Below are 540447 nucleotides of genomic sequence, written 5' to 3' on the forward strand. Positions count from 1 at the left end.
AAGGCTTTGGATCTGTGGTTTCATCCAGAAGCAGTACAGAAATAGACAGCAGGTATAAAGTGCAGGCTTCCACAGACCCATCAATAAATTTTGATTCATATTTCTGACCCTTGTCTGTCACATGTGTCATATCTTCCTATGAACAAAACTGGAGAAGTCAGGTCATTTACAAATGGGCTTGTTAACATTTAGCTCATGTTAAAGTAGGAACGTTTTGTATTGTCAGTAAAATCACTCATCTGCCTTATATAGACTAATTTAATTTAGTATTGATAATACCTTGTTATATGTTAGACTAATTTTATATCAGACTTTAAACAATAAAAGAGGAATTTTGTTTTACATTCAATCACTGCTCATGTTGTGGTTTCCATCTGTAGATTCTCCCAAGCACTTTTTAGAATCATAGAATCATAGAATCAACCAGATTGGGAGAGACCTCCAAGATCATCCACTCCAACCTATCCCCCAGCCCTAGCCAGTCAACTAGACCATGGCACTAAGTGCCTCAGCCAGGCTTTTCTTGAACACCTCCAGGGATGGTGACTCCACCACCTCCCTGGGCAGCCCATTCCAATGCCAATCACTCTCTCTGGCAACAACTTCCTCCTAACATCCAGCCTAGACCTACCCTGGCACAACTTGAGACTGTGTCCCCTTGTTCTGTTGCTGGTTGCCTGGGAGAAGAGGCCACCCCCCACCTGGCTACAATGTCCCTTCAGGTAGATGTAGACAGCAATGAGGTCACCCCTGAGCCTCCTCTTCACCAGGCTAAACACCCCCAGCTCCCTCAGCCTCTCCTCATAGGGTTTGTGTTCCAGGCCCCTCACCAGCTTTGTCGCCCTTCTCTGGACACGTTGCAGCACCTCAACATCTCTCTTGAATTGAGGAGCCCAGAACTGGACACAGCACTCAAGTTGTGGCTTGACCAGTGCTGAGTACAGGGGAAGAATAACCTCCCTTGTCCTACTGGCCACACTGTTCCTGATGCAGGCCAGGATGCCATTGGCTCTCTTGGCCACCTGGGCACACTGCTGGCTCATCTTCAGCTACTATCTACCAGTACCCCCAGGTCCCTTTCTTCCTGGCTGCTCTCCAGCCACTCTGTCCCCAGCCTGTAGCTCTGCTTGGAGTTGTTGTGACCAAAGTGTAGAATCTTGCACTTGGCCTTGTTAAATCTCATCCCATTGGCCTCTCCCCACCTATCCAGCCTGTCCAGGTCCCTCTGTAGGGCTCTCCTACCTTCCAACAGATCAACACCTGCTCCTAGCTTGGTGTCATCTGCAAATTTACTGATGCTGGACTCCATCCCCTCATCCAGATCATCAGTAAAGATATTGAACAGGACTGGGCCCAGCAGCACTGACCCTTGGGGAACACCACTAGTGACAGCTGCCAACTGGATGTGGCACCATTCACCACCACTCTCTGGGCTCTGCCATCCAGCCAGTTCTTGACCCAGCACAGGGTGAATCTGTCCAAGCCATGAGCTGCCAGCTTTGCCAGGGGCTTCTTGTGGCAGACAGTGTCAAAGGCTTTGCTGAAGCCCAAGTAGACTACATCCACAGCCTGCCCCACATTCACCAGGCGGGTAACCTGATCATAAAAGAAGATCAGGTTGGTGAGGCAGGACCTGCCCTTCCTAAACCCATGCTGGCTGGGCCTGATGCCTTGGCCATCCTGTAGGTGCTTTGTGATGGCACTCAAGATGACCTGTTCCATGACCTTGCCAGGCACTGAGGTCAGGCTGACAGGTCTGTAGTTTTCTGGCTCCTCCTTTTGACCCTTCTTGTGGATGGGTATCACATTGGCCAGCTTCCAGTCTTAAAAGTTTCAATCTTTAAACTCTGGTGAGTTAGGGAGGATTGGTCCACAATAGGTTAAATATCTAATAATGACTGTTGCAAGTGAACTATTTCGTCTGCAACAATGCTAAGTTGGGTGAAATGTGCATTTTAAATTCAAACTTTCATTCTTTGCTTTTACTGTGTTATTATCTCTATGTTATTATTGTCTTAATGCATTTCTTAATATTGAAAATATTAATTCTTAATATGCTACTGTATTGCATTATTCTTTATATGCTTATATTATCATGTAAGTAATACTTACAATGGAAAAAAAATCAAAATCTGTTACACTGAAAGGCTTTTGTTGGGGATTGGCTCCTGGAAAGCTCTTTGGAAGGATCTCATGCCTCTTACGACACACAATCTCTGGTGTCAAAGGAGACAGACTTTGATGTATTAGGACTCAGCTTCTATTAATGCAAATCTCCAAAATACATCTGGAGATCTAGAGATGTCTGTTCTCCTTCCTGTTGTCTATGAAGAAGCCCAGAATGAGTAGTAGGTCAGATATAGGCGAAGAGCTAAGTCTATTCTGTTACATGAGCACCACTTCAGGTGGTGCTGGGGTGGTTTAGCCTGGAGAAGAGAAGGCTCGGGGTGACCTCATTGCTGTCTACATCTACCTGAAGGGACACTGTAGCCAGGAGGGGATTGGTCTCTTCTGCCAGGCAACCAGCAACAGAACAAGGGGACACAGTCTCAAGTTGTGCTGGAGGAGGTCTAGGATGGATGTTAGGAGGAAGTTCTTCACAGAGAGAGTGATTTCCCATTGGAATGGGCTGCCCAGGGAGGTGGTGGAGTCTCCGTCCCTGGATGTGTTCAAGAGAAGACTGGATGAGGCACTTATTGCCATGGTCTAGTTGTTTGGGTAGGGCTGGGTGCTAGGTGTGACTGGATGATCGTGGAGGTCTCTTCCAACCTGGCTGATTCTATGAAATTTACCACTGTCTGTTGTCTGATGATCTTCTCAGAAGGGGTGATATAAATCCCATGCAAAATTCTACTCCATATCTTCAAGAGCAATTCCAGTAGAGAAGAAACAACAAACAAGACACCTTTTGCACTGCAAGATTTTACAATTCTGCCAGTCTTAAAATGCACCATCATTTCCAGGCTGATCCTGCCTTGAGGAACTGCAAATTCTGAGACTGAAGAGGAACAATCTTTGCCAAAGATAAGGCATATTAAAAGAGGTACTCACGCTATGTAGCCTGTTGATAACCAGAAAACTCTTTGGGGCTTGAGTTCAGGTGTGAAAGGAGTAACATGCAGCTGTCACTGTGGTGGTTAAACAAGACAGCAGCTTTGTCTATAATATGTAGTATAAGAACAATATTCATTAGCACGGTATGTTCTGCCTCCCATTCATCTACTCTATACACAATAGCTTCTCAGTACTCTTGCCCATGTGCCTCCAGGTATGCTGATCAAGCAAATAGGAGAGAAAATGCAGGGTTCTCAATGATCTGTAGGGCATGTTTTACTGAGTTCACACTGACAGACTAGTCTGCATCACCCACATATTTAGCCTTGACAGTTTGCCCTCAGGCCACTGATTTATCGCCAGCAGATCACACAGATACACTTGGTTGTGGTCTGGAAATGAATGACTGTTGGAATCGTTGCACCTCAGCAGTGCTCTTCCTGCAGAGAGAAAATCTTTCCTACAGGACTTTTTAGAAGTTGTGTAGGAATAAAATATTGTGGCCCAGAAGTTTAGATCTAAATCAGACCTGAACTTAACAGAGAGCAATAGCAAATTTACAGCCTGTTTTCTTCTGCAGCTTTAAGAATACTTAGCATTGCAACTTGCTGTGCATCATGCCATATACCTGAGAGTCAGCAATATAAATAGATTTGAAGGCTCATTCAGAAGACAGTCTGGTTGAATGTCCAACATGCCAGCATGGTCCTTTTTCACTCAACTCAGTGGGCAGCACTGTCAAAATGGCATTTCTGTTGCTGGTATGAACAAACAAGCACTTGGCACTTGTTCTTTTTGATTTCTCTCTTTTTAACTTGGGCTTGTTTGGGGTTTTTTTAGGGAGAAGGTGAGAGGAAGTGAGGCTTACTGTTTAATTTACAGTATGATAAAGGGTATAGACAACATTTTCTGGATTGCTGGAGAGCAGCCAGACAGAGAGGGATCTGGGGGTGCTGATTGATACCCACCTGAACATGAGCCAGCAGTGTGCCCAGGTGGCCAAGAGAGCCAGTGGCATCCTGGCCTGCATCAGGAATGGTGTGGTCAGCAGGAGCAGGGAGGTCATTCTGCCCCTGTACTCTGCGCTGGTTAGACCACACCTTGAGTACTGTGTTCAGTTCTGGGCCCCCCAGTTTAGGAGGGACATTGAGATGCTTGAGCGTGTCCAGAGAAGGGCAACGAGGCTGGGGAGAGGCCTTGAGCACAGCCCTACGAGGAGAGGCTGAGGGAGCTGGGATTGGTTAGCCTGGAGAAGAGGAGGCTCAGGGGAGACCTCATTGCTGTCTACAACTACCTGAGGGGAGGGTGTAGCCAGGGGGAGGTTGCTCTCTTCTCTCAGGTGGCCAGCACCAGAACGAGAGGACACAGCCTCAGGCTGTGCCAGGGGAGATTTAGGCTGGAGGTGAGGAGAAAGTTCTTCACTGAGAGAGTCATTGGACACTGGAATGGGCTGCCCGGGGAGGTGGTGGAGTCGCCGTCCCTGGAGCTGTTCAAGGCAAGGTTGGACGTGGCACTTGGTGCCATGGTCTAGCCTTGAGCTCTGTGGTAAAGGGTTGGACTTGATGATCTGTGAGGTCTCTTCCAACCCTGATGATACTGTGATACTACTGTGATACTGTAATGCAGAGTGAAATTGAGAGCTAGTTATAGCCCTTGTGACTTTAACCACTCATTGCAATTAAAGCAGAAACCTTCTCAATTCATTCCTCATCATCCTGTAGATTTTTTCTGCCTGATTTAATTATGTGTGACTGGAGGTGCCAGTCTTTCTTGATGTACTTGAATTGCACGCTAGGAAATACATTACGAGAGCTTTTAATATAAGGTGTTACAGGCAGGCAATCTATAGAGTCTTTTGCTTGTGTGCTGTGCATCACTGGTGGTTTCAAAATCATACAAATCAAAATGGCTTTTAGAAAACCAAACTTGGTTATCTCTGGGTTAGCTTGATGCTATAAGGCTAGAAGGTTTGATGCTATAAGGCCTGGAACAGATGATAGGGGCACTCTTTGTATCTGTTGTGCAGCAAGATAATTGAACTGAATAAATCATTAAAGAGACAAACCATAGCAGAGGCTGATACAGATGAAGGCTGAAGGCTGTGCAGCCATGCAGAGAGACCTGGACAGACTGGAGAGGTAGGCACAGAGGAACCAGATGAATTTCAACAAGGACAAGTGCAGAGTCCTGTATCTGAGGAGGAAAAATAAACTGCACCTGTACAGGCTGGGAGGTGATCTGCTGGAAAGCAGCCTTGTGGAGAGGGACCTGGGGGTATCTGAAGGCTGGCCAGGAAGGGGGGAACAGGCTCTGTGGGATAGGACAAGGAGCAATGGGTGTAAATTGCAGCAAAAGAGGTTCTGCCTCTACACAAGGGGGAACTTCTTCACTGTAAGGGTCCCGGAGCACTGGAATAGGCTTCCCAGATAGGTTGTGGAGTCTCCCATTGTTTTGTTTTCTCCTTTGTCCAGTGGGCTCCTCTTTTTTTCATGATTCAAATCACATATTTGATAGTGAGAAAATACCACTCTCAGACAGCTTGCTTTTCCACATTTCATGGAGAGATGAGGAAATGTTACATGTCTGTGAAGTCAACTAAAAACTTATTGTGGTTATTTCCATCAAAATCCAGGAATCCTCAACAAATATTTTATTTAGGGCTAAGGCAAAGTATGGTCATGTACCATATACTCCTTTGTATTAATTTCCTATGTATTTTAGTATTGCTGTAGATTATAGCCAAAAAATCATCCACCAATCCACCTTTCCCTTGAGTAGTGTGAGTCTGATTTTGCTGTCTGTGATTGCAGCAGCCAATCCTCATCAAATGATATAGAAGATACTCTGCCTCTTGGGCAGCTTTTGTGTGCTCTCTCAGTATTTAGGATCCACGTGCCATGCTGGAGGGGAACCCTTCTTCTATTTATAAGTGAGGGGAAAAAATCTGCTGTTAAATTCTGCCAATCCCTCAGAACTTCTGTAGCAGTGTTTGCAAACATGCAACCAAACCTGCCAGTGACATACACAAGCTAGCTCTTTGCAGCAGGTAATACACTACCTATATGGAACAGCAGAATCCTTTCGTGATTGCTGTCTTGTTTTTGGGGTAGAGCATGCAGATGGTAAATGTGCTTTCTGTGTGCAGCATTACCTTTTCAGCTGTCAGCTACAGACTGCTTTCTCCTTACTGCTCGCTTTAATATCAGAACGAGGAACCTAGAGTCCTAGACGTGTTACGCATAATGCCTCCTAGCAAAGAGTTAGTTTGGATTCACAGCTGACAGTTTTGACTGCGTATCTGTGGGGGCACTCACCTGCCACTACCAAAGGGAGTTAATGAAATACAGCACAGGTCAGTGAGAGGGACCACACAGGCAGGCACTTCAGCTGTCACATAGCTTTTGTTTTGATATTCTAACTCACCAGGATCACTCTTCTGTCTTAGGAATGAGAAACATTTACTGCAGTGCGTGTCCTGTTTTTCTGAAGGTCTCAGCGTACTTTTGCAGCTCTATAACACAGCTACCATCAGAAAATACTTTTGTTGATGACGTGTCTCAGCCGTAGCACTGTTCACAGCACGCACACACTGACTATTCCTTTTCTTGCTTCTTTAGAGCATGGCTAACTGGGCAAATCTATTGTCCTAGACCACCACTACAAAGACCCTTCTACTATTCAGCAGGGTTAGCTCTAACATCCACTCATTGGGGAAATCCAGTGGTAGATTATCCTGATTCTGCTACTTAAAAGATAATACTGCTGTAAATACATTTTTATCTAACTGTGCTCCTTGCCACCATCTAGTGGGTGGCTGGACATTTTGTTTATCCCTATAAATTACAAGGTTATCTTCTGGGAGTAACCACAGAAAGACTTGGCATATGTGCCACACTTAAGCAGACCTGTCAAAACCAGCTTCACTGATAGCTGCCTCAATAACATGTATGTCTGCTATGTGTTTTCATCATAAGTGTACTGAGAAAAGTCAAATATGACATGTCTTTTCTCTGTATCTAGTTTATCAAAACTGTCTTTGAAGTCCTCAGCCCACTGAAAGTCCACAGGGATGCATTCATTGTTTTCAGATGGAGCAGGACTTACCTCAACTTTGCCTTTTATAACAAAACACATTGCATATGGACCAACACATACATATCTGTATATCTGTATCTATATATCTATATCTAAAGAGAATCACAGAATCACAGAAATCAAGTCATGTTGTCTTTCTCAAATCTGCTTTTGTCCTCAGTCAGTCATAACTATTCTCTGGCTCTGCAAGCAGTGCTACAGGCTGGGGACAGAGTGGCTGGAGAGCAGCCAGGAAGAAAGGGACCTGGGGATACTGGTAGAAAGTAGCGGAAGATGAGCCAGCAGTGTGACCGAGTGGCCAGGAGAGCCAATGGCATCCTGGCCTGCATCAGGAACAGTGTGGCCAGTAGGACAAGGGAGGTTATTCTTCCCCTGTACTCAACACTGGTCAGGCCACACCCTGAGTGCTGTGTCCAGTTCTGGGCTCCTCAATTCAAGAGAGATGTTGAGGCACTGGAACGTGTCCAGAGAAGGGTGACAAAGCTGGTGAGGGGCCTGGAACACAGCCCTGTGAGAGGAGGCTGAGGGAGCTGGGGGTGTTTAGCCTGAAGAAGAGGAGGCTCAGGGGTGACCTCATTGCTGTCTACAACAGGGGGATGCTGGAGGCACCGTCCCTGGAGGTGTTCAAGAAAAGCCTGGCTGAGGCACTTAGTGCCATGGTCTAGTTGACTGGATAGGGCTGGGTGCTACGTTGGGCCAGATGATCTTGGAGGTCTCTTGCAATCAGGTTGCTTCTATGAGTCTATGATCCATACATTTGTGCATAAGTTTCCCTACCACCTGGATTTCAACTAAACTTAAAGCTCTACAGTACAGAAGGAAAAAGGGATGCAGTGTTTAGAGTACACTTACTATATAAGCAGGTGTTTTGCTCTGCTGTACAACCACAGTCCTCTTTTCATGTTAAACCTCAAGCACTATCCCTGCTGCAGAAGATCTTCAACTGGCTCTAGCAATACAAACCAAACCACCAAAATCACAGTCAGATACTTCATAAACTTTGAGTTCCAAGAGCCACCAAATTTCCACTCTCTTGCAATGAAGCTTAAAATTTCTAATGTTCAAATGCCAAAATCACAAAAACTGCAGTGTAATATATTAATACAACAGAAAAGAATAACAGTGTGACCCAATGCTCAAAGATAACAATGAGGTTATCAGAAGACAGTTAAATAACTGCTTTTATTCCCCTCCAAGCAAGTTTCCAGAGAAGATGTTTTGAGCAGCCACTTCATTGAGTCACTTCTTTCTCTCTATATATATGTAATTATATATTTGTATATATGTGTGTGCATGTCAGTGTACAAATAAGTCAGCACACATACACACATTTGCACACACTTCATCTGCTATCATCTACTTTACCTGCTCAGTACCTTTATTTGCTGTAAATTACACACCTGAAGGACTGCCCCCCTCTAATAAGCTATGCTTCCTACCCTTCTTAGCTTCATGAAAGCAATACTGGTAAGGATTAACCAGTTCATGTCATACATGAAAACAGTTCCATACCAATAAAATAACCCTGGTGTTTTTTGTGTATACAATCTTTGCTGATTTGGTACTTTGCTTAACTAGCATGGGGCTAAACTCAGACCAATAAACCAAGCATTAAAAAACCAGCAAGCTGAATTCAGAAGTGGGAACACTGTTTTCATAATCAGGTGCTTTTTCTTTCCTGCACTCCTGAAAAATAAAATTCAAGAGATGCTTTCATACAACACTTCCAGCAACAAGCTTAAGGAAGAAAAAGGTAATCATCAGCCTACTGTATGGAACACTCAAATCAGAGAGGTAATTAACTTTAGAGAATACAAGAACAATGGTAAATCTGTAGTAGTATTTTCAGACACTACATAAATCTTCCAAATTTGAGCATGGATTCCTTATCCATCTTTATTCATAAAGATAAGGATTTCTTTAAGTATGCCAATTGACCTTGACTGTCTTTCTCTGAGAGTACACACCATCATCAGCTTAAGTGGCCCTTGGGGACCTCCTATGAGAACACTTTTGTTGCTGAGATATGACTTAATTGTGACTGGTAATATACATGGTCAAAACGCTGAATGAACTCACAGTGACTAGGCTTTCATGTGTCTGAACACCAATAATACATGTTATCCACTACAGTTGTTAGCAGGCAAAACAAGCTCTCCCATTTCAAAACTTAAGAATCATCAACAATAAAGATGAAGCTGGTGTATGCATCTAAAGCTTGCAAATTTGACATGGTAGATGGCCCCTGAATGAAAAGCTTATGTGGTAGCAATGCACCCTTGGGAAGAGCTAGAATGCCTAACTGGCATCTGCCTACAAGATCTAGGGTTTACTTGCAGAAAGCAGCTCCTCAAATAGCCCTTTTTAATAGCAAAATATTACTGTTGATTCTATGTTTTAAAATATAGAAAACAACTGGTAATAATTATATTCATATGTGTTTAATCACTTTTTGGTTGCTTGTAAGGCAAATGGGGATAAGAATTATTCAAGTACACTTCATATGGTAGTTTGTTTATTTAGGTAGTTAAATTATCTCAGCTAGAGGCCAAAAAATCTAGTTTCAGGGAAGAGGACAATGAATATTGTTGATAACTGCACTAATTCCATAAAATACAAACATGTTTGCATAAATAGAACAAGAATTAAATGGCTGCACCCTGAACTTGCTCCAAATTGGCTTGTCTTCACTGAAATATTAAGTCTGAAAATTAGAGATGAGCTAGTGGAAATGTTAAATCATGTCAAAAGAAACATGTCCACACAAGCTGTTAGTCCTGGTTTTCTGTGAGGTTGAAGGTGAGAGCTGGGTCATTCACAAAATGGCTGCATGGAAAGCAATTTGCCTAGCATCAGCATTTTCTAGCTAAGGGCTGTTAGTTCGTTCCACAATAAGCCATCCCACAATTTCAATATAGTGAGGAAACAGGGGAAAGAAAGAGTGATATTATTACTAACAATGACATAATGCCATAGACATGACAGAAGAGATATTTTCTTTGAGAAATGTACCTTTTGAGTTATCTGGCTTAAAGTGGGATCTCAATATATGTTCAAAAGCAACCTAAACTAAACCAAAAGAAAGGCAATAATAAAAGTGGATGGCCTAGAGGTGTGTTATTTGCATGGGATTCAGAAAACAGTTTTGATTTTGTAGTGGAATTCACAGCAGCCTAGTAAGGGTTGGCTCATTAATCTCTACTTGTAGCCAGTAGAGCCACACAGGGGAATTCAGAGCAAGAGGACATTAGATACTGGGAAAACTTTCTCCCTTCTCCACGTTTTTTTTCTTCATTAGACATTCAAGACCATAAGCAGGAAAGGGTAATTCTGCTCTGAGAAAAACCAGGCTGAAACTAGGGAGTTTATTGCTCATCTCTCAGCTGTAAGATGGATGCAATGATGTGTGAAGGTAGAGCACATGAATGGTGCCAGCAGCTTTACTGCTCAAGAAGTTGAAATCTCTTTTCCAAAACTGTGTGTATACAACACTGTAGGAAGCCACTCATAGAATCATAGAATCATAGAATCAACCAGGTTGGAAGAGACCTCCAAGATCATCCACTCCAACCTAGCACCCAGCCCTAACCAGTCAAATAGACCATGGCACCAAGTGCCTCAGCCAGTCTTTTCTTGAACACCTCCAGGGACGATGCCTCCACCACCTCCCTGGGCAGCCCATTCCAATGCCAATCACTCTCTCTGGCAACAACTTCCTCCTAACATCCAGCCTAGGCTTCCCCCGGCACAGCTTGAGACTGTGTCCCCTTGTTCTATTGCTGGTTGCCTGGGAGAAGAGGCCACCCCCCACCTGGGTACAGCCTCCCTTCAGGTAGTTGTAGACAGCAATGAGGTCCCCCCCTGAGCCTCCTCTTCTCCAGGCTAAACAACCCCAGCTCCCTCAGCCTCTCCTCATAGGCTTTGTGTTCCAGGCCCTTCACCAGCTTTGTTACCCTTCTCTGGACATGTTCCAGCACCTCAACATCACTCTTGAATTGAGAAGCCCAGAACTGGACACAGGACTCAAGGTGTGGCCTGACCAGTGCTGAGTACAGGGGAAGAATAACCTCCCTTGTCCTACTGGCCACACTGTTCCTGATGCAGGCCAGGATGCCATTGGCTCTCTTGGCCACCTGGGCACATGTAACTATATCAATATGTTTTGACCCTACAAAATCTTAACAAGTTCTTTTCTATCTACCATTCAGAAGAAGCCTACAACCTTTTAATTTTTTTTTTCACTCAAAGTTGTTTGATTTCTGTATTTCCAAGATTGATAAACACTTAGAGCAAATCTTGTGATGTACAAACCACCTTTACCCTACTGCTTAAAGGATTTGATACAGATTACGATGCACCATTCCAGAATTAGACTTATTGAACCTAAACATAAAATAATGGTTCCTGAAGGAATTCTAAAATCAATGGCATGAGCACAAGTGAGCTGCACAGAAAAAAAGCTGTTATTATTGCAGTCAACAGGTATTAATCTTTTGCCACATATTTAGGGGATCATAACTGCACGAAAGCAAATGTTTAAAAATTCATGTTATAGAACTTTCTGGAACAATATAATTGGGATTATTGCTGACTATGATTATTGCATTGGGTCTTTTTTTTTTTTCTCCTATCTTCTGCTTTTCTCCTTCTCTGTCATTCTGCTAAAAAGAGGAGATACAACACTTACTCATGCTTCAGTACACCATTTCTTTGCTACTGCTTGCTATTTCACCCAACATGACGTGCCAATAAAACACATAAAGAAAGTAATACATTCTAAAACACATTTTCAGAAGATGGAGTTCCAGTATCAATTCTCATAAAATCTAGAATTTAAAAGTGGTAATACAGCTAAAACCCTGTCTCATCATTTTGCATCAAATGGGTTTTGTGGCCTTATATTTATTTCTGCATTTATTTCTGTTGTTAGTGAGCACCATGATAGTCTTGTAGAAACAAACCAAAAAGAAATCTCCTTTTGGATTAATTTGCTCCTTCAGAAATGTTCCCTCATTAAAGTTACTCAATAATATTTTCTGTAATGTTGCACCAAGAGATAATTTGGCTACGTGAGTGTAGGACTGCATCCTTGAAAGATACCAGACTGTTGGCATCTGAGGTCAGGAACATGGTATTACCAAGGCTGGATCCTGTGAAACACAGCAAAGTTGCTTGTAGACAGCTGATATCTTGCAAAATGGTTTCCAAACTAAATGTGTTTGGAAAAGGAAGCTGTTAAAGACAAGGTGAATGTATGTAGGTACTAGGCAGAGCTACATTTCTGCATGGTTCCAATCTTCTCATTGCTGTCTACAACTACCTGAAGGGACATTGTAGCCAGGTGGGGGTTGGCCTCTTCTCCCAGGCAACCAGCAATAGAACAAGGGGACACAGTCTCAAGTTGTGCTGGGGGAAGTATAGGCTGGATGTTAGGAGGAAGTTCTTGCCAGAGAGTGTGATTTGCCATTGGAATGGGCTGCCCAGGGAGGTGGTGGAGGCACCGTCCCTGGAGGTGTTCAAGGGAAGACTGGATGAGGCACTTGGTGCCATGGTCTAGTTGACTGGGTAGGGCTGGGAGATAGGTTGGAGTGGATGATCTTGGAGGTCTCTTCCAACCTGGTTGATTCTATGATTCTATGATTCTTGTTGATCTGCTTTTATAGAACTACTACTACTACCACTGAAGTCAATACACATAAGAGCACATGGCACTTTTCAAAACTGGGTCACAGAATCACTGGATTCTCAAGCTGATACTAAAAACCATACAAACTCTGCAAATGCCTTGCCAAAGGTTCCTTAGAGCCACAGATACCTTTACTAAAAATAACCAATGCCTGGACTCTTGGATCATTTCCTAGCATGCAAACCACTGCATCTGTGGAAGAATTTCTTGAAGTTTCTGAGTTGCTTGGAAGGGAATAAATGCAGCAGTAAGAAACAAGAGTGGAAATGTCTTTCCATGCAGACAAGAAAAGAAATCTCTTAAGCCTTTGGGTTCTGCCTGAAGGTTGTACAGAAAGTTCAAAGAGACAAACTTGCTGAAAGCTCACCATATGTTTGCTTCAGGGAGTGAGACTGGAGTGCATTCTTAATATTCTTCCTTTCAGCTTGCAGACTAGAATAATTTCTTTTTCTTTTTGTCTTTTTTTTTTTTTAACATTAATTCACTTTTATTTTTTAAATGTGTTTTAAAAAAATAACAAATTGAGTAATTGCAAGAGTGCCTGTTACTAGGATGTTAGGAGGAAGTTCTTCACACAGAGAGTGATTTGCCATTGGAATGGGCTGCCCAGGGAGGTGGTAGAGTCACCATCCTTGGGGGTGTTCAAGAAAAGACTGGATGAGGCACCTAGTGCCGTGGTCTGGTTGACTGGATAGGACTAGATGCTAGGTTGGACTGGATGATCTTGGAGGTCTCTTCCAATCTGGTTGATTCTATGATTCATATGTTTGTGTATGAGTTTCCCTACTGCCTGGATTTCAACTAAACTTAAAGCTCTACAATACAGAAGGAAAAAAGAGATGCAGTGTTTAGAGTACACTTACTATATAAACAGGTATTTCACTCTGCTGTCCAACCACAGTCCTCTTTTCATTTTAAACCTCAAGCACTATGCCTGCTGCAGAAGATCTTCAGCTGGCTCTAGCAATACAAACTGAACCACCAAAATCACAGTCGGGTGTTCAAGAAAAGCCTGGATGAGGCACTTGGTGCCATGGTCTACTTGACTGGCTAGGGCTGGGGGATAGGTTGGACTGGATGATCTTGGAGGTCTCTTCCAACCTGGTTGATTCTATGATATTCTATATATTCTATGATATCTTTTGCTGCACTTAAAAAACCTGCTACAGGTATGCCAATATATGAGCCTGTCGAGTATCAGCTCTTTTGCAGTCCCTGCCTGCACACACATTGCTCCTCTGACGTACCCTGGGGTAGATGCAAACAAATTCACCCTTCGGTGAAGTTATTTTTCCTTTATTATCCTGTTGCAGAGTCTATCGCAGCCCAACAATCCCACAATTGATTTGCTGGCAGCTGAGCCCTGGGGCTTGGAATGTAAATAAGACTAGGAATGAAAGTGATGTGCACTGCAGCAGCTGACACTGAGCGCAGGTACTTCATCAATTGACCCGATTCCTGGAAAATTCATTTGCAACCTTGAAACTTGTTTGCAATTACAATCTTTGCAATAAAATATTAGTCGCCATGGTAATGAGAAGTGCTTTCTTAACTTATTTGGGAAAAAAATGTGAGGAGATGACAGTATCTCTGAGAAAATGAAATTTTCAGCATCATTTCACAGTTGGACAGCTTCTTGCAGACTTGTCAACAGATTAGTAGCATTCCACCCATTTTATACATGGGAAAACTGAGTAATTAATAGCCCTCAGGCCTTCCTTGCAAAAAGGAGATTTAATGAGCTCTGCAGCAGTATCAGAGTAGAACAGCACATAACTACTTTTCCTCTGTCCACATAAACGTACACCACCAATGGAAGGGTGGCCCTGCTTTACTCCTTACAAGACCTACTAAATGTTGCCTGCTCTACCTGTTTATATGTTGCAAAACCGCAGGGCACAAATTACCTCGTTTGAGCAGCAATTCAGTCTCTTCTGGTTTTGTATGGGATCTCTCTCAATGGGAGTCTGACCCTTAGGCTCTAGCTTACCAGGGTAAAATAATAAATTAATGAGAGCCTAGTATGCAATGGAAAAATAAGAAAAATATGACAGGCTCTGCACAAAGCTTGGTGCTCAAGAGACAAAGTATTGTTCAGAACCACTTATGAACCACTTATGGCTATTATAGGAGTCACACAAATATGGTTCTAAAGCTGGTTGTTAAATCTTTGCCAATCATTTCCTTGCAGGAAACAATAAAACTAGTAGACAAAAATCTTCAAGGCCAGGAACCAAGGAACTGAAATCAGGATGAGGAGAGAGAGAAAAGAACTATCTTTTTTCTTCCTAGTTAGAGAGGCAGAGACTGCAGAAGCCTGTCCAGGGGGATTCTACCAGCTCTACTTTCCAAAGGCAAAAAAAAACCTTCCAGAATATAAATGGTTAGCTGAAAAAAAAAAATCTTGCTTCTCCTGAGATGCAGCTCTCTTGATGGGCAGGAGAAGGAGAGGCCAGTTTGTGCCCTATGAAAATGCTAGGGGCTTACCTTTCCTCTGTTGTCTCAGCAAATTTTTTCTAAAGCCTTAGAAGGAAAGCATCACAGAATCACAGAATGACAGAAACATTCAGGTTGGAGAAGACCCTCAGGATCACCAAATCCAACAGATATCCCTACTCGACAAGGCTGACCCTAAAGGTTATCCCCATAAAACGCATCCTTGGTTGGTGACTCACCCACCTCCCTGGGCAGCCCATTCCAATGCCTGAACATTCATTCTGTGAAAGTGTTTTTTAATCACCTTATAACCAGCTCTTTTGGGTTCTTTCTTGTTAGGGTGCTGGACTGCTGTGCAATCACAAATAAGTGACTTTATCTCATTATCCCTCAGGTTTCCCACCTCTAAAGTGAGATATTTTCCTCTGTCAAGCACTCTACATGACACCATCACACACCCCCCACACCCCCCATCCCCCCAAAAAAAAAACCAAACCCAAACCCTATTCCTTCTTAATTTTCTTATATAGCCATAATTAGACTTGGGGGGGAAAAAAATTGTTTGCAAATCACAGCTGGAAAATATCCAAATGCAGCCACTCTCACTACACTCAGCAGTACATGTCTTAAATTTCTCAAGTGCCTTCTTGGGCAGACATTAATATGTATGACCAGTGTGAGAAATGTGAGATCATTGTATGACCTCATGCTTACAGCCACATCTGGGGTTGTTTAGCCTGGAGAAGAGAAGGCTCGGGGTGACCTCATTGCTGTCTACATCTACCTGAAGGGACATTGTAGCCAGGTGGGAGTTGGTCTCTTCTGCCAGGCGACCAGCAATAGAACAAGGGGACACAGTCTCAAGTTGTGCTGAGGGAAGTCTAGGCTGGATGTTAGGAGGAAGTTCTTCCCAGAGAGAGTGATTGGCATTGGAATGGGCTGCCCAGGGAGGTGGTGGAGTCACCATCCCTGGGGGTGTTCAAAAAAAGCCTGGATGAGGCACTTAGTGCCATGGTCTAGTTGTTTGGCTAGGGCTGGGGGATAGGTTGGAGTGGATGATCTTGGAGGTCTCTTCCAACCTGGTTGATTCTGTGATTCTCTGATTCTATGGTTCTATTATCTGTCTATGAAACAAATTATTTTAGTAAGAATAACCCTTTCATTTCACAAATGACACCAAACAGAAATGTTTACAATAATCTCTACATTTTATGGCAGTGTTTGTCTCTCATATCCTGATCTGCAGTCTGATGTTATCTAATGGCTACCTGTCAGATTGTACTGCTCACCAGCTTTACCTCTAACACTGATATGGCTTTAAGATCCTTCAATCCCAATTTTGATTTATGAGTTGTATACTAGGTTCATATGAATCATGCACTATTATCTTCTTTTTTTTTCTTTAATAGAGTGTTTCACTGTAACTAATTCCTCAGAGTTCTCTGATCACTTTAAAGGTTATTTTCAAAGATCCTTTTTTTTTTCTCTCACTTTATAAATATAGGTCTTGGTCATGAAGTTCCTTACACATGGATGAACTTTTAGGATTTCATGGAAACCATTGTTCAATAAGTAGGTCTGTGAAAATTGAATAAAAGGCAAGGTAATATATGTTGCTGAAAAGTTAAGAATAGATGGAGAGGAATCATTTTTGTTCAGAAAAAGGGTCAGGCATCATTTCATTGTTTCTCATACCTCACATCATCATTTTATATTACTCACTACAAAATGACATCCTTTGATTGATTTATCATATTCACTTAGGTGAATGACTACCTGAGGTCAAAACAAAAGTTCAATTTGCTAACATTACATAATACAAGGAAAAGCAAATTAACAGTTTTCTGGTTCTCTGACCAGAGTTGCAAATGCTTTTCAAGAGAAGCTACTTCAGATGCTATTAGGTTTTCCAGTAGATTATAACTTCCCTAATCTTCTAATATATTGCCCAGTACAATTTTACATAGTCTGAAATAAACTTCCAATCAATTTAACCCGAAGACAGACACAGCAGTTTTTGTAAGTTCCTATTTATATTTGTCTACATAAAATGCTATTAAGGACCAAAGTAATGAACTGCAAATTGGTTGTGACAGTAGAGATGCTTGCACAGCCTCTTGATTAGAACAATACCATTTTTAAGTGTAAATCCTGGAAATATTCTTAAATAATATAATATTAGCACATGCAACCATTCTGACAATGTCTCCAGTCTTTTCCTCATACAGCTTGAAATAATTTTAGGAAGACAAATTCCAATACCTTTGAAAATGATTTAAGAGTTCCACTTTGCATGAAAATTTTCTTTCTCATCTCCTGTTTCTTTGTGTCAAGCACATATAGTTATTTTCATTTCAATGTCGGGCAAAAAGAAAGCGGAGGGGAAAAAGCTTAGCACGGTTAAGTGAAAACTTTGTATTTGCTTTAAGACCACAAAAACTAAGTAGACACACATGTGCTAGTTTGAAGCTAGCTAGAATGTTTTGGTGAGAAGGATTAGATCACAGCTTGTGAAAGAGAAACAAAGTGTGATGTCGACTTCACTCATAGGCTTGCTGAGATGTATAAGAACAAGAATCCAAACATAGATAAGGGAATCCTTCTTCTTCTCGGGGCATTGCCTGAGCTGCATTTCTCTCTAGCTTCTCTGCTGTCTCTTGGATTAATCCACTTTGCTTCCTAACTGTCAAGGTCCGGAGGAGCAGAGATTAAAAGTATCTCCCTTCAGAGGAGCAAGACCAGTTCTTATGGATTCCGTGTTGTGAAACTAAGGTGCAAACGAGACCATGTATCACCATGAAACTATTTATTAAAGGAAAAGGTTGGGCAAAACAGAGGGAGAGAGGGGAGAAGAGGGAGAGAGAAAGATCAGAACAGAGGGAGAGAGGGGAGAAGGGGGAGAGAGAAAGATAAAGAGAACGATGGAGAAGAGAAGAAGGAGCAGGGAAGGGAAAAAGCTGTAATCATATTACCCTCAGTCGCAGATGGAGGGGAGAGAGAGAGAGAGATGGGTGCGTGGCCCAGGGATGATCTCCTGTGGAGTTTATCAGAGTTTCTTCGGATGTTGTGCAGCTCTGGTGGTCTGGTGGTGGTCCAACCTCGGTGGTCCGGTAGAGATGCCACTGGTGGACCGCTGGGAATGCCACAATTTGTCAGGCATTTCTCCTGCCTTTTTATACAGTTTTCTGCTCAGTGTCCAGCTGCAGCCCCCCAGGGCATCTTCCTGTGCATTCTCACTCATTCACAGGGGTCCGGCGTCACCGGGGGGAGGGCCTCCACCCTCTCCCTGGCTGCACCTGTCCACACCCTGCATACACATAAACCTTTTCCCTTAGGGGTAGCTGAGATAAGATGGAGGCCTCCTGGGCATCCCAGACAGGGTGAGGTCCAGGAGTTTTGAAGGTGTTGTCTGTTGATTTGCATCCCTGAGCTTTGGCCAAGCACCGAATCTGAGTCCCAGAAGTAACAAGATTAAGGAGAGATGATGCAATCTTCTTTATCTTTGTTGATGAACGAGAGAGAGAATTTAGACTCTCACACTAACCCCCTGACCAAACCTCCATTCTTCCTTGGGACTGGGGTAAGGTTGAGAGGGGTGGGAGAAGGTGAAAGGGCAGTTAGGAGCCCCTCCTGGGGACTCAGGTTTCTGGGAGGGGAGTTGTGTTTCTGTATTACCTTTTAACTTGTCTATTTCTGTATATAACTGTATATACTGTAAATATCTGCTTGTATATTCTGCTAAGCTGTAAATAATAAGCTTCATTCAATTTCCAGAGCTGGCTAAGTCTAGCCTGGGTGATTTCCAAAGTGGGGAGGGGGCAGGGAACACCCAAACCACTATGTAGTTCAGGCTTAATGCTAAACCTTAAATGAATTAGCATAAACAGATTGGTATTTTCCCTGGAAGTTTTAGGTTGATTATTGAGTGATGATTCTTTAGTTTTCCTATAAAAGTTAAAATATGTCTTGTACTATGTCTAAAGAACTGTAGCAAAAAGTAATGATGAAGACTCTTATGCTTCAGAGAAACTGCTAAAGAATCTTCATTCTCTATCGTTAAGAACATATTTCATAGTCACCTGTACATCGGAGTACAATTCTCATTTTGAGAATTCACTGCTATTTTAAAAATGTAATTCTCAGCCATCTACTTAGGGGAAGGAGAGTGTATGATTAAATGTATACTTTAGCATAATTTAAGACTGTGAGCCACAATCCTTTGAACCTACCCTAAGCATTCCATGTAGTAGCAACACCTTCAATGAATCTCCTCACGCTCAAGAACTTCCTCCTAACATCCAGCCTAGACTTCCCCCAGCACAACTTGAGACTATGTCCCCTTGTTCTATTGTCGGTTGCCTGGGAGAAGAAACCAACCCTCACCAGTCCAACCTAGCACCCAGCCCTAGCCAGTCAACTAGACCATGGCACTAAATGCCTCATCCAGTCTTCTCTTGAACACATCCAGGGATGGTGACTCCACCACCTCCCTGGGCAGCCCATTCCAATGCCAATCACTCTCTCTGCCAACAACTTCCTCCTAACATCCAGCCTAGACCTCCCCTGGCACAACTTGAGACTGTGTTCCCTTGTTCTATTGCTGGTTGTCTGGCAGAAGAGACCAACCCCCACCTGGCTACAACCTCCCTTCAGGTAGCTGTAGACAGCAATGAGGTCACTCCTGAGCCTCCTCTTCTCCAGGCTAAACACCCCCAGCTCCCTCAGCCTCTCCTCATAGGGTTTGTGTTATAGGCCTTTTACCAGCTTTGTTGCCCTTCTCTGGACACGTTCCAGCACCTCAGATGTTTTCAAAAGAGCTCTAGTAAAGACTGAAAAGTCATTTTAAGCTTCTGAAAAATTTTGGTTGAATCCCACATTATCACAGTCCCTGACATTGTATTCTCTCATCTGCAAAGTCACTGCCACACTCACAAAGGTTGATGCCCTGAAATACAATGTCTTTTGCACATGGCTTTCTTACAAAAGAAAGATTGGCCTTTGTGCAGATCTGCAGTGGCAGGCTGCTAAAAATAAGGATGCAATAGCCACTTAGGTAGATCAGTTTAGCATGCCGAGGAAACTACAGTGCAAGAAGAAACTTCATACACATACCTTCCCAGGAACTGCAGATTTAAGGGAAAAAAATGTTGCATTTAAGAACTGTTATTAAAACGAAGTGCTATAATAACCCTCCAAAGAAGCAGACTAAATTATGCAACTGCAGCTGATTTGAATCAGATTTTGAGGGAACCAGGGAACTCTCCAGAACAGGAATCTGATCTGCAGTTCTTCACATTAGTTAAAATGGAACAGAAGGTCATAATAAAAGCTGCTGTTATTAAAAAGCAAAATAATAAACCCCCAACAAATAAGCTTATTTCACAGTGGAAGATAATGGGAAGGAGGCAGTTCTGTGTACGTTGTCTAGTTTACAATAAAATGGTAATCAGGATTGGTGTATTGACACAAGTGGTGGTGAGGTGTGCATCTGGCTGTGTGGATATATAAAATCTGACCAGAACTGATGATATCAGCAGACTTACACTGAATAAATGAAATTCTAGTTATAAAGCATAGATCAAGGATGTGCAAGAAATGTGAGCGAAGGAGCTACTGAGTATCTGATGTGAATGGGCCATTTGTAGAAATAAATACATCAGCAAAAGGGATAATGTCAAACCCCCTACAAAACAAAATGTAGCACAGAAATGTGAAAGTGACTCAACTAGTAGAACTCTGGCAATTGTCAGAGTTAGTTCAGTGAGGTAAATCTCAAACTTAATTCACATACACATGCTTACATCAAAATAAATTCTGAGGGATGTAAAAATGAAGCATGAACTGAAATTTCATTTAACTCACTGGAATTTACAGACAACAGAAGATTAAGTATTGGACAGATTCCTTTTCCTAATTAAAGTTTGTTTGCTCTTTATTTTCTTCTAAATTGGGCCACTCTCTTCTGTATTGGGATCCCTCCATTAATAAACACAAATTGTTTTAAGTATCTATAAATATTGTGAACTCAAGAAGCTTGTTTGGCTTGGAAAGACTGGAAAGAGTCTTGACAAAAGTTTGACTTGCTAATACTTACTTGGGGTAGTTTAGGGGTTATATGTTGAAACAGTTAGGAAATGTAACAATCAACCAGTACTTCACCATAAAGAACTAATTTGGGGAAGCAGCCATTTTTAGGAAGTCATCTACATCTCAATGCTTTGGGGTTTAGGAGAAAAAACCTAGAAAGCATATTGCATTTATAAGGCAAAATGACATAAAGGTCACAAAGTCATCTTTCACCTCTCCCATATTTCTGACTGTGAATTATGATACAAAGCTTACTGATTATATGCACTTATATCACTATGTCAGGAAGGCAGCTAGAATGGATAAGGACATTTTAAAGTACAAGACACAATTTACTGGTATGCAGGCCATGGTTTTTATTTATTTTAGCTCTTATAAGAAAGGAAACAGAACTTTGTGATCAGTGAAGCAAGCTTTGTGTGCTTGGTGACAGCAAGTTGACGGCTTTCCATCACTTCTCAATCCAGAAGCACATCAGATGCTTTCTGGTAGGTGTTGAACAGGCATTAAGTTATACAAGCTTCACATACGTGTGAATAATATACTACCCCTGGAAATCGTGCTGGTTCAGCTGCTGCCTCACAGGCAGCTGAGCTGTCCATGTCACAGCAGCAGATGTTTCAAAGCAGGTGCCAAGTAGACAATTATGGGTGGCAACCACTGAAGCCCACCCAAAGTAGGAAGGGCTTGAGACACTTGAGAGTCAAAGCCTCAAAGAAACTATAAAATAACCTTGTGAATTGGACACTTTATAATGCAAACATCTCACAAATCCCACTCCAGAGTACACAGAGCCACACAATCATAGAATCAGCCAAAATTAGAAGGGACTACAAGGATCATCTAGCTCCAACGCCCCTGCCATGGGCAGGGACACCTCACATTAAGTGAGGTGTGTCTCTGCCAGGCTCACAACCAGGATTGCTCATCCAATTTCAGCATATTTTTATTGTTTCTTAGAGAAGCTTTTATCGAGCATCTGGTGTTATAATTCAGCACCCAATCACACTTTCTCCCAAGAAAATCACAACGAACGAATGCACGAATAAAGTACACCCGATAAAGGTTTTTGATTTCTCCCTTATGGTATCTGCCCTGCGGGAGCACCCCGCAGCAAGCCCCGACAGGACCAGGCCTCAGCGATACCGGCAGGACCGCTCTGCTAACGCGTCCGATGCACAGCCAAGCTCCCCGCAAAGGCAGCCCATGGCACACCAGCACTTGCCACCACCCTACTGGCTTTGTAGCATCTTTTCTCAGGGGTACTTAAGCTCGCCACCGCAGGAACCTTGCCTGTGAGGGAAGAGACGAGGGCGCTTAGGACACGAAACACGACTGCCTGCGCCCGCCAGGTTCCCCGGGGCCAGGCGAGCGCCTGTGATGGGAAACCTCCCGCACGCTCCATCCAGCTCACCCACCCGTAACAGTCTCGCTAACGGCAGCAGCAGCGGACCGCGAGAGCTGGGTGAGCCCGCTAGAGCCGCACCGCGTCCCGTCGCTCCTACCCCCGCCCTGCTGCCAGCCAGGTAAGCGGGACAGCGAGCGCCACGCAAAGACAAGCTTCGGGAACACGGCACAAGAGGCACCCCACTCCCGCCTTTGTGCGAGGCAGAGGGGGTGTGGAGTTTCGGGTGGAGGGAAAACGATTCGCACCAGCCCCGCTGCCACCGCAAGTAATCTCTTCGCTCCGCTTCCTCAGCCCGGCCTGCCGCGCGTCACCGCCGCCGCCAATAGGCGAGGGCCGCTGCGTCGGCGGGGGCGGGGAGAAGGAGGGGTGGGTCGGCGGGCCAGCCAATGGGCTGTGAGGATGTTTCCCGGAGGCGAAGCCGCCGCGGCCCCTCCCCCGCCGGCCGCTCCGGCTGGGGGCTCGCCGGGCGGGAGAGTTTCGCACCCGGGTGGGAGATGCCGCGCTGGCTTCTTCTCCTCGCAGGTAACGCCGCGCGGGGGCTCTGGGTGCGGCGAAGGGAGCTTGCCCTTGTCCCATTCGCTGAATGGAGTGCTGGCGGAACTGGCCCGGGAGGCGCGGGTTGGGTGCTGAGGGCCGGGGCGGGACACCTCTCCTCGGCGGAGCTGCCGTCAGGACAAAGGGGGAGCGTCGAATGGGTCAAGGCCACCGGGAAACTCCTGGCGGGTCTCACCCGCCCCGTGGGCTCGCTCCGCCTGCCCGCCGCTACCTTACCAGGGTGGACTTCTTGCCCGAGACCACCCGTCTGGTGCCCCCGACGCCCTCAAGTTTTGAGGACTGCGCGCACGGCCGTTGTGACCCCTTGCTGCCAGCCTCCCCCCCTGCACCCGCTCTCTTTGGCGGGACACTCGGTGCTGGAACCCTGCCCCACCCACCGCCTGGGAGTGATCGGTGGGTCGGGGCCGGACTAGAGTCGGCCGGGGCTCGGCTTTCTCTGAAGGGGGCGGTAGGGTTGGCTGTCGCGCTGGGGAGGCGGCCTCCCTTGCCGCCGCTGGGCAGTTGCGTTGTGGGCCGGTCGGCAAGGGGAGAGGCTTTCGGTAGCCGGTGGGTGCTCAGCCCGCCTGGGCTGTTAGCGCGATGCCCGTGTGAAGGAGCTTTCACAACTGGCCTGCTCTTCAGCGCGGCAGGAAGACCGGCAGCAGATGTACATCAAATAAATGGATCAAGCACAATGGGAGAAACTTTCAGGGCAAAATTAATTTTGAGTAGACGAAATGTTTTAATCGGCTAGTGTGTATTGATGCTGTGTGTATGCTGTTACGAACAATGCAGCACGCCTCCCCTCAGATGAAGAGCCTTGCGCTTTTAGTCTTTGTTTTCATCAAACTATGCGCACAGGGGTGAATTACTTTGAATTACTCTGCCTTGCTCTTGAGGAGCGCTATCCAGTCTCAGATTATACAGCTTCATGTTACTGACTATCTGAATCTGAGAGCACTGCTATGTAGTCCCCATAGTGAGAAGAGGCGCTGCTGTGACAGAGAATTCTGCCTATCCCTGTGCGTGTGTGTAGAGAGATTGGGAATTCTTGGAGACTGGAATTTAGCATCGCTACAAAGCAGTTGCCTTACCAGCTCAAATGGTCAAGTCTCTTTAAGAAGCCAAATGGCTGGGGCTTTTCCCTAGATTATATGAAGATATTAAATGCTTTTTTTTTTTCAGAGGTGCCACAGCTGACTTTTAAAAAACCCAATAAAATAAGGAGGGCTGGATTTGCAGCATCAGAAGAGTGGTCCTTCCAAGTACAAGTGGCTCATGAGTAAACCTCCAGCCATGGAGACTCCAGACTCAGTACTATTGTATTCCATAGTCTTTTTCATCTACCTAAACAACCTTATAAGTCTATGAATACAGCAGCAGAATTTAGCCTACACTGTATTTTCAGTGTGCAGAGTGAACCAGTGAATGCTACTTTGATCTTAATTGTGTGTGTCTTGTCTTAGTCTTTGAATTGCTGAGATTTAGGGCCTGTACCATTAACTGCCATCTGTCTGCCTATGAAGTTCCTATGAATTCCCTGTATGGGCTATGTGGAAGACTAAGTCCTTTAATTCAATTAACAGAAGAGACTTGAGCTTTTTTTGCAATTGATGTTTATTCTCCGTGCTCAGAAGGAAATTACAGTGCTCTTCAGAATTTATATTTATAAACATGTGGTGCTCCTGTTTGCTATGTTTGGAAAGAATAGCAAGAAACAGCACACAGTGATTTGCTCAAGGTTTTGGAATTTACCTGCACCAAAGTTTTAACTTCTGAGGATTTCTTGGTTTTATCTCTGTGCTGCAATCATGAGATGCTACACCTTTCTTCCACATTTTAAGTACAAAATTGTTTAGACGTTTTCTAATGCTTAAGGAGCACACAGAAGTGCTATGTTGTGTGAAATTTCATTCTCTTCTCCCAACCCAATTTTTCCTTTGAATTTTTTTAAAGTTAAATGCAACTATAACTGTGTTTGCATGTATTTCTTTCAGATTTGCAACCAACATAATGCTGAAGCTCCCAACTTGCAATAAGTATTTCACAGAATGGCACAAACAGAACCTAATCTGGACCACAACATATCATGGTTCCTCCTTCCATCGTACTGGGCCAAAATGGTTGTGGCATTAATTTCCTTCCTCTGTTTTGCTAACAGCTATGATGGAGATTTTGTCTTTGATGATTCTGAAGCCATCATCAATAATAAGGTTTGTGTCTTCTTTCCCTTTGCCCCCTTTGACCTAAATGGTCATAGTAAAAGAAGTAGAAAAAGAAATAATTACAATAGTTGATCTAGGTAGGCCCAAAATATTAATTCTAGTAAAGAGCTTCCATCTGAGAATCCTTCTTCTTCTTTTTTCTGTTGTGCTTTATTGGACTTTTGTTTGCCTTGCTTAAGATTGACAAGCTGTGAAGCTGTGCTCTACCAAAAAGCTGAATGTGTAAGGATGTTTAACAAAATCTTTTTCCTATAGCTATTTCAATGACATGACTTGGGTTCTAATGCAGAAACAGACGACTGAACAAACTAAAGCAGCTTTTTTTTGTATGTTCATTTGTCTCCTCAGAATGTGTCCCCTTTCATTCTTTTGCAAGTGAAATCCCCTGTTTAAGAAGTGTTAGTATCTGGTCAAGAGCATTGGAGCTTTTTTGTCATACCAAATGGACTTTATCTGCTTGTCATCTAAGAAAGCACTATCTATGTGTTCAACAAATTTGGATGTGATGTCTAGTAGCAGTTATTCACGGGGTACCTGTACATCAAGACTACCTATAGATCTAATTTTATTATCTTTTCTAAGTTTGTGAGACTGTGCAGTAGGCTTTTCCAACACCCTTTTATGTTAATAGCAGATTCATTCATAATCTTCTCAGTGTGACAAATGAATAAACCCAGTGAACAAACTTACTCTAGCATTGTGTTACGAAGTGATTGTAGGGTGGAAGGATTCTCCAGTTGTGGTTTGTACCATGAAAGTGTTAGAGAAGCTAGGAAAGCTTTATTTTCATATGCTCATTCCCCACTTAAAATTCCTGTGATAACAGTATTTTTTTTAACAGCAGCAGAGTATTGTGCTCTTTTTTAAAGCTGATCATACATGCGATAAATGAGCTTTGGAATACTCAGAAATTAGCATGTGACTCAAACCTCTAGCTAAGATTCTTTTGTCTTTGAGCAGCCAAGTGTCTTCCACTGCTGAGGCACATTGTAGAATCACATGTAGCAATGAGTGAGGCTGTGCTTATGTGTGGGTCTTGGTATTACAGCTCTGATGCTTTTCTTGTAGGTACTTGTTAAATGTTTGGAAAGAGAAGCACGGGGCAAAAAGAATCACCCTCCTCTGTTAGTTCTGTTTTCCTGAAGCCATGCGTTTACAAGGAAGATTATGGAAACTCATACCACTAGAACAACACAATTCACTTTTTCTTGCACAGGATTTAGACACAATTTATGGAAAATTGCCTTTTAGAATCTCACAGTATTAGTTTGCTTAGACAAATGTATATTATGCTTGTGTAAGTCATCATACCTTGAGTTATAAATGTATGGGGGGGAAAATGCTTCTGCCAAATGGAAATAAATCATAGAATCATAGAATGGTTTTGGTTGGAAGGGACCTCAAAGTTCATCCAGTTCCAACCCCCCACCATAGGCAGGGACACCTCTCACTAGAACAGTATCTTAAAGTTTCTAAGAGAATACTATGGACAAATTAAGAATCTACAATGATTTTTTTTAAAAGAGACATTTAAATTGCACAGCTCCTGATAATGTTTAATTCTGCATTTAAGTAGAGTGACAATTACAGTATTTCCTGAAAGAATGCACAAAAAACTGATGTTAAGAGAGGTTGTTCTGTTCATGTTCAATTTCCCCTCTTGTAATCATTCTACGTTTCTTTCAGTTTTTACTTTCAAAGTGTTTCAGTTTATCTGTACGACACAACAACCTGCACCAGTATTATAGCTGTTGGCAATGCTGAGAAATTCAACCAACTGCTTAAACAGACTAATTCATAGAATCAACCAGGTTGGAAGAGACCTCTGAGATCAGCCAGTCCAACCTAGCACCCAGCTCTAGCCAGTCAACTACACCATGGCACTTATTGCCTCATCCAGTCTTGAACACCTCCAGGGACGGCAAATCCACCACCTCCCTGGGCAGCCCATTCTAATGGTTTCTTGAGGGAAGAGACCAACTCCCACCTGGCTACAACCTCCCTTCAGGTAGTTGTAGACAGCAGTGAGGTCACCTCTGAGCCTTCTCTTCTCCAGGCTAAACAACTCCAGCTCCCTCATCCTCTCCTCATACGTACATAGTTTGAAAACAGTCTTATTCTATCAAAATCCTCTATTATTCCCTAGAGCTTTTATGACATTTTAAGATATATATGAATATATGGAAATACAAAACCCACAAGAAAAATGGGAAGACAATGAGTTTTCCAGTTTAATGGGGTGGGAGAGCATCTACAAAAGCACAGTTTATTAAAGTGTAGTGTATTTGATTCTTGTTTAGTAGGAGAGGCAGCTGATGAAGCAATTGTGTAGATTTACTGAGCATTACTGTACCAGTATTTTTGTGAGTACCACATATAGTGACTTGTAAAAAACTTACTATCTCCTACCACCACCCTGAACTTTCAGTTTATTTTTTGATTTTAGCAAAAGACATACAATTAGTTGACTTTGTGCCTACCATAGCATATAAGTCTTTATTGGGATTCAAAGCTGTTTTCCAGACAGTTTCTTGTCATTTTAGTCATTTAAACTGGTACACAATACTGACTTTTGTCTTAAATTACTAGCTTGGCAAGCCAAACAGTTGGATTAGTAGAAGCATCAGATACAATGTGTTGTTTCCATAAACCTCTATATGGAGAAACTGACCTTTCTTCAAATATTGAACTCTGCTGTCTGCAACGCTGCTAATCCAATATTTAGCGATCCTTTGATATCTACTCTTAGTTCTGAAACAGGAAATCATGCATAACTTTAAATAGCTATGTCTTTTAGAGAAGACCATTCCTACTTTAGGGTAAGTCCACTGACTGGGAAAATTAATGTAAGATACTTTTTCTCACAGAGCTTGGATACAAAAGCAAGACACGTGACTTAAGATTGTTAGGTCATGTGGAAGTGTAATCTAATCACTAAGTAATTCCATGTATTCAGCTTTTCCTGCTTTCTTCCTATGGAAGACAAAAGGAGACTGATTATAGTCGAAAGGGAAATCCAGCCTTGCACATCTCAAATACATTTCCCATCTCAATTTATTGAAGACTATCTGCAAAGATGAATTTTAAGAATTTTAATGCTAAACCATAAAAATCTCCTTCGTAGTTGTTTCTTTGGCAAACATACTTAAGGAGCAGTGCTGTTGGTTCAAAAAACACCCGCTAACTGCTGTCCCCTGCAGAGTGAAAAGGCTTCAGTACCTGCTGGTGTACAACCCAGTCCCAACATACCCCTGGGAAGACAGGCTATATTGATTTAGTGGGCTGCTGGTTTGAGAGTCAGTTTATGACCTTTAGGGGTTGTGCATGGTAATGAGGAATAGAATAGGGATTTAGATGCCTAAGGCCAAAATTGCAGTCCTGAGAGAAGAAAGAATTTTGTAGCTGTTGCTTGGCAGTAGCAACATCTGTGAGAGCACAAAGAAATTTCGCACCTTGATAATTCTTAAGTCTGAATAGGATGCCCTGTGAGTCTTGATTTCTTAAGATCTTCCTTGAGAATACTTTAATTGGCAGATACGGTATAGGACTTTTCAAAGGCTGCAGTATTTGTCCTGCTCTCTTCTGTGTATTGATTAGTAGCCTATTAGAGAATGCTTCGTTTCATTTGACATTTTTTGACATGAAATTGTAGCCTGCTTCCCCCTCCTAATTTTTTTTTTTCAACTGGTTGTTAAATACTGGCCAAATTTGATCCAGTGATAGAAATAACTCTCCTCTTGGATTTTATTTTCAATAGATGAAAATCAGAATGTGTTGAGAGAAGTAAGAAGAATCATATTTTATATTCAGTTTTGTAACAGATGGTCATAATGGCCCAGACACACTGTAGCTTGGGACTAGCACCGTTATGTGTTCTCTCTTGCCTTGTTGGCAGGTTCAAAGTGCTGGGTAGCTAAAGATGAGATGGAAGGCACTGAAGACCACAGGAGGTGGTGCTCAAGGTACTGTAGAAGCAAGTGAGATGGTAGCAGCATTTAAGAGGAACTAGTTGTTACACCAAGGATATTGTAACGTGGGAATCTTGTAAATAGATGGAGATGTAGGAAAAATATGACATGGGATACCAGGCTTTGTAAGACATTTCATGGATTTAGCAGCCCTGTTTGTCTGCTTGCTTGTGTTTGCATTGGCTTGTTAATCTGCTTTGATCTGTTGGTCTCTTGAACAATTTCAAGAGAGAAAGTGGGGTAGAGAAACTGGTGATTGAGTGCAGGTGTGTTGCCATCACTCCTATGTTTCCTAATAGAATTTTGTTCTTAGGTTCTATCTTAGGTGTATTTAACCTGCATGTTTGCTGTAGCATAAATTGGTGTTTAATTGCCTCCGGCAAGTAGGAGAAGCTGGGTAAATAGAAGATGAGTATGTTAGTTTGAGCTTCACAGGTTATCCTCACAGAAAACTGAGGCAGACACTACCGAGGTATTTTCTTTTTTTCTCTACAAGATGTAGATTTGCCATTCAGTGGTCTAGGTTAGTTGGATTATGTGGTTTTATGATAAGAGTACACTTTTCCTTTGCAGTGGTTTTTTTTTAGCAGTCTCCTACTCCACCCCAGATTAAAATAATTAATTATTTTTCTGTCTTCTGTTCTCAATCTTTTAGAGCAGCATATAGAGATTTTGATTCTTGGCTTCATGTGGTAGGAGTTTAAAAAACAAAACATTTTTGCATAGTGTGCTGCCTGAAGTAAGTCTTCAAAAAGTGCTAATTGTTGTTTTCAGTCTTTAGTCTTCTTGTTTTCATGCTTTCGTTAGTAGTTGTGCTACTGACACTAGTAGAAAAATAACTATTTGCAGCACATTATAGTTGGCGTCCTTTGCAAGAGAACCTAGACCTAGAATCAAAGACATTTTACAAAACTATAAGGTACAGGGTTTTTTAATGTGTTTTCTATCTTAGCTGATGTGAATACACATAGCTCTACTAAATTTAATTACAGAATGCAAGCATCTTGACCTTTATGATGATGTGCATCCAAAGTGTGACCTTCATTGCAAATTTGGGTACCTTGTCAAATGTTAGTAGTGAGTCAACAGATACCTGTCCATATTAACATGAGCTTGTATTTGTTGGGACTTGTTTGTGGTTTAGCTGCTTTGAACAAAACAGAAATTTTAATAATCTGGTAATTTTTGATGCTTCCTTTTCAGGACCTCAGGGCAGAAACCCCACTTGGCGATCTATGGCATCATGACTTTTGGGGTAGCAAACTCAGCAGCAATACCAGTCATAAGTCATATCGACCACTAACTGTCCTAACTTTCAGGTGAGGCTTGTCTTCTTGCTCAACAACTGAATTTTTTTTCCAATGTATATGAACTCAATTGATTATAGGGAGGAAAGAGACAGAGTATCTGGAGGGTAATTTGATACCTTTCTTGAATATGCTTTTCATGTTCACTACCTTATCTCAAATTGAAATTTAATTTTCAAATGTTTTCTTTCCTGAAGGATATATTATTTTTACATCCTGTATTTCAGTGTGCCTTTCAGAGACTGCACATCTTATGCTCTTATACTTTGGGATTAAGGGCGTCATCAAAGAACTAGGAGGTGTACATTCCCTTCACTTAGCCATGCTGCCACTTATACTGCTATTGTAGTTTCTTTTCTCTGCTTTCTTGGTGACTTGTCAAATTTTTTTTTATAAATAATATCAATCTGCTGTGGCCTTTTGCCACAGTATTCTTGCCACTTCTTCCCACTGATGTTCTAACTTCAAGTGACTGTTTGTGTCTGAGAATCCTAGTGAGAGAGGCATCTGCTTGTGTATATAGCTTCCTGGTTTTCTCAAATAACTGAAGGTTTGTGAGAATTACTTCTGTAGATATTTAGCTCATGTTTTTGCACAAACTTCTGAGCAAGCATTAGACTATGTGGAAATACAGCACAGTAATCACAGAGAGGATCTTTGAGGTCCTGGACTTAAGCTTCTTTATTTTCCCCACACAACTCAGTATTGTGAATGAGGACCTAGCACTAGTTCTGCAGTTGTGTCCAGTCTAAACTAGGGACTAACTGATTGCAGAAGAGGCAGGCTGACCCCCACTCTTAGTCCTCACATTCAAGATAAAATACTGGCTCTTAAGTGCAGTGTCAGTGTTTTAGGTATTTAGTACTGTGAGTTTCACTGTCTGTTTGGCCTTTCTTCTCATTTTCATCAAGGTAAATAATGCAACTGAGTAGAACATGTTAGATCCCTAAACATATTGAAGCTTTTGGTGCATTACACAGCAAATACTTTCTCTGTGGTATATTCCATCTCTAGTAACACCCTGGTTAGTCTAAAGAGCAAATTGGGATGCAGTCATAGCTATATCTGAAAATTCAGATGAGCACATGGAGATAGTCCATAAAGTTCCATTTTTACAAATAAGAAACTGGTTTTCATTTCTCTCAACTCCAGCTTTCGTATGTAGTACTTTTATAATAGGTTAAGGGGCTTAATAAATTTCACTTAAGTGAGAGGCAGGCTAACCAAAGGATCTACGTAAAATCCCCTATCCAAACTCAATTTCTGTGTATTTTACCTACTAATGAAAGTATGTGGATAACAGCAAGATCTTTCTCCTTTTTCTTCTTCCTCTCCATTTTACCACAGAGTTGACATCTCAAGGAAGATTGAATTCTCGCTTAGACTTCTTGTTTTAATACTTGCATGAAGCATCTCTTTAGCCAGCTTCACAAATTAGTTGCTAAAATGTGCTGACTACTTTCTGGGTTGATAATGATTGTACCCAGATGGTTTCCACATCATCAGTCTAAATGCTAGGATGTTTTTGAGCTAGAATGTCAGTGGAAATCATAGTTTGAGTTTATATCAGTTTCCTCACTGTGTGGATTTAGTTAAAATCCATTAGGTTGTTTTCACACATAGTTTCTCTTAAGCCCAAAGTTATCCCCCTAGAAAGCTGGGTTGTTTAGCCACAGGGAACTTCTGCATTTGCAGTGTTGAAGTTACATTGCAGTTGTATTGGCCAGAAGTCAATTGTAAGTAACCATCAGTATTATAAAAACATAATTGCGCTAACATATCTTTGGAGAGGGCAGATACTGCATTAAATATGGTATTCCATATGAATACCTTTGAGTAAAGATCAGGACACTGTTTCCAGCTAGCTATGGTGGGGTTTGCTGGTATTTTTTGTAGCCTTCTTAAAATTATTTTGTGCCTACGTGTCTTCATATGATCTTGCTTTTGGCTTGTTAAGGTTTTCTGTTAGCATATCTCTCTAACCATTGATGTAATTCTTAGCCGTAATGTTTTTGTGTCTATACAGAATTAATTACTTTTTTGCTGGAGGCTTCTACCCAGTTGGTTTCCATGTCATCAATATAATACTGCATTGTACTATCTCCGTGTTGATGGTTGATGTGTTCTCAATATTACTGGGTGGACTACAATTCAGTAACAAAGGAAGAAGGCTAAACCTGGCTCCAAAGACATCTCTTCTAGCTGCTTTGCTCTTTGCCGTACATCCAGTGCACACGGAATGTGTAAGTAACAGATAATTAGCTTCAGTGATTTACATCTTTGAAGTTCCTGACCATCCTGACTAATTAATTCTGACATAACCTTATACTCTACACATTGCTTTTATATATCTTAATGCTTCTCTTGGCACATGTCTTACGAGAACAATCAAGTATTATGGCTAGTACATCCAAAAGCTCGTAATTCCACAAGGCTGGACCTTATTAAGGAAGAAATATTAAATCATTTAAGTACAATAACTAAAGAAGGATAGTCCTAAACTACAGAGTTTCTCTAATTACTGGATTAAGAATTCATTACTAGAAACATTAGCTCATGAGCAGCCAAGGAGAATGGAAGATAAACCAAATGCAAATGCATTACCTCTTTTCATTTACATTTGCTTTGATAAAAAGCCAAGGAGATAGAAAATTGGAGTCAGGGCATTACATGAACTCTCTATGTGACTGTATTAGAATACAGCATCCATTTTTTAATCCATGCTGCAAGGAGGATACTGGGAAGAGCCATGAATATGATTAAAAGGCTGGAAATCATCCTATGTCATGAGAGATCAAACTTTATGGATTTATATTTTAAATGTGAAGGAGAAGATTAAAGGATTATTTTTTATATGACAATCTGTAATTATATACATGTGGAACACAAATTTTATAGTAGTGGGCCCTTTAATAGTGCAGACAAAAATGTAACAGTGGCTGGAAGTTGAAATAGTAAAGATGCAGAATGGAAACATGGCACATGCATATCAGCCAGTTAAAACAGCTGACCAATGATCAAAGTCCTTGTGTAGAAATTCTATTGACAGGGAAATCTTTTTCTTAAAAAGCCCTTTTGCACTCATAACTAAGAAAACCTCATGACTTTATGCCACTGGGCTTGCTGGATGTGGTCTCTGATTACTTTACCATGTAATAATAAATGAAGTATAATCACAATGCTGGAATGATTTTTGTTTTAGAGTTTGGAAGGACTGAGCTACTGGAAAAAAATACTGACTTTAACTTTGATCTTCATGCACGTAACGAATGCTGAATCTTCAGTGTACCTCATTCTGTATATGTGACACTGATATTTTTTATTTAATCACAACATGCTATGGTTTAGAATTTTTGTCCTTTGCTTTGCATATGATTGATGGGGAAGAGGTTATTGAAAGCTATGCCTCTCTGTTGACTGGGGATCCAGTATTGCATGTATTGGAAACAGAGATGGTGCAGTTATGTATTAGTAACTTGGCAGCATTTTTTGTCATGTGGCAGAAGCGTCCTGCCAATCATTCTCTGGTGTTAGCTTGCCTGCAGAATAACTTCTTTGTGAAAGCATGTTATGCTAGTGTCAGAAGGTCCCATTGTATTAGTTCTCTAAAGCCGGTTCAAGATGTCACAGTGAAGTAAAACGAGTCTTTGGTGCATTTGAAGTTCTGACATGACAAGGAATCTCACTTGAGTCTTAACTTTGTAATACACCTGCTACTGACTTGTTTATCAATATGCATAATTTTATTCACCATTGACTTTAAAAGTATATTTAAATCAGCAGGCAAATGTTACTAAGAGCTTGGCCTTGTCAAATAAATTACGCAGTCTGTCAAATAAGTTACGCAGTCTGCTTGCATGTGCAAGGTTTGAAGGCTTGCTGATGCTTTGAGGAAACATGAGAAGAGGAGGGTAAAAGGTAGCATGATTTCATACTGTCTCTTCTAAGAACCAGAAGTGAACAAAGGTCTCTAAGCATTTACAAAGTGAATAATAAATTTTGCTACACTGAAGCAGTTACGAAACTGCAATGGTTCTACCCTGAGTGTGTGTCAGGCAACATCTCCTCAAAAAGCATTCCTCATGATTTTAAAGCTGTGAGTTTTGAGTATCGTGACACCCTGGTTTTGAAATGAGATGACATATTTTGACATAAAATCATGAGGAGTACATCTGTTTGCTGCTTTGAATTTTGGTATATGGAGCACAAAACAAACTGTCATGTAAAACACATCTTGAAAAGTTTAATGCTTTCAGTACCATGTAAGAAAAATATCTATCATTTTAAGTAAACAGTATTATGGTGTAATTCTCTCTTTTAAAATAATGCTTGTTCTTTGTAACACTTGGGTGATGAAATGCTGAATGAAGCACATGCATATACCTGATACTGATTTAAAACTCTGATTTTTTATTTACCCTCTTACCAGAAATTGTAAACCTGATCCTGCATTTGAGATACCATTATACTTTTGGAGTCATCTGTGGCCATCTGTGTTCTTAGCCCCTTAATCTCTTTGCTGTAACAAAGTGGCATATATTTTCAAAATTGTGTTAGTTCACCTTTACTTTATCTCATTAACAGAAAGCAACTCCTGAAACATTCAAAGCACCTTTCAAAGCACTCCACAGTTACTGAGTTAATTCTTGTAATTCCTCTATAAGATAGACAAAAGAAGCAAGGAAATTAGATGCATGGCTTGGGAAAAATCAGGAAGTTTTTGTGGACTGAATCTAGGAGTCCAGCAGTTTCTCCTTTTATAGTGCTCGAGTGAAGCTGAAGGTAAACTGGGAGAAAGTCGATTTGATAGATTCAGTTCTACACTCGTGCCTCTACACTTTTCTTTCTCTAATGTTATTTAGAAACAGTTGTGTGCTAGTTTGAAGCTAGCTAGAATGTTTCGGTGAGAAGAACTAGATTACAGGCTGTGAAAGGAAAACAATGGTGATGTCTACTTCCCTCATAGGCTTGCTGAGAGATATAAGAATAAGAATCAAAACATAGATAACCCAGTTCTTCTGCTGGTGAGCTCCTAGCTGCATTCCCTCTGTCTCTAGTCTCTCTGCCATTTCTTTAATTAATCCCACTTTGCTTCCTAACCTCCTAGCTGAACATCCATTCTTCCTTGGGACTGGGGTAAGGTTGAGAGGGGTAGGGGGAAGGTGAAGGGGCAGTTGAGAGCCCCTCCTGGGGACTCAGGTTTCTGGGAGGGCTGTTGTGTTTCTGTATTACCTTTTACCTTGTATATTTCTGTATATAACTATATACTGTAAATATCTGCTTGTATATTGTGCTAAGCTGTAAATAATAAGCTTCATTCAATTTCCAGAGCCATCTGAGTCTAGTCTGGGTGATTTTACAAAGTGTGGGGGGGTGTGACACGCAAACCATCACAAGTTGTTCCATCATGTCAGACTGATGCACAAAATGCCATTTTCCTTAAGCCATTAGGAGGTGCCTTTAAACATAAGGAAGATAGAAGTTATCTCCTTACTTGTTTTCTTTCTGTTCCACTCACAAAATTGGACAACTGGTGCACTATACAAGAACCAAAGTTTCTGCTTTTATCCTGAAACTTCATCTCAAAGTGGATTAAAAAATCCCTGTAGCCATTCTACACTGCTTCAGAAAGGCCTCTGTGCATCTCCTGGGAACACTTCAACACTCAAGGAAGTAGAACTAGACTAAAAAGTAGGAGTTGTTTCCATGATCCTCTGAGTGTAGTGAGGTCCCAGCATCAGGGCCTATACAGTCCCCTGTCACAATTTCCACAAAAAAGATTGTGATGTATTCTGACACTGGTGTAACTGAGGAATGAAGATCCAAAGATATTCTAAATACAGAGCTGTGGAACTAAAGCTTGTTGATAGTCCTGAAAGCATTCTTGAACTAGATAGATCCAGAGTACAGAGGTCCCAGAATACTTCTCTCATTTTATTTCATGCTGGTACAGATTTTGCCACAAGATGCATTTGCAGGTAGTTCTAATGCAATCAAGTAATATGTCACAAAAATGAGCCAGGAAGTTTGGTTGGTTGTTGGTTGGGGTTTTTTTCCTGATTCTGCAGGCTGGAAACTACTTATCTGTGCTGCATATTTAGACTACAATTTGAAGGCAGGCTTGTCTTCTGGAAGTGATTTTAATTTCAGCAGAGGTGTTGGTTTTGTTTGGGTTCAGGATGTTTGCTAAGAGTTCTACCGAAAGGCAACCTGATCAAAAAACAGATGGAACTGGGCTGAATTTACATTTTATTTATAAATCTATATAATTTGTGCTAGTTTGAAGCAGGCTAGAATGTTTTGGTGAGAAGAACTAGATTACAGTCTGTGGAAGTAAAACAATGGTGATGTCTACTTCGCTCATAGGCTTGCTGAGAAGAATAGGAACAAGAAATAAAAATATTAGATAACACACTTGCCATCACTCTCATCATCACTCTCACTCGAGCTGCTGGCTGAACTGCATCTCTCTAACCTCACCCTCCTTTTTGGGCTAACCCACTTTGCTTCTTAATCTCTTGGCCGAACCTCTATTCTACCTTGGGACTGGGGTAAGGTTGAGAGGGGTAGGGGGAAGGTGAAGGGGTGGCTGAGAGCCCCTCCTGGGGACTCAGGTTTCTGGGAGGGCTGTTGTGTTTCTGTATTACCTTTTACCTTGTGTATTTCTGTATATACTGTAAATATCTGCTTGTATATTGTGCTAAGCTGTAAATACAAGCTTCCTTCATATTTCCAGAGCTGTCTGAGTCTAGTCTGGGTGATTTCAGTGAGGTCCTTCTTAATTTCATAATCAAAGCAAAATAATCTACCTAATTGATACTAAGAAATACCCACTCAAAGCTAGATGTGCCTTAGAAAACTGGGTATCTATCACTAATCCAGTAAACCATGGTGAAAAAATAATACAGTTATGTTATTTTGTATATTTTACTCTGTATGTGTGTCTGTGTGCATCTTTATTTCAGGTTATCTGAAAATAAAAGCTGCTAATCTGAAATTTTCTCTCTCTTTTTTTTTTTACAAGGTTGCTGGGATTGTTGGCAGAGCAGACCTTCTGTGTGCCCTGTTCTTTTTGTTGTCATTCCTTGGCTACTGTAAAGCATTTAGAGAAAGTAAGCATTCTGTTTGCCCCTTTGATTTTACATTGTGTGTGTTTTCTGCTTTCATACACTTCAGGGAAGTATAGCAAAACCTAAAAATGTCAGCTTGATGTGGTTTGAATTTATTAATGTTTATAACCTCATCAAATATTTAAAAATAAACCTGCTTTAGCAGGGTCTTTTTGTTAGAAGAGCTGGAAAGATTGCTGTCTTTAATTCCCATTAAACACTAGTAATTGATTTTAAGAAAAACCTGTTTTACAATAGGCTTATTTGTTAAATGTTTGATGGTTTAGAAGCATAAAGAAATATTCTAGTAAGTATTTTGGAAATCATACCTATACATTTATATTCTTAAATATTTTAGTACCCTTTCTGCCATAATGTTGGGGTGGTTTAAATGGGAACGAACTTTAGGAACCTTACTTGTATTTTTAATGAATTGCAAAGAATTATTTATATGAGTAAGCCCTCTAAATTCCTGCAGCATGCAAGTACTGGCATATACACGCTGAATATAGTGTTACTCATGGTTTTTGTAAGACAGCTGCATTTAACATGAACAATTCCTTTGTTGATTTTTTTTTCAAGTGAGCTTTTAGATCTGTTGTATTATTTCCTCTGAATGCAGGTTGGCAGTTCAAATGCAGTTGTGGAGGAATTATCATAGAGTTCTGCTAAACAAACACAGAAGAATATATGAATTCCTGGTTATGAAAATCTATACAGAAGATGCAATCTAGTATCTCAGTGTGCCCCACCACAGGAAATTTGTGAACCCTTGCAGAGCTCTGTTGTGAAGAGCTTCTATAGTATCACTTTAATAGGCATGCTTGTAAGGTTTAGCCAAAGCTGGCAGTGTGTTACAGATGTACCTGAGCAGGCTTTATCTGATCTAGCTTAACAATGTAGTCCTAGCATCATAGAGGTTACTGTAGGTTGAGGAGTGTAAGTTAGTCCACAGAGAGCTCTTAAGTTGCTGTGAATAGCTCCAGCTAGTTGAGTTTAGATTGTTTAGAACTATTCTGTGTATTTCTATGACTGATTTAAGTTTAGTTTAATCTTCCCCACTTTAAATGATACTTAGAATGATTCCTGCTCACTTCTGATATTTTTTCTCCCCTTTGAGTAGGTTTCACTCCTTTCATCTAAGCTAATATTTTATTAAAAATGGCCTTAGGATCTTGCTTACTCATGAATTCTTTTCTTACCTGTTTTACTGGGCATGATTGTGCTGTCATGTTTCTGCCATTAGTGCCAGACTAAATTAGACAAATCAAAATATTGACTGTGTGCTTTCCAGTTTGTTGGTAGAAGTAGACCTCTATGGCAGTGGTAATACTCTTTGCTTGCAGAACTTGAACTAAATTCTTAGGATGACTGCTGGAAACTTCTATATAAACTCTGTAATTATTTTTTTGTGGAGCATATCTTGGGAATGATTAAGAATGTGATGGGTACTCTGGTTAGTGCTTGTACAATTTGCAAAGGTCAGTTTGGTACCTTTTAGAAGTCAATGCCATTTTAATAGTCTTCATGTAGTGAAATTATTTTCATTAATGCAAAAGAAGGAAAATGTTGTGATGAAGAGGTGCTAACCAGCACTCAGTATTTCTTATTGGAAATTCCACCATAATAGAATTTGCTATATGTCTCTTAAGCAGATAGACCAAGAAAAAGTACAGTCTGCCACCATAGTTGTGCCTTTTGTCTTTTATATCAGTTTTCAGTGTTTACTGTCACCTTCACTGCCTGATTTGCCCTCAACCACATCTTGAAGAAATTTGAACTTTTCTCTGTACACAAGGATTTGTATCCAAGTTACATACATGATTCTCTTCCAAAAATTTCCTCATTGTGGGTAGCTTGGTGACAGTTTCAGGTTCTTGCAGATCCTATCTGGCATGTCCTAAAGGAGTGAATGAAAAGTTATTTCCAGCACTGTGAAAAGCAGTAATGAGTTCTTTAGCAGATTGTGCATGGAGCCTGTATATGATAGTCTTTACTGGCTGAACTTTCAGGAGGTTTACCTTCCTTGTCACCTTGTACATCTAATTAGGACATGCAACTTAAAAGCCTTTTCTCTCTGCTCCCTCTGTGTAGTCACTGGAATAAGATAGAGTCCTTTGGGTGGCCAGTCAAAGGAATAACTTATCATAGGCATCTGCAGTGCCTTCTAGAGGTACCAAAATCTTAGTTGTGTAGAAGCTTAGGAAGACCAGGTTTGTGACTTGGGATGCATGTTCATTGTCACTTCAATTGGACTGAAGGGCAAACATCTGCTACAATAGAGCAGCTACAATAGAGCAATCAAGCTTTGTTTTATCATAGATCACAGAGTGAATTAGGTCAGAAGGAACCTCTGGAGGTCCTCTGCAGTCCAACAGCTTAAAGCAGAGTTAACTTCATAGATAAGATTGTGTGGAGCCTTAGACAGGTAAGTCTTCAAGCATGGGGGTTGGACACACAATATATCACCAGTTCACCTCAGCCACTTTTCTTAGCTTACATTCTAAACCAGCCTAGCTGTCTCAGTGGTTCTTCAGTGGGCTTCAGTCTGTTGTTGTGTTTCTCGTATTGGACTCTACGCTGAACACAGTACTCCTGGTCTGGGCTCAGTCTCATGAGCTAAGTAGAGAGGAACATCTGCTTCCCTTGACCTGCTGGGTGTGCTGTATACATTTAACTTTCTTCACTGGTGCAAAGGCACACTACTCATCTTCAACTTGTCAACCAGAGACTCCAGATCCTTTTCCGCAGAGCTTCTGCCTAGGCAGTACTGAACTGTTGCAGCATATTGACTTTGATTTTCATGAGGCTTCTGTTTGCCTATTGCTCCAGCTTGTCATGATCCCTCCAAACAGCAGTCCTTTCTATATGATACCCATGTGTCCTCTATGTGAACCCCACCAATTATCAAAACCAGTGTGTCTGCATTGGAAAGGGCAGATAAAATGAAAATGGAGGCTCTCTCTTCACAGTGAGAAACATGGAGAACTGTCATGGTTCAGACCCAGCTTGCAGCTGAGCTCCATACAGCCATTCACACAGCTGCCTTCCACCCCACAGTGGGATAGGAAGGAGAATTGGGGTGGGGGGATAAGGCCAGAAAAGAAAAGAAGGGAAAAAAAAAAAAAAGACAGAGCCCCATGAGTTGAAATAAAGAGTTTAACAGAACAATACTAAGAGATACTGAGCCACCTCACCCTCACTCCTGTCGTGAAAGAAGAGAGGAAGTGGAAGAAAATAAAAATTGCCATGTCACAGTCACAGGCTCAAAGTCCCCCTTTTCCCAGGCCAGCCCTTCCTTTGTATAGTGGGCATGATGTCAGCATGGCATTGACTACTCAGTGTCTGGTTCAGCCACCTGGCTTGGCTATGTCCTCTCCCAGCTTCTTGTGAAAGAAACCACAAACTTAACCTATCTTAGCTGAACCCTGGGCAAAAAGACAAGGGCCAGTGGGTGCAAGTTGTACTGGGATGAGTTTCACTTTGATGCAAGAAGTAAATTTTTCTACAATGAGAACAGTCACTCACTGGAACAACCTCTCCAGAGATATGGCAGAGTCCCTATGACTGGGCATTGTTAGACAAAACTGGACAGAGTGCTAGGTAATGCTACAGGCTACTTTTGGACCACATGATCTTTGGTTCCTTCCAACCTGGGCTGTTCTGTGATTCTATTGCTTGTGTGAAAGTCTTTAGGAAGAGGTAGTCAAATATGAGGAAATGGCTGTAATAAAGTATGACATTTCGGTAGTTTAATTGCATTAAAATAAATGCAGAGTTTTACCCTTGGATGCCTCCATTTTGGTAGTATAAATTTCCTTCTTTGGTGAACAGCTCTAGCTATTTGCCCAGGTGGCCAAGAGAGCCAATGGCATCCTGGCCTGCATCAGGAACAGTGTGGCCAGTAGGACAAGGGAGGTTATTCTGCCCCTGTACTCAGCACTGGTCAGGCCACACCTTGAGTCCTGTGTCCAGTTCTGGGCCCTTCAATTCAAGAGAGATGTTGAGGTGCTGGAACATGTCCAGAGAAGGCCAACAAAGCTGGTGAAAGGCCTGGAACACAAAGCCTATGAGGAGAGGCTGAGGGAGCTGGGGGTTGTTTAGCCTGGAGAAGAGGAGGCTCAGGGGTGACTTCATTGCTGTCTACAACTACCTTAAGGGAGGTTGTAGCCAGGTGGGGGTTGGTCTCTTCTGCCAGACAACCAGCAATAGAACAAGGGGACACAGTCTCAAGTTGTGCTGGGGGAAGTATAGGCTGGATGTTAGGAGGAAGTTGTTGCCAGAGAGAGTGATTGGCATTGGAATGGGCTGCCCAGGGAGGTGGTGGAGTCACCCTCCCTGGGGGTGTTCAAGAAAAGACTGGATGAGGCACTTGGTGCCATGGTCTAGTTGACTGGCTAGGGCTGGGTGTTAGGTTGGACTGGATGATCTTGGAGGTCTCTTCCAACCTGGTTGATTCTATGATTCTATGAATGAATGTAAAATGTCTGAGAAGGACTTGGGTATACTGTGGGAAAAGCATTTATAATACTGCAAGCAATGTGGAGATCAGAAAAATATCAGTGTTAGACTGCAGGAACTTCAAAGGAAAATAGTATTTTGTAAAAGTCAAGATACAATATCGTTGTGTGTCTGGTGTTATTTATTTGTGGTCATGGTGAAGTTTTGGGTAGATGGTTTCTTTTAGCTAGAATCTGTAGGTTAGTGGTTGGTTGGTTGGTTGTTTTTAAGTACAAGCATTTCACACACTGTGTGGGCTATAGTTACTGAAGTTTTGGAATCCTGTTAGTTTTTCCCAATATACAGTTTCTGACATTGCCATCTTTGACAGGATAGCATTTATATTTACAAGGAACTAATCTGTTGTTCTGGTTCTGTCCTGCTGTTTTAAAACACAACTATGGGGACAAATCCACTGCGTAGGCTTTGGAGACAGCAAGAGCTGACAACTGTTTAGGTATGTCCTGGATGGAGTTATGGGTTATTTGTTGAATTTTAATGCAGCTTCTCTGGGAATTCGTAAGGTGATTTAAAACTGCTGTAGTATTCATTTTGCCATCCTTTGTCTTCAGCTTTGACAGTGATCTAGTTGCACGTATTTGCCATCTGCGATCACTGAGTGATGTAAAGTGATGAGTTCATGATGTGTTTGATGTGAATAATGCTGGCCTGGATACTAAACAGGGTATCAACTGTTTGCTCATAGTTGTGTGTTTCTGTTTTGTTCTGCTCTGTGTAATCACCTGTTAGTCATTTACTGGTTCGTTGCTAATTTAACAAAACTTGCCAAGTAGACCATAGTGATGAGTTCTGTGACTATTGGAGGTTTGTATTGTGGAGGTTTTCCTATAGTTTGTCAAATGTTTAAGATTCCTTTGTCAAAGCAAAGAGATCATTTAAGACACAGGGAATTTGTTAGCCGTTTTGCAGTTGGTTAAGAGGTATTTACTATTATTTAAATATGGGCCCTGATTTTTCAGCTGTGTACTGTACTCTTCATACTCGAACACACTGAAAGGGAGTAGCTCTATGTGGAGAACCTAACAGTTTTATTGTTTTAATGGACAAAGGAGAACATTTTTTTATTTCCAGAATTAGTGCCAACTTTTGCTTGTCCAATATGCTGTTATTCAGGGATAGATGATCCTTTTACTATAGACTATATGTAATGACTTTGAGATGTTTGGCTATGTTTCAGAATGGCATTTGCTATTGTAATTTCATTATGAAGTGAAACTTTGAGCTGAGCTGCTGTAGCATGTACATTTGGAGACACACAAGGAGATCTCATTGGAATGGGCTGCCCAGGGAGGTGGTGGAGGCACCATCTCTGGAGGTGTTCAAGCAAAGCTTGGCTGAGGCACTTAGTGCCACAGTCTAGTTGATTGGATAGGGCAGGGTGATAGGTTGGACTGGATGATCTTGGAGGTCTCTTCCAACCTGGTTGATTCTATGATTCTATGATCTCAGGTTTAGGTTAATTCTAATAGTGGATTATTTAGTGATCTTTTAAGACTAGGTAATCCTTCCCCCTTTGCTTAGCAATTCACAAGTAGGAATATCTAAGAACTTGCTTAGATGAATATTTGTAGTAGTTCAGTTGGAAGATACTATCCCCACAGGCAAAGCACATCAGTGGAATATATGAGCCTCTGTGGTCTTTGCAGTTAAAAATTAACACTTTCTGCAGAAGCTCAACTTAATTTACTTTGCTTTCAAAGGAGCGGGTGTTTTACCAGAAACTGCAACTTGGCAGAGCCTTAAGTTGCTCATTTAGCTTTGAAGACAGAGATCCTGAAGGCCTAAATGTCTTAATCGGTAATTGTTGTTTGGCATACAGTTAGTTTGACTTTAAAGACTAAGCTTGGTATTTTTAATGTTGTATTTTATTTATAGCCTTAACTTATGAGGATTTTCTTTTTAATTGACTTGTGGATTTAGGACATTACAAAATAAAGCCCCTTGAAACAGGGTTAGCATTTAGGAAGAGAGAGTTGAGGTGCATCATCAATGTGTTGCTCATAAATTTAAGATCAGTCAGCTCCACACTGTAAAATGCTTTGTTTATGTAACCTTACTCTAGGAATGCCTGTACTTAAATCTCAGTCTAAGTGGAGAAGCCATTGTTTATGGTTTATGTAGGTATTTCACTGAATCCTCTCAACTTTCTGACTTAATGTACTCCTAAAGAAGGACCATCTGAGCAGCATTTTTTGGTTTTGCATAGAAACACTATATTTTCCTAGCTTAAAAAAATATAAAAACCAACAAAAAACCCCAACCACCAAGTACTCTGTTTCTTTGGCATGCTTACAATTGTGTCCATCTGTTACAGTGGCTCAGTGCCCACTCACAATATGGTGTACCAGTTTCAACCAGGCACAGGTGCCAGTGAAAGATTGGTTTCATTTTCTGACACAAGATTTTTCTGATGGGAAACAGCACTGTATTAGGGGAATGTGCTTTGTTAGGGTGATAACTTCTGCTGGCATGTATGTAACTCATAATAATAATTAGCATTTAAGCAGTGTTTTACATCTGCAAATCACTGTTAAAAAGACCCAGGAACAAGCACAAGATAAAATGTGTCTTAATTGACATTCTCTCTTTGAAGTTTAATCACTGATGAATTTTCCTAACGTTAGAGTTCTATACTTGACTGTGTTGACCTTTTGAGGTCAACAAAAAAACCCAGCAGAGATTACAGTTTTGGGAAGGAGATTTTGATGATAGAATCATAGAGTGGTTGTGGTCAGAAGAGACCTCTGGGATTTACAGAAGCTGACCTGCTCAAGCTGGGCTTCACAGAACCAGTTGTCCAGGACTGTGACCAGGTGACTTCTTAATACCTCCCAAGGATGGAGGCTTCACAACCACTCTGGGTAACCTGTGCCAATGATCAGTCACTCTCTTAGTGGAAAAGTGTTCTCTCATGTTCAGACAGCACCTCCTGTGTTTCAGTTTGTGCCTGTGTTCTCTAGTCCTCTCAATGGGCACCACCGAACAGAACCCAGCTTTTTCTTTGCACCCCCCTATTGTGCCTGGGCTTGTTCCTCTCCTAACTGCAGGATTTTGCAGTTCTCCTTGTTGGATTTGGTGAGGTTCCTACCAGCACATTTCTCCAGCCTCTTAAGTTTCCACTGGATGGCATCACTACCCTCTGGCTCTGAAGCCACTTCTCCCAGTTTTGCGTCATCGGCAAACTTGCTGAGGGTGCACTCTGCCTCCTCATCCTGGTCTTTAATGAAGAATGGACACAATATTGACCCCTGGGGTACACCACTAGTGTAGGTCATCACCCTCTTGGCCAGGCCAAGTCCTTCCAGCTAGTTTTCAGTGCAACTCACTGCACATCCAGCTTCTACATCAGAAGCTTCTCTGTGAGATTCTTATGGAAGACTAACTTCTAGCCCTTTGACACTGCTTCTCATGAGTTCCCCATTAATGGGTCTCTTTAGAGGGGAGACCTAGGTTGTTCACAAGAAGACAAACTTAGGAATGTAGCTGTTGAATGGTGTTATCAGGGTTTGACTTCTCAGTATGCTTCCTGACCATTGCAGCCTGGGAGCACCTCTGGACTTAAGCAGCATATTCTTTATTCCATCATTGGTAAGGGTTGGAATGGATCCCTCCCCCAGTAGCTTTATGTAAGTCTGCCTCAGAGAGCAAATTCACCACAATTCAGGATTTGGAAAATCAGAGAATGAAATTCTATTTACCAAAAGGTAAGGGTCACAGAGAACTGGAACAGGCTCCCCAGAGAGGTTGTGGAGTCTCCTTCTCTGGAGACTTTCAAGGCCTGTCTAGATGTGTTCCTCTGTGATCTGTGTTAGATAGTATTGTCCTGCACTGGCAGGGGGGCTGGACTCGATGATCTCTGGGTCCCTTCCAACCCCTAACATCCTATGATCCTATGATGTATTTGTGTATATGTATGCATATAGCATTAACAATGGCACAGGGCCCCCTCTGTACCTTAGAGGGAGTCAATATAAAGAAGCCACCAAGGTCAGAAGAAGCAGCAAAACCAGCACAGCCCATATCCCAGAAGCAAAGCCAAGCAGGCAAGCGCAGAGGCAGCAGCAAGAGAGAGGTACAAGCTATGCTGCAGGGTACAAAGTTTTCGATGCTCCACTGGAATTACAGTAACTTACCTATTGTTGTCATTTTGTGGCCTATCCCTGGCATGCTTTACCTTGTAGTGATTTTCTGTTTTTGCAATCAGTGTTTAAGCTAGGAACTGCCACAGTCATCCTAAGTTTAAAATGTATCTGTTGGAGTCAGGCAGAGGCAAAACCCAATCCAAAATTCACATTTTTTTTGTGAAGAGCTCTCTACTACTGTTAATGTAGTCTTCCGACCCATTCTGTAATAATTTCATGCAGCCCACATTTTTTCCTGTTGCATTTCACTGTCTTCAGTGGTATTTTCATGCTTTTGTGAAATCAAGGTATAGGATGTTTTCAGATTTGCTTTCATAGTAGTTTTTTTCTGTACAAATCAGAAGTTTTACTTAGAAATTATACTTCTGCTTGATACAGATGGCTAAAATAAATCTTTGGCAAACAATTAATTACATCTTTTCATGGTTTAGAGAGACATCTAGAAAATATTTTGTCTAAGTGATTTTTTTTTCCTGGATAATTCTGTCAAGTCACTTTAGAAGTCATAGAATCAGCCAGGTTGGAAGAGACCTCAAAGAACATCCAGTCCAACCTAGCACCCAGAACTAGCCACTCAACTAGACCATGGCACTCAGTGCCTCATCCAGGCTTTTCTTGAAGACCTCCAGGGACGGTGCCTCCACCACCCCCCTGGGCAGCCCATTCCAATGGCAAATCACTCTCTCTGTGAAGAACTTCCTCCTAACATCCAGCCTAGACCTACTCCGGCACAACTTTGGCATTGTCCCTTTAGTTTATCCTTATGTATCTCTCTGCCCCTTTAAAAGCATGTATATAAGCATTATTTCAAGCTTCTAGATTCTTGTGGTTTTCATCATTTCTCAGAGATAGCACTTGAGATTACCCTAAATTGTGTAGGACCTGCTAGAGTAAATGCAACCAATTGTTATAATCTCAACCAGATTACCTTCTCTGTAAATTCCATGCATTGTAGTTCACTGTTTTTGCTTTTATTCTTGCTCTGTTTCTGTTTGTGTTGTGCTTGCCATATGATTGCAGCTGACCTCTTCATGAAAAAAATAAGGGCACAGAAGACTTCTGTTTTCTTGGTTTTGTCCATTTTCTTTCCTACTCCTTCTTTCATGCTCCTCTTATTAATATACCCATGGAATTGTGGGGTTTGTTCTTTACGCACATTACCTTTCCTCATTTTGAAGTGTGACCTTTCTGCGTTGTTTCTGTGTGAGTGTGCTGCTGTTAATACTTGTCCTTGATAATCTGACCTAGTTCCTTTTTTCCAACTACTCTCATGTTTTGAATCATCAAAACATTTGTGAATCACCAGCTGGTCTCTACTATATATACTACCCACTGTCATCTGTGTTAAGATAGTTGGTATTTGTACTGAGTAACACTTCTCTGAGAAGTGCTTAGTTGTCCTGACTTCTTTTTACTAGAATTTGATTCTGAGAAGAAGAAATCTCTCAGTAGAAGAAAGTATACTTCAGTAAACAAAATGAAGTCCACTGGCTTTGTTCACTGTTCTCCCTTTTACACATAGTAAGAATGACTGATAGTCATTTTGTGAACACAGTGGATTCTTTTGCCTTCCATCTCCACATTCAACTAGTTATATTTCTACCTTTAAAAAAAAAAAGACCCAGCCAAACAACAACAACAAACCCACAAGATAACGACAGCAATGATAAACTGAATTTCAAGAACTGGCTGAAAAGTCTGTTATGTTCTAATCAGAGGAGTTAAAAAGCTGCTTCAAGGGCTGCATTTAAACAGGTTCCTTTTATCCTTGGCAATCTGAGAACAAATTTAGAAACTGCTTCCACCATGAATTGCAGTCCTTAGCTGCTCTTCTGTATAATTTATGTGAGCTCCTCATAGATGCTTTTGTTGGGGATTTTGTTGTTGCTGCAAGCTTGTATGACTTCTTTCCTTCAGAAGTCTTTCTTTTAACTTGATAACATCTATGCATCTCATACTAAGCCTTACCTCACCTGTGAGGATATAATGTGGAGTGGAGGGAGAATCAGCAAATGCCTGCCAGGTATTGCAGTGATGATTCTCAAACATATTAATTTTTTTGTAGCTTTTAAGTCTTAGAAAATGAAAGACTGCCAGAAGCAACCTCAAAACCTGTTTTTTCACGTATTTTTATGAAACCTTTTGCTCTCTGCCACAAAAGAAGTATCACACAGTATCACCAAGGTTGGAAGAGACCTCATAGATCATCAAGTCCAACCCTTTACCACAGAGCTCAAGGCTAGACCATGGCACCAAGTGCCACGTCCAGTCCTGCCTTGAACAGCTCCAGGGTAGTCCACTTCAAAGTGAGAGTGAAGGCCAATGTTGTCAGATATTTTTCACACTTGTGGTTATAGTTTGTATCTGACCCAAGATCATCTGAGCCAGTATACTAGTTTCCCTTCATGATCAGTGAAGCGAGAGCTGCTTCTCTGAAAGGTGGGCAACTGCATTTAAGTAGAAAACTTAATCCCTAAAGGTTCTCTCGGACAGTTGGAAAGGAAGCCTACTACACTAACTTACATGTAGGTGCCTACTTATGGTGAAATTTGTCTTAATTCTGCCATTTACCCTTCCCATAGTCCATTGCTGCAGTTCTGTTTAAGTACAGAAGGGCAAACTTGCCATTAGCAGTAGGGAAGAACTGCTCTAGAGATAAGAAATGTAAGAGTTCAACTCTGTTTTTTCACGTGCCAAGTCAAAGATTGTTTCTTGTGATGCCTGTAGAGCCCATGTTGCTTGAATCAAGAAACTGCCTCTGAATGAACAGGATGCTTCCCTCTGTTGTTTGCACCTGTGGAGTAGAGGTTGTGACAGGTTTTTATGTGAAGTACCAATGTACTCTGTGTGTGTGGTAGTACCCTGGCTGAAATAGGGCTTATTGTTATATTAATCTCAGAAATACCTTCCTGTAGTACCCAAAGTCAGCTAAATGGTGCAGTCTTTTTTGAAGACTATTCCTTTGAGTAGAAGCTGTAGTTACTCTTGATCTCTTAACCCCAGAGTTCTTCACCCTGCTGTAAAACTGTTTCCTGAGTGCAAGAACTAACTGCTGCTCTGCTCAGATGCTGAAATTTTTGAGCTCCATGACATTCCATTGCAGTGCTAATGAAATGACACGAGATACCTGCTAAATGCAGCAGCCCCGCAGAAGCACTTCATTGTGCCTTTGTAGATTAGACTACAGTTACAAGAGTTTGTGTGTGTGAGGCTTCATGTGTCTCTATTAGAAAGAATTTCTTGTTCTTAGGGTCTCTTGGAAGAGAGTGGCCAGTAATGGCAGAGCTCTAGCTAAGGATGGTAAATGTGTCCGAATATTGGGAGTTAACCTTTGCAAATGATGAATTGCAGAAACTATGGGAGGCTGCTGCCATTCTAATTAACATCTAAGATGTCTAGCAAACAGGGAGAGTTCTAATGTTTCAGAGAATAGGGAATGACAAATGCCAGCATATTGCAGGAAGGTACACTATGTTTTCTAAGTCTATGTATCCATATATTGACTGATTGTGAGATTAAATGCTTCATTTTTTTCATTCTAATTTTAATTAACTATCTTCAAATGTAGAAACCTAATATTATGGCATGGTTTATTTTGACAGATAAAGAAGGACATAATTTTTCTATGTTCTGGGTGCTGGTGAGTGTTATCCTTGGTGCAATAGCCATGCTGTGCAAAGAACAAGGAATTACAGTACTGGTAAGAATCCTCTCAGCGAGTAAAATTTGACCTCAGCATCTATCAGATGCAGTTGTAAAGCCTACAAAGATGAATCTTCTCCACAGCTAATTGCATGCACACCTTTTTTTTTTTTCTGTTCAGAAAACTAGTTACTGTTGACAGAAAAGTATTCCAGTAGATCTGTCTTGATTATATGCCTGCCAGTCTGTTGGAATTCTTCACTTTATCTTTTGTAAGTAGGTTGCCTATATCCATTAATTTTCTTCAAAGTTTGAAAAATTTACATTGATAGTCTTAATGCATATCACATTCATTGGCCTTACTTTTGAACAGAATTGTTGAGATAGCAGCCCAGAAACCTCTCACTGAAGGCTTATGAACGAATGGGCTGCCCAGGGAGATGGTGGAGGCACCGTCCCTGGGGGTCTTCAAGAAAAGACTGGATGAGGCACTTAGTGCCATGGTCTAGTTGATTGGATAGGGCTGGGTGCTAGGTTGGACTGGATGATCTTGGAGGTCTCTTCCAACCTGGTTGATTCTATGATACAGCTGGAGGAGAGCATTTTCTAAGGCTCTACCGTCTTGCTTTTGTGAACACTGAATTTGAAGTTGGGTCTTTGTTTATGCACTTCTGATACTGAATCTCTTCCTTCTCTTATTTAAGGATTTGTCTATGCAAATAGATACAGTTACTGGTGGGATTCATTAGACTCTTGCATTTTATTGCTTCAGTGAAGACATTCTGTAGCAGCTAATAGAACTTTGCAGCAACTTTCACTTTGGATATTAGTCTAATAGCAAAAAAAAAAAAAAAGGCAAGCCTGATACCTCTGTTAAATTTTTGTGAGCCTTCGTGTGCTATGGCAATTTATGTGCCCTTTAAAAATAATATTTTTAACAGTAAAAATGTCATGCTGCACAGCAACAAGAATAAGTAGAAGGCTTGAAGCAACTCCACCTTACTGACAGAAGCCTTGCTGTAGCACTTATACTACAGAACATTTGGGAAAGAAGATGCAGAGCCAGAATACTGTCATGATGATGATACAGAGGGACCTAGACAGGCTGGATGGGTGGGCAGAGGCCAATGGGATGAAATTTAACAAGGCTAAGTGCAGGGTTCTACACTTTGGCCACAACAACCCCAAGCGGTGCTACAGACTGGGGACAGAGTGGCTGGAGAGCAGTCAGGAAGAAAGGGACCTGGGGGTACTGATAGATAGTAGCTGCAGATGAGCCAGCAGTGTGCCCAGGTGGCCAAGAGAGCCAATGGCATAGAATCATAGAATCATTCAGGGTTGGAAGGGACCACAAGGATCATCTAGTTCCAGCCCCCCTGCCATGGGAAATGCCATGGGCATCCTGTCCTCTATCAGGAACAGTGTGGCCAGTAGGACAAGGGAGGTTATTCTTCCCCTGTACTCAACACTGGTCAGACCACACGTTGAGTGCTGTGTCCAGTTCTGGGCTTCTCAATTCAAGAGAGATGTTAAAATACTGGAACGTGTCCAGAGAAGGGTGACAAAACTGGTGAAAGACTTGGAACACAAATATATGAGGAGAGGCTGAGGGAGCCTGGAGAAGAGAAGGCTCAGGAGTGACCACATTGCTATCTACAACTACCTGAAGGGAGGTTGTAGCCAGGTGGGGGTTGGTCTCTTCTGCCAGGCAGCCAGCAATAGAACAAGGGGACACAGTCTTAAGTTGTGCCAGGGGAGGTCTAGGCTGGATGTTAGGAGGAAGTACTTAACAGAGAGAGTGATTGGCATTGGAATGGGCTGCCCAGGGAGGTGGTGGAGTCACCCTCCCTGGGGGTGTTCAAGAAAAGCCTGGATGAGGCACTTGGTGCCATGGTCTAGTTGACTGAACAGGGCTGGGTCCTATGTTGGACTGGGTGATCTTAGAGTCTCTTCCAAACTGCTTGATTCTATGATTCTATGGCAGGGTCTAGATTGATGGTACATGATGTTCCCCAAAGGATTATTCCACATAGTAGGAGAATCCTCTTTTCAGTAACATGATAATCTGCTCATCTGTGCTCGGGTTCTCAGTTTACTGTTCTACCGTCGTTACTAACAACCTATCTCTTTGCTTGTTTGGGTTCAGAATTAAGATGTGTAGTAACTCATGGCAGAAGTAGAACTTACAACTTATTTTTTCCAAATGCATTTGTAGTTAGCTATTCCATCTTATACCCTTTATTTTTCTCTTGCTTTCTTAGGGTTTGAATGCAGTGTTTGATGCGCTAGTGATTAACAAGATAAATGTTTTGGAGCTTATTCAAAAGCTATTGCATAAGGGCAAGTCATTGGAGGTGAGTCTACAGACATTTTGTTCATTCTGGCCATTCAGAAGACAAAGATAGAGATTCTGACAGTTCTGTTGTTGTTGAGAATTTTAAAAAGGAAAAGAAAGGAGGTGCTTTCAGTCAGCCCAGTAAGGTAACGTGCTGTGACAACTTTACAGCAAAGTCAGCGCTAATGGGAGGCGCTGGAACGTGTTGCCCTGGGAAGCTGTGACTGCTCTGTCACTGCAAGTGTTTTAGGACAGATTGAACAGAGCTTTGAGCAACCTAATCCAGTGAAAAATGTCCCTGTCCACGGCAGGAGGGCTTGGACTAGATGGTATTTAAAGGTGCCTTCCAACCCAAACCATTCTATGCTTCTATGGAATCTGTCAGACATTTTTGGAGAGTAACTAAGCATGAAGAGCTCAAAGTGTTACGCTTCCATTTTGTGACTTTTAAACAGTTCTGTCTGGGTGAAGAAAACATCAAATGTGCTTTTTTCCTTCTTCTTTGAATAGAAGTAATTAATTTTAGCTCCTGCCAGCTACAGAAATCTGGTTCATTTTGTTGAAAGGTGGATCTTAAATTCTTTTACTCGCAGGTTTTTTTTTTTCCCAGTTGAGGCAGGTTTCAGTTTCATGCCAACTTTCAGTTAACTCTAAAGCAAAGACGATGATGATGATAACACTTCTTCCACTCTTAAAATTCTGCCTACTAAGAGATTTTATTGCAGTATGTGAAACCTGACCTTTAAGAATCTGCAGGTATTCTTAAATGAATCTTGGGATAAGAGATTTTGTGTAGTTAATCTGTCATAAGGCAGTTATAAATTGTTACCATATGGTTTTCCTTCATAGCACAATTCTATTCCAAAACAGTGTTTGGGAATAGTTTTCCTATAAATCCCCATTGTAGTGACTTAGATTACTGAGATATATAAGTTGTAACCAACCATTTGAGCACAAAGACTAACACACAAAATCACATTACAAACTTCTTTATACTTAGACATTAATTTAAACATTTTATGTCTTTGTTGTCAGCTTCAAACATTTAAATTTTTTAAGTCTTCAGAAATAAGCAATATTGATCTCCTAAATAACTATGATGGTGCTTGATAATCAACATACTGCAATTATAAGTAATAATAATCAGTGGGCCAGGTCCCATGGGGAACAGAACTGATTGTGATAACTAGGAAGTAGGCTTTTAGAGGTAATAGAAGGATATCAGAGTAAGAGTGAAAGGTGGAAATAAAGGAAAGTTAATACTGGAGACCACATGCTTTTGTTTGTTAGGATCCAGTCAGCTCTTCCATGCAAAAATCCATAGTTTACTGACACTTTCATCCTCAGATGTGTAGTTGTAAAGTGAAGTGGCCCAAGTGAGCTATCATTTCAGAGAAATTCTCATCTTTCTTCTGCTTCTCTAATGACTTGTTGAGATTGCATGAAATAATTTCTGCTGTAAGGTTTCAGACACCTATGAGGCAGACCTACAGCACTGCAATATCAAGGGGTCAGAGAGAAGCTGTGTGCTTCTTTTCCTGTATGAGTTACCATTTCCTAGCTGAGTAGAGTGTTGAAAGCTTGGATTTACACCTCAAATCTGTGGCTGAGATAATGTTACAGTTACTGATGATTCTGTATCTCTAGATACAGAGTATACAGTGTCTTTCTTTTCATTTATGAAGCTGATGTGTTCTTGGAGAAAAATGTGTTCTATTTCAGAGGGAAAAAAGAAGAAAAATCTGTCAAATTTAGTTTCTATGACATCACTTCTCTGTCTTTTATGTGAATTGTCTTGTTTAGGCCCTAAAGTGTGTAATAAAAAATCTGATGTAAACCAAGTTAATGTAGATAAACCTCAATTTTTTTTGTACCTCTTGGGGCTTTTTAGCCTGACCAAAGTTATTTGGGTACGTGTCTGTCATTATCTTTTTAATCACATTAGTAATTGTGAAACTTGTAACTCAGCTTCTGGTTCCTCCCAGTTTCTAACTGTGTTTTTCTTGCTGCATTTTATAACTCTAAAGTGGTCTAAGTCAGAAAAAGCTTTATGTGATAAGCTGCCAGCTGGGTAGAGTTACTTAAAACAAAATGCAAAAAATAGCCATTTTCTGTATTTAAAAGAAAAGATGGAGCCATTTAGTATGCTGTGTACTGAGGGCTGTATTCTGCTCGAATTCACTGTCAGAAATTGATGTGGAGAAATTACATCAGCTATAGAATGACTGAGGATTTGCACAAGAGAGACATGTTGAATAAGAAATTTTCTGTTTGAAGAGAAAATAATAATGTTTGCAATTAGTGAGCTAAAGCATAGCAAAAATTATGTCAACTCTCATAGCAAAACCGCACAGAAATGGCTTCTTTCTGAGACAGCGGTGAAAAGAATGTGAATGTAGTAAGGAAGAGAACAAAATAATGGTTTTTATATGATTATTTGTGGGGTTTTCCTTTTTTTTTTTTCCTTGTAGAATGCTGGGCTGTTGAGGAAGGGTCTGCTTTTCAGGATAACTCTTCTGATGTCTGGAGGGGCCAGTATACTTTATATACGCTGGAGGATTATGGGCACAGGGCCACCAGCTTTCACTGAAGTAGACAATCCGGCTTCATTCGCAGACAGTCTGTTTGTCAGAGTAAGTTGCAAAGTTGCTTTTTTCTGGCCAGCTCAGAACACTTGGGTTTGTCATCAAACTGAATTTTCTTTTCTGTGCTTCAAGGAATGACACAGGCAGTCTTTACATTTCAAGATGTGCGATAAGTCATCTTCACTTGTGCTGTTGTGATTAGTTTCTGCAATATGTTAAAACAGTGTACCCTGTATATCCTTTGCATTCAATTTATCATGCACTGCACACACTGAAGTACATTTCCATTTACTCTTTATCCCATGCATGCAAGGATTTTGCTTTAGCTGAATTTTATCCCTTTTCCACATACAGTGCTTGACTTTTTGTCTGTTCTTTCACAATTGAAGAAAACAGCATAAAGTTCTGGTCTGCTGCTATTGGAGTACGTCTTGGCATTGTATCTCTGATTGCATTAAGGCTCTTTCTGGAGATGGAGAATGAAGGGCAAAAACCATGAGTGCTGTCTTTTGACATTTTCTCCCATTACAGGAAATTCTTTTCGCATGTGAATATTGGTTGGATGACACAGAATTGCATTTCCCTGCTCTGAATGACAGTTATGCTTAAAAAAAAATCACAACTGTAAAATCAATGGCTTTGTAACTAGTTGTAGTCTTAACAGTACTTAAGGCTTCTTTATTTTATATTTTGTGATAAGGGAAATGATAGAGAAGAACTAAAGTTGACCCCAACCCCCTGAAGTTTAGTATCAAATGAATGTTTGTTTTCTTTTTGACTGACAGGCTATAAACTATAATTACTACTATTCATTGAATGCATGGTTGCTGTTGTGTCCCTGGTGGCTGTGTTTTGATTGGTCAATGGGCTGCATACCCCTCATTAAATCCGTCAGTGACTGCAGGATAATTGCACTAGCAGCACTTTGGTTCTGCCTAATTGGTCTGATATGCCAAGCTCTGTGCTCAGAAGACAGCCATAAGAGAAGGTAAGAGACAGTGATGAATTTTAAATGCCTGGCCAACTTGAGTACAGTATTATTTTGTTAAAATTATCAGTAGTGGATTTAACAATTCAGTGGAACCAGTGCCTAGCAAATACAGCTCAAATATTTATAGCTGTCATTACATTCTTATCCCAATTTGGGCCCATCACTGTACACTGAATAGTAGAAAACAGAGTTGGAGGAGAAGGTATGGATGGCTGCTTCATTTTCTCTCCTGAAATGGCATTTTGAGATTCTTAACATTGTAGGTGGTAAAAAGTAAATATGTGCTCAAAGCAGAGTGCGAAATTGTGTATTTTATTGCCTCTAGTTCTTACAAGTCATCATCTCCTTTAATCTCCTAGTAATGAAAGAAAGAGGAGATGTGCCTTGAAACAAGAAATACTGGCCATGGCAGTACAATTAAAAAGTAAAATGCTGACCAGTAGTAACTGCTGAAGAAACAATGTACTTCATCCAAAAGAACTGAAAAAACATTGTAAACTTCTGTCTCACAAAGGGGTTGTTTAACTTTCTAGGCTCAGTTGGCATGGGTTTTATGTATAATTTCTCAGCTCTTTAAAATTTTACAACAGCTCAATCTCATCAAGGTTGTTGGCGTTGTTCAGAACACGGAAGATCTTCTTTTTCTTTTTGTGTGGTATTTTGTAATTTCATCTCTTCCCTCTTGTCCTCTCAAATGTTAATATCCCACCTGCCTTTCTTTTCTGCTGTTCCCATACTCAATTATGCAGATAGAATTATGTTGGAAAGGAGTGGAATTCTTCACAGTATCACAGTATCACCAAGGTTGGAAGAGACCTCACATATCATCAAGTCCAACCCTTTACCACAGAGCTCAAGGCTAGACCATGGCACCAAGTGCCACGTCCAATCCTGCCTTGAACAGCTCCAGGGACAGCGACTCCACCACCTCCCCGGGCAGCCCATTCCAGTGTCCAATGACTCTCTCAGTGAAGATCTTTCTCCTCACCTCCAGCCTAAATTTCCCCTGGCATAGCTTGAGGCTGTGACCTCTTGTTCTGGCACTGGCCACCTGAGAGAAGAGAGCAACCTCCCCCTGGCCACAACTACCCCTCAGGTAGTTGTAGACAGCAATAAGGTCACCCCTGAGCCTCCTCTTCTCCAGGCTAACCAATCCCAGCTCCCTCAGCCTCTCCTCGTAGGGCTGTGCTCAAGGCCTCTCCCCAGCCTCGTCGCCCTTCTCTGGACACGCTCAAGCATCTCAATGTCCCTCCTAAACTGGGGGGCCCAGAACTGAACACAGTACTCAAGGTGCAACAAGTGATGGTTGTACATTCTAGTAAAAACACACTCACTAAATCTGTATTGCTGAACAGTATTTTAGTAAAAAGTAAAGGTGAAAAGTATGATGAAGGCCTAAGACCCTTGGGGATAAGAAAAGAGTAATAGAACACATCTACACTACCATACAAATTTTTTTTGGTAATAGATCAGTCAATAGATCAGATCTTGTGGCCTTTATAACAAACACACCTGGTACAGATTCTTACTCCACTATGTCATCTCTGTAACAGTAAGGTACCTAGTCTCAGTTGTCTTAAGATCTGTATAAAGAGTTATCTGCTGAGGATTACTCATCTCCAAATAATACCTAAACAAAGGAAGGCAAAATGCCCTCTGGAAGCGCCTCTCTCTGCTGACTGTAGAAAGTGCAGACTGCTAACCTTCAAGTGGTTAGTTGCAAAGGACTCCACTACTGTTAGGAAAAGAAACACTCTCTGAGTAGGATGTGTGCCTCAGTTACTTTATTAACAGTGCCCTGTGTTTTTCCCTTGTTACTGTCTTACTACTTCCAAAAAATAGACAGGTAGTTTTTTACCATTCCTTTTCCTGCTTGCGTACTTTAAATAGGAATTATGTCATCAGTATGTAATGGGACATGGAAGCATGAACATTGCTTTTTGAGAAATTATAGCTAGGATTTTAGAAGTGCCTGATGGAATGAAGTATCAAAACCTCACCAAAAATTAACCTGATTTTGTTAGTAGCTTGCAAAGGCTGGTTTTGACTGTCCTGTTTCACACAAACATCATCTACAATCATTATTTAAAATTTATATATAAAGTGGTACTTTTACTAAGATTTGTGGTTAATTTGAGAATCTGTTTCTTGTTTGCAGAATTCTTACACTGGGACTTGGATTTCTTATTATCCCCTTTCTTCCTGCAAGTAATCTGTTCTTCCGAGTAGGATTTGTTATTGCAGAGAGGGTCATCTACCTCCCCAGCATTGGATATTGTATTCTGTTTACGTATGGATTTAGTCTCCTGAGTAAGCAAGCCAAGAAAAAGGTACCATCAAAACAATCAGCCAAGCTCATAATTAAGTGCTTCAATTGAATGGTTTGTTCCTTAACTTCTCTCTCTTTCCTTAAGAAAATTCTTGCTGTGGCAGTACTGGGAATCTTGTTGATAAATGTTGCGCGCTGTGCGCTCCGCAGCAGCCAGTGGAGGTCAGAGGAACAGCTTTTTAGGAGCGCGCTGTCTGTGTGCCCTCTGAATGCAAAAGTAAGTCACTTGTGAACTTCTAATCTGTGTGGTGGTGGGTTTTGATTTTAAGTGTTCTGAAATTTGGGACAAAGGAGGTGTAATGTATAGTTAATATATTGTGGTACAGTGTTACTGACAATCTTGCTTAGTGGAGGAATATGGCATTGACATGCCAAACAACTAAATTACAGTGGCAGCATCGTCGGAATCCCAGACTGTACAAATTACAGTTATCATAATTCAGAACTTGGTTGTGGAAGTGAGGAGTTGAGGGGGATGGAGCAATACACTTTAGGAAAGGTATCCAGTCCAATTGGAGGTACTGCTAATACAATTCACTAAAACAATTGCATATAATTCCAAGTTATTACAAGAAAATATTAAACAGAAAGTAAGTAGTAAGTTGTAGCAGTGTATTTGCCTGGATAATGCCTACTCTATATTTTAGAATCCTGCCAGTGGTACATACAGCACACACAGCTAAGGGACAAAGCGGCGTATCCTCGGCGTAATTGCGGGATAGGGAGGTGCAATCTTTGCTCCTGTTTCTGCTCTTGTACAGTGGCTGAATTGGCTTGTCTTGAGACATGGGCATTGAGGAAAAGTGCAATATTTGCAGCAAGGCTTAGTGAGGGAACAAGTAAAAGGGGGGAATAGGATAGAAATGTTTCACTGAGCTAACACCAATGTTTGGCATATCAGACTGAACCTAGCCTTCCAATAGAGGTGATCTCCACACCAGTCCTTTTGACAGCTGAGAGTGCGATCTGTTAGAGCATACCACAGAGCCCTGATGTTGTGTGAATTTTACCAGAGACTCTTCTTGAAGATCCTAGGAGTGTGCAACTTGTCAGTAAAAATACACTGATGTTTTAAAATACTAGATTTCTGTAAATGCAGAGCAGTATCCAGATAATGCAGATAAAGACAGAGGATTTTAAAAATAACCCCTGAATGTTCAACTTTGTGAAGAAAATTATGGTCTTAGCATCTACTAGAATACAAATATGCAGCAGTAAAAAACATGTATGGCCAGTATTTCCAATATGGTAGTGTCTTTTAATAAATCTCAATACATTTTAAAAGAGCCATTGTGTTTTATTGTGTGGCAGTGGTAGGCAACCATCTTTTTTTTAATGATGACCTCGATATGTCTTGTTTTCTGGATGGCAAGCACATACTATAAATGGAGTAAATGCTGTCTGTTTCTTTGTGTGTAACTGCATCCATCTGCCATGGTAAGAGTGCTTTAGACAGATCCACACTCTTTGCTTGAGCTCCAAGCTCTTTGGACTTGAGCCATGTCTGGCTGGGAAGCTGTGTAGCTGTGTTCACACAGTGCTGTTCTTGAGCCGATAAGCTGTGTGCAAGCTACTGAACTAATGCAGCTGGTTCAAAGCCAACGAGTGTACAGGGAAAATGGGCTTGTGTTTGTCAACACTGAGCCATGTAGACACGCCTGAGCTGTAGTGCTGCTAGTGACAGCCTGCGCAAATGGAAAGCGTGGATGTGAACAAGGGGAGTTTTGTAGGCTCGTGTTCCAGTTTTGCTGAAGGAGTAACTTTGAAATAACAGTATTAGGGAACTTTCCTAGGCAACAGCAAGAGCCAATCTTTTTTTCCTTATGGACTCAGCTATGTTTATTCAAATTTGACAAAGGTAAACTTAAAACTTGGAATTAGGTTCTGTTCTGTTTCGAAAGTGCAGGCCTCCTTTCAAAACCACTCCACAGGACTTTGTTTCAGTGGCTCGTTTATTTCAGTGGGAGGCTGATGCAAACCAAAAGATGGAACGTAGCTAATGGCTTTTTCTTGTTCTTAGAGTATTTTTAATATATGTAATGTGGTCAGGCTTTACTTCCCTTACATATCAGGATCCCAGCATCTCCAGATGTCTCCCAACTAGCAACAAAAGCTGCAGATCCTTGTTTGTGTTTTGTGGTACAGATCTTTCCAATTCAAAGTTGTCAGTATGTGAGCAGTGCAACCTTACCTTGATTCTAAGTAACAAATAGAGCAGAGCCTTCTCTAATTTCAAGGTTTATCACAGTATCACCAAGGTTGGAAGAGACCTCACAGATCATCAAGTCCAACCCTTTACCACAGAGCTCAAGGCTAGACCATGGCACCAAGTGCCACATCCAATCCTGCCTTGAACTGCCCCAGGGACGGCGACTCCACCACCTCCCCGGGCAGCCCATTCCAGTGTCCAATGACTCTCTCAGTGAAGAACTTTCTCCTCACCTCCAGCCTAAATTTCCCCTGGCGCAGCTTGAGGCTGTGTCCTCTCGTTCTGGTGCTGGCCACCTGAGAGAAAAGAGCAACCTCCTCCTGGCCACAACCTCCCTTCAGGTAGCTATAGACAGCAATAAGGTCTCCCCTGAGCCTCCTCTTCTCCAGGCTAACCAATCCCAGCTCCCTCAGCCTCTCCTCGTAGGGCTGTGCTCAAGGCCTCTCACCAGCCTCGTCACCCTTCTCTGGACACGCTCAAGCATCTCAATGTCCCTCCTAAACTGGGGGGCCCAGAACTGAACACAGTACTCAAGGTGTGGTCTAACCAGTGCAGAGTACAGGGGCAGAATGACCTCCCTGCTCCTGCAGACCACACCATTCCTGATGCAGGCCAGGATGCCACTGGCTCTCTTGGCCACCTGGGCACACTGTTGGTTCATGTTCAGGCTTCTTTAAACATCTCTTTACATAGAGGCGTGGAAACTGCATTAAATCGGATTGTCTGATAGAGGAGTCCCCTTGAGTGATGGACAAAAGGATGAAATTCAGAATCGACTTTGACAGATTGTTCTTAAAGTGATTTTAAAATTTACTGGAAATAATTAGGTACCATAAAGGAGTTAGAAAGATTTTTACTTTAGGAAAAAAAAAAGGTCACAATGCAGATTTTACAATATGTTTTAGGTATTTTAAATGCTACTTAATGTAACCATCTAGAACAGATTTTTGTGTTTTACTTAAAAAAATAGATTATTTTTTTTAAGAGAAAGAAGCATGTGACATACCGTGGTTAAACATATCCAGGAGCATGTCACACACTTTGAACTTCCATGGTCTTGCACTTAATTTAGTTTCAAAGGTTGTTAGACTGAAGCAGTGTGCATTTTTAGTAAGTTTGGCATCTTTTTCTAATCTGAACAGAAGATCCTTGTATATTGATTCAGTTTCCTCTTACCACCTTTTTTTGTACTGTATATATTGACTTCATTCCTGGAGCTTGCTGGTAATATACAGAACCTTGAGTTAGAACCAGGCCTGTTTCTGCTAAAGCAAATTTTGCGAACCACTACAATGAGTATTTTCTCCTGATTTGTTGATTTTATGTTACAAGTAGTTTATACATTTGGAATACTTTAGTGCTGTTGGCTTAAAAGGGTCCAATTTGGCATCTTTTCATTTGATGTCATTATGTTGCAAGTCTGTCCTGGAGTACTTTTTTTAAGTGCAGTTGGGATAAAAGCATAACTGCTGTTCCACTGTGTCAGATGGCTGTCTTGAATTTATCTCTTTAGCCTTAGATATCTACATCTAAGAAAGTCAGCCAAACTCCCTTTCCCTGGGAAAGGGAAGGAGTCTCTTTTTATTATGTGGTTTGTCATTATCATAGAATCGTAGAATCAACCAGGTGGGAAGAGACCTCCAAGATCAGCCAGTCCAACCTAGCACCCAGCCCTATCCAGTCAACTAGACCATGGCACTAAGTGCCTCAGCCAGGCTTTTCTTGAGCACCTCCAGGGACAGTGACTCAACTACCTCCCTGGGCAGCCCATCAACTAAAACACCAGAAGGTCTGCACCCTAGCTCCATGTTTCTCTTCGCTGATGATAAAAACATTCCCAACAACTAGAGCAGATACAGATACATGAGGTTGTGTGAGATTTTGCCCTTGCCCTGCTGCTGCTTGCTACTTCTAGACATTGCTCTATTGCTTCTCACTTTCTGAGGTCATTACACATTTTTTCTTTTAAAGATTGTTCCCAAAAATACTCATCTTACTGCCTTTATTTGCCATGTGATAGGTTACTGTTGGAAGTGCCAAGTTACTTTCTCTCAGCATTTAGCAAAGCCACAGCAGCTTTTAAGAATGCAGGGATGGTCTGTATTTCTGGATGACTTCCGATAATTGATTATCAAAATAGAAGTTGCAATTACATTGTTAAACACATGAGAAATAGACTTGAAATGGTTAACATTCTGTATGCAAACTCTACATTCTCCTTTATACTAGCTTTTCTTTAAGGAATGTAAGTTGATAAACTTAATCTTTAAAAAGCCATTTCACTACCAACACTTCTGCAATAATAAGCATGGAAGTTACATACTCCCAACAGAATTTGTTATTAACTAAGCCTTAAAATACTAAGTGTAGTGACTTTGTATTTAACACTTTATGCCTGTAATTATTTTAGATACAAGTTCATTAAAGACAAGCTATGCTTACACTGAAAATGTACAAGTTTGTGAGATTACTTTCTAAGCTTTCTTAAAAGGTCTTGCAAAGCCTCTTTGTGGCTGTTTAAGGATTTATGAAGCCAATCTAGAGAGCCTTTCCTTTAGAAACTGAGAATTTTTTTCCTATGGCATTTAAAAAAAAATAAAGGGATTATCTTCTGCAGAATTTACCTTAAGTGCTGTGGGCTATGTTCTCAGGAGCTGTCTGTAGTGTTTTGCCACACAAATAGCATTTTAGATTACAATTTTTTTGCATACAAGCACAGTCACACAGAAGAACCTTTAGACAACATCAGCTGCACAGACAAAATGTGAAAATCAAAAAGACTTTACTGTTACTTAGAAAACAAAACTTCAGCAGTAAATACAGGAATGTTTGATAAAAGAAGCTGGCATTGAATGGAAGCATCTGCATGTTTCTGTCGAAGTTTTGACATCTATGTCTTGCTTCCATCCTTCTCAGCAAATGTTCCTATTTGTTGATGTGCTAGTTTGAAGCAGGGTAGAATGTTCTGGTGAGAAAAAGTAGATCATAGGCTGTGAAAGGAAAACAATGGTGATGTCTACTCCCCTCAGTCTTGCTGAAGAAGAAAGGAAAACATTAGGTAACACTCTGACCATTTTGTCACTCTGCCTTGAGCTTCTGACTGAGATGCAGCTCCCTAACCTCACCTTCCACTCACCTTTGCTTCTTAACCTCTATGCTGAACCTCTGTTCTTCTTTAGGACTGGGGTAGGGTTGAGAGGGGCAGGGGGAAGGTGCAGGGGTGGTTGAGAGCCCCTCCTGGGGACTCAGGTTTCTGGGAGGGGAGTTGTGTTTCTGTATTACCTTTTACCTTGTATATTTCTGTATATAATTGTATATACTGTAAATATCTGCTTGTATATGGAGCTAGCTGTAAATAAGTAGCTTCATTCATATTCCCAGAGCCGACTGAGACTTGTCTGGGTGATTTCTAAAGTTTGGGGGGGCAGGGAACACCCAAACCATCACAGCTGGAAAAGTGATTATAAGCATCTGAGAGAGAGAGAGAGAGTAAAATAGTTGATGACAGTAGCGCTCTAACTGAGAGGGTGTACCTCCTACAAGATGATGTTCAATGTCTTTCTGTTCTGCTCTGAGGAGAAAAAAAAATCAGTTTGACAGTAATCTTGGTTTTGCAAGGCCTTCCTCATTTAAATGTGCGTGTACATTTAAACACTTAAGAATTTAAACACTAAGTATGTCTTAACAAAGAATTACACAGTGCTTTTGCTTTTTCAGGCTGCCTTCTTAAGCTGACTGAAGTACTGCAAACAGCAAAACACACAGAGACAGTTCTTTAACTAGACTATGGTGCCATGCTTAGGTAAACTTTAAAACAACATAGTTGTTGTGATCAGCTAGGTTCTACCGTAGGGGTTTTTTATCTGATGTCCCTGATTGCAGAGAGTACTGTGTTGTTGGTATACATCCCTGAGAAATGCTCCTTTTAGAGCTATTACTGTAAAGTAATTACCTGTTTAAGATTGATAAAGGAGCATGTGGGCATAATGTAGTATGTCACTTCTGGTTAATATCTATCTCTCTTTAATCATTTAATAATGAAATGCTATGTCTGCTCTTAAATATTTAATTATGAAATGAAATTTCTCCATCCCAGACTGGCATGCCCAGTATTTGTCAGAGGTAGAAGAACCACATCTCTAGAGATGAAATTTAAAACATCACACTGGATCCTCATTTTTAAAGGCCAGATTATTTTCAACCAGTGGATTACAGGCAGTGCTTTTATCCCCATGCTGTGCAGGTAGCGGTCGTAGAAGTCAAGCAGAGTTACAGCATTGTGCTTAGCAGAGAGCAGATAGTTGTAAGGCTGATTTGGAGGTGCAGAGCTAAAGACTGATCTTGGCATCCCTCTGTCATGGTCAGTGAGATGCAAGACATGGCTGCATGGCAAAAGTCTCCAGCACCTCCTACCTGAAAGGGCATTGTAGCCAGGTGGGGGATGGCCTCTTCTCCCAGGTAACCAGCAATAGAACAAGGGGACACAGTCTCAAGTTGTGCCAGGGTAGGTATAGGCTGGATGTTAGGAAGAAGTTCTTCACAGAGAGAGTGATTTCCCATTGGAATGGGCTGCCCAGGGAGGTGGTGGAGGCAGGGTGATAGGTTGGACTGGATGATCTTGGAGGTCTCTTCCAACCTGGTTGATTCTATGATTCTCTATGATTCTCTCTCTCTCTCAAATGACTGTGCACCTCAAAACCTTTGTAGCACTGTGTACTGTAATTCATTGCAGAGCTGGTGTTGGCATTGGGTATTTATGACAGACTGAGAAGTTCTTACAAATTGTTTTAGTTTTCTTCTTTTCCTTTCTCTGTCACCACTATACTAAGAGGAACTAAAGCTACAATTCCACCTGAAAGGAAACTACATATAACGAGAAGCAATTAATTTTCAAGGATATTGTATAGAAACATTTCCTTTCACACAGAAGCTAAGTCTCAGGACAGAAGAAATATGCCATTAAATATGCTGATAGTTTGGGGTTTTTTTTAATAGTTCTGCTATCAGTTTTAATGGAATACACTATATCTTTTTAGATCATTTCACAGAATCATAGAATCAACCAGGTTGGAAGAAAGCTCCAAGATCATCCAGTCCAACCTAGCACCCAGCCCTAGCCAATCAACTAGACCATGGCACTGAGTGCCTCATCCAGACTTTTCTTGAACACCTCCAGGGACGGTGACTCCACCACCTCCCTGAGAGAATTGATACCTCTCTGCATAAGCAAAAATATTCTTGCTGCTGATGAGATAGAAATGGATATGAAGAAGTTACATGTTTTTAAAAGATGAGTGGAATCAGAAAGTGAAATGCTGTTTCCTAACATTAGACATCAGACATGAAAGACTTGAGTGATTGATCTATATCCATCTTCTCTTAGGGCCCTGTCCTCAGTCTTGAATCCAATTTCCTTTTTCAGCAATGTTTATGATGTTTCTAAAATGTTTAAAAGATTTAAAGCTTCTTAAAGAAATAAATCACATTCAATGTAATCTTGTTTGCTGAGACTAAAATGCGAAGTGAGGTACTTGAAGGACTGATATACATTGAGTGAAGTCTCATTTCTTTTCTCTGGTTTGCCACAATTTACCTTTTATCTGGAAACACATCAAAGGCTAATAACCTGATTTACTCAAAAAAAAAATTGCATCTGTAAACTTCAGCATATATAGTCAGAGCAATCCAGCTTGGTAAGAATGTCATGGTACTGTGCAGAAAATTTTCTGGAAGAGTTATACAGATATGTCTAATTCAGTCCTAAGAAGTACCTTTCAGGATGTATCATTTAACTTTGTGTCCTGTCTCCTTTTTTTTTTCCTGACACTCAGCTGATCATTATGCATTACTCTGTCTTGCTATTAAAACATGTGATGGGTTGGGAGCTTTCCCCACCACCGCCCCTTGGAATTCACCAGACTAACTTAGAGGGCTCAGAAGGAAACTGAAGCTATATTTACAGTATACCAGTATTTACTAGCATATATATGCCACTATTTACTAGCATTTATATACACACAATATTTACAAGTGTTTACAAGTTAGAAATAATACAGAAATCCAAACTCCCTGCCAGACAAAAGAAACTGCCCAGAAGGGCTCAAAACCCTGCTCTCTTTCTTCCCACCCCTTCCTTATCTCAAACAGGCAAACAAAAACAAGCCAGCAAAACTCATGTGTTAATTGCTGAGATTAGAAGTGATTAGGTTGAACTACACAGACCAGACAGAGAAATGAACAGGGCAACATGCCAGGGCAAAGAGAGAACGCTTTGTTTTGACTTTTTATCCCTCTCAGCAATCCAATGAATGATACAGATATAATTATTTTCTTTTCACAACCAATGATCTAACTTTTCTCATTAAAATATTCCAATTAGCCTCAAAGCTGCACAACACACTATTCTGTTGCTTCTTTGATGTGGGCCTGGTCATGTTATTACAAAAGTTCCATAGAAGTGCCTGTATTTTTTTTGTCCTCTTGGAAACTTTGCTAGAACTGCTTTTTTGGGATGCTGAATTTGCATGTTATTTTATATTTTACAGCCCAAGGAGCTGGTTCTGTGTAGAAGAGCCCTGCAGGGAGGTTGTAGCCAGGTGGGGGTTGGTCTCTTCCCACAGACAACCAGCAATAGAACAAGGGGACACAGTCTCAAGTTGTGTTGGGGGAAGTATAGGCTGGATGTTAGGAGGAAGTTCTTGCCAGAGAGAGTGATTGGCATTGGAATGGGCTGCCCAGGGAGGTGGTGGAGTCACCATCCCTGGGGGTGTTCAAGAAAAGCCTGGATGAGGCACTTGGTGCCATGGTCTTGTTGACTGGATAGGGCTGGTTGATAGGTTGGACTGGGTGATCTTGGAGGTCTCTTCCAACCTGGTTGATTCTATGATTCTATGATCTTGCTCTCTGTAAAACCAGTGAAATTACTTTTTCACTCATTCTGGAAAGCATGGATTATGTTCTTAATTTTATTCTTTGATCACATGCTACTGCATAGTCACAGCCATACAGAAGTGGAATTCAACAACTAAACACCACAGAAATTAGGTTCCAACATAATTATGTATCCTCAACCAGTAGCTCCCAGATACTATGCCAAATACAACTAAGATTTTTCCCTTGATGGCCACATGTTAGAAAAACCTTTTTTGAATGCAAAGGGTGAATTAGAGTTGTCTGAATGCATTACAAACCTATCTTGTTGACCTTCAATCTGAAGTGATTTCCAGCATAGTATTTTTGGAAATATTTAAATTGTATATTCAAAATGTGGAAGAAATTACACTGTGTGTTTGGTTCAGATTGTCTATACAGAGTTTGGTTCTATACAGCTAGGTAATTTAAAGAATGGATTCTGGTACAGTTGCTGAGAAGTCGGTTTCTGGTACTCACAGCACTTTTCTTTCTAAATCTGTCTTCCTTTTGACCAGGTCATGTAGTCTTCTGAGGTTTGTCTTACAGTAGGATTTGAGATGTCTTCCAACTTCGATTTGTTGCAAAATATATTTATTCCTATTTAGTCCTTGCTATATTTTCAGATGCTGTTCAATATCTCTACTGATAATCTGAACAAGGGGATTGAGTCCAGCATCAGTAAGTTTGCAGATGACACCAAGCTAGGAGCAGGTGTTGATCTGTTGGAAGCTGGGAGAGCCCTGCAGAGAGACCTTGCCAGGCTGGATGGGTGAGCAGAGGCCAATGGGATGAGATCACAGTATCACACAGTATCACAGTATCACCAAGCGGGTCACCTGATCATAGAAGGAGATCAGGTTGGAGAGGCAGGATCTGCCCTTCCTAAACCCATGCTGGCTGGACCTGAGCCCTTTGCCATCCCTCAGGTGTGCTCTTATCACCCCCAAGATAACACGCTCCATCAGTTTCCCTGGCACTGAGGTCAGGCTGACAGGTCTGTAGTTCCCAGGTTCCTCCATCCGACCCTTCTTGTGGATGGGGACCACGTTGGCCATTTTCCAGTCTCCTGGGACCTCTCCGGTGAGCCAGGACTGCTGGAAAATGATGGAGAGTGGCTTGGCCAGCTCAGCTGCCAGCTCTCTCAGCACCCTGGGATGGATCCCATCTGGTCCCATGGACTTGTGGGTGTCCAGATGGCTCAGCAGGTCCTGAACTAATTCTTCATGAATTTCCAGGGGAACACACTGCTCCCCGACCCCATCCCCCAGTTCAAGAGGCAACTTGCCCTGAACTCCTCCCTCCTTACTGTTGAAAACTGAGGCAAAGAAGGCCTCAGGGTTCTGCACTTTGGCCACAACAACCCCAAGCAGCACTACAGGCTGGGGACAGAGTGGCTGAGAGCAGCCAGGCAGAGAGGGACCTGGGAGTAGTAGTAGATAGAGGCTGAAGATGTGCCAGCAGTGTGCCCAGGTGGCCAAGAGAGCCAATGGCATCCTGGCCTGCATCAGGAACAGTGTGGCCAGTAGGACAAGGGAGGTTATTCTGCCCCTGTACTCAGCACTGGTCAGGCCACACCTTGAGTCCTGTGTCCAGTTCTGGGCCCCTCAATTCAGGAGAGATGTTGAGGTGCTGGAACGTGTCCAGAGAAGGGCGACAAAGCTGGTGAGGGGCCTGGAACACAAACCCCATGAGGAGAGGCTGAGGGAGCTGGGGTTGTTTAGCCTGGAGAAGAGGAGGCTCAGGGGGGACCTCATTGCTGTCTACAACTGCCTGAAGGGAGGTGGTAGCCAGGTGGGGGTTGGCCTCTTCTACCAGGCAACCAGCAGCAGAACAAGGGGACACAGTCTTAAGTTGTGCCAGGGGAGGTATAGGCTGGATGTTAGGAGGAAGTTCTTGCCAGAGAGAGTGATTGGCATTGGAATGGGCTGCCCAGGGAGGTGGTGGAGTTGCCATCCCTGGAGGTGTTCAAGAAAAGCCTGGCTGAGGCACTTAGTGCCATGGTCTAGTTGACTGGACAGGGCTGGGGGATAGGTTGGCCTGGATGGTCTTGGAGGTCTCTTCCAATGTGGCTGATTCTGTGATTCTATGATTCTGTGAATGCATTGTTATACACATTATTTTACTTCAAAAATGCTCTTTAGTGCATTTCTGTACCAAGACAATAATAGTGTTCATGTGTGCTTGGAATGTTTTTTCATTTTTTAGATATGTAGCTTAGTTTGTCTGTTAGTGTTGAGTTTATTGTAGTTCTACAATGCCAATAAAGTTTTAACACCTTGTTCTAGTGTTTCTTCTGGTACAGTGGATTTCATTTGAGTCAGACTTTCTCTTACTTAGATAAGAAATGGATTAAATGAATAGTAGGAGGTCTCGTGGAGAGTGTGGTGACCTCACTTATAGAATCAGGAAGTGAGTATTCTTTACTAAGTAGCTGGAACAGGTAAACTCATTTATAAATTTATTCCTCAGGTTTTGTCTTACTGTCTTTATGTATTGTCCAACCTCAAGTATCTACTTGCATCATTAACTACTGCCTTTTGTAAATGCTGACTACTCCTATCTGGAGTCAGAATTTTTAGCAACTTGGTTCCACAAAATATCTGACTGTATAGTATCTGCTAGAACGTTCATCTGTGTTTTCAGGTGCACTACAATGTTGGCAAAAACCTGGCTGACAAAGGAAATCAAAGTGCTGCAATCAAATACTACAGAGAAGCTGTAAGGTATTGGGAACTTTATTGCTTTAATGAACTGTCCTGAAATTGCTTTCACATTTAACGTTAAGAAAGTGCTTAGGTGTTCATTTTCATCATCTGCAGCATTGCAGAGCTAGCAATTTGCATTTTGTAATGCACCTCCCATACACAATAATCATCTCTTAAATTTTAAATTTTAGGTTGAATCCTAAATATGTACATGCCATGAACAACCTTGGAAATATTCTGAAAGAAAGAAATGAACTCCAGGAAGCAGAGGAGTTGCTGTCCTTAGCTGTACAAATACAGTATGTTTAGAACAATGCTGTTTTGCACCAAGCAGAAATTATCCAATAGGATCTTATGTCTGAATGCTCAATTGTCCTCTCTCTTGTACTTTTTCCCAATTTGCCCAGACCTGATTTTGCTGCTGCATGGATGAATCTAGGAATAGTACAGAACAGTTTAAGACGGTTTGAAGAGGCAGAGCAAAGCTATTGGACAGCAATTAAACACAGGAAAAAATACCCAGATTGTTACTACAATTTAGGGCGATTGGTAAGTGCTTCTGAGTAAGAGATAACTATGACAGAAATCTCTGTGTGGATGTGCATTGTGTATTCTATATATGTGCAATTCCACTGCGCTGTTGGATGCTGATTAGTTATTCCCGTTTGCTTGACTTGTAGTTCAGGATTTCATATCACAGTATCACCAAGGTTGGAAGAGACCTCACAGATCATCAAGTCCAACCCTTTACCACAGAGCTCAAGGCTAGACCATGGCACCAAGTGCCACGTCCAATCCTGCCTTGAACAGCCCCAGGGACGGTGACTCCACCACCTCCCCGGGCAGCCCATTCCAGTGTCCAATGACTCTCTCAGTGAAGAACTTTCTCCTCACCTCCAGCCTAAATTTCCCCTGGCGCAGCCTGAGGCTGTGTCCTCTTGTTCTGGTGCTGGCCACCTGAGAGAAGAGAGCAACCTCCTCCTGGCCATAACCACCCTTCAGGTAGTTGTAGACAGCAATAAGGTCACCCCTGAGCCTCCTCTTCTCCAGGCTAACCAATCCCAGCTCCCTCAGCCTCTGCCCGTAGGGCTGTGCTCAAGGCCTCTCACCAGCCTCGTTGCCCTTCTCTGGACACGCTCAAGCATCTCAATTCAGTACATTTTCCTTTTGCTTTCCCAGTGTACTTGCTGCTTTAGTAGTCCTGCTTTTTATGTAAAGAGGTATAAACAAAAATACAGATTGTGGTCTTTTGCCCAAAAGATACTATTAATCATCTTCCAACATTTGACTGTCTTGCAGTCATTTAGTATATTGGTAGGTAGTAGAAGTATGCCCCAAAAAAATCCTTTTAGATTCTTGGAAGTTGTCTCAGTTCTAATTTAAATTCCCAGAGACGCAAATATATTTGATAGAACCAGTAACAATTTTACAGAGTGCCCTTCCCTCTTATTTCTTCTTTCCAAAAGAAAGAAAATCAGATGTAGAGAGAGAGGAAGGTAGGCACACCCAAATAAATGAATTTCAGTTGATTTGGAAATTAAAAAGAAAGTTTAACAATAAATTTAAAAGGTATCTGACATAGGGAAGTTACAAAAGTATAAGGAAGGGAAAACAAATACAAGATGTGTAAATACAACCAGATTTTGATGGTAATGGCTATGTCTGCCTTGTGGGTGATGGCCACATGGTAAAAACAAAAAGGAACAGGATGGTGATGCTGGTAAGCAGGGAGGCAGGGAGCACAGAGAGAGAGAACAGAAAGTCCCCCCTGCTTTTCATAGAATCAACCAGGTTGGAAGAGACCTCCAAGATCATCCAGTCCAACCTATCCCCCAGCCCTAGCCAGTCAACTAGACCATGGCACCAAGTGCCTCATCCAGGCTTTTCTTGAAGACCTCCAGGGACGGTGACTCAACCACCTCCCTGGGCAGCCCATTCCAACCTTTAGACAGGAAGGGGAGTGGGCTAACCAAGAATCACCTGGTGGTGTTCAGACCCACTCCTGGGGAGGGGTCAAGACCACCTAGGGTCAGGTTCAAGGTCACTCCCCTTGGAGGGTGAACCCTGTACAGAAGTAACTTACATTAAACATTTGCCAGTTATCTTGTGTAGATTTGTACATTGTATGGTAGTTTTGCTTCCTGTCCCATTGGTACATGCATATCTGAAAACAAGCCTGGGTCTCAAAGAAAAGCAGGGGGAAGTCAGTGTAAAACTCCTATCTTCAATACTAACACAGCATCCTTTTTGCATTTTTTTATTTTTGTCTATAAAACCAAATTTCACTAGAATTGGAACGAGACATCAGCAACTCTTTAGTGTCTTTAGTGTGTGATAGGAAAGTGAAGTATATCAGAGTGAATTTACTGGGTTTTTTTTCTTTCTTTTCAAGTATGCAGATTTGAATCGCCATATAGATGCATTGAATGCATGGAGGAATGCTACAGTTCTGAAACCAGAGCATAGTTTGGCTTGGAACAATATGATTATATTGCTTGATAACACAGGTACAAGCCTATTTGCATGTTTTAATGAATAATTCAGTGTCTAGCAAGCCTTAAAGCTTTATTTTTATTTGACTGGAAGGAGTTCTGATGCTTCTTTGGCTACCCAGACACTCTTTATAAATAAAATAATACCTTCTGATTCAATAGTTTTAAAGAATCACTTCAAATCTAGTCCATAAAATTGATTTCTGATCCTTATTTGATTATAGAAGCACATTTGTATTAAAGACCTTTTGAATCTACGCTTTGTTGTCCTTCTGAATGCAAAACCAAAGCAGTTTGGAAAAAAAATGGAGGTTTTCTGTTGTCCTGTTCTGCAGGATTTTACATTTGTATTTGTGTGATCCCTGCTTTTCTTTAAAAATGCATGTAATCAGCTATTTGTGCAATATGCCTATTCAAAGCATGAAAAGTAATTAATAACATTGTGTTGAAAAATGCCTTCTTTGTCAACTCCTAGGCAATTTAGCCCAAGCAGAAGCAGTTGGAAGAGAGGCCTTGGAATTAATACCTAATGACCATTCCCTTATGTTTTCATTGGCAAATGTATTAGGGAAGTCACAAAAATATAAGGTAGGTAATGAGCTTTCTGAGTGTTGGTTTTCAGACCTGGTTGGTTTTCTTCCTGTTAAAACTCTCTGTAAGCTTCATGTAGAAACTGTATGAACATGTCATTGGGAACTAAAGCTGAGACAATGAGGTTTCAATGCCCATTTCTGTCACAGTATTACTGTTATGTTTCTGGTGGTTCATCCTACCCTGTTTTAGATGGTTATAAATGTTGCTGTCCTGAAATATGTCAGTGGTCAGTGGAGAGAAATAGGCCCATAAGCACACTAGAGGGCAGTTAGGGTCTTGTATTGCTCCACAGACAACAGAGAGCCTGCTCAGACTTACAGACACCCCATTCAGGAACAGAAATAGATGGAATCCGCTAATCCTTTTGTTTTGGGTATGCAAGGGAAGCAACGTTCACCATCACCCAAGGTGATAACGCCTCAGACTTACCTCAAATAGTAATACACAGATTTGGTAATCCCAGACTGAGGATGAGATACCTGGGGAATCCCAATATTGTTTATAAGAAAAAGTCCATACATTGAGCACTGCTCTGAACTTTCTCTTGGACACAGTGTGCAGTGGAGCAGCCTGTGAGTGATAGCTCAGCTTTAGCTACTTAACATTTACAAATAGTAACTGCAGTGGAACTGATGAGAATGACTTTCGAAAAGGAATTGTATGAACTGACAGAATAAATCATATGTTGTTAATACTTAGTTGTTTTAATTAACTTCATAGTTCACCAAATTACATATGTGATAAGGACAACTTAATAAGAAAGGTTTTGGTATTCCTAAGAAAATCCTGATGTGCTGAACTATGGCTTTTGGGGGTTTGGATGGCATTCAGATAGTGATAATGCTAGCTGCACTGAAGGAGCATCTCTAGTATATTCAGAGTAAGAAGACTTTACAATGTGAAACTTCTCAGAATACATACATTTTTCTGCTGTGTCCACTTAATATTCTACAGCCCTATGAGTCAGTGACAACCAAACACTTGCTTTTGTTTGCTAGTGACGCTCTAAGACACCCCTTTACTGTTTTTTCAGGATGACCTGGAGGTTTTTTCTGTGCACTATTTCTTCATTTTTCCCTCCACCTGAGACTGTTTTATTATTTTAAGTTACATTAAGAAAGTTCCAGAAAGATACAAATTAACACCCAGACGTATAAGGGATGAGATTATGGAGGAGGTAATTGCTGGGGTTATTCTAGTGAGTCATGACTATGAAAGAACAGAGGATTGTGTAGGTATTCATCAAAAAGTGTATGCAGCATGACAGAATAAAGAGCATTTATAATTAAATAAGTAGGGAAAAAAACTAAAACAGGCTAGAAAACTTGCCCAGGTGTAAGAAAAACAAGTCTATCATAATGGATTTTAAAAATCAAAAAGGAAGTAGTGATTTTGATTGCTAGCTCTGAAAGGTCATTATGCTGCAGGGAAGTATGTTGGAGACAAAGTAGAAGTGATGGGAGGGGAAAATTAAGCTTCTTGAATAAGCAAAAGGAGCAGTGGAGCCCAGGGAATAAAGCAGGGAGCCAGTGAGTGTTCCAATAGTTCAGCATGGAGTAGTAGGTTTGTGTGGAGCAAAAAACTTAACTAGTCACTTGAAAATAATGGGTTATAACAGGGAGAGCAAATTAAGGGACTTGGAAAGCTGACTCACATAGAATAGGTTATGATACCAGGAACTATATTTTGCATCACCTGGAAAGAGGAGATACAGGTTGGTTTTGTTTGGTTGTTTTTTTTTTAAGTGGGAGAATGCTAAATGACAATAACAAAGCACTGAAAATTAAGATTTCTTGTCCTCTTCTCACCATCTAAAAGCAGAGAAGTGGATGGCTCTTTAAGGACTTTTATTTATTGTGTGTTTAGGAGGGGAGGAGGAGGGGGATGGAGACTGAGGTCATGAAGGTAATTTTTCAGAAGGCTGCCTGGCTGTGTCTGATGTGTTGTTTAACCTCAGGCATTTCATTTATTAGGTTGCTTTTTATGTGTCTCTATAAAAAGTTGTTACTGTATTGGCTCTATTGCCATAAAGTATTTGTTCTGGGGTTTTTGCTACCTTTTATTTTAAAAGACACTGAGTCAAAAATGTTTTACTATGTTATGAGAGATTTCCTTCTAGTAAGCACACAATATTCTCTGTCAGTGTCAAATGCACTTTGATTTTTCAGCAGATGTTTTTCTTTAAAAAAACCTCAACTCTTCATGATTTCTGTTTGTATCTGTTCATGAATGATTTATCGTTCCAGAAACAAAAGCACATGAAAGATGAGCTGGTTTGATGGGTTTGTTTTGGTTTTTAATTAACATCTGTTATACTAAGTTAGAGATCTCCTTTAAGTGCTCGTCCTTGTCGCAACAGATGAAGAACCAAGCTATCTTTAGTTCTTTGAAAACACATGTGCTGTATTTTTGTTACATATACATCTATGCTTTTTTGGTAAAAAGTACAATAAATGGAAAACATTCATCATTATTTTGTATTTGAAGTAAAGCCAGACTACAGTTTTATGCTGTGGCCTTGGCAGCAGATGGAATGCAGTGTGCTTACTCAAAGCCTTTGCGGTATGCAGTATGCAAGTTTCTTGGCAACACTGAAAGATTTGGCAAGATACAGCAATCTGAAATACCACCAATGTACTGGGATGTGTATTTACTCGATATATCATACTCTAATATGTATATGATGCACCTTCAGTAGCATCTGAGAGGTCATGGTGGACACACCAGATTGACAAGGGATCTTTGCAGAGGATCTGTAGGTCATTTGCCTTGAAACTGAATGGGCCACTTTCCCTGAAACACAGCACAGCAGAGACATCTATGCAAAAGTCACTTTCTAAAGCACATAAACTTGCATGCAAGCAAGTATGTTCTGTTTGCATTGGGAAGTGTATCTTCTTTAACTTCTGCAGGAAATAATGCCCTTGAGCAAAGCATATTAGAATCATAGTATCAACCAGGTTGGAAGAGACCTCCAAGATCAGCCAGTCCAACCTAGCACCCAGTCCTATCCAGTCATCTAGACCATGGCACTAAGTGCCTCATCAAGCCTTTTCTTGAAGACCTCCAGGGATGGTGCCTCCACCACCTCCCTGGGCAGCCCATTCCAATGGCAAATCACTCTCTCTGGCAACAACTTCCTCCTAACATCCAGCCTATACTTTCCCTGGCTCAACTTGAGACTGTGTCCCCTTGTTCTATTGCTGGTTCCCTGGCAGAAGAGATCAACCCCCACCTGGCTACAGTGTCCCTTCAGGTAGTTGTAGACAGCAATGAGGTCACCTCTGAGCCTCCTCTTCTCCAGGCTAAACACCCCCAGCTCCCTCAGCCTCTCCTCATAGGCTTTGTGTTCCAGGCCCCTCACCAGCTTTGTTGCCCTTCTCTGGACATGTTCCAGCACCTCAACATCTCTCTTGAATTGAGGGGCCCGGAAATGGACACAGTACTCAAGGTGTGGCCTGACCAGTGCTGAGTACAGGGGCAGAATAACCTCCCTTGTCCTACTGGCCACACTGTTCCTGATGCAGGCCAGGATGCCATTGGCTCTCTTGGCCACCTGGGCACACTGCTGGCTCATCTTCAGTCTACTATCTACCAGCACCCCCAGCTTCCTTTCTTCCTGGCTGCTCTCCAGCCACTCTGTCCCCAGCCTGTAGTGCTGCTTGGGGTTGTTGTGGCCAAAGTGCAGAACCCTGCACTTGGCCTTGTTAAATGTCATCCCATTGGCCTCTGCCACCTATCCAGCCTGTCCAGGTCCCTCTGCAGGGCTCTCCTACCTTCCAACAGATCAACACCTGCTCCTAGCTTGGTGTCATCTGCAAACTTACTGATGCTGGACTCCATCCCCTCGTCCAGATCATCAATAAAGACATTGAACAGGACTGGGCCCAGCACTGATCCTTGGGGAACACCACTAGTGGCAGCTGCCAACTGGATGTGGCACCATTCACCACCACGCACCTAGTTTGGGAAAATAAAAATGTTTGGATTAAAGAACAAAGGTAGTGGTAAATTGTTCTGTGAATACTGGTGAAGGAGCTCAGGTTTTCTGAGTAATCAGGTATCAGTGGTCCTTAGAGTACGCAACACAAGTGGGAATATGGAAAAGGTAACCTGAAAGGAAATGTGAAGAATATTTCAGTTGGCTTGGTTTTGTGTTTAAGTAACAGGGATTCAGCTGCTCTTGGTTGAGAAACACACTGAAATGTCCATTTGAAAGGGATTTACTGAAATGCCCCCATTAAAAATGCTATGGATAGGGCTGGGTGATGGGTTGGACCGGATGATCTTGGAGGTCTCTTCCAACCTGGTTGATTCTATGATTCTATGAATCTATTCAAAAACCTATTTTAAAAGGAAAGATGTCTAAAAGCAGTTTGCTCAGATACTGAATTATATTAACTTGATGGATTAAGTAGGGAAAACTTCAATAGATAATGTTTGAAAATACTGTATCTATTAAAAAATAATTTAACTCCATTGCACATTTCTCTAGTGCTTAATAACTTTCTGCTAAAATAAAAGCAGCCTGTGAAAGTAAGAAAGCATGACACTTATCTGTAGCATTAGTGTTTTCTGGAGGCTGTAGCCAGCGACAGGGTCATAGGGGCTTAGAATATGTGGTGGTATCATATAAATATGGCATAGTTTGGGTGGATTTTTAATTACAGTTGTGGATAAATGGTGCATTATTTTGCATACTACAAGAGTAGACTGTCCTGTTGACATCTTCTTCTAAATTATTCAGGAATCTGAAGCTTTGTTCCTCAAGGCAATTAAAGCCAATCCAAATGCTGCCAGTTATCATGGTAATTTGGGTAAGAGCCTTTCTAACTCTTATCAGCTGTATTGTTTGTTTGCTTCATGTTCATTGTGTTTAAAAAGGAAAAACAATCTTTTGAGCCTTCTTCCTGCTGGGCAGATTTCTATTTTACTTCCTAGAAAAACTGCCAGCCAGAAGAACAGGGCACTAAACCAGAAAAGCTGTCACACGATATGACAGATCGAGAGGGCTGCACTTCAGTGTCTGCAAATTGGTTCATTTATGCTATGCTTGTAACTCGCAATGAGCTCACCAGATAAGAGCTGCCATTTATGGCTGAAATGCAATTCATTCCATCATCATTCCCATGCCAGTTTGCTCCCAGGCTTTGCTCCTGCATTTGGCAACAGAACAAGCAGCTACTGTGCCACCAGCTAGTGAGAGACCCTCATAGAAACAAATGCTTTAATGTTGTTTTCCAAGTGATTGGCAAGATTGCACGTTTTTCAGCCATATTGCTAATGGAATTGCTCATTGATGTTCCAGCTGTGCTTTATCATCGCTGGGGAAATCTTGACTTAGCAAAGAAGCACTATGAAGTCTCTCTGAAGCTTGACCCCACAGCACCAGGAACCAAGGAAAACTACAATCTTTTAAGAAGAAAACTGGAGCAGTTGCAAAAGAAAGGCGGTGCCTGATGTTCCTTTTCAGGTTGTCCGTGCATGCTGTTTACGATTAATGCTACATGGGTCATCCATGGAAAGGATTCAGTCATTACTTCCCAAAAATAATACCACCACCAGCACTGCACAGTTGAACGTCCATTTATGCCCTTCTACAGATCCTAACATTTCACCTTGAGGGATCCTTTTATTTTTACTCTTGAACTGCTTTTAAAAGATGCTTAAAACACTTTTATAGGTATATGAAAGTAATGCAGGTGAATTTCACAGCTTTCACTTGTAATCTGATACCTTCATCTGACTTTTTAGTAGCAGGATGAATATCAAAAGGCAGTTTTATTTCTGAAAGTGATTCTTTCAAAAGTGCAATTTCCTGTTTAAATCCTGGTCCTTTTCAAGTATGAAGAATATCTGTCTGCTTCAGTTTTATTACCGCTTTCTACTGCCAGTCCTGCAGAGACAGTGGAAGAATGGATTCTCTCCAGCACATCAGTCTGCTCATCTAATTTGAGTTATGCCCTTGTTCTTGTTTCTGGCTCCACCTTGTGAAGTGTCAGATTTGTACAGGAGTATATGAGGACAAGGATTTGATCACAACTATTTGTCAACCAGTGTACTGTTGAGGTATGCCTGAGTGGAGAAAATAATCTTAGAATCTAAGACTGAGATTTTAGCAGGTAGCAAAGGAAAAAATGTGAGGCAACAGAGGAGGAGTCAGAGTTTCTGTTCTTGCAGGCAGCCTCATGTAGCATAGGCAACTTGGGCAACAAGTTAGAATTGCTTTAGCTTGGTAGACCAGTGATCTAAATAGAGTGTGGTGTCATCTGTAGGAGCTAATTCCTGTGTTCTTGGGCATTTCAGTGCTTTCTGATTAAGGATATTACACCTTTCAGCTCCTACACTGATAGTAAGGATAGTATTTCTGTAGCAGAGGACCTGACCTTTGACATACCAACTAGAAGTACCTCAGCCTCACCTTTGCCTCCTGTGGCTCATGTGTGTTTGCTGAAGTGGCAGTTAGGTAAGCATAGCTGTTAATGCATAAACTGATCACACTGATGTGGGATGATAATGCATTGATACGATGTCAGTTCTCCGAATGTGCTGTGCTGTAACACACGTTTAAACGCTGGCCATCCAAAGTTGTTTATCTTGTGCAAGTGCTTACATTCCTGCTTCATGAAGTAGTCACATCTGTTTATTTGTTGGAGGTTTTGGTTATTTTTTAAGACTAGAACGTTGCTATTGGATGTGAAAACTGACAAACTTGACATCTCTTTCCATATTCCTTAAAACCTTCTGATCATGCCCCCCAAGAAGAAATTGATAAGTGCAGCATATGCAGCTGATTTGTCCAATGATTAGTATATAGAAGACTGTAATATTCTCTATACACAACTCATCTATGTGTGGAACCATTTAAAGAGTTAGGAGAATACATGCCATAGGACAGGATGTCACATGACCACCATGTAACTGTTCTATATACTATGTTTTGACCCTACAATAGGCTACTTTTACATTATATATTTGTTTGGAAATGACAGTTGTTTCAGGAACCAAATGTGTCTACAGAGCAATACTGCACAACTACCAAAGCATCCTCTGACAAAGCTAGTTTGGGTACTACAAGTAGTGTAATATTCTTGACAGACTAATGTCAGTCTAGCCAACAAGGCTATGTGCAGTGTGGTGCTGTCCACAAATCTGGGTGTGAATTAATTTATTTGCCTACATTATAAAGTATGTTGCCATTTTAGGTGAGGTACAGGCAACATGTATTTGTGTTAGTGCAGTGCACCTTTCTGCAAATACAGCCTGGCTTTTGACAGGACTAATTAGTTCATACAGGGTACTAATGTGATATTGTTGTTTCCATTTCTTCTGGTTTCTAGATAAAATGTTCAGAAACTGGTTTCTGAATATATTTGCAGGATGTAAATGTGCACTTTGATAAGTATCTTGTCCAGCAGAATGCTGCAGCAGTATGGACAGTCATCTTCTGATAACCAGCACAGTCTAGTCAGTACCAGCTTCTGTACCTGAAACATGTGCCCTGCAGTACAACCAGCAGACTTTTAAGGCTTTCCTTACACAGCCTACAGATATAGAGAACACTGAGCTACTTCAGTCATGAGTTATTAAAAGAGTTGGGATCTGGCTGGATGAGCTAATCTACAGCAGAAGATAAATGTGTTTAATGAGATCTGTATATTTGGAATATGACATATTGAGTTTAAATTATTGTTCTCATCATGAAGCTCACATGTATAGTTTCCCCTGTTGCCAGCCATATTAGCTTTACAGAAATCCACAAGATCAGTATTGTATATTGGGTATGAATTCTCTCTCGATCATTTAAACCAAAATTACAGGAATTCCTCTGTAGAAGTTAGTTGTCCTCCTACTCAAGTATCTTAGACATGCCAACAGACTGGATGTTTTGTTGGTATTTACTCTTCAATAGGGACGACATGATTTCTTCTTGATTTGTTTTCTGGCTAACTGTATATATTTTTGTGAGGGTTTCTTTTATTTTCAGTGCTACAGAACTTCAATGTAATTACTTGTATGATTGTATCTAAGTGTAATGTTGAGGCAGAACTGGGTTCCAAAGAAGCAACAAATGAAACTGCTTTTTTAATAAAAAACTACTTAAGAGTTTCCAGAATGCTAATTTTTTTTAAACTTTATTTTCAGAAATATTTTGAATGCAAATAATACTGTGAGTTTCCTTAAAATAGTTATAATGTTAACTATTTGCTTTTTCATACCTCATAAGTGACCCCAGAAATAGTACAGAACACACAACTTGGAAGACTGAAAGGTAAAGAAAAAATTGCTTTGTGCATAACTATTGCTACAAACACTGTTTCCGGTGTGCTGAATGTTGTTTTGGTTTTTTGCCCCACCTTACCTTTCCACCATTGCTAATTACAGAAGATTAAAGGTCACCATTTATCAGCTGGCCTGCTTCATTCTGTAGTGAGATTAACAAACCTGGATTTGATTTTTTTTTCTTCTCACTCAAGGATTGCTTGTTGAAATACAGTTCTGAAGAGAGAAATACAGAATGATTCAATTCACAGAATGGAGTCAGATGACTATTCACAGTGAGTGCTGTGGATTACAATCTTTTCAACAAAAACTTCCAAGGGAATTCCCTAATTGTATGTTTATCTCTTGTTTGGACCAATGCCATGTACATGAATTTTCCCAGCATTTAATACTTAGAATTTAAACTTCAGAGACGTGGGTTATGTGTATGAGCACTCAGAAATAAAGGTCTTTAAACTTTGGAATGGTTTGTTAAAAATATTGGACTTACTCAGTGAGAACTGTTTCCTTCATATTTGTGATACCTGCATCAGAGCTGTTCATCCTACTTTCTCTGTCACCAGTGAGAAACAACAAAAACAAAACCAAAAACCAACCTGAAGCATAATTCTAAAGGAAACATCTTTAGGATCTCAAGCATCATGTATTTGAAGCAAGTATTCTTCTTCACTAACTTCAAAGGGTAACTAAGGTGATACACTCATATATATGCAGAAAATGTCACTGCTGCTCTCAGTTGAAGCAATCTGGACCCATACATCTCTATCATTCCCTCACATTATCTGCACCAAGAATATTAAAAGATTGGCATTGAAGCAGATTGGCAGGTACTTGCCTTGAGAATTACAGAGTATAGTAGCTGGATGAGGGAATAGGATGGAACAAATTAAGAGAGCGTTGGTTTAGCCAGACATTTAAATGACTGATAAATTGTTTGAATGTCAAATTTCTGCCTATGGAAACACAACAGTCAGGTCCACTTCAACCCATGGTTAGCTTTTCTATGATCACAGTAAATGATAAGGACTTCTTACTGAATTGACATTTGGTGTTCACTTGAAAAGCAACTGTAAATTTGCAAAGGTGAGGATTTTTTTCTGAAATTGAAGTTTCTGTAGCAAGCTATAGCTGTTAAAGCATTAAATGTGATAGCATAGCATATGGTGTGGGTGCATTAGTTTTAATATCTTATTTATTTGCTGATTCCTGTTTGTGTTCCACATTTTACATGAGCATAGGTAAATTTACATACCTATCATTACATCCCCACTTGATTCTTGGTTTGTCTTTTCACTGAATGTGCTTCCTTCCACAGCTCTTGATGTGTCTCTATCAAATGTGTGTTTATGTTTATGTTTAATTGGAAAAGACTACAATTTTTAGAAACAGAAGTGAGATCAAATGGCTGAATTTTCTGTGACATAAATGCTGAGGGATCCAAACATCTGCCATGTACTACCATAAGAAGGTACCATTAGTAACGAGTACTTCAGACTGTGTGCCAGGCTCTACAGTGATGTGATGTGATGTGATGTACATAGCTGTAATGTTACAACCTAGATCTTGTGCTTTAAGGGGAAAAACCACTCTAAAGAAGATTTGTGTAGATGCATGCATGCATGCACTGTGGAGCACTGGAGGACTGATTACCTGTGTATTGGAGAGCCACACTGCAATACTGTGGCCCAAATGTTACATTCTGTGTCAGTGACAATACATGTCAAGTGGTCCAGGGCTTTTAAAAGTATTTTTGTTAGGAAAACATCCCTACAAACAATTAAAAATTGGTAGCTTGTGACTGTTGAATTGAACTGTTTTTTAATGTAGTGTTAATCCTTTAGATTGCCAGTGGGACATTTCAGCTTATTTTCACCTAAGCCATTTGTAATGGAGCCATGTAATAAATCTGCATTTTGGTATCATTTTGTATAGATATTAATGGTGATAACGGTGTTTGGGTTTGTAGTAAGTTTTTCATTCAGGGTTTTGCTATAAGCTAGGAATAAAAGCTAGTGGGCTTGATAGACTAATACCCTAAAACTCTACACTTAGAAGGAACGGTTCAAAATCTTGATTCTGCAGACAACCCTACTAAGGTCAAATACATGTGCCTTAAAAAACAGCGCTTGAGGAAAGTGATAAAATATCTACTTAATTCAATCTCTAAAGCAACAAAGGGTGGAAGTGAAAGCAGGAGGTAGTTCATCAAACTCTGAACCCTTACCCTGATTTAGAGCTGGAGTAGAATTACTGAATGTTAATTCTGTAAGAAAGGGATTCCAAGTCTAATACAAGTCATGTATGTGACTTGACTTCCCAACCTAGATGGAACCAAAACCAAACCGGTACTTGCTGCCCCAATAAACAGGCTACAGTGTGGGGCTTGTATGCTCCCATTGACAAGTACTTAACAGTTCAAACAGAACATAAAGACCTCCTACTCCTCCTGTTCTATCCTTTTCCTTACTGCGTGAGTCTCAAGATGCTTTGCTAAAGATTAGACTGAGACAGCTTGAGGAGGCCTTGGCTGGGAATTGGGAAACTGCCTGAAAAGGAGACAAAACATCTACTTGGCACTCACCAAGCACGTTTGCTTTGGCAGGCTTAAAATCAACCTCTGTCTACAGAGAAGTGCCTTCTGCAGCCAGTGTCAGCATTGCTTTGAAATCAGAGATTTTCAAAGCTCTCCGAAAGCCAGGCTTGCTGCCGGAGGTGCGGTGCTCGATGCCTCTTTACTGCGGCCTCCAAGACAGAAGGCCGGGCGCTATCGCGGTGTTTCGGGTTGGGTTTTTTAAGCTGTTGTCTTGGCTTTTTGGGACAGCGACTTACGCTGGGGAGTTCAGGGCGCTGCACTTTGCTATTACTTTCGTAGCTGGCACGGGCTACCCCGCACGGCTGACTGCTCTGCCTAGGCTTCCACCGTCCCGCACAGGCGTACCGCGTCCTTCTGGCAGCCGCTCCTGATCGAGCGAACTACTCCACCCTCGACCGCCGCGGCCATACCGCGTTGCCCTGGCCCGCTGCAGAGGCCCCGCCCCCGGCCGCCCAACCGCTGGCCCCGCCCTGCCGCTCCGCCCCGCCGCCTACTCCCCAGAGAGGCGCGGCGGGACGGGCCCAGAAGGCGGCGGCGGCAGGCGGGAGCGAGGTCGCGGCGGCAGCGGCAGCACTGGCGAGTGAGTCCCGCGCGCGGCGGTGAGCGCGGGCAGCGCGGGGCGCCCGGGCTCGCCCCGCCCCCTCCATCACGTGACGGCCAGCCCCGCGCGGCTCCGGCGGCCGGTGCTCGCCGCGTGCCCGCCCTGCTCTGCCCGCTCGGGCGGCGGCGGCGCGGCCGCGGGACTCCGGGCGGCCAATGGGCCGCGCCGGTGGGGGCGGGGCCGGGGCCCCGCGGCAGACCTTTGGGCCCGGGCCAAAGTGTCTCTGGCACTGCCTCCTGGCCTGGCTGCTGCTAGTGCGCGCCTGGTGGAGGGCAGGCGAGCGGCTCAGATGGGGCCTTTTTGCGAAGGGCACGCAGCGGAGAAGGGCTCTGCCGGCATCGGTAGAGAGCACCCCGCCGCTCAGGCCAGCGCTGCCCTGCCTACGGCCGCGCGGTTGAAAGAGCGGAGGTGGCCGTGTAGTCGGTGGAGCCGGCTGGGCTGAGCAGCGCCGGGCTGGGTGCGGGTACTGCGAGCGGCCCGGAGCCCTCCGCCCCCGGCCGCTGGGCTGAGAGCTCCCCCGCCGGGCGCAGAGCTGCTATTGCCCCCGCGGCGACCTGCGTGCCCCAGGCCTCAAAGGTCATAGCGGTGTGCCTCGGCGTGCTGGGAGCTGTTGGAAGCGTTGTGCGCCTGTAACGCGCCCTCGCTCAGGTAGAGCTTTCCCTAGCTCTTGAAATCGAAACGCTGTTGGCGGGCCGAGGTGGAAAGCACCTTGTTTCCTTCTGGTAGCCAGATGCTTAGGGCATCCTCCAAACAAAAGTGTTGTGTTGCAAATGCTCATGCTAGTAACATACCTTTACCTTGTAGGGATTAGTGACGTGGACTTGATACCTACAGCTTTACATGATAACACTTAGGAGCATCTATCTTGTTGCTTGAACCGAGTTGGGTTGTCGTAATCTTTTTTTACTCTTATTTTCGTGTGCACTTTATGCATTTTCCATTTTGAGCTATATAAACCTGCTTTTGAGTTCATCTACTTGTATCTGTGTTAATGCCAGACGATTCCTCATTTTTTGCTTCAAGACATTTTGCTACTTCTGTAACTCTTGACGTGCTTTCAAAATACTAAGGTAGCAACTTACATGGAGCTTAACATACAGAGACACCATAATAAATATATCCATGACTAAGTTGTTCTGTGTGTTAGAGCTCTGCTAACAGTGGGCTTGTTTTACATGTCCTCTAGATTAAGCAGATAGTCAACTGGGAACGCAATTTCTTGACGATTAAAACCGTTTACTGTGTGACATAGGGCGTTAAGAGAGGCTTTAAAGTTTGCGTGTATGAATGAAGAATAGGCATCATTCTTCCTGAGAAAACCTAGGCTGTGTCTTAACATGTCCTCATCTAGTACTCCTCTTCTGCCCTTTCTCCATTATAGCTGTCAAAGTCATACGAAAACTAATGTGTCGTCTTACCCCAGTGTAATGTGGCATTCTACTGCAATCAGTAAGTAAAAGCTAGGCGGGAGCCTCTGCTGCTGCCTTGAAAGCTGAATTGTGAAGGGTGCTGTATATTAAAAAAAATAGACTTGCCCTACGTGGCTATGTTTTAAAATCTGCACCCTATTTCTGACAAGTATTAACTATTTAATGCATGTTGTACTTCATGCTGCTTGGGTTCTGGTAGCCTGTTCAGTCCTCACTTTCTAAATGACTGTGTTGTTCTGCACCAGCTTTGCAAGCATGTTTCTATGAGATACTCGTGAATTTGTTTTGATACCACTACAATACTGAACAAAACTTTGTGCAATCATGGAAGGGAGTGGGTCGTGTAAAAATCTCTCGTGCCATCTATTCTTTACAAATATTTAGTGACTTCTTTCTATGTGTGATCAGGCTTTTTTCTGATTATTTTCTTGTATCACTTGAAGATGCTGCTTCGAATTCCTTGTTTAGGGCAGTGTCTGCTTTTTATTCTTTAGAAAGGATCACCATGTCAGTTCATGCTTTCCTTAGCTGCTTTTTGACATGGAAAGCTAGATGCCTCTAGAGAGTACAGAGCACAAATCAAGCCTGCTTTTGCACTAGGTGTCCTGCTGTTTCTCCTACCCACCGTTACACTTGAGCACAGTCTCTTTGCTTGAAAAAAACGTTATCTAGCGTTGGCTTTAGCCCTGCTCTGAAGGGGAGGCTGGGCTAGGTGACCTTCAGAGTTCTCTTACAGGGAACAGTCTTCTGACTCCCCGTTGTATGCATTTGCATGACTCTCAGTACTAACCCAACTACCTATTTAGGAAGAACTTTCCACCTGAAAGTTAACTTTCATCTGACTGCTGCTGTAACCAAGATTTTTGCCTTTTCAACTGTTCATGTGATTGTGTTTGCTCTTTTGGGGGAATCTTCAAAAAGTAAGGTTATGTGACTGCCTGGTCTACATTTTGAATTTGGGAATGTAGGTACAGATGCAAAGGTGCAGTCATGGAAGTGTTGTGAAGTAAAATAAGGAGATAATACATTTCAGGGGTATGTTGTGGCATTTGCTTTCTGCCGGCTCTGGTACACTTCTGATCTCATGGATTGACCAAATTATTTTCTGTGTACTCACAAGCAGCATTAAGTTACCATCCATAGCAAAAAAAAAATACACTTTATTTCACTGGAGGTTTTATCATCTTTTTTTACAGCAATGTACTTGTTCTTTTTTCTACTCCAAGACTTTATGTATCTCATGTTCTAAAACCATATGTGATTTGAACCTGATGAAATAATTTTTGTAACTTCCTTGATATAAGTAGAATTGAATGTGAAACTTGCATGACATTTTAAGCAACACGGACTACCTAAGCATAGTACACATGCAGTGATAGGATGCGTTTTGTATATGAATTGATTGTTTTTCCTGTCTTTCAAAAGATTTAATGGCATCATTCTGACAGTAAATTTTACATAGATAATTTAATAATTTATGAAGGAGATGTATAGATGTAGTAATATCATTGAGTTTGCAAATGTAATAGCTTCATCATTCTGTCTCTCTAAAGAGTGCGTTTAATACCTTTTTCTTACTCAAAACCAAAACTGCTCAAGCAGTAGTAAGTCATTGTTCTTAAATCAGGGTCAGTAGCTATTTAGAACTTCCTAATCTTTTGTACTCCAGAAGTTTAATTACAATTTGGGGACCATGTCAGATTGAGTTCTCTTTTTCCCACTTAAAAAAATCCATTAACACTGAAGACAGAAAGACTGTGCCAGGATAATAGATCGATTCAACTTGTTTACCATTGCACTGTTTTCCAAGAATGACCTTTACGTTAAGATCTTGGGTCATTGTGATTTCTTTCTGTCATCTATTTGCTCTTAACATCTTGAGAAAACATGTTGAATATTACTGTCACTCCTGATTTCTGTCTTACAAGACACCTCTTTTTCTTTGTACGTAACCACCTCATTCTACAGTGATTTGACTGTACTGTAATTACTCATGTCCTCTACTAAGAGCTGGAATTACCATGGTACTGATGATGTTCAGACAGAAGTTCTTGGCTACACAGAATCACTGTTTCTCAGCCCTTTCCTGAAGCTTTGCCTTTTTGCAGTGCCACTGTAACTGAGGGAGATCATCATCCCACATGCACCAGACTTCAGCTGGTTATCCATATTAAGATGATACTGCAGTTTCAAATTGCTGTCACATAATACCAGAATAATTACAAGTCTATTTTTACTTCTTTTACTCCACTTACCTTATCTAGCTTGATGCAGTCACACAACTTTTACCATAATATCATTTAGGTTGCAAGGGACCTTGTGAGTCTTTAGTTAAATCTTATTCAGAGCAGATGAGACTGTTCAGGACTTTATCCTATGTGTCTTGAAAAGCTACAGGGATAGAGGCCACACAGACCTGGGCAATTTCCATCAACATTTGTCTACATAATGGAAACTCTTCTTGAATCGAATTTTGGCCATTCATATTTGATTTGTAGCTCCAACTCCCACATGCAATGCTTTGAAGAGCTTAGCTGTGTTTTCTAAGTAACCTCCTCATAGGTATGGGAAGTCTGCTGGGAGGTCACCACAAAGCCATCTCTTCTCAGCTCAGTTTTCTGAGCCTCTTACCAAGTGCTCCTGCTCCATGACCATCCAAACGCAGGCAGTTTATTGATATCCTCTCTGTATTGGCAGGGGATATGGCCCTGAAACTGGATGCAGTATTGTAGATGTGGTCTAGTGATTGTCAAGTAGAGGTAGAGCATCACTGAATCTGCTGGTTGTGCTCCCATTAATACAGTGCTGGGTATGATCCGTCTTTGCATCTTTCTTTGTTCATCAAAGTGTATTCACAAGTCTTAAGAATGAACAAAGTCACAGACATCAGAGGAAGCCTGGATCTCAACCAGTATCATCTTGGCTGCTGTGCTGCACTTTTGTCTGAATCCTTGCTCTTCAGTAACAGGGTTTTAACATTCCTCTAAGTGAGGAAGGATATATATAAATTTTTTTGTCTAAAATTCTCACAGTTTACTCTCCACAGATCCCAGGAATGTTGGCATTATGTTACTTTCTGGTTAACAGTATCATGGACAACTCAAGTCCAGCCACCAACCTAAGACCATCACGTCCTGAAGGGCCATTTCCACATGTTTCTTGAACACCTCCACAGATGGTGACTCTACCACATCCCTGGGCAATCTATTCCAATGCCCGACTACTCTGTCAGTGAAGGAACTTTTCCTAATATCTCATCTAAACCTCACCTGGCACAAACTGAGGGCATTTCTTCTCATCCTGTCACTTGATACTAGAGAAATGAGGCTGACCGCCACCTCACTACAACCTCCTTTCAGGCAGTTGTAGGGAACAATGAAGTTTTCCCTCAATCTTCTCCAGACTGAGGAGAAACTAAATAATCCAGTTCCCTCAGCTGCACCTTTTAAGACTTATTCTCTAGACCCTGCACCAGCTGCTTTGCCCATCTCTGGACACAGTCTAGCACCTCAGTGTCTTTCTTGTAGTGAGGTGTCCAAACCTGAACACAGTATTTGAGGTGCAGCCTCACCAGTACCAAACACAGGGACACGATCACTTCCCTGATCCTGCTGGCCACACTATTCCTGATACAGGCCAGGATACTGTTTACTTTCTTGTCCACTTGAGCACACTGCTGTCTTATAGGCAGATGTCTGTCAACCAGGACCCTTTCTTGCTGGATAGCTTCCCAGTCACTCTGCCTCAAGCCTGTAGCATTGCATGGGCTTGTTGTGGCCCAAGTGCAGGACCCAACCCTTGGCTTTGTTAAACTTCATACAAATGACCTTGGTCTGAAGCCGTCTTCGGTGTTTCTTTTGTATCTCTCCATATTTTGCCTAGTAGCTCTGCTGCCTTCTGCATCACAGGGAGTAAAAGCTGCCTATGTATCTACTGAAATAGGTCTTGATACATTTTGCCTTCTTGCATGCAGATCAGTTTGCAGATGGTGCATTTTTTAAGGTTTTACTGTTTCTATGGACACAATACTGAGAAAAATCCTGGATTTATGTCTCATTGATATCCATCTCTTCCATCTACTTCTTTAGATGACAGATTAGTGTTTGAAATGTGTGCTTCATTTTCAGGCAGCTCACATCAACTAAGGAAGCTGAAATGATTCTGAACAAATTAATTTCAGGAAATTAAAGTTAATTGGTTCATAAGAAATCGTCAGTTGCATTCTTTCTGAATTCTTCTACATTGAGCCTAAGTGTTTGGCTGTGTGTTAAACAGACTACACTATGGGCACATCATTTCAGCACTAAAACCAGTGTGTTCTGTCTTCTGTGAGTTCTGTAAGGAACAGCTTTGTTGTCACTTGAATCTCAGGATGTGTGAATTCTCTAGAAATCAAAGGTAACAGGTTAGATTATTTCCTATCAGGAGAGGCATGGTCTACATATACAGTAATACTGAAAGCTAGGAGGAAAGTAGAAATAAACCCATTTTTTCCAAAACATTGCTGAGAAAAATGATAGTGAAAGTGTGAATGTAAGTAGTGGCTGAGAAATAAGCCTATTGAGTTTAGATTATATTGGAAGAATGGTGGTTTTGGATGACATTTAGATCTAGTGGTGAACAGAGGATTCATGTTAGTTGCGATACAAGAGTAAGGTCATGACACAATTCCATTAGCTAATAGCATCACTGGAAGAAATTATGGGTTGTCTTCACGTAGTGGTAGGTAAAGAGCCCAAAGTACATGCCTCTTGTGTTGTAGTCTTCTTGTATTTTATTTTATTTGTATTCTTTAAATTCACTCTTAACTGTATTGATAGCTTTGGTTAAATTAGCTTAGAACAATCACATGACCTGAAATTCACTGTAGGTGCTAGAATAAAACATTTCAGGTCCTGGTAGCACATAACATGAGCTTCAAGACTGAAGACTGTCAAGGATGTTTAATATTTGATTTAACATCCAGAGTTGCTATTCCTAAACTAGAAGTTACAAAATAATTGGCACCAGAAGGAAGCAAATTTGCAGGCACAAGTGTTGGCTAGTCCAGAAGTACAGTTAAGAGATCTTGCCCAGTAAAACATCCTTCAGGTGTCTAGTGAAGGGTTATTTGCCCCTTGTTTGGCATCTCTCTAAGTTTAGCTTGTATGACACTGTGTATTGCTCATCTTTATGCAGTCCATCTCAGTGCTGCTAGGCACCAACCTTCAGTTTGTCCTCCTGCCTCCCTTTTGCAATGACATTGTTCTGTCCTCTTGTTTCTTCTTTCTTTTCCTGTGCTCAAGTAGTTATCTATATATTATGTATAATGAGTCCTGGAATGTTTTCTTGTATGCATGGGAATCCTTTATGGGCTTTGTGACTGAATCATGGAAAAGGAAGAGAAATGTTATTAGGCTAGAGAAGGAAATTTGTAACACAAGTATCCATAGTAACAAGCTGATGGAAAAAATCACCAGATTTAGATGTTTGTGTTTTTTTATTATTACTGAGATCAAATTTAAGCTCGCAGTAGAACTTGTTTAGAGATGAGCTGTTTTCAGAGTATGTGGGTGGGAAAATTGGAGGCTACAAAGAAGTTACAAGCAACAGTAGTTGAGTACAGATGATCAGATCAGGGAAGAAATAAAAGAAATTAAAGAAAAGGTAAAATACTTGCTATGGTTCTCAGATGAGATATGATGGTCTTGGAGTTACAGATAGAAGTAAGATATAGGCACTAGGTTTTCTTATTGCCTTGACTGCATGCCTGCACAGCTGCTGAAGGGAGATTGTGGCTTGAAGAACACCTTAAGCCAAAGCTTATTCTGGGCAAAAGAGGAACTCTAAAGAAGATGCAACAAGCCTGCAGAGAGTAGAAAATTGAAGGGAAAATATTATTAGAAATTCTTTGGTGAAAAATGTGGTCTTGATGTGATTAAATGCCAGCATTTAAATATGTTCAACAGTATTTATCAATTGATATTGATGATGTTGTTTTTGAGGCTGTATTTTAGTGAAGCCATCTAAACTCAAGTATTTTTCTGTAGAATGAGTGAGGATATGAGCTCAATGTTGCATAGCATTTTCACTGAAAAGAAATGGAGTACAGCATGTGTGTGGAGTGTGCCAGCATGTACTCAAAGTGCTTTAAAACTCTACATCACCTTGCACATGTTAAGTGCTGCTTTGTGTTGCCAGTGATGTGTGGAGATACTGTTTGGTAAGCATTACTTTTGGGATGTGACCTAGGAGTATAACTCACATTTAGAGGGGACTGCACAGACCTAAGCCTGCACTGTGTTAGAAAGATGTGTAAGTAACTGAGAAACTTTATGAATAAATGTTTTGACAAAGCTTACAGAGTGGACCCAGAGGCTTCATTTTGCCTTATCTGAAAATTATGTAGGGAGCAAATCCCAGCAGGACACATCATAGACATAGACATTTCACACATCAAACCACTAACTTGCTCCAAGGCTGCAGTGTTTCTGTGTTGTAGTTCAAATATACCGTCTATAAAAACTTGCAGTATATGAATCCAGCCACTGGCCAAATTTTACCAAAGCTTTCTGAACCTCATTTCAAATGTTAAAGGTAACACAGAGTTCTATACCTATGATTGTTTTCTGGTTGGGAAAAGTGTCTGAGGAAGGTGATATGAATGACTCAGAAAGAAGAATCACTACCTTTTGTGGACTCTGTAGATAGGGACCTATTGTCTTAGCAGTTATCTCTAACAGGAGTCTCTAATTCAATAGAGAATGTACAAGACAGAAAATCAGCATTTAAGATATTTATATTTTAAGTTAATTATTTCCTTCTGATTAAACTGTTCTAAGGCAGTGTGCCTTCATAACTGTAGTTCCAGGCATATTGTCTGTCTCAGTAATGTGATTATGTCATTATATGAAGCCTAAGGTAGCCTGCATAACAGAAACAAAATTCTTGGAGAAGGCAAAGAGGTGCAGTAAGGAGAGAAGAGGTCATTGGTGTTCATCTTTTTATTATGGGGTTTCTTAATGAGCTAGAATACTGGTTGGCCACTGTGGGGTGTTTTTCCTCTTTGTATTCTTTTTATATTTACCTATATCTCTTTGAAATATTAAGAAACTAGGTTAAAATATATGTAGATCCATCTGTGCATGTAGTCTGAGCTACCACAGTATAGTAACTGCCCTTCTAAATTATATGTATTAGCATACATTGTTCTTTTTGATAATTCAGAGCAAAGCCATAGGTTTTACACCCATGTGTACGTGTGACAGTTTACCTGTGAAATCTCCAGTGGGGTCACACATATTGGAAACAGTCTGTATACAAATAATATTCAAGATTCTTTCTTGTATGTCTAGAAAAATACTGGTATATCTTGTCTACTTTTTCCCCATCAACAGCTTGGAGGAAAACTGCATGAGAATAGATTTTTGGGGTTTTTTTTCAATTATTATGTGTTCAAATTATTTATCTCACCAGTTTTCTGTCACTGACACAAAGTGTATGCCTATAAATAAAATACATTTAAAAATCTGTAAGGAACAGCAGTTATTTCAGAGCTGCTTGGGATTAAAATGTGTCATATCTGCAATATGAAAACAGTGCTTGAGGAAAAAAAATAGACAAAACCAGGAGAAGCCTTGATTTTTTTTTAATTTTTTTTTTAATATTCAGATTTATAGCTGCCTTTATGTACAATGTGTAAAACAAGGTGGCTGTCTTGGAAACACTGAGGGGCACCATTGTGTGTAGTTTTCTACCTGGGAAGCAGAAGCTTCAGAGGAGGAATGGTAACACTGAGTTATGCAGCTATTCTTGAGACTGTGGTGATGCAATCTCGTATTTGCCTTCTTTTGTCGACCAGAGATGCACAGATGGACCCAAACTGCTCTGCCTTTAAGCTAGGTGGCACACCTCCAAGCAAAGCCAGCTTCAGCACTAGCAGTATTTTTCACCATGTCCTAGAAAGAAGAAACAATATGTTAGTTCCCTTTGTCCCAAGGTTGTCTAACCCACATCTCTTAGGAGCACTTGGTCTTGTTTGGTCTTTTTAGGCTGGATCACAGTGCAGAAAGCAGGAGAAGCGCCTTAGGATTATATCTCCAAATGGAGTTGGGAGGTGCTGTGTGAAGCAGGAAAAGATGGAAATTAACATTTTCTTCTCTCTTCAGAGTTCTTGCTGTTTGGAAAATTTAGCCTCAAAAATTAGATAACTGCATAGTGTACTATCTATAAACAGACCGGGAGCATCATCTAGAAATGTCCTGAGGTAGCAAGAATCTAATGACTGGACCACAGTCAGTCTCTTGCAGTCTCCATGAGACTGTTCCTTTCCATGCATAGCATGTGAATCAAGCTGCCTTTTGCATTTTAAAGGGGAGCCAAGATACTATCCCATCTAGTTCTTTGGCAGAATGCAAATTTAGCAGTTAGCAGTGTTATTTCTGATGGAGATTTGAGTGACTTATTGTTGAGGATATTGAGCAATGAAGGGTTCCCAACCTTCCTGGATGGTCTGTCTAGGCTCTTCCTGGGCACTGTGCTTACCAGTAGATGTTTAGTCTTTCTGTTAAACAGTCTTACATTGCTTAAATACAGTTTTGAATCAGCAGTTGTTAAAACATGTTCTTCTAGATCACTTGTGGGAAAGGGTAGGGAAGCTTAAGAGATCTTCAGGCAGCATTTCCTTCATGTTCAAGACTGGTGTACCCCCATGAGTAAGAAATAAAGCCAAATAGGCAGGACACGTTTATGGATGAGCAAGGGGCTTCTGTAAAAACTCAAATGGAGGAAGGATGTTTATGGTATGTGGAAAAAGATTGGTCACTGAGGAGCAATATAGGAATCTGGCAGATTATGTAGGGATGCAGTGAGGAAACACAAAGGCCACTTGGAATTAAAATTGGCAAAGGATGTAAAAGATTAGAAGAATGGTTTCAAGTACATCAGTGAGAAGAGGAAGTCTGGAGAAACTGGGCTCACTGCTGTGAGTGGGTGTGCGAGTGATAGAGGATACAGAGAAAGTGGAGATACTCAAGTGCCTTCTTTGTTTTAGTCTTTAGTGTTAAAAGTAGTCTTTAGGAATCCCAGTCCTTGGAGGTAACAAAGCCTAGAAGAAGGAAGGGACTCCTTTAGTCGAAGGGGACTAGGCAATTTAAAACACCTGCAGATCCATGGGCCCTGATGGAATGCAGCCAGGGAGCTGGCCAGTGTTACTGCTAAGCCAGTCTCCATTTTTTGAAAGCCCTTGGAAAACAAGGGAGGTGACTGGAGGAAAGCCAGTGTCACTCCAGTGTTCAAAAAAGGGGTTGACCTGCTGGAAAGCACCTTGGCAAAGAAGGACTATGAGCCAGCAATGTGCTGTTGTAACTAAGAAGGCCAGTGGTATCCTGGGATGCATTAAGAAGAGTGTCCAGCGGGCCATGGGAGGTTCCCCTCCCTCCCTGCTCTATTGAGGACATGTGTGAAGTATTGTGTCCAGTTGTGAGCACCCTAGTTCAAGAGGAACAGAATTAGTCAAAGGAGTTGAGCAGATAGATGGCTATGAAGATGATCAGGAGGCTGGAGCATCATCTCTTACAAGGAAAGACTGAGAGACCTGGGGCTTTTCAGCCTGGGGAAGACTTGAGAGTGGATCTTATTGATGCTTTTATAACTATCTGGACAGTTGTCAAAAAGATGGTACTGGGCCCTTTTCAGTGGTGCCTAGTGATAGAACAAGGGGTAATGAAGACAAAGTAGAAGATTGGAAGTTCCACCTAAACATATGGAAAAACTTTACTTTGAGATTGCCAGAGCACTGGAGCAGGCTGCCCAGAGAGGTCATAGTCTCCTCCTCTGGATTTCAGCACCTGCCTGGATACACTGCTGTGCAAGCTGCTCTAGGCAAACTTGGTTTAACAGAGGGGTTGGACTAAGTGAACTCCAGAGGTCCCTTTCTGACCGCTGCCTTTCTGCAGTGTCAAGAGCAACACTGTCAAAACTTGAACCATCATGGACATAACTAGTCTAGATCAAGATAGATAGCTTCCAGCATCTGGACATCTTTCTAGCTGTAGAGGTAGGAAAGTTCCTCTCTGTGTATTCTGAATATTAATTTTTATTAGTAGAAGGTCTGCATCCCTTCTTTCTTCCATAGGAACTGACACTGGAAATAGTGAGCATCTCCATGTGTTTACTGAGGCCTCTTTTGGCAGGCTGTTCCTGACCACCCTCACCCAGGCAGCTGGAGCTTCTCAGCCTCTTCCAATGAGCACAGGTCAGGCAGGATGTGTCAGGCTATTCTCCTGAGCAGCTTGAGGCAAACCCTTTTTGGCTTGTGCATTACTTCACCATTTCTACCTCTGCTTCTGTTCATGTAAAGTTTAAACACATTCTGATCCAGTGACCACTGAACAGTTCTATATTTTGGAGAAAATGGAAGAAAAGGGCCTTTTAAACCTGGATATTTGTGGGTTTTAAAAAGGGATGATGGGATAGAAAGCCCTAAAATAATTGACACTTTCTTACGGTGGTTGCTTGGTTGGGGGTTTTCTGTGGTTGGAGTTGGTTGGGGTGGGTTGGTTTGTTTTGTTGTTGTTGTTTTGTGTTCTGTTTTAGGTTTGTTGTGGGCATGGGGTGTTTTTTGTTTGTTTTTTCTTTTGGTGTTGCTTTGAAGTGCTGAAGAAACTGGAGAGAACAAGTGACGGTGTTAGACTAAATATATCATGCATGTAAAAACCTGTCTAACTCTGTTGGATGACCAGACTTAAAATTGTTTGTTAGCATCTGCTTAAACCAAACAATTGTGGGAAAGAGCCTTTTTATTAATGACTTTGCATCTCCCTTCTTGGGCTTCAGCTTTTTTTTTTTTGCTTTCCATGACTTTTTTTTTCCTTTGTAGAGGGTAATGTTTCTTGGTAGCAATATTCAAGGTTTCATTGCCTGGGTCTCTTCAGTTCACAGAATCACAGAAATAACCAAGTTGGAAACGACCTATGAGATCAAGTCCAGCCTGTCACCTAACCCTTCTAATTAACTAAACCATGTCACTAAGTGCCTCTTCCAATATCCTTTTAAACACCTCCAGGGACTGACTCCACCACCTCCCTAGGCAGCCCATTCCAGTGGGCAATCACTCTTTCCATGAAGAACATTTTCCTAACGTCCAGCCTAAACTTGAACTCTGTCCTCTTGTTCAGTCACTGGGTGACTGGGAGAAGAGACCAACTCCCTCCTGGCTACAGCCTCCTTTCAGGTAGTTGTAATTTGGTCTTCTGTCAGCAAAAAGCTGGCCCCATAAATGAGTTGAGAGGTGGTTAAGTGTCTTGCTGGAACATAGGAATCTCTTCCAGACATTCTCTATATATTCACCTGAAAATGATTCCTGTGTCAGTGTTAGCCTTTCTGTGGGGTTTAAAGCTAGAAAAATGGTTACAGTGAAAGTTTAAAATCCCTGTATCTTACTGAAACTGTATTGAAAGCTTTTGGAAAGTCTGCTGTAGAAAACTCCTGCCTGATTAGTGGAAGCATCAGTCTGATGTTTTTACAAAATTAGTTACAAATAATTTGAACAAATTTTCCTCCCCCTACAGAATTTTCTTCCAAAAGAGAGAATTCAGAAGCTTCCGATTCTGTAGTATTGCACTCATTGGTTGTAATGCAGTGTTTCTAACCTTCCTTGTAAAACAAGCTTCTGATTTTTCTCTCAGAAGTTTGGAATTCTTTCATTGATTTCTTTTTAAAGTTTTGGGGGTTGTTTTGTTTTTAGAAAAGCCAGCCCACAGCACAACTTGCATCTTAAGCCAGCTGATCTAACTGCGTGCCATAATTCCATCAATATCACAATCTGAGAAAACTTTCACCCTCTTATGCCCATTATCTGAAGTTTAAAGGAAATAAATACATGTACTCTGTCATCAATGAAATACAGAATCGCCCTTTCTGAGTTTCATAGAAAATGTAGTTTGTCAATTTTTTACCAGCTCTGTCTTGCTGACAGAGTAGAAGGAAGAAAGGAAGGAAAAAATGAGATTAAATCTTTGCTACCCAGTTTTTTAGAGAGCCAAGGAGCTCCACACAGTAATCCCTATATCTGTTCTCAGTGGAACCATTATAGTAACCAATTAATATAGCTCTAGACTGAACAGAAACTTAGTGATTAGCCAGTACAAAAATTGATTGCAGTTGGTTAAATTCTGTTGTATCAGAACTTAAACAGTTAAAGCCTCTTTGCAGAACAGGTGTTAAGGTTTAGGTTGCTCAAAATACAAAGGAACAGCAGAATTTTTCACTTTGCCTTTTTTGACCCTGCACTAAGGGATGAAGGTTTTTGGACACCTTGAGTTTCATTTTAAAATGACCTGTTGTGGTCAAATACCCAATAATGTATTGTTAAACCTTGAAATTGTGCATCACCTCCCATAATTTTCTGTGGTTCCTCTCCCTAAAATCAAAGCACACACACACCACTGCAGAGCATTTTAGGAATGTAGAGTGTTATTCTGGTGACACCAGGTGTTGAAAGTAAAAAATGTAATGCATTATGTATTCAGAAGCATGCCTTTATTAATAGCTAGTTATCTTGGAGTAAACAGGGGAGGTTTGCAATTTGACAATAATTTGAGTTACCTATTTTAAGTGTTAAGTTCACGTGCTGAAAATCAGAAGCAACTTGTTCCTTAGCTGTCATCTTAAGCCATATCAAGAAGACAAAATTAAATTCTCAAACAATTTCTCTTCTTCCTGCACCGTTTCTTCATTTGTAGCTAATGTAACTCTCTAATTATATTATACATTTTTCCTTATTAATTAGTGTCACTAAGCGAGTATTTGCTTCAAGAAGGCAAAATTAAAATCAGCTGAGATTTCTAAATGTCCCTGAATACTATTTGGCAAAAGTGAGATAAATGGTGTTCTGAATAATAATGCATCAGCATCAGTAAGTTTGCAGATGACACCAAGCTAGGAGCAGGTGTTGATCTGTTGGAAGGTGGGAGAGCCCTGCAGAGGGACCTGGACAGGCTGGATGGGTGGGCAGAGGCCAGTGGGTCAACAAGACCACGACACTAAGTGCCTCATCCAGTCTTTTCTTGAAGACCTCCAGGGATGGCGACTCCACCTCCCTGGGCAGCCCATCCCAATGCCAATCACTCTCTCTGGGTAGAACTTCCTCCTAACATCCAGCCTAGACTTCCCCTGGCACAACTTGAGACTGTGTCCCCTTGTTCTGTTCCTGGCTGCCTGGGAGAAGAGACCAAGCCCCACCTGGCTACAGCCTCCCTTCAGGTAGCTGTAGACAGCAATGAGGTCCTCCCTGAGCCTCCTCCAGGCTGCACACCCCCAGCTCCCTCAGCCTCTCCTCACAGGGCTGTGTTCCAGGCCCCTCACCAGCTTTGTCACCCTTCTCTGGACACGTTCCAGCACCTCAACATCTCTCTTGACTTCAGGAGCCCAGAACTGGACACAGGACTCAGGGTGTGGCCTGACCAGTGCTGAGTACAGGGGAAGAATAACCTCCCTCATCCTACTGGCCACACTGTTCCTGATGCAGGCCAGGATGCCGTTGGCTCTCTTGGCCACTTGGGCACACTGCTGGCTCATCATAATGGCCCATCATAAATGATGGGCTCAAATTTACACTAATTAGGAGGAAAGTTGCTAAGGAGAAATTGGTTTTACATGTCAGTTTGTGCTGAGGTGTGTGTGTTCTTAAAAATGTCAGTTGATCCCAATGCAAGAAGAAAATTTTCACTTGGGATAGAGGCCTCTTAGAACTTGCTGTTCCTGTCTTACTCATCTAGGTTACTGGCTCTGAAACTGGAGAAAAGTAAAGCATAAGGAAGTTAATGGGAAGATTTTCTATATACTACTGGGTGCTTGGGACATATATGGAAAGGTGAGACCCCAGGAAAGAAGAATAATAAAATAAAACCCTTTGCAGCAGGTATGAATTGTTTCTCAATTTTAGAGCAAACCCTGGAAAAGGTGAATATAGTGTTTCTGTTGTCACTTTTGCCTCACATCCTATGCTGTAGGCAGTGGATACTGCTTTGGACTTTTAACACTGAAGTCTTTGCATCTCCTTTGGTCTGTTTTTGTTGACTATGAATGCATCCAGTCTAGCCACCATCTTTTGTCATAGTTTTGTCCTGTTTGGGGTATGTGAAGAGGCTGTTGTGGGGACATACTGTACCTAGATGGAGGATATGCTAATTTATACTTGTGACTTAGAAACCTTTGCTTGTGATCTGCTCCAGTCTGAAACTGGCTACATCTTAAGGTCTAGCTTGAGCATTTGGAATGTTTTATCCTGTAGCATTGCCTTGTCTGCTCTCTGTGCTTTTTTTCCCCCAATGCAAAGTCTGTATTGATGAAAAGGTGCAGTTGGACACTCTCCTAGATATTTGGATGCCTTAAGGTATGTGAGTTTGCTTTGATTTGCACTCTAACTTTGAAGGTGCATGTACCTAAAATAATGTTTTTATTTGAAAAGATGGTTTTTTTCACCTGCTCTGCTGTCATAGTGCAGGAGCACATTGAGGATAGAAACCACCTGGTTTGCAGAGGTAAAATCCTTCACAAAATTACCTAGTGCTGCAAAATGGGAAATGTTTAGATGAATAGGAGCACTTCAAGTCATTACAGATATCTGTATGTGCTAGTTTGAAGCAGGCTAGAATGTTTTGGTGAGAAGAATTAGATTACAGGCTGTGGAAGGAAAACAAGGCTGATGTCTACTTCCCTCATAGGCTTGCTGAGATGTATAATAAGAATCAAAACATAGATAAGGGAGTCTTTTCTCACTTCTGCTGGAGAACTGGCTGAGCTGCATCTTACTCTCTAACCTCACTCTCCATTTTGGACTAATCCACTTTGCTTCCTAACCCCCTGGCCGAACCTCCATTCTTCCTTGGGACTGGGGTAAGGTTGAGAGGGGCAGGGGGAAGGTGAAGGGGCAGTTGGGAGCTCCTCCTGGGGACTCAGGTTTCTGGGAGGGGAGTTGTGTTTCTGTGTTACCTTTTATATTGTATATTTCTGTATATACTGTAAATATCTGCTTGTACATTGTGCCAGCTGTAAATATAAGCTTCACTCATATTTCCAGAGCCGGCTGAGTCTAGTCTGGGTGATTTCTAAAGCATGGAGGGGTGGGTGACACCCAGACCATCACACCATAACAGCAGAAAAAGAAGCAATAGGAGTTTTCTCAAACTGGCACAACTGTAAAAAGAACAACAGTCTGTATTTGCAAATCTAAACCATTCCTTTATCTTTAGCCCTGTAAAATAGAGTGATTGAGGAAACAAACAGCTTTCCCATCTGTGTGCTCACTGAGCCTTTCCTTGATGTTTCCCAGTACAAAAACCATATTCTCTTGCTGACACAGGTGCCTTTTGCAGATGATGAGGGCAATGTCCTGTGCTTGTATTTACTTAAAACATCCATGCACTTTGTGCACGTGAGAAAACCCTCTGAATGAGAATGGTTGGAAAATGGGCGTATACATTTCTGAGGACTGTAAAACATACATGATTCTTCTTGCACTATTTTCTTCTGTTCTGTAGCTTGGTTTTTTTCATTTCTTACTCTGTGATTGACCAAAATATATGGAAGTGTTTCCGTTTATGACAAGGTCACCCAACTAGTTGGCCAAGGGATGACAGTAGATGTGGTGGGTTTGGATTTTAGCAGTGCTTTTGATGCTGTCTCTCACAGCATTCTTCTGGATAAACTCTCCAGCACACAGCTAGAAAAGTCCATAGTGTGTTGGGTGAGTGATTGGCTGAGAGGTCAGGCTCAAAGAGTTATAGCAAATGGGGTTACACCACACTAGTAGCCAGTTGCCAATGGGGGTTCCACAGGGCTTACTTTTAGGGCCAGTATTCTTTAATGTTTTTATGAATGATCTGGATGCAGCACTCAACTTACTTTGCTGACATTTGCCGATGCTGCTGAACTAGGAGGAGCTATAGACTCAGCAATCACCAGGTGTATGAAACGTAACTAGAGCAAGTGCCAGATTCTCTGTCTTGGGTGGGCTATTCCCAGTTATGCATACAAATCAGGGGATGAGGCTAAGGAACAGCCTTGTGGAAGGAAGTCTGGAAGTTTGGGTTGATGGCAAGTTGAATATGAGTCAAACAGTGTGCCCTGACAAGCCAAAAGTGCCAGCCATGTGCCGGGGTGCATCAAGCACAACATAGCTAGCTGGTCAGAGGAGATCTTGGTCCCACTCTGCATGCACTGCTGCAGCCCAGTCTCAAGTACTGTGCGCAGTTCTGGGTGCTTCAATAAAAGAACATCAAGCTATTGGAGCGTGTCTAGAGGAAGGCATCCATGGTGAAAGGCTTTGAGGGCAAGACGTAAAAGTAGTTAAGGTCACTTGGCTTCTTCTGCTTGGAGAAAGTTGAGGGATGACTTTTGTTACAGGTTACAGCTTCCTCAAGGGAGGCAGCAGAGGGGGAGGTGCTGATCTCTCTCTAGTGGCTAGGGGTAGGACATGAGGAAGTGGAAGAAGCTGTGTCACAGGAAGTTGAGAATGGGCATTAGGAAAAGTTTCATTACCAAGGCACTGACTAGTCTCTGGAACAGGCTCTCCAAGGAAGTGGTCTAGGCACCAAGCCTCTCAGAGTTCAAGGAGTATCTGGATGATGCTTTTAGTCCTGTGATTTAGGTAGTCCTCCAAGGAGTAGCAAGTTGGACTCCATCATCCATATGAGTCCCTTCCAGCTTGAGATACTGCACAATTTCTTTGCTGCCTTCATGTGATAAGGCCCCAGAACTTCTTGTCAGTAGTCTCTAGGCATGTGTTTCTGCACTTTGTATGACTAAAAGCTACCTTACTTCAATCCTGGATTTCACAGGCCATCTCTCTACAGTCCACCTTGTCTGTGCATGATGCATCCTCTCGCAGGCATACAACTACTCCTGAACACGAACAGCTGAAATATTCCTGAGCAATATGACCAGTAACTTCTGCCTGTAATTGCTACTCCCTATTTTAACATAGTCCATCGTACGCTTCCCTTAACTAACTCCTTATCCATACACAGTTCTTCCTTATGACTTGGCTTGGAGATATATTGACTGCCTATTAAATATAGCATTTCACTTGACTCCAAGTTTGTTATGTTATCCTTGTTGAAGGAGGTTGTTTCTGTGACACTGGTCTGGGTTTTTTTAACATTCAGAACCACATTGCATATGCCCCTTCTCATTTACTTCCAGTGCTTGATGCTATTCTTCCTTTACCAAGTTAGGAACAGAAATTCCTTCTCAAAGGTCACTGAAAAGAGGCTGCACAGTGTGTATAAAACTATTTTCATTTACACAACTGTTTTATCTGTAAATAATTCTGTCATATCTACACGTGTATATCATTCATATGAATATTGCATAACAATGTCACATTACAGCCACACCTCTGGTTTAAGATGCCTCTCGTTAAGGCTTCCTTCCAGGCATCCTGAACATTGCCAAGGAGACCTTCAAATAGAGTAGATTCTACATGGCATTGTAAAACCAAAACAGCTTTATTTTTGCAGTTGCAGATGTATAGCTGAGTGAAATTATGGAATTATTTCCATCAGTATTCTTGTGAGCCTCTTGTGGCTCCAGGAAAAGATTCAAGTGGTTGTACAGCTGATTCTTCTCATTCTTCAGTAAGTACAGACCTGTGCTGCATTTTGCATCACAATGCAGAACCTGTTTCTGCATCAGAGGCCAATCTGCTCCTTATCTCAAAGTAAACATTTCATTCAACTTAGGACACACACTAACAAATAGAGAGTTTCTTGTCTTGCTTATCTTTTGACTCTTTACCAGGCAGAAGGATGTTTGAGTTTGTGATCAGTATATTTTCTATATCTGAAAGCAATTACTGCAGCACCAATGCTGAGGGCCATTTCAGACTTTTCTGAATGCTCCCAGAATATGTAGTTGTTCCTTTTACATAGAAGACAGCAGACCAGCAGGTACATTTACTTTGAGATAAGGATATCTTCCCAGTTGATGAAGGAAGAAGTGAAGTATGTTTCAAAATTCATTGCAGGACTTCACAAGTAGTTCCTGGAGAACAAAATGATGGCAAAGACAGCTAAAATAACTCAACAATTTTCTGTTCATGATGATCTGTGACTTTTTTGTCTTTTCTGTAGTAAATGCAGTACTAATTTCTAAACAGAAGTGATATGCCTCAGTGGGACTGAAGTAATTCTATACATCTGGTCATGGTGCTTTGTAGTTTTGATTTGGTGTTCTGGTTTGGGTTGTATTTTCTTACCTTTTATTATACTAGAAAATGGTGGAAGAGATTTGTTTCCAAGACACAGATTGGGTGTTTATTTTTGACTTGCATTGTGCTGCAAGCTGAAAATCACCTTTTCTTTTTTTTAATATATATTTTTATTCAATAAAACTACCTGCACAGCTTGTCAAAAATAAAGCTTGTATATGTATGTTTAAGCAAATAAAATAATTGCAGTTAGTTAATGTGATAGTTTGGGTGTTACCCACCCCCCTACTCTTGCAAAAATCACCCAGACTAGACTCAGCCAAGCTGGAAATCAGAATGGAGCTTTATATTTACAGCTTAGCACAATATACAAGCAGGCATTTACAATATATACAACTAGATACAGAACTATACAAGTTAAAAGATAACACAGAAACAAGAGTCTCTAGTAGGGGCTCCCAACTGCCCTTCCACCTCTTTTCCACCCCTCTACCTTACCCCAGACCTTACCTTTACGTTCAAGGTGAGTTTGGAGAATTGGCCAGGGGGGGTTAGAAAGCAGAGGGTTTAGTCACACAGCAGGATAGAGAGAGAAGGGAGGCAGCCAAAGCCAGAGAGCAACTCTGTTGTCTGTTTGTGTTCTTGTTTTTATACATCTCAGCAAGCCTATGAGTGAAGCAGACATCACCCTTGTTTCCTTTTCATAGCCTATCATCTAATTCCTCTCACTAAAATATCCCAGCTAGGCTCAAACTAGCAGAGTCAATTAGAATAGAATCATGTAGGCTGGAAAAGACCCTTAAGACCAAGGTCCAGGCACAACACTTCCGAGTCTACCAGTAAATCCATATCCTCAAGCCCCATGTCTGTGCATCTTTTAAACACCCTCAGAGGTGGTGACTCAACCACTTCCCGGGGCAGCCTGTTGAGCTGGTCTGTTTTAGTACCTGTACATCACATGTTAAATAGTAGGCTTTTCCACAAATGTGATTGATAGACTGAAAACAAACACACCACACCCCTTTCTTTAATTAAAAAATACTAAAAAAAGAACAACTAACTAATAAAACACAAAACAAATAAACAACTTATAACTTAAAAGAATTATATAGACACAATATATATTTTTTCTATAATATATATTATAATACATAGATAGTAGCTGAAGATGAGCCAGCAGTGTGCCCAGGTGGCCAAGAGAGCCAGTGGCATCCTGGCCTGCATCAGGAACAGTGTGGCCAGCAGGACAAGGGAGGTTATTCTTCCCCTGTACTCAACACTGGTCAGGCCACACCTTGAGTACTGTGTCCCATTCTGGGGCTCCTCAATTCAAGAGAGATGTTGTGGTACTGAAATGTGTCCAGAGAAGGGTGGCGAAGCTGGTGAAAGGCCTGGAACACAAATCCTATGAGGAGAGGCTGAGGGAGCTGGGGGTGTTTAGCCTGGAGAAGAGGAGGCTCAGGGGGGACCTCATTGCTGTCTGCAACTACCTGAAGGCAGGTTGTAGCCAGGTGGGGGTTGATCTCTTCTGCCAGGGAACCAGCAACAGAGCAAGGGGACACAGTCTCAAGTTGTGCTGGGGGAGGTCTAGGCTGGATGTTAGGAGGAAGTTGTTGGCAGAGAGAGTGATTGGCATTGGAATGGGATGCCCAGGGAGGTGGTGGAGGCACCATCCCTGGAGGTGTTCAAGAAAAGCCTGGATGAGGCACTTAGTGCCATGGTCTAATTGACTGGCTAGGGCTGGGTGCTAGGTTGGACTGGATGATCTTGGAGGTCTCTTCCAACCTGGTTGTTTCTATGATACTAAGTTTAAAAGACTTGACCTGGGCAATTTAAGTGAGTGGAAGGATAATATTCTAATATTCCTGTGTATCACAAAGAAGATACATTGAATTTTTTTTTTTGTCTGTTTACATCTTCTGCTGCTTGCTCAACGTCTGCCTCCAGGCCACTGGTTTGACTTGCTTCAGAATTACACTTGCAAACCAAGCACAGGTTCACAGATTGCATCTTGTCCAATGCCCCCCACAGTGAGCAGGGGCACTTCCAACTAGATCAGGCAGTCCAGGGCCACATCAAGTCTGATCTTGAATGTCTTCAGGGAAGGGACCTCAACAACATCCCTGAGCAACCTGTTCCAGTATTTTAACACTCTCATTGTAAAGAACTCCCACCTTGTGTCCAGCCTAAATCTGCCTTGCTCCAGTTTAAAACCATTGCACCTATCACAGTATCACCAGGGTTGGAAGAGACCTCACAGATCATCAAGTCCAACCCTTTACCACAGAGCTCAAGGCTAGATCATGGCACCAAGTGCCACGTCCAATCCTGCCTTGAACAGCTCCAGGGACGGCGACTCCACCACCTCCCCGGGCAGCCCATTCCAGTGTCCAATGACTCTCTCAGTGAAGAACTTTCTCCTCACCTCGAGCCTAAATTTCCCCTGACGCAACCTGAGGCTGTGTCCTCTCGTTCTGGTGCTGGCCACCTGAGAGAAGAGAGCAACCTCTTCCTGGCCACAACCGCCCTTCAGGTAGTTGTAGACCTGTACTGTCGCTGCAAGCACTTATAAACAGTCCTTCCCCAGCCGTCCTGTAGGTCCCCTTCAGGTACTGAAATGTAGTTATAAAGTTTCTCCAAAGCCTTTTTTTCTCCAGGCTGAACAGCCCTAGTCCTACAATTCTCCCTTACTGTTACATGAATATTCACTTTTCCTTCTGTGTACCATTAGTAACCTTAGCAAATGTCAAAGAGCCTCTCCTTCCACTGCTTCCTTGTGGCATACTGACAAATAAGAAAGCATCGAAGTGTGTGTTATCTTCTGTGGGTACCTTATTATCCACTGTCCCATCCAAACCTCACATTTTTTTTTATAACCCTGCTTCTGAGCTTGGCCATTACACCACAGCATTTGTATCCTTCCTGCTTGAGCATTTAAAGTATTGTTTGTGTTTAAGTCTGGCAGATCCTCCAGCGCAGCTGGTTTTAATCTTCCTCTCTCTCTCCCTCCTCTAGTGGGCCACTAACACTTTACAAGCAGAACATAGCTTTGTGTAGAAAATCCTTGTGTGTATGTATGGATACTGTAAATGTGTATGAATTACCTTTCCTTGGCACTAAAAAGCAGCCTGTAAGTTTCCCAGGGAATCACAGGCTGAAAAAAACCCCAAAAGAAAACAGTCTTTTGGAGTTCCCTTAATGCACTCTTGCTGCCGCATTGGTCAAAGGTTTGTGTTTCAGTAGCTGGTTCATGCTTGGGTAGGTACCTGGTTTCTGGAGGAAGAAAAATGCAGTGCCCTGCTCTGGTGAGGCCATACCTCAAGTACTGTGTTCCATTTTGGGCACCTCATTACAAAGAGGGGTGTGGAGGTGCTAGAGCTAGTGCAGAGGAGGACAACGAAGCCAAGGAAGGGCATGGAGAGTAAATCCTATGAGGAGTGACTTGATTGAGCTGGGGGTGGTTAGTTTGAGGAAGAGGAGGCTGAGGGCAGATGTCATTGCTACCTACAGCTACCTGAAAGGATGTTGTGGAGAGGCTGGTGCTGGGCTCTTCTCACCGGTAATTAGTGATAGAACAAGAGGGAATGGCCTCAAGCTGTGACCGGGTAGGTTTAGACTGGACATTGGGAAACACTTTTTCACAGAAAGAGTGGTGTGCTAGTTTGAAGCTAGGAGAACGATTTGGTGAGAAGGACTAGATTACAGGCTGTGAAAGGAAAACAAGGCTGATGTCTACCTCACTCATTGGCTTGCTGAGATGGATAAGAATAAGAATCAAAACATAGATAAGGCACTGATTTCTGCTGCTGGGGGACTGGCTGAGCTGCATCTCTAACCTCACCCCTCTTTGCCATTTCTGTGACTAATCCACTTTGCTTCCTAACCCCCTGGACAAACCTCCATTCTTCCTTGGGACTGGGGTAAGGTTGAGAGGGGCAGGGGGGAGGTGAAGGGGTAGTTGGGAGCCCCTCCTGGGGACTCAGGTTTCTGGGAGGGTTGTTGTGTTTCTGTATTACCTTTTTACCTTGTATATTTCTGTATATACCGTAAATATCTGCTTGTATATAGTGCCAGCTGTAAATAATAAGCTTCATTCAATTCCCAGAGCTGGCTGTGTCTAGTCTGGGTGATTTCCAAAGTGTGAGGGAGCAGAGAACACCCAAACCATTACAAGTGGTCAGGCATTGGAGTGAGCTGCCCAGGGAGGTGGTTGAGTCACCAACGCTGGATGTGTTTAAAAGTCCTTTGGACATGGTGCCTGGGGATATGGTTTAGGGTGAACCTTGTAGAGCAGCGTTGGTGGTTGGACTTGGTGATTCTGAGGGTCTTTTCCAAGCAGAATGTTTCTGTGATTCTGTTGTGACAGTGTTCTCAGATTCATACATGGATCATAGAATCATAGAATCAACCAGGTTGGAATAAGCCTCCCAAGAGCATCCAGTCCAACCTAGCACCCAGCCCTATTCAGTCAACTAGACCATGGCACTAAGTGCCTCAGCCAGGCTTTTCTTGAACACCTCCAGGGACAGTGACTCTACCACCTCCCTGGGCAGCCCATTCCAATGCCAATCACTCTCTCTGGGATGAACTTCCTCCTAACATCCAGCCTAGACCTCCCCCATCGCAACTTGAGACTGTGTCCCCTTGTTCTGTTGCTGGGTGCCTGGCAGAAGAGACCAATCCCCACCTGGCTACAGCCTCCCCTCAGGTAGCTGTAGACAGCAATGAGGTCCCCCCTGAGCCTCCTCTTCTTCAGGCTAAACACCCCCAGCTCCCTCAGTCTCTTCTCACAGGGTTTGTGTTCCAGGCCCCTCACCAGCCTTGTTGCCCTTCTCTGTTCACATTCCAGCACTGGCAGAGCAGTTTTTGTTCCCTGAGCATCTGTGCTTCGGTTTGATTTTTGGCACTGTCTGATTTTTGGCATCGTGTTGCAGTGACACCTCCGCTTGGTGCTCCGTGACTCTGGCACCCCAGCTCATATAGGTGAGCCATTATGTTACTGCCTGTGGAGCTGCAGGCCAGAGCTACCTCCCACTATTTGATTTGGATTCCCAGCTGCCATCTTGTCTGGCCAGCCACAAAACAAGGCCTAAAAAGTACTGCTAGGTGCTTGCGAGTCTGTGGATCTCGCTTGGGTAGAGTGCATCTTGCCAGCAGCCCCATGCTGTGACACCACTGCTGCTGGACACAGCAAAGGCATAAGAAGGCCTCCAAAGCCCAGGCTTCTGGCAGCAGGAGGCTGCTGCTGCTGAACGATGGGGCTTTATTTGACAGCTTCTCCTCAAGCCAAGAGAGCCAATGGCATCGTGGCCTGCATCAGGAACAGTGTGGCCAGTAGGACAAGGGAGGTTATTCTGCCCCTGTACTCAGCACTGGTCAGGCCACACCTTGAGTCCTGTGTCCAGTTCTGGGCCCCTCAATTCAAGAGAGATGTTGAGGTGCTGGAATGTGTCCAGAGAAGGGCAACAAAGCTGGTGGAGGGCCTGGAACACAAACCCTGTGAGGAGAGGCTGAGGGAGCTGGGGGTGTTTAACCTGGTGAAGAGGAGGCTCAGGGGGGACCTCATTGCTGTCTACATCTACCTGAAAGGACGTTGTAGCCAGGTGGGAGTTGGTCTCTTCTCCCAGGCACTAGCAACAGAACAAGGGGACACAGTCTCAAGTTGTGCCAGGGGAGGTCTAGGCTGGATGTTAGGAGGAAGTTCATCCCAGAGAGAGTGATTGGCATTGGAATGGGCTGCCCAGGGAGGTGGTAGAGTCACTGTCCCTGGAGGTGTTCAAGAAAAGCCTGGCTGAGGCACTTAGTGCCATGGTCTAGTTGACTGGCTAGGGCTGGGTGCTAGGTTGGACTGGATGATCTTGGGAGGTCTCTTCCAACCTGGTTGATTCTATGATTCTGTGATTCTAAGCTCAATCACACTCCCAAGGGACAAGAGGACAGTACCGTGCCATGTCCTGGGCACCTCTCCCTTCCTTACAGAGCATCATTGTGCAGCCATTCCCCTGTTTTCCTTCTGGAAAGGCACATCATGATCTTGCACACGACCCCGTCCTTTCTCTCTTCCCCTTCTGTCTTTTCAGTGCAGAAAAGCCCATTCCCATGCTTAGGTACTCTCAGTGTTTGCCATGTTTTGCAGGCTGGGATGCTCTTCCCAGTCCAAAGCGGCGGACTGACCGCTCTGGGTATTGGCATGTAAATCAGTGTGCTGACCTCGCGGGGAACCCGTCCAAGCTGCAGGCTGTGTCCTGAGTTTCAGGATGTCAGCCGTTTGAAACCCAGAGCTATGCTCTGCATGTCAATGATGGAAAGCACTTCAAATTCATGGTAGCATCCAAGAGAGTACCAGAGCAGGGCTGGCATAGCAGAGCTGCCCTATCAAAAGTTGTTTTCTACTTTTTTCTGGAACAGCAGTCTGGCATTTAAAGGTAATGCTTTGGGTTTGGTGGTGGTTTGTTTTTCCTTTCATGTAGCTGGAACAGTTTGAACATTTATGCTAAAGGTGCAAAGCTGAGAAATGTCTATGTATGTGACATAAATTAGCTTCCATGTGCTTGAAACAGCCACATAAGGACCCACAATGCTGAAGGGATTTTGAGAAGCCCTCTAACCTGCTACCTTTCCCTAAGGCAAGATTAACTGTAGCATCCATGATAGTTTGGACAAGTGCCTATTTTTCAAGAGTTCCAGTTCTCACAGCTTCAGCAGTGTTGAATTTTCAGTAAACACTTCATATCCCAGTTGCTTCTTATGAATAAAATGCTTGAGGTATTGCTGTGTTCTTCTGAAATGTCAGTCCGTTGCTCAGTAGCACTTGAAAAGGCATTAGAGGGAAAGGAGTGTGAACAAAACAGGAGTGAAGATTTATGTGTCTGTATAAATACATGGTTTATCCACTCTCAGTTCTCTATCTCAAAAAACTACAGGAGAACCAGAAAAGCTAGAGGAAGAGGTGGGAAAGGAGCATTTTCTGTTCTGTTAAATAGATGGGGATTTGTCAGCCTACAAGGCAGCAAGAGCTCAGAAAGTAGCGGGTGGCACTGAGGAGATGCTGACACCACAGATAGAGGAAGGACCATCAGAGGAAGCAAGCAGGCAGCAGGGGAAAAAACCCAAAGCAGTTTTAGTTTTGCATGAAGTCCAGGTGTGGGACTGCCTGTAATGGGCTGCTGCCATTGCTGGCCCTTCACAAAAGCTGCTCTGTGAGTTCACAGAAGGCAGAGGCTTTTATGCACCGTGACACTTGTCAGTGGTGCCCCTGGCTTAGGAAGTCCAGAGCAAAGTCTGAAAGTTGCCTTGCCCTGTTCTTGTACTCTTGATAAGGCATCTCCCATTGTCCACTCCCAGATAGGAGTGGGCTGCCAAACCGGTCTGTGGTGAGCTACAGTTCTCCTTATGCTCTGTATATTCTTATGATTAGAAAGCTGATCCCATCCGTGTGACTTATTCCACACATAGATTTTGGCCAGCTTTGTGTTCATAGATGTGGAGGACCAGTTGTCTCTTCTGTAACACCTTCACCTGTGTTTGTAAGTGATTATGCTCCATCTTGTCAGCTCTGGTTTAAACTCCTGCTTGTTCAGTGTGTGCCCCAGATAAACAGTCCTGGACTCAGTGTTCTCTTGTGAGTTTTTTCCAACCACTTTTGTAGTCTGCGGGTTTCTGAACCCTGGTAACCAGACCTCGATAAAATGTTCTGTCTGAGGCTCACACAATGTCGCTCAGTGTTAGGATGGAACAGTCAATAATATTGGTACAGTATTCTCCTGGGGGGATAACTCACACACCCCTCAATTTGTCCACACCCACTGACTTCCCATTTTATTTGTCCTCCTTTTCTTGTCCTTCTACTGTGCTGGAAATGCCTTCCTGTCTCTGCATTTAGCCTGTTAATCAAACAGTGTGTCCAGTATGTTTCTGCACTGCATCCCCTCACATCTTTTTACATGTGATGGTTTTATCTTATTGTCACTTGGAGGCCTCTGCAGCTGCTCCTAATAGTCACTCTGGGAATGAAAACTCTTTCTGGTAGTAGTGAAAATTAATCTAACGTAGTTTGTATGGGCAGTAGAGCTGAGAGTGATTTGAGATGGTCTCAAACAGACAAAAATCAAATATTTGCTGTGGTGCTGAATGGGTGCAAGGCATGTGAGCAGTGCTGCGACTGATGCCTGTCCAAAAGGAAAGCATCCTTGCTCTGCCTCCTGCTGATAAATGCTTCCAAGATCTTCCAGCATAAGCACAGGCATATTTGTTGCTTTGGAGCTTAAACTATCCAAAACTGAAATGAGAAGTATCTACAAAGAAGGTTAAGTGGCGTTTCAGGTAGCACCCTGTAGCATCCAGCATGGCACTGGTTACTCTTAATACTCATGTTTGTTTTCACAAACCAGCACCTCGCAGTTTCTGAGCGGACAACTGCTGTGAGGAGACCCTAACCTCTTGATTTCAAAGGAGCCATCGTTTCACTGGTGCCTCTGTGGTTAATATAAGAAAGGTGTCTTGCCATAAACTTTTTTCCGAGGTATTCAGCAAGGTTGGAAAAGGGTCGGCCCGGGCAGGAAGCCCTTGTCTGTGCTATAAAGAAAATAGCAAGCAACAAAATGAAAGCATCAAAGGACCAACAGGATGCGGTCCCAGGAGTCCTCTCTGGCATGTTAGTCCTTCTTGAAAGTTAGCATTGAGTGAAGAGTGACCTTAAAACTCACTTCATTCAAACAGACTGGGCTCAAGTTTAAAGTTCAAGGCATTTTGTTTTTTCACCTGTTTCCTACAGTTTTTAAGAAACTTCTGAAGAATTAATGTGTAACTATATCTGGTCACCGAGCCAACACAGAGACTTTTTCTCAAGGGAAAATAATGTTACTGTATGGAGAGAGAAATGGATACTTTCTGAGTCGCAAGGAAAAACTTCAGCAAGATAAAAACCTCAAGCCCCTGCTACCACGGTCAGGAGCAGCCCTGGAGCTGGCGTACGTGCCAGTTCTCGGTTTATTTTCAGAAGAAGGTGGCAGCATCTCCTGGTTGTCCGAATTGCAGAGAAAGGATGATGATTTCCGTCGAAGGCGCTGCTGCATGGGAAGGTCGGTCTTGTTTTGGGCACAACCTCGGAGCAAAGAGGCTGATTGCAACATTTTTCATCTGCATGTTGACTGCAGCAGTGACTGGCCCTGTTGCCACCCATCCCTCTCTCAGTGTTGGAGGTGTTGGGTCCTAAGAGGGGAATTTAAAGCCCTGACCCGAAAGACCATCAGTAGGCAAGGGCAAGCATGGATATGGCGATGCAGCCCCAGCACTGCTAATGCCAAGCAGCAACCCAGGCTGCTGGCCAGCACTGGTTATGAGATGATCCTGCTTTCACCCAACATCTCCTACCTGCACCTTCCTGAAACAGCTACTTACAGTTACTTTGTTTTCTGTCCTCTGCATCCCACATAATAAAGCAACTAGACTTCAACAAGACCAAGTGCAAGGTCCTGCATCTGGGTCAAGGCAATCCCAAGCACAAATCCAGGCTGGGCAGTGACTGGCTGGAGAACAGCCCTGAGGAACGGGACCTGGGGGTGCTGGTGGACAAGAAGCTCAACATGAGCCAGCAGTGTGCACTTGCAGCCCAGAGGGCCAGCCAGATCCTGGGCTGCATCAGAAGTGTGGCCAGCAGGTCGAGGGAGGTGATTCTCCCTCTTTACTCTGCTCTGTTGAGACCCCACCTGGAGTATTGCATCCAGTTCTGGAGCCCCCATTACAAGGATGCAGATGTGCTGGAGCACATCCGGAGAAGGGCCATGAGGACAATCAGAGGGCTGGAGCACCTCTGCTATGAGGACAGACTGACAGAGTTGGGGCTCTTCAGTCTGGAGAAAAGGAGGCTCCAAGGTGATCTTATTGTGGCCTTTCAGTATCTGAAGGGGCCTACAAAAAAGCTGGGGAAGAATTTTTTAGAATATTAGGGAGTGACAGGACTAGGGGGAATGGAGCAAAGCTGGAGAAGGGTAGGTTCAGACTGGACATGAGGAGGAAGTTGTTCACCAAGAGAGTGGAATGGGTTGCCCAAGGAGGCAGTTGAATCCCTGTCCCTGGAGGTGTTTAAGCCAGGCTGGATAAGGCTGTGGCCAGTCTGCTCTAGGGTTGGGTGTCCCTGCCCATGGCAGGGGGCTTGGAACTAGATGATCCTTGTGGTCCCTTCCAACCCTGACCGATTCTATGATTCTAACTAGCAATGGGTCCTGTGTGCAGTTCAGCAGGTCGCCTTTCATAGCAAAAAGAAGTATCTTGAAGAGATAGCATACAGCTTTAGAACAAGGGGACACAGTCTCAAGTTGTGCCGGGGAAAGTACAGGTTGGATGTTAGGAGGAAGTTCTTCCCAGAGAGAGTGATTGGCATTGGAATGGGCTGCCCAGGGAGGTGGTGGAGGCACTGTCCCTGGAGGTGTTTATAAAAGCCTGGCTGAGGCACTTTGTGCCATGGTCTAGTTGATTGGACAGGGCTGGGTGCTAGGTTGGGCTGGATGATCTTGGAGGTCTCTTCCAACCTGGTTGATTCTATGATAGCTCCCCATGCTATTACATTTTAATGATTCTGGCATGAATATTTCATGAAAATACCTTCTGAATTGATTTGCTTTGTCCTGGCAGCTAATACTCAGTATAGAGCCTGGGAGTGTTTTTTTTTCTTTGGGTTTTGGTGGGTTTTCTTTCTCTCTGAGGTGGTTTAGTATAGGTAAGAAGTGTCAAAGTGGGTTAAAGGAGAAAAGACAACTTCCCGTTGGTAAGCCAGTGAAGGAAGGGATGCTGTCCGTAACTCTTTTTCGGCTGCTTAGTGGGAAGTCTCTGAAATGACCCTCAAATGAAATTCTGCTCTTTACTCTGCTGCCACAAGGTGGCTAAAAGTGTTTAGGAAGCCCATGTGCTGGAAACGATGCAGCGCTGCTGCGCATGGGGCCCGGGCTTACTGCACAGAAAGCTCTCTACATCACCTCACTCACATGCAGCGACGTGCAGAAAATGGCTTCACCTAATTTATTTCAGACACTCCTCAGCTGGCTTCGTCTGGACTTGGGGATTGCTTTGCTTTGATTTTTCTTAAGTTGTTTGTTTGTTTCGTGTTGTTTTTGTTTAAGTAGAAATAATTGCACCGAGCTCTTGCCACGTAAAGCAACAGGGCTGCTGTGGCCCGCAGCAGTGTGATGGGAGATGCCGACTTAGAAACACCTAACCTAGGTTAGCAAATTCATTTGTTGCTGCTGAATGTTGTGAGCCTTGCACTAGGATGACGAGTGTGTTTATTTAAACCAGGAACATTTCTGAGTAGCCAGCTGCCAGGCCATCAGAAATCTGTGCTTCATTCTCACCTATTTCAGGAGGGCTAACGCTTCCCTGCAGACTTTTGGGAAGTTTTCTCTCCAGCTGCACAGTAGGGACAGAGCTTTTGTTTAATGGAAATTAAGCCTATCTTTTTCCTGCAGATGCACCACTCGCTAGTGAGCTTTTTATGTGCCTTTGAGGTTCCCCCTCTTTATTTCTTAACTTTGCCAAGTAACCTCTTGGTTGTGAACAATTTCATTCACAATTCATTTTTCTGATGCAAAGTGAACGCGAGTGCCCTAATCCCCTAATGGGAATTAATTGCATGTTTCAGTGCTTAACTCTGATCCTTTCTCAGGCCCCACTGGGAAAAGCTTCTTCCTGAAGGAGCTGTGTTTGTTATTCAAAACACAGTCTGAAAGGTAATGACTTTTTTTTTTCCTTATAAAACAGAGTCAGACTGACTGAATATTAATGCCCTTTTTATTGTGAGGGAATGCACAGCATCCAAAAAAAAAAAAGAGACCACCTCGTTTGTGTCATGAAGGATAAATTATGCTGAAGTATATCTGATAAAATACGAAGGGAGGGAGAAAACTCAGTGCAATCTTTTTTCATTAAGCAAAAGCTGTTTGGCAGTAAATAAAGGCAGCTGATAGTTTTGCTTGGAAATCCGTGTTCTGTTAGAGAGAAAAGCTGTTTCTTTACTTCACAAGTGTTTTGCTACTATGTTAAATAACACTTTTCTTGGCCAGCAGTATATGCTTTTGGGTAACCTACCTGTTCTCACAGCGTACTCTAAGTAAGAGTAGTAAAAGAAGTAAGAGTAAATAGCACAGATTTAAGTTTCTACTTCCAGTCTGCTTTTAAAGCTTTTGTCAAACTTGAACTATGTTGTTTAATGACTCTCTTTCCAAAAGGAGCTGCATGTGCTCCTTTGATGGTGTGCCTGGCCCAGCCAGAGGGCTGTGCATGAGGTGGGCTCTGCCCAGTCGGTGACTGAAGGCAAAATGTGGGAAACCATGGAACAGTGGAAGAACTGCTTCTGCCCTGTGGAAATGATGGGGGATAAATGGGGCACAGCATGAAAAATAACTAAGGAACTATGAAGGTGCTGGTGTCCCCCCACCCTGCCTTTCAGTAAAGCCAGACTTTTATCCCATTTAAACCAATTTTGAGTGGTTTGTGCTCACAGATAAAAACAAGCATTGAACAATATGCTTCAGCTTCTGTTTTCAAGAGAGGGCTAGCACTTGTGCAGATTGGCTGCTTCAGGTGGCTTAGCCTTTTTGGAGTATCTGGGGAAGAATGCAGTGTTACCTGGCTTTCCTGACAGCTGCCCTAGCTTCCCTTTTTGTTAAGGCTTAAATACTGCATCTCTTGTCCCACCCAGCCCCAAAATAAATAAATGGAAACTACACTTGTACAGCTCCTTCAGACAGGAAGAGCGAAGGTGCTTGTGAGGGCTGCACTGTCTGCCCTTGTCAGCCAGCTCTCTAAATGGGGTTTGTCACCTAAAAAATCGTCAGTAGCAGTAGTGGTTGCTGCAGGCCACCCAACTTCTCTCCATGGAGCCACAGCTTGCTCTTCAGCACTTGTCAGTCAGCCAGTAAGCAGGACCTCAGTGCTGAGGCTACCAAATATCCTTCAGCATGGTTGTGAAATGAGTCAGCGCCAGGTCAGACTTAACCCTGCTGCAGTGCCAGCCTGCCTCATTTTGCTTGTAAGGTGTGTTGTGAAAGCCTTTTCATCCCTCTTTGTGACAGGCTGACTCTCTGTTTGTCTCGGGGATGTCCCACTTTGTATGTACTTAGCTTGCTGCAGCTACAAGCATCGTGCTGCTTGCTTTTCTTTTCCATTTTGGTTTGGTTTTTTAATAGCATCAAATGCACAAGATGACCAGAAGTTTACATGTGTTAATTTGCTTTCAGATAATTAATGCCTTGTCTGCTTTGTTTTACTGTGAAACAAGAAGACTCTCAAACTTCCAAACTGCAACCAAGCTCTTCTATCAGTAAAATGTTGTTTGGTCAAACACTGAGTGGAGCCGAAGTGAAAGAGAGCCTCAGCAGAAGAGGGAGGCCACACTGGGAGGTGGCAATGCTGGGTGTCCCAGGTAGTGTGTGACCCAGGCCATTAGTTCAGGCTTTGAAAAACCACACCCTGTCCCAACAAGGGAAAGCAAACTGTGGCTTCACTCCTGCAAGTTTTAAGAACTGGGCTTGACCTGGCCTACTTTAATGCAGTGGGGCAGCTTAGAAAGATGGCTGAGTGGCTGAGTTGGACCACGATATTTTTATTTCCCCACCCCCAATAAATGATGTACTCAGGAGAGCATGTTTATGTCACAGGGATGGCTTCCTGGGTTGCTTTTGGGATGTTACTGAGCATGACATCACACTGCAGCATCGCTGCGGTAATGGTGAGAAGGAAGAATACTAAGGTGTGGAGCTTCTCCTCAGGTGTAGGGATGCACTGGCTGATGTTGGGGGTTCCTTGAAGAAACATCAAACTGCATGAGTGACTTTCCCTTGCTTTCTGTTGTTTTTCACTATTAACCACTTCTGGCTAAAAAGTTTAAAGAGCTATTTGATAATTATTTGAGTATGATTTTACATGAGGTGTAGGACTACAAGGCAACTTTTACGTTGTCCCTGAAGAGCACATCTGGTGTCAGCATGGTTCTCTAGAGCATTGGCCAAAGCAGCCACATGAGTGTTCAGTTCTGGGCCCCCCCAGTTTAGAAGGGACATTGAGATGCTTGAGCATGTCCAGAGAAGGGCGACGAGGCTGGGGAGAGGCCTTGAGCACAGCCCTACGAGGAGAGGCTGAGGGAGCTGGGATTGGTTAGCCTGGAGAAGAGGAGGCTCAGGGGAGACCTTATTGCTGTCTACAGCTACCTGAGGGGTGGTTGTGGCCAGGAGGAGGTTGCTCTCTTCTCTCAGGTGGCCAGCGTCAGAACAAGAGGACACAGCCTCAGGCTGCGCCAGGGGAGATTTAGGCTGGAGGTGAGGAGAAAGTTCTTCACTGAGAGAGTCATTGGACACTGGAATGGGCTGCCCGGGGAGGTGGTGGAGTCGCCGTCCCTGGGGCTGTTCAAGGCAGGATTGGACGTGGCACTTGGTGCCATGGTCTAGCCTTGAGCTCTGTGGTAAAGGGTTGGACTTGATGATCTGTGAGGTCTCTTCCAACCCTGATGATGCTGTGATACTGTGATGAGTAACGTCTGCTTTTGTCTTCCAGCTGCTTTTGCAGGTACGATGGCCCGTGTCTTTGTCTATGGCACGCTGAAGAAAGGCCAGCCCAACTACAAGCACATGATCAACACCGCCAAGGGCCTAGCAAAATTCCAAGGAAGGGGCCGCACGGTGGAGAAATACCCGCTGGTGATTGCAGGAAAGTACAACATTCCTTACATGCTGAACATCCCTGGGACGGGACATCACGTTGCTGGGGAGATTTACTCGGTTGACGACCAGATGCTGCAGTTCCTGGATGAGTTTGAAGGCTGCCCAGACATGTACCAGCGTACCCTGATGAGAATCGAGGTGGTGGAGTGGGAAGGGAAGAGTGGCGCGGGCGAGACGCAGGCAGCTGCCGAGGGTGTGGTGGAGTGCTTCGTGTACAGCACAACAACATACCCACCTGAGTGGGTTGGCCTCCCCTACTATGACAGTTACGACTCCTCGGGGAAGCATGGCCTCTCCTACGTCCTACGCGAGAGCCGGGATTAGGCACAGCAGAGACCGCAGCCCAGGCCAAGACGTAGCACTAAGCAGCTGCCGATCGGTAACCTTCCCAGTAAAGCTGTAATACCTTGTTATTAAAACCTGGCATCTCTTGTAACCTTCCCTCCCGACCTGGGAGCCTTGGCACTAGTGTTGAAGTTTTGGTAGGTCCAGAGGCGGGGGCTCCTCTCTGGCTAGGCAGCATCTTCCTTGCCCCTGCTAACCTGCTACAAGTAAACCGGGTTTGCATCAGGTGTAAAATAACTCTCTCTGCACATCAGTTCTGGGGCATAGTTAATTATTTTTTCTCAAACCCCCCCTCTTTGCACCAGTGCATGGCTGAGGTCAGTGAAAGAGCAGAGGAACAGACTAATTGTGGGGTTTTTTAATCTGAATTGACACATTTTCTTGTGTAGTTCTCCAAGGAGGGTGGAATAATGATGATACTGTTGCACTAATAACTGATTTTAAATAATAATGCCTGCAAACAAAGCAAAGCACAACTCACATTTCAGATTGCCTTGTCATCATCTCCAGTAGGTTACTGAATGTAGACAGGGAGAGATGACCAACCAGGTACGATGTGCTTCAAGATAAACACGAAATTGCTGGAGAAACAAGAGAAAAGTTCAAGACTCTTCTTACTCTATACTGCAATGCTTTTCTGAACTGGAAGAAGGTATTTCAAAAGCAGGTTTAGTTTTACAAGGTACTGTGAAGAGACATTAAAAACAGTGTAAGAGAATTACCTTTAAAATCATATTTTTAATTTAGGATTATAAGCACTTTAGGTACCGCTTCAGTTCACTGAGTGACTGTAGAGTTCAGGGCCTGTGGTGGGGACCAGGAAAAGCAGACCTGATCTCAGCTGCCACCACCCTACAGCAAATGCAGCTGTCATGAGTGCTCGCTATCCAGGTGACTTTTTGCCAAGCACTTTAACACAGAACTTGCAACCAGAGGCAAGCAGTTTCCCACTGGGGGTAGAATTTTATATACATTATAAAATATATATATATATATATATATATATATATATCTCCAAAGGACCTGTATTGTGATTATTGCAACATTTAAACTGTGGGGAGGTGGGGGGAAGATGGAAAAAGAAGATCCTTGGTCCCCTGACCAGCCAGCTGTGCTGGTCTGTGTACAGTCAGGGAAAGCTGTGGCTTTCTGTTGCTGCACTCTTGTGCCTTACGTTTTCCTTCAAGGGCAGGTGTCAGTACGTATGGGTTGTACCATATGCAGGGCTGTACACAGTGCAGTGAGCTGGGGCACTATTGAATGTACTAAGGATACCATTAAGAACAATATTGTACTTTTGCTTCACTGTCAGTAGCCCTGTGAGGGCCAGAGGAGATCCAGGGTAAGGAATCAGCCTGAACCTCATACCAGTAGTAGACACTGCTGCATCTCTTTAGGTAAAACAGCCAGCGGCTTTGCTGCAGTGCTTTTGAAGTACAATACTTGTGCCTTTTTGCAATACTTGTTTTTTATTTAGGGCAACCTTCAGGAGTTGAACCATGCCCCTTCTGAAAGGGGCAAGATGGCATTAAGAAGATTTGTAAGAAGAGCTGTAGGCTGTCTGCTACAGTTTCTCCAACTGCAAAAGCACTGATTTTTCCTGGAGGGCAGGTACTACCCAAACATGCTCCTTTTACATAAACTAATGAACAAAGCAGATCCCTGTACCCCCTTGGCCATGAGATGAAGTTGGCAGCATCTCAAGAACATGAAAAAGGCCTCTTCAATTGCAAGTTTTAAGCAGACTCCTGAATCTTTCTAGTTGAACATGAGTCACCAGCTTTTTCAGACTGTTCTTCTCCTTCACCTTCCAGTAAGGAGTCCAGGCACTTCTGGCCTGAAGGGTTTTCTGGGAAGCAGCATGAGACTGCATGTCCTAGGCAAGAAAATCAGAGGAAGCCCTCTGCTCAGAAGGTCAAGGCACAGCAGGAGCAGTGACTTAGAGGTATGTAAAAAGAAAAAACGACCAACAAACCAGCTGTAGGAGGCGAGCCCAAAGGCAGGGGTAGCCCAGTGTCCTAGCCCAGCAGTAGGTAGCAGCAAAGACCTAGGCAAGAGCACAGGGACAGAGATGATGTGCCAGGGACTGCAGAGGTATCACAGCATCCAGTGAGCTGCAGCTGCTGACTCACCAAGCTAGAACATCAGTGGAAGGGAGAGTCTCTGCTAACCTCAAACTAGCATTCTGAACCCAGTAAACCTGTGGTAATTGCATCATCCCATGGTACAGAGCTCCTATGCAAAGAGTTAAAAAAAATACATCTTCCCTGCTCTGACCAAGTCAGCAAGGCTCTTCAGGCTTCCTCCTCCTCAGGCCCTCTTGGGTTCCTCACATAGGACACATGGCAATTCCAGCAGGATATAATCTGGTGCTATGAATGGTCCCAGTTCTTCAGTCTTTAGTAGGAGCCTCTGCATGATAAAAGAGTCGATGCTTGGGTGTCCCTTTCTTGTAAAGTTCAGGAGGAGGCTTGTCCTGAGGGACAGCAAGTACCTCTAGCAATACCTTAGAGTGCCTAAGAGGATTTGAGGACAGTGCCAGCTCCTCCTGTGACAATTTGCATTCAGTAATCAATAGAAAGAGGCTAAAGAGAGGGGGAAATCTGAGAGTGGAGTCTGAATAAAAGAAAATTCCCTTACAGTTGTAAATGAAAATACATGGAAAAATTCTGCACCAGCAAAATAAAACATCTAACCTGTAATTTCAATCTAGTCTATTCAAAATAGTACAGTCAATCTGATCAGAATTTAAGCCACTGGCAGCACTTGTTCAGTGCTTACACAGAATATAGGAAAACTGCTGTGTTAAGCACTCGTTGGTTCATTTTTCACTGTTATTACAACCATTCTGTATAGTTTGGCTGGGCCTTCAAACCAGTGACATTTCCATGGAGCAGATGAATCGGATTTGGGCTTTTGTTGTGTCGTGGGGTTTTTTTTCTTTTTAAAGAAGCTCTTCCTGTTTTAAAGCAGAAATAGTATTTTATTGATTTTATTTGATCCTGAAAAATCAAAAGAATTACAAAGGTTATGTACAAGTATTTCTGGAAGTAAAAATCTGGGATCTGTTGCCAAGGTTTAACATCTGTGTTTGCTGTCTTAACCACTGATACAATAAATATGACTGTGTAAAACCTTGTGCGTAGTTCTGTCCATCTTCTGTGTTGAATTGCCTTAACCTTTAGGGATTAAAATAACAAAGGCTTTAGCTAATTCAGCAGTGAGGAGGCAACTTTTCATTCCAGTTCCACCAGCAGATCTCCTTCACCAACTGTATCGCCAGCTTTGCAGTGCACAGCTTTCACCTGCGGCACAGAAACAGAAATGGTTTCGAACCTTCCTCCACAGCATGCTGAAATCAGTGGTTGGGGTGATGCTGCATATGGAGAGCCCCACTAACATGCACAGGGCAGATGGCCACTATGCAACATTAGGACCACCACAGAGGCCATAGATGCATAGATGTTGGAAGGGTCTCAAGGAGGTGACAGTTTGACTTCCAGTGTGCAGAGTCCAGATGAGTTTTGAGTATCCCTGAGAATGGAAAGTCCACCACCTCTCCAATGCTTGACCAAATCATATCCAACTTCAGCAAGGTACTTAGGCACCTACCACCAGTTGGTTTTCTTATGATTTAGGTGCTTGAAGACCTGAACTTAGATGGAGGTGGCACTTTGGAAAAAATCAAAAAGCATTTTCTTCCACTCCAGGAACTTTACGTCTTTTAGAGGACAGAATGACTCTTCAAAACTTGGAGGGTGAGTGGAAACAGTGGAAAACACACTTGGAAATATTCCAGGAGGTCTTGCATTACAGTTCTTGTGTATAACTGAATTTTGAGATTGCAATCATGACATGGGTTTCCTTCAATCCCCAGACAGCTGGGATAGATTGATTCAAATCCAGATTGGGATCCTTTAATATAACTGAACTTGGCAAAGGGCTACCCCAGTCAAATAAATGCAACTACATCTGTAGAATAATTATAAACTCATGTGCGTTCCTGAATGTCAAAACACAAACACCTCATACTAGTGCCTTATTTCCTCTATAAAAGGCTGTACCACATGCAAATTCCTTTTCAGCACAAGGAGATCCAGAAAATATCTGAAGCTGCATATTACAGTTTGCATGTAGCGTTAATTCAGAGCTCACCCTGGCACAGCCGAATCTCTTTCAGCAGTTCGTTAGCTCAGGGTAGTCATTCAAACCTTACCTGTAGCTCCTAAAGGAAACCTGTGGCATTACCCCAAATACCAGGCTACTCTACAGCTACGCTGTTGCCCATGTCCCAGTCTGACAGTCTAAAGCCAGGAGCCATAAGCATATCTCTGGCACTGTAGCGCAGTCAGAGCACTGCTCAAGGAGCAAAGCTGAACATTGTACATGGGCACAGACACCGTGAGATGTACAAAAACAGGGCTTTATTTCTAAATCAATAGCTAGGCAGCCTACCTGATTCCTGAGTTTCAATCTTTTCAGAGATGAAAGCAGTGTGAAAAACAGTCTGTGTTGTTCTTTTCTTTTTCTACACAGCCAAGGTTCAGCAAGCATCGCAGCTGACTGGTGTGTCAAACTCCCCAGTGATTTTGACAAGCAGCAGAGCCAGCTCTCCATTCTGACCCAGGCACAGCTGTCCCATAGGAGACAGGCCAGTTCCTCTCTGTTTTTCCCTCATTTTTAAACCACCTGCAGCTGGAGTAAACTCAAAAGTAGATAAAAACAAGCCACTTTTCTCAGAGTTACAAACAGGATGGGGTCTGATGCAGAAAAGGAATTCAGCCGGGAATGAAAATGGGAATGTCTTCTAGCTGAAGACAAATGAACTGCATTTCAAAACACTGTTTCAAAGCATCAAGATGTGGACATCCAAACATCCCATTCCTGTGGAGGGGGCTACATTATTTTAGCACTCAGAGCCGTCCATGACTTTGTACTGCAGAACAGGATGAATTTTGCTTAGCAGCTTCATTTCTACACAGCCCACTTTTCTTTTGCCTTTGCTTTTTTAATTCTGAAGAAAAGATTTGCTAATTATTAAAGTGGAAGCACCAAGGAGACATTGCAGGTTGCACCTTGGGCCCACTGAATGGCCTGTGCACCACTGAGAAGTGGGCCAGTGCCAGCTGCATGAGGTTTGACAAGTCAAAGTGCAAGGTCTGCATCTGGGTCAGGCCAATCCCAGGCACAAAGACAGGCTGGGTGCAGAGTGGGTATCTCTGAAGAAAAAGACTTGGGTGTATTGACTGATGAGAAGTTCAACATGAGTCAGCAGCATGCTCCTGCAGTCCAGAAGGCAAACCATACCCTAAGCTCCAACAAGAGGAGTGTGGCCAGCAGGTCAACAGAGGTGATTCTTCCTCTTTGCTCTTGTAAGACCTCCCCTCCAATACTGCATCCAGTTCTGGTGACCCCATCATAAGGAGGACACAGAGCTGTTGGAGTGAGTCCAGAGGAGAGCCACAAAGGTGCTCCAAGGGCTGGAACACCTCTGCAATGAGAATAGGCTGAGGGCGCTGGGGTTGTTCAGCCTAGAGAAGGTTCTGGGGACCTTATAGCTGCTTTCCAATACCTGAAGTGATTCCACAGGAAGGCAGGAGAGGGACTTTTCATCAGGATGTCTAACAACAGGACAAGGCAGAATGGTTTCAAGCTGAGGGAGAGTAGGTTTTGACTGGATCTTAGGAAGAAGTTGAGGGCAGTGAGATTATGGAATATGTTTCCCAGGGAGACTGTAGATGCCTCCTCCATGGGGGTGTTCAAGACCAGGTTAGATGAGGCCCTGAGCAGTCAAGTCTAGTCAAGAGGTGTCCCTGCCCTTGGCAGGGAGGTTAGAGTGGATGATCTCTAAAGTCCCTTCCAACTTAAGCTACTCTATGATTCACACCCTGATTTGAAGGATTAAGAAGCCAAAAAGTGGAGGGTTTGTGGCATTTGTACATGATGAGTGCAAGATATTTATTACAGGGAGAAGGACAAGCAGGACTTTAAGGAACAGGCCCACAGGTTGCAGCACACCTTGGTAGGAAAGGGAAGGTTAAAGTGAAATGTAACAGAGGGTGAGAGGATTTTACTCACAAATACATCAGTGGATGGAAAAAGCAGCAGTAAGGGGTTAAACAAAAGCAGCAAGGATGAAAAATAAATGCTAATAAATATTAACCAAGTGAGAAAAATAAATTAGATTGGAATTAACACGTGAAAGAAGCTAATGAAGTGGCAATATCAGGGCAATGGGAGAAGGCAGGTTCTCCTGCTCTCTGCTGTTTCTTTCCTTAGGACTCAGTTTTGCACTAGATGCACTGAAGAGGCAAGCCCTGGGTCCCAGCCTCAGTGACAATTTTAGTGCTGTGCCAAATAATCCTTTTCTGTAAACACACAAACAGTCCTTGGCACACAGACTCATCTTGAGATCTCTCTGAATCTTGCCAATAGCTAACCTTGTCCCTGCCCTGGAGAGGCAGTCAGGCTCCTTGCTGCCTCCCTCTGGGCTAAGGGATCTTGCACTGGGATTTGCTTTGCTGTTTTTAATAACAAAATGGCAGTGCTTCAGGGAGAGCAGAGGGGCTTGTCCCCAGGAAGAGAAGAGTTACGAGAGGCTAGGAAATATGAGCTAGGAGAAAATACATAATCCAGATCCAGACTTCGCTCTCCCTTTGAAACCATGTCTAGATGATGGTTTCAGGCTGTGAATTATACACTGGCACAGGGATGCTCTCTGAGGGGCTGGCAGTCCCCAAACTAGGGCCTTGATATGGGGGCTGGCAGTCCCCAAACCAGGGCCTTGACATGGGGGCTGGCAGTGCCCAAACCAGGGCCCTGACTTGGGGGCTGGCAGTCTCCAAACCAGATAAAAGGCATGCCCCTGTCATACAATCTTAACTAGTTCCTCATCCAAGTACCTCCTGCACTCTGGTAGAGTTCCAGCTCAGAGGCTGCTACGTTGATGCCTAAAATATCACAAGGCATCACAATGCAGAACCTTGCAAAGTTGGACACGTTTACAGATCACAATAACAATTTGCAGTCAAAAATCATTTAAAAATTTGCTTTTCTCATCAGCCTGCAAAAAAACACTTCCTATGCCTTGCTCTAAGTTTGTTTTTTTTTTTAAGTCCAATTGTCATTAATTAACTGGCAAAGACATCTCTCTTCTTCAGTTGACCTCTGGAAAGATGGAATTTGGAGAAATGCTCTGCAACACCTTTCGATTCAACTTGGCACTGCCACATCATAGAAAACAAATCACTTAGGAGAAAAGGAGTCCTATGGATTTCTGAAGTTGGTGCAACTCTTTCCTGCCATGCTATCTAAGCCTCAGGACTACTTAACAGCATTCACAGCAGATGCAAATGTTAAAAATTAGAGACACCTCACTTCAAAAGACTTACAACAATCAGACTTCATTCCTTAACAACCAGAATCCTCCTTTCCCCCACCCCCTTTTTAAATTCGATCCTCTTTGACAAGCTGCGTATGGTTCCAAGTGACCCCAAGGTGGCTTACCTTGCCTGTTTTAGCAGCAATCATACTGTTCTGCATTTTCATTGCTTCAATTACACAAATCTCTTGACCTTCTGAAACCTGGTAAAATTAAAGCAGCACAAAATGAGGACAGGGGATTTGAAATGCTCCAAGTGTGTACCATTCTTCTGGAAAATAAAGGGATTATCTCATTAAATGCGAAATAGACTTTCACGGCGCAAGTCAAGTCAGCCACACAGTCACAACACAAACCACAATCACAAACCACAGTTGCCTTTGACAAACTAGCAGCAACGTAGGGAGAGAGGAATCACCTACTTAACTATCACCCTGGACAAACTTGAAAGGCTCCCTTCCCATCCATTCAGCTCCAGCTTCTACAGGTCACATTTCACATCCCTCACAGTTCAACATTAAATCCAGAGCAAAGTTTTATCTCTACAGTTTTGGCTGGGGAGGCTTTTCTTCACTTCCCTGGCACAGATCCCGTGGATTCTAATCCTGATTCAGAAGCCAAAAGTTTCTTGGACTGGGTTCAGGGGAGCTTGGGCTGGAAGCTCAGGCAATACCCAACAGACTAATGCTGAGCAGAAAGTCACACCTCTGCACATGGCAGCATCTAGATGGTGGCTGATGACTTCAGGCTGGTGGAAGGGAGCATGTCTGCAAGGGAACACCACTTCTCATCTACAAGGGAGGCATCACATAGGCAAAACCCATCATTTTCAACATAGCTGATAGATCATAAAGGGAAACATTCATGTTTCCTCTTTCTTTCTGCTTGTTTGCACTCTGCTAACAGGCACGTGCAAGCACAAGGTCACCAGTAATGCACTGGTTCCAGAGAGCTCTGCTGGGCTCCCTGTGCCTCCCAGTCAGATCCTCCCCTCCAGTGTCTTAGACCACATTGTGCAGAGCAAACAGTCACTCAAGGCTTTACAGTGATTGTGGAGGCTGCCTGTACATGAGGAGAAAACCACTAGATTCAGAATGTATCCCTCCTGTAAGCCAGTCATCAGCCTGCCATCTTATGAAGACGATTTATGCTGGAGAGGAAAGGATGCTGGGCCCTATGTACCAGTATTTAGCACTTGTGCAAGTACACCCCTCTGGGATGCCTTGCTCCAAGCAGCCACTGCAAGTCTTTCCAATCATCTCTGTAGCAGATGCAGTCTGCCATTCACTCACCATCCCAGCAAATCTGGAATGCTTTCCCTCCAGTACAAAGTTTCAGTCAAGAGGATAATCTGAGACCCACAGAAATCCATTTTCTATGTTGCTGTATGTGCCAGTGCCCTCAAAATGTGCTTCTTCATATACACACTTAGATGTATTTCTCTAAATGTATGCAAAGAATACATATTTAAGGGCAAGTGTGTAACAGTTCAGAGTAATATACTCCCTGCCAGCCAGCTGTGGAGTCAGAGATCAAATGTATATTGCATGAAGTACATTTTGGAAACCTAAACAAGGCCTTTTTCCTAAGGTGTGTGCTATCCATGCCTAGGGATAACGAGCAAGACAGAAGAAAAGACATTATGTTAAAAAGTGCTTACACATCCTTTCTCCAACAGACTGCTAACAAAAGTATGACTACTGGAGGTAAATGTGGAAGAAAGCATTTCCTCTGGGAACTTGGTCTGTTAACCAGGCACAGAGAATAACCAACACCCAACACTTCACCTGCAGAAATTCCATCCTGAGCTTCAGGCGAGCATTTAAGTTATTGGCAATGTCAAATCCAATGAATAGTATCAAAGACTCATTCTTTGTCCTCAGTTATTTCCCCTCTATTCCCTTTCCCTGTCTTTTGTTTCCTTCCTTCCACACCTGCTGCTCTGCCTGTAGTCTTGTCCCAGCAGCTCTTTCTTTCCTTCCTTGCTTCTTTTTTTGTCTTCTTCTATCTCCCCGCTTAGCTTTTCTTCCACCTGCTCTGAACTTTCCAGACATTTCTGAGGTTAAAAGGAAGCCATGAACACCAGCTTCTGTTTAAAAAAAAAAGTGTTGTTTTTTTTTTTTCAGAAATAAAGGCAAGAATGTTTGTTAGAGGGTTGGTTTTGTTGGGTTTTTAACAGCAGCTTTCAGAAACAAAGTTAACCACTCTGTGGTTAATCTCAGCTATCAGGGCACTGCAAACACAAGCCTCTAAAGGTTGCTGAAGATTGAGACGCTACAGAGTGCAGATATGAATTGAGTGGCCTAATTGCAAGGGCACAAGAAGCTCTCCTCTTGAGCTTCAATGCTATTCAACTGTAACAGGACATCATCAGGTGGATGTTGTGTTAACAATTATCTAAACAGAGCCCTGGAAATACGTCTACTGGGAAAGTACAGAACTGCCTCTGGAGATCTTGATTACAGTGCTAAAATGCCAGCAAATATTAGTGGCTGTAGGATGGAAATCTCCATGAATCTGAACTTCTCCTGTTTCTCCCCTTTCTCAAAGGTAAAGGTTTTGTGGTTTATATAATACCTGCTGGGTTGGTGACAAAGGAAGCAACGTCTGGGAAGGAAATAACCTGCTCAACCCACAAAATCCATACATGAAGTATCCAGTTAACATCTAGTCTTACCAACTTGGAAGGCAGGAGGCACTTTCAGCAGGTACCATGTGTGAAAACGCTGTGTCAGGACTTCTGAAGATGTGCAATTTGCTGAAAATTACCTTGGTGAAAGTGTCACTTAAGCACAGAGGTTTAATTACTGTTCTTATGTTAAACCTTTACAGCTCCACTCATTGTGTTGCAAAGCGACAAATCCTAAAATTAGGCACATGTATCTCTTTTCTCTTTTTCAGTCTTTTGGGCATTGTCCAATTTCTCTAATTCTGTAATTGCACATATCCTTTGCCCTGTTATTTAGTCTGCAAGTGAAAAAACACAGCAATGTGGGCAAATTCTTGCTTTCTAAATTATCCTTCTGGACCATTTTTAATGTTGCATCTTCACAATAAAATCTGCTTCTTTCAGCGGATGGTAAACCACTGTGAACCACTGCCCTTACATTTCAGTTTAGAGAGGGCTCAGAGTGATGACCCAAATCTGTCGAAACAGGCAAACAAAATCAAACCAAAAAAAAAACCTGACTGACTTGAACCAAGCCAAATAAAAGGGCTCCGTCTCTCACAGTTAGGCTGCATCTTTACATTGCTTGGACTATCGAGATGGATGAGAGGTTAACTGCTAGACCTGTAGTCTGTATCTTCCTAGTCTAGTTCTGCATGGTGCAGTTGAAAAATAGCTGTTCAGTTTTGTTCTCTACAGAGAGAAGGAAAGAGAGAGGGGAAAAAAAGAAAGGAGAGAGAGAGAGAAAGGGAGGGAAGGAGTGGGAGAGAGAGAGCATGAGAAGGGGGCAGAGGGAGAGGGGGAGAGAAGAGAGAGAGGGGGAGAGAGGAGGGAGAGGGGGAGAGAGGAGGGGAGATGGAGAGAGGGGGAGTGATGGAGAGAGAGAGGGGAGAGGGAGAGAGAGGAGAGGGGAGAGGAAGAGAGAAGGGAGGAGGGGAGAGTTGGGTAGAGAGGAGTGAGGGAAAGAATGGGGGGAGGGGGAAGAGGGGAGAGAGAGAGGAGGAGGGGGGGAGATGAGAAAGGGGGGGAGAGAGCAAGAGGGGGAGAGAGGGCAAGAGAGAGAAAAAAAGAAAAAAAGGAGAGAAAGAGACAAATACAAAGAGAAAATGAGAGAAAGAGAGAGAGAGACAGAAACAGAGAGAGAGAAAGAGAGAGAAGGAAAAAGAAAGAAAGGAAGAAAAGTAGGAAAGGAAGAAAGAAAGGAAGAAAGCAAGCAGAGAATAGTTAACATCTGCATGTTGCTAACAGTTATGGAGTGAATTTGGGAGCAGCCAGTAGTCCTGCCTGAGTAACTCAGGGAGTGCACAGTGGCTGGTATCTCCTCTGGCCAAAAGGTTACACACAGGACACGAGATTACAGACAGAACTGTCTCCAGTCATTCCCCAAGCAGCAACTTGCAACGTGGGGAGGAAGCAGACTTTCAGTAGCAGCAACCCCAAGCTATTTTCTTCGCACCTACAAGGGGGACCATAAAGACTAACTGCACTTACACACAGGTCTCTTTAGAACTCAGAAACACAAAAAGACAGCGCACAGCCAAGGGCATTGCTACTGCGGGATCTTTCTGGCTATGGTACACTCTCCTCAGACCTTTGTGCATCATCTCAGAAAGACTTAGTGATTGTGACAGGACATCTTCGATGTTAGCCTTACAAAATTGTCACAAGCCCTACAAGTCTTTCTGATAAACCCAATCAGCGCTGATGTATTTCCCGGCGCTCTGTCTAATTGGTGTAAAGTTTGCAGATCTGAATCCCCTATCTTTTTATCCAGCTTGCTGCGTCCTCTCCTTTGACATGAGGTCAGGGTTCACATTCGCATCCGATTATCGAAGTGGCACTCATTAACCAGCAGCCTGCCTCGCACCAAAATGAGTTCCCTGGAAGAGGAACTCGGCCCATTTACTCAGCAGATTTTAGCATTTTAAGGAGGCCTGAATGTCACACAGTATTGCTACGTTTTGAGGAGTTTCAGACATCTCCAGCTGATGATTAATTGTGAGTGATGGGAAATAAAATCCAGTAAAGCCAGCTGCTTGCCATGGTCGGCAAAATTACTATAATGGATATAGGCTGCCAATTTTCCAGTTTTACTGGCAAGTCTTCCAAGTGTAATTAAGGGAAGTTATAAATGATATGGAAATCTATCAAGTCCCATTTATTTTCAGAGGACTCTTTCCCCTGAGACGTTTATCTTCAAGCTTATAGTTTGCTTTGTTGTGCTAATGATTTAAACCACTTCTTATTTCTGATTAAAGCCCCCAATATCCTTCATAAGAAGTTAGATCCACTTTATTCAGAGGGATTTAAAGAAACAGGAACCTTTTTAAAGTTGCTTTTGTTAACTGTGCCGAGCTGTCGCTCCCTCAGTGGAAGCACAACAGAGCGTCCTCCATCTTAGCCACCTCGCTACCCTCTGGACTTCTGCTTCCAACAAATTCTGAAGATTTGGAAAGATCTGGGGTTAAGGGGAGGGAAAAGAGGGGGGAAAAATATAATTCAATCCACCATCAACAAAAAAGCCCAGCTTCTCTCCAAATCCTAAATCCCCAACAAAGCAACGATCATGGGTACTGCTGCCTTAGACACTAGGCATTTAGCACAGGGTGGTGTTGCTCGCTAATGTTGTTTGATTTGGAATAAAAGCATGAAAATGATGTGCAAAGGCCTAAAATTGGAGATGTAAAGGATGACTGCACAGTATTCCATTTCTCAATTTCATCCTTCAGAGCCACAAAATGGGGGTGATACAGTTACTGGATGAGATTTACAGTAACAGCTGTGGTCTTCCCACACAAGGGAGGACCTTCTAATGGGCTAAGGTCTGTTTTGAACAGACGGGGAGTAGCAAAACAAGGTTCCCTATTAAGGGTGTGCAGTAATATTCCTGATAAAGAAAATGAGTAGTGGTAGTCAGATTGCTTTAAGAGACCTAAATCTCCTCTTGCTATTGGGGAAAAGGGATAAAAAAAAAAAGAAAGTGTTAACTGCTAAATAAATGAAAGATATGTAAATACAAGGGTTTGTTTTCTTTCTCCATCTCCTCACTACCAACTGTAAAGAATGCATAGGAACCAGTGCCAGGGGCATATGGCTTTCTCCTGTGCTGAACATTCACACAAAAGACAGGTTCATCAGTCATAGGAGTATCTGGATAAAAAAATTAGCTCCTGATGGATGGTACTTAGAGCTTACCTGCTGCTAGTACATTACTAGAGAAACACAGGTTTTGAAACCCACATGACGTTAGAAACCGCAGAGCACGAAATACCCCACGAGCAAGCGCGCTCCTAACGCGCGCCAGGTTATACAAAACAAGAAATAAGCTCTTTAAACCCTCTGCCCAAAATTGGGCCCACTGCAAGGAACCCTGGGTCAGCCCTACACAGGCCAATTAATGCACAGCATCTGCTGTATAGAAGCCGTGCATGAAGCACTTCCGAATGATTTCAGCAATTAAAAGAAAACTGTTTCCTGCCTGTTCTGACAGCAACTGTTTCAATGCAAGAGTGAGCACCAGATCATTGTGTGCAGCTGAAAAAAATAAGTCTTCCCCCCCCCAAATCTTGTGAAAAGGGGGTGGGAGGGATAAAGGTTTCTTACAGAATCAGATCGTTCTTTTGTTGTCCGACATTCTGTGTTTTTCTGCCAAATTAGACAGAAGGCTCCAAGGGTTTACGGGGCCCTCTACAGTATCACCTTCTGGTGCACTGTGGCTCCCTAAAAAGATAGATCAATATCAACCCTGCTGATTTGCCTCTACAAAAGTGAAAATCCCTCAATTACATTTTTAAGACCATTCTATTTAGAACACAGGTGCACCAATGTGGCACATTTTTAAGGCTCTGGGAGCTGAAGGGGAGGAAAAACAAAACAAAACAAAACAATGAGAGCCCTAAGCAAAAGCAGTCTTAGCTTTAGCTGAAAGCAAAGTGAGAATTGGATTTTATTGATAGCTCCTTTCTCAATTTTGGGGATGTACCAGTAAATATCCCTCACGATTCCCACTATGCTGCGACTTGCGTCCCTGTTGAGCCTTGTAAGTAAGAAGGGACAGTGCAAGACAGTGCCATACGAAATCCTGGTATGCCCTCTTGTAGCCTCCTGCAAAATAATTGTATTCATCTTATTTATGCTCGCTGCAAAGCCAGTGAGCAGTGAATTAAGTATGCATTCACTCTCTGAAACCCTCATGAAGATAGTAGGGTTTTTTCCCATTTATTTGTTGTTTAAACTTAGTTCAGGCTGGTATCATTCCCTTCCCAGCTTTTTTTCTCTCTGACTTGTTGGCAATCTGGCAGCAAGCATCCAACAAGAAAACAAATCAAACGAAATTGGATGAGTAGCAATTGAAATTCCTTGACATTGTCCATTAGCATGTGAAATAATTAGTGCAGGTTTTCCCTTCTGTCCAAATTAACTTTGAAACCAGAGCTACAGAGCTGCAACTATAATTAGCGGCAATTCATAGTACTTGACAAATCATTATTAAACTTTTTTTGCCACACTCCTTTAATGAATGAATCTAAGGATAGCACATCCCAAATTTCATGACCTCTGACTAACCAAAGGTCAGTGCTGTCCCCCTGACAGCAATCAGCGCTGGTCATTGCACTCCCACTTATCCAAAACACACTTCCCCAACGGCTTCAGAGATCCCAGCATGTTGGGGAAGTGATACGCAGGCAGAGTGCTTCTGGGGGCAATTCTTGCACTACTCAGCCCAAGGCAAAGGCTTAGTTGCCATCATACCAATCCTTATCAGTCAGCATTTTTAGTAACAGCTAAAAAGTTGCTTATCATTTGAAAAGGCAAAGCACACCAATAAAACCCCTACAACTATCTATTATTTCTTTTTAAAGGATGGTAGTACTTTTTTCCCCTAGGAGGAAACTCTTAACAATATTGACTGTTTGCACCTCGTCATCAGAAAAGAAAGATTTCATTCTTAATTACACCGTACTCAAACACAAACCTTAGACCCTGCAATTGCACAGAGATCTTGGGGAAGGAGGCAATCTATTCAAGTCAAATATAATGAAATTACACAAATATGTTATGAACAATTACTATAAATAAGGTGTTTGTTTCTTTTAATGTAGCCACAATTATTACTTGAAGCTTCACATCAAGAAAAGCCTGGCTGAGGCACTTAGTGCCATGGTCTAGTTGACTGGCTAGGGCTGGGGGATAGGTTGGACTAGATGATCTTGGAGGTCTCTTCCAACCTGGTTGATTCTATGATTCTATGATCATGGTGAAATATGTGACCGTTTTTACCCTTGAAAATCACAACTGTGAAAATGTTTTCATTTTCTGTTTACTAGGAGGTTTTTCACACACACACACATACACTAAAAAAAAAAAAAAAGTTATTTAATACACAGAATCATAAAGAAACTTCATGAGGTTTGTGATCGTGTTTGGTTAAGTTTGCAAACTTCCTTCAACTGAAAAATGCAGTTTATGTTAGCTCTGGGATCACTGAAGAACAGGAGAGAGGAAAGGAGGTAAAAGGGAAAAACAAGGATAATAAAAACAAAGGTTCACACACGGGAGGAAAATCTTATTTGAATTCTAAAATATCTTAATAAATTATTTAGAAGCTATTCATCTAAGTAATATGTGAGACTGTTATTTAAGCAATGCATTTTTACTGTTCCTCCTGGCTGTTAGTTCCCCATTATAAGCTCCAACCAGTAAAACTGTAAGAAAGAGAAAAGATGCAATTATTCCTTTTTTAGATTTGAAGGTCTGAATGGCAAATATGATTTAAAACAACACCCAGCTGGCTGACAGCAACAGGTGACTTTCTAACTCCACTTCTTTCATGGGGATGAGCAATGCAGTGAGAAACAGAATTTAGGAAGCTGGTTTGTAACTCCTCTTCTTTCATGAGAATGAGCAATGTAGTGAGAAACAGAATTTAGGAAGCTGGTTTGTAACTCCTCTTCTTTCATGAGAATGGGCAATGTAGTGAGAAACAGAATTTAGGAAGCTGGTTTGTAACTCCTCTTCTTTCATGAGAATGAGCAATGTAGTGAGAAACAGAATTTAGGAAGCTGGTTTGTAACTCCTCTTCTTTCATGAGGATGAGCAATATAGTGAGAAACAGAATTTAGGAAGCTGGTTTGTAACTCCTCTTCTTTCATGAGGATGAGCAATGCACTGAGAAACAGAATTTAGGAAGCTGGTTTGTAACTCCACTTCTTTCATGTGGATGAGCAACGCACTGAGAAACAGAATTTAGGAAGCTGTTTTGGTTTGTTTTTTAACAGTGAGTGTTTCAGCAGCAGAGGTCAAGTGAAACATCTCTTTTCCCATAGCAAGATCTTTCCATGGCTTGTGAGATGGAAAACTCTGGAGAAAGTTGTTGCTCTTTTTTACTATTCTGAAGAATAATAACAGGAATTGAAATGATGTGCATACAACTGAACTCCAAGAGCAATACACATTAAAAGAACGGGAATGCAGCTTAAAACCTCTTCTTCAGTTGTTTTAAAAGGATGGAATCACACTGGGAGTAATGCACATTTTAAGTTACACAACTGAAAACACAGTCTTCAAATCACACACTTTCAAAATGATGGTGTCAGTTGGCATGCACCTTTAGCAGCTGACATCTTGGCAGGGGAAAAAAATCATCCCATGCAGCATAAATAAAAATGCCCATTTTAAAAGAGGTTTGAATGGTGATAACTTCTAAAACCTAGGGTAACCTTCAAGTACTGGAAATCCCAGTGGAAATTCAGAAACTTAGGTCAAAATAATTAATTGTCCTCTTCTTCAGCCCATAGTCTTACGAAGACTCTATAGCTCTGTTGTGCTTACCTCAGAGGAGTTTTCCTTTTACATATATATAAACTGGGAGGGGAATCTTTAAAGAGGAGTTTTCCTTTTACATATATATAAACTGGGAGGGGAATCTTTAAAGTGATTTAGGCTACCAGCAGTGATGTTAGTTTAGTTTAGTAATGCCTCCTGTTCTGCCTAAGACTCTATAACTCTGTGGTGCTTACCTCAGAGGAGTGTTCCTTTCCTTTTACATATATATATAAACTGGGGGAAATCACAAATTTAAAGTGCTTTAGGCTACCAGCACTGATACTAGTTTAGCTTAGTAATGCCTCCTGTTCTACCTAAGACTCTATAACTCTGTGGTGCTTACCTCAGAGGAGTTTTCCTTTTACATATATATAAACTGGGAGGAGAATCTTTAAAGTGCTTTAGGCTACCAGCACTGATGTTAGTTTAGTTTAGTAATGCCTCCTGTTCTGCCAAAGACTCTGTAACTCTGTGGTGCTTACCTCAAAGGAGTGTTCCTTTCCTTTTACATATATATATAAACTGGGGGAAATCACAAATTTAAAGTGATTTAGGCTACCAGCACTGATATTAGTTTAGCTTAGTAATGCCTCTTGTTCTGCCTAATTTAATTAAAAAATAAAAATATCCAACAGAAACATAAAGCTAAAAATACCTCTGCATTACTGACAGATGGAAACTGGAAAAAGCAAAAACTACATTCATAAGTGGAAGTAAGGCAAAGGCTTTAAGGCAATCAGGACAGTTGTATTGCTGCGGACAGTTCAGACTTCCAAAGTCAGAATCAGTTGTGGGAGCACTGTGGGTGACTTCCTTTAAATAGGGTATGACAATATTAGTTTACCCATTCAACCATTAGGATCTTGGGCTTTCCCTTCCCTTACAATTTCAGAAGCCTACAGGCACAAAACTCAAGTCAAACAAGACAAGAAATAAACATTTGCAAGTGCTTGCCTATTTCCTGCCCTCTGAGTAAAGCAGTGAATTTGTGCAGCTTCTCTAGTTTCTGTGGTGCTGTGTCTGTGATAACGCTGGTGATATGAAAAATGTGTGCACTGCCATCTCCACACTGGCATAAAAGTACCACTGGGAGAGCTGCCTTGTGTGGCCATTGGTGTTGGCAGGAACAAAATGAGTCTGTTGCCTGGATTCCTAGAGTCTAGTGGTTTCTCTTGTCTTTGGCACCATGGGGAACCCAAAAATTTAAGTCTCCCAAAAGCAAATTTCACCCTAATGCATGCTCTTCATTAAAAATCTACTTACAAAATAAATATGCAAACGATCTCCCCACCTCCATCCTCCCCCCCCCCCCCCCCAAATGAATATTTTCTGTGTAAGTTAAATTTAAGCCTTCTTTCCATAAATAATAGTAACCTTCTTTTCAGTCAGCCAGATTTCAATTTGTTTTGTTGTTTATGTTGCTTTCTGCTTCTGAGTGCTTTCATTGTGTTTCCAGGAATAACTGAGTGACAACTAATTACAGTCTTCTGATCACATGAAGGAAAATAAAGTAAAAAGTAACTGAAAAGCTAAAAAATTGGCAGCATCGCAAGTTCTGCTTCTCTCTACATGACAAACAGCACTTCCCCACTGTGTCACTAAAATCTATAGAACATTTTACAGACAAAAGAAAATAAATCCCTTGCACATACATATGTATATTTTTTTTCCCCAAAAAAAATGAATTGAAAACTGCTTATCAGAGCAGCTGGATGGAGGATGTTCACACAATCTTCTATTGGGCTGCATCAGATCCAAGTATTTTTCAGCAATGGCAGCCAGATGAGAACATTATGCTTTAAGGAAAAACAAAGACACATCGGGTGGGGAAAACTAACACATAGATCAGCACTGCCTTCTCATCTGGGTAAGGACACACAGAGAGGGACTAACAAACACCATATGCTTTACCTGCCCAGGCCTGGATGCCCTACAGCCAAACTACAGGCAACGAAGATGGGTTTGCAACTGTGGCCATTCAGACAAAGACGAGATGCCCCTCTCTGGGAGTTTCTTCACCGTTTATGAAGTTGCAGCTGTAGGAGGGGTATGGCAGCCCAGCTCCCCACGCTACTGACCACTCTGGGAGCATCTCTCTGTGAGAACAGGGGCCTGTGCTACACTAAACACTATTTAGCATGAATCACAGGTTAGGAGAAAACAATTTTGGAGCATCTCATAATCAGGCAGGTTAATTGCTAGCGGCAGCAACACCTGGGTGGAAGGATGGACAACTACCTTGAGCTCTCCCATTTTTCAGCTGTGTTGTTTTCACACACCATGCAAATAAGAGCTGCCAAACCCAGCTGCAAACACAGAACAGGAGCTACTTAAATTCCCATTTCTGCAGCACACTAAAGAAATCAGACTTTTCCCAAGCAGCACAACAAAAAGAGTTGTATTTATCGGGGAGCTACAGTTCCCTGCCCGCCACGCCTTGAACAGCTGTAGTGAGCGAGCTGGCTCCTGACGGACAGCCAAGACGTGTAATCTGAATCACACCATCCCACTGCTATTCAGTGCCGAGAGCTGATGCTACCCTCATCTCGCTGGCTGGATCACTTTTTTTTAACGTTTTGACACTAGTCCTGAAAAGGAAGGATTTAAGTTAAACCCTTTTCAATAAAGCAAACGTGGTTTTGCAATTAAAGCTGCACAATTAGCATTGACAATCTCGGGTCAGCAGAACATAGATTATGCCGTTCAAATGCTCTGCCGCTCAGCGCCTCCAGCAAAAAGCTGTAGGAGAGGAGAGGAGAGGGGGAAAAAAACCCTCCACGCATTATTTAACAACTTGTGATCTGATGCACCGCACCACTTGTGGATGTGTGGAAGGAGGTTCATTTGTTTATTGACTTAAAATCCTTAGTTCTGGCTTCCTTTTCCACTGGTTCTATTCCTTCCTTCAACCCAACGAGAATTATTCTTTAGGGCAAGAAGTCCACTAACACTTAATGGACTTGTCTTCTCTAAAAGATGTATAAACAAACTTTAAAAGGCTCAAAATCTTTGCCTTCAATATGCTTCCTTCTTAAAAAAAGAATGTTTAAGATCTCTCTCACTCAGCCACTTGCCCTGCCTAGACACAGAAATCAGATTTTCCCATCCATGTGATGACATAGTGATTAATTTTACCCGAATCCTACTGGGTTTAAAGATATAAACAGCATGCATGTGCAGATGCACAAAACCAGAAAGCTAAGTGAACAAGCTGAAAGAATTTCTTTCTTCCTAATTTTTTACTCAAGCTGTACTTAGTTCTGCTTTCTCAGAAGTCTCTTTGTTTCAATAACGTGAACATTCGCACCTATAGATCTTCAATACTAACAGAATGGCTCCCTTCTCTCTGTAAATAGACAGAAATCTCCATATACTCTAAAATCAAACGTGGCATCCCAACAAAATGTAAGCAAACAGATCACTTTACTGGCAAAGCTCATAACTGCAGTGCTAATTTTAGATTTAAGATCTTGATCCCACTTCTAAATCATCCTCCAAGAAAACCTAGCGTTTATTACCACAAATTATGAACCCTGAAACTAAAGCTTTCTGTTTGTATCTAAGCACCACATACACATGTTTATGGCACCACATAATTGACAACAGTATTTTCAAATTCATGTGCACAATCTGATTCAAATACTCCTCTCTCCCTACGTCACTCTGCTGCTTTCATTGGTTATAAGAGATAAGGGCCCTAACCTTAGAAATAATGTATTATATATAACGTGGTAGAAGTTCATACAAGGCTGAGCTCAAATAGGTGTTTATATGCAACTCTTAAACACTGTATTTACATTTGTTTCCAGCTCAACATGAGGTAAGAAGCATTAGAAATCCCCAAGACAGCAACAGAATATTCTGTTGCTCTTCTGTACATCAAGTTTATTCCTTCTGCAGGACAAGAATATTTCCATATGAGACTGGAAATTCCCATCACGGAGTTCCCAATTCAGGAAATTCATATGCATTGTGAAATGCTAAGATAGGGCTTCTTAAAAAAATAAAAGGGGGAAGGCTGAGGAAAAGAAAGTTAAACACCTATCCTGTGTCTCTTGTGTTCAGTAGTATTTTCTTTGTTTCAGGGCAGAAAATCAACAATTCCCTCCTGCTAGCACTAACAGCATATATATACTTAGGTATATTTACATGCATATACACACACAGACACACACACACACGTTCCCCCCTGCCAAGGCATCTGTGATACAAAAACAAGCTATTTGCCCAGTTTCAGCTGTGCACTTGTGCCCAGCTGAAAATTCTCCTTTTAAAGCCAGCGTAATTGGAATGATGCTGCTTGATTAGCGTTCATAATTCTGCTGAAAAGCAGCACATATCCTCCAGCACACTTTATTCTACAGGTACTGTAAGAAACAAACAAACAAAACAAATCCTACCCCCCAACCTGTGACCTGTAGTTTCAGCTGCACCAAGGAGAATTTTGTATGGAATACATAATGAAAATGCAGACAAATAGATCACATTTCTTACCATGTCTCCAGGCTTGACAGAAACTGCCACCACTGCTCCAGGCATGGGAGATCGCAAAATGCTGGAGGTGTCCTCTGCTGCTTTTTCTGGCATGTACTTGCTCAGCTCTGCAGCAACCTTCGTCAGTATTTGTAACTTGTACTAAAGAATAGGAAGAGGAATGTTTTAGAAAACTGCACCTTGGTGAATCCCAGGCAATAACCTGCACTATTTTACAGCATGCTTTTATGCAATACATCTGCTATCTACTCGTTACGGGAGCGTCTGAAAACAAAATCACTGACATCTTTATTCAGAGTTTCATTTTCAGGACGTACAAAGGAAAACGTGCAACCTCAATCTCCACCAAAGAAGACATACAAGGAAAGAATAAAGCACAGGAAAGAAATATCAGACTCACTTAAGAATTGGGGACAGACAGAGAAAAAACCTCCCAAAAAACCCCAAACAACACCCACAGAAATATCCTTATGCTGACCGCATATTATCTCTAGTGCATAAGGGATATTGAGCGATTCATTTCCAGTGCTGTGCCGAATTGGAAACTGACCTTTTGGAAAAGTCTGCCATATTTTCAACACATTACATTTACTTTTTTAAAACTCACATTTTTTCCAATCATGTGTTTAATATTTGAAGTTAATAACTTGTTTAGATTTTGAAATTCAGACCTATTAAACTTTTCTTGCACAGGCACAGAATGAGGGAACGTTGTAGTTGCACCGAACGTGTCTTGTTTGTAATAAAAAAGGCTCAGCAGCTGTTAGCTACCTTGAAAGAACAAAAAAATATATATATAATTTTTTTCCTATTACTATTCATATTAGTTAAGAACAGAAAAGAGTATGGTGGCCAGCACCAGAACAAGAGGACACAGCCTCAAGCTGCGTCAGGGGAAATTTAGGCTGGAGGTGAGGAGAAAGTTCTTCACTGAGAGAGTCATTGGACACCGGAATGGGCTGCCCGGGGAGGTGGTGGAGTCGCCGTCCCTGGGGCTGTTCAAGGCAGGATTGGACGTGGCACTTGGTGCCATGGTCTAGCCTTGAGCTCTGTGGTAAAGGGTTGGACTTGATGATCTGTGAGGTCTCTTCCAACCTTGTTGATACTGTGATACTGTGATTCTCAAGTCTCTGGGAGCATCCCTTTAGAAACCTTTCTGAAAACATCTAAGTGCAAATACTAACTTCATCTCCAGGCTTTTAGCTGTTGAAAAACTTATCCATTCATCCAACATTCCCATTTGTCCCAGCGCACCTGAAAACGACCGCGGAAGGCCAGTAGATGGCAGCAGGTCTCTGCCTGAAGGTCCTGCCGCACCAAGGCCAACCGAGTGAAGCTCAGCACCCGCACGCTTCATCAGTAATTTAAACAAAGGTTTTAATGACAAGCATCGGATGAACCGCATTTACAATTCAAATGCGTATTTGGCTGATGTAAAGTTCAACACCTTGCTTTGAACAGTATGTTTTCCTCCAAAACAATTAGCTATTGTTTTACCAGCAATAAAATGTCTTTACTTCTCATTTTTACGCCGACAGAAAAAATCCGATACCCTTATGGTGAAGGTAAAGGGGGACTCTACCTTCTGTTTCCATAGAGAGTAGAACAAAGTATTTTAAAACCCGTGCAAGAGGTGATTAATTCCTCAATGACATCTTTCAAAAGTGGCTTTCAAAGCCAAATTAAAAATACATAATAGGGGATTATCATCCCCCATAAACGACGTTTGGACACACAAGACTACGTGCAATGAACAGCTCAGCCATTCACTTGGAAATACTTGCTTCTAATCAGAAATACACGCAAATGGTTAAATGAACTGATCCCCCCCACCATCCCCACAGTCAAAGTAATAAAATGCCACAACGATACTCCCAGAAGCTGTACATGGAACCCCAAAAATTTGAGACCCCATTCGCAAATGTTGTCTATGACTGATAACACACAGGGAAACCAGCCCCATTTAGTATGCCAAAAGCCTCCTGTAGGCATCATCATGACCATTACAGACTGTGGCACTCATGTTTTCCAGTCCAAAATACTGCTAGTTCTGTATCCCGGCAGCACAAGCAACTATATTTAATGCACTGTGCTCTTTCCAGGTTCTTGCCCTAAAAGTCCAGCCTGTGTGCCTGTGCCTGTGAGTGCTTGTATGGACACTTGCGTGTGTGCTGTAGGGAGAGGGGAGGCAATGCCTATAGGAGATTTGATGACATAAGTTGCAAATCGAATTGCAGCTGTGTGACAAGTCAAATAATAACATCTTATGCATGTTTCTTTACTCCTGAGTGTCTGTTTTGCAATCAAGACATACAAGTGTCTGCCAGTTTCTGAAGGATATGATCCTTAAGTGAAATTACTGTGCAAATAAAAGCTTTTTGCTCCTATTAAAATTCATCTGAGTCATAAGTGGCAAGGAAAAAAAGCTCGCAGAGTGTATTCTGCTGTCAATCTAATAAACATTCTCTGCAGAGGGACTATTTATCAAAGATAAATTGTACTTAAAAGTCCTTCATTAAATCTATGGGGGGGAATATAATTACACCAAATTGCACAGTTTCGGTATCCATGGTTAGTGTCTTCTTTGCACTTACCGAGTTTGAAAATAAATTTTGGACAAAAAAAAATAACATGAAGAGCACAGAAGCAAGTTAGAATTGTAGACTCTGTTGCTGCCTCATGCAAAACGACTATCTCGATGGTGTTTCAAAGGATTGGGTTTAGAAGCCATGTAGATTTTTAAGGCACGTATAACACTTTTGAGCTGCCCCATTTCTAAATCTAAGCTTGAAATGACAGCAGTAGACCTTCTGCGTTCATCTAGGGCACAGTATATTGCAGGGACTGAAATGCAGAATTCTCTGCTCAGTTTGCAATGCACAGCAGCAAGGAAAAAACCCACGTTCCTTAGTATGCTGTACTTTAAAGCCCAGTTCCCCACACCAAGTTAAAATATCCCTAGCAAACATTGTTTTTACTATCTTTATAATTTTCATATCTTTTGGATTCCTTTCTCTGCAGGGCTCCTGCTTTGCTTGGAGTGAGATGTAAGAGTCAGGACACTCAAAGCTTTAAAATGCAGTTCTTTGTTATTGATGAGCTGTTCCTTTTTCTTTTGTATTTGTTTATTGTTCTTTAGTCGGTTTGGGGGATAAGCAAGTTACTGTAATCAAAAAGTAAAAAATAACAACAGTAAACTTCTGGGGAAAGGCCTTTTTTGGCACAGCCGGTTCACAAATGACCTTTCAGAATATGAAAAGACAAAGCCACAAAGAAAGGTTCCTTCTTTAAGATTAGCTTTGATGTATTTCTGCTGCTGGCTGGACCCTACTAAATACCCACATAAGTGTCCCTTTGTAATGCTGGTTCTTATCTCTTAGGGATGAGTAGCGCAGGGGAGGGTGGGAGGGGCAGCTCACCTAACCGAGGCTCAGTGAGAGAGAGCCACAAGTCTCCCTAGAAGACTACATCAAACAATAGGCCTGACAGTGTTGCTACAATAAAGACAACTAGGAATATATATATATATATTTTATCATTACGTGATTGACACTGCTGCTATGCCTTTAATTTAGCGATTAAAAGGATGAGCTTACAAAGTAGAAGTTTGGGTATGCTACTAACAGAGTGTGGGTGAAGTTCAGTTTTTCTTCCTTTATCCTGAGAAGAGGAAAAGGAGTGTAAACCGAGGAAGGCTGTAAAGTTTGGGTTCTAAATAGAGACCAGAAGGTTTCCACTGGCTTAAACCAGACAAAACATCTGTTGAAGTCGTAAATAGACTGAGTGGACTCTCAGAGCAAGGAAATCTGCTAGCCATCAGATCTGTGCTGAGTAGTTGTCACCAGCCACTGCTCCACTCCACAGGGTTTCAGAGCCTAATTCTGCCATCCAAAGTAGTCAATAAAGAGGTATTTGAAAGGAATTGTACAGCTTTTGATGGCATAAAAACCAGGTGTTTCTTTTCCACAAGACCCTTGGAGTCCACAATCTGTTGACAAAAATTATAGGAGGGGAAAAGTGATGTTACTTAATACTTTTCTAAGGGCAACCATATCCTCTCCTACCTCTCCCACTAAATGAACTGGGGGGGTTTCTGTAATGCAAAACTACCTCTCGCGACCAAATCTCTGCGACTAAAAGGAAAACAAAAAGGTGTAATAACAGCAGTGCAAAGGAGTAAGAAAAGCAGAGGAGAAGAAAGTAAATACAGTGAAAATAATTTGTTGGGGGTTGTGTAGGGTTTTTTTTTTTTAGATACATACTATACTGATCCATCCCTCAGGTCAGTAGACAAGAAGTAGACCAACTGCTACCAAAAAAAAACAAAAAGAAAGGTGACCAGGGTACATCTGCCCCCAGCTTTGCTTAAAAACAAGTCCTGTAGTTTGCACAGATATGGTTCCCTGACACTGTACAACAGAATACTGTAGATCTTCAGCAAAATGCTCAAAACTGCACTCTGTTAAATCTCACATTACTTTATTAAATATGATCTTCCCTGTACACCTGAAACTTACGTCCCCAGAGGCTGTAAATGTTCAAACTCCATTGGATACTTTATAGAGCAATTTAATGTATCACTACCCATGTGTTACTGATGGCAGTGTTTGGATTGCTGACCAGATGTGGATTTTCAGTATGCCTTCACCTAGAGGTTCAACCATGTTTTTCAAACGTCTGTCATTCCTGTGGTCAGAAGGCAGAAAGTCTTATGCTGCTCAAATTTCAGTAGAGAGAAACTGTCTGCTGTGCATCTTCATTATTTTCACTAACCTTATGGTCTCTCCTTGGAATCAGTAAAATTTAAGTGTGGTCACATAATTTCCTTTTAAAGCATTCCTAATTCACATCCTGACTCAAGTCACCTGCAGTTTGACTGTCTAGATTCACAAGGAGTATGTTATTCAGAGTTCATCCAGTGCAATACCAAGCAGTGTTCTAGCGCTGAACACGATGAGCATACTGAGGTTTTTTGTTAGCCATTATATGTTTTTACATCGTGACCATATCCTTGCTTGGATTTGCAGCACTGCATCTAAACAGGAAAATTATGTAGTTATTCCATATTACTTGAAGGTGTCAGGCACCACCTCCTTTCAGTCAAGGTTTTATTACTCGAAAAGCTGATAAATGACATTTTGCAAATCACAGGGGCTTTTTTTTTCCTGGCTCTTGAGTTCTAGAGCTAAATTACTTCCACAAGGTGGTGGTGAGGACTGGCATTAACACCTGCACAAAATAGTAGCACTTTTAGTCTAATGGAGGAGCAAACACTCAACATGCGAGGGAGACAGTTAAAACTAAAACCACAAATAAGCCAAATCAAACCAAAACACACACACACAAAGCCAACAACTCATACCAAAAAAAAAAAAAACCAACAGCCACAAAAATCATGAGCCTTTAAGTAGTAACAAGGGAAAGAAAAAAAAGAGAGAAGCCTCACCACCATACGGTACACACTCCAGCAGCAGAAACTTAATTAGGATTGTTATTCAGCCACATTTCCCACTTTCCATTCCTTGTGTGATACATAATTAACACTCTAGAGAAACCTAACAAGGGTTAAAGCCATGCAAAAAAACCCTCATGTATTTCCTCCACTTCAGACTAAGGCTGAATCAAAAACGTAGAGACTGAAAGCTTGGAGATGTCCTCTTGGAGCTAGCATGCAGCCGAGCAAGGTGAAACGAGCAGGGATCAGGGAGGGAGCCGGGCGAGAGCAGGAGCCGCTGCAGCTGCAGTCGCTGGAGCAGCCTGTTAGCATAATGCTTTGACAACTCCATCAGCGCAGTCTCAAGGTAGCTGTCAATCAGGATGCATCATTTAATACAACAGCACACTAAGGATTTTCTCCTACAACCCACATGACAGCGTTATCTACAGCTCTATTTATATCAGCGCCCAGTTGTGTTTACAACGCTGTTGTAATTAGAAAAGATGCAACAGGCAGCAATATTATTCAGCTTTCCATTTTGCCATGCTGCCGCGGAAAGTGCGATCCTGCTTCACAGAGTCATGCTAAATGACAAAAGCGCTATTTTCTTCAGTCTCCGTGCTCAGACAGCACTTCATTTGCAGCTATCTATAATTAGATTAATGGTGTAGTGCCGCACAAAGCAGGCCCACTTCACATCAGATAGCATATGAATTAGGACAAACACTTATTTCAATTCCAGGCAGAGAAAGCAGTGACTGGAGTATTTAGCATACCCTTTATGGTGGAATGAGATGTTAATTGTGTACCATTACCTCTAAACTGCTTGCTTGTTGTATAAATCACTGTGCTAATTGATGCTGAGATAGAAACGTAGCCACAGGCAAGAAAGCAACGGAATGAGAGCTGAAGATGGTGGATAAAGGATTATCGAGTAAAACCATATGGAGATGAGATTCCTTTGAAACCTGCCCACAAACAGTGCAACTGCGGACTACAGGGGGAAAAGGGCTGCACTGATACTTAAGGGGGAAAAAAAATCTGTGTATATATCTTTTATATCAACGTTTCAGCACAGAATAAACCCGAGCCAAGCAAAAATCCTGAACAATACATGTGTGTAATGAGCCTCAACACACGCTTCCAAAAGACAAGTAGCATGGGCAGACATGCCTTGGGAATAGTCACCACACTGCTCGAGGTTTGAAGGCTCAAGCTGATAAATAGCCCTTGAAACCAGTCCAGAGCAGATGTTCCCCTGACCCATCTGTGGACTGGAAATGCAAACTCTTTAACTGTGTCTGTGCTAATAAAAAAATAATTAAAAAAAAAAAAAAAGAAAATAAAGAAAAAAAAAAAAGAAAGAAAGGAAAGAAAACCCCACCTCAGGATGTCAAGTGGCTTCTATTAAGCTATATGTCCTAAAAACGTGGAAGGGAAGCAGTGTCACATATCCTGAGCAACAACTACACGTATCCTAGCCCATGCACATATAGAGACATGAAAATCCCTGAAAATTCTCCTCTGTGTACTGCAGAGGCAGAAGTAACAAGTAGCTGTGTCAGCACCAGGACCAAAAAAGCCTTCTTTCTCACAGATAAGGTTTGTAGCTGTTTGCCATCTTTAAAAGAGTATTTGGTTGGTCTGTAACTGCATGCTCCTTAGTGTAGATTCGATTGCCTTAAACCCTCCGCCCTACACTCTCTGACACGCTAGAGTTTAATCTTCCTCCTCTAGCTAACACTGAATGGGTTGGACCTTAACGCTTTTAGAAGCCTCCCACCTCTGCTATATCTGGCTGGAGTGCACCACCTAAGTCAAAGTTACTGGAGAGCCAGGGACAAGGACACACAATGGACATCCAGTATGGCATGCCCAAGCTCTGGTTTCATAGAATAGAATCACAGAATCAGCCAGGTTGGAAGAGACCTCCAAGATCATCCAGTCCAACCTAGCACCCAGCCCTAGCCACTCAACTAGACCATGGCACTAAGTGCCTCATCCAGTCTTTTCTTGAACACCTCCAAGGATGGCAACTCCACCACCTCCCTGGGCAGCCCATTCCAATGGCAAATCACTCTCTGGGAAGAACTTCCTCTTAACATCCAGCCTATACTTCCCCCAGCACAACTTGAGACTGTGTCCTCTTGTTCTATTGCTGGTTTCCTGGCAAAGTTGGCTAAAGATAATATTAATGAGAGGAAAATAAGCTATGTAATGATACTTTGAGCATTGCATTTAAACACAAGCCAACTGGGTGACATGCTTGCCTTCAAGCCATGCTTTTTTTTCCCATACAGACACTGCAAATCTGTTTGGCATAACTTTTATTCTGCAGAAAGGTGGCTCTAGTACACTTGCTGCACACTGAATCACCTCCCTTCTGGCCCCAGTTATAATATAAACCTTTTTTTCTTAAGCATTATGCTCAGAAAACTTGGTTAAACTTCTACACAGTTGAGACTCAGCTTCATACCTTGATCACTAACAAAACGTCAAGGCAAAAGGCTAGCAACTAAGTGGCTTGTTCCAAGAAGACCTATTCACAACACAATATTTAAGAGCAAATGCTGACTTTCAACCATGAGCTCTAAGATCTTAACACAGTGAAATAAGCTTCCAAAAACTACAAGGTGTCTTTCCTTTGAGTGTTCTAAACCCACTGCTGTTCAATGTTTGGTACTGCCTTAGCTTTAAAAAAACCCAAACAAACAAAAACAAAGAATACATTATATTTTCTAGATAAGGTTCATTAAAAAGAGCTAGACACTGCATTTTCCAGCCCTTTTCTCTTGAAACTACTCACTTTTCCTACTAATGGCAAGCTAATTAGTACTTGAAGGGAGTGGGGTAAAGTGTTGCAGCAGTGTTCCTTGGCCTGAGTTTCCAAAGTAATACACATGACAAATATATAAGCATATGTAAATCCATATATATAAGGGAGGACTTAGAGGTGGACAGTTAACCCCATTGCAAACAAGCAGTACTAATGTACAAATTACTGCTTGATGAAAAATCATGTGAATAGCAGTAGAGCATCAAGTACTGGTTGATGAAGTGCTTTGATTACTTTGAGAGGAAGCTTGAGGTTATTTCCAACACAGTATGCTAAACAGCAATAAGTAAAGTGATGTTAAACACAGCATTCACTGCTTTGGAATGACAATAGAGTTCAGCAGTTTAGATTTTGGTCGACAGAAATACAAATCCTGTGGATTCCATTCCTTCATTACTGAAGCTTACAACTGTAAGGAACCACTAGCTGTATCTGACCAACTAATAGGACTTACCAAATAGAAACAAATGGCAGTAGGAAAAAACCCTTGTGCTGACTACTTTGAAATAACACCTCCCAAGCGTACGGCGGGTTGACATAAATGGAAATGCACTGAGGAAAAGAGCTGTGAAGCTGTGTAACAGTCCTGTTCCTAATCATTAATCACTTTTTTTTTTTTTTAGACCACTTAAACTAGCCCATTAGAGCCTGCAGCAAAATGCCAACACTCACATCATTCGTATGTCAGCAATGCTGGTGTTAACAGGAGAAAATATATGGTTTCTATGACTGTGCCCCAGTTCTATAGCATTTGCTACCATTAATTGAAAAAGGCAGCTAAACAGAAGGTAAATCATTCAGTTAGCTAAGCTGTTTAATAACATGTAATTGATAATGTCAATATGTTACAGTGACATAATGCATCACTTTCATCACTCTTACGCATCAAATACGGTCACCCTGCACTTCAAACATTTACTTTGTACCTGCTATTTAATGAAAAAGCCAGGCAAGATTGCCTGTGGAGCACGTGTGGAACATACGTGCAACACACCACTGCCTCAACACATCTGCAGGTTGGCTAGAAACAGGTTCCTGCCACAAGGCTTGCAACTTTGTTAAAATGGTTTAGCGGTGTCATTAGCAATTTGCCTTTTGTCTCAAAACTCCAGAAGCTCTTTGTGGAATATTTTATACTCCTCTAATAAAATCTGTTGGAAAAGAGCATGAAAAAATCTGCACCAGAAAAAGCAACCACTTGTTTTCTGAAACGTGGATACAGGGATAACAAGTTAACCGTGGCACAGTGTGATGGTTTGGGGGATACCCCGCCCCTCCCACACTTTGTATTTGCCCCAGCTAACTCAGACGGCCTCTGGGAATATAGATGAAGCAGTTTATTTACAGCTAGCAGAATTTACAAGCAGCTATTTACAATATATACACTTATATACAGTTATATACAGAAATATACAAAGGATAAACAATACAAAAGCACAACTCCCCTCCCAGAAACCTGAGTCCCCAGGAGGGGCTCTCAAACCACCCCAACACCTCCCCCCGACCCTCTCAACCTTACCCCAGTTCTCAGGAAGAAAAGAGGTGCAGCCAAGAGGTTAGGGAGCAGGGTTAGTAGGAGCAGGGTTAATGAGATGTGACCAGGTCTAAGGCAAAAGCAAGAGTGAGAAACAAAAATGGAGAAAAAGTCTTTCTTCTTCCCAGAGTTCTCAGCGTAACTGTGAGAGAAGTTGACATCAATTGTTTTTCATTTCACTGCCCGTTATCTAGTTCTTCTACCAAAACATTCCAGCTTGCTTCAAACTAGCACAATCCACCCCTGTCTACTTCGCTCAGAGTATCGCTGAGAATTATCCAATCTAATCTAAACCAATATTTACACTAAAACAATATATACAAGTTCAGTTCACACTTCAATCAGATGTAGGTGATTCAAAAGCTCAGAACAGGGACTCCCAGGTGATGTTGGGTTCGTGCTCACATACTGTAGATTTTTCTCAGTGTTGGGCGCCGATGTTACCTAGAACAGAAAACTCCTAACAGCTTGAATTTAAACTCTCTCAGCTAAAGTTAGATTTCTCTGTGGAATACACTGAATTTCACCATTCTCCTGCATTACCCAGTATGTATGACCAGGACCTTCAGCAGAAACCACCCCTCGGACAGGTTTCCCTTCGCCCGAAGGAGAAAATACCCAAACAGTTTTCCCTAACAGATTCTTCTCATGTATAACAGGAACTTTATCACCGTCTACTGTTTGGACCAAATCTGATTGTGCAGGTCCTGCTCTGTTTACTGAACCTCTACTATTTACCAACCAGGTAGCTTCTGCTAAATGTTTGTCCCAGTTTTTCAGAGTTCCACCCCCCATGGCTTTGAGGGTGGTTTTCAGCAAACCATTGTAGCGCTCAATCTTCCCTGAAGCTGGTGCATAGTAGGGTATGTGATAGATCCATTCAATACCATGCTCTTTGGCCCAGTTTTTCACAAGATTGTTCTTGAAATGAGTACCATTGTCTGACTCAATTCTCTCTGGAGTTCCATGTCTCCACAAGATTTGTCTCTCCAAACCAACAATAGTGTTACGTGCAGTAGCATGTGGAACTGGATAGGTTTCCAACCATCCAGTGCTGGCTTCTACCATCGTCAGCACATACTGCTTACCAGAACGAGATCGAGGTAAAGTGATGTAGTCAATCTGCCAGGCTTCACCATACTTGTACTTTGACCATCTCTCACCATACCATAAGGGCTTGATTCGCTTAGCCTGCTTAATAGCAGCACAAATGTCACAGTCATAGATGACTTGGGTGATAGCGTCCATGGACAAGTCAATTGACCTATCGCGAGCCCATCGGTACGTTCCATCTCTGCCTTGATGTCCAGATGAGTCATGGGCCCACCGAGCTAAGAACAGCTCACCTCGGTGTTTCCAATCAAGGTCAATGTCAAGTTCAGAGTTGGTATCAACTTGAGCAATCTTAGCAGCTTGGTCTGCCTTCTGGTTGTGTTGATGTTCCTCAGTGGCTCTGCTCTTGGGCATGTGTGCGTCTACGTGCCGCACCTTCACTGGAATTTTCTCCAGCCGTGCATCAATGTCCTGCCATAGATCAGCACACCAAATAGGCTTTCCTTTCCTCTGCCAACCATTCTTCTTCCAGTCCTTTAGCCAACCCCATAGAGCATTGGCTACCATCCACGAGTCGGTGTAGAGGTAAAGGATAGGCAAATTCTCACGTTCAGCCACATCAAGAGCAAGTTGAACAGCTTTTACCTCAGCGAACTGACTGGATTCTCCTTCGCCATCTTTCGTTTCGGTAACTCTCCTGGTTGGACTCCAAACCGCTGACTTCCATATTCGCTTGTTCCCAACAAGACGACAGGAACCATCTGTGAACAAAGCATAGTTCTTTTCCTGATCAGAGAGATCACCATAGGGAGGAGCTTCCTCAGCACGAGTTATTTTCTCCTCCGGAGGTTTGGAACAGTCTGTGCCTTCCGGCCAGTTGGTGATCACCTCCACTAGACCAGGTCGGTCAAGATTACCCATTCGTGCTCGTTGGGTTATCAAAGCCATCCATTTAGACCAGGTTGCATCTGTGGCATGATGTGGTGATGAACCTTTGCCTTTGAACATCCAGTTAAGAACTGGCAGTCTAGGAGCTAAAAGCAATTGTGACTCAGTTCCAATCACTTCAGAAGCTGCTTTCACTCCTTCATAGGCTGCTAGAATCTCTTTCTCAGTTGCAGTGTAATATGTCTCTGAACCTCTGTAGCAACGTCCCCAGAAACCAAGTGGACGACCACGTGTCTCATTTGGAGCTCTCTGCCAGAGACTCCAAGTTGGACCATTGTCACTGGCAGCCGTGTACAGAATGTTTTTAATGTCTGGACCAGATCTCACAGGTCCTAAGCCCACTGCATGGACTACTTCTCGCTTAATTTGATCAAAGGCTGCTTGTTGTTCAGGTCCCCACTCGAAATTGTTTCTCTTACGAGTCACATCATGCAGAGGTTTGACAATCTGACTGAAACCAGGAATGTGTAGTCTCCAAAATCCCACCACACCAAGAAAAGAAAGTGTGTCCTTCTTACTGGTGGGAACAGCCATGGTAGAGACTTTGTTAATCACATCCTGAGGAATGTAACGGCGACCATCCTGCCACCGCACTCCCAGAAACTGAATTTCTCTGGCAGGTCCTTTGACCTTGTCTCTCTTAATGGCAAAACCTGCTTGCAACAGAATGTCAATGATTTTGTTACCTTTCTCGAAGACTTCCTCAGCAGTTTGGCCCCACACAATGATGTCGTCGATGTACTGGATGTGCTCTGGAGCTTTACCTTTCTCCAGTGCATTGTGGATGACTGAGTGACAGATGGTTGAGCTGTGTTTCCACCCCTGAGGCAAACGATTGAACTGGTACTGGATTCCTCTCCAGGTGAATGCAAACTGAGGCCTGCACTCCTTTGCTATAGGAATAGAGAAGAAAGCATTAGCAATGTCAATGGTTGCATACCACTTAGCCTCCTTCGATTCCAGCTCGTACTGGAGCTCCAGCATGTCTGGCACAGCTGCACTCATGGGTGGTGTCACCTCGTTGAGGGCACGAAAGTCAACTGTCAGTCTCCAGTCGCCCGTAGGTTTGCGCACAGGCCAGATGGGACTGTTGAAAGGTGAATGAGCTTTCTCGATGACAGCCTGACTCTCCAATTGACGAATCAGCTGATGAATGGGCAACAAAGAGTCACGGTTAGTTCTGTACTGCCTATGATGAACAGTTTGAGTTGCAATTGGCACTTCCAAGTCCTCTATGTCATGATGTCCCACAACTGCAGATTCATCAGAAAGTTCAGGTCTAACAGACAATTTCAATTTATCATCCTCAATCTCTACAGATGCTATTCCAAAAGCCCATTTATGACCCTTAGGATCTTTGAAACAACCTTGTCTCAAAAAGTCAATTCCCAAAATGCAAGGCGCAGCAGGACCAGTTACAATAGTATGTGTCTTCCACTCTTTACCAGTTAAACTGATCTCAGCCTGTATCTTAGTTAACTCTTGAGATCCACCAGTGATTCCAAAGATAGAAATGGACTCTGTCCCTTTGCAATTTGATGGCAATAAAGTACATTGAGCACCTGTGTCAACTAAAGCCCTGTATTTCCGAACTCTTGAACTGCCAGGCCACCTAATGAATACATTCCAATAGATTCGGTTTTCTCCACTATCCCTTTCCTCCTCCTGGCTGGAGGCAGGGCACCCCTAATGCTGAACATGGCATGTAGGGTGTACACAGTGATTGGTGTTGTTGTGAGAGGAACTGCAACTGTTGGAACAATTGCAGTTGCTCTCAGGAGCTGAAGAAGTGACAGCTACTTTTCGGGCATTACTGCCTCTGTTTCTGCCACTCTGCAGATCCCTGACCCTCTTTGAAAGAGCTGAAGTGGGTTTACCATCCCATTTGTTCATGTTCTCACCGTATGTGTCACGCAGAAGTATCCACAGTGACGCACGTGATTGCTGCTGTCTGGGTGGAATTTGTCTCCTCCTAGGCTGGAATTGCCTTGCAGGAGGTGGGCGTCTGTTCCTGACTGCAGAAACATGCACCCATTCAGATGATGCAGGAACGGTATCCTTTACCAGATTGGTAATGTTTTTGAGATCCTCCTTCAGTTCTTTCATGGTATCTTTAATCTCTGTGGTCATAGTTTGTATGGCAGAGACTAAACCAGAATGTGACAAGCTGTCCTCAATCTGTCTGAGCTGATCAGTGAATTCACCAACAGTGAAAGATCTTCCATTATCACTCCTTGCTAGAAATTTACTGGCCAAGATGTTAGCATAGGATGAAGGAGCAAGCTTAATCAGCTTCTTCATGAGACCTGTTCCCAAAGGAATATCATCAGGCTCATGAGTACCATGATCTCCATAAAGCACTTCCTTCACAGCAAACTCCTTCAGAAGCTTAATTCCCTGCTCAACGGTGTTCCACTTCTTGGCAGCCCATGGCAAATCATCTCGGGAAGGATATCTCATAGCCACAGCCAACAGAAGGCGTGTCCACAAGCTAACCCTACCAAGAGGACTTGCTAGGTGTTTGTCCACTCCACTCTCCTTAGTGAGTGGTCCCAGCTGCTTGGCAGACTTGTCTCCTACCTGCAGAGCATTAGCACCAATGCCACGGCATCTCACTAGCCAGCTTAGGATTGGCTCGCCTGATTCCCTTGTGTATTCCTTCCTAACTTCCCTGACCTCTCTGAGTGGATCCTTGGAGCCTTGGATGTCATCTTCCTCCTCCTTTTCCTGTTGATCTGGTGGTGCCTGGCCTAACACAATCTTCCTCATAGCATTCCTAAACTCATTGGAACCATCCTCTCTCCTGGCAGCTAACCTCACAGCGCTCCTCTCACTTGAGTATTGTTGTCTCAGCACATCTACAAGGTCTCGCAGACTAACTGCCTCCTCTTCCTCCTCTTGCTGCTGACCACCAGACGTCCCCTGTCTTACATCCTCCTGCGAACCACTCTTTGTTTTAGCTTTTGCCTTAGCAGGTGCCAGAAGGGCCTGAGCAGCAACAGACTTGGATGTGTCTGCTGGAGGATTTGAATTTTTAGGAGTCTGACTTGGAGCACTTGAATTATTGGAGGTCTGACTTGGAGCATTTGTATCCTTAGGGGTCTGAACTGGAGCTTGTGAGTTCAAGTCTGCCTTGCTTTTAACAGGAGGATTTTGGTTCTGGTCTGCTGGCTGGGGGTTCGAATTAGCTGAGCTGGTGTCATTAGGATTTGGACTGACTGGGCTAGCGTTACTAGCACTAGTAGTATTATTAGCATTAGTGGGATTATTTGCCTGTCCTCCTGGGATGCCTGCCAACCCTGACTTGTTTTCATTTTTGCTAGGAACATTCTGATTTTGGGTACCTGCCTGTGCTCCTGGGGCTCCTGCTAAACTCTGCGGCTTGTTTTGGTTATCCTTATCATTGTTTACGTTAGTGGCGGGAACACTGGCTGTGTTCCCAGAACCTACAGAGGAGGGTGGAGAGGCTGGCAAGGGGGAAGCCAATAACTGTGTTCCCTTGTTTTGCTGTGAGAGAGACTGCTTCTGAGACACAGAAATTTTCCTAGCTCTTACAGAAGCTGGTTTTGAATTTTTCACACATAATGCCAAAATTAATATGAAATTTAAAACTACAAGAGCCAGTATAATGCCCAGCATCCCTGCCATGCTCTGTTTCGAGTAGAAATCCTTGCATGGATTTGGCATTTCAGTTTGGGGCTGGATGACCCTCATGAGAGCAGTAGATAAAGCAGACTCTCGATTGATTGTAACATTATTGACAAAAACTCTTGTAATATCACTAGTAATATTCTCAGTGACACTAAAACCAGCATAACCAAGAATGAAATCACCCCAGCTCCAGAACATGTTTGAAAGCTTAACTTTAGCCTTCTTAAAAACTACATGAAGCAAGAAATAACCAATTTGATCTTTGATCCAGTTGTACACAAAAAACCAGAAAACAGGCCACACAGCAATCCCCACCAAGTACAATAGCTGCTTGATTAGCTTCATCTTAATTCCCAGAGCTAATTTCCACTCACTCAAATAACTAGCCCCACGTTGGGCGCCAATTAAAAAAATGTGATGGTTTGGGGGATACCCCGCCCCTCCCACACTTTGTATTTGCCCCAGCTAACTCAGACGGCCTCTGGGAATATAGATGAAGCAGTTTATTTACAGCTAGCAGAATTTACAAGCAGCTATTTACAATATATACACTTATATACAGTTATATACAGAAATATACAAAGGATAAACAATACAAAAGCACAACTCCCCTCCCAGAAACCTGAGTCCCCAGGAGGGGCTCTCAAACCACCCCAACACCTCCCCCCGACCCTCTCAACCTTACCCCAGTTCTCAGGAAGAAAAGAGGTGCAGCCAAGAGGTTAGGGAGCAGGGTTAGTAGGAGCAGGGTTAATGAGATGTGACCAGGTCTAAGGCAAAAGCAAGAGTGAGAAACAAAAATGGAGAAAAAGTCTTTCTTCTTCCCAGAGTTCTCAGCGTAACTGTGAGAGAAGTTGACATCAATTGTTTTTCATTTCACTGCCCGTTATCTAGTTCTTCTACCAAAACATTCCAGCTTGCTTCAAACTAGCACACACAGCAATGTGCCCCTGTGGCCAGGAAGGCCAATGGGATCCTGGGGTGTATTAGGAAGACTCTGTCCAGCAGATCAAGGGAGGTTCTCATCCCTTTTACTCTGCCCTGGTGAGACCTCATCTTCAATCCTGTGTTCAGTTTTGGGCTCCCCAGTTGAAGAGGGATAGAGATTTGCTGGAGAGGGTCCAGCAGAGGGCTTGGAGGATGACTGGGGTCTGGAGAGCATAGCTCATGAGAAGCTGAGGGACTGAGAGGGGATTTGATAAATGTTTATAACTATCTGAGGGATGGGTGTCAGGAGGGAGGGGACAGGCTCTGCTCACTTGCCAACCGCATCATACAATCCGTGTGTGTTAATTGAACGTAACTTTGGGGAACTTTTCTTTGTATAATTAATAAACTATTTAATTTTTTTTTTACATTGGCCTCATTACAATTCACTCCTAACCCAGATTCAAACCCCTCCTTAACAATTCATTAAAAAAAAAAATTTAAATTACTTCTACAGGTATTTTAATTGGCAAGAACATCTGATCTCAGATGATCTCCATGATCTCCTTGGGTCCCTTCCAACCCCTAACATCCTATGATCTGTTTACCTTGTAACAATAAAAATGTTACTATTAACAACTATGCAATTCTCTCTCCATCACATAGCAGAGAATGGGGTTAGATGGCTGCAAAATGAGATCTGGTTTGGGGTTTGTTTTTTTCAAAACATACATCCCACCTCAAAAAAAAAAAAAAAAATCCCAAACCAATCAAACAAACAGGCAAAAAAAATCACAACATTACAAAACCCATCACACACAACACCCCCACCCCCCCCCCCCCCCCCCCCAAAAAAAAAAAGTGTAGTCAGATTTTACTGACCACTTATTACAGGATGCATGCAGGAAGAGAAGATGATGGAGCAGACACAGTAGCAGTCAAGACAAAGCACACTGCCTCTCTGAGCTCTCTATACATGTCTATAGTATTTGTTTGCCATAAGATTTCAGTTGTATCATAGACTGAACAGCAAGGAAGTCTTAAGTGTTCTGAAGATAAAAATATGCTGCCTGTCCTCCTCCTGTGCTTATGACTGGAAAGTCACTGAAGGTAGTGGTAATGATATCACCACCACCAAATCTTTAAACATATGTCAGAGAGAAGTTTGGTTCAGCTGTCCTGGAGTTCACTGTCCAAGGAGGAGAGTTACAGAGATGCCCAAATAATAAAGGCTGCAATGAACTGCACTGGCCAGAGGTGATTAACTGCCGGTGGAGCTCTATGGGTAAAATGACTCTTTGTTCACCAATATGGTTAGATGGTCATAATCCACTTTATTTCCGTGATACAGTGACTTATATGCATTCTAGCAAGAGGCGTGCTCCACCAAGATTGGTTACAATCAGAGGGTACAGGGTTACTTGTAAGGCATAGATAGGTCAGCATACCATAACAATCTGAGGGTCAGCCCTCCAGACCACCTACTCCAGCCCCTTTGGCTATCTAACTCTGCCCACTGCAGCTCTGTGTGGGGTGCTCACATGTTTACAGTTTGATTTCCTGGGCTAGCAGTGTCCCAAGGCCGTTTCTCAGCACAGTTGCTCATGTTTATCATTTCTGTGTCCTCTGCTAACAAGAATTCTCCAACAATTAACAAGTTGTCTGTATGCCTTGTCAAGGTAACTTGGTAGAATAATGGGTTCTCATGACCACATAAAGCAAGGCCACTGATAATGAGTTGCACAAGGCTCACAAAAGCAACCTGCAGAGCCTAGTTCGACTAGAGTCCAAAGATGTACAAAATTACAGTAGCAATTACATAGCAATGCCTGAAGGTTATTTACTGGTTTTCAGCCTAGCTCATTTCAGTTAACTAAAAGCTGTACATTATTCAGTAAGTTAACTAAAATCTCTTAAGTTATTTGCAAAGTTCAAGTAAAGAAGTACATTCTGAAAAGTACTATCTGATTTAGGGCACAACACATCCCCCCCACCCCCAGAGAAAAAAACCCCACAACACTATTGAGTAGAATTGATTTACAGAAATGTCAAGCAAATGCTGCTTAATTTCTAGACACCAATGTTTTTCCTCTCTGGGTGGCCAGGGAATAATAAATGTCTGACTCCTCTTCCCTCCAAGCTCAGCACTACACTTGGCACTCACATTGAATGAAAGGCCTCTGTGCTCTGCTTTTTCTGCCATGTAAGAGAGTGCCAACCATACAGAACATTTAGATAGGTCTTATTTTCCACTGACTGCAAAAATGGTTTTAGCTTGTACGTTGCATAGGGAGAAAATTGCAGAGCAAACTGCATTCTTTCACAGCTGTAAAAGTTTTCTAATGGTTGGGCAAGCATTGGTTAGAGCTTGGTCTGTTAATTTGCCTTGGAGCACTTCCAAACACTATTTGGTAAGCCACAGCATCTTTCTGCTCTGTTTTGTGCAGCAGGTAGCAAGATAACATCTACAATTAGAGAAAAAAAGATGTGTGTAGGAAGCCAAGGCCTTATTACATATATCTGATTGAGTTTACAAAGCCCTCTGGACTGACAAACATATTTAGGGAAGTTAACATATGAAGTCCTCTGAACATAGGCAAGTCCAGTTATCTTAGTAAGGCTACTGCAGGCTCAGGAGTCCAGACAGACATGAAGGGAAGCTATGAGAAAGGAATGACTGTAAGTATCAAAATTCAAGTCATCTGAGATGGTGCAGCTTTACATAAACTGTGTGATAATACCTTCTGTACATCTTCCTGCCAGACACTCTACTCTTACACCTCGGCAATTGCTCAGCCTGGTAACTGATTTAGGGGTTTTGGTAGCATTACTATTCAGTTTAGAGACAGAAAGACTTTAAATCCTGCACCTGGCTTTGTCCTGGACTTGGTTCTGTCAGAAGTCCTGCTGATATTGGTAAATTCATGATCTCACCCAAGGTATCACAGTATCACAGTACCACAGTATCATCAGGGTTGGAAGAGACCTCACAGATCATCAAGTCCAACCCTTTACCACAGAGCTCAAGGCCAGACCATGGCACCAAGTGCCACGTCCAATCCTGCCTTGAACAGCCCCAGGGACGGCGACTCCACCACCTCCCCGGGCAGCCCATTCCAGTGTCCAATGACTCTCTCAGGGAAGAACTTTCTCCTCACCTCCAGCCTAAATCTCCCCTGGCACAGCCTGAGGCTGTGTCCTCTTGTTCTGGTGCTGGCCACCTGAGAGAAGAGAGCAACCTCCTCCTGGCCACAACCACCCCTCAGGTAGTTGTAGACAGCAATAAGGTCACCCCTGAGCCTTCAATGAGAACTTTCAATTCGGTATGAACTGATTTGGTAGGCTGCACATCAATAGGAACATAGCTGTCTAGAAAAAGAATGTTGGTTTGGAAAATGAATGCCTCATCTCTGCTGTCTTCTTCAGGGCATGGCTGGTAAAAAACTACTAAATAATACAGGGGAAAAGTTGTGCTCTACTGTTTCATTCCACAGTTTAAGGAAACAGGTTTCACTTCAGTTGCACCAGAATTAACCAAAAAGACAGGTGCATAAGATCATGAAAAGCCACCAAAAAATCATTAGGTTTCATTATATGCAATAATAGGAGGGTTAATTATGTTTCTTAATTACTCTAGAGACTAAATCTTCAAGAAAGCCTCAACAATAGTGGAGCTGCAGCACCAGTATCATACTTGTTTCCTACAATCATGTTTCCAGGGATCATTTCATGGCATTAGGATGCATATCTACTTTAGCAACAGATGCATATTCTCCAAGCTATGCAATTCAGAAACACACACTGTTGCATCTATGATTACTAGCAGCACTACTCGTGTAGGATTTAAAATGGTCCTTCACATTAGAGACTAGTCCTTTTATAATTCAAACCTTACATGACAATCTTTGCTAATATCTAAAGAATACATCCAATAACAGACTGACATACCCAAAGCAGAAATGAATCACTGAAATCCCAAATGGCAATATAACCCCCTGATCCTCCATTACTTAACACTATTCTATCCTCTATCTTCGTTCAAAATGCATTTAGATATCTCCTACTGCACCTCCTTAGAACCAAGCATACAACTACTTCCTTCTTGAAGCCCAGAAGTCAGCAAAGTAGGGTACAGCTGTGCTCCAGGAACCATGGGCCTGTTTAGCCTGGAGAAGAGGAGGCTCAGGGGTGATCTTATTACTGTCTACAACTACCTGAAGGGACATTGTAGCCAGGTGGGGGTTGGCCTCTTCTCCCAGGTAACCAGCAATAGAACAAGGGGACACAGTCTCAAGTTGTGCCAGGGTAGGTATAGGCTGGATGTTAGGAAGAAGTTTTTCACAGAGAGAGTGATTTCCCATTGGAATGGGCTGCCCAGGGAGGTGGTGGAGGCACCGTCCCTGGGGGTCTTCAAGAAAAGACTGGATGAGGCACTCAGTGACATGGTCTAGTTGACTGGCTAGGGCTGGGTGATAGGTTGGACTCGATGATCTTGGAGGTCTCTTCCAACCTGGTTGATTCTATGATTCTATGATTCTATGATTCTATGATTCTATGTCTATGTATTTCTTTCAGCTGATATTGTATATTATTTATAAAATAGTGCAGAACAGACAGGAAAAATGTAGGAAATCTGAGCTCAGAAGAACAGTCCAAACTGGGGAAAAAAACCCCAGGCATCTCTCAAAGACTTTAAGCACCCATGTACTCAAACATATCCCTGCTGATGAACTTGGGCTGCTATTTAAAAAACAGGCTTACATTACAAACATTTCAAAGTTAATCATTGCCAAATATGTATTAGACAATTTATGACTGAGCTGCCGTAGCCCAAAACTCAAATAAAAGGCTCAGTAAGTCCTGGGAGACATTTATCAGTGAATAGTGACATTATTCAGTGGATTTGGGACTGGGAATGAAGCAATGAATGCTACTGTATGCAATTAGCCTTGATAGGGCAGTCAAATGCAATCACTCAAATGAAGACCGGAGTAGAGCACCTCAGTTAACAACACGTAGCCACCACCCCAGCTATTAGCGTGCGAGCTTTGGCCACTACTACATAATTGCTTTAACCTTTGTCCTCGGGGCAATATTTTGAAGTTGTTGGTTGAAGTGATTTAGTATTTATTTTTTTAAATCAGACTAAGCTTTTGTGAGGCATTCAGAGCACGGAGTATATTGATCTCCTTATGTTCCTCTCTGCTCCCGACACAGTTTTTGACATAACAATTAAAGGACTGCGTGGAACTGCTTCAGATGATCCTAATGAAAACTGGAGAAAGAAAACTAGCAATACTTCTTTAAATGTAAATGCAATTCAAAGGTAACGGACTTTGAATAAATATTTTATCAGTTTTACTCTTCACTCCACTGAACAATAATTTTTTTTTATGCCATGGGAAATATATTTGTAGTTTTCATTATAGGATTCCTTTTTGAGATGCATTTTATACATCTGTTCCATCTTACTGTGCATCTAAACTATATTTATTTCTCATACCAGCACTTTTCTGGGTGTAATCCAACAGAAAGATTGTTCAGACAATTTACAGTAGATCTAGATCATTACACTTGCAGTTACTATTTGTTTAGGCCAAAAAGCTAGCTATTTTCCAAGGTCACCAGGCTGATCTCTCCGCTGGTTTAAAAGATGAACACAACTTCTAGTGCAATTATTTGATTTGCTAGAGAACTTCATCATGCTTCTTTAATTGTGGTTCCTTCCTTCAAAGACCTAAAGCCATCCTTCCCAAGAAATCTGAACTCAAGCCTGTTGATAATCATACAGTGACTGTCTACTCCAGTATAAGACTAGGTGTGATCTGCTAGCCGTGGGGTGAAAATCTGTCAGGCAATCTTCAGCAGCAATAACTTGGTAGGGTAACACTTCCATAGTTACCTATATATTTTCAACATATCAGTTAACCACACTTGGAGTAAATAGCAACCTGAGCAGGCAATAACCTGGGGGCAATAACTGCGCACATGAGGGATGGCAAAGGGCTCGGGTCCAGCCAGCATGGGTTTAGGAAGGGCAGATCCTGCCTCTCCAACCTGATCTGCTTCTATGATCAGGTGAGCCGCTTGGTGGATGTGGGGAGGCCTGTGGATGTGGTCTATCTGGACTTCAGCAAGGCCTTTGGCACTGTCCCCCACAGCAAACTGCTGGCTAAGCTGTCAGCCCATGGCTTGGATGGCAACACTCTGTGCTGGGTTAGGAACTGGCTGGAGGGCCGGACCCAGAGAGTGGTGGTGAATGGTGCCACATCCAGCTGGTGGCTGTCACTAGTGGTGTCCCTCAGGGATCTGTGCTGGGCCCCATCCTCTTTAACATCTTCATAGATGATCTGGATGAGGGCATGGAGTCAGTCATCAGCAAGTTTGCAGATGACACTAAGCTGGGGGCAGATGTGGCTGGGTTGGAGGGCAGAAGGGCTCTGCAGCGGGACCTTGACCGCCTGGACAGATGGGCAGAGTCCAATGGGATGAGGTTCAATAGCTCCAAGTGCAGGGTGCTGCACTTTGGCCACAACAACCCCATGCAGAGATACAGGCTGGGGTCAGAGTGGCTGGAGAGCAGCCAAACAGAGAGGGATCTGGGGGTGCTGACTGATACCTGCCTGAACATGAGCCAGCAGTGTGCCCAGGTGGCCAAGAGATCCAGTGGCATCCTGGCCTGCATCAGGAATGGTGTGGTCAGCAGGAGCAGGGAGGTCATTCTGCCCCTGTACTCTGCACTGGTTAGACCACACTTTGAGGACTGTGTTCAGCTCTGGGCCCCCCAGTTTAAAAGGGATGTTGAGATGCTTGAGCGTGTCCAGAGAAGGGCGACGAGGCTGGTGAGAGGCCTTGAGCACAGCCCTACAAGGAGAGGCTGAGGGAGCTGGGATTGGTTAGCCTGGAGAAGAGGAGGCTCAGGGGTGACCTTATTGCTGTCTACAACTACCTGAGGGGTGGTTGTGGCCAGGAGGAGGTTGCTCTCTTCTCTCAGGTGGCCAGCACCAGAACAAGAGGACACAGCCTCAGGCTGTGCCAGGGGAGATTTAGGCTTGAGGTGAGGAGAAAGTTCTTCACTGAGAGAGTCATTGGACACTGGAATGGGCTGCCCGGGGAGGTGGTGGAGTCGCCGTCCCTGGGGCTGTTCAAGGCAGGATTGGACGTGGCACTTGGTGCCATGGTCTAGCCTTGAGCTCTGTGGTAAAGGGTTGGACTTGATGATCTATGAGGTCTCTTCCAACCTTGGTGATACTGTGATACTGTGGTACTGTGAGTCTTTCTTGAGCAATGCTGTGTCAAGCAAAATGAACGCAAAGAGAAGAAAAAGGCTGTAAGATTGGAATTAATTAGTACTAATGCTATCCATCTCAATACTCTTAACTACTGAAAACAATATTAGGAAGAAACACACAGGTTATCCTGATACTTTAAAGCCTGCCAGTTTCATTGTCACACAAATAGAGGTGAAAATGTTTCATAGTAGGATAAAATCAAAGCCAAACAGACCATTCTTATAACATTATTTATGAATAAATTCCCTTCTCTTCTATTCCTTTTTCTTCCCTTCCAATATGACTGGAATTTGCCTGACAAGCCAAACCTGCTCAGGGTGCTAAAGGATGATTTTCATCAGTAGGTGACTAAAACTGCAACACATGTTCCCAGGAAGGGTAGATATAGTGAAAGAACTATATAAGATGCAGCTCTGTGTCATACTTCAAAAGGGACTCAGTATTGAAATATTTACCAATCTGACTACAGGGCACTCCAAGAGGATTACTCCCACTATGTAAAGCAGGCTGCACTAGTCAGAGTAATATCTGGAGCTTCAAAATCTGCTAGTCTACAACACATCTAAGGACCTGGTTTGCTGCAGTCAGTCAAGATTATAGTTCTACTAACAGTATCAGAGGATTTGGTAGCAGTTGGGGTCTTACTTGAAGACTAATAACAGGCACTGGATTTCTCTTCCTCCTTTAATACAAAACAAACCCAAAATGTTTTTACTGCCATTATGGAGGGGCAACCTTGCTAGAACTTGCAGGTGTAACTTGCTTCATGATATCATATTATTACATGACCTTCACTGTTTATATAGTCGATAGAACATAATTAAATGACTTCATGGAACCAAATTAATTTCTGCTATGCCATATTAATTTTAAAATAAAATCAATATTATTTACCCTACCTGACAATAATGCTCTGTGCTTCACATAAGATTGATCCAATACCAGCAGGTAGTTATCAATGAATGCACTTTGCTGTGGTAAATGAACACAATCAATACTCTGAAATCTGAGGTTGCTGGCATATGACTGAATTGTAACTGAAGGCTGCATTTTGTTTGGGTCTTTTTTACTACTTTTGTTAGGTTTCATATAAAGAGAATCTGAATTTCATAGTCAGCACCAGTACAGTAGCCACCTGAAAAATTAACCAGGCAGCACAAGGGCACACTGAGCATCATTATCCTCTGACAAGGTTATGTCACAGAATAGAGCAGACAGAGGAAAGGAAAACTCAAGAGAGAAATAGCTCAGATTTTCAACATTTCCTGAAATAAACATGATTACTGAACTCTTAAGCATCATATGAGTACTATGTGAAAGACAACTCTATTGTGAGTGGAACATCAAATGAGCTTAAACTTGTAGTGTTCAAAACACAGTAAGAAAGAAAAGCTGTCATTCTTGGAAGAATGTCCCAAGACATATTCTTTCATTCAGAAAGAATGGATGTAACACTAGTTAATGTAAGCTAAGAAACATGTTGCATAACTTGTCTCATCACTTCAAAATTAACTAAAAATGGTGAGTTTGGCAAAGTAATTTAATTTTATTTTTAAGTAAAATATGTGAAAAGGAAATCTTAGAAAACATTAAAGATATGGGTGTCTGTGACTGCTCCCTGTCAGTGAGAGCTGGTCTTCTGGTGCTCTTTCTCCCTTATAAAACCTGTCCCTAAATTCCCATCATACCTTCAGCTTTCCAATCTTTTTTCCTAGAGTTAATAACCTCACTTGCACTGCTTCTGAAGTCATGATCTTGGAGGTCTCTTCCAACCTGGTTGATTCTATGATTCTATGATGCACCAGTAATTTTCCCAGCTACCAAGGTACTCCTCTTTCTTTCCATCAAGTTCCTCAACCTTTGCAGACACTGAGCAATCCTGCTTTTACTTTATACAAATTTTTAGGGAGTGCACTGAAAACAGGCACTTCCCACAGCACACTTGATCTCACACATTACTGCTGATTTAGTATTCAGATATTCTTTGTGTAAGAGCCAAGAAAACAAAAGCAGAGAGCTTTAGAATAACACTGGCACATATTTGCTGAGAGAGAGGTGGATGGCAATCTTAAACAGTCTTCAGAGTTCAGATATTTCAGTAATCAACTACGTGATTTTTTTAATATACATGTGCTTCAATAGTGAAGTTTCTTGGGGAAAAAAGATGAATTCATGAAAGTCTAAACTAGCTCCTTTTCTTAAAAAAAATAAATCTGATCATACATAACACAGAATCACAGAATCAACCAGGTTGGAAGAGACCTCCAAGATCATCCACTCCAACCTAGCACCCAGCCCTGTCCATTCAACTAGACCATGGCACTAAGTGCCCCATCCAGGCTCTTCTTGAATGCCTCCAGGAACAGCAACTCCATCTAGTTTCTGAATGCTGCTGTAGAAAACTGCATGGCACCTGCAGGTCCTGCATTACAGCTGTCAGCTCTCCACAGATGTCTTGAGTGCATCACATGCATGAAAGTTAGATATCAAAGTTTGAACACAGGAACTTTGACTCCTTTAGTCCCTTTACAGAGCAAGCAGAGAAGCACATGGAAGAGAATCACTCCTGGAAGTACCCTGTTCTCTCTCCTGACTGAGTAATTGCAGATTGCAATGTCTAGTTTTTGGCTGCTTTCATTACACTGGTTAGATGCTTTTCAGCTCTGGGAAATGCTGCTCCTGATTTAGGAAACATGAGCAAAAGAGGCATGGGACACAACTACACTCTCTTTTAAAGGGAAGCACAGATACATAGTTGTACTGCTGCAGAATAAGACAACCTCTTCACAAAAGTCACTTCTGTGAAAAAAAAACAAACTGAGGCACAGAAAAAGTGATTTGCTATTGGAATGGGCTGCCCAGGGAGGTGGTTGAGTCACCATCCCTGGAAGTGTTCAGGAAAAGCCTGGATGAGGCATTTAGTGCCATGGTTTAGTTGACTGGCTGGGGCTGGGGGATGGGTTGGACTGGATGATCTTGGAGGTCTCTTCCAACCTGGTTGATTCTATTCTATACTATTCTATTCTATTCTATGATTCTATTCTATACTATTCTGTTCTATTCTATTCTATTCTACTCTATTCACTGTTTCATACATGTGCTGATGGATGGATAGTTGGAAGGAGGCTTCAAAGTTTTACTCTGTGGCAGCTGAATTTCATTAAGATAAAATATGAAGAGCTTCTGAATTTCCTACAGGCAGCCTATTCCAGAGGAAGATATTACTGGACCTGGAGAAAGGACTTCAACCTGTGGGGCTGGTGGATGAGGACTCACCTACTTTTGTATAGCCTTTGAGTAAAGAAAAGCTTGAGGGCAAAATGTGAGTATGTGCATGGATAGTGGAGTAGAACAGAGCTGAAAGGGCCCAAGGTTATAAGAAGGTATGAACTTCCTCTTGTTTCTTGTCAGTTTCTGTCCTCTACCTTCAAATAGCTGCCTGAAGTACAGAGGATTTGTCTGAGTGGTGCAGCAGCACAAACACAAATGGCCATAAACTGTTTCTGATTTAAGCAACAAGGCAACATTTACTCACCACTCAACAATTCCAAAGAGGAAAGTTTAATCACTTTAATTTCCAGTTATTTTACCCACTTTGCTACTACAGCACTGATTAGTTTGTGATAGTTTTTCATTAGCTATAAGTTGAACAAGAAGCTGATTTGAGGTAATTGCTTCCTTGACACATTCTGGGGACTAAATACTTCATAGTCATCAGATAATGACTCTGATGAAATGCACAGGCAACAGCAAAAACTCTTAAAATATTATCAGAATCACCTCTACCTCTCTGTGTGTGCATTATTTGGTAAAAAACAGCTTTCCTCCAGCCAGAGTAGCCAATAAAATTATTGCAGACCATACATTACGGAACAGAAAAATAGATTTTAAGACACTTTGTGTTAGAAAAAGACTGTATTTTTCCTATCTGAGGTCCTCCTCACAGATGATCATAATACCTTACTTTTGGAGAACTGTTATTTGTCTTTGCACTTAGCCTTTTCCTTACCCCACTGATCTTCAGTGACAAAAATTTCTTCCTCAGATAAAATCATCTGTGAGGAGAATATTCCTTGTTTCATCGCCTTGGAGTTGCTGTATTTGGAAATACAAGATATTCCACAGGGAAGGCACTGAAATCACAGCCAAAGGATGTATCTCTGAAACATCCCCAGGCATATTCTTTATCCTCCTTGGCCCATTACAAGTTTGGTTTTGTCTTGCCATTTTGTTGGAGGCTGCATTTTGAATGTTATCCGGAGGAAGCATTGATCAAGTTCCATCATTCTTACTATCTACCATTTAACTGGAAAGTGAGTGCAAGATAGTAAAAGACATAGACTCCTAGAAACAGGCTATTGATTCTTTTTTCCATTAAGCAGTAAGTTGTTATCCATGGGATATTATTTTATCCACTTGTAAAAACTCATGAAAATTTCTGACTTTCATGTGGCCAAGTAAATGGGGTGTGCAGCCCTTCAAGTCATCCCAGTAAATCTCCACTCTGAGCAAGCTGCTCTAATGGTTATGTGCTCCAGATCTTAAACACCAGATGTGATTTCAGGAAAATGCACTATGAAGGAGGAGTGAGTTATGAACTTTGTTAAAAAAAATGCCTACATTGATTCCTCTAAGAGTAGGGCTGAAGTGAAGGTAGCCCCAGCAGAATTTCTTTTCTTTTACTACTCGTTTCTCTTCAAAGCCCTGTCTCACTTTTGGCTACAAGGGGCTAAATGGAAGACTGGAGCTCTGCAAAATTTTGTTTCATGATCCTTTCCTTAGAGACAGAATGGTTTTGTTCAGATCCAGACTGAGTCTCCAAAGATGAGAACTCACAAGGAGGGACAAATATGAAGCTTAGAGGGATGGCAGCAACATAACACTCAAATGATTTGAAACAACTCAGAACTAAAACAACGGAAGAACACAAAACAGTAGCTTAGTTTGTATGCCCAGAACTAGAAAACCTATTTGGGAAACACCCAAGCCTTTTCCTCTAAGCCTTGAGTCATTTCTTTTCTTGATGGAACACAAGTACAAAGCACAACATTTAGCAGAAACAAAACAATACAGAAATTCTGAAATGGATACAGAGTGAGTCACAAGAACTTCAAAGAGGAATGAGTTTTGTTACAGCTCATCATGACACCAATGACAGATCAAATGACCTCCCAATATATCTTGTACTCTATATAACAATACCTGGGGGGGGGGGGGGGGAAGTATGCTGTGGGGGAAGATGGAAGTGAAGAATTTACTTCAGACGTCTTTCTTAGCAACTTCTATTTTTACATCACCTGATCTGTCGCCTTTGCTCATCACCCAAAATAATCCCAACACCCCTCCTCCCCTGCCAAAGCTACCCCACTAAGTTCCACAATGAGTTCCATTGATTTTCAAGACATATTGTCAACTACCTAATAATTTAACTGGTGGCACAGCTCTTTCAGTTGAAGCTTCAGTTTCTCAAACAAAAGCTAACCACCTGAGACCACAGAGGACAGGATATGAGCTACTTATAGCAACACTGGACCAGTGAACAAGAATAGCAGGAAAGCTGCTTATTTTATTTTTTTTTTCTCCAGCAAAGGCCTTTGAAGTAAACTATTTATTAAACATTATAATACTCGAAACAAAAATCTTTGAAGGCAGGTTATCCTCCTCTGCACCATGTCCCGTTGTGAATGAATTGCTTCCTTTTCCTTTTTGGACTTTTTTCACTTGTGAAACTGACACTCAAATTGTTCTCTTAAGCTACTCGGGCGAGCCCTTGCCTTCACGAAGAGGAATAATCCATCCATCAACAAAGGGATAATTAAAAATATTTATAGTTCAAACTACCTCAATATCACTGCACTGTAAGCAGCCAACTCTGTTCATCAGGCAGTGCTATATAGATACAATAAATAAGTTCCTTGTGCACAGAAAAACAGCACTGATTAATAAGTTATGATGCAGCCACAGACTCTGAAACAGAAACAAGAGGTCTAACAGCAAGACTTAATTTTTCACTTTAATTAAAAAAAAGTAAATTCTCCCCACCAACCCTGCTACTGATGAGCACACAGGGGTTTTCTTTGGTCTTCTGATTAAAACATTTGTCTCTCTCCCTCCCTGTTGGTGAAAGAATTTATTTATCTCTGTATTATCACCGAGATCACTGGGAGTTTCAAAACCAGACTTCTAGAATGGCCTTTTCAAATACGTGTGTTTCAGCTCCAGAGACAGGACTGTCACACATTCTATGGCACTTACATATTTGAAAATCTGACATGGGTGTGCAATGAAGAAGGGGATTGCTCTGAAATAATTTCTCAGAACCATGTAAGCCTGAGAATTTCTCTGGCCAAAGCCAGGGAAATAATCAGCAGTGAACTGAAACTCCCACCGGGTCACCATACATGCCTGCATAGTAAAGATGTCACTGGCAAGCTACAGACAAACTCACATCAAAAAAGGTCTTAGTAGTCTTCCTTTGAGAAAAAAATAACTCACTCCAAGTGAAAGACAGCATAGAACCTAAATTATCAATATTCTGTTTTCTGAAAGATGGGACAATTTGCAACTTCCACTGATCTACATGGAAAATCTAATCACAAAAATACAACTCTGAGTTCCTCAGTACTTTAAGGCACAGACTGAGTCTTTATTCACATGAAATAAGGCACTCTTCATCAAATAGGCACATTTCCTCCATTTGTTCTGTCTTCTGCTTTCAGGTGCAACCTGGTGTGCATACAAGTGATGATGAAGCACTAAGAAATTTGAATCATTTTCTGCCCTATCTCCATCCACTTGCCCATCTGACAATATATTTCCATCATGTATTATACTTTTACATTTCACCTATGAGCCACTTTTAAAATATAAGAAGTTTGTGTGTGGTTTGGAGGTTTTTTTGTTGGGCTTTTGTTTGTTTGTTTTTATAGTTGTGGGGGTTTGGGGTTGTTGTTTTTTAATAGAAGCAAAGCTTTTCTTGCTAGGAGAAGTAGAGCTATCCTCCAATAAAATGCTTTCTTGGCTACGGAAGAATTCTAGATGCATACAGATTCCTGTACAAAGAAGTAGAGCTATCCTCCAAAAAAATGCTTTCTTGGCTATGGAAGAATTCTAGATGCATAGAATCATAGAATCAAGCAGGTTGGAAGAGACCTCCAAGATCACCCAGTCCAACCTAGCACCCAGCCCTAGCCAGTCAACTACACCATGGCACTAAGTGCCTCAGCCAGGCTTTTCTTCAACACCTCCAGGTTGTCCTCCACCACCTCCCTGGGCAGCCCATTCCAATGCCAATCACTCTCTCTGGCAACAAATTCCTCCTAACATCCAGCCTAGACCTCCCCCGGCACAACTTGAGACTGTGTCCCCTTGTTCTGTTGGTGGTAGCCTGGGAGAAGATTCCTGCATAAAGAAGTAGAGCTACCCTCCAATAAAATGCTTTCTTGGGTATGGAAGAATTCTAGATGCCTCCTACTTGAAGTCACCACCAACTAGCTTTATTTCATCTGTGCCACATATAAATCTAATAGATGTATACTAGTGAGCAAATGCCTCCTTTTGTATTGCCACCAGGCTAAGCTGAAATACCATAGACTTATTCAAGTTCACAGTACTGACTTCTGAAAAACAAAGAATCCATCCTGTAACCGTTTTTCTTGCTACTGGAGGGAATTAACACACCTGCATCCATACTGCTCCCTCTACTTAGAAGGACACAGTGTGAAGAACCCAGAAAACAATGCACACTTGTAAACTCTATACCAGTGGCAATCACTGAAGTTGTGGAGGACCTGGCAAAGGATTTTCTTTGGTGACTTAAAAGAAACTGTAAGCTCTCAGTGGAGATTTTACAGGCTTTTTATTGAAGTGCAGAGATGGCTCTGAAAATAAATTGTTCTAAACAGAGAAAGATTCCCTGGGCCTTCAGAATTCTGTTACTTATGAATTCTTATTTACATGCAAATTACTGGAAAAAGCAGCACAAACTGGAGGATGTGTCCCATTTTCCTCTAATTAAGCTTACTCAAGTAGCTTTTGAGTAGGGACAACAACTATAATGAACCTAGCTCTTTGATGGATTAAAATAAAAGTGTCTATAGAGATCAGCTCATGGAACCAAATCAGTAATTTATGTGCTTTCAAGGACAAGGGACATGCTGAATTATACTCTTTTCTAAGCACCTTCAATATGTCAACAGCCTGTAGTTGATCAGCTCTGAGGTGTGGGCGATAGTCTGGAGTCAGTCTTCTGAATGGAGAATTTCAGTGTTTCCATTCCCAAATAATTTCAAAAGCACAGTAAATAACTAGGAAAAAAATGCTGATTTATTTTGAGCAATCTTAGGAGCAGCCATATGATAAAAACTCTTCAGTTCCTCTGTCAAAATGTTTTGCTTCAAAATACAGTAAGTGTAGGAGTCAGAGGGAGAAGGACATGATTACAGGCTCTTGTCTCCCCAGGACTCTTCCTAGCTGAAGATTTCTCACTAGTTTGCCTTCACACCTCCAAGAAGAATTGGATGTCATTCATGAGTTCCCCCATAATATGCCCCATTTGTTCCAACTGCTTAAATCTGCACCTAAATTTCAGTCAGCTTACACTCCTAGCAAAATAAATAAGAACATGCAGGGTAAAATGAAGATATTAATAAAAGATTTCCATGACTTCTCTAAGATAATACTATTAAATTTCACAATAAATTAACTACATATTGAAATCTGCTATGCAAATGCAACATCTTTTTAAGGATGAATTAACTTTTACAACTTTTTTTTTTTTGGTGTGTGCCCACACTTTTCTAGCCATGCACTGAGCTGCCAACAAGGGCAGCAGTTTACTTTGCTCCTATCTTGTATTCCTCACCCTGGCACACTCATCACTTCTTCAACACCATAAACGGTGGTATGTGTCCTCGTGTCAGAACTTTAAGTCAAGTGTTGCTTGACTTTCCAACTTTTTTTGCAATCCTCACTGAATCATCTGCAAAGTCACTGCATCTTCCAACAACTGTGGTCTGGAAGTGTGGTGGGGAGGCAGCAGGCAGGAATATGAGAGGGCAAACTGGAGACCAGGCGAAAGTGGTTAAAATCATAAAAGTAGCTACTGCAAAGAAGTTTCATTCGTATTTTTAGCTTTGTTGGTAAGATCAGTGAGAGAGACTCTCCCACTAATGCAAACAGAATATGGGCATTAATATACATACACCTTTGGAAAATCCTTTCAAGTCTATGACAAAGAGCTTTGAAATAAAGGTAAAACCAGCTCGTTACATCAATTTCAGACACCATTGCTATCAGCCAGTGTTATCTCCAAGATTCATAATAGTATGATTTTATTAACTCTCATAAAGCCTGATTTTGCATTCAGGCAGTCAAAGTGATTTTAAGTGCCAATACCACAACCTGAAAGTCAGCAAAACATAAAACAACATCAGTAGAACATTAAAATCTCCCACTGAGATAAATAGAAATACGAAGGTTTAGACAGAGACAAATAGATTGCTGCTCACTTCCTACTCATTATGTGCTTTCAGCTAGCAGAGTATAGTTTCATAATTTGATGGGGGAAAAAAATTACACTTTTCACCCATTTTCCAGCCTGACTTTCTAAGGCTGCTCCTCCCTTTTAAAATGGCATGGTATTATTACCCATAAAACTATCACTACACAACAAGCAGAGTTACTAATGTGCCTATTGCTGAGATAGATATACATACATTCTTCCCTCAAAACAAGTCTGGGGAGGAACACTGAAACTCAAGGGGGAAAAAAAACCCAAAAGTGGGGAGAGGGAAGGGAAAATTGTTCTTTGACATCCTACTTATTTCAGAACTTTTTTGTAGTTCAGAACAGAGTCAAATGTCATATCAGCAATTAAACTTTGACTTCTACTAGAGCAATATTAATGCAGAGCAAGTCCCAGAGCAGCACTGCCCAGCCCTGCACTTGGGGTTAGCTCCAGTGCTAAACAGCACGTTGCTGACCGACACAGGAAATCCCTCTCCTGTTCCTTGAGTGGAACTGAAGGGCTGGCATAAAGAAAATGTCCAAAGTATTAACAATAACAAAAAAAGCCCTTGCAGGCCTGGAGCCAGATTTCAGAGGCATTTAGGTGCCTAACTTGCATTAATTTTAGAGGGACTAGGTTGTCTCTGAAAATCTGGCCTTCGGTCTTCCCTTTTCCTTAAGCCACTCGAGATCCTGTGGTTCTGTCAGGATGTAGAAGCAATCACATTTCACAACTTTGAATCCAACAACGTATTTTGGAAATCATTCAAAGTACAGTGCTTTTTTAACATGAGGTTTCCTTGTCCAATAAAATACCCTGGAATTTTATATACTTGGTGCTTGCAGGTCTCACTCCTTTTTATTTAGATTGAGGCCAGAAGCTTGCAGTACATTAAAACCACTGACATCCAGGTAAACTCTGCTTTCTTGATTTAGGTGGGAGAAGACTTTAATGGATACCAGTGCTTTGACAAATACATCATAAAGAGCAAAATGCACACTTTCAGCTTTACTGAACGCTAATGTAATTGCCCCTGAACAAAACCATTGTCTAAAGAATGCTAATCCCAGAAGGAATAATCTAGGTGTTATAGCACTTATAAAAATCAGAAATTAGCATTTGAGGTGTCCATTCCTCCTAAAGGAACTCAGCCAAACAACTACTGGCCTGGCTTGTAAAGGAATCCAGCATAATGAAACACATTGAAAATGAGAAAACCAAATCCTTGCTCTGATTCACAAGGCAGATGTGTATACACTTGAGCTAACAAAATCTGGGAATATTTTGATAAAAACAAGCACAGGTAGCTGCAGTAGCTGTTAACACCAGACCATTTCATGAGATGATGCTCACACTGCACTCACAGATCATGCTAGTACAGCCCTTCAGAACAGAAAGCTCTCTCCTCACCATGCTGGCATCCATTTTGTCCCTTGCACTGGTTCCAGCTCCCCCCTGTCAAAGTACAGGGATGGAGCCTGTAAAAGGTCACAGACAAACCTTTGTGTGTCCGTCCCCTTCCCTACTGAAGCTGCAGAATGGGAGAGGCAAGGAACTCTTAGGCATCACCTTTTTTACCCCCAGCATCATCAATCGGTCTAATAAAAGATGCTGGTTTTCCCTGAGGAGCTTGCTCTCCTGCTTATACCAGTCAGTTGTCTTCCTTTCAGCAAGTCTTTTTGTATCTAGTCATACCATACGCAGAAAACACACTGAAAATACGTATGTTAGCTCTTTAAACCTTCCTTTTCCTCTCCCAATGGAAAGGGTCTGTCAGCTAGCACATTAACCTTCTTCATGGGTACAACACACATTGTCCCTCCTAGGGAAGAGCAGAAATCTTGTTTTCTTCCACTACTTTCTCACTGACCCTACAAGGCAGCATGCCTCTCTTTCCCAGTGGAGTTTCTTTCTTGCTGGCCTCTCAGACCTCCTTGTAGCTGGCTGACATGCTTCTGAAAATCACTCCTTAAGAGAATAACCTACCTCTCTTTAAACACCTGCTTGAGTAATTTCAGGAAATTTGTTCCTGACTCAAGCTAATCCTTCCTGGCTAGTCATCTTCCCTTTCCTTCCCAACTCACTATTATCCTTTAATTGTTGATTTGATCCTTCATGTCCCAAGTCATCAAGGCTCCTTCCACTCCCCTGTGCAGGACTAGTTCAGCAGGAATCCTTAAGATGATTATAACCTGGTCAGCCTCACACTAGTTTGAGGGAATCTCATTTCAAGTAGAAACCAAAGACAGTAGGTTTTGCTTAGAGAAGACAAGGGTTTATTCTTTTTTTAAATCAGGTACAAAATTTAAGTATTTAGTGCTGCTTATGTACCTTAACAGTCACTCAGCATTTTTTAATTCCTTTGCTCTGGTTTAACCTTAGACAAGGAACCTGTTGGAAATTGTAAAGTATCTACAACTACCTGAAGGGAGGTTGTAGCCAGGTGGCGGTTGGCCTCTTCTCCCAGACAACCAGAAACAGAACAAGGGAACACAGTCTCAAGTTGTGCTGGGGGAAGTATAGGCTGGATGTTAGGAGGAAGTTCTTACCAGAGAGAGTGATTGGCATTGGAATGGGCTGCCCAGGGAGGTGGTGGAGTCACCATCTCTGGAGGTGTTCAAGAAAAGCCTGGATGAGGCACTTGGTGCCATGGTCTAGTTGAGTGGCTAGGGCTGGGTGCTAGGTTGGACTGGATGATCTTGGAGGTCTCTTCCAAACTGGTTGATTCTATGATATGATTCTATGATTTTCTTTCTTCTGGAACTCAAAACTGCCAGCTGATGAATGGTCTTTTGTAGCACAGATGTTAATGCAGTACTAAATGAGGCCCAAAAAATCACCAATAGCTCACTGTGATGTAAAGTCATCAGGCAATATTGAGATCAGCACTCAACTGAACTAGCTTTGCATGCACAACCAATAAATACATGTTTCATTATTGATTTCAGTGTTCCCATCACACGCAGATGTGTTAATTGAAAGCAACAAAGGCCACATTCTCCCAACCTGTACCAAAACTATAAATGGTCTTTAAAGCAAATACTAGCAACACAAAAGGGAAACTCTCACAATGCTTCCATAGATACTTTTACAACCTGTACCTGCAAGATGAAGTATCTGTTACTGCCAGAATGTACGGAGAGCCCATCCAGCATATTCAAAAGAACAGTTTGAGCCATCATTTGGCTTGGTTCACAACACATTCCAGGAACCCCATAAACAAAGACAACATGTGCAATGTTAACTTTCTCTTTTATGCTGACAGCTTTTTTCTCCCGTATAATGACCTTCCTGCACAGTGTGTGTTACCATAAAAAGAAACAGAGCCCAGTAAAATTAGAGGAACTGCTTAATATCAAAACGTTTTATCTGAGGAAGACACCACCGCCAGTGTAAATATAAAAAGCACAAGAATTAAAAAGTATTTGTTTTGCTGTCTCTTCTTTAACTTTAGATTGTTCAAACAAACCTAGCTCAAGTTTTCAGTTACTCTGCGCTTAAGACGGTCGTCCCAAAGGCTGAAATGGTACTCCGGAGAATGCAAACTTGGCTCCAATTTCAGACAATTTTCATCTTCTTTTCTTGACAAAGAGAAAAGTATTTGAATGCTTTCTCTGTAGCCAAGAATTTAGATATGAAAGACACACCAGTAAACAAGTCACTAAAACAGGCCACCACTACACAGACTGTAGTAAGTGCTTGTTTTTCGACAACAAAAAAAATTCTCTGACCCACAGGGCACTGTTTTATTTTACCAGCAGAATGCTAATGGGAAATTTTAGTTGGAGATTATCTCTCTCATCTAAGTACAAAAGAAGCTACATGCATTTTTGGATAGATAGAGCCTAAGTTTGCTATTTTGCTTGCACAAAGAAAACTTCTAAAAGGAAGAGAAAACAAGAATCTCACAGCTCGTTGGCTTGGTATAACGCCGCACCAAATCAAATTGCTTCTTATGGTTTTATTCAGACTACTACAGAGTACATCAACCCTTACCCACCATAGCATCTATCAGCATTCCCAACATGAAAACTGAAACTTAAAAAATATCACTGCTTTCTACCAAATGCACACTAGCTTCCACCATAGCAACTATCCCACAAAGGCTAATCACCATTCCCTAGGTTTACTATCTTTCGTATCAGGGAGGTATTCAAAAGCACTATGGCTGCTTGGCAGCTAAGAAAATACCATCCTCACCCGAAAGAGATTTAATTTTAGCCTTGTACATTTAGTGAAAAACAAATTTCTGATAATCAGAAAACTTGCCAAGCAAAACCTCCTTCCAGCTCCAGCACAGAGCTTCTTGCCCCACAAAGTGGCATATATAAGAATCGAGAACAGCTCAGCAGTGCCAGAGAGATTTCACTGAACATGCCAGTAAAGTCTCCCTAAGCCAGCCAGAAACCCAAGGGAAGGAAATGAGAGTGATTATATACAGCTGAGCAAGCACAGCACAGAAACTCCTAAATCAGTGATATGGTGTTCGCTGCTGGTGTTCTGTGGTAAAAATGTTTACCATCTGTGTTACTCTCTCTTTGTTATGGACACTAACAGAGCCTTCAAACATAAAAGCATGGGGGTGGGGAACAAAAACACAATTAGCCAAAGTATTTTAAAATCACTTTTAGCTGTATAAGGAAATCCTGGCACTAAATATATATAAAAAAATAAAAGGATGAAAACCAAAACAGAGCAGTTTCAGGGTAAGCTCAGGAGGGCTGCACCGAAGTGGGTTACTCTGCCCTAGAGGTTTAGTTCTGAGCTATCAGGCACAAACAAATCCTTCAGGCACTGAGAAGCAGCTCTACTTTGAACACAAGAGAGTGAAGAATATTCCAATAGCTGCTAGGTCTTTCGGTCCTATTCTTACTCTGAGCATGCCTGTGGCAGTCAATTTCCTAGGAAGCAGCTGCATTTGCACAAAGCTTTTCTGCAGGGGAACTCCACTTGCTCATCTCCTGCTGCTGAGAGGCCACCATGGCCTGGAGATTATGACAGTCTGCAGTGATGCCAAAAACTAATATATGCCATTCAGTTTGCAGTCTGTGTGTAAAACCAAGCCTCTGATTTGCTCATGCTAGACATCTTACCCTGTCATACATGCAAACAGGTGAAGACCACAGACTCGAGTCTGACTGTCATCATAGGCATTTTTTACTCTGCTCATCAAAAGTTATGTGAGGAAAAGAAGTTACAAAGACCTGATATCTTTGCTACAACCTCAAGCAGTTTTCTATGTCTTCTCAGTCCCATCTTTCCTCACTAGCTGGAATGACACTGCATGGCATCTACAATAACATGTGTCCAACCTGTTTCCTTCCAGCCCAAGGAAGAGAGCTTGGCTCAGACTGCTCTACTTCCATTCAACATGACTAGCTGTCGGGGCACCTATTCTCCAACCCCAGCACATCCAAATTCTTTGGCAGTCAGTGCCCAATTCAAACAGAGTTGTCAACAATTCGAGGCTAACTACTCGATTCAACACGTGCACACAGCACAGCCTCGTAAGACAAGACCGTCTGTCACTGAGGATAATGCTATTTCAGATGAGATGCTTTACTGGGAAAGTTGTTACATCTCTCATGTTACTGCTGCCAGTTCAAACAATTCTGTTCTGCAGAACAGGAGTGGACTTCATGAACAACAAGCCAAGTCAGGAAGAAGAAAGTCAGCAATGGAATAGCAGTTTGTTTTCTCTACAGCTGGGCAGGGTTCTCCCAGTAGTCTCGCAATTCTGAAAGTGTTTTCGGAAACAATTGGTACCACCTGCAACATGACCAGAACTGAAACACCACTGGAGTTTGAAGAGTACTTTGAGATCTGGCACAAAGTTGGAGGAGCTTCCCCAGGGCAGGAAAGACACCTGAAAACAACATAAATCATTCAGTCTGGGGATCAAAATTCACCACTGCTAATGCACAGCCTTAGCAGACAAGCTACTAAGGGTGGATCATTCAGTGACACACTTATCATAGAATCACAGAATCAACCAGGTTGGAAGAGACCTCCAAGATCATCCAGTCCAACCTAGCACCCAACCCTGTCTAATCAACTAGACCATGGCACTAAGTGCCTCATCCAGTCTTTTCTTGAACACCTCCAGGGATGGTGTCCTTCTGCAGGGCTCTCCTACCCTCCAGCAGATCAACACATGCTCCTAGCTTGGTGTCATCTGCAAACTTACTGATGATGTAGTCCATCAGGTTCAGATCATCGATAAAGACATTGAACAGGACTTGTGAAAACTCCCACCTAAACTCCATCAAAGTCATGACTTTAGGTTCTTATGCCACTCAACAAGTGCTCTAGGAATAGAGTTTAAAAGGCAGAAGGGTAAAAGATGCCGTTTGCCACAAGTAGAGCTTCTTAGAACTTCTTCTGGAGCACAGCAAATAACAACATAGGAAAACCTGTGTGGAAGTGAGCTAGCAGTCACAGTCCTATCAATAAAGGAAAAAATCATGACTGTAAGAGCAATGAAGAAACCACTGATCCTTCAGATCACAGAGGAAAATCATTAAGACAGCTTTGATAGCATCTTCCTACTTCCTACCTTCTCACTGGAGCCTCATGTTATTGAGGCATACATCAGAGATTCCCAAAGTCATGCAGGTTTTTCCCCTCTAACAATTTATCCACCATTTAAAAAAAGTGATGAACTTGTGCACAGGTAATAAATCCATGCACTTACTTTTTAATGCTTAACAGTGACATGATTATGAAGTGTTTACTGGGCAGACAGGTGGGAAAAGTCCTCCATTGTGTATACAGATTCCATTTGCTTGACACTTTGCCTCTGGTACTCTGTTTCCTGCATGCCCTACAGATGTTCCATTAAAAACTCCATTCCTTTAGGACACTAATCATAGACTGTTCAAGAGTTCAATTAATTTCTGGTGATAATCTCTTCTTAACCTTCTCTATAGCTTCCATCAGCACCTTCTAGATAGATTTTGACAAGTTAAGAGGCAACAACCTGCCAGAGCGCTCTCTGTCTTCAAAGCTCTACACCACCACATCACATTCTGCTACATGCCTATGTCTCCACCACAAATGCCCAGCCTTCTTCAGATTAGAAACAAAGCTTCTAACCTATCCCCAGCTGGATACTTCTCAGTGCAGCCATACAAGCTCTAGTAAAGAATGATCACTCCCTTTCATATTCAGCGTTAGCACAGACCTGGAATTGCTTGTCCTGATTTTCTCCAGCTGTATTACTTCTGTGTCAGTGCCCTGTAAAGCCCTCAGGGACACCCAAGTATTTGCAAAACCACTGAGTACATTGTCAAGATGTGGAGTTCATAGAAATATTCAAAATCTAACTGGATGCAGCCCTGATTGGTCTGCTCTAATTTACCCTCCTTTGAAGGGGCAGGGGGGGGTCACTTCCAACTTCAAATATTCTATGACTGTGAGAGTATGAGAGTCTCCTCTGGCCTCTCCAAGACTGTAAGAATGCTTGTATAGTTCCTTTACATGTAAGGTGGCATTTCTATTTGGCTATTTAAGAGAAATTAGGGTTTTCATCTTGCCTACAGCATAGTAAGAAACATTTTAAGGGTGGCAATATTCATGGATTCATAGGAAGCTTCCTAACTTCTCAACAGTATCTTCTGCTTTACAGAAAACTTGATTACAGTCTGTGCCTCATAAAAGCCACTGCTTGCTGCCATAAGTATGGATATTTGCATTATCATATACTATTTTTCTTAGTCAGTGTATCAAAACCAGGCTGTGGGGCAGATGCCTTTCAGAACATAACTGTGATCCTGTTGGTGCAGTGTCCAGATCTGGCTTAGGTACAGCAATCACATTGAGTTATTCTGCTTGCTGAGTGTTTGTTAAATGTTAAGTGGGCTTGTAGGTTACAAGGCTAAGGGAGGACTTCCCTGCAGGTCTTTTATAGCTAAAATATAAACCTAAGGAGAAGAAGAAAAAAAAAACAACAAACAAATAACACAAAACTCTTACAAAAACACAAGGAACACCCAAAGACTTGTAACAGAACTCTAAAACTCAAACATCTTTGTTTTCCCTCATATGAAGATCGACATCAAAGCAAGCAGTAAGCGAGAGTTGGTTCTGAGGGCATATGAGGAGAAATTGCTCTGAAACAGGGAGAAGAATGAGGTAACAGTGGAAACACAGGACATCACCACAGCTTTCCTACCCACAGGGCTTTTTGGCCTCAATGGAACATTCTCACGTCCCACTTGGTGCTGCAGTACCATACACATTGAAGCTCTTTGGCACAGGGGCAGTTTGTTTTCACTCTTCTTACAATAGTGTGGGCCTTTCCTTTTCATCTGCATTGCCCTGATCTCCCTTGTCTTTCTCCCTCCCCCTAATCAAACAATTATCATCAGATGCAGGAAGAACCTTATTGTGGTTCTGCTGCTCATAACACAGTTTGCTACGTGAATACTTCCTGTGCACCCTGCCAACATGGCACCTCTCCAAGACATAAGACTGGTGACTGCGAGATGGTCACACAAGCATGATACTTCCTACTACAACTGCTTTGCCCTTCACCTCCTTTTGCCTTACTGTGGGCAAGGGCTATAAATATCAAATGGCATGACTAACATAAAGATGTTGGCTGTTTGTTTGTACCAGGGTGAATGTTTGCAGCAGTGTGGATTGCTGTATCTCAGATAAGCAGGGATGTACAAGATCTTCATGAAAACATTGTTAACATAGCTCTCAGTGTTACTTTATACAGAAGAGAATTTATGTGAAACTAGTTTCATAATAAGTGAAATAAACTGCCTGGTAAATTCTCTTGCATAGAGTCTTAAATGAACATTGGGAAAAAATTTGCAGAGCTTCAAAATATTTGTTGAGGAGTAATATTAGATTTTACATGCAATGAATAAACTGGACCCTCATACTGCAAGTCACACAACAGGCACAAAGGAAAGACTTTTGTCTTACAAGAGCCCCTGGTGCTTCCTGTCTGTAATACTTAGGTGTTAACTCCAGCAGCTGTATGACTTGCTGAAGCAATTTTCCTGTACTTCATTCTTATCCTCATGCTTCTCCTAAATCCTACTTACAGAAAAATATGAAAGCTAATGTCAGATTAATAACAGTATCTCCCTTCTTGACCCATGTATCCTAAACCAAGTATGCCTAAAAAAAACCTGACAGGCAATGCAAAAGAGAAGCAATCTAAGAAAAGATAGAGATGATAAATATGGCAGAAAAATCAAAGAAAGAATAAATAGAAAGAAGAAATTAAATACCAGGGGGAAAGGCTGACATGGCATATAACAAAGCAGCATAAGGCTTTGTTGGTGAAGACAAGAGGTCTGAACTTCAAGTACAAGGCAATAAATCCTATCAAAAGGAAAACACAGAAGCAGACCATTTGGAAGACAAGCACAGTTAAACACATATTCTGCAGTCCATAAGAGGAATCTGGAAAATGGAACTGAAACCAGTTTTAGTTAAGAGACAAATGCACAGGCAAGGGTTTCAGCTGTGGGAACAAAAAAGTATGGAACACAAGTAGAAGCCAACTGAGCACACGATGACAGCACTTAGAGCCCCTAACAGCTTCCTACCTGCTTCAAAGCACTGTGCAGTGTGTTAAGTTTGACCTTTGACATGGTGTGAGAGTTGGCCTTTCTCTCAGATGGTCCCAGCAGTAGAGATATTTTAGCTTATAAAAAGCCAAAAATGCAATGAAATGGAAAAGTAAAAAATTAAGTTATTTCATTGGTTTGTGAATTTAATGATGTATCCTACTGTTTACTCATCTTTTGTCATGCATTCTGGTGCTTTAACAAAGGGAAAACAAAATGCACTAAGGTAATTTACAGGAATCTCTTTATTTGAACTTAAGATACAACCTACAGTAACTATGAGCAGTGTGTGGCAATATTTTCACTATTTGGAACAGGAAGTGAAAAATACCAAACACATCTAAGATTGCATTAGGGATCTGTGCAGACAGAAGGTAATTACACAAAGTGGACTATGGCCAAGACTCTCAGAATATGAAGCGATCTCAGAACCTTGTGGAAATTACCATGGGATCTTTAATGATAAATGGGCTAAATCTTCATTTGAATTGTCCTAAAAAAGATGCCTTCTCTAACAACACATAGTCCCTTTGCTACACAGACTGGCAACATCACTGTACTCCAGAATCAGATGGCAGGTCCAACACTACAGCATACAAGTGGAAAACGACAACCAAACAACACCACAAAAACTAAAGACACCAAAAACCCACTGAAGTGCAACCATTTCTAAAACCAGACAAAGAGTAGACCCCTCAAATGTCTCACCCGCACAGAATTACTCAATTCCCCCTCTAATTTATTTCAGATTAGTAAGAAATCTCTTATTTTAGGTCAGTGCTATGACAATGAAAGTATGCCAATGTAACCTTCATTTTCTTAATTAGCATTTAACAAGAAGTTTGCCCTCCTCTAGAAATATTTCCTTCCATAAGGAAGAATAACCTTGAACAGCGACAGAACTAAGCCAAGGAGAGGAGAAAAAAGAAACTGAAGCTTATATTTACATATGTCTTTTTAAAAATATTTATTTACATACAAAATGTAAATAAAATAGATCTGAGTATAAAATTACTTCATCTCCCAGAAGCAAGCAAGCACAGTACTGTGTCTGTATACATGACTACTCCAGGGAAAACCACAAAGAAAGTCCCTCTTGTACACATGCTTCCTACCATGGACCGTGTGCTCATGCAACTCATTGTTTATCTAGTCTGGAAACAAAAATGCCACGAGAAAGCAATCACAAGGCAGATGGCTGGTTTCACTAATCTGACCCTATTTCTTCCAAGTAAATCTACCCTACAATAGTGATGCCCCAAATAATCCACCATTCCTATAATACTTAGATTTGCATATTTAGGTTAGAAAAGCCCGACATAGCTGGATTAAGATTTTCCCCCAGTGAAACAATGCTTTGTCATAAATTCTACTCCAGAGATCATGTTGGCTCTTAAACCAGACATGTCCACACACTGAAAACCTGAGCAGAGGCCCCCTCACAAAACACCCTTAATCAACGCTCAACTCTATAGCTGAAATGCTTTTGGAAGTTTCCTTTTACTCTGCTTAAACCTGACCATAAAGAGTGACAAATGCAAAGATTCCCTCTGTAGCCACCCCCATGATAACAGATGACAAGATGCAGCACAAGCTTCATCTCTTGCTAATTAAACGAATCAATTAAGAGACTATTGTTGCAACTGTGTGACTGCTGTTCTATAGTGGCAATAACAACCCCACGGGGAGGTCTTTTACTACATTAAAATGCTGTCCTCCACAACTCCATTTGATATTATTAGAAACAGTTATTTGCGTCTTGCTGTCATATTAGTAGCAAAGGCAAATTATGGAAATATGCAGACCAGAATGGTCCCAGTATGAGATCAGGTTTGGTTTTCAGCCTCCAAGGGAACAATTGCTGAAATTCCAAAGTTCCCTAAAGTTCTTTAATGGAACTGATAAATCTATCAGCACAGCATCCATTTAGATTCTAGGTAAGGGTCACATATTTGCATACTTTCCTGCTAAGCTGATACAATTCAACTAGATAAATTATCATATTAAGTTTACCCTCCTGAGTTAAACTGATGGAGTTCAAAATTGTTTTCGATGGTTGTCATTAATCGCTGTTACATCCTAAATGCTCACTTTGAAATCTAATTGTGCTGGTGTACCAAGGGTCATATTAATAGCATTTTTAATGTTAAATCTTTGTAAAACATGTTTATTTTACTGATAGTACCACTGAAGCCTGGAAGACTAATGAGAAACAAAGTATATTTATTATCAATAAAAACTTCACTTAAAATTTACATCCAGAGACTTAAATCAGCTTTACTAACTTCATCGTGCCTTTGTTTCATGAAGATTCCTGGTAAAGTTTCAAAGCTGCCTAAATTAATACCTCCTAAACAGTTCCTGGGTATATGCCAAAGTTGCAGCCACCAAAAACTGTTTAAAAGCATGGGCTACACATATGGTTATTACTTGGCAGTAGACAGCATCTTCACTATCAGGTAGCACAGAATCATAGAATCAACCAGGTTGGAAGAGAACTCCAAGATCATCCAGCCCTAGCCAGTCAACCAGACCATGGCACCAAGTGCCTCATCCAGGCTTTTCTTGAACACCTCCAGGGACGGTGCCTCCACCACCTCCCTGGGCAGCCCATTCCAATGCCAATCACTCTCTCTGGCAACAACTTCCTCCTAACATCCAGCCTATACTTTCCCCGGCACAACTTAAGACTGTGTCCCTTGTTCTGTTGCTGGTTGCCTGGGAGAAGAGGCCAACCCCCACCTGGCTACAACCAGTCTTGATGCAATACTTACTTGGCCAAACAATAATTATTTTAACACTGCCAAATCTTTGTCTACTCAAGGAAATCACTTGAGTTACCTTTGGGTAACCTGTCCATTTGTGTATCAAGAAGTAACAGACTAACCAATCAAATCCAGTATTTGTCCAAAAAGCATTACTGAGCTCAATAAGGAAGAATTTTGTCAGACAAAGTACGGAAAATCAGAAATCCTTACTTTTCCATCTGCTCACTTCTGAAGGATAAGGGGAATAATTTACTGTAGGCAACAACTACTACATGACAGATAGCACAAGCACTACATAATCCATCAACATTAAGGACATTCATGGGCATTCTGATCTCCTTAAGATGTCAGAACACATTTTTTTTTCTCTCTGCAAATTAAAACTTTAATTGAAAGCAGAAGAAAAGGTCGAGATTAAATGAACAAGTGCAAAGTAAAACACTGGAAGCAAATTCTAATAGCCCATTTCCAGACTGGTTTTGTAAAAAAGCAAGGCTTGCAATCCAGACTTCTTCTGAGTTCCTGACCCAAACTCATTACCCCTCACTATCCCATTGCACCCTACTATCCCATTGTACACTACTTTAACCTGCTGATCAATTTCTACTGAATTTGAAGAAAAAGTAGTTAAAACTACAGCTATGTATAATTATGGTGGTACCACAGCTATGTTTCCACAAATCTTCTGAGGAACACCAGCTGTGCTAAGGAAACAAGAGACCTAAATCCATACTCCAGCTGAGTGAAATTTGGCAGCAGCCAACTGGCTGGCCAGCATTTACACACTTAAAATGGCATCCAATAAGCACATAAGCAGCTTTAGCTGCACCCTGACACCACCACCTCTCGCTCCAGGAGGTTTCAGGCAAAGACTACAAGATTTTTTTCTGTGGGAAGTTGTGGCACTTCTGGTTTCTTCTAAGTCACTGAACCAAAATTCACAAAGAATGACAAGTGCTTTCTTATTTCTCGTCCCAAAGGAATCCGGAGTAAGATCCCCAAAATAACCTAAGCAATGTTAGGACATGAGATTTAGTGACACTAGCATTTCTAAATCTTTCAGGTGCTTCTGAGTCTGCTCTCAATGGACACTATACTTACTGCTTTAAAACATACTAACACAATTGAAATGACAGTGGCACATGTCGCTGTGACTGCACCTGATCATCCACAGTGCATGTGCTGAAATGATTCTCACTACTGAGTCCTAATTATGGGCTGAAGTATCAATGCTTTCACAAGCCTTTGTTGCATGAGAGTGGAACAGAGAGGGTGATTTTCCATTGGAATGGGCTGCCCAGGGAGGTGGTGGAGGCACCATCCCAGGAGATCTTCAAGAAAAGCCTGGATGAGGCACTTAGTGCCATGGTCTAGTTAGCTGGCTAGGGCTGGGTGCTAGGTTGGACTGGATGATCTTGGAGGTCTCTTCCAACCTGGTTGGTTCTATGATTCTATGAATTAGCCTCTTCCTGCAGAATACTGCAGCAGCAGTCTCAGGATTCTCACTGCTCATGTTGAAAAGGGACGTCTGGAAGTTAACCCTACCAGAAGTGACTACACATTTTTCCTACTGATGTTTTCTGCACTACTGAAATGCCACCAAAGAGAGCTCTACTACTAGAAGCACTATGGTTCATAGTGCCTATGAAATCAGGTGAAGAGAAAAAAAATGCAGAATGCCCTTCAGAATTACAAGGACTCTAATCATAAAGCTTGTGAAAAGGAAGACTGAAAAAAAAATTAAAGGGACACTTGCTGGCAAAAAATAAATACCTACTGGATTATATTTATTTCCTTGTGGTTAATATTCTACATATTCCAATAAATACTACCTTTAGAATCTCTAGGTTTTCAACCAATGTTTGAAAAATCTCTGTAACTCTTCAGTACCGTAGTTTCAGAAGTTTCACATTGTCATGGTAGGCTTACATAGGCCAGAACATGTCTTGGCCTGCTCAGACATGTTTTTCTGCTCTCTCTCTCTGATGCAGGGAGAAGGAACCGTGGGAAGGAGGACAAAGAACCTGGAGCCGTTGAGTCTAAACACCTTGGTTTGCCCAGACTTGTTTTATCACAGTATCATCAGGGTTGGAAGAGACCTCACAGATCATCAAGTCCAACCCTTTACCACAGAGCTCAAGGCTAGATCATGGCACCAAGTGCCACGTCCAACCTTGCCTTGAACAGCTCCAGGGACAGCGACTCCACCACCTCCCCGGGCAGCCCATTCCAGTGTCCAATGACTCTCTCAGTGAAGAACTTTCTCCTCACCTCCAGCCTAAATCTCCCCTGGTGCAGCCTGAGGCTGTGTCCTCTTGTTCTGGTGCTGGCCACCTGAGAGAAGAGAGCAACCTCCTCCTGGCCACAACCACCCCTCAGGTAGTTGCAGACAGCAATGAGGTCTCCCTTGAGCCTCCTCCTCTCCAGGCTAACCAATCCCAGCTCCCTCAGCCTCTCCTCATAGGGCTGTGCTTGTCGTTTTGCTCCTGTTTGCATCCCACAGTAAACAAGGTACATGCACTTGGCTTGTGCCTGCCTCGTGCAAGGCCTACATTTTCCTAAATTCGGGTAAAGCAAGCCTAGGGCTTCACCTAATATGGTCAAGCTTGGCTAACTGCCATTCTGCTTGGCTATTCCGTGTCCAAATGCCCATTATTCTCGGGCTGTACTGATAAAAGAGATGAGCAGGCTGAGGCAGCATGCTTCTTTGCTGCTTCCACCATTGTTCCTGCCTTATCATGCTTCCCCTGCTCCTGGCAGCATTCTGCCTCACTGCTGTTGCATCCTGCCACACTCTACAGCAGGGGTCCTCAAACTTTTTAAACAAGGGGCCGGTTCACTGTCCCTCAGACACTGTCGGGGGCCAGACTATAGTTTGGTTCCAGCCCAGTAGTGTCAGGGGCTGGACTGTAGTTTGGTTCCAGCCCAGTCCCGGCAGCTGCTTGGGGGCTGCGGAGGCTGGAGAGTGGATTAAGTGGCAGGAAGTGGCTGCTTGGTTTCCCCTCCAACCCCTGGCAGGGAGGGGGATCTGTAAATACTGGCGGGCCGGATGGAGGACCCTGAGGGGCCATATCCAGCCCGCGGGCTGTAGTTTGAGGACCCCTGCTCTACAGCCATGCTGTGCTATGAGTTAGGTCTGCTGAATAACAGCCCTGTGCTTCGGGCTAGTTTGTCTGGAGACTGCTTTGAGTTTACCAGGAATAGACTTTAAACACCTCCACACGATCAGCCTGCTTAGCCAGTGTGACATCTCTGCCAAGACATTCTGCCCACACCTGCCAAGACAAGAAGCCCTGGAAGGGACACACAGATCATCCAGAGAAACCAGGACAAGGTCAGAAATTGTCTGCCTCCTTCCCCAGCATCCTTGGTAGAGCCTGGCAAGAATGAGAAGCCTTAGCAGCTGACAAGGCATCAACAGAAGCCTCTGCAAATGTTTGGGTACTGCTTGAAGTTGTTGTTTGTCCTGAGGAATTAGGAGATAATATTTGTGAGTAAATACTTAAGACCTCTTGTAATTCACCAACTGCCTTCTGCCATAAGCAGAAAGGTGCTCCTGGAGTCCATCTAGTAGACAAGCATTGACCACAAGAACCTTCTGTTCCAGTTCAATTGAGTTTAATGTCATATTATTGCTAGTTATTTGTTCTAGCTGTAGTTATTCCTTTGTATAATGTTTCCATGACCATTGCAAAAGAACCTGATTATTATTAAAATAATTGGCAGAGTCCTGAATATTGAAAATTAATAAAAAATACTATTTTTAAAAAAAATATCACCTTGCAGTCAATTAATACCCCTCCATTCCACACATATAGATAGAATGGCAAAAGGAAAGAAAATCTGTTAAGAACCACTATGATTGGTAAGCATGAAAGGAGTAGGTCATTAAACATTTGTCATTGTGAGCTAAAAATCAGACTCACTTGGTCAAAGCTTCCATCTTCATTGCTTTTTTAATTGGTCTTTGTAAGAGTGCAGAGAGAAAGGCAAAAGGAGGAAGCTGATTAGATTATTATATAGACTGAAAAGTTCCAGGACAATTGGTAAGCCTTAGCAGTGTGACAGAAAATCATCTGCTCTTGCTTCAGCTAACTTCCAAGCCATGGTAGGAAGGAGCAGAAAGAGGAATCAGCAATAACATGCTAGCATGCTGACCCACTGCTTCTAGGATTAGCTTAAATAGATGAATATGCAATAAGCCAGGAAGCAAAGGCAACAATTTTGAGGAATGCCTCTAAAAAAGAGATTTTGATTTCTGACCAACTTCGTGCACAACGTACATAACTAATAGCACTGTGCATGAAATACTCTTCTGCCAATATACCTGGAAACAGCTTAAGAACAATATAAAAGTTATTAACTGACTGACCACTACTGTACTAGTATGTATCCTAACTGTGCTAATAAGTATGGCCAGGGCTTGACAGAAGCTAGATTTTTTTTAAATCTGTGTTCTCAAGCTTGAGTCTGTAGATCTGGTTCTGGCTTTGAGTCTCTGGACTATTTTAAATGGGTCTGCAAAAAGTCTGAAGAACAGCAAGTCTAGCATTAATGGGCTAAGAGTAATCATAAAACAGCATTAAGCCTCCACAGTAAAACTTTAAATGTTTTGCAAATCAAAGATGGAAAAAAGCACTCTACCAGGGATGAGGCAGGAGCAATGGAAAGAACTCCAGTGAGACAGCTGAACCAAGAAAACAGTGCAAGTAACTCAGAAGCACCTACAGATGGCTTGATCCTTCGGCCAGAGTAATTCCACTGTGTTCCACGTGGCTTCCTATACTGTGCCACCACTGAAACAACATTGTCAGGTAATATACTGAGCAATATAACCAAAATCATGCCACAAAGAAACATTATTTGACCCTTCCCCAGAGGACAGAATCATAGAATCAACCAGGTTGGAAGAGACCTCCAAGATCATCCAGTCCAACCTAGCACCCAGCCCTAACCAATCAACTAGACCACGGCACTAAGTGCCTCATCCAGGCTTTTCTTGAAGACCCCCAGGGAGAAGTAACTGTTTTTCTCTGTACTGCTGCTCTGATGGTAGAGAATGGAACATCAAATAAATAGCATGAATGATGAGCAGAGGACAGTGAAATTTTCCACTGTGGTGGGGACCCTTCACTGACTGGGGCTGCCTCTTTTGAACAATGTGTTTCACTGGGCCAGCAGAGCACTTCTGTCACACATGGTCTGCAGTCCAAAGCTGATCACAGCATTATGGATGAGATGGAGCTGGGCTGCTCACAGACAGCATTTCTTTACCTGAAATTCTACAGAGAGGCCATTACATGCAGTTTCTTTACCTGAAATCCTAAACAAAGGCCATTACATGCCTCTGTTGCTTCCATAATAATTTGCTTTTCTCTCCATACTGGCAACTTCCTTAGTGTGAAAGGCTGTCTGCTAGATGTATTTCATTGCTGAAGTCTGACAGAGGTGTCAATAACTGGTGGATGACTGGGACTATCAGTAGATGAGGGGAAAAAAACACATTCTTAGAAAAGATAACAGAAAGTGGAAGGAAGAGACAAGAGACGTGACAGAAACTGGGGTCTAACTACAAGGAGATGACTGAACAGTGGAATTCAGTACTCTGAAAAGACTGATCAAACATATAGAATCATAGAATTGATTTGGTTGGAAAATCAAGTCCAACCATCAGCCTAGCACCCCTATGGCCATTAAACTGTGTTCCAAAGTGTCACATCTACACGTTTTTTGAAGATCTCCATGGATGGTGATTCCACCACTTCCCTGGGCAACCTGTTCCAATGCCTGGCCACTCTCAATAAAGAAATGTTTCCTAATATCCAACTAAAACCTCCTACAGCGCAGTCTGAGGCCATTTCCTCTTGTTCTATTACTTGATACTAGGAAGAAGAGACCAACACCCACCTCACTACAACCTCCTTTCAGGTAGTTGTAGAGAGCTTCTGAATTGCATAGAGTGAAGCAGAAGCTTTGTGCACAGATTTTAGTCTTTACAGAGATTTATGTCTAGAGCACAAGTCTTACAAGGAACACCTGAGAGAACTGCAGTTGTTTAGCCTGGAGAAAAGGAGCCTGAGGGGAGAATTTATCACTCTCTATAGCTACCTGAAAGGAGGGTGCAGCAAGATGTGGGTCAGTCTCTTCTGACAAGTCATAAGCAATAGGATTAAACATCCTCTAGTTGCACCAGAGGGGGTTTAGATTGGTTATTGGGAAAAAAATTCTTCATCAAAATGTTTGTCAAGCATTGGAACAGGTTGCCCAGGAAAGTGACTGAGTCACTGCCCCTAGAGATATTTAAAACACATGTATATGTGGCACTCAGGGACATGGTTTAGTGGTGGACTTGACAGTGTGAGGTTTACAGTTGATTCAATGATCTTAAAGATCTTTTCCAACCTAAATAATTCTGTGTTTCAAATCTACTTCTGCGAGCTGCCTACACCCAGAAGACAACACAAAAAGGATTGCCTCCTTCCTTCTTGGTGCTTCTACTTTTGAGCACAGTTTTGGGCATCAATCTGAAGGGTGCATTATCTTGCTTCCTTCTTCTCTGTACAGTAGACAGCACAATGGTGCTATAGTAACGCTATTAGTAAACAGCATTATTAAATATGAATAATTCTAGTGTAAAGTAGCAAGCTAGCAGGACTCCATCAGCACACAACATCTATTCAAGTTCACGAGAGAGGAAGAATGAGTAAAAACTTGTGTAAAAAAATCAATTGTAGTAGTAACTCACGATCTGTTCAGAAGTAACTTAATCAGGATTCAAAATGTTATCATTCCAAGAAAATTAAGCCAAATCCCATCCAATGACTACTTCTTACAGCTAAAAGTTGCTTTTTCATTCAGGCAGAAAACATCCCTGTATACCCTCCAATAACACAAGCTCTGTGTTAGAGCTGAGACTTGCAATCAAGCCTCCACCAAAAAAAACAAACTGTTTGGAGAAAAGAAGCTGTTTAACACCACTACAATTTGAAGAGAAAGAAATCACAGTATCGCAGTATCACCAAGGTTGGAAGAGATCATCACAGATCATCAAGCCCAACCCTTTACCACAGAGCTCAAGGCTAGACCATGGCACCAAGTGCCACGTCCAATCCTGCCTTGAACAGCTCCAGGGACGGCGACTCCACCACCTCCCCAGGCAGCCCATTCCAGTGCCCAATGACTCTCTCAGTGAAGAACTTTCTCCTCACCTCCAGCCTAAATTTCCCCTGGTGTAGCTTGAGGCTGTGTCCTCTTGTTCTGGTGCTGGCCACCTGAGAGAAGAGAGCAACCTCCTCCTGGCTACAACCTCCCCTCAAGTAGTTGTAGACAGCAATAAGGTCACCCCTGAGTCTCCTCTCCTCCAGGCTAACCAATCCCAGCTCCCTCAGCCTCTCATCGTAGGGCTGTGCTCAAGGCCTCTCACCAGCCTCATTGCCCTTCTCTGGACATGCTCAAGCACCTCAATGTCCCTCCTAAACTGGGATGCTCAAGCAGCAAAGAATTCCTACTCTGGATCAGAAGCTAAAATATTGTTACAAGCCTATGTGGACCCCTGAATGATGCTACCAGCGTGCACTCAATGGCATTCTTTCCCTGGGGAAAGTAAGGTGATTTTTCCTGTTCTCCTCTAAAGTAACAGAAATGCACTGCTGTGCTAAGCAAAACATTTGTCCTACTGTCCACGTGTTTTATCATACGTTATGCAGCTGAATTCATATTAAACTGTCTTTCTGCTGGAAGGTAGTCTTCTTCGTCCTTCACCAAGCTAACTGACACAGCAAGGATGTTTCTAACAAAGAAGCACACCTTTCACTTCTCCTCAGTGTGTCAGCTCGCTTCCAGAAACAGGGGCTTGTGTTTTATCAGAAACCAGTAGAAGAATTGTTTCTATCGTCCAATGTCAAAAAAACAACCGAAGCCATTTATCAAAGCTGATGCCCTCCTGACAAGCCAGGGAGCTGTGCTCCTGATCAGCTGATGCTAAAATTATGTACTGATGGACAGGTCAGCGGTGTGTACCCTCAGTAGCATCACGCTGCCTGCCACCACTGAAGTGCCTTCGTTTGCCCCTGTCAAAAGTAGCACAGAATGCTCAGAGCTATCCTTAACATCTTCTACTACCAAAAGAGCAGAGCAATAATTTCACAAGCTGTTTATTACATTACAATAATAATGAGCAAACAGGAGTTTCATGTTACTAAATATGCCTTTCAAATACTGATGCCTTGACTGCACTTCTATGTTAGCAAATGTTTAGTAAGAGATACATAATGGTGAGCCCAAAATGTACTTCTGGAACCACCATTAAGATGATATTCTTTTCTTTCAACACTTATATTTATGTATGTGTACACATACACATGCAGGAAAACATCTACAGACTGTGTAGGCAATGTGTAGGGGATCACGTTCCAAGGAAAACCCATCCTTAACCCCTGTTATCTAAACTGAGTGTACTAAATTGAAATCAGAAAAGTATAAGGATGTTAAAGGAGCAAAGGACAAATTAAATAAAGGGACACAGGGGAAAGGAGGAGGACAGTAGGACAAAGGAACTGACAGGAACACAGGTGCAGATTCTGGCTCGGATTCTGCAGGTATCAAAGCAAACCTTGGGAAGTAGATTTCATTATTGCTTCTTTATCCCCATCACTGAGATTCTCTATGCTTGATCAGCAAGACATGTTCATCATTTATATTAGGGTTTTTTTTTAAAGTTGAGTGCTACAGGCTTGTCTGTTTGATTTTCTTAAGAATTTTAGCTGTAATCATATACTTGGTTTCACACAGTAGCTAGGATCCAATAAACACAAATGAGATAATCAGTAATGTCTGGTATATAATTAGAATATATTAGATATTTCATTATTAATTTTTTAAAGGTAGAACCACATCAATACTGTACCCTTTTTTGCCTTCTTTTGCTGTTGCACAAGGCCTAGAACAAGAGTTCTAGTCTGCAAGTGAGACTCTGGGGCACTTCTAATGCAACTACAAAACACTTTCTTATCTAATTTAACAACAAATTTAAGTCTTAAATACACGTTTAAGAATTTTCTCTACTACAGCACCCACTTATAGGGCATCAGTCACAATCTTTTCAGTATTGTCAAATTGCATTTGTGTTTATATCTTATCTACTTGGTGTAATTATTTTCTTCTCACTCGAAACCTATCGGACCAGTCAGACAGCAGCAATCTCTCATATGCAGGACTCAACTGTAGACCTGAGGCATCATTACAAATACACTGGTGCAGAACAAAACCTTTACATCTGATTTGTAACTGCTGCTCTGCTTGATGCTGAAGATAAGACAAATAATTGTATATGCATATAGAGAGATATATTTACAGAAGCTAAAACTATTAAGGGCACTTTTCATCTCTGAAAAGCAATATGCAGGTCTACAGTTATTCTTGTTAAGTTTACTCTCACTGTATTTATTACACCTCCCAAAAATATTTTCATAAGTCTTGTAGAAGGACAAATCACAAGTAGAATGAAAACATTATCATATACAATCTTTATCTACTTTTGTCCAAAATACATGATGCACAGAGATGTTAGGACTAAACTCTAAAGGGAGCCCTTCATTTCTATTCTTTTCACTGGTAAAGTCACTCCAGGGAAACTTGCTGGGAGCAATCAGGATAAACAACTTTAGAGGATACTTTAATTCTGTTTAATTTTCAGAACTAGTTTTAGGTGCATAAGGGACTTTAAAAATTTTAGTGACTACATCTTAATCATGCAAATCATCAGTGAAAAGCTGCTTCTATCACAGATGTTTATATGTTGCCTAACAAAAAAGCTTTAGTTTATGTACTGCACATGACTGCTCCAAATAACACTAGACCAAAGACAATCCCTATTTTACTGAGTACATTCTATCTAATTGTATCAAATCTGATCAGGATTTTAAGCACACTTCTCTCCAGCAAACAAAATCTGGGAGACCTACAGAGCTACCACATTTAGTTAGAGTGACAAAAGGACAGAACACTTTGCACTATTGAACAGTCTTCCTAAGACAGTTATTGACCCATCTCTAGGATGTGATAGTATGTGGTGAGGTGAAGCAACAGAGATCAGAAAGATGAGAGGGTGTGAAGGAGTGACTTTAATCCTGAAGTGGATCAAACCTGAGTACATAGCAAGATTCCTACAAATCTACAACCAATTACTCTTAGATCCTTTGTAAACGAAAACGAAACAGCTTTGAATCAATTGCAGTGGGGAACACAGACACCTGCACATCATGCTCTGGTTGTTAGCTTCAGAAATTTGCCTAAATTCACCTGCTAAACATGGAATATTCACACCTAATATCCACCTTCACAAAGACGAGCGTTAATGTGCTGCCAGTGCGATTTGCTTGTTTTCTGTTTACATTATACTCTTCTACCAAGGTAACTCCTGACAGTAGTTGCACATACTTACCACTGTGCCTAGGAACTGAATGCTTGTATCTCCAGAGGCATTCCGAGAAATTCTCTGGAAAAAAAAACAATTTAAAAAAATTAAAACCTCATTAGAAGGACCTCTGGAATTTGAAACCATTTTTGGGTGTCATATCACTGTAAATTAATCAAAGCTAAGTGAGTACACAAATCTGCACGTAAGCCAGCTAGGATAAAACAATTTTCACTAAACAGTTTCCATATTAGAAGTCCAATTCATACTTCAGCTCAGAATTTAGATTTCTTTCAGTTGACTCAATAAAATTTATTTTTGAAGAACAAGGGAAGCAAACGTGGCCAAGTATAACACAGAACAACCTTGGGCTTGCAGGAAGATGAATGTCATGAATAATGAGGCTTCTGCCATCTCTAAACGTCTGCAATTCTGTATTCCTGTTAGTCACATCTAGTATTATCTTCATTCTCTCCTAATGAGAGACATTTTAATCTCTTTTTAAAATGCAAACCTCCAATGATGCCACTTTGAAAACAGGGGGGAAAAAATGACCTTATGAAATGTCTGGTCACCTACTGCGGTTCAGGAGTTGATTGAAGTTATTAAACGGTCTTCAAATATTACATTGTCAGTAAGCCACAAGACAATGCAAAAAGAAAAGATGTTACTGATTTAACACAGTATTATCCATCACCTAAGTATGCAAAATGCATAAAGAATTCCTTCTTCTTCTGAGCTGTCTCGTCCTTCAACGGGCAAAGGTTTTTTTCACCCTTTTTCTTCCTGCTGTTAAATCACAGCACATAGAGACCCCAATCAGGGTTCTAGTCACAGAACACAGCTGCAACACACAATGCCAAGCATGCAGACAAGTACAGAAGCACAGATTTGAGAAGGTGAGTATAAACTGCAAACGAAAAGCTGCACAGAGATCTTCAGCATTTTAAAAGCAACGACTCCTAGGAACAGGGCATCATCTTGGGAGATCATCTAGTCTAGTACTCCTGGCAGAATCATAATACACCTGCACCACTCCCAGTGTGTTTAACCCATTCTTAAAATCTTTCAATTGCAGAGATTTGACAGCTTCCCTAAGCCATCTATTCCAGTGTTCAAAATCCTTATCAGTTTTCCCCTTACTATCTGACTAAAATAATCCTTCTGCCGCTGCAGCACATTAATTCTGCTCTTTTTCATCACCGACAGGAAACACACACTATTCCCTTTCTTTTTACAGCCACCTACAGGTGTATGAAGAGCCATTACCACAGCTCCCTTTAGTCTTGTCTTCTCTAGACTAAGAAAGTGCAGTACAACAATAGCTAGATATCCCTCAAAACAATTTTAATAGCGACAAATTAAATCCTAGTCCCTTTTCAATAACAGTGCCTGTTCGTCGGCTACTACACTTTATGAAGTAATAATTACTACAGCCCAAACATGCTTATTTTCTGACTTAGCAGGTCACACACTGACACCACAATCTGTACAATCGTATGAAAACAAAGGATGATGTGCCAAAGCCTGACATATTTCAACAATAATGATTAATGGAATGGAAAATATGGGAAATAAAATTTCATACAAAACCTGACGTTTACTTTTATAAAGGAAACAGGAATATACACTTTTCCCACAGTCTAGGATAAACACAATCAGGTTTTGGAAACCACAAAGAAGAACAAAGTCCCGGCTGCCTACAATGAATGAACTGCATGCCAAAACAAACAAGTCCCAACCACTTGATAAGCTGTCAGAAAATGGCAAGCCGAAAAAAAATTAAAGGATTTAATTTCTTTTTTTCCTGGAATGCCCTCCACCCTCGTTAGAGTTCTGTCACTTATTGTGCTACCCTTTTGTCTGCTTTCAAGGGTCATTAGAGACCTTTTCATGTCCTAATAAAAATTCCATTTTTTTGGCTAATCTCCCTGCCACACAGAAAAACACAACTTAAAAACAAAACAAAACAAAAAAATGGAGCCCTTTTGTCATTTTCTTTAATGGCTTTCAAAGTAAAAGGCAGGTACCTTGACAACTTGACTTATTTTTCACAACTGAAAACCAAATCATTAAAGTATTTCCTCACATAGCTTTTCATTGCTGGAAACTAAGTAAGCCAGCACAACAATAACCAAACCAATTTAATAAAGCCAAACATACGTGGGTATCAAGACGGTACCTTCTAAAGGCATAGTGTCAAGACAAGCAAAGATATAAGCAGCCTCTTCCCTGCTCTGATGCCACTGAAGTGCACTGGCAACACAGTAAAGTAAATCCTAAATTCTCACTGATACTGTTTGCTGTTCCCAAAATACAAACTTACTACACTCAGTTGTTGAGAGCATTCAGAGTCAGTATAAGCATTAAAATTCATCTCTTAACAGCCAAATAATGGAGAAGGTGAAGTAAAACAGTTAACACAGGAGAAAAAGTAACTTCCCTTCTGGGTGTATGTCAAAAAAAAAGCAAAACCAAAAACAAGAAAGAAAGGTAGAGAAACTCTCCAAGTCACAAAACATATGTTACATCTAGACCAAAAGGAAAACTGCCAGGCTTTTGAGAACCATGTTACAAAAGAAGTCAGCACATTATCATAATTAATGTTTCAAATTACAGTTGTAAATAAATTTCAGCTGTTAGATGTGATTAGATTTTTTTGAAGCATATTGAAAGGAATTATTTCTGTTCCATTGGTGGGTTTGTGTTTCTGGGATTTGTAAATGTAATTGATGTTTTCAAGGAAATGAAAGGACATGGTTAACAATTATTCTTTTATTTTCCACCTCCTTAGAAACAGGACCAGTCTCCAGTTCCTCCTGGAAAGTCACATATTTACATATTCTATACCTCGTAATAGATGGTTTCATATTGCATGTGATAGCAGGAAAGTAATCAAATAGAGGTAGCAAGAGAGAATAGCTAATTATTTGCAGTCATTGTTTTCCTAATAGAATGTAAATTATTTGCTAGGAGGTTTACACCGAAAAGCAAAAGAAGTCTACTATTTGAATAAAGACAAAACATCTCTGTACATTTACCTGCCAATACAGTAAAATGATATTGCTGCCATCAATTGTATGATCTTAGACCTAACCAACAATCTTCTGGCTGATACAACTGACAGAGTTTCAGACTAACTTAGTCTGACACAAGTTAAAAGTATATATTTTTTCCTTAACAGAAAGTAACAAGCTACATCAAATCTGGGGGGGGAAAAAAAAATCACAACTTCAAAAAAAACCCATCTGCAGTCCCAAAGCTGTCAAATGGGTGTGAGTGTTACATAAATATTGCATGTATTTTTACACATGCAGGCCACAGTATGCTGTGCTGCATATGCTACCTACAAACAAAACGCTGATGCGCACATGTAAAAACAGACAAGTGTACACAATCATACAAAATGTGTTTGATTTTCCTCCTTAAGTGCATGCTATACCACAGTCATTTCACAAATAACCATTTTAATCTGTAAATCCCAGTAAATTACCAGAGGTTAGTGTGATATGACTTTAAATTCTTCTGCTTTGCCATAGAAAATTATTTCCACTTAGTTGGGTATCAATGATCTATTCATCGTAAGATGCAGTAGGGTTACAATCAGCTTTGCATTAAGCCTGCAGTGGATGAGCACTTGCAGATAAAAATGATAACAACCTTTACATGAAGAAGGATAAAGAAGCTCAGCCAAACATGAAATTTATAATATTGAAAGAGAGTCTAAACCGACACAGGCATTAGAGAACAACAGGATATTAAGAGTATTCTCTGCAAATCTGCTGGTGTCTTGGGCTCTGCAAGCTACTGGAGGGAAGCAGCTGAAGGAAAGGAATGATATACCAAAACAAAGAAACTCCAACAAACCAAAAGCAGCATTTTTGCTCTGCTTGCAAATTAAAAAGTCACATGCCAAGTGAAAATGAATATGAACTGGTAAAGGAAATCATATAAGTAACGCGTTTACCTTGAACTATTATAGACTTGCCTTTATTTATTGCTGAAAGTAAAGCTGGAGAGCATTTGTTATAGAAAACAGAATTGTCCCACAGACAACCCTTTTTCAACTTTTTCAAGCCATGGCTTGAAAACACCAACACTCAGGCAACACGTATTAGACTACACAGTCCAACAACAGCAAAACAACAACAGCAACAAAAACAAACCAACCAAAACCATAAACAACAACCCACGATAAGCAAGCCTAAGAAACCCACAGACAAATTACAGGTAGAAATTTGAATCAAACACTTTGTAGTTTCCCAGCCTGGTGCTGTTTTGCAGAAGACAGAATTTCTTGCAGCCCCTGTTGCTTTATTTCCACTGCTTACTACTAGAAATTCTAGATGTGTTATGCCATGAATTTCAAGTGGAGAATGCTGTCCACACTTTGGTTAATACTTCATTGTTTGAAAAGTCAACCTGGCAAAATACAAGTCAGAATCATCCCTAGACAGGTTTAATTAAAACAAAAAAAATAGAATCAAGAAAAGCCTGCATGAGGCACTTAGTGCCATGGTCTAGTTGACTGGATAGGGCTGGGTGCTAGGTTAGACTGGATGATCTTGGAGGTCTCTTCCAACCTGGTTGATTCTATGAATCATAGAATCAGTCAGGGTTGGAAGGGATCACAAAGATCATCCAGTCCCAACCCACCTGCTACGGGCAGGGACACCCTACCCTAGATGAAGCTGGCCAGAGCCTCATCCAGCCTGGACCTAAACACCTTATTAAATTAACAAATAAAATTATTGCCACCATAAGGGAAGTCAGGGGAAAACCCCACTGTACTTCCCCTTACAGAGTTACAACCAGATTGATCTCCTAGTATCTCATTTATGAGACTTTCTGCACATGAGGGTGACTGGACATCTGGAAAGGATCTTTCATCCACCAGAACCACCTATGTCATTCCCAATCTTTGGAGCCCCATGGTGAGTCAGAAGGGGGGAGAAAGCTGCAGCAGCAGCTGCGAAACAATGAAGTCATCTTCTTGCCAAAATGTGAGGATTGGTTTAGTTGTATTTGTCTCCTTTTCCCTCTCTTCCTAAAACCTTTACAGAGAGCAGAACTTCTTTTCAGCAATCCCTTTCCACTGCGCAAAATCCCAGCCTAGAGATGTCATCCAAGACTAGTAATGTGACCAAGGTTTCTTGTATGTTGGAGACTGTCTACATGTTCAGACTTGCACATCCTCACCACCTTTCCATTTAGAGGATCACTCTACTGTTGTCACAATTTGATGTTCTCCATTGGTGGTCCCATCACTTCCTATCCATAGCGCATCAAGCTACAGATGGAAACTTAAGTCTAGTTTTGCACTCGCTGCTCTACCCTTAGCCATTATCAGATTTAGGTCACACTGTTTAGTAAGTGGACCCTCAGTTCATTGTTCTTCCTGAGATCACATTCACTTTCTCCAAGGTCTGATGTCACTCAGTGGGGAACAAGACAATCAAGTCCTGCTCTCTATGAAGCATTTTGTCATGTGAAAGATGTCTAAGACCAGAAGAAAATTGTACTATGCAGAAACAGTCTTTTCCTTTAAGTGGAATCCTGACAAGATGCTGGCCTCCCCCACAACCTGGTGCATGCTACCATAGCCTTTTTCCAGGTACTAAATGGAATCTATTTCCAAATGCTACATATACAGATGTTAAACACTGTGTGAATAGCTTACAGGGCACCAAACCACACAGATGAAGTTGCAGGTGCAGTTTCTAAGAGGTCGAGAAACCGTTATTACTGCTTTTAGAAGAACTGTTTTGTTAAAATGCCTGGGATTTAGTCACAGTGCAACCATAGACTCATAGAATCAACCAGGTTGGAAGAGACCTCCAAGAGCATCCAGTTCAACCTAGCACCCAGCCCTAGCCAGTCAACTAGACCATGGCACTGAGTGCCTCAGCCAGACTTTGCTTGAACACCTCCAGGGACGGTGCCTCCACCACCTCCCTGGGCAGCCCATTCCACTGCCAATCACTCTCTCTGGCAACAGCTTCCTCCTAACATCCAGCCTAGACCTACCCCGGCACAACTTGAGACTGTGTCCCCTTGTTCTGTTGGTGGTTGCCTGGGAGAAGAGACCAACCCCCACCTGGCTACAGCCTCCCTCCAGGGAGTTGTAGGCAGTAATGAGGTCACCCCTGAGCCTCCTCTTCTCCAGGTTAAACAACCCCAGCTCCCTCAGCCTCTCCTCATAGCATTTGTATTCCAGGCTTCTCACCAGCTTCATTGCCCATCTCTGGACACCTTCCAGTGCCTCAACATCTCTCTAGAATTGAGGGGCCCAGAACTGGACACAGTACTCAAGGTGTGGCCGGACCAGTGTTGAATACAGGGACAGAATAACCTCCCTCATGCTACTGGCCACACTGTTCCTGATCCAGGCCAGAATGCCACTGGCTCTCTTGGCCACACTGCTGGCTCATGTTCACTCTACTACCCACCATCACCCCCAGGTCCCGGTCTTCCTGGCTGCTCTCCAGCCACTCTGTCCCCAGCCTGTTGTTGTGGCCAAAGTGCAGAACCCTGCACTTGGCCTTGTTAAGTCTCATCCAGTATATAGCTTGGGAATTTCTATCCTCCTATAAGCAGAAAGATGAGAAACATAAATCTTTTCCTGTATTTCTTCAGGTGATATCCAATATTTTTCACTTGTTACTTCTTTCTGCCAAACTTCAGATATGCAAACAGTTTATATTAATACTACTGCAGTATTGCTATGACACATGTATAGAATGCCCTCAAGCATGTCCACACACTTCTTGAACCCTTTGAGGCAGGTAGGTGTTACAAAGCAGTGGATGAGGAGCTTAAAAAAAGAATGAAACACACACCAACAAACAAGTACAACACCACAACAACCACCACCACCTCACAACACAGGAAAGACAGCTTACTTGTTGTGGAATATTTACTGCAGCCCAACATTTCCTGCTATTTACAATTATTTGCAATAATGAAGGCTTTAGTCCTCCCTTTCTAAATGACCAAAATTGTTAGAAACTAGGCCCTTGCTTTAACATGCCATAATATGTTCTGCTCATTTAGCGGGGCAGTGTGCAGGTAATGTGATTCCAGATCTTACAATGTTTATGACTGCCCTGAGAGAGATTCTCTGCAAGATCCATAGTCCTTTCTAGCTCTTTGATGCCTCTTCTCTTCCTTCCCTTTTGCTCTCTCAATGTGTAATCACATTCAAGAGGATCATTCCTTGTCTTTCAGGTTTTAGATGTCATAAAACTACATTGTCTGTCAACAACTGAACACAGTTCTTTAGTCTTTTGACATATACAGAATCCTTACAGTTATTCATCCTGAATATTGTCTGTCATTAAAATGTATAGCTCCTTTGGAAAAAAAAATATGGCATAAGATCTGTGACAACCAACTTCATTTGTTAACACCTTGAGTAGCACAGAATATAACTAACAACCAATAGGTTAAAGAAAGAGACAAATTTGTTGTCTGTAGACAGAATCTTATTGTGGGAGACCTCTCTCTGCAAAGTAGGTAATAAATTCCAGAGGGATTGATTTGTCATAGCAGTGGATGACTCATTTTCTTACCACATGAAAAAAAAATTATCACTTAATCTTCATGAAAGAATTGGTATGAGTGGTGGTGTGGGCTCTGTGCTTCTGCTTCTCAATTAAGCAGGGATTTTAAAAAATAATAAAAGAAAAAATAACAGCAGTAATCTGTATTTCCCCCCCCCCCCCAATTCCTTTCACACATTCTCCATTTGAATCATAGATAAGAGTGTGGCATAAGCCTTCAATTAAACCCATGACACACAAATTGCCAACCACTCACAAGAGTCAGGTACTTGCTATTTTAAGTAGACATGAATACAAATAACTCCAGTATGACAGTGAAGGTTATGCAATATTTTTAAAGCTCAGACATGCTGCTGCCATCTAGGCTAGAAGGATATTCAGGGCTCATTTTAAAAAGTAATAATTTTAGCAATTTTGGTAAATATCCATGTCAATGAAGCCACAACAGAAAAAAAAAATGGTTTAATAAGCATCATTAGCAATTACAGCAAAGACAGCAACAAGAAGGTCAGCTTTTATACACCTTCCTTTTCCCTGCAGCCTTCGGAAATAAAGAGTCTCAAGTTTTCCTTAGCTCACCCATGACCAACTAATGAAACTTAAGTGGGACAACTCCTAATTTTCTTGTACAGAATATTTCACAAACTCAACAAGCTTAATTGTCCACTAATTATCTAAAGCAGATCACTCATGTCTTTCCAGTACATATAGGAGATATGCACTGAATCATGCATGCTGATGAAGCTTCAGATTTTTTTCTAACCATGATTTTTCTGTGTCTGGACTCATCTACTTCCACTCAACAATAACAGCTGTGTTGTTTGCCAAGGGCATCATCAGGACATCAGTATCTGTGCTCTAGAATGCTGCACAGCTTCAAAGCTTCCTGACAAAACCTTCTTGCCAGGAGTTTATTTTTTTCCCCTTGCGTATCCCAGCTGTTACAAAGCAGAAGTGATAATTAAATAGGAACGTCAGCTCTGTGCTTAGTTTTGGTTGAAAAAGCCACAAGAAATACTTGAAATTAGTAATGAGAACAGGTAACAAATCAGTGAACATGATCAAGTTACAGTATAAGTCTACTTTTTGCCTGTGCTTGTAGCACAGCACAGTTCTGGTTCCCACAGCTCAGAAAGGAGCTAACAAACAGAAGATGTTCGGAGAGTAATACAAACATAAAAACAGGCTTCTCCACAAGGAATGATTCTGCAGCACTGAGAGGCAACTAAGTGAGGATAGGTATACAAGCAACATGGCCACAACTTCCCACAGTCTATTCTATAACAGAAAGAATCCAAATGAAGCTAAGGGATGCTGCCACAGCAATCACTAGGCAATGCTAAGGCTGCTATAAGCAAGTTGCCACATCTGTCATTCTCTTTGCACAACTGCAGAGAAAGAACAGCAACAGGAGTTCCCCAACCAACACACTAATACTTAAAAAGCCTGACACACAGCAAAGCATACTACATTGCATGTTAATAGTTTGTGTACTTGTCTTTTACCTGGGATATTTAAGATCTTACTTGTACTTATCCCAAATGCTAGGAGGTGAGTGTCAAGTGAGGTGATAAAGATCGACTTCTCTGTATCATATCCACTCATCATTTCTGGAGTTTCAAGGGTGAGCTCAATTTAATCTGATGACTGTGGCTGGATGAGCAAACAGGAAAATATGGCCAGCTTGTGTTGCTATACTGATAAATAAAGGTGAGTGATGGGCTGATGCTTGTTCCCAAAGCCAAAGGGCAATGACTATGTCGCTCCTGTTGCGTAGGTCTACACAGCATGGCAGAAATCTGTACCAGATTCATCTAGGACAGTCATAACTGGAACAGGTTGAAACAAAGCCAGGGAATGAGCTACCAATTAATTTATATCGACCATTAGGAATCCAATGCTGGGGCTAATCCTCTGGCTTTTCTTCACCCAACAGTATAGCTCTTTAGATGTAGTATATCCAAACGTCTGCCCCTGTTTGCAAATCATTATGTGTCCCTCTTATAAAGACAACGTAGCAATAATAATTCTGAAATCATGGGTAAATGACAACAGCAGAGTGCTTACAGTAATTGCAGAGCACTAAAGAACAGACTCCTGAGCAGTCTTCATGCACACTGCTCGCTAAAGATTCCCCAAATCATTTCCATGGTTTAAGAAAATGAGTGTGCTGAAGTAATTGTACTTCAGGCATGAAACCTATATATTATCATTAGATTACATCTGAGATCTCAAAGCAGTAACTAAAAAAAGGGTAATTTCTTTTAACAACAAAAAAAAACCTTATATATATATATGTTCAAAAAGAAGTCTCCATGGGGTTGAAGGAAATGAATACTTGGGCACAGGCTTTGTTCTCCTGTCAGACATTTCCCAGAGTGTCAGACATTTCCCAGGAACAAAGGCTTCACAGCCTACAACATTTTAAATTTTTTTTGTTATTATAGACCAAAATAATAATCAAAAGAAACATTGTATCTGAAAAGCACTTAAATTTATCATATCCCAGGATGTAGGATATACTCTTCCTGCTGCAATTGTTGACACAATAAATGAAACAAAAAAAAACCCTAAGTGATGCCATCACTAAATTCCCTGTAACACTGTAAGCAGAGAAAAATCCACTGGTATATCTTCATCTATTTCATTCACAGAAGCACTTGAAATCTGAGACTGATGGTTTCAGCTTTACAGAATCATGATCTTGTTTAGTAAATCCATTGCTCTCTTAATTACATCTCGCAGAGACTGGTAAAACCCTTTTTGCTATACACTTTGGAATGTCCAGCAGAGTCCCAAAACACTTAGGCTAGAAAGGATCTCTGGAAATCAGGCAGTCATGTTCCCTGTTCAAAGCAAGGCTACTGTCAAAGTACTATTGAGCTGCTCAGGACCTTGTCCAACTGCGTTCAGTCTACAGAGCTTCCGTCCAGCAGAGGACAATCCTCTGAAAGCCAGGAAATACAAAGAGAAGGCATCACCAGTGAGATTGTGAAAGTGCTTTCCTGAAGCTGCCAAAAGCCACCAAGAGTTTTCGAGGCTCCAGGGAGAATGCCTATGCTACCTTTAGAGTGTGGGAGGTTTTATTGCAGCAAGCTGGCAGAGCTGTGAAACCAGTGCGGGCCAAAAATATGCCGACAGCCTAAAACAGGCTGGGTGCATATGATACAAAAAAGAGGTACAAAAGTCTTGGCAAAAGATGGTGATATTTTATTCTGGCTCAGAATCCTTGCACTATAGGGAACTGTCTGCAAGTAAGTGGTATATAAGAATGAGTTGAGTGTGTGATGATAGAATCAAAAACAGAGCATTAAACAGCACTAAGGAGTTTCAAGATTTGTCCATGTAGCGTTGCCATAGAGCAGCTTCAGAATTTGAATGGCTTTTGAGAACTTGCCCAAACATAAGTTGTGCCAAAGGAGAGAGGTGTTGAGGAGCTCCTGCATGCATTTTTTCTTGAGCAAACTGCTGACTCTGCAGGTATCTGATCTTCTTCCATAGTGCCCCAGTAGAAGGCACCTATTTGCAACCTGACTGTAGTAAGGACAGACTTGCATTTAGGTTCAAGTCTATCTGCTGGACTTCATGGATTCATCGATTCATCTTGACATTCCCATACATTCTGGTTCATTCAAAAAAGAGGTTATTCAGCTCCACGAAAAAGGCATCTTATTATTACTTACTCTCTTTCCACCTGCTCCTCAATTCATAAACTAGATTTGAAGGGGAAAGACTGCAAAACTGGACTTGCTAGAAATAAGCCTGAGGGCTGCACATCAATATTTGAAGGATGGAGTGCTGGTGAGGTCTGTTGGTCTGCTGTATCAGTGAAGGCAAGGAATGGAGATCCAAGCAGCAATCAAGATGAAAGACTTATTAATGTGTTAGCAACTACCACTGCAACTGAGAACAGTCAATTAGGAATTCCTGATGCAGTTAAAGATGTCCCTGCCTAGTGCAGGGGGGTTGGACTAGACGACCTTTAAAGATGTCTTCCACCCCAAACCATTCTATGATTCTACAAATTAGGACTTCTCCTGGCAAAACCATGCTGGAAGCTACTGTGTATCAGGAAAAGGAGGATACAATGGCCATTACAGAAACAGGGTGGGATGACTCACACAACTGAAGTACCACAATCAATAGCTACAAACTCTTCAGAAGGGATAGGCAAGGAAGGAGAGGCAGTGGGGTGGCCCTGTACAGCAGAGCATGTTTCAATTGTCTTGAGCTTAATGATGGAAATGGTAAGGTTGAGTGTTTATTGGTAAGCATCAAGGGGAAGGCCATCAAGGCAGATATCCTGATGGAAGTCTGTTCTAGACCACCCAACCAAGATGAAAAGACAGGTGAAATATTGTTAGTCATCTGTGAGAAGTCTCAAGATTGATGAACCTGATCTTCTACAAGGTGACCCACTCAATGGATAACGGAGAGGCTGTGGATATCATTTACCTTGACTTTAGTAAAGCATTTGACTCTCTCCCACAGCATTATCCTGGAGAAACTGGCTGCTCAGGCTTGGATGGGTGGGTGCTACACAAGGTAAAAACCTGACTGGATGGCCAGGCCCAAAGAGTGGTGGGGAATCCAGTTGGTATCTGCCCATAAGTGGTGCTCCTCGGGGGTCAGCACTGGAGCCAGTTCTCTTTAGTATCTTTATCAGTCATCTGGAGGAGAAGATTGAGTGCATCCTCAGTCAGTTTGTAGATAACACTAAGCTGGGAGGGAGTGCTGATCTACTTGAGGGTAGGAATGCTCAGCAGAGGGACCTGGTTGGCTCGATGAGACCAACTGTATGAGATTCTACGCAGCCAAGTGCCGGGTCTTGCACCTGGGTCACAACAAGATCATACAATGCTACAGGCCTGGGGAAGAGCGGCTGGAAATCTTCCCAGTAGAGAAGGACCTGGGGATGCTGGTTAACAGCCATCTGACTGTAAGTTAGCAGGGTACTCAGATGGCCAAAAAGACCAATAGAATCCTGCCTGTATCAGGAATAGTGAGACCAGGAGGAGTAGGGAACTGATGGTGCCCTTGTACTTGGCACTGGTGAGGCCACACCTTGAGTACTGTGTTTAGTTTTGGGGCCCTTGCTACAAGAACACTGAGGCCCTGAAGTGTGTTCAGAGATGGGCAACAAGGTGGTAAAGGGTCTGGAGAACAGGTCTTATGAAGAAGAGCTGAGGGAGGTGGAGTCTGGAGAAAAGGAGGCTGAGAGGAGATCTTACTGTTCTCAACAACTACCTGAAAGGATGTTATAGTGAGGTGCGTTTTGGTCTCTTCTCTCTAGCAACAAGTGATAGGACTAGAGGAAATGGCCTGAAGTTGCACCAGAGTTTTAGATTTGATATTAGAAGAAAATTCTTAAAGGGTTATTAAACTTCAGAATAGGCTTCTCAGGGAGGCAGCTTAATCACTATCTCTGGAGGTGTCTAAAAGGTGATGCTAAGGGACATGGCTAGGCACCAGATTTGGTAGAGTTAGATAATGGTTGTACTCGATGACCTCAAAGGTCTTTTCCAACAGAAACAATTTGATGGTTCTATATGCACAGGGGGAGAGGCAAGGCCATTAGATGACAACAGGGCTCACTGAAACCCAGCTTACTTATACATGGCAGACAGATACCCCTCATTGTCCCAAAATAAGTCTGATGCCTGTCTTCCAACTGTCACTACACTCCAGGATTACCATTCTCCCTTCCAGTTTCAGATGGAGGTCCAAGAGGTTTTTTCCACAACTCAAACAACCTCCCCTTTGGCACTCCTCTGAGGAATCATTAAGCACCTCCTTTATTTGTTTTTTTTTGCCCTAAATATTTCCTGGTAGGCTGTATAATATTCAAATTATGATTTATATATAAATGTATTCTAAATATATATTTTAAATTACATATCAGCCAATCCTTTCAAATCTGAATCCTCAGAAAAGCCTATGGCAACCACATGCATATAATTATTTCTCTGATTTTCAGTAGAGTCCAAATTCACAAGAATTAGGTTTAAGTCAGATTCTGAGCCACCAGCATCTTTGGAAAGAGGTAGGGGAAACCATCTGAACAATGTGTTTCTACGTACACAAATTTTATCTGCTTAGTAAACCAAATCCTATGCTTCACAATCCATTAAATTCAGCCTCTCCAAATGAGAGGTAGATTTGAGTCATAAGTGGAGAAAATGGTGAGAAACTGGGATTAGCCAAGGAACTACCAAAAACAACAGAAGAAAAAAACCAACAGGACAGAATCTGTGCATTTCAAGAAGTCCTATGGGGTCTGCCCACATCCTCATTCCTGGAGACTACCTCAGAAATTTCTTGCTCAGATTTTCCTAAGGTTTCATCACTTTATCACACTGTATAGCATCCTATGGATTTCACAGCTTGACAGATTGCATGGAGTTGGAAGGGACCCTCAAAGGTCATCTTGTCCAACCCCCCTATGGTAAGCAAGGACACCTCCACCTAGATCACGCTGCCCAGGGACACATCAAATCTGATCTTGAATGTCTCCAGGGATGGGGCCTCAACCACATCCCTGGGCAACTTGTTCCAATATTTTACCAATCTCACTGTAAAGAAATTCACAGTAACCCAAAGCAGCACAAAAAATTGCAGCGTCCTTATGCTGCAGCCAAACGGACCTGCAGTATCCCCCAGGGTTCTAGTCCCTCTCTCACCTGGGGACCTGGCCAGGCACTCCACAGAGCCCATCTGCTGCACACAGATGGGCTTCCTCGCAAAGGAAACAAAAGCGGGAGGGAGGGGACTGCTGCACATCCTAGATGTGCCCTGATATGCCCTAGACAGACTGTGACCAGGCATACACCATTCCTCAGGCACTCAGATGTATTCCTGCGTCTTCTACTCTAGAAATAGTCTTTCAAGCTTGCAGGCCTTCTTAACACTGAGGTAGAGCTGTTTCTCTGCTTTGCTCTATTACACATTGAGCCTTCACCAAAGGAGTGTAAATCCATGACCATGCTTAATTACTTATTTTTAAATGTGTGGCAGATATGCAACAATTTGAATGTCTAGACTATAATTTGCATAAATACATTTTAAACCAAAACATTTAAAACTTATTTATTTCCTGATTCTATGCTTAAGTGCTTTGCTGGATTGGGGCCAGGCTGCAGGATCAAGCCGAAGGTGCATAAATCAAACCTTCAAAGAAATCTAATGTTCACAAAGACTGTATTTGGTTCAGCAAGTTTAGAAGAATGAAACCAACTCTGAAGAGAAATTAGATTGGCTGAAAATTAATAAAGCACAGCTGGAATTATTCGATTCATCCATATTTGTTGCTTAAATGGCTCTAGGGCTGAGTCTTGCTGAAAGAAGATACTTCAAGACTGGAGGGTCAATTGCTTTTGGAGACAAATTGACCTACAGGAATACACTTCTCTAATTTGGTTCTTGCAGTGGGGCAAGTCTGCAGAAATACATAACCAAAAAACCAATTTAGATTCCAGTGAGTGGATATCAGAGGTCAAGTTTAAGGTTCCCATAAATTTACATATATACACTAAAAGATTAATAACTTCTCAAGTTACTGTATTTCTTTGCTAAAAGCCAGGACTTACAGATAAAATCTGAGGAAGAAACAACATATGTGCTTATTCTACATTCTGTTGGATAGAGATCATGCAGACAGCTCATTTCTTGTTGCTGTGGCCAGCCCTGCAGTATTTCATACAGTCTGATCATACTCAGGGAGTGCAAGTAACACCACTGCTGGCTCAGCTCCTAGAAGGAAGCATGTTCTGATCTCACAATCATTAATTTTTAAACTAATTTTATGTGACAATTCAAATATTACACTTTCAGCTCACTGGTCTAACTACTATTATTTATAGTCTATGATCCAGCCATATAATGATGATACAGCTTACAACAAGGTCTTCTTGATAGTTGACCATTCTCAACACAAAGCTTTCCTTCTAGATAGATTTTATACGTTCACGCATTGGTATTGTTTCTTCTTCAAAGTTAAGACTGTATTTTATGAAATAGCACCAAAATGGACCAGTATTAAAACATAAAATACATCTTAAAATACAAAATTATTTTGGATATGCATGAGCCCTGCAGCTGGGATTAGCCTTCCATGAAAACTACAAAACTTCAGACCAGAGTTTACCTGGGCAAGTAGTGAAAAAAACTCTCCTTTCGCTCAATATTAACCTTGAACGATACACAATTTTTTTTTATCTTCAAGTTACAATGTTCAAAATTCAGTCAAAGCAAAAGTAGTATTGCCAGTTGAGTCATTTAACAGAAGGAAAAGTTACTTTTAAATTGACAAAATTCACTGCATATTACCAAAAATGTCACCACTCTATCACTATTGAGTATACAAGAAATGTTTCATGTAGAAAAATACTTTCAAGAACTTCAGAAGTTTGGGTTGGTTTTTTTTCCTCTCCTCTCCTCTCACTATTGCCAGGACAGATAAGTATTTCATAGAATTTCATAGAATCAGCCAGGTTGGAAGAGACCTCCAAGATCATCCACTCCAACCTAGCACCCAGCCCTGTCCAATCAACTAGACCATGGCACTAAGTGCCTCATCCATGCTTTTCTTCAACACCTCCAGGGATGGTGACTCCACCACCTCCCTGGGCAACCCGTTCCAGTGGCAAATCACTCTGTGAAGAGCTGCGTTTGGGATGTTTTCTACATTTATCTTCTCAAACCATGTCACAAATCGTACTACATGCATATAAAAAGAACATATTACCTGGGAGAGGCACTGTCCTGTGATTTTTCAAATTGCAAAGGCCTAAGTGGAAAAAACACCTGATGGAAAAACAAGGAAGGAAATTCTTTTGCTGAAGGACCTCATCTCCATTTTTGTTTGGTTTTGTTGGTGGGGCTTTTTTTCCCTGTAAATTCATTCTTTCTCGAGTGATAAAGAAACCATTATCTCCTGACATCATCCTAGAAAGTGAGGTAAATTTGTGTCTAAAATAAGATACCCCTGCTTAAAAGAAATACACTGAAAATTCCAGCTAAGTAACTTTGAGACAAGTTCACTGAATCCCTAGTAGAAAGATAATGTTATTCAAACAACATCACATAATTTTTATGACGTAGCAAGTTTAGACACCACATATCAGTATTATTTGTATACCCATATCAGTATTATTTGTATACCCAAAGCCTTCTGGTTATCATAGCTCTAAAAAATGAAATGCTGCTGAGTTTACCTGTATAATCCTCTGAGTACCATCAATGGTGACAGACAATAAGGGTGAAGCCAGGTTCCACTCGCTGGTCACGTTTAGTTTCATCCCATCAACTTCCACCTGTTGTGACACCAAACAAGGCTGTTACTATGAAGACAGACAGAAAACTGATCTCAAGTTCATTACTGCATACAAAGCAGCAACCATTTTAAAACAGATGGCTCCCAAACAACCTGTCATGTTTACTGCTTCAGCCATAAAAGACAGGGTCCAACAACAGAGTCTTCCAGCTATCTCTGGGGAGAGGTGAAGGACCTGTGAACAGCTGCCTCCGAGTAGCAAGGTTTCAAGTGATTTCCAGCAAGTAACAAACAGCCATCCAACTTTTAAACCTATCTGGACATGCTACATTTACTGCAATTAGACAAGTAATGCATATAAATTCCAGTGACACCTTGCAACCCACACAACAGGGCTTGCATATAATATTCTCTCCAAGGACCAAGGAAGAACTTTTCCTATGCTTCTAATGAAGGGTTTTGCATTGTTATCTTAATTAATATGAGGCAGTAATTAATTCTTTGGTGTTTTGCCTTGAAGTCTAGAAAAACTTTGCAGATTCTGTCATGTTTTACTCCAATATACAATATACAGATGATCAGAGGAATACAGTTTCTGACTTGAATGTCAATATATTTATCTTAAAAACATCACCCCATAATATTTAATACAAATATATTTCCAGGTAAAGAACAAAAAACCTGAGTTCTAAAGAAAACATATATCACAGTAGCTCTATGACACTTCTGTGATTCCTCTGCTATATAATACTGTTTTTAAAAGCACATCACATATTCAATACTGTAAGAGCCTTGGAGGAAGAGCTGGATTATGAAAAAAAGGGGGTAAAATGACCATACATGGACTAACATAATAAATAAATAGTATTTATGGCAAGTTTTGAACATTCACCATGCTATCCAAGGCAGGTAAATATGACTTAAGTTAGGTATTTCAGTCTAGACAAAGAAAAAAGAATAACAGTTGGTTGATTTTCTTCTCCTTTCTAACTGACCAAAGTATTTTCATCAGTAAATTACAGACAATATCGATAATGATACAAACGTTGCACGCATTTTCAGTAAACTAGAGGAAAATTACTGCATTTAGAATAAAAGCTGAGCCTACAATTTACAAAATAAAACTCATAAAGCCAATTCTTTCAGACCTCAGACTAATCATGATTTCATCTTATAACAAGCAAAGGCAACTGCAACTTAAATCCGTAACAGAGAAGGGCAGAGGAGCAATGTGTAATTTGATAATTTTATTTCAGGTAAGAAGAAAAATTTCAGGCTTAGAAAAGCCTTCCAGTTTTATAGACTTTAGTTTAGAGCCTCATAGTGATACAACCTACTCAGTTTCCACCAGCTTTATCTATAAAGTTACGTGTAAAGAAAATGAAGAAAAACAAGTAATTTATAACAGCTCACCAACAGACCAGATTAGCTGGCATGCTTCAGATACTTTACACTGCTCCAGTGATGCAAAACAGCCATAAACCTGGCTTGAGTTAAACCAGACCTGCAGCTGGTTTGCATTGCAAAGCAGCTGGAACGCACCAGTGAACCCAGCTCGCTCTCAGAAATCCTGAATCAGCATAAACTCTCTGTGTTGAGAGCAGTAGAAACATCTGAAAAAGACTCTTGCAAATACAGAAGAGCTCTGTATCAACCCTCTTGGACTACTAATTGAACTTTGGCAACACAACTACTTAAAAAGCTCTTTGTCACTATAGCTATAACCAAAGACAGGCTGTCTGGATTGGAACCTAGGCCTGACCTCATCATTCACTCTGTATTTTCAGTGAAGGAGGAAAAATGGTAGGAAAGCACACCAGGCCAACAGCCACCAGAAAACCTTCAGCTGTACATCATGCGTGTTGCACTGCAGGACTTAAACACAATGCCGTAGAAAATCTGCAGTCGACAAGTGCAGAGTCTTGCATTTGGGGAGGAATAATAAACTGCACCAGTACAGGCTGGGAGGTGATCTGCTGGAGAGCAGCCATATAGAGAGGGACCTGGGAGTGCTGGTGGATAACAAGTTATCCATAGGACTGCAATGTGCCCTTGTGGCCAGGAAGACTAATGGAATCCTGGGGTGTATTAGGAAGAGTGTGTCCAGCAGATCAAAGGGGATTCTCCTCCCCCTCTACTCTACCCTGGTAAGACCCCATCTTGGACACTGTGTTCAGTTTTGGTTTCCCCAGTTCAAAAGGGACAGGGATCTGCTGGAAAAGGTGCAGCAGAGAGCTATGAAGATGATTAGGGGACTAGAACACATGCCTTATCAGGAAGGCTGAGGGATCTGCGTCATTTCAGTCTGGTGAAGAGAAGCCTGAGAGGGGAATTAACAAATGTCTATACATATCTGAGGGCTGAGTGTCAGGAGGGAGGGGACAGGCTCTGCTCACTTGTTGCCTGTGATAGGACAAGGAGCAATGGGTGTAAGCTGCAGCACAGGAGGGTCCACCTCTACACAAGGGGGAACTTCTTTACTGTGAGAGTCACAGAGCACTGGAACAGGCTCTTCAGAGAGGTTGTGGAATCATCTTTTCTGGTGACTCTCAAAGCATGTCTGGATGCATTCCTCTGTGACCAGAGATAGATTATGGTCCTGCTCTCACAGGCAGGTTGGACTCAATGATCTCTTTGGATCCCTTCCAACCCTTGACATCCTGTGATCTTGTGTGATCCTGTGATATCTATGGTCTTAGCAAAGAGTGTTCCAATGGTATGATGCAAGCTGATATCTCCACAACAAACTCAATGCAACCATTAGCTTTTTTTGACATTGTACACATGAACAAAGGTAAACAAAGTGTGCCACCACAGAGGTAAATGTCTGTTTAAAATCCCTCACAAAGGCCTATACAAGTGTAGCCATCATTGATTCCAGATGACATCAGTATCAAAAAATTACTGGTGGAAGCCATCCTGAAATAAGAAATGCAAGAAGTCAGATTCTAGGACTAAAACAGGGGCAGTCTGTGAACATACCGGCAGCAATAAAAGTAGCAGATAATACATTGTTTCTACAATGCTCTTCCCACTCAAGAAAGAGGAAAGGATTGTGGGTTCACTATAGTAAATACATCTGGGTAAGATGATGTGAAGCCAAGAGGATCATAAGAAAGTTGGCTATCTCTGCTCCAATAGGTAGGATGACTAAGCTATCACATGCTCAAACCATAGAAGGTCAAGCCACCAGAGAAGATGAACAGGAACTATGGGTAAGAGATTTACCATATAGCATGATACTTTCACTGCAAGCAAGGGGAAAACAGTTGGTGGGTGGGGAGGGATGCAAGTACACTCCCCCACCAAAAAAAACACATGGAGGTTGAAATCAAACCAATGCTCTACCTAACAAAGCAAAATTTCCTTCTACAGGTTAGCAGTCAACAGCCTAGCAAGTTGGTGGAGGTAGAGGAATAAATAAGATGTTTGAAGAATCTGTTAGAGGTGTGTGTTTGCCTTCATTCCTCCTTTAGCAATGGATACAATGATAGAACCTAACAAATACTGCAATAAACCCAGGGCCTTTCTGCTTAAGTCTTGGAGGTGTGAAGGGGGACAGAGTGCCAACTAATTAAAAGTTACACACAGACTATTTCCAGGTTTATTTTGTTTCAGCATTTCTAGCAATTACGGTTGTTTGAACCATTGCTACTTGACATCAATGTGGCTTGATGGTGGATTTTTAGGGTTTTTTTTAACAGCACCTTTTTGTCCCTCTGTAAGGACACAAAATATAAAAAGCACACATTGTCCTCCTTTACAATTATTTCCAATTCAAAAGCTATTGTAAATGAGCTCTCAGAAAGAAGAATGACAACTCCAAGACGTGATGTCAGAAAAAGGTCGATAGCTTGCTCTACTGTCACAACTTCACAGACTTTCACTGGCATGCAGCTGAACTATACAAGTAGCAGCCCCTTCACCTCTTGTGAACTGAGTTCCTAATGTTCAGCATGATAGCTACGAGCTAACCAATAGTGCAAATAGCTGCAAAGCATAATCTGCATTCAGTTTCTTTTAGAGAACATCATTTGGCATTCCATGTGCATGTCAGGCAATTAAAGGAGGCAGCACCAGCCTGAGTGTTACAGCCCTGTTAATTTACTAATGCAGAGTCTCACATACATCTGGCACATGTCACTTCTTTTCTCCTGGAAATGAAGGTGGTTTTCCAGGAGACTGAAGGGCAGCTCAAGCATTTGTTTCCTGCCTGATGCTTCAAAACATTATGCCTGAAGTTCCTCATGGCAGCCCTGAATCTGACTAACTTAAGTCTGCCTACTTAATCCTGTGGCTCCAATTTTGCTTCCCAGCATGGTGCTTAACTTGACTTTAAATTGATGCTTTTGGGTTAACTCCTCGTCTAATTATTGAGTTATGCCACCCCTACCTCATTCCTTACACCTCTTAATTCTACCTCTTGCTGTAGCAGAAGTGATGGCATTCCCTAGTCAATCAGATCAACCAAGTGAAAAGTCATCCGCTGCAGACATGCTTTGCTGAAATCATTCTCTAATCAAAAGAGCCATCCATGAAGATATTACCTTTCAGGAACATTAGACATTACTATGCAGAGAACATTTATGAATATTCAGTGTTATAGAGTCCAATCTCTTCAATTTGCATTAATGTAACTGCAAATCTAAGGCACATAGAGCAGGCAGCAAGAACTTTACAAACTGAGACCTCAGAGCAAAGAATATTACTATCAAGCATTACCGCTGCAAACGTGAGGCAGCACATACTTGAGGACTTGACTCAAGCTTTCAAGTAAAGATGTCCTTTTCTCTAGAAAAACTGTCTGAGGCAGAAGTCTTTTCACCCTCCACTACTGCTAAACACCAAGACCCATGCCAAAATAGCAAAGACATTATTTTTGAGTCAAGTAAGGGATAGGTATTGCTTTTTGTGCAGAGAACTCATAGCACAGTGTAACAACAGAAGATCCAGCTGTAAGCAGTAATATTCCATAACAATAGTGTACAGTGATCTCAGACTAAGCCAAACTGAGTTGGACAAAGTGGCTTTTAGTTCCCAGTTTTCACAAAATGCCTGAAAATCTCATTTAATCTGCTGTCCAGCTAATGGAGAAGGATGTGGCATGGAAAAGGCAAGTGAGAACTGTTCTATGCCAAATCTATCACCCCTTAATCTTTTGCAGTCCCAAGTATCCTTAGGTATGAGAGCAAAGCCCTCATGGGGTTAATGAATCTAAGGTTTTCAGGCATTTTGTAAAATATTTTGCTAGCCTTTAATGTAAAAATCTCCTCTTTCCTAGTCAGCAGGAGAGCTCAAATACTCTCTTGCATCTCTCTGTATATTCCCAAAGCTAATAACCACAATACACTTCTATGTCATGATGATTACAAGGCACCTGGAGGCTGTAAGCATTTGTGGTCATCCACGGAGTCATCTTGGTAATTATTGGGCCTTCCTATACAATTTTCCTCAACTCCCCACATGGCCCTTAAGCACCTTGCATAAAAAGGGAGTCAGATCTGTCATGTTAGGAAAGAATACCAATCACATAGTACTTCACATGCTGCAGTTCATAAACGCAAAGAAACTCATAAGACTTCCCATGTAGGCAGTTCTTATTAGGTAAGATCCTTCTTGGATGTTTTTTCTCCTGTTCTTTGGATGGTATTTGCCAGTGACCTAGGGTATGATTTGACACTCTTCAGGGTCACATCCTGGAAGAGGTGACTCAGTGTGTTCTCATCACATTTACAGAAGGCACAAAACTGTGGCAAACGGTTAACACGTTCTAAGGCAAGGCTGCCATCTGGGAGAGCCCAGACAGACAAGAATGGGCTAGTGGACACTTTGTGAAATTCAAGATAAACTGTTAAGCACAGCATGTGAGAAGGAAGAGCCTGTTGTAATGATACAGGCTAGGACTTAACTAGCTGGGGAGCAGCTTTGTGGAGAAGGACTTGGAGGTGTGGGCACACAAGTCAACTGAACATGAATAAGTCAACAGTAAAGGCAGTTAACAGTGTCTTGTGCTCTGTTAAGAAAAGCATAGTCTGCTAATACAGGGAACCCCCCTCTACTCAAACCACAGACCATATCTAGGTATTAGTGTCCACAGGAAAGACCACTGACTGTTTAGTTATATGAAATTCCCATCTGCCCATTCCTCATGCCTGTCTAGGTCCCACTGGGTGGCAGCATCGCCCTTGACTGTATTGAGCAGCTTCCTCAACCCTGCTCTTCTGTAATTTTAATGACAGTGAACTCCCATTGCCTCATCCAAGTCACTGATAAGGTTGCAGAACAGCACCAGTCACACTACAGACCCTTGCAGGCCCTTGGTACCCTCTGAGTATAGTACAACCCATTAACCACAACCCACCAAGCCTGACCACTCAAGTGGCTTTTTATCTGGCTGCTTATGCAAGCTGATGTCAAAAGACTTGCTAAAGTCAAGGTAAATGACATTCACTGCTGGTCCTGGTCCACAAATCCTGTCGGTTTATGATGGAAGACTGCCAGGTTGTTCAGCTGTCAGTAAATCATGCTGACTGTGCCCTGTCGCCTTCTTTATATGCCCACAAATAGGCTCCAAGAAGACTTAATGTACTTCCCAGGGGCTGAGGTGAGACTGACCCAGGGTGTAGATCCATGGAGTTTGGTCTCGGCCTTCACTGAAGACTGGTGCCACATTTGCTCTTCTCCAGCAATGACAAACCTCCTTCAACTTTCATGACTCTTCAAATGTAGTAGTGCAGTCCTGCTACCGTATCAGTCAGCTGTCTAGGCACTCTTGAGTGCAGTCTGTCTAGCTCCACGGATTTCCACGGATTGGAAGCATTCCAGTCACTGACTTGATCTGCATCTGTCTCCTCCCTGAACTCCTTTGCTAAAAATTGAGGCCTGGGAGACCTTGCTGGTAAAGATTGAAACGAAGTTATTAGGTGTCTCAGGCTTATCTGGGTCTGCTGCCACCAAATTACTTGTGATGCCTTTGTATATGCAGCATTTTTCTTTTTCAGCTTTTTATTACTAATGTAGTGATAGAAGTTCTTGTTGCTGTTAACAGCCCTTGGAACTGTCAAGGCAAACTTTGGCTTTCCTAACACGATCCCTCTATGACCAGGCAATTCTAAATTCCTCCTTTGCATTCCATTCCTGGTCTGCTTTTCATATGCAACCAGCAATAGAACAAGGGGACACAGTCTCAAGTTGTGCTGGGGGAAGTATAGGCTGCATGTTAGGAGGAAGTTCTTCCCAGAGAGAGTGATTGGCATTGGAATGGGCTGCCCAGGGAGGTGGTGGTGGAGTCACCCATCCCTGGAGGTGTTCAAGAAAAGCCTGGATGAGGCACTTAGTGCCATGGTCTAGTTGAGTGGATAGGGCTGGGTGCTAGGTTGGACTGGCTGATCTTGGAGGTCTCTTCCAACCTGGCTGATTCTATGATTCTGTGCTGCCTTTTCACACACCTGTTCTTAACAATGCTGTTCTCCTGATAAAGGCACTTACTGTCTTGAGTATTCTTTCACTTAGATGAGGCTGTCCTTAAAGACCTGTCAGCTTTCCTGAGCTCCTTTGCTCTTCAGAGCTGTCTCCCACATGTGGTAGGTTAACTCCCTCCCCAGTTCCAATTTAAAATTCACCAGACCAGATGGCCTGGAAGTAAGATAAAGCTGTATTTACAGCAGAGCTAAATTTACACACATGTATACAAAATATATTTATATGTAATTACAATTACATCCAATGTAGAAATAACACAGAAATCCAATCTTCCCCCCCCAAGACAAAGAAAGCCCAGAAGGGGCCAACGCCACCCTCTCTCTCCACAGATAGAAAACAACCAGCAAAGGTCATGTGTTATCTGGTCAGTCAAGGTTAGTGGACGAGATCAGAGTGGAGTGAAGAAGCAATGAACAAAGCCAGTGCCCAACAGCTAAGAAGGACGTGATTGTTTATACATTGGCTTTTTATACCTCTTGGCAAGCCAATGAATTACATAGACTTTATCATCATTATCCTTTTACAACCAGCAATCTAATTTAGTTAGATTGTGCACTGAAGTTTCAGCAAAGTACCAATTTCTTACATTAGAATATTCCAATAAGCCTTAAAACTGCTACACCGTGGAACTCTCCCAACCTGCCATATAAATGAAGAATAAGCTGAAGTCCATTAGTCCCAAGTCTGGGGTCTATACCCTGCTAATCTTGTCCCTCATTCCTTTCAGTATCCTGAGCACCAATCGCTCATTCTATACTTGACACAGCCAAGGCTGATTATAACATCTTCAATCAGGTCTTCCTTGCCAGTGAATCACAGATATGGCTGTGTCAAGCTCAACACCAGCTCACCAGCACCAGTATCAACCAGTGTGCTGGTTTGAGGCTAATGGGAATATTTTACTGAGAGGAAATAAACCTTTGGCTGTGAGGAGGAAACAGTGGCCTATATCACTCATTCTTTTGCTGAGAAAAGCAACTAGTCAAAACATAGATAATACACTTCTCACACATTTCTCAGCTGGTTCTCACTTCTACTCTCTGATGATCTGTGTGGTTGCATCTGCCTTAACTCTTTAATCTAATGTAACTATATTCCTTCTAACCTTCTTGTCGTCTTTTTGACATCTCACCTCAGATCTCTCCAGATTTATCACAGGAGACATAGAATCATAGAATCAACCAGGTTGAAAGAGATGTCCAAGATCACCCAGTCCAACCTATCACCCAGCCTTCTGGTTATTTCCAAAGGGAGGGAAAGATGGGGAAGCAGGGATGAGGTTTTGGTTGGGAGCCTCCTGCCAGTCTGACTGTTTTGGGAGGAATTTTGTATTTCTGTATTATTTTTAACTTGTATATAACTGTAAATATTTATGTGTATTTTTTTATATATATGCTTGTGAATTGTGCTAAGCTGTAAATATAGCTTCCTTGACCTCCAGCTGACTGAGTCTAGTCTGGTAAATTTGGGGGGGGGAGGGGGGGGGGAGGGAGGAGGGGCAGGTACTCCCAAACCGTCACAACCAGTTATCTCGAATGCCCTTCAGAAATCTTCCTCCTTGCATTCCATTACATTCCCTTCCAGAAAGTCAGAGTCCCCTAAGAAGGCTATGTTCTGGGACAAAGATTTCCTCCAGTTGTTTAAAGACTTAGACTACTTCCTCACCTAGATCAGATGGTCTGTAACATACTCCCACCACATTATTTTACATCTTTTTTTATTTGATCATGTCACTAGCCAAGTGATTTCCTAGCCTGGACACTTGGCTTTTAGCTTATCTGCAGACACAGAACAATTTGCACTCCCAAAACCCATGGCAAATCTATAACTATAGACAGTCTTCTCCCCTCTCTAGTGAAAGATCCCTTTGGCCCCCAAGTGCTTACAGTCATATCTCTGCTCCTCGAGCTCTGCCTAGTCATACTTGCACACAGCATTCTTCCTCATGCAGATCCTTGTGCTGGCCATGGTGCATACAAACACAAGCAAGTATCTGAGGACACTGACAGAATTAACATCATCCACGTGCACCAGTTCACAGAATCATAGAATCAACCAGGTTGGAAAAGACCTCCAAGATCAGCCAGTCCAACCTAGCACCCAGCCCTATCCAGTCATCAAGACCATGGCACTAAATGCCTCATCCAGGCTTTTCTTCAACACCTCCAGGGACAATGACTCCACCACCTCCCTGGACAGCCCATTCCAATGGCAAATCACTCTCTCTGCCACGAACTTCCTCCTAACATCCAGCCTAGACTTCCCCCAGCACAACTTGAGACTGTGTCTCCTTGTTCTATTGCTGGTTGTCTGGGAGAAGAGACCAATCCCCACCTGGCTACAAGCACCCTTCAGGTAGTTGTAGACAGCAATGAGGCCAGCCCTGAGCCTCCTCTTCTCCAGGCTAAACACCCCCAGCTCCCTCAGCCTCTCCTCATAGGGTTTGTGTTCCAGGCCTGCACACAATACTGCCATTAAAAAGTCTCTTCCAGCTGCACAGGTCATACAGGCTTTTTCACAGAAATCCACACTGACACCACTTTCAAGATGACTGGTCTCATCTCAGTGAAAGAAAAGAATCAAAGCTGAAAATGTCATAAAAAGGAAGGCTTCTTCCTTTTGTTTCCATAGATAACTGCTTTAGCTGCCTTCTTCTAACAATCCTACATCAAGAAACTTGGAAGATGGATGCTTCCTTTAGCACACTAAAATATCTTTAAAGTTTCACTTATCACAATTAGCAATGGTCTTAAAAACTTGCGAGATTAGCTGCCCAAAAAGTGCATGAAAGAGCAAAGAGGACAGAGAGACCCCAGGGCCAATGGTGCAGTGTGTCGACAGGCTCATAAAAATGTCACAGAGATAAGAGAAGCTCCTTTAAGCCAAGAAGAATGGCAATCAAATAAAAAACTGGATTCACTGATGCTTATATGACAGCAATTTCTTTGACTCCAATTAGCCACTTGTTTTAGTTTGCATTTTCAGCTTGTAATTGTTGACGAAACATTCATATCAGACGAATGGACTGACCTTCTTTTCTTCAAGTGACTGTAAGGTCAGCTTTTTGGATGTTTAAAGTGGTTGGTCAGATGCCTTCAAAAGGAAGTTAAAATCTGTGAGTTTCAATCTCATTAAAAAGGCTTCTTTTTTTTTTTTTTAACAAACTTTCCTTTTGTTCATACAAGCACTTTTTTAAAAGACCCCAAGAGAGAGTGCCAGTCTATAGATCACTTGTCCTGAAGAAAGCTCTGTTAACTATTTATAGATCCTGTTCTTTTGTACCAAACTAGATCAAGCAATTTATTCAGTGCATGACTGCAGGAGAGAAATTCATTTGCTAAAGTGTCATCAAGGCAGCCTTTTACCTGCTATGAACAAGACCAGAAGATCTGAATTGCTGGGCTTTTACTTCAAATGCACATTTTGACATTGTGTGGGGTGCCATCACTTCTTTCAAGTTTTCAAAGTATTAAGGACATTCATAGCATGGGCAGTCCTTAAACCATAAGAAGAACAAACAGCCCCTAACCACTAGAATAAAGCAAACATGTGCACACATTCAAATTATCTCTCTTTTCTTTAAAGTAGCATTTACAGATGTAAATTACCATTAGCTGCTTTGGCACATCTCACTTCATGGAGAACAGGAGAAGTGCCTGATGACTGAGAGAAAGCCAACATCACTCCAGTCTTTCAAAAAGGCAAGATGGAAGAGCCAGGTGACTACAGATCACTCAGCCTCACCTCCATCCCTGGAAAGGTGACGCAGCAGCTCATTCTGGAGGCCATTTCTAACCACATGGAAGAAAATAGGTTAACATGTAGTAAACATGGATTTAATTAGGGAAGATTTTGCTTGACTAACCTGATAGCCTTCTGTGATACCATGACCAAATGGATACATGAAGGAAGGACTGTGGATGTCATCTACCTTGACTTCAGCAAGGCTTTTGATACTGTCTCTCACAACTTTCTCATAGACTCTCAGAAAATGTGGCATAGATAACTGGTCTATGAGGTGGATTGAAAAGTGGCTCCACAACAGAGTTCAGAGAGCTGTCCTCAATGGCACAGAATCAAGTTGGAGGCCTGTAGCTAGTGGTGTTCCCCAGGGACCAGTACCGGGTCCGGTTCTGTTCAATATCTTTATCAATGACCTCGATATCATTGAGTGTACCCTCAGCAAATTTGCTGATGGTGTAAAACAGGGAGGCAGAGGGTGGCAGCCAACAGACTGTCAGGCTGTGCTGCCATCCGATGACATCCAGACAGGCTGGAGAGCTGGGTGAAGGAAAACCACTTGAAGTTAAATACGTACAAGTGCAGGGCCCTGCATCTGGGGAGGAATAAGAACAGGCACCAGTACAGGCTGGGGGCTGCCTTGCTGGAAAGCAGCTCTGTGGAAAAAGCCCTTAGAGTCCTGGTTGACAGCAAGTTCTACACGGGCCAGCAATGTGTCCTTGTGTGCCATCAGGAAAAGTGTGGCCAGCAGGTCTAGAGAGGTTCTTCTCCCCCTCTACTCTGCCCTGGTCAGACCACACCTGGAATACTGTGTCTAGTTTTGGGCTCCCCAGTTCAAGAGAGACAGGGAAAGAGTTCAATCTCAGTTTCCTCAGCCTCTCCTCATAGGGCTGTGTTCCAGTCCCTTCACCACCTTCATCACCATTCTCTGGACATGTTCCAGTACCTCAACATCTCTCCTGAACTGAGGGGCCCAGAACTGGACACAGGACTGAAGGTGTGGCCTGACCAGTCTTGCATACAGGGGAAGAATAACCTCCTTGTCCTACTGGCCACTCTGTTCCTGATACAGGCCAGGATGCCATTGGCTCTCTTGGCCACCTGGGCACGTTGCTGGCTCATGTTCAGCTACTATCTACCAGTACCCCCAGGTCCCTTTCTTCCTGACTGCCCTCCAGCCACACTGTCCCCAGCCTGTAGCTCTGTTCTTCCAGTTCTTCCATTGAGATAAATGCCTTGGACCTGTCTAGCTAAATATGCCCCAGGCCAGCTACAGGTATTGCTTGTAGATGGAAGAAAAAGGTGCAGGTGGCTCAAGCAGTATTATTACTATCATGTGCATATGGAGCACTTCAAAATTTGGATCACACACCAACCTTCCTCAGCCAACAGGATAATGTCTTGAGGATGCTCTTGTTTATTCTCTTGAAAAATGCTCTAGCTAGAAACCAGAGACAGAATTTGGGTCATTACCAGCATTATGCTGGGACTTACAAATACATAGGTAAAATAGGTAACGATAGGGTAAACACTGCTGTTTCAGTAACTTTTCAGTCATGAGTCACCTTACATACTGAAATCACTAAGTAAACTCGATTCCTAAATGACTTCCAGTAGCAGTTTCCATTCTTTCACTTCAGAGGCACAGAGAGATCCCAAGCTCTATCCCATCTGACAGGATAAATTCTTGAGTAAAATGACATTATCATAACAAACAGTGCCACTACAAAACATGACAGACTAAACTCATACTATCATTACAGACAAAGAACATGTTTTGGTACAGGAATTCTTTGCATTAAGCATTCATCTAATACACACATTCACTCAGCTAAAGTTATGCAATAAAGATGCACAAGCTAAGAACAGATTATTGTTTTTAAATAGAGACCATATCACCAGAAGTTGGATGTCAAGCTTAGAGTCATGAATTAATGAATTCCTGACTGCCAATGTGCTGCTGCCAAGCCATACATAATTCAAGTCTCTAATTTTTGTTTTCTTAATTGGTAGAAAGAAGAGACAATTAATATTGACTATCAAGGAACTCCTAATGCCACTACCCAGATATTTATTAGCAAAAATGTAATCAGAAAAATATAAATTAGGAAGATATCTATTTTTTTTTAATTAAAGACATACTGACCAACCTACACACACTAAAGACAACCAAAAACTAGTTCCTACTGGTTTCTTTTCTATCTCCTTTCTAAACTGAGAATCATGCATTAGGCAGACTTCCATGCCTGGTCTAAACAAAGCATAGCACAGCAATTTGAAGAACATTAGAAATCTTGAGGATCACAGCCATTAACTGAGAAGCATTTTATTTCACACATCATTTACAACTTGATACAGAGACCAAACAAAGTCAGAAGACTCCAAAATGGCTAAGGAGAAAAAGAAAAAAGCACCACTTCATTATATGTGGAAGTTGTAATCTACCTTGACCTAGTTATGTACAGTGGGTACCTCACACTGGACAATCTGCCACTAATTCTGACTGCTTTTCCCATTGTACTGCCATGACAGCAAGTCTGTCTTTTCAAATTAGTGAAGTGCTAGAATAAGCAACAGTTAAAAAGTGTCTTTGATTTGACATTGTATAGTGACAAGAAGAAAGTACAGTGGGCAACTGGGTATGGATTTCATCCAGCAGTTCCAACCTGCTGCTCTCAGCTGTCACAACAGGATATAGGTCAGCACTGGTCCTTCAAATATCCTCAGCCCAAGGTTATTCACTACTTGAACTAAAAGCTTTAGATGAAAATATCTGCTGTTGCCTATCATCCCTAAACTATCCTACATACTTCATGACAACAAAAGTATCTGAGAATCAAACCAAATTCTTTTAAAGCCAAATCTGGTTTGATATGGTCTGCAACCCAGTGTATGCCCTTCAATCCAACAGCCACCTCTCTCTGTTGTATCAATCCACTGGATTAAGCAAAACAAGTCAAAACAGCTAGACTAGCTTATAGTTTCCCAAGTATAAGAAAATTGTGGTTGTAGGAGATATTTTATGTCTTACAGCCAAAAGACTGAAAAACCTACTTTCATTTCTGGGATAAAAATAAGCATTGAGGAAGAAGATAATAAATGTGATGAATTTTCATTTAGTTAGTTTCCAAATTTAGTAACTCTCAAATAAAAGCACTTTACCTGACTTTCAAGAAGCTGGTCATAAGTAATAGCATCAGAAGCTTAAATAAATCCTTTCCACCATTCCCAACCTCCCAACCAACACACCTGAATCATCTTGCTTGGCCACATTTGACTAATATCAAGACAACAATATTTTTATCAAAACACATCAGCCAGCTTGCAGGGGAAATAAAGAACTGCAAGGCATTACTAGTAGCAGGCATATTTCCTCTTTAGAAACTCCTCCTTTAGCTTTTAAAGTAATCCCTGGAAAGGAAGTAAGGATGTCACTGCTCCAGAGGTGTCAGTAATGAACAGAGAAGGGAAGACCACAGGCCAATGCACAAAGCATAAGGATGCAGAGCTGGCAGAGCAGAGAGAAGGTATCACAAGAGTCACAAGGCACTTACACAAAAGAGAAGATGCTAAAAGGTTTTGAAGCGTTTCCATAAGCAGAACAAACCAAGACATGTAGCAGTGTAAAACAGATGTTTACATCTAATGCTATTTACCTTAGCATTTAATAGGATTGCATTGTTTATATTAACAATGTGATTACCATAAATTCACTCAAAAGGCATAAACCCACTGTTTGTGAATAAAAACCTCTTTGAATTCAGTATTTCCTCATGGTTCCAGCTACTTAAATTTTAAAAAGGCGATAGTGTCTTGCTATTGACTCTTATCTGGGTAAACTCAACTGGTTCTGTTAGCATGGTGATTTTAAGTAAGAAACAGTATTTCCCTTAAAAATACAGTATGTTTTAAATTCAATTTTATGTTCTGGGTTGAACAATCTTAATTGCATTTTTTTGTCACACAAAAGCTGATATGGAAACTGTTCCATGAGTTGTTTGGAACATTCAGTTTTCCATTCTGCGTAAATGCAGGGGAAAAAGTGAAGTGCACACCCTGAAATAATTTGGCAATAGAGACAGATTACCTACATCCTTTAGCATTAAACAAAGATAATTTCCTCAACGGAGAAACCTCATGAAACAATTACAATACTGTAACTACAAAAATGTGGTCAGCACCTGCTAAACAACCTCTTTATTTTAATCGCCTATAAATATTCAGACTTTGGGCAAATAAAAAATATACATCTTTTAGCAGTTGTCAACAAGACCAGGATGAGTTTTACACTGTCCTAAATAAAACATAAAATCATCACATATTAAAGCTGCATATTTACTACAACACTCAATTTCCAGAGATATGAATTAGATACCAATGAGATGTTAAATTAGAAGAAAGCAGATAGCGACCGCAATACAATCATGAGATCTGCTTCTCAGGTAGCGAAGAAAGAAGCACCTTGACGCTACCATTTCTGTTGCATTTGCTGGTTTAAATATCACAAGAAACTCACAGACTTTTTTTTTTTTTTGAAGTTTTGTCACAGCAGGCTTATCTTTCACAGTGTTGTGCCATGGTGCTATCTCTAAACATGTTTTGTGAGCTTTCACGAACTCCATTAATGTGTTTCATGCAATCTAATAGCCATCACTTCATATTCTCCACTGTATCACAGTATCACACAGTATCATCAGGGTTGGAAGAGACCTCACAGATCATCAAGTCCAACCCTTTACCACAGTGCTCAAGGCTAGACCATGGCACCAAGGCATCAGTGAAACAGGAAAATGCAGGTTCATCTGCAGATCACAATGCCTCCACAGTCAAAGGCTCAGCAGCTCCGAGAGATACTACCATTTTTGTACTTTTCCCCAGCAAGGCTCTAATTCCCCAGCCCAATGAACCTGGCTGGCTCTGTCTAATGATACAGAAATGTGCTAGTTTGAAGCCAGCTAGAACGTTTTTGTGAGAAGAACTAGATTACAGGCTGTGAAAGGAAAACAATGGTGATGTCTACCTCACTCATAGGCTTGCTGAGATGCATAGGAACAAGAAATAAAAACACAGATAAACACTCTGACTTGGGCTGCTGGCTGAGCTGCATCTTACTCTCTAACCTCACCCTCCATTTTGGACTAATCCACTTTGCTTCCTAACCCCCTGGCCGAACCTCCATTCTTCCTTGGGACTGGGGTAAGGTTGAGAGGGGCAGGGGGAAGGTGCAGGGGTGGCTGAGAGCCCCTCCTGGAGACTCAGGTTTCTGGGAGGGCTGTTGTGCTTCTATATTACCTTTTTACCTTGTATATTTCTGTATATAACTGTATATACTGTAAATATTTGCTTGTATACTGTGCTAAGCTGTAAATAATAAGCTTCATTCATATTTCCAGAGCTGGCTGAGTCTAGTCTGGGTGATTTCCCAAGTGTGGAGGGGCAGGGAACACCCAAACCATCAAAAGAAAGCATCCCACATAGAAGATGGGGACCCTCATGCACTCATATAATTATTCCATTACTCCATCATTTAATTTGGCTCCTACAACAGAATATAGAGATGCTCCAGTCAAGGAACAAAAACCAGGAAAAATCTCTGTAAGATAAGTTCCTTCTTTTAGAAGAAGAGGAGAGCTCAATAAAGGGAATGCAATGTCTCTCAACTAATTCTTCACAGTAAACTCTGCCAGAGGCATCCGTGCTCTTAAAGCCAGACCAAATCATTCAACCAGATACCACCAGAAAGTATATACATGTGGCACAGAAACAACTGGCATTTCCCTTCAGTGATGGAATATAGGGGAAGCAATCAACTGATCTTCATTTCTCTTAAGCAGTATGAAATTCATTCCCTCTCACTAAGAAACAAGATTTACTGCTGACAATATAACAGCAAGAAGTATTTGGAAGCATCAGAGAGACCGGAAGGTACAAGACAAAAAGACCTTATTAAAGACTTTGCTTGGCACAAGCTTTAATTCAGAACGCAAGAGAAAATATAACTGCACATGACAATCTTTGGTGAATGAGGGCTTTCAGCAGGCTGCATCTAAAACCCAAAGAATCAATGCAGCTCACATGGGAAATGTAGGAGATGGCCAATGAAACAAAGAAAAGCTAAAACAAAACAAGTATTAAGACTCCTAATGCTCTTAAAGAGCTGAAGACAGGTTTTATGCAAGTGTATCCACGGGAAATGTAATACAGTACTAGCACAGAGGAGATAAGAAATGAAGAAACAGACAGGAAGCACTTAAAAGCTGAACAATATTTAAAAAAATCCAAAAGCAAGTTAGAAACACTGGGGAGAAAACCCAGTAAAGTAAAAAAAAAACACCAACAAATGGGAAAAAAAAAAAAGAGACCAAATAAAAAACCCATACAGCTGGTGTTAGGTCAGCTACATCTATAGCTCCAGGTCGAAAGGCACGGCACATGGTCTCAGAGCAGGGAAATCATAGTAACCTCTCTACATAGAAGCCCTACTCAGAAAACTACATTAACAAAGTTAACTTTGCATCTTAAAAATCAAACATCACATAAGTGGTAGGGAGAAGACCTCAAAGAGCCTCGTGCAATCATATACCCGTAATTCAAAGTCTCGTTATTCACAATGTGGTGATGAATTGGGGACAGCAAAGAAAGCATGACAACTGGAGGTGGGCTGGAATATACTGTTGTGAAAATCAGCACCAAGTTGAAAGGGCTAGTGTTCAAATTATTAGTGACAGACCTACTTAAAACCACACCATTGTATTGTCTTCCCTTTCAACACCACCATGTTCAATGCTTTAAAGGACCTACAGACAGACTTTGGCAAATGGAGGACAGGCAGAAATAACAGTAATGATTTGAAATATCTCCTTCATCTGTAGCCATCGTAGCTCTTGACTGGTGTGAATAATAGGACACAATTAAAGAGAGAAATTAGGATTAATTAGGAAGAACCTTTTAAGCCAATGAACAAGAAACTTCACTTGGGAACGAACACCACTTCCACCTCACTGGTCAATGCTTCACCTACTACCTGTGGGATAAAGACCCAAGGAAAAAGGTAGCACTGTCTTTTCAGAGGTTCTTCCACTGTCTGTCTCATGCATAAGCATAGAGATGTGTTTCAGCACCACTGGAGACTGGGATGATCCCAAGATCTTAGAGTCAGGGTCAGGGCTCCTTTACCCTCTCCTAGAGATGAGATGCAGCAAAGGACAGCCAGAAAACACAGTAACACTCCAGTCCTGTTTCCTCCCAAAGTATTCATCACAAAGAAGCTGTGCTTCAGTCTCACACACGGTTCTGCGAGCTAGTTATTTTCTTAATCTTAAAACATTATTAACAGCATTTACTGTGCTTAAAAACAGACATAATTCTGCCCTTATGATAATTTCAGTTTGCCCTGTATTTTAGGAACTTTCAGAGTGAGCTGCAGAACTTCCCATTGCACTTTATCAGTTGTGCCAAGTAACGAGTTGTCTGCAAAAGTACCTTTTCAGCAAGCTAGTTAACCTACTGCGTGTACAAAAGGTCAGCAGATGTGAATGGAAGATTTGGTTGGCTTCAAATATTTTAAATAAAATTGTTATCTGGAGCTAAATAATGTTGAATAATGCTAGCATGGTATTTTAACTTCCAAAAGAATCCAGTAAGCTTTTGTGAATGCTATTGTTAGAATGGCACATGATACCACAAGGGCTATTAGGAAGCTACTTCTTGGAAATGAATGATAGCACAAATCACAGACAAGCCCTAGTTTTCATACGGTCATTAAATGGATGTCATTTTCAGCTTGCCACTACTTGCACCTCCCGTAACAATTATTCTCAATTTCTTTTCATCTGTCCCATAAAAAATGATTGCTTCTGCTTTACTTAATCCTCCACTTACATCAACCCTATTGTTCGTTTCCTTCCCTTTCATCTTCTCCACATTAATTCTCCGCATCGCTTTTGATCTAGCTTTTTGTTTCCTTTTTTTTTTCCCCCTACAGATTCTTCCTGATGAAGAATTTAGAGCCATAACGTTCATCTGACGTGCACAGTGATATTTTATTGATTTGCCACTCTGTCTATTAGTTCTGCATAATGAAGAGCATTATACAAAACACTACGACTATATCTTGGACCTTAAAAATCAGTTAAACTGAACTTGAAAAATGCTCCATTTTATGGGTAAATATTCATATTTAATTATAACTGGAGCAGCATATGCAAGGAACAGCCAGCAAAAACAAACATTTCCTCCTCACAGTCCAAAGAATTACTCTCTGCCATAGTGGCAAGCCAAGTAAATAGAATAATTGCAATTTTCACTGCTGCTAAATAAGAAATAGAAAACCTCTCCAGGAACTGTTCTGTGTGGCTGTAATAAATGCCCACAGAAACAAGCTAACCTACATTATTCATCCCTCTGCAGAAAGGCTGGTCCTTTTAGAATCAGAAAGCCTGCAAGAAGTAGAGCAGCTGATTTTTAGCTGGTATAAACTGTAAGTTATATTTTAAATAGAAGCTATATTTCTTTTTTTTTTTAAAGGGAAAAACAAAAGCCACTGAATCCAGTCAATTCTTAAAACTCAATGCTGAACAAGCCTAAGTTTTATGTTCATAAATTGACAGTAATACCCAAGTATATAAACCTCATCAAAAATATTTTACTTACCATACTATTCTTTATTCATATAATCTAAGCTAAACTTTGTGTTTACTCAGTTGTATCAAAACTACTCACTGGACAAAATCTCTGAGCAGTCTCAGAAGTAGAAGCCAGGGATGAGGGTCCCTTTCTCCCAGCCTCCTAGCTCCACGGCCAGCCTCCAACTATTTTCCTTTCACAGGCATTCTTCTCTGGCCTTGTGAATGTTTTAGTCCTCACTGTACCAGCAGAGCTTCACTAAAAGAAGGGGTTTAATTGCTTCCCACTATGTGAGACCAGCAGCAGAGTGACTGCTAACTCTCATGCTGAACTATGCATTAATAGTGTTAGTCTACAGGTAGCATATGATCTTCAAAAGAGGCAGGTGCGGAAACATCCAACCCATCATGTTAGCAGCAATGGGTAGGAAAGAGATGCCAACACTTTAGCCCAGGCAAGACTGGAAACTCCAGGCACATGCAAGTACCAACCCTCCACATGGTTCTATTGGCAAAACAAAATTAAACACCTGAAATCTTTCAGATACAGTAAAGTTTAATCCTGGGGTTTAATGAAGGTACCCTAGGAATCAAAGTCCAACAATGTATATAACCCTGAGGTCTTCTGCAGACCTAGACTGGTTCTTTGCTATGCACAGCAAATCATTAATTATGCTTATCAACACACAGCCAACTACAATTAAGGTAATAATGGACAAGATTAGAGCTCAACTGTCCTCCTGATGTGCCAGCTCCTGGCCAAGGGCCGTCAAACGCTCTTTCTTTAAAGAAAAATACTAAGGAAACAAGGTCCAAAGTACAGGGCTTAGGTCTTTTCCCACCTTTCCTTTAACTTGCTAGGATTCCCTTCATGAAAACAGCGCCTTTGCATCTGGCTACACTCATCACCTCTCCTAATCCACCAATTAAGCTTTCCCTGTAACATGAACACAAAAGATGACTACTGGGCAAGGGCACCATTTGTAATGAAAAACACTGGCCACAGCATAGGTGCTTCCTAACCTCTGTCTCAGTGTTTTGCCTGCATACTAACAGAAAAGCACTGGGGAAGGACCAGAGGAGCAGAAGAGGGTGACATTGTAATGGGTAAATTGAAATGTCTGTTGTCTTTTCAGTCAGTAGAATGGAAAACTTAAGTATTCCTGAGCGTATTGATTTATATTAAGAAACAACAACTACTCAAAACCCTTAAATCCTTCACCACAGAGAACTGAATTTGACAAAAAAAGACCTTTTTTGGAGGGGTCTCTAAGAAAAACTACTAAATAAAGCATTTCTATCTGTCTATCTGCACCAATTTTCAAAGCAATCATATTCATTATTGCTGGCTATGAAGACTGACATACATACACATCTTTGACAGTTCACAGATGAAGTATCTAGGAAAGGTCAAAATACCTGGAACAATCAACAGAACCAACTATTGAAGCCCTGAACTCACAATGAAATGCTAAATTCTAACACTGATTCTTCTGTAACTACAAAATGGTGGCAAAATAAAGCAAAGTAGATATATTAAATGACCTGAAATTGCACCAGGGGATGTTTGGAGGCTCAGGGGTGACCTCATTGCTGTCTACAACTACCTGAAGGGAGTTTGCAGCCAGGTGGGGGTTGGTTTCTTCTGCCAGGCAACCAGCAATAGAACAAGGGGACACAGTCTCAAGTTGTGCCGAGGTAGGTCTAGGCTGGATGTTAGGAGGAAGTTGTTGCCAGAGAGAGTGATTGGCATTGGAATGGGCTGCCCAGGGAGGTGGTGGAGGCACCGTCCCTGGAGGTGTTGAAGAAAAGTCTGGATGAGGCACTTGGTGCCATGGTCTAGTTGAGTGGATAGGGCTGGGTGCTAGGTTGGAGTAGATGATCTTGGAGGTCTCTTCCAACCTGTTTGATTCTATGATTCTATGATATTAGGAAACATTTTACTGAAAGGGTGGTCAGGGAGTGGAATAGGCTGCCCAGGGAGGTGGTGGAGTCACTGTCTCTGGAGATGTTGAAAAAAAATGTATCGACATGGCAATTCAAGAGATGGTTTAATGGCCATGATGGTGTTAGGTCAACAGTTGGATGGATCTCTGAGGTTTTTTCTAACCAAAACAATTCTATGATTCTGTGATCAGTCTTGAAAAAATAAATTGGCATGTTCCTGAATAATAATTCTATGAAAACTGAATTCTGGCAGGCTCGAGTTGTGACAACAGACCCCAAGAGGTAGAGCACCCATCGCTCAGGTTTCCTGTTAACCCCTGTTTTCTACAACAAATGTTATCCACTTTTTCTGCAGAGGTAGTTTAAAATCTGACCCTTTGGTAAAATATTAAGGAAGCCCTCCTAGTTTGCACTGCAGCACCTACTGACCGCAAAAATAACCAAAGCTTGTTAACATAGATATAAAATGTAATTACCTGGCTATGCACTGATCTTCACTGCAGGGAGTTTCTTTGTTATAATCACAATAAAGGTGGTGTCTAGTAATAGCAAGTGGTACTGGGGAAAATGAATATTCAGAATTATATAACTAATGAAAAGAAACTGTTAAACCCCCTGGAGCCTGATAAAATTTCTATCCAAGAAGCTGCCACCTCTTGCATTAAGTTTACAGGTTTCTGGTTAATTGCAACATTTGATCATTTTGTAGCTTTGCATATTTTTTTCTATAGAAATGTAGTATCTTCCTGATTGTGGAGCAGGGATTGTTCAGGGTGAATTGGGTTCGACACCATTAAGAGTGAGGTCCTGGGCATTGACATTTTCTGATACAAAGAATTTCAGAAACCCACGATGGAAACTTTACATACATCTTTCCATCTGCACAGCCTGAAAATGTAAAGCAAAGATTTCAAATTCTGATTTCAAATTCTCCAACTCTTTCAAGGTATCAAGGCTTTACACTACCTGCTACTCAAGAGAAAAAACACAGTATTCCACAGGATCACAGGATCTTAGGGGCTGGAAGGGACCCAAAGAGATCGCTGAGTCCAACCTGCCTGCGAGACCAGGACCATAATCTAGCTCTGGTCACAGAGGAATGCATCCAGACATGCTTTGAGAGTCACCAGAAAAGATGATTCCACAACCTCTCTGAAGAGCCTGTTCCAGTGCTCTGTGACTCTCACAGTAAAGAAGTTCCCCCTTGTGTAGAGGTGGACCCTCCTGTGCTGTAGCTTACACCCATTGCTCCTTGTCCTATCACAGGCAACAAGTGAGCAGAGCCTGTCCCCTCCCTCCTGACACTCAGCTCTCAGATATGTGTAGACATTTGTTAATTCCCCTCTCAGGCTTCTCTTCACCAGACTGAAATGACGCAGATCCCTCAGCCTTCCTGATAAGGCATGTGTTCTAGTCCCCTAATCATCTTCATAGCTCTCTGCTGCACCTTCTCCAGCAGATCCCTGTCCCTCTTGAAATGGGGAAACCAAAACTGAACATAGTATCCAAGATAGGGTCTCACCAGGACAGAGTAGAGGGGGAGGAGAATCTCCCTTGATCTGCTGGACACACTCTTCCTAATACACCCCAGGATCCCTTTAGGCTTCTTGGCCACAAGGGCACATTGCTGTCCCATGGATAACTTGTTATCCACCAGCACTCCTAGGTCCCTTTCCACAGGGCTGCTCTCCAGCAGATCACCTCCCAACCTGTACTGGTGTGGTTTATTATTCCTTCCCACATATCGAATATGTGCCAATTTTTTCTTCTTTGCACATTTTGTTTTCAGGGAAAAGACAACAGAACTGTCTTAATCCTGATCAAAAGAGGATATACTTTTGGCACAGACACACATGCTGTATATGTACTCTTGCTAGAGGCATTAGTTCAGTTAATGAAGCTCAGACGTGCAGGATCCTCCATACCATTACGTTATGCAGAAAGAAACCTTACATCTTCAGAAGCAGCACAACTAGGAGAACACAGGTTTGAAGTACTTTACTCACCTAGTTAACCTAATTGTGAATTAGGAGACTGTCAAGACCTGTATTGATAGGAACACTGGTTTAATTGCTTTTACTTTACCTGTTGCTGTGGTTTTAAACATGTAAGGAAATTAGGACTAACTGGAATTAATCTTTTTATGTAATTCCAAACTCTATGTCAAATCACATATCTATTTACTGGTTTCTGTTTCCTTGAGGTGCATCCTCCTTTATTATATCTCTTAAAACTGGGATCTATGTTTTATTCAGTTTGATCACTATTGAGTATGACCTGCATAACCAAATACAGCTGAACTGAGACACACATCCACAAGTGTCTGCTGGGACATGAGTTATAGTAGCTTAGTTCCAATTTAAGTTTAGGCAGTCACAAAAACTATACTAGTAATCTTATGAGAAAATACTTGTGGGTCTTATAAATTGCTGCCAGAACTACAGAGATAGTACAAGACAGTTCTCCTACTGTCAAAGAGTAATTTTTTAATCCATTTCCCAGATCTTCTATTAAAAATAGAAGAGTCTTTTTGTTTGTTGTTGTTTGTTTGTTTTTATTTGGACATTTATTTAGCAGTAACTTTCACAGTTACAATACCACTTGCAGTGAAGGAGCCTGCCAGCCCTCCACGGCCATGGAAACAAAGCACTCTCTCTCCCTTGTAAGCTTCCAAAGGCTTAAGATTTTCCTGAATGAAGCCACAACACAGTTCCAGTCCTCTTACTCGAGTTTCTTAGTGCAGAGTCCATTTGCCTGGGAGATCTGCTTGCTTCTGGTGTGAATAGTTCATAGACAAAGATTTCACTTCATGAAAAGGTACTCTTTGTCTTTTCTTGAAATAACATGACTGTGTCATTTACACAGATGCTGCTGCTGTGTTGTCAATCACATTAAGAACACACTTTGCCCCAAAAAAGGTTTCTGAGGCTTGATAATAACTGTGGTATCCTTCAAGCCAAATCAGGTAAAGCTCCCTTTTGGATCTGGTATAAACCATGCTCTTTGCATAGGGCTGCTCCCTAACACGGAAAGCTGGCAGCTCCTGTTACACATTCACTGTGGTTTAAACCCTAGGTAATAAAAACAATCTTCAATAACCTCACTACTTAGCTAGAAGAGGAGGAGCTTTCAACTTAACATTTACTCTGATGGAACCTCTATCTTCCTGTTTCCTGGACTCAAGCTAGACCAGAGAAGGGAATGATGAGTGTGATATGCACTCCACACTCAACAGGGTCACAGGATGTCAGGGGCTGAAAGGGACCCAAAGAGATCATTGAGTCCAAACCCCCTGCCAGAGCAGGATCATAATCTAGCTCAGCGCACAGAAGAACGCATCCAGACAGGCCTTGAAAGTCACCAGAGAAGACGACACCACAACCTCTCTGAAGAGCCTGTTCCAGTGCTCTGTGGCCCTTACAGTGAAGAAGTTCCCCCTTGTGCTGAGGTGGAACCTCCTGTGCTCCAGCTTACATCCATTGTTCCTTATCTATCACAGGGAGCAAAAGATGGTCTTTACTTTGTTATGTGCAAAGTGACGTATGGATGCTGACACTAGACAGACATCAGAAGAGTTCTTTCAGTGATAAGGATACATCTTATCTTTGGCATGGGGACAGTAAAGTCCACTACCTACAACTAAAATATTATAATGGACTTTCTTTGTATTGTCATTCAGGAATCTAGGGACAACTGGAATAAAAAAGACAAGTCAGGCATGCTTTATCTAAGGCAGGCACTGTATATAATTTTCATTCAGAATTGTACAGTTCCCACAAGACATTGGATCTTGAACCATGTTGGGAAAAAAAAGTTTGTTTCTGTGGTGAGAAACCTTGGTCAGGCTTTTCCTACAAGACAATCATACTTCTGGAACATGACAGAACAGGTTCCAGACAATCAGTAGTTCCTCAGTAAAGAGAAAGACTTCAGTATGGCCAAAATCCTTTTACCAGTCTGCAACCAATAGCCAAGTAAAAGAACATTTAAACACTTTCTCATTCAATTAAAACCACTGATAACTTACAACCAGTAAAATAAACAATGACATTATAAAGCTGGATGTACCATGAAGCTTCAGTAACAGCGCATGAATGTTAGAGCTTTCTGTGATCCCAAAACAAGCCATTTCATTGCATCAGATCTGATACTGAACTGTCAACATCCCACATCTGTCAACAAGCCCCATATGCAACATAATGAAGAACAACAAAACCATAATACTCTTAAATTTACACAAACAAAAACCTCAAGCCCATAACAAGAAAAAAATTCATCTCATCTCTACTATCAAAAGATAAACTTCTGGGCCCCTCAATTCAAGAAGGATGTTGAGGTGCTGGAACATGTCCAGAGAAGGGCAACGAAGCTGGTGAGGGGCCTGGAACACAAACCCTATGAGGAGAGGCTGAGGGAGCTGGGCCTCTTTAGCCTGGAGAAGAGGAGGCTCAGGGGTGATCTTATTACTGTCTACAACTACCTGAAGGGACATTGTAGCCAGGTGGGGGGTGGCCTCTTCTCCCAGGTAACCAACAATAGAACAAGGGGACACAGTCTCAAGTTGTGCTGGGGTAGGTATAGGTTGGATGTTAGGAGGAAGTTCTTGCCAGAGAGAGTGATTGGCATTGGAATGGGCTGCCCAGGGAGGTGGTGGAGTCACCGTCCCTGGGGGTGTTCAAGAAAAGACTGGATTGAGGCACTTAGTGCCATGGTCTAGTTGACTGGCTAGGGATGGGTGCTAGGTTGGACTGGGTGATCTTGGAGTTCTCTTCCAACCTGGTTGATTCTATGATTCTACGTGTTTGATGTAGCAAAAAATCAGGAAATAACAAATTCCACATAACTGCTATTTATGAAGAGGATAAATATCACAACAGATATGCCTTAAACTCTGTATGTTCTCAAACTTGAGAACAGACATTTTATCTCTGTTAATGCTCCCTTAAATTAATTGTTTGTAAAGGAAGTATACACCAGTTAGATTGTGTCTAATTTTTTTGCATATGTCAAGCATATTTAAAGCCTTTGGTGGGAGAGAATAACAGATTAATACATGGTACCAGCATTACAGGAGTCATTCAAAGTATAAAGGGCAGTGTGGAGAAAAAAAGATCAAGATACCTGTTAGAAAAGATGACAAACAGCATTAAAGTCTGGCAAACTCAGCTGGAGATAAAGGGTACCTTACAGGTGAAAGGCTCAGATGTCTCTTTTCTTCCCAATGTTAATTAATCTTCTACGTGCTTTGCACAGATTGGTTTTTAATGCCATTACTTCATAAGAAAAAGATTCAACATAGTAAGATATACTCAGGGATTATCCCAAGTCATGAAGCTACATCTAAATCTTATTGCTTCCAAAGTTACCTATGCTTTTCATTTACTCTTCTGACATTTCTCAGGGATAAGACCAAATTGCCAAACTTGCATTGAGTTTTCTTCAAGTTCTAGTGCCAATGACAGGCACCACTGCTATAGGTTCAGAGCTAAATGCTGGCTAAAGTTGTTTTAACACACATGAAAAAACAAAACTAACAATAGCTTAATTGAAAAATCTGCCAAACTATGTAATGGGGATTTGAAAATATTAAATAAAACATTGTTTTAAGATCTAATTAGACCTAAGTGTAAGAGAAAATACAACATCACCTGGTTTTGAAGACATTATAAGTCAGCCCATGTTGCTTTTAATTCTGATCTAGAGAATCACAGAATCAACCAGATTGGAAGAGATCTCCAAGATCATCCACTCCAACCTAGCACCCAGCCCTATCCAGTCAACTAGACCATGGCACTAAGTGCCTTGTCCAGTCTTTTCTTGAACACCTCCAGAGAAGATGAATAATACCTGCTTTAAACCTCTGATGTTAAGCACTTAAATATGCTGGTAATTAGGAAGGGATAAAACAGAGACAAAAGTACAATCCAGAAGACCAAATGAAAGTCTATACTCTGAAGTCTTTTAATCACTTAGCTGAAGTGCACCATAAGTAAACTTGCTAACATGATAAACTAACATGCATCATTAGAAAATTTTAGCTATAATGTAAACAAGACCAAGCACATCTCCAAAAAAAAAGTTAGACAGGTCTAGTAAAGCAGATTAATAGTTCCAAACAACTGAAAAATCTCAGTTATGTGTAACATGGGACATATTTCCTACTGTCATTTTCAAAATCATTTCCCTCCTAGTTTGGAAAGCATTACTAATGTTGAACTTTCTGGGGCACACCCTTAGCTATTGAAACAGCCTTTGCTGGGAATGTGAGCTGCTGAACAGATTCAAAAGATCCCACTCAGTAATGCTCCTAAAAGCATTCATTTCTGAAGCCATCTAGCACTTCAGTTGTATCAAGCACATTTTTATAAAGCAAAATCACTTATTGGGATGGGATTTATGGTATAATTTACAACAAAACAAATAATGTGTATTCACACTGCACAGGCTCAGCCGGACTGACTTTAAATCATGTTTGGTTCACTCTAGACTGCAGATGTAGCCACATCATAGGCCAATATGATTTAAACTCATCACAGACTTCAGCTGGGTAGACTGGCAGACAAGTTGATTGTGACTGACAGTAACCATCCCTTGGCCATTTCCCCTCTGTTCCTATTAATAAACCTGTTTCAGAAAGTCTGCCTTTGCCGAGGCCAGGAAAAATCCAGTATCTGTTTAAGGGAGTGGGTCTATTTCTCTCCATTTTTCCTTAAGAGTTGCTGCTCTCTTATTTAAAACTGTCCTATTCTGTCTGATTTTGCCCTTGGTCTGTTCAACTGCTAAACAGGGAGGTGGTGGAGGCACCCTCCTTGGGGGTCTTCAAGAAAAGCCTGGCTGAGGCACTTAGTGCCATGGTCTAGTTGATTGGATAGGGCTGGGTGATAGTTTGGACTGGATGAGCTTGGAGGTCTCTTCCAACCTGGTTGATTCTATGATTCTATGAAAAGAGGCCCAGGCTCTCAATTCCATGAGATTTGGATATGCTATCTATCTCTATCCTTCTCTTAATTTATTGCTGTTATACTTAAACAACAAAACTGGTCTTCATTCTTGCTTATCGCCTATTAAGTGTTCAAGGTTAGGTTGGATGGGGTTTGAGCAACCTGATCTAGTGAAAGATGTCCCCCTCCATATCAGGAGGGGTGGGATTAGATGATCTTTAAAGGTTCTTTCCAATTCAAACCATCCTGTTACTATTATGCTGACTGGACATCAATGTTGATTCCTTTGAGAGCACAGACAACTAAAAAAATCCCTGAGTCACTGAAAATGTATGTTCATCATAAATTAGTCATCCTCAAAATACAGATGAAAGCTTAACCATAGGCACCCTTCATTAAACTCCACCTCAACACAAGGGGGAACTTCGTTACTGTGAGGGTCACAGAGCACTGGAACAGGCTCCCCAGAGAGGTTTTGGAGTCTCCTTCTATGGAGACTCTCAAGGCCTGTCTGGATGTGTTGCTCTGTAATCTGTGTTAGATAGTATTGTCCTGCTCTGGCAGGGGGGTTGGACTCGATGATCTCCTTGGTTCCCTCACATCCTATGATCCTGTGATGCTGTGAACTGACTGCGTTTAGAAAGTATGCTTTCAAAGATTTGGACAGCACCTCTGAAAGACTTTGGCAGGGCCAAGGACAGAAGTAGCACACATTCCCCTTTAACCACAAGACTGGCACACCTCTCCTCCTACCCCCTCCTTAGCACATTACCTCTCTTTACATGTCCATAACAAATGAAACAAAGGTCTACAGGCAACAGTCCCCAACACTACACAAACTATGTGAAATGAAACATCAGCCAGAGCTGGCCTATATACACATTGAAGGGATCCTTCATGTTGCAGAGCTCAACATGAGCTGGCAGTGTGTGCAGACAGCCCAGACAGCAACCATGTCCTGGACTGCATCAAGAGAAGCGTGGCCAGCAGGACAAGGGAGGAGATTCTTTCCCTCTACTCTGCTCTTGTCAGACCCCACCTAGAGTACTGTGTGCAGTTCTGGAGCCCCCAACACAAGAAGGATATCAAAATGTTGGAGTGAGTCCAGAGGAGGGCCACAAAGAGCACCTCTCCTATGAGAACAGGCCACGAGAGTTGGGGCTCTTCAGTCTGGAGAAGAGAAGGCTTCAAGGAGACCTTGTAGTGGTCTTCCAATATCTGAAGTGGCCTACAGGAAGGGTGGGGAGGGACTATTTACAAGGTCTTGTAATGACAGGGTGAGGGGTAATGGGTTTAAACTGGCAGAGGGGAGATTCAAACTAGATGTTAGGAAAGGGATCTTTACAATGAGGGTGGTGAGACACTGGAACAGGTTGCTCAGGGAGGCTGTGGATGCTTCCTCCATGGAGGTGTTCAAGGCCAGATTGGATGAGGCCTTGAGTGACCTGTTCTAGTGGGAGGTGTCCCTGCCGACGGTGGGGGGCTGGAACTGGCTGATCTTTGAGGTCCCTTCCAACCTAAACCAATCTAAGATTCATTTAGCCAGAGTTACCCGTATTGCAAAATACACACCTAACATTTGGCATTCCTTAAATCTAGGTGATTTTGGAACCACAACAGCCTTTGAAATAAAGCCTGGTGCATACAACATTATTCTAAATAATTCTAGAATTATGAAGCCATAGGTCTATTTTGGTTTACAGTAGATTTCAATTTAAGTATGTCCTTGAGATCCATAGCGTTTCTCTGGAAAATTAAATAAACCACTGGCAGTAGATTACGACTACTTAAATCAGGTTCCTCCTTTATTCTTTATATGAGCCAGAGAGAGAGATTCAATTCATTTTTAATAATTTAAAATCATTTTCATCCTCTTACATGCAGAACAACCTTATTCTCTTTTTTAACCCTGTCAGTAACAGCGCCTTTAGCCTGATCTCAAAAAGAGAAATGCACCATTTGTGAGTTCCTCACAGTATCACAGTATCACCAAGGTTGGAAGAGACCTCACAGATCATCAAGTCCAACCCTTTACCACAGAGCTCAAGGCTAGACCATGGCACCAAGTGCCACGTCCAATCCTGCCTTGAACAGCTCCAGGGACGGCGACTCCACCACCTCCCCGGGCAGCCCATTCCAGTGTCCAATGACTCTCTCAGTGAAGAACTTTCTCCTCACCTCAAGCCTAAATTTCCTCTGGTGCAGCCTGAGGCTGTGTCCTCTTGTTCTGGTGCTGGCCACCTGAGAGAAGAGAGCAACATCCTCCAGGCCACAACCACCCTTCAGGTAGTTATAGACAGCTCCCCCACACACACTCAACTTCTGAACTCAAGGACTGGTACCTACTAATCAAACTTAGTAAAATCTTTTTTTAAATTAGTGCCCCCATTCAGATCTAGAACAAAGAAATTTTGGTTGTCACCCAGCAACTGAGCTGGTCCACCTGTATGTAACTGCACAGCAGCCCCTGACCTGCTTTCCGACAGGACAAACGGGGAACATGAAGCTGCCTGTTGACAAGCAGAAGATATAAGAGAAGAAGATGACATGGTGAGAGGCAAATAAGGAAAATGGCTAAGGCCAAGGCACTGGTCAGGCCACACCTTGAGTACTGTGTCCAGTTCTGGGCCACTCAATTCAAGAGAGATGTTGAGGTGCTGGAACGTGTCCAGAGAAGGGCGACACAGCTGGTGAGGGGCCTGGAACACAAATCCTATGAGGAGAGGCTGAGGGAGCTGGGCCTCTTTAGCCTGGAGAAGAGGAGGCTCAGGGCTGACCTCATTGCTGTCTACAACTACCTGAAGGGACATTGTAGCCAGGTGGGGGGTGGCCTCTTCTCCCAGGCAACCAGCAATAGAACAGTCTCAAGCTGTGCCAGGGGAAGTACAGGCTGCATGTTAGAAGGAAGTTCTTCACAGAGAGAGTGATTTCCCATCGGAATGGGCTGCCCAGAGAGGTGGTGGAGGCACCGTCCCTGGAGGTGTTAAAAGAAAAGCCTGGATGAGGCACTTAGTGCCATGGTCTGGTTGACTGGATAGGGCTGGGTGCTAGGTTGGCCTGGCTGATCTTGGAGGTCTCTTCCAACCTGGTTGATGCTATGATTCTATGAAAGTACTGCCGTGTGAGTTTCCTAGCAGACATGCAAGCCTCCTGGAGTTATTGACATGGATAACAGATCCCAGAGGCAACCCAGCAAGCCAGCCAGTTTCACTAAAGACAGACTGCTCATGGTCTGCTGTATCACACATGCCTATCAGCATGCCCTAGGTGCCACCTTATGAGACAGGTGGGCTGGACTGCTCTGCCTTTGACAATGAGAAGAAAAGGTGAATGGCAATCTCTAGAGGCAAAACCATCTCAGCTACATTGCTGGGGAGCAGACAAGTAGAGCCAGTAACATCAGTCTGTTTCTGCAGTCTAACTCCCCTTCGTCTAGAGGACATCATGACCACAAAGCAGCCAGTGGGGAATAGATACAGGCCGAGTATCTGTCACCTTGCCTTATTTCCACTCATTTTCCTTAAACATCAACTACAGCAGTATCCATGCATCACTCACTGAACATTTCACACTGATTGATCGGACCCCACTGCAGCTTTCATGATATCCTTCACTGTTGAAGTGTCATGATGTGGCACCTGACATGAAGCTGCACGTGTCAGCTCTGACCAAGTTTATTCAACCAGGAGCAGCAGTGGTGAATTAACACACAGTATACACACACACACACACAGTATCACCAAGGTTGGAAGAGACCTCACAGATCATCAAGTCCAACCCTTTACCACAGTGCCCAAGGCTAGACCATGGCACCAAGTGCCACATCACAGCATTACTCAAACAAGGTTAGTCAGCACAGGTTCCCCTGCACCATACTAAAGTGTGCCACATACATGTGTCCTAAATGGGCAACAGCACTGAGTACAATGTCTCTGGTGACTATGATATATAAATACAATTAGGACTGTAATCTACTGATGAGTCTGATCGTTTGTACCTCTAATCTTAATTTTCATATTCCCATAATCCAGGTTTTATTAGAACATCCTCTTTGCACTCAAATTCCTTACAACTCTTCCACTAGCCTCATAGTCAGATTCCACAGATCAGACTTCTACCAATAAGCAACAGTGATACTGACTGAACTCTCATGAACAAAGCTATGTTTTCTTAATAACAACAGTTGTATAAACATAAGGTCTTCTCAGTTAAAGGGAAACCAACATCAAAAAGCAGTAAAACATGGAACCCTAAACCCCTCTTTCTTTGAAGAAACATGTTTGAAGCGAGGTGTTTCTAGTTAGGGGTGAATGAAATGAGAATTCAGCTGCAACAAACGGACATCCAGTCCGTATGAAAGACTAATTAGATCCATCTGAGAAGCTGTGTCTAAAACTGCTTCACATATTTCAAAGGAAAGCTCTCCTAGTCTATCTTTTTAAGAAGACTACATCAAAACATTTAGTCACAGCTGACGCACATCTATCCACTAGAGCAGCATTATTTTTCATAAGCCATAAAAGCTACATTAAAGTAATGTTAATAATCTGCCTTACTTAAAAAATTAAATTAAACAGGAGAAAAAGCAGCAAAGACATTGAGAGCTATGAAAGCAACTCAAAGCAGCAATGACCTTAGAGTTTCCCCCTATGCCAAAGCATCAAGAGATCCCAAAGTAGAGTGTCATACTGAATATTAAATGTGCTGAGATTTGCTCAGAGAACAGAATTAAAGATGAAACACCATCCAGGAGCTGCCGAGTTAACTATGACTTTTGTGGTAATAAGCCAGCCTCTTAACATCACATTAGCATGCTTTTAAATCTGACTATTGTTACTGCTGAACCAGCAGGAGGAGCTCACAACATTTTTTAATCTATTCGTTCTACAAAATTTGGGGGGAGGGGGTTGGGAAGTTGGGGAGGGTTTTGAGGGTTGCAAAGACTTGGTTGAGTTTTCTCTTCCCAGTTTTATTGGTCAGACAAAGAATGACAAAGAAAAGTATGCAAGTGACACTTTTGTGAGCACTGCTTTTCGAAACTAGAAAATAATGATAGGAATATTGATCGTGGTGCATGGTACACAAATGAGTTGAAGACAACCAGGGAGCTTTCAGTATTACACCCAAAGACTACAGAAGGACTGAAAAGGTGACAGGATGTGTTAAATGCTGTTATGACAGAAACACCACTTTCTGGAGAAAGAAAATGTTATGCTATTGCTTCCTATCATTACAGATAATTTACTTTTCAGTCTGTTGTTCATTGAATTTCATTCCCATATCACAGGAATGAATCTTATGAAGCCAGTCACCTGTGTGGGTAAAAGTCTTCATTGTGAAATTTAGAATAAATCATTGTAAAAACCCAGCTCTTTCTCTGACTTCTAAAAAACTACACTTTAAAACAATTGAGTCTGATTCTAACACAGGGAAAATAAATACCCAAACTGACCACAAACTTGCCTTTAAAATATTTTATATTTTAGCATTTCAGACCTTTCACTGCCCTTTCCTTTTTTTAAACATCTTTTGTAGGCCATATACCATATAGTCATAGAACTATGAATCTCCAAAACCTACTATAACCAAGCTATTACATGGCCCTGACATAAGAGGTGAGAGCATATATTTAAAACTACATACTTAATTCATTGTTTTTCTTGACATTTTTATTTGCAACCTTATAGATATTTCTTCTTTATGTTTATGGAGTAATGTATGAATAAACTAATCAGATATACAAACTCACGCCAGAAATGCCTGTAAAGCACACATGCACCTATTGTACCAATCTCTTATTGCTATAATAGTGTGGTATTAAAAAAAAAGGCAATTCAGATATTCTCTCCTCTTTTTACTTAGTACACCAGCACGTATGCATCACACAAATGCATTACAAATATTATATGAGTATACTAAATATTTACCTAAGCATTTTTACCTCTATGTCATCTAATGTGTTCTAGCATCTAAATTCTCTATGAGACTCAGGGGAGCAGAGTGGAAATACATACAAGAAACACTGAGTTCACAACGAGATACTGAGGCCAAGGCCACTTTCATTTAAAAAACACAATGTCAGCAGCTATAGAAAGATAGCAATTAAAGCACTTGCCCACAGAGTCAGAACACAAGGATCAACGCTCTCCTTGGATTGAAGGACTCAAGTGCTTGCCTCCCAGGAGAAACAGTCCCCACACTGTCAGGATAGGATAAGGCAGCCTCTACTCTTCCAGTAAATCAAATCTGCCACCATAAAGAAAAGAATGCAGGACTCACAGAATCACAGAATCAGCCAGGGGTGGAAGGGACCACAAGGATCATTTGGTTCCAACCCTCCTGCCATGGGCAGGGACACTTCACACTAGATCAGGCTGTCTAGAGCCTCACCCAGCCTGGCCTTAAACACCTCCAGGGATGGGGCTTCCACCACCTCCCTGGGCAAGCCGTTCCAGGTCTCACCACCTTCATGCTGAAGAACATCTTCCTAACATCCAGCTTTCTATCATTCCCCAGTCCTATCACTACCTGACAGCCTAAAAAGTCCTCCCCAGCGTTCTTGTAGGCCTCCTTAAGATATTGAAAGGTCACAATATTGTCATCTAGGAGCCTTCTCCTCTCCAGACTGAACAGCCCTAACTCTGTCAGTCTCTTCTTGTAGGAGAGGTGCTCCAGCCCTCTGATCATCCTCATGGCCCTTCTCCGGACACCTTCCAGCACATCCATATCCCTCTTGTAATAGGGGCTCCAGAACTAGATGCAGTACTCCAGGTGGGGTCTCACCATGGTCAATGCATCCTTGCTCTGCCCTAAAGAGAGAAGCAGACAGAGTCGGTCAAAAAGCAGCCCAGTGGTAACAGTAGTGCTTTGTGAAGGTGGAAATCATGGGCTCTGCTCTTGCCACAGGGCTACCTTATATATACTCCATTTAAATGCCATTATACAAAACACCTAAGTCTCACAAACAGAAAATGCTCTGGATTTGAATCTGAATTAACAGAGTAAAAACAGGTACACAACTTCTAGAATTTCTATAACTATACAACCTACAGAACTTGGTAATGAAGAGTTTAATCCACTGAGCTGCATATGTCCTGAGTCATCAAATCTCTGTGCTACTCTGCAAGTAAAATAGAAGCCACTTGGAAAAAGGCAGGAAAAGTTTTCTGCTTACAGCTGTAAGAGTTACCTAATTGATCTGTCCCCTCCACATATTCACTTTCCTTTCATTCAAACTCATGCTGGGCATTGAAATAGCCATGTGTTTTAGTCCACACATAACAATCTAATATTCCAATATATAACAACATATAATTAGAACCAGACTAACCAGGAAATCTTCATTTACTGCTCCTGGGGATGTATGCTAATTTGTATCTCTACTGACTCTCTCTGTTGCTAATTCCTACAGGTATTTGCTTTTCATCCCTATTAGTAGAGCCCTCATATTTCTTTTATATGACCAATTAGTTAACATACTATGTGCATGAAGCATACTAGAAATGTAAAATACTAGTAATAATAATTCTGGTATTTTATTAATTCTCTTGATTTTATTACTTTTATGCAGATAGGGTTGGGCAATGTTATTCTTCTACATTGAATACTGGAAAGCCATTTTGTTTAATGAATTAAATGTGGACTGAGTTTCCTCACAGCAACTTTCTGTGCCCATTTGTTTTGATTTTACATTGTACTATTCATTTTTACACTTGATGGCTCGCATACTTCAGCTGCATCTAGTTTGATTTTCAGGTGACATATCTTCTTAAGCATTTTTTGCACCCCATGAAGAGAATTTACACACACACCAAAAAAAAAATTATTTTCCAAGGTAATTTTAAAATCAGCTTATCTCTCACAGCAAACAAATACAGCAGAGTTCTAATTAAATGTTTATTACATTTTAATTCAAAACTGCATCATAACTGGATATACTTGAATTCATTAACTAAACTGAAGCATAAAGATATCTACTCCATGCTGATGATACAGCATATATTCAAACAATTATGACAGTAGTGCCTCATATTTACATTGTTATGCCACTCGTTGATGTATCATACAATAGGTTTTCTCTTGCAAATACTAAGAATCACACAGGTTGATTTTCCACCTACACTAATACCTAATAAACTCTTTACTTCTCATTAAAAAGGTGGGGGGGGAAACATATATTTTCCTAAAAATTATCAAACCCCATTAATTTATTTCTCATTAGACTGAACTAGCTTCATACATTTTTCATGTCTGTACTACATTTGCCTGCCTTTAAATCTTAATTTAGGAAGTGAACCAGTACTTTGTGCAAATAGTAGCCCATTCTAGTAGCAATCCAAAAGAAGCAACTGAGCTTTCTCTACTTCTCTTATTCAGCATTTGACCTATACAGGTCCCTCTGGAAATGTATCAGATTTCCATTCGCTCAAAGTAACTTTTGAACTATTTCACCTTACACTTTAAAAAAAACAAACAAACCAAAACAACTTTCATTCACCACAGTTTCAATGATAAGAAGCTACTTTATAAGTGAAAACATCTGGAAATTCCTTGTCAGCTGAACAGATGAGAAGATGAGGTTAAGTGGCCTGGGAAGGTATGCATCCACTACAGAGATGAAGAACCCTAACAGAAATGGTTATTTTCAGACAGGAAAAAGGAGAAAGACAACAATGAATTGCAGAGGAGTTCGCCAAAATGACCATAAAAAATCCTCAAGACAGAGGATTCCTATACTAAAGAATCAGAAAATGTATTATACAAAAAAAAAAAAAGCTTTCAAGAACATAGTTTGTTACATAAAACACAGCTACAAATTCTCTGTTGAACTAAAATTAGGTCCTCAACCTATGCACAGAGCAATGAACCTGAAACAAACAAAAAAATTTACTATCTCCTGAAGTCTAATTCATTGGTTCTGGTATTAATCAGCTGAGCCTTTGGGTTCATCCATTGCTTTTGTGAAAGCAGAGGTGTAGACAAAAATTGAGAAGACACATTCTTTTTGCAACACATCCTGTACAAACATATCTATGCAAACAATTCTTCAGGTGTCTAATTTGAATGGCATTCATAACAGAAAAATAAATCTGAACACTGAAGGAAGGAAGGTGGGTTATAGCCATGAAAAGACTGCACTACAGTCACATCATTACTCACCTTTCATTCTTTTGTTGAATGGAATTACACTGTGGTTGCTCCAAGAAACTAAAATTATTATTGGATGCCTTGTCTAATGCATTTATGTTCTCCCTTGTTAAGGCCACTTAAATTCTTTACTATTATTTTATTACACATTTTAAGTTTATTACATACATGAAATCCATCCATGTAGGAGAAAGTTTGGTTCATGGCTGTGACATCAAAGTCCTACTCACATTGGTGGCCAAAGGGCTGCTTACAATGGGGCTGAGGACAGGTCCCATACGGCACACCACTAGCAAAGGCAATCCACACTGGCTGTAAGCAGCCAGCTTCCACTGTCTGCAATTAGGCAACAAAGTCACCACCACGTGGATCCAGGGCACCCTTAGTGGCTGATACTTGGTTTGGAAGGGTCAGTTTAATGCAGCGCAAGGAAACCACATAGCTACTGGGTTTGCTCAATATATGCAGGATCCCACTACTTTTTGCTTCTCCCACCCATCAGTACTTTGCTGAACACTCAAGCTTTAATCAGGGAAAACAGACTCCAACACTCATCAGCAAAGCTGGAGTCTTTGTAGCAATGAAATCACTAAGCACATTTCATAGCTGGACTGGCAATCAAAAATGGCAAGATGAAAAACATTTCTCTCTGGAACTGAATAAAACAAGATTCCAGAAGTGGTGGTGGGATTTTTCTAGGATATTTGTTGCTGTTTTACATGAGTCTCGTTCTTCCTTCAAATTCTACTTTAGCAGTAACCTTGATTGCAAACTGTAACTCCACTGATGAAAGGAATAAGAATACTACTAATCAAAGCCCAGAACCTGATCATCTGTCTTCCAAAGAGCTAAATGGATACATCTGACAAGTGGTTAACTCAAAGATTTTTCTAGCAATTAATAGATAGGACAAATAACAAAGAAAAAATAATAAACTACATTCACATTACCTTAGACGGTAAGCTTTTGGTACATAAACAAGCACATCTCACCAAAACTGCTCTATTTTAATTTTCAAGTCATTGAATCATTGAATTGCCAAAGTGTTTGGATGTTAGGAAGAAGTTCTTCACAGAGAGAGTGATTTCCCATTGGAATGGGCTGCCCAGGGAGGTGGTGGAGGCACCGTCCCTGGGGGTCTTCAAGAAAAGACTGGATGAGGCACTTAGTGCCGTGGTCTAGTTGACTGGATAGGGCTGGGTGATAGGTTGGACTGGATGATCTTGGAGGTCTCTTCCAACCTGGTTGATTCTATGATTCTATGTTGATAGCATATCACCAGAAACAACTCTCTGATACTAAAAACTCCAGTACACTACTTCTGTACAAACTAAGCTATTAGCATATACGTTGCTGGCTTTAGAATAACAACAGAACTAATTTTGTTTTACAAGAAAAAATATCAAACTAGGATTCACAAAAGTTTTTAACCTCTAATTTAGCCCCAAAATAAATTAATACTTTTGTTTGCAGTGCTTCAGTTTGGGGAAGCAGAGCCTCTAATGTGGCCTAACACCAGCTCGTATCAAGGACCTCTGCTACAAATAAAGGGGTGAAAACCAGATGGTAACAAAAAAATCAAAATCCTGAAAAATAAAGAGCAGCAAAGAGCAGCTAACACTGCCCAATTCATTAAGATTCTCATGATAAAGGAAGAAAACCACAGATGACCCACAGACTGAGATGCTGACGAATGATCTGCTTGCGAACAGCGGGAACCGTGGAGAAGCCTGCTGCTCACACTCCCTGCACAGAGAGCAAAGCACTGCACACTGTGAGGTGGTGAGGTTTCGGCTGGAGAGAGTAAAAGAGTTAAGGAAAAAAATAAAGGAATCGGTGCTGGAAGAGTCCCAGTGGTAAACAAAGTAAATCAGGATGCGAACACTGCTGCTGCAATGCACAGTTTGCAGCGGGAGTAAACTTCAGAAGGGGAATGTGAAGGTGGCCCTCCCACTGGGCTATCTAACTGCACCACAGATTCAGCTATCTTTGTCACAAGCCACAAGGGGACACAACCCACAAAGTCAGAAGCCCTTGTCACACCAACTTAATAGCAAAAAGTAAATGCAGAAGTTCATAAAGTGAGGCTTGTGCTTCTGACAGCAATGTTAATAAAGAAAGCTTTGAATTCCCTTTTTTTCCCCTTCCTATGGCATGTTATAACTCCTAATCAGAAACAAGATTTCTCTTTCTTAGTCTTTGGTTTTTCTTTGAACTCTTAAGGCAACTGTTTTCCCCTTATAAAGCTTTGAATTCAGAAGATTTTTGACTGTGCTGTATTTACTATATTCTCTTATCTGCAGCACAATCACAGGAGAATCACAGCAAAAAGAAAATTACTAATAAAGCTTAACATGTCCCTTTGTATTTATCCAATAAAGAATATGAAAAAATAAGTGTAACTCTAGACAATCCTGTTATTAAAAAACAGTTAACCTGACATTTCAAACTCCAGAAGTTAAATTTTAATACACTACACTTTTAAGGTTTATCTGGTCACAGTGAAATCCATCTAATGAGATTTATTTCACCAGGTAAGGAATTCTCCAGACACAAATAAATAAGGAATTATCTCTTCTCAAGTATACAGATTGAATAGACTGCAAAAGCTTCTGTTGCAAATCCCTCTGGCCCAAACTTTAGGGCATGCAGCCAGACCTAGCTGGCACCTCTACTTCTTCCTCATTGCTTATGCATCCCTTCACCCATGACCCTGGGGAGTACCCAGCTCCCCAGGGGCGTTTCTGCCTCCTTATCTGAAAGTGAAAGGCAACAGCAGTAGCACACTGTAAGGATGCAAGGACACAGGTAGGAACTTTTGCATTTGTTACTGTTTGGATATCAAAGGACTAGAAATCACACTCCACACATGCCTTGTTAAACTGAGCTTGTAGTAGCTGTCATGCTTATACTACTGTAAGACACCAGAACTGTTCAGCAGTCCCATTAAAACTGAGAGACAGGTTTGGCCTGTGGAATGGGTCAGAATGATTTTCTGCATATTAAAATGACAGACCAGCAACAATAGCATTACATGTTCAGCATCATTTCTCAGAGATTGTACTTCTTGGAGAACACAGTGCTGTTTACAGCTTGGCTGCTTTGTTGCCAGTCAAATCTGGGACTGACTCATACACAAATTTATACATTCAGTTACCTTCCAAATCAAGGATGTTCAAGCCTACTCCATCTGTGACTTTTCCTCAATGTCATTTAAAGACATGTATTTATTATGTAAGCAATACAAGAAAGGACCTAGGGAACTACACAAAACTGAGGTAAATCTCCCAAAAAAGCATAGAATCATAGAATCAACCAGCTTGGAAGAGACCTCCAAGATCATCCAGGCCAACCTAGCACCCAGCCCTATCCACTCAACCAGACCATGGTACTAAGTGCCTCAGCCAGGCTTTTCTTGAACACCTCCAGGGACGGTGCCTCCACCACCTCCCTGGGCAGCCCATTCCAATGCCAATCACTCTCTCTGCCAACAACTTCCTCCTAACATCCAGCCTAGACCTACCCCGGCACAACTTGAGACTGTGTCCCCTTGTTCTATTGCTGGTTGCCTGGGAGAAGAGGCCAACCCCCACCTGGCTACAATGTCCCTTCAGATAGTTGTAGGCAGCAATGAGGTCACCCCTGAGCCCGTGTCATTAGTTGTGCTAAACTAAACTCCTACTCTGGGAAGGTCCAGCTATGGGACTCATGTTTTTGAGCTTGCAGCAGAAAAGGCCTGTGCAACACCCACAGTAGCCAGCAGTTTCCCTGTATTGTCCTCCCCACAGCAGCAGGTAGCTCCAGGCTGACTGCTACCAGACAGTTGTGATAAAAAGGCAGAAAGACTGGGGGCAATGACTACTGCTGGGAAAGGCGCTCTCTATCACACAAAACAGCACCAGACCAACTCTAAATTGGGCTGAAGTTGGGCAGAGGTGTTCCTCTATTAGACAAATGGGTTGTATTAATTCAGTAAAACTGCCTCTAAATGCAGGTAATTCAGTAAAAAGCTGCCTGCAGAAATGGACTTTCCTCCTGTAGCACACTTTGACAAGTAGGCTGAGCGTCAGTGCCATTGAGCAATGCTATGTAGCAGGTACTGGGTAAACAGCTGGTCAAGACCTGGTGGATTTCCTTCTAAAAGAAACACAACTAGAATGAGCACATTCTTCCACGCTGCAATCAAATTTGGAAAGCTGCTGACCACAGCAACTCATTTCCATATCCCTTTTATAGTGCAGCTATGATTCATACGGAACAGAAAGTACCTCTGTGCTTTACTCATATGTTGTCATTCATGATGTGACAGAGGTATTAAAACTAAATATTGCTTGGGCATCTTCTTGCCCCAGTTAGGCAAACAATTTTTTTTTCCAAAACAGCACCAGATTTTCATAACCTCAGTTCACATAAGTGAAAAGAAGCATCTAAAAAGATTACCTTTTTCAACAATAATGTCTTTTACATTGACATTTCAGTAGAGAAAAGCAAAAATCAACCACTGAGACAATACTATCTTCATTATATGAAACCTTAATTTAAATGTCTCTTTCCAAAGAAATCCCATGACTCTGAATGCAACATAGATGTGAACATTGCAACTATATAAAAAGCCATGGAGCAGATGCTGTTGGACTTTGCTCAGTGAAGACACACAAGAAGAGCAAACAGCTGTCAGAGATAAACTAGAGGGATTCTCAGATTCCCCACAGCCCAACTTTTCAATGATTCTAAGGAAAACTGACTTCTTTAGAGACTTTTGAAAACTTTTGCCTAAGAGTCAAGAGACACTATGGGAGTCAACTGTTTGGCTTTTTTTAAATTAAATATATTAAAAAAGAAAATCTGTTTGTAGAATTAGCAGTAACAGACTTTAAAAGTAACTCTTTCCATGAGTCTACCTTCTCAGTAGTCCAAATCAATCATCTTCCATCTTGGCTTTATGAGAATCATAGAATGGTCTGAGTTGGAAAGGACCTTCAAAAGTCATCTAGTCCAACCCTGTCTGCAGTGAGTAGGGGTATGGGGTATCCACAACTAGATGAGGTTGCCCAGGGCCCTGTTGAGCTGAACAGCTGAACTACTCAACACAGCACTGCCATTTCTCTGATATTGTGGTCAGTCTTTCTCCCTGTCATGCTAACAGCACAAAATGTTTACATAATTAGAATATTTGTAAGAGCAATAGTTCATACATGATCATCTGAAGTGACCAAGGCACATCTTTAAACGCTGACACTTTACTATAACCACAAACAGTTTAACCACCGAGGCGTTGAGTATAGCTCCATGCCAGTATGATTACACATTCAACTCACATGGTTCTTTGATTTGCTTTTTAATCACTAACTTCAGGTAATGCAATTTTTGTGATTTTCCATTTATTTCTCACTCTATCTACAGTGGAACACAAGACTTTATTTTTAAACAAGACACTAAGCAGGGCTGTTAATTAGAAAACTAATCTAATCATCTAGTAGATACAGGCACGAGTAGAGGAAAATATCTTTGTACACTAGTGCTATTTAAATAAGACTGAGAGCCTTGTTTTGTAATTCATAGCAATGCCTAATAAAGACAAAACTCCACATCTGTGTTTGGTCACTGAAGAGACAGAGAATTTTAGTAGGTGTGAAGGATAATATACACTGACTCAACACATCAAACTTCTTAAGAAATGAGCAGAACTTACAGAAAACGATGAAGCATCCTTTGAAACTGCAACGGGGTGAATTCCATCTCCTAGACGCACAGAGAGCTCCCAGCTACTTCTCTTTGATTTAGCAATAGGAATTCTAAAAGAGTGACAGACAGAAGAACAGTTTTTAAACTGAGATTTCATGCTTCTTCCTTTTCAACCAGAAGTGCTTGTCTCATAGGATGGTCATGGATGCTGTTATTTTTAATCTATTGACACAGTTGGAGAACATACTTGAAGGAAAGAGAAAAAAAGAATACATTTTTCAAAACACAAACAAACAAAAACCCAACCCTAAATACATTTTTCTGTCAAATGGCATATTAAGAAAGAAATATACTCTAATTTCTTTCTGGATTTGTCTTGACACACTGAATACAGTGGTGAAGTCATAGGAGGCTCTTGAATACAGACAATGCTTGCTGCAAAATTAGCTAAAACAGGATGAAAACCAGATGAGAAAGTGGTTTGGCAGGAGAAGAGCAACAGTGATAGCTGAAGCATTCCTTTTCAGGGCAAAATATAATTACCATTTTGTTCATCTCATTCTTAGTAAACCTTAATTAAAGGCCATTTACAGACAAAGGATTCAGCCAAACAAGTAATACAAGTAATTCTATAATTAATATACATTTTAGAGTATCTCATCCACAAAGCCCTTCAAGCAAACTGAAAAAACCCTTATATATCATGACAGCCCACATGCAGGATTATACCTGTTCCTGCAGGATACTGTGGCTGTGCCAGTTATCAAATAACAAAAGAAACCTGTGTCTTTTCTACTTTAGCTTAAAGAAGCACACTTGACAGCAAGAGAATGAGGCCTGAGTCTCCACTCTTAGAAGTTCAGAGTGAAGCAAGTAATTTTCAGTTATTTTATTTAAATATATATCTGATATCAGCTTCCTCATCCTTAACTTCTCAAGTCTCTCCTACTCTGCTGTAACAACTGGCATCCAAAGATATGCCACAGCTTTTCTGATGAGTGGTATTAGCATCAGCTACCACCATGTAGTTTCAATAGAAGGTATAAAGGTGGAACTTGACCTCCATTAAAACAAAGACACATTTTACTGGTATAGCTTTACTTACACACTGACTTTTTCTCTGTAAGAAATCCACAGAGACCTTTAGGTCACTTCTTAAGGCTAACTTCTGCTATAATACCCATACATTGTACATCATAGACCTCACTACATCATTTTACTGCAGCCTCCAGTCTTAAAACTTGGAAACAAATTCCTGAGTTATACCAAATGCCTCCTTCTGACAATGTGAATCACATCTGCCCCGAAGGCAGTGCTCAGGTTCCCCCAGCACCTGCACAGGTGCTTCTCCCTGCAGAATCAACAGGGAGAAGCACTTGTGAGGCCTCCAGATGTGACAGGCAGAGAATTATTCATTAAACCAAAGATAACACACGGACTTGATGAGGATTTTGACAATTACTTCAAGACTGGGGTTTTAGACACCTCAAATCTAGGCATGTGACAAGTTCAGGTACCTGATTAGGTAAGGAGTTTCAAAAAAAAAGTGCCTTGCAACATGTCTGAAAAGGGGAAATGAAAGCATTATGTATTAGCTGGACAAACAGATGTGTAGTTATCATTAGTTACTTCTGGATTTAAGCCAAAGAAAGCCTACACCAGATCTCACCTTATCTCACTTCTAACTGTCACTACTCACAAAGTTCATGAAAAATAACTTGTTCCTGTGCTAATAATGCCAAGTGTCACCTTTTGCATTTAATGTACAGGGACAATTATCAAAACAACAAATCTGAGGAAGTATCTATGGCTTGTTGGGTGCAATGACATTTCTCAGCACCTTGACTTGAAATTCCTGCATGTCACCAAAACATTTAGACTGGCTGATAGGAAATGCTACAGACACAGGAGTTCCTGAAGAAGAGGAACAGGAATTTCCTGCACAGGTATCAGGCAGCAAGCTGAGAGATGTTTTCATTGCACTTCCTGGTATCAGCACCAGTAAGGAGGAATGCAGGCAGGGTGCTGGCAGAGCCTGGCTAAATTCCCCATAGTATTCCACTGCAATAACCAACAGGATTTAGTGGTTTGTAGAAATGTCACATTTCTTGTATAATTGGTAAGGCCTCGTCTCAAACACAGCTGAGTAGATTCCCTTCACTAGTGGCATGAGATTCCTTGTAACCCTGCTGGCATGGCCCTGCTTCATATTGCATTTGACTGGAAGTGACCTCATGAATTTGGCTGCTGGCCATCAAAGGAAAGACAGTCTTGTTCTCCAGCAGGGATTATTTTTGTTCAGTCCTGTCTTGCTGAGCTTTGTCAAGTGTATCTCCAAACAGGATGCATGCCTCTTGAAAGGCATGACTATGATCACTGCTTTGCCTGGGTTTCAAACAACCACAAAGGCATGTAATTCCTCTCTCTGCACCACTGGTGGTCAGGAGGGCAAGGTCCAGAGCTGCATCTAATACCAAGTACACAGCAAGTTGTGCCTTCCTCTGGAATTGCTAGATCCACTTGCACAGGGACATTTTTCAGCTTTGCTTATCAAACACCTGTGGCTTCATAACCGTAACCTACAGTTACACTGATAAGACAGCTACACTAGTTCATGAAAGTCCTTCTTTTTGTTCATTAAATCAAATTCCTCTCAAATAAATTACCTTATAGTAGCAGACTCCACTTTGATGAGATTCAGAAGTGGCTTTGCTCATTTTATTAAGGATCACAAAGTCCAGACGTAAGGACCCAGTTTTCTTGGCTATGTACAAGGAAGTTGCTCAAGTTTGTGAACTACTATAGAAAGGCAGAAATTTCTATCAGGCTTTTGGTAGTTTTAATATTGTTTTGTGGAGGTTTGTTTTTTTTTTCTTGGGGGGAGGGTTAAATGTCTGAGAAGTCCCTGTACGTGGGAAATAATCTTTGTACTTGGACAAGGTTGCTTCCTTAGCTGAGAGCTCTTCTAAGTCCTCCAAAGGGAAAACACCTGGACTTCTGAATCTGTTTTCAACTAGTTCATGGAAAACTCCCCAAACTTCTTGCTATTATAAAAAATGCCTAACTTTTAAGATATGTCATATTATTTTTACAGAAAAAAACCCTACCAGAAAAACAAACTATGTAATTTTCATGATCACAAAACACAAAAAAATTAAGGCACTTCCTCTCCAACTCTAGATTCAGAACCCACATAATATGCTTTTCATAGGGTTCGACATGTTCTCTCTTCTCCCAATTTTGACAAATAACATGCCATCAAACACATCACTTCTTACAAATATAAAGACCACTGGCTGTAGGAAGAAGGGCAGGTTTAGTAGCAAGATGCCTGCCAGGTGAATTGAAAGTAGGGACACAGAGAGGTTGTGCACCATTGTCCCTTGCCAGGCCTATAACACACAAAGGGAAGATGAGAGCAAAGGTAGCAGTGCATATGCAACAACAGGAATCATAGAATCAACCAGGTTGGAAGAGATCTCCAAGATCATCCAGTCCAACCTAGCACCCAGCCCTAGCTAGTCAACCAGACCATGGCACTAAGTGCCTCAGCCAGGCTTTTGTTGAACGCCTCCAGGGACGGTGACTGCACCACCTCCCTGGGCAGCTCATTCCAATAGGAAATCACTGTTGTGAACTCCTTTCATGCAGCAACAGGCAGTTCTGAATCTCTCTACTCCATATTGTCTTCTATAGGGAAGTATTACAAGTAACAGGGCACAGACAAAGTGTGTGATGATGGCCTGTCTCTAAGTCATAAAAGGTATTACTCTAAGACACTGACATTACAAAAACATATAAATGGTGTGAGAAGAAAACCCAAAGTTTGCCTTCTTAGTTGTTTATTTTCTACCTCTGTCACTGTTTGTTCTACTACAGATGTTGTCATGCTCCCATAATTTATTTCATACTTTGCACAACATATTACACTCCTTTGACCCCTGACTGCAATGAAGAAAAAGAGGGAGATACTTTATAATAGTGTAGCAATTATAGCCCCTACCTTCTTTGCAAGTTTTCAGTAACGAAAGAAGACAACTGCTAGAACTTTAAATCGACACACACTGCGCTCACAGAAAACAGACACTAGGTAAACTATTATCTATTCTGGTCAAAACCAAGTAACAAAAGAAAACAGACATTCACAAAAGCAAGTCAAGTAATAACTGTGCCCCAGCCCATCCATTTTGACTGTCATCAACCAATCAGACAGAAGGAACTCAATAAAACTACAATTTTCTGCAGTTTGTGGCAAATAAACTCCCCTCTTCTGATTAATGTTGATGATGTAATGAGCTATGATAAATGTTGCCAACTCCTAAAGCATCAGGAAATTGAGTATAGATTATTTTTCTTTTAAACTTCCAATTCCAAATGTGAGTTCTAGCATGGGGGGGGGGGGGGGGGGGGAGGGAGAAGCTTAAAAATTCTCTTCTGATATTTTTGCTCCATAATACTTTATGTAAACACACAGAAATCCCAAACTATCATAATAAATTCTCCGATAGGACACTCCATAAAGCTGTTTTTCAATTGTGCAATTACCTATTCAGCAGTTAAATAAAAGTGAAATATTGACTTAAAACAATGTTAATGGTCAAAGAATCATTAAGAAATCCTTCATCATAACTTTCACAGCAGGTGGCCTGTAAAATGATCAAGAATAATGTGCTGGATTCTGTAGCCACCAAGGTCAGTTTCTGCATACAAATCTTTGCAGGGGGAGAAAAAAAGACCTTCAGAAAGTGGGCCATTCATCTGAACCAAGTTCAGAGAATTTCCAGCACTCTGAAAAGATATGTTATGCAAGCACATAGATGTATTCAGTGGGGGTAGACTGAACCAGCTACATGGAGACTACAAAGGAGCCCTCCCATGGCTCATGAATAAGTCGAGGAAATGATCAGAAAAAAATGGAGAGATGTTTAGACAGATGGCCCACTTAAAATGCCTGGGACAGGGCATAAGCAATTTTAATGAAACTTTAGATCTACCATATAAATTGTTTCTTATTTTTTCTGTCCTGCCCCCCCCAAGAAAAACTCTCAAAAAAGGCAAATAGAAATTTAACAATTCAAACAAGAGTCTATCTTATGATGTTAAAAAATTTAAAAGGGAAGTAAATCTCACACTTTTAAGCATTATTGGCTCAATAAGTTCATATACAAAGAAATATCCTTCACAGAACCTTGAGCTATCAGATGAATATAAAAGCAGGGAATGGATAGATTAGAAGAATTCTAAACAGAAATGTACTGCCAAACAAAACAAAAATCTAAGCTTTACTATCTAAGTACTTTCAACACTTTCCAACATAAAAGTTCATTGTTGTGCAGAAAAGATAAAAGCAGCACTTTCACAGGATTATTTTAAGAACTAAAAATTATGTCAAAGGAACTTAAGAATCTGGGAATATTTTATTCAGCAATTTGAAGTATTTTCTGCCTCTATTCACACACAATTTCTGCACATATTCAGATGGATGCATCTATACATACCAGATGCACTAGTACATAAAGAGTGGATTTTCCTTCTTTTTGCTTTATGTGCATATAGCCCTTTCACCAAAAGTATGAAAATATACCATCATTACAATAAATTACAGTTCTGCATATGGTGTACAAAATAATAACCTCTACCAGCCTTGTGCGCCAGCTGATCAAACAAAGGCTAAAAGAATTACTCAATGGTTATGTCAAAATGGTTTTACATTACCCATTCTTACATATTACATTTAGATCAATAACAAATATGCATCTTTATAGACAGCTACTCTGTCTGAATAGTCACCACAGGGAAAAAATAAATTACATGGAAGGTAAACTACAAAATAAAAGCACTGCTTTAAAAGGATGCTGTGGAGTGTGCTGTGCTTTGATTCAAAACTGTGTACATCTGGATGTTCCCCTTTCCTCTAACAGAAGCCTTTTGGGTGATTTGCATTGACATAAGGACCTGTAATCCAGTGCTCAATGAAAACCTCCAGTGCCTTCATCAGAACCCCACATCAAAGCTAAATAAACAAACTCTGCTAAATCTTGGGTGAATTTAGCTACTCAGACCTAACTGCGTAGCTCAACACCTTTCATCTTCATTTAACTGCGAAGAAACCCTGCAGGCAATCTGAGCTCACCCCAGCTCACCCTATTCCACTCAAAAGGTTCCAAAGCATGCAGTAGTTGGGTCCCGCAAAGAGTCACCCTAAGCAGACTGTTTTTCAGCTCACTTCCTCAGCAGCCTGGCAAGGAGGCAGGAACCTGGGGCTCCTCTGCCAAAGCTACTTCTGTTGCCTTGAGAATATGCTCCAAGCATACAGGCAAACATCAACAATTCTAAGCTTCTTGAGAAATCTTTTAAGGCTCTTCTAGCTTTAAATCTATCAGGAAAAGGAAGTCTTGCTTGCAGTGCATATGTTCAGAGAAAGAAATATGTGGGTTATCATCCTGCTGTGGCCTGTGAGGGTTCACATCTACCTTCCATCACTCAGGAGAAAGAAAATCTAGGGTCCAGGTAGGCGTTAGGCAACTCAGACTCACCATGCTACCCTGCTGATGGCTGGAAAGAATGAGAGATTGATAGAGGCACATGGAATGAAGCTTTGCAGCCAGATGGTGCATCATCTAAGATAAAGTTTGGTCCTACATCAGGAAATTTTTATGCACTTTGAATTTAAGAAACTGGATGAAATACAAAGCAATCCTGGGTGCTACAAGTACAGCCCAAGACCTCTCCATTTCAGAGAAGGGTCAGACTGATCCTCCCTCAGCCAATGTCAGCATACATTGACAATTCCAAATAAATAAATGTAAAACATGATATCTGAAACTCATTTCCTTGTCTATGACATTTTAAGGCCTATTTTAGCATTTTGGAGAAAAAAAACCTCAAAAGCATTAATGCCATATAAGAGATGTTCCTCCTTATCTCATTGCAAGCATTTGTGAAATGAGAAGCAAGGAAGATTCAAATTATGAGTTCACAAGTACAGAGAAAAGATATTTATTTTCTATATAATTCACAAGTCTGTTCTTCTGATCTGCCCTTTCAAACCATCTGTCCTGAATCAGCAAAACTATTTACCAAAGAACCAACTACTTGCAAGCAGGTGTTTTTAATCAGATCAGTCAACAACACTGACTTGTGTGTGCTGACAATTGTTACAGAGAGAAAAATCTGTCCAGTATCAAAAATATTTGGGACTACTTCTTCATTAAAGTATTTAATTTCACAACTTTGTTTCTCTCGTACCTCTTTTTACTCTTCATAAGAGTTTACTTTGGGCAGTTGGGAAAAATAATAATAATACACTACACTAAAGGAAAATGACAAACTCCTTTTCCTGTACAGTTTTCCTGTATTTCTTTGATCAAGGAAACCTATTAATTCTCTTATTGTGCAGATATTTAATAATAGCCTTAATTATCTTATTTTAACACTCAGAATCATTGTGATGCAGTAGAGAGGACTCACCAATCATAGAATCATAGAATCAAACAGGTTCGAAGAGACCTCCAAGGTCATCCAGTCCAACCTAGCACCCAGCCCCATCCAGTCAACTAGACCATGGCACTAAGTGCCTCAGCCAGTCTCTTCTTGAAGACCTCAAGGGATGGTGCCTCCACCACCTCCCTGGGCAGCCCATTCCAATGCAAATCACTCCCTCTGGGAACAACTTCCTCCTAACATCCAGCCTACACCTACCCCAGCACAACTTGAGACTGTGTCCCCTTGTTCTATTGCTGGTTGCCTGGGAGAAGAGGCCACCCCCCACCTGGCTACAACCTCCCTTCAGGTAGATGTAGACAGCAATGAGGTCACCCCTGAGCCTCCTCTTCTCCAGGATAAACAACCCCAGCTCCCTCAGCCTCTCCTCATAGGCTTTGTGTTCCAGGCCCCTCACCAGCTTTGTTGCCCTTCTCTGGACACATTCCAGCACCTCAACATCTTTCTTGAATTGAGGGGCCCAGAACTGGACACAGCACTCAAGGTGTGGCCTGACCAGTGCCAAGTACAGGGGAAGAATAACCTCCCTTGTCCTACTTTCACATAACGTGGTGACACTGGGAAGTAGCTGTTTGCTGGGCAGCCTGATTCCTGCACCTACTCCATTCAAGAACTGGCTATGTCCAGTAATAACATGACATTTCTCATTGTATATGAAATTTATATTGTGGGTTTCCTGTGCATGTTAAAAGCAGGCAGTAAGCAATATTTAATCTACTGGTATGAAAACAGAGGTGAGATGATTAGAAGATTACCTGATCACTGCTTTGATAACAGCCATTCAGTTTTATATCAACACATGACTGCTTTCCACACTCAACTATTTTTTAAACATCCAGGCAAATTCCCTGTGAGGCTTGCTGTACTCAGCCCAGTGGCAATATCTGTCTGACTTTTAGCCTACTAAGCTCAAATTAAATCGCCACTAACTGCTGTAAACCTGAATTTAAAACACATTTGCTACTTTAATCTGTCATCCTTTTTGCCAGAACTCTGAATTTCATTCACTCTCTTTTTCAGTAGAAGTTCTGCAGACTATAGTATCTTGGATGTAATCAAGATAACATACAGTGGCTATGCGAACAGCAATGTTCTAGGTCAAACTGGGAGTAGTCCTCAAAGCAAATTATACCACTCATCTGCACTCATGCTGCTTTGCAGAACAGTCTCAGGACACAGGCACCAGGCTTCTGTCTGACGCAAAAAAGAAGACAGATATCAGGCTCTAGAACTACATCCAGCATAGTGCAGCCACAAATGGGCATTCAGTTCACAGGACTCACTATATAACTAATTGAAAGTCAAATACACATAGTGAAAGTATCAGCTCCCCATCATGAATGAGAAATCCCTTTGTACTGGCAACACACTCTAGTGACAGCTACATTAAATATTGAAGAATCTTTTAGTCATGTAAGGAGATTTTGATCTTAACTACAATTTCTGCAACCTCAGTTGAGCCACAGCTTTAAGATTAAGCAACCCCCTGACACTTAAATTCAAGCTCAAAACCTCTGTAAAAAAAGACTTAGATTTTAAGTGCTTAGACACTTGCCAGATCCACTCAGTTGAAAGCAATGAGAACATTGCACGATGCAGCACCTTTGAAAAAATCATTCTGCCAGAATCACTATAAAAATTGATTACCACTTGTGGCATACTTCCTTGTAGCAGAACAAAGAGAGTCTATCCAAGAGCTTAACCATCTCATGCCAATGAGATCAGTTTCATAACACAGCTGTATGGATCATACATGTTTTGTTGTGATTTCTCTTCTATATGAGACTCAATTCAGGAAATATACAGAACACTCAGGACAGCACATGAGCTAGAAAAGGAGAGTCAGATTCCCCTTACTAACCATCTCATATGCCACACTGTAAAACAGAAGAAAGTCAAGAACAGTGATTAATTTACAGCAATGTATTTTTCTAGACAGTGGCTAGCTTTTCAAAGTGATGTTTTATTGCATACATAAGAGCTAGTGCTGTGTGACACCACAGACAAGTGAGGAGAAGGGTGTTTGGCTGTTCAAGCCAGTTTCCAACAAGCAATATGTCAGCTACTTTTTCTCTAAATGTGTAAAAAAATGTGGCACATTTCATGGATTATAAAGCTTTGCTCTCTACTTCTTCTATGCTAGATGCCTATGGAACAAATTAATGCCACTAATTCTGATAAGTGTAAGGAAAAAAAAATAAGAGATGAGAACAACCCCAAGAGTTCATTAAAATTTATATTAGACAATATAAAACATGTGTATCTTAAGTAAGTAGTAATTCTTCATGTCTAGAAAATTATACCATATAGCAGAGCTCCAGTGACTTGTATTAGCTTGAATACATCATGGAATGGTAGCGTTTGGAAGGGACCTCTGAAGATCCCAACCCCCCCCATGGCAAATCAGGATCACCTAGATCACACAGAAATGCATCCAGATGGGTCTTGAAAGTTTCTAGAGGAGACTTCACAACCTCTCTGGGCAGCCTGTTCCAATACTTCATCACCTTCAAAGTAAGGAAGCTTTTCTTTATGTTTAGGTGGAACCTCCTGTGCTCTAGTTTGTGCCCACTGACTCTTGTCCAGTCAGTTACTGGGCATTACTGAAAAAGTCTGGTCACATCCTGCTGACATCCACCCTTCAGAGGCAATTTATAAGCACTGAAAAGATCTCCTCTCAGTCTTCTCTTCACCAGGATAAACAGCCCTAGGTCTCTCAGCCTTTGCTCTTAATAGAGATGCTCCATTTCCCTAATTCTCTTTGTTGCCCTCCACTGAACTCTCTTCCAGAAGTTTCCTCTCTTTACCTTTATTTATTTTACATTGGTTAGGCACTCTGAATCCAGGCCACAGAAACCCAGGTTCAAATTGTTTTTTAACAAAGTCAAATGTACTCAAAAGAAGATAAATCTCTATTTTCATCCTTTCAGTAAGACACTTGCCATTGTTCACCCTTATGTTCTCTCAAGTTAGAAAAGGAAGGGAAAAACTGTCTGTAGGCTTCTTACTTAGCTATAGTTACACACAGCAAATGTGAATGAAAGAATTTCAGACTAAATTATTAAACTAAGATTGATTGTGAAGGACAACGCTTTTAACAGCTACTGCCTCATGCTCACCATTAATAAAAGAGACATTTTCTTACTAAACTTCTGCTAACTAAAGTTGAAATAGAGAAGCCAGGCTGTGTAGATGGTATGGACTCAATGAGCAGCAGTAACTGCATAAGAAGTTTAACACAAAGTGTTCTACTTAAGACCTCCTTCTGCTTATCTTGGGAGAATCATATCAAATAAAGCATGAGAACACAAAAGTGGCTGTACTGGGTGGCCCAAATATCCATCTGGTCTGAAATATTGACTGATTAATGGTAGCTGGTCAAATGAAGTATAAGAACAGTAGAAGAACGTAGTCATGTTTCTGCAATGTATTTAACTACAAGTTCCCTCCCCTTTCTTAACTTTAGTCAAGACAATGTGTTGTGGCCAGGAGGATGTTGCTCTCTTCTCTCAGGTGGCCAGCACCAGAAAGAGAGGACACAGCCTCAAGCTACGCCAGGGGAAATTTAGGCTGGAGGTGAGGAGAAAGTTCTTCACTGAGAGAGTCATTGGACACTGGAACGGGCTGCCCGGGGAGGTGGTGGAGTCGCCGTCCCTGGAGCTGTTCAAGGCAGGATTGGACGTGGCACTTGGTGCCATGGTCTAGCCTTGAGCTCTGTGATAAAGGGTTGGACTTGATGATCTGTGAGGTCTCTTCCAACCTTGGTGGTACTGTGATACCGTTTGGTAATTCACAAAGCAAACTAATAATTCTCCTAGATACGAAATATTTTTCACACAAAACCACAACATATTATATATGGGAAGTATTATTTATATATATGTGCCATGTAGGTACATTTTTATACATTATAGAAAATACTTTTTTCTTTTAAATATGATTTCTTACACATCCAATTATTATTTAATCTGATTGTGTATAGTTTAAAAAGATAGTAGTTTCTCTTTCTTCATGAGATGACACACAAAACTATTTTTCTGTGAACATTCCTATTCTATAAATAATTGTAAGCAAACAGCTTCTATGTAGTCAAGAGGGTGCTCAAAACCAACATTATTTCTTCTGACACAGAAAAAAAACCCATGTTTTGAACAGAAAGAGTAAAGCTGTTGCACAAACTTGACATGGCACACATTACCTAACTGTCTTTGAGCTGCAGCTATGCCCCTACTGGCATCTCTTGAAAAACTGCATAGAAAGCTATCAATCATTAGCACAGAAACAAATAAATTGCAAGGGATGAGCCAAGGGATTTTCAAAACACACCCTCAGAAGTAGCGTATGGCAGCCGAGAAGATGTTCAGAAATGGTTCTCATGAAGTTGCTTTCAACCCCAACCATTCCTTTATGTTCTCCTGCTCACATTGAGGGAAGCCATACATGACAGTCATGTTGCCTGTGCCCAAAGTCTCCCTGTCCCTATCAAACAATTTATCTAAAATGCAAACTATAGCAGCCCCTTCTGAGCCTTTCTGTGTGATGTGAGCAGGTCTTACCTCTGAAGAGTTGTTCTTCATCCTTTACAGGCTATGAACAGGACAATTTCTCATGGCAATCTCAACTTTTTTAAACTGTGACAGAGCAAAATGCTGTCAGTCCTCTCTAACCTTTGTCTCTGGGAAGATGCATATGCATGGCTGAAAGCTGAGGAAGCTGAAAAGAGCTGTGGAATGTGCTGTAATGCCCAGTGTAAGGAGACTGAAGCTTAAATGGTCCTAAGACTACCACTATTTTGGAAATCGCTGGAACAGAGATTCACTCTATTGACTCCGAAAGAATTCACTTAAAATAGGTGTTAAGACTTGGGAAAAAGAAGCCTGTAAGAGAGGCAGACATGCACTGTCCAAGATCAAAGAGTAGAAAAAAATCACAGCTAATAGAAGAATAAGGTGTACTTAATGTTAGTAAGCACCTTAAAATGCCTGAGGATTATGAGTTACAAGAAAAAAGGATTTGCTGCAGGGGGATGTGGGGAAAATACAGGATTTTGAAGTACTCTCACTAGTTCAAGGAAACAAACAGAAAAATGTTGTCAGTTTAGGGTGTCTCCCTTGTCTAAGGTCTTTAAGGGCTAGATGCAGCCAGATGAGAACTTGCTTTACATTTCAGTGTCTGTTAGAAAAATGGGCAGTGAGGCCTTGAGAAAATCATTACTGCATAATCAAGATACATCAGATCACCATCCAGGTCAGAGAGAGAAGCCTGGTAAAGAGAGAAGCTTAAAGCCTAGGAAGGATAAAATAAAACAAATAGCCCAGATTTTTTTAAGTGCTTTCAAAATCTGGAATTCAGTAGGCAAATAAGTCGTTTGTATCATTGCACTACTAACTGCAGCACGACTAATTTCACTAAGCATCACAGAGAGACAGGATAAAGACCCCTCATCATCTCCTAAATCAGTGGGTAAACATCCCTGCTTTCAAAAGAACCAGTCCTATGCTGTTCTTTCCTGCCCAAGTCTTTCTCACACCATAGGCTTTGAAGATGCATGCTAAAGAGAAACCACAGCCAAAACAAATTCCAACCACCACTTTTCATTACATAGAGAAGCAAACCACTAAAGAATGGTCTGTGAAAAGATTATTAAGGCATCATCCATAATCACAAAAGGAAAAGCCATCTGAGCAGTCTCAACACAGATCAGGTCTCTGAATCCTTACTATGCACTAACAGAAATCAGAATATTACTTCAGGCACCAACTATCCCAATTGAAATACAATGGCACATCCACGTAGCTTTTCTTTTAAGATTTGCAACACCACCAAGTCACAAAGACAAAAATAAACAGCATCTAAGGCAGTGTGAAGAAGGGTACCTCAAACGCAGGTAGCAGATCACTGATCTCGAGTTGGGCAAGTCTCAGGCATAAGATTCAATTCCAAGACACTGAATAGTGACACAATTAGCAATGTCACCACTCAAATACTTCTCCGATTACAATCACAACAAACCTACCTTGTCACAACACAACAAATGGGTCTGTGATCTTAACACATAAAGGAAATGAAAAACGTTGGTTTGCTTTTCAATCACTTGGTAATGCAGATACTCTGAAATACCTCAAAATGCAAGTGAAAAGAGCTCTCCAACACTTCTGAGGCAAAGGCAGGACTTGTTTTTCTTGTGAAAATGTTTCTTCAACATATCTTCACTTAAACATATACACACACTAAAACTGTGCAGAAGTGACCTGCCTCTCTAAAAAGCTGAAGAGCAAAAAAAAAAGTCTTAGCTCAATCTTGTATGTTTACAATTTCACTCTTACCCTTAAACAAGACTGAATTGAGCATAACCAACTGAAGGTCAGCTTCTACACTGGCATATTAAATTTCAAGCCAACACTTCTTTTATTTAAAATATGTTAGATAAAAAGGTAATATGCTCTCTGTAAGAGTTCCCTCGAGGTTTGAAGAACCAATAAATTAACTGTTACCATATGTTTGGCTCCTTTTGGTAAAATTCAGTAACAAAACACTGCCAAACTTCTTTTAGCAGGCAGTAGTATTTGGTAGCTTATAGTACAACTTGGGGGGAAAGGAAGCTGGACAGAAAGGTTAGAAATTAATAGAAGAAACTGCATTTCTATCCTCATGAAATTAGCTGCATGTTTGCTTGAAAGAAAAATTCTACCCACGGCAACTCTGGGGGTCTGACCTGTAATAAGCAGCTGCCTCCTCCAAAAAAGAGCTGTATCAAATGCAAACTCAAATGCTCCATCTAGTAATGTGAATCATCTGCATTTGCTGCCTTTTTAACAACACTATATACATATTATCTACTTTTTGAATGAGAAACATTGTACAATTAATACTCCTAAGTGTTAATATGCATTATTATTAGGGCTTTCCTTTGAGTGGCTTTTATTCACAGGATCACAGTATCATCAGGGTTGGAAGAGACCTCACAGATCATCAAGTCCAACCCTTTACCACAGAGCTCTTAAGTCTGGGCTTCTTTGCAATGCCATGTTCTTAAGTTTTGTTCATTGCAAAAATTAAACCCTTCCTTCCCCTCCCATTTGTTATACCCACGTAATTGAGACTAGAACGTGACAGATAAAAAGCCTTTTACACTACACCTATAATTATAATTACAGACCTAGTATATGAAAGTCTGAGTACATCTATCATAGACTTTTATTTAATTCTGTCTAAACAGGTAGGGGACAATCTAGCTGGTCCCAATTCTTTTAAGGAGGCAAGCAGGACTAGCTCTATGTAAGGTCACAGTTATAAGAAATCAATGATTTTTCAGATATGAAAATATCAGTTTTGTTTTATTTTTGTAATCATCCCTAGTAACATACTCTAAATTCTTTATTATTGATATCATAGATGTCATAGAACCAACCAGTTTGGAAGAGACCTCCAAGAGCATCCAGTCCAACCTAGCACCCAGCCCCATCCAGTCAACTAGATCATGGCACTAAGTGCCTCAGCCAGGCTTTTCTTGAACACCTCCAGGTATGGTGACTCCACCACCTCCCTGGGCAGCCCATTCCAATAGCAAATCCAAGAAAATGTATATAACCTGCTGTTCTTGCTATGACATTTTGCATGTACAGGAAGAACAGACACTTTAAAATTCCCTATTTCTACTTAGTGGGATGATGCAGTTGACTAAATTCTAATTTCTATGTATATAAATCACTTGCAATTCAGCTTACAGTTCCATACACATATCTGGCAAGCAGTTTGAAGCAGGCTGACAGGTACTGGCCAGACGTTTCACTTCTTAACCATGCAATAACATGACTTTAATCCTATATTTGCATTAATTTGGTTACAAGCACTTCCAGGTAAAAGTAATCCCCAAATGTATGTCTAAAGATTGTCACATAAGCTTCTGGAAGGTTTGATTTTTTTCAGAAGCAAAAAAAAATTGCCATACTCATTCAGCCATTTGGGGGTTTATTAATAATCTTCTCATTACTGTATTCATCTTCTGATTTCTTATTTTTTCTTTTAAGGAAGGCAATTTCTATGAAGATTTGACACTGAAATCAGAGGCTTCATTACCCTGCAAAATATATCCACAGTTCGAAGTATTTAAGAGGGTTAAACAAAACGCAAACATTTAATGCAACATTAAGCATGTGAAATAAAAACTTGATTGCCTAAAGAAAGCATGCTATGCTGTTACCCTGGTGACAGGTTAAAAAAGGATTGTGAGCTGAATGGCTGTATGATATGAAATTAAAATGTTTCACATTGAACAATCCAAAATGAATTGGGAAAGGTTAGAGCAGAGGAGAGAGAAATCAATTCTCCAATGGCAGTGGTGAATGGAAGTGAAGTCTGAATAGGATTTGCCAGTGGGGTGCAACAGCTGCCAAATATCCTGCAGCCAAAGAATTACAATAATACTGATGAAGTGTGCAAGAGCTTTTGGAATCATTGCAGGGAACAGAGAAATACTCCTACAATAATGAGGCCATTCTGTGTCCCATCCCACTTTCGCAGTTGAATCAAAGGAAAAAGAAACAGCTGAAAATTGTAATACTCAGTAACAAAGGTATAAATGAATTATCTATCCCTTCAATCAATATCTTATATTTAACTGCAGCCTTTGTGAACCATAAATGAAGCAAGCATGCTAAAGAATGGACAAATCAAGACACATACATGTAAAAGTATGCAACGCTGAATGAGAGACTTTTTCTTCCCATGTATTTTGTTGACAACATTTCTATTGCAACAGCATCCAGAATAAGCTACATGAGACACAAACAAACAGCAGGACACCCACCAATGCCTCAAGGAACTTCACAAGATATGGTGTTGATGCTCATTCTTATCTTTTTTATGCTAATAATCATAGGAAAGAAACATCAGCAAAGCTTCTCACACGAGTGTAGTTACATGCATTTACTGATCTCAGAGTCCTCCAAACTAAAAACTTTGTCCTTCCATAAAAAACTCCAACATAATTTCATTTCTTCCCTTTGAAAATCCAAATAAAATATATAGATGGAGAGGAGAAACTACACTAAAAATAGCTGTAAAACAACCAGAGGACACACAGCAACTAGCATGCACCTAGTTAGTTCTATGGTTTCATACGTGCACTTTTTAAAGAGACAAATATTAAAGAACATGTTTAGAAGGTGTAAACCTACATTGACAGGAAAGAATTTTTCAGATTATAAAAGGGATAAAAGTAAAGAGAGAGAGGTCTCATGTCAAAAACAGGATCTTGCAGAAGTAGAGGTCATAAGCAAAGCATGGATGTGAAAAGGGACAGATTCACAGCTAAAGAAGGGCCAGGAATATGGCAGCATAACAGGAAATACTCAAATGGGAATACCACATAAATTCAAGCTTCAATGTTAAGTGAACTGTAGCCACAGAAGCTATAATGCTCCTCTAGCAGCTTCTGTTTTCCCAGCAGACATGGTGAAAGTGAAAAATAAACATAGGGATTAACCAGGTCTGTTTGCCTTGGTGAATTGCTTTCCCACCAGCAATCACTACAGCAAGATGCATGCCACTACTCTGGGGATCTTCCCAAGAGACGCTCAGTGAAGTTCAACCTTTTCATAATGACTTCAGAATGATTTCATAACAGCTATCAGCTCTAAAAACTAAGCAAGCATGGATTCCTGAGCGCTCAGGACACCTCTTTTCCTACAAATGACAAAGGGATGACTGACTGTGAAAATTTCCCATAACAGACTATTTTGGGTTTGGAATGTGTGTTCATGAATCAGATGGAACAATGGTCCTCCTCTCAAACAAGTATATATACACACACACCTTTATATTACTTAAACAATCAATTCTGATTCCACTTTCATTGAATCAAATTTAAACACATTCTGCAGAAAGAGTCATGAACGTTACATTGAAATGTCCCATTTCAACTTTTATGTTTTACAGAGAAGTTGATTTTCACTGTTTCGCTTATTTGCATCTACTTATTTGTCTCTACCACACATAATCCTCTTTCCATGGTAAGAACTAAACAAGGTAAAAGCATAAAAACCACAGCCAGACTATTTCAGAGAGCAGCTGGTTTAGAAGTGATTAAACCAAGATTACCCAAAAAAAGTACAAAATCAAAAAAGAACAAAGAATTACTTATGAGACACCAAAAGAACATCATTAAGTAACACCTAAAGAGACAAGAGAAGGTTGTCACAATCAAGAGAGTCCACTACAAGCAAGGATATAACACCAAAAAAAAAAGGGAAATGGAGTCTGGGTTAGTCTGTGGGGAACAATAAAAACATCCACAATGGAATAACCATCTGAAGCTGCAGAAGTTACATAAACCTATCAAGGACTTTCAAAAGCATAACACTAAATAGTGAAAAGAATGCTTGACTTGTTGGCCAGGGGACCAGAAGAGTAAGGATGAGAGAGTGTTATTTTCATGAGCTAAGGATGACTGCATAACTGCAAAGCAAAGGAATGAAAAAAGCCACAACTGAGGTGGACTTATCTATCCTTACCAAATGAAAACAGTGTTTAATCTTCATATCACACTAGAGGGTATTTGTAGGGTAAGACAAAGTATAAATATTTAGCTGTACTCACAGTCACTGTTCATGTTATTACTGCAGTTCTAGGGGAAAAAAATACAATCACATAATGCAACTGATATAGTTCAGCAGTGCCTATGACTGTGCTGCACCTAAGAACTCCCCCCCTTTCCAGGATGCCAGTTCAGATGATTCTAGTGAATTTTCCTGACACCATCTTCCTTCTTTTTAAAATTAATGTAACATAACCTTATTTTGTGCTGCTCCAGCAGTGCAGGAGAGACAGAAAGCTTTCCTATTGGGCAGCTGACCATCCTTCCATATGGGAAAGCCCTAGGCTGGCAAAGAGCTGGCTCCATCCCAGACTCCATCCCAGACTCCAGCAGGGTAATAGGTGTAGTTTATGTGAAAGCAAGCATGCCAGCAAGGTGCACGGCTCCACTGATCTCTGAGCAGTTCCTTCACTGCCCTAATCATGCAATGAGGAGGCAAAGCAGGCACCTGAATCAGCTGAAGATTTACATCAACATATCTGTACCAAATCAACCTAAACACATACCTACAATAAATAAAAAGCTAAGTATATCCATTTCTGATCTTGCAGTTCACCAGTCATGTCAGGTCCACTGCACCATATCAGCCCAGCTGATCCAAAACTTGACAAAAACATGTTTGAATTTTAGCTGTAATTTCTCATTATACACTAAAAGTGTTATTAAAAGTGTAAAAGTGTTATTTTATACTTAGAAAGCATTGTCCATTTTAGGTCTCAAAATACTTTATATATGTTAACAAACAACTATTTATAAAACCTCAGCAATGAGTTGTCTTTTTGTAAACTGATGACCAATCCAACTAACTTCTCTAAGGTCCCACAAGAAGATTCAGGAGTTTAACTCAAGACTTCTCACTCTTCTACATAAAACGCACAAGAGTGAGATAAAACTTGTGGGATTTTTGCTAGCAACACCAAACATTTTCCAGTGTGTTACCATCTTTTTGCATAGAGTATCAGGTAATGTAGGCATGCAGCCTCACTATTTTTTTCCAAGTCATAAATGATGAAAGAGTAAAACTCATAGAAAAATTAGGAAAATACTCTCAGCAGCCAACCAAAGCAACGCATAGGAAGTGCTGCAGGCAATTGGGTTTAGAAGTATAAACATCACATTAGTAGACCCATGAGATAGCACCATGTAGCCACACCTGGAGACTCACTCTCCTATTCCCCTCCCAACCCACTAGTGAAAACAAGTCTGAAGCCAAAATGCGAAGATTCAACTGTACAACATCATTTTTGGTCTCAAAGGCTAACTACATCAAACAGATGTAAAATAAGCTGGATTCGCTTCAGCCAAAATATGTTTCCACTTGAAATGAGGTCGAGTTCTGTCTAGAAGACCTTGGGATTTTACTAGATGCTGTAAATCTGTTCAGCAGCTGTGGGTGGCACCAGTTTCACAATAAATTGGACTACAGAGTAAGTAGGAAAAGTCCTAGGTAAAATAACTGAAAGCCGAACAATGAAACAATCATCAATCATTCGTAGCTCTTTCCTGTAGGAAACATGTGCCACTATTATCTAGGTATCACAGTGAAATATTCACATTAGTATCTGGCTCACAAAACACCAAGCATTTTCATTAGGTAATCATCTTTCAAAACATACCAAGAAAAACCCCAAACCCCACAGCAAACAAAAATAGTTTAAAACCACCCAACAACCACCCCATAACAATCTCCTCCTGTCAACAACGGTTAAATAACAACCAGTTACATTTACATTAAATATCTACATGCAAACAGAGAAAGATTTCAAATGTTCAATTACAGAACAAAAGTAAATATTCCTGTAACTTGGAGCTGGCATGGGTCTCACACAGATGTTGTAGATAATGGCTAGCAAATTATTCCAGGAGGTTGTTGTTGAGGTTAGGGATATGTAGGAAGGCAGACAGTGGAAACTCACCTATGGATGCTCCACCCAAATCATAACACAATTTATTCTAACACAGCAAAGGAAAACCTGTACTCAACACTGCTCAGGCCACATCTTGAGTGCTGTGTCCAGTTCTGGGCTCCTCAATTCAAGAGAGATGTTGAGGTTCTGGAAGGTGTCCAGAGAAGGGCAGCAAGGCTGGGGAGGGACTTGGAACACAAACCCTATGAGGAGAGGCTGAGGGAGCTGGGGGTGTGCAGCCTGGAGAACAGGAGGCTCAGGGGTGACCTCATTGCTGTCTACAGATACCTGAAGGGAGGCTGCAGCCAGGTGGGGTTGGTCTCTTCTCCCAGGCAACCAGCAATAGAACAAGGGGACACAGTCTCAAGTTGTGCCAGGGTAGGTCTAGGCTGGATGTCAGGAGGAAGTTGTTGCCAGAGAGAGTGATTGGCATTGGAATGGGCTGCCCAGGGAGGTGGTGGAGGCACCGTCCCTGGGAGTGTTCAAGAAAAGCCTGGCTGAGGCACTTAGTGCCATGGTCTAGTTGACTGGCTAGGGCTGGGTGCTAGGTTGGCCTGGATGATCTTGGAGGTCTCTTCCAACCTGGTTGATTCTATGACTCTGTGATTCTAACCAGCCTGTATTAACCTCAATACCACTCCAACTACTGCAACAAAGAATCCCACTACAGGCGCGATGTCTTAATTGAAGCTAGATGAAGAAAGTTGGGTGTTTAATCTTAATGAGGCAATAGCATTCCAGCATTACAGTTGATGATTCAGGCACTCAGGGGATTCCAAAATACTTATTTTCCAGTCACAACTCCCCATCCTGGAGCTGCCACTAGTGTGATCTGTGGCACAGAGCTAAGGCCCACCTCTGCATCCTTTTCATGAGCCACCCTCTGCATCCTTTTCATGAGCCATCTTCTGCTCACCTCCTCCTCACTACACATTCCCACTCTTGCTGCTCTTCCAGAATAATTTCACTTGTCAAAAGTACTTAACCTGGTTCTGTCAGAACGATCTGAAGTAAAGTACTATTAACCAGTTTCTAGGCTAACAGAGGTCATTTTAGCAGAACCAGAGTAGAAAGCAACTACACACAAAATCATGCCTGCATACCTGGGGGAGAAGGAGGAAAGGAAGAAACCAATGGAGGAGAAGGCTGGGCCAACGATTTTGTAATCTGGCTCAGCTGCATTTTATCTGATAATAGTCTAAGTATCCTGATAGTGAAAGGGAGTTTCTGTGAAAGCTTTCAGGCACAGCTCCTTCCATCTATCTGACTAGAATAACAATCCTGAGTTTGGGCTGAATAAATCATATGGGGGGAAAAAGGAAACACAAAATACCCCTGCAGTTGGGGAAGAATCTGTATTATAAATACGACTCCCAAAAGAGAAAAGAAAACAACCCAAAGCCAAAGATAAGCATATAACTCAAGTTAAGCAAAAAGTTATCTATTTGGCAGCTGTGACAAGTTTGGAAGAAATAATGCATGATTTCAAAATACTACTTTTTCACTTCACACAAAAAATGTCTCAATTGCTTCCAGTATGTGCGAAAGAGAAAAAAATCTTCTACCAACATAAATAGTGCCAAAGAGAGCTGACATTTTGAAGATAATGAACAACATGTCAATAGACTTTACCAAACCATTTAGGAGAATGTTATGGATCAACTTTGGAGTGTGCAGTCTGTCTAATTCACTTGCTTCCTCCAACACAGATTTAAAATTCACACAGACTCCAAACAGCCCATTCTGCCACAGTGAACTGCATCCAAGATTACAACTGGCCTTTTTGATTTGTTGCCAGTTGCACGGGTTCTTACCCTGCATTTGTTGTTTCAAACAGATTGCAGTCATACCAGTAAAGATGTACTTTCTACAGCCACAATCCCGCTCCTCAAAAAGTACCCATGACATGGAACACCTTCAAAAATAAGTCAGATGCAGTTTGGACAAGATAAGGACATGCCATGAAGGATGGTAGTATCTTGTATGCTCCACGGTCTTTAGTCCCCTCTAGAGGGAGTCCATTAGCTGCTCTAAGAAATGGAGAACACTATCCAGGACATAGCACAATTCTTTGACCTCACTCTGCCTTCATTTCTTAAGACTTTTCTTCTGGAGAAGCTGCATTAGTTTAAATAAGGGGTATCATTATCAGATTTGGCTTTCTCCAGAACACTACTTACTTTTTCATATTATACTGTTCTTACTTGGCCTCAGACAGCTTTACTACAATTCAAACACTTTGATGTGGACTGAACATAGAATCATCATAGAATCAACCAGGTTGGAAGAGACCTCCAAGATCATCCAGTCCAACCTAGCACCCAGCCTTATCCAGTCATCTAGACCATGGCACTAGATATATATGTGGATTGAAATCTGTTGAGTAAGAACCACAATCAGTCACCATTTGGAGAAAAATTAAGGCTCAGCCTCAAAAGGATTCAGTCCAGATCCACATACGCCTCAACACACAGAAAAGACCTTCTCTGAAAGCTGAGCTGAATATAAGCACATTCCATCATGGCAAGAGGAAGCCCATTTTCCCTGTACTGAAATGCTATGTTAGCCTCACCATTTAAAACTAGAAATCTGACCTTAATCTAGTCTTATAAACTTGTAGTCAAACACTTCTGCCTTCCCTATTCACAGAGCAGAAATATACGTGAGAGAGTTGGGCTAGGACATAAAGTGGGGTTTTTTTTCCAAACCAGGTGTGTTTCTTTTGCTAACGCAGCACAAAGAGATAAATGACCATGCCACAGAATAGAATCATAGAATCAACCAGGTTGGAAGAGACCTCCAAGATCATCCGAGTCCAACCTAGCACCCAGCCCTATCCAGTCAACTAGACTATGGCACCAAGCGCCGATGCAACACTTCATTTACTCGTCTGATATCTCAGACTAAAGTAGTTGTACGTCTTTTCTATCGAGACAAATACAACTAGTACTGAAAGAAAATACTTACAATAGAAAGAAAACATTATTTAACTTCTTTTTTTTTTTAAAGAGTCCAAATTTTAAAGTAAGAAACTTTTACATGACAGGAAAAAAAAAAAAAGAATCTCAGTTAAGAGCAGGGACTGCAATAGCAATTTGAGAAATGCTATTTAAAACAACAACCCCTATCCTTACCCTAAGTACAAAGTAATCCACTACTTCTATAGATAAGTACCAGACTAGTTAACTTCCTACACTGGTCAGTAAAAACTGCAATCAAGGTTTCTCCTCATTTTGTTTCATTCATCTTTTATTTAGGCAACAGTAGCCTTCAAATGTCTATAGAATCAACAAGTTTGGAAGAGACCTCCAAGATCATCCATTCCAACCTAGCACCCAGCCCTAGCCAGTCAACTAGACCATGGCACTAAGTGCCTCATCCAGGCTTTTCTTTCATGGAAGGAAATATAAAGGTGCTTTACTTTCCCCTATAGGTGCATAAGGCGAACAATGCTCTAGCCCTACATATGCTATATATTACAAAGCTGTTATGCTTGCCCTGTCTCTTTTTTTTTGTCTTTTCTTTTTTTTCCATTTTTTTTAAACACCATATGGTACTATTTATCTTTGTGGGTATAAATAAAAATAAAGACTTCTTGAAACCACACTTGATTTATTCCTGACCACTGTAAAATCAGTAATAGAATACACTGTCAAACTACTGGAATGGAATGTGAATAATGTCTATCCTGCATTCAGACTCCCCTCTCACACACACACACACAGGTAATTACGTTAAAGAACCTGAGGGGAGGTTGTAGCCAGGAGAAGGTTGCTCTCTTCTCTCAGGTGGCCAGCACCAGAACAAGAGGACACAGCCTCAAGCTGAGCCAGGGGAAATTTAGGCTTGAGGTGAGGAGAAAGTTCTTCACTGAGAGAGTCATTGGACACGGGAATGGGCTGCCCGGGGAGGTGGTGGAGTCGCCGTCCCTGGAGCTGTTCAAGGCAGGATTGGACGTGGCACTTGGTGCCATGGTCTAGCCTTGAGCCCTGTGGTAAAGGGTTGGACTTGATGATCTATGAGGTCTCTTCCAACCTTGGTCATACTGTGATACTGTGAAAGAGTCATATTGACATTAAGATTCAAGGCCTGCAACCATTGCAAACACCAACCACACAAGCAAGTTCCACAAATTCTGTTGTTGTAAGAGAAGGTCTTAAGGAATTTGCAATGATAGGCCAGAGGACAGTGAAAGCTAGAAACATGCTAGAGGGAAAAAGCATTCTGTTCAAAAAAGCTAAAAACCTGAATTGCTATTTTGACACAAGCTACTGCAATGGCTGGCCATTTAACAGTACTACCTAGGTTGCCAGCAGTTACTATCCTAAAGTATGAGGGAACAGGGGAACAAAAGCACCAAGACACACTTTAAATAAGGCAAAGGTGCTGACTCTTCCAGCACTTGCCAGTCAGAAAGTGTTTTCAGAATTAGACCCCAAACTATTGAAGTTCCTCATCAAAGTACCAAATTACTTATGAACCCACAACATTTTAAAGCTCTGTATCTGAATATTCATGTTATCCCAAAGTGCTTAGATTACTTCAAACGGGCACATGGGAAATTTGTGATGCTCAATTTGCAGTTAGTTACTAATGTAGCAACATTTTGCATTAATGAAACTCCTGATGTGCATTAATTACTGTACTGGCTTGTTACACGTTTTTGTGCCTATTAGTTTGCTAATACATAGAATAAAAACAATCATGTATGACTTGTGTGAGGAGGGAAATGTAAGCCATAGCTCATTTGAATGTAGAAAACACAGGCTATATTAAGAAACCATGCAGTTTCTCACCAGTGTCTCTCGTGTACTAGAAAATGCCATTAACCAAATGCATCAGCACATCTGAGTTCCTAGAAATGAGCTTACCTTGGAGTCCCTAGAAATCGCTGTGATCTCAGTTGCTCAGCCACATACAAAGACGCTGCTGTTGCCAGTAGTTCTCTTCTTTCAAGATCTGTCAACTTGTGTCCTAGTTTTCAGCATGTAGTTTGAAAAAAAAAAAAAAAAGAAAATAAGAAAAAAAATTACATGGTACAGACCAACACAGGCAACAAACAAGTGACAACTACCAGTGAAGACACCACTCAGTTCTTATACACAAAGCCTACATTTTCCCCTCTAAATTAAGATGAGGCTTAGCATAGCAGACGCTCTGAGTTTGAGTTTAAATTGCATGTTTTCATACAGATCAGCCCTACTGCTAACACTGGTTATCTCTGTTATGCAAAAAAAATTGACAACTGAAAGAAAAAAACTAAACTATGCTGCAGCATCTTGTTTTCGTTACCAAAATGTCACTGGTTGACATATTGTGCCTCGTGCTGGTAAGGAATCCATCTGTACATTAGAACTTATTCAAAATACACAACATTCTTTCTCAGTATTTTACCTTGCAAAGGCTACACATTTTCCAAGCAAAAGGAACAATGCAACAGACAGGGATCTGCTGGAAAGGGTCCAGCAGAGGGCTATGAAGATGATTAGGCGACAGGAGGGCATGGCTTATGAGGAGAGGCTGAGGGACCTGGGGCTTTTTAGTCTGGAGAAAAGAAGACTTAGAGGGGATTTGATAAATGTTTATAAGTATCTGAAGGCTGCCAGGAGAGGGGGGACAGGTTTTTTTCACTTGCTCCCTGCGATAGGACAAGGAGCAATGGATGTAAATTGCAGCAAAAGAGGTTCCGCCTCAAAACAAGAGGGAACTTCTTTACTGTAAGGGTCACAGAGCACTGGAACAGGCTCCCTAGAGAGGTTGTGGAGTCTCCTTCTCTGGAGACTTTCAAGGCCTGTCTAGATGTGTTCATCTGTGATCTGTGTTAGATTGTATTGTCCTGCTCTGGCAGGGGAGCTGGACTCGATGATCTCTTTGGGTCCCTTCCAATCTCTAACATCCCGTGATCCTGTGAGTGTAAACCCCAGAAACAAACAGGGATAAAGCTACTTGTCAGCCATGGATCATTTATTACCATTTGTGTAATCATTAGTTTGTGACTAACAGAGTCAAAGTCACGTTTGGCATTTCACATGCAGAAAATGGCTCAAAGCCATGATCTGAAGGCAGGCAACTTTATAAAGGTTAGTTCAAAAGGTTGCAAACCAAAGTGACTGGAAGCAAGTTTTCCCCCAACCTGGTCTTGCTGGGGAAAGCAAAGTTTACTTAGAAATTCTATTGTCCTTTTAACAGGCAAAAAGAACATAGTGACAGAATGTTGCCTTCCCCATCTTTAGGCTAGAAACACCAAAACAGAGATCTGATAAGAAAAGCTGGCAAATAGGTGGCTAAGACTGGCACCACCAGAGAAGCAGAGCAGTCAAAACTCATGTAAAAGGGAATAAGTGGAAAAGTACTCAGTTCAGAAATTAAAGTTGATGATGTAGAAACAGACAAGAATTGCAAATCTAAAATATCATGGAGAAAAGAGGGACATTTTAGCCTCAGAAGAGAAATCTGCACAGATGAAAGCAAGTTTTAAAATCCAGAGAGGAGAATAACACAATAAACTAAGTTTTAAGAAAGATAAATGTTAAGACTGAAAGACCTAGCTGAACTGAATTGCAATGCAGCTCTCCAAGTACTTTCAAGTGCATCCATGGCAAGCACAGATATGAAGGAATGCAGGGAAAAGAGGGCTGTATCTCCCTGAGCAACTCTGTCCAAGGAGGGTCATTTGTTCCTACTCCTGCAACACCTTCCTTCTACATCTCACCTCAGCACTACTGCATGTAATTTTAATTAACATTCCCCAGTAATGCTCCCTAGAATTTAACAATTTCTAGCAGTAGCACAGAATAAGATTAATATGATTCTAAACAAAAAACAGAACAGAGACCTCTGAAAATGACTGGAGCAGATTTTACATTAACACATGCAGAATTTGAAACAGGATGTCTCAGGCATAGGATCCATCATTCCACTGGAAACATTAAATTCATAGATAAAAGAGGCTACTTAAGGTCCACTTCAGCAATGTAATCATGCTATGGTGATGGAAGCACATTCATTACAGTTCCAGCTAACAGTACAAAGGAGCTGTCACAGGCCAACAAATGTAAATTTAAAAATAACAAAAGCCATCAAATCTGCATCAATCTATTTCTAATTTAGTCCCTATTAACATATTCTGGCTACAGATTACTGCAACTTCCTTTGCTCCATGTTTATTATTTTTTTATCTGCCTTGAAATGGAAACTGTCTTTGCCTTAACAAATGTATGCAGAAAAACAAATGCTGAAAGGCTGAGGAACCAACTTGAGAAACAAACTTGATCTTTCCTTTGCCAGTTACTAGAAAAACCAACTGCAAAGCTAAAGTCAAAAAGTATTGAACTTTTGCACTACTTGTGTATGTATGCACACAAACACATGTATATAGGAGCTTTATATATTACACAATGCAGTAACCTTAACTATCCAGCTCAGAAATTTTCCAGTCCTCCAATTCTTTATGTGTAGTTAAGTAGCTCTAAGATATTTTTAACTTAGAATCATAGAATCAACCAGGTTGGAAGAGACCTCCAAGATCAGCCAGTCCAGCCTAGCACCCAGACCTATCCAATCAACTAGACCATGGCACTAAGTGCCTCATCCAGGCTTTGCTTGAACACCTCCAGGGACAGTGCCTCCACCACCTCCCTGGGCAGCCCATTCCAATGCCAATCACTCTCTCTGGGAAGAACTTTCTCCTAACATCCAGCCTATACTTCCCCCAGCACAACTTGAGACTGTGTCCCCTTGTTCTATTGCTGGTTGCCTGGCAGAAGAGACCAACCCCCAGCTGCGTACAACCTCCCTTCAGATAGTTGTAGACAGCAATGAAGTCTGCCCTGAGCCTCCTCTTCTCCAAGCTAAAGTGCTGTATCTAAAACAGATTATCTGTTTACATAATTTTAGCAAAACATACATCAAAAATCTATCCTAAAACCATTGCTTCTCAGTCATCCTGCCTAACACCTAACGTGAAGTCCATGTGACCAAAGCTGCATGTTATCACCTTCACTAACACACGCTGCTACTATCAACTCATATAAAGGAACAAGGCAAAAGTAGAAAGATCCCAATTTGAAGGTTTTATTGCATGACCTTCATCTGGGATGAAATCAATAACTGCTTTTACACTTGCTGTGCTGCAAAAACTATCTTCTCCCTGTACCTTCAAAAAAATATAATCAAACTTCACTGAACAAAGGTCAGTAATTTGAAACAGGTTGACAACTGATCAAGACTTACGTTCACTGCTGTATTATCACAAACATGGGAAAAAAAAATCCACTTTCTCTATTTGTCACTGTTTTCATGCATTGTGGCACAAATGTGACAAGAAGAAAAGTGGTCATGACTGTAGTACTCAGTATGAGGTTTCTAAGAGATAATATAAACTGTTAAAAAGAACATACCAAAATCAGGTTTTGGTCTTTGGCAATACAGATGCAATAGTACCACAGAATGTCCTTAAGCATAACTCTGGAGGCAAATCTTGGAAGCTTGATAAAAAGCTGCTCCCTAAGGATGGCATTTTACCTTTATCACACAAGACAGACAGTTGTCAGTTCTACCTTGGTTCTCTGAATTCCAGTTCCACTTCCCTTGCCTTCTGCTCTTACTCTGCTGCTATGATCAGCAGAATTTTAAACAGCTTTGAAGTTGAACTTTCAATTACATTACTCTATTTGGAAATACACACAAACCTTCCAGATAGTGATAGCTTTGTTTCACTTCAAGCATTATTTTACTTTAGAAGCCACACCTCAGGATTTCAATTGGGTGTCTTAAGTTAATATTTACCATCAATACAGAAATAATAACAGAGTCCTTCACATTCACCCTGCAGAGGTTCAATCTGAAATTTAACAAAGTTACCTCTGGGGTATTTGTCCAAGTGCTGCCTTGATAGGGAGTGAAATTAGTAAGTAGCTACAGTTCCCCCAGCTTTCAACATGGGAAGTTCTGCCATGGCTCTTTTCCTGCTCTCATTGCTGCAGACTCCTGGGCAATACAGAGAATTCATCACTGTATTCAGCTCCCAAATCTCTCTGCTCAACCTGGGATACAGTTCTGTATTATCACTATCATCACTGAGCTGAAGTAAATAAAGCAAATGGAAAACAGAATTAATGGCAATAAAATTAAGTCACAACTAGGACAGCAGAAGCACCCTTGTTCATATTATCTAAAAGCAGACCGCACACATCTATTACTACCAAATCACAGAACCCTGGTTGGAAGGAAAGACAAAGAAGAAGTATTTCTCTCTCATTTGCCTGATGTTATGATTGCTTAAATCAATATTATCCTAGTATCCCCCAAGCTGAGTCAAAAAGGTTCATGCAATTACTTTACATAACCAACTTCAAATTAAATTACATAAAAGGTCATTTTCCCCATAACACTCTCATTTGCATTTTGTCCTAGAAATGTGCTTCCTACTATTAAATTACAGGAGGTTTTGGGTTTTTTTTAATTAAAATAAAATGAACACAAACAAGCACAACAAACAAGCCTTGGTTATGTGCCCTGGTCTGTTACTGCATACTTGTAAAGTGAAGAATCAAAAACAAAAGCAAAATAGGTGAAATAGAGAGCTCAATGCAAGTAATGTTTGTATCTTTCCTAGGTTCTGCTTTGGCTCAAGTTTTTCCCCAATGTATTTTGAAGTTGAATCATAGAATCATTGAATCGTTGAATCAACCAGGTTGGAAGAGACCTCCAAGATCATCCAGTCCAACATATCCCCCAGCCCTATCCAGTCAACCAGACCATGGCACTAAGTGCCTCAGCCAGGCTTTTCTTGAACACCTCCAGGGACTGTGCCTCCACCACCTCCCTGGGCAGCCCATTCCAATGCCAATCACTCTCTCTGCCAACAACTTCCTCCTAACATCCAGCCTAGACCTCCCCCAGCACAACTTGAGGCTGTGTCCCCTTCTTCTGTTGCTGGTTGCCTGGCAGAAGAGACCAACCCCCACCTGGCTACAATGTCCCTTCAGGTAGTTGTAGACAGCAATGAGGTCATCCCTGAGCCTCCTCTTCTCCAGGCTAAACACCCCCACCTCCCTCAGCCTCTCCTCATAGGGTTTGTGTTCCAGGCCCCTCACCAGCTTTGTTGCCCTTCTCTGGACATGTTCCAGCACCTCAACATCTCTCTTGAATTGAGGGGCCCAGAACTGGACACAGTACTCAAGGTGTGGCCTGACCAGTGTTGAGTACAGGGGCAGAATAACCTCCCTTGTCCTACTGGCCACACTGTTCCTGATGCAGGCCAGGATGCCATTGGCTCTCTTGGCCACCTGGGCACACTGCTGCCTCATCTTCAGCTACTATCTACCAGTACCCCCAGGTCCCTTTCCTCCTGGCTGCTCTCAGCCACTCAGTCCCCAGTCTGTAGTGCTGCTTGGGGTTGTTGTGGCCAAAGTGCAGAGCCCTGCAATTGGCCTTGTTAAATCTCATCCCATTGGCCTCTGCCCACCTACGGCAAGTATACCACAGGCTGAGGCAGAAAAACTGGATGTTACTGCAAGATTTAATGTCTTCTGAACACCCAGATGGTCATTGTTAAAAACAGCCAATACTGTGTGCATATGCATTCAGAATATTGAAGATGTATGTCTCTTAGAAAGCTCGTGATCACTTACATGGTGGATGCTATAGCACACAGAAAGGAAATCTCTAGTGTTTCAAATTGTAAAGGGATTAGTGACAGACTAAGATGCATCTCTTGTCTTCACTTGACAAAAAAAAGAGTCAAGTAAGCTGTTGAGTCAGTTTTTACAACCCAAGCACTTCCAAAATGAAGACAAATAATAGGTCCCATTGTGGAAAAGATTAATGGAATTCACAGAATCACAGAAATATCCAGGTTGGAAAAGACTCTAAGGATCACAAAGTTCAACCATGAACCTTACTCTACAAGACTCACCTTAAACCATATCCCTAAGCACCACATCTGTGATGTTTTGGGTGTACCCCACCCCCACACACACTTTAGAAGTACCCAGACTAGACTCAGTTGGCTCTGGGAATATAAATGAAGCTGTTTATTTATAGCAGCACAATATACAAGCAGATATTTACAGAATATACAGTTATAGACAGAAATAGACAAGGTAAAAGGTAATACAGAAACACAACTCCCCTCCCAGAAACCTGAGTCCCCAGGAGGGGCTCTCAACCACCCCTGCACCTTCCCCCTACCCCTCTCAGCCTTACCCTAGTCCTAAGGAAGAATGGAGGTTCAGCCAAGAGGTTAAGAAGCAAAGGTGAGTTAGGCCAAATGGAAGGTGAAGTTAGGGAGATGCAGCTCAGTCAGAGCCCAAAGCAGAGTGAGACAAAATGGCGAGACTGTTATCTAATGTTCTTCCCAAACTCCTTAGTGAGACTTCTGAGGGAAGTAGCCATCACCATTGTTTTCCTTTCACAGCCTGTGATCTAGTTCTTCTCACCATAACATTCTAGCTAGCTTCAAACTAGCACAATCACCAAGTCAAACCAAGAACCCTACTCTACAAGACTCACCTTAAACCACATGCCTAAGCACCACATCCAAACGACCCTTAAAACATATGCAGGGTTGACTCAACCACCTCTCTGGGCAGCTCATTCCAGTGCCTGACCACTCTCTCCTTGAAAAACTTTTTCCTAATGTCCAATCTAAACCAACCCGGTCTCAGCTTGAGGCCATTCCCCCTTGTTCTGTCTCAAATTACCTGTGAGAAGGGCCCAGCACCAGCCTCTCCACAACGTCCTTCCAGGCAGGTGTAGACAGCAATGAGGCCTCCCCTCAGCCTCCTCTTTTTCAAGCTAACCATTCCCAGCTTCCTTAATCACTCATAAGATTTATTCTCTAGGACCTTCACCAGCTTTGTTGCCCTGCACTGGATCCACTCCAGCACCTCCACATCTCTCTTAGAATCATAGAATCATAGAATCAACCAGGTTGGAAGAGACCTCCAAGATCATCTAGGCCAACCTAGCACCCAGCCCTATCCAATCAACTAGACCATGGCACTAAGTGCCTCATCCAGGCTTTTCTTGAAGACCCTGAGGGACGGTGCCTCCACCACCTCCCTGGGCAGCCCATTCCAATGCCAATCACTCTCTCTGACAAGAACTTCTTCCTAACATCCAGCCTATACCTACCCTGGCACAACTTGAGACTGTGTCCCCTTGTTCTATTGCTGGTTGCCTGGGAGAAGAGGCCACCCCCCACCTGGCTACAATGCCCCTTCAGGTAGTTGTAGACAGTAATAAGATCACACCCTTGTATTGCAGTGCCCAAAACTGAACACAGTACTTGAGGTGTGGCCTCACTAGAGCAGAGCACAAAGGGACAATCACCTCCCTACTCCTGCTGGCCACAGACTCGTGTAAGTCTAAGTGGTGCAGCAGTGAACACTGCCGCATTTATTCTGATGTCCTCATTCTGTGCTAGTTTGAAGCAGGGTAGAATGTTTTGGTGGGGAAAAAGTAGATCATAGGCTGTGAAAGGAAAACAATGGTGATGTCTAATTCCCTCAGAGTCTTGCTGAGGTGTATGGGAACAAGAAGGGAAAACATTAGATAACACTTTCACCATTTTTATGGCACTCTCTGGCTGGGCTCGGACTGAGCTGCATCTCCCTAACCTCACCTTCCACTCACCTTTGCTTCTTAACTTCTTGGCTGAACCTCCATTCTTCCTTGGGACTGGGGTAAGGTTGAGAGGGGTAGGGGGAAGGTGCAGGGGTGGTTGAGAGCCCCTCCTGGGGACTCAGGTTTCTGGAAGGGGAGTTGTGTTTCTGTGTTACCTTTTACCTTGTCTATTTCTGTCTATAACTGTATATACTGTAAATATCTGCTTGTATATTGTGCTAGCTGTAAATATAAGCTTCATTTATATTCCCAGAGCCAGCTGAGTCTAGTCTGGGTACTTCTGAAAGTGTGGGGGGGCAGGGTACACCCAAACCATCACACATTGCAATTCCCCTCCCTGACTCCTACTTCACACGGGTGGGTGCCCAGGGCACTGCTGAACTCAGTGCTAAAGACTGAGGCAAAGCAAGCATCGAGCACCTCAGCCTTCTCTTTGTCCTTAGTCACTAGGTTTCAGTAGGGGATGAAGATGCTCTCTAGTCCTCCTCTTGCTGTTAATGAATTTATAGAAGCACTTTTTATTATCTTTTAACAACTGTAGATAGGTTAAGCTCTGGCTGTGCTTTGGCTCTCCTAATTTTCTCCCTAGGTAGTTTTGCTACATCTTTATAGTCCTCATGGGAGACATGCCCCCTCTTCCAAAGGCCACAGACTCTCCTTTTGCTCTTGAGGCCCAGTCAAATGTCCCTATTCAGCCAGGCTGGACACCTTCCCCACCGACTTGTCTTTTGGCACACAGGCACCACCTGCTCCTCTGCCTTTAAGACTTCCCTCTTGAAGTGAGTCCAACCCTCCTGGACTCCTAAATTCTTCAGGAGAGCTTCCCAAGAGACTTTGACCATCAGCCTCCTAAACAGGCCAAAGCTTTCCCTCTGGAAACCCAAGGCGGCCATTTTACTAACCCCTCTCCTTGTTTTCCCAAGGATAGAGAACTGCATCATCTCACGATCGCTGAGCCCTGGACATTCACAGTATCACAGTATCACCAAGGTTGGAAGAGACCTCACAGATCATCAAGTCCAACCCTTTACCACAGAGCTCAAGGCTAGACCATGGCACCAAGTGCCACCTCCAATCCTGCCTTGAACAGCCCCAGGGACGGCGACTCCACCACCTCCCCGGGCAGCCCATTCCAGTGTCCAATGACTCTCTCAGTGAAGAACTTTCTCCTCACCTCCAGCCTAAATCTCCCCTGGTGCAGCCTGAGGCTGTGTCCTCTCGTTCTGGTGCAGGCCACCTGAGAGAAGAGAGCAACCTCCTCCTGGCCACAACCACCCCTCAGGTAGTTGTAGACAGCAATAAGGTCACCTCTGAGCCTCCTCTTCTCCAGGCTAACCAATCCCAGCTCCCTCAGCCTCTCCTCGTAGGGCTGTGCTCAAGGCCTCTCCCCAGCCTCGTCGCCCTTCTCCGGACACGCTCAAGCATCTCAATGTCCCTCCTAAACCCATATAGTGTGGGGTCCTATTGTTAACAACAGCACAATTCTAGATACTTCCAAATTCACTTCAGCTGCACATTGCTCTAATTTTTCAGACTATCCCAAGGTTTGCTTTGGTTTGGGTTTTTTTTGTTTGGTTTGTTGTTTTTTTTCAGTTTTGCTTTGTTGTTTGTTTCTTTTTTACAGCTGTATGTCTTCTACAACCAGTATTAAGATAATTCATTGATTTTTAAATCCTCCTAGCAAAATTTACCCTGGTTACTAATATAAAAAAAGTTAGAGTAGAAGACTTACATTCCGTAAGTTAGTTTACCAATGTTTCTCATGCTGTTTCTATCTGTCATCTGCCCACTATCTGCTTGCCTTCAACAGTTCCCATTACAGTCTCTTCATTTGCAGAAATATTTTTAATAGGTACTTAAAAAACTACAGTCAAATTATTTTCTTTTTAATTAAGCAAGAAGGGTCTGATCCAGAGCATCTACATCATTACAAAGACTCTCATCTCAATAAACTTTGAATCTGTATTCTTGAGTTGAAATACAAATGCTTTATGGTAATGATATCTGCAATTTTTTATCATTAAGGTTAATGTATGCTTGCATTTGATACATGGAAGGAGAATAATAGAATCATAGAATCAACCAGGTTGGAAGAGACCTCCAAGATCATCCAGTCCAACCTAGCACCCAGCCCTATCCAATCAACTAGACCATGGCACTAAGTGCCTCATCCAGGCTTTTCTTGAATACCTCCAGGGACGGCGACTCCACCACCTCCCTGGGCAGCCCATTCCAATGCCAATCACTCTCTCTGTGAAGAACGTCCTCCTAACATCCAGACTTTTCATACAACAGGAGCAGGGGGAATGGAGTGAAGCTGGAGATTGGTAGGTTCAGGCTGGACATGAGGAGGAAGTTCTTCAGCATGAGAGTGGTGAGAGCCCCTGGAATGGGCTGCCCAGGGAGGTGGTTGATGTCCCATCCCTGGAGGTGTTTAAGGCCAGGCTGGTTGAGGCTGTGGCCAGCCTGCTCTAGGGTAGGGTGTCCCTGCCCATGGCAGGGGGGTTGGAACTAGATAATCCTTGTGGTCCCTTCCAACCCTGACTGATTCTACGATTCTATTCTATGATTCTAACAAAATCTAGTTGTTGCACCTGTGCCACTCATTCATTTTTACTATAAACTGGAACAGTATCTCTTCTTGTGTCTCCTGGTCTCTAGAGCAAAAGCCTATCTAAGATTCTGTTAATACAGTATTACCTTTCTACCTCAAACTACAACAGCAGTCAGCTATTTCCTTCAGCGTATATGTGCACACAAACACACGCATATACAGTTCAAGTTAGACAATCCTAAGAGGTGTTTCTTGTTACCTGCAACCTGTGGACCAACAAGTGACCAAGTGATTATATACAGGCTAACACTGCAATATAAAACATCAAAAGAAGACTAAAAAAACCCCAAAAGTCAAAAGTGCCTTTCCACAGTCAAAATTACACAGCAAAGGGTCTCCTCCTGGATCAGTAAAACCTTTCTACAGCCTCTTACAAGCAAGCAAGGGGCCCAACAGACACATTACCACAAACAAGGATAGAACGGTTTATATTTTTGCTCTTCCCATTTGCGTGAAGTGAGGCCATCTTTGCTATAAATCTAACACCTTTGCTTTTCTCCTTCAACCCTTTCTCCCCTTTCCCAGCCTGCCACTCACTTTGCACATCTGCTGAAGTTCGCCAACATTCTTCATGATCTAAGCCAAACGAAGAATTCTCACAAAAGTACTCCAACAAAAGCAGCAACAATAAAAAAATGCAGTTTTCTAGTGGTTTAGGGAACTGAGTCCCTAAAAGGACTGAAGAAGGAAAAAGACTGAGAAGTGCCAGAGCCATAAAAAAAGAGACAGAACATGGGATTCTGTATTAAAGTGTCAGGGAAGGGAGAGAGACCAGCTATCAGCAGCACTGAGCTTTCAGCGCAGATCAGAGTGCCCTCAAATCCATGCTGGATGAAAGCCAAGTGAGTTACCTGAAGATTAGTTAAGTACACCTTAGCAAAGAAGACAAAGGAACATTTGAGCTTCAACCATCACAAGCTTACTTCCACCCAAAGTGACTAACTCCTACCCCTTTGGTCACAGTCAGGAGCCAATAACAAGCTGGACGGATTAATCTCACTCGTACGACTGTATCACATAGAGTTGCCAATTACACCACGACAGGAAGTAGTTCTGTGGATGAATATTCTTTGCACCAAGCACACACTGAGTCCTGAGGAAAGAAAAATCTGTTCTGCTCCTTTATGAGACTAGAACATGGCAAGGTGCCAGTCATGTCCAGTGACTGCCAATCTGGCAGTGCCGTCTCCAAAGCAGGAAGAAGATTCTGCCACATCAGATTCATGACGAGTAGAGAAGAACGGAATCTCCACAGGACTCATAAAGCACACGTGAATGATGAGCTATAAACACTGCCTCTCTCTGTTTAGTTTTGGTTGGATTTTTTTTCAAGTCATGCAGAGATTCTGCCTGATGAATGCTGGCTGAAGTGTGAGGCCTGTTTAGAACTGAGTCTCTGACCACACTGGTTAGGAATACATCTACAGCAGAATGGCTCAGAGAGAAGACAATCTTTTAAAATATGATCCTTGTGAGAGGAGGTCAATCTATTTGTTTGCTTATATTTCTCTGCCAACCACTGTCACACATTTTTGCAGCTGAGTTGTTTAGTATGTTGCAAAGAAACATTTGCATTTGTGTTTAACAACTCATACGCTAGGCTTACAATTTCAAGGTGATGCCCACTACTGTGTGTAATGAGTATAAAGACCACATTACTGAAATACTCTGATGAAGATACTACAGTGAATGCAAAAAGATGCCAAAGGGCAATTCTAAAGATATTGCACCAACTCACTTGAAAAGAAATAACATTGAATGAAAGAGAAATTTTATCTTCAGTTAACAGGAGAATTTTTTTTCTTCAGTTAAGAGAAGGAGCAATGTCTGTAGCAAAGGACAGTAGCATGGTAGAGATGAACTGATGTTTATTTTAAGCACTTTGTATCACCTACATTTTTTCTTAACATTGGATATACTCCATTTGTTATTTTGTCACTACAAGTATGTACTGTGCCTTTTTTCAAAGTGAAGAAAGTAACTTCCAAATATATTATGCACTATTCAAAACTCTTAGTTGCATATATGCACAGATAAATTTGAGAGGGAAAAAATAAGTAAAGCCTGATTGGGGAACAAGCTACAAATATAGAGGAATAATAATCAGAAACATCACCTCTCAAGTAAAAAAAAATTCCTAAGTGAAACAAACCTTTAAAACCATCAGGATAGACTTCAGGCAGGAATTTAGTGCTGATGTCTCCTCGAACAAAGCGTGGATGGATGATCACTTCACGCAGTAAAGAAATATTGTGAGCCACACCTGCAAATAAAATCAATGCAAAATCAAATACTTATAATCACAAACTACAGTAAGAAACAACTTGCAAAATAAGAGCCCTTTGTAGAATAAATTCACCATTTCACAACTTAGAGATCACAGAAGAGATGTAATTGATGCTGACATAGCGATTTTTTTTGCACTACTGCCTCAAGATACTACCCTTAAACACTCCATTTACTTAAGAAGTCAACTTTCCAAACTTTCACTCCACCAAGCCTAATCCAAACATCTGGTTAAGTCAACGACAGCAAGAGACTTTTGGCTCAGTCTTAACAAATGTGGGCAAGACCAGAGTCATGTCCTTGAAATGACAGATTAGTCATGATTGTACCAGCACAATTTCAGTAAACATTGGTGCATCTTGCCATCCTGCTGCCTTAATTGTGCACAAAGATAACATGCTAGATTACTCCAATCACAGTAATGAAAGACAGTAAAAAATATTATCACTGACACATAATTTTGCAACATCATTATAATTTGTAAAAGACACTCTGATCAAATGCCCCATTCCCCCTTTATCACCATTCCAAGACCCTGCAAGGAATACAGACTCTCCCCCTCCCCCCTATTTCTTTAATTACAATGCCACCTTTGTCCTTTATTTGACTATTTAAATTTTTTTGAACTTATTCATGTCCTTTCACTCCATTTCTCAGTCCATCACCTCTCACTTTGTCATATTTTTATTTCCTTTATTTTCCTCTGCTTTTAGCACCAACAAAAACAGGTAACTTCTAACAAACGCACTCTAAAGCTCCACAGCTCAAAGGATGATGCCAGTATCAGTCCAGTAGTTGCACACAAACCAGTTAGCCCTCTGCCCCTTCCTCAGGGAAGAGAAGATCAACTTGTTTTGTCAGACAGAAAAGAAATAAACTATATCCCTTTTCCAGTATAGGCTGGAAAAAACATAATCAGGAGTACAGGTCAGCAGAAGATATGTGCTCATGATAGTTAACACTGGGAAAAGATTGCCTAGAGAAAGGTTCTGGAATCAGTGAAAACATTTAAAAACAGGTTAAAAAAACAATCTGTCAGGATGCAAAAAGAGTTGGTGCACCTCAGTACAGGCAGTCAGACTAGATGACCTTCTGAAATCTTTCAAGCATTCTTTTGCTTTTAATTTAACATGGCTATTTAACTAAGTTAGTAAATTAACACTAAACTGTACTTTGCCAAAAGCACTTAACAGTTTATCACCAAGTATGATCATTATTAAAAGTAGGAGGTGAGAGAGGAAAGGAGGTACAAAAAAAAGACCCAGATAATTTATTTTCTGCCTACTGCACTCCCAGCAATTTTCAAGGAAGCACCATTCTCTTTTAAGAGTAGTACACAGGTCATCTCTGGAAAGTTTAAGACAATACAGAAAGAGAAACGAGAAAAACTACCATCCTTATCTTAGCTCTCTTCTCAATTTTGGAAAGAGATTGTAATAGAAAACTTGAAGGTCCAGAACAGTTGAACCCCAACATGAGCAGAGAATAATCTTGTCTCATAAACATTAATATTTATAAGAGAAGCTGAAATAGATTCATGCGACTCAGGAGCATAAATTACAATGCAGCTGTTGCATCTATTCCAGGTAGGGATAAATGAGGAAGCTGCTGTAGGAAAAGAGGTTAGCCAACCTCGGCTGTGCACTCTGCACATTCTCACCTTTCAGGAAACACAAAGTAATTCACATTCTTTCCTCTCAGTGTCAGAGGGACAGGCGACTCCAAATCACTTTGTATTTGCCAGGTCATGTGAACTTTGATGTTAGATGGACACCAATAAGTATAAAATGTAGTCTGGCCTATCACAAGCTAGTTTACCTTGTGGAAACTTGTTTGTACACCCATAACTCCTGCAAAGCACAAGATTCTGAACTTTAAATTTAGGTATCCTTACATACAGGTTATTATGTTTATGTTGACGTTACTCTGAAAGTTATATGCACATTTTTTCTAATAGCTCCAATTTAGAATAAGATGGATAAGAATTCACTGCAAACTCAGGCCTCTCAACTGCACATTAAGCTGTTTGTACTTTTAACTGTACTGGGATCTCACCAGAGCAAAGACACCAGCAGTACAGCAACTGTGAACTGGTGGGACTACAGAAGGAGATCCTTTTGCATTCCTACTTCTTCTCCCTTTGTGTTTTTCCAGTTTAGAAGCATGAATAACATTCCTGTTATTCTATGTGCAGACCAGTTCAAACAGTTTTAAAGCTTTTTCTCCCCTACAGTCTGCTGCTGGTGTGAATTTTCAAGCTCTCTGTGTGGCCATCACTGAAACCACTTTCAACACACAGAGTCAGACTGAATCTCACTGAATCACGAAGTTAGAGCTTTAAAGACTAGTTCATGAGCACTTTAGCACATTACACAACCAGATCAATGATAATGAGGCAGAAACTTGACCATTTGATTAAAAGATCAGTCTCCTCACTGTCTGTGACCTAGGTTTTCATTCATGGACCCCAAAACTCACATTGCATCTCTTCTAAACAAATTATTTTAAAATATAATGTTAATACATCTTTGGATGCTACAAAACCCTCCAAATTTTCCCATTTGTATAGCAAATTGAAATATCACAGCCTACAGCTTCAGGACTATGATTAGAAGACAAAAGAGGAGCTCTCTGGTGCTCCCTGACTTTGACTGAATCCAGGATTTAAACACAGTACAATGTGTAACCAGATCATCTCATGTTTTTCTTTCCTAAACTGCTATAAGATCCCTGCTGAGATGATGGCTGATGACAGCTGACAGAGAGCTTGGTGTCTCAACTGACTGCCCCAAAAAACCTGAAATAAAAAACTACTATGAGTATCTTCATTATTTCTCACTCACAGGCATCCAAAGAACCAGAGGCTTCTGTAACACTTCAAGTACCAAAACACCTTCAAAAAGTTTGTGGAGCAGCAAGTCCAGGTGTTTGGGAAACAATATAACATTTGTATCCCATATAGGTAAATTAAATTTTTAGTAAGGAACAGTTTCCTTTTAAAGTATCATGAAAGGCAACCTTTATCAGTTTCCATGCCCATTACATGAGCTGCATGGCTGATCTACTACTCAAAACTGAGATGATACCTTCAGTGATGTTCCCAATCCTGTGGCTTAAAAAGAAAGAAAGAAAAAAAACCAGCAGTGTAAACCTTCAGAAGTCTAGAAGTTTTAGATTTGCAATTTAGCATGACCTCTGTCAAAGTTCATAAGGTCTCCATCTGTGTGTGAGTAACTGCTAGGCTACAGAAATATGGACCCCTAGAGCAGCTTGCTCCTGACTACCTGCTGCTTCCAAAACACTGGCCAGACATTAGCCCCACACTCTCACAGGATCAAACAGAGGCTAACAGGCAGTGCTTATTTCATGCAAAGTTAGACACTAAACTGAAGTATATTGTATTTATGTTGCAGTCTTTTTCAGGGAGTTTTTCTTGACCAGGTCTGCAGTCTGCCAGGAACAAAATCACATTTGTTAACCTGACAAGCCATGGCATTTTCAACAAATAAACAAAAATCTTAAACTGTATCAATTTCTTTCCCCTCTAGAAAACAAAATTTCACTTTGGCATCATTTCTTCACACTGTTAAGACTGATGCAGACCTGCTGGCACAGTCATATTATTTTGTCTAAGTCGAAATATAATAATAAAAAAAAAAAATCAATGTTCTTTGTGCATCTTTTTTTTTCCAGTTGATTGTATTCTTTATACAGCATTATAGCAGCAGAAGCTCATTTTAAGATGCACTTCCTGGACGTCAGTTTCCACATGCTATTTTCCAGAATACATTTATAAAAGAGTGTGGACTAGCAATTAACTTCTGGAAAACTAGAAAAAATATAAAAAAACAAACCCATATTTGTGTGCTTTATATTCCTGAGGTTCAATTAATTTTCTGGTTAAACTGTAGCTATTGCCCAATGAATACAGGAGCAAACAAAATAATCACACTGTTGATTGCAGCTGACTAGTAACCACAATTTGAAGAAGCATCCATTTAAAAAAAAATCATTTAATCAATAAAGATATAAAGATAGATAGATAGATAGATAGATAGATAGATAGACAGACAGATAGATAGATAGATAGATAGATAGATAGATAGATAGATAGATAGATAGATAGATAGAATCAGAAGAAATTACTCTCCATACTGCCTTCACAGGATCACAGGATGTTAGGGATTGGAAGGGACCCAAAGAGATCATTGACTCCAACCCCCCTGCCAGAGCAGGACAATACTATCTAACACAGATCACAGAGGAACACATCCAGACAGGCCTTGAAGGTCTCCACAGAAGGAGACCCCACAACCTCTCTGGGAAGCCTATTCCAGTGCTCTGTGACCCTTACAGTAAAGAAGTTCCCCCTTGTGTTGAGGCAGAACCTCTTTTGCTACAATTTACACCCATTGCTCCTTGTCCTATCCCAGGGAGCAAGTGAGCAGAGCCTGTCCCCCCTCTCCTGGCAGCCTTCAGATACTTATAAACATTTATCAAATCCCCTCTCAGTCTTCTCTTCTCCAGACTAAGCAGCCCCAGGTCCCTCAGCCTCTCCTAAGCCATGCCCTCTAGTCCCCTAATCATCCTCGCAGCCCTCTGCTGGACCCTCTCCAGCAGACCTCAGTCCCTCTTAAACTGGGGAGCCTTCTTCCCATCTTGCCTCCTTCCCTTCCTCATTCTCTGAATCACGTCTTGCAAAATACACCTGATTTTTTATTCACTTACAAACTGTAGCCTGACTCCTACTAATCTTGCCTTTCCAAGAAAACACAAAGAAGAAAAAGACAATAAAATTCATTTTATAGAAAACAAAACTTTCATAAGAAGCTTATGAACATGATATCACACCACAGCTTTTACCCACTAAAAATCAGAACTTGGAATGCCAAGGCACAAAACCATAGGCAATGTTTTCACTATCAATATTTACTGACACTAAACATATTCAGTGTTGATTAGCCTTTTTACAGCATTAAGCTTCTGTCATCTTGACGTCTGCAAACAAATCTGCATTTATCCACGTAAACTTAATTGGAGTCCTACATGTCTCTCTGTAGATAAGCAGCTGAATATACTTCATTTGCTGATAACTTCAAATTGTGCTAAGTAGAATAGAAAGAACTTTATCTTCATACTTAGTGACTGCACAGACATGTGGAATACAGTATTAGAAGCTTCTCTTAAAAAAAAACCAGCAAGGCTAAATTATCACCCATCTATTTAAATGCCACATAAGAATAAATGCTATGAAGTTTAATAGGCATCCCAGTTGATTTCTAGAAACAAAAATAATAAAACATTAACAAAGCTCTGCACTGAGCATTATGAAACACTGATTATGTTATTCTCCACAAGAACATTATCATAGATTTGCACAGTCTGTGAAAACATCATTTTCAAGACATGAACTCTTCAAAGTTCATGACTGCTACCCAGCTGGCCTCCACGTCTGCCATTGCAGAAGTTGTCATAATACTCCCTAAAATCCTCAACACTCAACTGTTTAATTGTCTTTCAAAGCTTAAGTTTTGCTTCAATTCACTTCAGAGGAGGCAATCTGCATACAAAGTCCCATCCCAAAAGTGAGAAGAAAGGAATTTTTTTAGGCTTGTAATTTCAATACTCAAACACCCATGCAGGATTAAGTACACCCCTGAGTCTAAGAACTGAACATACTGAGGGAGCTGGGGTTGTTTAGCCTGAGGAAGAGGAGGCTCAGGGGTGACCTCATTGCTGTCTACAACTACCTGAAGTGAGGCTGTAGGCAGCTGGGGGTTGGTCTCTTCTGCCAGGCAAGCAGTAACAGAACAAGGGGGGACAGTCTCAGGTTGTGCCAGGGGAAGTCTAGGCTGGGTGTTAGGAGGACGTTCTTGGCAGAGAGAGTGATTGGCATTGGAATGGGCTGCCCAGGGAGGTGGTGGAGGCACTGTCCCTGGAGGTGTTCAAGCAAAGCCTGGATGAGGCACTTAGTGCCATGGTCTAGTTGACTGGATAGTGCTGGGTGCTAGGTTGGACTGGCTGATCTTGGAGGTCTCTTCCAACCTGGTTGGTTCTATGATTCTCCACAACACTAAGAGCAGCATTCTTTTTCTTCCCAATTAGCATGCTTACAGCCACAAAAACTCAGACAACAGTTTCTGCTATCACTGTTTTGGCAGGTTTCCATTCATATCAGAGAATCCACTTCTATATTCCCATTCCCATCAAACATTTACCACAACTTTTATCCACTTTTTTTGTTTCTGTGCGTGCTGAACTTTCAGCCTGTGCTGAAAAGTTCTCCCCTCCCAGTCGTGGTTGCCTTTATTTCCCTTTCAATTCTACTCCTTCTTGCACTATCTGCTGCATACTCTTCCCTCAGCTTCTTCCACTCTTCTTTCACCCAAATTTTCTACAACATTCCTCTCTCATCACAGCAAGCAGAATTTCAACATAAAATGGTTGACTTTACACAAAGACTGTTAATTTCACGTTACTGCTTTATATTTGACTCAGCAGGGAAGATAAAAAGCACAGAGAGGTCAAAGGCAAGACTACAGGAATCGCTGCACTCGAGGATATGAGCTATCTGCCCAGTCAGACCTCTGCTGAACTGACAATCAGTTCTACTTGCTGCATAAATAAGTCCATTTCTTTTATCTAAACAGGTAAAAACATTCTTCATAAACTTTCCAAAACTTCATGCTGGGTTTTATATATACACCTTTTAAAAAATTAGCAAATTATTCAATATCATGAATTATGCCCCACACATGCTAAAATCTCAGAGAAACTGACAAGTGGGAAATTGCACATCATGTTTACACATCCAGCAGATACACTGAAAAGCATTTTTCCAATACTCTTATCTCTGCTCTTCCAATTAAAGAAGAAGGAACAAACTCTTAAGTTTCTGAAGAAAAGCAGCAAAAGGCAAGAATAAGATGAATTACTAACGACAGTGCAAGCACACAGGAGGCAACTCACACCTCATTCCAACGAGCAACAGTGCCTCTGTGCTTAATCAACATCTTGAACTTTCCAGTATTCACAAATTCTCCAGCAACCACTGGATAAAGTGAAAGCTACATCTGTTTGAGACAAATCTGGGTTAGACTTTGAACGTTAATCATCTCTAGACTTTCATCTGCTCCCATTAACAGCAATATTGATATTACACATGAAGTAAGATGCAGAATACATTCCTATGACCACACTGAATCTGTCTTGAGTTAGTCACACTGTCAGCATCTACCCATGAACAGCCTGTAGAATTTCTTAGTTCAATGTGTGCAAGCTGTCACCAGCCCAAACTGTAATAAACTATTATGGCAATAGGCATTTTCACAGCATAGTATGGCTGCAAATACCACAGTTACATTTATTCAGCATTTATAATTAAGATACTGTTATTACTGGCACTGCATGACATAGACTTGAATTTTGCTTAAGTTTGCCTTTTTTGGCAAATATTAATTTAGGGTTTGGGTTGTTTGGGTTTTTTTAATGCAATTAATTTAATTTCCTTTGTTATCCATAAGTGAGAGAGAGCTAAAGGGAATGTGGTAACTCTTGGATGTCCTGGAGACACAGCAGTAGAAAATTAATGTCTGCTCACACAACCACTAGAAAAGAAGCAACAGACTAAGTCCTTGCAGTTCACTCTGCCAGCATGCCTCAACATTGCCTGCATGAGTCACCTCCTGAAGGGTCACTGTGCTCCTTCAATCCCTGGATTCTCTAATAGGGCTCCCATGAATGCCATTGTATGATGGCATTTGTTCTAAGAGGACAATTGTCTTCTAGGAACTGGATAAAGACCACTGATTTCATGCAGGTCAGCAAGCAACCATCAAAATATTAGTGACTAAAAGTCTCTACCAACTTTTGCCTGCTTTGAACTGGTGACACAGAAGTGATGGAAAGGATTCCATCTTCCATTAGCAGTCCCTAAGCTACCCATTAGATGGTCCTTGACCTGTTTTCCAGTCACCCTATCCCATTCCCACCTTATGTGAGGGAATGGGCACTTTTGTTTACAGAAATGTTGCAATTCTTGGGAATTTAAATATCATTTCTGACAATGTATATTATCAATACAATTCAGGCTGTCTTCAGTTGGTGTTACTTAGCTGAAATGATCTGTAAACCAGACAAGATTTGATAGTTACAGAGGAAGAAAACCACACTGTTAGTAAATGACAAAACAAACATAAAAGCTGCTTCTAAGGAGGTTGAGGAGCAGGACAAGCTATGGTCAGAAATAGGAATATAAAGCACACTTGAGCAAGACTGTGGTGATCTTTACATAAATATCTACTGTCTCACTATTCAAATATAAAACTATGTAACATCAAAACTGAGTAAAAGTAAAATTATGTCTCTTTTACTACTACTACTACTATCTCAATTACAGGGAAGACTTCATTTGAGGTAATTTCATGTACAGTCAAGATGTCTGATACTGATTTACATAGCACTCAACATTTTAAAGCAAAAACATACACAATCATTTTAAGAGAAAAATGCATGAAATTGCTTTCACTTTCCTGATGTTTTCTTATTTTTGTCCATTATTGACCATATATTGCTACCATGTCATCACCTGTTAAGTTTACTTGAAACTATCAGAGACAGCCCCTTTGAACAAGGAGGAGTTCTGCATGTGTCAGTGCAGTTCAGAGCATTACAGGTAGGACAGATTCTATGAACTGTCTTATCAAGCATCATTCATACTAGGCAAGAGAAGAGACACTGGAACATGGACATTCCATTTTAAATTAACCCTGAAACAAAACTACCAGCTATGTAAGACCACACAAAAATCCTACTGGTTTCCAAATGGAAAAAAATGGCCACTGCAACTAAAATGTGTTCTGGAAATTTGTCTGCTTTTTACCTGTCATAAATGAAAATTTGCTCTTCATAATACTAACAACAACAACAAGAAGCATTCCCCTTCCTAGTTCATTTTTTTGCCTCTTTCAACATTTTTTAATGGATGAAGAGCTTTTTCACAGGTAGAAGTAGTACAAGAGGTATCTAAAATACATACATGCATACTAATAAAAGATTGTAAAAAAACCAAAGAATGCAAATCAGTAATTTTCAGATGTAAGGTGTCACATCCTTTGTTGGTGTTTATATTATACATGGAACTGTCAAGAAGAGACTGGATGAGGCACTTGGTGCCATGGTCTAGTTGACTGGATAGGGCTGGGGGAGAGGTTGGACTGGATGATCTTGGAGGTCTCTTCCAACCTGGTTGATTCTATGATTCTATGATCATGGTGAAATATGTGACTGGTTTTACTCTTGAAAATCACAACTGTGAAAATGGTTTCATTTTCTGTTTACTAGGAGGTTTTTCACGCACACACAAAAACACACAAAAAAAAAGTTATTTAATACACAGAATCATAAAAAAACTTCATGAGGTTTGTGATCATGTCTGGTTAAGTTTGCAAACTTCCTTTAACTGAAAAATGCAGTTTATGTTAGCTCTGGGATCACCGAAGAACAGTGGGTTCTGTCCCATATTATTGTATACAATAGAAGATAATGCTCCACATGCAATTCCAATATTCTCATTAAGTATAATCCTTCTAGCATCATTTGCTATTAATACAACTGAATTTGAATTCACAGTCTGTCCTCATTAAAAATAACAAGAAAAAAAACAAAGCAACCCCAACAAATCCCATCTCAAACCACTCTAGATATAGCAGTATAAATTTCTCTCTCATATAAATTTACCCAGCTGTTATGCAGCAGGGGTTTACATCAGCACATTGTACTGCAATAGCCTAATGTCTCAAGTTGCACCAGTATAAATCCACTTTAGAGTTAGCAGTTCATTTACAATGGCTAATCCTACCACCTATCCAGCTACACTGTGGTAAAGAGATGCTCATTTTCCCCTAGATAGATAAATCTTTCTAGTCTGACATGACATGCCTAGTATTCAGCAGATAGCATTAAAGCCAAGATGAGCTTTTCAGAAAGACTCTTATGACTGCCTATTATATGAGGTTTCTCCTGGTCCTTCTCCTACACACTCAGGGATAACAAAACAAGTGTTCCAAGTCCTTAAACCATCTGAAATCTGAACAAACTGTCCAGCTATCAAAACAAGCAACAAAGACAGAAAATCCTCCAACAGTTGTCTTTCCAACTATCATGGTTCTTAAGTATACTGACTAGTAATGAGAAAACAACTCCCACCTAGAATCACATAGTTAAGGGATAAAATTAAGACTCTGACCACATTACAGTTCCCTTCTCTAATCACCTCCAGAGGAGAAAGGATAAGAAATAAAAATCTTCCTCTCCTATCTCAAGATGTCTGTCCTATTTTCCACAGCACATAAAGATTTCTCCCACACCAACCATGACTTCCCTCTCTAAAACTTAAAAGAGGTTAAAATGATCACGGCTGATATACCCCTGATGCTTGGAAAGGTTGGAAGAACAGCAGCTTCTCCTGGGCAGTCAGTCAGCAAAAGATGGAACACATTCTGACCACCAGCCTACATCTGCATTTGTACAAATCTAAATGATTACTTTGAAAGTAAAAATAAAAGCAAAACCCCACCAACAACCAAATACTGCATTGTGATATTATTTGATCACAACTGATGTACTAAACTGCTATAAAATGCAGTTACTTTCACTCCTTACAGTGTAGCAGCTTTTTTTCCCCCTCTACAGCATAATAAATGAATTATACGTTGCCATTCAGTGAAAATGCTTTATGAGCTTAATAAAATTATTTGAGTATTTTTCTCAGAATATTCAAGCAAAAACAATGGAGAAAAAACATGAAATCTCTTTAGATTTGATGTATCTTCGCATTTTAATTAACACAAGCTTTTCCTGTTTTAATTTGCACTTAAGAAGCAGGAACTTTACTCAATTTGCTAATTACTACATTTTCAAGCTGTTTCATTGAAATAGATAACAGCCTATCACACTAGGAACTCAAAGTTCTGTAGTTACCTCGAATTACGTAATTGTCCAAAGCCTCTTCCATTCTTTTCAATGCTTCAGCTCTATTAGAGCCATAGGTAATAAGCTAAAAATGAAAGAGGAAAGAAGCATTTAAGATACCTAGAAAGGAAGTGTTCATCACTAGAACTAGAAGAGCACTTAAAATAAAAATGGTTTGTCAAACTTCAGCAGTCACAAAAACATTTGTTGTGCATTATCACAGTATCACCAAGGTTGGAAGAGACCTCACAGATCATCAAGTCCAACCCTTTACCACAGAGCTCAAGGCTAGACCATGGCACCAAGTGCCACGTCCAATTATCTGCTCTTGAGAAGAGAACACTAAGATCACTTAACCCATTCAACAAAAGATTCAATCATTTCTCTTTAGTAACATTTAAAGCATCTAAACAATCTCTCTCCTTTTAAGCACATAGAAAATTAGAGCAGAAGTCAAATAACTCCAAACTAGCAATGCCAAACAACTTAAAGTGTGAATTCTTTTGACAACTAAACTGTGACTATGATGCTGTATTTCATTTTTACCAATATGTTACTGATGAATAAGAACTAATACTAAAAGGCACTACCAAACACTTCTTTCACTGCTTCTTTTCGGAACTCAAAATCATTGACATTTAATTTTGGGTAACTTACATTAAAAATAACACATTGGCAGCACCTCAGTCTGAAAGCAATGACTTCTGTTTAAATCAGAACCCTTTTACTCATAATAAAGTTCAAGAAAAATAATTAGTGTCAAAAGATTTTTTTAAAGTCCTTGTAAGTAACATTAATTTTCTCTACTCCACATCTCCCTTCAGTTCATTCATATTCCCTTGAAACAAGCTATGTCTAGCACCATTAAAAGACTGACTTACCAATCTTTTAATCTATTTTTCCTCGTTTAAAAGAATGGTGCATAAATTGTTTCATACCTTCAGAATTACTGAAAAACAATCAACTCACTTTTGAGATCATAGGATCATAATAAATGCTAATATCGCTTCCTTGTTGTATGCCACTGTCAACACGTACCTTCAAAGAACAGAAAGCAAAAATTATTATATATTGGAAAAAAAATAGTTCAATATGAGGATCAAATCTATCCAGCAGGCTTAATACATAACACTCAAGAAGCTTATCATGTACACCTTTTCCCCTTCAAAAACTAAAATAATTATTTGTTTTCAGAGAAACTGGGAGGGGGAAAGGAGAGCATTTTTCTCCACAGAAAAAAACCACGTGGGAGTTATCATAGAATCATAGAATCAACCAGGTTGGAAGAAACCTCCAAGATCATCCAGTCCAACCTAGCACCCAGCCCTAACCATTCAACCAGACCATGGCACTAAGTGCCTCATCCAGGCTTTTCTTGAACACCCCCAGGGACGGTGCCTCCACCACCTCCCTGGGCAGCCCATTCCAATGCCAATCACTCTCTCTGGGAAGAACTTCTTCCTAACATCCAGCCTATACCTACCCTGGCACAACTTGAGACTGTGTCCCCTTGTTCTATTGCTGGTTACCTGGGAGAAGAGGCCACTCCCCACCTGGCTACAATGCCCTTTCAGGTAGTTGTAGACAGTAATAAGATCACCCCTGAGCCTCCTCTTCTCCAGGATAAACACCCCCAGCTCCCTCAGTCTCTCCTCAGAGGGTTTGTGTTTCAGGCCCCTCACCAGCTTTGTTGCCCTTCTCTGGACATGTTCCAGCACCTCAACATCTTTCTTGAATTGAGGGGCCCAGAACTGGACACAGGACTCAAGGTGTGTCCTGACCAGTGCTGAGTACAGGGGAAGAATAACCTCCCTTGTCCTACTGGCCACACTGTTCCTGATCTCCTTTAAAAGAAACACGACTGCAGTCTTCAACTGAAAGTCAACATTCTCTTTTGTTCCCCTAGAATGCACAGTAAACACATTAAATCTGATCTAACAACTCTCAACTTCAACTTGAACATATCCAATCCCCATTTAATCCCTGTAATAAACTACAGTTGTAATTATTTTTCTGACTGACACCTGGCATGAAAGATGCCCCTTATAATCACATCCTTCTTGCATCTATATGTAATCATGTCCCCCATGTTCCATTACAGCCTTTCCAAGGGCTCCAGTAGGAATACAGGTAGGGAGCATTCAGCAGGAACTTTGGAGTTCTGCTTATCAGCTCCATAGGAATACTGATCCTGTGGTTTTCATGTCTGTAACACTTTCCTTCTCTGCCTCACCCTCTCAACTGTAAAACATTTTTTTTTCTGTTGCTGTTGTTCTCATAAGGCTTTAATGTTTACACAGCTTTTTCCACGGCTTTGCTTTGTAAGGACACAGCCCCAATTAAAGCTCTGATTCTGCAATATTCATGGAAAAAAATAACACAAGTTCAAGAATTTCTTTTGAAGAGGCTGATTGCTGTTAACCAGCCAGCGAGTGAGTTAGTATATTGCTGATCCTTGTTTTCATCTCTCAGTTTGATTTCATCACTGTAGCAATGAGGTTAGCCATATAAAACTTTTCAAATGAGCAATTTCTGGGGAATAAACATTTATTAAATTGCTGCTTTTGAGTGCTGGAATCTGAAGTATTTTTTTTTAACTAATCAAAATAACTCTAGAGTGATAAATGCATTCTGGGGATCATAGGGATGGAGGACTCCAACCAAAGCTGTTGAAGCAGCAGGGCTTCGATATACTGCATTGTAAAGGGGGTGGGAAAGAGGGTCCTGGAATCTCACTTAAATCTTCACCTATGGGAAGGAACCTTTGTAATAAACAGCATCTCAGCTGTCTGCAGCAAGGCAGAAAAAGGTCAACACAACGGCTGTTAGGCCTTTAATATTTTAATTTAGGCAATTATCAAGGGACCACATGTAGAACCTCTTGTCTACAGAATTCACATGAGGGCATGATGATGTCTTTATTATACAAATGACATAAAAAGATACCCTAGCAGATGTACTGGCTTTCTTCAGTAAAAAATGCTGTCTGACCAGTTTTTATGACTTCTTTTTTTTTTTAATGTACTAATTCATACATTTGTATTCATATTTATATATTTAGATTTTTTTTCTTAGATATTTATTTGCATAGCACATTTATTTACATGTAGAGGCAGAAGCACTTCTCTAGCATGTTTATTGCATCTTATCCAGATGTGGTTTATCTATGCTTAACTAGGCCCCCCACTATCTGTATCAGGTACATTTAACATTAGCTACTGATCAGAAGGTAGTTTAGACATGCCACGATTACAGAAAAAAAAACCATTACAGCATACTTTCCAGCTCCTTTTCTCATAAAACCATCCTTCCTCTCAGGATGCCTGCCTCTGTATGAATCAACGTATATCACAGTATCACCAAGGTTGGGAGACCTCATAGATCATCAAGTCCAACCCTTTACCACAGAGATCAAGGCTAGACCATGGCACCAAGTGCCACCTCCAATCCTGCCTTGAACAACTCCAGGGATGGCGACTCCACCACCTCCCCGGGCAGCCCATTCCAGTGTCCAATGACTCTCTCAGTGAAGAACTTTCTCCTCACTTCCAGCCTAAATCTCCCCTGGTGTAGCTTGAGGCTGTGTCCTCTTGTTCTGGTGCTGTCCACCTGAGAGAAGAGAGCAACCTCCTCCTGGCCACAACCACCCCTCAGGTAGTTGTAGACAGCAATAAGGTCACCCCTGAGCCTCCTCTTCTCCAGGCTAACCAAGCCCAGCTCCCTCAGCCTCTCCTCCTAGGGCTGTGCTCAAGGCCTCTCATCAGCCTCATTGCCCTTCTCTGGACACGCTCAAGCATCTCAATGTCCCTCCTAAACTGGGGGGCCCAGAACTGAACACAGTACTCAAGGTGTGGTCTAACCAGTGCAGAGTACAGGGGCAGAATGACCTCCCAGCTCCTGCTGACCACATGTTCTCACCTTCAAATCAGAAGGAACTAATTTGCCTACTCAGTCCCAGACAAATCCCTTGCCCATGGTATTTTTTCTCATACTTAATAAATAGCTAAGTAAGATGTGAAAGTATGACACATATCCCACATATATTCAAGTTATACGGTGAGTTGTGTCTCCAAAGCAGCACCTATAAGTGATTAGACACAAGTGTTGAGAGGCATTTTACATATGCATACCTGTGCATGTAAGCATTTAAACATGAATATCCTATTTTATCAAACTAAAAAAAAACAAAACAAAAGGTGGGTAATTCAGGCCCACAATAAGCAGGTTAGTCAGACCTTAAAGTTAATGAGCTTATCAACTATGTGCTCTGTCCACCCTATATTTCTGTTATTACACAACATTAATACTACTGGGTACTTCACACTTTTTCCTAAGTAAAATACTATTCTTTTTTAATTACAGTAAAAACTTAAAATTCTTTCAAAACTACTGTATAATTCCATCTGAAAAAAATTAAACTCCATAGAACTTTAATTTCTGTAAAATAAGACCACAAAAAAATGACAGCAGAAAAAGAAAATATGTTTACCATCTTCAGTTCTCCCTGTGGTGCTTGCATCTTTGGAGTCTGGTAACAGTAGGTGATTTTATAAATACACAGTGTGACAGAACTTAGTGAATACTGCATGAAAATGAAACTCTAATTCAACAGATACTCACTGTATTACTTTTATGACCCCGACTTGATAACTATCAATACTTACCACATCTTCAGTGCTTACTTCTGCTTAATGTATTTCCTTTGTTCTACTCAGTATTTAAAATATCAAAGAAAGACTAGGGCTGAAGATCCTACTGTACCCTACAACACATTGGTATCACAACCCCAACTTATTGCTGTTGTACTACCATTATCATAGAATCATAGAATCAACCAGGTTGGAAGAGACCTCCAAGATCAGCCAGTCCAACCTAGCACCCAGACCTAGCTAATCAACTAGACCATGACACTAAGTGCCTCATTCAGGCTTTGCTTGAACACCTCCAGAGATGGCAACTCCACCACCTCCCTGGGCAGCCCATGCCTATGCCAATCACTCTCTCTGCCAACAACTTCCTCCTAACATCCAGCCTAGACCTACCCCGGCACAACTTGAGACTGTGTCCCCTTGTTCTATTGCTGGTTGTCTGGTAGAAGAGACCAACCCCCACCTGGCTACAACCTCCCTTCAGGTAGCTGCAGACAGCAATGAGGTCCCCTCCTGAGCCTCCTCTTCTCCAGACTAAACAAGCCCAGCTCCCTCAGCCACAGTAAACCAAAAGGTAAAGAAAAACTGAAGAGAGGTAAAGAAAGCATGATGTATGTCTCAGTTCTGCAATGAACTACTAGTGCTTCAAACGTCACTTATCAGCACACAGAGACTTTAGCATTCCTCAAATCTGTGCTGTATCAGAGTCACATTTCTCTCTTTCCAGCAAGAGTCATTAAAATAGAAGACTGCTGATCATACTGGCAAAGAGCAATGCTGGAGCTCTTCAGATACATTTGCTCTGTTGTGTAAGAGCACTGAACACAAATGCTAACTATCACAATAAGGAGGGTCCTGGTTACTTTTCTTAGGCTTCATTTTCAAAGATGAAAATTTACAAGAACCACATTCTAAGGAAATTACAGACTACATGACACAAAACCAGCCAGCATATTCCTAGCTATGGCTAAGCAAAAACCCTCACACAGCCATGCACACCAGCTCCAGCTGCTTGAGCAGCTGACACACAGGCACAGGTAGACAATCAGAGCTAAGTTGAGACACAGAAAAAATTAATTGAACATGCATTTGCCAATACATTACTCATAAGCTGAGTGCTCTGTGACACGCCACAAGTCTCTGCTAATTATTTTTTAGCCCAACTTGTTGACAATTCTAAAACATGGTGGCACTATGGGCCTGTAACACTGAACTTTTTTAGTCATATTAATTTTGTTCTTAGCAGCATGACGTTCTCAGGAGAGAAATTAGTTTCATAGTGGTAGAAAATATGTATTGAGACACCAAACCATGAGTGTCTACATAAAAATAGCTGTTCTATTTTTAAGACAACAATAGAAGTAAACAGAAAGAGAACAGCCTAGGCACTCCATATGAGCTCCTCAAACCATTGCTCTGAAGTCTCCAGTGTAATTAAAATTTCTTTCTTCAGTACCACAACGGACCACCTGAAGCAATCAGGCATCTCCCACCCTTCATTTTCAATTCACCTCTCTCTCTAAGCCCAACTCCCAGCCCACCCTGTCTACCTGACAAGTGACAGCCCAATCTGATTAAATGCTTGCAAGGGAGGGGACTCATGGGCCTCCATGACAGGCCAAAAGTGATCACCATGGAGATACATAATTACAGCTGTCAACGCGTCTACTGTCCTGCTGGCATCAATTTGATTGCTCCCAGCAATAATGATAGACAAAGCTTAGTGTGCACTCTCCTGCACCCAATCACTTTATCTATTCCGTGGTCCATTTAGCTGACATGCAACATTCACACAAGCAAATAACAGCAGTAAGCAGAACATTTAAGGCATTTTAATTGTTTTTTCTTTGTATGGATGGCTCACAAGCGCAAATGTTATTACATAAAACTCCTGCTGCAGCATTAATTGAAGAAAGATTTGGTGGGGCAAAGACTGTAGGGGGTATAGTTTGTCCATTATCACTTGTACTTTCAACAGGTCTCACGTTTGGAAAATTGCAAATTGCAAAAACTTGCAAGGGCAAAATGTTTGACATCCTGTTAGCTATTACAACATGGTGAAAACTTCTAACAACCACCAGAGTACTCATTATAAATTCTTATTAAATACACTCTTTGTTTCATTAAAAAAGAAAAAAGTTTCAGTACATCCAATGATACCTTTTTCCCCTCATCTCCTCTTTAAGATCACATAATGCCTTTTAGATCTTCATAATTTTTTTTTTCCTGCTTCCAGGCTTTGAACACAGCATGAGGCCTTAAAGACCAGAAAGGGTCAGGTCCCTTCGGAAAGTACACGGGCAAAAACAATTTAAGAAGCGAAATAAATCATATATCCAATAACATCTCCACATTTAAGACTCCTCCTGTAATCTTTCACTATTTTCCATGCAAGCAGACTGAATAATCTTATTCACAGATGGTGCAGCCTCATCTTTCCACCAACTGACACGGTGTCATGTATATGTGCACTTATGACTACCTTGATTTTACAGAAATGCAGTGTCTCTGTTTGTTACATGTAGCAGAAAACACTGTTTGTTAAACAGCCGTTCCATACACTTAAGACTGTATCCTGAAACATGTAATAGTATCTGTAATATATTCCCCCTTTAAAATCTACAAGGCTAAACAGAAAGCACTGGCAGCAGCTTCCCACTGGTGTCTCCAGTTCTCTGTGCTGAAAAAGCTGACTCAACATTTCACTGCCCCTTCTAATCATCACAGTATTTTCATTAAAACTGTGTTTGAAAAAACTTAAGCTAAAAGTTAGAGAATGCAATAAAGTATTGCAACATGTAATAGCTTCTAATCTGAACTTTTTAAACCCAGTTTGGAACTGTACATTTAAAAACAGGTCTATGGGTTTCACTCGTAAGCATTGCCATGTCCTGTCCCACCTCCATCAGCAAAAAGCTGGAGAAAAGGCTCAGTTTACAAAGCTGCTGAACAGTTATAGTCTCTGTCTGTAAAAGAGACACTCAGCACCTACAAAAAACAGAACCAAGTTACTTACACTTGGCACATGCAGTGGTTCCTGATACTGTGAGAGTTTACCAATGGACGGCAGGCCGAAAGATTTGCAGGGGTCCTGAAATAAAAGTCAACATGAAAAAAGCATTATGTTTTTAGAGATATAGAGTAGGTAACACAGAAAAGCTTGAAGTCTGACAGAAACCACTGCTGGAATAATTTTCTTTTCTTTTCCCCAATATTACTTGTGTTGAAATGCATTTCTACATCCACCTAACACCATGACTCCAAATAAAGAACTAGAAGCATATAAAGACTCTTACATCACAGTCAAAGAAGTGCTGTGCACACAGCTATAGTACACTACCAAAATATACAAAGGTGACATTTTTATTTGCTACACTGTGCCTTAGAAGAAGGATGGGAAAGTATTCAGAAGGGTGGAGTTGACAATCTCATAGAATCTCATAGAATCAACCAGGTTGGAAGAGACCTCCAAGATCATCCAGTCCAACCTAGCAGCCAGCCCTATCCAGTCAACCAGACCATGGCACCAAGTGCCTCATCCAGTCTCTTCTTGAACACCTCCAGGCATGATGCCTCCACCACCTCCCTGGGCAGGTTTACATCAAGTAAATATTTTTCTTTTGCTGCCCAACTTACTGCTGCTCCTTACCTTGTAGTCTAAATGGAAACAGCAGAATGACAGTTGGATATAAAAGGCACTAATACTTGGAAATTAGAAAGAAAAAAATTTCAGAGATAAAATGGCAGTTGGAAATCCAATTACCTTAAGAAATTACACTGACATTTATGCCTTTGGAAATCTTCTGCATAATGCAGCACCAATAGAAACAATAGGACAGCAAATAAATATGTGGCCTACATAATCACCACATTCATGATAAAGCAGTTGGATCTATCACTTATAAAACTGAGGGAATCTAAGCTCAAATCATCAGTTACTCCAAGAGTAAAGCCTACTCATATTCAGAATAGCTTCCATGGCCATCACAGGGTAGATATTTATTCCTTATCAAAATAGTTCATATAACTTGTAATCAGGAGAGAAAGTTGAAGATTATGTACATGCCATGAAGACAAAGAAAAAAAACCACTACATAAAAATGCCTTGAGTCACAAAAGCCACAATAGTTACATGAGGAGGAAAAAAAAAAACCACCTCAAGGTGCTGAATTACTTTTGAAAAGTACAGTTACCTGAAATATTCCTAAAACAAAATGAAGGAAAACAGACATCATTTTTATTTAATTAACTAATTTTGGTTTTCATGTAAGAAACATGCCAGCAAAAAGATGTTAACCCAAAATGTCCTAAACAAACTATAAACCAAATTTTCAAGCATAAGGTGAAAGACAGCCATAACATAATTAATAAGTTTGTCCTTTAAACTGTAGTTTCAGAAGACATTTAACTTGCTTTTTTGACAACGTATTAGAATCACAGTATCACAGTATTATCAGGGTTGGAAGAGACCTCACAGATCATCAAGTCCAACCCTTTACCACAGAGCTCAAGGCTAGACCATGGCACCAAGTGCCACGTCCAATCCTGCCTTGAACAGCTCCAGGGACAGCGACTCCACCACCTCCCCAGGCAGCCCATTCCAGTGTCCAATGACTCTCTCAGTGAAGAACTTTCTCCTCACCTCCAGCCTAAATCTCCCCTGGCGTAGCTTGAAGCTGTGTCCTCTTGTTCTGGTGCTGGCCACCTGAGAGAAAAGAGCAACCTCCTCCTGGCCACAACCACCCCTCAGGTAGTTGTAGACAGCAATAAGGTCTCCCCTGAGCCTCCTCTTCTCCAGGCTAACCAAGCCCAGCTCCCTCAGCCTCTCCTCGTAGGGCTGTGCTCAAGGCCTCTCCCCAGCCTCGTCGCCCTTCTCTGGACACGCTCAAGCATCTCAATGTCCCTCCTAAACTGGGGGGCCCAGAACTGAACACAGTACTCAAGGTGTGGTCTAACCAGTGCAGAGTACAGGGGCAGAATGACCTCCCAGCTCCTGCTGACCACACCATTCCTGATGCAGGCCAGGATGCCACTGGCTCTCTTGGCCACCTGGGCACACCGCTGGCTCATGTTCAGGCGGGTATCAATCAGTACAGTTTAGTACAACTAAGCCATTGACTATTAACTGTCTTGTTAAGTTTCAAGTTAAGAAACCTTGAAATGCAGGTTAATTGTAGCAAACAAATCCAGCACTGTAACCTGGTCCAGCGGACGGTGTCCCTGCTCCATGGTGGGTGGTTTGGAACTAGATGATCTTTAAGGTCCCTTCCAACCCAAACCATTCTATGAAATAATCAATCATCAAATGTGAACAGAACATATAGCAAATGTCCTAAGAAATTACTCACAGTTATCTCCTTAAGCATTTTTAAATCTGATTTTTGGAAGTGGACCTATATTGAAACACATTCTGTATCTCTAATTGCAAGATAAAAATGCCACAATTCTACGAAAGCTCATGAACCACTGGTGCGACGTGCTCTAGATTGCGCCTTTCATACGATATTCCTTGGCTTCACCTTGGCATCTAGCCACACCTGGACACTATTATTCCACAATTCAACCACCTACCCTCCTCCCCATTACCACTCATTTACCTCAGCATAAACTCGACATTCAACCGCCCAGCCGTTGATGGGAATATCAGCCTGTTTGTGCCTGAGAGGGTAACCCTTAGCAACACGGATCATTTCTTGGACTAAGTCCAGGCCGGTAATGCATTCTGTGACGGGATGTTCAACCTGCAAGGTCAAGAACTGTCAGTCAGTAGGTAACAAAAACAACCGAGGGGAGAGAAAAAAAAATCCCACTCCATAAACAAACACTGATAAACAAGAAGTTAGACCCATCAAAGAACAAAGAATACGTTCCCCTCTTGGTCTTTTTCCCCCAAAAATTCTACTTGACAAACTCCAGGCACCTTCTTTGTAGAGAAATCCCCCAAAAATTAAATAATTAGCAAATTGCAGTAAGTAGGAGCAGCACACAAAACCAAACCTATAGAAATCACCTAGGAGGGTTTAGAGGTTTGCAGGGGGTCACGTTTGGGTTAATTTATTTATTTCACCAATTCAAATGCACCTGCTGACGTTGAGTTAATTTTTCTTTGTTCAGAAGCTTCTCCCGTTTGATTTTGCTTCGGGAAAAAAAAAAACAACTTTCACTTGGAGCCATAAATATGTTTTAACTGAAAAATCTCAAAGTAGCTGATAATCAACCCATTCTGCTACACTTAACATGGCACGTACAAGAGCCGCTTACAATTTTCCACAGGACTCGCCTACCCTAAATCTCACCCATTCGCCTGCTTTCACTAACCTGTCCTGACAAGCAACCAGATTAGCGTAATCTTGCATCAGCGCAGTGTAGCAGAAATGAGCAGATGGATCCTTCAATTTTTTTTTCCCCCTCCAGACTTATCTGTTTAGTGCTTAGCATGCACAATAGCTGGGCTGGACCAGCAGAGTCGCTCTGCGCTCTCAGCAAATTGCTGCTAACGGCTTTGGATGCTGCTGCCAGGGGAATACCCGTCGTTCACGCTAACCCCAGCATGTGCGTACAAGCATGCACACATGTGCGCGCATATGCACACACACACACCCCTGCTCCTTTGAAATATGGATATTTATTAACTTTGAAAAGTCTTTACCCAGGCACAGTACAGTAAAGAAGCACCCAAAGACAGGAAGGCACAACCACAGAGACGAAGAGATGGACACGCCAAAAGCCTCACCCAGAGACAGCTGTAAGGCTTCCTACATAGACATTATGATGGGACTGCTATTTTCATTACAAAATGTTTGTGTTCCAAGGGCCAAAACAGCTTCAGAAAATGCACTTCTCAGTGGCTTCCCTATCATGGAATGCTGGACCATATATATTTTGTGACACAGAAAACAGTCAGTGACCAAACCATTTGTCTTTCTTCCTTCGAGCACACTAGTATTAAGGAAAACATTTAGTCGCTATCATAATCTTGGGGTTTATCAGAACAAGAAGATGCTTCGGTCTTTAAGAGAAAAAGCCTTGTAAAAATAAACAGATGGCATCCATAATTAGCCCTGTGTGTGCTGTGAGTTTGTTTAGAGTTGCAACAACATTTTAAGACGTTTTGACATAATTTTAATGACAAATCATCACAGAAACAAGCATCTATTCTTTGAAGGATAAAAGTGACACTGAAATGGGAATCTGATTATACAGTTTAAGGATGTACCTTTGGGATTCAATCTTGATTCTACCTAACACATTATATTCGCCAGCACGTCAAGCTTAATAACAGTATTTGGGCAATTTATGAAACATCTTGGTGACTATCCTGCAGTATTAAATTCAAGTAATTCAGTTTCTATTAAGACCTGAAGTTTCTAATAAAATTCCCTACGTTTTAATTGTTATTTATCACACATTCATATTTGGACAACAAAGCTTATTCTCTTCTTTTGCAATTTAGGTTTAAAAAAAACTACCTTCAAGTTTAGAACATGTTTGTAATTCTACCATTCCAGATAATTAAAGCACAATATTGCTTTTTTTATTCCTTTTTTTTTTTCCCCCAGCAAAGACATTGGCATTATCTACTTATATCGTCATTTTTCTTGGATAGCAATTGGCATTCCAGATTCAATAGCTTCATTGTTTTGGGCTTTATTGTTGATGATCAAAATAGGATGGAATGTTTCTGGAAAGAAAAATATTGTTGTTGTTTGGTTCTTAAGACTCATAAACATTTATTTAATCCATTCTTCAATAGAGATCTTTGACTTGGTCAATATTTTCTTCTGTTTCTTCAAAATACTCCCTTTGTGTCTGCACACAAAACAGCATTCAGAAGATGTGCCGAGGATTTTTTTTTCCTTGGGGTGAGGAGAAGTTGTTCTGCTTTCTTCCAGGACTGTGCATCAACTAGAGCTGTTTAGGCATAATGTCGACAGTATCAATCCTATAACTGATTTTGGGGTACCAGATACATTTCAAATGTATTTTTATACACATTAAGACCATTAGATGATTAAACTGGGGTAGAAAATAATTTAATCTTGAAAGTCTAGTTAGCTTATTTATAAGCTTAACCTTTCAGTAGGTGCACAGCTCAAACTGGGCTTGGTTTAGTATTTGCAATTTTCTTGTGGCAAGGAAAAGACAGGAGGGGGTATTTTTAGCACTATACATAATATGCTTCAGTGTACAGTACAAAAGGACACTACTAAAGCAGTAATGCCATATCCTGGTTCAACAAGCACCCCGCAATGAGGTTTTGGAGGTGTAGAAATCCACCCACAGAGAAACAAATGCAGGATCTGAAATCAAAGCTCTGATTTTTCACAGAGCGAGGAAGACTAAGCAGTAGGAGAAGCAAAGAAATTAGACCCATCTCCTTCTTTCCTTCCCCAAAAAAAAAAAGAAAACAGAGACATCATCATTCCCTACTTATGAAAGCTCTACGGTAGTTGTTACTGCTATCAGAATATGCTGACTGTTGGAACTATTTTAAATCATTATGAAAAGCTAGGCTTCAAATATTAATTCTTCTTACTTTTCAGCCTTCTGGTTCATGTGGCACTCTTGTTTAGCCTGCCTATTGTTATTTTTTTCTATTAAGTTTATGTCATACTTCTCCATCAACAGCATTTAGCTACAATTTTTGGCTGTGAAGTCAAAGACTAAATTTTTTTAGAGATGACCACAAGTAGGCTCACAATTACAGCTGAATGTCACTCAACTGATCAACTCTTACCATTGGGCCATGCCAAATTTCATAGCCACCTGAGCTAAGATCTTGCCAGTGAAGCCACAGACAATAAGGCAAGAGCCAGTGCTGGCATGGTTATGTCATAGTGGCAAACTCACACATTATCTCAGTCTTTAATGCAGAGGGCAAAACCAGACATGTCTGCAGCAAGCAGTCTACAAGTCATAGCTACACCAAGGCAGCTGCACCTCACTCTCAACAAGGCAAGCAGAAAAATTGATCTGCAATCACTCTCAATCTGCTCACAAAAGTATCACCAGTTCCTTTTTTTATACCAATGACTGAATACTGGTCACAAACATTTTTGAAGTCATCACTTTAATACATTAAAGTATGATACATTACTTCTTTAAGAAGCCTTACTTCCCGCTCTGTGAGCCACACACCTCCTTATCTGTAAAACGCCATGTATACTCTTGCTTTCTAGTCCACAAAGCCATGCCTGTTATGGCTAGCAACATCTAAATGTAGTAAAGACAAAGGGCTTCCCCTTCACACCAGATCTACCCTTCTTCAGACATCTTGCAGCAATCAGATTCCCTGTGAGCATTACAAGTGGTTTTGCTTCCCTAGCCTTTTCCAGCTTATACAACAAGAGACGTTAGTGGCAAAGCCTGTAAGAAAACAGGAACTAAGTCCCAGTTTACTGATGATGAACCCAGTACAAAAGCACAGGGAGAACCTGCCAACATAAGAGTTTGGTTAGCTCGTGTCCTCAGAACAGTACTGCTAATTTTCCCCCATATTCTGTGACCGTCAATGACCTTAAAGCTTTGCCATACTTGGGTTCATCCAGAGATACAAAACCAGTCAGTGTTTAAGAACTATTTGAGCTAAGAGTTAAATTAGCAATGACTCTGCCCTTATGTTCAGGGGAATAACTTCAGGACACATTTTTCTCAAGACCATCAAGGTACTCAGATCTAATAGCAAACACTTCTTGGATACTCTCACAGATTGCCCTCCTGCCCCTGTGTGCATAAAGCATCAAGTTACTCACACACCAGTTGCAGCATTCAAGCAGATCACAGCAGCCAAGAAAATCTAAACTTCAGTAGACTTACAACTATAGTCTGTGTCACCCCTACTACTGTAGGTCCCTAGCTGGTGTCATATACTCCTTTACATTCAGATAAATAATCTCAAAACTAACTTTCAACACACGCCTCAGTTTCCAGGAAACATGATTCACCTGGAGTCCCACAGGCTTTTCTGCTGCAGCCAAATCCAGTATCAATTGACCCAAACCCACTGACTTACAGATGCTCCTCAACCCCCTTCACTTCAGTAAGCCTGGTTTCTATTTCAGAGAACTGAACATTCACAGAGGTGCACACATGTTCTGCTCTTCAGGCATGCCAGCTTCCTGATTACTATGAGCAGAAGCACTCTGAGGTTACACTTCTCTCTGCAAAATAGTTCACATGTATATGGGGTTTGGGAGCACATAGTGAAAAACAGATTTTCAAATAGACTCTTGGAGAACAGACAAAGGTTATATAGCATGAATAGAAACTATGCAGAAATTTATAACAGGCAGTCTCCTATGTTGTCCTTTTCTACAGACACAGTGTGTATATATATATATATAAACATGTACATACACACACACACACACACACACTGCATTGCCAATTATTTTCTGATTTACTGGTCTGTGCCCACAAAATGAAGTAACACATTTCCAACAACAGAAGTTTCCATCAGCTAAGATTCCCAAGTAGACTTCATTCATTGTTTCCTAAGTAAGATGTGCAGAAACAAAAAACAATGAGCATACATTATTAACAACTAATTTTTTAATCATAGCATATAATAACTTTGCAAAAAAACATTTAATCTACTTCCTCAAGGGAAGTTATCTTCCAATAAACACTGAATCACTTTTCTCACTTTTAATTTGTAAGAATGATGGTGCTGGACAGTCACAGGCAAGAAATCATTTATATAGCCTATGAATATTGAATCTGTGTTTTCTGTGCTGTAAACAAACAGCACCCACTTCATATCAGCAAGTTATTTAGTTGACAATTTCAACATGGCATCTCAGTTAACATACTGCACTTCAAGAATAAGAAACTCTCAGTTCACTAATTCAACACATACACACTCCATGTAAGAAAACAAAGCAACTTGCATCCACAAACCCCCCCACTTTTCTTTCCTAAAGATGCAATTCATTCTTTCACCATATAGAGCAGCAGTATTAAAGCCCTCTCTCAGAGTACTTCGAGGTAGCTTTGGTCACACTGCAGCCATTCTTGAGTTTTCTTTACATCACTATTCACCAAAGGAAAGGAACTAATGTACCCTTTGAAGAATGAGCTTTTCTTTCTCTGCTTGTTAAAAATGCAGAGAGGCCTCCTTTTTTTCCTCTACTTTTAAAAATAATATTCTATGATAGTTAGTGGCAATGTTGTCTCTAAGATATCACTCCATGCTCTGGCAGCACCGCTAATGGCATCTTTCAGATTCAATGACTTACACAAACAATGTCGTTCTCTTCTGTCAACAACAATTAGCAATGCTTTTCTGTAGTTCTTTTGGGAAGCCTGAAAAGCAGACAACCAGTAGCTACATAATGGAAGTTGCATTAGGAGGCAAGAATGTGGCAAAAATCTGGTTAACTGTTGTCGGCTGACCCTCTTGTGTGAAGAAGTGTTGTTTGGCAGCAAAATCACCTTTTCTTTGGGTTCTAAAAATGGCCGTGAACAGCTGGTATAAACTGTGTGCAGAATGGATTCTGGTGGGCTTAGGGGATTGGTAATGGGATAAGAGACCTTTCACCTTTAGGTCAGTAGTTCAAATTCAGCCCAGGTTAGCAGCAATTGAAAGTCTTTACCATCTGACACTGTTCGTTAGCCTATTTAAAATGACTGAAGCAAAGTGTCACAGTAAAACAAGATTCCAGTATTAAGAAATATGAAGAGTCTCTGCAAACAGCAGAAACAGTCACTTGAGACTTTACTTTGAAATCCTGCCATTCAGACTCTGTATACATCTACCCTTCTAACTCCTGACAGCCCCTTTCACAGCTCTCATACTCCTGCCCACCTCTCACAACTCACCCTCCAGGCAGCTACGCACACCAAGGCAGCACAACACCTGCTTGCTGTCCCATGGGTCTGCTACAGATACCAAAGTCACCACCCCTCTGTGGTTTTAGCTGGCAGACTCAGCTCATCACTTTGCTCTCCTCATTTTGCTGCCACTGTTTATATACTGCAGCTGCAATACTCTGCAGCACTTCTCTCCTTCACTGAGCAAACGTGCAGCAGGTGCTGCCTAATGATGTGCAACAGAATACAGATACCATTAAGAGACTGTTGGAACCAGGAGTCCTTAAGAAGTGGAGCTCCAGACAATCACCAACAGCATTTCTACTTCTGGACGTTTCTCAGCCATGTGTTTTATACTTTCATGAGTAGACAAAGACGAAAAAGAGAAGCAGAAAGAAATAGGACACATACAAAAATTCTTCCTCTGTCTTTTAGAGGAGGCACAGCCCATTCTGTACAAAGCTCTGGAATACATTTTCCAGAGGTCAGTAAAATTTTCTGAAACACTGGGGAGGGGATGAACAAAAATCTAAGCACTGGGTAACATTTTATGGGTGTATGGGAGGTTATTTACATACTCTTTATGCCTTCAAATCACGTTACTTTTTAACAACTTGAAAACGTTTAGATGAACACTGTCACTACAATTAAGTGTAAAATATAAACATACTGATATGTCATTTGCTTTCAATATATCACAGTATCACAGTATCATCAGGGTTGGAAGAGACCTCAGAGATCACCAAGTCCAACCCTTTACCACAGAGCTCAAGGCTAGACCATGGCACCAAGTGCCACGTCCAATCCTGCCTTGAACAGCTCCAGGGATGGCGACTCCACCACCTCCCCGGGCAGCCCATTCCAGTGTCCAACGACTCTCTCAGTGAAGAACTTTCTCCTCACCTCGAGCCTATATCTCTTACAGTGTACTCTACAGAAGCAATTTTCTATTCCCTAAGAAGTTATGACAAAAATATTCAAACTGTCACATAAGGAGAAAAGACACTGATAGTCAAATTACTCTGCTTCTCAATTTCTCCATGCTGAATACACTTCACGTCAATGCTCTTTTCTATTAGATTACTCTAAGCAAATTTGGTCATGTTTTAGGAGGAGAGGTTTGCTCCCTTGTTTAAATCACACAATGCGTGAGGAAAGCAGAAGGTTAGATCTGAGACATCTGAGATGTACAAACAGTATTCAGAATAAGTCCTTTCTTCACATGGCTCATTGCACTTTTCCCTTCAAGACAATGAGCTCTGTGGTAAAGGGTTGGACTTGATGATCTATGAGGTCTCTTCCAACCTTGGTGATACTGTGTGATACTGTGAGAGATGCTTCTCATTTCAAGGCACCAAACTTCTAGAGTATCATGTATTTTCCTTGTGCTGCCACCAGTTGATTCACATGTAAGAAGCTTAGCCATGCTGCACACCTGTATGTTAATAGATTATATACATATATATATATAACTTGTGGACTCTATTCATACAGAGTCAGAGGAACATTTCTAGTCTTCCAGTGAAAACACAACAATGCTCTTCTGGTGAAACCAAGTACTTGTGATGATAGTGTGATAAGGAGATGATGACACAACTTGGAAGTCCAAAAGACTATCATTCTAAGCAGTAAGAAACAGTGTAATTATTTCAAAGCTCTTATTGGGCTATTTTGGACTACCATTGCCTCTGATTAGGCTGCTAACAACTAAGTAACAAAGTACAGTGCTCTGAAAAATCCAATACTAACCATCTGTTCTATCCCAGCAATCCTAACAGAGGTAGCTGCCTAAAAATTACTCTAAAAGTGCCCTAAGTGACAATGCACAGAGTACTATTGCAGGTACTAGGGCAGACGTACCCATTTTATCTTGTGAAAAGCAAAAATACCTACTTTTGCTAGGCAATTATATCATAGAATCAACCAGGTTGGAAAGGACCTCCAAGATCAGCCAGTCCAACCTAGCACCCAGACCTAGCCAGTCAACTAGACCATGGCACTAAGTGCCTCATCCAGGCTTTTCTTGAACACCTCCAGAGATGGCAACTCCACCACCTCCCTGGGCAGCCCATTCCAATGGCAAATCATCCCTCTAGGAAGAACTTTCTCCTAACATCCAGCCTAGACCTCCCCTGGCACAGCTTGAGACTGTGTCCCCTTGTTCTGCTGCTGGTTGCCTGGCAGAAGAGACCAACCCCCACCTGGCTACAATCCCCCTTCAGGTAGTTGTGGACAGCAAGCCTCTGAAAGAAGGCAGAGCAGCAGATACAACAAAAAGAACATTTCCAACAGCAAAGAACAAATCATTCCATCTGAAATCACTTGGGAGTGCAACATCTGCAACAGATTTGTGTAGTGTACAAGAGACACAATGGAGCCAATTCAATGACTTTTTCACTTTCAAACTTTGTATTGCAGCAACACTTAACACAGAAAGTAAAGAAAATGTAAACTTCCTGTAAGGTACTACTCAGACTTTTTTGCAAAACTATACAGCAGGAACAGTACATTCCCAAAGAGTTCCCCAAAAAGACATCCAAATAATAATACAACTCTCCATTACTGCCAAATAATTTGCAACACACACTAGAAGATATCTGACAGACACCCCAAAGAGAAGGAGGGGAGAAATCAGCAGCAATGCAAAGGACTGAACATGGTTTAGTTAGTTTGATGTATTCTGAAGTCTGCATCTAAAGTAAAAAGGCTACGGTGATCCAGTTAGAGAAAGCTGAAATGTTAAAACAGACACAGGAAATTGCATAATTTAGTAGACATGTTCAGATGACAGCAACAGGTAGCTGTGTCTGGTATGCACACTGACAAAGGCCGTCAGAGAACCATCTATGGATCAGACATCCATCACTTAGCAATGTTCTTCCAACTGTGGAGTGTTCAGCAAAAACATGGCAAGTGAGCCTGTTAGCCACTGTTCACAGTCAGGAGATGGAAAAGGAAAAGGTTGAATACAAGTTGTGATGGTTTGAGTGTTCCCTGCCCCCCCACACTTTAGAAGTTACCCAGACTAGACTCAGTTGGCTCTGGGAATATGAGTGAAGCTATTTATTTACAGCTGGCACAATATACAAGCAGATATTTACAGTATAGACAGTTATAGACAGAAATAGACAAGGTAAAAAATAATACAGAAAACACAACTCCCCTCCCAGAAACCTGAGTCCCCAGGAGGGGCTCTCAACCACCCCTCACCTTCCCCCTGCCCCTCTCAACCTTACCCCAGTCCTAAAGAAGAATGGAGGTTCAGCCAAGAGGTTATGAAGCAAAGGTGAGTTAGTCCAAATGGAAGGTGAGGTTAAGGAGATGCAGTTCAGTCAAAGCCCAGCCAGAGTGAGACAAAATGGCGAGAGTGTTATCTAAAGTTTTCCTTTCTTCTTCCGCAAGACTCTGAGGGGAGCAGACATCACCATTGTTTTCCTTTCACAGCCTGTGATCTAGTTCTTCTCACCAAAACATTCTACCCTGCTTCAAACTAGCACATACCTAGAGACTCCCCTAGTTTTGAAGTTCAATCTGGAAAAGCTTAGAGTTTCTATGGTTAGCTCTTAATAGAATGGAGCAAGGAGATGTTAGTTGTGTAACTGTTAGCTGAACAGAAAGTAAAGCCTGACACCTGGGAGAAGTGATAGGTCAGTTGGGTAGGCCTGGGGAAGAATCAGAGAAAACTGCTACTGTGTAGCTTCAAGATGTAGTGCTAATTAAAGATAATACACAGTCAAACTGGAGTAAACAGAGAATACCTACACAAGTGCAGTAATTTAAGATTAGTAAATTTCTTTAAGAGTTGGAATGAGTCTGCTATTATGGAGGACTGCCAAATTGCTTAGGTTGTATTTCAGAAGAAGTATTTAAAGTCCTTAAAGGTGGAATTGTGAAAGTTTTCTCAGTGCATAGAGAGAGATCTCTACAACTAAGCAAGTTTGACATTTGAGATTTCACTCACAACCGCATTGCAGAGGGAAGAGACAACAATGCAGCAAAGACACCACCTTAAAAAAAAAAAACCACAAATTGCAAGAAAAACCAATCCAAAGAACACCTCACTGCTAATTCCATTTAGGACCTGGTGGACAATCATATACAACCTAAAGAAATGGTTTTGAACTTCTGGTGGGCTACACAGAGACCTATAAAATAGTTTTCTCCAATGTAAACAAGAATGTGCAAAGTCACTGAGAAGTGTTCTCTCAAAAAATAACCAGTTGGGAAAAGTGTAAGAAAATATGACCAAATAGAAAGTCTTCATAATATTTTAATGAACTGTATATTGCCATTAATCCTCACCCTCTGTAGCACAATATAAGGCAGACCAGACTGCACCTAGCAATCTCCGAGCAAAAGCATGCGACGTGTAACTATTACAACTAATCCAAAAACACTACTGGCCCTGCAAGGAAAGACTGCAGTGTGCCCAGGTGGCCAAGAGAGCCAATGGCATCCTGGCCTGCATCAGGAACAGTGTGGCCAGTAGGACAAGGGAGGATATTCTGTCCCTGCACTCAGCACTGGTCAGGCCACACCTTGAGTACTGTGTTCAGTTCTGGGCTTCTCAATTCAAGGGAGAGGTTGAGGTACTGGAATGTGTCCAGAGAAGGGCAACAAAGCTGGTGAGGGGCCTGGAGCACAAACCCTATGAGGAGAGGCTGAGGGAGCTGGGGTCCTGGAGAAGCCTGGAGAAGAGGAGGCTCAGTGGGGACCTCATTGCTGTCTACAACTACCTGAAGGGAGGCTGTAGCCAGGTGGGGGTTGGCCTCTTCTCCCAGGCAAGCAGTAACAGAACAAGGGGACACAGTCTCAAGTTGTGCCAGGGGAGGTATAGGCTGGATGTTAGGAGGAAGTTGTTGGCAGAGAGAGTGATTGGCATTGGAATGGGCTGCCCAGGGAGGTGGTGGAGTCACCATCCCTGGAGGTGTTCAAGAAAAGCCTGGATGAGGCATTCAGTGCCATGGTCTAGTTGATTGGACAGGGCTAGGTGTTAGGTTGGACTGGCTGATCTTGGAGGTCTCTTCCAACCTGGTTGATTTTATGATTATATGATTAATTTTACCCACAGTCTTCCTCTGAGACAATGGAAGTTTGCAAACTCCGCCCCCGCCAAAATCCTCTCTCACTTCTTTATCCAAAGCATAAATTTACCCAACCATTATACAAAGTCATGCAAAGATCTCTTTATCACTGCTCACATCTACAAGTGGCAGGCAGCACACAACCCTAATGAAATGTAGCTAGAAGAATAAGAAGCTAATCACAGTGTTGCTTCATTCCACATTCCAGTCTTTCTGGTGTTTAACAAAGTGCAAAAAGGAAGATAAAACCAATGGAGCTGAACTCTCTCCCTGTCTTCAAGAATGATATCCACACTTCTTTTCTTAGATTATGGCCAGAAATGCATTAGAACAGTCAAATAAGAGTGGGGGGGGTCCATAAAACACTGTTTGTCCATTCATTTGCAGCACAAATTTTAACATCTGCTACTGACTACGAATTGCTACAAAAAGCCTACATCATGTCAGCACGCTTTTTACACAGTTGTGCTCCAATCACAATTTGAATCCCATGCAGATTGCTAGTGCTTCTGTTGCTGATGTATGCATATAGTTTTAATTACCCTTCTAGAGAAACTCAGCAAGTGATCATCAAAGCACAAAAAATAAAAAAGGAACTTCAAGGACCAGCAGGGAAAAGCATCAGAGCACAGTGGCTAGCCACTTACTGTGAACTCACAGTGGCACTTAACAGTGACCTCTTGCAAGGTCTTTAGGTCAAGTGTAACAAAGAGCAAAAGCTCCAAACACTTACTCGAGTGCTGTGCAAAGGCTTACTGCTGCAAAGCCTTGTATGAACAGACTTATTTAAGTGAGTAGGTCTTTTAAGTTCAGTGGTTAAGTGCTCGCACGCGTCAAGTTAGTTATGTTTAAGTCTTTGCAGGAGCAGACCCCTAAGTATGGTAAGAGGTTATGTTCTGTTTTTACAAATAACACTTTTCTGAATATGAAGAGCTGTTTTTCTTACCTGAAGTCTAGTATTCATTTCCAAGAAGTAGAAATTCTTACTGGAGTCCACAAGGAATTCTACTGTTCCAGCAGAGGAATATTTTACTGCTTTGGCAAGAGCTACTGCTTGTTCTCCCATCGCTCTTCGAGTTTCAGGGTCTAGGAAAGTGCTACAACATAGAAACAAGGCCTCTTCTTTAGTTAAAAATTAAGAAAAACAATAATAATTCAATAATTTCATCTTCTGCTTGAACTACCACCGAAAGAGGAAGCATAGCATCATCATTTAAGTTATGATAACATGTCAAAATTGCCACATGTATGCCTTTACCTTTACACTGCTCCTAAATAGATACTCTGTATGCTTTGTTATCACTGCTCATGTAAAGGAAAATCAAGATAAATAACAGCATTCTCTAAAACATAAAATAACAGAGTGCAACACTTTCAATCACTGAAATCTATAATAATGCAAGTTAAATGAGAATAAATGCATACAGATCCATAATATTTTAGAAGGCATACCCATTGGGGGAAAAAAAAAGAAAAAAGTAACTTAAAAAAAGCAATCCATCCACTAGAAATATGAATGCCACAATACAAGACAGGGGGTCTGAGAGGAATTTGTTTCCTGACTCTGAATTAAAACAGTGTGGCCATTTCATTGGTGTTCTGTGCAATAAAGAAGTTTGGGAAATTAATGAAATATGTGTCTGAGCTTCTTAAATAAGACTGTAATTAAGAAACTAAAGGTATTCATAATTTCAAACTAAAACATTGTCAATACTATCATCAAGTAAACCTTAATCTTCTGTATTTCCTCTCTCAGCTTTATTTTTAAGCTGATGACTGGTTATCCATGTTCATAGAACCATAGAGTCAAACAGGTTGGAAGAGACCTCCAAGAACATTCAGACCAACTTAACCACCCAGCTCTATGCAGTCAACTAGACCATGGCACTAAGTGCCTCAGTCAGGCTTTTTTGAACACCTCCAGGGACAGTGACTCCACCACCTCCCTGGGCAGCCCATTCCAATGCCAATCACTCTCTCTGCCAACAACTTCCTCCTAACATCCAGCCTAGACCTCCCCTGGCACAACCTGAGACTGTGTCCCCTTGTTCTGTTACTGCTTGCCTGGGAGAAGAGGCCAACCCCCACCTGGCTACAGCCTCCCATCAGGTAGTTGTAGACAGCAATGAGGTCCCCACTGAGCCTCCTCTTCTCCAGGCTTCTCCAGGACCCCAGCTCCCTCAGCCTCTCCTCATAGGGCTTTGTGTTCCAGGCCCCCCACCAGCTTTGTTGCCCTTCTCTGGACATGTTCCAGCACCTCAACATCTCTCTTGAATTGAGGAGCCCAGAACTGGACACAGTACTCAAGGTGTGGCCTGACCAGTGCTGAGTACAGGGGCAGAATAACCTCCCTTGTCCTACTGGCCACACTGTTCCTGATCCAGGCCAGGATGCCATTGGCTCTCTTGGCCACCTGGGCACACTGCTGCCTCATCTTCAGCTACTATCTACCAGTACCCTTAGGTCTCTTTCTTCCTGGCTGCTCTCCAGCCACTCTGTCCCCAGCCTGTAGTGCTGCTTGGGGTTGTTGTGGCCAAAGTACAGAACTCTGCACTTGGCTTTGTTAAATCTCATCCCATTGGCTTGTGCACACCCACCCAGCCTGCCAAGGTCACTCTGTAGGGCTCTTCTACCTTCCAACAGCTCCACACCTGCTCCCAGCTTGGTGTCATCTGCAAACTTACTGATGCTGGACTCAATCCCCTCGTCCAGATCATCAATAAAGATTTTGACCAGAACTGGGCCCAGCACTGATCTTTGTGGAACACCACTAGTGACAGCTGCCAACTGGATGTGGCACCATTCACCACTACTCTCTGGGCTCTGCCTTCCAGCCAGTTCTTGACCCATGTCAGAGTGAATCTGTCCAAGCCATGAGCTGCCAGCTTTGCCAGGAGCTCATTGTTTGTTAATTGTAATTCATTCCTGTCCACAAATCCTGATCATACTCAAAGGCACCCAAAGAACAGCTCAGCTACCACTTTGGGAGCCATTGTGAACACTTCCCATATTCACCATCTCATTCTAGGAGAGCAACATGCCATTTTGTGCTAGTTTGAAGCAAGCTGGAATGTTTTGGTAGAAGAACTAGATAATGGGCAGTGAAATGAAAAACAATTGTGTCTACTTCTCTCACAGTCACGCTGAGAACTCTGGGAAGAAGAAAGACTTCTTCTCCATTTTGTCTCTCTCTCTTGCTTTTGCCTTAGACCTGGTCACATCTCATTAACCCTGCTCCTACTAACCTTGCTCCCTAACCTCTTGGCTGCACCTCTTTTCTTCCTGAGAACTGGGGTAAGGTTGAGAGGGCCGGGGGGAGGTGTTGGGGTGGTTTGAGAGCCCCTCCTGGGGACTCAGGTTTCTGGGAGGGGAGTTGTGCTTTTGTATTGTTTATCCTTTGTATATTTCTGTATATAATTGTATATAACTGTATATATTGTAAATAGCTGCTTGTAAATTCTGCTAGCTGTAAATAAATTGCTTCATCTATATTCCCAGGGTCCGTCTGAGTTAGCTGGGGCAAATTCAAAAGTGTGGGGGGGCGGGGTAACCCCCAAACCATCACATTTTTAATTGGCTTTCCCAACGTGGGGCTAGATATTTCAGTGACTGGAAATTAGCTCTGGGAATTAAGATGAAGCTAATCAAGCAGCTATTGTATTTGGTTGGTGCATTGCTCTGGTCTGGTTTTGTTTTCTTGGTATTTAGTTGGTTAAAAGGTCAAATTGTTGCTTATTTCATTGATCTGGCTTATAATAAGGCTAAAGCTAAGGTTTCAGATATGTTCTGGAGCTGGGGTGATTTCATTCTTGGTTATGCTGGTTTTAATATCTCTGAGAATATTACCAAGGATATTACAGGAGCTCTGGTCAATAATGTGACAATCAATGGAAATTCTGCTTTAAATATGGCTCTAATGAGAGTTATTCAGCCTAAGACAGGAATTCCAACTGTTTGTATAGGGACATGCTCGTGTAAAACTGTTTTTCTTCTCACAATTTTTAATATTTGCCTCATGATTTTGATATTCATATTAATTTTGACATTATTGGTGAAAAATTCAAAACCAGCTTCTGTAAGAGCTAGGAAAAATTCTGTGTCTCAGAAGCAGTCTCTTTCACAGCAAAACAAGGGAACACAGTTATCGGCTTCCCCCTTGCCAGCCTCTGCCCCTCCTTCTCCAAGTGCTGGGAACACGGCCAGTGTACCCGCCACTAACGTAAACAATAATGATAATAGGCAGAGTTCAGCAGGAGCCTCAGGAGGACAGGCAGGGACCCAAAATCAGAATGTCCCTAGCAAAAATGAAAACACATCAGGGTTGGCAGGCATCCCAGGAGGACAGGCAAACAATCCCACTAATGCTAATGCTACTAGTGCTAGTAACGCTAGCCCAGTCAGTCCAAATCCTAATGAGATTGTCAAACCTCTGCATGATGTGACTCGTAAGAGAAACAATTTCGAGTGGGGACCTGAACAACAAGCAGCCTTTGATCAGATCAAACGAGAAGTAGTCCATGCAGTGGGCTTGGGTCCTGTGAGATCTGGTCCAGACATTAAAAACATTCTGTACACGGCTGCCAGTGACAATGGTCCAACTTGGAGTCTTTGGCAGAGAGCTCCAAATGAGACACGTGGACGTCCACTTGGTTTCTGGGGACGTTGTTACAGAGGTTCAGAGACAAATTACACTGCAACAGAGAAAGAGATTCTAGCAGCCTATGAAGGAGTGAAAGCAGCTTCTGAAGTGATTGGAACTGAGTCACAATTGCTTTTAGCTCCTAGACTGCCAGTTCTTAACTGGATGTTCAAGGGCAAAGGTTCATCACCACATCATGCCACAGATGCAACCTGGTCTAAATGGATGGCTTTGATAACCCAACGAGCACGAATGGGTAATCTTGACCGACCTGGTCTAGTGGAGGTGATCACCAACTGGCCGGAAGGTACAGACTGTTCCAAACCTCTAGAGGAGAAAATAACTCATGCTGAGGAAGCTCCTCCCTATGGTGATCTCTCTGATCAGGAAAAGAACTATGCTTTGTTCACAGATGGTTCCTGTCGTCTTGTTGGGAACAAGCGAAGATGGAAGTCAGCAGTTTGGAGTCCAACCAGGAGAGTTACCGAAACAAAAGATGGCGAAGGAGAATCCAGTCAGTTTGCTGAGGTAAAAGCTGTTCAACTTGCTCTTGATGTGGCTGAACGTGAGAATTGGCCTATCCTTTACCTCTACACCGACTCGTGGATGGTAGCCAATGCTCTATGGGGTTGGCTGAAGGACTGGAAGAAGAATGGTTGGCAGAGGAAAGGAAAGCCTATTTGGTGTGCTGATCTATGGCAGGACATTGATGCACGGCTGGAGAGAATTCCAGTGAAGGTGCGGCACGTAGATGCACACATGCCTAAGAGCAGAGCAACTGAGGAACATCAACATAACCAGAAGGCAGACCAAGCTGCTAAGATTGCTCAAGTTGATACCAACTCTGATCTTGACATTGACCTTGATTGGAAACACCGAGGTGAGCTGTTCTTAGCTCGGTGGGCCCATGACTCATCTGGACATCAAGGCAGAGATGGAACATACCGATGGGCTCGCGATAGGTCAATTGACTTGTCCATGGATGCTATCACCCAAGTCATCTATGACTGTGACATTTGTGCTGCTATTAAGCAGGCTAAGCGAATCAAGCCCTTATGGTATGGTGAGAGATGGTCAAAGTACAAGTATGGTGAAGCCTGGCAGATTGACTACATCACTTTACCTCGATCTCGTTCTGGCAAGCAGTATGTGCTAACAATGGTAGAAGCCAGTACTGGATGGTTGGAAACCTATCCAGTTCCACATGCTACTGCACGTAACACCATTGTTGGTTTGGAGAGACAGATCTTGTGGAGACATGGAACTCCAGAAAGAATTGAGTCAGACAATGGCACTCATTTCAAGAACAATCTTGTGAAAAACTGGGCCAAAGAGCATGGTATTGAATGGATCTATCACATACCCTACTATGCACCAGCTTCAGGGAAGATTGAGCGTTACAATGGTTTACTGAAAACCACCCTAAAAGCCATGGGGGGTGGAACTCTGAAAAACTGGGACAAACATTTAGCAGAAGCTACCTGGTTGGTAAATAGTAGAGGTTCAGTAAACAGAGCAGGACCTGCACAATCAGATTTGGTCCAAACAGTAGACGGTGATAAAGTTCCTGTTGTACATGAAAAGAATCTGTTAGGGAAAACTGTTTGGGTATTTTCTCCTTCGGGCGAAGGGAAACCTGTCCGAGGGGTGGTTTCTGCTGAGGGTCCTGGTCATACATACTGGGTAATGCAGGAGAATGGTGAAATCCAGTGTATTCCACAGAGAAATCTAACCTTAGCTGAGAGAGTTTAAATTCAAGCTGTTAGGAGTTTTCTGTTTTAGGTAACATCGGCGCCCAACACTGAGAGAATCTACAGTACGTGAGCACGAACCCAATATCACCTGGGAGTCCCTGTTCTGAGCTTTTGAATCACCTACATCTGATTGAAGTGTGAACTGAACTTGTATATATTGTTTTAGTGTAAATATTGGTTTAGATTAGATTAGATAATTCTCAGCGATACTCTGAGCGAAGTAGACAGGGGTGGATTGTGCTAGTTTGAAGCAAGCTGGAATGTTTTGGTAGAAGAACTAGATAACGGGCAGTGAAATGAAAAACAATTGTGTCTACTTCTCTCACAGTCACGCTGAGAACTCTGGGAAGAAGAAAGACTTCTTCTCCATTTTGTCTCTCTCTCTTGCTTTTGCCTTAGACCTGGTCACATCTCATTAACCCTGCTCCTACTAACCTTGCTCCCTAACCTCTTGGCTGCACCTCTTTTCTTCCTGAGAACTGGGGTAAGGTTGAGAGGGCCGGGGGGAGGTGTTGGGGTGGTTTGAGAGCCCCTCCTGGGGACTCAGGTTTCTGGGAGGGGAGTTGTGCTTTTGTATTGTTTATCCTTTGTATATTTCTGTATATAATTGTATATAACTGTATATATTGTAAATAGCTGCTTGTAAATTCTGCTAGCTGTAAATAAATTGCTTCATCTATATTCCCAGGGTCCGTCTGAGTTAGCTGGGGCAAATTCAAAAGTGTGGGGGGGCGGGGTAACCCCCAAACCATCACACATTTCCACAGGTCAAAAGAATCAGAAGACTCACAAAAATACATATTCTGCTTGTAAAAAATCCTCTGTACTGAAAATTCAGGTTTTGATTGACTTATGCAGACTGTGAATTTAAAGACAGAGAAATTTCTGTGGTTGTCCATCAAAGCTGTGAAAAGGCTTGCCTCTCACCCTGATACATCAATCTTCAGTGAAAGACAACATGTAGCTGTCCATCTTATATGAGCTTACAAATATGCTTACAACATTTCTCTGGTGACTTAAACTAGGCATGTAACTCACCTACCATTTGAAAGTACTTTTGTAAGAGAATAAGGAAGTTGCTTTTACCTTACCTCTACATTACTGTTTAAATCTAGAATAGCAAATGTTACTTATTTCTTGAGGTGTTTTCAACAGTGGTTCCTAATTCTGCAAAGAAGCAATCAGGAGTCTTCATGTATCTGAAGTAGCCCTGTCAAAGTCAGTGAAGTCCTGGGGCCCAGGACTGCACTCAGACAGAATCATAGAATGGGATAGGTTGGAAGTGACCTCTGGAATCATCTAGTCCAACCTCCCTGCTAAAGCAGGAGCACCCATAGCAGCTTGCCAGGATCACAACGTCCAGGTAGGGTTAGAATCTACCCAGAGAAGGAGACTCCACAACGTTTCTGGGCAGCCTGCTCCAGGGCACCCTCACACTGAACATGTTTCTCCTCCTGTTCAGATAGAGCTTCCTGGGCTTTCATTTGTGCCTGTTATTGACCCTTGTTCTGTCACTGGGCACCATTGACAAGAACCTGGCACTGAGTCAGGATTGATCTTTCAGTACTTCCTATGAAGTTTTTCAGTGAGACCTGAATTCACAGGAGAGCTAGAGATTTAGAATCATAGAATCATAGAATCAACCAGGTTGGAAGAGACCTCCAAGATCAGCCAGTCCAACCTAGCACCCAGCCCTATCCAATCAACTAGACCATGGCACTAAGTGCCTCAGCCAGGCTTTGCTTGAAGACCCCCAGGGACGGTGCCTCCACCACCTCCCTGGGCAGCCCATTCCAATGGGAAATCACTCTCTCTGGGAAGAACTTCTTCGTAATATCCAGCCTATACCTACCCTGGCACAACTTGAGACTGTGTCCCCTTGTTCTATTGCTGGTTGCCTGGGAGAAGAGGCTACCCCCCACCTGGCTACAATGCCCCTTCAGGTAGTTGTAGACAGTAATAAGATCACCCCTGAGCCTCCTCTTCTCCAGGCTAAACAGGCCCAGCTCCCTCAACCTCTCCTCATAGGATTTGTGCTCCAGGCCCCTCACCGGCTTTGTTGCCCTTCTCTGGACATGTTCCAGCACAAATTTCTGCCACAACAAGCCATATTTGACCAGACACAAAACGTGAGGAATTATCTGGGCAAACTGGAGACAATGCAATCCTCTTCTTCAAGTGAAAAGTGATACTTAGTACCTTCACCCTTCCAGCACCCACACAGGCTGATTCCCATGGATGGTAGGCCAGGCATTTTCAGAACTTAGGTTTCTTTCTTGGCAAATAGCAGGACTGACTGAGTCATAGAATCATAGAATCAACCAGGTTGGAAGAGACCTCCAAGATCATCCAGTCCAACCTAGCACCCAGCCCTAGCCAGTCAACTAGACCATGGCACCAAGTGCCTCATCCAGGATTTGCTCGAAGACCTAAAAAGGAAAAGAAAGATCCCAAGAAATCTATCAAATCCTACACTAGGATCTAAGGGACAAACATATATTCATAACTGTGTCATCCCTAGCAGAAATAGGCACTGGTGATGTAGAAGAGTTTCATAGCAATTCTTATTCTGTTTGGCGTTTCTGCAGGGCTTTGATCGCAAAAGGTCAATGAGTGGCTTATGAAGAGCAGAATCTTTTCAACATTGGCTTCATGCTCTATTTCTAGAAATCAACGTTATTACACCACACACAGATGAAAGACAGTTACTTCCCTTTATTACAGTGGTGTCTTCCCTGTGTTTGTTAAATTTAGGTCTGAGATCTCACTGTTCACCTCCTGCTGTAGCCAAAGGCAGGAACAGAGGTGTCACACTGCTAAACTTGATCTCTGCCATGTGGTAAAGCTTGATGCACTGAAATGACAGGATCACCCCTGCAGTCTGCTAGGTTAATTAACCAAAGTTCTATTCCCTTCTGCTGCTTTACCTTTTCTATACATTGTTTCTCCCTTCTTTAACAAAGCACCTTTTACAACTGAAACAATTCTTCTCCAATCTGGTTAGACATCACTTGAAAACAGTGTTTCACACCTGACTTCAAATCCCTTTCTCACACATACATCTGTTTTCTTTCTACCAAATAACTTCTATGGTAGGATGAAGGCTGAAAAATAAAAAAGATTCACAAGATAAAAGCACCAAAAAGAAAAAACAAGGTCAAACTTGACATTCCATGCTTTTCTTCAAGCCATTGTAAAATTGATCAAAGACAATACATTTGGTTTGTGCCATTGTTTCTACACCCAGAGAGTTTAACCACACAGGCAAGATGTTTCCTATTCTCTTCTAGTTCATCATATTCTTCCCAAAATATCTCCACCACCTTTACTCAGATATAAGGTGACAATAGAAAACATGTACTCTTCCTCTGAAGATGCCACTACACAGAGAGCAAAAGATACCTTAATTTTCTACATGTCAATGTCAGTTTACTTGCTCTTAGGAAACAGTTAGGCAAACAGATGCATTAAAAAGAAATTACTTGCCTATGAAAAAAAACCTTCTCCTTTGAGATACCCACTATGTACTACCACACTGTACACATAAACATGCTAAAGTACTTGTGAACATATTTGTACCCCCACAACTGAACTGTGCCCAACTATAAACCATGTGCACAGTCACAAATAGAACAAGCTCATCCTTTCTCTTAACCTCAAATCCTTCAAGGATTTCTAAACTCAGTAGTAGGAAATGTAATGTCCAATATACTTATCTAGAGCAAAACTCTAAGGAGAGATAGGACATAGAATATGGCTTAATACCACACAATTCTGCTAAGTTCTTGTCTATACACATTCATTGAAATTGTTGGTGGTTTCAGGCAGCACCTTGGTAGCTAACCTGGAATATTTCTGGACTCCTCAATTCAAAAGAGATGTTAAGGTGCTGGAACGTGCCCAGAGAAGGGCAGCAAAGCTGGTGAGGGGTCTGGAACACAAACCCTATGAGGAGAGGCTGAGGGAGCTGGGGGTGTTCAGCCTGGAGAAGAGGAGGCTCAGGGCAGACCTCATTGCTGTCTACAACTACATGAAGGGAGGTTGTAGCCAGGTGGAGGTTGGTCTCTTCTCTTTGGCAACCAGCAATAGAACAAGGAGACACAGTCTCAAGTTGTGGTGGGGGAGGTCTAGGCTGGATGTTAGGAGGAAGTTGTTGGCAGAGAGAGTGATTGGCATTGGAATGGGCTGCCCAGGGAGGTGGTGGAGTCACCATCCCTGGAGGTGCTCAAGAAAAGCCTGGCTGAGGCACTTAGTGCCATGGTCTAGTTGATTGGACAGGGCTGGGTGCTAGGTTGAAACTGGATGATCTTGGAGGTCTCTTCCAACCTGCACAAAATTATAAAAAAAGAAGTATCAAAAGCAAATGGCCTCAAGTTGCACCAATGGAGCTCTAGATTGGATATTAGCAAGCATTTATTGACTGAAAGAGTTGTTAAGCATTGCAACAGGTGCCCAGAGAAGTGGTCAAGTCACCATCTCTGGAGGCATTTAGAAGGCATGTATACGTGGTGTTTAGGGACTTGGCAGTGTTAGGCCTACAGTTGGACTAGATGACCTTAAGCACCTTTTCCCATTGTAAAATAATTCTATGATCCTAAATTATACTCCATTGGAGGGTCAAGTGTTCAATCTCTTTGACTGCTACAGCAAATGATAGTACTGGGTGACCAGAGTGAGTAGAAGGGCCTTTGTGACTCTTCTCTGTAACAGTGCTCCAAAACCTTAACTTCAGGCATCAAATAGCAGATAGCCAAGTGCCTCTGAACAGCTGGATATTCCTTCAGCCCTTTCTGAAATGGTTAGCTAGAACAGCTACTCTCACCAGAGCTCAAATTATCCACTAGGAAGTCAGCTAAGACTCCCATAGGTTTTCTTTCCACTGATCCACTTCCTTTTGATTGATCCTAAAGGATCAATGGATTTTCTGATAAGCCTATGGGCCTTGTTTCTCCACATAGGGAAGAATCTCTTAGTAATCACTCTAGCAGACAGGAAAACACAACCACATCCTCTCATAGCAGCTTTGGCAGGAGCTGGAACTAGATGATCCTTGTGGTCCCTTCCAACCCTGACTCATTCTATGATTCCGTGATTCTAACTTTCTTTGAAAACAAAAGTGGGCAAAGGAAGAACACAAACTGAACTGAGGAGTAACAGATTAAATGCACTGATGGGTTAAAATTTCAGCATCTGTGGTAAAATGAGAAGCCAAAAAGCATCTTTCAAAAAATTATGAGGCTAGAAGCAAAGAAATTAGAGGTTTTGAAAAGCACTTATTTTGCCCACCAGTAAGTAAAAACATCAATGATGATCAAACATGTCTTATGGTCTCTGCTTCCCAAAAGACTGTAGGTCAAATGACTGTTAAAGGGTATAAGGAAAGCTTGTTGGTTTCCTCTTTGAAACTGAAGTGTTTACCACACCAAGTATCAGGGCTTCCCTGAATACTGCAGCCTCATGAGGGTGTGAACTGAAGAGCCTTCCCTCCTCAAAAGAGAGTTGTTTTTTTTACAGGAAACTGAACTTCCCTAGGAAAACTGGGGATTCAAACACAAAATGACCCCATAAAGATAAGTTCAAAAGCTACAGGCTTAGCTTTAAGAAAATCAGACATGATTCTTGAAGTCAAAAGGCTCTCAACAACCTCTTAAACTAGATACTACAGAAAACTGTCATAGGACAAAAGTGAATCAAAGAAACTTGAGCAGAGGCCAGAGTCAAAAACACTGACGTGTACAAAAGACAAAGAAATACTTTAGTCCCTAGTATCCCTGTCTCTCAGGTTTCTATCTATAACAGGGGAAAAAAGGGACAGTATGTTTCCTCCATCCAGGCATACAAGATGAAAGTGCTTCAAGGAGTCATTTATCAATGAGACTAACTGAAACAGCATTCACAGTAATGCCTAACTTTATGGTCTCTGAGGTGTCTCACTGAGGGTAGTGCCTTGCTTAGTTGCACAGGTCTTGTAACCCTTTGCCAATAAATGGATTCTGGAGCCAGCTGAAAGTGGCTGTAAGGCAGATGAGGCTTCCAAAGCTATCAACAGATGTCTGGCAGAGTCTAAAACATTCAACAAGAAGAATTTTCATGCCAAATTTCGGAAGCTATCAACCTGTTCATACATTTTTGTAGCGTTATAGAGGGGGATAACTTACTGGCACCTCCAACAGAGAAGCCCAAGAAAGCTGAAAGGCTGACACTTCTGATGAAAGAAAACACTTCGACCATAGTTGAGTGGTGAGAGAAAGACATCACTCCCTTTACATGTCCACAGCAAGCAGTAGTGGCAGGCAGCACCTTATGTGTATTCCTGAGGCAACAGATTTTCCCCTCTTAAGTGCTTAGGTATACATATATGCACATACACATTGTGTCATGACCTATTCACACCTTACAAACAGAAATGTGTTAAGATCTTAGGTTATAAGGCTTCCAATAAATTCACAAGCACTACCAGGAAGCAATAAAAGTTATTTAAGCATTTATTACTGGGTTTGCATCCTTAAAACTTTGGGGGTTTTAATTTAAAAATCTAGGTCCTAAAATGAGCCAGTTCCACAATTACAATTCAACATGAATTCATATGCTGCTTCTGAATAAACCTCCTTATAGTGCTGTGGTTTTCCTCCACAGCCTAAATTGCTGTATCACATAGGTTTGTGCTACAAAATAATGCCAAAACCATCCCAGCTGGTGAAACGTGTTACACTAGGCACTCCCACAGGCAGTGATATACTTATGGCTGGGTTTCTCAAAGCAGAATTTCCTTCTGCCTTTTTATGCCTACAAATATTCTCTAATGAATGCCATGCAACAGAAAACACAGCAAGATCATACCTTGCACAGCAGCAATGTATTTCAGCTCCATTAGAAATCGGTGGGATTAAGATCATTTTGTGGTTTTGAGTTACTGGACACCTACATCTACAGTTCCCTATCACAAATGGTACTAAATGTGGCCCAGAGTATTTAGTACTTCGTGTTCCATATAAAATACAAACAAATATTATGCAGCCCTCTCACAATTACTCTAACAGTCAAATATCTGCATCTGTGACAAAAACTAATACTTATTCCATATTTTACTCCTAAATCCCAAAGTTGAATAATAAAGAAAAGGAAAAATATCACAGATACATTAATAAGAAAGTCATTTCACATATATTGGATTGCCAAGATCCATATCCATTTTATACAACACCATGAAAACAATATATACCACAACACCTGTTTTCTTCTTACAGAAAGAGACCATGAAACAAGATCAAATCACCTTTAAGTACAACATCAAAACTGCATCAAATTCAAACTTGCTGGTGGGTTTGAGAGGTTTTTTTGTGGCTTTTAATACAATAAAATTTGCTTGCATTTTCACAACAAATAAAATCAGCAACTTGCCAAAAGGGATTTCAGTAACTATGAAGCTGCATCTAGAGTCTAATATACATACCTTGGTGCCTCCTCCACAACCTTTTGGTTTCTCCTTTGAATGGAGCATTCTCTTTCATTCAACCACAAGGCATTACCATGTTTATCTGCCAAAACCTGAAACAGTAGCAGGCTGTTGTTAACAGATGTATGCATGTGGCCTTCTGAAATTATACTATTACACAGCATTCAGTAGGTTTAAGTTAATTTTTCTTTTCCCCCAAATCTAGAAATAAAGGTTGGGAGGGGAAAGCTGTTGAAGAAAATTGTGTGTAAATTAAATACTAACCGAATGTTGTTTTTAAAGTCCAAACAGGCTTGTTTCAATGTCTATATATAGAGTTAATACATGGCAAAAAATACTCACTTCAACATTTGAGAGAAAGTCAGAAATCAGAAATCAAAATACTGAAATAAGACTAAAGCTATATTTCCAAGCATTTAAAATCATATTGCATAATGAAATTACTGAGAAGCACATTGTTAAGCAATATCTGGTGTCAACAAAGGAGAGAAAAGTCTAAAGGTATCTCAAATCTTTGTCCTGAATTGCACAGAAAAGTTGTCAGAAACAATGACTAACGGAGCGTTCTCTTCAGAGAAAGCTCTCTTTTCAGAAACTTCATCATCTTTTTATTAAGGAGAGTAAGATTTGCTACTTGCTCAGTAGTTTTAGTGGAAATTAAAGCAGTAGTTTCAACGAATTTGTTAAAAATCAAGTGTGAGCTAGTGTTCTTGGCTGCAGCTTCAGTTGAGAGTCAAGTATCACACACAGTCAAGTATCCATAGCCAAATACCTAAATTACATGCTAGAAAACACACAGATTCTGCATAGTCGAACTTGCAGTTGATTCCTTCCAACTTGAAGATGAAGTAAGGAAAGGAACTCCATCCCTTTATGACAATGACTATACAGTGCAGCCATTTCCAGTAGCAGGATACTGGATTTGAGGATTCAAGAAGACTTCTTCCAATCTTATGGTCTTATACTCTATACTTATTCTTGAAACAATTTCTTTCATTGCAGACCACACCTGCTCCCTTTCTTCCCTTATAAAATTTTCCCTCTAATCCATTTTTTTCCATCTATCTTCCTGGTCTGGTCTGCGGGAACCTGTGCCAATATTCATGCTTCATTCTTTAATAGTGAGCTCTACATTGAAAAGCAACAAGATGAAAAAAAGGAGACAATCTTCCTCAAACTGTGTGAACTCAACCATATCTACTCACATTTGTGACAATGACTCTGTATTATTTATTATTCCTTTTAGCACCACAGAGTGAGTATGGCACTAAGCAAGATGAATTCCTGCATCTATGACACCAATGTTTGCTGATGCGTGAATAATCTGGGTAGATGTGACTGAAAACAAGGCACTGATCTCATGAAGACAACTCATGTGCACTGTATAGCATCAGATCCAAAGTCCTCTGCACCCTGTAGAGTCCAACCTATCTTTTCCTCAGAAATTCTGCTGTGGTCCTACAGATTTATGGAGTTTTGCAGGGGGAAAAAAAATCCCCTCCAAAGAGTTCTACAAGATTGATGGCTTTGGAATTTCCTAAACTATAGAGTGCCCCAGAACTCTCTTCCCTGGCCAGGGAGAGGTTCAGCAATAGCAGCACCAGGGTACTATAGCCAAGTGCTAGATTCTGCAATAGGCAACTCAGTACAAAACAAACAAACAAAAACCTTTAAGCCAGCAGCATCTGAAGCAACCTCCTATCCATGTCCTAACTCACCCAGCACAGAATGAAACGTCATGGAGCTCTACAGAAATTCATCTGGGAGGAGTAAAGATGTTTCAGTTATTTTGGGTTTGTTTTGGTTTGCTGGCTTCTTTTCTTTTCCTTCCTTCCTTCCTTCCTTCCTTCCTTCCTTCCTTCCTCCCTTCCTTTCTTCCTTTTTTCCTTCCTTTCTTCCTTTTTTCCTTTCTTCCCTTTTTTCCTTTCTTCCCTTCTTTCCTTTCTTCCCTTCTTTCCTTTCTTCCCTTCTTCCCTTCTTTCCTTCTTTCTTTCCTTCTTTCTTTCTTCCTTCCTGCCTTCCTTTCCTTATTTTTCTTTTTCTTTTTTTTTTAACAGTACCTCTGGGGTATAATATGGTGCTCTATGGAAAAAATCACTATCTTGTCAGTAGAATGATTCTTCGTGAACACTTCAGCTTCCCTGTTAGAAAGCCTGTAACTTTCCAGAAAATTCAGTCTCACCAAAAAAAAAAACAAAAAGTCCTGGAATATTTCAATAAAAGCTCCTGTGCTTCTCTTCCCTCTGTATTTTCCTGAAGGGGATAGTAAAATATTTTCAAGCCAACTAGTAAATATTTTTTCACTTCAGGAAATTTCTTGTATCCTGCTTAATTTATGCAATGTGATCTTAAAATAAATGGTTTTTTCCATGCATGTGGCTCAAAGACACATGCATGAACATTTACTATGAAAAGGTAATTAAAAATAGAATAAGGCAAATACCATCTAGTGTTAGCCTTTTACTTTCATTTTGGGTCCAATGTTCTTATTATTGAGCTCTGTGGTAAAGGGTTGGACTTGATGATCTGTGAGGTCTCTTACAACCCTGATGATACTGTGATATTACTAGGAACTAAAGAATATACTTTCTTCTGCCAGGCAACCAGCAATAGAACAAGGGGACAGAGTCTCAAGTTGTGGCAGGGGAAGTATAGGTTGGATGTTAGGAGGAAGTTGTTGGCAGAGAGAGTGATTGGCTTTGGAATGGGCTGCCCAGGGAGGTGGTGGAGGCACCATCCCTGGAGGTGTTCAAGAAAAGCCTGGCTGAGGCACTCGGTGCCATGGTCTAGTTGACTGGCTAGGGCTGGGTGCTAGGTTGGACTGGATGATCTTGGAGGTCTCTTCCAACCTGGTTGATTCTATGATTCACAGAACATTGTACTTCAGAAGACACTTAGAGAATACTGAAATTTGTCATCTGAAATAACATGAGATTCCAGGACACATCTCACATAAAAAAAAAATGTGACAGCTACAATTTTTTTCCTAAATACCTAAATATACCTAAAGGGAAATATCCTGTTTTGTAGGATGAGATGATTACAATGTTTTATGTGTATCTATATGCCAAAAATCAATGTAGGATAAATCAAATATAATACACTGCAACCTCTCCTACGTGATTCAGGTAAATTCTTTTTCCAAAGGTAGGACTGCTGTTTAGCCAAGTCACAGCCAGACATTCCAGGTACTCTGACTTTAAACTCCAGTCCTTTATACCAGATATTTCAGGAGAACAGAACTTCAAATCAGTTCAAGCATAAAGTTTATTTGGACTCTATTTTCCTGTTAATTGTTTTAGCTCTTTCTCATGTTTTACAAAGTGATTGTTTTATAGCTAGACACAGGAAACCCCTTATTTAACAATTTTAAATACCAATGCTTTGGAGCTATATGAGAATGTTAAAAAAAAGTTCTATTTAAAAGTTACTGCTAAATTAATAAATATTTAGCATCTGGTCTCGACTTGTTTGTATATTCAGTAGTTTGAAAATGAACCAAGGTCAATGTCCTAATGCTGATTAGAACACAAAGTTAAAATGATATGCCACAATATTGTTAAAAGGTACCATCAAAGTGTTTGTGTAATGAAAACAACATTTATTGTACCTTACTATAAAGAAACCAATAAATCATTAATGGAAAAGCTGCTTTGTTTAATCTATGTGAAATTATTCTGCTGTTCTTAAATGTAGTACTGCTGCATTTTTTTTAAGTGACCTTTTTTAAGCCTAAAGGAATTGGAACAACGTAAAATCTGCACCAAACTCATGAAAGTACAGAGGAATCAATCTCACCTAACTTTAGTCACCAAAGACTCTGTAGGAACCTGCTGTAGCTCCCAGATCTGTAAGCACTGAAATGAATAGATCATTGTGTGCTGATTTGCAAACACACACAAAAAAAGAAAGAAACAGAGAAATAGGTAGCTAAAAATTATTAGCCATGACGTGGGAATAGAGGAAGATGCTCTAGCAGTCTGACCTCTTTTGTAACCTAAGATCAGTGCTGAAACTAAAGGCTCACAATGTAGCTCTCCGTGATCCTTTGAAAGAGAATAGGTTAGGGTTTAAATTTCATTTCTACAGCTAGCTCTTTATTTCACACATGCAATAGGTTAGCCTGTGAGGATAAAACAAATAAAAACATAGGAAGCATTGGATTGTGGGCACATATCTGGCAGAGTAAGAAATGTAAAATATTTCCCTTTCCAAAATCATTCCATGCTGTCAAATTTATTGTTGTGGCTGTTTCATTCAGTTATTAAGCTACTGTCAAAATACTTCAGGCTCCCACCGCAAAAGTAACTTAGCAAAAGTTTGTGTTTCAGACAAAAATTAATTCAATCTCTGCTGACAAAACAGACACGTTCCATAAAGAGTTCTTGTCAGGAAATAGTATTTCAAAGCTATTGATGAACCAAATTTAGTTGCCTACATAAGATCAAACACATCACAAATCTTAAAATCATACTTTTGTTAAAGAGTCTGAAATAAACAAGCGCTTAACATTAGATCCAATAAAAGAGGTAAATGGTCACAATCCAGCTAAGGAGAGTACAGCTGACTTTGAATCTCATGCCACCAAAATTGGGATATATATCCTCCTGAGCAGAGAGCATTAGATAATGCAGAACAGAATCCAAAATATCGACAAAACCACCTAGAGCTTGAACTCCTACATCCTCTGCTGCACTCAAGCACTGCAATCAGGATCCAGAGTTCAAGTTCCAGCCCTCAGGACAGATGCCTACAACTTTCTGGGGTTTTTTTCACCCTCCCCCCCCCAACCAATCAAGCACAGTTCAGTGTCTTCCTGCTAAAGAACAACTAGAGAATAAAAACAGGAAGGCTGTATTATGCATGATAGCCATGCAGTTCAAGCAATGGCCTATGACACAGGAAAACACAACACTCTAGCCCTTTTTAGTAGTGTTTGAAATGTTTTGAACTCTAATTTACAAGTTCAAACTGGACTAAATAAATTAATAAACAATAACTAACAGTAGCAGTAGCAATAATAACACAAACCTGAATTTCTATGTGACGAGGGTTATCGATGAACTTCTCTATCAGTAAACGATCATCGCCAAAACTTGAAGCAGCTTCTTGAGATGAAAATCGAAAACCTTCCCTTAAGTAATGAAAACAAAAAGAACAATCTGCATTTAAAAAGCCAAGAAGGGACAAGAAGGGACACTTAGTCATTCTAGTCGTCTTGAGAGTCTCCATCAATCAGCACACACATCCAAAACCTCAAGTTTTACTATTTGCATTTGATTCTTTAATGAACATCCTCTTTTTATTTTCTTAAATGAAAAAATAATCCTGAAGCACAGAGACTTTTAGTGTGGGTTTTGTTCTTTTTTAATGGGCATTTATGACTATTATTCATATGCAATTTCGTTGTTGGTATATTTTTCTGCAAAAATAATAAAGCAGTGGAATATTGACAACCAATAATTATGAAGTATTTGTTATACAGAAGTAAAAGTGAAGGTCACTACTATTTAAGGTACGTAGCTTTCTTAAAATCAAAGAATAGCAGAGGTTAGTTGCACTTTAATTAGGTGAAAGAACTGCAGACATTGTAGATTCATCACTGAACACAACCTGAAAATGCAATATTTCACTCCATAGAGCGTACTCTAGCTGTACTGTGTCCAGTTCTGGGCCCCTCAATTCAAGAAAGATGTTGAGGTGCTGGAAGGTGTCCAGAGAAGGGCGACAAAGCTGGTGAGGGGCCTGGAGCACAAATCCTATGAGGAGAGGTTGAAGGAGCTGGGGGTGTTTAGCCTGGAGAAGAAGAGGCTCAGGGGTGATCTTATTACTGTCTACAACTACCTGAAGGGACATTGTAGCCAGGTGGGGGGTGGCCTCTTCTCCCAGGAAACCAGCAATAGAACAAGGGGACACAGTCTCAAGTTGTGCCAGAGTAGGTATAGGCTGGATATTAGGAAGAAGTTCTTCCCAGAGAGAGTGATTTCCCATTGGAATGGGCTGCCCAGGGAGGTGGTGGAGGCACCGTCCCTGGGGGTCTTCAAGAAAAGCCTGGATGAGGCACTTAGTGCCATGGTCTGGTTGATTGGATAGGGCTGGGTGCTAGGTTGGACTGGATGATCATGGAGGTCTCTTCCAACCTGGTTGATTCTATGATTCTACTGATAGTTGTTCCCTTACAGTGTAATTGAGTGAGTCAGTAGTGTGTTCTTGTGGCCAAGAAGGCCAAGCGTATTCTGAGGTGCATTAAGAATTCTTCACCTCCATAAGAATACGACCAGTAGGTCAAGGGAGGTTCTTCTGCCTCATATTCTGCTCCCATGCTCTGTGCTCAGGGAGACCACATCTGGAGTATTCTGTCCTGCTCTGGTCTCCTCAGTTCAAGAGAGACAAAAAACTACTGGAGAGAGTCAAGTGGAAGGCTCAAAGATGATCAGAGGACTGGAGCATGAGGGAGCTGGGGTTGTTTAGCCTGGAGAAGAGGAGGCTCAGGGGTGACCTCATTGCTGTCTACAACTACCTGAAGGGACACTCTAGCCAGGTGGGGGTTGGCCTCTTCTCCCAGGCAACCAGCAATAGAACAAGGGGACACAGTCTCAAGTTGTGCTGGGGAAAATATAGGCTGGATGTTAGGAGGAAGATCTCCACAGAGAGAGTGATTTGCCATTGGAATGGGCTGCCCAGGGAAGTGGTGGAGTCACCGTCCCTTGAGGTGTTCAAGAAAAGCCTGGATGAGGCACTTAGTGACATGGTGTAGTTGACTGGATAGGGCTGGGTGCTAGGTTGGACTGGATGATCTTGGAGGTCTCTTCCAACCTGGTTGATTCTATGCTTCTAAGTAAAAGTTAAGAGACCTGGGGCTCCTTAGCCTGGAGAAGACTAGGAGGGAATTTTATCAGTATGTGAACATCAAGAGGATGGAGCCAGACTCTTTTCAGTAGCACCCAATGATAGGACAAAGAGCAACAGATACAAACTAGAGTACAAGGAGCTCCACCTAAACCTGTGAAAAAACTTCTTTCCTTGGTGGGTGATAGATCACTAGAAAAGGCTGCCCAGAGTGGTTGTGGAGCCTCCTTTGTGGAGATACTTAAAATCCACCTGGATGTTGTCTTGTGGAGCCTGCTCTAGTTGAACCTGTTTAGTGGGGGTGGGATTGGACTAGACCCCCCTGTCTACCATTCTGTAGTTCTATTATATAGAATCGCACAGAATTAATCAGGTTGGAAATCACCTCTGAGATCATCAAGTCCAACCTACCACCTAACATCTTCTAACTAACTAAACCATGGCACTAAGTGCCTCATCCAATCTCCCTTTAAGCACCTCCAGGGATGGTGACTCCACCACCTCTGAATTATCCCAAAAAATAAATTTACTACTATATTTGTTAGCTTTATTTTTTCATGGCAGAAGATCACTCCCATCAGGCAAAACTATTGACAAACAACTTTAAGTACAGCTTTCTCAGGGTGAAACATATCACAATGCACAGACTTAAAGGCTCCACAGAAATCTTCCACAAGTTTTTCAACTGACAATTTCTTCCCATTTTTATTGATAGGAATGGAAAATTTGGGACCAATTTCTATGCAAATGACTACTGAAAGGCAGCAGCCCTGATGTTTGTGCCTGGAGTAAGAACTAAGGCACAACTGAATTAACATTACCATGCTTTCCATCTCTTGAATCTAGGTTCAATTCCACAGCAAAATCTTGACAATGAAGTCATAGAATCATAGAATCAGTCAGGGTTGGAAGGGACCACAAGGATCATCCTCGTGGCTCATCGCTTCAGTATGTCCACATCCCTCTTGTAATTGGGGTTCCAGAACTGGATGCAGTACTCCAGGTGGGGGTCTCAGCAGAGTGGAGTAGAGGGGGAGAATCACCTCCCTCGACCTGCCGGCCACACTTTTCCTGATGTAGCCCAGGATCTGGCTGGCCCTCCAGGCTGCAAGTGCACACTGCTGGCTCATGTTGAGCTTCTCATCCACCAGCACCCTCAAGTCCTTCTCCTCAGGGCTGCTCTCCAGCCACTCACTGCCTGGATTTGTGCTTGGGATTGCCTTGACTCAGATGCAAGACCTTGCTCTTGGTCTTGTTGAACCTCATGAGGTTGGCTTGTAACCAACTTGTCCAGGTCCCTCTGGATGGCATCCCTGCCCTCCATCATGTCTGCTGCACCACACAGCTGGGTGTCATCAGCAAACTTGCTGAGGGTGCACTCAATGCCTCTGTCCACATCACTGACAAAGATGTTGAACAAGACTGGTCCCAGGACTGATCCCTGAGGGACTCCACTTGTCACTGGCCTCCACTTGGACATGGACCCATTGACAACCACTCTTTGGGTGTGGCCATCAAGCCAGTTCTTTATCCATCTCGTGGTCCACCCATCAAACTCATGTGTCACCAGCTTGGAGACCAGGATGTGGTGCAGGACAGTATCAAAGGCCTTGAGAAACCATGAAAAAAACATGAGACAGGTAGATTTACAGCACAGAGCTAAGTATATTTCAGCATCTTCACCTTTTTTCAAGATTGTGGAATAGTACAGGCTGTAGTGTAGAGATTATACTCAAGGTACCATCTTTCCCAAATTTCACATTTACTTTCAATATACTGAGTTAACAAAGAGAAAAGGGACACCAAAGTTTGTGATTCTGTACACTACCTCCTCTGTCCATAAAACCAAAGTGAGGTAACAAACAGCTATACACGGTGCTTCTTACTGAAACAGATCTAGAGCTATTTTAACTTCTATATCAAAGGCTCTGTTTCATTTTGTAAACACTCTATCCAACAGTTTTATGCACAATTGACTATTTTTTTCCCTCTCTGAAGTATGTGCTAATTAGAAATCCAAGCTGCAATACTTGTTAAGAAAAGTCAGGTGCCTAATTATCTAATCCATGCAGCTGTAAATCTTTTTTCCATTTTATAGAACAGGAATACCTACCTCAGTCAAGTATTTTGACCTTGTTTGTGCCTTACAAAGCTGTGCACTTGCATTTGTTCAGTGATGAAAACCACCATATATATATATATATATATATATATATATATATATGCACGTCACCTTTCTTAAAGGGCTCACACTAACCAAACAGAGATGGGGCTGAGTCTCTTCAACACTTCTTTTAAAGAAAGAAATCTGTTTAGGCTAGAATAAGAATTATATTTGGAGCATTATCTTACACGAAGCAACAGTCCAAGACAGCCTCGCTGCATGAAAGATGCTCCCCACACATCACAACTGTACTTACATATCTGACCAAGTCAAAAACTCTCCTGCCCATGCTAGCCCTAGAAGAGAAGTGCAGAGGAACCTGTGACAGCAAAATCTGAGCTTACTGCCCCTATCTATGCCCAGCTACAGTTTACCATACAAGCAACATACTGTATGCAGCTTTATCAAACCCTGGCTTTTGACAAGTCAATCAGGTTGACGATCATTCAGGCTACTTGATCTGTATGAAGACCCAGGTTGACACCTCTATGCTATGGCTCAAAGTAAAGAGGCACTCTGGTCAGAAGATTCTTTAGCAGAGGCTCTGCACAGATCCACACTCCAAGCAGTAGCCATAGAATCACAGAATCAACCAGGTTGGAAAAGACCTCCAAGATCAGCCAGTCCAACTCATCACCCAGCCCTGTCCAGTCAACTAGACCATGGCACTAAGTGCCTCAGCCAGGCTTTTCTTGAACACCTCAAGGGACGGTGACTCCACCACCTCCCTGGGCAGCCCATTCCAATGCCAATCACTCTCTCTGTGAAGAACTTCCTCCTAACAACCAGCCTATACTTCCCCTGCCACAACTTGAGACTGTGTCCCCTTGTTCTATTGCTGGTTGCCTGGCAGAAGAGACCAACCCCCCACCTGGCTACAACCTCCCTTCAGGTAGTTGTAGACAGCAATGTGGTCCCCCCTGAGCCTCCTCTTCTCCAGGCTAAACGACTCCAGCTCCCTCAGCCTATCAACACAGCCATCTTCACACTGCTCTTGTGTCAGAACAAGGGGCTGGGAGTTAGGAGGACAATTAGTAGTTGTCCATTATATGACACTGGATAGTCCACACTTCAGGAACACCAGCTAGGCCAGTATGCAAAGAGGACAGCAAAGAGAACCACCTAAGACAGATTTTACAGGAGATACTTTTGGTAGTTTCTCACAAGAAGAACTCAGTGGTAGAGACAGTTTTGCCAGTAGGGCTGGAGGGGTAAGGGGTGATATTTTTATTACAAGTTATTTATTTACTCAGGCAAGATTTTCTGTTATGGTTTCTTCTTAGGTTCTCAGCAACTTCTAATGACTGCCTGCAAGGTTTTTTTCTGATATACATCATCTGCTAGCTGCTTCCCTACTCATATACTGATAGGCTACTTCATAATGAAAAACGACCTTGCCTGCTGCAAGGATGACTCATGCTCTAGGTCAGCCCCTTGAAGACACACAGCCAATAAGCTGGAGCGCTGCTATGAGTATGGCACACATGGTGACTTCACAGCCTCGGCTGAAACAGTGTCCATCACATATCAGTTACCTTGACCAAAGTTGGGCTTGAAGAAGAGGGGCTGAAAGGCCACCACAATCTATGCCTAAGGCAGACAGGGAAAAATCACTGTCTCTCCTTAGGGGCAGGGTAGGTCATAGTGATAGGTGATGCACACTAGTCAAAGCCTCGAGGCACCAAATGACAATCACTGGAGGCACCAAATGACAATCAAGCTTCTGTACCTAAAGTTATGCAACCAAAGAAACAAACAAGAACTAGAGCCAGAACTAGACACAGAAGTGAGACATCCTTAGATTACCTGACATAGTGGGACAAATCACACAACTATAATGCTGCAATGAATGTCCACCCAGGTTTTAAGATGTGCCTTTTTTATGAAAGGCCAGGTCAAACATAAGGATCTCTTCTTAGGAAAGAGCAGGAGGGTGAAAGCTACAAGGTTGAGATCAAGGATACCAGTGAGGGTAATACTGCAGCATAAGTTTGTTAAGATTTTGTCATCTGCTCAAGCTGACAAAATGTGGTAACTTCTTTAAAGCAATACAAAGTCACCAACACGTTGTGCATCTATGTGGTTTTGTTTCAGGTTTTTAGGCTGTGGGGTTTTGAGGAGGTGAAGGGATGTTTTTGTGGTTTGGAAGGACTGTGGCACGTTTATTTGTTGCTGTTTGTTGGGAGGGGAAAGCTTCTGGTGGTTTGTTGTTTGGGGTTTTGGTTTGTTTTTTGTTGTTGTTTTCTATTTTAAAAAGCTAAACATTTAATTCTCTAAAACATTGATAAGATCAAGTAAGATGCACCAGCACTTAGCACTGGTTAGGCCACACCTTGAGTACTGTGTCCAGTTATGGGCATCTCAATCCAAGAGAGATGTTGAGGTGCTTGAACATATCCAGAGAAGGGCAACAAAGCTATTGAGGGCGTTGGAGCACAGCCCTACGAGGAGTGGCTGAGGGAGCTGGGGTTGTTCAGCCTGGAGAAGAGGAGGCTCAGAGGTGACCTCAGTGCCATCTACAACTACCTGAAAGGAAGCTGTAGCCAGGTGGGGGTTGTTCTCTTCCCCCAGGCACCCAGCAACAGAACAAGGGGGCACAGTCTCAAACTGTGCCAGGGCAGGTTTAGGCTAGACATTAGGAAGAAATACTTCACTGAAAGAGTGACTGCCCATTGGAATGGGCTGCCCGGGGAGGTGGTGGAGTCACCATCCCTGGAGATGTTTAAAAGGAGGCTGAATGAGGCACTTAGTGCCATGGTCTAGTTAATTAGAAGAGTTAGGCTCGTTGAACAACACACACAAGGCTTTAGGGGACATTTAATATCAACCTTCCAGTATGTAAAAAGTAGATTACTAATACGGACAGGCTCACCATTACACTGCACAGCAGAAAAACAGGGCAGCAGCCATAAACTGAAGTGGGGAGTTTCCAATTGGATGTAAGGAAAAATCTGACTACAAAGCATTGAGAAATGTGACAGGCTATTTAGACAGCCTGTGGATTCTCAGTGCAAGACACAACAAAGCAAAGGTCTAAGCAACCAGCTTAAAATTCACTGCTGATCATTTTCTGAGGATGAAGCTGGTGAAGAAGATGTCCCTAAGTCACTTCAAACATGCATCATTCCATAAGGGGAAGAACAAAATGTCTTTAAAGGTTCCACTCTCTCCTTACAGTCCATTTACTCACACTGAAGCATAAGTTGTACAAAAGCATTTATTGGTCTTCTGCAACAGGGTTTAGAGCACTGGTGTATCAGGTAAGGGCAACTGGACTTCTGCAAAGCATTTGATGCTGTCCTGTATTACATCCTTGACTCTAATGTGGAGATGTGGATCTATTACATGGACAACTCCCTGCATAAGGAACTAGATAGATGGTCACACTCAAAGAACTACAGTCAACAGCTCACTGTCCAGGCAGAGACCAATGGTGAGTAGTGTATCTCAAATATTGTTACTGGGACCTGTGCTGTTTAACATCTTCAGCAGCAACAAAGTGTGGGATCAAGCACACCCTTGATCACAGTTTGCTGGCAACACCAAACTCAGTAGAGGAGGAAAGAGAACTCTGATAGGCCTAAGAAGTGGGCTCATGGAGACCTTAAGAAGTTCAGCAAAGCCAAGTACAAGGTCTGGTAAATTTATTTGGGGGGGTAATTTCAATCCACCACAGTACTGCCCCTAGGCTGGGACAATCCTAAGCACAAGTACAGGCTAGGTGATGAGTGAATTGAGAGCAGCCATGCAGAGAAGGACTTGGGGATGCTGGCTGATGCAGTGTTTGACATGAGCTGGCTCTGCACACTGGCAGCCTGGAAAGCCAATCATATTCTGGGCTGCATCAAAAGATGTATGACCAACAGATCAAGGGAGGTGATTCTTTCCCTCCATTCTGCTCTCGTGAGACTGTATCTGGAGTACTGCAATCTGCTTTGGCACCCCCAGTGTAAGAGTGCATGGACTTGCTCAAGCAGGTCCAGAGAAGCATCATGAAGATGATTCAGGGGGCTGAAACACTTGGCCTCTGAGAACAGGCTGAGGGAGTAGGGGTTGTTCAGCATAGCAAAGACAATACTCAAGGGAGTCCTTGTAGTGGTCTTCAGCACTTAAAGGAAACCTACAGGAAAGATGGGGAGAAGCTCTTTTTTTGGGACTGTAGTGATAGGGTATGGGGTAATGGTTTAAAAATTAAGGAGTGTAGATTCAGATTAGGTATTTTTAAGAAATTCTTCACTGTGAGGGTAGTGAGGCACTGGAACAGGCTACCCAGAGAAGCTGTGGATGTCCCATCCACAAAAATGTTCAAGGATGGGTTGGATGAGGCTTTAAGCAACCTGATATAATGGAAAGCATCCCTGCCAATGGCAGGGAGATTGAAATTAAATGATCCTTAAAGGCTCTTTCCAACCCAAAACATTCTGTGATCTTGCCACAAGCCTTCTTGTGGCTGTCTGAAGTGAGACAGCCCATGCCAACTTCCTGCCTAAGCTCCAAGATCAGCGTTGCTGCTTTAATTAAAACAACACTCTCTTTGGAGGCAGATAGACACTAATGAAAGACTGCAGTCATCGGGTAATAATTCAGTTTCAAGTATCAGGAAACAGTAAAAGAAAACAGTCTTTTCTTGTCAAGGCCAGAATTAGAAAGGACATCAAGTTTAAAACAGGTATTTGATAACTACAGTTGAATCCCTCTAAAACTGCCACTGGTAAAAAAGTGAAGTAACCAATAAACATTCAAGTGTTCTATTTTACACACAAAACAAATGTACAGCTAACTCCAACTTTAAAAAACACTATGCTAAACATTTTAGAGATTGACACATGCTGCTGGCATGGAAATTTATGTTTAAAAGTAGATTTTAACATACTATTCTTCACTCACCCAGCTGACTCCTTCCCCTTACCTGAACACTTCTACAGCACATACCTATGCTGAACAGACCAAAGATGTCAAACTCATGGTGCCATGGTCTAGTTGACTGGCTAGGGCTGGGTGCTAGGTTGGACTGGAAGACCTTGGAGGTCTCTTCCAAGCTGGCTGATTCTATGATTCACACTTTTACATGGTAGCTTGGCAGTCCAAATGCACTTCTTTGGAAAGACAATGAAACCTAATGCACAGGCTTGTAATAGGGAATAACGTTCAGTATTTGAAACGTTGTCTTCTCATACTGGACACTTCATATTTCTTTTGCCCTGAGAGGCTCGGTATCCAGAATGACTTGTCATTTATTACTTCACCTGAACTTCTTCCAGTTCCACAGCTCACTCAGAGATACTGGAAGAATACATCAGGAAAAAAAACCTTCATGTGTTTTCGAAGAAAGGCAGTAAACTGCAGAAAGTTATTGCAGACTGAAAAATAAATTTGCTGGTAACTCTCCAAGGTATCCTGTTGGACCATTTGCAATGAAGAGCAACAACTGTGACAGTGGAAGTAAGCACAGCATGGTACCGTAAGACAATAGTAGAGAAATAAGTTTCATGGAATTTGAGAGCAGATGCTCAACTCAAGTTCATAAAATTGGCACAAGCACCAAGAAAGAATTTAAGTAACATGACAATTTGTATTTTCCTGTCATAAATTCAAACAAAATCTTTCATCTCCCTAAATACCTGTTGCTGGAAGCTGCCTTGCTGAAAGCTTTCTAAACAGATACTCACTAAATATGCAAGATTCAACTATCTAGGAAAAACTACATGAATTGTCTCAGTTCTAGCTTAAATTTCCAGACTCAAATAAATTTGATAGAACTAATAACAATTTTTATAGAGTGCCCTTCCCTCTTCCCCCTTCTTTCCCAAAGGAAAGGGATTAGATGTAGAGAGGAAAAGGTAAGCACACCCAAATAAATGAATCTCACTCAATTTGGAAGTTAAAAAAGTTTAACAATAAATTAAAAAGGTATCTGAGGTAGGGAAGTTACAAAGGTACAGGGAAGGGAAGGGAAAACAAATACAAAATGTGTAAATACAATCCAATGTTGATGGTAATGGCTTTGTCCACCTCGTGGGTGATGGCCACGTGGGAAAACAAAGAGAAAACAAGAACAAGATGGTGATGGTGGTGTGCAGGGAGGCAGGGAGTGCAGAGAGAGTGAAACAGGAAGTCCCCCTGCTTTTATGGATCTTTAGACAGGAAGGGGGAGTAAGCTAACCATCACCTGGTGGTGTTCAGATCTACCCCTGGGGAGGGATCGAGACCACCTAGAGTCAGGTTCAAGGTTACTCCCCCTGGAGTGTTAACCCTGTACACTACAGAATTCAAGACTTAGAGCTGAAGAAGTGTTGGAATTAGGAATTAGCACAAAGCCCCAGAAACCTTAGAAGTTAGTTGTTAGAAAATTATTCTGTACAAGTTTCCAACTTAAAAGTTATCATGGTTGCAGCTCAAACTGCTAACTAACAGAATTCATTTCTATCTGCAAATTCACAGAGTTTAAAACAAGAGCAAGTAATTCCTGCATGATGACCTCTGATACTGAACCTAGATGCCAGAAAGTTTGTGTGAGAAGATCTACCAAAATCTCTGCAAGAAAAATAATCTTTGGACAGAATAGCATTCTCAAATTAATTGCTTTTCAGAGCTGCCAGCAGACCATTTGAAGCCATGATGCCTAAAGAGTTCAAATTGTTACAAGCATACTGGAAGCAAGACAGTTTCTCTGCAACCAAAGCACAGGCACCTACTCTAGCCATAGAATCATAGAATCAACCAGGTTGGAAGAGACCTCCAAGAACATCCAGTTCAACTTAGCAGCTAGCCCTAGCCAATCAATTAGACCATGTCCATCCAGTCTTTTCTCAAACACTTCCAGGGACGGTGACTCCACCACCTCTCTGGGCAGCCCATTCCAATGCCAATCACTCTCTCTGCCAACAACTTCCTCCTAACATCCAGCCTAGACCTCCCCTGGCACAACTTGAGACTGTGTCCTCTTGTTCTGTTGCTGGTTGCCTGGGAGAAGACACCAACCCCCACCTGGCTACATCCTCCCTTCAGGTAGCTGTAGACAGCAATGACGTCCCCCCTGAGCCTCCTCTTCTCCAGGCTAAATAACCCCAGCTCCCTCAGCCTCTCCTCACAGCCACGTTATGTTGTACTTCATTATGAGCTTCACATTGCCCATATTTGGAAAATACTTTCATATCCCTCTGAAAATGAGCACAGAGACTCTTCATGTACAAGACTAGAGTTGTTATTATCAATATACAGAAGTACTTTTAGATACATTTAGCAACAAAACTTCCCCAGAGTATGAAGAACCTACAAACTCAACTTCTATGCACACTGTTTCAGAAACCCATGTATTTTCAACATAATTTCAAATGGGTATCTGCTCTATGAAGAAAGGGCATCCTAAATTCTACTCATCCAAACCAAGAGAACTGACTAGCTCTTTAGACTGAAAGTAAGGCTGTTTTTCATTTCAGATGTGGATTAGTGGCTTGAACTGTAGACAAAATTCCACACTAAAACTTGACTGAAATTTGGAAAAAAGCAATAGAAGACAGACAGACCTACCCAGCCCTACCCTGACAGAGGCAAGGAGCAATATTAACAGCCAGATCTCAAGAAAAAAAAATCATTCTAACAGTGCTAAAACTATTCTAGTGTTTCTAGTTACAAACACTAGCTGCAAGTTACAGAAATCTTAGCTATAGCTAGAATAAATCAGAATCATAGAATGGTAGGGATTGGACAGGACCTTTGAAGATCCAGTTCAACCCCCCCTGCTAAAGTAGGGTCACATAAGAACACATCCAAATAGGTCTTCAAAATCTCTAGAGACAGACACTTCACAACCCCTCTGGGGTGCCTGTTTCAGTGCTCTGTTACTCTTACAGTAAAGAACCTTTTCCTCATGTTGAGGTGGAACCTCCTGTGTTCCACTTTGCATCCACTGGCCCTTGTCCTATCACAGGACACCACTAAAAAGAGACTATTTTAATAATCATAACAATTAGGGAATCTAGTGACATTTTCATACCTGAGGATATTTAAAAGAAGCAAAAGATGAACCACCAGTAAGTTGCCACAGTGAGTAACTCCGTAACAGCAGCAGTTAAGTCATCTAGGTAGTTTCACATTTCCAGGAACAAATTATTTCCATGTCACACTACATAATATATTTAAGCCTTCTTTTAATACTAAGCACAGCCACTTGAGACAAGGAAAATGTTCAAGTCTCATGAGTGCTATGTCCAGTTCTGGACTCCTCAATTCAAGAGAGATGTTGAGGTGCTGGAACATGTCCAAAGAAGGGCAACAAAGCTGGTGAGGGGCCTGGAACACAAACCTTATGAGGAGAGGCTGAGGGAGCTGGGGGCATGCAGCCTGGACAAGGGGAGAGTCAGGGGTGACCTCATTGCTGTCTACAACTACCTAAAGGGACATTGTAGCCAGGTAGGGGGTGGCCTCTTCTCCCAGGCAACCAGCAACAGAACAAGGGGACACAGTCTCAAGTTGTGCCGGGGTAGGTCTAGGCTGGATGTTAGGAGGAAGTGGTTCACAGAGAGAGTGATTGGCATTGGAATGGGCTGTCCAGGGAGGTGGTGGAGGCACGGTCCCTAGAGGTCTTCAAGAAAGGACAGGATGAGGCACTTAGTGCCATGGTCTGGTTGACTGGCTAGGGCTGGGTGCTAGGTTGGACTGGATGATCTTGGAGGTCTCTTCCAACCTGGTTGATTCTATGATTCTATGAAAATCCAGATGCTTCAAGGAAAATTAGTTGATATAAATACATCCTCCCTTTCTCCTCCAATAGCATTCGAAATTAATCCCTCTTAGCAAAGCCAAAGTAAGTTTACAAATCAAAATGTTATCAACAATTCTTCACACTTACCTTGCATCTATGAACTCTGAAATACAAAAGACCATTCAGACACTGCCTTTGCAGAGTCTGTCAATAGCTGAAAATTAGCTTATTTTTAGGATTACATGGATTTGGACACGGCACAATGATACATGACGTCAAGTTTTTATGCATTATTAAGAACTATCAGACAGATTTGTTTTTTCAGTAACAAGCTGAGCCGCTTTCAAAACACTAAGATGTTCTCCTTCGGACACATAAAAGGAACAATCTAAGTTCTGTAACACAATGGACACGTGCAAGAAAAATTATACAGTCTCATATTTCTTCAAGACAGCCTATGAGAGAAACTTAAATGCCCTACTGCATATGCAAATGCAAGTAATGTTTCTATCTTTGGTTCTCTGCAACAAGTGTTTTGCCTGCACTGTGGCCTATCCATACATGTTAAAATATGCTTTTCTCCTTGACACAGGATCAGTAGCTACTGTTGATCTGTGATTCAGGCAAGGTGCTCCTTCTTTCTGGACCTTTAAGATACTAGTCTATAAAATTACACTGTAATCACTTGCATAACTAGTGAAAAGAATTATTCTAAGGACACCAATGACAAACAGTAACTTGAATAATACTTCAAAGGCAAGCCTCTCAAACTCGTATCATTAAATATCACTGACTCAAAGTAGTATCATTAAATTAAGGTTCTACACAAATGTACAAGAGAGTTACTCTAGTAACTCTAGTAGTTCTAGATAGATAACTATCTAGTGACTCTAGATAGTTAACAGCAACCAGATCTATCAAGTGAATTTTTAAACAGCAACCACAACTTTTCCCCTCAACAAATTAGCAATTGTGATTCTGGATCATTTGTTTTTCACCTTTAAACAGTTAATCAAGCTCCTTTGCTCTTTTCTGAACAAAGCAAGAAAAGGAATGCTTTCCTTTCAAATCCAACAGATGCAATTGCTGCCTGAATGAGATCAAGGTACCAATTTTGTATTGTAAAATAGTGGGAACAAAGTATTCTTGTAAGAGAGCAGTTTATTTTAGATCTTCATTCCAATGCACAAAATCTTCCTTTCCTATTTACATTTGACTACAAATAAGATAGACACAGCACTCTCAAAAAAAAAACAAGTTTTCTTTAAATCAAAGATACAAATGCTAGCCATTGATTGTTCTTTTTCCCAGTTCTTAGGTTTTGGCAAACAAATTTAATAGAGAACACAGAAATGAGAGAGGGCTATCTTGGAGGTGACTAAAACTAATGCAAGTTTGAACTGTACTTTGAGTTGATCCCAGCGTATTCGCTCCCTTCTCTCCATGTGGAAAGGCAAACATTTAGGTTATCTAACTTTGGATCAACTATGCCTTTTGCTACAAACCTTGAAAAAAAATCCCCAAAGCCATTTTGCTGTAACATTAGTGGCACATGAGGCTGAAACTCGGCTCCTCGCTGCCAGAACATTGGTATAAAAAGGATTACAAAACTTAAGTCAATAACAAAACCTTCCCAAGTGTTCAGGATTCAGACAACCATTAAGAGACATGGAAATGTGTGTGTTTAAACAAACATTGTTTCAAGCAGGCAAAAGCACAATAGTTTGCTGAGACAAGTATTTTACACACAGAGGCATATAGTTTACTAGAGCACGTTCTGGAAACACTGTATGTGTTTCCACATATGAATAATCAGTTTCATCCACTTTAACAGAACTAATGGCATGCATTAATGTTTGAGAATCAGGACTAATAAATATTCTACCTAACACATGGACAATTAATACATCAGCATTCTGAAAAGCATACAACAATGTGGTATTTACAGTCTAAAATTACAGTCTATCATTGTACTAATTGCACTTGCAAGCACTGGCTTTTTCCTCAGATTAACAGACCCTGTTTTGTGAGGTTTATGCAAAAATGCAAACTCAAAGTACACCACTCACCACACAAAAAGGAGCAAACCAAATAATATCCAATTTCTCAGTCTAACGTTTCATATCTGCTCAACTGTCAGTTCACAGTGGCTTAATGGGACTTTGGTAACTGTAGCATTCATCAAGGCAAGCTTTTGGACAGCATCTCACCTGGTCTCTTCATCATCCCAAGCGATTCTCATGCCTTTCCCACCACCACCTGCTGAGGCCTTGATCATGACAGGGTAGCCTAACAGCAGGGAACAATTAGACAGAAGTTCAAACTTTGTTCAGTTGGTAAGAGGAACATGACAACTGACCACATGTCCAATAATGCCAGCAGACAATAACTTCGTTTATTAAAACGCTTTGTTTGGAGAGAGAGGAAAAAAAAAATCTTTCTTTTCAAGACTTAGCTGTCAGTGCACTGATTTCTGAAGGCAAGAAAGGTTGTCCTCTCCAATTCATTTATACCAAAAAAAAAAAAACCACTGACTGAATTATTCCCAAGTAACAAAGTGGTTTATGAATAAAGGCATTTGACCTTCTTAAGATCACATTTCTTTAGGAACAACATTTTATTCCTTTGTTACTGCTGAAATAAACTACAGCTGTGATAATTTCCCCCCCCCCAAAAAAAATGCTGCCAAAAATAAGGAGATCTCCATAAACTGCTACTAAAGAGATTAAGGAAGCAAACCTGTGTCTTAACACATCCAGTGCAATACATTTTAAATAACAAAGCACCTGAAAAGCTGCTCAGATACTACATAATAGTAAATATCACAGGAAACACATTACACTTCTGGTTTTTAACAATGAAAAAGGATTTTCTCCAAACTGGCAAGCCCTCAGAAAAAAGTGAACAGTATAAATCCGAACCCATTATTGAGAAGCTAGTACTAACTAAACTCATGCCAAATGAAACAAGACAAAAATGTGGTTTTCAAGTCTTCAGTTTTGTAGAGGCTTCCATTTAGCTTAACTGCCTGCACTTCATAGTTGTTCAGTCCTTTCAAATTGAAGAATAAAACTTTAAGGAGTTTCATAGCTGCTTGAGAAATCAAGAAGTCAGCAGTCCTTAATGTACGACTTCCAAACAGACTGGGAAAAGAGCCAGTGTGATTAAGCACTTAAAAAAAAGGATCACAAGAACAGCCTACACATAGAGAAGAGTTACTATAGGAAGGAACCTACACAGCAATTTGTGCCTGAATTTCTTCAACTTCCTAATTTAGCCTAGTATCTGTCACGTTATCTCTTGACCACTTGGGAGAGCACGTTTCAAATGAGAGGAGAAAGGTAGGTTTTACTCCCATACTTACAAAATGCAGTGATTACTGGTTTTGCATATGCAACAGATAGAGGCAGTGTCTCAACCCTGAATTGCCATGTTTCACTACTATAGGATCTTTGGACAGAACACAGCAGAGAAAAAGCAGGGAAAAAAATGCAGGCATCGAGAAAACATTACTCATTGTTTTGGAGTTTTAAGTGTTGCCCTAAAATGCCTTTTTTGCTTTTCTTCACCTTTTTTTTCCAATAATTAAGTATTCTTGGACAACTGAGGCTCTAAATAAGTCAAATTTAAAATAATCTGCAAGTCCACAGCTACATATCACATGTCTAATTATTAGTACTTCAATGTCATCCCATTTTAGATCCTTTGAAATTACAAATCATGGGTAGTGCTCTCAATTAGACAAAGGCTGAACCAAACTGATGAACTGATCTAAGTATAGGTGAGGAAAAGGGTAGAAAGGACTTTTTCTTTCAGTATGTGGCATCATAGTACAAACCCTTTTTGTATCAAAATGATTTAAGAATTTGCCACCTAGATTAAGTACCATCCATCTGTCTGTAACTGACTTCAGTATCTACAGATTTAAGATTGCCTTGATATAACAACCTTCAAAGTGCTACCGATATCAAAGACAGGAACCAAGCAACAGAACGCCAGAAGAACTCAGAAGAAAATTAAGCAAGAATACATTTTTAAAGGGTACCTAGGAAGCTACTGAATGCCTTCCAAATCATATTAATCAAAACTGTTCCTAAATACTTGCAGGAAGGTTTTAAAACACAAGGAGCAAGAAATAGTATTGAAATAAAAACAAACTGAAACAGTCATAGTACTACATCTCTTTTAAGACCTAGACTCAGTTTTACTTAAGAGTTCTCCTCAAAATGCTCCAAGTTTGGTTGACCTCCTCTTTGTTTTGTTTTTGCTCTCCTAACAGTGATCAGTAATCATCTGATTTTCCAACAAGAACATAGTGACTTCAACCATGTCAGACTAAAAGCCAGTCATGCCTATGCTGAGGGCTTTCAGGGCCGTGAAATAGTGCAAGGTAAAACCCCAAGTTAAACTGAAAGCAGAAGTGTGCTATACTGATCAAAAAAGTCATCATCAGCAGTGCAAGTCCCAATTTGTTACATAAGGCATAGCCATAGCTTTGGATGTAAGTGAGATATATTTGTAGCTAGATCAGTAAGATGTTTCAAATGCAGATGCATGCTTTGAATTGTGTACCTGTGATGAACCTACATAGCTTTTCATGGCTACTAGCTCTTAAAAATAAAAGGAAAAAAGATCACTCAAGAAAAAAAAAAGAGAAAAAATAAACCACCAAACACACAACTCCTACTGCATTAGATTTTTCTTCCAGAAAGCATTTAAGAACATGTGTAATTTCAAGCATATGGTTTAATATTTTCCCTTATCCTAAGCCTTAGTAAAGAAAAGCCAAAACTCATTAAACACATATTACACTTAACCTCCATCAAAATTAGTCCCAGACAGTTTGCTGGTTGCTCTTTTTACCATTCTGTGAGATACTCAGGAGCTAAATGACTTTATTCCAGAACACACAGTAGAAAGGCTGGTGCTCTGGATGATGTTCAAGCTAACGGCACTCCACACAACGTCAGCCTCCGCAGAGAGAGAAATGCACCATGCTTAACTTCTGGCTATCATGTCCAATTGCAGATATGCTTTGAAACAACGACTTCAGCCAGCTGCGTATTACACGCATTCCACCATCCGTGGATGCACTTGCTCTGTAAAGTCCAGCTTGCAAAGCTAAAGTGTGATGATCTAAGAGACACAGCCCTAACGCCTCGATTCTTCCAGCCCTATAGGCAACAAGGAACTTAACTATTAAAACATTATTTGTTCTATAGGGATTACTTATTACACATTCAATTTAGCCAACCATGTCTGCTGAGAGGCACACAAATCCCACCATAGCTAATTTAAGAACTTACCAATTTCCCTTGCAATTCTGACAGCTTCATCTGCATCCTGTAAAAGCAGGAAATGAGACTCAACGTTAATCCCATCAGCCACTGCACTATGTCCTGAGGGCAGTCGTATATTGCACTACTGTCTCCTCTGATTCATTTAATGTTTGATTTTACAACCTTCTGACCCTTTCCAGCCAGAGGAATGTAAAATTAATACCATAAGTGGAATGTAAATTCTACCTCATCATTAGTATACTGAGAAACTCAAAGCAATGAGGAATCAGCTGACAGGAAACACAACCAGGATCGCAAAATGATTTTCTGCAGTTGCAGGAATTTAAAGCCAGAATTTAGAAGTTTACAATCAATAATGGACCATAAATCAGATCGTTAAAGTTTGTTCACTGCCAGCTTGTTTCTGTCCTCACAGGTATTTCTTGTGTTTTCCTGGTTGTTGTCAGTAGGGGGAGTTGATTCTCTACTGCTTGGAAGTGATTCCGGTTTGGAAAAAGTCTTGCTGAAGTTCTTTAAAGACAGCTTTTGTCTACTGAAGGAAAAAAAAACCACAAGCATCTAAGCATTGCACTTCTGTAAGTTGTGAATTCAAAGGTCAGAATAAATCCTAAACGCATCATTCAAAACTCCATCTGAACTGAGAAGACTCAGATAACTGTTTCCATTTAAGAGTCTGCACATTGCTAGAGTAAAAGAATTATAAAAATCAATTTTGTTAATGCCACCTTTTCTTCAGCTGATTCATACTACTGTAGTCTGTTACACTAAAAAATAGTACTAGGAAACCCAGAGAATAAAAACCAAAATAAATTGCTTACTTTTTAATAACCAAATCTCTTCTCTTGTAGTAGTTAATTCTGGTTTCTTCTACTGATAACAATACCTTTCCATTATACAATACTAGAAAGAAAAAGGTTTAAACTACAGTGGCATGGGTTAAGTTTGAAAATTCCATCTAAATTCGCTAATATTTATACTATTCCAGGACATGCATTAAAAAATTTGTATGGAAGGCAGTAATGTCTGGAAACCACCAGCTGCTAAGTGTGCCTGAAACTATGGGGGCTGACTTATGAACATTAAAATGAAACCTGATCTTTTTAAAGCTTTCAAGGCAATCCATTTTAAAAGCACCCAAGTCAGGGGAAGGAAAAAAAAAAAAACACAAAACACGTAAGAAATGTTCATACCTGGTTCATTTATGTCTGATAATAAAACAAAATCCTCTTTAAAAGTCTTCAGTACCTAGTAACAGCCCCATGAAGAATAAGGGGGCTGGCAGGGGAAGTTGTCAGAAAATTTAATTTCCTTTCATTAGCTAGTCTGCTCCACAAATCGGTGCTTGTTAAGTTCAAAGCAGTCCTGAAAGCAACATCAGTTTTAAGTCTTTTTACTCCAGTCACATCTGTTAATGAGATTTTTTTTCCAAATAACAATTGTTTTCAAGTCAAGAGATAAATCTAGGGGGAAAAAAATTAATCTCTTCCCCCCACCACCCAAAAAAAAAAAATTGGGGGAGGGGAATCAGGGTTTACAGTTTTATTACACCTTGCTGCTTTCCATGACCCTGCACCCTCCAAATTTTAGCTTAAAGGGATAAAATGCATGAAAAGGGTCATTTAAGAATGTTAGTGGTTTCCACACATTGAGTTTGAAGGTTCTTTGTTCCTGCCTGTGACAGTTATGCGAGAATACTTCCCCTTAATAGCCTCTCTGTCAGGAAGTGTTAAACCTGCCAAATGCAGACAATTAGAGCCTCTTGAACAAAATGCAGGAAGAGTGATGACTGATGAAGAGCCACGATTATAGTCGAGAAGGAAACTTTTACATTTCTTTTCTCTTGCAAATCCATTCATATATTTGCAAAATGGAATTAAGAAGGGGGAAACAAACAGGGTAATTTTGTTTTTCACTTAGTTACCTGCAAACAAGTGGCTAACTGACACACTGCAGTCCACAGGAAGACAAGCTGCAAATCATTACAGGGGAACTTTTCATTGCCACTGTATTTTTATAAGTGTACACAACAACTAAGTAATGAGCAACATCGTATCAGTAGCACTAATTGCATCAGTTCTGACCGCAGACTGAAGTCATCGACTTAGCACAGTTACTAATTTACAGTTTCAACATCTTTTACAGTTCTAATATAGAATTTTCTAACGGAAACCAAACTTCAAAAATACCAACAAATGTTTTTGCAAAAATCAATGCTTTGCCCTTCAAATCAATTCTTTGCCCTTCAAAGAGCGTTTCTGAAATAGAAAACAAAAATAGGGTGTGCTTTAAAGAATAAAACTATTTAATAACCAAAAAAAATTAAACTGACATATTGAAAACTCTGCTAAGCCTTTTGATCTTTTCCCTAAGAAAGTTATGCTTTAGTCTCATGCATTTCACTTGCAGACTGTAAATACAACAGCAATCTGAGGACTCAAAGAGGACAGTTATTTCAGATTTTTGGTGCAAAGAATGTACGATAGCTACAAAAATTTACCATAGAAGGGCCAAAAACCTGAATGTTATGGCACTACAGAACACTTAAGTATGTCTGCAAAATACACAAAACTACACTGGTACTAAAATCATTTTGATTTCCCTTTTTTTCATTTTTATTTGAAGCAAAATTCTTTAAATGATTTACTGCTGTTTCCTCCCAAAACACTTCAGCTACAGTACCACTTGCCCAATATAAACTGCTGACTGTAAAGAAATATATAATTTTAGCACCACCTTTTATTGTACAAATAAAAAACGTTTAAGTAATGGTACAAGTTTATAAAAGTCGTAAGAGTTATAAAATGTTCTCGTATTGTTTTTACAAATTGTTTTATTTCATTAAGTTAAAAGGACATAAAATACTCATTTAACGTTAGAATGTTTAACCTCCTAATTTCGTGCACATGCCTCTGGAAGGTACCAGCAGGTGGAGACAAAAAAGCTAAACTACTCCGAGGTAGAGGAATGCCAGGATAAGAAACTCGTAGAGCTGTGAAACATCGTATTAATTACAAAGAGCTCAGATCTTTCGCGTCTGAGGGTGTTGAGCTTGGAGAACCTCTCGTTCACGTCTAGTCTCAAACAACCTCTCCAGCAGTACAGTGAGCATTTAATACCAATGCCAACATCCTAATGCAAGAATACGACCAAAACAGGTATGGGAAACTTAAATACAGTAAATCCATAGCCTTGATGAAGAAATTTTAATGTGTCTAATATCAGAGACTAAGCAGACATCCAGAGATATTAATTTCTGGGTCTACATCCAGCTGTGTTCTACCAGGCTTAAAACAAAAGTGCACATAACAAAACAATGTTAAAGAAAAATAAATGCATCTTCCTTCCCTTGCCACTCTCTCATCAGTTTTTCACCACAGTGCCTCCTAAGACTCCTTACTCATCCTCTGCTTGCTTCTTATCTTTTATTCTTCTCCACCCATTACAGCCGACACATCTTCCCAGCTCTAACGGCAGCACTGCCATTGCTCACATGCATTAAAACTGATTATTTTGACTAAGACTATTTACCACCCCTCTCAATCAAGTTTTATCAAAGTAATTGTAGCTACAGATTTTGAAATTAACTATCTTTGAACACTTCTACTGGCTTTAGATGACAATATCAGATTCAAGTTCCTTACACATGTAAACCGAATAACACTCGCCCCAGCCAACTTACCAAACCGAATCAGGCACATGAAAGTTACTCTTTGATAACAAACTACCTTCTCCAATCTCACTCCATGTCTTCCCATGCTCAGTTTCATACTTGCCATAGCATTTGCTTGTATGAGAGTAGTTAGTTGTGTCTATTATGCAAGCATCCTCCTCTTCAGTTCTTCCAGGTCCTTACATATACTGTTGAGAGGTTTCCTTCTCTCAAATTCCTAATTTAATTTCTCCTCATTAAGCATTTTGCTACATGCAACTCCTCCAAGTTGTTATTACAAAAGCTTAAGCAACTTCAGTGTCTCCTTCAGTGTAAGTGCTAAGCAACGTAAGAGGGGGAAAACACTCTTTATTCATGAAGGACCTATGTATCTGCAGCATTATTTAACAAGTGCTGGATAAAGACAACTCTTCATGTAACAAAGATTCAGTGCAGTCTTGAATAACAAAACACAGGAAGTTGTTACTCTATGCTTGCTTTAACTATTCATCCACAAAGAATATGTGCAATTGATCTTTCTCAACTTAAAGAGGCATGAATGCAGTTTTCTTCCAGCTTTATTAGATCCTTTTATAAAGAGGAAGCCACCTCTCATGAATTCAAGTATCAAAAAGACACAACTCCTTCCGATGACCTTTAAATATTTCCCAAGAAAAAGAGCCCTGAAAGCTTCATAACTCCATGACTGAAAGAGGCCTTCTACAGAACAGTAGAAAAGCCAAGCATCTCCAACAACTTGTGTGTTGCTCTTCTGATTGTACCTGGTAAATCATAGTTTTGTCCTTCCTATCTTAGCCCGAATTGGCAAAACAGCTAATCAAAGATCCTTTACGATCTGATTACTCAGGTCTTCATCCCAGCAAAAGACACATCATCACAGAAAAGAGACCAGAGGACAAACACTGTCATGTGTTTAGATCCACAGCAAGGATTAGAATTATCAAAAGTTTTATCTTCCAGAACTGGTAACCAAAGCACTAAACCAAACCTAAAATTCTCCTGTACCATCTCAGATGGGGAGCACTTATTTAGTGGGTATACTGCAGGGTGGGTGTTGTTTGTTTTTAAATCTCATGTTCTTCTTCATCAGCACTCTTCAGATAATCAGAACTAGTGCAAGGCCTAGGTGTGTGAAATTGATATGATATGGACACTTCAGGATTAAGCAACTACTACAGAGTTTCTTTCAACAGCTGAGAATTGGAGTTGTCAACTCAATCCTACATTCCAGTTCACTTGGTGTTAAGACTATCACTGCATATAGGCAACTGCCAACCAGATCACTTACAGTCCTTCATTTTGTGTCAGGAGCTTCAGATAACTGTCAAAGAACAGTGCAATTAAAGGTCTCAGAAGTAAGTGCATGAGCTCAGTTTCACTGGTTATATGGCTATCTGTTCACTAACCACTACTTTGCCAAGTTTGTTTCTCTTTATTATCAGGATAACAGACCTTCAAATAAGTTTAACTTGACACAGTGACAAAATCAACATTTCATGTATTTGCTCTGATATTAGAGCGAGTCAATAATCAAATTCCACTAAAGTTATCTTCTAATGAAATTATTTTTCTAGAAGCTACCTTCAGAATTTCTAGAAGAATATACAAGATACCAGACAAAACAGAGGGTCTGATGTATAATAGCTTAGCTGCTGTTAAATCTTACAAGCACTAGAGGACCACATAGAAAAGGACTCCTAAAACATGCAACAAAAAGATGAAGGAACACCATGTTCACCTTATCACTGGGGCCAGACTTCAGCAGTGCCATAAATGCCAGACTAACATTCTCACAGAGCCCCCCCACAGCAGAAACAAGCCTTTGCACTTTTACCTGTTGCAACGTATCCCACTGTAAGGCATCACACGCTAGGCAATTCCATCAAAAGTAACAAAGAATTCTCTTGTGCATTTTCATCTCTGCTATTCTGTGATTTTACTGTTCTCTCTCACTAGCCAAGTTCTCCAGACATCCTCATTAGAACTGATAATTTTGTGAAGGCTTATTCCTTTACACTCTGTTTACCTTTCCCATTTAGTTGGGTTTTTTGTTTGGGTTTTTCTTTCTTCCACGCAGGGTTTAAAATCCAACTTGGCTGGCATGCCCTGGTACAAGTTGTTCCCCAAAACACAGTCTGCATTCCATTACTTTATTCAGTTGTTCCCAATTATCTTGACACTTCCTATTTTACCACATAACAAAGATTTACAATGACCAGAGGTGACTATCAATTGTCATAAATACAATCTGAAAAGCTCTCCTTTCACTACCTTAAGTGTTGTCAAAAACTTCTCATTTTTTTGTTCAACTCAAACTTTGTTTAAAAAAATAATCTAACTTAGCATGTCAGCATTGTGTAATAAACCAAAAGTTTAGGTATGCACAGCAAGGGTTTAAAAGGGGAAAAAAAGTATATTTACCTGCATTAACAGAGACAATATTAACACACACAGGAAATCTCAAGAACTCAACACTTAGAATCATAGAATCAACCAGGTTGGAAGAGACCTCCAAGATCACCCAGTCCAACCTAGCACCCAGCCCTATCCAGTCAATTAGACCATGGCACTAAGTGCCTCATCCAGTCTTTTCTTGAACACCTCCAGGGACTTAATCATTATAGCAGAAAATAAACCAAAACCACTACATACTTTATTTCACATTATGAAATATAAAGGAACAATTGAAATTTTTAGAACACTGTAGAAAATTCTTCCTTCTAAAATCACAGGAAGGACATTAACTATAGATTCAGACAAAGCCACAGACCTTAAAATGGAAGCTTCATACAGTGTAACAAGTTCCACTGTTAATATAAGGCTGTCAGGATCTTGCCAAACAACTGAAAGACCTGAGGAACGTTAAGATGTGTAGACAGTTGAATCCACACCTCATACATAAGACATTTACCTGCCTTCATGTTAAAGCAAAACATGTTTAGAGGTGCTATAACACCAGTCCTTATTACATCATTTACTATGAAGGACGTTCTTTACTTCAAAGCTCTCTGGCCAGTAAAAATCTCTGCTCTATTTTTAATTACATCTAATTGAAAAAGAAGGTGAAATTGTCATTACCTTCTGCATCAGATCTTCAATAGATGTACTTTCACTTAGACACTGTTCCTACAGTGGGCAAACAGTAATTAAACGATTTCTCACCTTGACCACTCCATCAAAGCCAGGGATCGTGTTGACCTTCGCATTCTTGGCTAACAATTTGCTTTCAATCTTGTCTCCCATAGCTTGAATGGCATGTGTGTCAGGTCCAATGAAGGTGACACCTTCTGATGCCTGCAATGACCATAAAGATATAACTTTAGCATACAACTAGAAAGTAAACTTTACAAAGAGTGCTATTATTTTTATCTTTTTGAACGGATTAATGCAACTACAATTAGAAGACATAGTGACCTCTTTCTGTATCCATCTAGCAATATACACACAGCATTTCAGTCAGTTCATTAAAAATGTGTATGACCTTGTGAAACTATGTATACACACAGATTCAAAGTCCCTACAATTAACATTTGTATAAATCAAAGCCAGACAGAAGAAAAAAAATAGCTCAAAGTGGAAATACTCCAGCTTGAAAGTTAGAAATGTCCCTTGGGAAACAGAGGCTAATTAACTCACCAATGAAATAGCAGCAAGTGATTTACAAAGATATGTTTGCTAAAACTAACACAGTCAAAAATTCCATCATGCATTCCTAAAACCAAACCTTGATGAAACATCAAAATTAAAGTGCAGTCTCTTGCTCAACACATCCAAAGACTTTGAAAATAAGGTAAAAACTGAAATAATGTTTCCTCAGTTCCTTCAGGTAACTCGTTCCCAGTACTAAGGTGGGAGGCTAACATGTAATACTTCAATAGTTCAACTTAAAGACATAGGTAGAAGTGTGAACTGCATTTTCCCTCCTTCTGTTTCTCTATGCCAGCAACAGACCTGACTGATGAAATACACAGATGATTTTCCAAACCTCTCCAGAGTCAGTACAACACTGAGCCAAAGGCAAAGCTATCAGAACAGTTTTACTGCAAGCTGCTGATGCATCACTGAGTGAACACTTTTCAGGTAAGCTACCACCTTTTGTGCTACAGGAAGAAAACATCACAAGAATGAACATAACTCACCTTGCATTATTTTTTCTATCTGTTTCATTAACTTGGTTTGGGGGTTCTGTCGTGGTTTCTTTTGCTGTTGTTTTGGTTGAAGGGTCTCTGCTTTGTTTTCTTTGGGGGGAGGTGTTTTGGTCTGGGGGGCCTGGGGAGCTTCGATTGGGTGCTTTTGTTCTTGGGTTTTAGGGTTCTGCTTATTTGTGGTGGTGTTGTTTGGAGTTTTTTACCTTATTTTATGCGATGTTTCAAAACAATTCCTTTCCAGTTGATGAGTAGTTCACTTAATACCAGTATTAACATAATGGCAAACTTCTTTTTGACATCAGAATTTGTGTCTTTGTATTTTTTTTCTTTCTGACATGTATTTGTGCCACAGATGTTACAGATACTTAAGAAGTACTTGCTGAAGCTTTGTATATTTATGTGATCACTGTACATTATTACAGAACAGACACAGGAAAACGTGTTGTGGCTTTTTTTTTTTTTGGAGGGGGGAGGGGTTGTGTGCTTGTTTTTAATTGGGGGAAAAATGTTATCCTATTCACAATCTTTTAGAAGAGCTGAGAGCTACCAACGTGCTTGGGGGTCACTTTTCACTGTCAGCAGGTTCCCGGCATGAAGAGTATAATAGAAAAAGCTCTGTGTAGCTAAGTTCCCAAAATCCTAGCCAAGAGATCACAGTGAGATAAGTACTACAGATCATAGAATCAACCAGGTTAGAAGAGACCTCCAAGATCAGCCAGTCCAACTCATCACCCAGCCCTATCCAGTCAACTAGACCATGGCACCAAGTGCCTCAGTCAGGCTTTGCTTGAACACCTCCAGAAACACAGAATCCACCACCTCCCTGGGCAGCCCATTCCAATGCCAATCACTCTCTCTGACAAGAACTTCCTCCTAACATCCAGCCTAGACCTCCCCTGGCACAACTTGAGACTGTGTCCCCTTCTTCCGTTGCTGGTTGCCTAAGAGAAGAGACCAACCCCAACCTGGCTACAGCCTCCCTTCAGGTAGTTGTAGACAGCAATGAGGTCCCCCCGAGCCTCCTCTTCTCCAGCCTAAACAACCCCAGCTCCCTTCAGACTCTTCTCACAGGGCTGTGATCCAGGTCCCTCACCAGCTTTGCTGCCCTTCTCTGGACACATTCCAGCACCTCAACATCTCTCTTGAATTGAGGGGCCCAGAACTGAACACAGCACTCAAGGTGTGGCCTGAGCAGTGCTGAGTACAGAGGCAGAATAACCTGCCTTGTCCCTGCTGGTCACACTGTTCCTGATACAGGCCAGGATGCCATTGGCTCTCTTGGCCACCTGGGCACACTGCTGGCTCATCTTCAGCTACTATCTACCAGTACTCTTAGGTCTCTATCTGCCTGGCTGCTCTCCAGCCACTCTGTCCCCAGCCTGTAGCGCAGAGGAACCTTCCAGCAGATCAACACCTCCTCCTAGCTTGGTGTCATCTGCAAACTTACTGATGATGGATTCAATCTCCTGGTCCTGATCATCAATAATGATATTGAACAGGACTGGGCCCAGCACTGATCCTTGGGGAACACCACTGGTGACAGCTGCCAACTGGATGTGGCACCATTCACCACCACTCTCTGGGTCCAGCCTTCCAGCCAGTTCTTGACCCATATCAGAGTGAATCTGTCCAAGCCATGAGCTGCCAGCTTTGCCAGGAGCTTGTTGTGGCAGACAGTGTTAAAGGCTTTGCTGAAGTCCAGGCAGACTACATCCACAGCCCTCCCCACATTCAAAGTAGGAAACTTGGTGCAAAGATGCCCAAGCCAAATGCAAAGCACCAGTCCAGCTACATCAAAAGCTTGTTAGATTCAACTCACAATGGACTTGGCCTGTATCAAGAATCATGTGGCCAGCAGGAATAGGGAAGTGATGGTGGCCCTGTACTCAGCACTGGTGAGGCTGCACCTCAAATATCACATCACTGCAAGGACATTTTCTTACTGAAGCATGTCCAGAAAAGGGCAAAGCTAGCAAAGGGCCCAGAGAAGAGCATCTGAGGGAAGTGGAATTGTCTGGTGTGAAGAGGATGCCAAGGGAAGACTTTATTGCTCTCTACAACTACCTGAAAGGAGGCTGTAGTGAGGTGGGGGTCAGCCTCTCCTCCCTAGTATCAATAGTGTGCGAGGAAACAGCCTCAAGTTGAGCCAGGAGAGGTTTAGATTGGATATTAGGAAAAAAATATTGGCTGAAAGAGTGGTTGGACATTGGAAAAGACTGCCCAGAGAAGTAAAAAAGTGACCATCCCTGGTGGCATTCGAAATACATGTAGACACAGCACTTTGGGATATGATTTAATGGCCATCATCTAACACTGAATTAAAAGGAGAAGGGAAACAGGAAGCAAGGAATTCATGCTTGAAATCATAATGACAAAGTTTAAGGTTGATGATTTCAGAAACAGATTACCACCTGAAAACTGATGCTTCATTTTGTATAAGTGGAAGAATTTTAAGCGGGTGTCTGCATACACCTAGAGGTCCCTTCTGCCAAACTGTGTATCAGTCTGAAAAAGCTTTGTGGAAAAGCTTCATTTGCATACTTGGCAACTAGAAATGTTGGTAATCCTTCTGAATCACTCCTAACCCAGAAATATCTTGTTTCTATAGTCTCTGCAGAGCATTTGCATCCTGATCAATGTTGCTTCAAACTTCATGTATTGCTTCCTCTCGCCACTCTCTTTTCAAAGTCTATCATTTAAAACATATGAGGTCAAGATAGCAGGGCCAAAACTTTTGCTGCTCTCATACATCATCCAACACTTCCAGCTTGTAGTCTACATCCAATGGTCTTACACCATTTCTCTTCCTTCTCTGACTCATCTATCAGAAAATAAGGAAATCTTCACTTAAACTGGAGGTAACAGGAGAAGATGGGAATTACATTCACAGCATCAGCAAGCGTGCAACTTTCCAATGAAAGGCACACAGGGAACATATTGCTTGACTTACTGTCTACTCTCACTCACTGGTAGCATGGACTTTCACAGTGCCCAGCTCATACTTCGCTCCATGTCCACGCAGTGAGTTGGATAAGGAGAGAACAGCATCATTTAGAAGAAATTTATGAACCACCTGAGATGGAACACTCCAGGCCACTTCAAGAAATCAGCCTGCTGCATCCAGTATATTTGCTACATGATTCTTGGAGACCTGTAATATTTCTAAGTGGACATAACCAGCATTACTTATGAAAAGTTAATTACCAAATGTGCAGCAGATTCACATTACTGCAATGCAAATACAAGGTGGTGCAACCTATGTCACAGAATTCACAAACCACACTTAGTCTATACATGCATCTCCTGGCTTTAACTGCTCTGAACCTTTGCACCTTGAACAGAACTACTCCAACTGTGAGTAAGCAGCAGCTTAGTACCACCAGCTACTTCCCTATATGATTACTCAACTGGGGCAGTCATTGAATCCAGTTATTTCCCAGCAACAAAATCTGAAACAAAGTATTTTAACACAGTGTGATATCACAAGATACCTGGAACTACAGAACTCTGCATGCTGCAACATCTATGAATCAGAAATAAATTAACAAACCATGGAGGATCCACTCATTTCCAGCCAACACAATCAGACTACCTCTTAGACAGAAAATATGTGCAATCTTTGACATGACTCACAACTAACTCTAGCTAAGCTCACAAGAAAGCCTGTTGGCTTAAGGAGCTACTAGACAAACTCTTGCAAGTCTTGGTATAGGCATTCAAGTTCCTATTACTCAAAGATGTAGCTCAAGCCTTCTCAGCTCATCGCCCAATTAAATACCCCAGCTTCTTCATTGACAGTACTCCCATGTAATGTACTAAGAGACATTAGTACTTCATACAGAAAGTGCCAAAAAGAAATCACAAGAAAAACCTGTTGTGATGGTTTGGGTGTTCCCTGCCCCCCCCCCCTCACTTTAGAAACCACCCAGACTAGGCTCAGTCGGCTCTGGGAATATAAACGAAGCTGTTTATTTACAGCTAGCACAATATACAAGCAGATATTTACAGTATATACAGTTATAGACAGAAATAGACAAAGTAAAAAGTAATACAGAAACACAACTCCCCTCCCAGAAACCTGAGTCCCCAGGAGGGGCTCTCAACCACCCCTGCACCTTCGCCCTACCCCTCTCAACCTTACCCCAGTCCCAAGGAAGAATGGAGGTTCAGCCAAGCGGTTAAGAAGCAAAGGTGAGTGGAAGGTGAGGATAGGGAGTGAGATGTTGCTCAGTCAGCAGCCCAGCCAGAGAGTGAGACAAAATGGTGAGAGTGTTACCTAATGTCTTCATTTATTCTTCAGCAAGACACAGAGGGAAGTAGACATCACCACTGTTTTCCTTTCACAGCCTATGATCTAGTTCTCCTCACCAAAACATTCTACCCTGCTTCAAACTAGCACACCTCTCAGCACTCATCCATTGCCATGCTTAATAATGAAACACATGGGACAGGCAAAATTGCACAAGAATATGTCAGTGCCTAATGACAGTTTATCCACACACACATTTGCCACTGTAGTAGCAAGCACTAGAACCTCTGCTATACATATTCAAGCTTATACACTGCATATCAAACATGTTTTTCTCTGAAGTTATTGAGCAGATATTACTCCTCCAGATATTGAGCAGCACACTTCAGCCTTAAAGACTAATTACTGACTGCAAGGAACTTATTAACAGGTTTCATGATAATCATGAACCAGCTTTTGCTTCAGAGACAACTGTAACACCTATGCATCACCTCTCTGCACAAAAGTAGAGAAAGACAAGGAATGTTGTATGGAAGAACATTTTCAGAATGTATTCTATGTCAAGAAAGTTCTTTGTTTCTTGAAGTGGTAGACATTGAAGAGGTTTTCCCCAAGACCACTGTGGTTTGGAGAGCAGCAATAGTTGGTTTAATTGCAGTACCGTAAGAATCACAAGCAGTTCATTGTCTCTTCCCTTGGTTGTTTTGGTGGGTTTTGTTTGGGGAGTTTTTTAAAGTGTCTTTTTGTTTGTTGGGGTTTAAGCCAGACAAAAGCCTTATTCTATGCTCAAGGAAAGCAGGACCCTAAATATAGCAAAAACTAAACATTGTCAAAGTAGGACAAGCAAAGGCAAGATCTGGAAAATCCATTTGGGAAGTCTGTGGTGAGCTGTATGTGACCTTTACAGTCTGTCAGCTGTGTCTGACTGCCCTGGGAACAGAGTGGCCAAAAGAGGCCTATGTTAATGTAAATCACCATACTCCCAACACTTGGAAAGGGCTTGTCCATCTGACAAAACTCCTGTGGACCTGAGATAACTGAATTGACTGCTCCTAAGAAATTCCTTTGCTATCTCCTTCTGGAAATAATGAATACAGATACTCATAATTACTGTATTATATAGTCACTAGTAGATTCAGCCTCAGTGGCAGCATAAGCAGAACTAAACATAGAAAGTATGGAGGAGGGAAAACTGCATAATAAACTTTTATACACAGTAGCTCCCTTGGCAACATACACTCTTCTGTGGGTTTATATCTGTTAAACTAGCCAGCTTGCTGCCAAGCCTCCCAGCCCTGCAGGAAATGACTGAACAGGTCCAACCCAGCTCTAGACAAAACAAGTGATACTAAAACTTTTCCTCTGTCTTTTACTACATTAGTTATGGACAATTAAACACTTTTTGGTGTCCTCATTGAAGCCAAGATATTTGAAACTGCACATAACAACAGCTTAACAAGAGCAGCTCCAACCAACAAGGAGGTCTTGAACACACAAAAACACAGCTATCAAGAATCTTGTGTTTTCTCTTTCGTGATGGTCTGGTGAAGGGATTCTTTCAGTTACAGCTTGCTGATGTGGCAGAATACACTCCAAGTGCCCAGCTGCTTCCAGGTGCAAGACCCCTTATAATTATCTCACCACACAGAATGTATGGCAGTAATGCATGTTTTGTACTTGCTCCTTCCCTGGTACCTGATATAGCTCATTGTAGCAAAATGTTTCTATCTCTGAGGGAGAAATGACTGAGAGGACAGAGATCTCAGGTGCAATTGGAGTTGCTCCATCTTACTGAAACTAAATTTTAAGTAAAAAGAGCTGGTTTTAAAAACGTCATGAAATGCACAGGAGAACCCAAACTATGTCTTGCATACAGTCACTACATCACACATTCTCCAAGTCAGACTTGCAAAGGACATTTTAAAGATCACCCAAACTCATGGTACTACTTACTGGAAGACAGTAAAAGTAATAATTCATTCAGAAGAAAAGAGGTTAACCCCATCACCATTAGCTAGGTAGGCCTGAAGTATGTCAAGAGCACCCAGGGATGTAACTGAGCCAATCTGATTGCTTTTCCCATTCTCTCTCCTTCTGCACAACCTTTTCCATAGTCCCATCTATGCTCCTTCTCTAGTGCAGGCTCTGGCATTCCTGGGCTGACCTAGTTGACCAACATGGCAGACAATGGCCTCAAGTGTTTTGTGATAAGTGTTTTCCATTGCTTTCACAAGTTCAAATCCTCTAAACAGAGAAGTTTAATGGCCAGTAGAGAAAGGACCACATAAGCCACTGGGGCGCACAACTGGGAACAAGGATCTTCTTTTGGGGAAAGGCATGCCCTCAAACTCTCAGGCAGGTGATGAGGGTTTGTGTACTGCAACATCACCTTGTTTTTCTGTTTCAGTTTGCATTTCTGTTGTAAGGATGGGTTTAAAATAGAGCATAGCTACTCTGAGAAGGACTGTCTGAATCACAGAATGGCTGAAGTTTGAAGCATCAAATCCACTGCTTGAACCAGCTCTTTGCTATATGCTGTCAAACAATAGAACAACTTCAGTGCAGGAGAAAAGCAGAAGCAAGATTCTGTTTCAGTGAGATAAGGGCAAGATCAGCAAGCGTGGGCAAAAACTTGCCACGCTTAAGAACTTGTTGGTGAACGAGGTTATGAAGGAAGGTTCATAGATAAGGAGACCAGCAGAAATTCTTATAAATCTAGTTTTTGAATGGCTTTGGTCCCAAACCTAAGTTTTCTTCACAGGAAAATCTGTACTTGTATGCAGCTGATTAAGCCTTTCACCATTCTACTACAGCACAACTGCCTTAATTTTTCTGCCCTTTTTACACACAGCCAATCATTGAAGTATGGAAGGGAATGACACAGCTAATGGGGAAGTGGCTTAAGTAGCTTGGTAATCACAAGCAGCATCAGAGATCCAGAAACACTAAAACATGCCACAAATACGATCTACAGCTCACTAGAAGGAAACAGCCCCTGCAGCCACATACAAAGCAAAGAAGATAAACAGCACAGCTCATGGACGACTGGAATTGCTAGTTAGACTAAAAAGCTTTTAAGTCACACAGGCTAAATCCAGTGCTGGAAGCAGAGCTGGCAGCAAAAGGTCCAAAAGAGGTTTAAACAGCCTAAAAAATAACCAAGTAGAACAGAAAAATCCAGTTGATCTGGCCAGATAAACATTTAAAGATAAACAAGATTCAGAATTCCTGCCAAAAAAACCCACCACAACCCAGCCATTGACACCTGTTCAGACAGGTGGGGAGGTAACAGATCATCTTTCAGGACAGGAACTGTCCATTCAACACTGGGAAGGAATTCTCATAGGAAATATACTGTAAGAATATATTATAAGCAGCATCCACTCAATCTAGGAAATACTGAACTGGGAAAACATTCTACAGCAGAATGTGATGGATGTGAAAGAACACACTGAAGCTTTCTGCCAACTACACACAGAAACAATCTATAAACTCAAACAGTTGGCCCCTGCTGCTGCTATTCTGAAGGTTCAGAATAAAGAACGTATATAGAAGTCAGTCACCTGACCAGGCATCAATATGCAAGTTTAATACTAACAAGCAGAAAACCTCATCTGTGCAGACTTAAGCCTTTTCCAGCTTAAAATAGAACAGCAACATGCCTAGGTATTGTCATGGATCACCAAAAATCCTATCTCCCCAGTAGTTCAGCAAGTTAAGAGTTCCTCCAGTCTTCTTTAAGATGAAATAAGCAGATGATCTGAAGCAAAAACGATCCTAAGAGCATGCATATACATTCACATGCATACAAAAGAGAGAAGAGACAGCACTTACAGCATCCTTCATTAGAACAAGCATTTGGCAATGAACGACCCTAAAGCACAACAAACTACAACCTTCTGTACAGACTCAGAAGAGAACAGCACAGCACCTCTTCAGTGAATAGATAGTAGGCTGAAGATGAGCCAGCAGTGTGCCCAGGTGGCCAAGAGAGCCAATGGCATCCTGGCCTGCATCAGGAACAGTGTGGCCAGTAGGACGAGGGAGGTTATTCTATCCCTGTACTCAGCACTGGTCGGGCCACACCTTGAGTCCTGTGTCCAGTTCTGGGCCCCTCAATTCAAGAAAGATGTTGAGGTGCTGGAATGTGCCCAGAGAAGGGCAACAAAGCTGGTGAGGGGCCTGGAACATAAAGAATATGAGGAGAGGCTGAGGGAGCTGGGGTTGTTTAGCCTGGAGAAGAGAAGGCTCAGTGGGGACCTCATTGCTGTCTACAGCTACCTGAAGGGAGGCTGTAGCCAGGTGGGGATTGGTCTCTTCTGCCAGGCAACCAGCAATAGAACAAGGGGACACACTCTCAAGTTGTGGTGGGGGAGGTATAGGCTGGATGTTAGGAGGAAGTTCTTGCCAGAGAGAGTGATTGGCATTGGAATGGGCTGCCCAGGGAGGTGGTGGAGTCTCTGTCCCTGGAGGTGTTCAAGAAAAGCCTGGATGAGGCACTTAGTGCCATGGTCTAGTTGATTGGATAGGGCTGGGTGCTAGGTTGGACTGGGTGATCTTGGAGGTCTCTTCCAACCTGGTTGATTCTATGATTCTATGAAAATACAGGATGGGATATAAGCAGACGAACAAACATGCTAGAGGGAAAAGGGTTGCAGAATCTCACTTTTCTCCAACTACACCTGTCTCAGGTTTATTTCTGGACATCTAGCTTCTGTTTCCTTTGAGAGTTTGGGGTAGTATTACAATCACCCTAAGCAGCTGGCAAGTAGACTGTGATAACAACTAACTTCAGAAATAAAGTCATCAGACAATTGGGAAAGTGATGGAGAGTGGCTACTTCTACTACTGGCTAGAAGTAGATGGAGGTAAAAATGCTGCTCAGCCTGACAGATCTCAGTGCTTGCTCTGAGCTCTACTTCAAAATAAAAAGCTTACTGTTAATCAGCCCCAAAACATGCTGCATTTTAAAGGCCAGACCCACCACTCAAACTACGTCATCACCTGTGCTGTAATACTGTGCCATTTTAAATGTCTGCACTCTCTGCATGTATCCTAAGAGAAAGACAGACACTGAAAGTGTTTCTCTAGAAAGGAAAAAGCTGCCTGAATAAAAAAGCCTTACCTGAAACTGAATGCAGCTGCAAGAAACTTGTATCACTTCTTAAAACTGAATTTAAAACACTTTCACAGTAACTGAAAAAAATTAAATCAAATACATTGACATACTTGAAAACAGAACACAGACACCAGCTTCCATGTTTAAACTTTTACATGAAGAGAAAGATGTGCTAACAAATCCCTTTTGGCCATTATTTAAGCCATCATTCTAATAAATACCTGAGGGATGACCTAATTGATATTCATAAATATGTTAAGAGTGAGTGTCAGGAGGATAAGCCAGGCTCTTATCCATGATATCCAATGATAGGACAAGGAGCAGTGGGTGCAAGTCAGAGCACAGGAGGTTCCACGTCAACATAAGGAAGCACTTTTTCATTGTGAGTGTGACAGAGCATCGAAGAGGCTGCCCAGAGAGGTTGTGGAATCTCCTCTGGAGACATTAAAAACCCACCTGGACACATTCCTATATGACCTACTCTAGATGATCCTGCTCTGGCAGTGAGGTTGGACTAAAGAACCTCTCAAAATCCCTTCCAACCTCTAATACTCTGTGATTCTGCTGTGAATCTGTTTGCCTTGGTGTGACGGTTTGGGTGTTCCCTGCCCCCCTACATTTTAGAAATCACCCAGACTAGTCTCAGCCAGCTCTGGAAATATAAATGAAGCTTATATTTACAGCTAGCACAATATACAAGCAGATATTTACAGTATATACAGTTGTATACAGAAATAGACAAGGTAAAAGGTAATACAGAAACACAACTCCCCTCCCAGAAACCTGAGTTCCCAGGAGGGGCTCTCAACCACCCCTGCACCTTCCCCCTGCCCCTCTCAACCTTACCCCAGTCCTAAAGAAGAATAGAGGTTCGGCCAAGAGGTTAAGAAGCAAAGGTGGGTTAAGCCAAATGGAAGGGTGTGTTAAAGACATGCAGCTCAGTCAGCAGCCCAAGCAAGAGTGAGAGAAAAAAAATGGTGAGAGTGTTATTCTAATGTTTTCATTTCTTCTTACCAAACTCCTTAGCAAGACTCTGAGGGAAGTAGACATCACTGCTATTTTCCTTTCACAGCCTGTGATCTAGTTCTTCTCACCAAAACATTCTAGCTAGCTTCAAACTAGCACACTTGGTCCCCAAATTATACTGAACCATGCAAAGCCACGAAAATACATTAATCAGATACCAGTACGCCAAGACAAATTTTTGAGGGACCAAATGCAAACAAGTCATACCCAGGGCCCAGATGCATCTTCTCTAAATCAGGCTAAGAATGCAGGAACAGCGTTTATCTACATATCATAAGAAGCATATTTGTGTTTTTCAAAATGTAGTATATATTGAGTGTGGAGAAGGAAAAAACAATTTGTTAGACAACTCTAAACCTTAGCTTAAGCAAAAGGTAAAGTTGCTGATCCAGTATAAACTCAGCCTAAGGCTCCTTAACCCCGCTGTCACACAAAAAGTGTGCCCACCTCAGAAAAGGTGCATGAGCTTCTGCATAAACACTAGGCAACAGCCAGAACCATCTTAAGCACAAGTGCTGAACAGAAAATAGCTTATAAAGAAATTTTAAAGCCATACCTTTCATTCCACAGAAGTGGCAAATCTGACATCAACTGCAAGAATCAAACTCATTTGTAAACTTCTTCCTTAAACTACACATTGTGAACTCCTACTATAGCTCATATGTTCAAAGAGTAAATTAATTCTGCATTTTAAACTATAAAAGTCTCATTAACCGAACATTTTACAGTGTGCATTACAGGTCCAAGGAGAAGGGAACAAACCCTGGTATTTAGCTTTCAGGTCCTATCTTTGGAAGTGAAAACAAGAACAGAAGCAGCTGCTTCCCAGAACTGAAAGCTACAAAACACTGAGAAGACCAAGAAGCACCTTTGGGGTTCTGTACTTCTAAGCTTTCACTTTGGATATGATCATGAAGCTGAAATTACAATAGATTCTGAAACACTTTAAAGCTTTAGGTGGTTTGCATCATATATTTTGTCTTTGTCCAGAACCCAAATGCAATATTGAATTGTTGAAATTTTTGCAAGCATTTCTCAAATAGAACTTGAACATACAGTAGTCTGTATGACATGCCTCAAGTCACTGATGAATTGCTTCATCACCTATAAAACATTACATGCACCACTCAACCTACAGTCACAGGAACTTCGCTCTGCTGTGCTGCAAAGTTTGCGTATTCAACTGTACTAGTAGTAATGAATACCCAGAAAATTTAGGGAGAAACAAACCAAACGTAAGAATTTTCTCTGGATAGTTTCCATATTGCTTTTCTTCACTTCATGGCATTGAAACCACCCTTGGTTTTTACATGATAAAAGAAATCTGTGGAACTAATCCTAGAAACGTCTTTCTGTTTCCTTGCTTAACACCTCCAGGCGACAGAAAAGACAAAATGCTTCATTTGCATCCTTAAACATTAGAAACTGCGAATGAGCCTTTTCAGCTGCAAATGTTATTGCATCTACATTTCCAGAAGAGAAAGAAGGTTAAACAGCCTACTCAGGTTTATGTTAACTCATCTCTTTGTAGCACCAGAAGCAGCACAAAGAGCAGAGAATGTGGAAGCTTAACAGCCCAACCTCTTTCTCCATTACGTTCAATTAGATCCTGGAAGTGGATATAACTGCTGATTACACGAAGATAAAGAGAAGAAATCAGGTATGCACAAAGGAAATGGCAAACACTAACAAGTGTAATCTTAGTCTTCCCAACCATCTAGTCTCATGAAGACCATTTCATTTTTCATGCGACACAAAAAAGTTTGATCAGTTGCGTGACCACACAAGATTTCACCTGATGTAAAAGCAGCATGTTTAGTCATTGATACAAACTCTGCGTTTAAAACGTAATGTGCCAGGGCTGCACAAAGCCATCCTGAAGGGGTTAGTAGAGTAAGATAGATTCCTTGCTTGATGTGCTACACAGTACTCCATCTTAGCAATTAAAGAATAAATTTGAGCCACGGTCAGATAGCCAAACAAGACTATTAAACTACTTTACTTCCAAAGACAATTTATTCTTCAAGTGCAATAGATCTACTAACTGACAACATTTTTAATTAGGATTCAACCTACATGGTATTTTTTATTTGTTCAGTCAAAAAGCAACACTTGGAATTACTGTACCGAATTCAGTAGAGAAAGCTAGCAGCATTTTATTTTCTAGACCATTTGGTTTTCAGCCTGGAAAAAAAGTAAAACAGGATCTTCACCTTGGCAGAGAACACTCAATGAGATATTTAACACAAAATACACATTACTCTAAACGAAAACCAAGCACTCATGGAGAAAACGCAGGACAGAATGAAGAGAGGGAGAAACAGAGGAGCATCCTCCTAGCCAAGCCACTATCTCACATTACCAAGGTCCAACGTCTGTGACAGAAAATTGTCTACAAACTACCAGATGCTAACTTTAGTAGGAAAGAAATAAAGTAAGGGTTGAAAAGCCTCAACGTTAGAGCAGGTGAAGAAATATGCAGAGGTTCATTTTACAGCCATACTATTTATCCTGTCCTAAAGATGCATGCCAAGCTTTGCAAATTAGTATAGAACACAAGCATGTAGCCTGATCAGTAAGTGCACTCTGCAATGCCATAGCTTTTATTTTTCAAGGGAAGAGACATGAAAAAACATGAAACACTCAGTACCAAAAAAAAAAAAAAAGAAGAAAAATCAATAAATCAGAACATGAAGAAAAAAAAACTCCTGCTGAAAAAAAATCCATCATTTTTCTAAACTTTCTACAATGCTTTCTAAATTAAGTAACAATCATTACATTTATACTGCATACTCAAAACCAAATTAAAACTTAAGGTGACTGTGAAAGCTCACATCACCTGAATTTACTGATGACTTAAGCACCAGGAACCATGATATTGATAGCTTGGAAGAGAAATGACCCTGGAGTCATCTTCTTAATAGCCACTGTGCATATTCATAAAACAGAGTTGATCAAAGTACACAGCTACATTGCAAAGTAACATCTCAAACACTGTAAAAGACAATAGCACCCAATAAGCAACACTTTCAATAGGAAGACAACCTGTTAAGGCCACTGCCCTGACCAAATTCTAACACAAGTAACTCCATCCTACCCACCTAAAGCTGCTCCCTTCCTACCCAGCTAGAGCTCCCTTCTCTCAGCTGGCTGCTATAGTTTAGGATCCTCCCCACTCTCACATGAAGACACTAATCCACTTCCTACTAAATACCTGCCATGGCTGATAATAAGTTAAAGTGGCATCTTCTGGTAGCCATTCTTGAACATTTGATAAATTAAAGGAAGCACAGGACAAGTAAAGGAAGGATAGGACTGGAGCAACAGTTGCTGAAGATTGAAAACATTATAACACCTCAAAGACAGGAGTCCCGTAGGTCACAGCAAACTGTCACAGAGCAGTAACTCCAAAAGACAGTACTCTAGGTCTTAATTCTTCCTGCCTCCCACACCACAGGTTGAACGTGTACAGTTATGCAGTGATCACTTTGGGAACTCTCAGGTAAAGGAGCATGGGATGCTTAAAGGATTTGAGGGACAGCCCCTAGAAGGAACAGCGGCAGTAGTGACAATGGTCAATGCACTGTCAAACACATAACGGGGCACACAGAGAGAAGTATGTAGAAAAGCAACAAGCAGGACAACTCAAAATTACATTTGGTCAGAGATGCTGTGGCAGAGAGTCACCAACAGTCACAACCTGGGGTTTACAGAGGTACTGCTACGGCAGTGGGGATAATATGACTGACACATGAGATAGCTGCAATCTACAACGGCAAGGCATATTGGAAGGCAGTAGCCAAACAGAAATGAGTAGCCCACAGAGGCTGTGGAATCTCCATCCTTGGAGCTATTCCAAAGGCAACTGGATAAGGTCAGAAGTAAACTGTTCCTGTTGATCCTGTTTTGAAAGACAAACTAGGACTCCAGAGATTCCTTCCAAACTTATCTACTTTATAGCCCTATGAGAAGAATATCAGAAAAATTATTAGCTCTGCCCAGGTAAAGAGGGTTACAGAAATCAACACAATGAAGAACTTGGCACAATCCTTGTTAAAAAAAACAAGGTAAGAGCATATTAAATCACCTGAGACATAGGAATACAGATATTCCTACTGAACCTCCTAACATTCATTTCTTTGATAGAAAGCAGAGCAGTCATACTGCTCTTTCTTCTCTGGTAGTGCTGCTGTCTCTAGCCATTTATTTCTACATCTGCACTAATGTATGCCGTTTCTTTAGTTCCACAGATAAAAACAGATACCCAGAAGATTAATTTTAAAGTGTTATCAAAAAAAACCCCCAAACATACAGAGATTATAATCTCTGAATTCAAGATCATTTGATTGTACTGGGAGGTTACCACAGCATACAGCAGAGTGCTGGGACAAGAAGGAATTCACTATGCTAGCACTGGTATGAAAGCACTTGGGAGTAGCAGTTACAGTTGGAGAGGGAGGATGATAAAGCAGTGCTTTTGTGATGCTTTCTCATCAGCTGAGCAAGCAAATACAGGATAACAACATCACACAACACAGTAGAAAAAAATACAGCACTTCATAGAACTGTGTTCAGCACCAGTCTTCTCTCACTATTTGTAAAGCAATGCATGTAGTAGTACTACCTAACAGATGACGTTCTTATGTAAATCTTGCACACAGTTCCTTGGAGAAAAATGTAGACTAATTACCCTGCAATGAAGGATAACTAGTTCTTACAGCTGCCCACGGAGAAGCCCAATACACTGCATTTAAGTAAATGAAAAATTCATTGATTCATTTTTTCCTTTCAAAGATTTCAAAGACCTAATTCTCACTCCAGTTTCTTCCTCTATGTGCAACTTACATAGAGTCTACACTGGATATTATTGAGAGAGACATGTGTGCTTGTACTGTCCTCTGCAATGTGTACTTTCAACTAAGAAAACAGGCTTACAGACTTTTGTAGGCAAACTTTGAAAAAATCTTAATGCTATTTATTTTATCCTTAGGTAATGAGACTTGTATTTACAAATCCAGATATTCCACCAAGCCTTGGTCTTACTCTCTCGTATTCTTGCAGTTCAGCGAGCATCCTTTGCCTTCGGTTTAAAAATAAAACCAAAGAACTACATGGGATCAGAAACACCATTAAATATTAGAAAAGTTCCAAACTATTTCAGAAGTATGTCTATATTAGACCTAGAATCATAGAATCAAACAGGTTGGAAGAGACCTCCAAGATCAGCCAGTCCAACCTAGCACCCAGCCCTAGCCAGTCAACTAGACCATGGCACTAAGTGCCTCATCCAGGCTTTTCAACACCTCCAGGGACAGAGACTCCACCACCTCCCTGGGCAGCCCATTCCAATGCCAATCACTCTCTCTGACAAGAACTTCCTCCTAACATCCAGCCTATACCTCTCCCCCACCACAACTTGAGAGTGTATCCCCTTATTCTACTGCTGGTTGCCTGGGAGAAGAGACCAATACCCACCTGGCTACAGCCTCCCTTCAGGTAGCTGCAGACAGCAATGAGGTCCCCCCTGAGCCTCCTCTTCTCCAGGCTAAACAACCCCAGCTCCCTCAGCCTCTTCTCATAGGGTTTGTGTTCCAGGCCCCTCACCAGCTTCGACACCCTTCTCTGGGCACATTCCAGTATCTCAGCATCTCTCTTGAATTGAGGGGCCCAGAACTGGACACAGCACTCAAGGTGTGACCTGACCAGTGCTGAGTACAGGGGCAGAATAACCTCCCTTGTCTCTGCTGGCCACTCTGTTCCCGATACAGGCCAAGATGCCACTGGCTCTCCTGGCCACCTGGGCACACTGCTGGCTCATGTTCAGCTACTGTCTACCAGTACCCTCAGGTCCCTATCTACCTGGCTGCTCTCCAGGGACTCCAACCCCAGCCTGCAGCGCTGCTTCTTGGCTAACATGAGGAAATAACAGCGGCTTTGGCCACATTCAAAATCTATTGAGCAAAATGCAATAGCAGTATTACAACACTCACAATGCTACAGCTTTGGGATAACAATCTCTCATTAACTCAGTGTCATAAATAAAACAAGTCAATAATATTTATCAACATGTAGTACTAAGGAATTTATAGTCATTTATAATGAAGTAATACATGAGATGCCCTTGTGGTCCTCACCCCTACGAAATTACCATTCTGAAATCAGGATAACATGCTAAGACAAAAGTATCTGCCATGTATTCCTAAGTAACACCACTTCTGGATTTGAAAGATACATTTTGTCTGGTGGCTAAGGGTGGAACAGCTTTTTGGAACGACCACAACCGAGTTTCTCCCTCCTAACAGATGGGCCTGAGAGTTGGACAGTCTTGGCTTCACTCATGCTATGAAGTAATTAGACAAACAAATCTGGATCCTGTAAACAAGCATGTGCTTGAAATTAAGCATGCTTAAACAGTTGCAGGACAAGGGCCTAAATCTCAAAGTTTTCTCCTGCAGAGGAAATCAGCCTATTAAATGATTGAAATTGTTCTGAAAAGTTGACATTTCTTTCTTGTCAAAGTTTCCCACAGAAATTGAGATGGCAAGCAGGGAAAGAAAGTTAGAAATTTGAGTAGTGCAGAGACTAGTTAATGCAAACTGACATTTCAGAAGTCCTCAAGATGGTAAATAAGACCACATCATTCTGTAATTTTTTTTAGCATTTCAGCTAAGTTACATGAAAATGGTGACATTCCAGAAATCAAACTTCTGTTTTAGGCTAGAATTACTTGGAAATCCTTAGCAAGGTGAATTTTTCACTTATGAATTAGATGTTGGAAAGTATGTGTAGTAATACTTATCAAAACTATGGGAGGAAAAGAAGTCCTTAAAAAGGAAGAATATAGCCTGAGAGATTTCACAGTATCACAGTATCACCAAGGTTGGAAGAGACCTCATAGATCATCAAGTCCAACCCTTTACCACAGAGCTCAAGGCTAGACCATGGCACCAAGTGCCACGTCCAACCTTCCCTTGAACAGCCCCAGGGACAGCGACTCCACCACCTCCCCGGGCAGCCCATTCCAGTGTCCAATGACTCTCTCAGTGAAGAACTTTCTCCTCATCTCAAGCCTGAATCTCCCCTGGCGCAGCCTGAGGCTGTGTCCTCTTGTTCTGGTGCTGGCCACCTGAGAGAAGAGAGCAACCTCCTCCTGGCCACAACCACCCCTCAGGTAGTTGTAGACAGCAATAAGGTCACCCCTGAGCCTCCTCTTCTCCAGGCTAACCAATCCCAGCTCCCTCAGCCTCTCCTCGTAGGGCTGTGCTCAAGGCCTCTCACCAGCCTCGTCGCCCTTCTCTGGACATGCTCAAGCATCTCAGTGTCCCTCCTAAACTGGGGGGCCCAGAACTGAACACAGTACTCAAGGTGAGGTCTAACCAGTGCAGAGTACAGGGGCAGAATGACCTCCCTGCTCCTGCTGACCACACCATTCCTGATGCAGGCCAGGATGCCATTGGCTCTCTTGGCCACCTGGGCACAGTGCTGGCTCATGTTTAGGCAGGTATCAATCAGCACCCCCAGATCCCTCTCTGTTTGGCTGCTCTCCAGCCACTCCAACCCCAGCCTGTATCTCTGCATGGGGTTGCTGTGGCCAAAGTGCAGCACCCTGCACTTGGAGCTATTGAACCCCATCCCATTGGACTCTGCCCATCTGTCCAGGCAGTCAAGGTCCCGCTGCAGAGCCCTTCTGCCCTCCAACTCAGTCACATCTGCCCCCCAGCTTAGTGTCATCTGCAAACTTGCTGATGACTGACTCCATTTGCAGTGAAAAAGCAGCCATAGGTACATACAAAAGGCTATATTTAAAAGAAAGTGACTATAAATTTATCTAGAGCATCAAATACACACAAAAAAAGTTTCTTATCCTCTTTCTATATATTCTCATCAATATATACACCTATAACAAACACAACCCAGACTGAAACAAGCTGCCTTAAGAGCACCTTTTCAGAATCTGTCCTCACTCAACATCTACATCCTGCACCCAAGAAAAAAAGCCATGAGACTAGAAGAGCCCACCACATCAGTAACTAGGAACTGTATCACAGCGCAAATACACACACGAAAGAAATGCAGGATGCCAGAGCTGCTCTAAACCAAACATGCTCTAATATACAACAGGGTGTCCCTGCCCATGGCAGGGGGGTTGGAACTAGATGATCCTTGTGGTTCCTTCCACTCTGACTGATTCTATGATTCTAATTCAATTTTAGTCTCAAAGTGTCTTCAACATCCTTGCGGTCACCTACTAACAACATAACAGGCAGTAGCAAAAAACTCGCTCTGATGGAGTCATACAAAGAGGGAAAAAAGAAGAAATTGTCAATGGCTGAAGTGCTGTAACAGAACTAAATCTGTCAAATGTATGCTCTACCAAGAAGAGTGGGGCCCTAACCTCTTAGGTTTTCATTTTTCATACCTAGTGCATTGCATTTTGCTGATGCTAGCATTGACTTCTTTCTGGACTACTTCTAAGCTTGTTCTAAAAGACGACATAAATAGCAGTCCCAGCACAAGGAAGATGGTAGGAATGTGACCAATGCAAGTATCTCCTTGCAACAGCAGGAAAATTCTAGCTGATGGGAAACTGTGAAGCTGTACCTCTGCACAAATAGCCATAACTGAAGTGACTACCTTGGCATCAGTTTCTTGCTTTGCTGGAGCAACCCAGGATGCTGAGCTGCATGGTTTCATGCAGCATGAGCTACAACAGGACTTGAAACATTCACTAAGAAGCCCTTGGAGGAGGAAAGGCTGTAACATAAAGGGATTTACCATACAAGCTCTGTGTTATTCTCCTAAGTAACTAGTCCCACCACTGATACATCCAGAGTGATAACATTTCTTGTCTTATTAAAAGACCTCCCAGTTCCTGAACAAGGATCCCTTTCATCAGATGAAAGGTGGGAGCTACCTGCTCTAAATCAGACATTTTGATAAGCTTCAGAGGTACTGCTGAAAACACTGCTGCAGCAGAGTGCCTTCCCCAAGCCTCATCCTCAAGGTCTCACCTGAAACTTCACTGGAACTTGACATACAGACTTGAATGGATGCAAAGTAAAGATAGTATTCTCAATGTAAATTATTACCTTAGCAAAGTTTTAAAACAAGAAAGAAATCATCAGTTCTAGCGGTAAAAGCTTGGTTATTGTAAGTGTGGTGCCACGATGGTATCCCTGTATTATCCTAATACAGAATTTCATTAACTGCTCAGAGGCAAGTTACATTTATTCATTCTCCATGACAACATTTCAATCTATGTGTATTTTTTAACAAAAACAATCTGAAGAGTGTATTTAGTACCTCTGTGTGTAAAACTGATGCTCATCTCTTAAAAAACTAGAAACTCAAAAACAAAAATCAAAGCTAAGTAAATACTGACAAGGCAGCTAGAGATAGTAGCTATGAAGTCTGGCACATTCAGAAACCAGCTCATGAAACAGAGCTGGTGCTTAACATGGACTTCCTTTGGATAAATGAATAAAGATTTTCAATACAGGAAAGAAATGTAGAAGTAAGGAACTCATTAACCCATGTCTGGAATAAATAATCTTTTTCACGTTGCATATAAATATATTTCAAAAGAATTCAAAACTATTATGTATAGGAAAGGAAAGTTCCAAAAGTATAAGTCAGGACCAATACTATGACTCTTTCCCACATAACTACACCATCTCATTTTAAGGGCAACAGTCCAGATGCTAGGTCTCTAATCTTGTAGGCTTTTATAAACTAAAATCAAGAGCTTATCCTTAAAAAAAAAACAACAAACAAGCTAGATTCAGTCATCCCAAGCTTATATTAAATATTGAAATATTTATGATGCAAAGATAGAGAGCACTTGCCCTTTACTGCTCACATTTTAAACAAGGGTTCTGCTGCAAAATTACTCTAAGTGAAGCACACTCTTCCCATTAGAGAGGACTGACAGGTGAGAGAACAAATGCCCAGATCTTTGAACACTACTTAGCATGGCTACAAGGACTGCCTGCATTTCTCCACTTTCAAAGGAATGGTGGGGAGTGAGATTGGTTTTTTTTTGGTGGGTGCAGGGATTAAAGTTTCCTTATTTAGAGCTTAAGGCTTTTCTTCTCCATTTATTTTTAGCTTACTCCTATCTCCCTTCAGATGCTAACAGAATTGGAAGGAAGGTAAGAAGGCATGAACCAACTTTTCATTACACATGTGCATATGACATCCAGCACAATGGGGATTTAGTAAGCACAATTAGGTTCTTTGGATTCTGCTTTAATACAGATAAAGTCAGACATTAGCAATATTGTAAGACAATGACATTTGCTATACAGTGCAACATCCACCATTAACACTTAAAAAGGGGAGTGTCATTTAAGTGTGGAACAGTCAAATGTGATTGATGTTATAACCTAGCTGTTCCTATCTTTGCTCTCAAACAAATTTTTGTTCAGTTCCAAGACTGCTTTCACTGCTATTTATTCTTCAGCACTACATCAAAAAATATATATGGAATACATATAGCAAACTTGGAGGAAATCTCTTCATTGCAGATGTGAACTGTTCACACAAGCATTGCTGTTGTTTCCAGAACTAGAAGTACTTTCACTCTTGAGATCCAATTCCTCTACCAATGGTTATGTAAGCACATATTTTTCCAGGTGTTTTACACTTTTGCTTCCTTATGATGATTCTACCACGGGTTCATATGTAACACCTTTTCATGAACAAACTGAACACAGTGGTGAAAGGACAGCTTCAGTTTTACTCACTCTTACAGAGCTACAATTCCCCAGTAAATAGAACAAAACCCTTATCCCTGTGGTAGCTTTACCACCTCAATAGTTTAGGAAGGTTTGTCATTCCCAGGAAGGAATCTCCTCGTTAGATTTTATTGCACTTTAAGAGAGCAAGATACAAACACATTATACTAGAAACTCCTAAAAGGGATTTTATCATAAAAAAAGGTTTTCTTTCACTACTTTCTGTCATGCAGTTGCAGTAGCTGTTTTTATAGTGCCATGTATCAAGACTGATGAGCCACTACATGGCATTGAGAATACTTGCCACTAAAATATTTCATTCAGGAAGTCACATATTCAGTGAGATCATTCCTGCACTGAATGACAACGCAGACGTCACTGAAGTTAGCTGGTCCAAAAATCTTAATATGCAAACCAGAAGCTCTGAGGAGTGATTGGAGATTTTCTTCCTCCTCTTCTGTTTCTTTTCACCTGGTTTTAAATTCGGGGCACAAATTCCCTAGTCTGCAGTTCTGTGTAACATCAGCTATGAAAATAGGTTTGTGTTTTTACTCTAAATCATACACTCATCAGAAACTGGGAAAGAAAAAAAATGAGGCAAAAGGCAGAAATGGCAAACAATGTGTTTAGGTTGAACTGCAAAAAGAAGAATGCCTGGGGGTTGATGCCCTTTTTCTACAGAAACACAGAAGAATGTTAAACAATTCAAAGTGGAATGGATTAGTTCACACATGAATATACTGCAGATATTTTATCCTCACTATAATTCCAGGCTGTAATGGAAAATTCAGATTGTAAATTCAAAGAAAAATTGTTTTGTCATTTTCTGGCATTTAACACTAAAACAACAGCCTGAATTGTGTCCAAAACATAAGCAAGTGTGTCATAACACCACTTCCATGGATGCAAGTGTCTGTAGTCAATTCTTTCAGCTGTCCCTTATTGATTTTTTTATGCTGTGAGGTATGCAGTGTGCCAGACTTATCATTTATTTTTTCAAAACAAAACCTGAATGTTTCAGCATTTAAGTGTTTGACATTAGAAGAACAGATCATAGAATCAACCAGGTTGGAAGAGACCTCCAAGATCATCCAGTCCAACCTAGCACCCAGCCCCATCCAGTCAACTAGACCATGGCACTAAGTGCCTCATCCAGGCTTTTCTTGAACACCTCAAGGGACGATGCCTCCACCACCTCCCTGCACTTAACACATTTAAGTTGCAATCAAGAGGAAAAGCACTCACAAAAGCAACAGGCAAATCACCAGAAATAAGCAAAAACACTCTAGGAAACCAAATACTAATTTATTTTCAAGAGAATCTTTAGCTTCTTGCCATAGGAGCTGTTTGAACCTCCCATCCTTTTAACTGTGGGGGCTACTTAAGAAATTGTATGTCAGTCAGGCCCAACACTGAAATACAACTATAGTGGGCCACTTTCAAAATTCTTGAAAACCCATTTAAAGATATCAGTAGGGGGTAAATTAAAGCTGTATGCATTAGGAAGCTAATAATTTGAAAAATGTACAGGGGCGATGAACCCTGAAGTTATCAAGCATTAAAATGAATAGAAAAGTGTTTTGTATATTTGGAAGTAACTAAATACAAAAGCACTGTTCTAAAGAAAGTGCAACTATCATTGTGCTAGTTTGAAGCAGGGTAGAATGTTTTGGTGAGAAGAACCACATCATAGGCTGTGAAAGGAAAACAGTGGTGATGTCTACTTCCCTCAGAGTCTTGCTGAAGAATAAATGAGGACATAAGGTAACACTCTCACCATTTTGTCTCACTCTCTGGCTGGGCTGCTGACTGAACAAGATCTCACTCCCTAACCTCACCTTCCATTTGGACTAACCCACCCTTGCTTCATAACCTCTTGGCTGAACCTCTATCCTTCCTTGGGACTGGGATAAGGTTGAGAGGGACAGGGGGAAGGTGAAGGGGTGGTTGAGAGCCCCTCCTGGGGACTCAGGTTTCTGGGAGGGGAGTTGTGTTTCTGTATTACCTTTTACCTTGTATATTCCTGTATATAACTGCATATACTGTAAATATCTGCTTGTATATTGTGCTAGCTGTAAATAAATAGCTTCATTTATATTCCCAGAGCTGACTGAGCCTAGTCTGGGTGATTTCTAAAGTGGAGGAGGGCAGGGAACACCCAAACCATCACAATCATCTACTGCACGACCTAGCAATGTCTGAAGCACACATAGATAAAACATGGCTTATCATCCACTTTTAAGTATAGTGAGAGGCAGAGCTAGCCTATGACAGCAGAACTCAAGGCCCCTTTATTCATTCTTTATAAACACTGCTACTTGAATACACTTTAGTCAAATTCTAAATCTCATCAGACCAGAATCTTCCACTCAAAGTATTTCCTGAATACAAATTTACCTATGTGTAAAAGGCTAGAACTTTCAGTGGAAAAATAAAAGAGAAAGAACTGCTATAATACCGTTTAAGATCATTTTAAAAGAGTTTTAAGAGAGAATTTGAACCAAACGACTTTTAAATCAGAACTGAAGCCATGCTGTATCATGCATTTATCACAAACAATGCCTTCACCATTCTCATGAAAAGTTACCCATTGACTACATCTCAAGTTGTGCCAGGGTAGGTATAGGCTGGATATTAGGAAGAAGTTCTTCACAGAGAGAGTGATTTCCCATTGGAATGGGCTGCCCAGGGAGGTGGTGGAGGCACCGTCCCTGGGGGTCTTCAAGAAAAGACTGGATGAGGCACTTAGTGCCATGGTCTAGTTGATTGGATAGGGCTGGGTGCTAGGTTGGACTGGATGATCTTGGAGGTCTCTTCCAACCTGGTTGATTCTATGATTCTATGATCAATTTGGCTGACAAGTCTGCCTCTCACTCTATAAAAAACTAACTCAAATTTAGCCTAAAAGTTAACAACTCCCTCTCAAAGAATAAAAAAGGAAAAAAAAGGAGAACCACCAACATTTCAAGGTCTGATCCTATTGCAAAGAATCACAAATCTACTCAGTGCTACTTTTGGTATATTCACAACTTTACCCTAGCATTCACAGTTAAGCTACTCCTACCAAGTCACACACAGGTAGTTACCAGCCACAGCTCTTGTGGAATCAAGCAAAAGATCAATGAACCAAAAACCCACAAGATCCAGAAAGCAAAGTGTTCATCTGCCTTTAAGAGCAGTACACAGCACCTTGGAATACTACTTAATCTCACTTAGATAACAAGAGCAGCAGCATGCACTCTGTAACTACTATTCAGTTAGCAATCAGGAAGCACAGGCAGCTGGGCAAGCAGATCAGCACTAGCGGACTAGTAGAGAACAAGCCTCTATCCCAGCAGCGTGCCCCTCCAATAAATCTTAACTGAAAGTACTCTTCATCCCTTCTCTGTTTGATCCATTCATAACCAGAGGTGAAAGCTAAAACATGAAGCTGCAAGTATTTTATGAGACATGTCACCAAAAAAGATTCAAATGATTGTAAGTTTAAAATGTTCTCTCTACTCTTGTGCAAATTCCACTCAGGCATCTTCTTGACTTTTTTTGCTAATCTCAGTGTCTGTTTTTCATGCTTAGCTGCAAGTAGATTCAACTTGGGAGTAAGGAACACGCAAATCATAGAATCACAGAATCAGTCAGAGTTGGAAGGGACCACAAGGATCATCTAGGTCCAACACCCTGCTATAAATGTCCTAACCACAAAGAAAAGTACCTGACAAGTTTATCCAGAAAAAGTGCAATTGCCCCAGTTTTATTATGTGCTATTAAAAAAGCCTTAGCTCAATTAAAAAGTCTTTGCAGCAACATCTATATGTATGCCACTGCCTATTAGCTCAAACTCCTAGTTGGTATCTAGCCATGGTTTTAATCAGCTGAGGTCCTCAGTTATGATTTCAGATCCCATCTACATGCTAGCACAGTGCTAATGGCATCACTCCTCCTAAACCATCCAAGAATTAGCTATTTTGCAAACAAACAATAGGAATTCCAAATTTGACCAAGGCAGCTATGAAAATATTTCCAGCGTGTGAAAAATATTCAAATTACTCTTTCTACAAACATTCTCATTTAAATATAAGCACCTAAAGTTCAGATAGGCTAATAAAAGGGTTCACAAGTTGTTACACAATGAACTGGCAGATTTTATTCACAAGAATGTTCTGAAATATCTTTTGCTGGTTTTCCCTCCATTCTAAATGCTTAATGCATTCCCCATCTCCAAACTGTATAATAAGTAGCTTGAATATAAACAGTGTTCACAATACCTTAGAAAGAGAGAGAAGGAGTAAGCAGCAGCACTCTTTTGCTAGAGCTCTGAAGAACATGTCAGTATGATCCTAACGGGCATCTGGAATAAAAATGCTTCGTTGTCCGTGTACATATGTAAATTTAGCAATACCTATCCCTTGGGACAGAAAATATATGCAGGACTCTCTACAAAAGGAAAGGATAATTTCACAGTCTAAGTTTCCACATAGTGCTCTGAAAACGGTCACAGTGGCCTGGAAAATAGCAAGAATATGACTCCAAGAACGCATTTAGTTAATCATAAGGTTTTATTACCAAACTAAGCTGTTGCCACATAAAAGCATCGAATTCCCCCCAAAAGCTAGCAACCTTTGTTTTGCATCTCATTGGCAACCTAGTAGCGTTACCTACTGCATCCTAACACGTGTACATTTGCCATTACGGCAGTGAACCACACATCTTCAAGTCAAGACAAGTCAGTATCAGATGAGACAGGAAAGAAAAAAGGCTGAGAGCAAAGAATCAGAGATCCCTACTGTCATAATCTGACAGCAGGAGACAGCACAGCTCCTAAGATCTTCTGTTTCTAGGGCTCTCAAGTATTATTTTCCTGTACTACCTCTGAGTAAGTAACCTGGATGAGACACTCAACCTACCATTTTTTCACTTTAAGAGAAGACCTGCCAAGAGAAGATTTGAGTACAACAACCATAAAGATAGCTACAAAGAAGGAGTTTAATAGTAAAACCTACCTGAAGTAACCTTTCTAGACATAATCTTTGTATTTTCCTGCTGCTCCACGCATTACTAATCAGTGACCCACTGGAAACTTCAGCACCCATTGAAAAGCTTGGCAGGGTATTTGGCTTTCAATTCTTCTACTCAGTTTATTCCTAACACAAGTATATTCATCAGGCTTAGAAACAACTCTTGAACAAGGGCAGCCACTCAGCAATGAAATGTAAATTACTGACATGTGCTAAAACCTGGACCTGCCACTGCTAATGAGCACATTAAAGGAAAAAAGCTCACTAGATATTACTGCAACCTTTTCACTTAACCCTGTGTGTACTGAATGCCATAATTTAGCATCAATTAAAGAATTCATCTCTACACAGAGACACTACTCAGCAGATGCATGCTTCCCACACAACTCTTATGTAAAAATCATGAAGATTGACAGGCTTGTGAAATGCCCAATGGGGAACACACACACTAACAGCACATTAATATTTTTAAGTTTCCTGACCATGTCCAGACACCATAAAGGCAACACACATAGCAAAAGAACAATCATACTCACATCCCAACATACATGAATTCCTAAGTTTACAAACACTAATGGTGTCAAATCTTAGGTCATCAAATTAAACATGACTTGCAATAAACAGGCCTCCAGATTAGAAAGTCAACTTGTAGTAACTCTTCCCTTCGTATTACACTCACAGGAAGGTACAGATGCTGAGAAAACCATCCTCCAAACAATAGCAGCCTGCAGAATCAGAATAAAACAGTTTTGCCTGAGTAGCATCTGTGCAATAAAATCATCACCAAATATAGTCACCCCAGCTTTCAACTTTTAGTAACTCAGACTACAAATGTTGCAAAAAGCAACTGTACATTCATACACTGGTGTGACACTTTGGGTCTATATGAGCCTTTAAAAGCCACGAAGTTGAAGACCTTCAGAAGCTAGAAAGATCCAGGTGATGTACTGGAAAATGTAATCTTTGTATTTCTTCCCATAATCTGGAGCCAGATTTATAGGGATGCAAAAGTCAGTGTCTTCCCTTCTACTTCCCCATCTCACATCCTGGTGGCACAGGCTTCTTTATCTTGAGTTTTGGTATGGGGGAGGCTTGCAGATTGGCTTGGCCTCAGCAGAGAGAATTTTTACTCCATCATTTAGGCCTAAGTAGGGAGGCATGGGCTTAGGGGAGCATTTGAAGCCTCTGGAATTGAAGCCTGGTTGGGGGAAGGCTTTGGTAGGTTCTAGCCCAATGAGACTGTTGTAAGGTCACAGGACTGTGCCAAGGCTGAATATGAATTTGTGTAAGTTATATGCTTTGCTGTGTTCACCACTGCTGTAGCTTGAGATGGTTTGGGTGTTCCCTGCCCCCCCCCACACTTTGGAAATCACCCAGATTAGACGCAGCCAGCTCTGGAAATATGAATGAAGCTTCTATTTACAGCTAGCAGAATATACAAGCAGATATTTACAGTATATACAGTTATATACAGAAATAGACAAGGTAAAAGGTAATACAGAAACACAACTCCCTTCCCTGAAACCCTGAAACCTCAGGAGGGGCTCTCAACCACCCCTTCACCTTCCCCCTGCCCCTCTCAACCTTACCCCAGTCCCAAGGAAGAATGGAGGCTCGGCCAGGGGGTTAGGAAGCAAAGTGGATTAGAAAAGAAATGGAGGGTGAGGTTAGAGATGCAGCTCAGCCAGTTCCCCAGCAGAAGTGAGAGTGGTTATCCATGTTTTGCTTTTATTTTTTATACATCTCAGCAAGCCTATGAGTGAAGTAGACATCACCACTGTTTTCCTTTCACAGCCTGTAATCTAGTTGTTCTCATCAAAACATTCTAGCCTGCTTCAAACTAGCACACTTGTGAACTGCTTCTTCATTTAAACTTTCCCATTCTCCACTCCTTTGCGTGATCATCGTTCCTTTGCCTCTTTTGGAGCAACAGAGAAAGCTGACTGCTCATTAAATGATAACAGCTAGAGAGGAAGAGAGAATGTTTGATGAAAAGCTCTGTTCCTACTTGCTTTCTATTTTGGTAGATGAAGGAAATTATTCAATGACTATATGGTTAAGTTCTTGAAGTGTTTTTGATAAAGATACACCATAAACTGAAGCCACATAAAACTGATTTTCAAAACATGAATCAGGTACCTAAATCAACCTAAGTACCCAAATCTCTCCCAGTAAGATTTCTGTCAAATGCTAATTCGGCTATAAACAAATTAGAAGGTTATCACCTTCAGCTGCTTATTTTTCCTCTTATCCCATGTACCCCACTTTCAATTTACCATGCTTTTGAATTTGCCTCTATTTCAAGTAAAGCAGAAACTCCTTAACTTGCTTTGGCCAGAATCAGCCAGAGTAGTTTAAAAATCTTAGTAGGGGAGCTGGGAGCAGGGGGAGGGACATGCTCAAAGAAAGACAATTTTAACAGGGCTACTAAGTGACTAACACATATAGTTACTCCAGCACATCCAAGGAGGGCAACAACTCTCCTTGGGACAGACAGCAACAGGCCTCTGGGAGGTGTAATCTCTTCAGACAGCCTGATCACAGTCATAACAGTGGTCTGACCACACACTAATAACCTGATCTTCAGTAACTGAACCTATGGGTTGGCATTCAGGGAAGCAAGTGAGAAACAGATGCTAGGTTCTACACAAAAAACACTACCTAAACTTAAGGAAATCAATTTTAATATTAGGGCTAAACAAAAATGAAAAGAATGAAACATGCTGTGCAAATAGACAAAGCTTGTTTGTAAGCCAGTCTTTGAATAGAAGTAAATCTAAAACAAAAAGGCAAATTCATTCATAACTCAAATGCATGCATTTGGTGAATGGTGCCACATCCAGTTGGCAGCCAGTCGCTAGTGGTGTGCCCAGGGATCAGTGCTGGGCCCAGTCCTGTTCAGTATCTTCACTGATTATCTGGACCAGGAGATGGACTCCAGCATCAGTAAGTTTGCAGATGACACCAAGATAGGAGCAGCTGTGGAGCTGTTGGAGGGTAAGAGAGCCTTGCAGAGGGACCCTGCCAGGCTGGATGGGTGGCAGAAGGCAAAGGGATGAGATTTAACAAAGCCACAACAACCCCAAGAAGCACTACAGGCTGGGGACAGAGCAGCAGGAAAGCAGTCAGGAAGAAAGGGACCTGCAGGTACTGGTAGATAGTAGCTGAACATGAGCCAGCAGTGTGCCCAGGTGGCCAAAAGAACCAATGGCATCTAGGCCTGTATCAGGAACAGTGTGACCAGCAGGGACAAGGGAGGTTATTCTTCCCCTGTACGCAGCACTGGTCAGGCCACACCTTGAGTACCATGTCCAGTTCTGGGCTCCTCAATTCAAGAAAGATGTTGAAATAGTGGAACATGTCCAGAGAAGAGCAACAAAGCTGATGAAAGGTCTGGAACACAGCCCTGTGAGGGGAGGCTGAGGGAGCTGGGGTTGTTTAGCCTGGAGGAGGCTCAGGGGGGACTGTTTGCTGTCTACAACTACCTGAAGGGAGGCTGTAGCCAGGTGAGGGTTGGTCTCTTCTGCCAGGCACCCAGCAATAGAACAAGGGGACGCAGTCTCAAGTTGTGCCAGGGGAGGTCCAGGCTGGATGTTAGGAGGAAGTTCTTGACAGAAAGAGTGATTGGCATTGGAATGGGCTGCTCAGGGACGTGGAGGAGTCACTGTCCCTAGAGGTGCTCAAGAAAAGGCTGGGTGCCATGGTCTAGTTGACTGGATAAGGCAGGGTGATAGGTTGGACTGGATGATCTTGGAGGTCTTTTCTATGATGAGTAGGAAAACTTTAATAAAAGACTCCCTGGAACTTTAAAGGTTTGCACAATTAAGCACTAAAAGTTAGGCAGTGCAAGTAATATATTAAATTCTTATTCTTGTTCCTGCCACCCTGGTTAAAGGCTTTCATTAACAAACCAGATGAGTTATCAAATTGTGCTTGTGTTGGTATGTGCTCAGAAATTTGTTTCAGCATCTCTAGAAAGAGAGGCTAAGAGAGCTGAGACTGTTAAGCCCTACAGAAAAAAAAACCACAACCATGGGGATCTCAATTTATGTCAATTTGTGAAGAGAGAGAGCAAAGAGGACAGAGACAGACTTGGCTCAGTGATGACAGAACCAGAGGCAGTGGGCACAAAGTGAAATGCCACAGGTTCCCTTTCAAATCACATCTCTGGCAAAAAACCACCCTGCAGCTCAAAACACATGCAGAAAGGTTATACATGTGTGTATCCATGAGACCTGTGGGTATGCACTCTGATACTTGGGTGCTTTATTATTTCAAGTTTAAACATACATTTGCACTTGTATAGAGCTAGAGCACTTCTTTCAAAGGTTTAAAGAGAAATACTTGGAAATTGTGATAGAGCAGAATTGGCATCAATTTTATCTGAAATGTAGGCAATCTTAAACAAGACACTGGTAGCAAAGTAAGCTTTTTGCAAAGGTCAATGTAGCTTTCTACAGTAAAGGAGTAATACATCCTTCCTCCTTTCACATTAGAAAGAGTCCAAGCAGATAGTTCAGGTGACTCAACTTCATTTTTATAGCTCACATGCACTAGCAGAGGTTTAATAATGTCTAACTAGTACTGCCTATGCACTGTCTGTGCCCCAAATGGATTTTATACAATCTGATACTTCATAGGATGTAGTTTTTTCTTATAAAAAAAGGTTTACTTGGGATGGAATAAAAGTAACATTCAGAAGCATTCTGCATCAGAAGAGTAAGCAGTTACCTATCACCATTACAGGCTCACAGGCAGAGTTCTGGGGACAAATCAGCAACTCATCCATCTAGACAAGTACATTTCTTAAACTTTATTGCTCAGGAGGGGCATAGTCTCCAGTCTCCACCAGTCAAAGCACTTTAAGCCATCACAGGCAGCAGGCATTCTGCTGCCTTCATAAGCAATGACATAGTAAGTATTACAAGACAATGAAAAGCAGCTCTGTGGAGAAAGACCTTGGAGTCCTGGCGGACAGCAAGTTCTGCTTTGGCAAGCAATGTGCCCTTGTGGCCAAAAGCCAGTGCCATTCTGGGGTGCATAAGGAAAAGCATAGCAGCAGGTCTAGGGAGGTTCTTCTCCACCTCTACTCTGCCATGGTGAGCACTGTATCCAGTTTTGGGCTCACCAGCTCAAGAGACAGGGACCTGCTAGAAAGAGTCCAACAGAGAGCCACAAGAATGATTTGGTTTCACCTCAACAGGAGGAGAACCTTCTTTATGGTGAGGGTGATGGAGCACTGGAACAGGCTGCCCACAGAAGTTGTGGAGTTTCCTTCTCTGGAGACTTGCAAAACCTGCCTGGATGCATTCCTGTGTGAACTACTCTGGGTGATCCTGCCTTGGCAGGGAGGTTGGACTTGATCTCTGAAGTCCCTTTCCAACCTCTAAAATTCTGTGATTCTGTAATCCCATAATTAGCAGGGCTGTCAATCCACCTGCACAAAGTTCTTCACAGGTCAGACACATTCTCACAGAAGATAACCTAGGCTGCTCTGTTCCACTTTTTACATCTCAAACTTAACAGCCATTTATAAATGTGGTCAATCATTTCCATATATATTGTTTGCCCATTTATTTCAGACAATATATTGTTGAGGTTTTTTAATTCCTCCAAGAATGTTAATCTAGTTTCAAAGGTACAGAGAAATAGCATTGGCTGCTTTGTTCTCCTAGTCATGCCAAACAGTAGTGCCTAAAAGGGCACAAAGGATGTATAAAAACTGGTTCCACCAGGAGCTCCAAAATGATCCCTGTCTTATTCCAGAATGGAATTCTTTTGTTCCACTGTGTTTATGATTTCTATTGTAAGATTTTGGCAGTGTAGTATCTGGCCTTTACTGCATCAAGAAACAGAGTGGCTTCATAGTACTGTCAAGGCTGCATTCCATGAAAAATATTCCAGATGAAGGCAACATTTGTAGCACTAACTCTTATTATTTTGAGATTCCAGGAATAAATTACTTATGTCTATTGGAGAATATATACATACACCACTGTACCAATTATGAAAGTGGAAATGCTATGCTATAAACATAAGAGATCAAAATACTCCGAGCATACAAATCCTGCAAACTAGTATCTTTCATAGTAGACTGTGCAAAAAACAGCTTCTATTGCTATTTGGTTTTCCTTTTTTTTCCCACCATACTTTCCCCTTTGATTTTTGTGGCAGGGGGAAAAGAGAAGCTCAGTGTTTCTTTTACTGATACAATTACAAGCAACTCCAACATAATACAGTCTCACAATAGAGTCACCATGCAGAGTTTAAGCTTCTAACCATTACCAGGATGCATGAACATACATAATGTCTACTACAGACATAAGATTCCTACTTTCTACTGGCCTCAGCCAGACCACAGGAAGACAGGTTGACTCTGGAATGACTGTGCAGCTCAGTCACATGCTTGTTTTCTCTCACTCTTTCCTCCCCCGTTCCCTTCTTCACCCAGGAGGAAATAGTCACTGGGATCACAGGCCAGTCCCAAAGCACTGGAAAAGTGAAGGGACTTGACTCTGAGGTGACCTTATCATGGCCTTTCAGTATCTGAAGAGAGCCTACAAAAATGCTGGGGAGCGACTTTTCAGAATATCAGGGAGTGACAGGACTAAGGGGAATGGAGCAAACCCGGAGATGGGTAGATTCAGGCTGGACGTGAGGAGGAAGTTCTTCAGTATGAGAGTGGCGAGAGCCCGGAATGGGCTGCCCAGACAGGTGGCTGAAGCCCCATCCCTGGAGGTGTTTAAGGCCAGGCTGGATGAGGCTCTGGCCAGCCTGATCTAGGGTAGGGTGTCCCTGCCCATAGCAGGGGGGTTGGAACTAGATGATGCTTGTGGTCCCTTCCAGCCCTGACCGATTCTATGACTCAGCACTCCCACCCCCCACCCACAACAGCTGCCTTGGAAGTCTGCAAGCTAGGAAAGGAAAACAGCCATTTCGGAACGTTTACCTTTCAACAGGCCAAGCAGAAGGCTCATCTTTGTCTCAGGGCTTTCTCCTTGTCAAATTTCAAAGGCCTGTTGCAGACAATAGAGGTGATAGAGCTTCTCAAAGGGTCTGCATTCATTTTATGTAATGGGAAACATTAAGGAAGTTAGCCTAAATACAGAGATCACCAGCCACTTTTTCTAAACGAAGTAACAAACTGCTCTTCCAGCTCTGCAAAGCATCTGGCAGAAGATACTAGCTTTGTTTTTTTGGTGGTATGTTTTGTTTGGGGTTTTGTTTGTTTGTTTTTAAAAGATGTGGCACTATTTTAAATGCACATTTAATGTCACTACTGAATACTATGCAATTATTCCTTGAAAGAATCAAGCTGCTTACATGTAACTATCTTTCCATGCATAAATCACAAGTAACAACCTCCTCACTGAATTTCATAACTTGTGTACAAATCCTTTACAACACACTGCAAGACTTCCAATAGGGATAGCTCAAATTCCTGACTCACTTGACATAAGATCCCAAGGAACTACAGTGACTTTCACAAACCCATGTTTTGTCATTCTAATAAATAATTTATGTTACCAGCATTACCTAAAAGTTTTTCAGCAGATTTCATATTAAAATACCAATCTTTAAGCAGCTGACCTTAACGTTTAGGAAATCTTTAACAGACTTGATATAAGTGTCATGGAACCTTCTTCTGTCAGCCATCAACAGTGACCAGAGTAGATATAGATGAAAAGGGTACTGAATATACCAGCGTTTTTAACTGGACAACAATGAACAGCATGCCAGATATTCACCCAGTGGTTGGGTTTTTTGGACTTCTTTTTTGTCTGAGAAACAAAGTATCATTGACTTGTGCTCTGCCCTCATTCTAGAAGAGCAAAATTAAGTTTCTAAAGAAAGAAAAAAAGCCTAAAGAACAGTGATTTTCAATTGTCTGAAGACATCCATCGCATCCTTCACAAGGTCTGTCTGTAGCTGTATGCTGTTCCACGAATCATTTAGGCAATAACGAACCAAAAGAGATGCTTTTGTTCAAATCAAGCACAGTGAGATTACATGTGAACTGACCCTCCATGTGTTAAATTGAAGACACAGTTTGCTTTGAGTTCATTACTGCTCTCAAACTGTGGCAAGTTTAGAAGAAGTTTAGTGTACGTCTCCATTTCCAAACCCAGATAGTTTTATAGGCACAGATGCACACGGGGAAACAAATCCCTGTTTCTCCAGTTTCATCACTACTTTCAGTGCAGAAAAACAAAAGAGTTTAAGTGCAAAGAAAGCAGTAAGAAAAAAAACAAACAACATATCTGCCTCCTTAGCAACTTCAACAGTCTTGTAACATTTGTTACAGGCTTCAATAAAAAAAGAACCAGCAGGCAGTAAGTCCCCCTAAATATTTATTAATCAGAGTGTCTTGAAAAAAAAATACAAGCAGCCCTCTGTGACAAAAAAAAAGAGACTGCTTCACCAATTCTCACTAGGGGTTTGATATCCTAGAGTCACTGACACGAAGGAAAGCATGATTATGTCTTGAGAGTTTAAATTGTGCATTTCAGAAAGCAAATTAGAACTACCTTGTTCTGTTACAATTTTAGAGAACAGAACACATCAGGTTTCTGAAACAATTACAAGCTGTTTTGAGACTGTAGCACCAACCCAAACTTGAACATGTTTCTAGTCACCACACTATCTCAGGAATTTACTGTTCTAAAGATTTGAGTGAAAGGGTAAGAAAAAGGGGGGAGGGATTTACAGGAATGTTTCTACTTTTTCTATTTCTGCTTAATCCTGCCAAAAAGCATCTGACATTATGTCACCAATATTGTAAATTACCTCAAGTAACAATCAAATTACTAGGAAATGTGTCCAGTTTAATCATTATGAAAATTCGAAGTCCAGCAGCAAAATAGAAAGCAAAATAGTATAAGCAAGCACTTCTGTTTCATTAATGGTTTTGTTATAAAAAACCAGGAACTGTCAGCTAAAGCCAGTTATCCTGCTGCTCTAATCCAGTGGGAACAAAGTTTGTTATAAATTAAGCTAGGAATATTCCCTCTAAAGAGGCAGTGGTACATGAAGCAGAACAGTGATAAAAGAAAACTGCATGAAAACAACATGTAAGATATTACCCCAGATTCGGTAAATCCTGGCAAACATCAAGTATTTAGAATTACTTTCAACTTGAACATCACCACCCAGCAATCAGCAGGACGCATTCAGCATGACACAGAAGCTGCACTTGTTTTTGTCTGGGAGCTTTTTAAAAAGTGCAGCAACTGCGAAGTATAAAAATTGAGATTTCATTCCCAAATAGCCTCCTTAATGAGCAGGTGGTATTTTCTTAACACAAAATAAGTAACTAAACAGTAAGGGTCTGTATCACAATCAGAACTGAAGCTCAAAAGGGGCAGTCATGGAAGAGATGTGGAAATGAGCCATTCCACAAATGCTGAGAATGAAAGAATTATAATTTTACAGAATCACACTCCCCATCTGTGTTTTTTACCCTGAATCAAAAAGGTGCAAATTACTCTCAAAATCAGCAACAAATTTATATTAATACCTGTAAAAGATGATGGTTTTTCAACTATGAGGTTCACTTACTCTATAAAAAGGTTCGTAGCTTAAAGAGCATTTTACTGGAAAGCTTAGTGTAATATGTGCTTGTACTTAATCTCAGTGAAACTAATAAACAGTAGCACAGGATCTGCAGCAACACAGCATTTGCTCAAACACTGCACATGCAACTTCCTCCTAGCACTGCTCTAAATTTATAAGCAGCTGCATCAAAGTTTTTTCAAAAACAAAATCAGTTAAAAGGCCTGATATATCAGTCTGTGTGACAGAGAAAACCCAAAACAAAGAGGTTGTAACTAACACTTTCTTATAAATTCAGACATGAAGTAAAAAGAGCACCCTCAGCTCTTTGGTCCTTTCAGAGAATGCGGCTCTGCAATACATGACCACCAGCAGAGAAGCCAGTTTTTAAACAGCTTTCTACTCCCATCCTGAAAGCACAGTTCAGCACCTTCTCAGGGCTGCTGATACAGCTGTTCACCAGCTGTGCTATGAATCATCAAAATGATCACTTAAAACCAGATACTTTTAACCTAGATCATTTCAGTGACCCAGTTTTAGAGCAGCCTCATAAACAGCACAGACAAGTGAAAACACCAAAAGGTTCTTACACCCTTGATAAAGTTCTTAAAAACAAGCATCATCTCCTTTCCCAAAACACAAGCTGCCACTGCATCTTCAAAATGCAGGAAATGCACGTGCACAGAGATCTGCCTTAAACTGCTACTTTGATTCTTCCAACACCTCGGATGAAATATATGTCAAGTAAATAGAAATAACTTACCAAACGTCTAGCAAATTCTTTATTTTCTGAAAGAAATCCATATCCTGGGTGCACCTTGAAAGTAAAAAAAAAAATTCAAGCTGATTGAGTTCTGTAGTCAGACAACAAACTTGCTAAGACCTTTTTCAGATACTGGGACAAGTGATGTAGACTATGAACCATTTAAATTAGTAGAATACCATAAGAACTACCTTAACACACTGTTTCATCCATGTTAAGTGAAGCAATACAGATTTACTTTGTTTTTTTTTTACTGAGACAAACATTCTTCATCTAGGAAGAAAGATGCTGTTTGCAGAGCAGTGGACACACTCCCTTTCATGTTTCGCTTTCCACTCTTAACTCTGTTTTGCCACATTTGATTCATTGCACTCATACACTGAGAGTCCACACTTCTCAGTTACCACTATTAAACATCCTTCATCTCGAAATATTTCCAGCACAGATCACAACAGCAGTCTTAAGGTCTGCAGTCATAAGCCTCCTACCTCTAGTGACCTTTGCTGGAGAACACAGTTCTTTTAAGTATAATCTGTGCATCTCTACATGCATAGTTTGCTATTCACACCTCGATATGCACCTAGCAGAACTACTTGGAATGTGAGAAAGTTTTCCTTTTACTTTTTGTAATTCTTGATCTAAAATACTGACAGAAAGCACAAAGTATTTTTATTCTCCTCTCTTAAAAGAGTCTAAAAAATTAGGTTCCATATTGAGAAGCTTTTGGTCCTGAAAGCATTATACCAAAACACCATCTTTGAAAGAAAAGGCAATACTGTTCCAGGGTAATTAGTGTTGCTCATATACACTCAAATTAAGTTTTAATAAATGCTCTGTGTATAGTATCTCTGAATAATACATTTATTTCACTGACAAAACAAAGGACATTAGGCATGTAAATATGACTACACATTACTTTCCCCAACCAGTTCCTGCTAAGCTTTGAATTTCTGGCAAATTTGGAGGGAGAAAGGCAGAGTAAACCATGTTTGCACATAAGCTAACACACGTTTTGCAAACATGCTGAACAAAAAATACTTCTGGGGTGAACCATTTGTCTTACCCTTCCTGCAAATAACATTTATACAAATTTAGAAAGCAATCCAAACAAAGTTTAAGCCAAAACTCTTTTTTGGACATACTTCCTAAACAGATCAAAAAAAGCTATTATGGCATATAAAGGGTTAGCACTCAAAACTAATTGGGATTTTTTTTTTTCCCCCAGCAAATTTGGAAATGAACTGAAGCTGCTCCCTGGTGTGAAAGCTGAATCCAGCAGCCACCTGCAGGATCAGCAACCAGTGCTGCCAGATGCTACAAAGCCTTTGATTTCCAGTAGCGATTTCAGACACATTTAACTCATGTGACATGAACTAACTGCAATAGCATATTCAATCACTTCCCCACACACACCTTTAAAAAAAACACACACACACAACTCTGGCTTTTCTGCTTTCTATATATGAAACAGCTGCAGCAGATAGACTCATTCAGACTCACAGCTTGGGCCCTGGTTTTCTTAATGACTTCCATGATGGCATCCATGTTGAGGTAGCTTTTGCTGGTGGGAGCTGGGCCAACGCAGACAGCTTCATCCGCCATCTTCACATGAACCTGAAGAGGCAATGTTCTGCATTAACAGATGCTCCCTGCAAAAATAATTACCACCACCCTGAAATATGCACACAGTTCTGATTGTTTCAAAAGGTAATTTACATACCATAACCACTCTAAAATACACACAGAAATTAGCAACACTGACATATAAGAACTCACACAACAACATTAATTCTCATTTCATTTAATTCCAAGCTTAAGTCACTGTCAAAATGTTTTATTATGCCATTATTTTGAATTTGCTTAAATAAAATCATGACAAATGTAATTTCAGCTTCCTATAATGATCATCTATATGTAAATTCAGACTAAAAACTACTTTGCTACATGTAGCAGGGTTGTCTAATATCTTAATACTTAATAACAAACATTCATGATGAGTTCTAAGCAGGCTCCCCAGGAAGTTGGGGATAATTAGAGTGAATTGAATGAAGGGATGCAGTGAGTGTCCCTGCACAGCATCAGGTCAGCACTATGCACAAATTAAAGCCTATGACTAAAGAGTTCAATATCACTACACATGAACCTGAAAATCTTGAGAATTATTTAAGCAGCCTCAATGTTTGATTCCTAATCCATTGTATCCTCATTTATATGCATTTGCCAAACATTTTTTAGTCAAAGCTGAACTATACAGAAGAGATAAACACTTCTAACATTTTACCAGGTACAACAAAAACAGCTAGATTTGAAGTTAGAAGTTGACTTCAAACCTAATAGCTCATATGATTGCTTACCTTAAAGAAAGTTTTAAAAGTTTAGTCTTTAAAGTGTTTAAATAAAAAAGTATTTTGAATTCTGCCAAGGGAGATACAGACCTCAGAAACAAATCAGTTTTTCCTCATTCTGCTCTTTCTTTTCAGTATATATTCAAGAAAGCATGCCATTGCTTCTGTTGTGTAAGATTATACCAGCTACATGTCAGCAAGACTTGTTTGTACTGACAGTTTGACATGTTCAGTGCTCAACCATTACTAAATATTTTGTATCATCTTAAGCATTCAGGAACAGGGAACAGTTTTAAAGAGTGTTCTTTCTGAAAGTGAATATTCATACGTGAAATAGAAAATATTTGCAGCTTATGAACAGGAAATGTTCTTCTTTGTGAAAAGAGAATTTATTTGCAAGTAGCAGGAAGGCTGTCAAGTATCACAAACCAAGGTTAGAAGTAACATGTACGCTATTGGCTCCCTCAGAAGAAACAAGGCCAGGAGAAGAAAATAATCCAGAAATAGCAAGAAGCATCAAACAATATTTTGATTAATACAGTAAGAAATAAGTGTTCAGATAAGTACAACTGAAACAAAGCAAGCACAGGATTAACTTACTCAGCATTTGACATTTTCTTCATATTTACTAACTTTTCTGAACTTTGACAGAAGTCAATATTCCTTCCTGATGATAAGATTAACCTGACACCTAATTCCAAGTTTTTTTCTGGGTGCATTTCTTCAACAGCTTCTGAATTTGCTATATAGTTGAGTATGAGGGGGTCACATAACCTCCTGGAATTACCACATATTTCACATTTGAATTATTGCTTCTGTAAATTCATATGGGGTTTATTTCACCACTACAACATTACTCTCATATTAAAAACAAAGCTAAACCAGAAACTCCAACACTAGTGCAGACAATCATGCAACAGGATTGTAATGCCTTTTATTAAGCACACCTCAGCAATTTAAGTCAGCAACCTACTCTGATCAAATGCTATCAAGACTGGCCTATCATGCTTCTTGGAGTACAAAAAAAAACCATAACTCTCAGATACCTTTATTTGTATGGCTGATGTATATGTTTAAGGTTGGTTTGTATTCCAACATTGTTTACATGCCCAAAGTTATTCAAGCTAGTTAAGCAAGTATGTTTTACAAAACCAAAAGCTTCCTTACAGAAAAGGACTAACTCAATATATTCAGCTATTAAGGATCAAGAGGAAAAATCCAGTCACACTTCCCACAGATCCCAACAATCCTGCCAGTACCTAAGGCAGCCACAGAAGAGAACAGAACACCACTAGTTTTTAAACAGATAACCCTGTGTGCTTGACCCACACTGTTTTCTTCCCCCCCTTATGAAATGTTTCATTGTTACTTGAACTTTGAAGTTCTGACTCCTTCCCACATTCTCCTGCAATCTGGCAAACCTATTTCTCCTTGTTTACCTTACTACAAGTTGTTAGTGCCTTCTCCTTCTCTAGTGCAGTTCCAGTTCAGTCTGGCACACATCCTAATATACCACACATGGATCTAATGAAACAGCAATCGTTTTACCTGGCATACTGCTGCAGGGCAGTATCTCAAGGATAAGAAAGAAGTCTCCATTCCCCAGATTTTCAACCTTAAGTGAAAGTTCTTAAGTTTATGGATTCTTTTCTTTTTTCTTTTCAAATAAATTGTTAAAGCAGTCCAAATATGTGAAAATAGATCTGCTTCATCTTAGTAATGCCTCTTCTTCTGCATAAGCTGACTTAAAATGAGATGTTTCTAGACAGTCCAAAGAATCCAGCAACTCACCTTCCTCAACAAGTTTGAAATTATACTCTCAAATTCAAGGGCTGCTTAAGATTTTTACTTAAACCACACAATCCTAGATATTCAATACTAGATTCTAACTTAGTACAGCTGAAACTTCAGAAGTACTTTCACCCTTTTGTTTTAGTTTACAAAAACAACATCAAAACAGGCTCAAGTCGCAAGAAGTTCCTGCTGAAGCGTAATTCCTTCATAAATTAACCCTGCAAAGAAGTACAAACTGATAATAAAGACTGGAACAGCAGACAAACCATGAAATGCTCAATGGCTTATACTGCAAGTTTTAATCATATTGGGCTACCTGTGCCTCGAAAAGATACATTTCAAGCAGCTGTAAGGACTTGTTATGGTAGAGAATACAATCAGAAATCATGAAAATAGATCTTATTAGTGTATATCTGAAGTAGTATACCTTGGATGGGCTAACCATATTGCAGCAAAGAGAGATTCACCCAAACCTGCTGAATCATAGAATCAGCCAGGTTGGAAGAGACCTCCAAGATCAGCCAGTCCAACCTATCCCTCAGCCCTATCCAGTCAACTAGACCCTGGCACTAAGTGCCTCATTCAGGCTTTTCTTGAACACCTCCAGGGACGCTGACCCCACCACCTCCCTGGGCAGCCCATTCCAATGCCAATCACTCTCTCTGCCAAGAACTTCCTCCTAACATCCAGCCTAGACCTACCCTGGCACAACTTGAGACTGTGTCCCCTTGTTCTGTTGCTGGTTGCCTGGCAGAAGTGGCCACCCCCCACCTGGCTACAGCCTCCCTTCAGGTAGTTGTAGACAGCAATGAGGTCACCCCTGAGGCTCCTCTTCTCCAGGCTGCACACCCCCAGCTCCCTCAGCCTCTCCTCATAGGGTTTGTGTTCCAGGCCCCTCACCAGCTTTGTCACCCTTCTCTGGACACGTTTCAGCACTTCAACATCTCTCGCTAACTCAAAAACTACAGATGAAATTTAATTATCCAAATTCCTGTACAGGTTTGTTACACCTTTGTAAAATCCAAACCCAAATCAGTCACTAACACCCAACCAGCCCATTACAATCATCTCAGCTCTGCATTTATGACAAGTAAGATACTGGATTTAACAAAGAGTCCTAGCACAAGAATTTGAGTAAATGCTCTTAAATAGTATAACTACTCTTGGACTAAGGTACAAGGGAAACCAAATAGAATTTGAAATAATAACTAGCTGAAGTTCAACAACTTTATTAAGAAGCAAACTGCACAAAAATGATCACCTGTTTCCAAATCTAGTATAGGTTCAGCAGTCACTTTCATGGCAAAGCACCTAAACCAGTAAAACCTGCCAGATCTTCACACAGGAACAGCTTTGTGTTTCTTCACCACATTTCCAGTACATAAGCACATAAAGTAAGGAGTCCACCTGGGCTGATTAGCCAGTCATTCTTGGCCTGGACTAGCTCCAGGAGCACCACTCCAGGCTGTGGCAGCTCTCAGGGTGGTAATAACAGTAGCAACGATTGCTCTTGAAGCTATTTCCACATTGTTTCAGTATTTCAGGAGTATTTATAAATTAGGTTTGGTGCCAGGGCTTAGCATCATATCCCAGAAGAGATACATGCCCATAAGCCAAAATCTTGGATACAAATACCAGAAAAACAAACAACAAACAACAAACAACACTCAATATCTGCTTTGCAGGAGACAACCCTGTTTAAAAGGGCTGTACTGCATCAGAGCTATTAAGTACCCAAATTACCTAGATTATGATAGTTCTTCAACCTGGAGAGCACCCATGTGACAGTAATATGGTCTCTTACCCAGCCATACTCTGAATTCACTGAATCAGCCCCCTAAACAAACCTGTATCTCAAATAATACACATTGAAAGATCAACATTAATAGCTTACTACCTAAAATATACATAGCACTCCTCGAAGTATTCTGTTTAAAGACAACAGAATCAAAGTAATCTCCAGGAGTTACTTGGCTGCTGTTGAACTCTGTATTATAAATGAGTCACATTTACATATATATATATATCCCTCAACATTTAAACACAGAAACATTTTCTTGGTATGGAAAAAGCATGTATCTTAAAATAATTTTGTAAAGAACTAAACCACTTATTCTCAGTGTATATACAATCTATGAAGCAATAGAACACAAAGATCATTTATAGATCTGTACCATTATAATTTTTTTCAAACAAATACATTTTGTTACTTTCTTATAGATCTGATTTATGACACAAGTGCTTTTTCCCCCAATTTGTTTCAAAGAGATTCTAATCTACTAATTCCAAAAAGTAAAAAGTTTTGTCAGGAGGTCCAAGAGAAGATTAGATATAGATATCTGTATGTTTCCTAACAAAGTGTTTTATATTACCCACAATTTCCATAGATGATTTTATATACTTTGTCAGTTTCTGATGTTTATCATCATATGACAGATGTCATTTATTTCAGGGTAAACAACTAATTAACACATATACACACACTCACTCCCTCTGCTCCTCCATCTCTGAGGACAGAAGTGTCTGAGATTCCCTAGTTCCCCTTTTTTTTAGAGTAGGTCACCCTACACATCACCCCCAAGTTTCAACACAAGTTGAGATTCATGCAGCAGCGACAGTTACACTGAGTTGCAAGCTGCATTTTCCTCCCAATTCCTCTGAACTGTTTCAGAATTTACATATAGAGAAACTGTTCCATCTGCATATTCAGTGTTAATCAAACCTGAGAAGCAATTAAAAAAGCCTCGGGAAAGAAAATGCTTCTGTTTTAGTACACTAGATAAGATCTCAAGCATTGTTTAGACAAAGGAATCTAACCTAACAAGTCATTCTCCATTTATAGCTCAAATCAATATTACACATTGGAACAACATCCGCTGGTCTAAGTGGATTCACTTAATTGGCCTAAACTGCATAATACTGCTCAGCAAGACAAATCACAATTAGCTCAACCCATAAAATAGGGCTAATGAGTAAATCTTTTGTAAGGCAGCTAAAAAAACCAACCACCTCAAATCTTGCCAGCACCACTGCCAAGAGACAGACAAAACAGAACAAAAAGCTTGTGGCATTGAAGACTTGAACAAAGAAAGATGCAAAAAGGTTTAAATTTACTGCTTTGCCAAAATTGCATCTTTCATCTGACTCAAGTGTCCTCAGCAGCTTCACACTAAAATACATGCACCACTGCCACAATAAATCTGCAGACACAGTGAGTGTGCAGTATTCACACAGCCTTTAAAATGCTATCTGCAAAGAAATACTGCCACACAAATACAGTACCTCACCATAAAATCAAGTAATGGAAATATTTCTAAATCATGTGAAAAGTAGAACTGCAAAGGCCATAAATGGCATAACTATCCCATCTTCTCCTCATTTATTTCTACTCAGCATTTCAAAACTCTAAATAAAGTTTTATGCAAATAAATCAGTCAGTCTACAGAGTCCAGCACAAACAGATTTCTCTGCAAGTCTATTTTAATTTTTTATTTGATGGCCCAACAATGATAGTTGTGAGGACAAGTGTAAAACAACTCTTCAGGGACTTTTGAACATTTGGCTGGGTGAAAGGTGTTTACTGACAGTTCCTACAATGACTCTCAAAACATCCACTAGCATCCCCAGTGTTAGATCACAGTATCACACAGTATCACAATATCACCAAGGTTGGAAGAGACCTCATAGATCATCAAGTCCAACCCTTTACCACAGAGCTCAAGGCTAGACCATGGCACCAAGTGCCACGTCCAATCCTGCCTTGAACAGCTCCAGGGACGGCGACTCCACCACCTCCCTGGGCAGCCCATTCCAGTGTCCAATGACTCTCTCAGTGAAGAACTTTCTCCTCACCTCAAGCCTGAATCTCCCCTGGCGCAGCCTGAGGCTGTGTCCTCTTGTTCTGGTGCTGGCCACCTGAGAGAAGAGAGCAACTTCCCCCTGGCCACAACCTCCCCTCAGGTAGTTGTAGACAGCAATAAGGTCCCCCCTGAGCCTCCTCTTCTCCAGGCTAACCAATCCCAGCTCCCTCAGCCTCTCCTCATAGGGCTGTGCTCAAGGCCTCTCCCCAGCCTCGTCGCCCTTCTCTGGACACGCTCAAGCATCTCAATGTCCCTCCTAAACTGGGGGGTCCAGAACTGAACACAGTACTCAAGGTGTGGTCTAACCAGTGCAGAGTACAGGGGCAGGATGACCTCCCTGCTCCTGTTGACCACACCATTCCTGATGCAGGCCAGGATGCCACTGGCTCTCTTGGCCACCTGGGCACACTGCTGGCTCATGTTCAGGTGGGTATCAATCAGCACCCCCAGATCCCTCTGTCTGGCTGCTCTCCAGCCACTCCGACCCCAGTCTGTATCTCTGCATGGGGTTGTTGTGGCCAAAGTGCAGCACCCTGCACTTGGAGCTATTGAACCCCATCCCATTGGACTCTGCCCATCTGTCCAGGCAGATCATAGGTTAGTAGATACAAGCCAAGGAAAAATTAATAATTTTTTTGCACCCTTTCTTTTCTGTTGTTATCTCATCCTGTCTTTTGTGGTTTGTTTTTTTTTTTCCAGTTAAAACCTAAAGGCAGCAATAGACTCACAAATCCACAAATTTCAACTAAAATTACAACAGAAGGATCCAGGTTGAGCTGAACAGCCTTTAAAAGTGAAATACCAAGCTGGCAAGGAAAACTGCATTTCTAACCAAGACTAAGAGAAGCAAAGAATCAGACTGGGTTGCAAGGGACCGCAAGGATCATCTAGTTCCAATCCCCCTGCCATGGGCAGGGACACCCTGCCCTAGATTAGGCTGCCCAGAGCCTCATCCAGCCTCCAGGGATGGGGTCTCTACCACCTCCCTGGGCAACCCATTCCAGGCTCTCACCACTCTCATGCACAAAGACTTTCCTCTGTTCACATTCTCAAACACTAGTTTCTGTCACTTTAAAAAAGTTATATATAGAAGTGGTCTCAAATTCTCTCTCCCGTGAACAAAGCTCTGGAACTTGGAACTTGGCTTCTAGGAAGATGCACAATTTTACTTGATAAAACAGTACAGCAGAGGTCTGCTCTGCCCAAGGGAGATCTCATCTGGAATATGCACCAGGTTTTGGCTCCCCAGTTCAAGAGGGACAGGGATCTACTTGAGAGAGTCCAAGGGGGACTACAAGGATGACTAAGGGACAGGAGCACTGCCTTATGAGGAAAGGCTGACAGACCTGGGGCTTTTTAGTCTGGAGAGAAGGCTGAGAAGGGATCTAATAAATGTATATGAACTTGAGGGCTGGGTGTCAAGAAGGAAGAGTCAGCCTCTTCTCACTTGCACCCTATGATAGAACATGGGGCAAAGGATATGAACTATACCACAGGACATTATCTCAAAGTGAAGAAGAGTCTCTTTAAGGGTCACTGAGCACTGCTACAGGCTCCCCAGAGAGACTGTGGAATCTCCTTCTATGGAGACTTTCAACACCCACCCAGATGCATTACTGTGCAACCTGCACTAGATTACACAGCCCTGCACTGGCAGTGGGGTTGGATTCTATCTCCAGCAGTCTCCAGCCCCTAACACCCTGTGAATCATTTCGGTACAGGAAAGGACTGTCTCTAGAGCCCTGATCACTAATACTGGTAACAACAAACCATGCTAAGGCTATCATTCAGCAATACTCTGAAACTGAGTTCTGTTTGCTGAGACAAGTAAGGAAATGCCTCGAGAGTCCCGAAGACATTACAGATAAGAATCCAAGAGTGTCTTCCAAAGCAGCCTTTTCTTATGTAGTCTTTAGAAGATAATGTCCCAGTAAAGCACCTTCTAAAATACTGATGGGAAAGTAAGCTTCCCCAATGGAGTTTTATTGGAAGTGCTTACCACATCTTACCCTCCAAATTAGTAAAAACCAAAGAACTATTAACTTAGTCACCCATACAAACCAAACTTCAGATCCAAGTAACTGAATGTTGGAAAGACCATGTATATGACAAAGTAGTGGGGATTTTTTGGCCAGACATTGAACACTGAAGGTATGATTACAGAGACAAACATCTGTCCTTTGGAGCTTTTCTAGAAAAGCTTGCCTCCACAGGCTTCTATGCAGAGCAGTTCTATCACTCTTGAAACAGGTTTGATATGCTAAAGGCTTATCTGCAAAAAAACTAGCAAGTACAAATAAAAGGTCGCTTAACTTCAAGGAGCTTTTCATTTTGAAAGGAAAGTGTGCTTAAAGCTCTAGAAAACAAGATAGCAGCTAGCCTGTTCTGTCACAGTTAACAGCCAACATGAGTATTTGGAATATTTAGCAGAATAAAAATGGTTAGTGTATATCACCACATTCCACATTTTAGCCAGCCACCAGGAACAATCAATCTTCAAGTAGAATAACTAAAAGAAGGACAGAAAAAGATCGCTTAGTCATCTTGTTTACTAATCTGCTTTTGGAGGAACTGCAGGATTGACAGAGCTGGAGGAATTAAGAGGGAAAACACAGTAGCTCATTCTTCAATTCATTGCAGCAATAGCAAAACGCTTCTAAATCTTGAGGGAAGATCATTCCCTCTGCCTTCTTCCACTTGTAGCTCCCTTTGATAAAGTGGGACAGCTACTAAGTTTCTGCACCCAAGTGAGGATGGGAGGCAGCACAGCCACTCAAGCCCCTGTGTGCTGATTTAGGTGGTGCTGTGAAGAAACAGTCTAGATATTAACTGCAGTCACACCTCTGAAGACTGTTTTTACTTTGGAGTATATTATCTAAAGCAAGTCCAGGAGAATTTCACTTCAGAGCACTTACTAACAACTAGAAGATACTCAATAGATCTGTTTACAAAAGCAAGGATGTGCTTCTGTTGCAAGTACACTATGCTCTGTGTGGAGGAACAGTTACATCTTTGCAGTGCAGGTGATTCTGAGCTTTAAGTGTTTTACAATAAGAATTAACAGTTTTGTAATGTTAAAATAGTAGCACCCTACAGTTTTTAAGGAGCCTCTCTGCACTTCAAACACAGCTGCACCTACCTCAGCCTTTCCCTAACAGAATCTCAAGCTTCTAAGCACATTAGCAAATAAATGTGACAGATCTTTCTTATGGTGCTCCTTTTTCCTGCCTCTCCCATAAACAAGTTTACTATGAAATGCATTTGCTGTAAGTTTCTTTATTTTGTTTTCTAAAGGATTAAGACATAGGTGGGAGATGGGGAAAGCAGTAGTTAGGCAGGTCTAGGATACAGTATCACATAGTAGCAAAGGTAGCCAACTACAGAAACACAAAACGGATCTGATCTCTAAATCTGCCTGCCTGTGGATGGACTCCAGAAATTGCTTCTTGCATCCCAAACTGGTAGTAAAGTCAGGGAGTCCCAAAACCAGCTGCAAAGTTGAAAGAATAGCCCACAGCAACAACAAGGCGAATTCAGAGTTACCTGATATTTCAACTATGCCACAATATTTAAGGAAAGACAGGAAGCATGAACATCAGCTCAGGGCAACATATTCTGGAGCAGTAGCTAAAGAACTGGTACAGACAAACACCCCACAACACACACCAGCAACCACCACACAGAACAAAAAGCACACACAAGAAAAATGCAAGGTACAGATACTACAGTAACTTAAAGTTCTTCCCTGTGTTAACCAACTTCTGGACCAAGACAAACCATATATTGAGACATGAAGGAAGATTCAGAATAAGCCTCAATTTATGCAAGTACAAGATACACGTCTCCACTCAGAGGATGATCAACTTCCCCAACCCTGCTTCACATTCAGCTCCAGCAATTACAGTGTTACTGAGGTAGATCAATGAACTGAACAGACCTAGAGGAGAACTAATCCAAGGAGAAGTGAAATGAACCTTCTGTCAGATCAGCAAACCATCTTCCAGCCATTTGATCACTGGATCCAATACAGTGAATGAATCAGAGGGGATAGGAGAGCACAAATGGCTGTCTCAGAAACGTTTTAGACATAATATGAAGCCTAATCCAAAATGTACAAAAGACAATTTAAAGCAAACAAAAAACAACAACCACCACCACACACAACCAACCAAACCAGGTTGCAGGTGAATGCAGAATACCTGAAGAACAAGGACACTGAATGCAGGTTTTCCCAAAGTTTTTATCTATGCAATATTTGTCACAAAATACACATACATGCATTCCTTAACCACATCTGGACATCCATTGAAGTACTAAAGCAGTACCCATAATAAACAACAAAAACTCTACGATACCTCAATGTTATCATAAGCAACATAAGATTGTTTTAAAAGAATGGAATCTCCAGTACTTACAAAATGCCTTATTACAGATTCATTAGGTTAACTACAATCCACAGGAGTATTTTTCCTTCAATATTCCACTAATAAAAGTATTCTGATTTCATAAAAACCATGCTTTCTTAGTGTGATAGTCTGAAGCTAGCTAGATTGTTTTGGTGAGAAGGACTAGATTACAGGCTGTGAAAGGAAAACAATGCTGATGTCTGCTTCCCTCATAGCCTTACTGAGAGATACAAGAAGAATCAAAGCATAGATAAGGCACTCACTACTCCTGCTGGGGAGCTCCAAGACTCATCTCTCTCTAACCTCACCCTCTGTTTCTCTGACTAATCCACTTTGCTTCCTAACCCCCTGGCCAAACCACCATTCTTCCTTGGGGCTGGGGTAAGGTTGAGAGGGGTAGGGGGAAGGTGGAAGGGCAGTCGGGAGCCTCTCCTTGGGACTCAGGTTTCAGGGAGGGCTGCTGTGTTTCTCTATCACCTTTTACCTTGTTTATTTCTGTATTTAACTGTAAATACCTACTACTATCTTGTGCTAAGCTGTAAATAATAAGCTTCATTCAATTTCCAGAGCTGGCTGAGTTTAGTCTGGGTAATTTCTAAAGTGGGAGGGGGGCAGGTGACACCCAAATCATCACAGTTAATTCAATAAAATCACTAGTTATATAAGAAAAGTACTTATCTGAAAGTAAACTGAAGTTACTCATCACTTCAGGTGGGGGTTAGTCTCTTCTCCCAGGCAACCAGCAATAGAACAAGGGGATACAGCCTCAAGTTGTGCCAGGCAAAGTATAGGCTGGATGGTAGGAGGAAGTTGTTGGCAGAGAGAGTGATTGGCATTGGAATGGGCTGCCCAGGGAGGTGGTGGAGTCACCGTCTCTGAAGGTGCTCAAGAAAAGCCTGGCTGAGGCACTCAGTGCCATGGTCTAGCTGACTGGATAGGGCTGAGTGATTTGTTGGACTGGATGATCCTTGAGGTCTCTGCCAACCTGGTTGATTCTATGATCATGTTACAGGACAGTTTTGAAGAAAATCCTTTGAATAAAACCTAATTTGTTACTCTCACAAGTGTTCTTCTGAAAGACAAGTCAGCTTTGAGATTTCAATAAGCAGATGTTCAGACAAACACTATCTAAAAAAAATATACAAACAATCGTGTAATGAAGAGAAAGCAGCAAGCATGATTGATGTGCAAATTCACAGAATACCATAAGCCACCAATGCCCTGAAAACTACTTAAGTAACTTCTCAAATAGATTAAGGTTTTTCCAAATAATATTTAGCAAGAAATCAGCCTTGCTCACACCAGAAGTGTCATCACTTCTACATCATCTACTTGACAAAGAAAGCATAGAGCACCATTTATTGTAAAACAGTTAACCCACCACAAAACACTAGCTATAACTTTTGAAAGAGGTCTACAACAGAGCCTACACCATTTACATCCCTGTATTCAAAGAAAGTCTAAGTAGATTTCACACAGTGCTAGATAAAAATAATCACAGGAGATCTCAAAGAACTACATGGCTGGGAAAACATTTATTTCATTTAAAAAAAGGATCAAAGTAGATAAAGTCATGCTCAAGGACCTATAAAGAATGAAATAAAATGCAGATCAGCAGAAGTAAGTTCAAGGATGAAGAGTTCCAGAGGTGACTGTCAGACATTCACAGATAGCATTGGGTTGGAAAGGGACCCTCAAAGGTCATCTTGACCAACACCCTTGCAGTCAGCAGGGACATCAACTAGATCAGTCTGCCCAGGGTTATGTTGGGTCTGATCTTGAATGTCTCCAGAGACATCTCAGCCACATCCCTTGGCAGCCTGATCTGGTATTTTACTACTCGCATTGAAAAGAATATCCTCCTTATGGTCAACCTAAATCTACCCCACCCCAGTTTTAAGCCTAACCATTGACCTTCATCCTATAGCTACAACCTCCTGGGTTGCAAGTGTGCATTGCTGGCTCACATCCAGCTTCTTGCCCACTACTACCCCTCCCACAGTGCAGAAAAAGTGTTTCTCAGCTTCACGTTACAGTGTAATGCTTTTCAAAAGGTATTTATTGCTGATTAGACCACTATAGTAACCCTCCCTTCCATCCCTGAAGCAAATTTACATGTGCATATTCTACAGTGATGAACATATTACCCATACATTAAGTGAAGTGTATTCTCTGGTGTTACACAGTCCACCTATACACTTGAAAATGGTTGTACAGACAAGCCAATGACTCTCCAAATCACAGAATAGAATAAACCAGGATGGAAGATAACTCCAAGATCATCCAAGTCCAACCCATCCCTCAGCCCTATCCAATTAACTAGATCATGGCACTAAGTGCCTCAAATCCAGTTTTTTCTTGAACACCTCCAGGGACAGTGACTCCCACCACCTCCCTGGGCAGCCCATTCCAATGGCAAATCACTCTCTCTGCCAAGAGAACTTCCTCCTAACATCCAGCCTATACTTCTCCCAGCACAACTTGAGACTGTGTCCCCTTGTTCTGTTGCTGGTTGCCTGGCAGAAGGAGACCAACCCCCAAGCTGGCTACAGCCTCCCTTCAGGTAATTGTAGTCAGCAATGAGGTCACCCCTGAGCCTCCCTCCTCCTCTTCTCAAGGCTAAACACCCGCAGCTCCCTCAACCTCTCTCTCTCCTCATAGGGTTTTGTGTTCCAGGCCCCTCACCAGCTTTGTTGCCTTTCTCTGGACACAAAGCTTCTTGGAGAGAGGAGCAAAGCAAGATGCAGTTAGCAGAGGATGGTTTTGATCCATCGACCTCTGGGTTATGGACCCAGTACACTTCCGCTGCACCACTCTGCTCTTAAAATCTGCAAGGACTGTGTGAAGCCTGTGGGCAGGAACAGACAAGAAACCCAGCACTGCATAAATACAGTTTTAACAGTTAATACAAGCACAGGACAATTCAACCATGGATGCTGATGCTAGGCTTCATGTGGTCCTATCCTCTCTCAGATCATCTGACAAAGCTATTATCAGCAAATTGTCAGTTGGTGAGATTTTTTGGGTTTTTTTTTTTCCCCTTCTTCTTAAAGCCCTCACAGTTCTACCATAGCTGTCTCAAATTATAAAGGTTGTTTTAGCATAACCCTAGAAAAAAAACACATAATTTGGTTTTAAGGTTATCAAGTATTTTCCCTGACAACATTTCCACCTCCCAGCTGATTTCCTATGATACACGCTTTACCATCTGAAGGTAATTAATAGATACCAAGCACAAACTTAAGTCTCTCCTGTATCCCATTGTTCTTATGGCAGTATTATTTCAGCACATCAAGCAGCAACAGAAGGGGACACAGTCTCAAGTTGTGCCAGGGGAGGTATAGGCTGGATGTTAGGAGGAAGTTCTTGACAGTGAGAGTGATTGCCACTGGAATGGGCTGCCCAGGGAGATAGAGTTGCCATCCCTGGAAGTGTTCAAGAAAAGAGTGGATGAGGCACTTAGTGCCAGAATCTAATTGACTGGATAAGGCTGGGTGATAAGTTGGAGTGGATGATCTTGGAGGTGTCTTATAACCTGTCTGATTCTATGAAATGAGTCTTAATATATAGAAAAATCATCTTTCATAAGCCACATAAGTTCCCCTACTGCAAGAATTTATGCACAGTTCTCTTTCCAATAAACATAACTGCAGCAAACTCTCAGGTTCCTCCCACACCTATTTTGTACCACTCTAACAAGCTATCACTCCTGGAGTTCTCTTTTCAAGTAAGAATTTAAATAGTACAAAGTCAAACACTGTTCATTTTCACCTCTGATGACTAAAAAAAGTACTAAATATGGGAAGTACCACTACAACACTAGCTTTATTATCCTAAGTTATTATGGCCTATACATACACAAGTTCTAATATGTATTTAGAACTTAAATCCACTATACTTGGTCAGTGCAAAATACATTTAGTGTGGTGAGAAGAGATTATTACATTCTAAACAGTTAACAGCTGCACAACACTGAAGGAAAAAATCCCACCTATTTCTGTAAGGAGACAATAGTTTCCATTTTTAGGAAAAGTATAAACTTTTGAACTCCTCACAAAACACAGTCAATACTCATGGGTTTAATGCAGTAGCTCAACCTTACATTTAGTTTTATGAAGACAGCAGAATAAACTTCTGTGAATCCCTGCTTTTAGAAAGCCTGAAACTGAAAAAAAAAGAAAAATTCTTAAATCTTTTCAAGTTGCATAGAAACTACACAGGACAGCACCACACACACTCACATGACAGTTCCTTCTAAATCCTCTTTCCTATTAGCATTTAGGTTTCGTTTTTTCCTCCCTTCAACCTGCTAAATGAAGTCGTGTTTCCTGCTGACAGCAAATGATTGGTTTACCTATAACTCCAGGGGGTTGAACTATCTGTCCTTTAAGAAGCTTTGACAGTTTAACCTGCTGAGCTCACAGCACCCAAGGGAGGGTCTTACTTGCAGTTTTACTTCTGCTGATGATGACCACTAATACTGACTCCACAGATAACGTATTTCAATAACAACCTCCTACAGGTTAACACTTTAGGTACTAGCCATGATGCTGCTTTAATTAAGTTAATACATGAAAATCACAGTTTGGTAGAAAGTTTTATTAGATTTGGCAGTGCTTACAATAGCAGAAAGAGTGCACATTAGACACTTGTCCAGTGGCTCTGAGTTAAGTTTGCCTACTGATACAACTCAGCTGGTTTATGGGTTTATGCAACTTTTAAATTAATTCAGTTTATTAGCTCTATTTCCTCTAAACATGGATTTGTTCAGCATAAATGGTAATTTCACAATGGATATGAAGTGGATGCCTCTAGCATACTGGGCACAGATTGTGTCTACCTGGCATGTAAGTAATCCCTACATTACAGTTAAGGAGTGCTGGGGTTGGGGTTTTTTCTTTACAAGTTTTGGAGCATCCTGATGATGGAAAAGATTAACATTCTTAGTTCCCTGAAGCTAACATTAAGAAACAAGTTTTGCTTTAGCAAGCTATTAATTATATAAAAGTTTGAAGACATTAAACAATTAGTTGACAGTGGAAAATATTTCCTATTTGCTGAAGGGAAACATGACCAAATACAAAGAGTACATATTGGAGAGGCACATGATTAAATGCATTTGGCAGACTAAGGATTCACTTGCTCTTTTTCAACACAGCACTTGAAAGCACACATCCACCTCAAAAATAGAAGGGAAAAGAGGTTCTTTAAAACATCTATTTGCTGGACTTTTTGTTGTTTTAAGTACACAGTCTGACAGACACTCTACAGAGTAATAACAAAGCAGCATGGGAGCCATTTAATATATTTCTTGATTAACTCATTGCCTGTCCAGTTCTCATACAAACATGTGCTCACATGTCATAATCGTCATAACTCCTATCATCCCTACAGTTAATGCACAAGCTCCTTGATTAGTGCACAACTCCCAGACGAGCCATTGCTAATGCTAAATAATTCCCTTCAGCCTCCTGCGACTATACCGCAGGCTCTCCAATTAAATATAATGTCTCTGATGAGCCATATTAATACAGACAAATTCCTGCCAGGGATTCTAGTCTGCTTCCTTTCACCAAAGAAGCAACTGAAATAAAGAGGACAGCTGCATATATATATAAAACATTAGACAAATAGTATTGCCATGAGGTTTTAATTTATATAACTTTGCTGTCATCGTGATGTTATTTAGAGGTATCTAGGAGACTGGCACATTAATAGAGATAAATGACAAGGAGTAAATTACCATTTTAATAATTGAATAGCAAACAGATAGCTTTTCAATCAGCTAATTACAATTAGCAATATCTAATCACATGTGATAAAATTAACTACAGAAACCCCTCAGATCACTTGCTGCTGGTACAGCAATTATACTCATCTGGTCCTGTGCATTAAGCATCATCTGAAACACTGCTATAAATGTAGGCACCTACACAAAAGGTTTTTGCAAGTTATAAAAACCTTCCAGTAGTTAATCTATTCATAAGATTTTCGATACTTTCACCAAGAAGCTATTGTGTTTGTTAAAAAGCTGATGCAGCACCACAAACTTGGGTACATATGTAAATACTTTCAAATCTGTGGGCTTTGCAACAAGCAACATAAATATATTCTAAAAATGTGAAGGAGCAATCACAGCTCAAGTATACTAAAGTCTAATGATGGTAATTTCCCAACTTTGAAATGGGAAAAGTAACTAGAAAATCCAACTTTCAGTGTACTCTAGGATTCCTTAACCATTTAACTCAAAATTGCTGCCTTTAGTTGGAAAAAATCACTACCCAGACTTTATGAAAGTCATAAAGAGTTCCCAGTCTTACAGCAGAGACTCTAATGTCCTTAATCCTAAGTGCTGACCCTCTCACTAGAATAGATATTAACAAAGGACATGTAAATAGACCATTGCAGAGGTATCCTTTAGTAAATATTGCTTGCAACTGCACAAATTTTAAGATATTCAAATATCCCCCATGAAATTTTTATAAGCTCTTCCCCAAGGTCCTTGCACCTTCATCTTTACACTAATGCACTTCATCTTCATTTACCTGATCATTAGTTTCCAGTTTGTTCAGCTGGAAACCAACACACACTAATTACTTTGACATCACAAAGTCCTATCTGTCTTCACCATCTCCCCAGACAGCAGGGAGAAATTATCAAGGGTAGGCATGATAATATCCTGATAAATGATGATTCACATCACCTCATTGTCAATCATCTAGAAGTGCTCACGCAAGATACCACTCAATCTCATTACTGAATCCTAGGGCTAGGAGTACAATACACACCAGGAGTCATATTTCAAACAGCAGGCCACCTGGGTAAGATGAAGCTCTCAGATTTTCATGAATTTTGTTGGCTTTTTGTTTTAACATGGTAAATGTCAAATATTCATATATTTTGCCACGTGTATAAAGTCTGTCAGAAAAGAAGATGCTGAAAGCATGGTGATTCATCTTGAGGGTTCAAGTGAGCAAAAGAAATAATCTAGGTTCCTTGGAGAGTAAGAGGAAGTTTCAATAATTCAAGGAGACAATTAATAAATCCATCCAAAGTTTAAGGTTGGTTTCACAGTTTAAGCATTTGAAGATTATCTATATAGGTGGAGTTTGCTTTTCCCATGATAGAAAGCAGGCATTCATAAAAGCAACATTTCTGCTTCAATAAATAGCCAGTCAGGGGTGGGGAAAAAAAAAACAACTAGTGAAAGCTGCTTTCTTGGAAAAGATCATCTCTTTCCCTACTTCCAAATTAGTATTAACATCCTTCCATCTCTTCCAGCCCAATTAAATACATAAAGCAACCTCCAATAGATTAATACCTTGCTACTTAGTGCAGAATCTCACTTCATTTTTTTTATGCTATAAAAACAGGAGGGAAAAACACACACACCTCCTAGGCTTGTAACATTCAGTTTTCTTCCCAAGAAACTGAATCGTTCACCACCAGTAAATTTGCACCACACACCAAACAATGAGGTCAACTGCTGATGGAACAGATAAAGGGAGAAGAGAGGAAAACAAGAAGTGAGGAAATTCCACATTCCTATGTTGTTCTGCTAGTTCCTGCCAGAGAGAAGAAGTCAAAACTAAGGACCAAAAATTGACTAGAAAGTCTTATAAAAGAGTAGATAGCAAAAGAATGAACTAAGTACAAAGATTCATATTCTGCCATTCTTCTGCTAAAGACTCTTTAAACACCCAATGCAAGCCAGAGTGGCAGACCACTCTCTTATCCATAGGGATTGATACCATCTCAGGTTAACACAGAACAGCATCTGACAGCAGCCCACACAACTGAGCCTGAACTTGGCAGGAACCTTCATACACACTGTCTTACACTTCTGCCACCCCCGACTGCTCAAAATGCAATCATAGGTCCACAGTGAAACTCCAGACCCACTTCCAAGTACTCTCCTGTGGGGCTACACAGGACAGGCAGCAACTTACAAGCTCCTGTGTTAAGTACAGCATTTTTCAAGAAGAAACTCAGATGTCATGTTCTAAAAATATATGTAAATGCAAATGTTATAGAAATGCAGAGCTCCATAACACTCCTGAATGATGAGGTGTGGCTGCACTACATACTTGACATACACCATTTGAAGTCTACCTTTCAGAGCAGCTATGGCTCACCAATCAAGTTAGGAAGTCAAGAGCTCTCCTGAAGTTTTCTGTCAAAATACCCATCCTAACAAAATCCATCTTCTACCCTAAACATGCACACAGATTGCTCAGTCCCAAGTCTGTGACCAATACTGCTCACACAGACTTGTATGGCACTTCTAATTTCTTGTGATCTATTTGCACCTTGAAAAGGCCACTGTTGGCTTAACCCCTTGAAGTCATGCAATCCAAATTCCTTCTGCAAAAAAGAATACTGGTGCAGAGAACATGTAGGTATGCAGGTCTGTCTGCCAAATGACTTGACAATGATAGTCAACATTGTCTTCACTCTTAGAAATCTAAGGTCAGGAAGCTATAATTAGTGATGGTTTGTTTTAGCCAGGCTGACGAAAATGCTACATTCTAGCAGTTAAAAGACTTTAACTAGGTAGATCTTCAAATCAAAAAACCTTTGTTTAATTTCTTTTTTAGGACTATGGCAATTAGTTTACCAAAATACCAAATATTTTAATACAGCCATGTTGCTTCTTGAATCTCATTAGTCTAATTACAAAACAGCTTTCAGAATCAATTCACACAGAAACACAGAGCAGGTTGTTTTAAAAATTCAATTCTAAAATACTCTGCAGAAAGCAAAAAGTTGGTACAGAAACAGCTTTACCTAAACCAGGCAAACAGTGAGCTGAACACCAAGAAAAATTACATCTTTTTCAGTTGATGAAAGTTAACTTTCATCTAAAGAAAAAGACACAAGAGGAAAACTGCTATCAACAAGTGTCACTACTGCAGAGCTCACAATCTACAAGTTTATCTGGCAATCTTGAGCTCCAGTGACACTGAATAAAAAGCACATGACAAAACAGGCTCATATAACCCATATTCAAGGCAGATTCTAAAACCTCTTCAAAACATTCAGCAAGTAGAAATGAAATATGAATTACACTTCAAATGTAACTGTACCACAAGGAAAATAAAACTAGATTTCCCATTAAAATCTAAGTTCTCACAAAAACCAAATCACTTATACAGCTAAAAGCTCCCCCACATTATAGTCATAACTTTATTTAGAGAATAATCTTCTCCCAGGCAACCAGCAACAGAACAAGGGGACATAGGCTCAAGTTGTGCTGGGGGAAGTAGAGGCTGCATGTTAGGAGGAAGTTCTTCCCAGAGAGTGTGATTTGCCATTGGAATGGGCTGCCCAGGGAGGTGGTGGAGTCACCATCCCTGGAAGTATCACAGTATCATCAAGGTTGGAAGAGACCTCACAGATCATCAAGTCCAACCCTTTACCACAGAGCTCAAGGCCAGACCATGGCACCAAGTGCCACATCCAACCTTGCCTTGAACTGCCCCAGGGACAGCGACTCCACCACCTCCCTGGGCAGCCCATTCCAGTGTCCAATGACTCTCTCAGTGAAGAACTTTCTCCTCACCTCGAGCCTAAATCTCCCCTGGCGCAGCCTGAGGCTGTGTCCTCTTGTTCTGGTGCTGGCCACCTGAGAGAAGAGAGCAACCTCCTCCTGGCCACAACCACCCCTCAGGTAGTTGTAGACAGCAATAAGGTCACCCCTGAGCCTCCTCTTCTCTAGGCTAAACAATCCCAGCTCCCTCAGCCTCTCCTCATAGGGCTTGTGTTCAAGAAAAGAGTGAATGAGGCACTTAGTGCCATGGTCTAGCTGACTGCATAGGGCTGGGTGATAGGTTGGAGTGGATAATCTTGGAGGTCTCTTCTAACCTGGTTGATTCTATGATATAAAGATAGCACATACCCTCTATATGCTCCTGTGAAACAAAAGCTAACATTGGCCTAAATGATATAACAGAACACTGTTAAAAGTAGCAATACAAAAGTAAAATCCATATTAGTATCCTAGTCTAGCAAAACTAAAGCTTTGAATTCAGCATTTAACTTCAAAAATTATCAACCACTGAATCTATGGAGTATTGAGAATTGTGGAAACCACTGTATCATCTCTTGTACATCTGGTTTGAGAAGCTATTTTTATGCTGTGTATAATACTCCATAGTTTATTCTATTACCACAGAAAGCAGACAAGGGAGATGACATGCTTTTACAAGTAATCAGTTTGTCAACAGCTAAGCCCCTATTAAAAACAGTTTTGCTTTAAGAATTGCTAGCATCCTACAAGGTCTGCAACATTACAGTTCAACAGGTGAGCAGATGTGAAATACTAGCTACAAAAGATGGCAAGGATGCTATACATCAAATTAACATCCCAGAATGAAACTCAGAGCACTGCCCAATTAGCACAGCAAGACACAGGCAGAAAACAGATAAAATACCTTGAGTACACTAATCCAGCTTACCACTCAGCACAGCTATTATCTTGTACCAACTATTCAAACACACGGGAAAATGAAAGGAGTCTTTCCCCCAAGGAAGAAAACAGCAGCACAAATGGCATGAGATAAACTGACCACAGCCCCCATGCCCTCTCTCCCTGCACTGCTCAAGGAGAGAAGGTAAAAGGAAATTACAAGTGAAGCCAAACTAGGGTAAAGGAGAGGTAGGAGAAAAGGTCATTTTAAGATTTTACTTCAGTTCTCACTATCACATTCTGATTAGTTTGGCAGTAAATAAAAATCAGTTTCCCCGAGTCAAGTGTATTTTGCCCATGACTGGAACTGGCAAGTGACTTCCCTGTCCTTATTTCAACCCACAAACCTTTCACTGTTTCTCTCTCCCCTGCCCAGTTGAGAAGGGAGAGTAGTAAAGCAGCTTTGGTGGGCACCTGGCATTCAACAAGAGTAAACACATGATAGTTCTTTGGCACTGAACATGGGGGAGTATGAGGAAGTCCAGATAAGGACAATAATTGGGAGAGGTGGTGGGCAAAACATGCACTTAGCACAGGAAGAAAACGATGAGCAAAGTTGTGGAGAGCTACTGCTCTAATTGTGGCAAAGGGATGGTCAATGGTGTGTCAACTGTCCACTTTCACTGGCAGTATAACAATATTTTGATTTTGGTGTGAGGAATTCTTTGCTGAAGTGAAGTTTGTGAGGATTGTGTGACTGATGTGATGAATGTGCATTTCAGTGATAATTCTTAAATATGAGATTGAGGCAAGGGGTGTCTCTTTTCAGAGGCTTTTAAGGAGGTTGGTTTGTAGGCTTGGTTGCTTATATTAGCTTTAAAAAAATTCAAAGTAAGTCAAATCATCCAGTTCTACTTTTTGTTTAAACATTTCAGGATATAGACTCGCCCTGAAAATTAATCTACAAAGTGCCAGGGCTGTAAGTTGTTTCAGAAAACTCAGTTTCAGAGGCAATTTCAAAAACTTATAAATGACATTGTCATTTAGAAGAATTGTTATATTAGCTTCCAGTGAAGACCTGAAATAAGGTTTCAAAGTTGACTGACCTAAAAGGCTAAGCTTTAGCCAGGCACTGAAAGGATCACAATGTTTATCACTCATGTTAGTACAAACATGAAATATGATAAAATTCTTATTTCATGAAACTTCATATTTTAAGGACTACTACCACCAAGAAATATTCAGATTAACTCCTATATCATCTGATTTTTCAGTCCTTGGTTATTCATGTATACTCACATAGGCAGGTATGCCAATTCAAGGAACAAAATATGGAATTTTCCTACCGAGAGAAAAATAGCAGTTACTGTTCAGTTATCTAGAGCATCTTGTCTAACAAGAAATGAAAGTGAAAAGTAAGTAATTACTTTTATAAGGGGAATTTTTTAATAGAAATTATTTGTCAGGTTTGTTTAATGCAGGCTTATAATCTCCAAATTCAACTCTGAAAAGTCAATTCAGAAGAAACTTAGTGTGACAAATCTGTCACACTGATTCCACAGTAAGAACTTGTTATTCAGATATGACTTTAAATGATGATTCTACTCCTGATTTCCCCCTCACTTATGAAATAGACAAGTTTGAAGAGACTCAGGTTTGCTTCTTAGATTTTATTGATGACATCACCATGTGCTTGAAACCACTATCAAAGTATGTTAGTTGTTGTCTACAGATAATTCAATAGTACTAAGTAAAAGGATATCACAAACTCATCCTTTTAAAATTATAGAGCTACCTCACTTGTTTATTTCAAGAGAAAGACTTTAAGAACAAGTGCACAACCTAAATGACTCAGAAGTGACATGTCTCCATACCTGCACCTTATACCTCACAAACTGCACTTCTTTCTCTACTACACCCTCACTTGTTTCATTACTCCAATCTTGATTTCACAAATGTCAGACACTTCATAAGTAATTCAGCTCCTTGTTTAACACCTATCCCCAGAAAATGAGCATCACAGAATCACAATGTCACCCACAGAACCCACAATACCCTAGTGGCTGTCTGTTGAGCTATACAGCTTATGATCTGGTGAAGTACCTAGCGTTAAATACAACTCGCCTTACAAAAATCTAAGATGGTTCTGTTTCCTGATCCAGATCTTCACATCCCATCAGTGGGAGATGTGGGGAAAAGGGAGGAGGGAAGCCTAGTGACTTCAGCTCTGCTTAGTCTCTTACCTAGACTTCAAGGTTGATCACCCAGACACCTGCACATCTCTCCTAAATCTCAGAGCTTTGGGTGCAACGTTAGAGTCCTGCAACTAGCAGGGCCATGGAAGTCAGTTTAACCAATGGCTGACCTATACCAAATTAATCCTGCTTCTATATACAGCTCCACCATCCGCCAGATAGGCCACTAAGGCATTTTCGTATAGCAAATCAGGAGAAAAATGTTAACTACTTGACAAACAACATGCCTGGTACATTCAGATCACTGGAACAGCTCAGCACACAGTCAGAAAAGTGCTAGAGCAAGAAAAGGCCCAGAAGGGCAGTACCATGCAAGCAACTAGAACTGCTTCAATGTACATTAGCATCCAAGGTCAAACTAAGACTGCTTTAAAAAAAGTTACTGTTAGTCATCTTCAACACATACACATTTGTCTCCAACACAGCTCTCAAAACACATGAACTGAATACCTTCCAGGTAAAACTCAAAAACATGGCAGTCCAGCAAGCACATCAAACAACCACCAACAGGCACTGGATCCACAGCAGAAGAAACAATTACAGATTATAAAAATGCAGTTATCAAGGACACCATGTCTTCAGCATGATCTACTTCACTCTACAGATCCACTCCTGTTACTCTACTGACACACGTAGTCATCAGCACCCACAGAAACATTGCTTCACTCTTCACAGCACTGCACACCTACATATTTAAGTAGTAATTAACTTCTGACTGGGCTTCCACATTTTCCTGCCCCAAGGATAGTTCCATACAACTTCTGAAATGTTGTACTGAACAATATTGTTCTTTCCCAAAATGAGATTTATATCAAGAAATTTTATTTCATGAACTAGCACACCAGCTCAATCAGCATGGTAATTAAATAACCCTCCTCACAAATGCCAAAACATCTAGATTTAACTCTCTGTTGTGTATTTCCTGTCTCCCCAGAAGGGCTGCAGCAGGGCACTTAGCGTTCCACTCTACACATTTCCTTTCCTGCAGTGTTAGTGTTTCAACCAGAATCCAAAAGTGACGTTTCATCTTTGCTGTGAAAATACAAAACACTAGTCTCACCTGTTCCAAAGGACACTTACGTATTTCACATCATCCTATCACTCAAAATGCACAGCCAGTCTTTGGAGACTAGACTAACTCTAGAGCTGTAAAGAGCCCTCTAATCTTTAAGAGCTGCAGATCAAGCTTTCACTGCTCCTCAAAGCCAATAAAAAATGATTTACTCATTAACTGCACCCCCAACCTACCCACTCAGCTTCAAATCAACGACTTTTTAAAAAGGAAAAAGGTAGACTACACTTAGCAGGCAAGATGAAACTCCAAACAGCAGCACACTCCTTCCACATCATCACAGGATCCAAGTCATCATATAACAACCACCGCTTACATCTCCTATGATGGAACACAAAACCCTATGAGGAGAGGCTGAGGGAGCTGGGGTTGTTTAGCCTAGAGAAGAGGAGGCTCAGGGGTGACCTCATTGCTGTCTACAACTACCTGAAAGGAGGTTGTAGCCAGGTGGGAGTTGGTCTCTTCTCCCAGGCAACCAGCAATAGAACAAGGCAACAGTCTCAAGTTGTGCCGGGGAAAGTACAGGCTGGATGTTAGGAGGAAGTTCTTCACAGAGAGAGTGATTGGCATTGGAATGGGCTGCCCAGGGAGGTGGTGGGGTCAGCATCCCTGGAGGTGCTCAAGAAAAGCCTGGCTGAGGCACTTAGTGCCATGGTCTAGTTGACTGGCTAGGGCTGGGTGCTAGGTTGGACTGGATGATCTTGGAGGTCTCTTCCAAAATGGTTGATTCTATGATTCTAAGGAGACAGGATAGAAGATCTCCTTTTTTGATGAAATAAGCAACACACTGCCTTGATTTCACAGAAAAAAGGGGTCTCTTAATTTCATTGTATTTACAACTGCAAGCCTGATCCTAATGTTTCTTTTCTGGTACATTCCTACTGTGAACATCTTAGAAAAACACTTAAGATTAAGTGGACTCCACCTCTCTGTACTGTCTGGAGAAAATCTATACACTCTAGACACTGAGAATCATGTGTTTAAAAACAAGGTGCAAAGTTAGTTTCTTTTCCATATAAGTACTTCAACAGATCTCTCAGGCTAAGCACACACTCCTTACATGCCACTGGAAGGCAACCATCTGTCAAAATGACTGCATTTCTAGTTTTGTAGCAAATAATGGAAGACAGTTTTGCATATTTCAAAGCAATAAATGACAAAAAAAGGTGAGGGTTCAGACAAACCTTAAGACCTCTGTATTTATGTTAGCTACAAGCAAAGAAAACTCAGTTTCAGATAAGCTTCTGTTTTAAAATCAAATTTAGATTAAAACTTAAATGCCAAGTTGCCCTGATTGTGTTTAGCAACTAGATTTCCTAAAAAGAACAAACCAACCTGACAGCATCTCACAGCTAAATCTTCAGTGAAACAAACTCAACTTGCTCTTCCAAATTCATTCCTCTCTGGAGATGTTCAAAACCCACCTGAACATGTTGCTGTGTGATCTGGTATAGGTGATCCTGCTCTGGAAGAGGGGTTGGACTAGATGACCTTTTGAGGTCCCTTCCAGTCCCTGACATTCTGTGATTCAACTCAGTACAGACTTGGCATAGAAACTTACAAGCTTAATCAAACTTTGCAATTTCCCTAAACCATGCCCTCCTCCAAACTCCTTCTAATAGTCTCAGACTCAAAGGTCAGGGAGAAAGTTAGGACAGGAAGCTAGATCTTCCTTTTCTAGATCTTCTTTCACTCAGAAGACTACAGTGTCCAGAGAATAGCTGAATACTGTGCAATTATATTACATCAATAACAGCATTTGCATACTTGTTGGGTTTATATTACCTAGAAGAACAAGCTGATGATCTTCAAAAGCTGAGAACTGGGTGAGTCTGTGCCCAAGGCAATTTAACACAGCACCTGAAATCTTCAACAAAAAAAACAAACTACAGCCCACATTAAAGAATTTAAACTAAATTGAGCGCTACTTTAAAGTTTTTGTAGTTTACATTACTTTCCCATGGGATTTTTTCAGTCATTTATAGTTCATTGCTTCATATGGCTATAGAATCCCTGCTGTGTTAAAAAATGCCAAATAAAATTATATCTCATTCACTGCTTTATGCTATACCTTCCTTTGTTCAGAACCAATTAGCGAAAGCTTGTTCTTCATTTATCATACTTTTAGCTGATTACATTAGGCATTACAATAGTTCTCTAGCTTTCCTTGACAATGTTTGCACCATCAGTGTTACATTTATGGTTGAGAAGGTTCTTTCATCTTAACCCTCTATTCCAACCAGTTCAGGGGGAAAAGTATATACAATTACTCTCGTTCAGCCAAAACTACTTCGCTCGTTTTCTCATCCCAAAAATAATTCCACTGGTTGTTTTAACTTAAAAAAAAAAAAATCTATTCATCTTTTCCCACTTTACCAACCCAAATATAAAGAGTAAGTGCCCTGCAAGCTGAAAAATAACTGAAATCCAGCATTTGGAATAATACACAATTCCTTCCCTCCACTACCCCTAAAATAACAAATGTAATGGAGAATATTAGCCAGGATTTAAGACCTTCAAAAACATCCATTATGATCTGCTTCTCAACATACTCAGTACCACATGAGCAACTGTGTATTTTATGTGAGGTCTCAGAAGCAATTCTGCCATGTTGTTTCTACCATCACATTAATTTTATTTCAGGACAGTTGCTAAACAGAAATTCTACTGCATGATCTTTTTTTCTCTCCAATTCAAAGTTATCTCCACACTTCACCTCTGCAAAGGTAAAACACAATACAATCCTATTCCAGCTAACTGTAACTTTTGCATTAATACACAAGCACCCAAGAGTCTCTGAAGTAATCCACCTCCTTCAAAGCTTTGGTTCTGTCCCCATCACCTGAACAATTTTAACCTAAAGAAGCCATTTAGGTCTTCACCCATTTAAGTGCAGAAAAAAGTGGTTTTGTTCTTTGCATTTTCCTTCTTCAGGAACTTTCATTTGGCTCTCAGCAGGTTGTTCAATTTTTTTTGTTCAATAAATTATCTATTTAAGTCATTTCTGCTACTGCCTGCTCAAAACAGTTAGTGAAGTTTTAATTTCTTGAAATGAAAAATTCTTTGTACTGCTGTAGTTGTTACCTTTCATAACTATGTAAAGTTAGTATGTCAAAATATATGTTGCTTTAACAGCATACTCTAGACATTTGCCATTTGTGTTCCACAAAGTCTGAAGAACAAGAAAAAGTACTGATATTGAAGGTCTGTGTGTTATTTCAGTTATTTACACCACATTCATTCACTCAACCCTGTGAATTCCACAAGGATTTCAGAGTATTTTTAAAACTGTTAAAAAAAGGTATAAGATTAAATTTATTTTGGCCCTTTTTTTGTTCAATTATCCACTAATAAGTCCTACAGTATTTTTATTCAAAGATCGATGATTTTAAGATTATCCACATCACAGCCACCCAAACACTGTTGAAAACTCCTGCTTGGGTCATTTATGCATAGGACATTGGATGAGGAACAAACCAGTCATGTATTTAAGGGGGGGTTAAATAATCACAGGGAATTCACTTTTGCTTCTCTTTTCAATCAGTATGACAGCCAGAGATGTAGCAGACTGGCTGGTTTGTCCTTTTTTTCTCTTGTAAAAAGAAATCAGTTATCAGACCACCCATATTTCAGCACACAGCTACTTAGGGAATACGAGGAACTACTACTGCATCTTAAAGGTTGCTCTGAGTTCTAAACCTAAAACTTACCTACTCCAATTGATGTTACTTCTAGCACTTTATTATTGTTACTTTAATAATAGCAATTTTGCAAACCATCCCTACCAACTCAAATCACTTAAAACTCCACTATTTATAATAAAGAGACAACTTTAGAATGGGCAAACAGCCTAAGTTTCTATTTGCCTTCGGTTCAATGCCTATGAGAAGTGAGGAATGTTTGGCTTAATCCTGTCAAGCACCAAAATCAAAAAGATATTTAAAACTCTTACAGCATCCTACTACTGATCAGGCAGTGATTTCTTCTAGTTACATGAAGACAGATGTTCTTTTGACAGTTTGCTTCAGCTCCCAAGTTTCATTTCAGAGTGTTGGAGATTTTTCTACCACTGGTATAACCAAGAAGGTAGCTGTTAATGGAATCTGAACACAAATGGACAAACAGAATTAGTTACTTTGTAGTAATATAGCCAAATAACTTGGCCTCTGGACTCATCTACCCAGATTGTCCAAATTGGCAGTCAGAAATTACTGCAATGCCCAGGTCATTACCACAAACTATGACTAACTGGAGGTAACTAAGTTCTTCAGACAGATGACACTGAACTATTTCCTAGTTCAAGCATCCATAGCAGTGACTCTCCAATGGACACAGCTAATGCTTAACCTATAGAGAAGTGTGACTGGTTTCTAAATAAGGTCTGAAGAGCTAAGCAGACACTATTCACCCTTACAGCATTTGTCTAATTAACTCAAAACATCAGTACCTCAACACAATGCTATCTTTATGAACAGTTACAAGTATACTAATGCATTTCAGAAGCCATATGAGATACTAGATTGGATTTCCTATTACAAATTAAAGACACTATTCGTATTTGCAATCTACAGTGCTGTCTTAGCTTTAAAAGACATATTTTCATTTTTTCTTTGTAAGGCACTTTGCACTCCCTTCCCTAAGCTAGTAGGTTGTACTTTTTCCTGTCATTCTCTCATTATGTTCCTCAATCTTGCTACTTACTATTTTCAGGTTTTTTTCGCATCATCTCCATCTCACAGTGGACTGCACACAAAACAAAGCCATCCAGACACACTGGACGGGAGGTAATACTGTCCCAGTTACAGCTATCCAGACAAAGTATAATTCTGAGGTGAAGGACACATTTGTCCTGTCTCAGATAATCCAATTTCAGCCTCTATATACCTACACCCTCTTTATATGAGCAGAGCTAGTCAGGTAGGACTAGAACCACAAAACAACTCAGACAAGAGTATGGTCAAAAAAAAATATCCAGATTTCCTAGCGGTTCTCACCTTTCATTTAACTCTGAAGACACCCAAGTTCTAACTACTTCCACAAATTCCACCAATTACACTTCAGATTTTCAATGCTGAGCAACCTGACACCTATATTCCCAAGTCCTGTCTGGCATAAGATATACTTTAGTTCCTGATAGGCTGTCTGAGGGACCCCTCCTAACAAATCACAAGACAGCACTTTAACTCCCTTACAGATCTCAAACTATCCTGGGGCATGGGAGTATCCCCATTTCTTTCTCCTGTAGCTGTTCTTGCAGGCAAGGAATACAATATTCTCTCTACTGAAATATGCAAGCACAACTACACTGACTGTTATATCACAAAGGACATTACCTTCCTATTCTTGCTAGGAGTAACTTAAAATATTTCTAAAATAGAGAAAAGACTACAAGACCTGAAAACAGGCAGGCAGCTAGGCAAGTACTGTACTTGTCTAGATAGTCATTTTATCACCTTTCTGCATGCTGCTGAATATTCAAGACTTCAATGGAACAGCAGTTCAGTAAGATATGACACTCCTCAGAGAAGCAGTGAGTTGTATTTGCCAGACATAGGAACAATTTACACCAAGTTTTATATCATTTCTTAGGATCCACTACTCATTCCCTTTTTTTGTGGGCAGTATCAAAACAAAATTTAGGCTTTGCCACCACTCTTACACTTGGTAAGTGTATCAACCAGGTGTTACCACCTAGTTTACTCAAAAAAGCAATACGACACTTATACAAGCAAAACACAGAAGAGTTCACACACAAGAGAAACATACTAAATACCACCATTTAGAGGGCAAGCTAAGCATCTCCCCACCATTAAGCACATGGAAAAGGACATAAAAATAGTTCATGATTACCAACGTGGCCACCACAGTAATCAGCAAGCCTACATAACAATTGCAAGTCCTGGATTACTAAGTATCTCATCTACCATTTGAATTCAAGTAGTACTTACAGCATTGGCATCAACATCGCTGTGTATGGCAACTGTTTTAATCCCCATCTTCTTACATGTTTTGATGACCTACCATAAGAAAAGTGACAAATATTTACAATAGCAATAGTTCCAGAATTTATTGCAAAAAGATCAAAGGATTAAATACTCACCCGACATGCAATCTCTCCTCTGTTGGCTATAAGGAGCTTTTCAAAAGTCTAAAGGGAAGAGAATATAAAAATTGAAAGATCAACAAGTTTTTCTTCCTCAAAAACACATCTTCTCCTCCACTTCAACTAAAAGCATGGTTTATCCATGAGCTTATAACTGTGAGATCACCTACTTTTAAGAGTTCTGCTGATTTAACAATGACAAAATAGCATTAACAGTATGCTGTACTAAATCTATCTAGCACATACACAGGTTCCGAAAAAAACATGCTGACTATTCACATCAGCATCCCCTAGATCTCCTTACCACACACTGTGCAGAAATTAGAACTCTGCAGAGGCTTTAGGAGCCAGTCAAGTCCAGGGAAGAGACACACTGGCAGGCACAGAGGCCAGCGCCTAACCAGCATAGATGACCTGGAATACAACGTTGACCTGTTACAGGAGACCTTTAGAATACATTCCAGTCATAAGGAGGAAAGGTTGCTCTCTGCCTAGGGCACAGCAGTGTGAAAAAAAACACACATACACCCCTCCACCCTGTGCTAGAGAATGTTCGTTGAGTTATTCCAGCCTTGCCACTGAGCCCTATGTGAGGGAACTGGCAAAATCCTGCCCTACCATCACAACACTTGCTACTTAGTATTGAGTGTATAACACCAAAGTGCACAGAGGACCAAACCAAGTTTAATACACTCCTGAAATTCACTGTCACCGTTCAAAGAGATGCATTTAATGCTGTAAATATACCTTCAATATACCAGACATGTCTGTAAGAAGGGGATAACACTGTCAAGCCAATAAACCCTATACTCTAGACAACACACTTCCCATTAAGACAAAGCAATGGAAGGAAAGAGTTGCTCAAGGTAATCTCATTGCTGAAACTAAGGGTTATTGCTGTCATTGGCCTTGCTACTAAATATATAGGTGCACTTTGATATTACATCTGCTTAGGGATACATTTAGACTGCTACCAACACAGGACAATCCTCCTTTACACACCTACACCACCACTTCCCAAATATCACACCTAGCAAGGATGCAGCTTCAGGACACATCAGTCCACAGTAACTGAACAGTCCTACTCTACCTTCCACACTCAAAATCAAGATGGTGAACCAGCAGGACTCCCCCCTTCAGTGGCATCCTTCAGCCACACCAGATGAGGTTTATCAAACTGCAACCTAAGACATTTGATTTCCTCCCTCCCTTACAAACAGCTGTCTTTCATACCAACTGGGGCCAGAAGAAGTATTCCCACTGCAACAATGAAACTTTGTTATTCCCATAGTCATTATTTAGCTTGAGAAAGGGAAGATAGGTGCAAGAGGAGAGGAAGGAACACTGCAAAAATCCCATCATAAACAGCTGTTGACAGACTAAGGTATATATTGTTTGCTCCCCTACTTTAAACAGAGGTAGTCAAGGTGCTCTTTATCAAATATACTTCTTCAAAGTCAGGGCTGAGCTGGCATCACATGACCAGTTTAAAAATACTACCATGTGATTGAACACAGAAATTAACTAAAAACCCTCCAGGTAAGAGCCACAGCAAGCTTATGTGGTAAGTTCAGCCAGATCTGGTGAGAAATGTACAACACTGCCTAGCACGCAGGCATACTCATATCCCACTCAGAAGACAGATCTTACACATCCTTAAGAAAAGTTCAGTTAGAGCTACAAATACTGTAAGATCACTGCAGGAGATAGCAGTTTGAGGAGCATTTTTAGCTGGAAACCCAGTCCAAAAATTGAAAGGTTCCAAACATGCTCACACAAACTTCCTTGACTCTGAATTGCTGCAGTCTAGGTACCCAAGGCATACAGACTTGAAGGGGAATTAAAAGCTGTCACTGACTCAGTTCTCAGTATATAGGAGTTGCTTTACTAAAGTATGATCACAGCCATCAGGCAAGACTCTCTGTATCCAGAGTACTTGACATTCATTTGAGTTTAATTCTGCAATAAAGACACTAACAGGACCCTTACTCCTGTTAAAGGCAATTCTCAAGTCCAGCACTTTAGAAAAACAAACATGCTGCTGAAAGAAGCACTACACAGTTACTTATGTCCTCTCCACTAATTAACTTTAAAAAGTCTCATATGAAAGTCTTGTCATTACAAAGACAGCAGAAGGGCCAGTGAAGGGAAAAAGCAGAAGAGAACTTAAACTGTAGTAGCCACTGGTTAGCAGGACATGCTCCTAGTTAAGAAACCAAATACTCAATTGCACTATCTAAACATAACTATGCCTTTAGGAAAGGAAGAGGACCTCTAAAGCAAGGGCAGATTTCTTCAGGGGACTTCAAGCCAGTTATAGGCACATACTGTTTTCCCCCATTTTCTAATACTGCTCCTGGTTAATTGCTTCTACACTGGTATACAGGCAAGCTCAGTCACAAGTTGTCAGTATTCTTCCTCTTCAACACTACTGTAGCTTCAGCCACATTTTTCTAGTGTGTTACTTCAGAGTCCATGCCAAGAAAATCTTCCACAAGAAATGTTTTCTTTGGTGCAACTATAAGTTGAGATTGCTACTGCACAGTTGTACAGTCCCAGGATGAGGCTTTACTATTCTCTGCAGGCTTTAAAAGGCCCATTTCAAGTTCTAGATTATCTGACATAGGAGTTAAGCAACCCTGCTGCCACTATTGCATACTTTCGCTTCTACAAAAAGATTTTGGCTAGTCTAATTTCCAGATGTTTTAACAGGCTTATACCTCCCACACCACATAGCTGCTTCATAATTATAACATGTTCAGGCTAGCGTTTAATTCTCCAAAGCTAACAATCACTCAATCCAACCTTCTAAGGTATGCACTTGCAGTAGTATACAATCTTGACAAGCACACTGAGTATACTGCAAAGTAGAGTTCCTTTTTTGGTTTAAGAAAAGCATTCTATTAAACAAGTGACTGTATTCTGGTTATACCAGTAGAACTGCAATTGTTAGCAGCATAAGAAAGGACAGTTTTAAATTTCAGTGAGAGTAAAATGTTAAAGAGGACAAATACCACACCACTTACCTTTTCATTTGGATCATACGTAGATGAATACAGTTTGTGTGATGTTATAAGGCACCATCTTGAACACAGTGTTTCGTGCTACAGAAGAAAGAGGGAGTTAAACGTTTTTCTCCTGCTACAGTATTCTGGTAAGACAAAAACAGTTCATATACTGACATCTTGAGGAAACACTTCCATATCCTCCCACTCCCCCACCACATAGATGAAATGTTACAGGAGATCTGTCCTCCCTCAAGCACACATCTGACAAACAGTAGCCAAAACTAATTCAAAAACTCTAGATATGAAGTCATTAGTTTAATAAAATTCTCCACCACATCACCTTCTTTCTTTCTTGTTTCCAGACATATCTACCAAGTTCTCCAAAAAGCACACATGTAAGCATCCTGAACACACCAGGGTAAGGGAAAGGCTTTCATTGCCAGGGACCAGTTGGGAATAAATCAGGTAGTGGACTGGGTCTATACAGAGAAGAGACAGAACAGATTTTAGATGATAATTCATCTCCCAGTCTTCCCTACCACAACCTCAGACAATGGTCTGAGGAAAAGACAACTTTTTCTGAGTTGTGTTCTGAACCAACTTCTACAACAACCCCTCCTATAACAATTTTGTATGATGTGTCAGGAAAAAGCAGCACACAGGTGCCAGCTTGAAGAGAGAACAATCAATGATACAACTGACTTGCAAGTGTATCAAAGAGATAGGTATTTCTCAAGGAAGTCAATTAACACAATGGCAGTTAGCCATAAACAAAAATCAGACAGATGAATGATCTCGCACCAAAGTTGTACTAATACACTTGCTCACCCAGTTGGAATCTAAAAGACTGTAAAAAGCCTTAATACTGAATATTGTCTAGTAAGAAGTACAAAGCAGCAATGACTGGTAAACACCCAAACTCAAAACCTGTCAATTCTGTCTCAAGTAACTGTTCTCAGAAGTGGCACAAATCTGAGTAGTAGAAAGTAAAGGCTGTCCTGTGAGAAGACTAAAAAAGAAAGACTGATTAGTGGGAAGGAAAATGAGAAATAAGGAAGTTCATATAAAGAAGTTAATTAGACAATTCAGCTGCCCCTTGCACAACAGAAATTAATACAGAACTTTACAAATTTATCTTAACTTCACTGTAAACTCTTACTGGCTCTGCAGCACCAGTGGCTAGCGGTAACAAAAATGGGAACATTCCCTATGCACCTCTCTGACCTGATCTAGATTGCAGATACTTTCCATGTTGCAGCACAGAAAGCAGAAACCAGACCATGACTGAGAAGGACATCACATCTGTAATGCAGCTAGTATGCTTTAAAGGGAAAAACACAATGTTTCCATACAAGTCCTGCAATACAGAACTAAAAGAAATCCTTCTACCTCACGTCAGCTCAGACCAAGCTTCATACACAGAAAACTTCTACAGTGTCACAAACCATTTAGACACTAATCACTAGCAACAGACATACCACAGACTGCCACAGGTAATCTAGACAATTACTCTGGAACAATTCAGATAATCTGGAATCAAAGTCAGTGGACAGCAACTGTTCAGCTCTGATCCAAGTCCTGGTTTGAGTTACAACAGAGCTAATTCTGTTCAGTGATTTTACTTTTCAGATCAATTTCTAACTACACTTCATTAAATTAACAGGATGTTTTTGCAGATAGTGTCTGCTTTTAAAAGTGATAACACTGTGTTTATAGCTAGCACCAAGGATTGGTGTGTATATCAAGGTCAGTGCTAAATCTTGTGTACTACATTGGGGGTACAGAGTAAAAGGCCACACTTGCAGGGAGAAATAAGGAATTCAGGTAACCATAAACTGACCACAATAAGGTATTCCATATTGAGTATGTCATATTCTATATTAAGTAAATGGATCATGAGGGTCAAGTTTTCTTCTTACTATTCAATGGCCAGCATCCAAGGAGGACTCTATCCATTCCGCCTTTAATCCTGACCTATGAGTCTGAATCCAGCTACTGCCTGGGGCTTGACTCTGCAGTACAGCTGGGGATAATTAATAGAACCAGGGAAGACTTTCAGTGGACCCTCAGGATTTTGGAGTCAAGGCTTTGAGGACAGCTAAATATTCCTAATGAAAAAGAACTATTAGCACCATATGAAGAAGTTAGAGATGCTTCAGAAGTAATTAGTACTGAAGCACAGCTCCTCCTGGCACAGTTACCAGTACTAGACTGATGTTTAAGTGTAAAGTTCCTTCCACTCATCATGCCACCAATCCTACATGGAGCAAACAGGTTGCATTAAACCATACAGTACAAAGACAGTCATCTCTGGTCTCTTACAGGCATGCTTATCTGCCATGACTAAGGAAATGGCTAAATCATCTGAAAAATTGATTGAGAAACTGGACAGGAGAGGATAGATTCTGCTGTTCTCCTGAACGGGCCCACTGACAGCCCCAGTGGTAGAAACACAGCTTTACTGTTTGCCAACAGGGGTCTAAATTCAATATTTGGTTTCTATTTATATTTATTTTATTATGATTTAGCTTTCTTTTCCAATTCATAAATCTCTCTTCCTCATTCCTTTTAGGAAGGGAGAGGGGTCAATAGAGAACATTTGTCACTTTCTTAGTAGCCTGCTCCTTTAACACACATGCTGGGTTCTCTCACATTCAGTTTTTTGGTTTGATACAGTGTGTCTCTACTTTGATTTTTTCCACCCCATCCTCCAAATGCAGATAGTTTGCTGTATTAGGATCAAAACCACTAGACTTCTTTGCAGGCATATATTATTATTCATCTGATGTGACAGTACAAGCTGTTTCAGGCACTATAGAGGGAATATATAGTTAAGACTAGAACTCTGATAACTGAAACCACACCTACCAGATGGTCCTTTACCCAGGGTTACAGCAGTTTGACATCTTCAGTGACTGTATTGTGATCAAGAGAACACCAGGGATAGCTATAGTAGAAGCAGCAGAATATACCTTCCTGCTCCAGAGCACACACAGTCGATCAGATAGTGCTTAAGAAGACTCAATTGGCAGAAGTGCTTATCGGACCACAAATAGTCTGAAAGAGGTCACAGATGACAACAAAAAACCTTCACCAAGTTATTATTCACTGAAGGAAGTGCTTGTTAAGGTCAGAAGGGCTGATCTAAATACTTACAGTTAGCTGAAAGGGAAGAGGGGGGCAGGGGCAAAGGAAGAAAAGCTTCAGAAGTTTCTTATAAACATCTTTTATACAACACTAGTTTTGAATGCATGAGAAGTGTCTTGGGTTCAAATGCAGGTTCCCAGAGACTCTTATAAATTTAGTAGACCCAATGACAATTTATAGAATTTATAGAGTGCCCTCCCCTCTTCCTCCTCCTTTCCCCAAAAGACAGGGAGAGAGATAAAGGTAGGGACACCCAAATAAATCAATCTCACTCGATTTGGAAGTAAAAAAGGAAAAGTTTAACAATAACTTAGAAAAAAAAGGGATTGGAGGTAGGGGAGTTTACAAAGGATAAGGAAGGGAAAACAGCAAAATACAAACAGGGATGGATACAACCCGAGTAGTGTGATGGTGTCTCTGCCTCGTGGCTGCCACGTGTTGTGCTGGTATGCAGTATGGGTGTGTGGTCATGAGTGAACCGCAGGAAAAAGAGAAGATAAGAGGAAGAGACAGGGAGGTCCTGTCTCTTTTATACCACAGGAAGTGGGGGGAGTGGGCTAACCATCACCTGGAGTGTGGCCCACCCCTGGGGAGGGGCCAAGACCCCTAGGGTCAGGTTCAGGGTCACTCCCCCAGGAGTGTTAACCCTATACAAGAAGCCAGAAAAGCTATGCCACAGAGAGACTGGAAGGAAAGGCTATAATGGGAAAATTAGTTACCATTAACTTTTAGTTATAAAATAAACTCATATAAATCAACCTACCCAGTGATTTGTAGATTGGTACACTCATCACACATTGATGATCTGAGACATAACAGAGAATTTGCCTCCCAGTACAGCCCTATGGAAGGGCTTCAGGTGGTTTAAGAACACAAAAATAGAAGTTAACTTCAGAGATGCCTTACATGTATTTGAAGTCTGTACAACACTCAACAAGGAAGGCCACTTCACTGCCATACTGGTCATTCTGAGAATAATTCATTGACACAGCTTTATGGGGAGCAAAAGCTCTCAGTGTTGAAATAGAGATGCAGGGTTCTAGATTTCAGATAAGAACAGTATCATATATCTATAGCTGTTTTAAGAAATGTATATTACACAAAGATACAGTCAATAATACCCACTAGTAACAGCTAGGAGTAGCATACCTATTTACACTACCCATAAGTTCTCTTCCTTCTGTCTTCTGATAGCAAACCTGCTAAGAATTTTGCCCCTACACTTTCAGAGACCACGAGAATAACGTCTTTATATTTGCAGCATATTTAACATTGGCCATAAGTATTCCTAATTAAAACCACAAAGTAAAGTTTTGTGTTGCTGTGTCATCAGACTATAAAAAAAAAATCTTTATTTCAATTTCCTTAACATCTTAATCCCCTATTTTCAGGCCTCTGCTGATTGGGCACGTATAAAGCACATAGCAAGCAAACAACTTCAGGTGTCTGTGAGACTTTTAATCTAAAAGGCTTAAAGTGTAACTTATTAATACAAGATTACACAAGTCTTGTGCACTGGAAAGCAAACACTTTGCTTCTGTATTATTTCTCTAATGAAAAACTTGTCCTGCTTTGTATTCTTGAAGAACGCTGAGCAGCCCAGCACTTGTAACAGTAAGAAGCTCCTCCTGAAGCCAACTGCAAAGATGCAGTATGAGGTTCTACAAGGTACACTGCACATAGCAGTTCCTTCACTCTTACCAAGTTAGAGAATCTCTGTTAATTCTAAGGGGAAGATGAGAAAAAAATCACATATTTGTATTTTCTGTGCTGGCAAATAAGAAAATACTCATCCACCAAAGGCTACGTTTTTAAAACTGCACCATTCATACACCCACATATTTTCTTCTTTGTGCCAGTCCCAAAAGCTTGTAAAGTCATACAGTGAACCAGACCAGGGAATATATCCAGCTGAAAAGATACTCACAAGGAGTGGGAAAAAATGTGTCCTCAGACAAATTTTAGCCCATCTTATCCACTTAAATATTCAAGCAGCAGTGCTTGCCTAAGCTGGAGCGAGACAGGAGCCCAAAAAGGAACAGCCTGTGATCAAGACCCAGCAGCTGCATAAAGCTGGAACAGTTGCTCAAGGCAACAGCCTAAACAGCTCCTGTAAGGCCACTCCTCGGGACAAGGCAAGCACCAGAAATCTCTTACCTGTGATATGCTTTAAGAGTGCTTGTCAGCACTAAAATCTGTAGTTTACATACTACAATCACTTCATTCCAAAAGTTCAGGGCTACATTCATCTGCACAGATTGGTTACTATTTTAAACTCTCTAATGGGAATTCTTTCTACTGTAAGCATTTTTTCCCCGTATATAGTCGTAGTGTCATTCAACTGCTACAGAACATCACATGCAAATACTGCCTCTTCTTTCTCTTAACACAATTGCAGAAGTAATAGATAAGAAAACATAGCAACAGTGTCAGTGAAGTTACCTCCATAGCCTAAGCAACACTGCTTGATAGAAGCTTAAAGCCTTCACCAAAAACATTATATAGCTTTGCAACGAGTTCACTGTATTCTCATGAAACAAAGAATAAAGGCACAGTAAAGTTTTAAGTGACAGCTGAAAGACCCATAGGTAAAATGGGACAGAGGGGGAGCTGGGAAGAGACAACGAGACACGGTTTTACTACTGAAAATAGTCCAAAACCGCACTCCACTCCTGAGTTTTGATAGGCTCCCGTTTAGCAAGGGGGAGGACGTGGAAGCAAAAAGAGAGCAGCACATAATTTTCTGCAGGTAGTGAGGGTTAAGTTAAAAAGAAAACACAAAGAGCAAAACACTAAGTAACCCACGGACAGGATACACCAAGGAACAGAGTACTGGATACTGCCAGACCCCAGCAACCAAACCCAAGACTCAGATTTCACAGTTTACCACAATCACCGCCTTCCATACAGCATCCGCAAGCACCGCCCGGCGAGAGGCCGCCAGCCGCGCTGCCCATCGGGTGGGTGAACAGGGACATGACTGCCGGCTCCCCACCGCCTGCTCTAGACACCGACACAGGGCGACTACTTCAGCATCGACCCCTAAGAGGCTCAGAAGCAGCACTCCTTCCCCTTCCACTCGCCAAACGGCCACATGAACACGCACGCACAGGCTCCCCTGCGGCCCCTCACCCAGCAGGCGAGGATGGGGGGGATGGAAGGAGGGAACGACGACACGGACACTCCGCGACAGCCTCCACCACACAAATAGGGACGCCCTCCTCTGCAGCTCTCCCCAGGAGGGACGACACTCCTCCCGGCCCCACGCATAAAAGACAGCACTCACCCAGCGACCTCACCCGCAGCCCCTCATGGAGGTGGGGGATCCGCCCCAGCTCTTTGCACGGTGCCACCCTCAATCGCCCCGGAAAGCGGCCCCCCAGGCACCGCGCACGGAAAAGAGATGAAGCGTGAAACCAGGCTCCCAGCCGTCCTAGGTCGGTCGGCCTGCCCACCACCCAACACGACACTCACCTTCAGTAGCGCCCGGAACCCCCACCGGCCTCCCGCAGCCCCCCAACTCAGCGTTGCCGCCATGTCTGCCGCTGCGGCCCCGGCCGCCCTTTCACCCGCGGCGGCAGAGGGCCGGGCCGCCCGCAGCCAATCCGAGCAGCCGCCGCGGGCGCGGGGAGCGAGCGTGGCCGCACGCCGGCGGGCGAGGGAGGGCGTTCGCGTGACCCGGCGGCTGCGGGCCCGGGGGGCTGCCGGGCCGGGCCGGGCCGGGCCGGGCCGAGCCGAGGCGGGCGTCGATGCCTGCCTCCGGCCGCCTGCAGAGGGGTGCGCGCTTCTGGGCGCGGAGGAGAGGCTGTGCGCGTCGCTAGATGTGTGCCCCGGGGCTGGCGTTGAGGCTTGCCTCCAGTCGCCTGCAGCTGAGTTGTACGTGCTTCGGGAGGTGTGCCCCGGTGGCCAGCTGCATTTCACAGTATTTTCACAGTATCACCAAGGTTGGAAGTGCCCTCATAGATCATCAAGTCCAACCCTTTACCACAGAGCTCAAGGCTAGACCATGGCACCAAGTGCCACGTCCAGTCCTGCCTTGAACAGCCCCAGGGACGGCGACTCCACCACCTCCCCGGGCAGCCCATTCCAGTGTCCAATGACTCTCTCAGTGAAGAACTTTCTCCTCACCTCCAGCCTAAATTTCCCCTGGTGTAGCTTGAGGCTGTGTCCTCTCGTTCTGGTGCTGGCCACCTGAGAGAAAAGAGCAACCTCCTCCTGGCCACAACCACCCCTCAGGTAGTTGTAGACTAGATTTGTGTGCACCGCCAGATGTATGCGTTTGGGTTTGCACTGGTATGTGCATCAGGGGTTGCATAAAGAATCATAGAAGGCTTTGGGTTGGAAAGGACCTTTAAAGGCTATCTAGTCCAATACCCCTGCAGTGAGCAGGGGCATCTTTCATTAGATCGATGCTCCAAGAAGGACTTGGGGGTTCTCATGGGTAAAAAGCTGGATGTGATGCAGGAATGTGTCCTCTCAGCCCAAAAGGCAAACCATATCCTAGGCTACCTCTGAAGAACCATGGCCAGCAGATCAAAAGAGGTGATTCTGATGTTCTGCTCCACTCTTGTGAGACCTCACCTGGGCTACTGTGTCTAGCTCTGAAGTCCTCATCACAAGAAAACCCTGAACATGTTGGAGTGGGTCCAGAGGAGGGCCACAAAAGTAGTCAGAAGAATGGAACACCTCTGCTAAGAAAAAAGGATGAGTTTGGGGGGTGTTAATACAGGAGAAGAGAAGGTAGATTTAAGCAAGGTATAAGGGAGACATTTTTATCATAAGAGTGGTGAAATGCTGAAATGTTGCACAGAGAAGTGATAGATGCTCCATTTTGGGAAACATTCAAGGTCAGGTTGGTCAGGGCACTGATCTAGTCAAAGATGTCCCTGCTCGTTGCAGGGGTATTGGACTAGATGACTTTTAAAGATCCCTTCCAAACCAAATTGTTCCATCATTCTAAATTCTTGGGGTCTCCAAGTACATTCATATCCTACAGTGAGATGCAGGATGTCCCAGAACAACTAGCATATTGTCATGCTTCAGGGAGGCACAGAAAGAGGAAAAAGCCTGCTAGACAACTGGGTCCAACCAAGTATGAGTCTTTAGTCTCAAGTTGCACCAAGGGAGGTCTAGGCTGGATGTGAGGAGAAAGTTCTTCACAGAGAGAGTGATTTGCCATTGGAATGGGCTGCCCAGGGAGGTGGTGGAGTTGCCGACCCTGCAGGTGTTCAAAGAAAGCCTGGCTGAGGCACTTAGTGCCATGGTCTACTTGATTGGACAGGGCTGGGTGCTAGGTTGGACTGGCTGATCTAGGAGATCTCTTCCAATCTGGTTGATTCTGTGATTCTATGGTCCCTTCAGTGGAACACAAATTCCTATTGGCATTCACACACAGTATTGATTTTTTTGTTCCAGCTTTATTGGTTTAGACATCACTTTTTTAACTTCTTGTGTCAATACTTAGAGTGAAAAATAGGTGAAATATGATAGAAAGGCCAAGAGAGCCAGTGGCATCCTGGCCTGCATCAGGAATGGTGTGGTCTGCAGGAGCTGGGAGGTCATTCTGCCCCTGTACTCTGCACTGGTTAGACCACACCTTGAGTACTGTGTTCAGTTCTGGGCCCCCCAGTTTAGGAGGGACATTGAGATGCTTGAGCGTGTCCAGAGAAGGGCGACGAGGCTGGGGAGAGGCCTTGAGCACAGCCCTACGAGGAGAGGCTGAGGGAGCTGGGATTGGTTAGCCTGGAGAAGAGGAGGCTCAGGGGTGACCTTATTGCTGTCTACAACTACCTGAAGGGTGGTTGTGGCCAGGAGGAGGTTGCTCTCTTCTCTCAGGTGGCCAGCGCCAGAACAAGAGGACACAGCCTCAAGCTGCACCAGGGGAGATTTAGGCTTGAGGTGAGGAGAAAGTTCTTCACTGAGAGAGTCATTGGACACTGGAATGGGCTGCCCGGGGAGGTGGTGGAGTCGCCGTCCCTGGAGCTGTTCAAGGCAGGATTGGACGTGGCACTTGGTGCCATGGTCTGGCCTTGAGCTCTGTGGTAAAGGGTTGGACTTGATGATCTGTGAGGTCTCTTCCAATCCTAATAATACTGTGATACTGTGATCTCAGGTGTATGCTGAAGATACATGAAACTACTTTTCTTTCCTTCCTCCCCAGTGAGCAGCAAAAATAAAATGACCAATGAGTAACCTCTGTTGCATGTTTATGCATTTGCTCTGACGTATTAACAGTGCCTACAACTACCTACGTGGGAACAGTGGGAAAAAATGTTCTTAAAATGTCTACAGGAGGTCACTGTGTTTGTAATTGATAGTCACAAGCAGACACCGCAGTTTTTTTTTCTCTTTCCCTGTACATGTGGAGAGTTTTGAAAGTAAAAGAGACCAGGAGCAGAAAGGAGGTACAGACTGCGTGGTCCTTCTCCGCAGGCTCTGCGTTAGCTACATTAGATGCACGGAGATACACACCACAACATCATGTTATTGCATTAAAACAATATCCTGAGGCACTTGACGTCAGTTCCTCCTGCATGCATAAAACAAACAGTCACATGGCATCACCAGGGTGTTTTCTTTACCTCTATAGAAGAGATTCTGTTTGCAGACCCTGGTTGAGGGATCGGCTGCCGCCTACAGAGGCACATCAAAGGAGGCCCCCCACAGCTGCAAAGGGAAACTGGCTGGGATTACACAGAGACACTGCAGCAAAGAGAAACTTCGCAGCCAGCTGGATGCATAAAAAGCTTGATACAGTAAGAAGCGGCCTAATGCAAGTCCGGTTTTAAGTGAAGCTAAGGCTCCTCGCATATGGAAGCGTCTGGGAGAAAAGCCCTTTAGAACACTAATCTTTTTCCATTTACACATGAAGTTTTCTGGTATTATTAGGGTTTGATTTCAGCACACGGTTTTGCTTCCGTAAGAAAAGGCAAGTATCTAACGGATCAAGAGTGCACACAATTACTACTGAACGTCTCTAAAAACAAAGAGAGGATAACATGTCACCCTTGCTAAAGAAAGGGTGGATGTACAAAAGCAAACTTTGAAAAACAAAATGTCTGGAGGACATTGAAGGACATAGGGGGTTTGGATTAAAACAAAGGCCCTAGTTCTGCATTTGCAATGCTGTAGCCCTCAACACACACTCCTGTCTGGGTTACCAAGGCTATTAACATGTGCACATTTTATAACAGACTGGGCAACTTACTCTCTGGTTATTTTGAAGGGATGCAGGGGAACTGTAGCTTTCAATATTGACTGTTTCCTCAAACTCTTTACAGCAGAAATGTATCTTCTAATGTAACTCCAAATTTAGACAGGAGTCGTACAAAAATGGGAGCAACTGCAATCCTTCTACCTTTATCTGATAAAGAATCTATTATATCAGGTTTATAGACTATGAAATGCATTATGCACAAAAGCCTGTGACTGGAGAACTCAAAGCTAGGAAAAGTCTTTGAAGTATCTGTTATATATTCTGTAAACAGCCTTTGCTTCTATCAGCATTCTGCTCACCATTCTGCTGTGTGAGAAACATAAATTCAGCCTTAGAGTCTGCCAAGTCAGTATCTCCACACATCTCTGCTAAGTACCTACAGAAAATAAATTTGGCTGTGAAGAGACATCCTTCGTGCCAGATTCACCTAACAGAGTCAAGAGCTGAAGGCCAGTGGATTGTCAGGCACCTCGGAGAAGCCCTAAAGCCCCATGACAGACACTGGAAAGTCAGATGGGGTCCAAGCTACCAGCCCCCTACTCCTTTGGGATTAGTTTGATTTCAACCCCACATGTAGCTGCCCAGGCTTTGGAGCTTGTTGGGATCCTTAAGGCTGGCAGGAACACTCTTATCCCACTAAAGCTCCTCATGCATGTACACACACACACATGTATTAAAGCCCATGCATGCTGCATATCCTCTCCAGGAGCATGAACCCCCCAGTCAGCATGTTTCAACTCCACTAACCATTAGGTCTCCTCAGAAAAGTCCTGAATCTCCCTGGCCTCAAGAGCACCTCAGGGGCAACCCAAGCAACCCTGGTCCAGTCTTAGGGGTGCTTAACCTTATCCTCTACCTAGCTTCACGAGTACTTTAATCCCCATGCCACGTTGGCTTGCCCTGGAACACTGCAATTCCCTTGGCTCCAAGGGACAATCATCTAGCCTTTGGGGCTGCCTTGGGAGAGCCTGGATCACCCCAACTGCTGGGGCTGCTCAGTGAGGGCTTCAAATCTCCATGCCCTTGTTGGCTTCTCATGCCACCTCTGACCACCAGTCTTCAGTGTTCCCCAGTGTGGAGCAATTCCTCTCCCCAGCTTCCTATACTGCTCAGGGACATCCTGAACCTCTGGCTCATGGGTACTTGCATCTCCTTCCTCAGGATGCCTCATCTGAGATACCTTGGTTTCACTTCTACCCAACCACACAGACTCTGCCACAGAGACTGGATTCCCTTCCCCATCTCATCTCCAGGGTAACTTCACACCTCTGCAGGCCTTTGGACTCTCCTTAGAGAAGGTCTGCACCTTCACCCACCACAATATGGCCTCAGAGGTGATTTAGTTCTTTTCCCATCCTCAAAGACTGCTCTAGGACCCCCTGTTTTATCCCCTCAGCCCTGCTTCCAGACAAGGGACTATTCAGGAGTGGCTTGGTTGTCCCACCCTTGTCCAGCCTCGCTGACAACTTCAGTCTCGTCCCAGCTTCCTGGGTTTGGTCAGCCCACCCCCCACACACCTTCACCAGCCATCCAGTTCCTAGGACTCTTTGGGGGCAGCCTGAATCACCTTGAGCTTCCACACAGGAGCTTCAGAGCCCAGGCAGGGGTGATCAGGGAGCCCTTACCACCAGAGCACCATATTGCAGGATGTGAACTAAGTGGGTAGACCTGGGTGCTGGAATCAAGGTCCACTGATGCTCTTAGAATGTCAAAGAGAAGGTGATGACTCAGGTATAAGTCTGTCCTAGGACATCTGTAGGGGGGGGACCATCAAGAGGCACAGCTGGAGACAATGTTGTGACAGCAGTCCAAGGTCGTGCCAGGAGATAGGAACAGAGTCAGGACTGGAAACAATTACGCTTCCCACAATATAGCTTAAAGCAAGCCTGAAGGCTCAGGTCTGAACTTAAATGGTGTGTTCCAAGCCATAGGCAGAAGATGTGAGTGAAGACCCCAGATGAGGCTCCTCAGGGCCATTAAAGCTCATTGATGTACTTGGTGCCCCAAACACCAAGTTGTTCAGGGCGATGCAAGTCTGACTGGGGAAACACACAGGAGCTTCATATTAGCAGAATGAGAGTCCCTTCATCATGAGGACCACATCTGGTTTCCTCTAGTCTGATTTTTCACATCCTCAGGTTGTTAAAAGCCTGATGACTGAAGTGTGATGTAGAAACTAGGAGTTAAGCACCAACTGCCTAACTGGACTCTGCACAGAATCTGTGGTAGGGAGAGTAGGTGAAAGCTTGAAAACATAGCAACTTGCAGAGCTCTTGAAACAGCTCCTGAGACACAGCCTTAAATGGCAGTAGTTACCAAAGAGGGCATGTGCACATTTCAGGAAGGCATCACACTTGGATGTGACGAAGTGATGCTGCTTAATGAAATTTCTTACAAGATTAGCACAGGAATCACAACTGCTTTGACACCACAAAGTGATGTTTCTGTGGGAATTGTGTTTTTCCTGTGAGTTCATGGACTAAAAGGTTCTGCAGGGCTACATCAAAGTGGCAGAGATCGAGACAACTGGAGAGAATTCTTCAGAGAGGAAAAAGATGAGAATGTGAAATTCACAGAGAGAGTGCAAAAAGAACCCAAAAAGATGCATTCCAGTGGAGCCTGGAGGTAACTAAAACCATAAAAAAACAGTGAAAGAGCCTCATGGTCTGAGGAGAGCTCCTACTGCACTGATGTAAAGGTCTTCATTCCTCCCCAAGAACCTTGGGGACAGAATGTGACAGAACTGGGTAAGCATGATGGCTCCACAAGTTTGGGCAAATATAAACTCCCACTGTTGCTCATCCCAGTGCACAGAAATTAACTCTGGCTTGGAGCCTTGTTGATGAACTCCAGGAGTTATCACATTTGCAGGACCAAAGAGGAGTGAATACAGTTGCACAGTCTCTAGGATTGCTTCTCAGCACCTGCTTGATGCTTCCAGAGGTTCTGTGTAGTTAACTGACAGGTCATCTGCCCAGGAACCATGGATGTAAATTCTAAAATCAAGGAGGTCTAGAGCACTTTTGGGTTTGTGTTCCAGGCCCCTCACCAGCTTTGTCGCCCTTCTCTGGACACATTCCAGCACCTCAACATCTCTCTTGAATTGAGGAGCCCAGAACTGGACACAGCACTCAAGGTATGGCCTGACCAGTGTTGGGTATAGGGGAAGAATAACCTCCCTTGTCCTACTGGCCACACTGTTGCATAGTATCAACCACAGCCAGTGCTAAAGAGCACCAGAAGAGCCTTATTCAGCAGAGAGCATATACTGCTGTTTGAAAGACCTTCAGAGTGTGAGCAGGTTATTCACATGTTCAGAATTAAGTGTGCATTTGGGCACTTTCCTACATAGAGGCCCAAAGGCAGTCAGGATTTGACCCAGATCACATAATGATTTAGTGAGGCTGTAGGATATAATCTCTGGACACTCTGTCCCCTGCTCCACTCAGTGAATCACAGTACATCTCTAGACAATCTGACTGGCATAATCCTGGGGGGGGGGAAGTAGGAAAATAAAACAAGATTTCCATTTTATCAAGATAAAGCTACAGTCAGAGCTGACCGCAGGTTACTTGAAAGAATGCTGGTCATGTACACTTAGTGATTGTTACTTAATTTGCTTAAGCTGAAAAAGCCTATTTCTACAGTGGAATACAAATGAGGGTAATTATGTTGTGATAGAGTACTGCATGTGTAAGATGAAAGCCTTGCTTTACAAAAAGCCTCTTCATCACTTGAGTAGAAGAAAATCAAATCCTGCTTAAAACAATATGCTGGTTTCTCTATTTTTATTTGAATGAAAGGTGTTTTTTTTCCCTGTGTAATATCATAGAATCATAGAATGGTTTAGGTTGGAAGGGACCTCAAAGATCATCCAATTCCAATCCCCCGCCATAGGCAGGGACACCTCCCACTAGAACAGGTCACCAAAGGCCTCATCCAAGCTGGCCCTGAACACCTCCAGAGAGGGAGCAGCCACAACCTCCCTGGGCAATCTGTGCCAGTGTCTCACCACCCTCACTGTAAAGAACTTGCTAACATCTAGTTTGAATCTCCCCTCTGCCAGTTTAAACCCATTCTCCCTTGTCCTGTCATTACAAGACCTTGTAAATAGTCCCTCCCCAGCCCCCCTGTAGGCCACCTTCAGATACTGGAAGGCCACTACAAGGTCATCTCAAAGCCTTCTCTTCTCCAGGCTGACAACCCCAGCTCTTGGAGCCTGTCCTTGTAGAAGAGGTCCTCCAGCCCTCTGATCATCTTTGTGGCCCTCCTCTGGACTCACTCCAGCAGTTTGATGTCCTTCTTGTGTTGGGGGCTCCAGAACTGTACACAATACTCGAGATGGGGTCTGACAAGACCAAAGGGGGAGAATCCCCTCCCTTGCCCTGCTGGCCATGATTCTCTTGCTGCAGCCCAGGACACAGTTGCTGTCTGGGCTGCATGTGCACCCTGATGGCTCATATTGAGCTTTTTATCAACCCAGACCTCCAGGTCCTTTTCCTCAGGGCTGCTCTCCAGCCATTCACCACCCACCCTGCATCTGTGCTTGGGATTGCACTGACCCAGGTGCAGGACCTTACATTTGGCCTTGCTGAATGTCATGAGGTTGGCCTGGGCCCACCTCTCCAGCCTGTCCAGGTCCCTCTGGAGGGATCCCTTCCTTCTAGCAAGTTGACTGTGTCACACAGTTTGGTGTCATCTGCAAACTTGCTGCGGGTGTACTTGATTCCTCTGTCCATATCACTGACAAAGATGCTAAACAGCACTGGTCCCAGCACTGACCCCTGGGGGACACCACTTGTCACTGGTCTCCAGGTGGACATTGTGCTGTTGATCACCACTCTCTGCTTGTGACCATCCAGCAAATTCTTTATCCAGCAGTGCTCCACCCATCAAGTCCATGTTTTTCCAGTTTGGTGACCAGGATGTCATGTGGGACAGAGTCAAATGCTTTACTCAGGTCCAGATAGATGATGTCAGTTGCCCTTCCCTAGTCCACTGTTGCTGTGACTTGCTCAAAAAAGACAGCAAATTTGCCAGGCATGATTTGCCCTCGGTGAAGCCATTGCTGGTTACCACCAATCACCTCTACTTTGTTTTCCAATTGCTTTAGCAGAGCCTTCAGGAGGACCTGCTCCATGATCTTGCCAGGCACAGAGGTGAGACTCACTGGTCTGTAGTTCCTGGGGTCATCCTTTTTTCCCTTCTTGAAAATGGACCTTATGTTCGCCCTTTTCCAGTCAGCAAGAACTTCACCAGCCTGCCATGACCTTTCAAATACAGTGGATCACATGGCTTGGTTTTCCAAAAGGAATTTTGCTTTTGACAGCCTCACAATTAAACCCTCCAGCATGCATTTTGATATGTGAATATAAAAGGCCGAGGTAAACACAGTAATGTATAATTTGTTTCACAGCCTCCATTGACAATTACTAGCTGAGCATTCCAGGTTATATATTTTTTCATATTCTCCTGACTGTCACAGTAGCTCATAAACTTCTTCTGTCTTATTACTCTGTATGTGTCATAAAACCACAGCAATTATGTCTGTATTAGGTTAAAATAAAGCTATGGGTTGTTTTTTCTTAGATATGTTTAATGAAGTACAAGCATTGTCTAATCCTTTCGTATTTACCAGCACTGTTGTGTTCTCTCAAGAGTTGAAATAAGAACAGCTAGATCACAGAATCATAGAATCAACCAGGTTGGAAGAGACCTCCAAGATCATCCAGTCCAACCTATCCCCCAGCCCTATCCAGTCAACTAGACCCTCGCACTAAGTGCCTCATCCAGGCTTTTATCAACACCTCCAGGGACGGCAACTCCACCACCTCCCTGGGCAGCCCATTCCAATGCCAATCACTCTCTCTGCCAAGAACTTCCTCCTAACATCCAGCCTATACCTCCCCCGGCACAACTTGGGACTGTGTCCCCTTGCTCTGTTGCTGGTTGCCTGGCAGAAGAAACCAACCCCCACCTGGCTACAGCCTCCCTTCAGGTAGTTGTAGAGAGCAATGAGGTCCCCACTGAGCCTCCTCTTCTCCAGGATAAACAACCCAACTCCCTCAGCCTCTCCTCATAGGGTTTGTGCTCCAGGCCCCTCACCAGCTTTGTCGCCCTTCTCTGGACACCTTCCAGCACCTCAACATCTCTCTTGAATTGAGGGGCCCAGAACTGGACACAGCACTCAAGGTGTGGCCTGACCAGTGCTGAGTACAGGGGCAGAATAACCTCCCTTGTCCTACTGGCCACAGTGTTCCTGATGCAGGCCAAGATGCCATTGGCTCTCTTGGCCACCTGGGCACACTGCTGGCTCATCTTCAGTCCCCCCAGGTCCCTTTCCTCCTGGCTGCTCTCCAGACACTCTGTCCCCAGCCTATAGTTCTGCTTGGTGTTGTTGCAGCAGAACCCTGCACTTGGCCTTGTTAATTCTCATCCCATTGGCCTCTGCCCACCCATCCAGCCTGTCCAGGTCCCTCTGCAGGGCTCTCCTACCCTCCAACAGATCAACACCTTCTCCTAGCTTGGTGTCATCTGCAAACTTACTGATGCTGGACTCAATCCCCTCATCCAGATCATCAATAAAGATATTGAACAGGTCATAAATCACTCAAATACACATCAAAAGCTATTAACTGCAGATATATGTGTATCCATGATCATTATTTTTGTTTCAACCTGTAAAAACACAAATTTCTGCTTTCCTTGTCACCTGCAATTGCTCTTTCTCACAGGACATCCTCTGTGTGAAAGCAGTATGAAATGCTTACTGCACCAGCTTACACTTACTCAATGCACATGGACATTTGCACATTTACTCAAATGATCCAGACCATCCTTATTCACATAAGCAAATCTGCCTGTAATTAGTTCCAGTGAATTGCTGTGTGATTAAGACCTACTTGCAGGAGTAAGAATATGCTGGATTGTGCCCTTAGTTAACATGACAGGTGGGAAAATTGATTTCCTTGTAAGGGAAAAGTAGACAGTGTTAAAGTGAATGCACACAGAATCATTATTCATTCTCTTCACACTAGAATTCAAAACCAGTATTTGAAGTTTGGGGAAATTGTCTTAATTAGGATTATTTTAAATGATGGCAATTTAAAGGCAGGCAATTTAATTACCAGGAAGGCAGATCAAAGCAAATGCTTGAAATGGACATTTTTAAATTCCTTATCAAGGAAGATGGAATTTAATAAACTAAAGAGGGAAAGAAAGTAGAAATGCATATTGCCCAAGTACTGCCCTCCCAGGGAATTAAGAAGACTCCCTCCTTGGCTTCATGTGCTCAGTCACACTTGCAAGAAACAGATATGTCAGACCTGGTATATGCATATGTGTAGAGAAACATAGAGATTTTCTTCCATCTCTGAAAGAAAATGTTATTTTCTAGCTTACTTTTGCAAAAATAAAACTGATATTTGCACATTCAAGTTACATTGCTACATGTTCCCCAAGGATCAGTGCTGGGCCCAGTCCTGTTCAATATCTTTATTGATGATCTGGATGAGGGGATTGAGTCCAGCATCAGTAAGTTTGCAGATGACACCAAGCTAGGAGAAGGTGTTGATCTGTTGGAAGGTAGGAGAGCCCTGCAGGGGGACCTAGACAGGCTGGATGGGTGGGCAGAGGCCAATGGGATGAGATTTAACAAGGCCAAGTGCAGGGTTCTGCACTTTGGCCACAACAACCCCAAGCAGTGCTATAGGCTGGGGACAGAGTGGCTGGAGAGCAGTCAGGAGGAAAGGGACCTGGGGGTACTGGTAGATAGTAGCTGAAGATGAGCCAGCAGTGTGCCCAGGTGGCCAAGAGAGCCAATGGCATCCTGGCCTGCATCAGGAACAGTGTGGCCAGTAGGACAAGGGAGGTTATTCTGCCCCTGTACTCAGCACTGGTCAGACCACACCTTGAGTGCTGTGTCCAGTTCTGGGCCCCTCAATTCAAGAGAGATGTTGAGGTGCTGGAATGTGTCCAGGGAAGGGCAACGAAGCTGGTGAGGGGCCTGGAGCACAAATCCTATGAGGAGAGGTTGAGGGAGCTGGGGGTGTTTAGCCTGGAGAAGAGGAGGCTCAGGGGTGATCTTATTACTGTCTACAACTACCTGAAGGGGCATTGTAGCCAGGTGGGGGTTGGTCTCTTCTCCCAGGTAACCAGCAATAGAACAAGGGGACACAGTCTCAAGTTGTGCCAGGGTAGGTATAGGCTGGATGTTAGGAGGAAGTTCTTGGCAGAGAGAGTGATTGGCATTGGAATGGGCTGCCCAGGGAGGTGGTGGAGGCACCGTCCCTGGGGGTGTTCAAGAAAAGCCTGGCTGAGGCACTTAGTGCCATGGTCTAGTTGACTGGATAGGGCTGGGTGATAGGTTGGATTGGATGATCTTGGAGGTCTCTTCCAACCTGGTTGATTCAATGATTCTATGATTCTATGATTCTATGATTTGTAAATAAGGTAGGATGTCTGAATTATGACATTTACAGGCGTGTTTGGCTGATATACAGAGAGGCACCAAAATGGCAGAGGTAATTGGACTTTCAACAGCGCAGAACCACACTGATTTACAGTTACCTGGGTGAGAGGGGCAGGTTGTGTGTAGCCATGCCTGCCCACACCCTCATACCTCTGCTTGTGGCTGCAGAAGGAGCTGAAATAGCTCAATACTTTCGGTGAGGACCTATTGTTATTTTTTTAACCATGCTGTGTTCTCATTTGTTTGTGGCATCTACCAACCCAGGTTAAAACAAATTCCTAGAGATTCTAAAAAGAGAGTACAATATGAACCACTCTAAAAAGAGAGTACAATATGAACAGCAAAAGTCACCAAAAAAGTTCTCTTTTTGTAAGAAAATTCCTTTGGTCTATTACTACTCTGATTGCTTTTATTACGTTCAGTAAGTTGAAAGCTGTTGTTAGGAATTATGCAAAATTAACAATCACTATTAATTTTTATCTTGTTCTGTTGGTGGTTGCCTGGGAGAAGAGACCAACCCCCACCTGGCTTCAGCCTCCCTTCAGGTAGTTGTAGACAGCAATGAGGTCACCCCTGAGCCTCCTCTTCTCCAGGCTAAACACCCCCAGCTCCCTCAGCCTCTCCTCATAGGGTTTGTGTTCCAGGCCTTTCACCAGCTTTGCCACCCTTCTCTGAACACATTCCAGCACCTCAACATCTCTCAAATTGCACTGCCACTTCCTTAGTGTAGAGGTATCCCACCTTTCAGTACAGTATGTTTTCAGCAGTAATACTCAGCTGTTTTGTATCGAGAACACCCTAATATTCAGTTCTGGCAAAAGAGAGAGCCTGGGGGTTTATCTCTGTGGTCCCAAACAGGCCAGCTCACAGTACTGACCTAGCAGAGCTCTGGGTGACTATTGCCATAAAGCACTGATATATTTCGATAAGATTATTCTGCCCTCTGGATCTTCCACTGGCATCCCGTGAGAGCTGCCCCTGTGCATCTGACAGCTGAATTGGTCCTCAGTGAATTTTTAGCACAGGGAGCTGTGCACACAACTTTGGTTAACAATAACATGTTGCTATGGGAGCTCTGTGCACGCAACTCCCTGCTTACTGTGTCGAAAATTGCGCTGGAAGGCAAATGTAAGTATGTGTAGTATTAGCCTAATTATTAAGTAGAATTGGAATCTGGTGCTCTATGAATATCAACCAGAAGAGCCTAGCGTGAATAAGGATGCTCGCCAGCAGAGGCTGAGGTGCTTCCACGTTCCTTTAAACGGAAATCACATCCATAGCCAGGAGACTAATTATTTTGGAACCTAAGGGAAATGCAGCCTATATAAGAGAGAGAGTGATCTGCAGTTAAGGATCAGTGAGCCAGCTAATGGCTGGTTAGTCAGGAGGGTACAACTCCAGAATGTTAATAAAATGTGTCTGAAGTCCAACACCTCAGGGAAGAGCCTGAATGATGCGGAAGATACATGGAGACAGAGGCTCTGTTGTTTTCTGCTGCTGAACTACTCCTTTAAAGCAAGTTTTAAATCTGGTTTGAGACTTGTTTATGAATTTCAAAATACCAGCAGGATAATAAAGCAAAGCTCACTGCAGCCAAGGCAAATGCAGCTTATAAAAGCAAAATATTACTGTTTTGTGAAGCGCATAAAATAGGTTTGATGCTTGCTGCGCAGGTGTGCGCTACACTACTTTTGTGCAGCAGAGGTTTGGCTGGTTTTCATCATGCCCTCACTAATACAGATCATGAGTTATTAACCAGAACAGCATGTAACATTTTAAAATATTATATAAATGCTAGCTGTTTAATCCTCACAAGAAACAACTCAGGTCAATACTATAGCTTTATTTTGTGGTTGGAGAGAATAAAGTAGAAGTCAGTCAAAGGTTTTGACAGGAAAAGTCAATAAGAAATACCAAATTGCTACTTAAAATGTAATACATGAAACAGTTGTTACATTACTTTGGTTTATGTAGTCCATGCAGATGTGGAATAAGTGCTATGGTCTAATACATTGATAAACACGTGAGAACACCTCATTTCTTGGTGACCTCTCAGAGGACCAACTGCTGTGATCCTATGAGTCCCACACCCTGGCTTGCATAGGGCTTAGTGAGGGCCACAAGATGGGTCACACACACCTCAGAGACTTGAGTGACAAGGAAACTGCAGGAATAGTTCAGATGCAGATGACAGAACAGAGTTCCTCGGAGAGTGTCTGGAAGTGGATCCAGCTTTATGTCATGGTGGCCCAATAACAGCTTCCACTATTCAGTCCCTTTATCCCACCACAGGAGACCCTGGCTCAAATTTCACAGTATCACAGTATCACAAAGGTTGGAAGAGACCTCATAGATCATCAAGTCCAACCCTTTACCACAGAGCTCAAAGCTAGACCATGGCACCAAGTGCCACGTCCAATCCTGCCTTGAACAGCTCCAGGGACGGCGACTCCACCACCTCCCCAGGCAGCCCATTCCAGTGTCCAATGACTCTCTCAGTGAAGAACTTTCTCCTCACCTCAAGCCTAAATCTCCCCTGATGTAGCTTGAGGCTGTGTCCTCTTGTTCTGGTGCTGGCCACCTGAGAGAAGAGAGCAACCTCCTCCTGGCCACAACCACCCTTCAAGTAGTTGTAGACAGCAATAAGGTCACCCCTGAGCCTCCTCTTCTCCAGGCTAACCAATCCCAGCTCCCTCAGCCTCTCCTCGTAGGGCTGTGCTCAAGGCCTCTCACCAGCCTCATCGCCCTTCTCTGGACACGCTCAAGCATCTCAATGTCCCTCCTAAACTGGGGGGCCCAGAACTGAACACAGTACTCAAGGTGTGGTCTAACCAGTGCAGAGTACAGGGGCAGAATGACCTCCCTGCTCCTGCTGACCACACCATTCCTGATGCAGGCCAGGATGCCACTGGCTCTCTTGGCCACCTGGGCACACTGCTGGCTCATGTTCAGGCGGGTATCAATCAGCACCCCCAGATCCCTCTCTGTCTGGCTGCTCTCCAGCCACTCTGACCCCAGCCTGTATGTCTGCATGGGGTTGTTGTGGCCAAAGTGCAGCACCCTGCACTTGGAGCTATTGAATGCCAGTGCTCTCTGAGAGATTCCTCTTCAGCCTGGAGTCTTTTTATGATTGTAAGAAGCGGCAGATGTGTGTTTTGCAACTCTTTTACATCTCAAACCATGGCACCAGTTGCATTGCTTAAATATACTTGCTACTGTCAGAATCATAACATCCTGAAGAACAGGAACAGATATTATTTTCATCAGAGGAAAGCACTACTGAGAATGCAATGACATTCCCAAGACATTCTGTCATGTTGCTCTTACAGACACAGTTCTCAAGACAAATGAGACTTTTTACATTAAACCTTGAAGAAGACTACAGGTGTGCTTAATGTTATGCTGCCAACAGCCACCTTCTGCAAGTAATCCTGTCACACGAGAGTCTATAAATGCATAGTCTAAACTGTCTGACTACTCTAAACTCTCCGATTGCTCCACCTCCTCCTCTGCTTCTGCCATGAGTTGTTGTAGCCCTGGTAATTTATCTTCCAAACAATTATTTGGAAGGCAGAAAAACATTTTTATACCAATAACACCAGTGTAAGAACTCAACTGTTACCACCAGAGTTATTCCAGTTTACAACATCCTAATTCAATTTGCATTGGAGTACTGTGTCCAGTTCTGGAGCCTTATTACAAGAAGGATATGGACATGTTGGAACATGTCCAAGGAAGGACCACCAGGATGATCAGAGGGATGGAGCACCTCTCTTATGAGGAGACTGAGAGAGTTGGGGCTGTTCAGTTTAGAGAAGAGAAGGCTCCAAGGAGACCATATTGTGGCCTTCCAGTACCTGAAGGGGGCCTACAAAGAAAGCTGGTGAGGGACTTTTTAGGATGTTGGGTAGTGATAGGACTAGGGGAGTAGATCCAAGCCAGAGGAGGGTAGATTTAGATTAGATGTTAGGAAGAAGTTCTTAACTATAAGGGTGGTAAGACACTGGAACAGGTTGTCCAGGGAGATGATGGAGACCCCATCCCTGGAGATTTTTAAGGCCAGGATGGATGTGACTCCGGGCAACCTGATCTAGTCAAAAGTGTCCTGACCATGATGGGTTGGGGGGAAGAGGTTGGAACTTGGTGATCCTTGAGGTCCCTTCCTGTCCTGTCTATTCTATGATTCTTTCAAGAATCTCAGCCTGCAAGGAATAGGGCAGTACAGCCTTTAATGAAGGTAATTAAGCCTTTTGATAATGACTGTGGCATTAAATGGCATTTTCTTTACCCATTGTACATACTTGGGTTTATTATTATTACTTCTTTTGTAAAATCATAGATTGGAAAATATCTCTAATATCATCAAATCCAACCATTAACCTAATACTACCACAGCCACTGAGCCATGTCCCAGAGTCCCACTTCTACAAGCTTAAACCACTTGGGTTGTTGGCATCTTTTAATAGCAGCCATTTTATCACATCCCTTTAGGGATTTGAATTAAAAATGCCCAGAATATGCCATACAATCAGTAACAGACACAGATACCAAATACAGTATAGGAGCTTTAAGATAAAGTTTACCCTTAACTCTGCATTCTTTTGCCTTCAGAAAGCTCTGGCATCTTTTTCGTATTTGTAATCCCACATTGGTAGAGGTGGACATAAATTCAAAACAATATTTTGGCATACTTCCCCCCAAAAAAAATGAGTTCATAAGATGAGAAATGGATTCTTAAGAGGAACTGCATGTTTGTAATTGGGTTTGACCTGTTTTCATTCCCACATCATTCGGAATTTTGTAACAATGAAGTTTGCAAGAAAAACTCATGGAGTGTTTACAGCGAGACCCTTCCAAAACGTGGTCAATGTGTTTGGTATTTGAAAACATGGCCACGACTCACGAAGCCCCAGAGTGAAAGGAAATCTGGACTGAGTTTGGAAAAGTGGAGATCCGCAGACAGAATTGGGTGTTGGGTTGTGCAGCTGCAGTGGACTGTCCCCTGACTGGGAATTGCAGCAACCAGCCAAACACTGTAGCTTGCCAGCATTACAGCAATAGAACAGGGGGACACAGTCTCAAGTTGTGCCAGGGTAGGTCTAGGCTGGATGTTAGGAGGAAGTTCTTCCCAGAGAGAGTGACTGGCATTGGAATGGGCTGCCCAGGGAGGTGGTGGAGGCACCGTCCCTGGAGGTGTTCAGGAAAAGCCTGGATGAGGCACTTAGTGCCATGGTCTAGTTGACTGGCTAGGGCTGGGTGCTAGGTTGGACTGGATGATCTTGGAGGTCTCTTCCAACCTGGTTGATTCTATGATTCTATGATACTGTGCTGGTGAGGAGGAATATCAGGCCCCGTTGTCTCAGTGATGCCATGGTGTATTCATTATTTAGAGATGATGTAAGAGATGCTGCTGGGTTTTAAATCATAGGAGCAGTCAAAGGATGGCAAGCACTTTTCTTGCTCTCAGCCACCTACAACTGCCCATTCTGCACCTCATCTGGACTGTGCTAGCAAGTGCTTGAGGAGAGAAGATGACTACATGGCATATTTCTGCTTAATTAACTGCCCCCAAAAAATGTGCCAGAGCACCTCACTGATCTAGGGTGATGACCTCAGCCTGTAGCTTTGCTGTAATCCCTGTCTAGTTAGAGAAGTTACCATAAGCTGATTCCTGTTTCATCTGCAGAAGAGATCATGGCCTGGAATAACACCCGAACTGCAACATCATCTTTAATGGGTGAAATGGGAAATAGATGTCATACAGGGGCTTGCTCACAATCTCTTGCCCAAGACAGGCTCTTGATTTATTATGTCTCTAAGCATATCTCCAAATATATGTGTGTGTGTGTGTGTATATATATATATGTATATATAAAATCTTAGAATCATAGAATCAGTCAGGGTTGGAAGGGACCACAAGGATCATCTAGTTCCAATTCCCCTGCCATGGGCAGGGACACCCTACCCTAGAGCAGGCTGGCCACAGCCTCATCCAGCCTGGCCTTAAACACCTCCAGGGATGGGGCCTCAACCACCTCCCTGGGCAACCCATTCCAGGGGCTCACCACTCTCATGATGAACAACTTCCTCCTCACATCCAGGCTGAATCTCCCCACTTCCAGCTTTGCTCCATTCCCCCTAGTCCTGTCACTCCCTAATGGCCTAAAAAGTCCCTCCCCAGATTTTTTGGATGCCCTCTTCAGATACTGGAAGGCCACAAGAAGGTCACCTCGCCGCCTCCTCTTCTCCAGACTGAACAGCCCCAATTCCCTCAGTCTGTCCTCAATGGAAAAGTGCTCCAGCCCTCTTATCATCCTCATGGCCCTTCTCTGACATGCTCCAGCATCTCCACATCCCTCTTGTAATGGGGGCTCCAGGATTGGATGCAGAACTCCAGGTAGGGTCTCAGCAGGGTGGAGTAGAGGGGGAGAATCACCTCCCTCACCCTGCTGGCCACACTTCTCCTGAGGCACCCCAGAATCTAGTTGGCCCTCTGGGCAAGTGCACACTGCTGGCTCATGTTGAGCTTCTCGTGCAGCAGCACCTCCAAGTCCCTCTCCTCAGGGCTGCTCGCCAGCCACTCACTGCCCAGCCTGAATTTGTGCTTGGGGTTGCCTCGACCCAAATGCAGGATGCACACACACACACACACATATATATATGCCTGTGCACATGCACATACATACATAGCACAAATATGTATGTGTATCCAGGTGAGATTTAGGTGTGCACAGGATTTAAGTGTGATTAAAAGACCTTCATGTAAAAAAACATAGTAACTGAAAAAATATTGTATGGTTCTCCTGATGTCACTGATATCCTAGATGACCCCTGGATGCCTTTCATAGAATCATAGAATCATAGAATCAAACAGGTTGGAAGAGACCTCCAAGATCATCCAGTCCAACCTAGCACCCAGCCCTAGCCAGTCAACTAGACCATGGCACTAAGTGCCTCAGCCAGGCTTTGCTTCAACACCTCCAGGGATGGTGCCTCCACCACCTCCCTGGGCAGCCCATTCCAATGCCAATCACTCTCTCTGTGAAGAACTTCCTCCTAACATCCAGCCTATACCTACCCCGGCACAACTTGAGACTGTGTCCCCTTGTTCTGTTGCTGGTTGCCTGGGAGAAGAGACCAACCCCACCTGGCTACAATGTCCCTTCAGGTAGTTGTAGACTGTGTCCAGTTCTGGGCTCCTCAATTCAAGAAAGATGTTGAGGTGCTGGAATGTGTCCAGAGAAGGGCAACAAAGCTGGTGAAGGGCCTGGAACACAAAGTCTATGAGGAGAGGCTGAGGGAGCTGGGGGTGTTTAGCCTGGAGAAGAGGAGGCTCAGGGGTGATCTTATTTTATTACACACAAGAGCATGTAGTTGCCACACAAAAACAGTCAAAGTGGTGTCCTTTGCCTTGAAAGAACCAGTCTCAGCTCAACCATAGGCTTGTAGGCACTAGGAAGTTACTGACTTCTGCTCTGGCTTTCCCAGGATTATTTATGTATTTGGCTAGGTGTCTTCCCTCTTCTGGCTGACTGCCCTACCCCCTAGGCTTTTATTTGATGTTTGTTCTTTCCTGCCTTCCTTCTAGCCTCATAACTCTTGCATTCCTGGCTCTGCCGCAACCCAGGGATAGAGAATGTGGCCCCAGTTCAGCCACTTTCCACTTACAAGGCTGCCCAGGACGATCATGCTGTAGTTTTTCACCCTACAACAGCTCTCAGTCCACCTCACTGAAAATTTCTCCCTTATCATTCACACTGTCTTGGAAAATAAAATTCACATTTTCAATTCAGAGGAAATCAGGCTGCTGAAACCCTAACAAGAGCTGAGCAATAAGGCTTTCTGCATGCCACCAGGGTTGGCAGGACTGTGCTGCTTCCAGAAACATTGCTAGCAGCCAGCTCACCCTGCTCCCACTGCCAATGCTGCAGTCCAAAACCCATTGCCAGGTGGCTGCCAAGTGCTGTATAATCCCCAAGGACAATGGTTCTTGGAAGGAGAGGAGATCCTGCCTTCTTAGAAGATTCCCCACGGGGTGGATTTTCTTTAACAGCCTACTCATTTTCTTTTCCCCTCCCTTGCTACACCTTGTAGCAGACTTTGTAGATGCAACCTAAAGGTTTCAACATTTGTAAGCTACCATGGCAGAAACTGTGAGGCAGGGTAGTTGATCTCTATATTAATAATATAGTTCAAGATGAACCATATTTAATTTCTTATTTTCTAAATTATTTAAGATTTCTTGAAAACCTACAATGCACAGAGGAGTCTCTTTTTCCTATGTAGACTGCATTGCTTCTGCTTCACATAAGTAGTTTTGCCTTTTCTTTCGTCCTTTACTGGTTACAGAGAAGGAAGAAAAGTGATTAAAAAACCCCAAAACATTCAGTGAAGCTAGAAATGTAATTTCAATTCAGGTATGAAGAGAAGTAAGGAATAAACAAGTGCCAGGTTCTCAGTCCTTATCCACAGGTAATGCAAACGATCCAAATCTGGTGAGGGGCCTGGAGCACAGCCCTGTGAGGAGAGGCTGAGGGAGCTGGGGTTGTTTAGCCTGGAGAAGAGGAGGCTCAGGGGTGACCTCACTGCTGTATACAACTACCTGAAAGGACATCGTAGGGAGGTGGGGGTTGGTCTCTTCTGCCAGGCAACCAGCAACAGAGCAAGGGGACACAGTCTCAAGTTGTGCCGGGGGAGGACTAGGCTGGATGTTAGGAGGAAGTTCTTGGCAGAGAGAGTGATTGGCATTGGAATGGGCTGCCCAGGGAGGTGGTGGAGGCACCATCCCTGGAGGTGTTCAAGCAAAGCCTGGATGAGGCACTTAGTGCCATGGTCTTGTTGATTGGATAGGGCTGGGTGCTAGGTTGGACTGGGTGATCTTGGAGGTCTCTTCCAACCTGGTTGATTCTATGATCCTATGAAATGCTGCAATATTCTCCACCTTGCAGTTGCTTTTCTAATAGATATGAAGAAATCATTGGGCATTTCTTGAAAGAGCTGAATGATGATACTAGAAACAGTGAAAAACTGCCATTAAATAAAATCCTGGTACTGCAGCTGTGGAGTAGATAAATATGAAAATCCATATGGAAAACATGTACTGTCTTCTTTTTGTTCAAGATAGTGAGGCTTAGTGAAAGGCTTTACAGAAGACAAAATATTAGGTTTAATGTAAGAGCTGATTAAAGCAAGCTTCCTAGGCAGATATGCCTACAGATAATCTGAGGCAAATTTGTCCAGTCATGTCAACCTCAATGGTGTGTTTGAAAATAGTAGTTCTGAGCACAGCTTTTTCCTTAGTTGTAAATTAATGGGTCAGATTATTTCTTTAGAGAAGGAATTTTACCACCACATCCTGGTTATCTCTCTCTCATGTTACTGCTCATAATAACTGTCAGTTTGTGTCTGCTATGGAAAAAAAATACTTTTCACCCCTCCTGATTTTAGCAGCTGGCATGCTTCTCACTCTTGCTGCTGCTGCTGCTCTCCATCAGAGCTTTCACATGTGTATTGCAAGTCAGAATTTAGCCTTGTTTAAGAGTAAGCAAACAAAGGTATGGTATGGTTAGGTTACATTACTTTATGTTTTTACCTCATCTGTCTTGACCATCACTTTCTTTAAAAATAAGGGTTAGAGAGCATATTGAGCTTAATCATCCTTCTAAAACAGTTAAATTGCAGCCCAATGACTCAGTTCCAGTGCAATGGGGATTATTAATTAATTCCTCACAGCTGACCCAGCTTTGCTCTTCTGAAGGCCCCTAAACTGAGAAGAGGGAAGGGTACTCAGCCTTCTAATTTGAAAGAAATAACAAAGTCCCTCTCAGCCTGCCCTGGTCTGTGTAACTGCTGCATCATACCAGCTAACATAACTTATTTATTGATTTATGAAGACAAGCTTAACTGGAAATATATGCCTAGTAACCATTGTTACAAGGTAACTTCACTGGTTGGTTCCATTTTTTTGCCTGATTCATAATTCATCTATTTTATCATAGAATATAATCATAGAATCAACCAGGTTGGTAGAGACCTCGAAGATCATCCACTCCAACCTAGCACCCAGCCCTATCCAATCAACTAGACCATGGCACCAAGTGCCTCAGCCAGGCTTTTCTTGAACACCTCCAGGGATGGTGCCTCCACCACCTCCCTGGGCAGCCCATTCCAATGCCAATCACTCTCTCTGGCAAGAACTTCCTCCTAACATCCAGCCTAGACCTCCCCTAGCACAACTTCAGACTGTGTCCCCTTGCTCTGTTGCTGGTTGCATGGCAAAAGAAACCAACCCCCACCTCCCTACAGCATCCTTTCAGGAAGTTATAGACAGCAATGAGGTCATCCCTGAGCCTCTTCTTTTCCAGGCTGAACAGCCCCAGCTCCCTCAGCCTCTCCTCGTAGGGTTTGTGTTCCAGGCTCCTCACCAGCTTTGTTGCCCTTCTCTGGACACATTCCAGCACCTCAACATCTCTCTTGAATTGAGGAGCCCAGAACTGGACACAGCACTCAAGGTGTGGCCTGACCAGTGCTGAGTACAGGGGCAGAATAACCTCCCTTGTCCTGCTGGCCACACTGTTCCTGATGCAGCCCAGGATGCCATTGCTCTCTTGGCCACTTGGGCACACTGCTGGCTCATCTTCAGCCTACTATTTGATGTTAATCTACCTGTTCTCCTAGAAATGTTTATATCACTGTGCCAAGTAATGGATGATTTTTTTTTTGTCTAAGCCCACTCTCTAGATGGCTAAGAACATACCCAGAAATGTCAGGGTTATAGCAGCAGAGTGCTGTTAATTCTATTTTATTAATGTCTACCAAGATCAGGGGAGTTTCATGGTAATTTTTGATAACACAGTAAAAACTTTTCTCTTTAGTTTACATCTGAGCAAAGAATTGCACATGATACAAACTGTTTTGGCAGCTGAGAAAACACACTGAAATGCTGGAGCAAGTTTGTATCTGTCCTTGCTGCTGTCTTTTGAGATGGAGCTAGATCGTGCAGATCTCTCTATAATAATTCTTGAAGTTGGCTGATTTCTGAATGCTTCATCTTTTGACCTTCTCAATGCATTAATACTTTCAATATATTTGTCTAAACTTGTAAGGAAAAGGCATCTCAAATTGTGTGTGGAGGAGAAAGAAAAAAAAGGAAAAAGAGGAGAAAGAAATCTGGAACCAATAAACTTGTGGAGCTTGTAAATTCCTTCTTTCCAAGTTATTCATCCTAAAGAGGGTATGGGCTTTCCTTCCTAGAAATAAAAATGCAGTCAGAGCAATGGGATACTTAATGAGCATAATATATCTGGAGGCTTCAGACAGAAGACAGCCTATGCTAAGTATCTGCCTTTGCAGTCAAATCTGAAGTTTCTTTCCCAAAATGAAAGATTCAAGCTACAAAACTATCAAAATTAGTGCAAATTAATCAAAACATGACTGGAGGGCACTGGTCTTCGATGCAGATTACCTCCATGTTGGCTTTGCTCCATAGTTTGGGAGTTTTAGTCTATGTGGGGAAAAAAGTTTTCTCTATCTTGTTATTTTTCCTTTTTTTAACCATTGCCACTTCAAGAGTGGATGAAAGAACATTGTAAAAAGAGACTGTGGAAAATCATTTAGGGGCAAAAACCACAGAGAGGAAATTTCAAGCCATGGGTTTGTTGGGTTTTTTTAATAATAAAAACTGATCACATGAAAACAGGAAAGAAGATGAATGAAAATATTTGGCAGCCTTAAGTATAATAGACACCAGTAATCAGTTGCTGCTGTGTTTGCTGTATAAACTGCATATGAACAAGCTATGTATACATGATACATGTCAGCTTCTAGGCACAAGATAGGTTATGGGTACATTGCCTTGCAATTCACAGCAATATGTGTTTTCTCATCAGTGTTCTCAAAAGCCAGTGAAATACAGAGGCTACAGGAATTAAAACTGAAGTATTGCTACAATAAAGCAGGGTAAGCTGCTCTCCCATTCATGTATCTCATCTCCATTGCAAAGTATCACAGTATCATCAGGGTTGGAAGAGACCTCACAGATCATCAAGTCCAACCCTTTACCACAGAGCTCAAGGCCAGACCATGGCACCAAGTGCCACATCCAATCTTGCCTTGAACAGCCCCAGGGACGGCGACTCCACCACCTCCCCGGGCAGCCCATTCCAGTGTCCAATGACTCTCTCAGTGAAGAACTTTCTCCTCACCTCCAGTCTAAATCTCCCCTGGTGCAGCCTGAGGCTGTGTCCTCTTGTTCTGGTGCTGGCCACCTGAGAGAAGAGAGCAACCTCCTCCTGGCCACAACCACCCCTCAGGTAGTTGTAGACAGCAATAAGGTCACCCCTGAGCCTCCTCTTCTCCAGGCTGAACAATCCCAGCTCCCTCAGCCTCTTCTCGTAGGGCTTGTGCTCATCATACAGCCACGAGGCCCCAGGCTTCATGATGGGGTCTATCCTTCAACCTCCAAAGCAGCACATTGAGAAGACCTCACTGCACAGGAGTCTGAGGGATTAAATAAGGGGTTGGTTCTGTCAAAGACTGATAATTTTGTGTTGTTCTATACAAGCTGGGCACCAGGATTACCTGTAGTGCTTGCCTTTTAAAGTGCAGAAAGAAAGGCAGTCTGCATGCCTGACTGCTTTTACTTTCTGCTCATATCTCAACGTGTAGCTAGAGCTAGTTCTGTGTGATGGTAGCATTTCATAGTTTTGGGGGGTTTTAATATCAATTAAGATTAATTTTGCTTAGTTTAGAGAAACTTACAGTCAAATTTAAAATATCAGAAGGGAAAAATTGGAAATCATCGTAAAAGTTGGAAGACAAAAATCATAGAATCATAGAAGAGACCTCCAAGATCATCCAGTCCAACCTACCAACCAGCCCCATCCAGTCAATTAGAACATGGCACTAAGTGCCTCATTCAGGCTTTTCTTGAACACCTTCAGGGACGGTGCCTCCACCACCTCCCTGGGCAGCCCATTCCAATGCCAATCACTCTCTCTGCCAAGAACTTCCTTCTACCCCCAGCACAACTTGAGACTGTGTCCCCTTGCTCTGTTGCTGGTTGCCTGGCAGAAGAAACCAACCCCCACCTGGCTACAGCCTCCCTTCAGGTAGTTGTAAACAGCAATGAGGTCCCCACTGAGCCTCCTCTTCTCCAGGCTAAACATGCCCAGCTCCCTCAGCCTCTCCTCATAGGGTTTGTGCTCCAGGCCCCTCAACAGCTTTGTTGCCCTTCTCTGGACATGTTCCAGCACCTCAACATCTCTCTTGAATTGAGGAGCCCAGAACTGGACACAGGACTCAAGGTGTGGCCTGACCAGTGCTGAGTACAGGGGCAGAATAACCTCCCTTGTCCTACTGGCCACACTGTTCCTGATGCAGGCCAGGATGCCATTGGCTCTCTTGGCCACCTGGGCACACTGCTGGCTCATCTTCAGCTACTATCTATCAGTACCCCCAGGTCCCTTTCCTCCTGGCTGCTCTCCAGCCACTCAGTCCCCAGCCTGTAGTGCTGCTTGGGGTTGTTGCAGCCAAAGTGCAGAACCCTGCACTTGGCCTTGTTAAATCTCATCCCATTGGCTGACAGGCCACATCCAGCCTGTCCAGGTCCCTCTGCAGGGCTCTTCTACCTTCCAACAGATCAACACCTGCTCCTAGCTTGGTGTCATCTGCAAACTTACTGATGCTGGACTCAATCCCCTCATCCAGATCATCAATAAAGTTATTGAACAGGACTGGGCCCAGCACTGATCCTTGGGCAACACCACTACTGACAGCTGCCAACTGGATGTGGCACCATTCACCACCACTCTCTGGGCTCTGCCATCCAGTCAGTTCTTGACCCATGTCAGAGTGAATCTGTCCAAGCCACAAGCTGCCAGCTTGGCCAGGAGCTTGTTGTGGCAGATGGTGCCAAAGGCTTTGCTGAAGCCCAGGTAGACTACATCCACAGCCTGCCCCACATTCACCAGGCAGGTAACCTGACCATAAAAGGAGGTCAAGTTGGTCAGGCAGGACCTGTCCTTCCTAAACCCATGCTGGTTGGGCCTGATGCCTTGGCCATTCTGGAGGTTCTTTGTGGTGGCACTCAATTCAACCTGATCCAGTTATCTGTTCCTGTAAGACCTAAACTCATAGACCTACCCAGCCTCCTTGTGCCACCAACCGCAGACCACAGTGTGTGATGTCTGTGAACACTTGGTTTTCTCTGAAACAGATTTGCACATCCCCTTGTAACTTCCCAAAAACTATCTCATTTCTAACCACTGGTTGCATAGGTGAAGTATGACTCTACCATACTGCTTCAATATCCCTCACCAGTTGGGTGTTTGCTATATCCCTCACCAGTTTTCCACTGGACTTTAATTTGCAAATTGTATGCTAGCTGTTGCCATCAATAATGACTATACAATTTTCTCCTGCATTAACTGTAGCAAAATGAAATCTAGTACCTCTGAAACTGCAGAAAATACCCTGAGTGTTATAAAAATAAACCAAATATTTCTGAATGGAGCCCAGCAGCTATCCTCTAATTACTTTAAATTTCAATCTATAGAAACTATGTTGACTGACAGGTCAATTTATTTGCATGCTGGAAAAGTTGATATTCTAGGCATGTGTTTATATGATAACAGCTTCAAGCATATGCTTTTTATTTTCCCCAAATAAACAGATGATTTTTTTTTCCTAAAGGCACATAGTAGATGTTCTGCTCATATGTTGCAGTTAACACGCATCCTTCCTTGTTTATAGTTTTACAGGTGTGAATCTATTTGGTTTGGAAGATGTTGGATTGGCAGTCCTGCAAGATACTCCAACCTATCCTGATACTTTCCTTAACCCTGACCTGGTGAAACTTCCTCCCTGGGGAGAGGAAACTGACCACTCTCCATCCTGAGCTGGTACCTTGTTTCTTAGAATCATAGAATCATAGAATCAACCAGGTTGGAAGAGACCTCCAAGATCATCCAGTCCAACCTAGCACCCAGCCCTAGCCAGTCAACTAAACCATGGCACTAAGTGCCTCATCCAGGCTTTTATGAACACCTCTAGGAACGGCTACTCAATCACCTCCCTGGGCAGCCCATTCCAGTATCCAATGACTCTCTCTGCCAAGAACTTCCTCCTAACATCCAGCCTAGACCTCCCCCGGCACAACTTGAGACTGTGTCCCCTTGTTCTGTTGCTGGGTGCCTGGCAGAAGAGACCCACCCCCACCTGGCTACATCCTCCATTCAGGTAGTTGTAGGCAGCAATGAGGTCCCCACTGAGCCTCCTCTTCTCCAGGATAAACACCCCCAGCTCCCTCAGCCTCTCCTCATAGGCTTTGTGTTCCAGGCCCCTCACCAGCTTTGTTGCCCTTCTCTGGACACATTCCAGCACCTCAATTCTCTTGAATTGAGGAGGACAGAACTGGACATAGTAGTCAAGGTGTGGCCTGACCAGTGCTGAGTACAGGGGAAGAGCAATCTCCATCGTCCTACTGGCCGCACTGTTCCTGATGCACCCCAGGATGCCATTGGCTCTCTTGGCCACCTGGGCACACTGCTGGCTCATCTTCAGCTACTATCTACCAGTACCCCCAGGTTCCTTTCCTCCTGGCTGCTCTCCAGCCACTCTGTCCCCAGCCTGTAGCGCTGCTTGGGGTTGTTGCAGCCAAAGTGCAGACCCCTGCACTCTTCACTGAAGGCTGCCCACAACATAGCAAACAGGACCACTTCTCATGGTATTTAGCATGTTTTAGACAACTTCTTGGAGGACTAGGTTGAATATTAGCATTAGTTTACTAATCTATAGATACAGAAGCCTAAAACTCAGAGGTGTTTTTCGTGTTAGGAATGAGAATATGTCTCAAAGGGCAATCTTTCAAGGAGATGAATTAGTCTTACAAAATTCAATATTTTACAAAGATTTCTATAAAGAGATCAAATGTCCTTGGTTTATAGAAACAGTTCCATCTTACTAAGAAATATCCTGTGAATAACAAACAAACAAACCACTGATTGCCTGTTTCTCTGGTAAACTCCAGGTCCCTTTCACAATCATCACAATCAAGTATTCAATCGTATTAGACTTTCAACCATTGAGGATTTGGGGAATTTTTGTTATGTTTTGGGTGTTGGGTTTCTTTGTAAAAGGAAAACTGCCTCACAGGCATGTTTAAAAAACAAACCACAGCTTGGGGCTAGAATTTGATGGAGTGAGTCTTCATAAAACTCAAGAAAATGCAGATATACCTCCTGGAAACAAACGACAATTGAGTGTTCTGTTCTTTACTGGATCTGTGCCCATGAGAATTTTAAAGCCCAGTTCCTGCGATACGGAGTGTGGCCCTTGCCTTGGCAGCAGCTCAGATCAGCTGGACTAAACATGAAAGTTTCATTTCTGCTAGCTTGCAAAGAGACAAGTCTAATCCACATAGAGACTGGATACAAAGTATGTAGGTGTGCAGTGGCTGAAGGTACCTGTGGGCAGCAGAGGGCAAGAAATCACAGAATAACAGAAACATTCTGGTTGGAAAGGACCCCCAGGATCACCAAGCCCAACCAATATCCTTACTCTACAAGGTTCACCCTAAACCATAGAATCATACATCCAGAGTCAGTGACTCAACCACCTCCCTAGCCAGCCCGTTCCAATGCCTGACCACTCTTCTTGTGGCTTTTTTTTCCCCTAATATCCAGTCTAAATCTATCCATTTGCATCTTGAGGACATTCTCTCTTGTTCTATCACTATTCCCCTGTGAGAAGAAACCAGCACCAACCTCTCCACAACATCTTTTCAGGTAGTTGCAGACTCCCCTCCGCCTCCTCTTCCTAAAACTAACCAATCGCTCCTCATAAGATTTATTCTCCAGGCACTCCACCAGCTTTGTTGCTCTCCTCTGCACTCACTTCAGCACCTTGACATCCTTCTTGTGCCCAAAACTGAATGCAATACTCACAATATGGCCTCACCAGAGCAGAGTACAAGACAACAATAATCTCTCTCTATTTCTGCTGGACACAGCATTTCTAATCCAAGCCAGGATGCCATTGGCAGTCTTTGCTACCTGGGCACACTGCTTGCTTATGTTGTTGATTACAACCCCCAGATCTCTTTCTGCTAGGCAGCTTTCCAGCCACTCTTCCCTAAGCCTGTAACATTGCTTGGGGTTATTGTGACCCAAGTGCAGGACCGGGCATTTGGCCTTGTTGAAGCTCATGCCATTAACATTGGCCCATTGATCCTATCTATCCAAGTCCCTCTGTAGACCCTTCCTACCCTCATGAAGATCAACACTGCCACCCAACTTGGTGTCATCTGTGAACTTACTGATGACACACTCTGTGCCTTCATCAATGTCATAAATAAAGATGTTAAAGAGAAGTCGTCCCAACACTGATCCCTGAGGAACACCACTTGTGACCAGCCTCCAGATAGATTTAACTGCATTGACCACCACCCTTTGGTCCCTTTCATCCAACTAGTACTTTACCCGACAGAGCTGTGCTCGTCCAAGCCATGAGCAGCCAGGTTGTCCAAGAGAATTCTGTGTGGAACAGTGTCAAAGGCTTTTTAAAAGTCTAGGTAGACAATACCCACAGCTTTTCCCTCATCCAGTAGTTAGATCATCTTGTCATAAAACAAGAGCAGGTCTCTCAAGCAGGACCTGCCCTTCACAAACCCATGCTGACTGAATCTGCTCCCATGGTTGTTCTCTGTATGATGTGTGATGACACTTGAGATGACCTGCTCCATACACTTCCCTGGTACCGAGGTCCAACTGACAGGTCTGTAGTTTCCTGGATACTCTTTTTTTTCATTCTTGTAGAAAGGTGTCACATTTGCACCCCTCCAGTCTGTTGGCACCTCCCCAGTTAGCCAGGACTTCAGGTAAATAATAGGGAGCGGCTTGTCAGGCACATCTGCCAACTCCTTCAGCACCCAATCTGGCCCCATAGACTTGTGTGGGTCTAAGTGACAGAGCAGATCACTGACCACTTCCTCATTTGTGATGACCTTATTCTGATTCACTTCCCTGACTTCTAGTCCAGATTGGGTGTCCAGGGAACTGCTGGTTCCAATGCTAAAGAGTCAGACAGAGAACCTAAGCCTTCTCGTTCTTAGTCACCATGTTTCCTTCTGCATCCAATAAAGGATAGAGAATTTCCTTGGTCCTCCTTTTATTGTTAATGAATTTATAGAAAGACTTATTATTATCCTTAATGGTTGCAGCTGGGTTGAGCTCTAGTTGTGCCTCTACTCTTGTAATTTTCTCCCTGCATAGCTTCACTACATCTCTATAGTCCTCATGAGAGGCATGTCTGCTCTTCCAGAGGCCATAGATTCTCCTTTTGTTCTTGAGGTCCAGCCAAAGGTCTCTATTCATCCATGGAGTCTGGATGGGCTCACACCAGCAAACATCAAAGATTCTTAAAGAATCAACAGAAAAGTAAATATTCTGGAACAAATGGGATATGGTCTAACACTTTTGAGATTTCATAGAAAATGGTCTTGGAAAACAGCTCCTCTGGGTTGTCTCTATTTGTCTTTCCCATTCTGGAATATTCTGGAATATGTTTTCTCTTAAAGTTCATCCCTTCTTGCTACTCATTCCCCAGTTCAAGCTCTTGACACCTCTATTATCTCTTCAGCAACTCTTGATAGGAACACAGATGTTGGTGTTGCCCATATTTCTAATGCACCCTACCATGAATGTTGCTTAGCAAAATGCATGCAGGTACAGAAGATAAAAGGTATTTATCCACAAAGGTACTGTGCAACATCTAGGAATTATTTAAGATCCACTTAAACCCTGTGAAGGAGAGAAGTAATTCATTTAAGGATTATTATTTGAGGGTATTAAAAGAATATATTTAAAAAACAAAAATCCCTGCATAATTTCCATCACTTTGTCTCCAGAAAAAAAATGGGATGAAAGATAAAGATACTCATTAATGTCAATGCTAAAGCCCATAACATGGGCTAAACACAGACATTTTACTGTTTTATTCTCTCATATACCTGCTGCTGTCCTTTGGCAACAGCAAATCTGGTATGAGCTGGATATGATGTAATCACTATTCAGTGTAATCAACTGGGGTTTTTTTTGGTATATCAGTGCCATTCTGGTTTAGGTGGTGACATCTCTAGTAGGCTGCATATGGGAGTTCATAATTTTGACTGCACAAGGAACCACCCCAATAGGTGATTTAGTCACATAATATTTGGCATAAGTGGTGGGATGAATGAATTCCGTTGGAGGCTAAATCTCCTTTAACAGCTGTAGCAGAAGGAAGGTTGCCAAAATCTCATGCTGCAGCCTGTGATTTCAGGCTAAGGTACAGCAACATTCTGGAACCACAATGGGGCAATAAAAGATGTGCTAAATATACAAGTCCATGGAAGGCAAATAAAATATATGAGATTTCTTTTGGCTAGTAGAGGTAGTTAGGTTTGTTTTTTTTTTTCCTTGGGAAACAAGAACCTGAAGCTGTCTTTGCACCTCCACCACATCTTCTGCTACTTCTGCTGGTTGTTCACTTCACTCGAAAGAAAATGTTACCACTGTGTAGATAAGAAGATGGGGGCTTCTGTGTAGTTGTTCCAATACCAGGTTGCCATTACATATTGCAGTACTTTTTTGTGCAGCAGAGCATGGTTTGATAATCTTGTACGTTCAGCAAATGTGGGTTTCCGTGAGTATTTTAGGGCAGATAGGGCTGTGCAGAGCCTCTGACGAGCTGACAGCAGAGGAGTTTTCACACTGCATGGGTTGCTCCCTCGTGAGTGCCCTTGAAAAGCCTCGAAAATGTCAGGCATGGAAACAAAATAAACGGGGATTAATGTGGAAGGGCTCATGAATGTCATCTAGCCCTCTACAACAACAACAACAACCAAAAAAAAAAAGACCAAAATTAAATAAAGACAACTTCTTCACTTCTTTTCTCGCTGCTTCCAAGATAGACTATAAATGTTTTGGCTTCCGTAGTCCAGAGCTCCAGCTGCTGGGACGGTCTGACCCTTCCCAAAGACTGCTCCTAAGCCTCCGGCACCCCTAGCCCCGCAGTCCCCCGCTGCTGCCCGACCTGCGCTGCGTCTTGGCTCAGTGTTTGCAAATGCCTCCCCGCTACGGCCCATCCCTAATCCCCGAGGCGGGAGGCACCGCTCAGAGCAACGCCAAGAACTTCCCTGCCGTTCCTGCGCTCTGCTTCTTCCGACGGCTTATATGGGCCCACGCCTGAGGTGCGACGGGAAACAGAAGCCCCGAGCAGCTCCCAGCAACGGGAGCATCCTGGAGGGTACCCTGGGGACTGGCAAGGAGCAGGAGGGGCCCACACCCCTGCTTCCTCCTAAGTCCCCAGCTGGAGGAGGCGAGCGGCCGGAATGAAACGGGAGACGTAACTGGGGGAGCTCCTGAGCACGTCAGGCGTATTTCTCAAAGTGATGGCACATTGTTCGTGTGCCCTGCGGGTTCCTCCCGAGAGCTGTCTCTGAGGCAGCCCTCGAGGACTCGCCCCTCGCCTCCGGAGTCGCTGCAGCGGCGGGGACAACCTCCCCGAAAACCCGAGCCCTCTCTGCGTCTCCAGCGTGGCAGACTTTTGACGGCCTCCACGGCTGCATGTCTGCCAGGGCGCCGGGCACTGGGAAATGCTATTCTAAACGGGTGCAGTCTCAGGCACCCATCACTCGGTGGTGGCACCACGAATGAGAGTCCTGCATCTTGTCCGTCAGTGAAATTCAAGGCGGCGGGTTGCACGGACGAAGTGAGGAGGGAGGACTCCCCTGAACTCGCCGCTGGAGAAGCAGGGGACGAGGAGAGCAGTCAAGCCAGGGAAGGCTCCGCACCCCTCGCCGCGGAGCGTGGGCACTCTGCGGAGGCTGTTGCCGCGCCTGCGGGGCTGCGTGGCGCCGAGCTCGGTGATCACAGCCTGAGAGTGTCAGGAGCCACATCCCCTTCGTAACCTGACGAGGGGAGCCGCTTCCACTGCTTTCCAGAGGCGGGAGACAAACTGGTAAACAAACAAACGAACAAACAAATAAAATTTAAGCTCCTCGTCGCTTTACAGAATTGTGATCATCGGGTTTCAGGGCAAGAGTTACCTCTGGCTTTTACCATTCATTCATCCCAAAACCGAGAAAGGGGGACCGATCAGGGCGAGCGGGAGCAGACCGAAGGATTTGCCGGTCAAACACCCTTCAGTCGTGAGAGCAGCACTTGAACCCGGCCCCCCCTTGCCTCAGGGAATCGTCTCTGCTTTTAATTAAATGCTGGTATCCCTTTTTCTTAAAACGCAACCTAGAAGGGCAGGTCGCCATTTCACGGGGAGCAGCCGGCGTGTGCTGGCTGCTGAGCATCCGACTTTACAACCGACCGGATCGGGCGGTCCCTCACCGCATCCCTGCCATTTCGGTACGCACGAAGCACTCTGGCAAGGAGAGACGTGGAGATGTCGCGCCAGTTTATTGCAAAAACACTAAAGGAAAGGCAAGGGCCGAGTGAAACAGGGAGGGTAGGATCTGGGCCCACTCCCTCGGACAGACAGCCCATCTGCTGCAGATACCCCCAATTCTCCGGGCCACCCGTGCCGCTGTTGTATGTGTGTCTGTATCTGTGTGCGTGGAGTCTGACCCCTGACGGGAGTGCAAAGAAGAGGCTGAGGAGGTGGCCGGTGATTGTGGGGCCAGGTGGGCCCCTGTGATCAGAGGATCGGGGCGCTAGGATGCACGACCCGTCGGGGTTTGCGGCGGCATTGCTCTCTAAACCCAGGGCAGCGGGCAGACTCCCTAGGGTTTCCGCACACACTGCACCGGGAGACTTGCCTCCGGGCGTCTCCGGCAATCCCCTAGCCGGAATGATCTCACTGGATTTCTTCGCTGTCTGAACCATGTCTCGAAATCTTATTTAAAAAGTGAAAATGAAAACCTCGCCCCGCGTTGTATTTGGAGGGAGAAAGCCACAGCTCCCCGCCTTAGCAAGTACAGTTTGTCCAAGAACCGTACGTCGGGCAGGGCTGGGGCAGGTGCGAGCAGACACTAGATCCGAGCAGCTGCCATTCCCACCGGCACGGCAGAGCTCTCTCAAGGGGAAAGCTTTCACTTTTGAGCTCACGTCGGGCCGCGACGGCAAGCGGTCAGAGAGCCTTTGTCCCAAGGGTCTGAGCCCAGCGGACACAGAGGGACGCGCCATGCCTCTCCTTGGCAGGCACTAGTCCTGCTGCCCTCCCGCCGCGGTGAAGGCTCGCCGCCCGCTTCCCTCAGCGCCTTGGAGCAGCTTGGGATGGAGATGATTTGTGGGGGCGAGTGAAGGAATTATTTGGTCTGTTTCCTGAAGAGAACGATCCTTCGCTTTTTTTTTTCTTTCATTCATTTATTTTTAAATTTTTCTTTATTTATTTGTTTTTCTTCCTTATGCATACCAAAGGTAAACAAATGTGGGCAGATATGTCCCGTTCTCTCTTCCTCATCCGTCATTCCGAGGACATGGGCAAAAACTGGCGAAGGAGTGGGAGGAGATGATGGGCAACAGGGTACCCTCCCCCAGGAAAAAAAAAAGGGGGGGGGGGGGAGGGGGGAGGAGGAGAGGGGGGGGAAAGGGAGGAGAGAAACGAAAAATGTGTAGCAAAGCCTTCCTCTTAAACCTAAAGGGAATCACTGGAGAAGTAGGCAGTTGGTTACTGGGAAAAGCAGAAATTAAATCTACCTCGATCCTGCTCAAAATTAAAAAACGCCCCAGTGTCTGTGCTTCAGAACAGCAAGGAGGATTCTGCTGGGTAGAAATTACTCCAGACATGTCTCCCTCCCGTAACTCCCTCCCCGCCTCCTGCTCCCTCCCTGCACCCGAAACCTGCCGAGGAGCACGAAATAGGCTTGGTCCTGCCGGGCACCTCCACGGAGCAGGCCTGCAGGTTTTCCTGTAATTCCGGGATTCCCTGTTGTAAGCTCCTAAACAGAATATTGAAACCATTTTCCTTATGATGCATGTTCTAGCCTTGTAGCGCTGGCACTAAACAAATAGGAAAAGTGTGCTAAAGGGAGGCTACGGTTACAGCATCTTGGCCTGACGTTTCCACATATAATTAAAACCACAGCCACAATAATACATAAATAAATAACAGCAAACAGAAGGATCCTTTCCTCTTCCAGTCAAAGTCAACTGGTTTGGTTTTGTCACTCTGTTATTTTATTGAAGTGGTCTACGCCATTCCGTCCTAATTTTATTCGATTTTTTTTTTTTTTTTTTAGTGGGACGGATAGCAAGGGAAGAAATTATACATTTGTTTTTCTTTTGAGTAGATATTTAGTTTTCATTTTCTTGTATTTTAAAACAAATACCTTGACTGGCTCATGTTTGATCTTTGCAAGAAGGAAGTCTACCTTGCAAAGGAATGTGCAGCAGTTTGGTATGAAAATGGGGTTGTGACTCACAGCTGCAGGCAGAGGGAAAAAAAAAAAAAGGTGTTGTGGTGTCAGCCAGAGGTGTTCAGTCTAATAACTCAAGCTGTAAACTGTATCCTCTAAAATTACTTACGTAGTAAATCAATCAGGAGTTAAAAAATAGACTGGGAAGTGCAAGGGAGGAAAAAACTATTATAGAAATTCTCTTAATTAAAATTATTTGTAATGACGGAGAATTAGGAGTTTAATATTTTCCTCGTCCTCTTAAATGTCAGCCTGATACAGTTAATTGCCCTTCTACGGTCTACGGCGCTTCACCTACGCAGTCCGCGAAGCAGCAGAAACTTGAAACGCGCGTTTCAGGATAGTTGTTTCACTGACTGCTGTCCCAGATTTACATCTAATTTTGACCATCTAGAGGGGGATTAGTTTTTTTTTTATTTACTGCAACAGACAGCCGAGGCAGTGAGCCATCGCCCACCACCGCAGGAGAACCCTCGAAAGAGCCTTCCTCACCCACCCGGACAGGGTGCTCTGCATGGACGAGGGGAAGACGCTTCTGTAATGCCTCCCTTCCCGAGATAGCCGCATTTTCCAATCTCTTCTTGCCTGCCGTAGGTGTATCTAATGTGGGAACAGTGGGGTAACTGGGGGCGCTTTGAAGAGAGCGCACTCTCCCCTTAGCCGCTGATTTTGCCGCACGATCCAGGAGAAGAGGAGGGGAAAAAACGCAACTCCGGTGTCATCTGCAGAGCTATGCTGCGAAGGAATGGAGCGAGTAATGAAGCAGAAATCGGAAAGGTGGATCCCAGGTCGAGAAACTGCCTTTCAGAAGACATTTCCCTGTTTTCAGCAGCGGTCGCCTTCTCTGAGCCGTGTCATGGAAACGAGACGCAGGCGGTGGCTTTCTGGGGGTTGATCCTTTACTGCTGGGGAAAGTAACTTGCTGGAAAGATTTCTAACGGGGGAAACGTTCGACGATTGCAAAAGAAACAAACCAAAAAAAAAAAAAAAAAAAAAAAAAAAAAAAAGGCAGGACAATATTAGGCAAAATAAAACAAGGCAAGATAAATCTGGTGGGGAAATCGCCCTACAGAAGTCAGCAAATGTTTAGAGTGGAACTAAGAAGTCAACAACAATTAAAATGTGAGAGCCACCTTCATTAGTATTCTGGACACAAGGTCTAGCTTTTATGTTTATCTTTCTCCGCGGATCAATATTGTAGCAGCATGTGCTGGGGACGAGCAGAAATCTGGCCACTGCATGTGGCTGACTTTTCCCTCTCTCCCTACAGGTCAGATCATCTTCATCAAAATAGGTCACATCGTCTTCATAACTATCATCACCTAATGCGGCCACAGGCCTGGCTCTCATTAAAACCGGTATTTAATCTAGGGGCTGTGACTAAGAATCAAAGGAGAAGAGCTGTTTGCCCACGCAGAGGCATTAGTGTGATAGGAAGAAGGAAATGTTTTGGGTTTGGTTGGTTTGGGGTTTTGTTTTGGTTTTGGTTTTGTTTTTTTTTTTTTTTTTAATTGTAAGGAGAACTGCCTTTTTTCCCCCCTTTTTTTTTTCTTTTCCTCAGACTGCTTTATCTCGAAATCCAGACCGTACCCACGCACACGGGCGCGCACACACGCACAGACCTCGTCCGCCCAGAGGTCTCCGCGGCAGATATGGGCTGGCAGGTCGGACCTAGTCGAGCTCCTTCGCTGTTCAGGACTGACTGGGCCGAACAGCTGCCCCCAGGTCCCCAGGTCTGTGTGTAGCCGGTCGCGTCCGAGGCTCGGCGTGTAACCCCACGACACCTGCGGCCGGCGGAGCCCCACTGGGCGGTGTCGGGGCGGCTCGGTCCCGCGGCAGCCAGTCTGCCTGCTCCGGGCAGGACATCCCGGTTCCCCACAGCCGAGTCTACGGCCGCCCCCAGCCCTCTGCGAGGAGCGGTGGTGCTGCGCGTGTAAAACACTCGCTCCGTCACTTATTGGCGCTTGAGTTACTTCCCACCCCCATCTCCATGCTTCAGAGGCCCGTTCTTTTATTTTTAACACCAGTCGAGCGTACTTTCTCCTACGGGACGCCACAGCTGGCTGCCGCGCGTGGGGCAGTCCTAGAAGAGCTCTCTCCGCGCCGGATACCGCCGCGCAGCCCCGCCGGGTCCTCCCTCCGGCGTCTCCGAAAAGCTCTCGGGGCCACGGACGAGGGACGCGAGGAACCTGCTCGTGTTTCCTGCTCTGCGAGGAAGTGGCACCGGCGGTGCATCTGGCGCGGCGCTTCCTCTCCTCGGGACAGCAATGGGACAGCCACTTTGAAGTGTTATTAAATAAAGACATGAAACCTCTGGCGAAGGTCCTCCCTCCTCCGGTCTTCTCCTCTTTTCTCTTCTCTTCTTTTCCCCCAAGCATTAAAAGCAGAGAAACCTTCCAGCCTGATCGGGAAAAAAAATAAAAAAGAGAAACTCCAAAGCACTGGGAAGGAATTGCACTTTGCGAGGAAGAGGGACACCGTACCCTGCAGGGTGGGACAATAGTTTTTTGCTTGCTCTGCTGGTGAAATGCGGCTCCCTTCCTCGGTCGTCTGGATCCAGGGAAGAGGGGGGAAAGAATAAAAACAACAACAAAAAAGACGGAAGGAAAGGAAGGAGGGGGGGATTAAAAGAGATAGAGAGGAAAAAAACTAACCACGAGATTAAAAAACACCAACACAAAGCCCAATCATTCATGGAGATGAAAATACACATACCTCTCTGTGCCCGAGAGCACGTCGAGCGTGCACGCGTGGCTAGGGAGAGGTTTAGAGGAGTCTGTTATGCCTTCGTAGCGGCAGGAAAAGTGTTCGAATTTCTGAAAACAAAGGGGAAACTTAAAAGGCTGTTAGGGGTTGGGGAAGGTCTGGCCAGAGCCGAGAGCATCCTAGGCTGCTACCCCCCGGCAGCCCGAGGCAGGGGCTCAGCTAGGCAGGGGCAGCCTCTTGCCCGGCTGCATCGATACCTCCGATCTCGGCGGCCGCTGCGCGCTCGGCGTTCTGGAGAGAGCTGACGTATTTCATTTTATTTATTTTATTTTATTTCGGTTTGGACTGTTGTCATCTCTGTTTGGTGGGAGGTTGGTTTGCTTTGGGTTTGCTGGGTTTTTTTTGCCACCACCACCGCCTGTCATACAAAGACACCATAGCAGCTAAACCAGGTGCAGAAGAGAGTTTGATTAGCTACGAGCAGCGGGGGCAGGTACAAGCAGAGTAGAGCCCTATCACTATTTCAGAGAGCGTGTGGCACAGCACAGCTTGTTTTACGGACGGACAAGCTTTTTTCCTTTTTTTTTTTTTTGTTTTTTTTTTTGTTTTTTTTTTTTAATTTTTTTGTGGGGTGGGTGGGGCGCATGAGAAGAAAGCATTTCCCAGGGAAATCGAGGCTCTCCAAACAAAGTTAGAACATAATGTTGTCATTACTACTACTACTAAAAACTAAAACCGCCATTCCACACTGGTTTTCACGAAAAAATGAGATTCACACCGTTGGAAGAGAATTGGCCGAGTGAGGCTTCTGAAGCCTGGAACAGGGTTTCAGTAGAAAGGCAGTGCTATGTCCCCCACTCCCCACCGGCTGTGGGGACCTAGAGGCCAGAGGGACCCGGAGCCGTCGGGGCAGCGTCGTCGGTGTGGCCAAGGCACGCTGCCCAGTGTGGCTGGGTGTGAAGGTTGGGGGAGGGTCGTAGGTGCCGAAGGAGTCTCCAGTCACCCTGCGGTGACCTGCGGTCACCCAGGTTGCCTTCAGAGCCGGAGTAGGGAGGCTTGGAAATATTAGGCTCAGTGCGGAGACAAAGGGAGAGCTGAAGGTGTAGGAATAGAGGTGACGGGAACGAGGTGGAGGAAGGGGAGAGGGCAGGAGAGCGATGGAGGAGGACTCCGGGGTCGCGAAGGGTCCCTGTGGCCGGGCCACCCGCGCACAAAATTGCGAGGCGTGTCTTGGCTTCCCTACCCCCCCAAAACAAACAAAAAAAACCCCAAACCAAAACAACAACATCAACAACAAAATCAACTCCTGAACCCGATGAATTACCGCTCTCCCTTAAGCGTGGCAGGGCCGGGCCAGGGTCAGGGCCTGGGGGAGGCGAGCGGAGAGGAGCTGAGGGCTGGATGCTCCAAGGCTAGGGTCAAGTTCAGGGCCAGCCCAGGGAGGACGGGGGGGGGGGAGCCTTGTTCATGGCCACAGACTCTGCGAGCCCTTTCCCGGGCCTGCCGAAGAAGCCTTCCTGCCCGGAGGGAGCGGAGTTGATCCTGCTTCCACACGACCTGCGCTTGGGCCGGGGGATTGCCTGTCTCCTCTACTCATTCCCGCTATCGGATATCGAGGAATAGAATATCGAATCTGAGTGTCTCACGAAGCCAGAAAGTCTCCAAAGGGAGGGAAAGAGGGAGTTCAACTCAGGTGCCCTTCTCGCCGGCCGGGACAGAGCCCACTAGGGTGGGAGTAGGCGGCTGAACCCCGGAGAGGGATTCGTCGCCCATGGGCAGGGCTGCCCGTGCGCCCCCGGGCCCGAGAAGAGATCTGGACAGCCCGCGGCTAGCAGAGATTGACAGCACACACCGGGCTCTCAAGCAGGACCTCCGTTTGGCTTCCCGGCTGCAAGAAGGCCGGCAGGACAAAGAGGATCCTCGCAGCTGCATTTCCCACGGATGTCTCCAAGGGGCAAGCGGCATATGCCAATGATTGTAATAATTTCTTTTTCGTAATATTATTGCCGATCATAAATTAGGTTTTAACAGCCGTTTGATTACACGGGGAGCGTGCCGTGTACGCGGGGATGGCCGCGCTGGAAAGGGCGCGGCCGCAGAGGACGCTCCGTCTCCACTCCGTATGTAAAGTTCTCTGGCAGTGGCAGGACTAGGGGGTCTTTCCCTCCCTCCTCCCCCTTAGTATAGGCAACCCTCATCTCTCTCCAGAAGTGATCAAGGCCTTGCGTACCCTCATCTTTCCACATATCTTCTCCTTACAGACTCGGGACACCTCTATTGATATTAGAACAGAGAACAAAGCCCGAAAAAAACAAAGCAACAACTGGCCCAGGAGGCGGTGATGGGGTCGGCCGAGTGTGAGGAGCAAAGGTCTCTCTCTGCACAAACTGCCGCTGAAGGCAGTGCAGCCACCACAGGGCGCTCGGAGCCTGGCTCACAGCACTGCCTCCTCGCAGGGGCACATTTCGGTGGCTTGGCAAGGCTGAGATTTTAACACAATCTCCCGAGTGCTCTAACACGCGCCTCTGGTGCCCCAGTACTGCAGATTCTGCTCGGAGCCCCGCTGGCCGCCGGCCCCAAAGGGGCAGTTCCGCCAGTCGCACCCCGACGGCGTCCCGGGAAAGGCATAGCCCAGCAGTTCTCGATCCCCCGTTCATCTTAAAACTCCAACTTCTCCCTGGGCTTAAAAAATGCTACCAACAAACCAATAAAAAATATCGAAAACAAACAAAAGACAAAGAAAGAGAAACAAACAAATAAAAAGAAAGAGAGAGGGGAAGGGAGGTAAAATACCTCAATACCTCGAAGGGACGAATTACCTCTCGGGCATCGCCACTTTGTCCTCTCCAGTGCTGGGTGTAGGTTATCGAAAATACGGGAGATGCAGGACAGTACTGACGGCACAAAGCTGCTCTGCTCAGTGCCTGGCCATCGCCGTTCTACCTTCCTCCCGCCTTGTCACCCTGCTGAGGCTACGAGCTTCCCAAGGCACACACGCTTCGGGAAAGAGGGATGAGCCCACGTATGACAGAAGTAGAAGGTAGTTACACTCTTGTCATGTAAAGCCTTCGTAAAGGAAATCCCACCTTGTAAGCCATTTGGGGAAGATTAAAGTCCTCAGCCTTCTTGTTTAGCACAGGGAATTTCCAATTTATTTTAGTTCTGTTTTGTTCTGTGACGAGGAGCCCATCTGCAAGAGATCTTCGTGTTTCAGAACACAGTGGATTCTTTAAAAACATTTGTTTTGTAGCTGTGGCTCAGCCCCTCACCTGTGTTAGTTCAGGTTTCAGAGAGCGTATGTCATAGAAAAGAAACACCTCTTGCAGTTTCAACACGTTTTATTATATTTCTGTATGCATTACTCTCAAAACATATCACAAGAAATGATGAAACCACTTAAAACCTTCAAATAAAAAATCTGAAACAGTTTATGCTCACAATTGTACATATTTATAGTTAAGAAACATTCTTTATAAATACTGTTTCCTCTGTAGCAAGTTAATACCATAATTTAATTACAAATGGATAAATATGGTAACAGGTATTTACAGGAGGAAGGGTGTTATTACAGAAAAGCTAACGGCACGACGTTTATTTTTTTTTTTTTCTCACAATCTTCTGAACAGGAACTAACAAATTGAACTTGCAAAAGCACTAAAACATCACATGTAAACCCAGCTAACAGAAAAAAATACATTCACAAGCGTTGTTCGTGTGTGTGTCTGTAACAGAATGGAGACTTTGGCACGGTATTTCTCCCCCAGTCTATAGTTGAAATGCAGTTTACAATCAAGTTGCCTCTTAAAAAGGAACACAATATTCAAGATATCACAATTACAAAAGAAACCATTTTTTCTTCCACGTTACTTTTTTTATAAGGAGTGAACTAAAAAAATTAGGAGAGAGGGAGGCAAGGAGGGGGAATGGGAGAAAAGAAAACAAGTCCATCACTTTCTCAGGGAAGAAGAGGAAAAAAGAAAGACACCCGCCCCCACAAAAAAAAAAAAAAAGGACCAAAAACAATAAAAAAGAAGAATAAGAAAGAAAAGAACCAATCCGCGGTTTACAAAAGGGACAAACTTCTATACACCAAGAATCCAGGAAAACTTTGTTTCCCACCTCACCAGAGGAAGGAGAGGGCCGCTATGTACACAGTTCGTGGGGCAGGAGGCTGCTGACTGCTCCGGACCAGCAGGCGCAGGGCCAGAGGGGTTTGAGTCTCTGATCTTTTGTCTGAAGGCTCTAGAGAGAGTTTCTTTCCGTTGGCTTGGGAAGAGTTTTGCTGGGTGGTGTGTTGATGGCATATAGGCTCGTCTTTCCACCCTTCTCTCTTCTCTTTCCATTCCTCTGTTTATTTACTCCTTCTCTTACATTGTCAGGACATACTTTTATAGATTTTTTTTTTTTTTCTTGTTCAAAATGTTATCGGAAAGAAACGAAAGGAAAAAATTCCAACAACAACAACAACAAAAAAAAAGACCCGAAGGCAGGTGGGGTGTGGGAAGATAAAGAAACCCGTCCCCATCCTGCTCGGTCGTCATGTCACTGCCAGTGGGTGCCGTGTCACCTCCTGGCGCATCTCCGGCGGATTCGCTCCCTCCTGCCCGCCGCTGCCACCGCCTCTGGGGCGGGAGGAGAGCAGAGGGCACGGTGGGGCCGTGCAGAGCAGTCTGGCGGGGCCCTACACGTACCACTCGTTGAAGTTGGAGGAGAGGCTGCTGTGGCCGCCGCCACCGCCTCCGCCGCTGCCACTGCCGCCTCCCCGGTGCACGGCGGACACTGCTGCCGCCGCTGCCGCCGCCGCTGCCGCCGCAGCCGGGGAAAGGTTGCTGGTGCTCTGCGACTCGGCGCTGGGGGACACCAGCCCCGGGGGGGTGGAGGACTCGTAGCCGGAGCTGGCGGCTGGGGAGGATTCGGAGCCTTGCGGGGACGACTCGTGCACCTGGGGGGCAAAGGCAACACGGCCGGGTGGAAGGGGGACGAGGAGGCCGCCGCCGCCCCCTGGGCGCTCCCCCCGCCGCCGGCACGGCCCGCCGCCCCCAGGCCCCGCGCCCGCCGCCCGCTGCCCCGATGGGGCGCCCGGTGCGGAACGGCCGCCCTCCCGCCTCCCGCCGCCGGTTGCGGGGCCGGGTACCTTCATGTGCTTCCGCAGGGAGCTGGGGTGGGTGTAGGACTTGTCGCACATCTTACACAGGTAGGGCTTGTCCGAGGTGTGGACGTGCATGTGCTTCTTGCGGTCGCTGCTGTTGGCGAAGCGCCGATCGCAGCCTTCAAACTCGCACTGAAAGGGCTTCTCCCCTGAAAGAGAGCGGCCAAGCAGCCGGAATGAGAGCGACTGCTCCCGCGCAAAGTCCGCGCAGTCCTCAGGCAGCCCAGTACTCGACTCCCTCGGGCTTCCCCTCCCTCCCTTCTCTCACTCCTTTCTCAACTCTTCAATTCCTGTCGCTTCTCCCAGCAGCTTGCTAAAGCAAGAGGCCGATTTTGCCCCGGCCCCCGCAATTTCGGTACACGTGCCGCTTCCACGTTGTCCTACAACAAGACGGAGTCCGGCCCCCGCCTAGTTTTCCCACCAAACACACACACATCTCGGGCACCTCCGACCCCGGGCATCCTGCGCCGTTTGATTTCAACTGGTGCCGACACAGAGCCAGCCCCGGGGAAAAAAAAAAAAAAAAAAAAAAAAAGAGAAAGGAAAAAAAGGGGGAAAAAAAGAACTGCGATTTAAAAGGGGAAAAAAAAAAAAAAAGAGAGAGAGACAGACATGCAGCCGTTTCGCTTCGGTACCAAATCCGATATCCTGTTAAACTGGAAACCATTACCGGCAGATTTAAGGCCGAGCGGATTGTTTCGTGTGTGGATATTCGAGATAAACGCACATCCACTGGGAAAACTAAACGTCTGTAAAATACTTCATTTAATTTTCATAGAGATCCTTCTCGCCCTGCTGCCAGGACTCCAAATGCAAGGGAGTAATTTGGAGGTGAGAACTTCACATCACCCCTCCTTTGGAAGGCGATGGGGGGAAGCATTTAACGTTAAATTCCATTAGCACCTAAATTGTTTCTTAAAGACATCCGCTCAGACACAATGACTTCAGTGCGGGCGTCTCATGCAAATACATTTCTCAAATTTTAAACCTTGTTAAAACTCGTCTGGCACCTCACATCGGGCTTCACACTTGAGAAAACAATAGGCCTCGAGATTTTTAGCCTTTCTCCGGGTAAATATTTGGAGTGGAAGTCGCTAAAATATTTGGCTGTCTTTTATGAAATAGTCTGGCACGGTTCGAGTCGGTAGGAGTAGTAAATGAATAATAGATGAGGCGAGAGGATGCGAATATTTTTGTTACACTCCGGCTCTGGCTATTTTTCCACGGGGGAAAGCTTGGTCTCCTTTGCTCTTATTCCACCTGATTGGGGTGGAAGTTTCCAAGCCTCAAATTCACTATTCCCTATTACTTAATTTTAATAAACTGTTGCAAAAGCACCTTAATTCACCCCGAGTGAGACTTTAAAAACACTTTATTTCTTTCTTCTTTTTTTCTTTTTCAGATGGAATGAGAAAATTTTATTGCCTTGCTCACACCATTTAAACTTAATGGAAAGCATTCCCAGAAAGAGACATTTTGCCACTTCCAAGGGGATTTTTTTACTAATGGCGGATTTTGCACGGAATTGTTTTCTGTCGGCATTCGTATATGAAGGCCACTTTCCCAAGCGCTGAATTTACATGCATTGCAAATGTATAGGGCGTTTCATGTTTATATATGTGTGTGTGCGCATACACATATACATTTCTTCACGTCTTTTAGCAGGACGGCAGAATTTACTTTGCGATGTATTGTGCATTTCTGTGGAAAGACCCCGCCGAGACTCGGCAAGAACCTACATTGCTCAACCCACTGAATTAAAAGAATTCAGTAAAAATACCTTTCCGAAATCTGGGAAAGGGGAGGCGGGGGGGGGTGGGGGGGGTGGTGTTGAGAGAGGATGCTGAGGAGGAAACCAAACTAAACGCAGCGGGAAAAGAATTTCTAAATGGGATCATCCTTATTCTGTCACTCTCATTATTTTACATCTGTCTGAGTATTGACCTGTTTATGTATATAATGTACATACACACATATATATTATATATATATATGTACAGGCAGAGGGGAGAAATCTGTCGAAAGAAAGCCGAATTACCTGTGTGCGTCCTTTTGTGAATTTTGAGGTTTTCTGATCTGGCGAAAACTTTTCCACAGCCGGGGAAGGGACAGGGGAAGGGTTTCTCTCCTGTGTGCACTCGAATATGATTGACCAGTTTGTATTTCGCTTTGAAGGGCTTGCCTTCCCGGGGACACTCCTCCCAGTAGCAGACATGGTTGCTTTGCTCGGGTCCCCCAACATGCTCCACCGAGACGTGGGTGACCAACTCGTGCATGGTGCTGAAAGTTTTATTGCAACTTTTTTTGGGGTTGTTCAGCTGCTCAGGGTCGATCCATTTGCAGATAAGCTCTTGCTTGATGCACTGCTGTCGCATGTAGCGGAAAAAGGCACCTGGGTGATGGTGGTGATGGGCTGCCATGTTCATGCCCATATTCATATTCATGGGGCCATACTGGTTGTGCAGCTGAGCCGCCGAATACGGGTCAGTCCTGGGACTGGAGACCTGGCGATACTGATCCGACCGGGCGAACACTTCCCCCGGCAAGCCCAGGCGCATCTGCCCGTTGAGGACGTTTTGAGACGCGTGGGGGCCGTGCTGGTCGTGGATGCCTGGAAAGAGGAGGTGGCTCTGAGCGTCCGTGTGCGGATGGTGCAGGCTGCCGGCCGCAGGGCCGAAGATGCCGTGCTGCCCGCCGGCCGGCGACGAGTCCCCGAAGCCACGGCTGCGAAACAAGAAGTCCCGGGTGGAGTTGAACGGTGCCCCGGAGTAGGAGCCGACGTGGGCGGCGTGGGGCCCGAGGGCGGCGGCGGGGTAGCCGGGCGCCTGCGAGGTGAACGCCGAGCTCTGCCCGGGGGAGAGGTCGTGGGCGCCGGCGTTGAGCTTGAAGGCGCCCATGTGCGCCGCCGCCGAGTCCACGAAGCTGTTCTGTGCTGCCAGGCTCAGCTCTCGGTCCTGCATCTCCGCCGCGGCCGAGTGGTGATGCCGGGCGAAGGTGCCCACGCCGAGGGCCGGGAACTGCGGGCCGGCGTCCAGCAGCATGGTCCGCTCCACTCCAGGGACGCCGCCGCTGTCGCCACCCCGCTACCGCTGCCGGGCTGCTGTCGCCCGCCCGGCACGGCGCGGGGCTGCCGCCGCCGCTCCGCGCCGATTCCCCCCGGCAGTCGTCGCGTCCCCCCGCCGCCGCCCGCGCCCGCACCGACCCGCAGCCGCCGCCGCCGGAGCCGTATCCGGAGCCAGGCAGAGCAGAGTCCAAAGGCGAGCGGAGAACCAAAGTGTATTAAAGGAGCTGAGGCGGGGGCGGGCAGGGGAGGGGAGGGGGAGCAGGGGAGGGACGGGGCTGGGGACGGGGAGGGGGGGGGGGCAAAGCTCGCCTGGCCGTTCCCTGCGGCACGCACACACTCACACTCATACACAAACACACCGCCACCGCCACCCCCTCCGCCGCCACCGGGATGCCAGCCCGCCCTGCTCCGCGCCGCTACCCGCGTGGGCCGCGGCCCTCCCCGCCGCCTCGGGCCCCTCGTCACCCCCGGGCCCCTGCTCTCGTTTTATCCTCCGCCGGGCATTAGCGGTGTCTCTCACGGAGAAAAACTTGCAGCCGCAGGTTCCCACGGAGCGAAGGGACCCGGGGGGTGCCCCGCGCCGCCTCCGCGGAGGGGCGTGGAGAGGGGAGAGGGGGGAGGGGGGGTGCCGGAGGCGGATTAAAAACAATAAGGGCGGTGGTGGGGGTGGGGAGGGGAGGGAGGGGAGGCAGGGGGCGGGAAGGGGCCGCGGAGCGCCGGAGCCGGAGCGGCACGGTCGGGCTGGTGGAGTTGCAGCCTCGCTCCGCCCGCGTCCTCACTCTGTCTCGCTCTTCTGTTTATTTCGGTGGGCGCTGCTGAGGCGGCGGCTTTTTATTCCCCCCCCCCCCCCCCTCCCCTCACTCCCCCTATTTTCCTTCCCTCCCTCGCTCCCTCCCACCCCCTGCCCCTCTCCCTCTCCCCGCCCGTACTGGCGACTCTTCTCCTAACACCGCCTTCACCCGCCGCCCGGCCGCTCTCCCGGCGCCCGCTCATTGGCCCGAGCCGCCCCGTCCATCCGGGCGTCCCCGGCCACCGGCTAATGGCGGCGCTGCCGCCCCGCGCCCTGCCCGCCCCGCCGCCGCCGTTCTCCCCTTGGCCGGCCGGCCCCCACTCGCTACAGCATGGCCCCGGTTCTGTTTGGCCCTGGTGGCCGCCTTCAGCCCAGCACTGTCGGCGGCTCCGATTTGTTTTCGTGGGAGGCAGAATTGTCCGTTCGCCCCCCGCCTCCCCCCACGGCGAGGAGAAGGAGTGGCATGGCACGGAGAGGAGAGGCTCGGCGAGGCACACGCACGGAAAATATCGATGTGCGCCTGGCCATGCGATCCTGCCTCGGGAGGCAAACAAACAAAGCGAGGGGCTTAAAACATAAACAGGGGGCTGGGACGGGCGGGAGGGGGGGGTGTCCTCTTTTTATTTATTTTTCTTTCTTTTTTTTTTTTAAGGTAGTGGAGGAGAGAGGGAGGAACTCGCCCATCCTGCAGCCTTTCCCCTTTTGAGCTTAAAGCAAATTAAACTCATGATCAATAATAAAGAGAACGAGGAGGGAATCAAATAAAAGTCACGTTGGCAGAGCTATCGCATCTGGGTGGAGTGGGAGAAGAATTAAAATAAAACAAAAATTAAAATAGAAGAAGGAACGGTCGCCCTGGTTGTTCGGGCTTTTGAAACACTTGTGCAGGAGCCGATCTGCCTGTGTTGTGAATGTGCATCCGGGAGCAGATGCTTTAGGACTTTTCCTTGTCTCTCTTCTTTCTTCAAAAAGAAACGGAAGAAAAAAAAATTAGAGAGAGAGAGAAAACCAACCCCAAAATCCACCCTGCCATTGTTATTTGGAAATCGGATTCTTACATGGCAGGAGTAAAAAAAAAAGCGTGCAGCCGGCACACAAACACACACACACACACACACACAGAGAGCAAACAAGTCCCCTTCCCCTCCCCCTCCAGTAAATACATGTCTGGCCCCTGCTTCGGTTTGTTTTGTAGTGGATGAAAAATAATAATCTAGGGGCCAGCAGCTCTCCAAGAAGGCTTTGTAAAAATTAAAACCCGACGTAACATTTGCCATCCCAACTGTGCTTCTCTCAGGGTCTAGGTTCCCATCAGCTCTGTGCTGGGTGAACCCAAAATTGAGGGGGTTGTGGGTTTTGGTGGGGCTTTCGGAAATTCTCCCTGCGATATTCCTCCTGTGGTTCCTCGCGGCACTAAATCCTGCATCAGACACAGAGCACGCTCAAACCTGGACCCAGCGCCCAAGCAGGGCTTTTTCAGTGGTGGATGGATGGATGGAAGAAGGAAGGGAGGAAGGGAGAGAAGGAAGAAAGGAGGGAGGAAAGGAGAGAGGGAGGAAAGAAAGGAGGGAGAGAGGGAGTGAGGGAGAGAGAGGAAGGGAGGGAGGAAGGAAGGAAGGGAGGGAAAAGGTAGCACTGTGCACTGGGATTGTTTAAATAAGGTTTTGCCCATCACTGTCACTAAATAGTTAAAATATTTCCAAGCCTATCCGAAAGTGGCTGAAATGTGCCAGTACCCAACGTTACACTTTGAACAAGGTGAGGATTTAATCCTGGGAGAAATGGGATTCCTTCTAATCCAAAATAGGCATTAGAAGATAAATTGAATATTACTGCAGAGATACACTTCTGATGACAACAGCCCTCTCCTCTTCGCCATGCCGTCACTCGGTCCTGTCTTTGCAGGCAGGAGTGTCTGTTCTTCAGATCTTGCCTTCCCAGGCTGCATCTTGGGAGCATATGCTGTCCTTGTCCTGACCCCCCCCAGGCTTCCAGGGACAGACTGTGAAAATTTCTATTTTTCTTCTCTGAAATATTTCCGAGGTGGAGGTCTGAGAAGTGTCCTCCACCACTGCTGGGGATCTGAGAGGCCAAATTGTAAGGGAAATCTTGATCTCCTGCCTCCTGATTAATGAAAAAATCGTACAGAAAACTGGACCCGTGAATATTCATTCTTCCCTCAAAAAAAAAAAAAAAAAAGTTTTTACAAATACTTTCTGGGTTTTCTGCTTGCTTGCTTTCATTCTCTCTCTTTCCCTCCCTCCTTTTCTTCCTCACTCCCTTCCTTTCTTCTTTCCTTCCTCTCTTCCTCCCTGCCTCCCACCATTCCAGCCTTCCTATCTTCCTTCCAGCTTTCCTTCCACCGTTCCTCCCTCCATTCCCTCTCTTATTCATTTCCTTCTTTTCCTTTCTCAACTTCTTTTCGTTCCTTGTTTTCCTTTCTCCTCGTTTTCATTCCTTCCTTTGTTGTTTGTGATCCCCACCCCCCCCGCCCCTTGCATTTTATTTCTTTCTTTTAATTTTTTTCCTGTCTTTTTCTTTCCTTCCTTTCCTGCCTTCCTATCTCCCTCCACTGTCTGCTCGCTCAGTGGCGCCGGCACTGAGGCGCTTTGAGAGGGGGACCCGCTGGATTCCAGCCGGAGCCCCCGCGGGCTGTCCACGCTCGGCTATTCTTTCAGGGCTCCAGCCTTACTCTCTCTGCAGGAAGCAGAGGAGCTGATCCAAGTTCAAAGTCACGTTGCCGTCCCTCCTAAGAAGTGCTTTTTTCCCCCTCTGAACCTCAAGCCCCTTTTCCCCTGTGTCACGGGGTAACGAGGGAAGGGAGTAGGGGCGTGGAGAGGGCAGAGGCACCGGCAGCCCGCCCCGCACTCGCTTGCCGGGCACCGGCAACGCAGCCCTCGGCTTTTGGCAGCTCTCGAGGGAGAGAAGCCATCGGTCAAACAAAGTCGGTGCTAAACTAGTTTATTGACAGAAGTTTTTCAACAGGTTTCTGGAGGTGCCAGACCTGCGGAACATACGTCAGACTTCCCGGGACACCATGCCCCTCTTTGTAAGTTTTCCGAGTTTTTCTTTAAAACTGCTCCGCTCTTACTCTTGGTGGTGTGAAAGGTAGCGGGGGAGGGGGGAGGTAGGGACTATACAGACGAGCTAGAAAGATTTTTTCCTTCCCCTGTACCGCATATACCACTCTCATCTTCTCGCCCCATTCCCTTGGCGGATGTCACCGCCCCCAGACCGGGAATGAGGGGTGAGGAAGCCTGCTTCGTTACCGAGCATTTCCCCAGGTACCGGCGGGGTCAGGGGCTCTACCGGACGGGGTATGAAGCCTCGCCGGAGAAAGAGAGGTGGAAAGGCCGGCCGGGGTGGGCAGAGAGGATCTTTCTTTCCAAATTCAGTCTTTCCTTCTCGTCGGAGTAAAAGGAGGAGTTGCGGGGCGTGAAGGGGGTGCGCGGCAGGCCAGTGATGGGGGAAGAAGAGGCCAATTGAGTGGAATCGTTTTCACCGTTGTCTGTATCACAGACACTCATAAATTCAACAAGCTCATCAACAGGACATTAAGTTGCAGGTTACCTTTGATGGTGCCGATCCGAGGCACTTCTAGGCCGTTCGACCTATGACCCGTGAAGACCACATGTGTTGTGCTGAAGCCTTCCTCTGTAAAACACGCTTTGGGACAAAAGTTCTTTGTCAGGCTTTTACCGTCAGTCTAATGTAAAAGCATAAAGGGGAAATAATGAAAATCGCAGCCGAAGCTGTGACTCTCAAATCTGATGCTTTTTTTTTGGTTTGTTTTAAAGAAAACCCGCTAGGCAGGGCGGGGGGCATCAGGAAGGAGCACTTCACTTTCTTGCAATTAGTGCTTATTGTTCTTTCAGCCTCTCTCTCTTACACACACATATATATGTGTGTATATATAACAAGAAGATGACGTATAAAAGGTCTCTCTTGGCGGTGATGTCGTGAAGCGGAGGGGGCAATAAGCCGCCTGGCGCTGGTTCCCAGGTCGGGAATATCGACCGAGCGGCAGCCGTTGCCCCTTCTCTGCTCAGCTGAGGCTGAGAGAAGCTCAGCTACGAGTATTTTGCGCACCCCGTGTCCGCCCCCCTGTATACCTTGCTGCGCAGCCGGCGTAGACCCAGCGCAACACCCTTAAAATGGGATCTGCAGCAGCACCGGTGAGTTTTATTAGATGCATATTTTTCTGTCTGGAGATGCCCATATAAACATTAGGGGCAGGAGAGAAGCGTCCCAATAAAGGGCGATGGACTTTGTAACACAATTTATGCTGTCATTCATAAATAACAATGCCATATGGTAACCATATTGCTTATACAAGTAAAGCCGTCAAAGTGTCACTATTTGATTTATCTCAACAGCTTCTTCCAACAGTGACGTTCAGCTACAGGGAGAGTGGAAGGTGGGGTGACAAAGAGCACAGAGCAAAAATTTGGCCTGAGTTTACTGAGGCCGTCTCCGCCTCTTTTTCTGTCTTGTATGCATACACACACACACACACATGTATATATATGTGTATATATATATATATATATATATATATATATATATATACACAGAGATTGAAGGGTGGAACCTTTTTCCCTTGCTTTCTCCATATTCGAGTAAGTTCCTGTGCGAGGACATGACCCCTCATTATCTGGCGAGGTGCACACTGAAAACAGCAGTTCCCAGATTTTTTTCTCCTAAATCTCCATCTCAAATGTGTGGCATGTCCTAGTCCCGTCCGGCCCGACGGCTGCGGCAGCTCCGACTGCAGGCACCATGCCGACACCCTCTCGGAGTCATGTTCCAGCCTTTGGGCTCCTGGTTGGGTGCAGAGGAGGTTGAGAAGGGGGCATTTATTGAAGCAGGAGAAGTTTATTTTTAAGGGCATAAAATACCCATCCCCTGATCCCCTCCATAAAGGAGGGGCGGGGAGCCTCGCCGTCAGATCGTCTCTCTCTCTCTCTCTACTTCGTGCACGTGGGCAGACATCTCCTCGGTGCTGTGTCCCTGACGGGATGACGAGAGAGGGTACCGGGGTTACTCCCCCCGCCCATACCGGCTCCCGCAAGGCTGTGATTTTAGACGATCCTGCCGGCTGCTGGAGGAACCCAGAGCCAGTCACGCGTGTTGCCGGCGGGACCTGCACCACAGTCTCCCTTACGCCTCAAGGCAGCCCCACAAGAGAAGAAAACCACCCACAACGGGTCGTGAGGGTGGTAAGACGTTCTAAGATCTGGGGAGATTTGGAGGGCTTGCCGAGGAATGCGACAACAGCGCTCACTTTCTAATGGATCCCCAGAAGAATGTTTCACACGTTATGAATTATTGCTCCCCCGCTCCCTAACTATCAATAAGACGTACATTAAAGATGATTGTTTGTAAATGGTGTTTGTGATCATTAGCATACATTTACATAATGTGGCTTACAGCACAACATTTTTTTATAGCTAAGCACCTCTTGAAGCCCACAGCCCGACCTCGTTTTCTAGAGGAACCCTTACGAAATGTATCTGAAGGCTTCTAGGTTTTTACCTCGCCTCTGAAGCCTTCTCCGGTGTCCCCTTGCCCGTTTGCCTGCGAGCGGGGCACGGAGGGAGGGCTCTGCTGCCGGCTCTGCCGCGAGAGTAGGGCGCGGGGCCGACCCCCGACGGGCGCTGCCTGGAGTTTGAGGGGACTGGAGGCGGCGGAGGCACCTCCCGCTTGACTATGCTGAGGCAGCCTGTGCCTGAGCTAGGATCGGTGTGTTAATGGTCTTTAAATTTTTCATGGCACTTTTAAGGGTGGCCCTGTCCAAAACCATCCCTGCCCACGCAGCTACCTTTGCTTCCCGGCGTTTGCCGCGAATTCTAAAAATGGGCGAGTTGCCAAGTGAGTCTCGGCCCCCCCCCTTCCCGCAGTCACCTCCTACTGCCCACCTATAAAATATTTTCTTTATTTTATAACCCTTCATAAAAAGACATTTATCGGGGGGAATATATTTTAATTAAGACGTATTAAATCGATAACAGATACATATCATGCTGCATTTAACAAGGAGGCATGTGCAAGGTACCGCGAAGTCGTGCTCCACTTCTTCACCCCCACAGCACCACCCATCAAACCAGGATATTTCAGGCCCTCCGTCCAGCAACGTGCCCAGAATTTAGGGAGAGAGGAAAGCACTGTTTGGATGCGCGTATAGAAAATACGTGTATATAAATACCCATACAGACGTCCGACTAGTTTGAGAGTTTTTACTGTGCAATAAACACACCAAGCAGCCCCTTTTAAAACCCGGAGATTATTTATTCTTCTTCCTTGCCTTGCAGCATCACAGAAACTCTCCGCGTCCAGGAGAGCAGAGAGCACCCGTTCAGACCCGGGTGTGGAGGCCATCGGTTGGTCTCGCTTCCCTTGGAGGCTGGGGGCAGCCGTGGCTTGTCGTGGGGCCAGCTTCTGAGATACAGCCCCTGCCCCCTTTTGGCAGCCGTGGGCCAAACTTTGCGAGTTTTCCTCGGGTGAGTAGCGGCGGGAGGGAGAAGAGGGCTGGAACTTGGCCCAGGACATGCAGAACTCACTGGGGCTTCTTTTGAATGTGTATCGGCAAGGGGCTGCAGAGGGGATGAGCAGATTTAGTTTGTTCAAGTGGACTGGGTAGCCTGGGAAGGCCTTGAGGTGAGTATCGGAGAGGACAGGGGTCCACTAGTATCCCTCTGCTTTTCCCCTCTTGGTGTGGTGGAGGAGTGTCCCTCGCTCCCCACAGGCAGAGAAAGTCAGGCAGCCCTTGATCGCACTTTACAAGGAGTGCGGAGTGCCAGGCGTTCCCAGGAGTACCTTAGGAGCAGATGACATATCAACAAGGGCCACCTCTCCTCCCACAGTTCCAAAGAAAAGTCATAGCAATGCTCTTTCCCCTCTTTTTATTTGTAAAAGGAAGCCCCAGCCCCCAGCCTTTTCGACTGCCCCAAACGGCAGCATCCTCCTTTGTGCAGAAGAGGCAGATTTGGAGCTCTAAAAGAGCTTCACTTCGAGGACCAACACACACACAGAGCACCCCAGCGGTGATCTCTCCTCCTTGCCCTCCCTATCCCTCTTCTTTAGCGATCTCCCCTGATTTTCCTTTATTTTCTTCGAGGGTAGCATCTTCTGGCAGACACATCCCAGACAGAGACTCTCGTTTCCCAGCCCATCTGACTTTTCTGTCCCCGGCAGCCCGAAAGAGTCGAGGGAAGTTGATGCTTCGGGGCAGTGTAACAGCGGCGTTTTCATCCTTTTTTTGCCCTTGTTCGGTTAGGGCTGAAGCGGAGGTACGGCTGGCAGCCCCCCGAGGGGCACAGAGTGAGTTTCTCTAAGGGGAACCTCGGGAAGGGGCTGCGAGGCACCTTGGAAGAGGGAAACCCTCAAAGAAACAGGCGAGCGCAGGCTCCCAAAACTTTTCTCTAACATGTGCTGTTTGCCTCTCCCGGCGCCAGCTTACTCATTTATTTTCTAAAGGAAAGGAATCCCTCCTCCCTCACGCTACCACCTTCTATTTTAGGAAAACGTTGGCTGCCTTCTCTTCGCGCTGCCTTCATCCTCCTGTCTCGGACATGAGCACACACAGCCTCGGGCCCGCGTGGGTTGCTCCGCGGCCCCTAAAACATAAACACGGCTGCTCAGCGCCTCTGAGCCGGCCTTCCTGTCAGGCGCCGGGGGAGCGGCAGCTGCTGCCCGCTGCTGCCCACTGCCGGCGGGGCGCGTGGTGGGGATGTGCGGAGCGGCGGGCGCGCCCCGTCGGGCACTGCGAGAAGTTTTTCAAGAGCAACTTCGGGGGGCGGCGCGGGAGGGGGGAGGTGAGCATTTGGGGTGTGTGGGGGGGTTGGGGCGGCGGGGGCGGATCCCCGCTGCGCCGGCGGCCTGAAAGCGAGCCAATCGCACGGCGCCAGACGCTGCCAATCATCAGGATCCGTCCAATCCCTCCGGTGCTGTGTCCGAGCCGCGTTTCCCACCGCGCTGCTGAAGTGTGTGGTGAGAGCTCTGCCAATCGCGGGCGGCCAGAGCGGGGCCGGGGATGCGCGGAGTTAGGAGCGCAGACAAAAGAAGTTAAAGAGCCGCTTAATATATACATGTTTTTGAAGGCGGGTAGAGGGAAAAAAATAACAACAGCGAGCGTAGATGGGCTTGGCTGTGTCGTTATGGAGCCCCCTTTGAGCAAGAGGAACCCGACACTGAGATTAGCGGATTTGGCAGCGGCTCAGCCCCATCCTCACCAGAACATGACAGGCTTCCCGGGGCTGGGGAACCACCACGTCCACCCCCACCACGCGGCCCACCTCCACCCCGGGGACGCCGGCGGCGACCCCGGCGGTGCCCTTACGCCGCTCGGACCCGAGCACATGGCACAGCCCTCCGCCCTCAAGCTCACGCCCGAGGCGCTCACCGCCGCCGCCGCCGCCTTCGCCGCGCCCGCCGCCACCACCACTGCCGCCGCCACTGCCGCCGCTGCCGCCACCACCGCCGCCGCCGCTGCCGCCTATGCGCCACCAGCCGCCGTCCTCCCGGGCTACCCGTCGGGTGGGGGGGCGGCAGGTAGGGATTTCCTCCTGCGGCGGGAGCTGCCCGCCGCCGCCGCCGTGCACGGGGCGCTGAGCGAGCAGCACCCGCCCGCCAGCTCCCCTCATCTCCCGCACCCGCCGCCCCATGGTGTCTTCATCTCGGCCGCAGGCACCTACGGCGCGCCCGACGGCGCGCACTCCGCCTTTCCGCCGCCGGGTGAACAAGGTGCTCCTGCCGGCCGCCACCCGCCGCTGAACGGACAGATGCGCCTGGGGCTGGCGGCCGCCTCCGGGGAGTTCTACGGACGCGCCGAGGCGCACTACGGAGCCGCCGCCGCCTCCTCCTCGGCGCTGCAGGGCTACGGCTCCGTCAACCTCAACCTGGCAGCGGCGGCGGCAGCCGGCCACGGGCATCCACATCATCCCCATCCTCACCACCACCACCATCACCATCACCACCACCATGCCCACGTCGGGGCGGGAGCAGCGGCGGCCGGGGCCTTTCTGCGGTACATGAGGCAGCCCATCAAGCAAGAGCTGATCTGCAAGTGGATTGACCGGGAGCCGCCTCCGCCGCCGCCGGGCAGCAGGAAGCCTTGCTCCAAAACTTTCAGCACGATGCAGGAGCTGGTGAGCCATGTCACGGTGGAGCACGTCGGCGGGCCCGAGCAGAGCAGCCACGTGTGTTACTGGGAGGAGTGTCCCCGGGAAGGCAAGCCCTTCAAAGCGAAATACAAACTCATCAACCACATCCGAGTGCACACGGGAGAGAAGCCCTTCCCCTGCCCCTTTCCCGGCTGCGGGAAGGTCTTCGCCCGTTCCGAAAATCTCAAGATCCACAAGCGGACTCATACAGGTGGGTGCTTCTCCCGGCTCCCGGCTTTAAGGGATTACTTTTTTGTTGTTGTTTAATTTTGTTCCCTCCCCCGTTTCTTTTTCCCTTTCCATCACTTTTCTCCCTCTCCTACGCACCGCCGGACATGTGACTTTTTCATGAATAAGTAATTCGGCAGCAGACGTGCCACGCACCCCCGGCCACGCACACGCACCCGGCCCCTGCACACACGTGTCCCGTCCCTATCCTCCCCCCGCATCTTGGGCAGCTCCCTCCCCACCCCCTCCGCCACCCGCATCTCGGCACCACCGGATAAATACACCGAGTAATAAATAACGCGCTGACACGGGGGTAGATAAACGGAAGCTCTGGCGGAAGAGAGAAGAACAGCGATCGACCGAGCCGCCCGCCGCCGTCCGTACCCGGGGCACCCCAGGGGGCTAGCTTGGTGGCCCTCCCCCGCTAAGGACGGTGGTTCTGCTTTTCCTGCCAGTTCTGGCGGTGAAGACAGAGCCGGGAGCGGGTCTCTTGTCCCGGCGGAGATGGGGCCGCGGGGGCTCTTGGGGGCGCAGTTCTCCTGCGCTGCGGGCTCCGATGCTGTGGGGGCTACTCTGCTGCCCTCGCCACCAGGGCTGCTCCCGTGACCGGCGCTGTTGGGGCTACCCTCTCTAAGGGGCTGTCGCTACAACGGGGACTACCGATGTCGCGGAGACTATTTGGGCTGTCGCCGTCGCTGCTACCGAGTTTGCTGATACTGCCGGTACTACCGAAGCTGCTGGGGCTACTGGCTCTGACCCAGTTCCCGGGGCTGCCTCGGGGAGCCAGGGAGGAGGGTGCAGGGCGGGGGAAGGCGCTCGCTGAAAGACACCTCTCTCTGAGGATCTAAGGAGGAAACTTCAAAACAAGCTAGGCTGCCCATCTGGATTTAGTGAAGCGGGAGCTGCGGGAGGAGGGAGCGACACAAACGGGGAATGCCCCGAGGGGCAGGCTGGGCCGGGCGCGTGGCTCCCAGAGGGTCTCTGGGTGCGTTTTAAGCCTTTGAGTCGTTTCTCAAAGTGTTTATTTTTCAATTCTTTCTTCTTTTTTTTTCTTTTTTTTTTTCCTTTTTAAATTTCTTCTTCGTTCTTTCTTTTTTATTTTTCTTTAATCCTTTATCCTCCTTTCCTTCCACCCTCGAAATAGGCGTCTCGATCTGGGCGTAAAAACTCTGCCGAAAACGAATGAAGCCAGGATTTATAGTACTAGACAAATATTATTCCTCGGAGGACACTTAAGGAAGTGGAGTTGCTGTAATTGCTTTCTTGATTTATTGTGCTCTGCTCGGAAAGAGAAAAAGCGGCGTCTGTACAACGTGTTGTTCCGATGTAAAACCAAATGGTCCATGGCAGAAAGGATTATAGATTTTTATCTCTAGAATATGTCATGCATAAACCCATATATAGCTGGGGAGATCTGAGGATGCCCAACTCTCTGAGGACAGAGCCCGGATTGGAAGGGAGTTTGTCCTGCAAGGGGGCTGACACATTTTTGGGGATTGTTGTGTTAATGGCACCGTGTATTGAGTTAAATGCTGGAGGGCTGTGGTTTTGTCATTTAGTCTTCCCCATTTGTCTTGATATGGAAAACAAAACTTCTCCGCGGACCTTCCTGGGGTACTCAACTTTTTTGCATCCGAGCTCCAAATGAGAGGAAAGAGTTAGTACAGAGAAGCTGGGGAGAGGAGGACACACGGGACTGATGCACACGGCAGAGGGATTCAATGGGAAAAGGAGTCTCCCTAAATAGCTTAAATACACCTCGGGCTGAGCCTGCAGCTCAGGTCTGCGACTGAGCGTTATCTCAAGGCCCTAAGTGGCACATGGCCCATTGCAAAAGTAAGTGGAAGGAGTTTGCAGTCGAGGGCTATCCGCACCTTTCCAGGAGTTATTCTCAACTCAAAGGATCTGTGGAGAGGGGCACCTTCTCTCCTGATCCCTCGAGGGGTGCACAGCCTCAGGGAGGGTGCCCAAGGGTGAGCCCACAGGAGAAAACTATCTTTATGCAGAAGGGACGGTTACAACAAAGCAACCCTCGGGGCGCGGAGTGGAGGGCAGTGGCCCCCCAAAATCATATCTCGGCACAAGGAAGTGCAGAAGGGAAGTGATTTTTTCCCGACGCATAGCTCTCGGGTGCACGAAGGATTTCAAACCTGCTCCTCCCTATCAGATTAATTACTGTAACTTCTCCACTTCAGCTTTAATTTAGTTATGTGCAGCCTGGGATCAGGAAACATTGAAAAAATATTCGTTTGCTGCTATTACTTCTTGGGGAAGGTGGGAAATAATAACCCATAATTGTATCAGTAGGGGATTTTGCGTGTTTCACATAGCCCTGCAGGAAGAAGGCTATGTCGATAATTCAGGAGGGATTTTATTGTATTTCCGTTCCGCTTTCATCAAGAGCACCATCTCGGAAGCTGCACACAGAGCTTAGTATCTTCTGCACGTTGTGGGGACAAATCGTTGTCTCCACCCCCGATGCATCCTAAAAGAGATAAGAACCCCCTCCTCCTCCAAAATCCCTGTCCTCTCTCTGGAGACAGTGCTCAGAATCGTTTGGCTTCCCCCGATGATTCCTATCCCCCAGCCCGTCCTCCCCCTCCAAAAGAAAAAAGTGAGCCCAAAGCCTCTTCTTGCCCTCGTTCCACCGCCAACACTGCTTCTGCTGGGAGGAATGACGGTATAGCCACCATCATCTCGGCCCCTGCCTTGGGTTGAAACCATTTATAAACAGTTAAGCTCTGACGTGACGCTCTCGTCAGCGTGCCATGGACACTCCGGGCCCTTCCCCGCTCCTGGATTTGTGTGGAACTGGGGTTGTCTCGTTTCAGAAGCTGGCAAGGAGGAGCTACTCGGAGCCTGTGCACCCTCGAACGGGCTGTAGAACAGGAGCCCTCTCCCCCGGCCCCTCGAGGCGTGCACAGCCCCCGGGACGATGCCCACGCATGATCCCACGGAGAAAGGCACTTTACTAGAGCTCCGACCAGGGAGAACGTAGCTTGTTCCGATGGGTTGGAACCAGGAGGGCTACACTTGCGGGGTTCTGCGGTCCGCTGCCGGCACCGAGACGTGGGAGCCCACATCCTTGAGAGTCGGTTGGGCTTTTTGGTTGATTTTGTGTGTGTGTTGCTTTTGTTTTGTTTCGTTAAAAAAAAAAAAAAAGATAAAGAAAGACAGAAAGAAAGAGTAATTAAGGAACAAACAAAGTAATATCTGTTTCGGTGAGAAAGAGAGGATACGGAGGTTTCCGTGCACATCAAAACTCCATTTTAAATCCACGAGGTGGATTTTCGTACCATTATTTTAAAGGATAAACTTAGTTTTCCTAGAGCTACCATTTCGCTGATAGATGAGCCGATTTTAATCGAAAAACTTGACTCAGAGGCACATGTTTCTACAGTAAGAGTCGAGGAGGAATAGATAGCTTTTAGAAGTAAAAATAGTATTTGTTTCTCCCATCTTTCTTTTGCTGAACGTTGAGGCAGTTTTACAAACGGAAAGGATAGTAATTTTTTTCAAATGTCCATCGAGAGCTCATGTGTTGCTATTTCTGAGCGCTCAGATCTGAAAACACGTATAGCCCATGACTAAGCTGGTATATTTTTTCATTAGAGTCACGATAGTCGTGACAAGGATTATCTGTTAAGATTTATCTGCTCTGTGCTGACGTGTAGCATGGCAGGGGAAGAAAATGTCGCTGTTAAAGAAAACTCCAGCCTGAGCAGTACAGGGATCCGGTGTATTCCCCCTCCCTTCCCTCCCTCCCTCCTCCCCCCCCCCCCCGTCTCACCTTTTTTCGTGTGTCCCCGTCTCCCCCCCCCCGGCCAGACTCTCAGCAATAGGCATTTACTCAGCCTTGTCCGGGAAGGGTGGGCAAAGGTCGGTCCGGAGTACAGCTATATGTGCCAGAACATATTATGCTCCTGGAAGTAGTAGGGTCAGGAGCTGGGGGGTGGGGATGTGGGTGGGTAGTGAAAGGTACGCCAGGCAAACCCGCCCCAGGCTGACTTTCACAACCCCTTTAACTATTAAGCAATACGTAAAGCTCTTAAAACATCGGGCGGAGATTTTTAGACTCAAATTAGCCTGAGGTAACTAGTGGCTGCTATCATCACCAGTGTCCAGGCCGATCCTCTCCAGCCTGCAGGTTCCGAGTACCGGCTGTTGGGTGCTCCTTCCTTCCATCAGGATGCTTAAATAGGTGCTACTTTTCTTTTGCTGAAACTAATTATTCCCTCAGCGTAGTGCCCCATTGGGAAAGGATTACGCAGGAGATGTGCCAGGCGAACTAGGCTGCCGGCAAACGCCGTCCCTCGCAGACATTGAGGGGTTTTGTTTGGGCTTGGTCATTAGAGTGGTAATGAAGGTTTCCCGTACGCGAGGGCAGTGTCGCAGAGGGCAAACAAGGCAGGGCCAGGAGCTCGCCAGCCACACAGCGCAGTTTGCGAAACACGAGAGGAAAGTTGAAGGCCTGGGGCATGTCACGACTGTTGAGGGCGGGGAAGGGGAGAGGTGGGCAGAGGCAGGAAAGGAGAGGCTGTGTCCTGATGCTCACCTCCGGAGACTGCTCTGCGGAGGGCCTACACCAGGCGGCCTTGCTGCGGGAGGGGAACGGGCAGAACGCGGGCAGGGCCGTGCCCCTCCCGCCTGCCCGCCGGTAACGATGCCGTTGCTGTGTCCCGGCAGGAGAGAAGCCCTTCAAATGTGAGTTCGACGGCTGCGAGAGGAAGTTCGCCAACAGCAGCGACCGCAAGAAGCACTCCCATGTCCACACTTCCGACAAGCCCTACTACTGCAAGATCCGCGGTTGCGACAAGTCCTACACTCACCCCAGCTCCCTGCGGAAGCACATGAAGATCCACTGCAAGTCCCCGCCGCCCTCCCCACCTCCAGGCTCTCAAGGCTACGCGGCCGCAGGGCCCCCCGACGGCCCGCTGCCCCCCGAGGCCGACCCGGCCTCTGAGCCGTCCCGCGGCCGTGCCGCAGCCCTCTCCCCACCCGTCACTAACCTCAGCGAGTGGTACGTCTGCCAAGCCGGGGGTGCTCCCCGCCGGCCCCGTACGCCCGCCAGCCGCGACGCCTCCCCAGCCTCCGAGGAGGACGAGCCCAACAGGACCTCAGGGGTCAGAAACGCTTCCTAGGGAGCCGGGCCAAGCCGTGCAGCGCCAAGCCGAGCTGAGCCATGTTGCCGGCGGCCCCGGCTCCACCGCGCTGGCACGGGGGCTGGTGTGGAAGTGCCGTCAGGTTTGACTCGCGCTATTTATTCCATGTACAAAACCCTATGGTGTTTGTACGGTAACTAATTTAATTGAAAAGACTCGGACTTTTTTTTTGTTGTTGTTTATTGGTTACGAAAAAGCCTCAGTAACTCCATGCTGGGGCTATCCCAGCGACTCGAGCCACACACGCTTTGCAGGGGAACAGGGCTAAGGGAGATGCTCGGCTCCCACCTTGCCCAAGCCGTGCTGCTCTTGACAAGCGAGCTAGGCGGTGGAAAGCTGCGAGCTGCCCTGCTCCGTCCCCTGGAGTGGTCCTTAAATCCTTTAGCTGCCAGCCCGGAGCCTGTTCTTCAGCCGGGCTAGAGCCCTAGGTTTGCAGCGGCCTCCAGACTGCAAAGCGGCACCTGCTGGAGCTCCGTCTGGTCGAAGACAGATTACACATCCCTTAAAATAAAAGGAAATAAATTGATTTTCTTTCTCTTCCCCTCTTGCAGTTCACCTCCTTTGTAATTGTTGATTTCTTTCTCGAGTCTTGGAGTTCCACCTGCACCCAGCATTTTCTCTCCAGCCCTCTTTCTTTCTCATTTAGCCGTAACCACGTGAAAACGATTTAGGGAAGGAAAGACAAAAGATGCAGCACTGCCTTACTGCTCCACCACTGTCTGTACGCGTACGGCTCCTAAAACATAGCTGGAGAATAAAAGAAACCTGCTGCTATTTGACAACTGCGATACTGTGATGCTTAAAAAAAAAAACCCCACAAAAACCAAACACAAAAAAAACCCCACCAACCAAACCCAAACCAAAACAGAAAACTCAAACACATGAGAAAACTGACAATTAATTTATCTTTTATAGGAGTTGATATTATTATTACTCTGGTTATTATTAATATTTTCCTAAAGCTGGTCTCTCAAAGGAAGGATTTTTTTCTTCCTTTCCCCTAGCACTGTGTGCAGTCAGTTCGTGGCTGGGAGGCAGAGCAGCCCCCCCAGGGCTCGGCATCTGACGGAGAGGAGGGGAACTAGAAAGCTGGGAGGATTATTTTTTTAATTATGAATACATATAGGCATATAAACCATATATACATATATATAAACAGTACACACACACACACACACACACATATATATGTATAAGGTTTATTTCCTCTCTCCAGCCGAGTCGGTGCCTGCCTGCCCCACTCTTGCTTTTCAGCATCTCCCGGCAGTGGCCGGACAGTCACCTGGGAGGATGGGATAGTAGGTGCTGGAAAAATAATCGGGGGGTGGGGGAGAGGGCTGGTGTCAGGGTGCCCACCCACCCTCGCCCCCACCCCCAGCGTCCTAGCCCATGGCGGAAGGGATACATACGCCGGCCCACCGCCCGTCCGTCAAGAGCGGGGCGCAGATAAACTAAAGAGCACTAATTCCTCCTCAGAGACCCCAGAGGAGAAGCGGCAGTCTCCCTCCCCTCCCCCAGGGCCTGTGGAAATGTGTTTTGTGTGCCGTGAATGGTGGATGTCGTCTTGTCATTGTTAATAACGTGTATGTGAACGCGATTATTTTGTACAGTCGAATTAATTTATTTTCTGACAGTAATTTCCCCCACCCCTTTTTTTTTTTCTTTTTTATCCCCCCTCCCCTCCCCCTCCCTTCTGGAAGAGTACGAAGCACACCAAAGAATCCTCTTATTGATTTTGGTGACAGATTGTTGCTTACGATGCTGTGATTTGTTAAAAAAAGAAAATCATTATATTTTTCAACTTACTTGAATGAACGATGTAATGTGAATCAAACTCTTCCTGCATGTCCTCCGTGCGGTGTGTTGGTGCTGATATATATATATATATATATAGTTCATAGAGATATTGTATTATTAGTACAGTGCATGGTGCTGTCACTCTGGAAGCCTTTAAACATTGTTTTCATGTTGTCGTGTTGGATCTAAAGAAACAAGAGTTACTTTAAAACAAAACAAAACAAAACAAAAAACAAACAGAAAACTTGAATAGAAAATACTTTTTTAAAGTGCATTCGATTTGCTTTTTTATTCGTTTTTCAAAGCTCATTTGAATAAGTAGAAAATAATAAAATAAGGTATGGACTTTGAAAAGAATAATTTATGTAATGTAATCTTATTAGAGATATTTTGGTGCTGATTTATAAACGAACCTTTTAATTTATGCATTTCTTTTTTCTCAACAACCGATTGCACTATACATTACTACATGGCAGGGTTTATAAACTATGGCTCGGGGGGATATATCACTATTTTTATGTACTTGCTACACATAGAGTCACACACTTGCCCATCAGTTTTATGACATATGATACCTCCTAAATAAAATAATACTAATTTAATTTTTTTCCATCTCTGTAAACCCCATTAAAAAAAAAAAAGATAAAAAATATCATGCAAATGAATAAAAATATTATTTCTATGTATTGCATGTGCCTTACTGACAGATGAGAGGCAGAGACAGACCAAAACATCCCTCACCCGGTCCCCGAGGGTCAGTGTATAGAATCAGAAACGTTTATAGCCTTACGACACCGAAAGGGCGGCTGAGATACCCTGGCTTTCCCCATCGTAATGTGTAACATCGATTGTCCCTCAGCTGTGTGTTTCGGTTTGCGCCCCTCAGAAGAGGGGTGCTCTTGGCCCGGCTATTCCGGCCTTCTTTGGTCGTTACAGGCTTTGCTCCTGCCGCTGTCTGCCCTCGGAAGTCAGGCGAACTGATAGTGGGGAGCGGGTATGGGTGAAGTAGAACTGGTGGGTACCTCCTCATGATGGAGCATTTGGGTGCTCTGCTCCTGGCGTTCCATGCATGGGGGAAAAGAGAAAGACAGACAGACAAATAGATACATAGAGATAGATATATAATTAAGATAGGCAAAAGCCAGGCATTTATATGCACGTTTTAAATCTCTCTCAAGTACAGTTAATCAAAGTATCAGATAAAATAAATTAAAAAGTTAATATTTTTATTGTAGGGAAAAATATTCTTGGCAGTGTTCTCTGGCAGATCCTAGGGAGTTAAATAGCACTACTCGTCAGCAGAAGACATAGTGGCAAAACGGTGTGCCAGAGATTTTTCTGAAACAAAGACAGGTCAGGCGAGAAATAATGCCAGAAATTCACTGGCAGGAAGGAGAAGGGGGGAAAAAAAGTTTTCAGGAGCTGAGAGTGGACACACTTTTTTTTTGTTTTGAGAGGAAAACTGAATGGGGAAAAGTTTTGGCTGGTGTTTTTGTGCCAGAACGCTCTAGGATTCCTTCTTTTACTACTACTCTTACTACTACTACTACTACTATTATTATTAAGTAAATGAACCTATCCCAGAATGACATCCCACCACTCTTCCAGCCCCCCTCCCCCCCCCCCTAATTTACCACTGCTAGAAAATTACTGGTCAAAATGTCAAGAATAGTTTCACCAAAAGGTTAGAGTGTTTTTTTAAGTCAGTTTTGTTAAATGTGGTAAAGGTGAAACAGGTTGCAAAGAGTTGTTTCAAGCAGAATGACAATAACCAACATACGAAGCAGAAAAACACTCATAAATGAGGGCTCCAATCAATGGGAAAACTTATAGCTCCCTAATGAAGTTTCTTGTGAAAAGGAGGGCGACACAAAGCCACCGAGACATGAATCATTCATGGCAAATATAAAAGATAAAAGATATCTGACAATGAGCAGAACCTTGTATAGAGTGTCTAAAACAAGTTTCCCCTTCTTATTTTCAGCTTCCCCCCCGCTCCAAGCCTCCCTCTCTTAGTGTTCCCTGCCCGCCCTATAGAGTTAACATTGACCAGTGCACGTCCTGCCCCACTTCAAAGTAATTTAGCCCAGAACGGAAGGCTTGGCGCTTGGACAATCTTCATGGTGTGTTAAGATTTCTATGGCAATTGGCAAGCAAGACGTTCCCATCTGAATATGGCTCAAAGAAAGCCACTTATTGACACTGAGTTGGCCATCATCAAAGACTTCATCTTTTCCTAGGCGAAACGTGGTCCTAGCAAACACTGTTTAAATCATCTACCTTTGTAGTCCGGGCTGGGAGACATCACGCCACACACTAGTGCTGGCGCTCGGCCCTTTAAAAGCTAGAGCGGCGGTAGTGGAGTTTGAAGGGGCTAAGAAATTTCAGGAGTGTGGGAAATGGCAGTGAGGGAGGGGGTGGAGCACAGTCTGATGATCGATAAGCGGGGGAGCTCTCGGCAGAAAGCCGCGGGCCTGCACCCCCCAAGGCACCCCCACACCATGGGGGAATGGGAGACGGTGGGGATCAGGAAGGCCCCTCGCCCAGAGCAGGCTGCTGCTTTGCGTTTGGAGTAAAGCGGAGAATCGATGATTTTTAGGGGCTTTCTCCGCATGTTTCTTGCTGCTAGAGATGTCGCCAGGGAGAGCTGGGAAAGATGGACAGTCGCCCCCTCCCCCGAAAAAGTATTTCCAGGTAGAGCAGTAAGGGTTACAGAGTGTGCTGGCATACGGACACGGACACGACTCGCACACACAAACGCTCCCTCCTGGCTCGGACACCCAAACCTCGGCGGGGGGCTGCCCCCGCTCCCCCTCGCATCCCGCGCACCGCCAGCACACACAACCACGCTCCCGCATTCACACACACACCACGCAAGTGCCTAATCAGGCAGGGAGAAGTTCAAAGGCAGGTTCTTTGAAATTCAAACTACTGCTTTTATGGTACATCAACATGGAGCGTTAGGATTGCTATGGCAATGAGCACAGCAAAAGCAAGCTGCATTTAAAATAGTCCACCTCGATTCGAGACACTCTATTAAGATACAGTTGCATTGACCTTTAGTTTCATGCCGTGTTAGCGCAGTCAATTTTCACTTCATCACATCTCATATTTTTTAGCATCTCTCCCACCTCTCTTCCTTTTTTTTTTTTTTTTTTAAGGACCCCCCCTTCCCCAACTTCAGCAGATAAACAAACAGATAAGCGAGGAAGAAGCTCAATCTCTAGCTCTTCTCCTCCTCCTCTGCCCCTCTTTCCTTTTTTTCTTTTCTTTCCCCACCTAAGCACTTTTATTTGCAGAGCGATTGTTCTTTGTTTATTTAATACAAGTACTGTGTGAATGGTGAAAAATAAACACGATGAAAAATAACCAAACAGATGATTCCGCCAAGTGAAAAAGCCCGGACTTAATAAAAGTGCGAAGCAGTCACCGTTGAATGAGAAATCCTTTGAAGTGGAACTTATTATAGGAAGAATACTTTTTGGTTTCCCTAACGACGCTGCTGAATTGAAAGGGCTCGCCTTTGTCAACGATTTGTTCTCCTTTGCCGGGATGCCCGCAGAAATTACTTACATGGGCTGCCTTAACATGCAGCCTGCAAATCAGTAACTTCCCAGCTCAGACTCGCAGACGCCGCTCTCCTAAGGACAAAAAGAAGTCAGGAGGAAAACACCCCAACCTTTCACTCAGCCACTTATTTTGGGGGGGTGGGAGGGAGAAAAAGGGGTTTGGGACGAGAACGGGAGGCGAGTGTATTCTTCCCCACTTCAGCCCCTGGCCCTCTCGCTCCGCCCGGCGGCAGGCACCCGGAGCGGGACCGCTGCTCCACCCCAGACGAGTCCCGAAGGTAGCGGGGGGGGGGGGGGGGGGGGGGGGCCACAGAGGAGGGGGCAGAGGATCTCCTTCGACACCGCTGTGCCTCTCCTTCCCCCACGCCCGCTCCCCCTTTTTTCTCCCTTGCCCAGTGATTTTCCCAGGCAGAGACATATTTAATAAGGGTCGTTTATTACGAAGGCGCTTTGAAGGGTCGCCCCTGAAGCCCTGTGTCCATTAAAAACATGGAGGTGACATTTAAACCTCGTTTTAAAGGAGCTCTGGGGTAGTTCAGTGAAAGGCAACTCGTTTGTCTTATGAGCTTGGAAACAACCTCCCTTCTTCTCCTTTTGACCACATGGCATAACTCAAAAACAATAGTTCAAAAGTAAAATGGCATCGTGGTGTTCAGCCTCAGACAGGCGCCCATCTAGCAGGAGAGAAAAGGGATAGTCCATAACACAATGTGCTTTTTGTGTCCGACTCTGTCACAAGGATTTCGTTGTTTGCTTTAGAGGCTGCGCTTGTTATACTTTCTTGAAAGTGCTTGTGTTAAACAAGAGTTATAAGTCATCCAAAACAACAAACATTTTGATTTTCTTTGCCTAAAGGGTTTTCCCTGGCCATGGGCACCGTGAAAAAATAATGTACTTGCTGAGAAAGGAGCACCAGTAGTAGCATTACAAGCACAGTGCATTAAATATTGAATGACACGGGGGAAAAAAAAAAGAGCTTGTCGAGAGGCACTCAGCCTTAAAGTCTTTCTTCAACTTTGTCTTCAGTGCCTGTTGGACTATTTAAGATGGTGTTAATTAAGGGCTGCATCTGATTCCACTAGCTCCCAGCTTTGTCTCTTTGCAGCGCGGTCGTCAATAGCCCCTCTCAGACCCCAGCGAGCTTTCCCCACACGTCGGTTTAGTGGTGCATGTGTCACTTCTTATTTCTAGGGTGAACAGAAACCCGGATAGTGCATTAAGGACAACATGGAGATAGTAATCAAGCGGTATTACAGGGCCAGGAGGGGCGGCGGGGCAGGGGCTGGGCAAGGGCAGGGGCTGGAGGAAGAGGAGCGTGCGGCGGCCAGGGTTGGAGCCGGGCGGCAGGAGCAGAGCGGGGGCACCGTGCCGGGGTGAAAGCCTGTTTGCACATTGCCAACAGCCTGTTTGGCAAACAAGAGGCGGGAGAGCTTAATTTGTTTCAAATTAATCGTTTTCCACCAAAAAAATCCCAAACCCCAAAAAAACAAACAAACAAAAAAAACCCTAACCAAAACAAAACAACAAAACCAAAACAAGGGGAAAAATTAAAACCCCACAAACAAACAAACAAACAAAAACATCTGCCACATCCGCCTCAACATTCTGCAAGAGAAAGGAGGAGCTGTCTCAGGTCCCGCGGCCATCTCATGTGCTATCCCACTCGTGTCTGCACGGGGAGGAGCGGCTTGTGCCTGTGCCTTTTCTCAGCTGTACCCTGTTGGCAGGCAGCCAGCTGCGGACACCCCTAAATGTTCCTGGGTCATTGTGGAACGCTCCCACTGTGCACCGGGCAGCGGACAGGGTGAAAGCAGAGCCCCCGGCAGATACGGTAGGGGGCGGGGGCGACACGACAACGACGACGACACTATATGCAGGCTTAGGGACAAGCGGAGGAGCGTCTCCGCGTTTATCTTCCCCTGCTCCTCCTTCCTTGTGGAGGAGGTATTTCGGGGAGAAGCACTTACTCTTCCCTTTCCCTGCGCTGCTGTGCGGGTTGTCCCTGCCGTCGGGGGCGCTGGCCGAGCCCCGGTGGGGTCGGCTGACTCTATTCCCCGCCTCCGCGGAAGCGCTGGAGGCCGAGAGAGGCTTTGCACATGGGGAACATCGCCTCCAAGCTCAGAAAATGCCAGCAGCGGGGACGCAAATTGAGGGGCGGCTCCACATTTCTCCCCAATTCACTTGTAACCCGCCAAAGGCACTGGGCGTGAAAAACAAGGGACCGCAAGGGGTCTTTTGGCAGGTGGAGTGCAGCAGGATGCCCACTTTCCTCCCGGGGTCAGCGGGGATCCGCTGCCTTCTCTGTGCGCTCAGAGATGGGGCTGAGTTACGGGCTCCCCTAAATGTGGCAGAGGGTGGGAGAGGAGAGCGAAGAGCCACCTCCTCTCTGCCCTGTCTGAGTGGCGAAGAGGTGATAACAGAGCTTGAGGCTGGTAAATCAAACAGCCGGATTTTCTCTTTTCTTCTCTTTTCTTTTCTTTTCTTTTCTTTTCTTCTCTTTTCTTTTCTTTTCTTTTCTTTTCTTTTCTTTTCTTTTCTTTTCTTTTCTTTTCTTTTCTTTTCTTTTCTTTTCTTTTCTTTTCTTTTCTTTTCTTTTCTTTTCTTCTCTTCTTTCTTTCTTTCTTTCTTTCTTTCTTTCTTTCTTTCTTTCTTTCTTTCTTTCTTTCTTTCTTTCTTTCTTTCTTTCTTTCTTTCTTTCTTTCTTTCTTTCTTTCTTTCTTTCTTTCTTTCTTTCTTTCTTTCTTTCTTTCTTTCTTTCTTTCTTTCTTTCTTTCTTTCTTTCTTTCTTTCTTTCTTTCTTTCTTTCTTTCTTTCTTGTCTGTCTTCTCCTCCTCCTTTCACACGGCGAGCCCGTCTAAAGCGCTCCAAATGGCCTTTCAAACAAGAAAACCCTTCAAGGAAAAATGGGCACACATCCCCTTCCAGGCACCTTGCCAAAATCTCCCAAGCACCCTACCTGGCATCCTAGCTTAAGTTTCTTCAAGAAGTGTGTGTGTGAGTGAGTGTGCGGGGGGGTGTGTGTGTGGGGTGTCAGGGCTGGGGGGGTGGAATTACAGCCGCTCTGTAGTGGTAGACACAAGTTCAGAACTCCACTTCCCCCCTCTTTAATTAGGCTGCGGAGAGCCGCGGAGGCGCCTGGTTGAGGTGCAGGAGAGGCGAGCGGGCAGAGCGAGTGAGTACCCAGCGCAGCCCCTACGGGATGCGGATGGGCGCCCGGGGAAGGGAGGGGAGGGGGCGCGCCTCAGGTCTCCGGCCTTGGGGAGAGGGGGCGAGCTGTCATCCCCCCCAGAGAGCGAATACGGAGAGGAGGGAGGGGTGAGGGTTGAAGAAGTGGGCTGGGGCTGTGCAAGGGACACTCTCCTTCCTAAAGTTGCGGTGCGGGCTGCTGGGCGAGTTTGGGGAGGCCAGTGCTGCCGGTGCTGCAAAAGTCATCCCGAAACAGCTGTGACTTCACCTATTAGCCCCGATGTCTTTCCGAGGAGATTGGCGGAGTTAAACATCCCACAATGGGCGCTCTGGGGCGTCTCCAGCCTGACCTCTACCCGGTTTTAATAGTTTCATAGGAACTTCATTAAATCAATTACTTAGTGAGCACATCATCATTTATTTGTAATTAGCACTGAAGAGCTTGATTTTTGCAGCAGCCCGCAGCCCGGTTCCCAGCGGGGTTGGCCATGTACTACAAGCACTTTTGTTTGCTGTGTGTGTTGACTCGTGGTATTATTCGGCCACCACAATAAAAGTGTAATCTTCACGTCTTAATCTAGCGTTCACAGGGGAAAGGAAAACAAACACGGCGCGGACGGGGCGCCGGTTCCTCGTCTTCCTCACCACCGCCCCAGGCCGCCGGCTCCGCTGCGCGCAGCCGGCGGCGTAGGAGAGCAGCCCTCGTCGCTCCTGGGGCGTGCGGCCGGGAGGAGGGCGGAGGGGCGGGAGGGTGGGGCGGAGGCCGGGGCCGAGAAGCGGGGGAAAGGGAGGAAATGGGTCATCCGCAGCCAGGACAAAAGAGAGCGGCTCGGTGGCTTTAAGGGCATGAAATAAAGGCTGCAGTAGCGAACCTGCTGCCCGCAGCCGGGCAGGGCGAGTGAGTGCGTGAGAGTGTATTGGGGGAAAATCAGCGGAGTTCAAGATTGCAGGAGGCTGGAGCGGGATGGATGCTGGGGATGGGGAGGGGGGGGATGGGGGGGGGGGTGGTCAGCAAGAAAGGAGATTTTCATTTTGAGGGTTTCAGGACAGGAAACGAATGGGTAGAGGGCAGGGAAAGTCCCCTCGGGCTTTGAGTGAACGTGACGACCGGGAATGGGTGGGAGAGGAGTAACACCACCAACAATCAGGCTCCCTCGCTTCTCTCCGCAATCAGTGCCTCGTCAGCTTCACGCGTGGGGCGCCCCACGGCTGCCCCCAGGCGACAGCGACAGCCGCTTCCTGGCAGAGCGGAACCGCATCGCTGCGCACCCAGGCCGGGCCCTTTGCTGGGTCGAGAAACAGACTCGGGAGCACTGTGGGGAACACCCCTCTTCGGGCTGTGCTGGGTGACTGTGGGGCGAACGCCAGGCAGGCTAGGGTATGGGAAGCGAGCTCGGTTTCTGGGGTGTCTGTCCTTTTCCGCGGTTAGGGCCGGGGTTAGGGGGACTAAAATTAGAGGGGAAGGCACACCCGCAAGCCCTTGGAGCTGACCCCTTCTATGCGCGGACGATGGCCGGTGCGCATCAGGGCACAGACCCTCGGGAAAAACCTGAGGTCGAGACGCAGCGTATATAGTCCTATAAGGGACAAGTATCGTGTCTCATCCCGAGCACCACCCCCCCTACTCCGTGCCTTCAGGCGTTGGCCATACTTTGACTATTCACTTTCAGAAGGGCTCTCTCGCCTTTCCGCCCCTATGCCGGCCCAACCCTTCCCCCCGAAAACCCGCCGTGTTGAACAGCACGGATGACCCCCGCCGGTGCGTGATGGGGCCGTCTCCTCCCGGCCCCGGGGTTAGGGGACGCCTCTGTTCTCAGTTTCCATCCTCTTTGCTGCGAGATCCTGTCCCTAGGGCAGGGCAGGTGCAGGGAGTGTGCGGGTGTCGCCCGCCCCTCACCGCACCGTTGGGTATCTTGCTGGGGGCACCCCGCGTCCCTCGGCCTCGGTCCTGGGTCGTGAGGGAGAGAATCAGGGAAACTCCGTGATTGCAAGGGCTAAAGTGGGGGACACGCGGGACGTCGTGCAACTACTGTCGCCACGGAGCCGGGGGACGGCAGAGCCGCGGGGATACGAAGCAGGCTGTTTAGACACGACTAATAAAACAGCAGGGAGGTGGGGGCAGAAAACGCGCAAGTGCCGGCGGTTTCAGGGGTTCCGAAATTCACACTGCTATCGGGAAAGGAAAAGCAGTCGCAGCTCGGAGCGAGCCTTTTCTTGCGCATTCCAGCTGAAACGCCGCATGCTTGTAATTGCTGCGTATTTTTGCGCTTAACGGAGTATGTCGAACATATCCCACTTCTCTTGATCGAAAATACTCGTTCTAAAGCTGATCAGGGCGAGTCCGGCCCTGGAGCTGCCACGAGTAGTTTTCCCTCCGTGGCACTGGGGCATGGGGTAGTACCGACAGAGGCTGAGAGGCCGTGGAAGTTGAGCAGCGGCGGCTAACTCAGAAACTCTCGTCTTGCCAAGCAGGAGTTAAAGTTAAAAAGAATAACGTGGGGAAAAACTCCACTCTCATCTTCAGCTGAGAGAGCAATGCCCCTTCTCTGCCCTGCGACTAGCGGCCAAATCCGGGGTGCTGCACCCTTCTCCTCCGCCCTGGGACATCTTTTTGCACAGGGAATATCTAGGCGGGGATGCGTAGCTCGCACATTTTGCTGGGTGCTGTTTTTAGGGCGTGGAGATGGAAACGATGAAAGCAGTCTGCTTAGGGAGGTACAGGGGGAGGAGGCTGCGCTCGGTTCAGGCCGGGCAAGTCAGCACGTCGGATCCCATGGGTGACAAATTGCTCGTGGGTGGCGAAAGAAAGGCAGAAATAAGGATCCCACGGCACTCACCATCCCCTCCCACTCTGAGCCCTAATTTACCAGACAGCCGCTCTGGTACTCTCTCCCGCTGTGTGTGGCACCGAGGAGTGGAAGTGGGCAGCGGCGTCTGCCCGCGGCCCGTAGCGTGTCCTGCTCCTGAGTCATGGCGTTTCATGAAAGTGGGGACAGATTCCCAGTCTGAACGTATTTTACAGCCCAAACTTGTGTGTAGATGCTGCCTCTGTCCCGAGGCCCCAGGGGTGTGTGCGTCAAGGAGTGCAGACCCGTGAGGACGGCTCAGCATCCCCAGGCTCCTGGCTATGGCCTCTGCTGCCCCACAGCCCGTCCTGTCCACCCATGCCCGTCCTGAGGTTGGATGTTAGGAAAAAAAACCTTTACAGAAAGAGGTATCAGGCATTGGAAGAGGCTGTCCTGAGAGGTGGTGGAGTTACCATCCCTGACGGTATTTAAAAGACACATGGATGTGATGCATAAGAACTCGGTTTAGTGGTAATGGCTTAGTAGTAGTGGTGGGATTGTGAGCTGTTGACGATCTGAAAGGTCTCTTCCACCTCAACAGTTCCGTGACTCTATTCTATGCTCATGCCTGCTTCTCCTGCCTGTCCCTGACTGCCCTGCCTGCAGTTCTCCAGTGTGTCCTCTCTCAGGAGCAACCACTCAGCCGTTCAGAGAACAGGGAGTTAATATACATTTATTGGAGCCTGCACTCTCTCCAGATGACCCTTTCATCTTTAATAAGGAGGAGGAAAGATGCCCCTCACAGGAAATGTGGAAGAAGAGGAGGTTCAACAAGACAAACCCAGTCACTTCTCCCAAGAACTGGGGTTCCCCAGGCATCCACCATCAGCAGCCTGGATGGCAGATAGTGCCTGAAAGTTGGAGTCACACTACCAAATATTTTACAGCAGTTGTTTAACATCCCTCTACCTGGTTATTAAACATGGATGGGAGTAAATTAAAATGGCAAAGTAAAACAAAATAAAAGCCCTCTTTTAGTTCTGCTAAGAGACAACACCTAATTAAGGAATATTTGAATCCCACAAAAATGTGGACTCTCCACAGTGACATAAAACTTCCATTTTACAACCATAATCAAACCCAACCCAATTCAGGCCAGGCTTAGGCACAGTCTTGGTCCCAGGCCCAGCTTGCTGAGGGCCAGGGCAGACTTAAAAGTAAGGGCATCCTGCATTAACTACCCTATCCTGGATCCCTTGTAGAAGGCTTTTTTTAGCCTTTTATGTTCTCATCTCTTGCAGAGCAGGGAGTCAGTCTCAGGCCAGAATGGCTTTTCAGATTCCAAGCTTGCTGGTGGTAAGCCAGACCAGCATCAGTCTCACTGGCTTCAACAGCCATGCACAGGAGTGCCTAACCGACTGCCCTTGGATCTTTTTTCCCTTCTCATCTAGCACAGAAACAAAAAAATCTCCTTTGAAACTGTTCATCAGGCAACCTCTGGCAACCTTGGGTTATTTTTTACTGTGCCATCAGCTGACCAAGGCCTTAGGGCAATACACCTATCATTTTACAAAGATCTTCCTCCTTGTCCTTGTTTACTTCACCACATTTCTGTTCTCCGGTTGGCAATGTTTGTACTGCAGATGAATTTGCCATTTAGAGCATCCTGCAGCAGTTAGAGAAATATAACTCAGGACTGAGTTTAAGTTGCCTGGGTTGCTGGGAGTGTACCTATAGGGTTTGGTGCTTGCAGATGACACCCAGGACCTTCCTAGAGGTACAAACATACCAGACAGTGCTCAGAGCTGAAGCTTTAGGCTGAGTGTATGCAATCCTGCACCAAGCTGCTCTGAAGCAGCAAGCAGGGGGAATGGGAAGATTTTAAGACCAAGTATACTCACAAAATGGGCACAGAGCTCTTCCAGTGGTGTAGCAAAGCAGGGAGGCAAACAGCCCCAGCTTTCCAAGACATTAATGAGCTGTTGAGCTAAGGATTTAGAAGCATTTTATAGCCATGTAAATGTAACTGTGTTTGTTGTTTAGTAAGCCAACATAAAGTGTGAGTTTATCTCTCACCTGCTCCAATTCTGCGTTGTATTGTCCCCAAAGAAAGGCTGTTCCTGCAATTGCAGTTAGAAACCTGCTACACACGGATAACACTTGCACATGCACATGTTGGGTTCCCAGATCTCCAGTTCTCGTGGATACCAATCTTGTCTCATTACTCTTATATCATGCTTATTAGGAGAGTAAAATCCACAGGCATTTTACCAGGATATAAGGGGAAGAAAACCCCAACCTTGGAAGGAAGACAATCCTGCCCAGTATTCAGCCATTTTCTCCCTTGAGGTCTGTAAGGACACAACCATCTCCTTGTCACTGCACAGAGCCCAGGGCATGGGGCAACAGCAAGGTCCCCTGTAACAGTAGATCTGACTTTATATGAATGGCCTGTTCTGTAGTGTTTGCTCTATTACTTTGTCACCTAAGAAGCAGAATCCCAGCCTTTCTAGGAGCCCAGACATTGCTTCGCCCTTTTCTCAGCTGTCCTTCTATTGAGAAACTAAGAATTTTACAATTCCCATTTATTGGGTATAAATAAAAGCACATGTGTATGTGCAGGGTTTTATTAAAAAACCCCAATTGCTCTGAGCTTCAGAAAAGATAGGGCTAAATCATGTTTTCGTGCCCAAATCAAGTGTATCTTACATGCTGCGCTCAATGAAGCATCACTTGTGGCTTCCCTTCTCCCCAAAGGACCCATGGGTCTGACAAGATGGCAGAGACAAGGGTGGGAAGGAACAAGTGGTCCATTCTCTGTCTAGGAAGGGGCAGAGCCAGGTCAAATGTGAGGCTGGAAAGAACTATGCTGGAAGGCCATAAACGTGCAAAGAGCCTGTGTTTGTCCCCAGGCATCCCCTGTGAGCTCCCCAGGGCAGAGTGATGTCCAGCTTTTGCATATCACCTTCTTTCTTCTTGATTGAGGAGGACCAACTTCATATCTCTAGAAAAGGACCCTACCTCTACCCTTGCACTACTGGGATCCCCTATCTGACACTGAGCTCCTAAATTGTGGAGAGCAAAAGTGTAATTTGCTGGGCCGGCACAGGGCCCTGGTGCTCCCTGGTGACAAAAGGGACAGATACGTGGGCTGCTGGATATGCGGATGTGCAAATTTATCCATGGCTGCCAGCTCTGGGAGCAGGTGTGGATTAGTGCTGGCAGAAGGTGCTTGGTTTATGTCTGGATATTACTGGGGATGGTATGGTGGATGTGTCCTGCTAGCTCCAGTGTACTTGGATTATATCAAAATGGCATCTAACAACTATGCCTAAATAAAGGTTCTTGCTTGTAAGTGCAGTGAACCTGAGCGCTTCCTAATGCCAGCTCTAGATTTTTTCCCCACATCTGCGTCTGTGGCTTGTCTGAGCTCTCCCCATCAGGGAATTTAAAAACAATAATTTGTATTCTTTTCTTTGTTTCTGAATGAACTAGACTCCTGCAGAAAAATAGCAGGGGGGAATATATTTCTGTTGAGGGATATAGCATTCTAGTGAAGGCATTTGGAGACTAAAGGCGTAAATGTATAAGGCTGCAAAGAGATAATACACATGGAAATGGTTTTTAAAATAGGGAAGTAAAAGCAGGATTACACTGCTAACCATTTGTAGACTACATGGCAGTAGGCTAAGGCAGGGCAAGGGCAAAACTTGAATGTACAAATATAGATATGCCATGGAGGGCCTACTTACCCACCACTTGAAAGAAATGATGGTAAGAGTGTGTGAACATTAAGGTGTCTGTACAAGCACACGGACATACACAGGCACATATGTGTGCACACGCATCTTTAGAACCAGCACTGTGTTATTGCTCTTTTGTTGTCAGAAGGTTTCAAAATGTTGAGGCACTGTCATGGAGAGTAGCAGAAGCCCTTAGCAGGCCTCCCTGTTGTGAAAGTTATAGTGTCTCACATTAATGCCAAGAGCATCGCAAAATCAAAACAATCCTTCAGTCCCATGAGAAAGTCTCTCCCTAGTCGAGATACCTTCCGTGACAGGCACTCTGATAATTTACACATACCTGTAGGGTCTCAACCATGGGGGTGGCACCTGGTTAATTTCTTGGCAATGCTGTTGTCAATAATGTATTTAAATGACCAGAGAGGAGGTACTATGCATTAATGATTACTTATATTCTCTATACATGTTCAGATTTTGACTCCTGAGACTATGCGGCTTCAGTTTGCCAAGAGATGCTGCTGTCTCTCCATCAGGTATTATCAACTGAGCTGGCATTAAAGCATCAAGCAAAGCAATGGAATAATATCTCCCATAGCAGAGATGGGTCAGGAATAGATTGTATAGTACACTTTAGTAAAGCCAAAATACACTTGGGATGTTATCTTGCATTAAAGATAATTTAAACCTCAAGTATGCCTTTAAGCTTAGAGATTATGATGGGATTTATTACCTTTCAGAGGCAAATCTGTGTAGCCAGGTTATAAACATGCATTTTTGTCATGGTCCAGTCATTGCCTGCTAACCGTCTCTTCAGCCACCTGCATTGTGTTTTTAAAGGATGATTTGGGAAATGCAGGACTTGGGAGGAACCAGGGATGCCAGAGAGTTGATCTAGTTCTGTCAGAGGATTGACTCATTTTTTTTTTATAGCACTGTAAGGAGCACCAGGATCCCCATCAGCATCAGCTCAGGGAATGCAGGGGAAGCACAGATAGAATTACTAACCACATCTCCCTCCGTGGCAAACTTGTTTCCTTTGTAAAGGGTGAGATGCCTCTTCAAAGCACAAAGGAGGATAGCTGGCAAGCAGGGCTTTACTTGTGCACGCCGAGATTTTCTCCCCTCCTGCCTCCTTTCTGCAAGTTTAGTTTTTGTGGTCGTGGTTGCGTTTGAAAGGCAGTAATGAGGTAGGAAATGTTCATTCTTCTGACGTTGAAGGGATGGAGAGCATGTTTGATGCTGAATGGCTGGAAAGAGAAACTAAAGTAGTATTTGGGGGGGTAAGACAATGTGTGGGCTTTTAAATGGCATTTATTTACCTAATTTGTTTTAATTGCATACCTGCAAATCATTTGATATGTGTACCTGCACAGACACAGACTGAAAGCAGTGCAGGACCACTTAAAGGATTTCTTCCTAAATAATGCTTCTTGTTTGTGATCATCCTTGTGCAAGCTTGGTTCTTCTTGCTTGTGAAAGACTGTCTTCTTCTGGGTCTCTTTGGGACAATACTAAATTTTAATTGACAATATGGATTTCTAACTCAGCTAATCCTAACAGTGCCCCTAAGACAAGTCAACGTGACATTGGTAGGAAGAAATAATTCCTTTATTGGAAGCTGGGAGGTGTTCGTGGTTTTTTTTTTTCTCCTCTCCTGAGTCAGAGAAATGAAAATATACCCCCAAATCTCTTCCAAGATGCATGCTTTGTGCACAGGGTTGAGAGCTGGGACCCATAACCACTAATCCCAGCTCTGACAGATCCCCTTGGTGGCAAATCTCCCCAACCTCCATCTCAGCACCTGTAAAATGGAGATAATGAGAATGATGTCCTCCTTTCCTCAGGGTTCAATGCTTTAGCCAGTGTGGGCTGAGCTGTCAGAGGCTGGTCCCGCAGGCACTCCTGTGTACAAGCAGCTCATCCTGATCTACGTGCTGGTATTTCACTGCCATTTGGTTGGCACAAATATCCCAAAACATCACAGTGCTCCAGACTACCATGGGCAGGCATGTAACAGTCATTCTGTGTTTTCTTTAAACGATTTCAAGCACCAGATAACAATTCTTTTCCCAGTGCTGCAGGCAAACCATTTGGACTCCTGGCAAACAGCTTTCCTAGTCCTTGCGAGCCCACTGCCATTTGCTCGGTAGGCTCACGTGTTTTCTGCCCCTTACTTTCAAAGAGCTTCTTTCTGAGCAGAGGCAAAACTCTGGTTTGATTTTATTTCATTTTTTGAGCCCCACAGCTGGCAGAAAATATTTACCTCTGAACAAGCTCAGCTTGCTTAGAGTGATGGCCATGGTGGGGATGCTTCCCAGCTGCGTGGGCTGAATGCCTGTCTTGCTTAAGATTGGCACTGGGAAGAAAGAGGCACCTTTAGAGGCTTTTTTTGGTAAAATACCCAGCAGATCCTGACATGAAATTACAAGAGAGCTGGGAAACACCTAAATGGCACTCAAAAATGCCTTTTTTTGTCCCACTGTCTTTGGAGCTATTTTTGAAAATGCTCCTGTACTGGTACACTGTCAAGGGTAAAACAGGAGAGGTGCATTTCTGATTCTCCAGCTGAAGCACAGCACAACAGCTCGTGCCACAGCTGTAATAAATGTAGGCAGATGAAAAAAAAAATAGAGAGAATGAGATGTCTGCTCAGCTGCCACCTTCACATGTTCAGCATCACATCTGTGACCTGAGCAAGCTGATACCTCTGCTGCGTGGCTGCCACTGCAGTATCTGCAGCGTCACGGGGAAAGCGTCCAGCATTGGCCATCTTCTCCCCACTGTGGCCATGGCCATCAGCCCTGCCCAGTCAGGACAACCTGTACCCATGGTTACCACCATCTCTGCTGAAAAATGTTGAGCAGAGCCACCCTGGTAATAAGAGAAGACACTCTCCCCATTGCATCAATAAGGTGCTTTTTCTTTCTTGTCTTCCCTGAGAAAGCAAATATGAGACTGTGTCATGGAGGCAATGATAGACCAGGTTACGCTGAGGACTGGAATTTAAGAGAGGTGAATCCTACATACACCTCCAGTTCTGTTACTCCAGCTTGAGACACCATGTTGCCTCTCTGCCTCCTTCAGCTTTCCTTATCTTTAGGTCAGTGTGATGGTTTGGGTGTTCCCCGCCCCCCCACACTTTAGAAAGCACCCAGACTAGTCTCAGCTGGCTCTGGGAATATAAATGAAGCTTATATTTACAGCTGGCATAATATACAAGCAGATATTTACAGTATAGACAGTTATAGACAGAAATAGACAAGGTAAAAGGTAATACAGAAGCACAACAGCCCTCCCAGAAACCTGAGTCCCCAGGAGGGGCTCTCAACCACCCCTGCACCTTCCCCCTGCCCCTCTCAGCCTTACCCCAGTCCTAAGGAAGAACAGAGGTTCAGCCAAGAGGTTAAGAAGCAAAGGTGAGTGGAAGGCGAGGTCAGGGAGATGCAGCCTGTGCGAGAGTGCCACAAAAATGGTGAGAGTGTTATCTAATGTTTTCCTTTCTTGTTCAGCAAGACTCTGAGGGGAGTAGACATCACCATCGTTTTCCTTTCACAGCCTATGATCTAGTTCTCCTCACCACAACATTCTACCCTGCTTCAAACTAGCACAGTCAGGTTTCTTCTTCTTTTTCCATAGGTAGAACCAAGAGGGATCACTGTTCACTGTAGTAGCAGCAGTAGTAAAAATAGTAATTAAAATTATATTAAGAGACTGGGCTGTAGCCAAAACAAAATCCCTCTCCACACATTTCTACTTAGATGTAATCCATAAAACTGCATTTTTATGTCAACACATAATCCTGTAGTGGAGGCTGGAATGGGCATAGGCATCACTTATATGCATGTTTAAGTTGTATCAGCTCGTTTCTGCAGGAGTGTGTGTGTGTAATTACAGGGCATGTAAAAATGTGTCCTCCTGTGTTCACTCAGTCACACACATACAACAGTGTGCCGTTAGCACAGCAAACGTTAAATGACTTCACTTTGTCCTTCTGGGTGGTGCACAGGTAGCCAAACCTTTTTTAATCAGCTGCAAGCTGGTCTAACTTTTTTATGACTCCAGAGGGGATGGCTAGACTTAAAACTCCACAGAAGCAAGGAACTGGCCCTTGCCACTTGTAGCTTAAAAACAGGGGGAAAAAAAAAAGGAGAAAAGAAAAAATTAAACAGACTAATTGCATGAGGTGCTACCACTTCCCTCCTCTGATCTGGCATCTCCCATAGCAACAGATTGTCTCTCTGGCTCGACCAACCTTGGAGTCAGGTGGTTGTCAAGAACTGACTTTTTCCCCTCTGGTATTTTGGCTCTAGGTCTCTGGGTTGGTTGCCACAGTTTTCAGCACCTGCTAATAATTTTTTTTAACAGATGCTAGAAAGGAAAATTTCCAAATACAGAAGATACAATCTGCTGTAGCCTGGTTCAAGTGTGGCCCGTAGGGTTCATATGCCCTGGAGATGAGGGGCTAATGATGGCCATTGTTTAGCAAAAATGTCTGCTTTGGACGTGATGGTCAATGCAGTACCTTTGGTGCAGAGAAGCAGCATGATATGTGGAAGCTCTCCTCTTTCTGATCTAACAGTGACTGGCTCCTCTACCAGTACAGCTAGGGGAATCCACACTGCCAAGAAATAGGATTTGCATGTTTTTCAAACAAACTTTCATTTGAAATCCAAGGTAAACATTGAACTGATTCAATATATGGAGGTTCAAGTTGCAGTGCCACCATGGGAAGTATTAAGCTCTATTTCTTGCAAAATAGTCTAAACTGATGCTTGAGTGTGTCCAGAGAAGGGCGACGAGGCTGGTGAGAGGCCTTGAGCACAGCCCTACGAGGAGAGGCTGAGGGAGCTGGGGTTGGTTAGCCTGAAGAAGAGGAGGCTCAGGGGAGACCTTATTGCTGTCTACAACTACCTGAGGGGTGGTTGTGGCCAGGAGGAGGTTGCTCTCTTCTCTCAGGTGGCCAGCACCAGAACAAGAGGACACAGCCTCAGGCTGCACCAGGGGAGATTTAGGCTGGAGGTGAGGAGAAAGTTCTTCCCTGAGAGAGTCATTGGACACTGGAATGGGCTGCCCGGGGAGGTGGTGGAGTCGCCGTCCCTGGGGCTGTTCAAGGCAGGATTGGATGTGGCACTTGGTGCCATGGTCTAGCCTTGAGCTCTGTGGTAAAGGGTTGGACTTGATGATCTGTGAGGTCTTTTCCAACCTTGTTGATACTGTGTGAAACCAAATCTTGACATAAAACCTCCCCTTCAATGTTTCTGGCAGCTCTGTCCCATGACTTCCACCACTCTTTGCCAAGTGAATCCCCTTCCCCCTTCCCTCTGTTTTTCTTGTGGTAGTGTGTGTATTTTAATCCACTAATAACTATTTGATCTCACAGCCTTCCCTGGTCAGCAGGAAGTAATGGGACCTCTGAATGGCTCTTGAGAGGCAAGGGAAACAAATAAAAGAGAAGGAAATCGAAGCAGTAACAATGAACATGCCATCCAGGGCAGGTTTCCTTTAGGCTCAGGAGGCAAATGACAACAGGCGTGGAAGGCTGTAGATGAGACAAAATGTCTCTCATAAGGGTTTGTCACTTTCTTATGGCACTAGCTAGATATAAACATGCTTTTTTTGTTGTTTTTCTCCTGGGTCTTAAGATGACACAAAGCTCAAACGAGGATAAATGTAGAAGGATGGGCATTTGCAGAATGCGTGTTACAGCTCAGGCTTCTTCCACTGCCATTTTCTGATGTGTATGTATATAATTACTTATGCATGCAATATACATCTGTTAACATCAGCCAGGTCTCTGTGCTGGTAACAGGTATGGTAGAGCTCTGTCACCTTCCTGCAAGGCGTTCTTGATGATTGTCATCCCAGTCCACGGGTGATGGGCACACATGCTTTTTCCCAGCTTGTGTTCAGAAGGTACCTTTAAGCTCTCTTTCACAAATTGCTTTCAAACATAGCCATCATAGGGTCAGAGCCTGAAGTCAGAGAGCCCAGGTGATTATTAGTCCCCTCTTTCCCCCCCCCCCCCCCCCCCCCTTTCAATTTTCCTTTAAAAATAAAATTTCCCCTGCTTGCAGTACTCTTTTTTAAGTTTGGAAATTAAAGTTCTTTTCCTGCCAATTTTTTCTGCTTCCTTTTGGCAAACATTTATCTTCCCAGTGGAGCAGGAGCCAGCGTGGCTGCCTCAAGCATGCATCAGTTTTGTGTATCCTGTCGACTTTTTCCTAGACAAAGTGAACAGTTCTGAGATCTGTTCTGCCTCCCCTCAACCCATTCATGTGTCACCCTTTGGTTTTATTACATCATGCATGAATATGAGGCACAGCACTGCCTTTCATTTTTTTCCCCCTTTCCCTCCCCCCCAATAATTTTTGAGGATGTTTACCATTTCATCTTGATGAGCTTTTCCCAACTTTCCCCTCTGCCTTTTCAAGCTTAGATAGATTAAAAAATTCAAAGCACAGAATCCCTCATGATTGTGTCTGTGACCACTTGTCCTATTTGCACAGATAAATGGATACTTTGTCCTAATTCTTAGTTCTGCACACTCTTTGTAAGGACTCTGATAATTGCAAAACACAGATGGTGATGAGTGCAGGATCTGATACAGTGCAAGAAGCCAGGGTATTTTGCTGTCTTTTATAGACAGAGGAAGAGAGTGGGCTATAGAAGCACATTAGAAGTGTCCTTTTCATTAGGCATCCAGCACATCACAGTATCACAGTATCACAGTATCATCAGGGTTGGAAGAGACCTCATAGATCATCAAGTCCAACCCTTTACCACAGAGCTCAAGGCTAGACCATGGCACCAAGTGCCACGTCCAATCCTGCCTTGAACAGCTCCAGGGACGGCAACTCCACCACCTCCCCGGGCAGCCCATTCCAGTGTCCAATGACTCTCTCAGTGAAGAACTTTCTCCTCACCTCCAGCCTAAATTTCCCCTGGTGCTGGCCACCTGAGAGAAGAGAGCAACCTCCTCCTAGCCACAACCACCCCTCAGGTAGTTGTAGACATGCACCCTTGGAAACAGGATGCCTGGCTTGATGGCTATTACCCATGCTGAAGTACAATGGTTGTTCCTCAGAGAAAGCATGAAATGCAAGGCAAAAGAGATTCAAGACAGGCACCAATTTTTATTGTCAGTACATCTTAAATATTCCTGTCAGTTGATGTTGCTATACTTGCATTCTTTCATGTATGTACATCATAAAATCAGCAAGTAGAGCAGTTGCATCTCCTTTTTAGCATGTAGAGCTATGCACCACTTCTGGATAAAATCTGTGGTTGTGAATGATTCTTTTCTTGAAACACGGATTCTGTTCCTTTACCATGGAGAAGTCTCAACCCACCAGGAATTGGGTAATTAAATGGAGATTAATTCATGTTTCCTGTCATATTTCTGCTTGCAACTATTAAGGGATCTGCTTACAGAGTCAGTAGCTCTAGGAAGTGTGTGGTCTTTCCAGTATCTGAAGGGGAGCTACAAAAAAGCTTGGGGAAGGACTTTTTAGGCTGTCAGGGAGTGACAGGACTAGGGGGAATGGAGCAAAGCTGGAGGTGGGGAGATTCAGACTGGACGTGAGGAGGAAGTTCTTCACCATGACAGTGGTGAGAGCCTGAAATGGGTTGCCCAGGGAGGTGGCTGAGGCTCCATCCCTGGAGGTGTTTAAGGCCAGACTGGATGAGGCTGTGGCCAGCCTGCTCTAGGGTAGGGTGTCCCTGCCCATGGCAGGGGGGTTGGAACTAAATGATCCTTGTGGTGCCTTCCAACCCTGACTGATTCTGTGATTGTTTTTCTCTCCCTTTCACTTTGTTTTTGTATCTTGCAGTCTGAAGAAGAAGTCTAATTGTGCCCCTTTACTATTCCCTTGTCTCATAGTATGTGTACTGAAGCCTCTGCTGAATAATCTTTAGCCTGTTCCTAAGGATGTAGAACAAAAACCTCTCTCAGCCTCACAAAAACACATCTTGGGAAACTAGACCTTAACAATAGTTTGGGTTTTTCAAGCATCCAATCAAGTGGTCATAGATGGATTTTCATATGTCAAGTTCAAATAAATGTAAAAGGAAACAGGATTTCAGCTCACAGTGTAGGCTAAGTGCCAGCTTTCAAAACCTGCATTCCAGGGTATGTTTTAAGTTTTGTTCCAGCCTCAATTTTGTTGTTTACTGTGTGTCAACCAGACTTCTGCTTCAGTTGTACTTCTGCCCTTACGACACATGCATTGATGACTGCATAACTCTTGCCAGAGCGTGTCTCGCGTATTGTGAATAGATTGCAGCTTGAAGTTGCCACTTTTTGCTCTCACTGAGTTATCAGTGGTGCATTTCTTATGGTCTTGCTATGATTACTCCATGATGGATTTTGAGAGTGTTTCTGTTACTCTTATCAAGCACATGAAAAAATGATGGTGTCTCGTCCTCTGAACTGCCACCTATAAATCAAACGATGTGATTTGACATGGCTAGCCAGATAATTGCTGAAGACATATGCCAGTTGGGACAAGCCCACAATGGTGTTGGAAAATAGCTGACAAACCCATGGTCAGGCATGTAAGTCAGGGTGCAATTGAATTGTGCCCCTGCAACTCTATTCAAATAAATCTAATACTGCCTCCAAAAGTGACTGCTGCTTTTTATCTGCCCGCTTCTTTTGGGGTTAAAGCTTTCTTCATTACTGTATTAGACATCATAACCTAGCCCCAGTCCTGAGAACTGCTAAGGTTCATGCCATGGCCAGATGGAGTTGCAGACCAGCAGCACTGCAGCGTTCCATCACCTGTATATTGGCGGGCCAGTGATGGAGGTGAGTTTGGAGATCAGCAGCCAGTGGGGACAGCAGAAGAGCAAAGTCTGGAACTGATGGTGATAGTCTGGGAGTTTTTGCAAGTAAAGGATGAGGCAATGAAGAAAATGAAAGCAAGGGCAAGGATTAGACAGCTTGGATGTTGCCTCTAGATCTCTCAGCAAGTAGTGTGAGATGTCTACAACTACCTGAAGGGACATTGCATTCAGGCGGGGGTTGGTCTCTTCTCTGAGGTGACCAGCAGCAGAACAAGGGGACAGAGTCTCAAGTTGTGCTGGGGGAAGTATAGGCTGGATGTTAGGAGGAAGTTCTTCACAGAGAGAGTGATTGGCATTGGAATGGGCTGCCCAGGGAGGTGGTGGAGTCACCATCCCTGGAGGTGTTCAAACAAAGCCTGGCTGAGGCACTTAGTGCCATGGTCTAATTGACTGGCTAGGGCTGGGGGATAGGTTGGACTGGATGACCTTGGAGGTCTCTTCCAACCTGGTTGATTCTATGATTCTATGTGCACCTTGGCAGCACTATGCCACTCAGGTAAGTCCACCAAGAGGCAAGGCACAGGAACGAATGCAGGTCATTCTATAGCAGCCTTGAGCTCTGGCTGAAGCCAGATGGTCATTGCTGGGGTTCTTACCCAAGCCAGACTCTCCTTGGACCACCAAACCTTTGGTCTCTGTACAGAGCACAGATGTGGAGTTCTGACATAGCCTGCAGCGGCTAGTCTCTGCAGAAAACTGCTGCTGCAAGGCCATCACTTGGGGCTCTGCTAGGAAGGAGTGAGCACAGGGGGGAGGGATGGTTTCCAAATCAGAAGGAGATTTTGTTATTTTTTTAAACGTGTGTTTTGTTGGCTTCAGGCAAATGGCAGAAGGTTTCACTGAAAAGACTTCTTTATGGGATTGTGGTTTTGCTTGGGGTAGCTGAGAGAAGTCTGTAAACCCCAGGAGCTCAAGGAGTTTGACAGGTTTGACAGGCCTTCCTGCTACTTAGGAACAGGAGGTTGGAGTGAATGTTCCCGAGATCACCTCCCTGTTTTCCATCAAAGCATGCTGGCGAGCCAGAGGAAAAGAGAAGCTGTTTTCTTCACCCATTTTATTTTCTTATTTGAAGACAATCTCATGAATCTGATTTCTGAAGCATTTGAACTTTGTGTTTTCTGAGCTGCCCTCAACCTGAAATCCTGGTCAACCTTTCTAGGTTTTTTATTAGATCCTGCCACAGAGTCTTGAGCACCTTGAAATCGTTATGGCAATCATCGTTAGTGACAACAGGAGAGTCACAGGAGACTTGTGGACATCACCTCTAAAGAACATACCCACTCCAAAGAGCAACACTCTTGCCTGGACCACAATACCACTGTCTTCCCTTCTCGTGTCCACTTACCATGCTTCACATGCTGCCCTGGATCAAAGTGAAAGACAGACAAGAAAATAATGACAGTGAAAATTATTGTAGATCTGCATCTGTATCATGTGAAACGATGTTAAGGGCTGCAGCAACTCATGCTGACAGGCAGAAGGGTCCTCTTTACCTTCCTTGGGTCAGCCTCTGCCTACACACCGTCTCTGATCTTAGTAAGATGAGTAAGTGCTTCTAATTAACACCACACACTTCCCAAACTAGCAAAGCAAAGGGCTTGGATTTTTGTGTAACAACAGTGTCTGCAGCAATAATTTAACCATCACTGCTAAGAGAGCTGTTGCAGTCCCTGAGCTGTGGGTCACTGCCCTGGGCATGTGGCAAAGGGAAAGCCTGGAAAGAATCAGTAATTCATGAAAAATGTGCACATAAGGAGGAATTTCCTATTCCTTTGAATGATGGTAATTTAATTTAAAGGGAAATCCAGTAACAACTTCCTAGGAAATAAATGCCTTTTTGTAAATCTCTGTTTGTGGTGAAAAGGTGCTTAGCTGAAAATCAGCTGAGTTCTTTTTACTCTGGCTTCTAATCGTGCCTTAGTTCCTAACTCAGTCTAAAGCTTAGGAAACTGAAATCAGCTCTGACAACATGAACAGGCTGCTTAGGGCAGAGCAAACTCAAGAGATTAAGTTAAACTTGCCAGCTGAAGCAAGCTTCTGAGCTTTATCAAACATGCAAGCTGGAGAAAACTCTGGGGCTGACATGTGATCCTGCTAATAGCTGAGCCAACTAAATCTTCCAGCCACAATTTGCTCCTTAGACCTGGGGAAGCCTTCTACCTCCTGAAGAGAAGGAGCAGCTTAGTTCCAGAGGCCAGCCTTGTAATTCCTTAGCCTTATCCCTGGCAGCAACCGACCAGCTCACCTTATCCAGCTGGTCCAAGCCTGGAGGCTCAAGGGCAAGCCACTTTATCCAACACCAGCTTGAAAAATAGAAATGACAGTCCCATAGGCAAAGCATTAGAGAAGGCTAGTTGAACTGAAGAAAGAAAAGCCAGCCCTTGAGTGTGCACCCTCTAGCTCTCTTCTGCTTTCCTTATTTTGGCTGGTTTTTACTTATTTTTTGGTAGTCTTATTAAGGTCTTTAAACATAAATCATGTATTTCAGCCGTTTTATCCTCATACAAAGCCAGTTCCTGGTTCTCTGTGCTCACTGTGGTGGGTTATGTCCTATTAACTCTCAAATACTTTCACAAAAGAGGTATTTCTTTCCCATTTCTGGACAGAGACTCGTGAAACTTTGGGTCTTCTTCCACAGCACCGAGCTACTCAGCTGGTTTCTTGTGCAAGTTGATACTGTAGCTTAATCCTTTGGATGTTACTATTCAACTGGGTACTGACTGCAAGGCCCAAACGACTATGCTAGGTCTGTGCAAACATGGTAAGAGGTGTCCTGGCTCTGGACTGCATCTTTCAGGACACAGACAAAGGAGTTCTAGAGAAGACAGAACAAATTATAATCACGGAGCCATTAAGTAATTTCAAATGAAAATGTCTCTAAGATCATCAAGTCCAACTGTCAACCTGGCACTGCCAAACTCTTCAGAAGCTTTGTGAATTTCCCTACAGCTCCCAGTCTGGGGTTTGGGGTGCACCTCCTCTTCTAGTCCTTGCCCCCCAAAGCATCCCTTTTCTAGTGACTGCCTTTTGCTAGAGTAGGGGATGTCAAACACAGCCTTTCAACTTGAACTCAGCTCCCACTCCACAAGTCATTTTTATTTTGCTGGGTACCAGTGAAGCTGCAGCTCAGTAACTGATGTTAAGAGGAACTTTTAACACCTCAACAGCAAATGGAGGAGAATGTTTCCCATTAACGGCTGAGGAAGTAGTACTCCTGTAACTCCAGCCTTGAAAGCTAATGAAGCTCAGATTGTGGCTGTGGCCTTTGATGTAGAGATGCCTGAGGTCAATGTAGCTTTCAAAGGTGCCAGTGCTATGCTATGTCACTGTGTTTGTCTGGATGAGGGCCCAATAATTCTAATCCTGTAATCATGTTTCTGTAAGCAACACTATTTATTGTGCAGATAGTGGGTGATAGCTGCAGCAGTGATTAAATCAGGGATTTAATAACAGATTAACTAATCCAACCCTGGAATATAATTTCTAGCAGAAGAAGTCACAGCCAAGGACATCAGTAAATAAGTAGCAAAATAAAGGAATTGGTTTAGGGAGAGAGCATGAGGATAAGAATGCCTTGTTTGGCCACCTAATCTGTCTCCCTGCCAGTATGCTCACTCTGTTGGAGGAGGGATGTTACACGCTCAGGAACTTCAGATCTGTGCCTTGACATCCCATCTTTGGCTCCCACTAACACGTGGGGTGGGTAAATGTTTGCCACTGCTCGTTTTCAATTTCATGCCTTCCCTTGGGTTGTTTTACCACCTCAGGCCACAGACTATGTATTTTCTCTCTTCTGATGTAGATGCTTTCTCCCAGGCACACATACCTTGTCAGAAGAGCACAATGACCCACCCCATTCCAGTGAAGGGAAATACATATGTAGATATGGTTCATCCAGGAGATGAGGACAGTTCCTCAGTATTAATTAGTACGTGTTAAGACATCCTGGTTATTTCATTTTGCACAATCACTCAAGTCTGCTATAGACAAATCTCCTCTTATCTTTAGTATATCTTACTAAATCAGAGCTTTACTATTTTGTATAAGCAACAGATATTAAAACCCCCCCCTCACTTTCAAAAAGAAAGAAGAAATGAATGGGAGCACTTTGTCCCAATTTTCTGTGCAGATATCTCTAACTTTGCATTTTGCATGCAAAATTAATTATGAAGAATCAGTTCTGCAGATCAAGGAGTAAAGACAAGTGCTTGTTTAAAGAAAATCCAATGGCAAGCTGCAAACTTCAGTTGTTCCACACACAAATGCATGCACACACACACACACACTTAGATGAATATATGGCATCTATGTGTGTCTATATAAAATACAAACATAT

The 540447-nt window shown here is 42.6% G+C and overlaps 6 protein-coding genes and 3 long non-coding RNA genes across 17 annotated transcripts; 4 read left to right on the forward strand and 5 right to left on the reverse strand.

Moving 5' to 3' along the window:
- Window positions 1-22265: 22265 nt before the first annotated feature.
- Window positions 22266-23106, reverse strand: LOC135175544 (uncharacterized). The gene is made up of 2 exons (XR_010302382.1): window positions 22777-23106; window positions 22266-22651 (listed from the first exon to the last, which is right to left on the reverse strand). It is a non-coding gene; the product is annotated as an uncharacterized LOC135175544 (long non-coding RNA).
- Window positions 23107-23198: 92 nt separating this feature from the next.
- Window positions 23199-82113, forward strand: TMTC4 (transmembrane O-mannosyltransferase targeting cadherins 4). 2 transcript variants are annotated; one of them, XM_064143817.1, is made up of 18 exons: window positions 23199-23288; window positions 25298-25513; window positions 30697-30812; window positions 32827-33043; window positions 37825-37912; window positions 50175-50272; window positions 52476-52568; window positions 55021-55182; window positions 55920-56122; window positions 58284-58455; window positions 58540-58671; window positions 70219-70298; window positions 70472-70579; window positions 70688-70829; window positions 72673-72787; window positions 73248-73360; window positions 78114-78183; window positions 78675-82113. In XM_064143817.1, the coding sequence occupies exons 2-18, from the start codon at window positions 25352-25354 to the stop codon at window positions 78824-78826; spliced, it is 2223 nt and encodes a 740-aa protein (XP_063999887.1). In that variant the 5' UTR covers window positions 23199-23288; window positions 25298-25351; the 3' UTR covers window positions 78827-82113. The 2 variants fall into 2 exon arrangements, with proteins under 2 accessions (XP_063999887.1, XP_063999889.1); XM_064143819.1 differs by lacking the exon at window positions 52476-52568.
- A 2630-nt stretch (window positions 82114-84743) lies between these two features.
- Window positions 84744-122653, forward strand: GGACT (gamma-glutamylamine cyclotransferase). 5 transcript variants are annotated; one of them, XM_064143824.1, is made up of 2 exons: window positions 84744-84822; window positions 119008-122653. In XM_064143824.1, the coding sequence occupies exon 2, from the start codon at window positions 119025-119027 to the stop codon at window positions 119496-119498; it is 474 nt and encodes a 157-aa protein (XP_063999894.1). In that variant the 5' UTR covers window positions 84744-84822; window positions 119008-119024; the 3' UTR covers window positions 119499-122653. The 5 variants fall into 5 exon arrangements, with proteins under 5 accessions (XP_063999894.1, XP_063999898.1, XP_063999895.1 ...); XM_064143828.1 differs by lacking the exon at window positions 84744-84822 and adding an exon at window positions 84823-84841; XM_064143825.1 differs by lacking the exon at window positions 84744-84822 and adding an exon at window positions 85138-85491.
- Window positions 91812-450402, reverse strand: PCCA (propionyl-CoA carboxylase subunit alpha). Of its 4 annotated transcripts, XR_010302383.1 has the most exons (25): window positions 450311-450402; window positions 443708-443785; window positions 440679-440726; window positions 440527-440595; window positions 409939-410052; window positions 408439-408492; window positions 370996-371127; window positions 364170-364206; window positions 361074-361152; window positions 346178-346280; window positions 341144-341238; window positions 328244-328394; window positions 316000-316143; window positions 313419-313493; window positions 306723-306791; window positions 305763-305838; window positions 294649-294759; window positions 282124-282226; window positions 257253-257355; window positions 213620-213718; window positions 196873-196926; window positions 140888-141028; window positions 127026-127103; window positions 94010-94210; window positions 91812-92118 (listed from the first exon to the last, which is right to left on the reverse strand). XR_010302383.1 is itself a non-coding variant. In XM_064143822.1 (24 exons), exons 1-24 carry the CDS (start codon window positions 450371-450373, stop codon window positions 94151-94153), a joined length of 2136 nt encoding a protein of 711 aa, XP_063999892.1. In that variant the 5' UTR covers window positions 450374-450402; the 3' UTR covers window positions 93895-94150. The 4 variants fall into 4 exon arrangements, 3 of the variants coding, with proteins under 3 accessions (XP_063999892.1, XP_063999890.1, XP_063999891.1); XM_064143822.1 differs by lacking the exon at window positions 91812-92118 and having other exon boundaries at window positions 93895-94210; XM_064143820.1 differs by lacking the exons at window positions 91812-92118; window positions 94010-94210 and adding an exon at window positions 122482-122824.
- Window positions 450403-484974: 34572 nt separating this feature from the next.
- LOC135175175 (uncharacterized) lies at window positions 484975-490229 on the reverse strand. Its single transcript, XM_064142942.1, has 6 exons — window positions 490112-490229; window positions 489498-489871; window positions 488410-488476; window positions 487454-488327; window positions 486348-486558; window positions 484975-484998 (listed from the first exon to the last, which is right to left on the reverse strand). Exons 1-6 carry the CDS (start codon window positions 490227-490229, stop codon window positions 484975-484977), a joined length of 1668 nt encoding a protein of 555 aa, XP_063999012.1.
- A 1723-nt stretch (window positions 490230-491952) lies between these two features.
- Window positions 491953-497662, reverse strand: ZIC2 (Zic family member 2). The gene is made up of 3 exons (XM_064143829.1): window positions 495820-497662; window positions 493767-493930; window positions 491953-493574 (listed from the first exon to the last, which is right to left on the reverse strand). The coding sequence occupies exons 1-3, from the start codon at window positions 496820-496822 to the stop codon at window positions 493314-493316; spliced, it is 1428 nt and encodes a 475-aa protein (XP_063999899.1). The 5' UTR covers window positions 496823-497662; the 3' UTR covers window positions 491953-493313.
- A 2989-nt stretch (window positions 497663-500651) lies between these two features.
- LOC135175550 (uncharacterized) lies at window positions 500652-503021 on the forward strand. The gene is made up of 2 exons (XR_010302385.1): window positions 500652-500684; window positions 502624-503021. It is a non-coding gene; the product is annotated as an uncharacterized LOC135175550 (long non-coding RNA).
- Window positions 503022-505679: 2658 nt separating this feature from the next.
- ZIC5 (Zic family member 5) lies at window positions 505680-512968 on the forward strand. Its single transcript, XM_064143830.1, is given in 4 exon segments — window positions 505680-506066; window positions 506068-506131; window positions 506134-507007; window positions 511711-512968. Coding segments are annotated over 4 exon segments (1737 nt in total). The 5' UTR covers window positions 505680-505722; the 3' UTR covers window positions 512166-512968.
- Window positions 512607-515057, reverse strand: LOC135175549 (uncharacterized). Its single transcript, XR_010302384.1, has 3 exons — window positions 515006-515057; window positions 513993-514168; window positions 512607-512687 (listed from the first exon to the last, which is right to left on the reverse strand). It is a non-coding gene; the product is annotated as an uncharacterized LOC135175549 (long non-coding RNA).
- Window positions 515058-540447: the final 25390 nt, after the last annotated feature.

The sequence above is a fragment of the Pogoniulus pusillus genome, chromosome 5, assembly GCF_015220805.1.
Source record: "Pogoniulus pusillus isolate bPogPus1 chromosome 5, bPogPus1.pri, whole genome shotgun sequence".
In the NCBI taxonomy this organism is placed as follows: domain Eukaryota; kingdom Metazoa; phylum Chordata; class Aves; order Piciformes; family Lybiidae; genus Pogoniulus; species Pogoniulus pusillus.

Excerpts from the sequence above, each read along its gene's own strand:
- TMTC4 (XM_064143817.1), top strand. The coding sequence starts at position 25,352 with ATGGCACAAACAGAACCTAATCTGGACCACAACATATCATGGTTCCTC. Across the intron at positions 55,183-55,919 it reads CAGACAGTCTGTTTGTCAGA|GCTATAAACTATAATTACTA; the intron begins GTAAGTTGCAAA and ends TTTGACTGACAG. Across the intron at positions 56,123-58,283 it reads GAAGACAGCCATAAGAGAAG|AATTCTTACACTGGGACTTG; the intron begins GTAAGAGACAGT and ends TCTTGTTTGCAG.
- GGACT (XM_064143824.1), top strand. The coding sequence starts at position 119,025 with ATGGCCCGTGTCTTTGTCTATGGCACGCTGAAGAAAGGCCAGCCCAAC.
- PCCA (XM_064143820.1), bottom strand. The coding sequence starts at position 450,373 with ATGGCGGCAACGCTGAGTTGGGGGGCTGCGGGAGGCCGGTGGGGGTTC. Across the intron at positions 408,493-409,938 it reads AGAAAACCAGGGCCCAAGCT|GTGCACCCAGGATATGGATT; the intron begins GTGAGTCTGAAT and ends TTTACTTTCAAG. Across the intron at positions 313,494-315,999 it reads AATGTCGAGTTTATGCTGAG|GACCCCTGCAAATCTTTCGG; the intron begins GTAAATGAGTGG and ends CTTTTATTTCAG.
- LOC135175175 (XM_064142942.1), bottom strand. The coding sequence starts at position 490,229 with ATGAGTAGAGGAGACAGGCAATCCCCCGGCCCAAGCGCAGGTCGTGTG. Across the intron at positions 489,872-490,111 it reads CCCGGGAAAGGGCTCGCAGA|GGAAGCCAAGACACGCCTCG; the intron begins GTCTGTGGCCAT and ends TTGGGGGGGTAG. Across the intron at positions 486,559-487,453 it reads AAAAAAAGGGGGGAAAAAAG|CGCCCCCAGTTACCCCACTG; the intron begins GCAGTTCTCCTT and ends CTCTCTTCAAAG.
- ZIC2 (XM_064143829.1), bottom strand. The coding sequence starts at position 496,822 with ATGCTGCTGGACGCCGGCCCGCAGTTCCCGGCCCTCGGCGTGGGCACC. Across the intron at positions 493,931-495,819 it reads TCACAAAAGGACGCACACAG|GGGAGAAGCCCTTTCAGTGC; the intron begins GTAATTCGGCTT and ends GCTCTCTTTCAG. Across the intron at positions 493,575-493,766 it reads CCCTGCGGAAGCACATGAAG|GTGCACGAGTCGTCCCCGCA; the intron begins GTACCCGGCCCC and ends TTTGCCCCCCAG.